General features: G+C 48.3%; 1 protein-coding gene and 1 non-coding gene across 3 annotated transcripts; both read left to right on the top strand.

The window, feature by feature from the left end:
- Positions 1-92,033: 92,033 nt before the first annotated feature.
- LOC146870323 (U6atac minor spliceosomal RNA) lies at positions 92,034-92,158 on the top strand. Its single transcript, XR_014959859.1, has one exon. It is a non-coding gene; the product is annotated as a U6atac minor spliceosomal RNA (small nuclear RNA).
- A 118,129-nt stretch (positions 92,159-210,287) lies between these two features.
- Positions 210,288-469,641, top strand: LOC146870322 (flotillin-1-like). 2 transcript variants are annotated; one of them, XM_085640181.1, is made up of 13 exons: positions 210,288-210,457; positions 313,541-313,602; positions 314,244-314,319; positions 328,032-328,122; positions 329,167-329,310; positions 331,601-331,720; positions 336,160-336,255; positions 340,286-340,438; positions 354,988-355,169; positions 393,852-393,897; positions 408,562-408,699; positions 410,017-410,181; positions 467,453-469,641. In XM_085640181.1, exons 2-13 carry the CDS (start codon positions 313,557-313,559, stop codon positions 467,483-467,485), a joined length of 1,290 nt encoding a protein of 429 aa, XP_085496307.1. In that variant the 5' UTR covers positions 210,288-210,457; positions 313,541-313,556; the 3' UTR covers positions 467,486-469,641. The 2 variants fall into 2 exon arrangements, with proteins under 2 accessions (XP_085496307.1, XP_085496304.1); XM_085640178.1 differs by lacking the exon at positions 210,288-210,457 and adding an exon at positions 210,862-211,023.
- Positions 469,642-576,716: the final 107,075 nt, after the last annotated feature.

The raw sequence follows: 576,716 nt of genomic DNA, 5'->3' as shown, positions 1-576,716 counted from the left end.
CTTCCCCCTCTCCCCTCCTCCCCTGCCATCCTCCACTTGCCCTCGTCTCCCTCTCCCCTTTCTCTGTTGCCATCCTTCACATGCCCTATTTTCCCTTTCCCCTCCTTCCCTTGCCATCCTTCACTTGCCCTCTTCTCCCTCTCCCCTCCTCCCCCTGCTATCCTTCCCCTGCCCTCTTCTCCCTCTCCCATCCTCCCCCTGCTATCCTTCCCCTGCCCTCTTCTCCCTCTCCCCTCCTCCCCCTGCCATCCTTCACCTGCCCTCTTCTCCCTCTCCCCTCCTCCCCCTGCCATCCTTCACCTGCCCTCTTCTCCCTCTCCCCTTCTCCCCTGCCATCCTTCACGTGCCCTCATCTCCCTTTCCCCTCCTTCCCTTGCCATCCTTCACTTTCCCTCTTCTCCCGCTCCCCTCCTTCCCTGCCATCCTTCACATGCCCTCTTCTCCCTCTCCCCTCCTCCTCTGCCATCCTTCACTTGCCCTCTTCTCCCTCTCCCCTTCTCCCCTGCCATCCTTCACTTGCACTATTCTCCCTTTCCCCTCCTTCCCTTGCCATCCTTCACTTGCCCTCTTCTCCTTCTCCCCTCCTCCCCTGCCATCCTTCACTTACCCTCTTCTCCCTTTCCCCTCCTTCCCACAGCCACCCTTCACCTGCCCTCTTCTCCCTCCTCCCCTGCCATCCTTCACTTACCCTCTTCTCCCTCTCCCCCGCCATCCTTCACTTGCCCTCTTCTCCCTTTCCCCTCCTCCCCCTCCCATCCTTCACCTGTCCTCTTCTCCCTCTCCCCTCCTCCTCCTGCTATCCTTCCCCTGCCCTCTTCTCCCTCCCCCCTCCTCCCCCTGCTATCCTTCCCATGCCCTCTTCTCCCGCTCCCCTCCTCCCCCTGCCATCCTTCACCTGCCCTCTTCTGCCTCTCCCCTCCTTCCCTTGCCATCCTTCACCTGCCCTCTTCTCTCTCTCCCCTCCTCCCCCTGCCATCCTACACCTGCCCTCTTCTCCCTCTTCCCTCCTCCCCCTGCCATCCTTCACCTGCTCTCTTCTCCCTCTCCCCTCCTTCACTTGCCATCCTTGGGGGTGTGCTGGATGTGTCTGGTGGGGTGCGTGCCCGTGACTGTCTGGGTGTGCGTTGGGCAGGCATGGGAGAGGGCAGTGTGGATGGGTCCGGGGTGGGGGGGGGACGGAGCGCTGCAAGAGAGAAACTGCTGCCTTCAGGGAAGAGTCCATGGACCGCAGAAACCTGCGTTGGTCAGACATCATTGCTGACATGCCCTCCATGAACGACACTATCTATGTGAGAAGTTTAGTGTGTCCATGGAGGACATTCAGCACCGATGCCTGCCGAACCTGCAACTGCCGCAGTATGTCCACAGACTCTTCACTGAGGGCAGCAGGGGTGACAGGGTAGGGGGTGCGGTGCGGTGTGGTGGGACTCTGCACGGACAGAAGGGACGGGAGCAACTGGGAGGGCGGAGATGGTAACGGAGGAGGCGGGGACAGATGCTGCCAGTTGGTGTTGCAGCCTCCGCCTCCTCAGGGAGGTCAGCCTCGGACCCGTTGGCGTCGTAGCTGGTCTCGCCTTCAGACAGGTCCTCCGACTGACTCCCCTCGCCCTCCGTGCCACTGGCTCCTTCTGACTCCCCAGCATTGGTGGCACTGTCGCTGGGTCCCTCCTTCAGGTCCATGCAGGTGTCTCCCTCGGTTGCAGATGATGATGCTGTGGGCAAGGAGAAGAAACCGAAATGCATCAGTCACCTGTATACATCTGACACATGAGCACAAGAACAATTGGTCACAGTGCATATCAGGCAATGCATCATGAGTAACAGATAGATAACTCCGCACATATGTAAGCCCTATTCTGCCCAGTTGGTAGACCCACTATGCCACTTGGACACCAGGAAAAAAGAGAACACTAAAGGCCACAACTTGAATGAGAAATACACTGAGAAGCTAGTGTCTGTGAACCGGTGAGCACAGCAATACAAGGAAGTCATGCCACCTCTTGTTTACCCTGAAAGAAACAGTAGTGGTGCACCCAACGCAAAATGACACACCTCAATACTCAAGGTGTCACCACACTCAGAGACCTCTAAGTACTTTGGAACACAAAAAGAAAAAATGTTGGTACCTTGGGACTCACAATACTTTACACAATCGACATGTTTGGAATGTGCCAATTCGCCATTTCGTGAAAAGAACACTCATGTGCCTGCATGAAATATGTCGCACAAGGCAGTGCACACAAAAGTACATTTACACTGTCATTGAAGAAGCTGGCACCTTTTCTAAGAAGCCACTGTTAGAAATTAATGGTGTTTGGTTTGGTGTGCACTTCCTTGGGAGACTTTTTTCATGCAGGCACAACAGTGTTCTTAACACAAATCATCAAATTTCCACATTTAAAACATGACGAACTGTCAACAAGTGCTGTGAGTGCCAAGGTACAATTTTTTCAGAATAACAACTTGAATTATGTCAGTTGTCACATGGCCATCTGTCACCTGATTACACAGTTGGCTACACATATGACCTACTGCCTGTCATCTTGAGTGGCACACATGTCCACACCCAGGACAATGCATAAGCTAATGGGCCTGCAATTGGGTTGAAAAAAAGCCTAGCTGTACTGTGGGGACACCCTCATGGCAAGCCAGAATGTAGACACAGATGTCAGCCCACATAGTCCAAACAGTGTTCCATCTGAACCACACACAGGTGCTAAAAATGTATGAGCAGGAATCATGTTTTTAAAAAACTGACACAGGCTGCAAAGCACGAACATTAAGCACTGGCCAGCATCACAGGGGCACTGCACGGTGATTCTTTGTACAGCCAAGTATCACACACAAGTCAGACCTGGCAATTAAAAATCGGGGTTTCACATGTATGCCTCTCCCGCACACCCCACCCCATGCCTGAGTCAATGTGATTGATACAGATCAAGAAGTGACACCTCTTATTCAGGGTTACAATAACTGTGCTGGAAAAATAGCTTCATTTACACAACATCACCTCGTGGGGCTGGCAACACATATTTGTGACAAACAACCATCAACAGATTGTTGTGAATAACCACACAGGCACTGCCCAGTGTGAGTATGCACAAGCAAAATGGTGTATCCCTGTCCAGTGGACACATGTAGCACACATTTGCAAAATACTAACTAGGCCAGGGAACAATGCCACAGAGGCAGACCTATGCTGAACCCACAGAGAATGTGCACAGTGTTGGATGACACACATGATTAGGAGGCCAGGGTGTCTCAGGGGACTGTAGTGGGCACACTTCTCCGTGGTCCTGGAATGAGCTGACTGTACCATGTTCAACCGTCATGGCAATATGCATATCTCCCACTCATGCACATCATGTCTGAGGCCACAACATTGGTCATGCATGCTGCAAGGGTGTTCAGTTGAAAGCTCACACTCCTATGTTGAGAATCATCATCAGTGACAACAAATATGGACCCCCAACATAGTGAACAGGTCATGGCACAGGCAAGGTACCAACACAAGTCACAGACCACCCTCCCACATGATGCAGAAAGCAATGTGCACTTAGATTTACTGGCACCCTAGATGACCATGTGCAAATGTGATTACACACAGACCAGGGGACACATGTCAAGGAGGGGAAGGGATGAAAAAGAGCACCAGGTGACATTGGAGAACCTAAAATGCACTGCACATATAAACTCTGGGAGTGTATCCAGGCTACAGAGCACTTCAAAAAGCTGGCAACACATAACACGACAAACAGCCATGTACCTACCCCCTGCTTGCTGCAGTCTCTCCTGTAACTGCCTATTGAGCTCAGAGAATACCACCGCCAGGACACATTTCATGTGGTGGGTCAGGCGTCGGCGGCCGCCGTGGGGGCGAGGACTGTCGAGCCCCAGCGGGACCCGGGCGATTCGCCCGGTCCAGCACCGGATGTCCTGCCACCTCTTGCGGACCTGTGGCAGCTGCCGACTACGCTCCCCCTCAGATCTCACGGCCCTGACGATGTCTTTTCAGATCACCCCCTTCTCGTAGGCAGTTACCTGTCAGGATGACAAAGTGACACAACATCAATACACCCGCTCCATGTCCCAGAGACACACATTTGAACATCATTGAAATGTTGAACAGGGCATAGGATGCAGACAGGAAATACATCATACACAATAAGAAATTGGCCTGTGTGCAAGCCCCAATGCACTACATGGCATTGAAAGTCAACAGGTTGGCATGAGGGGTGCGACACATGCCACACACTGTGCAGCACATGCAACAGCAAGCCGAAGGCCTGCACGTGGCAAGCAGTCACATGTCCCACTCCACTGACGCACCATCAGCATACTAGACAGACACACCCAAGCACAGATCACTCGCCGGTCATTGACAACAGCGGATACAACCCTCACTCTGCACATGTGCCACTTGCCAGTGGGGTGTCACAGGTGTCATGCTAGCTCTGCAAGTCAGACACACAGCACGGCTTACTTGTCACATCAGATGGGTTGATCTGTTGCCTCCTCCATGCAGCTGTGGTGCAACACTTCACATAGACACTCACCCACATGACAAGGAACATTCACACACATCAATATCCATGAGGTTGTACACATCATTTGGACACTCTCACCACAGGGCCACTCAACTCATACACATCTGTGGGTACAGTCACCTGTCACACCGGGGGGACCACTGAATCACCTCAGGACAATAGGAAAAAAAAACAACAAGGATTTGCCAGGCTGAAAGTGTCATGCACTATGCAGTGAAAGTCACAGTAAGCACAATGCAAGTGAGGAGTGCACACAGGAACTACATCATGCTCTGCATGAGAGACATCAGCATGTCCCCCCCCTGGGACCCACTCTAAACAACATTGCATGTCTGTCCCACCTGGACGCAATATTGACAGTCACACAACAGGTGCATAGGCAAAGGTAGTGGACTCAGCACTCACCTGCTCCCCTGGTCTCCCATACAGCTTGGTGTACTGTGGGAGGAGGACGTCCAGCAAGGCCTCATTCTCCTCCTGGGTGAATGGCTGGGCCCTCTCCACAGTACGTGACATGGTACAGAGGAAGCAGAGACAGCAGCAGTGTGGTCGACTGGAAAGTTGTGCAGGTAAGTGCCCTCTCATGGGTTCTGGCTGCCTTATATCTGTCTTGCTGAGGGGCATTAATTTAGAGGAGTACATAGTGATTGGTCAGACTCATTCGCATCCTACGTTTACTCCAATCCCTTTAAACATACACCAATGACTTTAAACATACACCAATGACAGCATTCGCATCGTTCAAATTTTGAGCATCATGTCAAGTCAACAACCACTTTGCAACATTGTATTTTGTGGCCAACTGACTGTTCCAGGACACATGATCGACACTTTTCAACTGAAAACTCTGTCTCCATGACAACCAGCATGCATTTAGGGCCTAATACTTGTCCCTTATGTGTTCCCTATGTAATTTTGAAATCCACACACATGTATGGTGAGTTTCACACGTACCCCTACGGCACAAGTACAATGGTGAAACGAAGCGTACACACGCAATGATAGCGGGTGTACGGTGCGTTTCACACGTACCCCTACGGCACAAGTACAATGGTGAAACGAAGTGTACACACGCGATGATAGCAGGTGTACGGTGCGTTTCACACGTACCCCTACGGTACAAGTACAATGGTGAAACAAAGCGTACACACGCGATGATAGCGGGTGTACGGTGCGTTTCACACGTACCCCTACAGCACAAGTACAATGGTGAAACAAAGCGTACACACGCAATGATAGCGGGTGTACGGTTCGTTTCACATGTACCCCTACGGCACAAAGACAATGGTGAAACGAAGCGTACACATGCAATGATAGCGGGTGTACGGTGCGTTTCACACGTACACCTACGGCACAAGTACAATGGTGAAACTAAGCATACACACGCGATGATAGCGGGTGTACGGTGCGTTTCACGTGTACGGGTACGCACTGGTTCACACGTACGGGTACGCACTAGTAGTACAGTGCGTTTGACACCTACGGGTATGCACTGGTTCACACGTACGTGTACGCACTAGTAGTACAGTGCGTTTGACACCTACGGGTACGCACTAGTTCACACGTACGGGTACGCACTAGTAGTACAGTGCGTTTGACACCTATGGGTACGCACTGGTTCACACGTACGGGTACGCATTTCACACGCTTACAATGGTAATACAGGTGCACACATGCCAGGAATGGAGGGCTACGAGTCGCACAAGGATGTCCATCAAGTACTTGTCATTGCATACTGTTATGTGCAGGCCCTAGGTGTGGCAGCCAGTGATATTGCACAGGTCATCTCATCTAGTTGGACAATTGATGTGTGATAACCTGTGGACACATATCATGTGTGATGGGGCACTATGTGGCACACATCACCTTGACACTTGCCACGTGTGTCTGTAGTCCAACTGTGTCATGCACAGCAGCAGTGGGATGGCACAGTCATCACCACCCGCACCTGTATCCTGATGCCAGGGACAGGGACACTCTATCAACTGACATGTCACGATCTGCGTGTCCCTTTGTGACTATGTCAGGTGTGTGTCATGTGTTCCCATGAGCTTGATGTCAGTGTTCCGTCAACTGCATCTGCTGTAGGTGCATCCAACATGGGTCTGTGTGGAGATGGGCATGGGACACATCTACGCACACCATGCCACATGTGGATTCCCACCGCTGTAGGGTCTGTGTGCATCGGACATCATAGTTTCCAGTCATACATGTCTGCGTTGTCTCAATGGCTGTGTCTTTCTCTTGTCACGTGTACCCCTTCATCGCAATGTGTTTGATCTGTACATTTGACATTCCTTGTGACCTGTGCGTGTGCCTTGCAGTCAGCTGTGTGGATGAGATGACATCCTTCCAATGCAGCTATGTGGTTGTGTGTCACTCCGGTGATATCTGTGGCTCTTCACTCAGACTGGCCACCAACTCATTTCAGGGCATGTCATGTAGACTTGACAATCAACAGGTGTATCTGGCTTTTTGCAGGAGTGCCAGCAAGCTGGCATATGTGTCCTGTATGTATTGCACACACCAGACTCCATAGTTACATGATGTGTATTAGCAGTGTAGCATGTGCTATGTTCATTGACATTGATATTGGCAGACTCTCAACCTTCATTCTTACAAACAATGTCTTGCAGAGCACCGCCTGTCCCAAGACCAATGCCACACTTGGGTGCCATGAGGGAACGTGCCTGCATTCGACGTTACAGATTCACTCAACAGTTGATTGAGGACTTCACCGACAGGCTGGCACCACACCTCCAACCGGCACACAGGTATCCTACTGCACTGATCCCAAAGATGAAGGTGATGGCAGCCCTACATTTTTTTGCCACAGGTACGTTTCAATTCACCATAGCTGATGTTGGTGGCATGTCACAGACAATGTTCAGCCGTGTCCTGCGTGATGTTTTAGCAGCCATGTTGGAGCACCTTGATGAATTCATCGCATTTCCTACTCCTGAGGAGTTGACAGATGTCAAGGGTGATTTCTATGCCCTGGGAGGGATGCCCCATGTCATTGGGTCCATTAATGGTACACATGTGGCTTTGGTACCACCACAAGCCTATCGCAATAGAAAACATTACCACTCGATAAATGCCCTTGTGGTGTGTCTTGCTAACATGCTGATTTCCCATGTCTGTGCACGTTTTCCAGGATCAGCACACGATGCCTACATCATGAGGCGTAGCAGGGTGCCACAAATGATGCTGCGGCTGCACAACGAACGAGCATGTCTTGTTGGTGGGTATACTCTGTTTATCCTGTGTGTTGCGGTATCTTTGGCTCTTACGGCATCTCCTGACCCACTTTTGTACATGATTTTTCCATGTAGGGGACTCTGGATATCCCAACATGCCATGGCTAATGACACCTCTCCGCAACCCAAGAACAGCTGCAGATCACAGGTACAACAATGCACACGGGCAGACTAGGCGAGTGATTGAGAGGACGTTTGTCTTCCTGAAGAGCCGATTCCGGTGCCTGGACAAGACAGGCGGGTCCCTCCCTTATGCCCTGGAGAAGGTCTGCCGAATCTTGCTCGTGTGCTGCATGCTGCACAACATGGCAGTTGAGAAGGCAGTACCACTCATCCTGGATCCGGATGAGCAGGAACATCCACCCATGGAGGATCAAGGGCTTGCTCACGAGGCTTGTCATGAGGAGGAGGAGGAGGATGATATCCGGAGTCAGCTCATATGCAACTTCTTCTCATAATGGTGAGTCACTGGGTATGAGTGTGCAAGCTAGTAGCATTGAGTGGCATGTGTTGCAATGTGTGTGTGTCCAGCTGACTGAATGCAAAGTGACTTTGATGTGTGTTCTGATGTGTCACTCGAGTGATGATGTCATACCACACAGTTTTGCGGTGAGACTTTCTTTGAAATTTACATGTGTCCAACATTGTTCATGTTTTGCAAATGTCCATGTGTGCGGCGAGAATTTATTAGGTGACTTCTTGTGTGTCTGTCATTCCCAGGTTTTTGCGCCTGTTGTCTGCTCGTGTCATCTTTGTCCTCCTGCTATTCCTCATGAGGATTGCAACATGTGCTGAATCAGCGTTCCATGCACGGACATGTGGAAATGTCAGTTTGGGTAAGGATAGCAGCAAGGCTTTTTGGTGGTGGTACGGGTTGGGAATGTGTGGGCCTGCTTCTGTGCATGTTGTGGTACCATGCATACATGTCTTCTCACCATCGAGCATATAACATTCACCCTTCTTGACTGTCATCTGTAGTGGAGTGTGGCATCTGATGAAGGCATCAATGTGTGTAAACCTTGCCTCTGAAACATTGCGGATGCTACGGGTGGACATAGTGTTTGACATCACAACAACAGGCTCTATGGGGAATTGCAGCCTCTCTGTGTGCAGCAGGATGTGTTTGGCTCATCCCCTTGACTTGTGTGCCAGTTCATTGGGATTGACATCATCCGTGTCGTGAAGGGGAGGTCCAGCGTATGTCCCACATGTTCTGTCAACTGACCTGTGAGTCTGTTCACATGGATACATTTCCCTTTGTGTGTGTATGTGGAATAAAGGTGTTCAGCACAATCCAAAGTGCCTCATCTCTGTCACTGCAGCTCTCTTGCCAGTTTGCATGCGTCATCTATGGCATACTTGTCAAATATTGAGCATATGTGTATGTGCACTTCGGCAACATGCATGCAGTTCTTCATGGCTAATAATATCTATTGTGCATGAAGTCCCTGGTTGTGTATGTATTTGTGCAGGTTGCTCCCCACAACGGGATGTGAACACATGCTTATGGTGTGTCTCCTGTGCGCAGCTCCGCATTTTGTTGCCTGACCCTGTGACCGTCATTTTTGGTGATTGGTCATACATTTCCTCGTAGTGACCCATGAGTTACCTGGCACTCCTTCCTTTACATACACCTGTTGCACTGTGCCTTTCTGACCTCCTTGTCTTTGTGTGCTACTTTTTGCCTAGTTTCTCACCCCTTCCGCCTGCTGCTGCGTCACCTGCGGCACTGCCCCGCCGAGTGCCCTGATTCTGCAACCCACACACCTCCAAAATGCTCCTCCCTGCCCCCTCCACCCATTCTTAATGCAGCCAGCAGCTTGTCTGTGCCACTGTTGCGCCAACCCCGTGCCAAAGGCAGGACCGTCTGCGCCTGCAACGTGAACAGTGCCCGAGCCTCTGGTCTTTGCATGACCCAAGTCACACAACAGGCTCATGCTGCAGCCAACCTCCAAGCAATGTCCTCCACACAATCATCCGCCTGCTATCAGACAACCGCTAAGCGCACACATGACACCTTCGCATGCTGAGTGTGCAACTCAAACTGCCTACACAGCGCTGCCCAGCCTACCAGACCCTGTCAGAACAACCAGGTCATGTGCCTCCTACTCCACACCCGCTCCGTACACCAGCACGCCATTGGACTCTGTTACCTTCTCAACACAACAGGCCCACACATCACCTTCATGACAGCAACCTGGACATAAGCATACTCAGCACACAACTTCTTCATTGCCATCTCAGACGGATACAAGATCACCCGCAGGGACGGCACCAACACTCCCGGAGGATGAATTGCAATTTATTCACAAGTACACCCTCAGAGTCACAAATCCGGGTTTGCAGCAACTCCCTGGCAACCCTCAGAGTAACACTCATCTACAGATATCCGGGCCTACATCCACAATTGCGCTAAGCCATCAACACGTACATCTGCACGCACGCCCTCACCTCCACAGGCTGTCGTGATTCGGACATCGCGCCTACCTCGCCTACAATCCCCAGAATCCTCGGGATGAGCGTGGGCGGATTCGCGAGCATAAGACGACGGAAACGCACGCCGGACGCTGTGCGTAATTCAACATCGGCGTTTCCGTCATTGTTTGGGATCCTGTTTCCCGTTTCGTCAGCATCCAGGGAACCGGTCGGTTTCTATGAAGAGTCTCCCTGGGGTCCAGGTCAGGAGACATTTGGCGCCCTGAAAGCTGAACCCAGCTTAGACTAAGCGGGTTTCAAAAGTAATGGAAGCGGCCGACGCGCTGTAAGACCAGAGCGTCTAGGACCGGTATAGCCGGCAGCGATTCCTCGCGAACCAAAAGCCTTGGTGGTGTCCGTTCGCCGAGGTCCGGGCGAGGCGTCGGATTCTAATTAAGGATTGGTCCGCTTTCCTTCTCATTTCCCTGGGCGTGGAGCCCATTAATCACCCCTTGAGCGTGATAAGCACAGAGTGGTGAGTGAACCACAAGAGTCACAAGACGATATGCCTACACGGTAGAAACGCCTGAAAAGTGAGTACAACAGCCAGTGAAGCCTAAGCAATATCCTGGTGACTGAGTAAGAAAGGAATAACTCCATTACTTCCAGGGTATCCTCTGCATGCTGTGTACCAACAGAGAACAAGACTTTGGGAGTCTGACAGGAAAGGCTCATAGGTTTCGGGCAGTCCATACAGCTATTAAGAGAGGGGCTTGAGGGGCTTCCGCTGAGAGGGGGGGCCACCTGCAGTTGTGTGCTATTATCGGGGAGAGGTTGGATGTTGTGCCAATGGTTGTATGTGTATGACGTAATAGTGCTGCCAGCCAACGTGCAACTGTACTATGCCCGCTTCTAGCCTGCAATGCTCTGGTACCACTAGCGAGAATTGAAGAGTGTAGCCTCACATTTTTGACTCTGCTATTGTTTGCATGTTTATTTTTCTTTACAGATTCTACTCCCAGCTGTTCCCATCCTTCCCTTCCCTCACTTGATTGCTCCAACCTTCCGTGCCATTAGTGCAGGAGTTGGAGACGTCGAGAGGTGGACCCCCTATAGCATCGCCTGAATCCTGAGGAGAGTCGGATCTGGGACGGGATCGTCACACAGGCTACATGTGGCTGGGGGACAGTAACTTCTGGCTGGAGGAGAACCCCACCACCATCCATCATTGGTCCATCAACATTTTAATCGACGTCTCCGACAAGCAACACACTGCCCCACACCCTGCTAACGATCCCCCAAAGATGCTTGATGTAAGTCACCACAGACAAGCTGTGTGGGACACTCAAAACAACACCAACGCAAAATCCTGAAACCTCACGCACTGGATCAGCAACTGATCCAACAATCTTGCCACATTGACGGACTTTCCTGTGAAGCACAACAATAGTTAAGGCACCTGGGACAAGGCAGACCTACTGGACTCCTACAGACGTAGCCGGACTCTTGTGCACACCTTGCAACACAAAGAGCCATCATTTACCTTACAGGCCTGGAAAAGACCACACACAGCCATCACCATATCATCAGCAAGGACAAGTGGAGGTCCTTCAGATAGTGCTGAGACACCAAAACACACGACATCAAGGAGCTCATCAGCATTGTGAGTGAACTGACAGCAGATCTTCATCCAAGACACCCCACCCTTGCAAGGCAGATCACATCCCTTGCAACTTTGTACCACTGATAGCTCATGGCCATACACAACAGCCTTGGCACACAGAGGCAGACAGCACTATTATCCGCAGGACAAACCCCCCTCAGGTTCTGGACTCCAGTCAGCAGCAAGTACACCACCTGGCTCATGTGCACCATCCACTCTGGCTCTCCATCAGGCCCCTTCCCACACAACATCTCAACCACATCATTCCCCATCCTTGAAGCCCACGTCCAGCGTGTCCTGAATGTCTCCTTTGAGTTAGCCACATTCCATGGGTGCTGGAAGCATGCAGAGACCCAGGCCCTTCTTAAACAACGGACGGCAGTACCGCAGGATCTCCTGGTACATCACCCTGCTTCCCTACCCAGCAAATGTCATCCGGAAGACACTCAAAAAGCAACTGACAAATTTCCTCCACGCAACCAGCTCCAGGCAACCGGCACCAGACCATATTGCACAGTAATCACACCACTGCAACCGTCATCATTGCCACCACCAACGACAACTTTGCCCTGCTCAACAATGGTGAGCCCACCCCCCTTGACCTCTCAACGGCATTGTACACATGTGCTACCACACTGTCAGCTCACACATCTCCAACACTGGTATCCAGAGGAGGGCCCAGGATTCAATAGAAAGTAGCTCACCAGCAAGGCCCAGGGAGTCTGCCTCCACCCTGCAGCATGTAGTACACTGGGGTCATGTGGCACATGCCCCAGGGCTCTTCTCTCAGCGTGACGATCTTCAATGTCTCCATGACCCCCCTCTCCACCATCACATGCGCACACGACCTCATCATCATCTCGTATGCCATTCACACCCAGCTGCTCTTCAAACTCACCAAAAAGCCAGCCATTGCCAGATCCAAACTTCAAGAAGGCATGAGATCCGTTGACGAATGGCTGAACATCAGCCACCTGAGGCTGGACTTGGACAGGACTGAGGTCATCATCTGAGGATTGTCCCCTTACGGCTGTGTCAACTCCTTGTGTCCCACTGGTCTGGGCACCGCACCAGCACCCAGTGGCCACGCACGCAAGCTGGTGTTCATCATGGACCCATCGCTGACAATTACCATGCAACTCACCACCATCTGTACCTCATGCTGCAACACCCTCCGCATGCTGCAAATGAGCCACAGATAGATCCACTACAAGGCAAGACAGACCGTCCCACAGGTCCACGACACCAGCCGGCTCAACTACAGCACCAGCCTCTACGTAGAACAACAGCAAAACTGCAGGAGAACTTGTCCACATCCAGGGTGCATCCGCACACCTCATCTTCAACATCCCCAGCCCCAGCAACATCACCGTCCACCTGAGATAGCTAGAATGGCTCACTGTCTGCTGCAGGATCACCTTCAGACTCCTCAACCACACTCAGGAGGCTGTCCACAACCCCAGACCCAAAACAAACCTTGGACGTCTGTCATCCAACCCCCCGTTTGCCCAACTCCATGCAGCCCACCTTGCCCTGGCCACCATTCATCACATCCACACAAACACTGCATGCAGGAGATAGTTCTCCCACCTCGCCAAACAGACCTGGGACTCCCTCCCCGGGCACATCAACATGACCCATGACCTCTACACCTTCATGATACTCTTCCAAATTGGTCTGTCTGAGCAGTATTGCAAGCCCCCCCTCAGCAGCTTGAGGCCATCACGGGTGAGTATTGGGCTCCATGTCTCTATTTGGTGATACATTGAGACACATGTGTGTCCTCGACCAGACTCAGAACAAAGTGTATGGATGGCTGGAGTTAGTTCCACACTCAGGCATACTTTGACATATCCCCACACGTATGTTGTGGACTCATGCTAAATGACTGCAACATAAAATTTCACGTATTAATTATTTAATTATAGCTCTGTGGCGTGATTTGTGCACTGAAAAAGGTGCAATGCAGGGACCATAGAATCCAAAGTTCACAGGGGGAGATGGGATCCTTGCCATTTGAAGTCATCAGAGTCCAGACCACAGTGTTTGGCATCATTAGTCAGACTGTGACCAGCAGGTCCATGTGGCAGATGATGTCAGTCAATGAGGTGATGCTGTCGCACTTGAAAGCCAGGTGCCAGGCCAGGTGACCTGGGAGATGTGGATGGTCCGCTGCCTCTCGCGGTCTTTTCCGTGGACGACCCACTTTCCTCCGAGGACCCTCAGATGCAGGCCTTGACGATGCTTGGGACGCTCCATCGGACGAATCCTCCTCCTCCTCCCTCCCTGTGGCTGGTGGTGCTCTTCGCCTGGTGGCACAGGGAGGGTTGGCCATGTTGTCGACGATCCGATGGAGTGAATGGCTTATGTCCCTTTGCACCGCCAGGAGCTCAGCCAGTCTTGCCTCCATCCGTCCTTGGTGTTCTTGTTGACTGGCGTGTTGCTCGGCCTGCTGGTTCTTGATCTCTGTGAGGGTCACCACTACCTGGCTGAACTCCCTGGTGTCACGCCGGTATGCCTCCATTATGTTGTGTATGTGTGACATACCGGTCCCTTCAGCTGGCTGGTCAGGTTCTCGCCTCCGCCTGCCTCCACTCCCACCACCCCTGCCCACACGAGCCTGGCCTGCTGTTGTGGGCACATCGGGTCTACGGGACCCCTGAGGGATGGCAGTGGCAGTGTTGTCTGCCTCTTCCTGGGTGCCCGGCGCTCCTTGTCCCTCCTGCTCAGACTGGCTCAGTTGTTCTATGCGGGCAGGGCTCCTCGGTGTCTCCTGGGATGTGGCAGGAATGGGGGTGGTGGTTGGCACAGATGATCGTAAACCAGGTTCTGCAGGGGCTTGGACACCAGAGGGTCCAGGTCGGTCGGGGTCATCCGCGGAATGTTGAGAGGCGTCGCTGACGGTGGGATCAGGTTCCTCCCGGGCCAGGGACTGTGGATCTTCACCCCCATTGTTGGGGGTAGATTCATCACGTTACCCTGTGTGTGAGAGACAGACAATGTTAATGCTGTTTCATGCAACATGCATGTATCATACACATTCAAGTTGGCACTGTTCCTCCAGGTAGTTGTATGTGCCTAGCATTCTCCTCAATGTTCACTTGTGGATGGGTATGTTGCGGGGAACAGATTGATATGTTCTCCTGAGTCTTTGACATGTAGATTTTTGGCTTGGATGCTTCTTTGGCTATGTATTGGTGTTGTTGTGTTACATGTCCATTGTGACAGTGGGTAAATCCATTGCCTGTCCTGTGTGTGTCTGCTTGTGTAAGGGGTGTGTGTGACAGGGCCTGCTGGTGGGTGTAGTGTGATTTGGCACTGGGGCTCCCAGGTGATGTAGCTGTCCCCCCATGGAGCATGCTGCCATGACAGTGAGTGTGAGTTCCTGTCCTAGATATCTGACCTGGTTGTCTTGGTGTTTGTGTTTGCACTGGTCACAGGAGGGCCTGGTGCTGCCTACACCCGGGCCGAGTGTGAGCTATCTTGTCAGTACTTTCCCAATCCTGGTGCATGGGTATGTACCTGGGCCATATGGGATGAGGGCAATTGTGTCTGATTTGGAGTTCAACAATATGTTTTGTGCCACCCACCCTCCCAGCATACCGGTTATCCATTCTTGGGTTGTTGCTTCATGTAGCATGGAACATAGCATGGCCTTGCTTTCTCAATGGAGCATACACATGTTAGTGGCATTAGCGTTATTTTTGACTGTGGTTCTGGCCGGTGAGGGCTTGGGGGTAGTTGCGTGCATTTTGTGTAGTTGGGGTGTGGATGCCATTACCCCCATGTTACCTAAGTTGTTTGTGTACTCACCAGGCTCTGGAAGTCCTTGCAGTCCATGTACTCCCACCGGCGGAAGCAGGGCCATAACCTTCTCCTTCTAGGGATGTAAATGTACTGGTCTGCGGGGCGCACCACCTCCAGTGATGTTGCTCTGGGTGTAGTCATCATTCATTTTGCGCTTGACCGCCCTCCGCAGATCGTACCACCTGGCTTGGCATTCATTCCTGGTCCTTCTGATGGGTGCAACAGCATTCACCCTATCGACAATACTCTGTCACAGGTGTGATTTTTCAGCTATGCTGGTCTGTCTGACCAATGTTCCAAACAGCTGTGGCTCGACTCTGATGACTTCATTGACAAGGATCTCCAGCTCCTCCCTTGTGAACTTTGGATTCTTGTCTGTGGGCATGGTGTGGGGTGAGGGTGTGGATGGCTGTGGGTGTGTGGGTCTGAATGTGACAATGTGGGTGTGAATGTGAAGAGGGGGTATGTGTGAAGGAGGTTGTGTGACGGTGTATATGTTAAGGTGGATGGGTGCAGTTGTTGGTGTGTGCTCTCTAGCTGCAGTGAGTCTGTTGCAAAGGTTCATGGTTTGTGTGTGTGGGCCCTTTTTATTGGTCCATTTGTGGGTGGGCCTCAGTTTGAATTTTTGGTGGGTGTGTTATAAGGGGGGGTTGTGAGTTTGCCCCTCTGTTTGCCTGTTTGGATGAGTCCAGGTCAGTCATTTCCATTTTTAGTGCACTGTAGACGTGTTTTGTGGTGTTGTGCGAGTCGAATAGACCCTCCTTGTGCTGTTTTACAGTGTCCGTGGTTCAGTACGGTACAGGGGTACGAGTCATACAGGCATACACCCCCATGCGTTGTGTATGTACGGTGCGTACACTGCCATTGATACACCGCCATTGCATATGTACGGTGCGTACACCGCCATTGCTATGTACGGTGCGTACACCGCCATTGCTATGTACGGTGCGTACACCGCCATTGCATATGTACGGTGCGTACACCGCCATTGCTATGTACGGTGTGTACTACAACATTGGTGTGTACAACGACATTGCGGATGTACGGTGCGTTCACCGCCATTGCGTATGTATGGTGTGTAATACTTAAAACAAGGTAAGAGAGGGGCTCTGTATTTTCAAAAAGGAAATAGAGCACCGACAAACTATGAAGTAAAAGAATGTTTTCCTTTTCGAATGGAATATTTGCTAATTCATTCACACATTCTATTAATTACAACTACCAAAGTCAGGTATTCACAAAATCACTCATTGTAATAGAACACTTAAATGCAAGGCAACGTCAGTTTATATAAAATCAATTAAATGGTTTATTCGATTCACAAAGTTTCTTTCACCACAATATAATCATTATAAAAAATGCATTACATTTTTAATAAAACAAAAACACATTTAAATAACACATTGAATAAAAAAATACAGAGTAGGACAAAAAACAAATCAACAAGGAGATTTTAAAAAAAGACAGTCAATTTGTCATGAAACAGTTAATTCGGAAACCTTGTGGGCAACAATTGAATAAGGGTTGACTTCCTTATTTAACAAAGGTTTTGTGTGCCCCTTCCAAATTTAACACAACGGTATTGCGTCGATGCGTTTCGGAGGCTATTCGTAGTTTATGACCTCCTTCTTCAGGACTATTAGAAATGGTATCTCCTTATCCATGAACGGTTGCCTGTGCGACCAACGCACTAGGCTTGCTCATTGATTTTGCTGCGCTCCTGCGGGAGTGATTTTTTCAATTCTGCACTTCCCTGGGCTTTCAAGGTTCTTCGTGGGTGTGGGCAAAGAACATCTTATTTAATCTCCTCACTGCGTGCTTCTTTGTTAATCACTTCGTTCCTTTTGTTAAACGATTCTGAGCTGTAAGGAATTCTTTTACTGCTCCGGGTACGATTAATTCGTGGCTGTTGAAGTCCGACGATCTACGTTCCCGGGCAGCTACTTCCGCGTCTTCCGATCGCAACAGCAACAGCCACGAATTAATCGTACCCGGAGCAGTAAAAGAATTCCTTACAGCTCAGAATCGTTTAACAAAAGGAACGAAGTGATTAACAAAGAAGCACGCAGTGAGGAGATTAAATAAGATGTTCTTTGCCCACACCCACGAAGAACCTTGAAAGCCCAGGGAAGTGCAGAATTGAAAAAATCACTCCCGCAGGAGCGCAGCAAAATCAATGAGCAAGCCTAGTGCGTTGGTCGCACAGGCAACCGTTCATGGATAAGGAGATACCATTTCTAATAGTCCTGAAGAAGGAGGTCATAAACTACGAATAGCCTCCGAAACGCGTCGACGCAATACCGTTGTGTTAAATTTGGAAGGGGCACACAAAACCTTTGTTAAATAAGGAAGTCAACCCTTATTCAATTGTTGCCCACAAGGTTTCCGAATTAACTGTTTCATGACAAATTGACTGTCTTTTTTTAAAATCTCCTTGTTGATTTGTTTTTTGTCCTACTCTGTATTTTTTTATTCAATTTGTTATTTAAATGTGCTTTTGTTTTATTAAAAATTTAATGCATTTTTTATAATGATTATATTGTGGTGAAAGAAACTTTGTGAATCGAATAAACCATTTAATTGATTTTATATAAACTGACGTTGCCTTGCATTTAAGTGTTCTATTACAATGAGTGATTTTGTGAATACCTGACTTTGGTAGTTGTAATTAATAGAATGTGTGAATGAATTAGCAAATATTCCATTCGAAAAGGAAAACATTCTTTTACTTCATGGTGTGTAATACAACATTGGTGCGTACAACAACATTGTGTGTGTACGGTGCGTACACCGACATTGCATATGTACAAGTCATTCCCCGTGTACAGGACGTTTTCCGTACGATTCGTAAATCGGAAAGCCGGTCCGGATCATACTTGCACGCTCGGACTGTCTTTTTACAATTCGTACGGAAAAGTGTCCGGGTCCATCTCGTACAACTTTTCCCGCTACGATTCGTATGGATTGGGCCGATCCGTATGTACTTTTTCCCGTACGAATCGTACTTCACGGTTCGGACGTGACTTGTACGGTTCGTATGGAAAAAAATACGGATACGAGTCGTACCGGAAAAAAAAATACAGGATCGGAATCGACCCCTATATTTATATGTATATGTGTTAAAAGTATATAATATTTTTTAATGTATGTTACAATTTTTTTTAAGATAATGAATTTTATGTTAATTAATTTTGAGTATATTAGTTCCATAGCGGGTTGTGGGTTTATAGGGGAATAGGGTGGGAAGTAATTTAATTTAAATGTAAAAAAATAATAATGTATTAATTAATAATGTATTGTTTAATGATTAATATTGGTAATTAATTTTTGTGTATATTAGTTCCGTAGCGGGTTGTGGGTTTATAGGGGAATAGGGTGGGAAGTAATTTAATGTAAATTACAAAAAATAATAATTTATTAATTAATAATGTTATGGGTATTAATTAATATTGATAATTACGTTAATTAATTTATTAATACATATTTAAAAAGTTATTAATACAAGTTTTTTAAATTAATTGATAAATATGTAAATTGTGTAAATTGTTATTACTCAGAAATTAATTCTATATTAATTATTAATAATTAATGTGTTGATATGTTAATTATGTTAATTTTTTGAGGAGTGTGTTGAGTGTTTATAGGAGAGTATCGTGTTTATGAAAATATTTGAAAATACATTTTTAGAAATATTTATATAATATTTAATCAAAGTTATTTTATATTGTTAATTGTGTGAATTAATTTATATATCATTGTTTTTATATTTTTGTTAATTGTGATTAGCTAATTAATTAAATGTTAATTAATTATGTTAATTTATTATTATTTTAGATTATTGGAGGTGATGTTTATAGTGGAAAATAGTGGGAAGTAAATTAAATTAAAAAAATAATTGTATTTGTAATTACATTTAATTAAATTGTAAGACTGGGTCTACTAAATTATTCCTCTACGCGATCCAACGCTTTTCCTACTGTTGCACTCACTGGAGTGGGAATAGTAATTTTTACCCCTAAGCTATCCAACTCTTTCCCTACTGTTCCACTCACTTGAGTTGGAATAGTAATTTTTACCTACCCGCTATCCAACACTTTCCCTACTGTTGCACTCACTGGAGTGGGAATAGTAATTTTTACCCCTACGCTATCCAACACTTTCCCTACTGTTGCACTCACTGGACTGAGAATAGTACTTTTTACCCTCCTACTATCCAACGCTTTCCCTACTGTTCCATTCGCTGGAGTGGGAATATTAATTTTTACATACCCTCTATCCAACACTTTCCCTACTGTTGCACTCACTGGAGTGGGAATAGTAATTTTTACCCATCCGCTATCCAACGCTTTCCCTACTGTTGCACTCCCTGGAGTGGGAATAGTAATTTTTACCCTCCCTCTAGCCAACGTTTTCCCTACTGTTCCACTCACTGGAGTGGGAATAGTAAATTATACCCACCCGCTAGCCAATAAATTCTCTACTTTTGCACTTGTTGGAGTGTGAATACTAATTTTATTCCCTTAGCTATGTAATGTTTTTAATTTTGTTATATTTAATGTAGTGTAAATTGTTAATTAACATAAAAAGTATTACTATAAATATTTAAATTATAATATATATATATTTGTATATTTATATAATAGGTTTATTTATATATATGTAAATATATTTTAATAATGTTTTAAATATTTTATAATTAAGATTAATAATTATTTTTATAATATTATTAAGTAAATATATGTTATAAAAATGTTTTTTTACATTACATTTATTATTTTTACATTTTAAGCTTTTTTCCATTATTTTAGCTATGTTTTATTTAATTGTGTTTATTATTTAATTACATGTATATTATTTTTAATACATTTTTAAAAATCGATATTTTAGTTAACTATATTTTAAATATCGATATTTTGTACTCAATATTTTAGTACTTACCTGTTTGTAGATAAGGATTCTATATTCTGTCCCTCAATATTTTTTAATCGTATTCTGGCCATTCGATAGTCTGTCCCTCGATATTTAGTCACTGAACCTGATAAAAGAAGTGAAGTGTTTGGAGTCTTCAGTAAGCTCACGTTGGTGGTACTCAGAGCGAAAGTCAAGTGTGGGAAAAATACGGGCATCATCCAACATACACACCATCTCATGAATATTGGGAAGTGGATGACAATCAGCAACCAAATTAGCGTTAAGATTTTTGTCAGGCTTCTGTGTCAAACAATTGGAGAAACCCATTCGGATGACTCAATCTCCTCAATTATACCGCCATTTACCATATCATCTAACATAGATTTTAACTCAGCCCTTACACTGATGGGGCCCCCCCTTAACCTTTCCTTGACAGGTATCAATCCTTCTCTTATTTTTATCTTATGGCTGAAACCTGAAAGTTTACCAAGTTCTTCAGAAAATACATCAGGAAAACTGTTGGTGAAATCATCAGCACAGGAAGCAGTTATTGCAAGAACAGACACAGGTTCATTCTCCCTTGGATTTAACACAATGCCAAGTTTGGCCTAGTCACGCCACCCCAGCACATTTACACCTTTGAATGCTATATAAAACTTAATTAAATCAGTGCTCTCCTTGAATTCTTTAAGAACTTCTTTGAAAAGTCAATATAGAATCCATCAAAATTGTGTGCCACAATATCGGGTTTGCATAAGGAACTCAGGTCAATTAGGTTCTCAAAAGATTCCAAGAAGTATTGCTTTGTGATAATTGTCCAAGGTGACCCAGAATCCGCCAGAAGTTCAAGATTCCTTCCAAGAATACAAACAATACATTTGGGAGGACCAATCTTCTCAGCTTTAGAATCATCAAATGAGTCATGAATAGAGACCACGATTCCAGTCTCTAACACCGACTGGGCATCATCACTTAAAGAAAGATCGTGAGAAATGCAAGAAAGTTTCCTTAAGGAAAAATTGGAAGTCGAAGCAGAAGAGACACTTTTCTTAGTATTAGTATCCTTGCACATTTTAGAGAAATGACCCATACGTCCACAAAAGAGTGGAAGCTCAAAACAAGCTTGACCACCTAATAGCGCTTTTTTGTTGTTGCTTACTTTAAGCCATACCGCAACGTAGCCCGGCCCGGGCTTTAACAAAGCCAAATAACTCCGTGTGACAAAAGTTCACATTGTCTGTTTTATCCTATGTCTTACTAGTGTCTTCAAATCTTTACTGTTTCTGCTCTCTTTGCATTTCCCATATAAGTAGTGAGCACGCAGCAAGACGACAGCACCATACTCCTCTGAATGTAAGTTTGCAGAAAGAAACGTATAAAATAATCCTCACTGCGAGCACATGACTGATCCCAAGAAGCAACAATAATAACTTGCCTTGGGTACTGGAGCAGCGTGCTGCCAGTGTAAAGCGCTTCAACGCCTTGTCAGGGGAAATTGAACACTAAGGGGTCGATTCCGATCCTGTATTTTTTTTTCCCATACGACTCGTATCCGTATTTTTTTCCGTACGAATCGTACAAGTCACTTCCGACCCGTGAAGTATGATTCATACGGGAAAAAGGACATACGGATCGGCCCGACCCGTACGAATCGTAGCGGGAAAAGTTGTACGAGACAGACCCGGACACTTTTCTGTACAAATCCTAAAAAGACAGTCCATGCGTACAAGTACGATCCGGACCGGCTTTCCGATTTACGAATCGTACGGAAAACGTCCCGTACACAGGGAATGACTTGTACATATGCAATGTCGGTATACGCACCGTACATACGCAATGTTGTTGTACGCACCAATGTTGTATTACGCACCGCACATACGCAATGGTGGTGTACGCACCGTACATACGCAATGTTGTTGTACGCACCAATGTTGTAGTACGCACCGTACATAGCAATGGCGGTGTACGCACCGTACATATTCAATGGCGGTGTACGCATCGTACATAGCAATGGCGGTGTACGCACCGTACATAGCAATGGCGGTGTACGCACCGTACATACGCAATGTTGTTGTACGCACCAATGTTGTAGTACGCACCGTATATAGCAATGGCGGTGTACGCACCGTACGTAGCAATGGCGGTGTACGCACCGTACATATGCAATGGCGGTGTACGCACCATACATAGCAATGGCGGTGTACGCATCGTACATAGCAATGGCGGTGTACGCACCGTACATATGCAATGGCGGTGTACGCACCGTACATAGCAATGGCCGTGTACGCACCGTACATACACAACGCATGGGGGTGTGTGCCTGTACGACTCGTACCCCTGTACCGTACTGAACCACGGACACTGTAAAACAGCACAAGGAGGGTCTATTCGACTCGCACAACACCACAAAACACGTCTACAGTGCACTAAAAATGGAAATGACTGACCTGGACACATCCAAACAGGCAAACAGAGGGGCAAACTCACAACCACCCCTTATAACACACCCACCAAAAATTCAAACTGAGGCCCACCCACAAATGGACCAATAAAATGGGCCCACACACACAAACCATGAACCTTTGTAACAGACTCACTGCAGCTAGAGAGCACACACCAACAACTGCACCCATCCACCTTAACATATACACCGTCACACAACCTCCTTCACACAGGGCAACGTGATGAATCTACCCCCAACAATGGGGGTGAAGATTCACAGTCCCTGGCCCGGGAGGAACCTGATCCCACCGGCAGAGACGCCTCTCAACATTCCGCGGATGACCCCGACCGACCTGGACCCTCTGGTGTCCAAGCCCCTGCAGAACCTGGTTCAGGACCATCTGTGCCAACCACCACCCCCATTCCTGCCACATCCCAGGAGACACGGAGGAGCCCTGCCCGCAGTGAACAACTGAGCCAGTCTGACCAGGAGGGACAAGGAGCGCCGGGCACCCAGGAGGAGGCAGACAACACTGCCACTGCCATCCCTCAGGGGTCCCGTAGACCCGATGTGCCCACAACAGCAGGCCAGGCTTGTGTGGGCAGGGGTGGTGGGAGTGGAGGCAGGCTGAGGCGAGAACCTGACCAGCCAGCTGAAGTCACACATACACAACATCATGGAGGCATACTGGCGTGACACCAGGGAGTTCAGCCAGGTAGTGGTGACCCTCACAGAGATCTAGAACCAGCAGGCTGAGCAACACGCCAGTCAACAAGAACACCAAGGACGGATGGAGGCGAGACTGGCTGAGCTCCTGGCTGTGCAAACGGACATATTCATTCACTCCGTCGGATCGTCGACAACATGGCCAACCCTCCCTGTGCCACCAGGCGAAGACCACCACCAGCCACAGGGAGGGAGGAGGAGGAGGATTTGTCCGACGGAGCGTCCCACGCATCGTCAAGGCCTGCATCTGAGGGTCCTCGGAGGAAGGTGGGCCATCCACGGAAAAGACCGTGAGAGGCAGCGGACCATCCACATCTCCCAGGTCACCTGGCCTGGCACCAGGCCTTCATGTGCGACAGCATCACCTCATTGACTGACATCATCTGCCACATGGACCTGCTGGTCACAGTCTGACTAATGATGCCAAACACTGTGGTCTGGACTCTGATGACTTCAAATGGCAAGGATCCCATCTCCCCCTGTGAACTTTGGATTCTATGGTCCCTGCATTGCACCTTTTTCAGTGCACAAATCACGCCACAGAGCTATAATTTAATAATTAATGCGTGAAATTTTATGTTGCAGTCATTTAGCATGAGTCCACCACATACATGTGGGGATATGTCAAAGTATGCCTGAGTGTGGAACTAACTCCAGCCATCCATACACTTGGATCTGAGTCCGGTCGAGGACACACATGTGTCTCAATGTATCACCAAATACAGACATGGAGCCAAATACTCACCCGTGATGGCCTCAAGCTGCTGAGGGGGGGCTTGCAATATTGCTCAGACAGACCAATTTGGAAGAGTGTCATGAAGGTGTAGAGGTCATGGGTCATGTTGATGTGCCCGGGGAGGGAGTCCCACGACTGTTTGGCGAGGTGGGAGAACTATCTCCTGCATGCAGTGTTTATGTGGATGTGATGAATGGTGGCCAGGGCAAGGTGGGCTGCATGGAGTTGGGCGAACGGGGTGTTGGATGACAGACGTCCAAGTTTGTTTTGGGTCTGGGGTTGTGGACTGCCTCCTGAGTGTGGTTGAGGAGTCTGAAGGTGATCCTGCAGGAGACAGTGAGCCATTCTAGCTATCTCAGGTGGACGGTGATGTGGCTGGGGCTGGGGATGTTGAAGATGAGGTGTGCGGATGCACCCTGGATGTGGACAAGTTCTCCTGCAGTTTCGCTGTTGTTCTACGTAGAGGCCGGTGCTGTAGTTGAGCCGGCTGGTGTCGTGGACCTGTGCGACGGTCTGTCTTGCCTTGTAGTGGATCTATCTGTGGATCATTTGCAGCATGCGGATGGTGTTGCAGCATGAGGTACAGATGGTGGTGAGTTGCATGGTAATTGTCAGCGATGGGTCCATGATGAACACCAGCTTTCTTGCGTGGCCGCTGGGTGCTGGTGCGGTGCCCAGACCAGTGGGACACAAGGAGTTGACACAGCCGTAAGGGGACAATCCTCAGATGATGACCACAGTCCTGTCCAAGTCCAGCCTCAGGTGGCTGATGTTCAGCCATTCATCAACGGATCTCATGCCTTCTTGAAGTTTGGATCTGGCAATGGCTGGCTCTTTGGTGAGTTTGAGGAGCAGCTGGGTGTGAATGGCATACGAGATGATGATGAGGTCGTGTGCGCATGTAATGGTGGAGAGGGGGGTCATGGAGACATTGAAGATCGTCACGCTGAGAGAAGAGCCCTGGGGCATGTGCCACATGACCCCAGTGTACTACATGCTGCAGGGTGGAGGCAGACTCCCTGCGCCTTGCTGGTGAGCTACTTTCTGATTGAATCCTGGGCCCTCCTCTGGATACCAGTGTTGGAGATGTGTGAGCTGACAGTGTGGTAGCACATGGTGTACAATGCCGTTGAGAGGTCAAGGCAGGTGGGCTCACCATTGTTGAGCAGGGCAAAGTTGTCGGTGGTGGCAATGATGACGGTTGCAGTGGTGTGATTACTGTGCAATATGGTCTCGTGCCGGTTGCCTGGAGCTGGTTGCGTGGAGGAAATTTGTCAGTTGCTAGTTGAGTGTCTTCCGGATGACATTTGCTGGGTAGGGAAGCAGGGTGATGTACCAGGAGTTCCTGCGGTACTGACGTCCGTTGTTTAAGAAGGGCCTGGGTCTCTGCATGCCTCCAGCACCCATGGAATGTGGCTAACTCAAAGGAGACATTCAGGACGCGCTGGACGTGGGCTTCAAGGATGGGGAATGATGTGGTTGAGCCAGAGTGGATGGTGCACATGAGCCAGGTGGTGTACTTGCTGCTGACGGGAGTCCAGAACCTGAGGGGGGTTTGTCCTGCGGATAATAGTGCTGTCTGCTTCTGTGTGCCAAGGCTGTTGTGTATGGCCATGAGCTAGCAGTGGTACAAAGTTGCAAGGGATGTGATCTGCCTTGCAAGGGTGAGGTGTCTTGGATGGAGATCTGCTGTCAGTTCACTCACAATGCTGATGAGCTCCTTGATGTCGTGTGTTTTGGTGTCTCAGCACTATCTGAAGGATCTCCACTTGTCCTTGCTGATGATATGGTGATGGCTGTGTGTGGTCTTTTCCAGGCCTGTAAGGTAAATGATGGCTCTTTGTGTTGCAAGGTGTGCACAAGAGTCCGGCTACGTCTGTAGGAGTCCAGTAGGTCTGCCTTGTCCCAGGTGCCTTAACTATTGTTGTGCTTCACAGGAAAGTCCGTCAATGTGGCAAGAGTGTTGGATCAGTTGCTGATCCAGTGCGTGAGGTTTCAGGGTGTTGCGTTGGTGTTGTTTTGAGTGTCCCACACAGCTTGTCTGTGGTGACTTACATCAAGCATCTTTGGGGGATCGTTAGCAGGGTGTGGGGCAGTGTGGTGCTTGTCGGAGATGTCGATTAAAATGTTGATGGACCAATGATGGATGGTGGTGTGGTTCTCCTCCAGCCAGAAGTTACTGGCCCCCAGCCACATGTAGCCTGTGGAGGTGAGGGCGTGCGTGCAGATATACGTGTTGATGGCTTAGCGCAATTGTGGATGTAGGCCTGGATATCTGTAGATGAGTGTTACTCTGAGGGTTGCCAGGGAGTTGCTGCAAACCCGGATTTGTGACTCTGAGGGTGTACTTGTGAATAAATTGCAATTCATCCTCTGGGATTGTTGGTGCCGTCCCTGCAGGTGATCTTGTATCCGTCTGATATGGCAATGAAGAAGTCGTGTGCTGAGGATGCTTATGTCCAGGTTGGTTCTACCTGCAAATTCAATAAACAGATTTCTAAATAAATAATGAAGGTGATGTGTGGGCCTGTTGTGTTGAGGAGGTAACAGAGAACAATGGTGTGCTGGTGGACGGAGCGGGTGTGGAGTAGGAGGCACATGACCTGGTTGTTCTGACAGGGTCTGGTAGGCTGGGCTGCGCTGTGTAGGCAGTTTGAGTTGCACACTCAGCATGCGAAGGTGTTGTGTGTATGCTTAGCGGTTGCCTGATAGCAGGCGGATGATTGTGTGGAGGACATTGCTTGGAGGTTGGCTGCAGCATAAGCCTGTTGTGTGACGTGGGTCATGCAATGACCAGAGGCTCGGGCACTGTGCACTTTGCAGGCGCAGACGGTCCTGCCTTTGGCACGGCGTTGGCGCAACAGTGGCACGGACAAGCTGCTGGCTGCATTAAGAATGGTTGGAGGGGGAAGGGAGGAGCATTTTGGAGGTGTGTGGGTTGCAGAATCAGGGCACTCGGCGGGGCAGTGCCGCAGGTGACGCAGCAGCAGGCGGAAGGGGTGAGAAACTAGGCAAAAAGTAGCACACAAAGACAAGGAGGTCAGAAAGGCACAGTGCAACAGGTGTATGTAAAGGAAGGAGTGCCAGGTAACTCATGGGTCACTACGAGAAAATGTATGACCAATCACCAAAAATGACGGTCACAGGGTCAGGCAACAAAATGCGGAGCTGCGCACAGGAGACACACCATCAGCATGTGTTCACATCCCGTTGTGGGAAGCAACCTGCACAAATACATACACAACCAGGGACTTCATGCACAATAGATATTATTAGCCATGAAGAACTGCATGCATGTTGCCAAAGTGCACATACACATATGCTCAATATTTGACAAGTATGCCATAGATGACGCATGCAAACTGGCAAGAGAGCTGCAGTGAGAGAGATGAGGCACTTTGAATTGTGCTGAACACCTTTATTCCACATACACACACAAAGGGAAATGTATCCATGTGAACAGACTCACAGGTCAGTTGACAGAACATGTGGGACATACGCTGGACCTCCCCTTCACGACACGGATGATGTCAATCCCAATGAACTGGCACACAAGTCAAGGGGATGAGCCAAACACATCCTGCTGCACACGGAGAGGCTGCAATTCCCCATAGAGCCTGTTGTTGTGATGTCAAACACTATGTCCACCCGTAGCATCCGCAATGTTTCAGAGGCAAGGTTTACACACATTGATGCCTTCATCAGATGCCACACTCCACTACAGATGACAGTCAAGAAGGGTGAATGTTATATGCTCCACGGTGAGAAGGCATGTATGCATGGTACCACAACATGCACAGAAGCAGGTCCACACATTCCCAACCCGTACCACCACCAAAAAGCCTTGCTGCTATCCTTACCCAAACTGACATTTCCACATGTCCGTGCATGGAACGCTGATTCAGCACATGTTGCAATCCTCATGAGGAATAGCAGGAGGACAAAGATGACACGAGCAGACAACAGGCGCAAAAACCTGGGAATGACAGACACACAAGAAGTCACCTAAAACAATTCTCGCCGCACACATGGACATTTACAAAACATGAACAATGTTGGACACATGTAAATTTCAAAGAAAGTCTCACCGCAAAACTGTGTGGCATGACATCATCACTCGAGTGACACATCAGAACACACATCAAAGTCACTTTGCATTCAGTCAGCTGGACACACACACATTGCAACACATGCCACTCAATGCTACTAGCTTGCACACTCATACCCAGTGACTCACCATTATGAGAAGAAGTTGCGTATGAGCTGACTCCGGATATCATCCTCCTCCTCCTCCTCATCACAAGCCTCGTGAGCAAGCCCTTGATCCTCCACGGGTGGATGTTCCTGCTAATCCGGATCCAGGATGAGTGGTACTGCCTTCTCAACTGCCATGTTGTGCAGCATGCAGCACACGAGCAAGATTCGGCAGACCTTCTCCGGGGCATAAGGGAGGGACCCGCCTGTCTTGTCCAGGCACCGGAATTGGCTCTTCAGGAAGCCAAACGTCCTCTCAATCACTCGCCTGGTCTGCCCGTGTGCATTGTTGTACCTGTGATCTGCAGCTGTTCTTGGGTTGCGGAGAGGTGTCATTAGCCATGGCATGTTGGGATATCCAGAGTCCCCTACATGGAAAAATCATGTAAAAAAGTGGGTCAGGAGATGCCGTAAGAGCCAAAGATACCGCAACACACAGGACAAACAGAGTATACCCACCAACAAGACATGCTCGTTCGTTGTGCAGCCGCAGCATCATTTGTGGCACCCTGCTACGCCTCATGATGTAGGCATCGTGTGCTGATCCTGGAAAACGTGCACAGACATGGGAAATCAGCATGTTAGCAAGACACACCACAAGGGCATTTATCGAGTGGTAATGTTTTCTATTGCGATAGGCTTGTGGTGGTACCAAAGCCACATGTGTACCATCAATGGACCCAATGACATGGGGCATCCCTCGCAGGGCATAGAAATCACCCTTGACATCTGTCAACTCCTCAGGAGTAGGCAATGCGATGAATTCATCAAGGTGCTCCAACATGGCTGCTAAAACATCACGCAGGACACAGCTGAACATTGTCTGTGACATGCCACCAACATCAGCTATGGTGAATTGAAACGTACCTGTGGCAAAAAAATGTAGGGCTGCCATCACCTTCATCTTTGGGATCAGTGCAGTAGGATACCTGTGTGTCGGTTGGAGGTGTGGTGCCAGCCTGTCGGTCAAGTCCTCAATCAACTGTTGAGTGAATCTGTAACGTCGAATGCAGGCACGTTCCCTCATGGCACCCAAGTGTGGCATTGGTCTTGGGACAGGCGGTGCCCTGCAAGACATTGTTTGTAAGAATGAAGATTGAGAGTCTGCCAATATCAATGTCAATGAACATAGCACATGCTACACTGCTAATACACATCAGGTAACTATGGAGTCTGGTGTGTGCAATACATACAGGACACATATGCCAGCTTGCTGGCACTCCTGCAAAAAGCCAGATACACCTGTTGATTGTCAAGTCTACATGACATGCCCTGAAAAAAGTTGGTGGCCAGTCTGAGTGAAGAGCCACAGATATCACCGGAGTGACACACAACCACATAGCTGCATTGGAAGGATGACATCTCATCCACACAGCTGACTGCAAGGCACACGCACAGGTCACAAGGAATGTCAAATGTACAGATCAAACACATTGCGATGAAGGGGTACACGTGACAAGAGAAAGACACAGCCATTGAGACAACGCAGACATGTATGACTGGAAAATATGATGTCCGATGCACACAGATCCTACAGCGGTGGGAATCCACATGTGGCATGGTGTGCGTAGATGTGTCCCATGCCCATCTCCACACAGACCCATGTTGGATGCACCTACAGAAGATGCAGTTCACGGAACACTGACATCAAGCTCATGGGAACACATGACACACACCTGACATAGTCACAAAGGGACATGCAGATCGTGACATGTCAGTTGATAGAGTGTCCCTGTCCATGGCATCAGGACCCAGGTGCCGGTGGTGATGACTGTGCCATCCTACTGCTGCTGTGCATGACACAGTTGGACTACAGACACACGTGGCAAGTGGCAAGGTGATGTGTGCCACATAGTGCCCCATCACACATGATATGTGTCCACAGGTTATCACACATCAATTGTGCAACTAGATGAGATGACCTGTGCAATATCACTGGCTGCCACACCTAGGGCCTGCACATAACAGTATGCAATGACAAGTACTTGATGGACATCCTTGTGCGACTCGTAGCCCTCCATTCCTGGCATGTGTGCACCTGTATTACCATTGTAAGCGTGTGAAATGCGTACCCGTACGAGTGAACCAGTGCGTACCCGTAGGTGTCAAACGCACTGTACTACTAGTGCGTACCCATACGTGTGAACTAGTGCATACCCGTAGGTGTCAAACGCACTGTACTACTAGTGCGTACCCGTACGTGTGAACCAGTGCGTACCCATAGGTGTCAAACGCACTGTACTACTAGTGCGTACCCGTACGTGTGAACCAGTGCGTACCCGTACACGTGAAACGCACCGTACACCCGCTATCATCGCGTGTGTATGCTTAGTTTCACCATTGTCTTTGTGCCGTAGGGGTACATGTGAAACGCACCGTACACCCGCTATCATTGCGTGTGCACGCTTTGTTTCACCATTGTACTTGTGCTGTAGGGGTACGTGTGAAACGCACCGTACACCCGCTATCATCGCGTGTGTGCGCTTTGTTTCACCATTGTACTTGTGCCGTAGGGGTACGTGTGAAAGGCACCGTACATGTGTGTGGATTTCAAAATTACATAGGGAACACATAAGGGACAAGTATTAGGCCCTAAATGCATGCTGGCTGTCATGGAGACAGAGTTTTCAGTTGAAAAGTGTCGATCATGTGTCCTGGAACAGTCAGTTGGCCACAAAATACAATGTTGCAAAGTGGTTGTTGACTTGACATGATGCTCAAAATTTGAACGATGCGAATGCTGTCATTGGTGTATGTTTAAAGTCATTGGTGTATGTTTAAAGGGATTGGAGTAAACGTAGGATGCGAATGAGTCTGACCAATCACTATGTACTCCTCTAAATTAATGCCCCTCAGCAAGACAGATATAAGGCAGCCAGAACCCATGAGAGGGCACTTACCTGCACAACTTTCCAGTCGACCACACTGCTGCTGTCTCTGCTTCCTCTGTACCATGTCACGTACTGTGGAGAGGGCCCAGCCATTCACCCAGGAGGAGAATGAAGCCTTGCTGGACGTCCTCCTCCCACAGTACACCAAGCTGTATGGGAGACCAGGGGAGCAGGTGAGTGCTGAGTCCACTACCTTTGCCTATGCACCTGTTGTGTGACTGTCAATATTGCGTCCAGGTGGGACAGACATGCAATGTTGTTTAGAGTGGGTCCCAGGGGGGGGACATGCTGATGTCTCTCATGCAGAGCATGATGTAGTTCCTGTGTGCACTCCTCACTTGCATTGTGCTTACTGTGACTTTCACTGCATAGTGCATGACACTTTCAGCCTGGCAAATCCTTGTTGTTTTTTTTTCCTATTGTCCTGAGGTGATTCAGTGGTCCCCCTGGTGTGACAGGTGACTGTACCCACAGATGTGTATGAGTTGAGTGGAGCTGTGGTGAGAGTGTCCAAATGATGTGTACAACCTCATGGACATTGATGTGTGTGAATGTTCCTTGTCATGTGGGTGAGTATCTATGTGAAGTGTTGCACCACAGCTGCATGGAGGAGGCAACAGATCAACCCATCTGATGTGACAAGTAAACCGTGCTGTGTGTCTGACTTGCAGAGCTAGCATGACACCTGTGACACCCCACTGGCAAGTGGCACATGTGCAGAGTGAGGGTTGTATCCGCTGTTGTCAATGACCGGCGAGTGATCTGTGCTTGGGTGTGTCTGTCTAGTATGCTGATGGTGCGTCAGTGGAGTGGGACATGTGACTGCTTGCCACGTGCAGGCCTTCAGCCTGCTGTTGCATGTGCTGCACAGTGTGTGGCATGATCAGTGAGTGTGTCGCACCCCTCATGCCAACCTGTTGACTTTCAATGCCATGTAGTGCATTGGGGCTTGCACACAGGCCAATTTCTTATTGTGTATGATGTATTTCCTGTCTGCATCCTATGCCCTGTTCAACATTTCAATGATGTTCAAATGTGTGTCTCTGGGACATGGAGCAGGTGTATTGATGTTGTGTCACTTTGTCATCCTGACAGGTAACTGCCTACGAGAAGGGGGTGATCTGGAAAGACATCGTCAGGGCCGTGAGATCTGAGGGGGAGCGTAGTCGGCAGCTGCCACAGGTCCGCAAGAGGTGGCAGGACATCCGGTGCTGGACCCGACGAATCGCCCGGGTCCCGCTGGGGCTCGACAGTCCTCACCCCCACGGCGGCCGCCGACGCCTGACCCACCACATGAAACGTGTCCTGGTGGTGGTATTCTCTGAGCTCAATAGGCAGTTACAGGAGAGACTGCAGTAAGCAGGGTGTAGGTACATGGCTGTTTGTCGTGTTATGTGTTGCCAGCTTTTTGAAGTGCTCTGTAGCCTGGACACACTCCCAGAGTTTATATGTGCAGTGCATTTTAGGTTCCCCAATGTCACCTGGTGCTCTTTTTCATTCCTTCCCCTCCTTGACATGTGTCCCCTGGTCTGTGTGTAATCACATTTGCACATGGTCATCTAGGGTGCCAGTAAATCTAAGTGCACATTGATTTCTGCATCATGTGGGAGGGTGGTCTGTGACTTGTGTTGGTACCTTGCCTGTGCCATGACCTGTTCACTATGTTGGGGGTCCATATTTGTTGTCACTAATGATGATTCTCAACATAGGAGTGTGAGCTTTCAACTGAACACCCTTGCAGCATGCATGACCAATGTTGTGGCCTCAGACATGATGTGCATGAGTGGGAGATATGCATATTGCCATGACGGTTGAACATGGTACAGTCAGCTCATTCCAGGACCACGGAGAAGTGTGCCCACTACAGTCCCCTGAGACACCCTAGCCTCCTAATCATGTGTGTCATCCAACACTGTGCACATTCTCTGTGGGTTCAGCATAGGTCTGCCTCTGTGGCATTGTTCCCTGGCCTAGTTAGTATTTTGCAAATGTGTGCTACATGTGTCCACTGGACAGGGATACACCATTTTGCTTGTGCATAGTCACACTGGGCAGTGCCTGTGTGGTTATTCACAACAATCTGTTGATGGTTGTTTGTCACAAATATGTGTTGCCAGCCCCACGAGGTGATGTTGTGTAAATGAAGCTATTTTTCCAGCACAGTTATTGTAACCCTGAATAAGAGGTGTCACTTCTTGATCTGTATCAATCACATTGACTCAGGCATAGGGTGAGGTGTGCGGGAGAGGCATACATGTGAAACCCCGATTTTTCATTGCCAGGTCTGACTTGTGTGTAAGACTTGGCTGTACAAAGAATCACCGTGCAGTGCCCCTGTGATGCTGGCCAGTGCTTAATGTTCGTGCTTTGCAGCCTGTGTCAGTTTTTTAAAAACATGATTCCTGCTCATACATTTTTAGCACCTGTGTGTGGTTCAGATGGAACACTGTTTGGACTATGTGTGCTGACATCTGTGTCTACATTCTGGCTTGCCATAAGGGTGTCCCCACAGTACAGCTAGGCTTTTTTTCAACCCAATTGCAGGCCCATTAGCTTATGCATTGTCCTGCGTGTGGACATGTGTGCCACTTAAGATGACAGGCAGTAGGTCATATGTGTAGCCAACTGTGTAATCAGGTGACGGATGGCCATGTGACAACTGACATAATTCAAGTTGTTATTCTGAAAAAATTGTACCATGGCACTCACAGCACATGTTGACAGTTCGTCATGTTTTAAATGTGGAAATTTGATGATTTGTGTTAAGAACACTGATGTGCCTGCATGAAAAAAGTCTCCCAAGGAAGTGCACACCAAACGACATTTCCACTTTCATGGAACACACTGGCACATTTTCTAAGAAGCCACTGTTAGAATTAAATGGTGTTGCAGATTCTCCATATACATGTTCCCACAGTCCTCTTGGTTTTGTGAGACTCCTTTGTTGTTGGTGAAACAAACTGACGAGTCTCAAGACATCAAGACCTCCGTGGGCCCATGGATATGTACTTTTTGCAACACCATTAATTTCTAACAGTGGCTTCTTAGAAAAGGTGCCAGCTTCTTCAATGACAGTGTAAATGTACTTTTGTGTGCACTGCCTTGTGCGACATACTTCATGCAGGCACATGAGTGTTCTTTTCACGAAATGGCGAATTGGCACATTCCAAACATGTAGATTGTGTAAAGTATTGTGAGTCCCAAGGTACCAACATTTTTTCTTTTTGTGTTCCAAAGTACTTAGAGGTCTCTGAGTGTGGTGACACCTTGAGTATTGAGGTGTGTCATTTTACGTTGGGTGCACCACTACTGTTTCTTTCAGGGTAAACAAGAGGTGGCATGACTTCATTGTATTGCTGTGCTCACCGGTTCACAGACACTAGCTTCTCAGTGTATTTCTCATTCAAGTTGTGGCCTTTAGTGTTCTCTTTTTTCCTGGTGTCCAAGTGGCATAGTGGGTCTACCAACTGGGCAGAATAGGGCTTACATATGTGCGGAGTTATCTAGCTGTTACTCATGATGCATTGCCTGATATGCACTGTGACCAATTGTTCTTGTGCTCATGTGTCAGATGTATACAGGTGACTGATGCATTTCGGTTTCTTCTCCTTGCCCACAGCATCATCATCCGCAACCGAGGGAGACACCTGCATGGACCTGGAGGAGGGACCCAGCGACAGTGCCACCAATGCTGGGGAGTCAGAAGGTGCCAGTGGCACGGAGGGCGAGGGGAGTTAGTCGGAGGACCTGTCTGAAGGCGAGAGCAGCGACGACTCCGACGGGTCCGAGGCTGACCTCCCTGAGGAGGCGGAGGCTGCAACACCAACTGGCAGCATCTGTCCCCGCCTCCTCCGTTACCATCTCCGCCCTCCCAGTTGCTCCCGTCCCTTCTGTCCGTGCAGAGTCCCACCACACCGCACCGCACCGCACCCCCTACCCTGTCACCCCTGCTGCCCTCAGTGAAGAGTCTGTGGACATACTGCGGCAGTTGCAGGTTGGGCAGGCATCGGTGCTGAATGTCCTCCATGGACACACTAAACTGCTCACACAGATGGTGTCGTTCATGGAGGGCATGTCAGCAATGATGTCTGACCAACGCAGGTTTCTGCGGTCCATGGACTCTTCCCTAAAGGCAGCAGTTTCTCTCCTGCAGCGCTCCGTCCCCCCCCACCCCGGACCCATCCACACTGCCCTCTCCCATGCCTGCCCAAAGCACACCCAGACAGTCACGGGCACGCACCCCACCAGACACATCCAGCACACCCCCAAGTAAGGCACAGCGCACACCTCATGGCACGCACACTCAGATGGATGTAGGCACACCCACAGGGTCTGGGGGCAGACGACATACACGCAGCCACAGTCGCAGTCCGCAGTCCTCACAACCCTGTTCCCCCAAAACCACTCCCCTTAGCTCCCCTGCCAAACTCTCACCCAAGGAGACCTATATGGTTGAGCTGGGCCTCGCCCCCACTGAGCCACCACCCCACAAGCGGGCGAGGAAGTCCCCGGGCATGGGAGTTGAGTTCCCCACCATGTCCACCCCCTCCCCCAAGAGCGCTGCACCCCATCCCTCGTCCACCACACCCTCCATTGGCCCTGGGGTATCTTCAGGTGCAAGTGTTAGGATGAAGGCCCTAGCAGCAGTGTGCAGCACCGAGCGTACCTCCACCTTTGGCGCTGCCCCACCCCCTGTGGTGGAGACGTCCACCCCTGCACCCACCACACCTACCCATCCCCCTCCTGTCTCTGCGGTGTCTGGTCCTACCACAGATGATGCCCCCCCCCCCCCCCCGGGTCGACAAACCTTGACGTTCCTTTGTTCAGGCAAGGTAGGGGTGGACGCGGTCCCCTACATCCACCCTTGGACTTGAGAAATGGACTGGCCATTGGCCTTTGTACATAGTCTCTTTTAAATGTATTTATTTTGGGTGCTGAATAAAGCCTTTTCTTTTACTTTCAACACTATTGCATTTCAGGTACTTGATGTTGGTGATGAGGCTCCTGGAGTTGGTGTTCTGGTAATGTGTTAGGGTTCTGAGAAATGTTTTTGTATGATGGTCATGAGGTGGACCATGGTATCTGTGTGCCATCACAATGTCTCTGCAAAGAATCAATGGTAGTGTGTGTTCATTCAGTTTGGAGACATTGTCCCAAGGAGTGTTCCTTCCTCTGTGGCACCTGACATCTTCCCTGCAAACAGTTGCACAATTGTTGTGCTGACCTGTGTCCACATTTTCTTTGTTGGTGACGGATCCCTTCAACAATGCTGAATCGTCTGTGTCATCCTTGCTAGTCACTGTACTTGTGTTTTGGATATGTAGGAATGCCTTCAGGGACAAATTGGCCATTTTCAGCACTATGCATGTGTGTAATCATGGCCTACCACACAAATGGTACTTGTTATGCAGGGTATTTGGGCACCTGACTCACAATTGTGGGCATTGTATCTGGTGGAATTCAACCCTATTCCTTCCATGAGAGACAACATCTTGGTGGCTGGACCAGCACCTGAACATTCCTATCAGTCCTGGGATGTGCGTGACAGTGTGTGTCCCTTTGGCTATCTTAGTTTTGTATGCAGTTACATGACTATACAGTCTGTTGACATGAAATCAGGGTGTGTATTGTGCTGCATCCGCCATGGGTGGGTATGCATGTGTTATATGTCCTCACACCCACAAGTGGTGTGTCATGCAATGTGTGAAAGACATCCATCGTCCTGGGAGTGGGACACTGCTGTCAGTGATGTGTTGTAATAGCACTAAAATCATAGTCCAAAGTTAGGGATGCATCCATACCACCATGCAGGTGTGGTCATCTGATGATGATGTACACCCCCCATATCTCTGTCCACTGCTGGGAGTCCTCTGCACCCACCCCCATATCTTTGTCCACTGCTGGTAGTCATATGCACCCACCCCTCATATGTCTGGACACTGCTGGTAGTCCTATGCACCCACCCCTCATATGTCTGGACACTGCTGGGAGTCATATGCACCCACTCCTCATATGTCTGGACACTGCTGGTAGTCATATGCACCCACCCCTCATATTTCTTACCACTGCTGGGAGTCATATGCACCCACCCCTGATATGTCTGAACACTGCTGGGAGTCATATGCACCCACCCCTCATATCTCTGACCACTGCTGGGAGTCATATGCACCCACCCCTCATATGTCTGGACACTGCTGGGGGTCCTCTGCACCCACCCCCATATCTATGTCCACTGCTGGTAGTCATATGCACCCACCCCTCATATCTCTGACCACTGCTGGGAGTCATATGCACCCACCCCTCATATTGCAGGCCACTGCTGGTAGTCATATGCACCCACCCCTCATATGTCTGGACACTGCTGGTAGTCATATGCACCCACCCCTCATATGTCTGGACACTGCTGGGAGTCATATGCACCCACCCCTCATATGTCTGGACACTGCTGGTAGTCATATGCACCCACCCCTCATATCTCTGACCACTGCTGGGAGTCATATGCAGGCACCCCTCATATCTCTGACCACTGCTGGGAGTCATATGCACCCACCCCTCATATGTCTGGACACTGCTGGGAGTCCTCTGCACCCACCCCCATATCTCCGTTCACTGCTGGGAGTCCTCTGCACCCACCCCCATATCTCTGTTCACTGCTGGCAGTCATATGCACCCACCCCTCATATCTCTGACCACTGCTGGGAGTCATATGCACCCACCCCTCATATTGCAGGCCACTGCTGGTAGTCATATGCACCCACCCCTCATATGTCTGGACACTGCTGGTAGTCATATGCACCCACCCCTCATATGTCTGGACACTGCTGGGAGTCATATGCACCCACCCCTCATATGTCTGGACACTGCTGGGAGTCATATGCACCCACCCCTCATATCTCTGTCCACTGCTGGTAGTCATATGCACCTACCCCTCATATCTCTGACCACTGCTGGGAGTCATATGCACCCACCCCTCATATTGCAGGCCACTGCTGGTAGTCATATGCACCCACCCCTCATATGTCTGGACACTGCTGGGAGTCATATGCACCCACCACTCATATCTCTGACGACTGTTGGGAGTCATATGCACCCACCCCTCATATGTATGGACACTGCTGGGAGTCCTCTGCACCCACCCCCATATCTCTGTCCACTGCTGGTAGTCATATGCACCTACCCCTCATATCTCTGACCACTGCTGGGAGTCATATGCACCCACCCCTCATATTGCAGGCAACTGCTGGTAGTCATATGCACCCACCCCTCATATGTCTGGACACTGCTGGTAGTCATATGCACCCACCCCTCATATGTCTGGACACTGCTGGGAGTCATATGCACCCACCCCTCATATCTCTGTCCACTGCTGGTAGTCATATGCACCTACCCCTCATATCTCTGACCACTGCTGGGAGTCATATGCACCCACCCCTCATATTGCAGGCCACTGCTGGTAGTCATATGCACCCACCCCTCATATGTCTGGACATTGCTGGGAGTCATATGCACCCACCCCTCATATGTCTGGACACTGCTGGGAGTCATATGCACCCACCCCTCATATGTCTGGACACTGCTGGGAGTCATATGCACCCACCCCTCATATCTCTGTCCACTGCTGGGAGTCATTTGCACCCACCCCTCATATGTCTGGACACTGCTGGTAGTCATATGCACCCACCCCTCATATGTCTGGACACTGCTGGGAATCATATGCACCCACCCCTCATATGTCTGTACACTGCTGGGAGTCCTCTGCACCCACCCCCATATCTCTGTCCACTGCTGGTAGTCATATGCACCCACCCCTCATATCTCTGACCACTGCTGGGAGTCATATGCACCCACCCCTCATATTGCAGGCCACTGCTGGTAGTCATATGCACCCACCCCTCATATGTCTGGGCACTGCTGGTAGTCATATGCACCCACCCCTCATATGGCTGGACACTGCTGGGAGTCATATGCACCCACCCCTCATATCTCTGTCCACTGCTGGTAGTCGTATGCACCCACCCCTCATATCTCTGACCACTGCTGGGAGTCATATGCACCCACCCCTCATATTGCAGGCCACTGCTGGTAGTCATATGCACCCACCCCTCATATGTCTGGACACTGCTGGGAGTCATATGCACCCACCCCTCATATATCTGACCACTGCTGGGAGTCATATGCACCCACCCCTCATATGTCTGGACACTGCTGGGAGTCCTCTGCACCCACCCCCATATCTCTGTCCACTGCTGGTAGTCATATGCACCCACCCTTCATATCTCTGACCACTGCTGGGAGTCATATGCACCCACCCCTCATATTGCAGGCCACTGCTGGTAGTCATATGCACCCACCCCTCATATGTCTGGACACTGCTGGGAGTCATATGCACCCACCCCTCATATGTCTGGACACTGCTGGGAGTCATATGCACCCACCCCTCATATGTCTGGACTCTGCTGGGAGTCATATGCACCCACTCCTCATATGTCTGGACACTGCTGGGAGTCATATGCACCCACCCCTCATATGTCTGGACATTTGCTGGTAGTCATATGCACCCACCCCTCATATATCTGACCACTGCTGGGAGTCATATGCACCCACCCCTCATATGTCTGGACTCTGCTGGGAGTCATATGCACCCACTCCTCATATGTCTGGACACTGCTGGGAGTCATATGCACCCACCCCTCATATGTCTGGACACTGGTGGGAGTCATATGCACCCACCCCTCATATGTCTGGACACTGCTGGGAGTCATATGCACCCACCCCTCATATCTCTGACCACTGCTGGGAGTCATATACACCCACCCCTCATATGTCTGGACACTGCTGGGAGTCATATGCACCCACCCCTCATATGTCTGGACTCTGCTGGGAGTCATATGCACCCACCCCTCATATGTCTGGACACTGCTGGGAGTCATATGCACCCACCCCTCATATCTCTGACCACTGCTGGGAGTCATATGCACCCACCCCTCATATCTCTGACCACTGCTGGGAGTCATATGCACCCACCCCTCATATCTCTGACCACTGCTGGGAGTCATATGCACTAACCCCTCATATCTCTGTCCACTGCTGGTAGTCATATGCACCCACCCCTCATATCTCTGACCACTGCTGGGAGTCATATGCACCCACCCCTCATATTGCAGGCCACTGCTGGTAGTCATATGCACCCACCCCTCATATGTCTGGACACTGCTGGTAGTCATATGCACCCACCCCTCATATGTCTGGACACTGCTGGGAGTCATATGCACCCACCCCTCATATGTCTGGACACTGCTGGGAGTCATATGCACCCACCCCTCATATCTCTGTCCACTGCTGGTAGTCATATGCACCTACCCCTCATATCTCTGACCACTGCTGGGAGTCATATGCACCCACCCCTCATATTGCAGGCCACTGCTGGTAGTCATATGCACCCACCCCTCATATGTCTGGACACTGCTGGGAGTCATATGCACCCACCACTCATATCTCTGACGACTGTTGGGAGTCATATGCACCCACCCCTCATATGTATGGACACTGCTGGGAGTCCTCTGCACCCACCCCCATATCTCTGTCCACTGCTGGTAGTCATATGCACCTACCCCTCATATCTCTGACCACTGCTGGGAGTCATATGCACCCACCCCTCATATTGCAGGCAACTGCTGGTAGTCATATGCACCCACCCCTCATATGTCTGGACACTGCTGGTAGTCATATGCACCCACCCCTCATATGTCTGGACACTGCTGGGAGTCATATGCACCCACCCCTCATATCTCTGTCCACTGCTGGTAGTCATATGCACCTACCCCTCATATCTCTGACCACTGCTGGGAGTCATATGCACCCACCCCTCATATTGCAGGCCACTGCTGGTAGTCATATGCACCCACCCCTCATATGTCTGGACATTGCTGGGAGTCATATGCACCCACCCCTCATATGTCTGGACACTGCTGGAAATCATATGCACCCACCCCTCATATGTCTGGACACTGCTGGGAGTCATATGCACCCACCCCTCATATCTCTGTCCACTGCTGGGAGTCATTTGCACCCACCCCTCACATGTCTGGACACTGCTGGGAGTCATATGCACCGACCCCTCATATGTCTGGACACTGCTGGGAGTCATATGCACCCACCCCTCATATGTCTGGACACTGCTGGGAGTCCTCTGCACCAACCCCCATATCTCTGTCCACTGCTGGTAGTCATATGCACCCACCCCTCATATCTCTGACCACTGCTGGGAGTCATATGCACCCACCCCTCATATTGCAGGCCACTGCTGGTAGTCATATGCACCCACCCCTCATATGTCTGGGCACTGCTGGTAGTCATATGCACCCACCCCTCATATGTCTGGACACTGCTGGGAGTCATATGCACCCACCCTCATATCTCTGTCCACTGCTGGTAGTCGTATGCACCCACCCCTCATATCTCTGACCACTGCTGGGAGTCATATGCACCCACCCCTCATATTGCAGGCCACTGCTGGTAGTCATATGCACCCACCCCTCATATGTCTGGACACTGCTGGGAGTCATATGCACCCACCCCTCATATCTCTGACCACTGCTGGGAGTCATATGCACCCACCCCTCATATTGCAGGCCACTGCTGGTAGTCATATGCACCCACCCCTCATATGTCTGGACACTGCTGGGAGTCATATGCACCCACCCCTCATATCTCTGACCACTGCTGGGAGTCATATGCACCCACCCCTCATATGTCTGGACTCTGCTGGGAGTCATATGCACCCACCCTCATATGTCTGGACACTGCTGGGAGTCATATGCACCCACCCCTCATATGTCTGGACACTGGTGGGAGTCATATGCACCCACCCCTCATATGTCTGGACACTGCTGGGAGTCATATGCACCCACCCCTCATATCTCTGACCACTGCTGGGAGTCATATACACCCACCCCTCATATGTCTGGACACTGCTGGGAGTCATATGCACCCACCCCTCATATGTCTGGACTCTGCTGGGAGTCATATGCACCCACCCCTCATATGTCTGGACACTGCTGGGAGTCATATGCACCCACCCCTCATATCTCTGACCACTGCTGGGAGTCATATGCACCCACCCCTCATATATCTGGACACTGCTGGGAGTCATATGCACCCACCCCTCATATCTCTGACCACTGCTGGGAGTCATATGCACTAACCCCTCATATCTCTGCCCACTGCTGGTAGTCATATGCACCCACCCCTCATATCTCTGACCACTGCTGGGAGTCATATGCACCCACCCCTCATATTGCAGGCCACTGCTGGTAGTCATATGCACCCACCCCTCATATGTCTGTACACTGCTGGTAGTCATATGCACCCACCCCTCATATGTCTGGACACTGCTGGGAGTCATATGCACCCACCCCTCATATGTCTGGACACTGCTGGGAGTCATATGCACCCACCCCTCATATCTCTGTCCACTGCTGGTAGTCATATGCACCTACCCCTCATATCTCTGACCACTGCTGGGAGTCATATGCACCCACCCCTCATATTGCAGGCCACTGCTGGTAGTCATATGCACCCACCCCTCATATGTCTGGACACTGCTGGGAGTCATATGCACCCACCACTCATATCTCTGATGACTGTTGGGAGTCATATGCACCCACCCCTCATATGTCTGGACACTGCTGGGAGTCATATGCACCCACCCCTCATATGTCTGGACTCTGCTGGGAGTCATATGCACCCACCCCTCATATGTCTGGACACTGCTGGGAGTCATATGCACCCACCCCTCATATGTCTGGACACTGGTGGGAGTCATATGCACCCACCCCTCATATGTCTGGACACTGCTGGGAGTCATATGCACCCACCCCTCATATCTCTGACCACTGCTGGGAGTCATATACACCCACCCCTCATATGTCTGGACACTGCTGGGAGTCATATGCACCCACCCCTCATATGTCTGGACTCTGCTGGGAGTCATATGCACCCACCCCTCATATGTCTGGACACTGCTGGGAGTCATATGCACCCACCCCTCATATCTCTGACCACTGCTGGGAGTCATATGCACCCACCCCTCATATATCTGGACACTGCTGGGAGTCATATGCACCCACCCCTCATATCTCTGACCACTGCTGGGAGTCATATGCACTAACCCCTCATATCGCTGTACACTGCTGGTAGTCATATGCACCCACCCCTCATATCTCTGACCACTGCTGGGAGTCATATGCACCCACCCCTCATATTGCAGGCCACTGCTGGTAGTCATATGCACCCACCCCTCATATGTCTGGACACTGCTGGTAGTCATATGTACCCACCCCTCATATGTCTGGAAACTGCTGGGAGTCATATGCACCCACCCCTCATACGTCTGGACACTGCTGGGAGTCATATGCACCCACCCCTCATATCTCTGTCCACTGCTGGTAGTCATATGCACCTACCCCTCATATCTCTGACCACTGCTGGGAGTCATATGCACCCACCCCTCATATTGCAGGCCACTGCTGGTAGTCATATGCACCCACCCCTCATATGTCTGGACACTGCTGGGAGTCATATGCACCCACCACTCATATCTCTGACGACTGTTGGGAGTCATATGCACCCACCCCTCATATGTATGGACACTGCTGGGAGTCCTCTGCACCCACCCCCATATCTCTGTCCACTGCTGGTAGTCATATGCACCTACCCCTCATATCTCTGACCACTGCTGGGAGTCATATGCACCCACCCCTCATATTGCAGGCAACTGCTGGTAGTCATATGCACCCACCCCTCATATGTCTGGACACTGCTGGTAGTCATATGCACCCACCCCTCATATGTCTGGACACTGCTGGGAGTCATATGCACCCACCCCTCATATCTCTGTCCACTGCTGGTAGTCATATGCACCTACCCCTCATATCTCTGACCACTGCTGGGAGTCATATGCACCCACCCCTCATATTGCAGGCCACTGCTGGTAGTCATATGCACCCACCCCTCATATGTCTGGACATTGCTGGGAGTCATATGCACCCACCCCTCATATGTCTGGACACTGCTGGGAGTCATGTGTACCCACCCCTCATATGTCTGGACACTGCTGGGAGTCATATGCACCCACCCCTCATATCTCTGTCCACTGCTGGGAGTCATTTTCACCCACCCCTCATATGTCTGGACACTGCTGGGAGTCATATGCACCCACCCCTCATATGTCTGGACACTGCTGGGAGTCATATGCACCCACCCCCATATCTCTGTCCACTGCTGGTAGTCATATGCACCCACCCCTCATATCTCTGACCACTGCTGGGAGTCATATGCACCCACCCCTCATATTGCAGGCCACTGCTGGTAGTCATATGCACCCACCCCTCATATGTCTGGGCACTGCTGGTAGTCATATGCACCCACCCCTCATATGTCTGGACACTGCTGGGAGTCATATGCACCCACCCCTCATATATCTGTCCACTGCTGGTAGTCGTATGCACCCACCCCTCATATCTCTGACCACTGCTGGGAGTCATATGCACCCACCCCTCATATTGCAGGCCACTGCTGGTAGTCATATGCACCCACCCCTCATATGTCTGGACACTGCTGGGAGTCATATGCACCCACCCCTCATATCTCTGACCACTGCTGGGAGTCATATGCACCCACCCCTCATATGTCTGGACACTGCTGGGAGTCCTCTGCACCCACCCCCATATCTCTGTCCACTGCTGGTAGTCATATGCACCCACCCCTCATATCTCTGACCACTGCTGGGAGTCATATGCACCCACCCCTCATATTGGAGGCCACTGCTGGTAGTCATATGCACCCACCCCTCATATGTCTGGACACTGCTGGGAGTCATATGCACCCACCCCTCATATGTCTGGACATTTGCTGGTAGTCATATGCACCCACCCCTCATATATCTGACCACTGCTGGGAGTCATATGCACCCACCCCTCATATGTCTGGACTCTGCTGGGAGTCATATGCACCCACCCCTCATATGTCTGGACACTGGTGGGAGTCATATGCACCCACCCCTCATATGTCTGGACACTGGTGGGAGTCATATGCACCCACCCCTCATATGTCTGGACACTGCTGGGAGTCATATGCACCCACCCCTCATATCTCTGACCACTGCTGGGAGTCATATACACCCACCCCTCATATGTCTGGACACTGTTGGGAGTCATATGCACCCACCCCTCATATGTCTGGACTCTGCTGGGAGTCATATGCACCCACCCCTTATATGTCTGGACACTGCTGGGAGTCATATGCACCCACCCCTCATATCTCTGACCACTGCTGGGAGTCATATGCACCCACCCCTCATATATCTGGACACTGCTGGGAGTCATATGCACCCACCCCTCATATCTCTGACCACTGCTGGGAGTCATATGCACTAACCCCTCATATCTCTGACCACTGCTGGGAGTCATATGCACCCACCCCTCATATTGCAGGCCACTGCTGGTAGTCATATGCACCCACCCCTCATATGGCTGGACACTGCTGGGAGTCATATGTACCCACCCCTCATATGTCTGGACACTGCTGGGAGTCATATGCACCCACCCCTCATCTGTCTGGACACTGCTGGGAGTCATATGCACCCACCCCTCATATGTCTGGACACTGCTGGTAGTCATATGCACCCACCCCTCATATGTCTGGACACTGCTGGGAGTCATATGCACCCACCCCTAATATGTCTGGACACTGCTGGGAGTCCTCTGCACCCACCCACACACCCCCTCGGAGCAGTACACTGCTGGCCTGGACCTACACACACACCAATTTGAAGGTAAAATGCTGGGCCAGTCCTCTATGCCCACATTCCTGGTGTGTGTCGCCTCGTATCCCAAATGTACTGGTGCCGTAACGGGTTACGTGTGACACGCACCATACCCACGCATTCATTGCATGTGTACGGTCTGTATCACAGTTCTACTGTGCCGTAGGGGTACGTGTGGTACATACCGTACCCACGCATTCATTGCGTGTGTATGGTCCGTATCACTGTTCTAATGGTGCCGTAGAGGTACGTGTGACACGCACCGTACCCACGCATTCATTGCTTGTGTACGGTCCGTATCACTGTTCTACTGTGCCGTAGGGGTACATGTGGTACGCACCGTACCCACGCATTCATTGCGTGTGTACGGTCCGTATCACTGTTCTACTGTGCCGTAGGGGTACGTGTGGTACGCACCGTACCCACTCATTCATTGCGTGTGTACGGTCCGTATCACAGTTCTACTGTGCCGTAGGGGTACGTGTGGTACGCACCGTACCGACGCATTCATTGCGTGTGTATGGTCCGTATCACAGTTCTACTGTGCCGTAGGGGTAAGTGTGGTACGCACCGTACCCACACATTCATTGCGTGTGTACGGTCCGTATCACTGTTCTAATGGTGCCATAGGGGTACGTGTGCCACGCACCGTACCCACGCATTCATTGCATGTGTACGGTCCGTATCACAATTCTACTGTGCCGCAGGGGTACGTGTGGTACGCACCGTACCCACGTATTCATTGCATGTGTACGGTCCGTATCACTGTTCTAATGGTGCCGTAGGGGTACGTGTGCCACGCACCGTACCCACGCATTCATTGCGTGTGTACAGTCCGTATCACAGTTCTACTGTGCCGTAGGGGACGTGTGGTACGCACCGTAACCACGCATTCATTGTGTGTGTACGGTCCGTATCACTGTTCTAATGGTGCCGTAGGGGTACGTGTGCCACGCACCGTACCCAGGTATTCATAGCGTGTGTACGGTCCGTATCACAGTTCTACTGTGCCATAGGGGTACATGTGGTACGCACCGTACCCACTCATTCATTGCGTGTGTACGGTCCGTATCACTGTTCTAATGGTGCCGTAGGGGTACGTGTGACACGCACCGTACACGTCCACTTCCGTTGTTGCGGTACGCATGGGTTGCTGGCCACGCCCCCCCAAGTGACTAGACCCTGGTGGTAATGTATGGCCTCCATATTATAGGTTTGGCTTTGAGAATGGGGTTTGTTTCCTGCCCCTCACCCCCACCCTGGCCCCTGGGTGTTGTTCTAACCTTCTGCGGCGTTTGCGTCGGGTGCGGTGCACCAGGTCGTAGGCCAAGAGGACCGGGATGACACGTACGACGGGGTTCATGGCGTGTACGTCGCGTACCGGGTCTCCGTTGCGTACCGGTTCGCGTCGGACTCTGCTTTTCTGGCTCTGTTTGACACCCGTAAAAAAAGAGCCGTACGGAGTGACGTGAGGACGAATCGTACTTGCTGGGCCGGAAACCACTGCCTGAATACATTCGGACGTCGCGTACAAACTGTTCCGGATCAGAATCGTAGGTTTTTTTGACCCGTACGGGCTTTTTTACGAAACGTATGTGTTAGACGGACCGGGAGGGTCGGCCGAGGACAAGGGGAGAGGTCTTGGCCCGGTCGATGTTCCACAGTGAAGTCCATCCCCTGCAGGGAAATGGACCAGCGCAATAGTTTTGGGTTTTCCCCCCGCATCTGCATTAGCCACTGCAGGGGTCGATGATCGGTTTGCACCCGGAAGTGGGTACCGAAGAGATAGGGCCGGAGCTTTTTGAGGGCCCACACCACTGCGAAGGCCTCCCTCTCGATTGTGCTCCAGCGCTGTTCTCGGGCCAGGAGGCGTCTGCTGATGAAGGCCACCGGCTGGTCAAGACCCTCGGGGTTCAGCTGGGAGAGAACCGCCCCGATGCCGTGGTCGGAGGCGTCCGTTTGCACAATGAATTCCCGACTGTAATCGGGGGCCTGGAGCACAGGGGCGGTGCACAGGGCGGCTTTCAGCTTCTCGAAGGCCGCTTGACAGTCGGGGGTCCAGTTAATCTTCTTCGGTTGGTTTTTGGACGTGAGACCCGTGAGGGGCCCCACAATGCTGCCATAGTCCCTCACGAACCGCCGGTAGTAGCCGGTGAGTCCCAAGAAGGCTCGGACCTCGGTCTGCGTGACTGGGGGTTGCCAGGACTGGATGGCAGCGATTTTGAGTTGCAGAGGCGCCACCAGACCGCTTCCCACCGGGTGTCCGAGGTAGGTCACGGACCCCTGACCAATTTGGCACTTGCCGGCCTTGATTGTGAGGCCGGCCCGCTGGAGGGCTTGCAGGACCTCTCGGAGGTGGTGGAGGTGGTCGGACCAGTGGTGGCTGTACACAGCGATATCGTCCAGGTAGGCGGCGCTGAACTCTTCGAGCCCCGCCAAGACCTGGTTCACTAGTCGCTGAAAAGTAGCTGGGGCATTCTTCATGCCGAAGGGCATGACCTTGAAGTGGTAGTGGCCATCGGGGGTAGAAAAGGCGGACCGTTCTTGGGCTCGGGGTGTGAGACCGATCTGCCAGTAGCCCGCTGTCAGGTCGAAGATGCTGAGGTAGCGGGCAGCCCCCATGCGGTCGATCAATTCATCCGCTCGGGGGATGGGATGAGCGTCGGTCCTGGTGACAGCATTCAAGCCCCGATAGTCGACGCAGAATCGGAGTTCAGGAGTGGTGCCGGGGGCAGCGGCTTTGGGGACCAGCACGACCGGGCTGGCCCAGGGGCTGTCCGAGGGCTCGATGACCCCGAGCGTGAGCATCTTGAACACTTCCTCTTGGATGCAGGCCCGCACCCTATCTGGTACGCGGTATGCCCGGTGTCTGATAGGGGGACTGTCCCCCGTGTCCACGTCGTGCAAGCACCAGGGGGTGACCCCTGGGGTGAGGGAAAACAGAGTAGCAAACTGCAGCAGGAGGTTCCGGCAGCCTTGGCGTTGCTCTGGGGTGAGGGCATCGGAGAGCCGGACCCCGTCCACGGAACCGTCTTTCTCCTGAGTCTTCAGGAGATCAGGGAGAGGCTCGGAGTCTTCTTCCGCCCCACTGTCTGTAGCCATCAGGAGGCTGAGTTCCGAGCGCACAAAGTGGGGTTTGAGTCTGTTGGTGTGGAGGACCCGGAGGGGGTTCCGGGGAGACTCCATATCGATGAGATAGGTGACGGGGCTCTTGCGTTCGACCACTTTGAAGGGCCCCGTCCACTTGTCCTGCAAGGCACATGGTTCGGTGGGGGACATCACCCACACTTGTTGACCAGGTTCGAATTCGACGGAGGAGGCATTTTGATCGTACCATTTTTTCATGTCCTCCTGACTGGCCTCAAGATTCGCTTTTGCCATTTCCCTGAATCGCCGGGTCTGATTGCGCAGTGCCAGGAGGTACTTGAAGACGTCTGGAGGGGTCTTTAGGGGGGCCATCTCCCAACCTTCTTTGACTAGGCTGAGGGGCCCTCGCACAGGGTGCCCGTACAACAGTTCGAAGGGGCTAAAACCGAGGGACTTCTGGGGAACTTCTCGATAGGCGACGAGGAGGCACGGAAGTAGTACATCCCACTGGCGACGGAGGGGCTCTTCCAATCCCCCAATCATTCCCTTGAGCGTGCGGTTGAATCGCTCAACTAGTCCGTTTCCTTGAGGATGATAGGGGGTCGTGAATCGGTAGGTGACCCCGCACTGTTGCCAGAGGGACTTCATATATTTCGAGATAAAGTTTGTGCCTCGGTCGCTGATGACTTCTCGGGGGAAGCCCACCCGGGAGAAGATCCCCATTAAGGCCCGGCCGACCACCGGAGCTGTTACAGTTCGCAGGGGCACAGCCTCGGGGTAGCGGGTGACGTGGTCCAACAGTACCAGGATGAACCGATGTCCTTGTGCTGTGCGGGGGTCCAGGGGCCCCACAATGTCTATTCCCACCCTCTCGAACGGGGTGGTGACAACTGGGAAGGGTTGCAGAGGTGCTTTGAGCTTGCGGCCGCTCTTCCCGCTGGCCTGGCACGTGGGGCAGGACCGGCAGTGGTTGAGGATGTCGTTTCGCATCCTCGGCCAGAAAAAGTGGGTCACCAGGCGACTGTAGGTTTTGTCCTGGCCCAGGTGTCCCGCCAGAGGGACATCGTGGGCCAAATTTAGCAGGAAGTCTCTGAAACGGAGGGGCACCACCAGCACTCGACTGGCCCCTAACTCCGCGATTCTCTGTTCACTGTATAGCAGGTCGTTATCCCAATAGACCCAATGGGCTCCGGTGGAGTCCCCTGCGCTCTGGGCGATGGCTTGCTGGCGGAGTCCCTCGAGGGAGGGACAGGTCTTCTGCTCCTGGCGGAACTGTTCCTGGGTGGGCCCCCCTTCTTGACGCCACTGAGCCAGGCCGGGAAGGTCCTGGGGCTGGGCCACCCCTTCGGGGGTTGGCTCTGGGGGGTCGGTATAGTCGGTGTCCTCTACTGGAGCGATCGGGGGAGGAGGTGCAGGCCATTCTGGTTCTTCTGGTCGGGGGATGGCACGGGCGGCCATGGACCGGGTGGTTACGCACGCCCAGTCCGGGAGGCCCAGCATCCCCAGGTGCTCTCTTCTTTCGACGGCGGCCCACGGGGAACTCTCAAGATCATTCCCCAGGAGACAGTCCACGGGGGCATCATCCCGGACCGTCACCTTCAACATGCCGGAGACCCCTCCCCATTCGAAGGGGACGCAGGCCATCCGACATAGACTCTCGGAATTGTCGGCTGAGCGGACGGGGCAGAGAATGTTCGGCAGGATCTGCTCTGGTTTTACCAGGTGACAGCGGACGGCCGTCACACTGGCCCCTGTGTCACGTAGGGCTTCGGCCCGGCGCCCATTAATGTTCACCCACTGGCTATATTTTCTGGTGTTGGCGGGTAGGGGAGCCCGCGGGACCATGTCTTTTCCCCCTAGGCACGCTAGAACCATGGCGGCCGGTTCCCACTCTTGTTGTGCCTGCTCATATTCTTCTTGTTCCTCGGAGGTTTGTTCTCCCCCCAGGGCGGCGGCAGCTACCTGGCGGGGTTTTGGCGTTTGGTTCTGCGGGCAGTTCGGGTCATTGGCGTAGTGGCCGACTCGCTGGCATCGGTGACACGTGACGTTGGCTCGGAACCCCGGGCGCATCGGGGGGTTGCCCCGGCCGGCCGGGGGCGGGGTGCTGGCAGCGGGAGTGGCCGGGACGGTGTCTCTCCCTCGCCCCTGGCCTCCTCCTTCTCCTCGGGGACGGTGCTGACCTTGGTTGTTCCGGTTTTGCTCGTGTGGCCCTCTCCGGCCCACTCGGGTGCTTTCCCACCGGTCAGCTTCGGCGGCGAGTTGCCGTGGGTCAGTCAATTTACTGTCGAGGAGGTGCTGCCTGAGCTCGACGAAGCAGTTGTTAGACAGGTGCTCCCACACCATGAGGTTAAAAAGTTGCTCGTAGGTCGTTACGTGGCTTCCCTTGATCCAACCCTCGAAGGCTCGGCTGAAATAGTTGACATATTCCACCCACGTTGTACCCGGGATCCGGGTGCAGTCCCGAAACCTCTGGCGGTACATTTCGGGTGTGAGCCCATATCGGGTGAGGAGGGCAGCCTTCATGTGGTCATAGGATGACATCTGATGGTCTGGGAGCTGCAGTAGGGCATCGCGGCCTTCGTTGACGAACCTCCCCCATAGGCCGGCTCCCCAGTCACTCCGATCGATCCGGTGGGAGGTCATGGCGATCTCGTAGGCCTTGAACCACTGTTGTATGTCGTCCTCTCGGACATACTCTCGGACAACATCCTTGGGGATGTGGACTTTCTTTTCTGTCGCTCCCGGGGTGCGCGGTCGCTCGGGCACCTCCGGTTCTTTGTTCTGCTTCCGTAGTTCTATTTCTGCCAGTTTGCGCTCGTGTTCGAATGTTAGTTTTTTTTCTTCGAGCTCTCTCTGCCTCTGTTTTTCTTCCCGTTCTTCTCGGAGCCGCAGATGTTCTAGGTTCAGTTTTTGCTCGGCTAATTTTAGTTCACCGTCCATTTTGAGTCGTGCCATTTCCAACTCATGTAGTCTGTTTTTTTCTCTTTCTTGGATCTCTTCCTGCGAGAGGCCCGTTCCTCGCTCCTCAGGAGCCGTGGCGTTCCTCTCCGATGCTGCACCGTTTTGGTCTGGGGATCCGGCGACCCCGGTTTCTGCCCACGACTCAATGGCGTGCTTAAAATCGTCTTTGGTACTCAGGCCGGTGGTAGCAATGCCTAGTTCCATGCAGAATTGTTTTAGTTCACGATGGCTATACTCTTCCAATTTATCCATCTGGAATTTCTCGGTGGATCCGCTCTCTTTGGTTGACATCGTGGTTTTGTCGTGGGGTGAGCTACTCTCTGTACGATTACGCGTTGATTCGGATCGTGCCGCTGGCCACCAATGTTAGACGGACCGGGAGGGTCGGCCGAGGACAAGGGGAGAGGTCTCCGGGGAGAGCCGTCTCCAGCGATCGTACAGATGAGTAACTTCCCCCCCACAGATACACACCACACAAGGATAGGATTTAACGTTCTTTATAGGCGATTTCTTGAGGTACGATGAAATGGTACAAGGAGGTCTGGACTCAGAGGTCCCCTCGATTCTAGTCTCTTGGTTTGGGAAAGGGGGTAGCGGGACAGTCTGGTTACCAATCTGGTAGCTGAGATGGTATGGTGGGTAGCTCACAATCCTCGAGCTCGGTGTTCTAGCTTGGACGGGCCGCGGCAGCGCCAGCAGGTCCCGGTGAAGGTGGTCGTTACACGGTCCGCGGCAGCGCCAGCAGGTCCCGGTGAAGGTGGTCGTTACACGGTCCGCGGCAGCGCCAGCAGGTCCCGAGGAAGGTGGTCGTTACACGGTCCGCGGCAGCGCCAGCAGGTCCCGATGAAGGTGGTCGTTACAACGGTCCGCGGCAGCGCCAGCAGGTCCCGATGAAGGTGGATGATGCAGAAGGCCGCGGCAGCGCCAGCAGGCAGGACGATAATTTACAAGGCAGGGCTACGGCAGCGCCAGTAGTCCGTCAAGGCTGAGTTCTTCTCGGTGTCTCTCGACTCCAGGATACAACTGCCTTCCTGCTCTGGAGCTGCCCTAGTTATAGGTCTGGCGCCCTTTGATGTCCGGACCCTCGCACTTGGAGGTCGGGGGGTCCGGGATGAGGGAGTCCAGACACCCAGCAGGGGGTGGAGCCAGCGCCCGGGGGAGCTGGAGGGCGATCGGCACCTGGCGGGGGAGAGCCATCGACACTTCGTTCTCCCATTGACCTGCCAAGTGGTCCGTTCACCTCCTGGGTGGAGGGTGGTGCCGGGCTGTCGGGGCCGGGCCAGGCCCAGGGTTAGGGTCGAGCTGAGGCCACGCGGCCTTGTGGCGCAGTGTCCAAGATGGCGGCTGATCCGGCCGGGGGAGCCGGTAAGGGTTCGGCCCCATGATACATGGATGTCCGGGGGCAGGAGTTCCGTCGGGAGACGGGGTGCGGGTTGCTCTTGTGGGTAACACCTAGGAGTCCGGGGCTTGGGCCGTGTCATGCGGGGAGGGAGCGAGCCCTTCATGTGGCCTGTCCAACAGTATGGAAATAGGCTTTCTGTACGAATCGTACTTCCTAGGTTGTACGGAAAGTTTACCGGGTACGAGTCGTACGGGGTAAACGCTCCGTACAACGATTCGTACAGCCTTTTTACAGGATCGGAATCAGCCCCATAATCTTCTATATAGTAACATTCTATATTATGACATTCTATATTATAACATACTATATAATGACATTCGATATAATGACATTCCATATTACTTACCTATATGTCGATATTATTTCCAACTATTTTATGTCCAATCTCTTTCTGTCCTCTCGATATTTTTGATTCGATATTATGTCCTCTCGATATTTTTTATTCTATATTTTGGGTGTTTACCCTTTTATCACTCCTCATGGTTTGTTTCAGTTTAAAAGGATGCCTTTTGGCCTGGCGTCGGCGGCATCCGTTTCTTCAAAGAGCCAGGTATCATATTTTAAAGGTTGTTGGTAATTTTGTGAAATGCTTCCAGGATGATATTCTTAGTTTTTCAAAGAATGAAGATGATCATTTCCAACATGTGAACGAAGTTTGCCTAAGGTTGAGAAAGAATGGTTTGACACTTAAAGCTGGTGAATGCTGATTTTTCCGCAAATCAGTGGAGTATCTTGGTCACACCCTTTCGGGTGAAGGTGTGGTGCCAAAAAAATCTTTGGTGGATGCAATTATAAATGCACCTTCACCTGACAATAGAGAGAAACTTCTCTCTTTTTCTGGTCTGTGTGAATACTATATTAAATTCATGCAGAATTTTGCCACCAAAATGGAGCCCCTCAATCAATCAATCAATCAATCAAACATTTGTAAAGCGCGCTACTCACCCGTGAGGATCCCAAGGTGCTGGGGGAGGGGATGGAGCGGCTACTGATCAAACAGCCAGGTCTTGAGGAGTCTCCTGAAGGTCAGCAGGTCCTGGATCCTCAGAGAATTGACCAGGAAATCCACTGAGTTTGTTTGGTCTGACAGACAAGAGACAGCTTTTAAACAAATCAAAAAGGAGATTGTTAATGCTCCCACTCTCATGTCCTTTTGCTTGAATAAGAAATGCATCATTACAGTTGATGCCAGTTTTTATGGGTTAGGAAGAGTGCTTAGTCAGTGTTCTGGGAAGAATGAATGGTGTGTGGCGTTCGCTTCTAGAACTCTTTCGGATACTGAGAGAAGGTATGCTGTTATTGAAAGAGAGTTACTAGCGTGTATTTTGGCCATAGAGCATTTCCGCACCTATGTGTGGGGAAACAGGTTTCTTTTGAGAACGGATCATAAATCCCTCGCTGGAATTTTATTCCGGGGGGGTGGGGTGGAACTCTACTGCTCGCATTGCTCGACTCACGTCCAGATTGCAGGAGTATGATTTTGAGGTTGTGTATGTCCCTGGCAGGTGTAATATTACTACCGACGTTCTCTCCAGATTGCCTTGTTCGGATGACTGTACATCTTAAGACTAACAAGAGGAAGACATTGTTGCCACGATTAAGGATTTTGTCTCAGAAGAATCTTCTAGTCTGTCTGAATCGGAATGGTTGACTGAAATGAACAATGACGTTGTATCTCAACTGGTCCTTGACTGTTTAAAAAAAGGGTCGCCTAAGGAAAAGTCTGCTTCTCCCGATATTGCTCCTTTCTGCCATGTGTCTGATGAGATTGAGGAAGATGGGGATCTACTTTTCAAAGGGGGAAAGATTATTCCTTCAATGCAATGTAGGATCTTGTCGCTTGCTCACCAGGGACATTTTGGTATGTCCTCTATGAATCGCCTTATCAGAGCTTATTTTTGATGGCCTGGACTTGACAAAATGGTTGATAGAACGGTTAGGGAGTGTCCTGAGTGCATAAATAGTGACAAAATGCTAAGTGTTTCTTCTGCTCCTCTCAAACCTGTTCTGTGGCCTGAATTTCCGTGGCAAAAAGTGGCCTTTGATATTTCGGGCCCTTTCAACCATCTTCCTTTTAATGCACGTTTTGCTCTGGTCATGATTGATTACTATTCTAAATGGCCAGAGGTTAGGTTTGTGGCAAGTGCCACCACTCAAGTCATTATAACTTTCTTTAAAGAAGTTTTTGCACGCAAGGGATCCTCCAAGGTTCTTGTGACAGACAACAGTGTACAACTTATATCACAAGAGATGGAGAGTTTTTTATGCATGTGTGGAATTAAACATTTAACCACATCACTTTATGAGCCAAGGGAGAATGGCCAAGTGGAGCGATTCAACCGGGTTCTAAAGGATGGTATAGATGCTGCTTTTAAGTCCAGTAAGTCGTGGAAGGATGTATTAAGGAAAAGGTTATGGATGTACCGCATCACCCCTCACTCGGTTACTGGAGTAAGTACTTTCAGATTTTTGAAGGGCAGGGAACCCATCTCTGACATTTGTCCGTGGTGGATCACGAAAGTTAATAAGGCTGGTGAGGGTGTGGATTTGGATCTTGTTGCTAAACGTGTGGAAGTTAAGCAGGGCAAGATGAAAGTTTTGTTTGACTCCAACATGAATGTAAAGGTACCTGACTTTACCGTTGGGGAGTGGGTTAGGATAAAAAAAAACTGGATTTTTGGCCAAAAGCATTTCCAAGTTTGGTCTTCCCATTAAAATTGTTAAGGTTTGCAAAAATTCTGTGATTACTCAGGATGGAAGAGTGTGGAACGCGAGAAGGGTTGCCAAGTGTAAATCTCACGTGCCCGAGCCCATAATGGACAGAGAAGATGTTTTCTCATCATGTTCTCATAAGGCTCAATCTGTGGCATCCAGAGTTAAAAGTAATATTAGACCTAACGTGTTACCTGCTAGATATATGTCTTGATTTTGCTGTTGTTTTTTCTCCTTTTTGTTTTCTTATTTTTTTTCTTTTTCCTCTTTCTCTCTTTTCTTCTTTTAGGGGTGAGATGTGTTACATATTTCTTTTCTACTCTTTCTTTTTCGTCGGGGGCAGAAGATGAACTAAATACTGACTGGTGGACTGTGACGCCCCGCCTCTCTTGTCGCCTTACAGCAGGACGATTGGAATATGTTCCCCCCTCCCATGCCAGAGGCAACGGCATATTTTCAAAGTGGCTCCTTTAACTGGGGAAGCCCTCCTCGAGAAGACCAACCCCCTGATGTTGTGGATGCATCAGGTCCAATAAGGAGAAGGAACTCCCGGACGTCGGTGTGTGGATTCACCCGCGAGGAGGAAGTAGGAGGATCAGAGAACGCCACAGACGGAGGAGGAAGGAAGCTGTCGAAAAGAGAGAAGAGCAGCGTGGAGGAAACAGCAGGAGTCCCGGGAAAGCCAGGAGGCCACCGGCAACGCGCTTCGCCCAGGGCTATCCTAGGTACGGGAACGGTTTTTGGGTTGGGTTGGGAGGAGGGAGAACACTGTGGTGTAAACCGGGTCCCTTGTTTGCATTCCTGACTGCACCCTGCACCCTGCCCTGAGCACCTTCACACTTTCACCTAGACGTGCATCACGGTTTTGCGGTGTTCCTTCACTCCCCTCCCTTTACCAGCAATAGTGCAGCACCCTTACCCCGGTCTTTTTGGGTTTTTTCTTGCCCGAATCCTGGGAGCTCACCTCGCCTGAGACACGTAGAAGAACCACAGGACGAAGACGAGTTTTGGACACCGAATTCAAGACTGCCACCCCTACCTTCTAAGTTGATAGACTGGCTTCACGTAGGAGATGTGTTCTGGGAGCAATAAAACCTACTTTACCCCGACATAGTTTCCGACCCCTTATTTCCGCCCCGCAACACATGTATATTGTCCGGACTATCCCGCAGTGTTTGATAATGGTTTCCTATGCTAATGTATCATATATTCATGTGTTGAGGTCTTGCAAGGTCTGCAATTTGTTTGAGTTCTACCTCCTGCATGTTTGGCAGGTGTTTAAAATTGGTCAAAATGCTGGAATTATCGTGATATTATGTCATTTTATCCCACAGGTCATTGTAGGGCTATTGCCCACCTTCCAACGAAAAACCAAATAAAATCTGTTGTTAAAAAAAAAATATTCACAATACCATTAGCACTTGCATAGGCGAAACCTGTTGACTTTGCCAATGCTTGTTTCCTCGTAGCATTGCTCAGTATAGCTCCTGCACTGCAGGCCTGCCTCATTCTGGCCTTGTCAGTAGTCTGGTGTAAAGTGGCAGGGGGTGGAAGAGACCAAATAATGCTTTCAAAATTCACTCCATGTTTACCTTAGCAAGCCCATGGCCTATCTTCTGTATAAATATGAGTATAACTCTCTACAAAGAACTATTCAGCTCATAAAAATAATTTTTTGCTGTTGTAGCAAAATTTCAAAATCTTTTCCTTTTAGGCTTATTAAACTCACTAAATTTCAAAGGAAACTATTTAACAACAATAAGGTGGTTAGGTTTTAATATTTTACTATAATCTACAGCGACTCGAGGAAAGATGTGTACACTTGGGTACCTCTTTGCAAAAAGCTTGGGTATGTACTTCACTTAAAAACCTGTCCTGTTAGAGGAAGTGAACTGGCACACCTATTGTAACAGGCTATAAGCTTCAACTAATATAAGTCCTCTGAACTGGGGTTAGGTCCTACCCTTTCTAGTTCAACCCAAACAGAGTTTACAAAGAAAGAGATAATAACAGGGGCGGTTTTTAGGTCGAGCCTAGAGGCAGCACGCATGCGCTGCTTGCTCTGCAAGGCATGCTGTATTGGAGTATGCACTGAAAGCCCCTCCCAATCTCCGCCCATATTTTTCATTGGCTTGTGTCATAGTCCTTCATCAATGCAGGCTTATGATTGGTTAATGGGCTTGTTAGACCCTCCTTGGTACTGCCTTGTTTTCATTTGTTACTTCCCATGGCGACTAGCCCTTTTCCTTCTGTTGCGACACGGTATGTCTTATTTAGTTTGTAAGCACTATTTTGTTTAATGCGTTTCTCCTACTGCAGGCATGATGCGCTTTTCTTACATTCAGCACGCCATGCTCGCTTTCACTTTCAAGCAGCCCTGGACAATGGCGGCCGCTTCTTTGAAGTTAAATTGGTCTTGCATTTACAAGAGTTTGAGCTATTGCGATTGTAAATGACAATAGCTTAAACTCTCGTAAATGCGAGACCTGTCCATGTGCCTATATTTTTTTAGGTAAACGCTTGCATTTCGAGAGTGCGAACACCGCATATTGGCTGTACCGAGGAGTTGGACGAAGTGCAGTCAGAGTGCTGTACAGAAAGGCAGATGCTTTTACGAAATTCATGTTTCATTTCGACCCCGTTGTTTACTGGAATCCTTTTACGGAGAAGTGGTGGCCTGGTGCCTAAGTTACTGGTTGTGGAACAAAGAGGCCCGATTGTCCTGCTTCCATTTTGAACAGATTGTGCAGTACTGCGCCGGTCACTTGGTTTACCTATGGCTGCCTCTCTTTACAGGTCTGCCAAACTTTAGAGCAAAATAGGCAGAACACAGACAGTGCGCTCTTTATTAAAACACTGGACTTTTGTATTTAATTTAAGTGTGTGACATCCTCCCTGGGTAGCTCTGAGATCAGTCACTGGGGCACACACGAGCTCTGAGCCCGCTTTTACAAACAAGCATTTTCAGTACAATAGGCCTTGCATTTGTGAGCGGTTAAGCTATTGGCATTGAAAATGAAAATGCCTTTATTTATGTGTTTTTAAAAGGTACACATATATAAAAGGCATTGTTGTTTTAAATGCCAAGAGCTCAAACTCTTGCAAATGCGAGACCACTGTAATGGTGGCCACACCCCTTTTTTTAGACGCTGCTTGCATATTCAGGTTACCGTGAGCAGCGTCTAAACAAAGGGTCATGGCAAACATTAAAGTGAAAGCACATATGGTGCTTTCACCAAAGTAAAAAAAAAAAGTAATTTCAAAAGCTATGTAGCTCGGCCGCTAAACTGAAAGTGGCCCGCACTGGTAATTAAATAATTAAATTAGCATGCCTGTGAAAGCGTCACGCACTGGTAATTAAATAATTAAATAGGCACGGTTGCTAAAGTGAATGCGGACAGCGCCGTATATGAAATAATTAAATAAGCCCTGCGGCTATAAAGCGGGCCGCACTGTAATTTGAATAAAAATATATTACTATTAAAAAAAAGCGGGTGGGTGTTCCGATGTTGTGGGTGGAATAGGGGAAGAGCATTAAAGAAAATAGTGATCACCAACTTATAAAGCAGACCTTGTAACAACCGAACTAAAAGGGCCAGTCCTCGCGGAAGGTTACAAATGAAGACATGGCGGTACTAAGGAGGGACTAACAAGCCTATGTGTGAATCAGAAGCAAGCATTTACGAAGGGCAATGACATAAGTCAATGACAAATATGGGCGGAAAGTGGATGGGGCTTCAAGAGCATACTCCAAAACATCATGCCTCACAGAGCGAGCAGCACCTAAAAAACTGCTGTTTGTCAACTTGACAAACAGGTGTTCTTTTTGTCGAAGCGCCGCATGCCGCGGTTTCACCTTAAAATGTCGGCCACGCCCCTTTCTTTAGACATGGCTTATCTAAAGAAAGGGGCGGCCTTCCTTAAATGTGAAAGCGCCACACAAAAATAATTGCAATCCAATAAGTCTCGCATTTGTGAGAGTTTAAGCTATTGTAGTGCTAATTGCTCAAACTCTCGTAAATGCGAGACCTTTTGCATTGCAAATGCTTGTTTGAAGTGGTCGTCGAGGTTCTGCCCTCTTTATTTTTTCTACCATGGACAAATTAAGTTTAGGTGTGGACTGATTTTTTAGTTTTAAATAAGTAGTGTCTCTTAACAAATGCAAGAACAGACGCTTGCTGACTGGCTGGGGCTGCTGTACTCACCCCAGTCATCTTGTGTGCTTTACTCTGCATATGGATGTGACATCTGTCTGAGAAGAACATCTGCGGGCAGAGGGTATCCAAGCTCTGAGGCCTGCAAGTGCATTAGCCTGGCAAAGCATTGCCTCATGGACCAATCTGAACCCCCTGGCAACGTGGAGGCAAAGTTAGCCCTGGGAACTTCCGGCTGAACCCCTGTGGGGCCAGGGGCTACACATCAATCAGGGTCCAGTCCCTCCAGTACTCCTGTCCTTTGTGTGTACATTCCCTCAAGCACACTCTCCACACTGCTAGGGCCTGTGTGTTTTCTTGGTGAAGTTGGCGGTTGGGCCTGACCCCCTTCTAATATCTATTATTCTCTTATTTAAACTCGGCTGGGCCTCGTGTTTATCTTATCTTGTGAGGTGGGATCAGTCTGCCCTAGTTTTGGAGACCGCAGGTACCTTGCAACTCTAAATAAATTGAGAAGAAATGGTAATATTTTGTATGGTGACGTCCCTGAGCTTACGGAAATGAGATGTGTTTACTCATACCAGGCCCTCTGAGGCCCGCACCGTTCATTTGTTTGTTTACATGGCTACTTCTCCGTTGTGGCCCTGCAGGGGTGGGACTCGTCCCCAGCATGCACCTGTCACTCCCTATGTTATCATGTTGGGCCACGTCCTGGCATTGAAAAAGGATGCGAAAGAAACAGAGGTAGATCTGAGATATAAGGTGTTACACTGGTTTGGGGTAAACGCGGGGTGTGCCCGTGACCTCCCGCAAACTATTATAACAGCTGGAAGAGTTTCATCGACATCATGCGGCCTGCGGCATTGGGAACCCCCGACCACCACTCACGAAACCTCTGCATCATACTGGACTCCTCGTTCACAAAGAACCACCAGATCAACGCTGTATCCTCAGCCTGCTTCCACATGCTCTGCCTGCTTCAAAAGACATTAGATGGATCCCCACCGAATCCAGAAAAATGGTCACCCACGCACTTATGAGCAACAGACTCGACTATGGTAACGCACTCTATGCCAGTGTCACCCAGAAACTCCTCAGGAAACTACAGAACTTTCAAAACGCCGCAGCCAGGCTGGTCCTCAACATCCCCCGCTGCAGCCACATCCCCGAACACCTCAGTGAACTCCACTGGCTCCCAGTCAACAAAAGAATCACTTTCAAGCTCCTCATGCACGCCTACAAAGCCCTCCATGACGTGGGACCAGCATACCTGAACCAGTATCGCTTATTCCACGTACCCACCGGACACCTCCATTATGTGGAAATAAAATTGACAATTGTGCCCCATCATTTCCCTGTTTCTGCCTGGTAGCCATTTGCCTCAGACAAACACCCATTTTGTGTGTGACATGCTCTCAGCAACTTGTCTGAAAACTGTCCTTCACATCCCCATTGAATCTTGCACAACCCCCTGCTCCTTGTGGTCGAGCCAATTCCAAGAAGCCTGCCTGTGTGCCTTCTCCCAGTTGTGCCAGAGACTCAGCCACATCCTGTCCATTGTTGGTGACTCAGCCTGTCACACCAGCTGCCCTGTGACCACCCCCAACTGAAAGAGGAAGCACGAGGTTAGGCCCTGAAACCACACCAACTAATAGTGGAAGCACAAGGCTGTACACTGTGAACACACATTTCTGTGGTTCTGCCAATTCCCAGAACCAGCAAGATAGTTCCTGTTTTACACAAGATGGTTCCTGTTCTTGACTCTAAGCCAGAGATAAACCCCCGAATGAGTAAGGGCCTTCAACTGAAAGAGAACACATTTCCACACATCACATGCCCTCTCACGAGACACAAGACACGCCCCTACCTTGACACATCTGTTGGAAATTACTGCTTGTCACTTCCCTTTTTCTTGTCACTTCTCCTTTCTTCTTTTTCCTATTGACTGAAAACTGTATAAATATTCTGATGTGTGAATAAAACTGCAGACCACTCCTGTACCCGCTTGGTGCTGGAGCTCTCCCCTTAACTCGAGTTACTGGACCCTTTTTTTACTCAAACACCACGGACTCCTCTCTTTGCTTTGACTGAAATTATGATTATTAAGTATAGAAATTCTGAGATGAGGTAATATTGAATTAATTTACCACATTAATTGGCGCCCGCACAGGGACATTCCCTTTTCCCCACGCGCCGGCGATATTGGACCCGGTACTGTCCCCTCCTGACCTTTGACGGACTTCAAAGTGCATAACGCGGGGAATGCCCGCTAACTCCCTCGAGGCAAAGAGGGGGACCAACTGCGGCCCGGCATCCACACGAGGCGGTGAGGAAAATTGCGGAACGTCCTGAACCAGAGCCCAACCTGTGAAGAGAGGAATAAGAGGTTCTGCGAGTCCCACCTTAGAAGCTACGCGCATTTTTAAGATCTTCAAGAGGACTCACCACTTTGTGGGTGCGGTAAAGATACAGGTTTTTGTTGGTTTCTCACTTATTTTGTGAGGACTGCTAAACTAGTATAAAAGACGGACTCACCACTTTCGTGGGTACGGTAAAGATATATGTTCTGTTTGTTTTTCTTTTTCTCTCAATTCTAAATCTTTGAAAAATCTTGCCATCATGCCTATTTTCTCGAAAATACGTAAGATAGCAACCAAAAGGAGTATTCTTGAGAAGGAAATTCCCCTTCCTCCTCGGGATACTCCAGGACACTTCATGTATGCAAAACATGGTGTCGGTGCAATTATTTATTGTGATTTATGGGTGGATTATACTAAAGAACTAGAACACAGATATAGATGGCCTGAAAATTGTACTTTTGACATGGAATGTATTATAAAATTAGAGGAACAGTTGTGGAAGAAAAAGGGAGTCCGCCAGTCACAAAGTGACTCGGTGGAATTATGGAGAAAAGAAGCTCATAGGAGGCAACAGAAGGAATTGCATAAGGTTGAAAAGGGTAAGAGAATGTCAGAGCAGGCCAAGAAAGAACAGTTACAAGAAATAGGGAAAGAAGTAGTTAGTGAAAGGAATAAAAGGGAACAAACAGCCATTTCTACTGGTTTTTATCCTGTATTGCCATCTGCACCTGAAAACCTTAACATTGCACCACCTAAGACACAACCTACCGCCCCATCACCAGAGGATACTTTCACCAATTTCCTCTCAGATACTCCACCTCCATATGAGGTTCCAGTAATTCAACACCCTCTGCCTCCGCCACCCTTTTTACAACATAACACACTACCTCTCACTCCAGAAGGGGGTGCCGTAGGTCCAGACCCAGGTAAAACAATTCCCAACTGCCCCTATGACCCGACTCCGAGCAACACAGGGGAGGCGGGCCGAATAAGTAAAATACTTCATGACTCCTGGGAAGAAATAAGACATCTACCAGCAATTGACACATTTCTTCAAGTGGCCTCTGAGTTTCTTCGTACTGGAGAGAACTCACGAGCCATTAACGCTATGACTACAAGAAGAGCACACCCTGTAAAAATGCACATGTATAGGTTCCACCTTTGCTGTTTCATAAAACACATACAAGCAGAGGAAAGAAATGTACCAGTTTCACTTTTTGACTTATTAGATTCCGCATCCGACCACACTAGTCTAGAACTTATAAATGATGCACTAGACAGGTTCACCCGTAATTTGACCCGTATTCTGCAAAACTTGCAAACAAATGAAGAGAATAAGAAACTTGAGGAAATTACTGAACCTACTGAAAAAGTCCTACCCGTTCGTTCTTCCGCCCCTAATTCACGAACACCCGCGCCTACATTCCTCCAAGGTCACTCTGAACGGTCATCTCCAGATGAGTTATTTGAAAAAACATCCAATGCATTAGACTACTGGTTAGACCAGGAACCTCCGCTTACACCGGAGGAGGAGGAAATAGCCAGAACTGCGACCCTATGGGTCTCTCAATATAAGATATATGACAATAATCTCATAGCCCAACTTTTTCTAGCATTACCATATTCACATCAAAGATTACCAAGTCTCTACAGGGTACAACATCTCATCACACTCAATGACACTCATTTTAAACATGATCCAAGACTCGAAGATTTTCTGTCTGACTGCGCTGATAACATGTTCCTCCACAATAGTTCAGTTTTTCTCAACACACTTATAGATTTTAGACAGAAATACCAGAAAACGACTGAATATAAATCTTTCAATAATACTTGTGGACCAATTAATAGACTTCCTCAAACACGCCAGTTCCCCATGAGAGAGGTCCACCCCAGAGCTGACACGAATGGCGCGCTACAACGCGTTTTTATTTATGTACTCTTGACAAAACTTGAGTTACTAAGGATAAAAGAGATGGTTCCCTCCCACTCAAAGGATCCTGCTGGATTCTTTAAAGAATTAGGAGATGTATTAATGATGGGAACATATACTCTTTCTGATATCACAGCAATTCTGAAATTATTGTTGCCATCGGGTATATATGTCAAACTAAGAGAGAAAGATTGGGAAGTAGCAGGTGAACACATTAGATGGACCGAACTTCAGAATGACGAAAATACTAGAGTAGCAGGTCAAGGTATAGGAGACAGACTAAAAGCACTTCCTGGGACTATTTTAAAGGTGCTACCACAGTTACTGACAGTGAAAAAGGAGGACTGGGATACCATTTCCTCCTGTAAACAGAAACATGGTGAAGACATAGGAGATTATTACACCAGACTTGAAAAATGTTTTGCGGTAAATAGTGGCTTTACGCCGACAAGCGAAGCTTACCCGCATCTGTTTGTTTCCAAATTAGTAGACAACGCCTTGCCAGCTATTAAGGAAAGAGTACTAAAAGTAGAAAGTACCTGGCAAGCACATACACCACCACAGGTGTTACAAATGCTACAATACCACCAAAATCGCATTAGGGATGAAGAAGTAAATGATAAGAAACGCATGAAAGACACCAAGATGAAAGCATTAGTAGCCCAAACTGCACCCCAGCGCCAACAGACACCAGGTAGCCAGACAAACGTGAAGAGCACTTGTAATTATTGCAAAAAGACGGGACACTTCGTTAAAGACTGCCCTGTCTTAAAGCACAATTTGGCTACTGGTAAGACACAGCCTCGTCCATATCAGCCAAAACAGAATGTTTCCCAAGACAGTTCAACACCTTCAGTTCCACCGACAACACAAATGGCCCAAATGAACATTATAGACAGCGACTACACTGAATACTACCCAGATTTTTCATGATGTTGCCCAGGGAGAGAAGATGACAAACTGCCCCAAATCCCCATCCCAGTAGATCAGAAAGGCCCATTTATAAAGGTCCGACTTCTTGGGGAGGATAGAAAGTTTCTACTAGACACTGGGGCCAGTAAAACAACAATAAGCCATCAAGAGGTCCCAGAGGCTCCTCTCTCGGGTTCAAAAAGTATTTCTCTGGGTTTCTCCGGACAACCTGTGACAAACGCCACGTCAAAACCACTGCCCTTGCAGGTTGGTTCCCTCACGACAACTACAGATCTTATATTGACAAAATCATGTCCAGAAAATTTGCTTGGTATAAAAACATTGAAAGAATTAGGAGCAGTTATTGTTTGCTCACCTAAAGATGTCAGATTATTTCTACGAGATTTTAAGGGCCACTACCCAAGTAGAGAATTAGACGAGCGTTTGAAAGATTTGCCACACACCCTTTGGGCCACTGATTCCACCACAGTAGGATGTATGGAAATAACACCTCACAAGGTTACACTGAAAGAGGGAGCCCAACTACCACGTATAAGACAATACAAAATTCCACCTCAAGCTGAACAAGCATTATTGTTAATTATTCAGGACCTAATACAGTCAGGTGTGATTAAAGAAACAACTTCGAACATTTGCAATTCCCCTGTTTTACCAGTTCATAAAAAAGTGGAACCAGGAACACCACCTGTCTACAGACTAGTGGTGGATTTGAAAGAGCTCAATAAATGTGTCATTCCACAGCACCCTGTGGTCCCAGACATCTCCGCTTTACTCACAGCCATAGATGCAGAAGCAACGCATTTTTCTGTCATTGACTTAAAAAACGCATTCTTCAGTATACCCATTCACCCAGACAGTCAATACCTTTTCGGCTTCTCCTTACAAGGACGAAGTTTCCAATTCACAAGAGCTCCTCAAGGTGTCACCGAAAGTCCAAGTGTATATAGCCAAGCGCTGAAAAGACAATTGGACACTATTCAAATGCCCACGGATACAGCCATAATACAATATGTTGATGATATCCTCATTACGGCCAGATCTGACGCAGCATGTGCTGAAGCATCACTACTAGTACTAGAATTCCTAGCTGCAAATGGCCATAAAGTTTCCCCTGGTAAGCTCCAATTTTGTTTACAGCAAGTGGCATACTTAGGGCACTTGCTGTCAAAGGAGGGTAGGCAGCTTACACAGGAACGCATCCAGCTCATACAACAAACACCACAACCAACAACACAGAAACAAGTTCGAGCTTTTGTTGGTCTCACCTCATATTGTAGACAGTGGATCCCGCAATTTGCACTCATTTCTAAACCATTAGTGCAGCTGACAACACTCGAAGCTGGCGCTACTCCACAATTACCCTGGACAGATGAACACACGCAAGCTTTTCATTCTCTTAAAAAGGCTATGTGTCAAGCCCCAGTGTTAGCAACACCTGATTACACCAAAGATTTTACCTTGTTTGTAACAGAAAACTCAGGTACAGCACTATCAGTCCTGACCCAACTTCAAGCAGACAGACATAGACCATGTGGTTATTTTTCAAGTACATTAGATCCAGTAGCACAAGCATTACCTGCATGTCTAAAATCAGTAGCAGCTACTGCACAAGCTATTAGACAAAGCGATGCTATTGTATTGGGACATCATCTGATAGTCCAGGTCCCACACGCTGTAGAACTTCTGCTAAACAGAACGCAAAAACACCATCTGACAATAGCCAGACTCACCGGATATGAGATGACGCTTTTTTAGCCACATATTGAGATTAGACGATGCAACATTTTAAACCCAGCAACACTGTTGCCACTGACCTCTCATACTGAACAACTTCACGATTGCATTGACATAATTGATTTAGTGACCAAACCCAGACCAGATTTACAAGATACTCCCCTTTCTAAGGCAGAAATGACACTTTTTGTTGATGGTTCTTGCATGAGACTCCCCATTGGAGAACTAGCAGCAGCCTATGCCATCACAAATGGTACAAACACCTTGGAAGCACACAAGATAGAGATACTGTCGGCACAAGCAGCCGAACTCATAGCACTAACACGAGCATGTCACTTAGCAAAAGGAAAATCAGTTAACATTTACACTGATTCACAGTACGCTTTCGGGGTTGTACACAACTTCGGCACATTGTGGAAAGAGAGAGGATTCCTCACATCACACGGGTCTAAAATACAGCATGCTACACTCATCACTGCCCTCTTAGAGGCCAGTCAGTTACCAGCGAAAGTTGCAGTATTAAAGTGTAAAGCACACACAAAAGGAACCGATGAAATATCAAAAGGAAATGATTCCGCAGACAGTGCTGCCAAATTAGCAGCAAACACAGAATTGAATATACTACACCGCCAATACGCAATACGAGACCCCTTTTCTGACATCCAGGATGTCCAAAGTCACAGCACACCACAGGAACTGCTAGAATGGAAGGAAAAAGGAGGGGTCCTTACAGATCAGGGTTGGATGACACCTGAAAGAGCAGTATGGTTTCTGCCAGATGCTATGGTACAGGTTATAATAAACACCATACATGGACCAGAGCATCTGGGATAAAAAGCAATGTTAGACAGCATACAGAACATATGGCACAACAAACATTTGAGAGCTGCAGCCAAACAAAAAGTTAAAACGTGCATGATTTGTAATCAGTTCAACCCAGGTAAAGACACAAAGGTGGAGCAGGGTGGATTCCAACCCCCTGACCATCCATTTGAAGTTCTCCAAATGGACTATATCCAGATGGAGAGATGGAGAGGTCAGAAGTATGTGCTAGTTGTAGTATGTGCTCTGACCAGATGGACAGAAGCCTATCCCGTCCCAGATTACACTGCAACGACAACTGCTAAGCAACTAGTAAGAGAATATTTCCCGAGATATGGGTTGCCCCGCGTCATCTACTCAGACAACGGCCAGCCCTTCTCCTCTGAACTCATGAAGCAAGTGTCTCTTCTGTTAGGGTACACTTGGAAATTTCACTGCGTAAGACATCCTCAAGCAGCAGGTCTAGTAGAGAGACACAACCAGACTTTGAAGACAAAATTGGCCAAGATATGTACAAACAAAGGCGTGGACTGGATGGTAGCCTTACCGGTTGCCCTCTTCTACATGCATATGGTAGCACATTCCAGAACTGGTCTATCTCCGTATGAGGTGGTCTTTGGCAGACCACCAAATATGTGGGGTACGCCATTGCCTAAAAGAATTACTGATGTAGACAGCAGAATATTGACTAATTACCTGGCTTCCTTGATGTCTGCACTCCAATCTTGTCGTTCACAGGTCGCTGCAGCCTTCCCTGACAAAACCGCCCCTGGAGAACACACCATCCGACCCGGCGACTGGGTGATGATAAGAAACTTCGACAGGACCAGTCCTCTGCAGCCCAGGTGGAAGACTCCGAAGCTCGCGCTCCTAACCACGCGGACGGCGGTGAAGGTCGAAGGCAGGAAGGGCTGGCTACACGCGATCCACTGCCGGAAATATTTTGGACAAAGAGACACTGTTGCCGGCGACGCTGCCAACCCTAGTGACATTGTAACAGAACAATCTTTTGTGCCTTTGGAACTGACCCCACAACAAGAATATAAATCAAAGTTGAGGTCTGCCATCCGGACTCTGGCTAATTAAGTCCACTGGGCGCAGGTCTAGTGGTGAAGCGGTTGGAGCATGGGGATGGATTTAAACACCTTGTCTATGTGGGAAAAAGATAGAATGAAACGCAGAAACAAGAACTTTAAGAAATTGCGTAGTGGTTCTATCATATGTTTAATGATATTGTTTTTCTTCATTACCATTATGACGTGTCTTGGTTGGATCCTCCACACTGTTTTTCCTCCAACACCACACAACTCTCATGCACCCAACAGCACTCAGGAACACACATATCATGACCTACCCCCTCATGAACAAGCCCATAGACTAGCCTTGCAAAACAATACCTTTATACAGATATTACACTACACTCATCAGACCAGCAATAGCACAAATTGCTGGATATGTGGCCGCCTCCCACCTCATCAGAAAAAAGGGAGGGATGCCTCTTGTCCCCTTTCCATTTTCCTATAATGGGACTTGTGAAGCCTGGTTCGCCCTAATAACAGCTGACGATACCACCCCCACCTCCTGCCCTGACGGAAATAATTCATGCAAGAATGGGTAGCCTTGGGGGAACTTAAACAAGGTACTTAATGCTGCCTGTTACCCAAATAAGGATGGAAGTCCTCAGGCGACAGGAACAGTCCTAGAAAGTGAAGAATACAAGCAAGTGAACATGACCATGTCCTACAAGATGTTAAATACCAAACCTAAAAAGAATGCTGGTCCCCCTTCCATCTCGGTCTCACCAGTAAAAGGACACCTGTGCATCCACAAAAATGGCTCTGTTCCATTAGGACACAGTGACTGTCATACCACTATAAGTTTTGAAGACAGAGGAAAGTCCTCATTTCAAGCATCTCGCCATACTTATTTAGTCTGTGGCCAAACGGCCTATGTGCAGCTGAACTTGAACTGGGGGGGAACTTGTTATATAGCATTCCTGTTACCCCCTGTCTTTGTGGCCCCATCCACTTACCACCGAGACCTCCTAGTGCCCCATGTCAGACATAAAAGAACGATCGATACCTCTTTGGTTGACCAAACAGAAACCTCATGGGAACAGTATACAAATTTTAACAAAGGGTTCTTCTTCTTTGTTGGCCCTGTACAGAACAGCAAGCTTATACACAGGTTGACAAGGACCTTAGAGGCTATTGTAAACCAGACGGCGTCTGCCCTGGGGAGCTTAACCCAGGAGCAGTCCGCCATACGATTGGTTACTCTCCAAAATCGCCTTGTCCTTGACATCATCCTGGCTGACAGAGGCGGAGCCTGTAAAATTATAGTCTCTAGCTGCTGTATATTTATTCCTGATAATTCCCCATCTGTATACACGGCCATAACAAAATTACATAAGATAGCCGTAAGTTTACATCAAGAACCTGGCACCTGGACGTGGTCTGATTGGTTCTGGAAGATAATATCGTCCTGGGGATGGCAACTGCTGTCAGCAGCAGGTATAATATTCCTGATAATAACTGGATGCTGCCTTTGCATCCAATGTGGTCCTGCCCTGTGCGGTCTATGCGCTGAAAACTGCATTCCTAAACCACTTGTCCAGCACAGAGAAAGGGAAAGAATTTTGCTACAAGAATGTATAGATGATCTCATGCAAATTGAGATATAATATAGGTACACTCTGGGGCAAGGAGGGAATGTGGAAATAAAATTGACAATTGTGCCCCATCATTTCCCTGTTTCTGCCTGGTAGCCATTTGCCTCAGACAAACACCCATTTTGTGTGTGACATGCTCTCAGCAACTTGTCTGAAAACTGTCCTTCACATCCCCATTGAATCTTGCACAACCCCCTGCTCCTTGTGGTAGAGCCAATTCCAAGAAGCCTGCCTGTGTGCTTTCCCCCAGTTGTGCCAAAGACTCAGCCACATCCTGTCCATTGTTGGTGACTCAGCCTGTCACACCAGCTGCCCTGTGACCACCCCCAACTGAAAGAGGAAGCACGAGGTTAGGCCCTGAAACCACACCAACTAATAGAGGAAGCACAAGGCTGTACACTGTGAACACACATTTCTACGGTTCTGCCAATTCCCAGAACCAGCAAGATAGTTCCTGTTTTACACAAGATGGTTCCTGTTCTTGACTCTAAGCCAGAGATACACCCCTGAATGAGTAAGGGCCTTCAACTGAAAGGGAACACATTTCCACACATCACATGCCCTCTCACGAGACACAAGACACGCCCCTACCTTGACACATCTGTTGGAAATGACTGCTTGTCACTTCCCTTTTTCTTGTCACTTCTCCTTTCTTCTTGACTGAAAACTGTATAAATATTCTGATGTGTGAATAAAACTGCAGACCACTCCTGTACCCGCTTGGTGCTGGAGCTCTCCCCTTAACTCGAGTTACTGGACCCTTTTTTTACTCGAACACCACGGACTCCTCTCTTTGCTTTGACTGAAATTATGATTATTAAGTATAGAAATTTTGAGATGAGGTAATATTGAATTAATTTACCACAATTCCACCCAACTTGCCCTAACCACCGTCCCAAGGATCCACAAGAGTAGAACCGGAGGGAGATCCTTCTCCTACCTCGCTGCCAAGACCTGGAAGACCCTGTCTACACACCTCAGACAATCCCCGTTGCTCACCCAATTCAGGAAGGAACTCAAGACCTGGCTCTTTGCTTGAACCCGAGCGCACAGATGGATCAGCAGTCCCCCCTTTACCCCTCACCTCAGCGCCTTGAGACCCTCACGGGTGAGAAATTGTGCTTTACAAAATGTGATTGATTGATGAATTGATCAATTGATCGATGTGTGTTTGTAAATGCTCATCTGGTAGCGATAAAGTGGTGGTCAATATCAGATCTCCGGGGAGGGTAAGACATCTCTTGTTGGCACTTCAACACCAACGTAATCTACTGCACGAAATCAGAGCACTACCTCTGGGTTTCTTTACCCTCCATCATTAACTACGCAGGGTACAATGCCTGCATCCACAAAGAACCCAGTGGTACCCAGGGCCTCTACATTCCCTCCAAGGCTCTCAGGGAGTAACAGGTTAGATGCCTTGACCTCTCTGGAAGATAATGATTGACTTTCATCATCATATCAGCTTTATTTCGGTCGCTAGGACCATAAAAGAGTAAAACAAATGAACATACAAAAAAAGTACATACAACCCGAAAAACAAATTGTTACGACTGAACCACATTGCTATTAAAAATTTCGCAACTGCGTATACTGTAGAAGCCAATAGATCTGTTTTTAAAATTCTATAAGCTGGGAGGTGCTGCCTAAAGCCCAAATTTTTTAAGAGTGGGACAAGCCAATAATTCCTGGCTCTTTGGTAAGCTCGGCAGAAGAATATAATATGCAGGTCAGACTCGGACGGATGACCACATGCTGGGCATTGTGCTGTGGTCTGTGAGTGTGTCCAACTGTCCGTGTGAGCCCTGAGGGGGAGGGTGCCATAACGCCATTGCAAGTAGAGTTTCCTTGTTAATGTTGGGCCTATATCATCAAAGACAAGCTCTCGATAGTATGTGTCTTTGAACCTCAAGAAATAATCAGATAAGGACCCATCCCGAACATTCGTGAGTGAGACACGTAAATTGTGCTCATAGTAGGCCATTGAGATAGTTTTGCGTGAGATCGTGCGGCATACATTGACTGGATCTGACCACAGATCTGGTCTTCCTAATGACTCGCAGGTTTGTTTCACATACCTTAACCATGGAACTTGGGCAACTTTTCCAAGGCGCAGAATCTCTTGGAGCTCCATTCTATAGTTCTGGAGCTCTGGTGTGCACCAAGTTTTGCGCCAAAAAATTATAGGTTTAAGGCCAAGCTCCTCTGTAATGGGTCTTAAGCCCAGGTCTAGTCTTAATGGTAGTAGTGGTGTGCTAGACGGTAAGGCTGTCAAGTGCCTTAGGAAGTTGTTCTCGATGACCTGCAGTTTCTGGGTAGCTGTATGACCCCAGATTTCGCCCCCATATAGCCCAGCCGCCCTCGCCTGAGTTTTGTAAATGTGTAGGCGTGGGCCAAGTGGTTTGTAAGTCAGTCCTTTCATCATCCTACAGATGCCGCCCGTCATCTGGGTCAATTTCAGTTTTACCTTTGTTTGGTGCGAATCCCACATCATAAACTGATTGATTGTAACCCCCAGATATTCAAACGTGTATACCCTCTCTAGTCTAGAGGCTCCTATCCGGGGACTTGGTCGTGTTGAAGAGGGCGGGTTGAAGATCATATACTTAGGGGCAGATTTATGTTTGACTTGCGCCTCATTTACGCCGCCGTTGCGTCACTTTTGTGACGCAGCAGCGGCGCAAATCCTGCGCCATGGTGCGGGGTATTTACAACGTGACGCATCTGGGAGATGCGTCACGTTGTAAAGCCCTGCGCCACATCTAGGCGTTCCAGGGCAGGTGGGGGCGTTCCGGCGCAGGAACGCCTCCTAAAAGTGGCTGAGTGAAATCTACAAGATTTCACTCAGTCACTTTTGAGCCCATGCTGCGTCAAAACCCTGCGCCTGCTTGAAGCAGGCGAAAGGATTGACGCAACATTGTGCAGATAGGGCTCCCCAGAGCATTGCTGGAGCTGCGTCGCGCTTGCGGCGCAACTCCAGCAATGCGCCACTTTTACGGCACAGATGCGTGACGCATCTGTGCCGTTTTTGCCCCATGATGCGCCGCATTATAAATGTGGCGCATCCATGGTGGCGGAGCTGGGGCGCAAAATAACTGGCGCATCCCTGCTGATATGCAGGGATGCGTCAGTTATTATAAATATGCCCCTTAGTTTTTAAGGCATTGATCTCCAATCCATGGATCTTACAAAAGTCCACAAATCCGTCCAGGACCTTTTGTATGCCCATAGGAGATTAGGAGAGCAGCAGGGTATCGTCTGCGAACATAATTGCTGGAACCCTGCTGCCAGCCAGCTTGGGGGCATCGATATTGCTTAGCTCATTTAGATGGCTAAAAACCCCGTTGACGAAGAGGCAGAAAAGGGTCGGTGCAAGCACACAGCCCTGTCTAACCCCCCTGTGAACGGGAAAACTATCCGAGAGGTTTCCTCCTCTGCCACACCTTACCCTTGCAAAATTGCCCTGATGTAGTTTCTTCAAAATTATCATAATATCAGCGGGAACCCCTAAAACCGTCAAGACGGCCCATAATTTGTCCCTAGGGACTAAGTCAAAGGCTGCTCGCAGGTCAACAAACACCGTATAGAGGCTACCCCCCTCAATTAATACAGACTTCCAATACAGAAGTTTCAGGCGGAAAATTTGGTCAACAGTTGAGACACCTCTCCTGAACCCTGCTTGAAAAGGGCTCATGATTTCACAATCATCAATCCAGACCTGGAGGCGATTAAGCATCAGTCTACCGAAAACATTTTGTGAAACGTCGATGAGACTGATGGGTCTATAGTTGGCCGGGAGCAGAGGCGAACCCTTTTCATAAATAGGAACGATCTCTGCGCCCAGCCAAGTATCAGGGACCTCCATACCCCCCAGACCGGAATTGAATAATAGAGTTAAATAAGGTGCCCAAACATCCGGTTCTTGTTTGAAAAGATCGCCCGGGAGGCCATCCAGGCCTGGTGCCTTGCCTGATGCCAACCCGGCAATGGCTGCTCTAACCTCCTTTGTTGTAAAACGCACCACTTCCACAGTGTTATTGACCATCAATGTGGGAACAGGTGATTCCCCCTCTGGTGGTTGATAGAAGGACTGGAAGTGGTCTGACCATACCCTAGCTGAAATATTCGGCTCCACTGCTGGGGCCAGGTCCGCGGAGCCTGTGTTCACGCTGCGCCAGAATTTGCGTGAATCCCCCCGTGCAAGTGAAATAGTGAGTGTTTCCCATTTTTGGTGTTCCCATTCACTTTTTGCATTGCTAATTAGGGTTTTATAGGCAGATCTCTTAGCCCTAATTTCCTCACTTCCCTTGCCCACCTTGATAGAAGTCAATAAGTTTGTTTTTGCATTACGGCATGCCTTGTTATACCAAACTGGTCCAGCAGCGTGTCCGTTGGCCCTTTTTGATGTGCAAGTAAGTATTTCGGATGCCGATTTGGAGAGATCTTTGTGGAACTGCCCTAGTTGTTTTTGTACACTCTGAGTTGTGCCATGGGCCATGAGTGCCTGTATCTTTTCAAATGTGGGAATTACCCGCGCGTAAAGCATGGGTATCTTCTCTGGATTGGAGACTAATCTCTCCCATTTCACTCTACGTCTATTATGCGTGAGACCAAGCCCCGCCTCAGATGTCACCCTCTGCCTCACCTTAGGGTCAAGGCCGGGATGATCGTATTCCAGTTCCAACGCATTGTGGTCGCTGTCTTCCCTAGATGTCAACCGGAAGTCATTGATACGCGGCCACAAGGCTAATGGAACAAGGATATAGTCCAGTCTTGACTCCCTACCCACTCTGTTATAAGTACATCTAGATGGTATATCCGAGTTTGTCCTGCCATTACAGGCCCGGAGACCATATTTCAAAGTTAGAGATGTAATTTGTGTGGCTAGATTTGTCCAGGCTCTTGGTGCCGGAGCTTGCAGGGGAGGTATAGACCACACCAAGTCCTCCTCTTGAGCCAAGTCCTCCAATAGACCCGGGAGGGGCTCAAAGTGACAATTAAAGTCTCCCCCGATTAAAATGGGGATGCCCTGGGGAATTTCGTCTAGTGCAAGAGCCAGCTCCTCTATCGTGCGCGATGCCTGCGAAATGTTGGTTGGCCTGGAATATACGTTAATCAGCAGAAGGCTGTTCGCATTTGGCCACTCCAGCCGTACGGCTAGAATGTCCTCCATTTTTAATGGGTAGACGACAGCCCTACATCCCAGGTCAATAGCCACCCATATTGCCAAGCCTCCCGAGGGGCGTCCTATGCCGCCCCATTTTGCTTGTGCGGCAAATGTTGCAAAACCTAGATAGGGGAGATTTTCTCTCGCCCAGGTTTCTTGAAACAGGCAAATATCTTGGGCCTGAATAAAGGTGCTCCAGTCCGGGCAATTCACTTTGTTGCCCAAACCCGCCACGTTCCAAGATAGAATCTTGAGGGAGGAACAATTAGTTCTCTCCATTACTAAATTTGGAAGCGCGCCCATTCCCAGGTCATGCCCTGTGGATGGGATATTAACTAAACTATCTACTTGGGGTACAATTACCTCATTTGTGCTGGTCGTAGATAGAAAGGTCCCAACACCTGTCTCTGCATCTTGATGGTCCCGATTGACTTTGTCCTTCTCTGCGGGAAATGCTTTCCGTGCTTGAGTTTTATTAGACATTTTAAGAACTGTAGCCTCCCCGCCCGCCAACTTGTTTGGTCAATCCACCATATCAAGGCTGCTAAACCTATTATAGGTGGGGAAATAGTCAAGTCGTGGTGGTCTGGGGTGAGGGTTGACACTTGTGACCGTTGGGGCCCGGTTACCTCCCCTCCTAGGTACTAATTCCCATCCCTCCTCTACCTGCTCCCGACTAAAAAGTGGATAGAAGAAAGATAGAGGGAGTGGTTGTATTGAGGTCCCCTGTGCCTAATGTGACCAACTGCATATGTGAGAAACAGTGAGGGGATCTCTAAAATTTATTAGGACGCAGTCACCTTGGATTGACTTTCTAGTGTTTCCTATCCATGGGACTCGCCTCACCATGAGCACCTCGCTATGTATTCCTGCCGGAAGGGGCCTATGGGCAGAGAGCCAATTAATTACCTTATTCTTCAGGGCCCCCAGTGGTTCTCGGGTAAAAGGGTTTAATTCAGGGAAACCAGTTAGAATGACTGTATAGGGTATGGCCTCCGGTGGCAAGTTAATTGATCTATAATTTACATCCTTGCCAGGAGCGCCCGATACGGGTTCAGCTGGCTTCTCTTGCTGACTTATGGTTTGTGCGTTCATTGGAAGGTTAAAGTTTGAAGTCTCTGGAATTACAGACGTTGGCTGTTGCAATTGTGTAGCCTTGGATGTCAAGCAACCTTCCTCAGTTAGAGACACAGATGGAAGGGTCTTGTCACTACCAGTCAGTCTTCCACTTGGGAGCTGGTTAGTTTTATTTGGGCCATCAACTAGTTGTGTAATGCCCTTATGAAGGTGCACTAGACATGTTTCTATCTTTGCAAGACAATTTTCGAGGGGGTTGAGCATTTCCCTCAGGAGAGTACCAATATTCAAAAGGGTGAGGCCCTCCTCCCTCGGTGCATCATTTGGGCTGGGGATTAGCTGGGGCAGAGTGTTGGAAAGTAATAGCCCTTGTTCTGAAGAACGACTCTGGCCCTTTTTAGCCGGACCATGTTGATTATTCTCACAGGTGGAGTTATGTTTAGGAATCTTGGGCTTTCGCCCCCCTGTAGTTTGAGCCCTTCTTTTCCTTTTCGGGATAGCTCCTTCCCGCATACGTTGTAGTGACTGATTGGACTGGGGAGCCCTTGTAATGGTTTGCTCTCTATTTGGTGTACTAGGTTTAGCGGTAATGGCAGGTAAGAAAGAATTGGGTGGCGGGAGAGGTAAAATACTGAGATCAATAGGAGCAGAAATGTCACAGTCAATTGTGGGGACACTAAGGTTACCATGTACAGAGTGATCAGACATTACATTTGGTCCCCCCTCATCTACTGGTATGCGACCAAGCGTGGGATCTGGGGTTGTAACATGTCTAAGAGGACCCAAAGAGGACCTTCTAACCCAATCAATTTCTTGCGAAATGCGCCTTTCCAGTGTAGTAATTTCGTCGATGAGGAGTGACCCCGCCTTGGCGAAGTACGTGTCCAAAGTACCTTTAGGGGCCCCCAAAGCCAGCGATGTTTTGCTCCTCGTTTCTCTTGCGGACATCTTCTCCAACTCGATATCACAGTTCGTTAGAAGATCCAGATCTGAATAGGTTGGCCCTAGCCCTTGCTCGTCCGTACTCGAACGGCCTCAAACGGCCCGCTCTTTGCCCAGTCTTCGACCCGTGCTGCGTCCCGCGCGCGTTCCGCTGTCGCGTGTGGGCGGGGCGGTATTAATAGATAGTGACCCGGGAGGAGGAGTGGGCGGGAAGAGGCCCCAGCTGCAGCGATGATGGAAACGCTGTGCAGGCTGGTCCTCGCAGTCCCACCGCCGGCTGGGTTGAGCAGCAAAGCGTCCTCAGGTCCGTTGAAGTATGGTCAGATGAAGCAGATGAAGCTTCCCGTGTCTCAGCTATCACCAAAGGCAGCGAGCGGCACCCGCGATGAGGGGGCCGTGAGTCTTTAAATGTGCTGGTGGGAGGAGTGGGCGGGAAGAGGCCCCAGCTGCAGCGATGATGGAAACGCTGTGCAGGCTGGTCCTCGCAGTCCCACCGCCGGCTGGGTTGAGCAGCAAAGCGTCCTCAGGTCCGTTGAAGTATGGTTTTGTCAGATGAAGCTTCCCGTGTCTCAGCTATCACCACAGGCAGCGAGCGGCACCTTCAGCACCCCCTAGCCACTCGTCCTCTCGCGACCCAGTAGTGAACACTGATGCTGGCCCTGGGGAAATGCTATATTCGGCCCCTACAGTAAATCTAACAGCCCCAGAGCCTGCTGTGGAAGGTTTATTGATGTCTCCAAATCTTGATTTCCCAATGTTGTCCTGGAATATTGCGGGAATTCGTGCAAAGTTGGGAAATGAGGATTGGGTGGGGTTCGTTTCTGGCTTTGATATAATTTGCCTTCAAGAGACCTTGGCTCTGAATGACTTTCATCTAATTGGTTCTTGTTCTTAGAGTACCCCAGCAGCCCCTGTTACTTCAGGGAGGGCGAGGGTGGCTTGGCAATGCTTACCTCCGATAAATGTGGTGCGATTAAAGTTAACCCTGTATCGTCCTCTCCCTGGTATAGATTGCTTTTACTTCTTGGTCTAAACGCGGTGGATTTCTTAACTGTAAACTTTTATCACAATATTTTTGATCAACGCAACCCTCAAGTTGCTGATCAGTTGCATGAGGCAATCAATGAAGTCACTCTATCTAGACAGCCATTATGCATCTTGTGGGTTGGAGATTTTAATAGTAGAATTTGTGATTTCAGCTGTTCAGGAGTTTGTGGGGTTGGAAATAAGGATGATCAGCCAATGACTCATTTTACCCACTTTGTTTATGGGGAGGCGCTAAATGGGATCTCGATCTCCTATGAATTGACCCCCCCTGTATAACTGCATTTATAACACCATCATGCACTGCCCGTCTTATGTGGGGGGAGGAAACTCAAGTGCAATTGTATCTAGTGATAATAGTAGGCTCGTTCGGATTTTACAATTCTGCCAAATTGTGCCAGTGACCATAATCCCCTAGCACCGCTTTTCACCTTAAATTTAAGGCCAGGGACTGTGAAACCATCTGATCCCCCTAGTCAGTATAATCTGAATAAAGGCCTTAGGTTGAAATGGGATCGGGTAAACCCGCAGGACTTTGAGTTTAAAATTATGAGCGAGATCTTTTCCCTCATTGCTAGTTGTTTGACCCCAGCGGGTATGCCTGCTCTTCAAGTCTGGGATTTCGAGTCACTTTGCACAGCTTGTTCATCGGCCCTATTAATCAGATGTTCCTCCAACCCTGTGTCACCCGAGGGATGGTTCAATAGTGCTTGTACAAACGCCACAAAGAGTTGAAGAGCCCTACATACTCTTCCCCCTAACAAAGACATAGTAAGGGTTTCCAGAGAGAATTGTAAAGTCCTGATTGACCAGAGGAAAGCTGAGCTTGGGAGAGAGGCCTGGTCCGACCAATTGGCTGCTGGAACTCTGAAGGATATGAAAAAAGTCTGGGATGTCATTAGCCGCCCAATGCTGCCAGAAGTTCCCTCCCAAAAAATGGATTCCCTGAGTTCAGGGGTTGCTTGGGTGTCACACTTTAAACACATTTTTGATCCCTCAAATAGAGTATTAATAAACCCTGGGGAAAGGGATGTTGACATGATCCGAAATATAGATCAAGGCATACAGCTCAACCTTTCAGTCTCTGTGAAGGATGTGGAGGTAGCTTTAACCGAGGGTATTCGCCTCTAAGCTGCCGGACCGGATGTGGTCCCACTCGGCCTGTTTAAGGATAACCCTAGCTTTTGGTTGCCTTTGTTAACCAACATTTTCAGAGCCTCAATTATAGGTCCCTTGCCCGCATCTTGGAAAGAGGCCACTGTGGTTGCCATTTTTTTAAAACAGGACAGGTATGAGCCTGCCTGCTATAGGCCAATATCATTAATTGCTGCCACGGCAAAAAGTATTGGGCTGGGTATTACTGGCACGGTTAGGAGAGTGGGCCTCTGCCAATAACGCGCTCTCAGAAACATAGTATGGGTTTGGGTGGGGAATGCGAGCGACTGAACACTGCCTTAATCTGTCACGGATTGTCAGCAAATATACTAAATCCATGAAGAGCTCTTTACACCCAGCCTTCATGGATTATCTAGCGTGCTTGATACTGTGAATCGTAACAGATTTTGGACTATGATGGGAGACATGGGGGTGGAGGAATCCCTAAGTGTCCTTCTGTGAAGATTACATTCTAACACCACGGTCAAAATACGTTACGACACTGATGGCAAGAGAACACAGGCAATATTCTCGACCAAGGGGGTTCACCAGTGCTGTATATAGGCCCGTTTTTAGGTCTTGCGTAGACAGCACGCATGCGCCGTCTCTCCGAGACATCATAGTTATCTGTATAGCAAGGGTAATCCCGCCTGCTGCTTGCCTGCTTCTTGCAATTGGTTTATTCACACATTACTGTAATTTCCGGCCTCCCTATTGGTTGCTGGTCCGATGCATCACTTCCGTTTTTATCGGAAGCAGCACGACCGACTACATTTATATTGCGCTGTAGGGCTTTGTCCGTTTCCTCTCTAGGGACTACTTGGGCTTTTTATTTTATCACCATGGCGCCACTTCATGGGCCGTGGCGATTTCAAAAAACAGATGCTTTCCATATTTTTTGTTTTTAATCACCACGGCGCCGCTTCATGGGCCGTGGCGATTTTAAAAAACAGATGCATGCAGGTAGCGCCACTCTTCACAGTGACTATCAAATTATGCCAATGAAAAAGTTGTTTGAGATGTTAAAACTTCAAGCTGCAGAGAAAAGGCTGCATGCGCATGGAAAGGTACTTCTTTTCCCATATAGTCACAAAGGGACTTGGAGTGCGCCGCTCAGTGCTGCCATTGGTGGAGAATCTCCTGTCTGATCTTGTGCACAGCAGAGGCACCCCCCACATGGTCGCTCCACCCGAATCCCAATAACTTCAGACCACCACGAGTTTGTTTTTTATGGAAGAATTGAGGCCGCAGTTTATTAGGCATTTTCAAATTACAAGCGATCCTTTACACATCCTTACTTTGTCCAGAGAGCCTGTGTCCTTACCCCATAAGCTCTGCACTGTGCCTTGCCTTCAGCGCATCTCACCTTACCCCTGGCAAACTATCCCCCTGGGAACGCAACCCTTCCCTTTCACTCCGGGCAAGCCTCTGCTTCCAGCCCGACCGGGTAACCTTTTTACTTCCGGTTGCCACACACTCCTTGGGTAAGCGTCTGCTTCCAACCCAGCCGGATGACCCTTTGCCTTCCGGGGCCCACACACTCCCGGGTAACCAGCCGGTTCCCACCCGGCCGGGTGACCTTTTCACTTCCGGTGTCCACACATTTCCTTCCGGGTATGCGTTTGTTCCCAGCCCAACCCTGTGCTTCTTCCGTCCCGGTGTGTACCCTCTTTATTACCTGGGCAAGCCAATGTGCTTCCTGCCCGCCAACCTGTTTGACTGTTCCCATACCCCTCTCTGCGAAGGTGACCCGGTAACAGTTACCCCACTTCTTCCATGCCACTGGCTCTGCCCTCCGTTGCATAATTAATTTTTTACTTCCGGTTCACCGGAACAAAGGGGCTTGAGGAGCTTGTCAGTGCCCACTGGGTCCTGACTGCCCCGTTTGCGGTCTATGCCCCCTTCCACCCTGTCTCTTGTATTCCTCTTGGATCGCTTTGCCTTGTCATTACCACCTTTAATCGTCTAGGATCCGTTGCCGTTCCTCACAACCGACACCCGATGACCTCTTGTAAGTCCGCTATGCCTCAGCGACAATTCCCCCCCCCCCCCCCCGTTGACCCACCGCCTCCCCTCCAATTTTTGCTCCTAAGCGGGTGGGTGGGCGGGTCTTCTCTTTACGAATTCCCAGGAGAAAGAGGGCCTTATGCCCGGTGCCCACCTTTAAATACCCCTGCCTCCCTAACACATTCCTACCCTAGATTTACGGCTGCTCTGGCCCAGCCCTAATACCAGCCCTATCATCTGGTGGTCCCACTTCCTTGCCCCCATCCCTTATCTCTACCCAATCCGGTCCTTGGTGTTCGGGCTCAGCTTCCCGGGGGTGGCCTCCACTGAGGCCCCCGGTCCAGCCACTGGGGAGCGGGGGGGCCGAACCAAGGGGCACAGCAGAGGCACCCCCCACATGGTCGCTCCACCCGAATCCCAATAACCCCTCTCTGCGAAGGTGACCCGGTAACAGTTACACCACTTCTTCCATGCCACTGGCTCTGCCCTCCGTTGCATAATTAATTTTTTACTTCCGGTTCACTGGAACAAAGGGCCTTGAGGAGCTTGTCAGTGCCCACTGGGTCCTGACTGCCCCATTTGCGGTCTATGCCCCCTTCCACCCTGTTTCTTGAATTCCTCTTGGATCGCTTTGTAAGTACCGCCATGCCTCGCTGGGAGCTATCGCTGCCAGAGAGGCCCCCCCATGCCATAGCTGCGGCCCAATTCTTGAGAACTACCAACAGCCCCTTGCATTCAATGCCGCTAGCATATTCCGTAGCAGGACATCTGTTCCAGTGTCTGACAGGTGCACCCCCTCTGCCCTGTAATAATGCGGCTGCCGCAAGTTAATCAGGGTGTGCCTAATAATGCCTAAACCTGCCCCCCCTAGAAATTTGGCCATGAGGCTGTTAAGCCTCTTCCTTGACAACTCCATGCCCTTTTGGGAGCGCGCACCAGCCCATACCCTTCTTGGAATGATCTCGGACCACACCACCTCCGTGTTATCCATGCTCCGAGCTAAATTGGTGACATCCTTCTTTAACATGTAAAGTAGTTTATTTTTTTTTCTCCCTATCACCGGAAGGTCATTTCCCCCTAGATGAATTACTAGAATGTCCGGGTCCTTTGAGCGGGAGCGGAAATCTGCAATGACGCTCTCCAAGTCTCTCCAGTGTAACCCCGGCTTCCCAAACCATCGCACCATTGTTCGTTGAAAGGGGAACGTTGCATCCCACCCCACGGCGTGGGCTCTGTAAGCAGCCATGGATACGTAAGAGTGCCCGATGACCCACACTGTTTTGCGTTCTGTGGAGTAGAACAGAAAGACAGAAATGTTGAGTTCAGTCTTTAACCAGCCTTTTATTATACGTTTAACCTGGTGTAAATACGTGTATCAAGATCCCGACCCAAACCCCAGCTTGTTTAATCCTTTAACTGCTGGGTGTTGGGCGAATGTAAACCCGGAACCTGTCAGATTCCCATCTTCCTACTCGTTTTATTGCTGTTGCCGACATACCCTCCTGGAACGCTGTTGTGGCTGCCCCAATGCGGAAGGAATGTGTAGTGTAGTGATGACCCTGGAGCCCAGCCCTTTGGACCGTTGCTGCTAACACCCTTTTAAACTGATAAAGTGTTACTGGGCTCCCGTCTTTGTGGGTGAGAAGGTAGTTGTCGCCGTTGTCTCCCTCTCGTTCCTTGATGTACCCTGCTAAAAGCTTAACTGGGCAATATGAGCTGTGCCCCTCCATCCTATTCAGTGTAATGTACTGTCCCCTTCCCACTTGATCTATCTTAGAGTGACGCACCAGTAAAGTTGCCTGGTGTGTGCCCAGGGATAAATCTTTAACCAGCAGGGCCCTGCTGCTTTTGTCACCTTTTGCTCTCGCTACCAGTTCGCTAATGCGAAAGGCCCCAAAGAAGGCCAAAGAAAAGGTCACTTGAAACAGCCTACTTTCAAATTCCGAGTGGCAAACCAAAGGGAGGTGGTCCATTAAAATGTTTAGTGTGTTAAAATCAATTGGGGACCTGTGATCCTGTTTTTTGCTTTCAACTTTGGCCCAACCTTTCAAGGCTTCCCTAAGCACAAAACCTTTAGTGGGATTGTCCAAACCCTTTAGCTTTGAATGGTATGCTATAGCTGAAAGGTGCTCTATAACCCATGACCTAGATTTACCAGCTCCCTTGGCCCACACCACGAACTGTTTGACCCTCCATCCCAGTTGTTGGATATTGTCTGGAAGCGCGGAAACATCCGCTGTAAAGTTCCGAAACGTGTCTACACAACGCCGATACCGCTGTCTTGTTCCCACCGCTAGAGCCTCTTCAGTCATACGCTGTAGTTGACCTTCTAATGCATTAGCTTCCAATATTCCTCTTTGAAGGGCATCATTTCCTGCTGCGCCTCCGGCCATTCTGCTCGAAATCTTTCCCACTGCAAGCGAGAAAGAGCATCAGCTGCCTTGTTCTTAAACCCTTGCACATGCTTTGCTGTTATCTGGATATTATACTTGAGACACCCGCTCACCAAATGTCTTAGTAAACCTAATACTATGGGACATGACGCCGCCTGATTATTAATTGCCTGGACGGCTGCCATGTTGTCTGACCGGATGACCAGAATCTTGTTAGCCAAGGTGTCAGACCACAGTGACAATGCCAAAACAATGGGAAAGAGCTCTAGCGCTGTGACATTGATGGTAAGGCCACGTTGTCGCCATCCTGTTGGCCACCCTTTGGCGCACCACTCGGAACCCAATATTGCCCCAAAGCCCCCTTGCCGGGAAGAATCTGTGTATAGTTGCATCCTCTCATCGGCTGTCCATAGCGAAGTCCATATTCTAACCCCATTGAAACGTTGGAGAAAAGACAACCACATGTGCAAGTCCTGCTTCAGCCCCTTATTCAACCTCACAAAGAGATGTTTTTGTGTAATACCCGCTGTAGCCCCTGCCAGTCTTCTTGAAAAAACTCTCCCCACCTGAATGACCCTGGACGCAAAATTGAGTTTACCCATTAACTCCTGTATATCCCGTAATGTTCCATTCTGTTTTGCCAATACCTTTACAATAGCTGCTGCAAAGTTGTGTACTTTTTCCACTGGGAGGCGTGACACCCCTTCCACCGAATCCAACTCTATTCCCAAAAAAGTCAGCTTTGTTGTGGGGCCCTCCGTTTTTTCTACCGCCAATGGAACTCCCAAAACCTGCGTCACTACTGTGAAGGCTGCCAATGCACGGGCACAATCTGGGGAGTCTGCCCTGCCTACAAATAAGAAATCGTCCAGGTAATGGAGCTTTCCACCTACTGGCTGCACCTTGTTTGTTGCCCATTCCAAAAAGGAACTAAATGCCTCAAAATAAGCACATGAAACAGAACATCCCATGGGCATACACCTGTCATAGTACAGCTTATCCCTGAACTGGAACCCCAGCAAATGAAAACTGTCCGGATGCACGGGTAACAGCCTGAAAGCTGATTCAACATCAGCCTTCGCCATGAGGGCTCCCGTCCCCGCCTGCCTTACCAACTCGATGGCTTCATCAAATGTTGCATACGAGATGGTACAAACCTCCTGGCTTAGCCAGTCATTTACTGAGTTGCCTTTGGGATAGGAGAGGTGGTGGATCATCCTGTACTTGCCTGCTTCCTTTTTTGGAACGATCCCTAATGGAGAGACAATAAAATCGCCTAATGGGGGGGTGTCAAACGGTCCTGATATTCTTTGCAGCTGCAGCTCTTTTTGTATCTTTTCCGCCACTACTTCCGGCAATTCCTCCGCAGAGCGAAGGTTCTTAGCCGACCTGCCTGCTAAAGGGCCACAGTAGGGTATTTTAAACCCTTCTTTGAAACCCCAAAAAAGTAGTTCCCTTTCCTCTTCTTTTGGGTAATGATTCAAAAGTGTTGCTAGTAATTCAAAGTTTATTGGGGATGGGCCTTTGGTTACCTGGCCCAGACTATGGCTGACCCATGAAGGTGGCTCCTGGTGTGCTTCTAACGAGGGCTTTGCATGCCACAGCGGGATGGTCTCCGCCACACCGTGAGCACCCATGTCTGAACCTGCAATGAACCCCCCAGGAGCAACTGCCCGCATTGAACAGGCGACAGGAATTGTCCCTCTGTTTCCGCTGCAGCAGCTGCTTGCATTCGTCTGCCACTTTTGGCGCTGGAAATGCCTGCAGTTGGTCCTGAAGCGGCTGCTGGTGCCGCCCCATGATTGGTCCCTGGCCTAGAGTTGATCCTGGAGGAGTGTGGGTTGTTGCCATGCCGCCCTGACCTTGTAGCCCTGTTGTCATCTGCACCACACCCGTTGGGAACCCCACCGCAGTCAAGGGCTGATGACCCCTGCCCCCGTTGAATTGTGCACTTGACAGCCCATTGTTGGCCTGTGGTAGCTGCCCCCCGGCCTGGATGTTGGAATTTGGAAAAACCGTGCCTAACTGCTGGCCATGCCCCACCTGTGTGAACTGTGGTACTAAGGCTCCCAATTGCTGGTGTAGCGTTTGTCCTCCACTTGCCTGTTGCTGCATGTGACCTATCCAAGTCTGCTGCTGCCCCCCACCAACCAGAGAAGACTGCTGTCCTGACCCATCCCCCGCTCCTTGATGCTGTGCGCCTCCCATCATTCCATTCTCCGCATAGGTGATCCCAGGTTGAAATGGCAACTGTCCTAATTGCTGCTGAGGGAAACTTGCCCCCAACTGTTGGCTTGCCCTCGTTTGCGCATTTTCCCCAGAATGTGCCTGTGTGTTTGCCTGCCAACCTTGCCCTGCCGGTGGTGCGCTCCACTGCTGTACCACACTCCCTGCCCCCCCTAATCCTAACCCAAAACTTGCCTTAGACCCCATCTGGTCCATCCATTCACTCACCTCCCTTTGATCCCAAGACATCGTAGGTGACTCTTCCATGCGTTGGCGGAAGCTTCGATCATATTGCAGCCACCCCATGCCCCCGAAGCGCCTGAACCTGTCCAGGATAGCTTGGTTGTACCCATTCAATGCCGGACCTTGCTCTGGAAATTTCTCCAACATTATGGCTGCCAGTAATGCAAAGGCGTCCAACCAGTTGTTAATATTTTCCTCGGGCCTGATCCTCTTTCTATCCTTGCTGTCTTTGCTGGGCCCGGCTATCCGTAATAAGTCTGCCCCCCTGCGCACATGCTCCAGTAGAGTGAAAATATCCAGGAATTCCCTCCTCCAAACTCTCTCTTTCACCTCCAGTGGGATATGCCATGCTTCTGACCGTGTCCCATTCAGCCCCCCTGCCCCTTCCCTACTGGACAGTGTTGTATTGGTATCACTGGCTTGTGTTACCTTTGGCATGGGAGCTTTTCCATAAGCAATAGCGTCACCTTTCACCAACTGAGCCGAAGCTTTCCTTCCTGCCCCCTCTTGTCCCCCTTGCTCTCTACCCCCCCCTTCCCAGACTTGTACTGGGGACCCCTCATGTGTAACGTCCAACTTCATCCCTTTATCTCCCCCTCCCGCCTTCCCATCGTTTTCGCCATTGTGTTTATGCCAATTATTGACCAGTTTTTTAATGACTTCCGTCAACTCACCCAAGGAACCAACCTCTGCCGTTAAAGCCACTTCCTTGCTTGGCCGGGCTTTGTCCTCTCGCATTAGGCTACTTGGCTCAACTGCCTGCAACACTGCTCCCGCTACCTGTGCGTGTTCCCCCGTTATTTCCTTTGTTACTTCCTCTGGTGGCATCCTTGCCTTTTTAGCTCCTGCGACAGCACCGCCCTTCCCCCTCGCCTTCTTTTCCACACCCCGCTTTTCACCCCGTGTTGCTGCATAAGTATGGCCATTAATTGTAAAGCCTTCCCCTTGCAAGTCTTCCATGTCCTTGCCTCGTCCATCTCCTTCAGGGGCGGATGATCGCATTTGCGCCATTGCCAGCTCCCACCCTTCCCAATTCTTGGCCTTTGCTGTTGCTGCAAAGCGGGCCCAAAGCTGCTGAACGTCCTGGCCGCCGCGGTACTCTATTCCTGGGATCACCCCGCTAGATCCTGCTTCTTCGTTCGCCGCTAGTTCCAGGCTGCCGCCGTGAGAAAGTCCCTCCTCTCCCATCATGCTCTGGCGAGTCCAGCACTCCTTTTCCCAGGCTGACCTTGTGATCCAGTCCCGAACCCTTATGCTTTTTCCGGCTCCCTTTGTCTAGTCCGTGACCTACGCCACTACTGACACCACTTTAGCTCTGTTCACTCAGCCCCTTCACCGTATGATGTACTTATTCCTTGCTCAAATCTACAAAAGAAACCAAACATTAGACATCCTATTCGCACCATATGTACCTAAACTGTAGTACAACCCGTGTGTGCCGTACGTCCTCTATGTTGTCCCCCAAACCCCTGTGGCACCGCTCCTCACTGTCCTGACCCATGAAATGCTCTCTCATTCTCTTTGCCCATTTCCCAAATCACTGCCACCCTTGCACTCCCCCCCACATACCCCCCCCCCACCCATCCGGCATTGACGGAGGCGTGCTGGGGAAGGGCGCGGAAGGGGTTAGGAGCTCACCATTCTCCCAAACCCCCCCACCCCAAACCCCCGGCATGTGCCTTGCACATTCTCCCGAAGGCCGGGGGGTGGGGCGGGCAGATGCCCCCCCATTCCGAGAACACTGTCCCCCACACGGTCTCATTATAGTAATTCTTTTTTTTTATCCCTGCCACATACTTTAGCCCAAGCCATAGTTGTTGCTTATGTATCTTATGCAAACAACAACCATTGACAACGCCAATAGACCCGACTTATTGTCAGCATGTTGCTACTACCTGTATCATCTATCTGGATGCAATGATCGAAACAGCACAATACAAACCATGCGTCCCACTCTAGCTTTTCCATTAGCTTCTCTGTCACGTGACCCGAAAGTATGGCGGCGCCCTATGCTACAGTGCTGGATCGTCTTTTGTTTACAGGGCAAAGGAAGTGCCGATGCTTTCAACTTATGTCAATGCTTTAGCCTCTGTTTCTCCCGATCTGCGGAAATAACCATAAACTGAGGTACGAGAGTACCTGAGTGTAAAATACAAGGAGGAGTTCTTTTTTATCGGGGCGGCATGGGGTTTCTAAGTAAGGTATTCTATTCCTGCGCGCACCAAAGGTTATCGTAGTACTTGGCCTCGGAATGGGTAAGAACTGCACCACGATCCCTAAGCATAGTTGCTTCGTGCTGTAAAAGGGGGCTGAGAGGGCAGTATTGTTTTTTTTTTTTTTGGTATGTGTTTACTGGCAAAGGTAGCTCGAGCAGAGGTAGGAACAGCAGAGCAGCGCATGCTGCACTTGGACCTACAGCGGACATTTGTAGCTCTTAAGCAGAGTGCAGGAACGAGCAGTGCAGCATTCACTGACTATCTTCCGGCAGCTTGCGCCTCTTTGGTCCCCCCCCCTGCCCCCATGTGCTGTATTATACCGCATAACTTCTTCTCGTTTTGCCGCCTATCTAACGCTCTTTTCAAGCCACAGAAGGCATGTGTGCCGACATGATAACTCTCCCGTTTCCGGAGGGAGACTACCGATTTCCGGCTAGACTCCCGACCCTCTATTCATGCAATTCCTCGGGGGTTTCGGCTGACCGGGCTTGTTATTGTGTAACGTGCTAATGCTTCAAGCAATAATCCGTGTAGCGATGCAGGGGCTCTAGAAAGGGTGGAAAAACCAAAAAAGCCCCATTAACCAGCGAATGCACAGACACACACATGCGAAGTGGTCGGGGCGGCTGTGTCTGCCCGGGAAACTGTTTCAGCCCGGGCTGTCACACCGGGTTGGGGGCGGGCGGGGGGGTATGCACTGCCAGCAACCCACCAGGCCGGTACACCACACTCTTGCATCACCCTCTCTCTAACCTCATGATGTTTACGACTGGTGCCTCTACGCACCTGTGAGCAATGTAAGGCTGCCCGGGGTGGGGGTTGCGCAGCGGCCCGCCCCCTTGAGGGCGGCCGCCTTAGTGCCACAGGAAGGCACAGGGGTGGGAGGTCTTGTCCCTGGGCTTGACCTAGGGAGACCCCAGTCAGGTAGCTGCTTCCGGCGGGGAGGAGCCATGAAGGGGGTACATATTCGGTCCCCGCCCCCTCCTCGCCCTCTTGTCCGGTCGTTTTTGCCTTGGCTGCTGGTTCCGCGTCGGGCGTGTTCTCTTGGAGAGATAGAGTCACACTTCGATCGATCGCTCGCCTGGTACGATCGTCTGCGGCCCAGAACGTCGCTTGTCGCGGTGAGTCTGCTTGAGGTGGGCGATATAAAAAATGTGTACGTTGAAAGCCGGCAGTTAGACGTGTCCCGGTCGGCGGCTTCCCTTAGCCTTGGTTATTTGCCCTGGAAGGGGCTCTCATTGGGCCTGAAGGCCCTGGGGACGGGATGTGGTCCGGCGGCAAGACTGCAGACCTTGGGTTCGAGCCTCGTGGTCGCGTCCACAGCCTGTGAGCTGGGCAAATCACTTAATCTCCTGCCGAATGTGAATGTATAAGGTGCTCGTGTATAGCGTTGCAATACCTTTGGCCGAGTTCGCGCTATATAATTATGCAACACCGGGGTTGTAGCGTTACTGGGTTAGCCCGGATCAGGTCTCAGTTATCCCGGTAAGTGTTGGTGATCGATTGGAAGCGAGAGTCTCTGTGGAGCGGCGGGTGATCTTGGTGCCATAGCGTGGCCGGGAGGGCCCGGATCGGTGCTTTTATTAAGGCATTCGTGGCTGCGGGGCTGTAGCTCAAGGTTAGAGCGCATGCGGTGCATGCCTGTGGCCCCAGGTTCGATTCTCCGGTATCTCCGCTTCTGTCACAGTGCTGCCGACCTCGGAGCAGGGGACCAGGGTGCGAGAGTCGGAATTGTCTTTTTGAGAGCACGGGTGTCATTATGCCAGGGGGTGTAGCCTAGTGGTAGAGCGCAGGGATTGCGTGGAGGAGGCCCCGGAAGGGCTGGATTTAGGACGGTGCGACCGTGGTGCTATCTTCTTGTGGGCTTTGGATGTTTATTAGGCTTTTGAAGCACCGGATGCTGCGTTTCTTTCAGATCTCACATGTGGGTCAAGTTACTCGTGTGATTAATTTCCTCCTGGAGAGATCAGCATTTTGTAGAGTTGAGGCTTAGACTAACGGGAAGTTAGTGCAGAGGGTAGGTGTTCCTGCTGCTAAGAACGTGTGCCAAGTAGATTACAGAGTGCGTTTGATGTAAATAGGTCAGCAGGTTACTGTTTTCAAAGGAGGCACACCTTTTTACTCACAAGTTAAAACTTAAAGTACGTTATTCAATAACTGCATGCACACCGCCAAGCATACATTAAGAGAACATTGTTTACTTTGCAAAAAGGGCTAATTTTGGGAGGCGGGAGCTTGCATAGCGCGCGTTTGACCCGAATCGGGCGGCATAGCGTTTTCTTGCACCAGTTGCCTCACATGCTGGCATGTACGGATAGTGTTGGATGAAAGGAGAGAAGGTTAGCACTTCCCTTGACAAGGATGGAAGGGGTGTCCTAGTGGCCTTTACAACACATGCACGGTTAAGGCACCGTTACTTACTTACTGGCGTCTAAACCATGTCAGGCATGATGCGCGTTTTAGTAATACAGTGCAGCAACGCATGATTAAGAAGGGAAGTTAGCGCAATTGGTTTGTCGAGGAGAGGATGTGGACCGTCGGCTACGCTGCGGCGAGGTCGCGTACACGTGAGAAGTCCCTGGGTGTGGAATGCGGGTGGCTTTGATCTGGGGAGTCCAGGTTCGGGCCTCAGCGTGGGCATTGTAGGGAGAGGCGGTGTGGCCTCAGGCGCGCGCGCGCTGTCGCAGACGGGTCTTTGTTTTCCCCGCGCGTGAATGTGGATGTAAGGCGGTGCCATGTGGGGCCCCCCCCCCTTTTACCGTGGGGCCAAGTTCTCGCTATATATATATATAATGTGCACACCGGAGCAGAGTATCAGCCATGGGAGGTGAGGGGCATTTGTCTGATAGGCTATGTGGGCACGGTGTCATGTATGGCAGAGTATGCACTATGTAGGCTTGCGTCATTTTGGTGTGTCCCCTTGCGGCGGAGCGGGTGCTATGTGTAGCGCGCGGATGCCGATTGGACTTGGGCGGGCTAGCGCGATGTCATAATAACCTCAAGGGAAGAAGGCCAAGAGTGTGGGTGCTCTTTGCCTGGTTAGTTCTAGCTCAAGTTCGTGCTGTATAGGCCCCGGATTGGGATATTGCAGTTTTGGGTGTTTCTGGGATCGCTTGATTGGACCCCGGCAGAGCCTTCTTGTTGGGTTTTAGTATGTAGTTACGGGCCCGTGTTCGGCGCTCCAGTGCCTTCGGGTCGAGCCTCGCTTTTGTCTGTATCTCCCGTGCCTGAATGTGCAATGGAAACACGGTGCTCGTGTAAGCGCTCCTTTTCCGGCAGGGAGAGTCGCACTATAATTTTATCTCCTCAGTAGTGGCGACACGGAGAGGTATGCATGCGCACGGGGGGGCACGTGGGCTATGCTGTGGCACCTGCAGGTTACGGGCTTTAATCCATTGTGCGGCCCCCAGCTTTCCATCCGGCAGCCGTGGCTAAAAAGAACAGTACTGCTCAGTGGGCGCATGTTTCGCATGTATGAGGCCCCAGGCTGGCAATGGCACCATGTTTGAGCCTCGGGGTCGCGTACGCACAATTGGATTGCGTGCATGTCGCTTACACTCCCGTCCCTGAAGGTGGAGACGCGCTATATTGTGTTTAAGTAGTTTTACACAATGAGAGGTGGTGATTGCTCGGAGATATGCTTTTGTGACATATCACATTCCTTGGGACATATATGATTTTGGGAGTTGCAGGCTGGGCCTGGCCTGACTACGTGTTGGTGTTTTTCTGCTGCATTACATCCTGTGGAGAAGTCAATCCCGGTAGGCATGCATCCTCACTCCCTAGTCATTGCCTCAGCTAGTTAGGGAGCCCTGCAGACCAGTTGTTTTTACTTTTATTCCATACTTGAAGCTGGCGCAGGGCGCACCTGGCTCTGTTGGTGTCTTTCATGGAGAATTGGCGTTTTACTGGTGTGGAGGGACAGCCCAGCTGTCGTATTCGCAGGCAGGCTGACATGAGGGTAGAATAGCTCTCGGTGGGCCGGGCAATTGAGCTAGGAGGGGTACTTATTTCACTATATGCAATCATAAGCACTGAGCAGCCAATAGATGGGCTTGGTGTCAGTAGTGCTCCTCGCTTTGTATATATAGAGATGCGAGGATATGTGCGCAGTATGTCAGGTTCCGGGAAATCAGGTTTATCGGGTCATCGCCTTTGCGCTCACATACACAGACATTTGTATGTTTTAAATGTATTTTGTCGTAGTGTTTGGTGACCCTGCCTCACCATGCCTGAACCGAGGCATTTTCCAAATGATATGCCTACTTGCCGCAATTATGACTCTTTGATCTTATGCAACAAAGAGGCATGGCCAAGCCAGTACTATTAGCTTTGGTATGGTCAGCGTCACAGGAGTACAGATCGGGCTGCCAAGATGGAGAGCTGGGGAGATGAGTTACCCTGTCGGCTAGGGCGCTGGGCATGGGGAACTGGGTGGGCGTCTCGGCAATGACGCTAAAACATCCTGTGATTCTGGGCAAATCGCTTAATCTCCCTTGTGTGTGGGCACAGCTGGGATATGCGTAGGTCAACCATAGTGGGGATGTCGCAGGTCCTCTCCTGCCCAGGACTCATAGAAGGGCAAGTTACTTGGGCATGCTCCTTGCTGTAGTTCAGCACACGAATCTATGCATGTGTAGGTAAGGGCAGGTTTTATCCAAAGGAGGGCAAATTACATACATCCTCCAGTACTCCTAGATACAGGCAGGCCCAGTTCCACCTCTTCCTGTGGGAGGCTAGCATCTCCGGAGGATACTAAGCATACCGGGGCATAGTTTGTTCAGCACCAAGGGCCGCTGTAGGTCAGCAGGTAAGGTACTTGGGATAGGACTCAGCAAGTAAGTAGGATGGGCGGGGTAGGGGTCAACCCACTGGGGGTGCAGTGACTGCAATTTTGGCCACATCACGATCCTTCCATCAATACTTCTTGCCTCATGCATGAGCTTTTCATATCAGCCTGGAATCACAGCAGTTATTTTGCAGGCAAACTCTGAGGCGGTAGCACGCATTATGGTCATGTTAGGTAGCCGGTCTACGGGGATGTATTTACAGGTCTCAGGTATGAAACTGGCACATTTCTTAGGTGTACTTGCACTTGGCAGGGAGATCGCGGTGTAATCCTCAGCTCAAGGATCCTTTCCAAACAAGATAGCCCACCAGGGGATGTGCCTGCTGTTAACCCCATGTATAATGGGCAGTGCATCAGTAGCTAGCTCTGCCTCTCACTCCTGGAGTGTGATAAAAGTAGTAACAGTTACACATTGCAATTCACAGCTTTATTAAATAGCAAGTAATTTTACGATTGTCTGAGGGTGCGATGCACAGTTATCAGTGTAAGGTTTCCACTACCCCGGCACAACGTCACATAGATTGGGCATCTAGGACACATGCTAGATGCTCTGCCGCCACCCTAATGGGAGGTTAACCCACATTGCCAGCTGGTTGACAAGGGTTGCAATGGGTAGTGCCGCCATGCGGCAATGAATTGAAGGGTAGATAGTACTGGCAGGTCCGGCTCGCCACTTACAACAGGGAGCTCATAGGAGGGGTCAAGCTAAAGAATCTGGAACGCTCACCGGCTGGCAAATTAGGCCGAGTGGACTTGGAACGCCTAGTGTTGAGTGAGTGTTATTGTTTCCTGGTCGTTCTTGGTCTCCTGAGGGTAGGAAGACCTAGCGGCAAGGAACAGCTAGGGTTGTTTTCGTGTGCTTCAGTCAAAAAAAAAAAAAAAAAAAAAAAAAAAAAAAAAAAAAGGGCCCTGGCTCACACGGTAGTGGGCAAAGATCACTCACGCCACAGGTGCTGAGGCCTGGCGTTGGGCTCCCAGGTTACTTCGGAGGGGCTAGGCCTTCAGATGCTGAAAGGATGTCCGTTGTTATTTACTCGATTGTTGATCGGTGGGTTATTTCCTGGGTCTTCCAGGGGTGTAGAGCATTAGGCGCTTGTCTTTTCATCGGGTCGGTTTGATGCGGGATGGTGGTTTTGGGGCAGGTCACAGGCTGCCTCCTCCCGCTGTGTTTGTATTTCTAGGTGTGGTCAGGTCAAGTGACGGAGGAGAGCAATCATCGCGTGGTACAGCTGGGCATGAAGGAAGGCCAGGCAAGATTGTAGCGTAGGCAGATAGTGGTACTGATCGGGGACTGGTGTGGGTCTCATTGGCAGGCCGCCATGCAAGGGGACCATGTACCTAGGGCACGTACATCAGGCAGGGACATGTGAACTGGGACCATGTGTACTAGAATATGCAGGAGTGGTTCCCACCACGGTCGGTCAGATGGGAAGTTGTCATCTTGATGCTCACTGGATACCCTCTCTCCACCACGCCTATTGTAAGCTGAGGACGCCTGTTGACGCTGTTAGACCTGCTATTAGTTAGTACCGCACTGCTGTGCCTTGGCCCGGTTTGTTTCGCATCAGGGCCAGTTTGGGGGTACCGGCGAGTTGTTTGCTCCTCGGCTGAAGCGGGCGCTGCTAGAACAGGGCATGATTGATGAGGCCAGGCAGCATGACAAAGGTCTTTTCGGCACTGGCAGAATGGTGCAGGCGGCGAAGTAGTGCCATTACAGAACATGGATTTGTCAACATTCAGCTAGGAAATGATTAGCAGCAGGAAGGTATTAAACCAGGGTGAGCAATTGGTTTTGGTTTCGTGCTCAACAGGAGCAAGGGAATTGCATTCTGTCCCATCAGGGTACGGGGACCGTCTATAGCACCAGATACTGTAATGCTGCCATCTTCACCCTGGGCTGGGGGGTCATTGTCTTCCAACTTTACAGCCAGACTCTGAGCAGGCAAAGGCATACTTGCGATGGTGCAATGGGCACTTAGCAGTAGAGTTAGATGGGTCATCATACCCCGGTATGACGCAGGGATGAAACATAGGTATGGCCTCACACGACCAGGCACTCGAGGGCAGCTGTGGCGGGGGTGTGCCAGTGCCAAGAGGGTGCGGGTTGCCTGTTAGGGCTGCTGGCTTGGAGGGAGCACTACTCTGATCGCCACAAGGGCACGTTTGTTTCATAGAAGGCTGAACTGTTACTTGAATGGCATGGTGCCAGTTGCTTTAGTTATGCGCATGTTTCTTGACTCTGTCAGAAACATTCAGAACGCAATGCTGGTGGTTAGCCTGTTGTCAGGCTGTTCAGAGGTATTTTAGCTCAGGCATGGCCAAGCATGGGTTATAGGCCGGTGGTCTGCCCTGGGATTCGTGTTAACAGGCAGGTGAAGCAGCAGAACTTGGAGGGGCTTGGGTTTGACCTCTGGGTACTAGGGCAGAGTCTGGTTGCTCACTGAGTAGCACGCCCTTGAGTTTGGCGAAACAGGTACCTTTGCGAGCATCAGTACCGGGTAACTTCGCCCGCCCTACAGCACTGGCTGGCAGCTATGCAGGTTGTGGAAGTGGCCTTCCAACAGGGGCCTATGGTCCATATGATTAAGGGAAGCACCGGGGGAACACTTTTAGCTATAAATCTGTTGGAGACCAATTGGCTTTTCCAGTATTCAATTAGAGAAGCATTTTACACGTTGTTCTCCGCTGTGGTCACTCTGACCTGTCTCTCCCTGGTATACTAGCAGAACTTTGGGAGGGCAAGGCTTTACATTTGGTGGTGACTGATGGAATACCTGGGCATACTCCGACGGAGTGAAAGAGGAAGGAAGGCAGGCTGGGCACTGCCAGGCAGGAGTGTCTTGGCAAAGGGATTGTTATTTAGCCATGCAAAGGCAACTTTGGACCATCGCCTATTTAGGTTTAAGGTCATTTCAGTCAAATCCACGGAGGAGTTTAGAAAGGTTGGGGGAACCTGTCCTGATGGTGCACGCTGGCCGCCGGCCCGGTTGGGCGTAGACTTGTTTTGACTGGACCTGGGAGAAGCCCGGTATCAGTATGCTGTAAGCTGATGGCCTACCAGGAGCCATGCGCAGTTGCGCAGAGCAAAGAGGTCTTGGCTTCATCAGGCATGGTCTTATACACGCCAAGTCCACAGGGAGCCGGGAGGGAGATGGGGTGCACCTCCCTAGTTTAGGCACGGTTCTTTTCCTACTGGACCTAGGGGAAGCTTTGGCTGCAGCAGGCTGTTAGTAATAGGCTACCTTGGCAAGGAGCCCGCTCAGGAGAAGCCATTGAGGGGTCAAGGAAAAAAGTTAATAGCGCCATGTGCAAGTTCAATGAGCTAAGAGGCTTTGGCTTCATCAGGCATGGCCTTTTACACGCCAAATCAACAGGGTGTCTGGAGGGTGATGGGGTGCACCTCTCCACGCTAGGCATGAATTTAATTTTACTTGACCTTGGTGAAGCCTTGGCAGCTGCGGGTTGCGTTAGACTGGACCACTGGGCCTAGGGGAAGCTTTGGCTGCAGCAGGTTGTAAGGAAATAGGTCTACCTTGGTGGGGGGCCCTGGTAGTGACGGTGGCCACTCCCAAGGCTGTGGAGGAGTTACAGGGCGATCCAGGGTCTGCACATACCAAGGGGTATAGCATGCAGCAGCACCGTGTGGTGCTAAGCCAGGATACCCAGGGATCTTTTAGCGTGTCCACTGGAAGACCTACGGCGCCCCGCTACCGACAGGCGGTTGTGGGTCTGAGCAACCGGGGGCTGCCATGTATGCTCCGCCCACCCAGCACGGGGGGGCGTGGTGAAGCATGTGGACTGGAGGTTCACGGATGGGAGGGGTGGACCCTCCCAACATTTGGTGGTCACCAATTGGCGCTGCCATGGTGACCCTAGGCTTATCAGACGGGCAGGCGCCATGGGGCTGGCCTGCCCTGGGATCGCCCGTAAGATAACCCACCGTGTTTGCATATTTATTATGCTAATAAACCTGCAGCAATATTTCTCCACTTACATTCAGTGTCGTGTGTTTTATTATGATTATGTACTGATGTATGATATGATAACGGTTGCCGATATTGGCACTATGTAAGGCTGCCCGGGGTGGGGGTTGCGCAGCGGCCCGCCCCCTTGAGGGCGGCCGCCTTAGTGCCACAGGAAGGCACAGGGGTGGGAGGTCTTGTCCCTGGGCTTGACCTAGGGAGACCCCAGTCAGGTAGCTGCTTCCGGCGGGGAGGAGCCATGAAGGGGGTACATATTCGGTCCCCGCCCCCTCCTCGCCCTCTTGTCCGGTCGTTTTTGCCTTACCCGCCCATCCGCTTACCCGGCAACAGGAGGGAAGTAGGGGGGGGAAGGTTTTTCTAACAACTTTCACTTTTGTGTTGCAGGAGGAGTTACAGGGCGATCCAGGGTCTGCACATACCAAGGGGTATAGCATGCAGCAGCACCGTGTGGTGCTAAGCCAGGATACCCAGGGATCTTTTAGCGTGTCCACTGGAAGACCTACGGCGCCCCGCTACCGACAGGCGGTTGTGGGTCTGAGCAACCGGGGGCTGCCATGTATGCTCCGCCCACCCAGCACGGGGGGGCGTGGTGAAGCATGTGGACTGGAGGTTCACGGATGGGAGGGGTGGACCCTCCCAACATTTGGTGGTCACCAATTGGCGCTGCCATGGTGACCCTAGGCTTATCAGACGGGCAGGCGCCATGGGGCTGGCCTGCCCTGGGATCGCCCGTAAGATAACCCACCGTGTTTGCATATTTATTATGCTAATAAACCTGCAGCAATATTTCTCCACTTACATTCAGTGTCGTGTGTTTTATTATGATTATGTACTGATGTATGATATGATAACGGTTGCCGATATTGGCACTAATTACTACAGCCATTTAAGAAATGGCACCAATCCCCGCTTTCTGGAAAACAATGTCGAGCCGCAGCAGCTTCAAGACTCTCTCGGAGCCCCCGCCGCCCAATTGGGTGCACCCCTGCATCCCCATCTTCACCCGGACAGCGGCAATTATCACGGCCTCAAACACCCCACAGAACCTGTCCCCTTAGCACGTGATGCCAATGCCCCCTGGACCACATCGCCCAACCTCCACTGTACCCGCCGCTGCATGCGGACCGCTGTTGACAACCTCCCAGCTTTTTTTTTTTTTTTGCATATTTATATAGCGCCGACTCGACGATGGTATCGGAGCGCTCTACTCGAGCGCCGTATTTACATTACATATTCAGGCCTGGGGAGATTAAGTGATTTGGCCAGAATCTCCGGATGCGGACTCGACCCCGAGGCTGGAACCCTGGTTTCCCGCACCAAAGTCGTCAGTCTAGCCGACGGACCACATCCCCTCCACTTCACACCTGCCGAGCTTCACAATACATGTACAACTCCCGTGCCTATCTCTCCCCTGCCGCCCAACTCCGGCCTTAATGCCTCCTTGCACACCCCTTGCATCACACCAGGACCACATATTCTCTCCCATTCCTTTCCGCTCCGAAGTCGGCCTCTCCGAGCACCCGGCCGCCACTCTATACCGCTGTACTAATGCCGCCATGCCCCCCAGTGTGCCCCCTGCTACCAAATTAATGGCGCCAACCACTAACTCTGGGCGCCAAGCCCCCCTGCAGTGCCCCGCGTTGCAACCCCCCCCCCACCCGATGCGAGGCAACGCCCAGTGTATCCTGGGCATGGCCCTACCCATCCACGCCTCCCCCACATTCCTCCTTCTGGGCAGGCCACAGACCTCCCCGCTACCTTCGCCATGACACCTCGCGCCGCCCCCTCCCCATACAACCGAGCCACAGGGTCGGCTCCACTGGCCCCCACCACCGTCTAGGGCGCCAACCCTTGCACTTCTTCCACACCACTGCATTGTGACCATAAACCGACCACCTCACCCTGAGGGCCCCTAGGCACCAATGAAAGAACGTAACCACCCCGACCCCCCAAGACCCTCTGTCACCTTGCCCACTCTTGGAGCCCAGCATGTCATCTACTACTAAATCCTCCAAACGCCATCCGTCAGACCCACCCTCTTACACAAGCGAAGGCCCTCCGGGCCCCGTCCCCTGAGAGCCCTGTAGGAAACAAGAGCGCCATGCCTGCCCCCCCACCCTATTTCACGAGCTAAGGCCCTCAGGGCCCCGTTCCCCGAGAGCCCTGTAGGGATCAGTGAAAGTCATCAGGGGAGCAAAGCCACACCGCAGATTTCTGCCCCTCCCGTTGCACCGAGCCCCCCTGCCCCAGGGACCGACCAGAAGGTAACGCCGCGAGCCCGCCTTCCCCCCACCCAGCGCCATGCACTGCCAACAGGCACAGAACCTTCCCGCCTGGCACCAGGGGCGGCCTTAGGCATGTGCAAGCTGTGCACCTGCACAGGGCCACCAAACCCCAGGGGCCACCACGAGGAATCGGATACAATACATATTCGTGGCGGCCCCTGGCAGGGATTTGGCGCATGAACGACTGAGGCGTGCTAAATCTAATGTGATGCATGCTGAATGGTTGTTCTTATACTCTTTTCCTTTCTAACCCAGTCTCGTCTTTGTGTGGGGTCGGCCTTGTTTCGGGCTCGTCTGGTAGGTCTTGTGCTTGTTTAGAACTTTTTTTCCAGGAGAATCGAGCTTGTTTTAATAGTCCAGATCTGGCACCTCCGGAGGCTCGCATGCGCGCGCAGTGCCCGTGAGTCCTGCAGCGAAGGGGTTACAGAAGCACCATGCATCACTGGCGGCAGGAGGGGTGGCAGCACCCGTGCCCGGCGTGCAGCGAGCAGCACCAAGACCGGCCGAGGCCATGCACCGGCGCGCCTAGAGACCCTGGGCAAGAAAGGCCGCCTTGCAGAGGATAGCATGCCAGTGTGCAACCTTTGGTGCCAGCTGCGAGGTGAGCAGCACGAGGGTCAGGGCATGGGGAGGGGGAGTGAGGAGGTCAGCGTGTGCCACTGCAGAGTGAACCCGAGGGAAGGCGAGCCATTGGACGAGGGTGTGGGGAGCCCTGGGGAGGAGGGCAGATCAGGCATAGGAATGTATCCCAGCCCGTGGGGGTGAGGAGCCGGGGGCGTGGGGCAGGTTGGGTGAGGATGTTATTGTAGATGGTGTGTACTTTGGGTCTGGGTGGAGGTAAGCCATGTGAGGTGGCGAGCTGGAGGTATTCTGGTGGTCATGGGAAGGGAGGGCATGATGAATCGTGAGAGAGAGCCTCTCTCTCACGATTCATCTCTGAGAGGGCGCGGGTCGGAGAGGTGGTCACCGTGCGCCAGGGGTAGGGAGTGGTACAGATCGGCGCTGTATGTTGAGGGAAATGTGAGTCAGGAGTGCAGGGGCGGTGTTTACTTGTGGCTGAGGGGAGGCATGGTGACTTTTGGAGGTGTAACTTGGGAGGCACGGTCGTATTGGGGGGAAGAGGAGAGCAGGGTACGAGGTGTTAGACGTAATGTTAAGGATTCATTAAAATGATTACAATTACTTATCAACAATCATGAAAACAGAGTATGAAGCTGATACTTGTGATCTAATGAGTGGATCTGCCTGCACAAATCTTTTAAAACATCGAGTGTTTGAATGTACTTGGCATTTGGATATGTCTGTTTATATGGTGTTGAGGCAGACATGAAATGCAAGCACCTATGGATGGACGCCTGGAATAGGATGGCAGTGCCTACCCATGTTAACTCAATCTAATGCCCTTTTGCAGAGACCTTGGTAGGAGACTGGCTTCTTGATCATTTCTTTAATTACATTCCAGTGCTTGTCATGTGACTAGCAGAGAAAACTAGTTTAACTAGTCCTCAGTTTGCAGTTGGTGAAGCAGCCTTCTCTGTCCATACTAGGGGCATAGTTACCATTGGTTCAGCAAGTACAGTGGTACTGAGACCCTAAACCCTCAGGGGCCCATTGAACCCTGATAATTGCTATATTTCACTTCCTGAGAAGCAGCCAAAGGGGCAATTTTCCTTGCTTATGCCACGGCCCATGGGGTCGTTGGTACGCTGTGCTAGTGATTCGTACGTCTGCTTGAAAGTTGTCTCCTGACTGGATGTTTCTTGCACATTAATTTTGCTTCAGTGAACCTCTAGTGCCTTTTCATAGCCTTAGGACTCACTGTAATTAATCCTTGTTTAATAGGTGCTCTGTAAAGCGAGCAGAACTGGTTGCTGGAATATGGCACTATACAAGAAACCTTAATTAAATATATTGTATTTTGTCTTTTGACAATGTGGTAAAGTGGACGAGTCTTTGGTTACCTGTAGGCTGTCTTCAGGATCAGTTAGTGATGTACTGAGACAGGTCTCTGTGTGCCATGATTTCAAGGTAGCTTACTCTCTTCCTGCTAAGGTCACTTCCCAAATAGATCATGAACTATTCTCCAGGCTCTACTGTTCTCAGTGGACTGAGAAAATAGACCTTGTATGCCAAGTCACATGATCTACCCTAACACTCTTCAAATAAACCTTCCATATGTGGCTAGTCCTCATAATGTGTCATACATGTAGTGGGAAGGGTAATTACTATCAATCAGTCAGGGTTTGTAAAGCTCAGCTGCTTCACACATAAGGGTCTCGAGGCGGTGTGGGATTCATGCTGCTGGATCATGCTGCTTGTTGGTTGAACAGCGAGGTCTTGTGGTCCTTCCTGAACTGCTGGAGCGATGGTGAGGCTCTGAGGTGCAGGGGGAGGCTTTTCAGGTCTTCACTGCCAGGTGGGAGAAGTAGCGGCCTCCACTGTTTTATCAGCGGCCGCATTGGGTGGCTGCTAGGGAGATGGTTCTGGAACATATTTTCCTGGTAGGTTGGTGGAAATTCACTCGTTCATTAAGGTATGCTGGTCCTTCATTGTGTAGTCCAGGGAAGACATGGCTTGGCAGTTCGGGCTGGACTGTTCCCATGAGGCACAGGGTCAAGGCTGATTTGCATATGGCCATGTCTGAACTGGGGTGGTGTGGTGAGCAAAAAAACGATGGATTTAGGCCCAGATCTCTGTACTGGGGTGAATGTATGACATTGTTCTGCATTCTGTCCATCAACTGTTGTTTTTGCAAGAAAATAAAAATGACACATCAAAATCTTTCAGCAGCCGCCACTGCTGATTGTCTTCTTTTTTTCCCTACCCACTGCTAGCCTCGCCCGCTGCATTGCAAGCAAAATGAAGAGAATTCGAGTACACAAATCTGGTTATTCGAAACGAAAGAGAAAGGTGGCTCAGCAGGCTTTCGTAGTGTCACAGGAAGGAGCAATCCTGAACTTTATCACCCAAGGGAAACCTAAAGATGGAGAATCCTCTGGCCAGAGTACTGCTGATGCACTAGGTAAAACAGGCACTGACGACCATAAAGAAGAACAAAAAAATGATGATATCCATGAGCAGAATGATACTCATGAGCAGACCAATGAAAATGAACAAGGTGACTCTGAAATTGATACAAACATGCAGCAATTACCAACTCAGGATGAGGATTATTACAAAAGACCCTCAGACAGAGAAACTGAAACATCATTCATCGGTCCTTCAACATCTGGCATTCTGAAGGAGGTTCAGAGTTTACAGACGGATGATGCTGGTATTGAAGAGGAAGCCAAAGAGCAAGACCATGTTACAGACCAGTGTTCTGAATATGATTTATGTGATTGGAGGGATCCTACTTTGTGGCCGAACTCTCTTACGGACGCGCAACGTGTTTTTCTTGTTGAAAGGGGTCCCTCCAGAGACCCAGATTCTAAAACAAAGTATCCAAGTGATGAGCACTCAAAAAGTAAACGTCGTTTTTCTGTTACCATGTTACTGGTCATCTAACGCCTTTTCTGGACGTTTTATTAAAACACCTTCCTGAGCTCCGCCCCGCCCGGACCCCCTCTTCCGGGGCCCTCTACCTGCGCTCCCTGCACAGGGCCACCATGAGCCTAGAGCCGCCCCTGCTGGCACCCCATCCCTCCCACGGCCTTCGGCTCCCCTAGCCCAACCCCCGCCCCTCACCTCGCTCAATGCAGCAGCGCCTCTCTTCTCCTCTTCTCTTTACGAATTCCCAGGAGAAAGAGGGCCTTATGCCCGGTGCCCACCTTTAAATACCCCTGCCTCCCTAACACATTCCTACCCTAGATTTACGGCTGATCTGGCCCAGCCCTAATACCAGCCCTATCATCTGGTGGTCCCACTTCCTTGCCCCCATCCCTTATCTCTACCCAATCCGGTCCTTGGTGTTCGGGCTCAGCTTCCCGGGGGTGGCCTCCACTGAGGCCCCCGGTCCAGCCACTATCCCCCTCCCCCTCGGGAGCGGGGGGCCGAACCAAGGGGCAGTCTCCCTGGTTCTTGCCATAGGCTCTGTTTAAATAGAGTGGCAGCCAAGCTCGTTCCCACACATGGTGCTCAGAGGAAGAGGCTCGTCGTCGTCCCCCTCCCCCCCTTCAGGAGTTACTTCTTTAAGCCTCCTTCTTAAAGCTGCACAGTCCCGAGGCTGACCACCGCAGCATTGTTTGTAGGGGGCGTGGGGAGAAGGGGCAGGAGGGAGGGTCCGGCTACTCACATGTCACCTCATTTGACTGAGGGCAGCGTTGCGCTCCTAGCGCACGGGCTGGCGCAGCCCGTCTGTGCCTCTACCTGTTGAGGCTCGGGTTTGACAGCGAGGCACTCGCAGCCTCTTTAAGCGAAAGAATGTCATGAAGGCGAAGCTCACACACCCCGACTCACGTGTCTGTGTAATCAGAAATAGAGCTACTGCCTGTAGTGTCGCCAGGTGGACCCTTCCACTGTCGTGGGGGTCCCTGGCTGAAGTGAAAGCATGTCCCCCTGTGAATGTGCCTCCGGTGGACGAGCCTGACGTCCAGGGAGGAGACACGTGGTGTGAAGTAATAAAGAGCCCGGAGCACCGGGCGTGGCAAGCAGTGTTCTAGCCACCAGTTGCAAACACGTGTGTTGTGCCCCCCTGATTTCTAGGCCCGAGGCCCCAACACTACAATGGCGACGAGGTGGTCTCACCACCCCATCGCGTGCATCGCCGCGTTGCGCTCTTGCCCAAGGAGCGGCTTTGATTTCCCCACCTCGTGAGGAGTTGTGGCCCCCAGCTGCCTCCGGACCGCCTACCTGGTGCCCAGCCGTGCTGCGCCCATCCTTTGCCTAGCCAGGCCCTCCGCTTCCCCCTCGGCCTCCAGCGCCTGCCTACTGGCTGCCCGAGAAGCTTCTGAGCCCGCGGAGCCTGCACACGCGGAACACCGGACCCGCCTGCCGTTTCTCACGCATCTCGCGTGCACCGGGCGATCCAGCCTTGCCGTTTCTCACGCATTTCGCGTGAGATGCGTTTTTGACCGTTCTGAAGTCCAGAATTGCCCCTCCTGCCTCCCAGGACGCCCCTGGACACCGGGAAAGCCCCAGAGGATCAGTACATGACGCCCGGAAGACTAGTGAGCCGGCCCCGAAAGGGTGAAGGTGAGCCTACCCCCGCTGCTGGGCCCGCCCACGACAACCATGGCCAATGTACCCCCCCTGGAGCCGTTTGCAGTCACTGGCACACCCCCGTCGCAGGCGGCACGGTGGAGGAAGTGGGTGGAACGGCTCGAGAACTACTTTGTGGCGGCAGAAATCGCGGCAGAGCGACGGCGCGCCATGCTGCTACACTTAGGAGGTGAAGCAATCCACGACATATCGACGGACGTGAAGGAGGTGGCCCGCCCAGGACGTATGCCACGCTGCGCGACGCTATCACTGGATACTTTGAGCCGTTTGCGAGTGCCGACTATGAGCGATTCTTACTGCGCCAAGCCCGCCAACTCCCGGAGGAGTCGGTGGACGTCTTTTACGCCAGACTAAAGAAGCTAGCCAGCACATGCACCCTACCCGACGTGGACGACGAGATCCGCGCCCAATTCATCCAAGGTTGCGCGTCATCAAAGTTGCGCGAGAGGGTGTTAGAAACGGACAACATACCCATGCGGGACATCCTCGCGCTTGGGCGGTCAAAGGAGTTGTCTAAAGCACGTGCCGCGCACATGGAGCCAAAGCAGATGGTCGCAATCAAGACAGAGCCAGTGTGTGCCCTCAAGACCGACGCTGGCGAGAACAACTCAAAGCAGCCTCGGCAGAGAAACCCAAGACCGGCGCAAGCCCCCCCCAGCCGCGCTTGCGCATGGTGCGGAGGAGCGACGCCCCACAGAGGAGCGTGCCCAGCACATGGCAAAGTATGCAGCGCATGCGGAAAAGCCAACCACTTTGCGAGTGTATGTCTGTCAGCACCCAGGAAGAAACAGAGTGGCCCGCCCAGGAGGGTAAGGCAGGTAGAGCCGCTACCTAGCACATCCACCAGCAGCGACATGGATGAGGATGAAGCGGACGTGGCCTCCGTCCATGTCGTGAGAGTTCTACACACCCTGGCGGCCTCTCCATCCGCAGAACCCATGTGCACAGTCAACGTACGGGACCAAGCCGTGGAGGCCCTGATCGACACAGGCGCATCAATCAACCTGATGTCTGCCAGCGTATACCGGACGTTAGAAAATGCCCCGGCGCTCCATTCCACGAGGGTACAAGTGTACGCCTACGGCACCAGTCGCCCACTCCGCCTGTGCGGGATGTTCCGGACGGACCTGTCCCACGACGCCACTCGCTTACAAACCAAGATCTACGTGTCGCAAGAGGGATCAGGATTCCTACTTGGTTGTCGAACAGCCCAAGACCTCGGGCTGATCCATTTCGCACTCACCGTCCAAGCCAGCAGCCTCGACCACCTAGTTCGGAACCACACATCTCTATTCGAAGGGATAGGCTGCCTGAAAGGACCTGCTATTCACCTCCACATAGACAAGTCGGTCGCCCCGGTGGCCCTCCGGCACCGACGCATTGCATTCCACCTGCGACCCAAGGTGGAAGCAGAACTGAGAGTACTTGAGCGGGCTGGCATCATCGAGAGGGTAAGCGGGCCCACCCCGTGGGTGTCACCCATCGTGGTGGCAAAGAAGCCGAAGCAGCCGGACGCGGTGCGAATTTGTGTGGACATGCGCATTCCCAACCTCGCTATCAAGCGCGAACGCCACCTGACGCCAACTATTGATGAAATAGTCGGGGAGCTGTCCGGCTCAAAGTGGTTCTCCAAGATGGAATTGAGGTCAGGATACCACCAGATTCCCCTGCACCCTGATTCGCGCCCGATCACCACCTTTTCCACGCATGCGGGCCTCTGGCGCTACACCCGGCTCAACTTTGGAATCTCGAGTGCCGCGGAGGTGTTTCAAAACATCATCCAGAACGTACTACAGGGACTCGAGGGAGTTCTGAATGTCAGTGATGACATTTTGGTCCACGCACCGACTTTGGACGAGCACATCCAACGCCTCCAGGCAGTGTTCACCCGACTCCAAGAGCAAGGGCTGACCCTCCACCGAGAAAAATGCGACTTCCTATGCAAGGACATCAGTTTCTTCGGCTACCGGTTCTCAGACCACGGAATTGGGCCGGACCCAGAGAAGGTCAAGGATATCCACGCTGCTCCAGCCCCCACGTCGGTGACCGCGGTCCGCAGTTTCCTGGGTATGGTCACCTACTGCGGGAGGTTTATCAAGGACCTGTCCGACCTCACCGGTCCCCTCCGGGACCTCACAAAGGCGGCCGCCACCTGGGAGTGGGGCCCGGCACAGCAGGAGGCGTTCCAGAGGACCAAGGCGGCGCTCTCGGCCGACACCACCCTGGCCTACTTTGAGCCCCGCAATGAGTCGCAACTCATGGTGGACGCCAGCCCGACAGGCCTAGGGGCCGTGCTAACCCAACGACAAGCATGCGGGGAATGGGCCCCCATCGCCTACGCGAGCAGGACCCTCACACCAACGGAGCAGCGGTACTCGCAAATTGAACGCGAGGCCATCGCCATCCTATGGGGGTGCCGGCATTTCCACATCTACCTGTATGGGCACCCCTTTGTGGTCATCACGGACCACAAACCTCTAGTCCCGCTGTTCCAGGGTTCCTCCACTCGCCCCCCTCCGTGCATCGAAAAATGGGTGCTCCAACTCCAGGAATTCCAGTTCACGGTGGAGTATCGGCCAGGCACCCGGAACCCTGCTGATTTTCTGTCGAGACACGCACGTCCTGCCACGGACTCAGAAGCTGCTGAAGCCGCGGCCACGGAGGAATTTGTCAGGATGATCGTGGAAAGGTCACGGCCACTACCGATCTCTTTGGAGGACGTGGCGCGAGCCACCAACGATGATGACTGCCTCCAGATCGCCATCCAAGCCGTCACGTCAGGCAACTGGAAAGAACTCCAAAGCCCAGCGTCGTTCCGCACATCGGATGCCCAAGCGACCCTTAAAGCCCTACATCAAGTCCGGAACGAACTGTCCGTATCTCCGCAAGGATGCCTCCTGAGAGGGCCCCGTCTGGTACTACCTAGCTGCCTCACCCAACAGGCAGCCCTTCTGGCGCACGGCGCGCACCAAGGCATCGTGAAATCGAAGAACCGCCTCCGGAGCAAGCTCTGGTTCCCCGGCCTCGACAGGATGGTGGAGAAAATAGTCAAGCGGTGTCCCATGTGTCTAGCGACCAGCCTACCCAACCCTCCAGCACCTATAATCACTGAGGAAGGCCCAACGGCTCCATGGGTTGCGAGCCAGCACAGACTTCGGCAGCCTCCCCGGAGGGAAGTACATGCTGGTAGTGGTGGACGATTTCTCGCGATACCCCGAAGTGGAGCTCCTGTCCTCGACAACCGCTGCGGAAGTGGTTCCCAAGTTGGAAAAGATACTTGCCACCCACGGCCTCATCGGGGAGCTGCGCACGGACAATGCCCCCCCGTTCAACGGTACCGAGCTGGCAGAGTACCTGCAGTCACACAGCATCAAACACCGACGCATAACCCCAAGGTGGCCGCAAGCTAATGGAGAAGTCGAGAGACTAATGAGAACTTTAAACAAGACAATTCAAATCGCACTGGCAGACGGCCAGAGCATAGAACTAGCCCTCTATCAATTTCTACGGGAATACCGAGTGACGCCCCACTGCACCATGGGGATTTCTCCAAGCCGCCTCTGTTTTGGCAGAACAGTCACCGACACTATTCCACACCATCCCCGGTGGGCGTCAGCACCAACCCCGCCCAACCGGTCCATGGAACAAAGGACAAAAACTAATTGCGAAGCATCGCGGAAAAGGAGAGCGGCCGACAGCCCCATCCAAGTGGGTGACCGGGTGCTGGTGAAAGACCGCCACCCCGGGGGAAAGTTCCGCCTGCCCTTCGAGCTGGACCCTTGGACAGTCACGCGAGTCAGCGGAACCCTGGTCACGGCGGTCAGGAATGGTGAAGAGGTCACAAGAAACGTATCGTTCTTCAAGAAGGTCCCGGACGGTGGAGAGGAAGAGTTTCCCGAGCAGGAAGATGACTGGCCAATGGCGTACCCGAGCCCCAGGAGGGCCACGGAACAAGAGACAGCGGCAGCAGGAGTGACTCCCCGCAGCGCTGAAGAAGAGGTGAGCGCCTCGACCGCCTCAGCCCAAGGAGGTCGGGAGTCGCAAGAGACACAGAACCGCCCCCACGGAGCAGGCGCAGACTGTTCGGAGGACATGCGTCTTACCCCTCCCGAAGGGCGCAGCCAGAGCAGGTACCACCTACGCCCATGCCCGCAGCCATCCCAGAGATACCGAGACTTTGTGACCCGCTGTCATCTCCCGAAGCCGAAGTGAGCTGCGCCAAGACCAAGTAAGACTGTTCTTTGTTTATGTTGTGTCTGGAAACCTGCAGAGACTGTGCTAGAGACTCTAAAAGAAATGTGTGACCGTGGTCGCTATGGTTATTGTTGTTTTCAGGTTTTTGCATTTGTGGGTAAAGGAGGAATGTAGTGTCGCCAGGTGGACCCTTCCACTGTCGTGGGGGTCCCTGGCTGAAGTGAAAGCATGTCCCCCTGTGAACGTGCCTCCGGTGGACGAGCCTGACGTCCAGGGAGGAGACACGTGGTGTGAAGTAATAAAGAGCCCGGAGCACCGGGCGTGGCAAGCAGTGTTCTAGCCACCAATTGCAAACATGTGTGTTGTGCCCCCCTGATTTCTAGGCCCGAGGCCCCAACACTACACTGCCCAGCCGAAGTAGAATGTTTTGCATTGCAGTTGCGTTTATATAGCGCTTAGTACCCCTGGCAAAGTATTAAAGCGCTTAAATTACTGCATGTTTCCACTTTTCTCAGGTTATGGCTGGTTTCTACAGGAAAACCATGCCAGTCATTCCCAGTTCTTTGGTGTTTGAAAGACCGCGCTTTTGAGCGTCTTCAGGGAGTAATTGTTGGAGAGAAAAGGGGTGCTTGGAGCCACCTGCTTTTGAACGGCACCGCACTGTAATAGTAACTATATATCTGTTTTAAAGTGCTACAACCACAATTCTGTCGTTTCTAACTATTACAAAGGGCACGTTACTTATATCCAATGTATCTTAGAATTTACTGATTGAAAGGATGGAATGTGGTCTATCCAGCCAATATTCCAATTCGTAACCTACACATCACTGCACTTTGTAAATGGCAAGCATTCAGCTCACTGAGCCACCTTTCTTTCTTGCGTCTAGGTTGATGGTACACTCTCTCCCGGGTTCATTCATCTAGTGTACATTGCCCTCGGCTGTACAACTAAGCCATTTGGATACCCATGATTTCATACATGTTTTGTCAAGGCGCTGCCCTTCCAAGCCTCCAGCCCAGCTGCAGAGATCAGAACCAAAACAAAATGATAATGAACCTATACACGTGCTGAGGGGCGCGAGCGTGACTGGGGTCCTCTCCACTTACCTTGGCTGGGGAGGAGATGTCTTGTGAGGCGCTGAAGACAGTGGGCCTGAGCACTTTGCTTGGGGAGTACTCGCTCTCTCGTGGTTTTCTCGTCGCAGCACACCCTTGAAGATGCACGTAAACGTCCGCGCTTAGGCAGTTTATATGTGAAGAAGGAAAAGAAGATACACCGGGGCTTATTTACAAGCCCCTTGCGCCGCCAGTGTGTCACTTTCCCATATTAACAGTGACGCTCAGGCTGCGTAAGGGGCTTGTAAATAAGCTCCCACCACGTGCGGTACTGCACACATCTACTTTTGCAGTGGTAGGAGGTGGTGCCTTATTTAATATATTTTAAGGCTGTTGGACACTTCTACTCTGGTAGAAACTTGGAAATCTCCTCCGCGAATCCCGCTAGTGTCCCACAGCGCTTGACAATCCCTTGTGCGACCTCTTGTAAATAAAGATAGAGGAGCCGGCACGTGACCTGCCTCGAAGCACCGTGGCTACCACCGGCCGGTTCAATTCCCATGGTTAACTATGCTACTCACACTCATCCGTGCACCTACCCAGTCACCTGACATTTACTCAAACATTCACTCAAACGTATTTATTCGCGCACCCCAGTGCTTTAAATGGGCCGGTGCGGAGTGCCGGCACTTTTTTCTTTTGAGAGGGAGAGTACCGGCACTTCTCAAAAGAAACGTAATACTTTTAATGGGAGAGTACCGGCACTTCTCAGACCCAAGCAAGTATCAAGCCCTGCTCTCCTGTATTTGTAATCACAAGTCCTCACTTCACTGTTCACCCACTCACCAATACACTGACTCACTCGTCACGCATACCTCTTGGTATCACATTCACCCGTCCAATCGCTCACTCACGGACTTGCTTTCTCTTTCACTCAATGACTTGCCCTCGTATGCATCACTCATTCCCCCATCGATCCACTAACCTGCTCGCACATGCACTCACTCTCTTTATCACTCGCGTGTTTGATTGAAATGTTGTCGACCCCGGTTGTTTTCAGGTAAATCTCCTCGCGTGATAGTGCGGGCTTTGCGTGTTCTGAAACCTGGCTGCTAACTAGGTTGAAGACTGTGGGGGTGCACAAATGCGAGAGGCTTGAAGCGAACTGCAACTCCTCCGCCAGGTGGCGTGCGAGGGATGGTCAGTGGAGACTGGGGTCACAACTACACCTACACTGACCTGACAATGTCCATCTGATATAAACAGATTTCCCCCAAGGACTCCCAATGCAAGCACACATGCTGCTCGCAGAGAATTAACTCAGGCACTGACAGCTGTATGATGTTTGTTCCGAAGAGGTTACAGTGGCGCCCCCTCTGGTGTCCATCCCTCAGATCTGGCCTTTCATCCGGTTAATGTCAAGAGCTAAGTGCACTCTGGAGTCACAGGGGACTCTCTCCGCTCTTTTAAAAACAAATTGCGGGCTGGCCGAAACAGTCCCCGCAGGGGACCCTCATAAGAGGGCGGCCCCTTTAGTGTTTTGGCCAGAGACCCCTGCTGGGGTCCCGCGTGTCACTTTCGGCCGGGGGGGCGGGGTTCAGGGAGAGGTATATAGTCCTCCCCCGCCCCCATGGCGGCCTCTTTGTCCCCTCGCCCTGACGCCGACTCCCTCCCTACCGCTTACCCGGCATATCAGGGTGAGGGGAGGAAGGATGTTCTAATCCTTTTATTTGTGTTGCAGGCGGAGTTACATGGCGATCCAGAGGCGGAAAGGTACTCAGGGGTACCCTCTTCAGGAGCACAAAGGGTGCTGAGGCTGAATATCCCCAAGAAGTCTGTGCGGTGGACCCTGGGGTGCGACGGTGCCCCATCTGTCCTACGGGCGGTTGGATACCTGTACCACCGGGGGTCGCTTGAACGCTCCTCCCCTCGTGGGGGGGGCGTGAGTTATATGGTGGACCAATGTTTCACCGGAAGTGGGAGGGGCTATCCCCTGACCACAACCGCTAAGCACCGATTGGCTAAGACCACGATGCAACTTCTCCGAGACCGCAGAGACTAAACATTTGACATTCACAGGAAGACTGTGATGATTACTTAACACCGCCTTGAAAAAGCCCACGGCCAATGGGCCACTAGGGCGAAACACGTGTCGGCTTTTGGCTTCTCTCTTCACAATTTATATTTGCACTCTTTCGACAAAAATACAAATAAAATCAAACAAGTGATTTCTATTCGAGCAATCTTTTGACGTTTATTATTCATTGACGTGGATCAAGTAAGAAGGCACTACCCTCTACCTTGTCTTAACATCAATTTTATAATGGCTCTTGGGTGTAGCCATTTATGAGGATTGAGCCACATATAAATTGGGCCCTAACAATTGTAGCGCCGCAAGTCCAGAACTTTCCACCCAAACAGCAACTCATACTCCTACCCCTCTGGTGCCCTCAATCACAGCATATATCGAATCATACAAATTTGACCTCATGGCAACCTGCAGAGACCGCAGAGAACAACGTAATCGAAGAATTGACGAAATCTTCTCAACCGCAGGAACATCGGCTCAACCGACCAGACTCAACCCTAATTCTGCGAAATCAACCTTCCAAGCCCTGGAAAAATCGCTAAAGAAAGAAACCACCAAATGGTGGGAAGCTGCCAGTCTCAAAAAGTACCTTGAAGCAGAAAGAATCCCTAGAGGACTTCGGATCCTTATCTTTCCTCCGGTTGAGACAACCAAACCAGAACAGATTGTAAGATGGGAAGAGAACCTGAGGGAGGCTTCAAATAACATGATACGTCAACTAATAGATATAGCAGAAGAAGAACACATCAAACACAAAAAAGAAGTAGATGACTTCACAAAGAAAATAGAAGAATCAAATTGGGGTGAAATTACAACTAAAAACTATGAAATACTTAACAGAATCATTGATGAATATGAAGAAAACCTAATCCAAAGGAAAAACAGGAAATTTAGAAGAGACCAGATTGACTACCAACTCGGACGAGTCTACACTTTTGCTAAACGTTATGACAATATTCCAAAAGGCACATCAATGCCTATGACCAGACAAACATACGATACAATCACAAGCTCCGAAGTAGATTCACCAGGAGTGGAAACTCCAGCTATAACAACTAAAAGTAGGAGTAAATTTTGTAGAGGAAGTCAGGCGACACCGACTTGGCTTTCGAAACCAAACCAATCAGGATATCAGAATCCCATTAGACAACACTCATAATATCGCAACGCTAAGACCAGTAGCAGGAGTGACGACCAGAGCATGGAAAAACAAGAAACAGAACCGAAGGAGTGATCGACCTAATGGTCAATATCTCGGACCATCACAACACAAATGCACAAGTGGAGATCCTCAATAGGGGTTTATCTTTTTGCCCAACGGCATTCTGGGATTTGATTAAACTATGATAGACCTATATAAATTCACAAGAAAACTCAAGCTAATGTCTTTCTTTCACAACAGACCACCAATACAAAGGGACAAGACAACACCAATTACAAGTTCCCTATCAATTCAAGACTTGGAAAACATACATTTGTTAACCTCTTTAACAGATGATCCGGGAGACCAAACAACTTCTCAGACATTAGCACAAGAATTAGGCATAGACACATCTTACCCTAACACCAGTGGGATGACCTCGAAATCCATTTTTTGTCCCCAACTACCACCGGGGAATACCATTGACCTATTCTATACAGCAGTTTCCAAAGACTTAACTACTGAATATCACAAATACCAGAAAAAGAAAAACTTCCTTCCAAGAAATTTAACCAAAAATGAAATCAATGCCCTCAAAGAACTAAAGAACCTCCCTGGAGTGGAGATTAAGGAAGCTGACAAGGGGATCAATGTAGTTCTTTTGCATACAGATGACTATATAGCAGAAGCGCATAGACAATTAAAAGACACAACCTGCTACAAAGAATTATCCTCTAATCCCACAGTCAAAATTCAGGGAAACCTAAGAAAAAAATGAGATGCATGGTATACAAAAAATCTACTAACCCGCATGGAACGATAGGAACTCTATGTAGAACATCCAACTATGCCTACACTCTATCTTCTACCTAAAATTCATAAAAACAAAACCAATCCACCAAGTAGACCAATAATTGCTGGTATCAATTCCATATGTTCGAAATTGGGTGAATACATTGACTATCAATTACAACCCCTAATGAAAGACCTCCCATCATACATTCAGGACACGAAATATATTCTTTTGAAATTGAACAACATTCCATGGAATGAGGACTGTCTCCTGGCCACGATTGATGTAGTCAGTCTCTACACCTCGATTCTTCATGAAGATGGAATGGAAGCAGTACAAAAATCATTATCAACCAAATCAGTTCACTTCTTGGAATCTAACGAAATGACCCTTGAGATGGTTTACTTTTGTCTGACAAATAATGTTTTCACATTCAATTCAAAATACTACCTACAAATCCAAGGCAGTGCGATGGGAGCCAAATTTGCACCACCATATGCCTGCATCCTCATGGGATTTGTGGAAAAATTCTGGTTATGTGATGACACCTTTATTGAATATACCGCCCACATAACCTACTGGGGACGATCTATCGATGACATTTTGTGCATCTGGCAGGGATCGGAACACTTACTCAAAGAATTCCTACACAAGATCAATACAAACAGATGGAATATCAAAACCACAAATAATATCTCACCTAATGAAATAGACTTCCTAGACATAACCATATATGTAGAGGATGACAAAATACAAACCAAAACCTTCCGGAAACCAACCTCGGCTAATTCAATACTCCGAGCGGATAGCTGTCACCCGAATAAAACAATTGATAACATTCCGAAAGGGGAATACCAACGCATGAGAAGAAACTGCAGTAAACTTGATGCATTTAAAGAAAGTTCGGATCTCCTAACTCAGAGGCTTCTGAATCGGGGATATCCCAAAAAACTCCTTGATAAAACATCTAGACTGTGAAAAGTTGTCAAGGGACGACCTTCTCAAACCTAAAGACATTACAGGCAATGAGAGACAAAACACAATCAGGTTCCTAACAGACTATCACAATGGACATGAACATATAAGGAAAGCTCTAAAAAGGCATTGGTATCTTCTGACCTCCAATTCCTCACTAATCAACCAGATGGAAGAATATCCCCAAATGGGTTTCAGAAGAGCCAGGAACCTCAAACAAATTCTATGCAAATCTGAATTCAAAGACAAAAGGACCAAACCCAAGACAAACTTCTTGACTAAACCTCCTGGCTTCTACATCTGCCACGATTGCAATGCGTGCAAATTGGGAGCTAATAAGCAAACTGAACACAAACATGACCCCAATACCACCATTCAAATCAAGGATTGGATCACATGCACATCAACATATGTGATTTACATCATTATCTGCCCCCGTAACAAAATCTACATAGGGAGCACGATTAGGCCGCTCAAAATCAGAATCTTGGAACATTATCGAAACATCACTAAAGAAGAGGTAGAACCACCTCTAACTGAACATTTCCAAGAGTTTCACCCACACCGGAAGACTTTCAAATTCTTTGGACTGGAGATTATCAAACCAGCATCGCAAGGAGGAAATCGTGAACTCACCATGAGACGCAGAGAGAGTGAATACATTATGCGTCTGAATGTTACAACTCTCGGCCTCAACAAAGATGCAGAAATGCATTATTGGTTATACTAATGTTCCCCTCCCTACCCTCTTTAAATGAAACCTATGATCCCCCTGTTGTCTCTCATGAACCCTTACTATACATATCAATATTTACATTGAATAGTTACTAACTTCCTTGTATGTTAGCCGCTCTTAGGCCTTCACTTTTTTGTACTATACTGCTCCTTTCCATATATTCACAGATTCCGTGACACACTGCACAATCCAGTTGAGAACTCAAGACCATAACCCATATGTTAAGTATTTTTTCACTTTATTAATAATCTTAATAATGATGTTTTGCACAAGTCAATTAGAACTATTCTCCCCATTTGGAGACTACGCTATTCATCTTTCAATTGCTATTCCTACCTTTGATGTGTTTATGTGTCCTTACTCTGCACTGCACTTGATCAATAATTTCAGACCTCTTGTACATATACTTATATTACTCATCGTTTGGAAATAGACCTATACCTTACTATTGATACTGACCCTCACTGACATCAGGAACTCGAGATGCCACTTTACTTTTATCTGTCCTTGCTTTTGCTTTTTCATATCCGCTAAGATTTAAATTTTTAACATTAGCAATAGTTTATGCTCATTATGGCTTTATCTATGGCCTTTACCCCGCAATTTTAGTGGCCTCCATTATCAGCCACATAGTAACTTTTCAATGGCTTTTACAATTACTAGTACGTCAGCATTTTCCAGTTGGCTGACGTCAGAAACCCAAGTCAGGTTATATCTGACAGCGCAATTCGAAACCCGACTTCTTCGAGACCGCAGAGACTAAACATTTGACATTCACAGGTGAGAGAGGCTCACAGCCCCTTCACATTCCTTTCGAGCACGTTTATTTTTCGTTTGTATTAGATACGCAATCCTTACACTTTCATCCACTCAATTATGTCCTGGCGCACCTATGCCCTCTGTCTTAACCACTAATTATTCAAACGCTCACTTATTTTTCCCGCTAAACGCGCCAACTTCTGTAATTCCAAACCGGCACTTCAGCGCTTCTCCTTTTCGCAAAGCTGTTAATCACGTCCATTTTGCCGCTTCCTATTTTTAACATAGATCCCTGAATAAATATTGACAACTCATAATTACTTAAACGCTCAATTATTTTTCCCGCAAAGCGCGCCAGTTTTTGTAATTCTAAACCGGCACTTCAGCGCTTTTTCTCTTCGTTAAGCTTTTAATCACGTCCGTTTTTCCGCTTCCTATTTTCAACGTAGATCCCTGAATAAACACTGAAAACTTGTAGTGATCTTCTGTAATTTCTGCTTTCCCAAATAGGAAGACTTTGATGATTAATTAACACCGGTAAGCAGCCGTTTTGCTACGTTTATAACCAATGAGGCCCGAATGATACATGTCCTTTTTGGTTACTTCACCGTGTTCATTTTTATTTTCCTTCTCCTTTACTGTTTCCTGATGTCTCAATTAGAAAGTGAATTTCCTAACAAAGAAAACTAAACCCTAATGTTCATTTTTCTCTCAGATTTTACAATCGTCTTAATTGTTGCTCTTATAGACATAACTATCGTACACAAATCCTCCCTCTTTCCTTGAAGACATTACTAATCATTTCATTATGGTTACAATTACACATGTTGCACAGCGTTATTTTAACTGTTGACTTGTTCTATATATGATGGTGCGTCCAATATGTTCTTGACAATCCTAATGATATTATTACCATGAGGTTACTTCACCACCTATGTCAATATGCATTTAACATAGCAATTGTATCTGTTGTTTATCAACACACTGTTTCCATATATGACTTTATAACTATTAGGTATACCATTACTAAACATCATACTCGCCGTTTATGCATTGCTGTATGTAACAATTGTATGTCGTTGCTAACAAGCTTTTATCATTTATTTTTTTCTTTCCTATTTGTTTCATTATTTCTCCCCTATCGCTTTTTCCTTTCTCATTGTCGTTTTCTTTCTCTTTCTCTTTTTCTCTCTACCCTTTCTCTTATCTCCACCCCCCTCTTATCTTTCTCTTCCCATATCACCATCTTTTCTTCTTGGCTAATATCTCGTTCTTCTCTTTTCTCCAATTCACACTGTGTTGCTAACTTTTTCACTACTTCACTTAACTTTTACAATTAACTTATTTTTATTTCACTCTATGTAATCATATCACTTTAGCCTTGAAAAAGCCCACGGCCAATGGGCCACTTGGGCGAAACACATGTCGGCTTTTGGCTTCTCTCGTCGCAATTTATATTTGCACTCTTTCGACAAAAATACAAATAAAATCAAACGAGTGATTTCTATTCGAGCAATCTTTTGACGTTTATTATTAATTGACGTGGATCAAGTAAGAAGGCACTACCCTCTACCTTGTCTTAACCTCAATTTTATAATGGCTCTTGGGTGTAGCCATTTATGAGGACTGTGCCACATATAAATTGGGCCCTAACAATTGTAGCGCCGCAAGTCCAGAACTTTCAACCCAAACAGCAACTCATACACGATGCAAGTTGGCCCATCAGGTGGTAGGCCGCGAGGGGCGGCTTGCCTTTGGATCGCCTGTAAGATAACCCACCATGTTGGCATATTTGGTATGCTAATAAACCTGTAGCAATTTTCTCCACCAAAAAGTTGTCTTGTCTGCTTATTTATGCTACCTGTATGTTGCTGCGGGAGGGCTGGTGAGTGTGGCCGATATTGGCACTAGGAATTAAATGCAAATTCACCATGCTGGCAGGGGCTAATGGTGCCTCTGGCTACATTTCCAAATGGTCACGGTTCTCTCCGTGCGCCTTCTCTCTCTTTGAGAGAGTTGTTTCAAATCAATCGAAAGGGTGTGATTTTGACAGTGTGGCTGGCTGGGGTTTTCTGTGTACAGCAGTTCTGCATGAGGTGTTTTGCTTCTGCAGGAAACTCGTTGCAGTGGGTTTCAGTGGGTTGGTTTGTGCGCCCCTAATTTGTGGCTTTCAAGTTTCTCTCCTCTCTGGCGGTGCTTTGCTGTCCTGTGTTCAGCAGGCAGCAGCTCAGATTTTCTCACGAGTCCCTGCATCCTTTGTAGCTCACACAGTTGGCTACCGACAATGTGTTTTATCGACCCCTTTTTTGGCAGTTCGCATGTTCATAATGCATGGACTGGTTTGAAATGAGCGCGTGAAGCAGGAATGTCTTGTAGGCTGTGAGCAGCAGGTCCATACCTGTTTTTTCCCTTTGCATTTTGTGATTGTAGTTTATTTGCCCAATTATAAGTGCACAACTACAATAACAAGAATACAAAGAAAATAACAGTTTCATGGGCGACACACCCGGCATGGGTCACAACAGATCTATGGCTCGTGATATAATTTAAAGTCAACAATAGTTTGCCTGCCAGGACTGACAGCCCCAGGTGTATATTTGAAGAAATACAACTACAAGTACCAGCATGCAGAGCGGCGTTGGTTTAAAATGTCAGAAGTTATAGCTGGTGGCTGATGGTGTTGCCCATGGCAATGGAAAACATTGCTTCTGTGCCAAAACTGACAACAACTTGTATGTATAGTTGTTACTCCTGTCCTCCATAAACCTCGACCTTAGGAAGACACAAAAGTGGACCTTGTCATTAGCCGGACCTGTTGAATCTTCACGTTCATATAAAATTGGGGTAAGTGATTTTCTAGTGGAATATACAGCTGGCATTGGAAAGCCAATGCGTCTGGCTGTAATATACAAAAGAAGACCTGGAGAAATACATATCAGTATTCTATAGACAGGTGTGTTGGCTTTCACAGTGCTGGTTTGACAAAAACTGTGAAATTAAAAGGGACCTACATTTAGCACATGAGAAAACATTTATGTACTTTGAACTGGTTTTAAAGCACATCTATATACTAATGTGTGAAAGATTTATTTTTGAGTGCAAAACCAAGGAAATGTGCATAATAGCAACATTTTGTATTTATTAACAACAGTACGGGCATGGGGCACTTAGTGTCGCCATGCCACTTTCTTCTTTCCCACAACTGTCCTACATACAATTTCACTCCCTCGGTGCTTCCTGCTTACACATATGCGACCATACTTCATAGCGTGCACTTTCTTTCTTTAAAAAACCACTTCACTGCCAATAAAACATAAATAAAAAACCGTGGGGCATATTCCCAAGAACGTGTGATAGCTACCGCAAGAGTAGCCTAACGTAACTCTCAACATCACAGCCCATCGTGGGAAGATTACGCTGTGCCAACCAAGGATTCACAACGTGGCGGTAGCATGCGATAGTCACCAGATAAAGCGTCAAATGGCCGTGCAAAATCCAACGTCACGCTGCAAAAATGCGAAACGCAAATGCAAAAAATCATGCGATGAGGCCAATCGCGGTAAAATTTTTTTGCGAAAACCAGCCACAGGCCTGCAGATCCCATGCGACTGGCAGGAAAATGCACCATAAAAGTAACAAAAAAAACTACCAAAACCAATTCAAACTGCGTAGCACCATGGATGCACCCGGACCGAGTGCAGAGGACATGCCGAACTCACCAAGCACCATGGAGGACCAGCACGGAACCCCGGGGACGGGGAAGGGCAAGGAGAAGAGGAAGAGAAAGACAGAGTTCAGTCCGCAGGAAGACCGGCTCATCGTCACGGAGGTGATAGAAAACTATCAACAACTGTTCGGCACCTCTCCTGCGGCACTAGCAACACAAACGGAAATATGGCAGTCCATCGTCACAAAAGTCAATGCAATCGGAGTGTCGAGGAGGTCAATGGAGGAGGTCAGGAGGCTCTGGCATGAAGTGCACAGCCAAACGAAGGAGAAACTCGCCACCAACAGGAATGCAGCAACGGCGACTGGAGGTGGGATTCCTGCGAAACATGAGGAGCTGGATGAGCTGGAGGAAATGGTGGCCACAGTCAGCAGTGTGGAGACTGTGGCAGGAGTTGGGGGCATGGACACAGCTCGATATGACCTGACCCAACAGAAACAGGGTGAGTAACGACCAGGGACTGGGGTGACAGGGGGAGATGGGCACAATGGCACACATGCACAAATATGTGGCACACACCCACAATGATGGAGGAACATGTCCCTGGCAGCCTTGGCACACTGCAACACACATAGAAACACCAAGTAGGCCCCCATCCACTATGTGCACAAAGCGGCCCCCCTCTCCAACACCAATATAACAACCTACCCATGCACATGTGCTGAATCCAGGAAAGCAGCGGCTCTGTGAGCCACACTGACTATGCAAGTGACACTGCATGATAGATAGCATGGCTGCAGTCAAAATACATGCCATAGCCCACAAATCAACAGGGAGGTTTCCCAGTGCGGATCACATCCGTAAAGGAGCAGGTCACACTCTGACATGTCCACGTGCACCCACAATCCATGTCGCACAACACAAGCAGCAGAAGAACAATGCACCAGGCCACAAAATCTGTCCGGGAGCACATATGACTCAAGTCAAAAACAATACAGCCCCGAAAAGCACACAATTCAAAGGCACCCCACCTCAAAGGGAGAAGGGTACACAAAATGAGAGCTGTAGGGGCAACTCCCCCACAATGCAGCACACACACATAGCAATCACAGTACATCAGCAATGACGACAACGTGGTACAATGCGCAACACCAGAGGACAGAGCTCACAACATGTTCCACTCATGCATATCAACTGTCCACTCACATCAGGCATGCCTGACACTGTGTGATGACAATGTACGGGTACTACCACACTTCCGTCATGTAGTCTAAAACACACTGACTGCCATCAAATAGCCAGCTCCCCCAAAACAGTCACAATGTACATTGGCATGCAGTCTGAATGTAAACATCTGCAATCCTTCAACATACATGTGCAACACTGTTAACCTGCATCACCCCTTTGCATTTCAGAGGGACAATCAACACCTCCTGCAGGGCAGACCACACTTCCCATTATTGATGATGAAGAGGACAACTTGCACATATGTCAGGACACCCTCCAATGGATAATGGACAGCCTCCGCACCCCATCCCCAGGAGCAGGGCAGGCCAGCTGCCTCGAGGTGACCCCACCACCTTCATTTGTAATGGTTCTTCTATGTTTAAGATCAAGACACATATTGATTGCATGATGAAATATGTTGTGTATATATTGATTTGTAATTGTAAAAAAATCTACGTAGGTAGTACTATTCGGCCCATGAGAGAGAGAATTTCAGAACACTTTAGAGCTGTAAAACGATGTGATATGAGATATCCAATAGCACAGCATCTGAGTGAATGTACAGCTCAGGGGAGGCACCTACAATTTAGATTTCATGGAATCCAGATGATATCAAGTAACAATAGAGGTGGCAATAGAGAGTTGCGACTCAGACAAACAGAGGCACGATGGATAATGATACTTAAGTCGGTTGAGCAGGGTCTCAATATAGCTCATGAGATGCAGTACTTCTTAGGTGTATGAAGATTTGTACACTGTGGGATCATTATTATCTGTATGTCCTAGACGATCAACTGATATGAGCAATCCAAAATATGAAAGAAACTAATTTGGAGAAGGTTTGTAATATTGATCACCTGTTGGGCTGTTTGCTTGATATGAGATGTCTTATGTATTATCAATGTTAGAATATCGCTATTCAAGTGATGCTAACATATGGATGATAAATGCCTGACTATGCAGCCAGTATTCTTTAGCAATATATGAAATTAATTCACATGATCATGTGATACTATTTACACTTATAACCATCGGATTGATAACAATGAGTTTTGTGTTCATATGTGACAAAGATAATCTCTGAGTCTATAATGTGATGTAATATTAACTTGCTCTGAGGACGTTTATACAACAAACGTAGTGGTTTTCATTGTTTTTTTTTTTTTGTGTTCAGTAAGAATGGGCTCACCTTTATATTTTTTTAATAGAGCGATTCACTTGTTGCGTTATAAAATTTACTATCAGACCGAGCTTGAAGTAACGAGGACGGGATTGATGTCCTCCAATTTTTTCTGAATTTTTTCTGAATCTTGCTAATTTTATCGAAATGTTATACAAGTTAAGAATATCGTTATTACTCCGAAATAAGACATATATTTTAGCTATATCAATACATTTTATCCAGATTTAGGGTAGGGGAGACAAGCTTGGAATGATTGAAAATTGTGCGTTTCCGAGATAGGGATAAAGTTTTGTTTCACCTAATGAGAGTGAAATACAACTCGGCTTTGTAAGTGAAGTCAGTAGCGGCCATCTTATGTAAGATATTGAGCTTTGGGGTAACTTCATTAAACTAATAAAACGACAATAGGAACAGGTATACCAAATAATGTGTATAAGGGAAGTTAATACGATGAATGATGTAAACAAATGAGGTTTAGATGTAGTAGGACAAACATTTTGGTATTATCCTGGTAATCGGGACGGGTATAAATATGAGAGACTCAAGATGGCGCTTGTGCGAAACACCGGTTGATGAGTTTGGAGTACTCTCTGCTCTCTACAGTAAGTACGAGACTTCTTGCAATGATAGTGTAATTTAGATCTAATGGAGATGATATTAGATAGTGTTGAAGTTGGAGTATGAGATGAGGATATCGCACAATAATGTTGTGGAAGCGCAATTAAGATAATTCATGTGTGCGTAACTAATGCTAAAAATGTGTAAACACGCGATGGGAGCGCTTTAGATACTATTTGCTCTTGTTAGACCTGGCACCTTGGCGTGAGTTTCCCTTCCACTTTTTGCTGATGTGCCTCATGTGTTTTGTTGGTGTTAGCTGCTCAGGGCACTGTGCCACTGCCAACCAGTGCCACAGTGCAAGTGCTCCCTATGAAAAGTGTATACATTGATTGGTGTCCATGTTTGGCTTATTTGGTTTACTATCAGCCCCTAGTAAAGTGCACCAGGAGTGCCAGGGCTTGTAAATACAAATGCTGCTGGTGGGCTTGCAGCACTGGTTGTGCCACCCACAGAAGTGGCCTAGTAAAATGTGTCTAAGGTCTTCCATTGCAGAACCTGCGTGCAGTCTGGTACTGACATGCTGACTGTGCAAGTGCACCTACTTGCCAGTCCCTAAACCTTCCCTTAACTACATATTAGTCACCCCTATGGTAGGCCCATGGGCAGGGTGCATTGTAGGCATAAGGTAGGACATGCCCTGATGTGTGTGGCATGTCCTAATAGTGAATTACAGCCATTTTCGTTTTTCACTATTGAAAGGCTACCTGCTCTCCATAGGCCATAATGGGCTGCTGGAATTATTACACTCTATAATCCCAGCAGACTCAGAGAGCATGGTAGAAAGTCAAGTTTAGTATGCCTGAACTCAGAATAATAAAATACTTCTTTTAGTAAAGTTTATTTTAATATCCTGTGTTTGTAAATACTACTTTTAGAAAGTTAGTATTTACTTGCCTAACCATTTCAGTCCGCCTCTGCTGTGTGTGTGTGCTGCCTAGTTTCAGTGAGGGGCAGGGCTGGGGAATTCCAGGAGACAGGCTGGCTGCCAGGTGGTGGGTAGAGATATTACACCAGGATGGGTGGGAGGAGTACACCTTGACTCTGAATAGACCTGTGCTCTGCCACCACAATGCTGGCTCCGCCCCCTGTGGAGCGGCTGATGTCTCTGCCCTGTGCACTGAAAGGAAAGAGCAGAGTCACCACAACAAAGTGCTCCAAAACCGGACTGAGCCAGGCACAGGCCCCCTGGCCACAAAGAACAAAAGAAACTGTGTATAAAAGAAGGAGCCCTGCTCCTAAGAAATCAGATCCTGTTTATGCCAAGAAGAACCTCTGCCCGAAGAGAAGAACCTGGGAAAGCTGCATGGAGGAGTACTGTCTCTAAGCCTGAGAGACTGGCCTGTGGTGGGTGCCTTGCTGCAAGAAGGAGAGGAAAAGACTGAGAAAGACTTTAGATTCAACTTGTGCTGTGTGAACAATCTCCAAGGGCTTGCTTGTGAACTTGCCCCCTGAACTGCACCCCAGGAACAGTGGGCGCTACCCCTCCCTGGAAGAAAGGAAGCTGCTGCTGGTGAATTGCCCTTAACGCCGACTCCAGAGAACCTGTGTGCCCATCCCGCTGAGCAACGCGACTCCTGCACGACTGTGCTGCTGTGAGCACCTTGACGGCCTGCCCCGCCTGGCCTGAACAAAGTAAGCTGCTGCCCCCTCGAGCCGGAGCTCGCACCGTAGGGAAGGACTGTCTGATCTGAGCAACGAGCCTCTGTGGCCCCCGAGCCGTAGGGTCCACCGCAAGGACTGACGACACCCAAGTTTGCCACTTCTGGACGACGCCTGCAGCGCCGCGCCGCTGAATTCACCCCCAAACCGCCCCTCCTTCCACCAACATCGAGACGAGCCTTGAAGTCCCGAGGCGCCTTACCACGCATCGTTGTCCCCTGCCAACCGGGTCTGGACCGCGACGTGGGACGCCCCTCTTACGACTGCCAAGGCCGCCCCGAACTCGTTATCAAGAAACAAGGTACTGTGCGCCTAGAACGCCCCGGTACGATGCGTACCAGCCACTGTACGGCCCGTACTGCTCTGTACGCCATCGTTACCGTACGCTCACACACGCGGGAAGCGTGAGCCTCCGGAGGGATCGTCCTGAAGAGCGTACACCCTGGTACGACGCGTACTATCCACTGTACGGCCTGTACTGCTCTGTACGCCATCGTCCCCGTACGCTGACACACGCAGGAAGCGTGAGCCATCAGAGGGATCGTCCTGAAGAGCGTACACCCCGATCCGACGCGTACTATCCACTGTACGGCCCGTACTGCCCTGTACGCCAGCGTCCCCATACGCCTGCTCACGCGGGAAGTGTGAAAGTGGTGGGGGAAGCGTTCCAAAGACTGTGCGACCCGTACCAACAGCGGTACGACCCGTTCAGACAGCGCTTCGACGCGCACTGGACCCCAAGAGGTGCAGTTTGCACCCAAACCGTGCATTTTGAAGAACTGTGGCATCCTTAAACATTGCAAACAAGTAACTGGAACCGTATATAAAAGTTAAAGACTGTAACTGAAGCCTGCTTGAAGAATTTATATAAAGAGCTTTATTTTCATAAATACAGTCTGGTGTCTCTGTGTGGTGGGTTGGTGATTGTTGTGGGACATCCTAAATGCTTAACCTTATGTACTCTAGAGTTTAGCCTGACTGCTCGCGCCACACTACCTAGAGGGTGAGCAGGGGTTATTGTCTGAGAGTAATCCTTTGCCCTGACTTAGAGGAAAGGGTCCCTGCTTGTCGCAAGTGCATACCTGCGCCAACCAGAGACCCCCGATTCAACATTGGTGGCAGCGTTGAGGATCTACGGATTTGCATTTGTGGTGTCTGCGCAGTGATTACTAGCCATTGCACAGTGAGGACAGTCCAGTAGCTTGAGCCACAGACTTTTAATTTTTGCTTGCCAAGAAAGAAGATCCCTTGTGTTTGGAGTCATGCCTGGCCCAAACAGCATAGAGAAAACGACCTCTGAAGCCTCTGAAATAGAAGAGATTGAATGGGATGAGTCAAAACTGGACAGCTACACAAAAACCGAACTCAAGTACTTCTGCAAGAAGCTCAAGGTTCCAGATGTAGGATGCAGGATCAAAGCAGATCTCTACAAGGCACTGAAAGCCTGGATTGATTCAAGGGATGCAACTGAGGAGGTTGTACCAGTGGAACCAGCGGAAAGCAATCATAGTTTTGGCAGAGGCCTGTCGCCAGAGGAGCTGGCAGACAGACAGGCCACCAGGGATCATGAAATGAAGTTGGCAGAGCTGAAATTAAATGGCCAATTGGAGCTGGAAAGCAAGAAGATGGCTCTGGAAAAAAGACAAATTCAGATGGAGCATGAAATGAAGATGAGGGAGCTGGAGCTAAAAGCCAAAAGTTTGGAAAACCCTCCCTCTGGTGGCAGCGCAACGCCGGTGCAGGTAGAGTCAAGGGTGTACATGCCAAAAGATGTAGTTATAGAGTATTTTAAGAATGATGACATAGGGCAATGGTTCAAGGCCTATGAGGTAGCCATGTCCTCCCACCGGGTCCCTGAGAGAGATTGGGGAGCGGGGTTGTGGGGGCAGTTCCTCAGTGAGGGGCGGGACACACTCTTAGATTTGCCCTCTGAAGTCTATAACTTTTACCCCCACATGAAGGAAGCTTTAATGACCAGATATGGGCTAACTCCTGAATTATATAGACAGAGGTTCAGGGGGTGTACCAAGATTGTTGGGAGTACCTATGTGGAGTATGTAACCTTTTTCTGCTGAGCACTGGATGGCTGGGTGAAGGGTAGCAAAGTGAATGATTACCAAGGTCTCTTTGATTTAATTGCATGGGAGCACTTGTCCCTTAATTGTTTTCCTGAGCTACGCCAACACCTGATCGATAGCAAGCTGACTAACCCTAGGAAGCTTGCTGTAGAGGCGGACCGCTGGGTCAGCACCAGGGTCCACAAGGGTCAAGTGGGAGACTCCACCAAGGGTGGGCAGGGTCCCCAGCAGAAGAGTGGGGGGGACAGGGGAAAACAGAAAGGGTTCCCAAAAGGCCCCCAAAGTAATACCCAAGGGAACCAGCAGAAAGGTTCTCAGGCTCCCCCACCCCCGAAGCAGACAGGGGCCCGACAGTTAAACCTGTTCCCAAGGGGCCCCCACAATGTTATAAATGTGGTGAGCTGGGTCACTTTGCCAGTGATCCCAAGTGTCGCCAGTATGTAAAACCAGCACCCACTGGTGCTTTCCCCAGGCAGGTGGCTACAGTAGCCTTTGGGGAGGAGGTAGATGTCCAAGGTGGGTGGGACCCCGTCCAGATGACCCTAGTCTCATTGGGAGACAGTGAAATGGTCCCTGAAACCTACTTGCCCTCCAACACTAAGAAATATGGGCAAGTGGTGACCGTCAATGGGAGGAAGGTAGAGGCTCTTCGAGACACAGGCGCCAGTGTGACTGCAGTCCGGCAGCACCTGGTATCTCAAGAGCAGGTTGTACCCCATGCCTATTGTCGGGTTGTCAATGCTGACAACACAGAGAGTCGTTGTCCAATGGCTCAAGTTCCCTTTGAGTGGGGGGTTCTCTGGTACTCTGCAAGTCGCTGGGAGAACTGCCATGCCTGTAGACTGTCTCCTAGGAAATGACTTGGAGAGCTCCCCTTGGGAAAAGGTGGAGAAGACAGCTCACCTGCGGATTGTGGGTTTACCCGAATGGGCGTGCATGACCACCCGGTCAATGGCAGCCAGTAGGGGTGTTGAAGAGATCCTGGAGCCTGAGGGAGAGGCCCAGGAACCAGCCTTAGGGAGAGGGCGCAGGAGGTGCGGGAAACCGGCCCCTAAAGTTCCCACGACCCAGGAGGAAGCAGACCTTAAGGTGATGCCCTGGAGCCTACCGGGGAACAGATAGCCGAACTGGGGGACCTGCCTGAGCTGATCCATTGGCAGCAAGAAGGAGGCCCCTCCAGGGAAGAATTCTGCAGGGAGCAGAGAAAATGCCCCTCTCTCGTGGGTATGCGGCAGCAGGCTGCAGCCCAGGCCAATGGTGATCAGTCCGGTACACATTTCATTTACTGGGAGAATGACCTCCTGTATTCTGAGCCTAAGGTTGCTGAACCTGGGTCAGCCCGTGCGCTGGTGGTACCCCAGAAGTTCAGAGCCTTCCTACTGGGGCTGGCTAACGATGTGCCATTAGCAGTGCATTTGGGGCAGGACAAGACCTATGAGAGGCTTGTCACCCACTTTTATTAGCCTCAAATGCACAAGAGCTCGGATGCTCATTGTAGGACATGCCAGACTTGCCAGGCAAGTGGTAAGAGTGGAAGGAAGCAAAAGGCTCCACTCCAACCTTTCTCTGTGGTCAGTACCCCATTCCAGCGAGTGGGGATTGACATTGTGGGGCCACTGGACCCCAAGACAGCCATGGGCAACAGGTTCATCCTGGTCTTGGTGGACCATGCCACCCGGTACCCTGAAGCAATCCCTCTGAGGACAGTGACGGCCCCCGTGGTGGGACGGGCACTGATGGGAATTTTCTCACGAGTAGGATTCCCTCTAGAGGTGGTGTCTGACAGGGGCACCAATTTCAGATCAAAATATATGAAATCCCTTTGGCAAGAGTGTGGTGTAACCTACAAGTTCACCACCCCTTACCATGCCCAAGGAAACGGGTTATTTGAGAGATTCAACCGAACCCTAAAGGGCATGATTATGGGTCTTGAGGAACCCATGAGGCGTAAGTGGGACGTCCTCTTACCATGCCTTCTCTTTGCGTACCGTGAGGTGCCCCAGAAGTCTCTAGGGTTCAGTCCCTTTGAGCTTCTGTATGGCCACCCAGTGCGAGGACCTCTCAGTCTGGTCAAGGAAGGCTGGGAGCAATCTCCCAGGAAACCTCCCCAGAATGTATACAGTTACATGCTGGCCTTCCGGAACCAGACTAGGCGTTTCAGGCAACTTGCTGAGGCAAATCTGGAAGCCAGCCGGGAGGAAATGAAGCGGTGGTACGATCAGAATGCCACTCTGGTTGAGCTTCAACCTGGACAAAAGGTATGGGTCCTGGCCCCTGTGGAGCCTTGTGCACTCCGAGACATGTGGACCGGACCCTTTGAGATTGTGGAGCGCAAGAGTTCTGTCACCTATTTGGTGGACTTGCAGTCTCCCAGGAACCCCTTGAGGGTCCTACATGTCAATCGACTAAAGCCCCACTTGGAGAGGTCCGAAGTGGGCATGCTCTTGGCCACAGATGATGGGGCGGAAGAGGAGTCCGAGCCTCTTCCTGACCTCCTGGTAGCCTCAGAGCGAGACGGGTCAGTGGATGGAGTTACCCTCTCACCCACCCTGACCCCTGAGCAACAGGATGACTGCCGCCAGCTGCTGGGGCAGATTCTTGATCTGTTCTCCCTGGTTCCTGGTGTCACAGATTGGTGCGTCCATGATGTGGACAGAGGAGACAGCTTGCCTGTGAAGCACAAGGTTTACAGAGTGACTGACAGGGTCAGAGCCTGCATCAAAGAGGAGGTCTCAAAGATGCTTGCTCTAGGGGTGGTTGAGTCCTCCAGCAGTCCTTGGGCCAGCCCAGTGGTCTTGGTCCCAAAGGCTGCAGCGCCGGGTGCCACACCCGAACTCCGGTTCTGTGTGGACTACAGAGGACTCAATTCAGTCACCAAGACTGACGCGCACCCCATCTCCAGAGCTGATGAGCTCATCGATCGGTTAGGGGCTGCACGTTACCTTAGCACGTTTGATTTGACGTCTGGGTACTGGCAGATCGCCTTGACTGATGGGGCCAAAGAGAGGTCCGCATTCTCCACACCAGATGGGCATTTCCAGTTCCGGGTTATGCCATTTGGGATGAAGAATGCCCCTGCCACCTTCCAGAGGTTGGTCAACCAGGTGTTGGCTGGGCTGACCGAGTTCAGCGCCGCCTACCTGGATGACATCGCAGTGTTCAGTAGCACATGGAAAGAACACCTGCACCACCTCTGGGAAGTGTTGATGGCACTGCGCAAGGCAGGCCTCACGATCAAGGCAAGCAAGTGTCAGATCGGGCAGGGTTCCGTGGTGTACTTGGGACACCAAGTGGGGAGCGGCCAGGTGGCGCCCCTCCAACCCAAGATTGAAACCATCCTGGCTTGGGAGCCCCCAAAGACCCAGACCGAGGTGAGGGCCTTTTTAGGACTCACAGGGTACTACAGGAGGTTTGTCAAGGGGTATGGCAGCATTGTTGCTCCCTTGACAGAGCTGACTTCGAAGAAGCAGCCCAGGAAAGTGATCTGGACTGACACCTGTCAGAAGGCTTTTGACACCCTGAAGACTGCCATGTGCACGGCGCCCGTGCTCTTGGCTCCTGACTTCTCCAAAGAATTCCTAGTGCAGACAGACGCATCAGAGCACGGTGTAGGGGCTGTTCTCTCACAGATGACTGAGGAGGGCTGGGACCAACCTGTAGCCTTCATTAGTAGGAGGTTACTTCCACGGGAGCAAAGGTGGAGTGCAATCGAGCGAGAAGCATTTGCTGTGGTCTGGGCGCAGAAGAAGCTAAGACCCTACTTGTTTGGGTCTCACTTCCGGGTTCAGACAGACCACAGACCCCTCAGATGGTTGATGCAAATGAGGGGTGAGAATCCAAAACTGTTGAGGTGGTCCATCTCCCTACAGGGTATGGACTTTACGGTGAAGCATCGCCCTGGCACAGATCACGCCAATGCTGACGGTCTGTCCAGGTTTTTCCGCCTTAGTGAAGAGGAACTCCCTGGGGTAGGGTAGTTCTCCCCAAATTTCAGCTGGAGGGGACACGTGTTAGACCTGGCACCTTGGCGTGAGTTTGCCTTCCACTTTTTGCTGATGTGCCTCATGTGTTTTGTTGGTGTTAGCTGCTCAGGGCACTGTGCCACTGCCAACCAGTGCCACAGTGCAAGTGCTCCCTATGAAAAGTGTATACATTGATTGGTGTCCATGTTTGGCTTATTTGGTTTACTATCAGCCCCTAGTAAAGTGCACCGGGAGTGCCAGGGCTTGTAAATACAAATGCTGCTGGTGGGCTTGCAGCACTGGTTGTGCCACCCACAGAAGCGGCCTAGTAAAATGTGTCTAAGGTCTGCCATTGCAGAACCTGCGTGCAGTCTGGTACTGACTTGCTGACTGCGCAAGTGCACCTACTTGCCAGTCCCTAAACCTTCCCTTAACTACATATTAGTCACCCCTATGGTAGGCCCAAGGGCAAGGTGCATTGTAGGAATAAGGTAGGACATGCCCTGATGTGTGTGGCATGTCCTAATTGTGAATTACAGCCATTTTCGTTTTTCACTATTGAAAGGCTACCTGCTCTCCATAGGCCATAATAGGCTGCTGGAATTATTACACTCTATAATCCCAGCGGACTCGGAGAGCATGGTAGAAAGTCAAGTTTAGTATGCCTGAACTCAGAATAATAAAATACTTCTTTTAGTAAAGTTTATTTTAATATCCTGTGTTTGTAAATATTACTTTTAGAAAGTTAGTATTTACTTGCCTAACCATTTCAGTCCGCCTCTGCTGTGTGTGTATGCTGCCTAGTTTCAGTGAGGGGCAGGGCTGGGGAATTCCAGGAGACAGGCTGGCTGCCAGGTGGTGGGTAGAGAGATTACACCAGGATGGGTGGGAGGAGTACACCTTTACTCTGAGCACAGACCTGTGCTCTGCCACCACAATGCTGGCTCCGCCCCCTGTGGAGCGGCTGATGTCTCTGCCCTGTGCACTGAAAGGAAAGAGCAGAGTCACCACAACAAAGTGCTCCAAAACCGGACTGAGCCAGGCACAGGCCCCCTGGCCACAAAGAACAAAAGAAACTGTGTATAAAAGAAGGAGCCCTGCTCCTAAGAAATCAGATCCTGTTTATGCCAAGAAGAACCTCTGCCCGAAGAGAAGGACCTGGGAAAGCTGCATGGAGGAGTACAGTCTCTAAGCCTGAGAGACTGGCCTGTGGTGGGTGCCTTGCTGCAAGAAGGAGAGGAAAAGACTGAGAAAGACTTTAGATTCAACTTGTGCTGTGTGAACAATCTCCAAGGGCTTGCTTGTGAACTTGCCCCCTGAACTGCGCCCCAGGAACAGTGGGAGCTACCCCTCCCTGGAAGAAAGGAAGCTGCTGCTGGTGAATTGCCCTTAACGCCGACTCCAGAGAACCTGTGTGCCCATCCCGCTGAGCAACGCGACTCCTGCACGACTGTGCTGCTGTGAGCACCGTGACGGCCTGCCCCGCCTGGCCTGAACAAAGTAAGCTGCTGCCCCCTCGAGCCGGAGCTCGCACCGTAAGGAAGGACTGTCTGATCTGAGCAACGAGCCTCTGTGGCCCCCGAGCCATAGGGTCCACAGCAAGGACTGACGACACCCAAGTTCGCCGCTTCTGGACGACGCCTGCACTGCCGCGCCGCTGAATTCACCCCCAAGCCGCCCCTCCTTCCACCAACATCGAGACGAGCCGCGAAGTCCCGAGGCGCCCCACCACGCATCGTTGTCCCCTGCCAACCGGGACTGGACCGCGACGTGGGACGCCCCTCTTATGACTGCCGAGGCCGCCCCGAACTCGCCATCAAGAAACAAGGTACTGTGCACCTAGAACGCCCCGGTACGACGCGTACCAGCCACTGTACGGCCCGTACTGCTCTGTACGCCATCGTTCCCGTACGCTGACACACGCGGGAAGCGTGAGCCTCCAGTGGGATCGTCCTGAAGAGCGTACACCCTGGTACGATGCGTACTATCCACTGTACGTCCCGTACTGCTCTGTACGCCATCGTCCCCGTATGCTGACACACGCGGGAAGCGTGAGCCATCAGAGGGATCGTCCTGAAGAGCGTACACCCCGGTACGACGCGTACTATCCACTGTATGGCCCGTACTGCCCTGTACGCCAGCGTCCCCATACACCTGCTCACGCGGGAAGCGTGAGAGTGGTGGGGGAAGCGTTCCAAAGACTGTGCGACCCGTACCAACAGCGGTACGACCCGTACGGACGGCACTTCGACGTGCACTGGCCCCCAAGAGGTGCAGTTTGCACCCAAACCGTGCATTTTGAAGAACTGTGGCATCCTTAAACATTGCAAACAAGTAACTGGAACCGTATTTAAAAGTTAAAGACTGTAACTGAAGCCTGCTTGAAGAATTTATATAAAGAGCTTTATTTTCATAAATACAGTCTGGTGTCTCTGTGTGGTGGGTTGGTGATTTTTGTGGGACATCCTAAATGCTTAACCTTGTGTACTCTAGAGTTTAGCCTGACTGCTCGCGCCACACTACCTAGAGGGTGAGCAGGGGTTATTGTCTGAGAGTAATCCTTTGCCCTGACTTAGAGGAAAGGGTCCCTGCTTGTCGCAAGTGCATACCTGCGCCAACCAGAGACCCCCGATTCTAACAGCTCTCAATATATTGCTAATTATAATAGCATCAGGTGGATCTGGAAATTGTCGGAAGAAACCAATAGTATCGGTCAAAGTATATGATTGCCTATACTAAAGAACAGTCAGTGAGGATATTTTCGTTGGGCAACAAATAGTATAGTAATATAATTTTTGAGCCTTTATCGGTAGTACAATATAAGGGGAACTCTCCGTTTTTATATAGTTAAACATTTTCATATAGTTACATTTTAGGAGGATATGTGATGGTCAGAGGGATTATTTATGCATTAATTTTATTTACAGGTCTGAGAAATGAATTTGTGATCAATATATTTTCGCCAAAAAGTAGTTGGGAGATGGTACAGCCAATACTCCGACAAGTATTGTGCTTTTATAACGGAAAAACGTGGTTAAGGTGAGCTCTCTTCCTGAACAACCAAAAACAAATGAATATTTTAGTTTAAATGATACTGAGCACGGGTTAGTTGGTGGATCTTATATTGGGTGTGACCATAAAGTATAGTTGGATCACTTGTATATATATATATATATAAGAAGTAAAGAATGTATAGCTTTACGATGTACCCCTACGTGATAAAATTTAGCACATCACATTAACAACTACTGTGTCCACCTGTGGTGGAATTGTCTCTATTGATGCAATATCAGATGTACAATGAGCACATGGGTGTTATGGTGCTGGATATATTGAGTAAGTAAGTTCTATATAACCAAGACAATTGTTATTGGTTTATTTATAGCCCCGATGAAGTCAGAGATGCAAACGCATCCTACCTGACGAAACACGTGTTGGCTATAGGTGCATTTGGAGAAGGTGTGGATAGATGTGCGTCTGGAGAAGACTTTTAAGACAATGATGGAATAAAAACAACGCAGATGGAACAAAGACGGTGATTTATATACATGGAGTAGTGCTCAGGATAAATTGTGGATATATTGTGGACTGGTTTTCTGGTCCTAACTTTTTGGGGTATTGGTGGCTGCCCCATACCTTGGAGCACACAACGCGATAACTAGTATATTGAACTGTAGGGATTATTGTGATTAGGATTGCGCACAAAACCTTGCCATAACTAGCTGTGTCTATATGACCCCACCACCTGCACAGACCACACAGCAGGAGACACACACCACTACGACTGTCTCCCAGGACCCCCCTGAGCAAGACACGGAATCTCAACAGCGTGCGTGGGCATGCCAGGTGGAGTTGGCTGATAAGCTGCGGGTAGGATCCGACCTCATGGCAGCCAAACTCGATGCCATACGTGGGTGTCTGAGTCCCATCAGGGACCACATACAGTCCCTATCGGACACCCCCCTGTACGCACCATGCTCCACCACAGACCTTGGCTGACCTCTCTGGGGCCATTAATCGGATACAAGAACTGTCTGGTCAGACAGGCACCAGCGATGACAGCACAGAGTTGGCACAGCTGCGGAGGGCAATGGAGACTATGGAGCAGATGCAGGCTGGACATCTGGCTGCCATGTCTGGAAACCAGCAAGTAGTAACTGGGAACTTCAATGCTCTGCAGTACATCATCTTGCCATTGATGCCACTGAGCCTGTCACAGATGGCTGCAGCGGGAACATCGACACACACAGCTCCGACCCCTAATGTGTCAGTGGCACACGGTGATGCAGCCCCATCACCTTCACAGTTTGATGTGTTAGTGGCACACAGTGATGCAGCCATTACCCCGCCACACACACCGGACACACCGGACACAGAACCCGTATCAGGGGAGTAAGATGGGATGGAAATTACTGTGTGAGGAAGGAGGCAGTAGCATACATCACCGACATATGGCCTGTCCCTGCCTGGTTCTGACCCATGCATCATGCCCTGGGACAACACCTCCCATTGACCCCCGGAACACTCTGCGACATTTACCCGGACCCCGACACGGACTGCCATATCCTCTCTGCTGGACAATCACACAGCAAGCCTGCTGCGGACTGCACTCCCCCTCGTCCAAATTACATTTCATTCCCCAAAGGACTCTGTTTGGCCTATCGCTGGGCTTCCATGTAATGTGGGCTTGGATGGCCATGGACAGGTCCAGCTCCGTCAATCATCTGAATGTGACTAAAACATTCTAAATCATACATATGTGTCATGACTATGTTCACTTGCATATAGAGGCATGGCAGGAAGTAGGGACAATGATGCACATGTAGGAACACCCTGGTAACTGACATCTATGCGTATGTGTATCCCTGAGACACATGGCCAATTGGATGACTTTGGAGGTGAGTACTAGCTGTGTCCCCATTGCACATTAACTACAGTCTCACAGCCCCCCAACGTAGGCACACATACCTGTATTGAATAGGGCTGTGTGTAGGAATGCCCAATCGGTAGCAGGCCAGAGGTAGTGTCCTACAACACATGTGACAACCGGACCTCACATCGCATACCAACACGCACACATCTGTGTGGCCACGTTCTGTTACAATTCATGACATAGCTACACATGGTCTGAGTTTGGACCCCATACTCACATTGCAGAAGTCACGTAAGTGCACAGGTCGGCCAGCAACTATCCCATAACAATGTCGGGCCCACAGAGGTGGAGGCTGCAAAAGGGAGCCACCCCCATTGTACATGCGTCAGTCAGTTCCTCCCTGTGTAGGGACGATGCACATTGTGGCACATAAGTGGACATTCGATTCAACACTCATCACAGTTAGACACCACTGGATTAGCATAGACTTTATTGGCATGTGATTGTCAGTACAGACGAGGCAACGGCCACAACAGGCAGAGACAGGCTTAAGGCCCTTACATGCATGGGAACATGTTGAGGTTCAGGAAATGGAGAGGCAAAAATGGACAACGGTCTCAGCACACCTTGCTTTTCTGGACGAGTCATGTGTTGTCTGGCGTCTGCCCATTGCCCCGTGTGAGGGGGCTCGACTCACTGCACATGGGATCTGCATAGTGCTCTGCCACCGGAGTGCGCAGATTGTCTGTTCTGCTGACAGTGATCAGGTGGAAGGGTCCGACCGGTTAACATGTCTGTTAGAATCCGGGTTCTCTAGTTTGCACAGGTAGGTACTTTTGACAAGCAGGGAACCTTTCCTCTAGTCAGGGTAAGGGGTTACACTCCTAAAATAACCCCTGCTCACCCTCTAGGTAGCTTGGCGCGAGCAGACAAGGCTTATCTCAGAGCGTTATAGGTTAAGCATTTGTGGACACATACAGTAACCAAGTGACAACACTACAAATGGACACCACACAGGTTTTATATTAAAAATAAGGATTCTTTATATAGAGTTACCACAAGACCATTAAACGACAAAAATACACAATACTGTTACTTTAGATGGTAGAAGTTTGCTTAGTTCTCTTAAGTTCTTAAATGCGACACTTTAAGTCAATGTACCTTTTAGATGCGACACGCAGGGCAACGAAAGTGTTGCCACGTTGTTGATGCGATGAAGTTTCTGATGCAAAGAAATAAAGATGTGAAGATCATCCAGATGCGTTGCGCTTCTCCGATGTTTGCGAGAAGACTCGACTCGATGTGTCAGCTGCAGCGGCGTCACCCTTTACGCGATGCGACGACAGCGGCCTTGGCAGCGGCACTCTTCTCCGACGTTTGCGAGACGCTTCCGCTCGATGCAATGTTGCAGCGGCGACACCCCTTTACACCATGCAACGACAGCAGCTCAGACGGCGGCACGCTTCTCCATGGATGCGAGGCGCTTTTCTTGATGCGGTGCAATGCAACAGCTACGATGGCTGCGATGGCGACACGCTTCTTCGGCATTGCGAGATACTTCTTGGATGATGCGAGACGCTTCCGCTCGATGCGATGCTGCAGCGGCGACACCCTTTACGTGATGCGACGACAGCAGTTCCGACGGCGGCACGCTTCGCCTTCATGAGTCGCGCTCCCAGCTCCTTGCGACACGCAGTCCCAACAACAGCAGCAGGCACTTCCAGGCAGGTGTGCTCAGCCCATGCCGTTTCCCCAATCAGCAACACAGCCCAATAGGGGAGTGCCTCGATGTGGTCATTGCACACACAGAATTGTGCAATCTCCCATGCACAACTGCCAATACATACGCAGTATGTCAAGGCATCCCATGCACGGCTGTCTCGGTTACACTCCTGTTTGTGATCCCACAGGGGGCGCAGACTCACGTCATGGTCCAATTCATCTACGGTTGTGTTGGATAGGCAGATATCCATGGGACACTCGAATGTGCATGTTCGGCAGTGGAACCAGGGCTGGACACAGGTGACGTAGGCCAGGCGGAAGCTCAGCCGGTATCTGATCTGCAGCACTGCCAGTGGCAGTGCACCCAGTGAATGCAGGATATGTGCACGGTACTGTTCCACGTGATGGGGGTTGTGTATGTGCCCGGGATGGCCTTACATTGCGTTGTTGCATCTCTGGGAACCGGCACTCTTGTGGACTGCGGCATTTGTGTGGAGGATATGCCACAGCTCTGGGCTATGATTAGGTTGTGTGTGCCACGTTGGGTAGAATGGGTTGCTGTTTCCATGAATGTCAAGGGCATCCCAAGCGGGGGTACCTCAGGCAGGGTGTGTGGGGTATGGATATGTTGGATTGTTCATTTGCGCAATGCGTGGTGTGGGAGTCGTCCACGTCTGCCATGGCATCTCTCTCAGGGTGTTCCAGCCGCGTTCAGGACCAAGGTCAGAGGTGCAGGTGTCCTCCCGCCTTCTGCATTGGTACAAAGAAGCTTTCATCCCTAATGTGTGTCTGACTACTACTTGCGTTTTCGGAAAATCATAAAAAACATAACATGTATTTTTGTATAGCGCACGTATCACCCGAAAGTCTCAAGGTGCTTAATAACAGATGTATATAGTTACCTAACTCAATGGCACTCATTTTATCGACCTCAGATGGATGAAAGGTTGTGTGGACCCGCTGGGATTAGAACCTGTGACCATGAGGTCGAACACAGGCCCCTACAGTGGATGCATTTGTCCACTGCGCCACCAGACCCGGAATGTGATGTGGCTTTTGCGCTGAGATTGAGGCAAGGCCTTGGGCTCATGGTGTCCCGATAGCGATACACACACACATGTTGGCAGGTGCCCAAGAGGCCTTGCGCTGCTTCTGCAGTCTCACTCCGTCTCTCTTCCTCGCTCTCTCCCTCCCTCTCTCCCTCTCTTTCCTTTGTTGTGCGCATGGCACTCCTTCTTCTCTTGGATTTTGCGTTCCAAGCTGTGTCCTACAGATTGTCCAGTGCGGACCCGCTACGACTCATCCGAATGCTTTTTGGGTCTTGGTTAGAATGGTGTTTTGTGTTGGTGATTGCATTGCTGTATGACTGATTCTCAATTTTCTAGGTACGCATGTGTGTTGGTATTCCTGCATGTGTGACATCAGTCAAAAGTTTTGGGGGGGGATTCGTAGTGTTGGCGTGCAGTTTATTTGTCCATGGGGGCTGGGGTGGGGGCCCGGAGGGGGTGGGGGTTGCGAGCCTAGGTGTGGTGTCGGTGGGTGTTGTGGCCCTCTTGGGTGTTCGTGTTGCATGGGCAGTTGCTCGGGGGCATCTGGGGTGTTTCATGTGTGGCTCTGGGCTGGGCTCCCTTTCATGGTGAAGGCTGTGATCCGACTTAGCACCAGGTCAGAGCAGGTGTTATTTTCCGGCTGCTAACGCGCCTTATCGCCTGTTTTGTGTTCTTATCGCAGTTCAGTCTGGTCGTTGTGAATGTTGTGGAGTGGTGTTGTCGTGACTTTGGGCATGGGAATGCCTACTCTGCATCTCATTAGCGATAGTTGCAGGGGTCTTCTGTGGCGATGTTTTTTGCAGCTGCTATCGCGGGTAAACTGGTGCTCTGGGCTGTTAACACCAGCTTGTGAATGGGGCGACATATTTATTGGCTGCAAAAAAGTGCCGTTAACTTGGCGATAGCTCCTTGTGAATATCCCCCGTGTCATTTATAACCCCAGTAGGTCTAACTTTACAAATGCGAGATCTATTGCATTGCAAATGCTTGTTATTTCTTGTCTACACAAATGGCTTAGAGGCGCATTTACTGCAAAAGGAACTAGATTGCCCGAAGAGCAGTGAAAAGTTTGTTACAACACCCGTTTATGCAGACGATGCTGTCCTTCTTGCAAGGACAGCAAGGAGCCTGTAGAAATCTCTCAATGCCTTTGTAGTTTTTATGTCGTCTCGTAATTTAAAAGTGAACTATAAAAAGTCTTATGAATGGTGTGCGGCCCCAAGTCAACAAAGTCGAAAATGTTTGATGTGCAGGGTAATTTGATTGATAAAGTCCAAAACGTTTCTGACCTCGGGATCCTTTTCAACACAGTTACCTTGGGATCCTTTTCAACACACAGTTACCTTGGGATCCTTTATTGACCCTTAGGGCACAGCAGATGTTCAGAGTAGTGTAGGCACACTTCCGGTTTACTGCTAAACTGGGCCAGATGCCTGTCAAACAAATAATTACACTTTATAAAGCAAAAGGTCTCTCAAGCGGTACTTATGGGGCAGGTGTAGGGCCACAATAATTGCACTCAGCTTCAAATTGTAGAGAACAACTTTATTAGAAGGCGTCTGATGGTTACCACGCGTGCATCGGCTCTATTTTGTCACTCTGAATTGGACTTGTGGTACATTAGGGACCGTATTGGCCTTGCCCCAGTGCTATTATGGGCCAAACTCTGTCTCTCGCCAGAGTTAGACTCCTCAAGATCTCCTATTATGTACTGTCTTTCAATGTACAATGGTTGGATATCTGAAACGTGTCTTTGGTGAAATCTACTCTGCACTTTGTCCTGTTTTGTGCACTTTATAAAACTTTGAGATCCAAATTTTTGCTTCCAATGTTGAGACCTCATCGTCTCTGTTCTTCTGGAGAAGGTTTTAGCCATCTGTATTCGCCTTTTTATCCATTGACATTTGTACCGCTGATCTAAATTTTATAAATAGGAGCGCTTATAAAACGATAGCGATATGGATAAATTAGTACATCACGGCGTAGAATATGTAGTTATTATTTTCTGTTTTTAAAAAAGAAAGGAAAGAACATTTAACATTTGCACATGCACTTTAACTATTCCACAAGGGGTTAATTTATGCGTTAGTATTTATGAGCGCAATGATAAGAAATAAATGCTGAAACAGACTTACTCTTGTTTCCCCCATTCCTTATTTATTTGCTTGTGTTTTTTTTATCACATTTACTGATGTAGTGCTGTGTTAAAGAAATCATGTATTTTACAGTGTTTCATATTCTTATCTAATGAAATGTTGATTCTGTGCTTTTATGATTTGCATACTAAATCGAGTAAAGCTTTTCTGACTGTGATGAGCTTACACTTGTATGGAGTTTTCTTTAAAAACACAGAAGCATTGGCCCATTTTTGTTCCCTTTTTAGGTGATTAATGGCTTCCTTTATCTTTTTGGTTAGAGCAGTCCAGAGGGCCTACTTCTGGTGAGTGAAAGGTTGCTGTTTGGAAATCATTTTCACTTCCTGCAGCCTATCCGGGTATCTGTTCTACATATCTGGCAGTGAATCAAAGGTAACTCAGGTTTGCTATTTTTGAGTGAGAGGATCCCACCTTTGTTGCCTTATTGGTTCTGCTCTTTTTCAAAGCATGGTTTCTGGGGAAGTGTTTTTTTTATTGGATTTTTCTTTTGCAAAGGTGTGCAGAGGACCTGCTGTTTAGGTCTCGCCTAGCATTGCAGCACGCATGCACTACTCGTGTAGCGAGATTTATTGGGGTAAAAGTATTTTTGGAGAAGGACTTCTGATCCCACCCATGCTTTCAATTGGTCAATGTCCATATTTATTTAAAACCCTGCATTTAGATTGCTCTTTAGGCTTTTTGGTTACCGCCCTGTGGCTTTTTTGTACACGCCCTTGGGACACCGAGTCTATGGCTTCCTTCAGTTTTATGGCTTTTCTCTTATTTGATGGGGCGTCAGGCCCGGACTGGTATGTCCGGGCACCGGGCAATCCCCCGGTAGGCTGGAGGGGGTGGGGGCCGGTTTTGTGACAGGGGGCCGGTTCTATTGCTGGGGCCGATTTGGCCATGTGGAACCGACCCCTGCGCGTGTCAGAGAGAGACGAACAGCCAGGCATTACCTTTTCTTTGCTCCGTTCGTTTTTTTTTGCTTCTCTGTGAAATGGATCCAAAAAAGGAAAAACAGTCCTGGTAAGTATCATGCATCAGGCGTATGCGTATTTAACCACGCATGCGCACTTGCAAGTTGAAAACAAATAAACCTTTCGAAATCGCATGTCTTTTTGCGCTCCCCCGGCACAGCCGTGGCGCTGTAACAGATTTACCCGACGAGGGCACCAGCTTGATTAATCATGGCTGTTGGTTCCGGATGCTGCTGCAGCACACGTGGTGAACAGTCTGACTGCAATCTCAGTAAACTAGTGGCAGGCTACAGGGTGGTAATGGGAGCTGCGCCGTGACAGAGTTCTGTGCCGTGGGTATTTTATTATCTCCGTCAAACACTTGAGGGTCCTGACCGGCGGCGGCCTCTGGAGTTGTTCCTCAGCAGCCTAGAAGCACACCAGCCCCTCCTGTGCAGCTGCTTCGAGCCACACAATTATGCCGATGTTTTTTGCAGAGGTAGTCATTGCGGCGAGGTCCGGCCCGTACAATTACCGCTCCTCGAGTCGACTCACATAGTAAGTTGCGCCTCAGTGAGGTATGAGTTTTCTACAAAGTGTACTTTACATTTTAGTAATAGTGCTAGCGCGCTGCCAGTGGTTCTTCCGGTTCTAATAATTTCAGCGCCAGTTTGTGACCTGAGTTTTTTGGACTAAATAGTAAAGTTTGTGCTGCTTATTCACAGCGAAACCCTCTGCTGTGCAGTCCCAGCTATGTTTGTGGCATCGTTCAATAAGAATGCAAAATGTCTTCAATTTGTAGCATTCCTTAAAAATTTATTTAATTGCAAATTGTCCTTGATTTATGTGTGGTACGACGTTCCCGTTGTGCGCTCTCTATCAACATGTAACTAGCGTGTGTGGCAGAGTTGTGTTTTTTTTACAAGACATGCGAATACAGTGTAGGTGTCTTATTCCATTGTTTTAAAGACAGAGGCCTAATTTGTCACAATTGTCTACTCTAAGCTATTAACCTAAGTTGTGCCAATGTAGCTTTGTTTTTAGACTGAATTAATCTATTTAGTAAACGGGTTCTCTTGGTTTCTTCTAGCGAACTTAATTCAGCACAGCTCACGTGTTCAGTATCTATATAGTAGCTCTCCGTGACAGCAAATTCTGAAAACAAATGTGTGCAGGGGCCATTCTGTTCATCTGGGCACTGGGCAGTGTGCGGGCTCTGCATTCACCTTATAATGTTATGCAATTATTTCATAACCTGTTGCAGAGGCATGCTTGGGAATTGTTTAGCAGTGACACAAGTGTATTTTAAACCGAACCCCTCTTGTTTTGCACATACTCCGGTTCTTATCTACATGACTGTGTTTTTGTCTTCACGATTGCATTTTATTTTCCATGGGCTGTTTCTTTAGTACATTGTGGCGTCTTGAGGTCACCTAAAAGCGATCTTGGGAGTTCTGTACTTCGCTTTCATGTTACACCTGACCTAGTGTTGTCCTCCGTACCGGAGTGTGCATGTGCCCTGCTCTCCACATGCGGCCTAAGCAGAATATTGCTTGTAAGACCTGAACGCTTATGTTTTTATAAATGACAAAACAAAAACCTTTTTTGAAAAGCAGTATGAAAACGGAAAAGGGAGAAATGGTCCCTTAAAAATAAAAACATTCTTGGACTAGTTAAAGTTCACATTTAATGGTTCTAAAAATAATTTTTTAATTACCATGATTGATCATTTGTGTGCAATTTATATCCCATGAAGTTTTAAAACACAAGCCTTTTGCAAGCAGGTCCCCTTCCTGTAACATTCATCTTAGAAAGGGGCAGTAGGTTAGTAAGTTTGCAATTCAGGGGCTATGCAGCAGCTTGAAAGTCTTTCCAAAGCTTATTACTGTTTTTAAGGGCGTAAGTTCTGATATTTAGCTTATTCCATGGACGTATGTGTTTGGTTTTATTTCAGGGGAAAATGTCTCTGTCACTGAGAACTGCAGTCATGCAGTCTGTCTCCGGTTAGTGCCCTTCCATTTCTGGTGCTTTGCTGCAGTTTTAAGACCTTGTTAGAGTTTCTTGTTGCTCAAATGGGTGTAATTTCTGACATTTATCTGTTTCCCTAATCTTCATTACTTGATTTTGCCCGCCGTGAAACAGTGTCACTCATAGTCATTGAAATGTCACTCATAATTTCACTGAAATTATGAAAATGTCACACATAGCAATCTGAAACCTTGGCAGCTATGAAAACATGTTTGCTGGAAACGTCTCTTTTTCTGATATTTTTCAATTTCTAAGTGTGCAGCCTCGGGGTGGAGAGAAATAAAACATTCAGAATATGAAAAAGAACTAACTAACAAACTAAAGCAAGACAGGGTGGTTGCAAGGTGGCCAGATTGATTTATTCATACCTAAACCCATTAGCGCCACTTTACAGAGTTTGCTAGTGAAGCGCTACTTTTGTTTTCTCATCTCTCAACATTGCTTACCCTGGGTGGGAAAGAGCACAATTTCTGGAGGTACCGAAATACCTGCTTGAACGGTGAATTGGAAAACAAAATATGTACAGCGGCTTTGTGTTCACAGACGTGGTCTTTTTAAACCATACTGCTTATGTTTTGTAAGGATATAAGCATGGGCACTGAAACGGGTCCCTTCTGGCCCTGTAGTCTGGCCTTAACTTTTCAGGCAAAATCACTCACTAATTTCTGAATAATGAGTGTAAAAAGAAAAAGGTAGCCATGTTGTTCCTAGTTACATTTCACATACTTTACTAAATCTTGCATTCCCTATGAGAGTTTGCTTTTTCTAGGATGTTGTTAACTTTTTTTTAGGCAGCATATTGCTCTTGTCTAGTGCATGATTTGAATTGAGTCACATCCAGGTGTTTATAGCGGGTCAGTGCAGTGCAAGTTTCTCTCAGTGGGGCAGTATGGTGTTCAGTGGGTGAGAGAAAGGGGGCACTATGGTCAGAGCTGCTGAATTTGGAACTGGAGAACCAGGTTCAGCCTTCATGACCAGTCCACCAGACCACTCTCCTGCGGGAGTACATTCCCATGCTAGGCATTAGAAGGCCCCACAAGACCTTAGAAGCCCTGGTGTCTTAGCACCAGCAGGGGGATCCTAGCAGTGGCAAGTGTGGATTAACCTAGAAGGCCTGTCCGCCACAATTTATTCTGAAGTTCACCTTCAGTCTTGCAGGCAGGCCTATGAAGCAGCACACCATAGAGTGGCAGTAACTCTGTCACTGAGGTCACAGGAACCTTGAGCAGGGTGGCTCTAGGGCAGTGCGACCGCACCAGGCGCTGACCAGCCACGGTCCGTGCAGGTAACAGCAGTGGGGCAGAGGGGCCGGGTAAGGGGGGATTTCGAGGGATGATGCAGAGGGAAAATTAAATAAATTATTAATTTTCCCTCTGCATTGTCCCTCAAAAGCCCCCTTTACCCGGCCCCACCACCCACCGCTCTTACCTGCACGGACCGCGGCTGGCGCTGACTTCAGGTGGGGGCGTTTTGCAAGTATAATATGGTTTTAAAAGCACTTTTAAAAGCACTTGCTGCCTCCTTCCTGACCTCCAACAATTTTCGGCAACAATAAAAATGTCATGATAACTCCAGTGATTCATGTTCTTAGTAGAGACAGAAGGTGTTTGGTCTAGTGGACGTTTTGACTCATGGAAAGAGGGTTAATGTGCCTGCTACTAAGAACATGTACTATACAGATCACAAAGTGCACATAATGTAAATAGTGTAACTGCAACAAATGAAACTGGTCCTAGGATGCTTGTTTCCAGTTCAGGGAGGTCCTGGCCTGGCAGTTCGGGCTGGACTGTTCCCATTGGGCACAGGGTCAAGACTAATTTGCATATGGCTGGGTTCAAACTGGAATGGCATGGTGGGCAAAAAAACAATGGATGTAGGCCCAGATCTCTGTACTGGGGTGAATGCATGACATTGTTCTGCATTCTGTTCATCAATTGTTGTTTTTGCATAATGTAAATAGGTCATTGGGTTCCTGCTTTTGCCAGAGAGGCCCTATTGTTACTTGCAGTTAATAAGTTTAAATCCTAACATAGAACAGTGAGCTATTTACTGTCATGTAAGAGCTGCATGCAAACTGCAAGGTATAAATTAGATTGTTATGGTTTTTTCCCCAGTCTTTGATTATCCTAATGTTAGAAAAAATGGTTCATTTGGGTAGAAATCAATTCTGATTATTAAGGATAACCCCCAACCATGGTATTACGTTTTAAATTCTGAGTTTGTGTTTCTCCAGACCAATCACTATTAAGCTATGCTGTTTACAAGTATGGTTGTCATGTGACTCCTACACCTTTTAGTCCTTTTTCTTATGTAACATTTCCTATACAGTGATTTACACACGTATGATTGATTGTCTCTGTGTAATATGTGTGATGTAAAGCGCTCTGACACCTACATGGGTATAAGTGGTGCTGTAAATTTTCTGATACTTTATTATTTTGACATTTTTACACATGTTAACAGCCTCTGCAAAGATTTTTACCTATTAGTACCAGCGGAACATACAACTGCAGCAGTGAGAAATGTGACCAGTCAATCTTTTCATGGGGCCCTCCAATTCACAGCAGCACAAGTCACATTTCTTAGTAACTTCTGATACGTTTGAGGTATAAACAATTTATTTGTTAAAATTGTCCAATTATGCAGCAGATGATGTATTATGTGGCAAATATGACAGAGCCATAATTATGTGGAAAACATTTGCAAACTAGGATATTTTGCCATTCATGTTTGATCTGCTCTTGTGGAAAAGGGAGAAGTGCTGATGACAGAAACTCCATGGCTGGGAGACAAAAGGCTTGCAATTCCACTTTTAAGGATATTTGGGACATTCTATGATTGGAAACGTATCCCGCTTTGTAAATGTATTTTAATGTCAATAACTAATATTAAACCTTAAATAAACATTTGTATCCATTGGTTAAATTAAATAACGTAATAAGCTGTAAGCGGTTAGTGAAATGGGAAACAAATACTAAAAATTGGGATATTTTGCTCTTTCTGCCACACCTCTGACTCCTCCTACTGACCCAATCCATGGGTTATTCCCGCCCTCAGATTCTCTGTCCACAGTTCCCCTACTTTTTTTCCCCCACTTCGACCACTGGGTGGTGGGCGCTGGGCGGCACTGTATGGGGGCGTTGCGATCAGGCCAGAGAAATGAATTAAAAGCAAAAGGGAGCAAAAGGCTCCTAAAGGGTCTAGGGGCAGCAGGGCTAGGCCCCGGCCCGGTTCCGCAGCGTAGTGGTTTTGTTTGTTGTGAGCAGGGGTGGAGCGAGGTGGTGGCTGGCCTCAGGCTCTAGGCCAGGCAGGCTCTGTTTAATGACTCGGGGAGCGGCTATACCGGACCCCGATCTTCCATGTAACTTAGCCAGCCGTGAGCCATCACCACCCCTCAGAGGTCGAAACATGCTACATGCATCAACCTGGAATCCTGGAGGACCTCGAGGGCATGTGGTGAGCAGGGGGCAGGAGGAGACTGAGAGCCTTCGTTATATTTCGGCTAAAGCATCACTCAGGCCTTTTCAAGAACTCATTAGAGAATACATACACAGCAAAACTAATTGGCAAAAAGTACATTGCCTCACTCAAGGGAAACCTAACTGGTCTTATGTTGCTTTTTAAAAATTATTATTATTATGGGCCTTTTTTTCCTCAATGAACTGAGAAATTCAGACACTTCCCTTTTCAAGAACTATTCAGTGAGTGCACCCTTATGGCAGAACAACTCACCCCAAAGGGCACCCAAATCTTGCAGTTGCACCAGACCGCTACAAATATCAGTCATTCTTTATAAAAAGCAAACCAAAAATGCCTCAGCCCACACACAGCATTGCTGCAAACAGGTTACCAAATATTTAAAATAAATAAAGTGGGTGCTCACTGTCCCATATTGCTGCATTCACCTCAGAAGTGCAGTCACTGACCTATCACTGTTATTACACCCTGGCAGTGACGTGCTGCACCAAGAAAGAAAATCAGTCATCTTTAGAGGTGTTACTTCCGGTCGCACTAAAGAGTAGCAGTTCTTTGCAAAAGTGTTGGTACCACAAGGGTTGAAGTACACATTGTCTTGTACACCTTTTACTATGAACCTTTGCACAATTGTTTGAAGTTAAGTGCGTTTTTAAATGACTTTATGCTATTTTATATGAAGAATAAATTGGTTATATTTAAATTCATGTTTCGTGCTCGACATTTCATTTTTTAGTGTTCTCTGTAGGAATGTCTGTGATTTATGACTGGGTATCCTGGTGTTCCATAAGGTAATCATTTACTATGCTTTAAAAGTTAATACAATCTAATATGTAATGAAAAATGTGCTGAAAAATGCTTTGTTTTGGCCTTTCTGTCTCAAATTTTCTTTGTGGGACAACCCCCTAAACTCCCCCTAGTAGTGGTTGCTCACGGCACTTGCTCGCTACACACCATGTGGGAGTTGGTCTCACTTTTACTTGATTCACTACTTGTGTCTATTTTTGGTGCTCTCTGAAAGAATGTCTATGGGTACATATGACTGGGTGGGTAACCTGATGTTCTTTAAGGTCATCATCTACTATTTACTGTGCTTTGAAAGTTGATACAAGTGAATATGTAATGAAAAATGTGCTTTAAAATTTACCATTGTGGTCTGTCTTTTTCCAAAATTTTCTTAGGGGACAACCCCCCCAAACCTCCCTAGTAGCGTTCGGGCACGCTCGCTGCGCTCGGTCGCTACGGGCCAGATGGGGGCTGGTCTGGAAAATTTTGCCAGGGCTGCTTTCAGTTCCCAGTCCGGCCCTGTGGGGCGTGTTAAGGAAAGGTTCAGGGAGAGTTCAGCAAGCTGAAGCTCCGTCATGCTGCCTTCATGCCTGCAGCACGCGCCACTCCAGCTCTCTGATTGGGCCTGTAGTGACGGATCACGCGCCTGGAACAGCTCCCTGTCCCGATCTGGCTCGTCTGCTTCACCATCACCCACTCTTAAGTAACTCCACTGCCTACTGTTGGATAGCGAAACTCATCCACTCTCTTTCGGTCAGCTCCATTAGAGAAGCGCACAGGCTGAAGAACCAATCTGAGAGAAGTGAAGCAAACCTGGTGCTCCCAAAGCAACCCCCAACGAAGCTGAAGAAGGCATAAGCATCGCCTCACCCCATCTCTTTTGTAAACCAGGCTCTCTGGATCTAATCCATTTTCCAGCCATTTCTCTCCAGTCCACAACAGAGAAAGCTATTTAGTATTTAGGCGTCTCCCAGATTCCCGCTGGCATCCACACACAGCACCTAAGCGGAGCCAATGTAGCGCCGGGCTTGGGGAGGCTACACAACAAGATGGCGGGTAGGTGTCTAACCGCTGGAAAGGCGGGCCCCATGGCACCTGTACTGCACGCCCTCGGGTGTTTGTAGTCACCCCAATGATTTGCTTGGCACATACAGACTCTGTGGCGCCCGGGCTGTAGTGCGGGTGTGTGTGTCACTTCACTGGGCTGTGGGGTTTCCTGCCCTCTGGCTGGAAGGGTGCTAGTGTACGACCCCCTTTTCTAAATATACGTTAGCTATGTTTTTCAACTAAAGTAGTCCTGCTAAAAAAACTCGGGGCAGTGGGAGGGGCAGCCTGTAAAATTAACCAAAATAGGACAGAACATATAATCAATGTGCAAACGCATAAAAAATGGGGGGTGTCAGAGTTCTGGGAAGAGGCCCCCGTGGGCGTTGGAAGGAGTTCCTCTGCGTTACTGTCACTTGTAGCTGTTTTCCCTACATTAACTGTGCGTTGGCGGTGAGAAGTGGTGCAGTGTCCGGAGTCTCGGCTCCACGTGCAGCACGGTGTGCTCTTGGGCACCGGACTCCAAAGTCCTGAATTTTAACCATCGCCCGCCTATGCAAATGGCACCCTCGTGATTTGCTGCACCCCGAGCCATTTGTTTTTCTGTCCTCTAGAACCTTTGACCTCTGACCCCTTAAACTGGGGGGTGTCTGAGTTCTGGGAAGCGGCCCCCGGGGGCGGTGGAAGGGGTTCTTCTGTGTTACTGTCACTTGTAGCTGTTTTCCCTACATTAACTGTGCGTTGGCAGTGAGCAGTGGTGCAGTGTCCGGAGTCTCGGCTCCACGTGCAGCACAGTGTGCTCTTGGACACCGGACTCCAAAGTCCTTTTATAAGAGTGAATTTTAACCATCGCCCGCTTATGCAAATGGCCCTCGTGATTTCCTGCACCCCGAGCCATTTGTTTTTCTGTCAACCTCGGAGCCCTGCTATGACAACAGGCCGTGGGCTCTTCCTAAGCACCTCACACACAGCTCCAGCAGAGGGGAGGGTGGCCCCTCTAGGCCGCAGAACAGATTGGCTGGGATGTGTGAAATCCTCTTGGGCAGAGGGTGTCTGTCTGCTGTGTGTGTTCAGTGTGTCTGCTGAGTGGATGGGTGGGTGTCTGCTGTGTGGGTGGGTGTCTGTTTATTGGGTAAGTGGGTCGGTTGGTGTCTGCTGTGTGTGGTGTGACTGCTGTTTCGGTGGGTGTCTGCTGTATGTGTGCTCTATATGTTTTTCAGTCTGCTGTGTGTGAACAGCGCACTCTTTCAGCGATGGGGGACCGGTCTGATGGATCCCTCTCCTCCGCTCACCTGGATTTATGGCTGTTCTTAAAGTCTGGTAGGTAGATGCCTGCCAGGCCGCCACTGTCTGTTCTTGGTGTATACAGGCCAGAACGGCCTGTGCTTTCTCCTCGGAGACACCCCCTCAGGAACATTAATGGGCCAGCACTCTTGAGGAAAGCCTTTGCTTGCGTAAATTACCCGTATGGCCAGATTTATAGCGCTGTGTTCCATTTTTGTCATCCTTTCTGGGACCCTCACCCACTTCACAGCCAACCATAAACTTCCACTACTGAAGTCCACGTGTCTGCTGAATAGCCTACCTTCCAAGAGGCTCTCACGATATAAAAACTGTACTTTTGTTATGTTGCCAATTATTCTGTAGGGAAAAATTCGGTCAGGATGGTAATCCTTGTTTCACTTCACTTTTGTTCCATTTGCTGCTTTTTATTGCTGTGTTATGTAACGCGGATGTTCACGTCTGAAAAGGAGCGTGCTTTGTAGTGTAGAAGGGAGTATGTTCTGCTCTTCAGGGGCCTAACTAAGATTCTGTTTTTGTGTTTTTTAGAATAGTTGTTTAGAAACAGAGTGACAGAGTGATCAGTACAGTATTTGCCGGAAGTGGGGTTCTCATCCAAGCTTCCAGTTAGGTGTACTTCACATTTTCTGCACCGTCACCCGGCGACATGTGCCTCGGTTTTGGAAAGAGGCTCTGCTCACTGGCTCGAGCTGGATTCTCACAGAAATTGACACCAAGTGCGTTTTTACGTGTGACGTTTCTCTTTACAAAGATAATGGTGCGCTCTGTCATCACCTGAACACAAACCCTCCTCATCTTCCTTCTTCTCACCAACCAGTACTTAATTAGAGCTGGGTTCTACTGTAAGCACAGAAAATGTCCCGAAACGATTGTTTGGCAGTAGAAAATCTAAAATAACAAAAAACTGCTATTATTTGGATGAGGTGCGCACCTCATAGCCCCCTCTACTCAGCACTATTGATAGCTGAGCCACTGGTCCAAATATACAGTAAACGCGCACTTAAAATACAATCTTAATGGCCTTTTAAGCGAGTTTCGTGAAATAGCTCTACTTGGAGAAACCGCTGCCCATTCTGGATTTGTTGGGTGCACAGCAAACAGTGAAGGGCAAATGCTGATAATCTTTGCGGGGGTCAACAGGGGGTAAAAGACATTGTCATTTACAACGCCATTACTTAATTAATGCTTCACGGAGGGGAAGAAAAAAACAATAACATTTTCAATGCCAATAGCTCAAAACAATGTAATTGTCATTGTAAATGCCTGTTTTGTTCTGGAAGACCACAAGTCTTTGAATCTACAGGCAACTATTGCTGTACCAGTGCAGGAACATGTGGGTCATACATTTAATTCCCGATTCTAATGTGAGGCTTTTCAGTACATTACATTTAAGGATTAATGTTTTTACTTACCTGGCTTTCATGCTGCTGTTGTGAGTTTGAATAGCAATCTCGTCTTTTTTGGTCCTTCCTTTACTTTTAAGGAAGCGGAGGGACCTTGATTTTTAAATATTTTTTTTAAATTAAAAAGAAAGAAGAGGGAGCAGATGTAGGGTTGCTTTCTTCAGTGCCCGTTGAAGGAGAGCTGCCTTCTTCAGTGCCCGCTGAATGCTGTGTTCTTTTTTCCTCCCTTTTAAAGAGAAGAAATAGGAAAGTAAGTTTTCCTTTATTACAGATGTCTGGAATTACTTGCTTTATTTCTGATACAAATATTTAAGGTACTTTGTAGGTACTGTTTTCTGTTGAATTATATTCTAAGTCTCTTTGACCTGAGGACCTTTCAAGGAGTATGCCCTCTGCCTCTGTCAAGTCTGGCTCACCTAGGGATCCTCTTCGTCCTGCTCAGTTTAGAGAATCTGCGTCTCTTTGTTTTTCTCCACTGCGTGACCTTGTTAATTTATCTCTAACAACTGGCTCTGTTCCTGCAAGCTGGAAAGAGGCTCAGGTGATGCCTATTTTGAAAAAACCAGCTTTGGATCCTTCCAAACTGGAAAACTATCGCCCCATATCGCTTCTTCCGTGGGCGGCTAAATTGACTGAGGTTCATGTCAACGCCATTCTAGCTGATCATCTCCATCGCGCTGATATTCTGGACCCTACTCAGAACGGCTTCCGATCCGGCCATAGCACGAAGACGGCATTGCTTTTCATGGTCGACCATTTACGAACTTTGGTCGACTCTGGTCAAACGGCGGAACTGGTACTTCTTGACCTCAGTGCCGCGCTTGACACCGTCTCCCATGCTATCTTATTACAACGTTTGGCTGAGGCTGGTGTCGGTAATACGGCACTGGAATGGTTTCGATCATTCCTATCGGACCGTACGTTTAGGGTTGTTACACCCCCTTTTCAATCGAATCCGTATCCTATTGCCCAGGGCGTCCCGCAGGGGTCGGCTCTTAGCCCCACACTTTTCAATCTTTATGTTCAGCCGCTGGCTGTGGTGGCCAAGCGATGGAACCTGTCTATGGTGTCCTACGCTGACGACACCCAGCTGGCGGTTGCATTAAGTGGGGCGTCCGACCTGGAAGCTGCTAAATTCCGGGAGGGTATCAGCTCAATAGCACGCTGGATGACCGATAATTGCCTTCAATTGAATGCCAAGAAAACGGAGGTGCTTTTGGTTGGCAAGCAGAGCCACCTTTGGGGTGATTGTTGGTAGCCATCTGAGCTTGGCCCTACTCCCCTTCCTGCTTTGGAGGTTAAAAACCTCGGGCTTTGGATAGATTCCAACCTTAGTTTTGTTTCTCATACAAAGAAAACTGCTGCCACTTGCTTTGGGATACTCCGCAAGCTCAGACCCACCTTTAAATATTTTGATGCTCCTACCCGACAGCTTATTGTACAAGCTATGATCCTGTCGCGTTTGGATTACGTGAGCTCTCTCTTGCTAGGAGCCAACTCGGCTGAAATTGCTAGACTTCAACGCGTTCAAAACACTGCCGCCAGAGTCCTGGTTGGCCTACCTAGGTTTTGTTCGGCCAAAAAAACTATTGGCAAACTTCACTGGCTCCCTGTTTTACAGAGGATTAGGTTCAAGTGTCTTTGCTTGTCATTCAAAATCCTCAAGCACTCCTCTCCTCATATCCTGAAACATCTTATTCAGCCTTATTTCCCCTCGCGCACTTTAAGATCTTCTGGACTTCACTTTGTTGTAGTCCCACGTTTTAAGAGGGCTAGGGCCGGTGGTCGCTCTTTTAGAGTATTAGCGGCCAGACTCTGGAATTCTCTCCCCGCCCACATTCATGCTATTAACGATCTTCTGGTTTTTAGGAAGGCTGCTTCCTCTTTCCCCAGAACTGCTAGTGATCCGATGTTGGCTATGTTTGATCTGATACCTGTCTGCTGTAGCGCCGGGACGCCCCTTTGCTGGGGCAGCTGTGCGCTATATAAATATGGATAACATAACATAACATAACATTTTCCTGGTTTTTTGTGTGTTTCTGCTTACAATGGCCAAGAAACGCAGACACCTGCCCGCTTCTCTCTCTAAGGAAAGGGGTTTCTATGAGGGAGTTCAGTCGGTTCAAGAGGCATTCTTCTTTAGGAGCTCATAATATTTTTGATAAGCAGTTCAAGCTTATGATGAAGCCTGTCTATGATGCCTTTAACAGTCAACAGGTGGAGAGTGGCTGTCTGTCACCTGCTAGAAGCACTTCCTCTCTGGATTCCTGTTCATCGCCATCCTGGTCTAGGCCCTCTTCCAGGGCTGACACTGATGAGGTTGAGGCTGAATCTCAGAGAGCAAAGTGCATCCAAAAAGAAGAATGTCTCCTCTAATTTGAATCTGCCTATGGATGGGTCCTCGACCCGCCTCTCCCTTCCGTCATCGCGGAGACGGCCGGGCCCACCGGTGGCTTAGTGACCGCCCTACCCTCCTCCCGTAAGCCCCATGGAGAAGGTTTCCACAGAAGGCCCCAGGGGTGTGAAGGTCGATCTGGGGTGGGCACAGGGATTCTCCTCTCCCATCCAGCAGGTGCACGGGAATTGGAACTTCACCAATAGCTCTCTTTTTACCCTTTACTGATTAAACTAACAGGTCAATCGGCCAAGCGATTGTCTAATCAGGTGATGATCCCAGATTCAATTAACTGGAGAGTGGAAGCAACACTAAAAATAGCTTATTCATACCTGCCAACTCACATGGTGCCACGGTGTGACACACGATATCGGCTCCCATCACACGGTCTCCCAGTGAGGAATAGATATCACACGGTGGCAGGGTAAAACAAGCTGAAAACCACTGCAAAGAGTGGATTTTCAGCTCTTTTTCGGAGGCTTTGAACTGCTGATGTTCATTAAGAGGTCTAAAAACACCCCAGGACATCGGCATTAGCCTCAGCAAGATTCTTTTTTTGTGGGAGGATGGGGCTTGTGGGCCGGTGGGATTTAAAAGAGCGTTGTAGGTACTTCTTGGCATGGAGCCCCGCCTCCTTCTTGGCCCCGCCACTCCACACAGATTGTTCTTCCTGTTGGCAGGTATGGCTTATTCTGGCTTGAATCTGTGGTTGAGAGCAGGGTTATATTCAGATTTTCCATCCCCTTCTTCTGCTTTCCAGGTGGACACAAAGGACACAGCGCTTTTGCTAGCAGCTACGGAAAGGCAGGCAACATTTCTCTCATATATTATCTTTGACAATATAAAAGCATCTGTCATGATAGCTTGTGGGATTGTAGTTGCAAGAAGACAATTGTATCTGAGAGGATGGAAGACTGACTCCTCTCAAAAGATGTACCGGTTGAAGACGCCGTTTTTGGTGATAATCCATTTGGAGAGGAGCTGGAGAATGTGATTAAAAAATCTTTAAAGAGTAGGAAGCATACTCTTCCCTTCAAACATTATTCAAAAACTTTCTTAAAGAGACGAAAGCATTATCCCAGAGAAAAGAAATTTGATCTTTCTTTCAACACAAATTGGTTCCAACCCACATATTCAGGATCCATAAAACATTCTGCGCTTCTGACTATGCCGAGGGCTCCCTGATGGGCAAAGTTGTTGGCGGAAGACTTTCCCAATTTTTCAGCACTTGACAAGATCTGATCAGAGACAACTGGGTTCTTTAGGTGATTTCCAAGAATTACTCCCTAGATTTCAAACCTTTCCTCTAATCTAGAGCTCACCTCTTATATTAAAAAAGACAAACTCCTGGATGCTAACCGTTTGGCTTTAGAAGCCACAATAGTACAGAAGTAGCCCTTATTACAGCCTCTGAGGAAATGAGGCAGATCCTTGATGCAGGAGGTAATGCAGCTCTGATTTTGCTAGAACTCATGGCAGCCTTTGACACAGTCAACCACACTCTGCTTCTTGATCGTCTTGCTTCATTAGGTATCAGAGGCAAAGCATTCTCCCTCCTTAAATCTTTTCTGTCTGGACGAGAGCAGATAGTGGCATTTGATGGGATTAGGTCACCCCTTCTCTCTCTGCCATGTGGTGTCCCACAGGGTTCAGCTCTAAGCCCTACTTTATTTAATCTTTACGTGACTCCACTGTCAACCTAGATTAAATATTTTGGCTTTGAGCTGGTGTCTTATGCAGATGACATCCAATTTTTGGTGTCCGTAGCCAGGAACCCAGAGGTTACTGCTGCCAGATTCCATGACTGTATTCTACACATAGGGAGATGGATGAGTGAAAACCGCATAAAGATAAACTTATCCAAAACTGAGCTCCTACTATTCGGAAGGGATTCTTCCTTCTGGTCTCTGAGCAGGTGGCCTCAGGAGCTTGGCAACCCTCCCTATTCCAGTCATAAGGTAGAAAACCTTGGAGTCCTTTTTGATAGCAAACTATCCTCTGGGGGCCAGATCCATCCCATTACCTTTGCCCCTTTCTTTACCCTGAAATTGCTCAGGAAGGTTCTTCCCTTCATTCTATCAGATTTGCAGAAACCTACAGTATCCGCTCTCATCGTATCAAAACTAGAATACTGAAACACCCTTTTTATGAACATCCAGAAAATATTTCTTAATAAGCTACAGACTCAACAGAATGCGGCAGCCCGGCTACTGCTGGGCATTCCCAAACACAAGTCCATGTCGCAATCTTTATCTCAGCTGCATTGACTTTCTATTAGGAGGCGCATTGACTTCAAGGCTCTATGTATCACCTTCAAGTCTCTGCATAACACAAATCCCCTAAATATCTTCAACAAACATTTCTGCACTACATTCCAGCTAGGCCCCTCCGATCTGCATCTCCAGGTAACCTCGTGATTCCTAGATTTAAAATGTCTTTGTGGCGAGGCAGACGTTTTGTGGTCTGTACTGCTAGACTGTGGAACTCCTTGCTCCTCAGCATTAAAAGAAACACTGATCTGCTGACCTTCAGAAAGGCACTAAAAACATGGCTCTTTATTCATTAATCTGTACCTGCTATCCGCATTGAGAGGTCTTGACTTCCTCCTTCCGTGTCAGCGCGTAGACACCTTCGGGTATTAGAGCACTTTATAAATCTTCCTCTTATTTCATAATGAAGAGTTTTTTATTGACTTATCTACCCAAGTCCTGAGGAAAAAGTAAAGCATTGAGGGAGAATTTTGCATCTCTGCTCCAGAAGAGAGCTATTGTTTGTGTTTCAAATTCAGAAAGGGGTCAAAGGTGATACTCTCCTGTCTTTCTGGTAAAAACATTTCTCTGGGAAGTATCGCCTCATCGTAGACCTCAAAGATCTGAATCTATTTCCAAAGACATTACATTCCAAAATAGATACCTTTCAACACGTAATGCCATTGGTTTGTTTGGGGGATTACTTAGCATCCCTGAACCTTCGGGGTGCATTCCCATACATTCCCTTTTCCTCTGATCTTCAGAGGTTTTTGAGGTTTGCAGTGGATAAGAATCAGTGTCAGTTTCAGGTCCTACCCTTTGGCCTTCGGACGTCTCCATGGATAGTCACCAAGACCTTGGCTCCAGTGATTGCATCCTGCATGAGATGAATATTCATACACAACCTCATCTGGACGATCTGATCATGGTTTCCAGTTCTGACCAAAAGTTGACGTCATACATTGCAGGGGTTGCTCGAAACTTGAGGTTGTTTGATTTTCTCCTCAATTTCAAGAAATCGAATCTGTTTTTTCCTAGAGTCTGACTTATATTTGAAGCCCCGTCCCCTTCGGAGTCGCGTCTGGTCTCTCTTCCAGTGGAAAAAAGGTTGAAGTTGATTCACAGACTGTTGACTCTTTTGAGCATGGATCATGTGTCGGCAAGGGAGTGCTTATGGGTACAGGGACACATGGTAAGCATTGCTCCTCCCCTGCTTCCCCTTCCATGCCTCCAGGGGTTGAAACAAGGGGTTTTCAGTTTTGAGAGGGAAGAGCTTCAGAAGCTAGACATGTCTCTCGCTGTTTAATTTTCCACACAAGCTTCCAGGAGCGAATACATTAGAAAGTCTTATGTTCATCATTGGGCCTCCTTCTCCAGATGGTACTACAAGAACGATGTTTGCTCTCCTGAGAATATTTTGCAGTTCTTATAGGATGAGTTCGACAAGGGGTGGTTCTCGTCTACTGTGAGGGTTCAGTGGGCAGCGATTAAAGTCTTTTGTTCTCCTTAAAGTGCTTTTTCTGAGGTCAAAAGATGGGTTTCTAGATTTTTTTAATGGTTTTTATTTCTTCAGACCCAGAGTAAGGAACTCTTTCCCGGTCTGTGAACTGCTTTGGAGTTAAGAGCATTCCAGGAACATTGAGCCTTTTATCTGAAGTCTCCTTGACATTTCTGTCTTTGAAGGCGGTTTTCTTGGTGGCCATAACTACTGGCAGAAGTCTAGGGGAAATCTCTACTTTGAATTGTAATCTTCCCTACCTTCATTTGTTTGAGAACTGTTTTATTTTAAAGTTTGGTCCTTAGTCTGTTTCTAAAGCTCCTTCTTTGTTTCATAGGTCTCAGGAAATGCTCCTTCCCGTTCTTGCTTCCCCCTCTGATTCTGAATCTCTTTTGGAAGTGGTCAGAGCAGTCAAGCTGTAGTTAACCAGATCTCAGAAGAAGTGACTCACATTTTATTAATTTTGGTCTGGCTAATAAAGGGGTAAAGATGGCTCTTTCAACCTTGTCCCGCTTGATGAAGGAGGTAATGTCTATATATTACACCTCACCTGGTCTTGTGCCTACAGATTCTGTTAAGGCTCATTCAACACCAGCTATGGCGGCTTGATGGACAGAATGGGGAGGCGTCTCCATTACAGACATCTGCGCTGCAGCAACTTGGGCTCCCCGATCTACTTTCATTGATCTTTACAGTTGAGTTTAGCCCAGTGTTGTGAGCTAGACTAGTTCTAATCATGTGTAGAACTATAGTTGTTTTTTGCAAAGTCATGCGTCTTGTTTTGTTCTATAATAAAGAAATACTTATTGCATGCATTCTGTCAAGGTTTTTATTTCTTTTATTTTGCTTTGGTATTCCTGCATGGAGTGAGTAATGGGACGAGGAATGGATGAGGAAGTGTTGCCTGGATTACTTAGATTACTTACCAGCAATCTTCATTACTCCGATTCCTTATTCCTCATCCCATTACTTACATAACCTCCCTCCCTTTCTAATTAGAAGTGTATGTAGAGGCTTAGCAGTGCTTAGTTTGTAAAATAATAAGTGCCAGGGCCCTGACCAGGAGGCCACTGCAGCTTGCACCACCCATCGCTCGTCATTGCTGCCAAAACAACTACTAACCATCTCTCTCGCCAGCAAGTGCAACAGCTCAGATTATTCCATGTCGCTAAAGGAATGGATGGGGAGGCCGGAAATAGCAATTTTTAATGTATATTGTATTCATAAACAACCATTGTTCTGCTGATCTCTAAATTAGATGAGTAGTGCCACCATGTGGCAGACTATCATAAGTACTGTGTTGATAGTTAAGTGCCGTTGCCGAGCACCAGAAACCACTGCCTCAAATTAAACACTGAGGCTTGGTATTATCAGAAGCAGTGGAGGGCTGATTCCCCTTTAATAGTGAAAGGGGGCAGGTGGTTTTTTTCTTTGATTTGTTTGAGAGGCACTTCAACAAGACTAAATGCTTTGGCCATGATGTCAATGGAAGAACTAATAAATGAGATTTCAGAATTCAATAAAAGTAGAATTGAAAAGTTTGTTCTCAGTAAAGATCGGCGTGCAAACATTTTTTTATAGATCGAACATGGAAAACTCAGTATTGTGATTGTTCATGCGCAATGGGTGTTTGAGCACACCTTTTTTGCCCATCAGGCACATTGGCCCTAAATAAGGGGCTGTACAAGATTTTGCTGCTTCTTCACCAACACATTTTGTGCCCATGCGATTCAGGCTGCATATCCTCATTTGCATAGAGGCTCAGTAACATGCAAATGAGGGAATACCTTTGCTCCAGTGCCCACACTTATTATAGATACCGGTGCCTTTTGCAAAGAGGCTGTTGGGAGGCGCACTGACTGAGGGCCACATATCAAGTGGCACACTCTCAGTGCGCATAAGGAGTGGGTCTCTTGGGAGAGGGACATAAGCCTCAGGGACCACTGCGCATCTCTTGCAGGAAAGTATGGCTTCACTTTGCACCCACCTGGAGGTTGATCCCTGTTCCCTTCAAAACTTGCTGTTGGTCACTCTGCACCGAAAAATGGACCAGTGGTTTATATCTGCCAGGCTGTTTAAAAGAGCTATACCTTTCTTGAGAAGAGGGTATGAAATTGCAAAAACCCATGTTAAAGCGCGGCCTCGAACATCGACCAGGATGTGGTGGGATCTGTGACTTCAGCTGTCACCGTACGCATGAACAAACAACCCCAAGAAGGAGCGGGATGGTTTACACGCCAAGCACAAGTATTAAAAGGAAGCAAAGTTCATCGAGGTGTAGGGGTACGCCAGCTCCTTATAAAGCATCGCTCACAAAAGAAGATCCGTAAGGCGGAAGAGAGCCTTGAAGAACTAGAGAACACCTGCTAGCATAAATATTTGATAAAACCCAACAACCTTAAACATGGCCTTCATACATTTCGTATCGAAAACAGTTTTTTCATGAAAGTATCGCCTCTAGCTGTTTTGATGCCTATTGAAGCGTAGATTGCAATGTAATCAAAGTAGTTTATTGCATTAACATAGCATCACCAAAGTTGACTGCTTGCCAGCACAACTTAGGGTCTCCAACTGCCTCACATGGAATTCCTACCATTGGGACCCTGTGAATTGCTGGGATGCGCTGGCTAACTCCTAAAAGTGTACAGGTGATTACAATACCGCCATTGGCGCCGATAGAGTTCTTTTGTGTCAGGGTCCACGGATATGTATTTGGATCTTAACAATTCTCTGCTGCATCTTGTTTGTAAAATCATAAAAGCGGACGGTCCCAACATACCGGCAGCCACTAAAGTGTCAACAATCACTTAACCTATCGGGATCATATTTAATCAGGTGGACATTCCCCTCGGCGATCGACTCATCATACAAAGTGATAACATGTATGCCTACAGAACCTACAATGAGAGTTTTCTAAATTACAGCACAACGCCCTGGACACCCAGCTTTCAGCAGAACTCTCCTATAAGAATATGTATGCACATTTTGAAGACAAGGAGCTGGGCGGTGACAATCAGGGTGTTGTAAAATGAGCAAGCTTTGTCACCAGCAGTAGACAGTTTGAGCTCCTCGGGCATATACATTGAGACCTTTCATTCCAAAATAAACTGCTCATCAACGGTATTGATCTTCAGATCAAACTTATCCGCAATAAGTATTCGTTCTGTCTCAGCAGTGGGGATGCAGAACTATATAAAATAGTCACACTGTCTGCTAGTTTGTTTGTAAAGAGAGTGAAAGTGTCTCCAAACATCAGACTGGCTCACACCTAAGCTTTACAGCTATTGAGTGCCAAGTACGCCTTTGAAAGAGTAGCCCTGAAGATATTCAGCATCCCAGCCAGTACCAGATTAACCTTGGCAGCAAAACGGCCCCTGTACACCGTTCTCCACTCCGCTAAGGAATTATCGGTTGTTACCTCTAAGGGAGCTGATTGATGGTTCTGTGATAACTGGCATTATAAGCATCTATAACTGCCTGTAGAACATCCATATATCAGTTGGTGTTGTAGGCCGTGAAATATCTCCACATCTTAAGTTTTAAGATACTGTTAAAACACTCTAATACAGCAGCTTTTACTTCCATGTGTATTACAAAATGTTTAAAAATCATTTTCCCATATCTGTTTGCAGTTTTTTAGTGGTTCACCCTTTCCTGAAAATGGCTTTGTTTAAAGGCTGTGGTGATGCTAGTACCACTTTTATCGCTTAGAGCTTCTGAAAAGGCATGCTTGGACAATACATCTGTAAATATATATCGAGCACCATTATTATGCTTGGCTAGATCTTGAAGACTGATTATGTCCAGTTATCATTGATAATCTAGCTGTGCATTAATGATGGTCGTCTCCTCTTAAAGCGTCTCCTAGCTGGCTTGCCCAGATAACCAGGGGGCATATTATCAAGTAACGGCGTTAAAATTATCACCGCTTTAGCGGCAGAAAACAGCCGCTAAAAGCGGCGATAATGGGCTTGAGAATATGCCCTTGAGAATTCCCATAGAAGCCCATGTTCTGGTGTCAACATGGGTTTCTATTGGAATTCTCTGCGGCATATTATCAAGCCCATTATCGCCGCTTTAGCTGCAGTTTTCTGCCACCAAAGCGGCGATAATTTTAACGCGGTGCTTGATAATATGCCCCCAGGTCTTCACATGCACTCTGTTTACCGGCTCATTTTCAACTAGAGTCCTTCTAAACAGAGCTTTGGTGTTTTCGACCCAGCTGGTATCATAATAAAGCTTCCTTAACCCGCTCCCCCGATGTGTTCTCAGCCCCTGCATTCCTTGAAATGTAAGACAATGGTTTTGTGTAAGGGCATTTTATTAAAAATAAAGAAATGTAAGCAACCACTAAACAGGCCATACTTTACAGTTTCATGGCACACGTCTTGTTGTTGTTGTTGTTGGATAGTTTGCTGACTGTTCATTGCATACGCATAATATGACAAATGCTACATACATTACAAGGGACCCGGCAAATAATTTGCCTCAGCATCACAAGTTTTGATATTTTTACAGCTATAAACTCAACGGCTCTATACAGGACTTCCCGCTCACCCCTCCTATAACTTTGGACACTCTGGATACTGATGGCATTCAAAAGATCATACAATTCTCTGTCATACAATAGAAAACCTTTTTTTCTGAAATAATATTCGGTCAGAAGCTCCGAGGCGATATGTAAGCTGGTCTTCAGTGATAGTAGCAACTCCCTCACACTGCATCTGTACGCACTCCAGTATTCATCGGTTGTAGGTAGCCACGCCTTGATACACCAATTGGCTATGCACGTAGGACTGTCACACTGGGTTGCCGTGCTCAGCTCACTAAGCTTCAGATAGCGAAGGGTTACAGGTTGTATTTTAGCTATTCTTTCTTTAAGCAACACGTGTACCAATCTGACAATACATATGTACCCTGGACGTAACTCAGAAGCATCTTGCGCACCAACATTCTGATCCTTATCCTCCTTAAGGTGAGTAAGTATGTAAAGTTAAATACAATAATGACATGCTACCGGTCATTTTTTCAAACTGTTTTTATGGGGCTAAAGAGCTGACACATCTATTTTTAAAATAAATATCACACACACACACTTTCTGCCATCCTTCTAACAAAATATGAAGACAAACCTTGCATACCTCTGAGTTTTGAGCTTGACTTGCTTGAGCATCGGATCCCTTTGAGCATGGTCAACGTGACCTTAATCATATCAGGGTAGACATTTTTCTTTTCCTCAGACAAACCATACACCAACGTTAACAGTTTCTATAATTTGTTTGGGTCTAGCAAGCTACATATATGATGGATTGTTTTTGAAGTGTATGAGTCACATAGATACTCTTGAGCCTCTTGCTGACGATCATTAATTTTAGGGCCGTAACAGAGAATATAATAGTCACGTTTGACACACGCATTCAGAACATTCTCAGCGAAACCTTTAACAGGCCACATGGAGTCGTAGGGTACGCCTGAAGCTTTCTTTTCAAAAGCTGCGATATTATAGGTACAAACAAATTTCTTACACAGGTCTTTATTTTGGCTTATGGAACTTTCAGTCTGCATAGGCAGTAACACTTTACGGCGGTAACCTTTGGTGACGTCCACTGTACCATGGCACTTTTTGCTGATGCTTTCTACGGTTCAAAAAAGCAAGCTAAAAATAAATTTTAGCCATATATACAGTATAAGTAAGTGCATAGAATTATTTTTACTAACCTCGTCATTTTCATGGGACTGTGCTGCTGCTCTGAAATCTTGATAGTCGCTGAGGCATAACTGGCGTCAAGGTGTGCGTGCGGCTGTTGCACGAGGATACCCCTGGGAACCAATTCCTCCAGAAACCCCATATCTTCATAGACCGGTGAGTTAGGAGCTGTTATAGATTCTTTGCCATCTTCCAGGTCGATGAAATTGTTCTGGCATTTGCTTTGTTACTCGAGGCTTTTCTGCCGCCGCTAAAGCCCTCAATAGGGGATAATATTAGCAGCAAATCCTTAAAGCTGAGTATTTCCAACCGCAGGCAGAGCTCCTCGTCAAAACCTCATTAAGGTCACTCTGCAGTTCTTTCTGCTCAATTGCTGCTGGTGTCAGGCTATGATAATAGCTATCAATAGTGTTCAAAGCACCACCAGAGCGTGTCTTTTTGATGAGATGGCTGTATCTTTTCCTAATGACCGAACCACCTCTTTTTGGAGGGCAGCTCCTAGGTTTGGTATAGGCTGCTTCTACTATAAGCATAAAAAAAGAGCATACTCCTCTACATCACATCATGGTCACCTGATTGCCTGGGGCTCTGACTCATTTAGGGCTGCTGCATTGCCATAACCACGTGGTAGATCCATAAGCACGTGACTAGCACATGACCAGGGTGATGTTACAACACATGTGACCCAACACGGTCATGTGACCCCCCTTAACCCCTTCCTCCCCCTCTGGAAGTGACGTCACTGGCGGTGAGTGCCCCCAGGGGCCTGTAAATCCTGGCAACGGAAGTGACATCACTTCCAGGGTGGGACAACTGTCACTTTTTGCTTGATGTGGGAGGTAGCCCTCATTACAACTAGCGTATGAAATCAGAAATGGAAGTATCTTCTTGGGACATAGCAAGTGTGTTCCATCTCTTCCTGCAGTAACTGAATCAGCATTCTCCTTCTGCTGCGTTGAACTTCCTCTGCAGTACAGTTCACCCGCAGTGGAACAGGTGATCAACCTGGAACTTTTTATGCCCGCTAATATCAAACCTGTGCATGGCCACCCCAGGGCTGGTCCCGATCCTGTTATGCTGCTCTTGTTTTAGCTGCCATTAGGTACTCTAAATCACGCTACTCAACAGTACCCACAAGCCACCCGAGACATTTGGTTCCTGGTCCTTTCAGCAAGGTCACGCCCAAAGTTTTTGCCTCACCACCCTGTTTTTGTTGATTTTAGACCAATGTGTGCCGGTGCTAAAGTGCTTTTGCTCTCTCCTTTAAACATGGAAAAATTGCCTTAAACCCAATTGGCAGATTTAATTTACTTATAAGTCCCTAGCCAAGGTGGTACTACATATGCCCAGGACCTGTAAATTAAATGCTACACTGATTGTGCCACCCACTTAAGTAGTCTTTTAAACATGTCTCAGGCCTGCAATTGCAGCCTGTCTGTGCAGTTTCAAACTGCCATTTCAACCTGGGAAAATAAACCTTTTGCCTGGCCTAAACTTTCCTTTTAGTACATATAAGTCACCCCTAAGGTAGGACATAAACAGCCCATAGAGCAGGGTGCACTGTAATTATAAAATTGGACATGGACATTTCCGTTTTAGATGTCTTGACTAACCCACAAATTCATTTTCACTACTGTGAGGCCTACGTCTCATATAGGATAACATTGAGTTAACTTGTCACATTAAATAAATGCTAACATTTGATTGGAAGTAGGTAGGAAAGTCAAGTTAAGTTTGGTGTCGGATGTGTGTATGGTCATTTGGTCAATGGTATGGCCAGTTAGAAGTGCCAAAGAAAAGGGAGAGCCAAGGCTTACATTAGATGTAGAGAAGTTTTACATCATGTGTCCTGGCAGGGGGCGGTGACTTATAGTCACACGCTAAAGGTGGGAAAGAAAAAGAGAGAGCGCACCATCAGTGGTGCACGGTTAGAACAAATACCTTTCATTGCCCGGTCAGTGCTGGAACACTTACTACTCTAAAGTCTGCCGCCCGTATGGCACCTAGTTCGTGCCCATCAACAGACCCCCATTTTCCACCCCTCGGGGTGGTTTTTTCCCTAACCAGTTTCAGCAACCGCAGCATCCCATGATGGGCTGTAATCCAGCTTTTATGCAGATGCCTTCCTTCCCCCCAGAACATGTACAGGCTGCCTTTTTTAGAGAGAGGCAGGAGGGGAAGAGGAAGGAGAAGTGGGACAAATCAGGTCCGCTGGCAACAAGAAGACCCGGTGGGAAACAACACTCGCAGCAGGACCAAGGAACAGACAGCAGGACCAAGCAATCAGAGAGTCTAGTGACTAACCTATCCAAACTGACCCTCACCCTGACAGAAATATTGACCTTGAGCAGGCTGTATTTAATGATATGAAGAATTTTGTAGACCCAAGCACATTTAAGAATTTTAAGAATCTGAGTTTTACTGAGTTCCTCGCCCTCTAAAATTTGCAAAGTAATGGCACCATCATAATTAAGCCTGCAGATAAAGGAGGGGGTTTGGTCATTATAGATAAAGAAGATTATGAAACCAAATTTAGATGTCTTCTACACGAATGGAAAAACTACACTCCATTGTCAACAGATCCCACACCTTCACTCAAAGTAAAAATTGAGAGTCTGGTGAGCTGCGCCGAAGCAAATGGTCACATCTCCAGGCACGAAGCAGACTTCCTCACTGCTGATGACAGTGTCATCCTGTACTTTTACACCTTACCATAGACACACAAGAACAGAATTCCTCCACCAGGGCGCCCGATAGTTTCAGGTATTGGGTCCTTGTTGGAACCACTATCAAGGTTTTGTGACTTTGCCTTCAACCCTTGATACAGAAGACCTCCACCTACCTTAAGGATACCAAGACCCTACTGGCTTTTCTGCAGAATCTCTTCGTAGACGAAGACTCCACCATACTGGTCATGTTGGACATTGAGAGCCTGTACTCTAGTATCCCTCAGGATGCAACAAATAGGGTACTAGCTAAGGCACTAGCAGAGACGACATGGGAGTACAACACCCCGCAACAGATCATTATTGAATGTGCCACCTTGGCACTGAAACTGAATTTTTTTTAGTACGAAGGAGAGCTGTTTCTGCAGACAACAGGAACTGCTATGGGCAGCACCTTTGCTCTGAGTGTGGCTGGTCTTCATGTACATGACTTCGAACAGAAGTACGTCCTGGCCAAAGACAACCCTTTTGTGTCTTACTTATCCTGCTGGAGAAGATATATAGACGACGTCCTTGTCATTTGGCAAGGACCTGAAGACATCTTGGTGGACTTTTTCAAATGGATCAATACCTGTGATGCCAATTTGCGGTTCGCTCACACCCATGATAAGAAATAGATGGTCGTCCTGGATGTTACCATCTCCAAGGAAGAAGGGAGACTAACAACCAAGACATATTATAAACCAACGGCAAAAAACAACCTTCTAGCCTTCTCTAGTTTCCATCCAAGAACCCTTCGTGAGAATCTTCCGTATGGACAGTACCTTAGAATCAGGAGGAATTGTAGCAGTACTGATGATTACCGCACACAAGCCACTGACGTATCTAAAAAACTACGTAATCGTGGCTACTCTGAGAACATTCTCAAGAAGAGTTACAAGCGAGCAAGGAACCAGCCTCGCTAAACCCTCTTGGAAGATATCCCGAGACGCACTGAGAAAACCCCACTGACATGTGTGACCACGTATAGTACGGCATCGAATGCAGTCACGAAGTCTATCAATAGACATTGGAAAATTCTAGAAACTGGCAACAGAAAATGGGAAAAGCCCCTCTCTTCATTTAAAAGAGCAAGAAGGGATTGCCTAGTACACACTCGCCCTAAAAAACCTGACACTAATACCAATCCGTCAGTGCTTAACGCATGGGGCTTACGCAGTGTTGTGGGAAATTTTCCCTGTGGCAACTGTAGTGTCTGCCACCTGAATTCTGCCTCTAAGGCACTAGCACTTGAGCCTAACAAAATCTGGACCCAGAGAGCCCACACAAATTGTAATTCAAGCAATGTGATTTATCTTATTACGTGCCCTTGTGGCCTACGATATCTGGGTATGACCACCCAGAAGATAAAACAACGTATATGTGAACACCGGAGCAACATCCGATGTAAGAAGAATGCCACTAAGATGACTGAACATTTTCTGCAGGATAACCATACTACCAACGATATACACTGGACAGTAATCGAACAAATGAGACCCGGCAGAAACACACAGGGGGCCCTATTTGAGAAAGAGCAATGTTGGGTATATCGTTTGGCCACCCATAAGCAAGGAATGAATGACAACATTCCATGGGGGTCAGTCCTGAGACGATAATCGCTGTGTACTTTCCAAATTAACCTTTTTAGACCCTGTTACTTTTCAGGTACCATAGATACACCTGACCATCTACATGGCCATTCAGTCACATGATATCATGTAACAGTATTAAGTGCCGACCTCTCTACTGGTGTCCATGAATAATTCCACCTATAATGGACCTATAGTCACTAATTATAGCTCAATGGTTGTTTCTACACCTTAATACAGACATCCGATCTAACTCTATAAGGAAACAAGGCAGACCTCCAACATTTTCGGGGTCCTGTAAACGGGCACGAACTAGGTGCCATACGGGCGGCAGACTTTGGAGTAGTAAGTGTTCCAGCACTGACCGGGCGATAAAAGGTATTTGTTCTAACTGTGCACCATAAGAACTGATGGTGCGCTCTCTCTTTTTCTTTCCCACCTTTAGCGTGTGACTATAAGTCACCACCCCCTGCCAGGACCCACGATGTAAAACTTCTCTACATCTAATGAAAGCCTTGGCTTCCCCTTTTATTTGGAGCACTTCTAACTGGCCATCCCATCAACCCAACAACCGTACACATGTCTATTTAAAGTCAGTTTCACTTTTTCTCTACGCAACTTTGATACCACTAGAGCAGGCAAACTTACAGGTTAAGTGCCGCTCATGGCAAACTTTGCAGACTCCATTTTGAAAATTTTCTTCTGGAAATTCTCCAGACCACTAAGTGTTAGTATTAGCATTGTGCTTAGTCAGTCATCTACACTAGCACCACGTCCAGAATAGCGCTTATTTCGTCACATACATTATCCACATGTGAACGCACAAATTCATGATGTTACAGCTAAGGGCACTTGCAACTGCATGAAAAGGATCGCTCGCATTTGGACTGATTATCAGACTAAATGTGTGTGAATTGTCATGTCTTTTGTCTGTTTTTCTATGTGTCCTTCTCTCCCTACAGAGTCCTTTGTGCATTCAGAAGTCCTGAGGGCGTTAATTGCAAACCGTGAGTAATTTGGTTCCCATTGCGGCCACTGGTTAGGGTGCACCTTAGCGAGTGCATACCGCCGTGGTCCCTGGTCCTGAAGAAAGCCTCACGATTGGCATTTGGAGGCTGAAACATGTAGACCTCACTTTTACTTAGGATGTGACTGACCAATTTACTCAGTCACAACATCCACTGCACATTACACATTTTAATCTAGCCTTACTATCCCACCATTGAAAAACATTCTGGAATAGTAAAGGCTATTTTATCCCCACCTTTGCACCATCACTTGCACTTATCACAAAACAAACAAAATCCCGCTCCGCTGTAGTCAGGCGTAGCGCAGCATGAAAGATTAATAAATCTGCCCCAGAGAGCAACTTTCAGTCAAATACCGGTATAGAGGAGGTCCTGTGGAAGAAGGAACAAGCAGGAGCATGAAGCGCTGAGAGTAGTGTAGGGAAGGAGCTACGTCACCCGGAGCTGGGGTGAGAGCCTTGTAAATCACCCCCTGTTTGTGCACCATTGTCTCGTCCCTCAGCAGGTCCGTGGTCTATCTTCAGTAGGAGGAGAAACCCTTCTAAAGTGAGGTCAGGTGTATGCACAATGTTTTCCACAAGCCATGACTCATGGCTGTGGGATTGTAAACATGAACTGCGGCATTGGTACTGCAACTTCCAGAGCCACAAGGTGGTCTACAAACTTGTTTTGATCATTTCTGTGGGACCTCTGCTATGATTTGGGTATCCTGGTGCACGAGTACTGGGTGGCGTCTCTAGTACCCCATCAGCGCTGGTAACAATTTCATCAAACAACCCAGCATCAAATTTATTTTCAGGTGAGCTCTCTGATTGTTTAAGTAGAGGCGTTTTATGGTTGGCCAGCCAATGAGGTCACCTGCATCACCTGGGGAGGTGGGGGCCAGGTGCAAGGTACAAGTCCTAAAAAAAGAAGTGGGGGGACTAACCAAGTTAGGCAGTATGCAAGTGACGTCATGGCACGTGACATCATAGCACATGCCTTCGCGCTGTGGCCATCACAACACATGACCTCACAAGAAGTGACATCGGATCGTAACATCGCACACATATGTTTACCAGGTCTATCATGAGTACATTTGAGCGCATTACAACATTTTACAAGTGATATTTTGACCCGATTATGCCAGAACTGACTCAGCTCCAAAGGAAAATCTGGGCCTCAACGTAAACATTTATTTGTTAAAATCTCTGCCACAAAGAAATGAGCAGCAAGCAGAAACGTGGCAGTAAATCTGTTCTGCTTAATTGGTTGCAAAGTCTGCATTACAACATAACATATGTGGTTAAGGCACCTGCTGCAGAGTTATTTTTGTGCCCAGTAAATCTCTCTGAATAATGATAATGGTAAGATAACTCTGGAGGTTAAAGCATTTAGTGGAGAAATGTGTTTTCTCTAGTCCCAGTTTTACCGCAAAGGAGCATAAAAGGTTAATGTGCCTCCTGCAAAGCACAGCATCTAACATGCGGATGACAGATTTGTATTTTCTGTAGCTAGGTAAAGTGGGTTACTTCTTTTAATACAAAGGTCCTTTTGTTACTTGCAGTTCATTAATTGTAATCCTTCTGATATAGCACGGTGAGCTATAAAGGACATGTGACTCCTACACCTTGTAACCCTCACTGCCTTATGTAATACATCCTGTACATTAATTTACACACATATGATTTATTGCCAGCGTACAATATATACGTGTGATATAAATCGCTCAGACACCTTGCATTGGGATGTATAAAAGACATTAAAAAAATAGTGATATTTAAATTGTTATTTGTGTAAATACTGGAACAGGCCAGTTCATCTGACATTCTAACGGTTCATGCATATATCTTATATGCAGGGACTGTGCAAAGTAAAAGCATGCCTCTCCTAAGTACATGTGAAGTAATAACAAGCTGTGTGCCTTTGTTGCCCCTCCCTGTGCCTCTCCTAAGTACCTGTGAAACAATAACAAGCTGTGTTCCTTTGTTGCCCCTCCCCATGCCTCTCCTAAGTACATGTGAAGTAATAACAAGCTGTGTGCCTTTGTTGCCCCTCCCTGTGCCTCTCCTAAGTACCTGTGAAGCAATAACAAGCTGTGTTCCTTTGTTGCCCCTCCCCATGCCTCTCCTAAGTACATGTGAAGTAATAACAAGCTGTGTGCCTTTGTTGCCCCTCCCCGTGCCTTTCCTAAGTACATGTGAAATAATAACAAACGGTGTGCCTTTGTTGCCCCTCCCTGTGCCTCTCCTAAGTACTTGTGAAGTAATAACAAGCTGTGAGCCTTTGTTGCCCCTCCCCGTGCCTCTCCTAAGCAATGTTCCCTCTAATTTCTGTCCTCTGTGTGCGGCAGTGGAGGGTCTCTGTGCGCTGCAACCATTGCTATGTGCGCCAGGAACCAGCCGCGCGTGTGCGCGGCGCCAAATGTCATTCAGAACGTTTACTTTAAAAAGTGAAAAGATGGTGCATTTTCACACATACAGTGCCACAATAAGGGTCTTAAGGGCAGTTTCCAAATTGGATAAACACGCCATGGCATGAATTGGTTACACAGGCAAGTACACTTCAAGTTTAGAAAAGCACAAGACTTCAACGGTGGTACCATCATAAGATTTTAATAAATATTCTTAACTTGAGCACTGTTAATTGGGTGGGGAAATGTTGTGAGCCTATACAATATCACATATAAACAATAAGGGAGACATGTCAAGTGGCATCACTAGAGGAGTGACAGGGTTGCTTCTCACGGTGATCTTTGGCATTTTTCCAGTGGTGATAAACTCTATCTAGGTCAACTTTCCTGTTCAGGAGGTAGGCCTTTGTCCTCATCAGCATATCCAAATGCTTCTGCTCTAGTCTATTCCTCAATTTACTCTTGATAGTATTCATGAGGCTGAATCCTCGTTCACAATCTGCACTAGATGCTTGAAACGTTGCGCAGACATCAACAAGCTGAGACACCACACTATACTGAGCAGCATTGCGTACAGTGAAAGTCACCATGTCTTGAAAGGTGGTAAATAACCCACCCTTTACATGTTCTGCCACCACATATTTATAGTCTCTGTATTGTCGAACATCTTCTGGTGTTTCGCAATCACCCAGGACCAAGACATTTTTATACTTTTCTACAAGTCTTTGAATATTCTCAGTCCCAAAATCAAAATGTGATTGTGCTGCCATTGCCTGGATTTCAAAACTTGTCCATTCTTTCAGCTCATCTTCAGGGAACCTTTTTTGCATGTGCTCACAAAGAAGGGAAACAAAAGACAAAACAGGCCCACTGTCAAACTCTTGCCTTTCCTTGTACAACACCATCAGATCTCTTACGTTGCTGCTCCAAAAGACAGTGTCCCCAAATACTGTTGCTTAACTTGGCCAATCTTTGCTCTTGCATACTGCACAGCTTCAACAGTAGTCAGAGAACTTTTTTGGAATAGTTTGTACAAAGATGCAAATTCACCCAGAATGTCATTAAGTACTGCAAGTGAAATATGGTAGTTGGAGTTTGATAGCTTTTTGTAACAATATTTAGCAACTGGATCATTCTCCTCAACTTTCTCATGCTCAAAGTACTTAAGAACAGCCTCGTAATTATGAATTAGTGCACCAACAGCAAAATGCCTTGAAAGCCACCGGACTTCATTCAGTGGTCGAAAAGAGACCACTTCACATCCAGTGACCGATGCAATTTCATCCAGCTTGGACTTCCTTGCAGACGATCTGGAGAACACAGTGTAGACAGGCCTCAATAATGTCTCCATCTCTTTAACCATTGGAACCCTTTTCCAGGCATAATCAACTCCCAAATCTTCTCGATGGGCAACACAATGCTGCTCAACTAGATGAGGTATGGATTGTTTAAGGCGAGTAGCAACACCATTATTCTTACCCAGCATCACGGACGCACCATCAGATGTGAACATGACCATTTTCATAAGGTCCAGTTCATTGGCAGTGTAGAATTCTTTCACAGCAGTAGTGATAGCCTCAGCATTACAACTAGTCAGCTTCACTATGCCCCCAAACTGTGTTTTGTGCTCTGTTGATGTTACAGGTCGGAACTTGAAGTACAGGATGAGCATTTTTGAAACAGAAATATCTGTGCTCTCATCAATTATCAATGTATGATACAAAGCATGCCGAAGTTCTGCCATAGCTTCACAGTGTATCACGCTATTGATGGCCTCAAGGAACTCAAAGGCATAGTTCTTGCTCCTCCAGCTGTCTGGTATCTTGACATACAAAGCTAGGTGGTCATGGATGTCTTGTACAGATAACATTGAAGTATTCATCTTGACTGTCAGCAACACGTTGTTGATGAGAATCTTTATCTCTTCAGGCATAGATCTTTGGCGTTCAACTACTTCCATTCTATTTGCTTTGTCAGTGGCAGTTTCTTTCAGCATTGCCCGCACTCCATAACCAAACGTGGCAGCAGCACTTCTGTTTCTCAATATCACCATGGCAGACTTGTGTACTTTGCTAAGTAGATGGCGTTTCATGTAATCCAGTTTACAGCCATCACTCCATTTCTTCCCTGTGGAAAAGTCCCCAACAATCTTGGCTTCGGCACATGCTTTGCAAATCAAGCCCACGTCTGGACTGTATTGAAAAACTTCCCCGAGTTGCACGCGAACCTTGCTTCGTGATTTCTGCGTCTCAGCCTCCACAATTTCTTTCATCCACTCTTCTTTGAATACAAGGCAACATTTCTTCCTTTGTGGTGAAGTACTGCACTCTCTCAAAGTGACAGCTTTGCGCTTGAACATTTCCGTGCCCGCCGGTTTGAACCTGCTTTGCCACAAAGCCTGCAAGATAAGGGAACATGGCTTACGTTGACGCCTAGATCATGAATGCAATCCGTTATGCTACAATGTACAAGATGCACCACAGTTTAACTCTACCAAACAATTACCTCTTCTGCTTGAACTTGTGTACGCCTGTTTAAATGTATGGGGTTCTGGCAGCGAAACCTGCAACAGAAGATGCACTACTTTAACTCTAGCAAACAATTACCTGTTTATTCTGCCTGTACTCCCGTCTGCCTGTGCAATTGTATTCGTAGTACGGTCTCACGAGCCTGCAAAAGAAAATGGGTGCAGACTGTGAATCTATTTACCCAGCAACCCCCAACCCAACGAGGAACCTAAACAGAATTACCTTGTCTTTGTGGGTACTCGCACCTGACCACTCATATCCAAATACCTTACAGACTGGAAACCTGCAATTGAAGACAAGATAGTCAGCAAACGCTGAGACCCCAATAGGAAAAATGACCAAATAATTACCTGGGATTCCAGTCTAGGATAAACAGGCGTGTGCCCATGTGTTTCATTATTAGCATTCATTATAGTATTTATTTTCCCAATCTTATAGAGGTGAAAGGTTGTGTCAGCCTTCCACACATTGGAACATTTAATCTGATGGTTCTACTGGGTGGTGGTGGTGGCGGCATCACTCCAAAAAATATTGTGGACTTCCAAGATGATCTTTTATTTGAGAGGAGTTTGAGGGGTCTGTACTAAACTGCAGGTGCTTGGTCTAGATCAGAGGTTCCCAAACTTTTGACTCCTGAGGACCCCCACTGACTCACCACTGGAAGCCGGGGACCCCAGAAATGTGTATGATTTAAATTTCAAACATTAAAAGAGTTATTCGAAAAAAATAAACACACATGGGCACACAAAAACAAATACTCTAATTACTAAGGATTTTAGTAATTTATATTGGAAGAGTTTGCAAAAAACGGGAACATGTAATGGGAAGGTTGGTGCTGCATCTCGGTGATTAACTTTTAAATAGTTAGTTTTATTTCACAGCACAAGGCTCCTGCCAGGGCCAGAGTGGAAACCCAAAGCAGCCCAGGCAAGTGGTTTCAGACCAGTCCCCATACAGTGCACACTAAGTGCAGTGAGTGGCCTCTCCCCCCAAGAAAAGTTAGGAATCAATGGTGCATTCTACAACACATTTATCATTATATATTGAATTGTATTAGCTTTTAAGGAATAGTAAATGACGATCTTACAATGCACCAGCATACAACAATCTTTGTTGGGATTCTTCAATGATTCCCTTAATATCACCCTTCAACTGTGCCTCTCATTCCTGTCACATGTATTTCATTTGTTTTATAGCATCTCTCATACCATTGTACGATGTCAGAGTACTTTACATCACACACACACAGAGACAATGAATCATGTGTGTAAATCAGTGTAGAGAAAATGTTACATACAAAGGGGACTACAAGGTGTAGGAGTCGTATGCCATTCATACTGGTAGGCATTTTTAAAGAGTGCTTGTATGGTGTTAGAAAGGATAGACGGACCGGGAGGGTCGGCCGGGGTCAGGGGGAGAGGTCTCCGGGGAGAGCCGTCTCCAGCGATCGTACAGACAAGTAACTTTCCCCCCCACAGACGGATACCACACACGGATAAGGTTCAGGGTTCTTTATAAGCACTTCTTAGGGTACGGTTGAATGGTACAAGGAGGTCTGGACTCAGGGGTCCCCTCGATTCAAGTCTCTCAAAGCAGGGTAAGGGGTAGCGGGACAGTCTGTCTACCAGTCAGGTAGCTTGGATGAGATGATGATTAGCTCACAATCCTCGAGCTTAGTTGGTACGGGCCGCGGCAGCGCCAGCAGGTCCCGGTGGAGATGGTCGGTACACGGTCCGCGGTAGCACCAGCAGGTCCCGGAAAGATGGTCGATGTACGGTCCGCGGCAGCGCCAGCAGGTCCCGGTGAGGATGGTCGTTACAACGGGCCGCGGCAGCGCCAGCAGGTCCCGACGAGGATGGATGTTGTAGAAGGCCGCGGCAGCGCCAGCAGGCAGGACGATGGTTCACAAGAGCGGGCTACGGCAGCGCCAGTAGTCCGTCAAGGCTGAGTTCTCTCGGTGTCTCTCGACTCCAGGATACAACTGCCTTCCTGCTCCGGAGCTGCCCCAGTTATAGGGCAGGCGCTCTTTGATGTCCGGACCCTCGCACTTGGAGGTCGGAGGGCCCGGGATGAAGGTGTCCAGACACCCAGCAGGGGGTGGAGCCAGCGCCTGGGGGAGCTGGAGGCGATCGGCACCTGGCGGGGGAAGAGCTCTTGACACTTCGTCCTCCCATTGACCTGCCAAGTGGTCCGCTCACCTCCCGGGTGGATGGTGGTGCCGGGATGTCGGGGCCGGTCAGGCCCGGGGTTAGGGTCGGGGCGAGGCCACGCGGCCTCGTGGTGCAGGGCCCAAGATGGCGGCTTGAACCGGCCGGGGGAGCCGGTGGGGCTGGGCCCCGTGATGAGTAGAGGTCCGAGGGCAGAAGATCCGTCGGGAGACGGGGTACAGGTGCTTTTCGTGGGTTATGCCTGGCGGGCCGGAGCTCGGGCCCTGTCGTGCGGGGAGGGAGCAAGCCCTTCGTGTGGCCTGTCCAACATATGGAAAAGCACAAAATCAGGATTCGGAACATAACACAGTGGTTAGCATTGACTAACAATAAACATTTATTTCCACCCAAATAAACCCCTTTAGCAGCATCAGGATAATGAAAGACAGGGAAAACATAAGTTACTAATTTGTACCATGCAGTGTGTAAGCAGATCTTTGATGACAGTTTATAGGTCACTGGGCTAGATTATGATGGTCTCTTATGAGCTGCAGAGTAACAAAAGAATCTATGTGACAAAAGCAGTAACCAACTGACTTATGCACATAAAATACTGTTTTTTAAAATACATGGTATGCGTTCTTTGCAGCAGGCATATTAACCCTCTGTGCTACATTAGATAAGTGAAACCTGCCCTATACCTCCCCATTTGTCCGTCTACCCCTCTGCCCCCACTTACTTTCTGTTACTGTCCCACTGGTTTTTTTTGCAACTTTTAAATAGCACGAACTCGACCCGAAGGTATTGGAGCGCTTTACATGAGCACCGTATTTACATTATATATTCAGGCACAGGGAGATTAAGGGATTTGCCCACAATCACAGGATGTGGACGCGACCTCGAGGCTCAAACTCTGGCACCAAAGTTCATCAGAATGCCACAATAGTCCCCGCACCATCCACCTATAACACGTACCTAGTATCCAGCGAACAATAATGTCTCTGAATTCGATTATTCTCAAATACATCAGACATTTCTTACTGCAGCATAAATAGTGCAATACATTTGTAAAAAAAACGAAAAACATTTATAGTGTTTCAGAATCAATTTAACAAAACCATGCCTTTCTTTGTGAATGATCCCTGTTTTAATTAAGTCATTAATTTGTTCTTCAGAATCAAAAATTCTGGGCAAATAACTTAATCTCCCCGTGTCTAGCAAAAATGAATGTGTTCTTGTGTACACTGGTGCTCATGTAAAGCGCTCCGATACCTTCGGGTTAAGTTTGTGCCATATATAAGTATGGGAAAAAATTATTATACATGAGCAGGTTTCCAAAATATGCCAGTTTGTGCATTTGACCAAATTTAAAGTGCAGCCACAATACCACATCTCTGACCCATGATTATGCCCACTATTTCCAGCTCATTTGAAATGTACTTCTACATAATGTGCATGTGCAGCAAAGACAACCCGCTAGGCATCACAGAATATCACTTCTGCTTACTTTTGTGAATTAGGCTTGCTTCATTCATGCATGCATTATTATTTTTCAGTGTCTAGAAGTTTTCATTGATTGCAGGAAGCTAACCTTAAGGGATTGTATATCTAGTTTTAATTAAGCATTATTTGAACTTCCAGGTAATCTTAAAATAAAATCTTGTGGTCAAACAACTGTACGCCTCCCCGCCAACCAAATTCCAACCATTGTACATATCTTTTGCATTCATTTAATTTTTTGACTTGATTCTGTATTTTTTCAACCATAAAAGTATACGACACATAGGTGGATATACATATAATGAATACATTAAAAAAACCATCTTATGAGCGGGCTGGTGAAGGTGGACATACACCCTGTCTACCTAATGAGGGGTCGGAGACAGGCTGCTGGGGTGCTGCTGGTGGAGGGCGATGGAGGACAGGGACGACGACTAATTGCCAGACTGTACCGGGCATTGGCGGAGGGCCTTCCTGGGGCTCCTGCTGTGGCAGAGGACTTGAGGGACTAGGCAGATACGCTGCACTGCCTGACTTGGTAGGAAAGGTTTCTCATCCATTAGGCCTTATGTCCTGAATAACATTCCAAAGTGGAGGAACCATAGTCATCTGATGGTGTGAATGTCACAGACTCATTGGCCACACCATCAGGTTTGACCACCAATACTGCAACATTTTTGTAACCTCCTCTTCCTTATCAGCTCCTTGTCCAGTCCGAAGGTGTTTGAATTCTTTAAAGTGCAGACCTTAATGGCCTTTACTGAAGATACATTGTCAGTCTTAGGAAGTGGCACCACCATCTTTGATCTCAAATTTTTCTTTTGCATGAAAGACAGCACTGTGGGTGCAGGTACCAGCATTGAAGAAGTCCACAGATGGCACAATAAAAGCCATCACACAGCCCTCTAAGCCCAGGATTTAAAGAAGTTACTGTGAAGCCCGAGGTGGTATTGATGGTAATCAGAGCCCCTTCACGGGCTGTGATTACCATCAATACTTAAACAAAAGGCCACAATCGTCCCTGCACCGCGCTTTACTAACAAAAGAGTAGAGCCAGTTTAAAAACACAGCGTGTACTTTGGTACACGCTGTGTTTTTAAACAGACTCTACTCTTTTGTTAGTAAAGCGCGGGGACGATTGTGGTCTTTTGTTTAAGTATTGATGGTAATCAGAGCCTCTTCACGGGCTGTGATTACCATCAATACGTAAACAAAAGGCCACAATCTGCCCTGCTCTCTGCAGCCACACGCCCCCAAGCTGCCACAAGCACCCAAGCCGCCACAAGCCCCCAAGCCGCCACAAGCCCCCAAGCCCCCAAGCCCCCACAAGCCCCCTTACCTGCACTCGTCACTACTCCTCCAGCACCGCATGAAAAGTGCCTGCTTTTCGTGCCGCTCGCTTCTTTAAAGCGGCGGTGTGACTCTCTTCTCTTGCGGGACGTCCTGGCTGCGTTGTGCGTGCTCCCCTGCTGGCAGTGCGCGCTGATGTCAGGGGAGGTGTGCACGCGCGCGCCCCTTAAAGGGAACAGTGCTCCTAAATACTTGTGAAGTAATAACATGCTGCAAGCCTTCGTTGCCCCTGCCCGTGCCTCTCCTAAGTAATTGTGAATTAATAACAAGCTGTGAGCCTTTGTTGCCCTTGCCCGGGCCTCTCCTAAGTACTTGGGAAGCAATAACAAGCTGTGAGCCTTTGTTGCCCCTACCCGTGCCTCTCCTAAGTACTTGTGAAGCGATAACAAGCTGTGTGCCTTAGTTGCCATTCCCCATGCCTCTACTAAGTACTTGTGTGCCTTTGTTGCCCCTGCCTCTCTTAGATACCTGTAAAGTGATAAAATGTGTGTCTTTGTTGCCCCTCCCCATGGCTCTCCTACATATGTGTGAAGAAATAACAAGCTGCAAGCCTTCGTTGCCCCTGTTGTGCCTCTCCTAAGTAATTGTGATGTAATAACAAGCTGTGAGCCTTTGTTGCCCCTGCCCGTGCCTCTCCTAAGTACTTGTGAAGCAATAACAAGCTGTGAGCCTTTGTTGCCCCTACCCGTGCCTCTCCTAAGTACTTGTGAAGCGATAACAAGCTGTGTGCCTTAGTTGCCATTCCCCATGCCTCTACTAAGTACTTGTGTGCCTTTGTTGCCCCTGCCTCTCTTAGATACCTGTAAAGTGATAAAATGTGTGTCTTTGTTGCCCCTCCCCATGGCTCTCCTACATATGTGTGAAGAAATAATAAGCTGCAAGCCTTCGTTGCCCCTGCCGTGCCTCTCCTAAGTAATTGTGACGTAATAACAAGCTGTGAGCCTTTGTTGCCCCTGCCCGTGCCTCTCCTAAGTACTTGTGAAGCAATAACAAGCTGTGAGCCTTTGTTGCCCCTGCCCGTGCCTCTCCTAAGTACTTGTGAAGCGATAACAAGCTGTGTGCCTTAGTTGCCATTCCCCATGCCTCTACTAAGTACTTGTGTGCCTTTGTTGCCCCTGCCTCTCTTAGATACCTGTAAAGTGATAAAATGTGTGTCTTTGTTGCCCCTCCCCGTGCCTCTCCTACGTATGTGTGAAGAAATAACAAGCTGCAAGCCTTTGTTGCCCCTGCCGTGCCTCTCCTAAGTAATTGTGAAGTAATAACAAGGTGCGAGCCTTCGTTGCCCCTGCCGGTGCCTCTCCTAAGTACTTGTGAAGCGATAACAAGCTGCGAGCCTTCGTTGCCCCTGCCCGTGCCTCTCCTAAGTACTTGTGAAGTGATAACAAGCTGCGAGCCTTCGTTGCCCCTGCCCGTGCCTCTCCTAGGTACTTGTGAAGAAATAACAAGCTGCAAGCCTTCGTTGCCCCTGCCGGTGCCTCTCCTAAGTACTTGTGAAGCGATAACAAGCTGCGAGCCTTCGTTGCCCCTGCCCGTGCCTCTCCTAAGTAATTGTGAAGTAATAACAAGCTGCGAGCCTTCGTTGCCCCTGCCCGTGCCTCTCCTAAGTAATTGTGAAGTAATAACAAGCTGCGAGCCTTCGTTGCCCCTGCCCGTGCCTCTCCTAAGTGCTTGTGAATTGAGAACAAGCTGCGAGCCTTCGTTGCCCCTGCCCGTGCCTCTCCTTAGTGCAGAGGTCTTCAAACTTTTTTAGGGCCAGCCCCCTGGCAATATTTTCTAGGAGGCGGGCCCCCCATCACTAAAATTTCTGTAAGTTGGGATTTAGCATCTTTGACAACCTGTTTATCCCGAGGTGTCAGCTGACAACTAATTTTCACAACAGCAAAACATTAGCAGGGTTTTGTAAAGTTAAGATTTGTGAGGTGTAAATCTGGCCCACAACCACTGAACTCATTCAACACCCTTTGATGGGAAACTTTCTTTTGGGGAAAACCACCACAAGGTCAGTGCATGCACCCCCACCTTTCAGGACCACATATATTATCATGCAGCCTGATCTAGCGAACAAGCAAATTGATGGCAGACCTGGCAACCACATTATTATTGGGGCAGGGTCTTTGCTCTGAAAATACATCTCAATCAATTGAAATTCTCACTGCCATATATGTTTATTTTTTTATTATCATGCAAAAGCAATATAGATACCATGGGCCCTGGTGCAGGCAACGAAAATGGCCTCCTTGCCTAGAGCTGGGTATAGGAATACACTGCAAGTATCAGGGTTTAATGGGCTGAAACTACATTAAGGCTGTGCAAGAGGCTTCTTGACAGCACTGTCACAAATGAACAGGAATGGGGGCAAAACTGCAACAAATGGCCTGAAAATGCAGTATTATGGAAAATACTATGGCAAATGATCAAATGTAAATTTGCCCCAAGCTCTAAAAAGGCCTGCATCACAGCAGATTTGCAGACGCTAAACTGCTGTTAGCTAAAATTCCAGGACTCACAGAGATAAGACTCTCAACTGAGACCACTGGACAACAAAGTGCAAGGCCGCTAGGTCATCAGCATTTGCACGCCGCAGTTATGCCCTGTGTAAGACCTCAAAGCGCTCTATTTTTTTTCCCCAGTTTGTTTTTATTTAATGGATTATTTTTGTCTGGCTATCAGGGTGTTCCTCTGCCTTTTAGAAAGATTCTCAGCAAAGAAAGCATCACCCGGACCTTGAGGAGGTCGACAGAAGTGACTCCAGAATTGAACCTTTTGGTGCGACCCATAATTAGTAGAACAGGAGTGACTCCGTGGCTGCAATCTGAAAGCCAGCGTGTGGTAAAGTTTCTGGATATTGCATTCCGAGTCACTAATATTCCTTTCCCTTCTAGTGGTGTTTAAACCCACTCAAGTTTTGTGAACCTTTCCCTGTTTCAAGTACGTGTACAGTTAATGGAACAGTTGCATGCCCTGCGTGTGTGTGTATTTATGTGTGAAAGAATATCAGCTTGTCTGATAGTGTGAACACCTGTTGAGTGATAATGTTTGTACAAGTGCTGTGCTGTGAGGCAAAACTCAAATTATGTTTGGCAGTGGTAAAAAACAGAAGTATTGCGAAGATGGGGGAATAAGGAAATTATACTGCAGGAAAATGTTTAAGCTTGACCTACCAGTAGTTTCAAATGTCTAGACAGCTGTGCAATGAACCGATGTAAAAGGCGGCAGCTAGGACGCCAAAAGGCACAGCAAGATAAGCTAAGGCCGGGGAAGAAGCACTGCTTTCCCTGCAAAGCAGCATGTTTTTTATGTTTCATTTTGTATGAAAGTGAAATTCGCTGCCATTTCCTGCCTTTATGCTGCTGTGTCTCGGATTAAAGAAATATCTAAGTTGATGCCTCCACATAGTTATTATTTGCTCTGACTGCTGCCTCCAATCAGAGAGTCCTGTTTGCGATGGCCATGATTCTCAAAAATAAACAGCAGTAAACGTGCTTCACACGTCGGAATGAATGAGGTGAAGGGGAATTCTTTCTGTGAAGCTCGTGCCCCTCCTGAGGTGTTTCCATGCCCCCCCTGGGGGGCGTGCCCCACAGTTTGAAGACCTCTGCCTTAGTGCTTGTGAAGCGATAACAAGCTGCGAGCCTTCGTTGCCCCTGCCCGTGCCTCTCCTAGGTACTTGTGAAGCGATAACCAGCTGCGAGCCTTCGTTGCCCCTGCCCGTGCCCATCCTAGGTACTTGTGAAGCGATAACAAGCTGCGAGCCTTCGTTGCCCCTGCCCGTGCCTCTCCTAGATACTTGTGAAGCGATAACAAGCTGCGGGCCTTCGTTGCCCCTGCCCGTGCCTCTCCTAGGTACTTGTGAAGCGATAACAAGCTGCGAGCCTTCATTGCCCCTGTCCGTGCCTCTCCTAGGTACTTTTGAAGCGATAACAAGCTGAGAGCCTTCATTGCCCCTGCCTCTGCTAGGTACTTGTGAAGCGATAACAAGATGCAAGCCTTCGTTGCCCCTGTCCGTGCCTCTCCTAGGTACTTGTGAAGCGATAACAAGCTGCGAGCCTTCGTTGCCCCTGCCCGTGCCTCTTCTAGGTACTTGTGAAGCGATAACAAGCTGCGAGCCTTCGTTGCCCCTGCCTGTGCCTCTCCTAGGTACTTGTGAAGCGATAACAAGCTGCGAGACTTCGTTGCCCCTGCCCGTGCCTCTCCTAGGTACTTGTGAAGCAATAACAAGCTGCGAGCCTTCGTTGCCCCTGCCCGTGCCTCTCCTAGGTACTTGTGAAGCAATAACAAGCTGCGAGCCTTCATTGCCCCTGTCCGTGCCTCTCCTAGGTACTTTTGAAGCGATAACAAGCTGAGAGCCTTCATTGCCCCTGCCTCTGCTAGGTACTTGTGAAGCGATAACAAGATGCAAGCCTTCGTTGCCCCTGTCCGTGCCTCTCCTAGGTACTTGTGAAGCGATAACAAGCTGCGAGCCTTCGTTGCCCCTGCCCGTGCCTCTTCTAGGTACTTGTGAAGCGATAACAAGCTGCGAGCCTTCGTTGCCCCTGCCTGTGCCTCTCCTAGGTACTTGTGAAGCGATAACAAGCTGCGAGACTTCGTTGCCCCTGCCCGTGCCTCTCCTAGGTACTTGTGAAGCAATGACAAGCTGTAACCCTTCGTTGCCCCTGCCCGTGCCTCTCCTAAGTACTTGTGAAGCAATAACAAGCTTCGAGCCTTCGTTGCCCCTGCCCGTGCCCATCCTAGGTACTTGTGAAGCGATAACAAGCTGCGAGCCTTCGTTGCCCCTGCCCGTGCCTCTCCTAGGTACTTGTGAAGCAATAACAAGCTGCGAGCCTTCGTTGCCCCTGCCCGTGCCTCTCCTAGGTACTTGTGAAGCAATGACAAGCTGTAACCCTTCGTTGCCCCTGCCCGTGCCTCTCCTAAGTACTTGTGAAGCAATAACAAGCTTCGAGCCTTCGTTGCCCCTGCCCGTGCCCATCCTAGGTACTTGTGAAGCGATAACAAGCTGCGAGCCTTCGTTGCCCCTGCCCGTGCCCATCCTAGGTACTTGTGAAGCGATAACAAGCTGCGAGCCTTCGTTGCCCCTGCCCGTGCCTCTTCTAGGTACTTGTGAAGCGATAACAAGCTGCGAGCCTTCGTTGCCCCTGCCCGTGCCTCTTCTAGGTACTTGTGAAGCGATAACAAGCTGCGAGCCTTCGTTGCCCCTGCCTGTGCCTCTCCTAGGTACTTGTGAAGCGATAACAAGCTGCGAGACTTCGTTGCCCCTGCCCGTGCCTCTCCTAGGTACTTGTGAAGCAATGACAAGCTGTAACCCTTCGTTGCCCCTGCCCGTGCCTCTCCTAAGTACTTGTGAAGCAATAACAAGCTTCGAGCCTTCGTTGCCCCTGCCCGTGCCCATCCTAGGTACTTGTGAAGCGATAACAAGCTGCGAGCCTTCGTTGCCCCTGCCCGTGCCTCTCCTAGGTACTTGTGAAGCAATAACAAGCTGCGAGCCTTCGTTGCCCCTGCCCGTGCCTCTCCTAGGTACTTGTGAAGCAATGACAAGCTGTAACCCTTCGTTGCCCCTGCCCGTGCCTCTCCTAAGTACTTGTGAAGCAATAACAAGCTTCGAGCCTTCGTTGCCCCTGCCCGTGCCCATCCTAGGTACTTGTGAAGCGATAACAAGCTGCGAGCCTTCGTTGCCCCTGCCCGTGCCCATCCTAGGTACTTGTGAAGCGATAACAAGCTGCGAGCCTTCGTTGCCCCTGCCCGTGCCTCTCCTAGGTACTTGTGAAGCAATAACAAGCTGTGAGCCTTAGTTGCCCCTGTCCGTGCCTCTCCTAAGTGCTTGTGAAGCAATAACAAGCTGTGAGCCTTCGTTGCCCCTGCTTGTGCCTCTCCTAAGTACTTGTGAAGTAATAACAAGCTGTGAGCCTTCATTGCCCCTGCCTCTCCTAAGTCCTTGTGAGCCTTTGTTGCCCCTCTCCATGCCTCTCCTACATATTTGTGAAGTAATAAAAGCTGTGTGCCTTTTTTCCCCTTCTGTTGCATTTGCAACTAGGTATAAGGCTGCATATAGCTCCCAGTCAGGATACAGGAACAAAAGGAGACCTGATGGCCCCTTTAAAATGACAAAGCTGCCTGCGTGCTGTTGCTGGGAAAGGAAAGGAAAGCAGAGAATTTGCAGGCGCTGCTAAACATGTCCCGAATCAGAAAATCACACCAGGACAAATTCAGAATAGGTCAATGAGACCCAACTTCTTAGCAGGGTGGACAGCATCCACGCTGTGAAAATAGTGGGTTTTCGACTTAGTTTGGCTGGGATCCTGCTATTCAGGACCCCAGCCTATCTGCTTTCCCCTTTAAATTGATTTCCAGTACTTTAGGTACACTCCAGATTGGATTCTGGGGTACCCTTCTAAGTCCCTAGTATATGGTATACTATGTACCCAGGGCATAGGTACCCCAGAAGCCTACCAGGAGCTGCAGCATGTATTGTGCCACCCCTGGGAAGCCTTTCAAAAAGACACCACAGGTCTGCTACTGCAGACTGGGTTAGGTGGTGTATGCACCCCTTACTGAGAAATAGGTTCATTATATCTCTCCATATCACTGCACAAGTAAACCTATCAGTCACCCCTATGGCAGGCCTTAACAATCCTGAAGGCAGGGTGCTGGGTTTCATGTAGTAGGGTGCCCATGCATGAGCAGAGCCCCTCTGCAGCTTTCAGAACCTTTATTCCGGGGTTGTTTGTGATGCAGCCAAACCATATACTCAAGTGCATTATAACCAAACGGTAAATGCTAACTTTGGAATGGCTGCATGGAAACATGTCGTGTTTGGTATCAAACACCTTGGAATCATACCCCCAAATCAGTAACTGGTGTGGGAGTATGATCCCATCCTTCTAGAGGGAGAGACATGACAGCACCGGTATACCCGGTACCAACTTAACAGAGCCCTGGAATCACATAATGGATGCTGCAGCCACAAACACAAGTCTGTCCTCCTGCTGCTGGACGAACCTCCAGCAGGGGAGGCCTGGACAATAGGTTTCCTGTCACAGGGAGGTGTTACCACCTCCCAGACAGGCTTTAGTGTATTGGGGCTGGGTGGGTGCACTCCAAGAGTCCAGCTCAAACCGGTTGCAGGGGCTCCCAGCCCCTGCTCTGGCACAAAACTGGACAAAGGAAATGGGTGTAGCCACCCCTCTTTCCTGACCCTCCCATAGGTGGGTCCTTAGAGTTTGTCCCACCCCTTCCTTGTGTATAAGATAGGAACCTCTGGCTACAGGACTTTAGATTTAGCAGGACGAAACTCTGATACAGAATCCTGGAACTTCGACGATCTACATTGAACTAGATGACTGAAGAACCTCCCTTAGAGTAATTGAGTTACTCCCCTGCAAGGCAGGCATCAAAGACGCATCTGACCAGTTTGCATCTCCGAAGCTCCTGAGGAGTCCGAAGAAATTTGCAACATAGGAAGGAGGTGGGTTTCCGTGGTCTTAGAGGTCGATCAGTGTCCACAGCAAGTCTGAGGCCTGTATCCCTCGTGGCGATCGTGCAACCCGGACCCCTGGACACTGCGTCACTTTGCAGAAGCCTCAGCTTTCCAGTGACTCCTGCAGCTGAGCTTTGGTTTACTTGTAGCCCTGACCCCGAGCAGCAATTCCACCGAAGATTGCCTGTCTACACTCCACGAGTGTTCCGTGAGCTGGCCCTTTTGGTTTTCTCTTGAAGTCCCTTCGCGATCCCTGGTCCGTCGACTGGTGGGTCCCTATGAAGGCAACTTTAATTCTGATTGGGCTTCCCTGGTTGCTCCAGATGCGCCCTGACTCTCCATCACTTGGGGAGACCCCAGGACCTTGTTGGTCCGCACCGAAGCATCTTCTCTTCCTGCATGGGTTGCTGTTGCCAAGGCTTGTTGGGTTCAATCCAAGCACCGACATCGCAGCACTCGACATCCTTTGTAGGACAGCTCGAATCCAGCTCTTGGTCATCGTCGACGGCTCCTGGTCCTCGTGGCTGCAGAGTTAAGCTTCACCTCTTCGCACTTGAAACACCCGACATCGGTGGCCATTCATCTATCGTGCCCGTGGTCACTGGCAAGTGACCCAGACTCTGTCTCCTCTGCTTTCAGATTCTTCAGATCTTCGATCCAGGCTTGAATCACACCGGACACTTTTCTTCTTCCCAGCAGCAGCACTTTGCAGCAGATCGCCATTGAAATCAACGATGATGCCCGACACCATTTGACACCTATGCACCCGGCTTCCCTGGGTGAGGTAACTCGAGTACTCCAGTGCTCCCGTGGGTGTTGGCCCTAGAACCCCCTAAGTCTAAATGGGTTTGCTCAAAGTCCTCTCCTAAGTGTCCTTAACTTCTAAAATTCCAACCGCGACTTTCCCATAGAATAGTACGGGGCTCGCGTCTGTGTTCTCACACTGCACACGTCCCCCATGGGTCTCCTGTGACACTACCTTGGGTGGTTTATTGGGGTACGAGCGATTCTACGTGCTCTAGGCACTGTGTCTAGTCAAGTCGTGGTTCATATACCACTTCCTTAGTATATGTTTTGGTCCCCCCCTGGGGCCCAGTGTATATTGTGCTATTTATTGTTGTTTTAGAACTGTATTATTGTGTATCTTGGACTCTAATCTCATAAAGAGATTAGTAGTGAGTGTTTAGAAATAAATACATATATTTTATATATACCTTGTGTGGTTCTCCTTTCATTTAGTGATTCTAGAGGATATAATCTGGTAACCCAAGCTGCTTTACACTCCTTCAAGACTTAGCCTGAAGGCTGCTCTCTATAGCCACCACTAGGATAGCTTTCAATAAAGGTTGTCTTAAACCTATTGATCAATAAGGGTTGTTTGGACTGGTACAAGGTGCCCACTATAACTAGTGGACAGCATATACCAGGCCAACTTCTCACATTTTGATTCTGTGCATTGAGAAACCATTAACTGGTTTCACGGTGCCAGCATGTGTTTCCTTTATGGTGTTTAAGTTGATTGTATTGAATTTCTCAGCCAAAACCTGCCTTTTCTTTGCAGAAGAGAACAGACCTTCTGACCTTGCAGGGGTCTGCAGAGGAGGGGGGTGGATAGCTTCCTAGGAGGCCTGTTGGAGATAAGAATGGAATGTCTTGCAGTGAATCTTCAAAGGGACTGGCAGAGCTGGGATCTGAGAGGTGGAAAGCTATATTATTCTTAGGTCTTGCATGAGGTAGCACATGCGTTATCACTGCCAATGATCTTTTGCTTCTTAAAAAATCCTCTAGAAAGGGGCGTTTAACCTGCCCATTACTTACCATTGGTTGACTTCATTGTCACACTTATTTTCTTCCTTTTCATTGGTGAATGCATGTCAGCGCATGTCGGCTTCTCTTGATATCTGTGTGTTTTTTTTTTTCCCCAAAGCATGGACCAAGAACTGATTGATTTCTTGATTAGTATTCTTTTGCGCTGCTTTCTCTCAGAATCTGGTACCTTTTTTTGGCTTTCCCTAGCAGGGCAACTTCAGAGTTGAAGTTTGTGCTTCCTGGTATTTCAAACCCTAAAATCACCCATACCTCCCTTTACCTCTACCCACTCCTAAACCCCCAAATTACCCACCTTCCTTTACCTCAGCCTCAACTTGAACCCTAAAATTAACCTTATCTCCCTTTACCTCTACCAATTCCTGAACAAAAAATGACTTTAAAATGTATTTAAATTAAAAAACATACCTATATGGTAAAGGTACTACGTGGTAAATGCGGTTTCCACTCAGACAGGATGCATTAGCGCCCCTTCTTTAAACATTCTCTTCCCGTGCCCCTAAATGTTTTGGGGGTTGCTTCACACCCTTCGGTACGTTTGGTGGATCCCTCCACTCCTTTGACAGTTCTCTCCCCTCTCTGCCCCTCAATGCCCTATACTTTAGATCTTGCCTGGGACAGCACATGAGCTGTCTTTTACAAGACATTTTGTTTACTTACAGGGGGCTTAGAACCCGCCCATTGCTTACCATTGGTTGCCTTCATCATCATGCTAATTTCTTTGCTCCCCTTTGATCAGTGAGTGCCGGCTCCACTTCCTCCTCTTCTGATTATGCACACACTGAAGTATGGCCCAAGTTCTGGTTCTCTTGCCCAGTGCCCTTCCACTGCTTGCCCCTTTCAGCAGTATTTTTTTGTCTTTTAATTGCACTCCTTCTCCCTCCTTATTGTTGCTTGTCCCGCCCCCAAACCCTATCCGCGTTGTTGCTTGTCCGGTCTGCCGCAGCCTTCTCCTACATTGCTGCTTACCATGTCTGACTCCCTCCCCCTTTGTTGTGTGTTCTCTCCCTTCTGGCCAGAAAAAAGCACCCAAAAGTCAAGCCAACAGATTTCAGACGCTACAAAAATGCAGGCGGTGCTGCGCTCCCTGCTCCGCATGGCCTTTTTTTGAGCAGTCTTCATGCTGGCCCCACTCAGCGAACTTCAGCTCGGAGGTAAATATCTTGCATAAGAAAGACCTTACATTTGAGAATGCTTGCTTCACTCTGTTCTCCACTGAAGCCTAAGGTCAGAGGTTACAAATACGGTTATTGGAGACCCACTTTGGTATTCAATGGGAGGAAACCAATGCGAATGGGCTAAAAAAAGGCAGCCCGGATTTTGTACGTTAGTAGTATAAACATTCAAAAATCTTGAACTGACCTCTGAGATACGAAGATCTTGGCGGTAAGGGAGAGACTGTCGTACGCTGTAGGTGTGGGGAATTACAGTAGGGCACACCCTCCCCACCACTAGAAGCTATATCTGTTGGTGTTTCAGTGAAAATCTTTGGATCACACTAGAGACAGGCGAGCTGCTGCTGCTGCCTGCCCCTTGCTAGGGAGCCTCGAAAACACAGGGACCCTCTAAAGTGGGGGTGAAGGTTTTGTGGGGCTGGATAGCTTCTAAGACCAGACCTGAACACAATTGGGAGACTGGAGAGACAAATCGAGAGAACAATATAGGATTACGTGGTGCAGGACTTAGGAGCAGATCCAATCAGCTTGTGGGAGTGTGAACCACCACGACCAACAAGACATGTGCTTTAAACTACAAGAGGTTCAGCGTCAAGACTGATCCCCCGTTTGACTCAACCAGACGACCATCAAAGAGCACCCAAGAACTCTTCTTTTGAAGCACACCAGTTGCAACTGGCCTGGCATGCCGCACCAGACTTGGTGTGGATTTGTTTTATGGACTGTAAACTGAGTGACAAATCTACCTTACACTCGCTATGAACTGGTATCCTGAAAGAGGACTCTAGCAAGGGTTTTGGAGTCAACACCAAGGGCTGGGCTGGGCTGGGATCATAGAATAGTTGGAGAGGGTACCATTGAATGGCTTAGGCAGACGCCTGAGAGACTGTTTGATATGGAGACGCAAGCCAGAGACATCCCTACAGTAACTGCCTGTCTGTACAAGACGAATGGCCCTTACCAAGCCTCGCTGGCCTGACTGAAGGCTAGCCTGGAGCTGGGAATGGTCCTGTGTAACGGAGGGAGACGCCGCCAGCCACCACTTGTAAGTACTGGGAAGGAGCCTTCATTGACTGTCCATGCAGAAAGAAGGAGCCACGTGGAATGGAGCTGTCTCTTTAAAAAGCTGTAACTTTGCAGTGACTGATCCAACTTTTGTCATTTTGGCCTTATTTGAATCATAAAATACTTTTTGATTTTTCTAAAATAGTCTAGGAGCATTAATGAGTGGCTTTGTGATCCACTTGTTGTGGTAAGAAGGCTAACCCTAACCACGGTTGCCACCTAGACAGTTTTATGCCGCTATGACCGTCATTTTAATGTCTTGCCAGTAAAACAAAAAAGTTGAAAAATCACCTGAAGACGGTATTTTTTCCACTCTTCAGTAAACCCTTTAAACAGAAAATGTAAGAATAAGACATGTTAAAATGTGTTATACAGCTGCCCTAATGACCCCTGGCTCATAATTAAAGTAAACCAAGACAGAAAGGCCATGTTAAGAATGAATACAGATGATTTCATACAAAGTTCTACTTAAGAATCATCTCATATGGCAACAGTTTAGAAGAGGAAAGTAGGAGATTTAAAATAAATATATAATCGGGAGAATGCATTTCCCCCTTTGACTTTCATTGAAGAAGAGATAATTTCAGGCCAGAGATAGCCAATATAAAGCCATCTTTGGCTCGGAGAATCCGGAATCTCCTGCCGGAATCGGGTCTCTTGGCCTTCTGCAGGAGAGATGGGCGGTATTTTTTTGCTGGGAAAGGTGGCGACAATGCCCTTCTCCAGAGCTGCCTTCCCTCTCGGTCCTGCACTACTAAGGGGTAGACCAGTGCATCCTGGATAAACAGCCTTTGCCCGACTAGGAGTCAGTTTGCACAGTGGTGGTAGGATGTGCTCCACTGAGCTTCCTACAGTGTCCTATTAATGTTTACACTGAGTTCTGAGTGTCTGACCTCACATCAACTCCCCTGTAAGCCTTGGATCACCCTACTACCAGTTACCCTGCTTTCGGTCACTTTTTCCATGTCCCTGAGAAGTCCTTCTCCTGCTCGCTGGCTCTTGCATTAGGGTTCTGTAGAGCGGTTCAATAGGATTATTTTGGGTCTGAGGTTCAATCAGATTATTTTGGGACTGAGGCAGATTCAAGGGATTCTGTGTCAGGAAACGGAGGCTTCTGATTCTATATCAGGACAGGAGGCTCCGATTATGCTTTCTCATTTCTTTATTAGAAATGCTCAGCAGCCAATTAGAAACACAGTAGATAAAAGAAAACTACAGTACCCATGAACACCAGGGTATCACGTGACCAACCATAGAGAGCATTAGTATAAAAGGTTGTGTAGAAAGTATTACATCCTCTTTCTTTGCTGCTCCGCAGCCAGTTAAGTGCTTCTTTCTTATTACTTTTGACTTACTTATTGCTGTTATGCTGAATGCTGTGTAGCGCTCGCATTGTATTTCGTGCGCTCTGTTTGCCTGCTATCGGCGTTTCGCCGTCTCCGTGCGCATGTGTGGGGGCGTGTGTCTCACCCCCCGGTACTCGGGCGCTTTGCGCCCGCATTGGAATTTACTCAGTGGAGTGGGAGACGGGGGCTAGAGGACTCGCGCGCTGTGCGCGAGCTCCTCTTTATGTTTACGGAGGCGGCCGTTACCGCCCATGCGCGGCGGCCATTTTTGTGAATTTCTTCCGTTTTACACGGGAATTTCAAAAACGAAGGTTGTTTTCCTCAGACAACTGCCCACAGCCTCGCGTTTCTCAGCCCCATTGACGCCTTTGGCAAAGGAAATTGCTTTGGGCTGTATAACAAAGCATAGGCTCTGCCTAGAGTGCATTTATTTTCAGCAAGCCCTCACTCCACATTTAATTAATACCAGTGTGCAGGTTTTAACTGTACTGTTGGCTTGCTGAGGGGTCGGTCACTCCCCCTGCATTGTGCCTTTGGCATTACATAATTTTTGTCATCTTGTGGGCTTTATTGTGACACTGGTGTCACCATGAATGAATATTTGGATGACGATGAATATTACTATGAAGACGACGCCTCAGGCTTTTCGGAGCATGATTTGGTCGAGGCTTTGGATCAGGGTGTGCAGCACTCAGTCAATAAGGCACTTGTTTGTGCTATCAATTCCTTGAAGCGTCATTTGACTCATTATGCCAAAAAACAGGGCTGGTTGCCTTCTTCACGTACGTCTTCTAAGTCTCATGTTAATCCTCATAGGTCAGACTTTGTGAAGTTGGCTAAAACTTTTACCTCTGGTACCTCTTCTAAATTGACAACTGGGGGCGCTTCGGCATCCACCAGCGTGGTCACAGACACTGATGGTACACATTCCTCAGCTTCCACAGATCAGGATGTTCCTCCGCCGCGTAAGAAGTCGCGTAAGGAGCATTATGTGGATGCTCCTTCGCATCCTCCCGTCTTAACTTTTGAGCCTTCAGACATTATTCATCCACATTCTTCTTCATGGCTTCCATCCCCGGCTGTTGCAGAGTATGTTCAGGCTCATATTCGTCAACCCTTTGAGAAGGATGTCAGGGCCTGTCTTCGATCCGAATGTCCGCGTCCGGATCTTGCAGACCATCTAGCGAATACTCCGGAGATGGATCCCACGATGGTTTCCTATCTTAAAAAATATGCCAAGGACCCCAAAAAGGGTCTCGACAGATCCTGGCGCTCCTGCCAGGACAAAATGCTGGATTTACTAGGGCCTCTCACAAAGATTTTGGACCTCCTGATTTTTAGCCAAAGAATCTTCAAATCTTGTCGACCCTGATGACCTCATTGAGTGGGCTCAGAGGGCTATTTGCCAGTTGGGTAATGCCAACTGTGCAATTTCCAGTGAGCGTCGCCGTTCTATTCTTCTTAAATTGGACCCCAATCTGGCGGAGCTCTCCTCTTCGGAATCTGGCCCAAGGGTTGTTATTCGGTCACCCCTTTTTAAAAGAATTGACGAAGTTTGTGGCCACCTTCAGCGGCCTTGATAAGGCTCAGGCTTCGCTGCGGCGAGCGTTTCGCCCGGTTTTTGCCAGGGCCGGACGACATCGGGGACGCTCGTTCGGCCGTGGCTCTCACAACTCCCAGAGGGGATTCCAGTCCCAAAGAGGCGGTGGTCAAGATTCACGCTACAACACCCGTTCCCAGTTTTATCCCTCCCGCAAGGGGAGAGGTCAATATAGGAAGGGACGTTCCGGCGGACCCCAAGGTGGCTACCAGGATTCCAACACTTCAGGTGAGCTTGATTCCTGCCACCACTGTGGTTCTGGGGGGCCGTATTCAATTTTTTCTAAACAATTGGCGTTTAATCTCAAAAGATGCTTGGGTTCTACAAACCGTTCTGGGTTACAAAATAGAGTTCTATCAACCCCTACATCAAACCCTCCCTCCCTCTCCTCTGTTTTTCTCTCTTCACGACCAGGAGTTTATTTCTGCAGAGATCGATTCTCTCCTGGCAAAAGGGGCAATTGTTCAGACAGTTCGCCATCCTCAGGGGTTCGTCAGCACGTTTTTTCTGGTGCAGAAGAAAGGTGGCGGCTTTCGCCTGGTTCTCAATCTGAAAGAGTTCAACGGAGGTGTTGTGTACAGACACTTCAAGATGGAGGGAATTCACCTGTTACGTGACTTGCTTCGCGAGGGAGATTGGATGGTTCGCCTAGATCTCAAGGATGCGTATTTGTCGATTCCCATCTTAGCGCCTCATCGGCGGTTCCTGCAATTCCATTGGAAGGGAAATTGGTACGAGTACAAGGTTCTCCCGTTCGGCCTTTCGTCAGCACCTTGGTGCTTCACGAAACTTCTGAGGCCCGTCGTAGAATGTTTGCGCGCTCGGGGTGTTCGCTCAATAATATATCTAGACGACATTCTCATCATGGCAGACTGTCCCCTCAAAGTCTTGACGCATCTGGAGTGGTCTAACGACCTCTTGCAATCTCTTGGTTTTCTGGTGAACCCTCAGAAGTCAGTCTTGATTCCATCGCAGGTGATAGATTTTCTGGGCTTCCAGTTCAATTCTCTCTCATGTCAACTTCTCTTACCCAATCAAAAGATTCGGTACATCAAGAGGGAGTTGAATTCGGTTCTTTCCAGACAGAATGTGTCACTGAGGTCGTTAGCACGAGTTGTCGGTCTGTTGGCATCCTCCATTCAGGCGATTCTCCGGGTCCATTGCACTACAGGGCTCTTCAACGTTTGAAGATCCGTCGTCTCCAGAAAGGCCTTCGCTATTCAGATCTAATTCCTCTTTCAGAGGAAGCAAGGACGGAGATGCAGTGGTGGTTGGACCACATGGAGGCATGGAAGGGCAAGCCCTGTTCGGTTCATCTCCGGATCTCGTGATAGAATCCGATGCCAGCCTGTGGGGTTGGGGAGCCCGGTGCGGTCCCGTCTCGACGGGGGGGGGTCGCTGGTCTTCCCAGGCGTTGTCCCTCCATATCAATTGCCTGGAGCTCCTGGCGGGATCATTTGCGATCCGGTGTTTCTCTTCTCTTCAATCCAATTGTTGCATTCTTCTCCGCATGGACAATATTTCAGCGGTCCGGTATGTCAACAAGTTAGGGGGAACAAAGTCCAGGATCTTGGCGGAGATCGCCAAAGATTTTTGGCACTTTTGTCTGCAACAGAAGATCACTGTTATTGCAGAATATCTTCCCGGTCGCAACAATCAGATTGCAGACTGGAATTCACGCCACCTTCGGGACTTCAGCGATTGGCGGCTTCATCCCCGTGTTTTCCGCTCTCTCCTCCGGATCTTAGGGCAGTGCCACTTGGACCTGATCGCCTCTCGCCTGAATTCTCAACTTCCTCTGTTTTTCAGCTGGAGGCTGGATCCGAAGGCCCTGGCCACGGATGCGTTTCTACAGACTTGGCCATCGGTTCTGTGCTATGCCTTTCCCCCGTTCATGATGATTCCCAGGGTCTTGGCTTGCACGAAACGTTATCAGGCAGACTTAATTCTGATTGCTCCTCTGTGGAGGGCTCAGGCGTGGTTCCCGGTTCTCCTGGAGATGTGTTGTGCAGTGCCGCTCCTTCTTCCCCAGAAGTGGAATCTGTTGCTGGACCCTCTCGGCAATCCGCATCCCCTGATTCTATCAGACAATCTCCTTCTGTTAGCGTGCCGAATCTCGGGGGTCGTTGGAAGGTCCCAGGCCTTTCACTTGACGCTTCCAAATTTATCAGTGACGCCTGGTCTCCCAATACTCATAAACGATACAGAGGGTCCTGGAAGCGATGGTGTGACTGGTGTATTCAACGGGAGGCTGATCCCTCTTCAGCGGATGTCTCTTTGATCATTAATTTTTTAGCCTCTCTTGCTTCTTCTGGTTTGGCTTATCTTACTGTCAACAACTTTCGTTCTGCCATTTCGGCAGCTCACATTCCTATTGATGGTAAACCTGTGGGTGAGCATCCTTTGATTGCCAAATTGCTTAAGGGTATTCGTCTGGCGAAACCCCCTGGCCCTAGGTATGGGTTTTTATGGGATGTATCCATCGTTTTAAAGTTTTTGGACGCTTGGCCTTCCAATTCTTTGCTTTCCCGTAAGCAATTGTCAGCCAAACTGACCAAGTTGTTATGCCTTGTTTCTTGCAAGCGGGTGTCTGATGTTCGCGCTCTGGACTTGCAGGGTCGCAGTTTTACTCCTGAGGGTGTCACTTTTCGTCTTTCCAAACGTACCAAAATGAATACTTCCACGATTACCTATCCTTCTTTTCCTAATCATCCCAATCTTTGCGTTGTTCAGTGTGTCAAGGACTACGAGGTATGTACTGCTCCTTTACGATCAGATATGCATGGTCAGCTGTTGATTGCTTTGCAGAAGCCTTTTCGCCCTGTTACCCCTGCTACATTGGCTCGCTGGGTTAGATGGCTCATGTCTGAGGCGGGCATTGATGTTTCCATTTTTGGTGCTCATTTGGCACGTGGGGCTATGGCTTCTAAAGCATTCTCCATGGGTGTTACTTTGGTTGACATCATGAAGGCCGCAGACTGGTCTTCTGATTCAGTGTTCAAAACTTTTTATTACAAACCTATTGCTCATATTGCTTCTGTAGTGGTGGATCAGCTTTGAACAAGCATAATCGGAGCCTCCTGTCCTGACATAGAATTCAAAATTTGCGAACATATGTGACAAGAATTTTCAATTCAATTAAGGACAAGGAGGCGAGGATTATCCCACCCATGATGCTTTGTTCTTCGCACATGTTATGCATTTATATTGTTGTTTTTTACATATGACTTATGTTTAATGCAATTCATTTTCTCTCTAACCCCCCCCCCCCCTATTTATGACTTCATTCAGTATATTGGGTGTGTATTACGGCTGTATGTCTCTTTTCAGGTTCTGATCCGAAGTAGAGGTGTTGCCGTTCCTTCCAGTTTATCCTTCCGTCGTTGCTCTTCTGTTTCTAATGAGCTACTGCTGCCGAGTCCGGTGTTCTTTGAAGTGGACTTCTACTGCTGGACTTTTCTATCCCTGATGTTCAACGTGTTTTATTGGACTTCCTGGTTATCTTGAACTGTTTTTCCTCACCAAAGAAAGAGGATGTAATACTTTCTACACAACCTTTTATACTAATGCTCTCTATGGTTGGTCACGTGATACCCTGGTGTTCATGGGTACTGTAGTTTTCTTTTATCTACTGTGTTTCTAATTGGCTGCTGAGCATTTCTAATAAAGAAATGAGAAAGCATAATCCTCGCCTCCTTGTCCTTAATAGAATTGAAAATTCTTGACACGTACGTTTGCAAATTTTGAATTATGCTTCCCTTTCTTTACTGAAGCCAAAACAGCTGCCAATAAACTTTAAACTACATAACCCATGATGCTTAGTATGACATCACCCCACCAATCAGAGTACCCCCCATAGGGTATATAACATTAGATTACCAAAGTCTGTCCTCTTTCTTTGCTGCTGCAACAGTGAGCTAAGTATTTTTTATATTTCATTTCATGCAACATGTTAATGTATGAGTCATACTTTTATGGTGGAATGTAAATGGTATTCGCCGCAATCGCATTTCGGCGATTCAAATGCTTTGTTAGCTGTTTGTATTTTTCTTTTGAAACTGTGGAGCGGGACAGACGTGTGTCTTGCACGCTTGAGGAAGCAGTCCTGTTTCACTGCCATTTACTCGTGCATGCGCGAGCAGCCGATCGGAGTAAACTGCTTTCCGATTGGATCCTCGCATCAGCTCCCTGGAATGCCAGTAGGGCTCTGCCCTAGGAGAGTGTAAAGGGGTGGCTCCCTCCACTGGAAAAGCAGCATTTTAAATCAGGCTAACTCTGATCCAAAGACTTGCTGTTCTTCTTTAAGCCTGCGGACTGGTGGCTCTAGGCCGGAGATAGTATGGAATAAAGATTTAGTGGCTATTTCCCTCTGGGTTGGTCTCCCCCTGAACCTCCCCCAACCTCCTGCAGTTAAGATGGCGTACATCTCTGAGGAGGTTGATGAATACGCAGATTATGATGATTATGCTGAATTTGAAGAGGTGCCTTATAAGCACCAAATGGAGGAGCAGCTAGTAGAGGCCCTGGATTGTCATGCTCAGAGTTCATTAAACAGGGCTTTGATTAGGGCATTACAACCCTTCACTAAACCCTTAAAAAAATATGGGTGCCTCATTGGGGGAATCCTCATCTAAGTCTGGGAGGGTGAGTGGACAGACCTTTGCACCCGGGAGAGACCTTCATTTACCTCCTCAGCAGAAATGTTATCCCAGGTGGCATCGTCGGTCTTTAAGGACCACAGATATGGCAGTCCCTTCCCTTCTGGCCCATCAAACAGTTCTTCCCTTTCTAACCCAGGGGGGGCGGAGGAGTCTTCTCCTGCCGCACAAGACACATCAGATTCTGACCGGGACACTGAGATACAGCGCAAAGTGGTAAAACGCAGACGTAAGACTTACCATGTGAGTACAGAGGCTCCAAATAAAAACCTCTTATTTTACCCAAAGAATATTACCCACCCAAGATTGACAGAATGGGTGCCTTGCGTGGAGATGGCGCATTATGTCCAAGATAACATTAGACAAGGATTTGAGCACGAAGTGCGCACAACTCTAAAATCAGAATGCCCTAGACCCTCCTTGTTAGGGAAAGTAACAGACACCCCAGAATTAGATCCCAACATAGCGACCTTCCTTAAGAAGTTTGCGAAGGATCCCAAGAAGGGATTGAGTAGGGCATGGAGGGGATGCCAAAACAAATTACTAGATGTATCAGGACCCATCATCAAGATCCTGGATGTAGCGGTCAGACCTAAGGACACTAATTCAACTCTTGACCCGACTGAGATTTTAGAGTGGGCTCAGAGAGCCTTGTGTCTTTTAGGGAACGCAATTTGCGCCCTGCCCACCAAGCGCAGAAGATCGTTTCTGATGAGAATTGACCCGCAGCTGGCCGACATGGCCACCACGGAGGCAGGCACAACTGGCTAACAACCTGTTATTCGACGAAAAAATTGTCAAGGAGCTCGGAAAATATGTGGCTATCTTTTCGGCTCTGGATAAGGCCCAATCTTCAATTAAAAACGTTTTCCACAGTGGCCTTTTTACCAGGGCCGGACGCTTCAGGGGTCGAGTTACCGGCTGAGGATATTATCAGGCCACAAGAGTTTGAGAATTGAGGTTGTGGCAATGCCACCCTATCAAATTTCTATCCCACCCGCAAAAGAGGCAAACAAAACCGAGGTGGTTACAGAGGACAAAACAATGCCAGCAACCCCTTCCATGCAAGTATGCCTTTTACAGGCTGGGGAGGTGTTGGTGGGAGGATGAATTGGGTTGTTCCTTCACACGTGGACGAGACTAACCCAAAAACCTTGGATACTTCAGACAGTACAGGGCTTTCAGATAGAGTTCTACTCCTCCCTACAACAGAATTGCAGACCTCAACCTCTACATTTTTCCCTAACAGAGAGTTCTTTTATAGACAAGGAAGTGAGGTCACTAATGAGAAAAGGGGCGATTGCAGAGACAACTCCTCACCCCCACAGGTTTGCCAGTATGATATTTTTAGTACCAAAGATCTGAAAGAAGTGACCCACTTGGGGCCACCCAGGTCATTGATGACCACCTCTCAGCCTTCTGTACCAAATGAAGAGTCGGTCAGACAGTTGAGAATATGAACCAATAACTGTTTATTCATATACACTCAGAGTGGAGCCCCAACTGTCCAGTTCATGTAAGTGCTACAGAGGGAACTAAAGAAGAGCAAGCATAGAAATACAATATGTACATTTCATGGCTCGGCAAAGACACGACCACAATGGAATTTTCCAGTCAAATGCAGCTGGACAGTAAAATACTGAAAAAAGTTTCAGTTCTTGTATCTTGCACAGTTCAAGGTCGTTTAAAAAAAGAAGGCATACACTTACTGAGGGACCTATTTTTAGAAAAAGACTGGACGGTGCGTCTCGATCTAAAAGACGCGTATTTGGCGGTACCGATTTTCCCATCCCACCGGAGATTCCTGCAATTTTGGTGGAGACACCGATGGTTTGAATTTACCACCATGGCCTTCGGGCTATCGTCCACCCTTTGCTGTTTCACCAAACTGCTCAAACTGGTGGTGCAGTATCTGAGAGAGGGAGGGTTGCGATTGATCATATATCTGGACGACGTCCTGATCATGGCTCAGGGTGTGGAACACTTTACTACATTTATCTTGGACGATCCAACTCCTGCAGGACTTGGGGTTCGTCATCAACTCGGACAAGTCGATCCTGATTCCTTCACAATCAATGGAGTTTCTAGGGTTTCAGGCAGATTCAGTGCTGACACAATTGTTGCTTCCTCTAAAAAAGAGGATTTCTATTAAGAAGGAGTTGAGGAGAGCGCTTGCCTCTCCGACTATATCCTTCAGGATTCTGGCGCTATTGGTAGGCCTGTTGGCTTCTTCTAGTAAGGCGATTTTGCCAGGTCCACTGCATTCAAGAGCGCTCCAACGACTGAACATCATGCATTTGCGCAAGGGTTTAGGTTATGTAGAACACATTCTGCTATCCACAGAGGTCAGGACAGAGATGTCCTGGCAGTTGGAACGCATGGATGCATGGAATGCAAGGCCATTTTCGCATCAGTCCCAGAGGTGGTAATAGAGTCAGAAGCCAGCAAATGGGGTTGGATAGCCCGATGTGGTTCAGTGGAGACGGGAGGCAGATGGTCCCCGGAGGAACTGAAACTACACATACATTGTCTGGAATTACTAGCGGGATTGTTTGCGATCTGGACCCTTTCCCCGCAGAAAGTAAGTTGTATCCTTCTGCGGATGGACAATGACTCAGCTGTCAAACATAAATCATTTGGGTGGCACAAGGTCTCGGCTATTGGTGGAGATAGCCAAAGATTTCTGGCATTACTGCCTGCAACATCACATCACAGTAACAGCGGAGTATGTTCTGGGCAGCTCCAATGTGGTGGCAGACTGGAACTCTCGATTTCTTTGAGATTCCAGCGACTGGAGACTGCAACCCAGAATGTTCCAGCACAGGAATCAGAAGTGGGGCTCATGCAAGATAGATCTCTTTGCATTCAGGCAGAACACTCAGTTACCTCAGTTTTACAGTTGGCAACCGTACCCACAGGTGCTCAACTCGGACGTATTCCTTCAATCATGGACGACGGGCACGCATTATGCCTTTCCCCTATTCATCATGATTCAGAGAGTGTTGGTACAGATCTGCAGGCAGGTAGCGGACTTAATATTGATATCCCCTTGTTGGAGGGCACAGTCATGGTTCCCGGTGGCGTTAACCTTGACGTGTGCTCCTCCAGTGCGTCCACTCTCGTTCCAAGAGATCCTTCTGGACCTGATCAGACGACCTCACCCATTGGTAATGCAGGGTCAATTATCCCTCATGGCATGGATACTTTCAGGAGACGGTGGCAAATGCCAGGAGTTTGTTTTTCCTGTCGCAATCTTGGGCACCCAAAACGCTCAAGCGTTATGAATCAGCTTGGCATAGATGGGACAGGGGGATCTGGTGGGATCCAGTATACATATGATTGTTAATTTCCTATCTGAGACAGCTAAGCAAGGAATGGCATATCGATAATTAATAATTTCCGTTCCGTAATTTCAGCGTGTCATCCCCATGTGGACGGTAAGCCAGTGGGGGAATACCCTTTAGTCTGCAAATTACTGAGAGGCATTAGATTGGTGAATCCACTAAAACCCAGATATTCCACATTGTGGGATGTGGATGTGGTGCTTTGCTTTATCAGAAATTGGCCAGCGAATGAGGGTCTTTCTTGTAAGGAGTTGTCAGCGAAGCTTACTCTATTATTATGTCTAATTTCCTGTAGGCGAGTCTCGGATGTGCGAGCCTTGGATTTGGCAGGTAGAGCATTTTCTCCTTCGGGGTTTCCTTTACAATTTCGAAAATAACTAAGACTAATTCCAAATGTGTGACTTATCCTGCTTTTCCACTTCACAGCAAGTTGTGTGGTGCAATGTTTGAAGTGTTACAAGGACTGTACTCTTGAGTTTAGAAATGATGTAGCAGATCAATTGTTAATTTCATTGCAGAAACCTTTTCGCCCAGTATCGTCAACAACTTTAGCCTGATGGGTTACTTGGTTGTTAAGTCAAGCTGGTATTGATATATCTATCTTTGGTACTTACTCTGTGGGGGTGGCTATGGCTTCTAAGGCCTTTGTAACTGGTTCTCGATTGGAGGACATCATGACTGTGGCGGATTGGTCTTCTGATTCAACATTTAAAATGTTTTATCAAAAACCAATTGTTGATGTAGTGTCTCAGGTAATTGCACAACTTTAAACTAGTATAATCAGAAGCCTCCGTTTCCTGACATAGAATAGAAACAATTCTAGCTGACATGTCAGAAAATGTCGATTCTATTAAGGGCATTGAGGTGAGGATTATCCCACCCAGAGAGAGTTTACATATTGAATTGCAATATTTATTATTGATTGTGATAGTAATGTATTGTAAGATGCCCACCCGTTGATGGAAATGTCTGGTTAGAAAAGAAATATTTTGGCTTGTGTTTCTTCCCAGTTACGGAGAAAGACTTCAAGGGCTTAAAGGACGGGACGTCTGGATTCAGTCAAGACGAGACGTTTTGCGCGGTTGGAAGTTCTAGTGACAAGGATCTGTTGGAAGACCAGAAGTTATGAAGTTCTAATTGTGGGTGTGAACTGTTTGCAAAGAAAAAGAATGGACTTTGGTGCTCTAATGTTATATACCCAATGAGGGGCACTACTTATAGGGGGCACCTTGCACCAGTCCAAACAACCCTTATTGATGATTATGTTAAAGATAACCTTTATTAAACGCTATCCTAGTGGTAGCTATGGAGAGCAGCCTTCAGGCTAAGTCTCGAAGGAATGTAAAGCAGCTTGGTTTACCAGATTATAACCTCCTAAATGACCAAATGAAAGGCGAACCACACAAGGTATATATAAAATATATGTATTTATTACTAAACACTCTCTACTAACCTCTTTATGAGATTGGAGAACAAGATACACAATATTAAAGCACTAGAACGACAGTAAATAGCACAATACACAGTGGGCCCCAGGGGGAGACCAAACCATATGCTAAGAAAGTGGTATAACAACCACAACTTGACTAGACACAGTGCCTAGAGCACGTAGAATCACTACGACCCCAAGGAGCCACCCAAGGTAGTGACACAGGGGACCCACGGGAGACGCGTGCAGTGTGAGAACACAGGTGCAAGCTGCGTACAATCCTATGGGAAAGTCGTGGTTGGAATTTTAAAGATTAAGGACACTTAGGAGAGGACTTCAAGCAAACCCTTTGGAACATAGAAGGCTCTAAGGCCAGCACCCGTGAGAGTACCGAGGTACCCATGTTACCTATCCCAGGAGAGCCGGTTGCATACGGGTCAAGTGGTGTCGGAAACGCTTGTTAATTTCAATGGCGTGATGCGAAGAAGTGCTGCTGCCGGGATGATGAGAAGTGTCTGGTGTGATCCAAGCCTGGATCGGAGCTGAGAAGAACTTGAAAGCAGAGGGGACAGAGTCTGGGTCCCTTCACAGTGACCAGGGGCACAATAGAAGAATGCCCACCAATGTCGGGTGTTTCAGGTGAGATGAGGTGAAGCTTGACTGCAGCCACGGGGACCAGGAGAAGTCTCCCCAAGCGATGGAGAGTCAGGGCACATCTGGAGCAACCAGGAAAGCCTACTTAAAGTCAAAGTTCCCTTCTCAGGGACCCACAGGTCGACGGACCAGGGATCGCGAAGGGACCTTGAGCTGAATCATAAAATACCAGCCCACGGAACACTCGTGGAGTGTAGGCCTGAAATCTTCAGTGGAAATACTGCTCGGGGTCTGTACTACAAGTAGCCCAAAGCACAGCCTCAGGGATCGCCAAAAAGCATATGCTGCTGCAAATGTACACGGTGCCCAGGGGTTCGGGTTGCACGGTCCCCACAAGGGATGCGGATCTCAGAATTGCTGAGAGCACGGATCAACCTCAGAGACCACGGGAACCCACCTCTTGTGTTGCAGAAATCTTCGGAGTCCTTCAGGAGCTGCATAGATGCAAACTAGTCAGATGCATTTCAGGTGCCTGCCTTGCAGGGGAGTAACTCCTTTACTCCAAGGGAGATTCTTCAGTCATCCAGCGTAGTGTAGCTAGTCGAAGTACTTGGTTTCTGTAGCAGAGTTTTGTCCAGGTAAATCCAAAGTCCTGTAGCCAGGGGTTCCTAATTTATACCCAAGGAAGGTGTGGGATAAACTTTGGGGATCCACCTATGGGAGGGTCAGGACAGAGAGGTGGCTACACCCATGTCCCTTGTCCAATTTTGCACCAGAGCAGGAGCAAATTGCTCCTGCAACCTGTTGAGCTGGACTATGCACAGGGTCACCAAATGTGCCCCCAGTGCAGACATCAAAGCACTCTCAGAGTACACCCACCCAGCCACACTAAAGCCTGTTTGGGAGGTGGTAACACCTCCCTGTGACAGGAAACCTATTATCCAGCCTCCCCTGCCGGAGTTTCGTCCATCAGCAGGAGGGCAGACTCGTGTCTGTGGCTGGCAGCATCCATTTTGTGATGCCAGGGTCTGTGACGCTGGTACCGGGTGTACCAGTGCTGTCATGTTTCTCCCTCTAGTAGGGTGGAATCATACCTACCACACCAGTTACTGGTGTGGAGGTATGATTCCAAGGTGTTTGACACCAAACACAACATGTTTCCATGCAGCCGTTTTAAAGTTAGCATTTACCATGAGGTTATAATGCACTTAAGTATATATGATTGGCTGCATCACAAACAAGCCTGGAATATAGGTTCCAAAGGCTGCAGAGGGGTTCTGCTCATGCATGGGCACCCTCTCACATAAAACCCAGCACCCTGCCTTCAGGATTGATAAGGCCTGCCATAGGGGTGACTGATAGGTTTATATGTGCAGTGATAAGGCTAGATATAGTGAACCTATATCTAAGTAAGGGGTGCATGCACCATTTTACACAGGCTGCTGCAGCAGACCTATTGTGTCATTTTGAATGGTCTCCCATGGGTGGCATAATACATGCTGCAGCCCCTGAGAGGCCTCTGGGGTACCTATGCCCTTGGTACATAGTATACGATATACTAGGGACGGATAAGGGTACCCCAGAATCCAATCTGAAGTGTACCTAAAGTACATGAACAACCAATTTAGGGAGAAAGCAGATAGACTGGGGTCCTGATTAGCAGGATCCCAGTCAGACTAAGTCGAAAACCAGCAAAACACCAGGAACAAAGTGGGGGTAACCATGCAGTCAGATTCCACCTTCCTACACTAAGCATCACAGGTTATGTAGTTTAATTTTTTTTTTTTTTACTGTTTTATATAGCGCGAACTTGACCCGAATCAGGTATCAGAGCACTTTACATAGCACCAGTTGCCTTACATTAGGACACGTTCATTTTTGTTAGGCACGGGGAGATTAAGTGATTTGCCCAGAATCACAGGATGTTCAGCATCATTGCCGAGACTCGAACCCAGTTCCCCAGATTCGAGGTCGACCGCCCTAGCCGTTAGGCCAACTCCTCTCCCCTCAGTGCTTGTTACTCTTTGTTACTATGGGCTCTATTTTCCAAATTCCCTCATCCTGTGCTGTGAATCACTAAGAGAAGAACACATGAGAATTTCCAAGTAGTTGGTCCTCCTTTTTGTCACTTTAGCTTCTATTCCCAGAGAACTCATCCATCTTCTAATCCCAGAGCTTTCTACCAGATTTCTGACTTGTGTAATAATCGAGGAGTTCAGTGTCATTGCCGAGACTCCAACCCTGTTCCCCAGATTCGAGGTCGACTGCCCTAGCCGTTAGGCCAACTCCTCTTCCTATTATTGACTGCTGTTTTGGCTTCAGTAAAGAAAGAGAAGCATAATCCTCACCTCCATGCCCTTAATAGAATTGAAAATTCTTAATGCTTCAGCTAGACGGTTTTTTATTCTTCAGCAGGTTTGGGATACGGCCCTTTCAGGCTGGTACTGAAGGCTTCCGGTTCACGTGACAACCATACAGCGCTTCCTGGTGGGAGTAATGACTGCACTGCACTGTCTGGCGGTAATGGTTACTCTGAAGCACTTCAAAGATACTGAGCTGCAAATAAGCTCCTGTTTGGTAGACAGCCTGTGAGCCCCCCAAAAAGAAGAATACTCTTCTCTGAAGAAGCAAAAACATTTAGGCGTTTTCTAGGAAGTATTTGACTGCTCAAATAAGTGCGATGTGAGTAAAGTGACCTGCAACCTAAATGTGAATACACTGGACTGCATCTCCCACAACGCACTGCGGAATGCAGGTGCAGCATGAGAGGTGAAAAATGAATGATCCCGTTTCTATTTCTCTCATAGATGTTAAAAGGAGGCACATGCAGCCGTGTGACACACGCAATGCATTTGTGCTGTTTTAGTTTTTTAACTAGCCACTTCCGCCCCAGCTTGTGTTTCTGCCAGCTGCACCCCTGCCCAGTGTCTCCTGTCCCTCTGCCTTCTTTGATTCCGCTTCCAGTGCCTCTGCCTCCTAACTCATGTCTGCCTACTGCGCCTCTCCTAATATGCTGTGCCTGCTCATGCACTTCGCCTGCTGTTCCTCTCCTGCCCCCTGCCTGCTGTGCCCTCCTGCCCCTGTCTGCTGTGCCTCTCCTGTCCCTGCCTGCTGTCCTCTCCTGCCCCCTGTGCCCCTCCTACCCCTGGCTGCTGAGCCTCTCCTGCCCCTGTCTGCTGTGCCTCTTCTGCCCCCTGCCTGCTGTGCTCTCCTGCCCCTGCCTGCTGTGCACTCCTGCCCGCTGGGCCTCTTCTGCCCCCTGCCTGCTGTGCCTCTCTTGCCCCTGCCTGCTGTGCTCTCCTGCCCGGTCTGCTGTGCCTCTCCTGCCCGGTCTGCTGTGCCTCTCTTTCCCCTGCCTGTTGTGCGTCTCCTGCCCCCTGCCTGCTGTGCCTCTCCTGCCCCTTACCTGCTCTGCTCTTCTGCCCCTTACCTGCTCTGCTCTCCTGTCCCTGTCTGATGTGCCTCTCCTGCCCCTGCCTGCTGTGTCTCTCCTCCCCTGCCTGCTGTTCCTCTCCTGCCCCTGCCTGCTGTTCCTCTCCTGTCCTTGCCTGCTGTTCCTCTCCTGCCACTGCCTCTCCTGCCACTGCCTCTCCTGCCCCCTGTGTCTGCTGTGCCTCTCATGCCTGCTGTCCTCTCCTGCCCTTGCCTGCTGTGCCACTCTTGCCCATGCCTGTTGTGTCTCTCCTGCCCCTGCCTGTTGTGCCTCTCCTGTCCCTGCCTGCTGTGCCTCTCCTGTCCCCTGCCTGTTGTGCCTCTCCTGTCCCTGTCTGCTGTGCTCTCCTGCCCCTGTCTGCTGTGCCTCTCCTGCCCCTGCGTGTTGTGCCTCTCCTGCACCCTTTTTCTGCTGTGCCTCTCCTGCCCCTGCCTCCTGCCCTGCATGTGCCTCTCCTGCTCCTGTCTGCTGTGCTCTCCTGCCCCTATCTGCTGTGCTCTCCTGCCCCTATCTGCTGTGCCTCTCTTGCCCCTGCCTGTTGTGCCTCTCTTGCCCCTGCCTGTTGTGCCTCTCTTGCCCCTGCCTGTTGTGCCTCTCCTGCCCGTCTCCTGCCCTGCATGTGCCTCTCCTGCACCTGCCCGCTGTCCTCTCCTTCCCCCTGTGTCTGCTGTGCTTTTCCTGTCCCTGCCTGCTGTCTCTTGACCTGCATGAGATAGAGTGACCAACTGGCATTGGTGCAAATTCAGGACGGTGAGTGTAAAAATTCAGGACAAAGAGTCAAAATTCAGGACACAAATTCAGGACAGGAGGTCAAAATTCAAGACAAAACTTCAGGACCATAGGTACGTTTTACAGACACATCAGAGGAGGTCGCGCAATAGTATATAAGTAAGCCCAGCCATATCCAAACATATTCAACCATTTGTAAACCTATCCATCATGTATCCTTCCATCTATCATTTCACTCATCCATCTCTTCATCCATCCTTTCACTCATCCATCCATCCACCCTATCCATCTGTATACTTATCCATCCACTATTCTACCCATCCAGCCATTCACTCATCCATCCATCCATTTACCCTTTCACCCATCCTTTAACTTACTCATCCATCCACCCAGTCACTCATCCTTCCACCCATCCACCCTTTCAGTCATCCATCCATCCTCCCTTTCTCTCTCCATCGACCCTTTCACTTAGCCATCCTTCCTTCCATCCATCCACCCATCCATCTACTCATGAATTCATCTATTGACCCCATCACTCATCCATCCTTTCTCTCATCCATCTATCCTTTCACTCCTCTATTCATCCTTTTGTCCATATACCCTCCCTATCACTCACTCATCCATCCTTACATCCACCCTTTCGCTCATCCATTCAACCTTGCACTTATCAATTCATCAATCCAGCCATAATTTCACTCATCCATCCACTCACTCATAATCCACCTTTTCACTAATCCATCCTTTCACTCATCCATCCTTTCACTCATTCATCCACCCTTTTACCCATCCAGCTACCCTTCCATCCAGCTATTTATATTTTCTCTCATCCATCCTTCCACTCACTCATCAATCCACTCATCCTCTCTCATTATCCATCTATTCAATTTCATTCATCTATTCACCCTTTCACTAATTCATCCAGCCATTCACCCATCCCTTCACTTACTCACTCGCCCACCTTTTCATATTAATTTTGAGCTGAGCCTTTTCGAGAAGAGGCCCATCAAGAACTTCACGCTCGCTGCAGGAGCCATTCCAGGACTGGGACAGAAGCCACCCAGGGCGGAGACAGGATAAACCACAGGGGGGCGAGGAGCCATCGGGGGAGAGGGGTGAGGAGCCATCACAGGAGGGGGAACAGGATCCACCAGGGTGGGCACAGGGGTGGGTTTGCAGTATTATAGTATCATCTTGGTCTATGCCAGGGTGGGGTAGGGCTCCTCACCCCCTCCTGGACAAGACAACGAGAAGACAGGCTCTCTTTCCAAAATGTTAGTTTTACCACCCCCCACTGTGATGTACAGTACTTAAAGGAGATACTCCAAGAGAACTGATTTAACTGATTGTCATCCATACTTTGTTAATCAGTGTGGGTGCGATTGTACCATTTCTTTATTTTATTACATTATAGACTGCATGTTTGAAGAACCGAGGTTTGCTTAGAAATTAGTTACAGTAATTAAGCTCTGTGCAGAGAACCAGTGTAATCAGGGCCGGTTCTAGGATGTTTGGGGCCCTGGGCAGAAAGGGAATGTGTGAGGCCCCTCTAAATTGCAGATACATGCCGCATTCAGGGCTGTCTGCATCTGAATAGATGCCCTGCTCCTGAAGCTGCAGCCCCTCCCTCTTAGTCACCTTCAAGCACCTCTTAACAGCTCATCAAGGGCGGAAAGTGTGAGGGTTGCCATCCCGCTGTGCCTCTCCAATGCTACTTGGTATCTGAGCTTTGGTACTGCATCGGAGTCTGTTACACCGACCTCAACAGCATCGGAGTCAAGAAGGGAGGTGGGTGGAAACGACGGAACATCGGCTTTAGAGTGGTGCGACCGGTGCCCGGTTAAAATTACGGACAAATGGCGTCCGTTAAAGAATCATTCACGGACAACGGACAGACGGCCGAAATTACGGACTGTGCGTGAAATTTACGGACGGTTGGTCACCCAATGTGCCTCTCCTGTTCCTATCCGCTGTCCCCTCCTGCCCCCTGTGTCAGCTGTGCCTCCCCTGCTCCCAAGATGGCGCCTGCGGGATACGTCCTCCAGGGCAGTGTCCTGGGTGGGGCAGAGATGTGTGTCTCAATGAGGATACGCGGCCTCGGGCGGGGAGGGGCATGCTGGAGGGGGCAGGCTAGACAGGGCGGGACTGATGGAGGACCCTGGCCACCCTCCCTGCCTAAGCAGGAAGAGGCCAGCCTGCCTGGAAGGAGGAGAGAGGGAGAGGCTAGGGAAAGGGGCGGAGGAAAGAGGGATAAGGGGGAGGAAGGGCAGCCGTGGAGAGTACGGGAGGGGTGCGGGGTGGGGCTGGCACTAGGAGCCGCTTCCTGCTGCTGTTTGTTGGTGCATCAGAGGAAGGTGAGGGCTGCCAAACCGGGGCCGCAGGGGGTGCGGGGGCTCAGGGCCATGCGACCGGTGTTCTAGGCAGTACGGGGGTATTGGGCAGTAGAGATGCGCGATAGTGCCGTGCTGCTTAGTAGGAACCGAGGGGGGCAGGGGCGATTTGTGATTCTTCGGGCAGTAAAGCTTTGGTGTTTTTTTGGGTAGTAAAAAGTTACTGTATAAAATAAAGGGGCACTTGGTTTGAGATATTAATAGGCGGTGTGAGGTGCGGATGGGCTTTGGCCGGAGGCTGGGGCATGGCAGGAGGGAGAGAGGGTGGGGCAGTAGATTTAGGCATAAGACTCGCATGGAGGAGGCTGGGGCAGAAGCGCAGGCTTGGGCAGAAGGGTGGGCGGGGTAGTGGCATGGGCTGGGTGGCTGGGGCAGTACAGGTGGCCTTAAACTTGCACGGAGGGGGCGGGGCAGTTCAGCGCCGCATGCAGCAGGCGGGGTTTCGGGTACCACATGTTACTGTTCCTGCCCCCTGGGGCTCGGCACACCCCGGCCTGCATACGCTGCTTGTGATCTGCGTGTGCACACGCCAAGGGGCATGTACGAGTCAGCTGTTATTGTGTAAACACATGATTGGCAGAGATGGAAATAACTGTAAACAGGCCTTGTGCGTGCACACAGCCGTTAGAGAGATGCAGTGTGTACGTGTTTACACCCCCCAGAAGGAGGCGGGCTCTGTGAGTGCATACACCCCAGAGACAGGCAGGGTCTGTGAGTGCATACACCCCAGAGACAGGCAGGGTCTGTGTGTGTATCCGAGAAATAGGCGAGCTGTGTGTGAGTACTTACAACCAGGAGACTAGTGGGGTCTGTATGTACCTCTTAGGAAGAGCTGGGCTGTGTGAGTACTTACACCCAAGAGACAAATAGGGTCTTTGTATGCCTCCTAGAAAGAGGTGGGCTGTGTGAGTACATACACCCAGGAGTCCAGCAAGATGTGTGTGTGTATATACCTCCTAGGAAGAGGCGGACTGTGTGAGTACATACACCCAGGAATCTAGCAAGATGTGTGTGTGTGTGTATGCATCTCCTAGGAAGAGGTGCGCTGTGTGAGTACATACACCCAGGAGTGCAGCAAGATGTGTATGTATACACCTCCTAGGAAGAAGCGGGCTGTGTGAGTACATACACCCAGGAGTCCAGCAAGATGTGTGTGTATACACCTCCTAGGAAGAGACGGGCTGTGTGAGTACATGCACCCAGGCATCCAGCAAGATGTGTGTGTATACACCTCCTAGGAAGAGGTGCGCTGTGTGAGTACATACGCCAAGGAGTGCACCAGGGTGTGTGTGCGCACACCTTCTAGGAAGAAGTGGGCTGTGTGAGTATTTACACCCAAGAGACAAGCAAGTTGTGTTTGTATCCACTTCCTAGAAAGAAGTGGGCTGTGTGAGTGCAGACACCCATGAAAGCAGCAGCATGTGTGTGTATACACCTCCTAGAAAGAGGTGGGCTGTGTGAGTACATACACCCAGGATTGCAGCAAAGGGTGTGTGTTTTTATACACACCCTAGAAAGGGGGGAGCTCTGTGAATGCATACACCCATGAAAGCAGCAATATGTGTGTGTTCAACTAGAAAGAAGCTGTTGGACTTGGCCCTTCTGGCAGGTTCACCCCTGGACTTTTTTGGCTTTTTATTGGTGATTGTTTGGTCTCTGCGCACTTTCCCTGTGTCCCAGGGTAAAGTGCGTGCGTGCTCTGAGTGCATGTGGTGAGATAGGCCTGCCCTCCCATAGGAATGCATGGGGAATGTATGTGTCCCTAGTAGTTCCTGATGCGTGGGGTGTGCAGGCCCGAGTTTGGTATGTGCGGACTCGTGGGAGTGAATGCTGCGCGATGATGTGTGCGGCGTGCATGTACCTAGTGTGGAAGTGCCACTTCTAGAAGTGGGCACTTCTGTGTGCAGTGTGTCTGTCGCGTGATTGGCTGGTCGTGTCATGTGACGGGCTAGGGATTCCCCAGTGTCAGGATGAGTCACCCAGTGGTGAATGGGGAGATCAGCAGCTAGATGGGTGGGAGGAGTCCACCTGGGTCCTGAATAGGACAGGGTTTTCCAAACACAATGCTGGCCCCGCCCCCTGTGGTGCGACTGACGACCCTAGCCCTGCCAGTGAATAGAGTGAGGGGCTGAGCACATCAAGGGTGCTCCCCAACCAGCTGCGACTGGTTTTCCCCCTCACCCTGAACCCAGAACAAAGGGTTTGCCTGTATAAAAATGGGGCTGTGTCCCCACAGAAACTGTTCTCTGCCAGGATCTTACCTGAGGGGGGCTGCTGCTGCTGCCGCTGGACCAGAGGACCGCCACTTGGACTACCTCCCTGCCTGGAGGCCCAGTGAGCTGGCTCTGGGTCCAGCCTTGCCCCCACCCCTGCCCTGCTGCATGCAGGGAAGAACTTTGCTGGACTTTGTGGTTCTTTTTATCCTAAAGCACCAGGAAGTGCTTTCCTTTCCCTCATAGCGCTGGGAGCGCTTTTCTTGGCTTCATAGCGCTGGGAGCGCTTTGTTTGGGTCCCCTAAGCGCCTGGAAGCGCTTTTCTTTCCCCCAACGCGCTTGGATTTGCCTCTAGCGCTAAGGAGCGCTTTATTGATGCCGGCCGGTGCCCACCCGGCATTTACCCCGCTCATTTAATTATTTTCCTACCATCCCGTCGTATATTGCTGATTACGAGGGAGCCCACCCCTCTTGTGACCGTAGGAATCACCGCGGCGGCCCGGTTCTTCAGGCCGGAAGTCAGGCAGCCTTCATTGGGACGGAGGCGGGACTTGACAAGGAAGCGGACGGGAGCCTACCCCGCGCTCCTACCGCCGGACGAGGAAGACGAAGACAGAAGTCCGGAGCGGCCGGTACCGATCTGGGTCCCAGGAGGGGGGCCCGGGCGAAGGGAGGTCCACGCCCCGGAGGAGGCACCCGAGGAAGGAGACGCCGCCACGTGAGCACGGTGAGTGCGGCTGTCCCCGTGGGTTCCTCCCCCGCCTCGCGCCGGGAGTCCAACGTTGCAGGGGCAGTTCTGGGGTGCCTGAGACCAGCACCAAGGCACTACCGGTAACGGGCGGCCCCGGAAGGCAGTGGGCCGCCCCTACGTGGTCAAGGCTCATTATTCAGGACCCCGGGGCCATTGGTGGATTCCGAGCGCTAGTGCGCTCCAACGGTTGGGCATTGTAAATTCCAGAGTTCCCCGAGCGGGACTCCAACGGTTGCCGGCATTCCTTCCAGAGCGGCCCCGCTTGGTAGTGGGCCGCTCCGACGAGGCTCCCTACCTCTGACCGCGGGACCAGCAACTCGGGGGCATTCTTGTTCTTAGAGCCTCGTCGCTCCTACGTATGGGGATAGTGTCGGTTTAGGAGCGCTAGAAGGCACATGGTGTGTCGAGCCCTGTGAGGCTCTAAAGTCTGGCTCCCTCATCTCTGTGAGAGCCCAGGAGAGGCTCCCACGACGGGGCAGATATTTGTTCAGAGCCACGAAGGCTCTAGGGGGCATTTCGTGTTGTAGAGCCCCGAGGGGCTCAGGGGGTCACAAGTGGTGCATATGTAGAGTCCAGGAGAGGCTCCAACCCCCGCCATATTTGTTTGGGAAGGCCCAGTGTGCCCCAGCATCTCTCCAGTGTGCCCCAGCATCTCTCCAGTTGCCCAGCACTTAGTGGGCAACTGCTACGTGTAGGTTGTGCTTAGTGCGCCCTGGTTTGCGCAGCCGCGCCCTGACTCTGCTGGACACAGGGCGTCCTTGCCCCTTCAAGGCCAGTTGGCCTAGGGACTGCCACAGATAGGGGCTTATGTGAGTTCTTGCGCAATTGTGTTTCCCTGCACCTCTGAATGTGTTTTTGCGTCATGTGCTTTGCTTTACACCTCTGAATGTTATGCATCATGTGTTTATGTGCTTAGACCCCTACAGGTATTGTGATACTTAGGTGGTTGTTTTCCCCCTAGTACAGGTGGTGCTAGTGAGGTCCTGATTCCCTGCGCAATACTGTCCTAAGGTGGTTAGGGTTGCGTAGGTGGTGCTTACCTGACACCAGTAGTTACTGGTTGTGTGCTACATATGTTATTTTGTACTACAGTATTATTCCTATGTTCTAAAAAGTGCTAATTCCTGACAGTGGTCCAGGTGGCCCTGTCCCCTGTATATATAATCCCTTGTAAATTCTGCCCGTGCCTGTTGGCACATTGTAGAGTGTGTGTTTTTATCTAATGTGTTGTGTATAATACAAAGGCTATTTTTATAGAATACCTTGTGTGGAGTTTCCTTTGTGGTGGGCCTTGGGTGTTGTTGCTGGGTGCGCGCGCAAACGCTTTACACATCGCCTCAGAGATAAGCCTGACTGCTCGTGCCAAGCTACCAAGGGGGTGAGCAGGGGTTATCTTTGGCGTGTAACTTCCTTGCCCTGACTAGAGTGGTGGTTTCTGTCTGGCTTTGGCGCAAGCCCTAGCCAACCAGAAATCCCATTTCTAACATTGGTGATCAGCGGTGGGATTTGGACTTGCGTTTGCGCTGTACCGCAGCGGCAACTGGCCGCACTACAAAACTCTGCATTTAGATAAATCACATGGTATAGGGATTATTGTTTTAAAGTTTGTTTTTAACTTGTCATTTCTTTGGAAATGTGTTTTTGTGCACTGTGAGTTAGGTGTCCCTAGCTCGGGAGGGTAGATCATCCCCCTTAGTGCATTGTGTTTCTGGATTCACCAGAGGGTGGGATCCAGTGGTGGCAGCGTAATAGTGTCCTGTACATTTGTCCCCCGCCCTGCGCCCAGAGTTGGTACCTGTGTCACGTGGTGGTCAGGTTGAGGAATCAGGGGTGGTAGAAACTGCCTTACCAGTCCGAGGGGAGGGTTGTGTGTGTGGATGAATGGTGTGTGGCACTAGGCAAGTGAGTGTGAGTTCTCTGGGTTAGAGAGCTTGCTGAATCTTTTTGTGAATTGTGTGCTCCTGTGTGGAACTCAGACCCCTAGGTCCCCTGTATAATTGTTACCATAACGTCCGCCAGAATGGAGCCTGCTTGTGATCCCTATGAGCTAGCTTGGCGCCAGAGGCAGGAGTTAGAAAGGTACTGTACAGAGGAAGAGTCAGAAGAGGAGGTAGAGGATGACAATACCTGGACGCCAGTAGAGAGTGAGGACCCCATAGGTAGGGCGTCCCTTGCTGGGTCCAGCGTAGGAGGCAGCGCCTCATCCCTTTCCCTGTCCCCAGAGGAGTGGGAAGATAGGAGGAAAGAAAGGGAGCACCAGCTGGCGTTAGAGAAGCTCAGGTTAGAGCATGCTCAGGCTATGGCGCAGCTGGAGGCCAGGAAGCAACAGCGAGAGACTGAGTGGGTCTTGGCGCGGGAGAGGGTAGAGGAGGCTGAGAGGGCCTCCACCAGAGGCATAGTAGCTCTGGAGGGTAGACTATCCCCTGCGCGCAGTTTTAATTTTCTGGGCTCCCCAGGGAGGGTTGAGTCCAGTGGTAGCAGCCAGATAGATTCCAGTGTAGGAAATCCCAGTCCCAGTTCCCCCAGTCTGGTACCTGTTTCCCAGGAGGAGGAGTTAAGGTTGAAATTCAGGGGCAGTAGGAAGCTGTCTCACCAGTCTTGGGAGGAGTTTGTGGATGACTGTCAGGATGCACTGGTGGAATGGCTGATGGTTAACCCGGAAGAGGATTTGAAGGCAGTGATCAAAATGATTATCAAAGAGCAGATGCTCAGTAGTTGTTCTCCAGGGTTGCGCCAACACCTGCAGAGGTACGACTCTTTTTGTCCTTGGGAGCTTGCAGAGGAAGCAGAGCACTGGGAAAGGGCTAGAGGTTCTCTAGAGTCATTAGGGAGTGACTCCAAAAGTAGTGGGTCAGGTATCTTCCAGCCCAGCGTGGTGGAAGAGGCTCAGTGTAGCCCAGCTAGGTCCCAGGATAGCGAGGAGGGTGTAGGGGCTCACTGCCTGGCTCAGTGGAGCAGGAGTGAGAGGGTGACCGAGGGTCCCCGGACGTACGAAACCCTGCCTCAGGACTTGGATGGTTCCATGAGGGAACACCAAGTTGGGGACCTAGGCTGTCCTGTTAGCCCATTTGAGGGAGATCTCCTGGTGAGTAGAGGACCTGGAGCACCTGTAACCAGGGCTCCTGTGGTTCTAGAGTCTGGCAGTACCGCTCCGGTAGGGAGGGTACAGGAGACCAGTGTGAGGGGTGATTGGGGGATGAGTTTCCCAGTGGAAGAGCCTGTGGGTCAGGGACTACCCAGTTGGGCTAGGATCCCGTGTAGTGACCAGGGTGGCACCACTTCTGTTCTGGGGGATCTCCGCGCACTGTCAGGTGGACAGGGGACGGGAGATCAGCGCCAGACAGACAGTCGCTTGACGTATGTGTCCTTTGATAGCCTCAGGGGGATGGAGTGGAAATCCCCAGAAGTCCTGGAGTGCCAGGCAATTATTCCACCAAAGGTTCTAGGCCGGAGGTTGGAAGGCCAGGTTCGGGATCAGCCTGACCTGAAGGGTGGGACGTCTGTAACCAGCGTCCCGAATACACTGAAGAGAGAAGGTGTGTGTGTTTTGTGTGTGCACAGAGCTGCCAGGTCATGTCCTCCCTGGACCGGAAAACAAGCAATCCAGGACCGGTTTTGGGGTAACGCCCCTTATCAGCCAGGTTAGCTTGAATCCAGTGGCAAAGTGAGGAAGGGACCCACGTCTAGGCATACCCTGCCAATTTAGGGCGAAAAAAGAAAACATAAGGAGATGATGGATGGAGCAGTGAAACTTTTCAGACACTCGCCCACAGTCACAGATCTGGGTTTAATCCATCATTCTTTTGCTCATTATGCCAGCCCAGTTCAGACCTAGCCATATGCAAATCAATCTTGACCCTGTTCCTCATGGGAACAGTCCAGCCTGAGCTGCCAAGCCAGGTCCTCCCTGGACCTGAAACAAGCATCCTGGGACTGGTTTTAAAGTATCACCCCTCATCAGCCAGGCTAGGTTGAACACAGTGAGCACGGGACCCACTTCTGGGCATACCTAGCGCCTTTAGGACAAATATAGCAAGACAAAAAGCTGATGGACGGAATGCTGAACAATGTCAATCATTAACTGTGTCAACCATCACATATGTGGGTAAAATCAATTTTTTCTCATCTTGCCATCCCCGTTTGGACCCAGCCATATACAAATCAGTCGATGGATTTAACCCAGATTTGTGACTGGGGGTGACTGTTCGAACATTTTCAGCATTCCGTCCGTTATCTTTTTGTTTTGCTGTGGGACTACATACACCTATAGAGCAGCAGGTGTCTGAGCGTGTACCCCATAGAGAGAATCAGGCTGTGTGAGTACATACACCCAGGAAAGCAACAGTGCCTGGAAAGAAAGCTTTGTGAGTACATACATGCGAGAGACCAGCAGTATATGTGTACCTGCTACAAAGATATGGGCTGTATGAGTACGTACACCCAGGAGAGAAGCTGTGTGTGTATGTGTTTGTGTATGTGCACCTGCTGAAAAGAAGCTGGCCCTCATGAAGCAAAGCTCATGACAGGCAGCCTGGGCAAAGGTGCCATTTCTGCGGTCTGTCGTTCCCTAGGGATCAATAACTGGGATCTCTTCCCGCATCTCCACTGTAAAAGGGAGTGTAGGAAGGTGGATATCTGACTATGGTTACCCCCAACTTTTTGCCTAGTGTCTAGCTGGTTTTTCGACTTAGTTGGCCTGAGATCCTGCCATTCAGGGTCTCAGGCTGTCTGCTCTCTCTTTAAAATGGACTCCATGTACCCTAGGTACATAACCAATTGGTAAGGATCACCTTATTGGACCCTGTACAGTGTACCCTAGGTACCCAGGGCATAGGTGTACCCTAGGCCTCCCAGGGGCTGCAGCATGTATTATGCCACCCCTGGTCTGGCCTTCCAATCGGACACAACTGGCTGATCACTCAGCTGGGGCAAGGTCGTGTAATCACCCCTTGCTTAGATATAGTATGCCTATATCTACCCTTATATATAGACACATGTGTACCTATCAGTCACTCCTATGGCAGGCCTTAACAATCCTGGAGGCAGAGTGCTTGGTAACATGTGAGATGGTGCTCTAGCATGAGCTGAGCCTGTCTGCAGCTTTCGGAACCATGTCCTTATAGCTGTTCTATGATATAGCCTACCATATACTCTTAAAGTGCCTTATAATCTTAAACGGTTATGGTAACTATGGTTGGGCTGTATCAAAACATGTCGTGTAAGGTGTCTAACACTTTGGAATAATACCCCCATACCATTTCTGGTGATGAGGATATTATCCCTCCCTTCTAGAGGGAGAGACATGTTAAAATCCTACTTTGCTGTGTAACCTCTGACCAAAGCCTCAGCATCACAAAATGGATGCTGCTGCCACGACACAAGTCTGACCTCCTGCAGCTGGAAGTGATCCCAGCCAGGGAGGCCTGGACAATAGGTTTCCTGCTTGGGGAGGTGCTAGCACCTCCCCAGACAGCCTTTAGTGTATTGGGGCAGGGTGGGCTGAAAGGAATGAGACATGCCTGGGGCACACAAGGTGTTCCTTGCATAGTCCAGTTCAAACCGGTGCTGGGGCACTCCAGCCCCAGCTCTGGCGCGAAACTGGACAAAGGGAAGTGGGTGTAACCACCCCCTCCCAGGTCCCACCCATAAGGCGTGACCTAGCAGGTATCCCAGCCCCCCAGATTAGTATAAGAGTGGGAGTTGGGCCTCAAGACTTTAGATTATCCTGAACCTGCAAAACTGAACAGAAACTCTGGACCTTCGACATTCGACGAAAGAAGAAGACTGAAGAATCTCCCTTGTAGCCAAGGAGTGGCTACCCTGTGCAAACAGGCACCATCAAGAGACTACCCTTTGCTTTGCGACCGTTCTACGAGGAAACGACTGCAGAGCCCGACCAGAGCCTTGATTTCCAGACTTCTCCGACCCTCATCCACATCTGCAGCAGAGCTGAGATCCGTGGAGGCGACGAGCGACGTGGGACCGGCTACCTGGGAAAAGTGGCTAGTAACTTACAGCGCAGCTTCTGAGGTACCCTCGAAGTTGTGCACCGGGGATTGAGAAGCCCCAACCCCAAGCACCATCTGCACCGAAGACCAGCCCCCCACACTCCACGAGTCCTGCGTGGGGCCCTTCAGCATTTTCCTGCTTGCCGCGTCTGTCCGGTTGCTTGCCCGCTGGCTAGTGGCCTTTGTGACGACGCTCCCTGAAATCTTCTGCGCTGGTTTGGCTCCTCCAGACTGGCTCCCGCTTCTCTGCAAAGAAGAAGCACCCCAGACCTTCCTGGTCTGCACCAGAAGCAAGTCCTTTGTTCTTCGTGGGTTCCGCTTGCCAAGGCTTGGTGAGTCCTAGTCCAACTTCGCCGCCGCCGACAGCAAGAGCCTTCGTGGGACAGCTCGCCTCCTGGTCCTGGTCGTCCTCGACGCTTCCTGGTCCTCCTGGCTGCAGCGACAAGCTTCACCTTCACCTGCAACTCTTCACGACATCGCCTGGTTCCTTCCTGGTTCCACGTGGTCACTGGGTAGTGACCTTGACTCTGTCCCTTCTGCTTGCAGGTTTCTTCTCTTCTTGATCCCAGCCTTGGGATCCACCGGACACTCTCCCCTGACTGCCTGTCAGCATCTTTCTTCAGGCATCCATAGGAGTCGACGACGAAAACGACGCATCTTCACCCCTATGCACCCGCAGCCTGTGGGCTAGGTAACTTGGGTACTCCGGTGCTCATCAGGATAGTGACTATCCTAGTGTCTAGTTTTCAAGTCTCAACTTCCTAGCTACTCCGGAAGTGTCCTAAATCTACCGTTTTCTAAACTGTACTATTGCTATTGACTTTTACGCATTACGCGTGAGTGTTTCCACTCTGCACACGAATCCCGTGGGCCTCCCACTTCCTAACTAACGCTAGTGTAGTGTAGCCCCAGCGATGGCCTAGGCCTATTCTATTTCCGTGACAGTGGTTCTTATACCACTTATTTAGTATATGGTTTGCGTGGCCCCTAGGGCCTAACTGTATTACTTACCTGTGTGACTTACTGTATGCATTAATAAGACTGTGTTGTACTTACCTCTAATCTCATAAAGAGTGCTGAGGGTTTGCTTAGAATAAATACACTTATCTGTTGTGGTGTCCTTTCATTTGGTATTCAAGGGATTATATATGGTATCACAGCTGGCTTCACATGCCATTCAGAGTTTAGCCTAAGACTGCTCGTGTCCATGCTACCACTAGGATAGCTGGTCTATAAGGTTGACTTTACAACCAATCACCATAAGGGTATTTGGGCTGATATAAGGTGTACACTATAACTAGTGACATCATACATCAGGCCAACTTCTCACAGGGAGGACGAGGACTGGAAAGATGCTTGTCTAGCCCCTAGGGAACTAGCTATTTTCTCAAAATTGCTAATGGTCCAAGTCAACTACCTTGACGCCCAGTTGGTAATTTGTAAAAAAAAAAAAAAAGTGCTGGGGCTCTCATCAGGAGGTAGCTTTGACCAGACCCTTTCTCATGTAAGCCCTGCCTAACACAGAACCAACAAACCCCACAAATGGGTAGATGTGGCCTAATGACCAGAGCTGCTAACTTCAGAACTGGGGAACCAGGTTCGAGTCTGGGCAGCTCAACATTCTGTCATTCTGGGTGAATCCCTTAATCTCCCTGTGCTCACAAAAAATTAAAGTGTATTTAACTGGTGCTTAAGAGCTGGTGTTTGATTATGTGCTGGTGCACAGCACCGAAAACCACTGGCTCAAATTAAGCACTGTTCAGGCCACATACTTGTCCCCACGGCACCTGCAGCGGATGGGCGGGAAGGTGCTAACCGTGCACACTACCAAGCCCCAAGCGTCTTTTTTTAGGTCGAGCATGAGCCAGCACGCATGCGCTGCTCTGCGAGACTTATTGTAGACGAGTAGCGACTAGAAGCCCGTCCACTCTGCCCAAGTTTGCCATTGGCTTTTGTCATTGTCTGTCCTAAATGCTGATTCATCAATAGGCTTGTTAGTCCCTTTTTAGTACCGCCTCCTCTTAATTTGTCACCTCCCTTGGCGACTGGCTCCTTTGCTTGGAGTGCTACACCGTACGTGCTATTTAGACTGTGAGCACTATTTTTTTTTTTTTTTTTTTTTTTTTTTTTTTTAAATCTTTTTATTAACCGTAGGAATCAAATATACAAGGCATATTGTAATACGTTCTTGTCAAGCAGTTACAACGGAATCAATCAGGTAAGTATTACAGGATACAAACACAGGTGATTTGGTCATGCCAACAGTAAATCATCTTGAGCCGGGATTAATGGTGGGGTGCAAATGTTACCTCTGTATTTATTCCAATCGTTCCAGATGCGGGGCAAGCACTATTTTCTTAAATGAGGTTCTCCTACTGCCTTCTCTACCCCCCCCCTTCCTGTTATCCGTGCCTTCTTCCACTGCCCGCACTCCCGTTGTCCGTGACTTCTCGGCCCAGCCCACCCGTTGTTCGTGCCTTCCCACCCTGCCCCCCGCCCTCCGTCCTGTTGTCCGTGATGACTACCGTTTGCAATGCAATAGGTCTCGCGTAAATGCGAGTCCTATTACATTGCAAACGCTTGTTTTCCTATGACGTGGTCTTTTCCGCACCATACACCCTTCTGGAGTAGAGTGATTCGGAGATCTCTGAGGTCCTCGGTCACCATGTTGAGTTGGGTCCCAGGGAGGCGTTACTGGGACCGTGCTGAGAGGATATTTATTGGGGTGGCACCCTTGGTGGCCAAAAGAAACATTGCTCACTGCTGGAGGCGCACGGAGACCCCCTCCTCTGGGGTGTGGCAGATTGGCGTAGATTGGTGTGCGCAACAAGAACTACCGATTTATGAGGCCCGTGGCTGCCCTAAGAAACACTCGAAAATATGGGTGGGGGGTGCACCCATCATGGACTGCCGCTGTAAAGATATAGGGGGTGATTAGCATAGTGGGCAGATCGCCACCGCATGTATGGCGGTGGCGATCCACCTGTCAAAAGTCACCGCCCCCCACCCATTTTCTCCTCCCCCCCCCCCCCCCCCCCCCCCCCCCACCATATTACTATGGCGGGGGGGACCACAGCAGACGGGAACACCGTCCGCCGGTTTTCCGTCGGTAGGCAATCCACCCGATTGCCTACCGGGCCGAAAAGCACATCAGTATGGTGGCGTTGCCTTGCAGGCACTGCCATATATATTACTATAATGGCGGAGAAGTGCCTTTCGATGGCGGAGACTCCGCCATGGAAAGGCATGCTGTTTTTTCTTTGGGGACCCCTTGCAGGCCCCCAGGGTGTTGGGGGGGGGGGGGGGGGTTGTTTTATTGCACATGGAGGTACCTATGGTGCGCCCCTGCAATTGCATGCACAAGGTGGCAGGCACCGCCCGCCACAATGCAATGTATGCGGGATCCTAATTGCCGGTGCGGGACCGCCGCACCACTGGCGGCCGGTCCCAGCACTGCTAGGGTTACATCCCGCCATTCTGATCTGCCCCATAGTTTAGTTGAAGGACTGTTTGTATTCAACAATCGAATTCAGGAAGATGATATTATGTGGTTGCACCTATGTGTACCACTAAATTTAATAAAAGGTTATTAAATGAAAATCAAGAAGCTGGCTGCGTGGGTACACACACCCCAGAGTGCTTAGCAGGGTATTTATTAGTGACTTCCAAGGAAAGCAAGTTTGTGTGCACACCCCCAGAGAGTCTTTGGTGCAATCATGGCAGACATACAGGCTCTCTGTACGTGATCAAGACAGAACTTCCTGTGTGTATACATTACAGGGAAATATCTACCTGCGTAGGCACTTTGTAGTGTGAGGCAAACTCAGTTTGCACACATTTGTGGCGGATAACCCTTTGTATGTGTACACACCCATGGGAGAGAAAGCCTTGTGTGTGTGTGTGTGTGTGTGTGTACATTGTTAGGAAAGAGACTACATTCTGTCTGTGTGTACTGCACAGACTGCTGTGTGGGTAAAAGGTTCTTAGAAAGACAGTCTACCATGTGTGTATTTTTAGGAGAGAAACACCCTACTTTGTGTGGCTACACGGTCTTAGGAAATAAAGAACAGCCCACTGTGTATGTGTGAACACAGTCTTGTGAGAGTGGCGGCAAGTGTGTGTATACATTCATAAGAAAGAGATCGCCTACTGTATGTGAGTGTGTGTATATACACATTTGTAGGAGAGAGACCTCCTCCTGCGTATGTATAGATAGATAGTGATCCAGCGCACTTTCCTGTTCCTGCATGCTCTGGTGTAGCGTCTAGGTCCCCTGTTTCCTCTTCTGCTCTCCAGTACTTCCAGCTCTCCAGTACTTCCAGCCCTCTGTGTGGATGGATAGATAGATAGATAACGAGTCATGTCCAAACTGGATTACTGTAATGCCTTGTTTCTGGGTATCAACAAGTTCCAGGTGGGAAAAATCCAGTCTCTACAGAATGCCGCAGTTCGTGTTATTCTGAACCTGCCCAGGGGCGGTCCTACCTCTGCTAGCAGGAAATCTTTTCACTGGCTCCCGGTCAAACAGAGCATCGAGTTCAAGGCACTCCGTTTGGTTCACCGGGCCCGCTTCGGTGGCGGCGCGGAGGATGGTATTAATAGGTTCTTACCCTATATCCCACCTCGTGCCCTGCGGTCGGCCAACCTTGGTCTTGTCTGCATTTCCAGATTTAAACTAGCGAGATGGGGCGGCCGTTCTTTTGCCATCTGTGCAGCTAGGTTATGGAATGATCTACCAGTAGAGATGCGACTCCAACCCAGCTATGCCCTTTTCAGAAAAATGCTCAAATTTCACTTATTCCAGGCCCAATAATCTTTTCCGTTCCCCGTTGATCACTCACACCACAGCGCCAAGACACCGTCTCGGTATTCGAGCGCTTTACAAGCTTCTTTTATACTCATAATGAGGTGCATGTGGTACTCTGGACCATGTGATATGGTGCAGTGATGTTGTGACATCCTAAACCACACGCCTGAAGGCTGCATGGTTTCTAAATGTCATTAGAACACCGAGGATGCAATGTGGGACCATATTACACAAGTTACTGGTTGTGTCTTTATATTGCATCTTTGTCTTTGGGTAGTTAACTTGAAAAGGGGGCTGATTTTCTTTTAGAAAAGAGAAATATGTATTGTAACTAGTACGTAAATTGTTGCATGAGCGCTTTCATAGAAGGGGGATGGGTATAATTCGCAGGAGGATAATGGTTGCGGGGTTAATATGTTCAGTCATGTTACAGTCTTATTAATGGTCGCAGAATTAATATGTTCAGTCATGTTACAGTCTTATTAATGGTCGCAGAGTTATGTTCAGTCATGTTACAGTCGTATTAATGGTCGCGGGGTGGTATGTTCAGTCATGCTACAGTCATAATTATGGTCGCGGGATTAACATGTTCAGTCATGTTACAGTCGTATTAATGGTTGCGGGGTTCATATGTTCAGTCATGTTACAGTTGTATTAATGGTTGCGGGGTGGCTATTTTGGTTCATATTATTCACTCATATTAATGGTCGCCGGGGTGGTATGTTCTGTCATGTTATGCAGTCGTAATAATGGTCATGGGGTTGGTAAGTTTTGTCATGTTGCACACTTGTATTGATGGTCGCTGGCTTGGTATGTTCTGTCATGTTGTATATAGTGCAGTGTTTACTTTTTCCACTACTTGCTGGTGCTGTTCCGTGTGAGAGCAGGGAACTGGGTTGTCCAACTGCGGGTGTGGCCACAGGCAGGGTTCCAGATCAGTCATGTGTCCTCTCCGTGGCTGTGTGCTCTTACCCTGGGGTTCAGTGCTGAAGGCCATGGTACTTGTGTTGAGTACACCGGAGGGTGGATTGTGGTGTTCGTGTCATTGGTCGGCTCGCAGGTCCTGGATGGGGTGTAAAGCGTTACAAAAAAAAAAAAAAACCCTGTGGGGCATGGGGCACAGGGTCAAGACTGATTTGCATATGGCTGGGTTCAAACTGGAATGGCATGGTGAGCAAAAAAACGATGGATTTAGGCCCAGATCTCTGTACTGGGGTGAATGTATGACATTGTTCTGCATTCTGTCCATCAATTGTTGTTCCTGGATGGGGTGTGCCTGGATGGGGTATGCACTTCTTTGCTTCATGTGGCTTCTTCAGTCTCCCCGTCTTTCCACATTTGTTCTCAGGGTGTCCAGCCACCAGCATGATCTCTGGTGGTTGTGGCGTGGGCAAGCCCAAGTGTGTCTTCACAGGGTGTGTGGTCTACCTCAAAGCCTAGTCCAGCAAATTGGTGGCCCTTTGGGTGAGTGTTGCACAGGGTCAGAGTGAGGCCAAGATTGGGACCAGCACTTTACAAAGTGCCCATGTTCATGGATCCCAACCAGTCACAAAACATTGCTTAACTAGTACCAGGGGCTAATTTGTGGAGAAATTTGGGAAAATTAAGATTTTTTTTAACGCTTGTAACAAAACAAATGTATACACAGAGGGCACCTTTATGTTCAGCCGCTGGCTGTGGTGGCCAAGCGATGGAACCGGTCTATGGTGTCCTACGCTGACGACACCCAGCTGGCGGTTGCATTAAGTGGGGCGTCCGACCTGGAAGCTGCTAAATTCCGGGAGGGTATCAGCTCAATAGCACGCTGGATGACTGATAATTGCCTTCAATTGAATGCCAAGAAAACTGAGGTGCTTTTGGTTGGCAAGCAGAGCCACCTTTGGGGTGATTGTTGGTGGCCATCTGAGCTTGGCCCTACTCCCCTTCCTGCTTTGGAGGTTAAAAACCTCGGGCTTTGGATAGATTCCAACCTTAGTTTTGTTTCTCATACAAAGAAAAATGCTGCCACTTGCTTTGGGATACTCCGCAAGCTCAGACCTTTAAATATTTTGATGCTCCTACCCGACAGCTTATTGTACAAGCTATGATCCTGTCGCGTTTGGATTACGTGAGCTCTCTCTTGCTAGGAGCCAACTCGGCTGAAATTGCTAGACTTCAACGCGTTCAAAACACTGCCGCCAGAATCCTGGTTGGTTTACCTAGGTTTTGTTCGGCCAAAAAAACTATTGGCAAACTTCACTGGCTCCCTGTTTTACAGAGGATTAGGTTCAAGTGTCTTTGCTTGTCATTCAAAATCCTCAAGCACTCCTCTCCTCATATCCTGAAACATCTTATTCAGCCTTATTTCCCCTCGCGCACTTTAAGATCTTCTGGACTTCACTTTGTTGTAGTCCCACGTTTTAAGCGGGCCAAGGCCGGTGGTCACTCTTTTAGAGTATTAGCGGCCAGACTCTGGAATTCTCTCCCCGCCCACATTCGTGCTATTGACGATCTTCTGGTTTTTAGGAAGGCTGTTAAAACCTTCCTCTTTCTCCAGAACTGCTAGTGATCCGATGTTGGCTAGGTTTGATCTGATACCTGTCTGCTGTAGCGCCGGGACGCCCCTTTGCTGGGGCAGCTGTGCGCTATATAAATATGGATAACATAACATAACCTTTAGCCCAAGGGGGTGTCTTGAGCTCCTAATATATAAACAAATGTTTATTGTTATCCAACTCGCCTGCACTTCTCTATAGTCCATGTTTACTTCCATGCAGGGTCATCTACATGAAGTGTAAAGATATCCACTGCTGCACGCTTTCACAGAAATCTAGTGGGAAGCCGAGAGAAGGTGCTAGATAGGGTCTCTGGGACTAGAACACAAACAGTCAAAAAACCTATAATTTCAGTATAGAGCAAGATCAGCTCTGAGATCCGTGTGCATTCTTCTGCTGCAGATTTACAACAATGAGTTTTTACAGAGTAAAACCTGCTATGATAGAGAATAAAAATATACGTTTTACATATATCATTTGTTTTAAAATCTTACAAATCGCAAGGAAAAAATAAATGCTGCCTCGTCACCAAGTCTGATCTTTGACGTGAAAGAGTAGCTTTTGAGGAATATCTTCGTGGGCATCTCTGTGGGACCGGAGTGTCCTTCGATGCTTGTGGTTCGTAAGTTCCTGATACAATCCCCTTGTCCAGATCCACGAGGAAAGGTCTCTGATATGAGTACAGAACCCATGTACCAGTGACGAGAGAAAATAATGTCTACTTACTTTCCACCCATGGAAAAAAATCTTCTAAACCCTTAATATAAATATAATTTAGGGCCCTACCTCAATGGAATATGTGGTCCAAAATATTCTCTGAGTAATCTCTGTAGGCTTGATTGGAATGAAGGAATGGCTCTGAAGTGTTTGTCCTAGGGGCTTGGTTTAGAGATGGAGGTTTTCTGGCGCCAGGCTGGCCTGTGGACGGTGAGGTTCTGGTTCACCCTGTGGCAGATTTAACCAGATGCAGTGATATACCCAGATAGAAATTTAACAACCTGCTCTGAATAACTTTGCATACAATATTTGCAGGTTTATAGTCTTGCTCAAGGCGGAAAGATTCTCCTTCCAGATCAGCTATGCCCTGGACTCCTCGATTATTACACAAGTCAGAAATCTGGTAGAAAGCTCTGGGATTAGAATATGGATGAGTTCTCTCGGAATAGAAGCTAAAGTGACAAAAAGGAGGAGGAACAACTAGGAAATTCTCATGTGTTCTTCTGTTAGTGATTCACAGCATAGGATGGGGGAATTCGGAAAATAGAGGCCGTAGTAACAAAGAGTAACAAGCATTGAGGGGAGAGGAGTTGGCCTAGCGGCTAGGGCGGTCGACCTCGAATCTGGGGAACTGGGTTCTAGTCTCGGGAAATGACGCTGAACATCCTGTGATTCTGGGCAAATCACTTAATCTCCCCGTGCCTAACTAAAATGAATGTATCCTAATGTAACGCAACTGGTACTATGTAAAGCGCTCTGATACCCGATTCGGGTCAAGTTCGCGCTATATAAAACATTATAAAAAAAAAAAAAATTGGCATAGCCAATAGGTCTCGCCTTTGGGACGTTATAAGTGTTTAGTTATCCAGCACAATATCTATCCTTGGTGCAACAACATCTAGTGTTGCATGGCTAAACACTTATAAGGTCCCAAAGGCGAGACCTATTGGCTATGCCCATGCTTGTTTTGAGTGAGTGGCTCGTGCAGGTATGCCACTGTGAGGTAGAGATGCTGCGAGTTCTTTTACAGGAGCCCCTGTGACACTGCGCCTCTTCAAAATGTATCTTGGCTCTGGTGTAATACTTCTAGTCCCTATTCCCTTCTCGCACCCCATGCATCCTTAAATTTCCCATGTACAGCCGGGGTTGGCACTCCTATTACCCCTGCCCTCCAGTGACACTTAACCTTTCACGGGTGGTGGTGGACGTGGTGGTGGATGTGGTGGTAGTGGATGTGGTAGTGGACGTGGTGGGGATGTGGTGGTGGGGGACGTGTTGGTGGTGGGGGACGTGTTGGTGGTGGTGGATGTGTTGATGGTGGTGGACGTTGTGGTGGACGTTGTGGTGGACGTGGTGGTGGACATGGTGGTGGATGTGGTGGTGGTGTTGAACATGATGTTGGATGTGGTGCTGTTGGATGTGGTGGTGGACGTGGTGGTGGACATGGTGGTGGACGTGGTGGTGGTGGCGGTGGACATGGTGGTGGCGGTGGACATGTTGGCAGTGGACGTGGTGGTGGTGTTGGCAGTGGACGTGGTGGTGGTGTTGGCAGTGGACGTGGTGGTGGTGTTGGCAGTGGACGTGGTGGTGGTGTTGGCAGGGAGGACGTGGTGGTAGTGGTGGTAGTGGTGGTAGTGGACGTGGTGGACGTGGTGGACGTGGTGGTGGACGTGGTGGTGGACGTGGTGGTGGACGTGGTGGTGGTGGTGGACGTGGTGGTGGTGGTGGACGTGGTGGTGGACGTGGTGGTGGTGGTGGTGGACGTGGTGGTGGTGGATGTGGTGGTGATGGATGTGGTGGTGGACGTGGTGGTAGTGGTGGACATGGTAGACGTGGTGTTGGTGGTGGACGTGGTGTTGGTGGTGGACGTGGTGTTGGTGGTGGACGTGGTGGTGGTGGACGTGGTGGTAGTGGTGGACATGGTGGTGGACGTGGTGTTGGTGGTGGACGTGGTGTTGGTGGTGGACGTGGTGTTGGTGGTGGACGTGGTGTTGGTGGTGGACGTGGTGTTGGTGGTGGACGTGGTGTTGGTGGTGGACGTGGTGTTGGTGGTGGACGTGGTGTTGGTGGTGGACGTGGTGTTGGTGGACGTGGTGGTGGTGGACATGGCGGTGGATGTGGTGGTGGTGTTGGATGTGGTGGACGTGGTGGTGGACGTGGTGTTGGTGGTGGACGTGGTGTTGGTGGTGGTGGACGTGGTGGTAGTGTTGGATGTGGTCGTGGTGGTGGATGTGGCGGCGGTGGACGTGGTGGCGGCGGTGGACGTGGTGGTGGTGGACATGGTGGTGGTGTTTGATGTGGCGGACGTGGTGGTGGTGGTGGACGTGGTGGTGGAGATGATGGTAGTCGACGTGGTGGACATGGTGGTGGACGTGGTGTTGGACGACTATTGGGTAGGAGGGTGCTGGCAGAATGCGTAAGGAGAGGAGGATCTCGTAGGGGGCACATGGGAGAGCAGAAAGAGGCTGAATATTATCCGGGTTCTCAGTTCTAACATATTTATTCAAAGTATTGGTTTCTAAAGGCATTTGATTCTTGCTGAGAAAAGAAACTTAATCGGCCCTTCAAACACTGAAATTAATTTCTGTTTGCAGGGTCATATACTCATTCGTCCTAGTCAAGCGTGTGTCCGTGCACTATAAAATATAATGCTTTGGACTTTGTATCGTATTACTGCTTCCAGGGAGCTATCAGAGGAGGAAAGGGTAACCTCTGCCATTTTGCGATATCTCGTATAGCCAGCTGAAAATATAAGTTAATATAGTGGGGAAGAGCGCAAAATAAAACCTAAATATACAGAGCCAATCGCAGCATGGGAGGGGCAAAGATCAAAACGACAGAAGGGGGTAGAGGTGCTGTTGCGGGTCACCGCAGCTCCGTTCGCGCTGGCAGGCGCTGAACGTAGACACTACAGTTCCCGGCAGCCTCGACGCGCTGTGGGACATCGGACGTCTACCGCCGCGTCACACGTGATGCGGAAGCAGCAGCATAAGGAGAGGCATCAGGAAGAAACGCTGCCTATTATTCCGTTGAATACAGGCTTCCATGGACTTCGTTTTGGCTCCGGAGGTCCGGTAAGGGTGTCAGTGGCACCAGTCGTTCTTTAAAGCACTTTGCCCCTTGGTGAGTTCCTTTGTTCAGTCCTGCCGTTGCACGAGGATAGACGTGCGCAGTGCAAGTTTGGTTCTCGCTCCTTAGAACGGTACTCTCCCGCATTCACCTTCTAGGCAGTGAGATTGCGGGGTGCTTTCCCTACGTTGGCGAACTCTCCCCAGACTACATAACAGAGTTCATGCGAGGGAAAATTACCAGTAAGACCTAGATAAAGAGGGGACGCCCTCAGTACGCCTTTTTGTTTATTTTTCATTACCAGAGGGAAGAGTGACGTAACTCTACTGGATATTGCTAGAGTTGGAATGGTTGCGGTTGGCAACATATCACCTTGATCAGTGAGTGCATTGATGAACTACGTACCTGCTGTTGCGACTATTGTAATTGGCATACTATTACCTGTGTCAGGTGTGTGCATTGATGAACTAAGTACCAGCTATTGCGACCAGTGTATTTGGCAGACTCTTACATTGAGCAGTGGGTGCTTTGGGATACTACATACCTGCTATTTTGACACTCATAGTCAACCACCTGTGTGCGTGCTATTCTTTAGTTTCCACAGGGGTGCCTAACAGAGCCAAAGTTTCCTGCACATACTGATCCTATCGTGGGCCTTTATAGGTCTACTCTGCACCCCTGTTGGCGGGTCTTCGTTATTTTTCTTTACAGGTTAGTAGGGTAGAGATAAGGGAGGAGGAAGAGAGGGACTGCGAGAGTGTGGGAGGGGTGGTTCTGTTAATAACCCGTCTTCCTCTTTTGTGTCTCCTACAGGTCTCCCTACCTGCTGTCCCCTTCCTTTCCTTCCCCTGCTTAACCACCCTTTAGTCTGCGTAAAATTGATGTCCAGACTTGGGGAGGTTGAGAGGTGGACCCCTTAGAGCATCAATTCGATTCTGAGGCTACGTTCAGGCCTGGGACAGAATAATCGGCCCACGAATAGATTTATCCTCCCTGTCGAGTTGATTCTACGATGGCCACATTAGATGACATCATGGCGGCCCTAGCTTCCGTGCAGGTGGAACTCACGGCTTCACGGAGTGAAACCGCAGCGTTACAAGCGAGAGTAGATAGAATGCAGCGTAACCCGTTTGATTAAGGCCATCCTCCACCACCCGCAGCCAGTTCTATGGTGGTGGAAATTCCTACCCCTATCCCTCTGGCCCCCCCGGAACACTTACATACATAAGGTACAATTGTTTTTAACACCGATCCTTTTACACTTCAACTGCAAACCAAAACTGTTTTCAACCAACCAGGCTTGCGTGTCGTTTCTAATCTCATACCTAGCTGGAGATGCAGCCCAATGGGCAGTTCCGTTAGTAAAACAAGACGATCCGATGCTATATGATTGGGACGCCTTCAAGGAAGAATTTGAAAAAGCCTTCGACCGCAGAACCGACACCTTTTCTGCGGATCGAGAACTACTAGACCTGAAGCAAGGGAGTAAGGACCTATTAGGTTATCTCAACAACTTCCAACGGTTGATAGCAGAAACTCAGTGGCCCGAACGTAAACGATCTGCTATCTTCTATCAAGGTCTGAGAGAGGACTTAAAAGATGCGATTGCCCAAGTGGATCCTCAACCCCAGTCCTGCGCCGCATTAATCGATTTAACGATGCGATTGGATTACCGGTTGAGGGAACGCAGGGGAGAAAACAAGAAGGAGGACCGCTATCCTGTTCGCTTTGAACGAACAAAGCCTTTTGAGTCGGGGGCGTCGTCTCCGGAACCAATGGAAATCGGAACGATGAGAGCCCCATTGACCACGGAGGAGAGAGACCATCGGAGGAAGAACGGATTATGTCTCTACTGTGGGTAGAAGGGCCATTTCCTGAAGTAGTGTCTGGTAAAACCCAACAACAGTCGCACCCGTACAGGGGCTTCCCTGTGGAATACTCCAAAGGCATTAACGGAAAACTGAGGAGCTTGATGCCTATTGAAGGGGAGTCTTCGAGTGCAATGTGTATCCCTTCTCTCAAGAATGAGCCAGATGCCAAGAAGAACCATTTCTTCATAACGATAAGGCTGCACCTCCACAAAGAACCCTGTACCGCTCGTGCCATGGTGGATTCGGGAGCCACAGGTTGTTTTATGGACAGAACTGAAGCACTCCGGTTAGGGGTCCCACTAGTTTCTAAGGCAACTCCGGAGGTGGTATTAGCCGTTGATGGCAAACCACTGGAATCCGGCCCCATCTGTCAAGTCACCGAATCCTGTATTGTCGAGTGCTACCAGGACACCAAGAACTGCTGTCTTTTCAAATCATTCACGTCCCCTTATACGGAGTGATTTTGGGATTACCCTGGCTCTCCATTCACAACCCAGGAATAGACTGGAGTCAGAGAACTATGACCTTAAATTCTGAGTTTTGCAAAACCCATTGTTGGAGGGTCCCCAATCCCAGCACGGAGAAAAGTCTTCACATCGCCACTGCTGCAGAAAAAGAAACGGTACTGCCGATGTGTTATCAATCGTTTCAAGATGTCTTTGATGACCAGAGGGTGGAAGAGCTACCCCCCCACCGGCCCTATGATTGTAGGATCGACCTAAAGCCAGGAACCGTGGTAGCCTGCGGCAGAGTGTACGCTCTAACCGAGCCAGAAAACCAACACTTGCGCCTATACCTGGATAAATATCTGGCTTTGGGATTTATCCGTCCATCATGTTCTCCAGCAGCTTCCCCCCCTATTTTTCATACCCAAGGCTAACGGGTAGTTAAGGACTTGTATTGACTTTCGTGCCTTGAACTCCATCACTATACACAATCAGTACCCGCTCCCGTTGATTTCTGTGCTATTAGAACAGGTAAAGGGAGATGTGATCTTCACCAAGTTAGATCTACGCGGGGCATACCATCTGGTAAGGATGCGTCAAGGAGATGAATGGAAGACGGCATTTAAGACGCGGTATGGGTTATATGAATACCTAGTAATGCCTTTCGGCCTATGTAACGCGCCTGCAGCCTTTCAATTCTTCCTCAGTTACGTACTAAGGAACTACCTGGACAAGATAGTCGTAGTTTATATCGACGACATCCTGATTTACTCTACCCACGAAGAACACAACATGCAACATGTGAGTCTCGTCCTACAGGTTTTGCGTGAAAACAAGCTATTCTGCAAGATAAGTAAATGCGAGTTCCATGTCTCCGGAGTTCCATGTCTCCGTAGTGGAGTTTCTGGGGGTTATGCTCACCCCAGCCGGCCAGGAAATGGCAGGACGGAAGGTGAAAGCAATCACAGAATGGCCACCTCCAAAAACCGTCAGAGACATACAGTGCTTCATGGGATTTGCAAATTTTTATAGGCGTTTTATAACCCATTTTTCCAACAAAGCCGCGCCGCTCACGCGCCTAACTAAGAAGAACGTGAAGTTCCAATGGACTCCGGAGACGCAGTCAGCCTTTGATATACTGAAGAACGCCTTCGTAACGGCCCCCGTTTTGATACATGCTAATCCCGTCTTGCCGTTTATCGTAGGGATGGACGCCTCCGAAGTGGCGATCGGAGCCGTGTTTTCACAACGAAACACCTCTACAGGTCAACTACACCCAGTGGCCTTCATGTCCAAGAAATTGAACGGCGCCGAACAAAATTACACCATCACAGAAAAAGAACTGCTTGCTATCAAAGAAGCGTTTAGAGAGTGGAGGCACTGGCTCTTAGGAGCAAATCATACCGTCACTGTATACACAGATCATCGTAATCTCCAGTTCTTAAAAACAGCACGCCAACTCACTCCTAGATTGCTTCGATGGATGACATTTTTCGAAGAATATGATTTAATCGTAACCTTCCGCCCGGGGAGCCAGAATAAAAAAGCAGATGCTTTATCCAGACAGGACTCCACAGCAACACCCTGTACCCTGCCAGAGCGATCTGTCCTTGACCCCCAGAAGGTTATTGGGGTAATACAGATCGACCAGTTCCTCCGTGAAGTTGAGAAAGGACTACATACCATGCAATGCAGAGAATGGCTAAAACACCATCCCGAGTGGAGAAATTGGCAAGGGGTGGTTATGAGAGGAACACAGGTGCTCATACCGACGGTGAAATAACGACAAAAGGTTTTCCAATGGTGTCACACGGACCCTAGTGCGGGTCATCATGGGAAAGAAAAGTCGTGTGAAAAAATCCTGCGGCAGTGTTGGTGGCCGTCACTCAGAAAGGATATACCTGAATCGATAAAGACTTGTGTGGTGTGCGCTCAAACCAAGACCCTACAAGGGAAACCGCAAGGGTTGTTGCAACCATTGCCCACCCCGGAAGTTTCTTGGGAATGATGTTCCTTAGATTTCATAGTGGGACTCCCTGCAGACAAGGGACATACAGCGATTCTGGTCATAATAGACTATTTAACCAAGATGGGACATTTCGTGGCCTGCAAGACACTTCCCACAGCGGGCCAGCTGGCCAAACTTTTGATGGAGCACGTAGTAAGACTGCACGGTTTGCCCAAGGTGATTGTATCGGACCGTGGAACTCAATTCACCGCTAAATTCTTGAAAGCGTGGTGTTCCTCTTTACACATCTCGTCTGCCCTGTCAACCAGCTTTCATCCGCAAACGGACGGACAGACAGAAAGACTAAACCGTACCTTAAAGCAGTATCTAAGAAGCTATGTGGACTATAACACCGATTCCTGGTTGGAATGGCTATGGTTGGCAGAGATCGCATACAACAATGCCCTACACAGTTCCACTAAACACACTCCGTTTTACAGCACATACGGCTTCCACCCTCGTTTTCTCCCATTCAGCGCACCGGGTAGGAGCGAGCTTGTCCCCACAGTACAGGATAGAATAAAACATATACAGGGAATACTGCTGCACACAAGGGAACAGTTGCTAAGGGCTAAAACTTTGTACAAAAGACAGGCCGACAAACATCGCAGACCTGGGCCCGTTTACCAGAAGGGAGATTTTGTGTGGTTGTCCACACGCAACATCCGTTTCAAACGGTATAGCGTATTCAACCCCCGGTACATAGGCCCATACAGAGTGGTAAAACATATCAACCCAGTGGCAGTAAAGATCGCACTACCCACGCACATAAGACTCCACCCGGTATTCCATGTTTCTTTGTTGAAACCTGCACACGGACAGGTGCCTGCTAGACCGGCGCCTGTTAAGGTTAATCAGGACGACGAATACGAGGTGGAGAGAATTCTCGATTCAAAGATCCGTCGTAACAAGCTGTGGTTCCTAATCGCCTGGGAAGGATACGGCGCTGAGGAGAACTCCTGGGAGCCCGAATTATCGGTGCACGCCCCAAGGCTAGTTGCAGCGTTTTACAGAAGACATCCAGATAAGCCATGCGCCTGCCAGTGCTCCCCGGGAGAGGGATGTCCTGTTGCGGGTCACCGCAGCTCCGTTCGCAATGGCAGGCGCTGAACGGAGACACAGTTGCCGGCAGCCTCGACGCACTGCGGGACGTCGGACGTCTACCGCAGCGTCCCACGTGATGCGGAAGCAGCAGCATAAGGAGAGGCAGCAGGAAGAAAGGCTGCCGATTATTCCGTTGAATACAGGCTTCCATGGACTTCGTTTTGGCTCCGGAGGTCCGGTAAGGGTGTCAGTGGCACCAGTCGTTCTTTAAAGCACTTTGCCCCTTGGCGAGTTCCTTTTGTTCAGTCCTGCCGTTGCACGAGGATAGACGTGCGCAGTGCAAGTTTGGTTCTCGCTCCTTAGAACGGTACTCTCCCGCATTCACCTTCTAGGCAGTGAGATTGCGGGGTGCTTTCCCTACGTTGGCGAACTCTCCCCAGACTACATAACAGAGTTCATGCGAGGGAAAATCACTAGTAAGGCCTAGATAAAGAGGGGACGCCCTCAGTACTCCTTTTTGTTTATTTTTCATTACCAGAGGGAAGAGTGATGTAACTCTACTGGATATTGCTAGAGTTGGAATGGTTGCGGTTGGCAACATATCACCTTGATCAGTGAGTGCATTGATGAACTACGTACCTGCTATTGCGACTATTGTAATTGGCATACTATTACCTGTGTCAGTGTGTGCATTGATGAACTAAAGTACCTGCTATTTTGACACTCATAGTCCACCACCTGTGTGTGCTATTCTTTCGTTTCCACAGGGGTGCCTAACGGAGCCAAAGTTTCCTGCACATACTGATCCTATCGTGGGCCCTTATAGGTCTACTCTGCACCACTGTTGGCGGGTCTTCGTTATTTTTCTTTACAGGTTAGTAGGGTAGAGATAAAGGAGGAGGAAGAGAGTGACTGTGAGAGAGTGGGAGGGGTGGTTCTGTTAATAACTCGTGTTCCTCTTTTGTGTCTCCTACAGGTCTCCCTCCCTGCTGTCCCCTTCCTTTCTTTCCCCCGCTTAACCACCCTTTAGTCTGCGTAAAATTGATGTCCAGACTTGGGGAGGTTGAGAGGTGGACCCCTTAGAGCATCAATTCGATTCTGAGGATACGTTCAGGCCTGGGACAGATGCGGCATGCGGCGTGCCATCGAATTGAAAGGCAACTGACACGGCCTGCATCCCAGACACACATAGCGTTTCTCTTGCGGGAGCGAGCAGGGGCACCATCTGTTTTCAACATAATTACAAACTGATGGTGCCAAAGCTTGCTCCCGCAAGGGAACCGCCAAACGTGCACGCGTTGCAATAGAAAGCAATGCAAAACGTGCACGTTTTTGGGCAAAATGCTGATCGATTCCAAAAGGTCCCCTCCTATGCAGCGCATGTGCGCTGCGTAGGCAAGGTGTTGTTGACGTGGTGGTTGTGTTGGCAGTGGACGTGGTGGACGTGGTGGTGGTGTTGGCAGGGAGGACGTTGTGGTAGTGGATGTGGTGGTAGTGGACGTGGTGGTGGATGTGGTGGTGGACGTGGTGGTGGTGCATGTGGTGGTGGATGTGGTGGTTGACGTGGTGGTGGTGGACATGGTGGTGGTGGACGTGGTGGTGGACGTGGATGTTGTGGTGGTGGACGTGGATGTTGTGGTGGACGTGGTGGTGGTGTTGGTGGACGTGGTGGTGGACATGGTGGTGGTGGACATGGTGGTGCATGTCATGGATGTGGTGGACGTGGTGGTGGTGGTGGTGGATGTGGTGTTGGCGGTGGACGTGTTGGTGGTGGACGTGGTGGTGGATGTGGTGGTGGACGTGGTGGTGGATGTGGTGGTGGATGTGGTGGTGGTGGACGTGGTGGTGGTGGACATGGTGGTGGTGGACATGGTGGTAGTGGACATGGTGGTGGATGTGGTGGACGTGGTGGTGGTGGTGGACGTGGTGGTGGTGATGGACGTGGTGGTGGATGTGGTGGTGGATGTGGTGGTGATGGATGTGTTGGTGGACATGGTGTTGGTGGTGGACGTGGTGGTGGTGGACGTGGTGGTGGTGGACGTGGTGGTGGTGGACTTGTGGATGTGGTGGTGGACGTGGCGGTGGACGTGGTGGTGGTGGTGGTGGTGGTGGACATGATGTTAGTCGACGTGGTGGACATGGTGATGGACGTGGTGTTGGACGACTATTGGGTAAGAGGGTGCTGGCAGAATGCGGAAGGAGAAGAGGAGCTCGTAGGGGGCACATTGGAGAGCAGAAAGAGGCTGAATATTATCCGGGTTCTCAGTTCTAACATATTTATTCAAAGTATTGGTTTCTAAAGGCATTTGATTCTTGCTGAGAAAAGAAACTTAATCGGCCCTTCAAACACTGAAATTAATTTCTGTTTGCAGGGTCATATACTCATTCGTCCTAGTCAAGCGTGTGTCCGTGCACTATAAAATATAATGCTTTGGACTTTGTATCGTATTACTGCTTCCAGGGAGCTATCAGAGGAGGAAAGGGTAACCTCTGCCATTTTGTGATATCTCGTATAGCCAGCTGAAAATATAAGTTAATATAGTGCGGAAGAGCGCAAAATAAAACATAAAAAATATACAGAGCCAATCGCAGCACGGGAGGGGCAAAGATCAAAACGGCAGAAGGGGGTAGAGGTGCGGCGTGCCATCGAATTGAAAGGCAACTGACACGGCCTGCATCCCAGACACACACAGCGTTTCCCTTGCAGGAGCGAGCAGGGGCACCATCTGTTTTCAACATAATTACAAACTGATGGTGCCAAACCTCGCTCCCGCAAAGGAACCGCCAAACGTGCACGCGTTGCAATAGAAAGCAATGCAAAACGTGCACGTTTTTGGGCAAAATGCTGATCGATTCCAAAAGGTCCCCTCCTATGCAGCGCATGTGCGCTGCGTAGGCGAGACCTAAAAATAATAAAGTTTGCATATGACTGGTATATACAGTCTAATTCCCCAACAAATTCTAATCTTTTATCTGAAAGTCATTGTTTTTATTTGAAGTCTTTACTAGGCTTTCTCCTTGTAAGTGATTTTTAGTAAGAAAGCTCGGAAATCTCTGTGGGTCTTTCACAGGGGAGAGGTCTCCCAGCATAGTCATTGTATTGGCAGAGAAAGTAGATATCACTTGATTAGACAATACAAAAACATATTGCAAAAACCACAACAAATGAAATCCTGCTGCATTACAATGTGGGATATCCTGCCTTAAAGTGTTAACTTTTGCTCAAACTCTTTCCTAAACTTACTCCCTAGGGCTTGAGTGATTTTGAAACAATGATTTTAACATTTCTGGGGAGCCTTCGCAGGCTGCAACTCATGGAAGAGAAGTCTCTGATATTAGAACCTATAATGACTGCAAAAATATTATATAAAAAAAAATCCCCTATTCTAATTTGTGATCTTTTCTTTGAATACCTAGCTTTTCCGAGACGTTTTCGCTGGGTCATCTCCACAGGGCTAGAGCGGCAGCAACCAATGTGAAATACATGTGAATAATTGTGTTCCGAATCACCATGTCTTATTTCAGAATTGTGTTTAGAAATTAGATCTCTGCGTGCCAGGTGTCTCCTGGCTATTATCTGCAGGTTGTGTTGTATCTTATTGTTTGAGGGGACTGGTCTTGTCACTGTTTGTCATCTCCTGCCTGTAGGTTCAGGGTTCTCGTGTGTAGTGGTGTACACATTTACATATGTGCTTGTTCCTTGCGGCTCACTCCTCCTCTCTCATGGCAGGGCTAGAACTCGTTGACCCATTCCTCCTATCCTGACTTCCTCATCCAACTCCCAGCGTTTGCGCCCATCACTTCCTTCAAGCAGGCCTAGAACTGCTAGTCTCCTCCAGAGATCTGTGTTTCCATCTCTAGATCCACCCCCTTTCCACAGCTGGATTCGAGACCATGAACTCGCCACCACTCCACGTCCCCTCACCCAGAGCTAGAAGCAGAACCCTTGAATCCTTGATCAGACTCTTCAGATTTTCCAAACCATGTTCTCGATTACATATTTACCCCTTGCCTGAGCTGCCATCTGACGTTCATGATCAGACCTTGATTCCAGCTGGTATTCTCGATCAGACCCCAATCCCACTCTGATGTTCCCGTGCACATCTGTAATCCAGGCCTGCATTTTCAGTCAGACCCTGGTGACTCCTAGTTTTCACTTTCACACCTACGCCCCAGCGTATATTCCTAATCTTTGGGAATGTTTTCTAGATGAGACCTTGTTCCCAGTTTGTGGTTGATCAACCATGATCTCCCAACATGCGTTCTCAATCTGACCTTGATTCCAGTTTAAGATCATCAATGATCATACAGCCCATGTTCTCATTCAGACCTTGATTCCTGTGTATGATCAGCACTGATATCCCAGCCCACGTTCTCAGTGAGACCTTGATCCCTGTTTATGATAAGCACTGATCTCCCAGCACACGTTCTCCAGCAGACCCTGATCCCAACTTGTTTTCTTGACCAGCTGTTGATCCCAGCTCATGTTCTTAATCAGAACTTGGTTGCAGCTTGTGCTCTAAACTGCACCTTGCTCCCAGCCACCATTCCTCGTTACACCTTGGTCCTAGCCGCATTCTTCATCCCAGCCTGCATTGTCAATGAGACCTTGATCTCTGGTCACTTTCTTGATCAATGTTTGCTTCTGGCCTGTACTCTCAATCAGAGCCTGTCCTTTGCTCATGCCCAGGCCTCTGCTCCCATCTTACGTCTTTGATTGCACCCAAGTCCCAGCCCTTGTTCTCAATTACACTTTGATCCCTGCTTACGATTGCAATTAGACCATAGTTTCATCCCCTGATAGTGATCATTAATAAGGCCTCCAGTTTTCAGATTATACTGATTTTTACAGATAAATACAGACAGAAATCAATGTGTTTCCCCTCTGTATTTATTTTTAAAACCAGAAAAATACAGTGAATTGTGCTTCTTGTGAGTGACTCTCCATGGTACCCTTCATGAATTCCAGGCCAACAGCTGAGCACATAGACTGCATTAGGAGCTAAAATACAGGGATATTTATTTGTTATTTATTTATATAAAGTTTTATTTAGCGCGGATTTGACCCAATGGGGTATCATAGCGCCTTACAGATTTACAGAAGTACAAACAGAGTTGCATGTAAAAAACAACAACAATGCAACAGACAAATAGAGAGGTTGAGCACAGACCAACATCGTAGACATAGTCAAAAGCATAGGGACTCCCAACTGGAAACCAAAAAATAAATAAAAAATGAAATAATTAAGTAGCGTCAATGGAGGTAGGTGCTGTCAAACAAGGGTATTCATCCATAGACCTTTCAGTTCTTTTTTGGAAGAAGCCGTAGAGGGAATCAATCTGATGTGCGGAGGCAAGGAGTTCCAGATTCTCGGGGCAATACCCAAGAATGCCCGATTATAAGTTTTCTTTTTCTGGAATTTTTGAGGTTTCAGCAGCAGAGTGCTGGAACTCCTAGAGGATCGGCTCCCACCAGAGAGCTACAGTTTTTGGGCTAAGTACAGAAGGGTGTTAAATTGAAGGGCCTTGTGAGGCATACATGCAATCTTGAGATGAATCCTCGCCCCCAAAGTCATCCAGTTTTAGGATTTCAGTACCGGTGTGATGTGGCTATTTCTTCTGGAACCTGTGATGAGCCTTGCCGCTGAGCGGAGCCAACTTGTATCTGGGTAGCCCACAGAGTGTTGCACAGCCATAGTCTAGCCTGGAGATGACTAGCGCTTAAACAGCAGACTTGAAGGCGTCCGGGGGGAGCAAAGGTTTTATCTTTCTTAGACTACTCAAGTGGAAGTTGGCACCTTTGGTGGCTGAGCTAATGTGTTCCTGCATGCTCAATGACGTGTCAAGTATAATTCCAAGAGACCTAGCAGACTCAGTGATGTGTTGGGTACAGTTGAGAGCTGTTGGGTGGTTCAAGCACTCAGCGATGATGGCTGTCTGTTTGGTTGGTGCTATGAGGAGGAATTCCGTTTTGGAGGAGTTGAGCTTAAGATGTTGGGAAGTCAGCCAGTGTTGAGTTTTGAGTAGGGTTAAGTTGAGTGATTAGATGTCGTCTGGGGAAGAGATTTTCAGGTAAAGTTGGATGTCATCAGCATACATGTGATATTGAATGTTGGATGAATTGAGTAAATCCCTAAGAGGCTCCATGAACAAGTTGAAGAGAGTGCAGATGCCTGAGGGATTCCGAGAGTGGATGGCAGGGAGCTAGAAAGGGAATGATTGACTTTAAATCTTTGCGTTCTGTTGATGAGCAAGGAGGCAAAACAGTTTAATACAGGGCCAGAGAGACCCATCCTCCGTTCCTGTAAATCCAGGAGGTTATCATGCTTGACCGTATCAAACGCTAAGGATAAGTCAAGGAGGATTAGAAGGCAAGCTTCATTCTGATCGAGCATTTTTAGGGCATCATCGACTATGAGTAATAGCTGTTTCAGTACTGTGGCCCTGGCAAAAACCCGATTGGAATTGATCTAAAAGCTGGAATTGATCAATGTGGTTACAAAGTTGGACAAGAAAACATTTCTCAACGAGCTTCGCAAGAGTTGGAATGCTAGTGATAGGACGAAAGTTATTAAGGTCCTCTTGGTTCAACGTGGATTTTTTGAGAATGGGCGAAACATGCCCTGCCTTCAGACAGTCAGGAATCACGCCTTGACGTAGGGAGGAATTTACTTTTTTGGTCCCGAGTGGGACTAAGGACCCTCACATCTCATTGAAGAAACTTGAAGACAGAGGGTCACTGGAGTGGTTAGAGGGTTTCAGAGTAGAAAGCAAGTTGAGAATAGAGAATTCATCATAGGGGTGAATTGGCTCCAGCAGGCGTTATTTTTGTATTTGAGTCCTATGTCAGGTAGAGGCTGAGGTGGAGTGAGTTGGCTCTAGCAGGCGATATTTTTGGGTGAGGGAACAATAGTAGGCAGAGGATGAGGTGGAGGCGGGGAAGTCGGGTTAGTCAGGCATAGGAGAGTTGGTTGTTTGCCTTGTAGAGCTCGTAGCTCATTTTCAATTTTTTTTTTTTTATTTATTTTTTTTTTTTTATAAGAAACCTTTATTACACATTAATAAGATACAAACAAGGGCCTACAACCACAAGGGCCGGCCGCTAGAAAGCTCGGGAGCCAGCAAGGCAACGCCATACATTCAAATGAGCCAGAAGCAAATGCTCCCGAAAGTTCGTATGCACATATAACAGGCCGCGGCCACAGTCCAAGGGCGATCAAAAAGGACGGTTTCATATTTTCTATTAAAAAAAACAACTAATAACACACAAACAAGGCAATGAGAGTCTGAAATGGCAGAGTGCGCTCCCCAGGACGGGGGAAGATCCACGTTATCTGGAATAACTCTTGACAGGAGGTGGTAGTGGGGGGCGGCGGAGAAGAGGACAAAGCATACACAATTACGTAGAATGTGCGGCTAGGGGGACAAAGCGACGTCAACCTCTCGCGGCAGAGGCGGAGTGCAGATATTTCCACGATAGGAATTCCATGGACCCCACACCTTAGTCCACCTCCCAGGCTTGCCTCTCGCCACATACACCGTCTTTTCCCTGAACATACACCAATCCATATTCTCCTTCCATACCGAAATCTTAGGCGGCCTCGGGGAACCCCACAACTGTGCGATATTGCGCTTAGCCACCATGTACCCCAAAGTCACCCACTGCGTCTGCGCCGCATTATAGTCATTTGGTTCCCAGACATTCAGCAAACACCTCCTGGCCTCTGGTAACAAAGCGACATGCGTGACTTCCTCCATTACAGTATGTACCCCGTTCCAAAATCGTACGACCGCCGAACATTCCCATAGGATATGAAGAAAGGTACCCAACAAGCCACAGCCACGCTTACACATTCCATCCCTCGAATAACCCATACGTATCAAACCAGGCCCTGTGACATACACTCTATGGAGTATCTTCAGCTGCACAAATCTAAGGCGGGCCGGGATCACCACCTCTTTCGGGGAGGCCACCGCCGATACCCAATCCTCATCGTCCAGTTCCAATCCGTCGGCCGTTCACGCCTCCCGCAGATGGGTCAGCAAGTCCGTACGATCATTAATAAGTTTTTTATAGATCAGAGAAATAGTGCTGTCGGGCACGTAGCCATCTAACACCCTATCTTCCAACGGGGAATATTCTGGGATAGCAGCAACATCCGGAAAAACCGAACACAGCGCATGGTAGACCTGTGCATATCGGAAGTACTCCCTATCATTTAATTTGTATTCAGTTTTGAGCATTTCAAACGTTTTAAAGGACCCTTTCGCCCAGCGGTCACCCACCTTACTTATACCAATCATATCCCATTTCTCAAAGCCTTTCGTTTTCCACAGACAACCCAAGCACTGGGAGGCATACAACGGCGTCGCTCGAGTCAAGCGATCCCTCCACCCCATCGCAGCATTCGCCGCATGTCACACGCGTACCGCAACTTGCGTTGGTCCTGTCAACCGTGCATCCGGAGTCGCCGAATACAGTGCCCTATTGTAATCCCCGCCCGGAAGTAATAACTTATCCATCTCGAAGGCCGGATTCAAAGCAGGACCGTATATCCCGTGGTTCACCGCCGCCAATTGAGACGCCCAATAGTATCTTTTAATATCGGGGAGGGCAACACCCCCATCATACCAAGGGAGTGTCAACTTGGCGAGAGCGATCCTCGGTCGCCCGTCCCAAAACAGTTGGCGCTGAAGACCCTCCACCTCACGGAAGTAACGGGCCGGCACGACATCTAGCGTATTTTGTAAAGCGTACAAGAAGCGAGGCAGCAACATCATTTTAAACAATGCCGCCCGTCCGAGCGGCGAGAGCGGAAGCCGTCGCCACCTCGCGACGTCGGCCTTCAATCGCTGGAGTGGAGGAAGAAGGTTTCGCTCATAGCGGACCGCGGGGTCCAGTGATATGAAGAGTCCCAAATATTTGAACCCCAATGTAGCAATCTGAATAGGGCATCCCCGCGGCAGGAGGGGGGCCTCGCCTGAGAGGACGTAAACACATGACTTGGCCCAGTTGATAACCAGGCCAGAATTACGACCGAAGGAATTAAATACGTCCACAAATACAATTAGCGACTTTCGAGGAGAGGTGAGATACAAAAGGATGTCATCCGCATAAAGGGAGACACGGTCCTCAAATTCCGGCGTCCATCTAATGCCCCGCAACGACGGCTCCCAATGCAACCAGGCAGCGAGAGGTTCTAAAGAAAGTGCAAAGAGGAGGGGCGACAACGGACAGCCTTGTCGCGTACCTCTCCCCAGCGCGAGGGGAGCCGACACCCTACCATTCACCACAACCTGCGCCAATGGGTCAGCGTATAGTAATTTTACCCACCCAATGAATTCAGGGCCAAACCCGAACTTCGCTAACGCAGCCCAAATATACGGCCACTCTAAAGTATCGAACGCCATGGTAGCGTCCAAAGACACCAAGATGGCCGGCTCACGCATAAACTCCGCTCTAGCAAGCACGCCATGCAACCGCCTCAGGTTCAGGGCGGTATTACGATGAGGTATAAAACCGGACTGGTCCTGATGAATCAAGTCGCCCACGACCCGAACCAGACGATTGGCCAATACCTTAGCCAGAATTTTGGGTTCCGCGTTCAACAACGAGATAGGCCTGTAGGAGGCACAGCGGTCTCGCGGCTTCCCCTCCTTATGTATCACAACTATGGTGGCAAGACGTTGGTCAAGGGGGAGGGAGCCCGCCGCCCGTGCAGCGAGGAACATGTCACGGAGATACGGTGCTATCTTATCTGGACGCAACTTGTATAGTTCAATGGGGAGACCATTGGGACCCATGGCCTTACCAGAGGCGATCGAGCGAATGGCCAAAGCAATCTCATCCGGCGACAACTTCGCCTCCATCAATATGCTATCAGCCTCCGAGAGGGACGGCAATGCAATATCTCTAAGCAACAGATGAGAGTCCTCCTCCGAACGCCCAGAGACCGGAGAGTATACCCCACGGAAGTAATCCGCGAAGCAGTTAACAATTTCTACCGGGTCAGTCACACACACGCCATCCACTCTCTCCACAACCGGCACCACTCTACTCGCTCTCTCCTTCTTGTCCAACCAAGCAATCAACTTTCCGGCCTTTATCTCCCACATCATACAGTCGTCCTTGTTGCTCTCTACTCATCCTTTTAGCAGCATCCGTGACCAGTGCTCTATAATCTGACTGTTTAAGGCTGAGAACGTGCAATTTCTCATCCGTAACACCCCGCTTCAAATCCCCCTCCATCTCAGCGATGTCGGTTTCCAGGCGAACCACCTCTTCCCTCCCGCACCTCCTAGCATGGGAAATAAGAGACAAGGCATGCCCCCGGATCACCGTTTTATAACCTTCCCATAGGGAAACAGCAGACGACACTGACCCTACATTATCGTCGAAGTAGTGATCAATGGACTTAACCAGTCCCGCGCGAATATTAGGGTGTGTGGTTCAAAGCATTGACCCGCTCATTCGTTTTAGACAGATCCGCCTGACCAGATTTACATCGATCAGGACCGCATCCAATTTACGAGCCAGGGTATCAAACTGCTGACCCACTGCAGCCTTCATCTCCTCAATGGCGCCCATGACGTCTATCAAAGTCAAGTCAGCAGATAGGCCCGAGACATCCTTGGACCTTTCCGGCGATTTATGCGACCCACCAGGGGATCCCTTTGTCTGCGCATAGCGGTCCATGTTATTAGCCTGGGTGTAAACTCCCCGCCGGGTATTCTTGGGTTTCTGCTTATCTCCGTCCAGCCTCGCCGCCATCGTCCGGTGACCACTGAGATCGTCACCTGCCAGCATAGGAGTAGGGACCAGACAGCTAATTCAAGGGACCACAGCCGTCATGGACTGTAGCCTGTGTATAGTCCGAGATCCAGGCCAAACACTCCACCGTCCACGCTCCTCTGGAACATCAAGGTCCCTCAGCCGATGTCAGCAAACAGGTTCGAAAACAAAAATGAAAGTGCGGGGTACGTGACAGGCCATGCCCTGCATGCCGCTGTTCACTTCGTACCCGGGCACATCACCAACTCGAGTTCGGGACCAAGGCAGGAGCAGGCCGTAATCTTCAGATCGCAACCATTCCGGTTCCCCGAGCCCGATTTGAATTTGGAGAACGGATGGCACCTCAGCTCAAGCTCATCAACAAAAGCCCGTCGACAAAACCAGGATTAATTCAGGATAGACGTGGGAGGTTGCGGAGGCCCTCGGGAGCCTTGAGCCTACGTGGCCATCTTGGTTACGCGCTAGGCTCCTCCCCTCATTTTCAATCTTAATACCTTTTCAAGGAAGAAAGAGGCAAACACTTCACAGGGATATGTTAATATATGTTTGTATATACCGCTAATGTTATATGTAGGTGTAGTGTTTTGTTATAAATATAGCTGCTTAATTTGCTAAGTATGATAGACATCAAAGCAAAAGTGCATTTTTATCAGTTGAATAAATGAGGAAATATTTTATTTTTGCGACTCCATTTATTTTCAAAACACAACATGATTATGGATAAATGCCAATAGGATGGGCAAAAAATAAATATGAATAAATACAGACGGAAACGTTTGAAGAATAAATGCCATAAAGTTGGGAGCCGTAATCATAATTTGATCCCAGCACAGGTTCTTGGTGTCTGTATTTTTGGTGTTTGAGGGGAGCGAGTCAAGCCAAAAGGCAGCGGGCGCCGTACAGTGCCAAAGGCAAAGATACGGTCAATGAGTGATTGGAGAGGTAGCTGGGTTCTAGGAGCCCCAGTGTACATTAATGCATTGTGATGTTGTGTTCTTTAAAGGGGCGAGTCTTCAATTCTTTCTTTAATTAGGCAGCATTGGTGAGGGGCTGATGGATACAGAGCGGTTGTGCTAGATGAAAAGGCCTGCTGCCTTGCTTTTGAGGTCTCGCCTACTAGACCACACATGCGCTGTCCGTTGCAAGACATATTGTTAGTTTGCAGTGAGCTTAGAGCCTGCCCGTTTCTTACCATTTGTCACTCATTTGCTTACTGCTTCTTCTTTTGTATGTGTGTCATTTCCTTCCTCTTCTTGTGTTTGTCCCTCCCTTGGAGCAAGGACGCATAACTATGTTCTTACACTGCTTGCTTTTGCAGGCACCTCATTTTCCTTTTTAGGTCTCGCCTGGCGTTGGAGCGCACATGGGCTCCTCGCCTGCGAGAGCTATAGTAAACCGTATGAAGAAGGGGACTTTAATCCGCGCCCTTCTGTCTCAACCTTTTTCCATTGGCTTAGGTAGTGATTAATGTATTTTCTGTGCTTCTGGTTTGCTGGCTGTCACTTTTGTTGACGCCCTTTCAGTTTTCGGATACCGCCCGTGACAAGCACATCTGTTTTCACTCAGCCCTAGCGCAATGCAAATAGAAGCGGCTGAATGAAAAAAGAAGGCGAGCGTGAAGGCAGCGTTTTGCGCGCGCACCACTCGTTAGGTCTCCATGACACAGCGAGTCTACGAGTGTGTTGTTCATGCTGTCTGCACGAGCTAGTTGGCTCTCCTATTGGTTGGCAAACACCACATAAGCTTTGTGATTGGACCTTGTCAACCAATTAGAGAGCCTACTGGCGCGTGCAGGCAGTGTGATCAAGACAGTCTGTAGCCTCGCTGTCTCATGGGCAGCAACTGCGCGTATTCCTTGTTATTGCTTTGTTTACTCCGGGCAAGCAGACACGGAGCTGAGAGCCGTCAGGGGTCACAAGGAGGACAGGGCGATTCCGGCAGAGGCAGCAGCGTGTTCATTTTTTTTTTTTGCATTGTGCTTTCATTTTAAAGCGCGATGCAAAAATAAACACGCTGCTGTTTTCGTAATGATAAAACTGTATTGCGCATAATACCCTGGGGCTTTGTATTCTTGGTAGCAGTGATGGGACCGTCTCGGGCGGGGGGCGCGTGGACGTCCCTGAGGTAGCAGTGATGGTACAGTCTCTGGCTATCCCTCCACTGAGGTAGCAGTGAACATAGAATCTGTGCCCAGGGCCCTGCGTGCTAACTCCGGGGCACACAGGATTAGGAGACGAGAGAGAAACTCTCGTTTGTGAACTCTTGGGCGTGTCCTGGCTGCTAGTGGGAGCTGGGATTGTAGTTGGGCGTGGTGGACACTTCCAGTGACCCGGGAGCCCCTCCAAACACGGCTGTTGATTACAGTGCCAGTCCGATGGCGTCCACAAGGTACTGGACTGGAGAATGTGCCTCTAACTGGCCTGTGGCATGACAGGCCGCAGTAAACATGGCAGATTGCTCTGTTGCCTTGCTCGAGCGTTCAGTGCGGGTTATTCGCTGCACTTGATGATCCTATACAAACGACCTGCACGTTCACATTAAACTACGCACCCTTAGCACCAGCTACATGTAAAGTAAATACAGGTGGGGTTCGTAAGTGTGTAAATGAGCTTGTACGAACAAAAAGGCACACTATTTCATTTGCATGGAAGCTAGAGAAGCCTTCGCCTCGGACTGGTGCGTAGAAAAATTAACCTCTTTTCTGACTCAGTCTTGGACGCGTCCAGTAAAGTTATGTTTTGATGCTTTAGAATTGATCCACTCAGCTTTGTGTTTCCAGGGTGAATGTAGTCAAAGGAAAGTGCCTTCTAAAATAGGGCCCTACCTTTCTGGCCAGCGTCTCAGTGCAACACCTCATAAACTGTAGGACTTAATACAGCACGTCCACCGTTTCTAAGCGCTGAAAATATGAGATGCCATATTACACAGTTTAACAATCCCATTTTATTTGATGGGAAGCTGTGTAGGCCTTGTCTGTATTGAAGTAGGGGAGCTCATTGAAGGCTCTGCCCACCTTGCAAGGCTCGCAGCAGCTGCACCCTGCGGGCCCCTTCACTGGACACACCTCGGACCGCATCACACTCCATTCAACAGCTTCCTACATTTCCTGTTTTATTTAAACCGATTCAAGTTGCTTGCACGGTTAAAAGCTGCCCTTTATTTGGTCTGTTGTCACTTTCGTTCAACAGAAGAGTGAAACACGTAAATAACCCCCTCTCTCCCCCAAAAAAACTAACTGTTGGGATTGTTGTACTTGAGCCGCTTTTCGTTCTAGGAGGGGCTGGGTCCTTACATCCTCACCACGTACTTTTCAAGCGCAGTTTGTGTAGTCTTCGATAAAATTCCTGAGTTTCCATTTCTGAGCGTTCGATTCATTCTAGAACATTGCTGTTTGAAGAATAGTGCACTGTGGTGTAAAGGTATCCTTAAACCGTCCGGGACTGCCCAACATTAATATAGGTATGACACTGTTTAAAATATTTTTTTCTGTTAAGATTTCGTGTGGCAAGACGTAGAATCTCGTAAAAACGAATATTTTTCTGAGTGTAGAATTAATCAGAGCTGAGCATCACCGCTGGCGTCAGTTATTAGGGTTCGAATCCCCCAAGGTAAGCTCAGCGTTCCATGCTTAGGAGGGTTAAATTGGAGCGAATAGTAACAAATGCTCTTTAGCGCTTAGAAAAGGCAAAATCGGTGTTAAGCGCTATGTAAATATCACACCATTGTTCTGTGAAGGTTATTTGTCTGCAAATATTAACATATCGCAGATTCCTTGTGCTCTCTAGGATACCACAGCTAAAAAGCACCATTTAACACAACGCTTGCTCATCCAGCCGCGCCGCCTTTGAAGAAAGGATTCCAAACAAAAATGCGAGCAGTTGCACATTTTGATGTCTCTAATTCCTGGCATTCCCGCTGCCTGTGAGAAAGGCAGACCGACCCCCTGCCTGGCTTGATTTAAACAGCCCGGTGTGTTTTCTTCCCTTCATCTTCCCGTGAATAAAAGATAACCTGACAATTCCCGTCAGGCAGGAGCAGCCAGACAACGCCCAAGCAAACCAGCACCACAGTGAAGGGAAAAAACCCATAAAACAAGCATTTACAATGCAATAGGTCTCGCAATGACATTAGTTTGAGCTATTGACATTGTAAATGACATTGTGTTTTTTTTGTTTTTGTTTTGTGAAACACAAATAAAAGGCATTGTAATTACAAAATGTTTAGCTATTGGCATTTTAAATTACAATGCCTTTTATTTGTGTTTTACAAAAGAAAAACAACAAAAAACAATGTCATTTACAATTGCTGTATCCTGGTGCAGTGTTAAGGTCATCATTTACTACATGAATTAAATATATAATGAAAAATGTGTTGTAGAATGCACATTTTTTGCTATTTTTCCCAAATACTTTTGGAGGGAGAACCCCCAACCTCCCTTGTGTTGGTCAGGCTAGTTGGCTGTGCTCGTTCGCCATGCACGCTGTCTTGCTCAGCCTTTCAGATAATGCAGAGTTCTACAAAAACTCCCACAACACAGTGGCCCAAACACGACGGAGCAGGAGACATAAAACACAACAACACCTAGAAAAGGGTTTTACTTTACAAAATGCAAAGACTCTCTTTAGAATAAGGCTTGGGGTTTTATTTATGCAATGCTCTCTAACAGAAAGGCTTTCCTAGATGTCAAATGAACCACATTCAAATGCATATATATATATATATATATATATATATATATATATTAAGCAATAATAACACACCTGGGAAATGCAACAGTTAAATGCATGAACAATACTAATGAATAAACAAGCAGCAAATAGTACGAGAGAAAACTTAAGCAAATAATATACTGTATGTCCTCAAAAGAATAATCAGAAAGATAGATATGTACACTAAATACATCAAATGATTACTTTGGATGTGCACTCTGACTCATTCACATATCACAAAGAAAACACCTCAAATGACTACAGCCACTAGAACCACGCATAACAATGGCACTAGTCAGAAACAAATCACTTCAAATGATCAAAGCCACTGGCCTCACATCACAATGGCAATAATCAAAAACAAATCACCTCACCTGATTGTTCACTCGAGATCCTTGCCAACTGAAGCTTGGGGCCCGTTCTCAGCTGGGCTTGGACTCTCAACCGGGACTCAGGTTCTGTTCATCTTAAAGCAGTATGTCTACTCCGTAAGTGCGCTTCCACCATAGCTGTCAACAACCCTCAGCTTTACAGTCTCAAAAACACACTAGAAGATTCAAGAGTGTTTCCCTCTGCACCCAGGAAACTTACTGGAACTGGCCATCTTTCAGGCAAGCATTCCACGGCAGGAAGGAGTACCCACGTTACCTCTACATTTTCACATGTTCCAGCCTTTATCTTGACGAAGCCTACGAAAGCTTTCCAGGGTACTGTAAACAATCTCTCACAAAACAATCCTTGAACTTGATTAACCCAAACAACTTGCAAGCCTTCTCCGTGCGCGAAGAAAAGCTCAAGCAGGGCAGAGTCAGAATTCAGGATGACATGAGGCCATGTCAAAGCCAATAGTAAGAACTTAATAATATTTGCCAATGTACAACACACTGCACGTTTGTGCACCACTGCTCATAACACTGCACTTCGAGACCAAAAAGTATATTCTCTCTCTCTCTTTCTCTTTTCCCACACGTTCTGTTCTTGGCAAGGCTGTTCTACTCTGTGACAGCTCCCAGTGTAAGATTACAAGAAAGAAACCTTTAAGAGAAACAAGGCATATGCAGGACATTGTACAGTCAAACTAGGATAAAATAACAGTCAAAGGTCATCATAGGGTGTCAGACCATAACAGTGCCTCTAGCACTACATTCCACACCGTCACCTTTGACTAGCATAGCATACGTATAAAAAAAAATAAGCTTCTTAATTGAAAGCACAAATATAATTGAAGCACATGTTAAAACAGTGACATTACAAAAGCATGCAACAATCATTTAAAAGCATGTAAGAATAGCTCGTGCATATCTGAATACTCAGCAAGAATTAATGTATGATGGATACACAAAATAAATGCACAAAAAGGATCAAGCATATGAACTCATTAATGCTCCTAATGTTACAAATGGCTAATTCTGGAACTTCTACTATTGAAGCAGCCAAATGTATCTATATTGTGCTTAAAAATAAAGGCAACATCAACATTATCTTTCAACTAAACAGCATCTTTTTCAACTTCACAACATAGTTTTCTCTTTTGTTCCTGTCTCAAACTTAACAGCATTTCCGGTAACTTTCTAGATTGGATGGAAATATCCTCTTGTGTGAAAAGTCAACACTCTCTTTCTTTGAAAATGTTTTTTTTAAACATTTTACTTCATGTTCACAACATCAGTCTATGATCACTGGCTTGGTAAGTTCCTCTGGTTTGTTCATCCAAAGGATTTCAGCAACATGCTGGTTTTCGTTATCTGGTGATCACTCCAGGGTTGGGGGGGGGGGGGAGGAGGGGTCCCACACCCTCACGGGCCCACTCAGACAAAGACACCCACACACAGGACAGGAACATCAGGTACACCAACACGTCGCAGTATGATCTGAGAAAGAAACGAGCATCATTCTTCTTGCAAAAAATATTTTTTTAAAAGTGAACGTTCTCCTTTCTCTGTTTTGGGTCTGATAGCATAATATGATCATTCCTGACTGCACAGTTCTCTGCTGGCTCTGGGGAATTATCTGAGAATTCTACCCACACTATGGCCTCTGTAGTCTTGGTACTGGACTGAAACTCTCCTTCTCCTTGCTCAGTAAGAAGGGCTGGGGCAGTCCCCTTCCTGACTATTTCTCCACACACTGCTGAGTACGTGCACCGTTGATCATTTGGCATGAGCCCAAGGCAATTCATCTGTCCTATCTGCTCTAGCAATTTATTATTCTTCAACTGGCCCCTCACCTTCCGTGGGACTGGTCTGTGCTGTGCATACTGACACCTAGGAATCACAGTTCTAAGTAAGTCTAGGGGAATATGCATCCCTTCATTCTCTGCCCACCTGTTAGTATGGTCTTTCTCTCCTAGGTGCTCGCACTTAGTTATGCACACCAAATCAGAATCGTGTGTCACCACCTCGGTTTCCAAGATTTTAGCCTTTTCATCTGTAAGGGAATTAAAGGTTCTGTCTAGTGAATGTATAGGGCAATGAGCATCTACATGATGCACAGTAGCTGTGCTTTGCAGTAACATTTGCCACTTCACTGGGGAATCCTGTGACTTTGGCACCTCAAACACCACCCCTGGACTTTCTATTGGGACCTGCACCAACTGTTCATGTAAAACTGCAGTTTCTGTCTGTATGTACCATTTGATTAAATGTCTTTCTTGTGCATTATCTAGTCTGTATGTCTTGGAGGATCTCATCACCCATTGCATTAGAGAAAGTTCAAATATCAAAATCACATTATCTCTTATTGTCATCTGCCCAGTGTCTGTCAGAGTGCAAAAGCATCTGTATCTGTCCTGTATCTGTCACAGCACAAAAAACCACTCAGATAATTGTGTCTGCATAGTGTCTGTCAGAACACAACTCAAAATCAACAGTGTCTGTCCTGTATCTATCAGAGCACAAGTCAAAATCAGCTGTGTTTGCCCTGTATCTGTCACAGTGAAAGCAAAACATTCTCCAGCATTTGAAAATGTTTCAGTCCAAAAGTCTAAAAGCACACTCTTCTTTCCTTGTTTTTCGCACAAACTCAAAGTGGCACACTGCCCCTGAACTATCACATGTCATTTAATGTCTCTTCTCTGTATTGGCCACACGTCTGAAACACATTGCATAATCTCTTTTGCAGATTCCAAAGCACATTGGCGCTCCTCTTCAAATCTAAACTCAGAGTCAAGTTTAACAAGCATTTACAATGCAATGGTCTCGGCATTGTTAAAGTTAAAGCTATTGGCATTGCTCATGACATTATTTTTGATATGTTTTTGTTTTTAAAACATTTAAAGAAATGGCATTGTTATTTGCAATGTCAATAGCTTAATCACTCTCAAATGCGAGACCTATTGCATTTGCACCCACACACAGAGCCACACACCCAAAGCCACCCACACACACAGAGCCACCCACATAGAGCAACCCACACACAAATAGAGCCACCCATAGAGCCACCCACAGAGCCACCTCCACACACAGTTACCCACACAGACAGACCCACCACGCATAGAGCCACCTACAAAAAAAGCCACCCACACACACAGAGCCACACAGACCCTCCCCCACACACAGAGCCACCCACCCACACAGACCCTCCCCCACACACAGAGCCACCCACACACACACAGCCACCCCCACACAGAGCCACCCCCACACAGAGCCCTGACAGGAAGGCAGTGTAATAATGCTGGCCTGGCAGGCTGCGTGTGGTCGGAAGTTTCAAGACTGGAGATAGTCGTGTTCTGTATTCACCACTGTGATGAGGAGGGATTAGGAGTGCTCAGAATAAGGGAAGTACTTCAACTCAAACCCCGAAGGAGAGGCACATAAGTGTGCCTTGTGGGTACCGCAGCCACAGAGTTCTGCATTAGAAGGGCAATGTCAGACATTCTGTTAAGCTTGGTCTTTCAGAGTTTGCAGGACTGCCTCACGGAATCTTACAAAAAGGATTAACACACAAATCCCTTTGTTAGTGGCAGGTCGACGCCCCTACCAGCCGAAGCCCTTCCTGCATGTACAATTTGCCCAGAAGCCCCTTCGCTACTGTCGGGCACATCTCACATGGCAGCCGCTCACCTGCCTCCAACATGCAAGTCACCAGCGTATAATAAAGATCTGTGCTAAAACTCTTTATACTGGGCTCTAGGTTTAATAAAAACATTTCGCTAAGAGAATAGAAAAATATAATCATTCACACATGACCTGCACGGCTACCCTTTTTAATTCAGATACTTCCAGCAGCTTTAATCCTCGACTCTGATTGTTCGAATAAGTAGAAGTTTGTATTCCCTTCAAAAGACAAGAGGAAAGAAAATGACTTGTCATACCTGACTGCCCCAGTAATATAAAATCCAATTGTGAAGAAGAGGAGATAAGGGCAGAGCCGTGGAAGTACCATCAGCTTAGCAAACACTAAATAATGAACAATGTCGGCCCTGCCTGCCGTGATAAAACACTCCATTAGCTTAACTGTTTTTAAATGAGTGATAATTGTGGCACAGCCACACTGAAAGGTGATTGATTTTTTTATCTGTAGCAGCACGCTTTCTGAAAAGGTTAACCCAAAAGTCCCGCGAATACCCTGTCCCCTTGCCTTGCTGCGAATTTCGCACAAGTCTATTTGGCATAGCTAATACTGCAAAAATATTCATTTGTCCAAAGACGCTGACATAAGAAATTACCTCACAAAATGACAAAACAATGGCGCATCTTCTGCCAGGACAATAGCGGGAACAGAAACTGAAAGGGTGCAAAGGAACAGCATGTCTGAACTGAAAGGAACAACTGGGAGATTGTATGGAACTTGTGGACAATGTAATATAAAAACAATACCACACTTGTTCCAAATCCCCCTCAAGCCTTGCTTACTCTCAATGTTCCTTTCAACAGTGCCAATTTTATGCCGAGAGATACCCACTTCGACGTGCTCCTGCAACACATGTCATTCAGACTAAGTCTCTGCAGTAAGTGTGTTTTTATGCGAGGTGCCGGTTCGTATTTACTCCCTCCCCTCCTGCACGTCCGCGTTAGAGTGAAACTTCCCCACCGCTGCTTCTACCTCGGCTGCACCAATCCATTGGAAGTTATTACCCACCTGCCTGCACCACAAACGACTTTAGAAAATGTGGGTGCCAGGCAGGGAATCGGTAAGAGTACCCCATCTTCTGAGTCCAGCGTTTCACTAATTGTCACCTACGCGCATTTATCAGAAAGCCAGTTACAGTGAACTCATGAAATGTTGTCCCCAAGTTCTGTATCCAGGCACACTGACTCTGTCCCTTTCTCTCTCACTCCCTCACGCGCGTGCGCACACACACACACACACACACACACACACACACACACACACACAAACATACATCTATAGATGTATCCCTAACGTGCCTATAGGAACTCAGATTTATCTATACAACAGGAAATCCGTGTCCCTGAGGATACTAAAAGCCCTCTCAAAAAAGACACACAGACATACACACCTATACAGCAAGAAATCCTCTGCGTGGAGACTGCACGTTTAAGCGCACGCACACACACATTAACACACACGTACAGCAAGGGAGCCCCTCCCTGGCTATTGCACTCGCACACGCAAGCAGCAGGAGATCCCAGTCCGTGACGATAAAAATTCACAAATACGGACGTGCGCAAACACTAATGCATATTTACACACAAACTACAGAAAGAGGTCCCCTCCGTAGCTATTGCAAATTCACACACACACATCTGCACCCTGCGGCTCCGATGCGAACTCCTGGCCAAAAGTATGTGGTGCTCTGCCCCGGGGTCTATGGCCTTTCCTGTGGCCCGGTGGAGTGCTGCTGAATTGGTGTGACCGCTCACGCGAGCCCGTGGTCTGACCCCGCCCACTGGGCCTCGTGCTGTGTCGCAGTAGACACTGGCTGCTGCTGTTCGAAGTGCGGGAGCCGCACGATTGCCCCCATACTGTGCCTGCATTGCCCGGAAACTTATCAGTGGTGACCTGTGGCCCTGCTTGGGAACCGGACACTCCTCCGATCTGTTCCCCTGCAGCGGTAGCGGTGTGCTCTATTTCCAGGCATTAGAAAAGAGGCTGGCTGGCTGCGGTGCCCTTAGCTGAGCCCGGAGACGTGGTGGAGCAGCACGCTTGTCATCATACTGTGCCTGCATTGCCTCATTACGCCGTGGGTTTGTAGCTGTTCTGACTCAAAGGGAAAGTTTCTGATGAATCCGCGGATGTGGATTTTTATTCCGCCCAGGCTTACTTGTTGAGCTTGAAATGGTTTCCATTTCAGGGTGCTGTCAAATTCGTAGAAAGCAGTCCGCGGCGTGCGCTTCACTTACCTGGGCAAAATGAACCTCCTCGGAGTTGCAAGCGCGCTTTTGAGTGCAGGTAAGATTTGCGTCATTAATCTACTTTCATGTGTGCCAGACAAGTGCATGGGTCCGTATCTATTTTTAGATAACGAATGCTGCCTTACCAGAGCAGCAGCCAAACACGGGAGCCAACAGCAGGGGGAGAGGACGCCAGGAACACCGCCTCCTTTCTCCGAGGCGAAGCAGAAATGCCTCGGAGAAAGGCAGCGGCGTTTCCGGATTCGGGGGCGTGTTTTTTTGCTTTTCTCTCCTCTTGCCATTGGCTGGAGGAGAGAATTAGAAAAGTTGCAAAAAACACGCCCCCGAATCCGAAAAGGATGGGGCCTGTTCGGAGTGACGGACCTCTTCTCCAATGGCTGGCCAGCATTCAAGAGGCCAGCCAATGAAGAAGAGGGGAGAAGAGGGGCGGGTTCAAGCCCCTCTTCTCCAAAACGTTAAATCTCGGAGCGAGACTGCGCAAGCGCAGCCTTCGAGCTGAGACCTAAAAATGACATTTTCTGTCATTTCTTTTTTCAAATTAGCGTCTATGTAAAGGAAGTTTTGTCATTTACTGACATGTCTGATTTATAACTGCAACCAATGATCGCTAGTTCTAACAGGCTGTTTTTTTAATCTTCCTGCACGTTTACATTTTCTCGGTTCAACGTTACTTCAGAAGCTTCAAATTCAACCAAGATAACATTCATATCTGGCTGAGGAACGTCCTCAAAAGAATTAATTTAAATCTCCTGTGAACACTGTAAATTAACCTGCAGCTTCTCTGCCTCCACATTTTCACGAATGAATCACTATCTAAACAGCCTGGCACTTAGTACATTTTCAACTCTTTTTTTCAGTGATTTATTTTCTCTTTTCAGTGGTTTTTTTTTCACGTGTTAAAAAGGTCTGACTTTTCTTTAGCTTCAACCAGCTCACTTTGAAGCTCGTTACGTTCTTTTTCCAACTGTCCACATTTTTGATACATGCTAAGCACTGCATTCAAAATAACACCACTATTTCTCTCTGAAATACCAAGTTGTTTACCCTCTTTAAAAGAAAAATCTTGTACACATTTAAATATTTGTGCTTGCCCCTCATATTTTAAACATGCATTAGAGGCAACCTCCAACTCTAATAACTCAGTTGGCATCAGGGGAATCTGCAACTGATAACAGGGACATTTTAGAAAGCAGTTTCCCCGTTTCAAATTGCACTTTTTCGTAAATCCTCGAGTGACGCCAAAAGTCTTACTCCGCCTTTCAGATAATGCAGAGATCTACAAAACCTCCCACAACACAGTGGCACAAACACAGCGGAGCAGGAGACATAAAACACAACAACACCTAGAAAAGGGTTTTACTTTACAAAATGCAAAGACTCTCTTTTTAGAATAAGGCTTGGGGTTTTATTTATGCAGTGCTCTCTAACAGAAAGACTTCCCCAGATGTCAGATGAATCACATTCAAATGCATATAGAGATATATTTTTATATGCAAGCAATAATAACACACTTGGTAAATGCAACAGTTAAATGCATGAATAATACTTAGAAATAAACAAGCAGCAAATAGTACAAGCTAAATCTCAAGCAAATAATATACTGGACATCCTCAAAAGAATAATCAGAAATATATATATGTACACTAAATACATCAAATGATTACTTTGGATGTGCACTCTGACTCATTCACACTTATAAAGAAAACACCTCAAATGACCACAGCCACTGGAACCACGCATCACAATGGCACTAGTCAGAAACAAATCACCTCAAATGATCAAAGCCACTGGCCACACATCAAAATGGCAATAATCAAAAACAAATCACCTCACCCGATCTTTCACTCAACATCCTTGCCAACTCAAGCTAGGGGTCCCATTCACAGCTGGGCTTGGACTCTCAACCAGGGCTTAGGTTCCGTTCGTCTTATGGCAGTACTTCTACTCCGTAATTGAGCTCCCACCCTAGCTGTCAACAACCCTCAGCTTAGAAGGTTCAAGAGTCTTCCCCTCTGCGCCAAGGAAACTTACTGGAGCTGGCCATCTTCCAGGCAAGCATTCCATGGCAGGAAGGAGTTCTCACGTTCCCTCTACATTCTTACATGTTCCAGCCTTTGTCTTGACGAAGCTTACGAAAGCCTTCCAGGGTACACTAAACAATCTCTCACAAAACAATCATTGAACGTGATTAACCCAAACAACTTGCAAGCCCTCTCCGTGCGCGCAGAAAAGCTCGAGCAATGCAGAGTCAGAATTCAGGATGACATGAGGCCATGTCAAAGCCAATAGCAAGAACTTAATAATACTTGCCACTGTACAACACACTGCACATTTGTGCACCACTGCCTATAGCATCGCATACTTCATCTCTCAATGTCCAACACAGTGCACATTTGTGCACCACTGCTCATAACACTGCACTCCGAGACCAAAAAGTAAATTCCACACCTCTCTCTCTTGATAGAGAGAGAGTTGCTGGTAGTCAAAGGGCATCACAGGGTGTCAGACCATAAGAGTGCCTCTAGCACTACACTCGCTTGCTATGCACACTTGCTATGCACTGTATGGGGACTAGTCTGACAATTTGCCAGGGCTATTTTGGGTTCCCAGACTCGCCCTGCACTTGTATTACACGGATGGGATATATGTCATGTTTCCCAGAGAGTTACCCATCTGCCAAACTCAGGCCCTATGTTCTTACTGACCTAGATCCCAGCCTATCTTCTGCATCAGACCTTGGTCCCCAGCTGGTGTGCTTGATCAAACCTAGCTCCAAGCTCCACCAGCCCATGTACTCGAACAGAAAGCGGTCCCATCCCTCCCCTTCTCACTCAAACCTTGGTCTCGGCCTCTGTTCTCGATCAAATCTTGGTCCGAGCCCCCACTTGTGTTCAGACATTGGTCCCAGCTATGAGTTCCCAGTGTTCTAGATCAGACCTTGACCCTAGAAAACTCTTCTCAGCAGGCGTTGGGCCCCAAGTTACACTCTCGATTATATCATGGACCCCAAGCTGCGCTCTTGATTATAACTTGGACACCAGGCTGTGCTCTTGATCATGCCTTGGACCCTAGACTGCGCTCCTGAGCAGTTGTTAGACCCCAAGCTGCACACTCGATTATATCATGGACCCCAGGCTGTGCTCTCGATCATACCTTGGACCCCAGGCTGTGCTCTCGATCATACCTTGGACCCCAGGCTGCGCTCTTGATCATACCTTGAACCCCAGGCTGCGCTCTTGAGCATACCTTGTGCCCCAGGTTGTGCGCTCGATCATACCTTGGACCCCAGGATGCGCTCTTGATCATACCTTGGACCCCGGGCTGCGCTCTTGATCATACCTTGGACCCCAGGCTGCGTTCTCGATCATACCGTGGACCCTAGATTGCCTTTCTGAACAGTCCTTGGACCCAAGCTGCACCCTCAATTATATCATGGACCCCAGGCTGCTCTCTCGATCAGACCTTGCAACCCAAGGTGCCCTCTTGATTATACTCTGGACCCTAGGCTGCGCTCTTGATAATACCTTGGATCCTAGACTGCACTCTTGATCATAACGTGGACGCCAGGCTGCCCTCTTGATCATACCTTGGACCCCAGGCTGCGCTCGTGATCATACCTTGGACCCCAGGCTGCTCTCTCGATCAGACCTTTCACCCCAAGCTGCCCTCTTGATTATGCTCTGGACCCTAGGCTGCGCTCTTGATCATACCTTGGACCCCAGGCTGCCCTCTTGATCATACCTTGGACCCCAGGCTGCTCTCTCGATCAGACCTTGGACCCCAAGCTGCCCTCTTGATTATACTCTGAACCCTAGGCTGCGCTCTTGTTAATACCTTGGATCCTAGACTGTGCTCTTGATCAAACCTTGTACACCAAGCTGCTCTCTTGATCATACCTTGGACCCCAGGCTGCGCTCTTGATCAGACTTTGGACCCCAGGCTATGCTCTTGATCATGCCTTCGGCCCCAGGCTGTGGTCTTGATTAAACCTTGGACACTAGACTGTGCTCTTGATCCTACCTTGGACCCCAGGCTATCCTCTTGATCATACCTTGGACCCCAGTCTGCGCTCTTGATCATACCTTGGACCCTAGACTGTACCCTTGATCACACCTTGGGCCCCAGGATATGCTCTTGATCATACCTTTGACCCCAGGCTGTGCTCTTGATCATACCTTGGACCCTAGACTGCTCTCTTGATCAGACCTTGGACCCCAAGCTGTGCTCTTGATCATACCTTGGACCCTAGATGGCTCTCTTGATCAGACCTTGGACCCCAAGCTGTACTCTTGATTATACCTTGGACCCCAGGCCAATTCCGGATTACCAAATAGGCAAAGTAGGCACTGGTCTATAGGCCCCACTCCTTTTAGGGGGGCCTGCAACAACGGATCAAAATACAACTTAAAGTACATAAACCAGAGACCTGAGATTCACATAAGTTTGTCTTTTAAAAGCTCATCTTCTGGTAGCTGTCAGTTTGTTACATAATTAAGTGTATTTGGTATTAGGAGATCATTTGCGAGGCGGGCCCCTAAATTTGGACTACCTAGGGACCTCATCAGGGTTTAATCCGGCACCTCCCCAGCCTGTTATCACCATACCTTGGACCCCAGATTGCGCTCTTGATCATACCTTGGACCCCAGGCTGCGCTCTTGATCATACCTTGGACCCCAGGCTGCGCTCATGATCCTACCTTGGACCCCAGGCTGTGCTCTTGATTATATCAAGGACCCCAGGCTGTGCTCTTGATCATAACTTTTAGACCCCTGGCTGCACTAGCGATCATACCTTGGACCCCAGGCTGTGCTTTTGATCATACCTTGGACCCCAGGCTGTGCTTTCGATCATACCTTGGACCCCAGGCTGTGCTTTCGATCATACCTTGGACCCCAGGCTGTGCTTTCGATCATACCTAGGACCCCAGGCTGTGCTCTTGTTCATACCTTGGACCCCAAGCTGTGCTCTTGATCATACCTTGGACCCCAAGCTGTGCTCTTGATCATACCTTGGACCCCAAGCTGTGCTCTTGATCATACCTTGGACCCCAAGCTGTGCTCTTGATCATACCTTGGACCCCAGGCTGTGCTCTCGATCATTCCTTTACCCCAGGCTATGCTCTTGAGCATGCCTTCGACCCCAGGCTGTGGTCTCGATCAGACCTCGGACACTAGACCATACCTTGGACCCCAGTCTACGCTCTTGATCCTACCTTGGACCCCAGGCTGCGCTCTTGGTCCTACCTTGGACCCCAGGCTGCGCTCTTGGTCCTACCTTAAACCCCATAATAAGCTCTTGATCATACCTTGGACCCCAGGCTGTGCTCTTGATCATACCTTGGACCCCAGGCTGTGCTCTTGATTATACCTTGGACCCCAGGCCAATTCTGGATTACCAAATAGGCAAAGTAGGCACCGGTCTATGGGCCCCACTCCTTTTAGGGGCCCTGCAACAACGGATCAAAATACAACTTAAAGTACATAAACCAGAGACATCAGATTCACATAAGTTTGTCTCTTAAAAACTCCTCTTCTGGCAGCTGTCAGTTTGTAAAATAATTCGGTGCTTTGGGTATTAGGAGATCATTTGCAAGGCGGGCCCTGAAATTTGGACTACCTAGGGGCCTCATCAGGGTTTAATTCGGCACTGCCCCAGCCTGTCATCTCCATACCTTGGACCCCAGGCTGTGCTCTTGATCATACCTTGGACCCCAGGCTGTGCTCTCGATCTGTCCTTGGACACTAGACTGGGCTCTTGATCATACCTTGCACCCCAAGTTGTGCTCTTGATCATACCTTGGACCCCAGGCTGCGCTCTCGATCATACCTTGGACCCCAGGCTGTGCTCTCGTTCAGACCGTGGACCCTAGACTGGGCTCTTGAACATACCTTGGACTCCGGACTGTGCTCTCGATCAGTCCTTGGACTCCAGACTGTGCTCTTGATTCAGTCCTTGGATCCCAGGCTTCACTCTTGATCAGTCCTTGAACCCTAGACTGGTGTTTTGAATGTGGCTTTTCACCAATAAGCCACACCCAATCCCTGCACTCCCACCTGGGAGGCAAATATACCACTGCACCTTTGAATAATATACACTTTTGAGCATGTCTTACCACCACTGGCACAGCAAGACTTCAACACAAAACAAACAGTACCTTTTGAAAAGGGGTTTTCTTTAACAAAACAAGACTATCACTTTTAGAATAAGGCTTGGGGTTTATTACATAATACTCTCTTAACAAAGGCTATCTCAGATACCAAATGCATTAGATTCAAATATATGTAGCAAACTTATAATCTAAAGGCATGAATCAATAACTGAGCAAACTATAATACTGATTAATAAACCAGCAATAACTGATATAAGATAAACTGGACGTCCTGCAAGAGATCAGAAAGATATATATACAGTAGAGGATCACTCTGGATGTGCACCTCCCTCACCACAAAGAAAACATCTCAAACGATCACAGCCACTGGCTCACATCACAATGGCAATAACCACAAAACTCAATACATCACCTAGCATCTTAGCCCACTTCCAGCCGGGGGAACCTTCACACAGCCGGGGAGCAGAGCTTCAGAAACCAGGGTCACTCCGAGATAGACACGTCTGCCCTCGCTCGGATTCCAAACTCTCAGCCTGAAACTCTCGGCTTTAAACACACTAGAAGATTCGTGAAAGACCTCCTCCCACCGCCAGAGGAATTTTACCAGCACTGGCCAAGTTCCAAGCAAGCATCCTCATGGCTGTAAGGAGCTCTCAAGTCTCTTCCTCCATTCGCACTTCTTCCAGCCTCTGTCTTGACTAAGCTCTCACAAGGCCTTCCACAGTACACTAAACAAAAACAATCGCTCAGAAAAACAGCAAGACTTTGAATGTGAATAACCTAAACAACTTGCAATCACTGCTGTGCACGTAGCAGCAAGGCAGAGTCAGACATGAGGCCCTGTCAAAGGCAATAGTCAGCAGCTATAATTCTCATCCACACAACTGACAAGCACCACTGTGCACACAGAAAAGTTTGAAGCAAAGTAAAATCAGAAAGCAGGATAACATGAGGCCATGTCAAAGAAAGACAGCAAGATTACAGGATAGAAGAGAAGCAGATATATGCAGGACCATCCTACATCAAGGCTAAGGTAATATAACACACTAAAGTCAGTTAAAATGGTGGCAGTCGGAGGTCATCATAGGGTGCCAAACCACAAGAGTGGCTCTTTCACTACAACTGGGCTCCTTAGCAGTCCTTGGACCCCATACTGTGCTCTTCATTATATCATGGACCCTAGACTGCTCTCTCGATCAGAACTTGGATCCCAAGCTGCCCATTTAATTATACCTTGGACCCCAGGCTGTGCTCTCCATACCCAGGACCCCAGTGTGTGCGCTCGGTGAGACCATCGTCCCAGCCCAGAGTTCCCAACCAGTTTCCTCGATCCAACTTTGGTCCCCAACCTGCGTTCTCAATAACACCCTGGCCCCAGCCCGAGCTCCCTTGTGTTCTTGCTCAGACCTGCATCCTCGCCCTGAGCTCCCCACAAGTGTTCCTGAGAAGTCCTTGGCCTAGCCAGAGTTGGATCAAGACTGAGCTCCCAGTCAGTGTTCTCAGTCAGACCTGGGTCCCAGTCATTGTTCTAGAGCAGGTCTGTGACCCAGCTTTAAGCTCCCATGCAGTGTTCCAAATCAGAGCTAAGTCTCGCCCAGTGTTCTAGATCGATTTTGGACTCCGCATGAAGCTCCTCACCCGTACCATAGAGCAGGCCTTGGGTCTAGCCCTGAGCCCCCACCAGTGTTCTTGAGCAGGCTTAGATCCCAACCAGTTTTCTAACCACACCTAGGCCAAATCCAGTGTTTTTAGAACAGGTCTAGGCCCAAGCACTGAGCCCCCACCGGTATTACAGGACAGGCCTTTGGTCCAGCCCAGAGCCCCCATCAGTGTTCTAGTGCCGGCCTAGGACCCAGCCAGTGTCTACAGCAGGCCTTGGGCCCATCCCTAAGCCCCCCACCAGTGTTCTAGAGCAGGCCTTGGACCCAGCCCTTAGCCCCCCTACCAGTGTTATAGAGCAGGCCTTGGACGCAGTCCTGAACTCCCAGCATGTGTTCTAGAACTGGCCTAGGTCCCCACCTGTGTTTTAGACCAGACCTAGGTCCCCCACAGTATACTAGTGCAGGCCTGGGACCCAGCCCTGAATCCCCTACAAGTGTTCTAGAGCAGGCCTTGGACTCAGCCATGAGCCCCCCGCTAATGTACTAGAACATGTCTTGGACCCACCTCTGAGCCCCCCCCCAGCCAGTGTTCTAGAGCGGGCCTTGAAACCAGCTCTGAGCCTCCCGCCAGTGTTCTAGAGCGGCGCTCGGACCCGACTCTGAGCACCCCCCCCACCAGTGTTCTAGAGCAGGCCTTGGGCCCAGCTCTGAGCCCCCCGCCAGTGTCTACAGCAGGCCTTGAACCCAGCCCCGCCAGTGTTCTACTGCAGGCCTAGGTCCCACCCCTAAGCCCCACCCACCTCTGTGCTAGAGTAGGCCTTGGGTCCAGCCAGGGTTCTACAGTCAGGCCTTGGAGTCTGCTCTGAGCCCCCTCCCGCCATTGTTTTAGAGCAGGCATAGGGTCCAGCCAGTGGTCCAGAGCCGGCCTAGGCCCCAGCTAGTGTTTTAGAGCGGCCTAGGTCCAAGATAGTGTTCTAGGGCCATCCTAGGTCCAAGTCAGTGTTTTAGAGCAGGCATAGGCCTATTACGGAGCCTCTACCAGTGTCCTTGATCAGACCGAGGTCTCCACCCACTGCTCTAGAGCAGGCCTTGGGTCCAGCCGGTGTTCTACAGCAGGCCTTGAACTCTGCTCTGAGCCCCCTCCCGCCAGTGTTCCAGAGCTGGCCTATTCACATAGCCAGTGTTCTTGAGCTGGCATAGGCCCCAGCCCTGAGCTCCCCGCCAGTGTTCTAGAGTAGGCCTAGGCCCCCACCCGTGTTCTAGAGCAGGCCTAGGTCCCCACCAGTGTTCAAGAGCAGGCCTAGATCAAGCCAGTGTTCTAGAGCAGGCCTATGGCCCCCACCAGTGTACTAGAGCAGGCCTAGTGTAGTAGACTGAGTGAGGGGCACTAGGACCCTGCACTGGACAAGAAGGGCACGGAGGCAACTGGACACCACTTCCGGTCAGGGAGTGAAAGGGCAGTCCAGCAGAGCAAGGCACGAGAATGGATGTGCCTGTGGGCCGAGCATAATGATAATAAAGGAGTACCAAATGGGCGTACCTGGTCTCCTGCGTGCTTCATCTGGCGACGAGGGTGGGATGTTTGAAGCACCACCAACCGTGTGCACTGCGTTCCCTTGAAAGAACAAAGAAACGGAACCAGGAGCCCACCCTGGTCTGCCCGCAGCAGAAAAGTTGACCCGCAACAGAACATTGACTTTGAGAGATACACTTTCAACACAGCGTGTCGGAGAGCAGAGGAGTCCCTTGATGACTTTGCGACACGACTGCGAAAACTGGTCACATACTGCGAGTTTGACAAGTTCGACAATGAGCAAGCAATCAGACTGCACATCATTGAAGGCTGTCCATCTGTGGAGTTCCGTGCACGTGTCCTGAAAGAACCGACAACGCTGGAGAAGATACTAACAATGGTTCGAGCGGAAGCGAGAGCGACGGCACATGCCAAAGAGATGCAGCTGGGGAAGGAGAAAAGAGTGGAACAGGAAAATTACGTCACGGGAAATATCAAGAAGAAAGAATACCAGGTGGCCTCGCCCGCAAAGAAAAATGAACAAACATCATGCTATAGGTGCGGACTCGACTTTCCGCATGTTGGCGCATGCCCAGCGATGGGCCAGTGATGCAGGAAATGCAACCGAGACAATCACTTCGCAAGCGCCTGCATGAGCAGGCAGTTCAGAAGCCAGAGGGGCGAGACCACGGACGACCGACAGCCGGTATGCCTGGCACATGGAAACGGCGAATCGCAGTTCCTCTGACGAGTCGGAAGAAACAGCAGCACCTGTGAGTGTAGCACGACTGTACCTCATGTCCGACGCCCTCAAGGCAGATCAAAGACCAGAACACGTTCATCTCGTAGCGAAAGAAAAAATAAAGAAAACCGCAACTGTGGACATTGAAGTAGAACGGCATAGCACTCAGTTTGTGCTCGACAGCGGGGCCACGTGAAACATCATGTGCATGTCAGAGTATATGAAAATGAAAGTGAGGCCGCAGCTAGCACAGTCCACAGTTGATGTATTCACTGGGGGCGCCAAGAAGCCGGTAGAGAACATGGGGGAGTTCACAGAGACGCTAACAAACAAAGAAAGATCATGCCAAGAAGAGGTACACGTGCTGAGAGGTGACTTCACAGCACCGTGCCTACTAAGCAACGTCACAGCGCAAGTGATGGGTCTTTTGGCGATGACATACCACATGTCGGAAAAAGGGAACATTCTGCAGGAACATCCAGCCCTCCTGAAGGGCCTAGGAAAGTTAAAAGGGAAACAGATCACGTTGCACATCGAGGCAATCAAACCAGTAGCACAGCATCATGGGTGAGTACCGATACACCTACAACCGCAAGTGGAAGCAGAAATTCAAAGCCTACTGGCCCAGGACATCATTGAGCCGGCAGAAGGACCGAAGCCATGGGTGTCTCCAATAGTGGCAGTCCCAAAATAGAACACCTCAAAGATCCGCATCTGTGTGGACATGAGGGTACCGAATACAGCAATAGAGCGAGAGCGTCACCCGGGGCCACATCTAAACGAGATGATCAGCTGTCTCACGGGAGCCTGTAAATTTTCCAAGCTAGACCTGTGCAAAGGGTACCACCAACTAGAGCTGGACCAACAGTCAAGATACATCACCACATTCTCGACGCACATGGGCCTGTTTCGCTACAAGAGACTGAGTTTTGGCATCTCGTCGGCTGCAGAAATATTTCAAGAAACGATAAGGCAGGTGATCAGGCCGGTGAAGAACAGACTAAATTACAGTGATGACATCCTAGTATTTGGGCCGTCAGATGAGGAACATGATAAAGCACTGCATCAAGTATGCCTACAGCTGGAACAAGCGGGACTAACATTGAACGCAGACTCCCAAGGATGTCGCAGAAGTAAGGTCATTTCTAGGGCTTGCCAGCTACTGTGCCCGCTACATCAATGACTTCGCCACGGTGAGCACACCGCTCCGAGAGCAAACTAAACAAGGGCAGAAGTTCCTGTGGTCACAGGAGTGCAGCTGGGCATTTGAAGCGAACAGAGAGGCTGTAATTACCGTAGATCACCTTGCCTATTTTGACCCGCTGCTGTGCACGGAACTGACGGTAGACGCCGGCCCAGTGGGGCTAGGGGCGATACTAGTGCAGCACCTGCCGGGGAGAGATTCACCAAGGAGGATTGTTGCAAATGCAAGCAAAAGCTTGTCTGACATTGAAAAGGCATACTCACAACCAAATAAGGAAAGCCTAGCAGTGGTATGGGCGTGTGAACACTATCACATGTTCATTTATGGGAAGTCGTTCACCATCATCACTGATCATCAGGCTCTGAGCTCCCGCCAGTGTTCTAGAGCAGGCCTAGGCCCCCACCTGTGTTCAAGAGCAGGCCTAGGTCCCCACCAGTGTTCAAGAGCAGGCCTAGATCAAGCCAGTGTTCTAGAGCAGGCCTATGGCCCCCACCAGGCCTAGTGTAGTAGACTGAGTGAGGGGCACTAGGACCCTGCACTGGACAAGAAGGGCACGGAGGCAACTGGACACCACTTCCAGTCAGGGAGTGGAAGGGCAGTTCAGCAGAGCAAGGCACGAGAACGGACGTGCCTGTGGGCCGAGCATAATAATAATAATAAAGAAGTACCAAATAAGCGTACCTGGTCTCCTGCGTGCTTCATTGGCGGCGACAATGCTCCAGCACTGAATACCAAAACTCCCCTCACTACGTCACAGACCACTGATCTTCTTCAACAACCACATTCATTCACTCATTCACTGGTGGGGCCCATAACACCAATCATTCATTCTACTTTTTAGATCAATGGTCCTCGAGAGAGAGAGAGAGGGGAAATTCTTTTCTCTATTCCATGAGCTGGAAAATGTGGGAGGAAGATTTACACCAATCACCTGATGAGTAACAACAAGTTCACCTATTCATCCCTACCTCAATACCTTATAACCTACTAGTTCCTCCCATACTATAGGCCATGGATCAGCTTAGTTGCTGGGAGAAGCGACACCTAATTCTTCTAATCAATATACTTCAATAATAACCCGACACAGTTTAAATGAATTAAAATGTTTATCTAATTAAAGCATAAGAAAATCATAAAGCATTCAATATTTTGGCTAAATGGCGTCCTCTATGTCAAATTCAGATCTTTCGTCTCTATGCCCATAAATCGATCAATCAGTTTGTAAATTAATTGGGCATCTGATCAGTCCGTCAGAGTCTCTGGCAAGCAGCTGTCCAGCAGTGTCACCGTCCTCTCCGTCAGCATAACGTCAGGAAATCTGGTAAAGCGCGACAAGAGGTACCTACCCTCTCTAGTCTACTTCTTTTATAGTAAAATCAACAACAAAATGTTACAATACATGTTTTAGAACAAATCCGATTGGTGGAACCAGGATCATTCTTCCTGATTCTCATACGTTCAATGTTTCATTAGATGTAGTTCTCAATTTATTAATAAATTGCAACAGTTTCTAGTCCATTCAGGGCATGTTGATTCCCATGCGGGTTTGTGTCCATGGTGTCCTCAATTATAACAGTTCTTAGTTTAACCCCTTGTGTGCCCATGACGAGCTGGACTTTTCATGGAGCACAGTCGCACTGTGCCCATGACGAGTCCAGCTCGTCATGAGGCATTCCCTGGGGAATCCCTCTGGTGCGATTCCCTTTTACTGCAAATAGCCTCCGGAGCTGGGGAAGAGCTTCCCCCAGCTCCTGAGGCCCCCCCTTTCACTGTAATGATGATCGGCACGCACGTCGCGCCGACGTCATTACAGTGAAACTGAAATGAGCCAAGAGGCTCATTTCAGGTTTCACTTTGTACGTGCTCAGGGGGCTATCTCAGCCCCCTGAGCACGTAGAAAGACGGGAGAGGTATCGTTGGAAAGGGGAGAATCTCCCCTTTCCAATGGTACCCCTCCCCAGTGGATCCCTGCTTGGGGATCGCCACAGGAGGGCGATCCCCAGGCAGGGATCCACCCACTAGACACCAGGGAGGGGGGAGCGACCCCTTGGGCAAGGGCCTTTGCTCCCCCCAAATAATTTTGGCCACATTTAGTCTTTTTGCCCCCCCTGGGGGGCAAAAAGCCCACTAGACACCAGGGAATTTTTTTGACAAAAATAGGGATGGGGGCTGCCCAAAACGGGCAGGCCCATGCACCCACCCCACCCCCCAATTATCAGTCTTTCTGCCCCCCCGGGGGGGCAGATGGGGCATTGGCCCCTAACCTGCCCCTTCAGGGGGGCAGAAAGCACACTATACACCAGGGATTTGTTTTTAGTTTTTTTTTTAGGGTGGGGACTGCCCGAAACGGGCAGGCCAATGCCCCCACCCACCCGCCACCATTACAGCCTTTCTGCCCCCCCTGGGGGGCAGATGGGGCATTGGCCCCCAATCTGCCCCCCCGGGGGGACAAAAAGACCACTAGACACTTGTAAAAAAAAAAAAAAAATAGGGGTGGGGGCTGCCCAAAACGGGCTGACCCATGCCGCCCCAATTATTACAGTCTTTCTGCCCCCCGGGGGGCAGATGGGGCATTGGCCCCTAATCTGCCCCTCCGGGGGGGGGGGGGCAGAAAGCCTACTAAACACCAGGGATTTTTTTTGCGCAATTGTTTTTAGGGTGTGGGCTGCCTGAAATGGGCACGCCAATGCCCCCCCCCCTCGCCCCCCCCCACAAACATGACAGTCTTTCTGCCCCCACGGAGGCAGATGGGAGCTGTAGCCCCCCCTCTGGCCCCCCCTGGGGGCGCAGAATGCCCACTAGAAACCTTGGATTTTTTTGTTTTGTTAGTGATGGGGTAGGGGCTCCCCAAAATGGGCATGACAATACCCCACCCCACCCCCAGAGAAATTCCAGTCTTTCTGCCCCCCCCAGGAGGGCAGATGGTGGCAGTGGCCCCTGATCTGCCCCCTGGGGGGGCAGAAAGCCCACTAGGCGCCAGCGAGTACGCAGGCTTTTTTTATGCGTGGGGGTGGGGGCTGCCCAAAATGGTCATACCAGTGCCCCCACCCCTACAAAAAATAGCCACAGTCTTTCTGCCCCTTTAGGGGCATATCAGGATGAAACCCCACTGGTGCCTTTTTTTCCTCCTTTTAATTTGCCATATCTCTTTTCCCAATAGAAATCACGTTTCATTTCAGATGAAGAAAATGCAATTATAGGAGCAGGCTGAGAAAATGCATGTCCCGAAAGCCTGGTTTTCCTGTTCCATCTGAGTTTGAGGGGGGATTACAGCTAGCGCGAGCTGGTGGAAGAAAATAGAAAACATTTGTCTTCATTTAGAGAGCTGGTTTATTGTTCGTGTTTATGGAAAGAAACAATACAATTATTTATTGTTCCTGATGTAACAATTAATGCGGATGAGGCTGTGGAGAGAAGTGCTCCTGTGGGGAAAGTGAGCAGAGGAGGTTTGTGAATCGAAGGAAAGAGTTAGATTTTCCCTTCAGGCCTGCTCAGCTCCAGAGAGTGGAAAAGGCATTTCCCTGGTACTCAGAATAGAGGCTGATTTCAGGAATGAGCATTTGAATCCAGGACATTTGAGCTTTAGTATTGGGTGTGGAGCCTATGAGCTCTGAGAGTCGCGTCCCGAGGCCCTGCTGGAGTCGCTGTGGTGGAGTGGTGCAGCTGAGATAGGAGGTGAGCGGGGGCCGACGGTCGGTGTTCCGATGCCGTTGTCGTCTGCTGCATAGCTGCTGGGCTGCCCTTCCCACCCCCCCATAGGCACACTTCAAATCAGGCTGCGAGTGTTGCGTGAGTAGTGTGCGCCTCGAATCATCTGGGAACGGGTACCAATGCATTAATGGTGTGAATGCAGGCCCCCCCTTGAAGAGGGCGAAGTTGGCAGGAGGGGTGCTTAGTACCGGTCAATATAGGGCTCATGAAGTGTTTCCGGCAGAGTGTGTTGCTGTGGGGACAGGTTAAATGTACGGGCACGAAAGGGCTGGTGGTGATGCGTGCAACTCTTGGAAAAGTGGGTACAAGCCAATAAGAAGGGGTGTTACAATCCGCATGGTTGGTGCTGTGCAGATAGTGAACGTACTGCTTGGGAAGGGGCTCCCGGCACGCAGCAGAAGGAAGAGTGGACGTACCCTTCTGGTGTGCAGCTTGAGCCCACAGTTAATGCATACTTTCGGTAGGGGTGTGAGGAGGGACTGAATGCGCGAGCTAAAGTATTGTGAGGCTGGGAGTATTGTGAACGTGTGTTTTATTATACGGTCTTTAGTCTTGTCATTGGGGGCGGAGAAGGCACAGCGTGAGGGATAAGCACAGTGCGCAGCTGGACGTAGAATGTGTGTTACGTTTCTTACAAATCACCCTCCTTCGCACCAGTTGTGCCAGGAAAGTTAAACCCCCAAATGCCTGGTCACCATTCAACTAGCACTGGGGCAGTTCGAGAGCCTGCATGCGGAGTCACACACTGCATACACTTTACCATAGAGTGCAAGCAGTCGCTTGTCTGGTTTGTTGGCCTACGTGGCGTCAGTATAATAAAGCATAGTTTCGGTTTGGCAGTTGAGAGGGAAAATGTGTAAACATCACAGTAGCCCTAAATGAATTGGGTATTTATTTGTACTAGTACTATCTTTATTTCCTCTAAGGGGTGTTGAAGGCAAAATACAGCATGTCCCCTTTTACTTAGCCTCATACGATCCTATGTAAATTTTGAAGTGCTCGGACTGTACTGCAAAGGGGTTTGCTTCACTTTATAACACCGTTCAATACACGATCACGTGCCTCTATAGCACACTTATATTGGCAAATTAAAATGTGTAAAATGCACGACAAAAACACTGGCAATCACTTGACCACACTCACCAAAGCTTTTGCTGGAGGACCGGCAAAAGTGGAGCTTCCCCCATGCGGAGCTGTGAGGGATCCGTCGGAAGGGCAGGCCTGCTTCCTATACTCCCGCTAGGGCGCCCTGTGCAAAGCGGTGAGATTTGGCAAGGATTGCAGGCTCATCCGGATACCTGCCAGCAGCAGCCAGACATCAGGTGGGAGATACACGCAGAGGAGTGCCGGGAGACCCGTTACTACGCCTCACTCTTCCGGCGGTCTTGGGGCTAAGGTCTACTGCCGACCACGACAAAATGGAAGGAGAGCTGATCGCGGACGGTCTAACAGTTACCGCTCCGCAGGGGGACTGAGTCGGGGAGAGGGCCTTCCAGTCCCTCGAGTGCCGTGGGGGGTGCAGTGTGCGTGCGGGCAGCCTGATTGGGTCTGTGAGCGGCATTGGCGCGGCGGTCGGCCTGGCTGTGCGGCTCCTTCCTCGGGCCCTGTGTGTCCATCACTGCCGGGATCCCTGTGGAGACGTGGGGAGAGGCCCGGTGGTTTCTCGCAGGGCTGATTCGTCTTTAGAAGGGCTGAGAGCGCTGTGCTAATCACCTGACTGGGGGCCAGTGTGGAGATCCATGGATACCTCACCCAGACGTCATTGGCAGTGAACTCACCTGGCTATAAGTGTAATACACATCTCCCTGGGCCAGCTTACCTACCGCACCAGAAAATAGGCTGTGAATGTTTACGGAGACACCACTGCCTTTCTGCGAGGCGAAGCAGAAATGCCTCGGAGAAAGGCAGCGGCGGTTTCGAATTCGGGGGCGTGTTTTTCTTTACTTTCCTCTTGCCATTGGCTGGAGGAGATAATTAGAAAAGTTGGAAAAAACACGCCCCCGAATCCGAAAAGGACGGGGCCTGTTCGGAGTGACGGACCTCTTCTCCAATGGCTGGCCAGCATTCAAGAGGCCAGCCAATGGAGAACAGGGGAGAAGAGGGGCGGGTTCAAGCCCCTCTTCTCCAAGTCATTATCTCTCGCAAGCCAGACTGCGCAAGCGCAGCCTTCGCTAGCCGAGACCTAAAAATGTGTCCAAAATAACACATTTTCCTCACATTTCTGTGGTGGAAAGTTCTGGAATCTGCGTGGGTCCACAAATTTCCACCCAACCTGCGTTCCCCAAAGTCTTCAGAGAAAAATGGCACCTCACTTGCGTGGGTAGGCCTAGTGCCCGCGTCAGGCAAGGGCCCAAAACCTATTGAGGAGACATCAAAATTACCTATCACAAAACAACCTGGTTTTGCAAAGGGGGTCCTATGAGTTTTTGGCCCCGGGCTTGGCGGCCACCTAGGGAAACCTACCAAACCCACACATTTCTGAAAACTAGACACCCGGGGGATTCCAGGGAGGTATGGCTTGCGTGGATCCCCCAACGTTTCCTTACCCAGAATGCCCTGCAAACCTCAAATTTAGCTGAAAAAATCACCTTTTTCACACATTTTTGTGTGGGAAAGTTGTGGCATCAGCGGGCTGACGCAAATTTCCTATCACCCAGCGTTCCCCCGGGTCTCCCGATAAAAACAGTGCCTCACTCATGTGGGAGGCCCAAGTACCCGCGACAGGCAAGGGCCCACAACGTAGTGAGGCGACATAAAAATGACTGTGGGTAGCACTTTGAAAATCCCACATACAAAATGTCTCTTCGAGCCTTTGGCTCAGCGAGACCTAAAAAGAAGTCATTCTAAAAAATTACTGATAATTCTCATGCTAGTATGAGTATTCCCAAATTCGGAAATGTGCAAATATCTACTGTTTCTAAACTCTATATTTTGTTCCCATTTCAGAAATACATAGGTGTCTTTCATACCGATTTTTCCATGTACACATTTTTACAGAATAATTACTATATACCCGGTACATAATAAAAAACCATTGCAAGTTGCTGCTCAGTTTTTGGCTCTGGGTTCGTCGGGTTCTTGGTGAACCTACAAGTCCTATATATCCCCACAACCAGTAATGTCCAGCGGATGTAATGGTACATTGCTTTCAAATAGCTGTCATAATTACAAGAAGTTTCAGGTGAAAACGTTGACACAAAAGGCGCTTTTTTTCAACAAATTTTCAATTTATCCTATATTTAACTGTTAGTTTCTATAAAGAAACCTTGATGGATCTACACAAATGACCCCTTGCTGAATTCAGAATTTTGTCTACTTCTCTAAAATGTATAGCTTTCCAGGATCCATTATTGCTTTTGTACCCATTTCTACCATTAACTGGAAGCAGGTCGAAAGCACAAAAAATAGCAAAAATAGGCTATGTCCCAGAAAAATGCCAAAACTGTGTAAAACATTTTGGGTTTCTGACAAAAGTCTGGTATCCCCTAAAAGCTGGGAAAATGGCGATTTCAGCCCCACAAACCCTTTTTTGATAACACTTGCAGGGAAAAACCCAGAATCTTTCATTTGCAGCCCGTTTTTCTCATTTCTGTGACCCCTCCAGGGGAATCCACAAACCCTGAGTACCTTTAGAATCCCCATGATGTTGGAAGAAAAGGACGCAAATTTGGCGTGGATACCTTTTGTGGTCAAAAAGTTACAGGGGCCTCAGCGCGCACTACCCCAAATAGCCAAAAAAGGGTGTGGCACAGGAGGGAAAAAGGCCTGGCAGCGAAGGGGTTAAGGAAGTTCATTGTCTGAGGATTGGCACTCCACCCAGTGCGACCTTCACGAGTACAGTCTGCCTGGGGTCAGGACGAGGTTATTGTTGCTCATCTTTTAGCGCAGGCGCACTTTACTCAGTGACTTCTGTATCTCGTCTGTCCGTCAAAATAGGGATGGCAGCCATTTTGTGGCCACTCCAGAAAGGTCAACTTAAGCAAAGAGACACAAAACGTAATTAATACATGGAAATGACTATTAAAATGTTATTCCCTTACTAAACCCTTTATGTGTGTGTATTTATCTAGCAAAAGCAACACGCATTGCGGTTTATACTCACAATTTAAAGCACGATTCACTAATCTCATCACAAAAGCAACATATAACATGCAAATTCTAAATATGACATTAGTATGCGTACGAAAATTAGTTTACGTATCAATCAGGCCATGCAAATGCGATTCCCACGTGTATTTTCTAATTAGTAATGTTGATTAATCAAACACAGCAAACCATTAATACTATTAATATTAATCAGTTATTCGTATTAATTCAAAATGATAAAATGCAGGAGGTATACGATTGTTAGGGAAAACCTCACTCCAGCAATAACACGACACCTAGGTCCAGCCAGTGTTCTAGAGAAGGCCTATGCCCCCACAAGTGTACTAGAGCAGGCCTAGATCCAGCTAATGTTTTAGAGCAGGCCTAGGCCCCCCCATCAGTGTTCTAGAGCGGGCCTAGGTCCCAGATAGTGTTCTAGAGCAGGCCTTGGGCCCCACCAGTGTTCTATAGCAGGCCTTGCTCACAGGCCGTGTTGCCAGCTGCCGCTGCCTGACCCGGGCCCTGCTGGCCACAGTCATCTGCAGGCCGGAAGCAGTGGCTCCCATCAGCCTGGCCCCGGTGCTGCCTCTAAGCCCATTAGCGGGATGAGCTGTAGAAGTGAGTCCTGCAGTGGTGTCTAATGGATGTGTGTCTACACCCCTCCCCCAGCCTCTTTCTTGGCTTGCGTAAAGCTGATGCCCCTCCCCTGCAGCTCTGTGGTTCTGTATCTACACCCTCCCTGCCAGGCTGGCTAAAGGGCTGTGCCAGTGAGTGGCCCAGGAGGGTAAGTGGGTGGGACCTTGTGCACATAGGGGCTCCTTTCGCAGCCTCGTGGGTCGCTGCATTACTGGTGTGAGAGCTGAAGCCATGAGACCATTCCTGCTGCTGGGGATGGAGTGACAGACTGCCTCCGTGTGTGAGTGTGTGCACATACACTCACATTGCCTCTGTCTCACTCTCTTCTCTTCTCTCTTTCACTTCCTCTTACTCCTTTATCTTCTCCATCCTCAGTGCCACTAATTTACCCCCAAATCCCTTTAGTTGGTAATCCGGGTGCAGTGGTTAATTTGTTAAATAAGTGCCAGTCACCCCTCCGAGCCCCCTGACCAGGAGGCCATTGCAGCTTGCGCCATGCATCGCCCCTATCATCGCTGCCATAACCACTCCCAAGCATCTCTTTCGCCTGGAAGTGTGACCGCTCAGATGAGTCCAGGTCCCCAAACCTGAAGGAAGGGCTGGGTAGGCAGGTGTTGGTAATCTCTTCCACTGCCTCTCATTCCCCAATTCTCTTGTTTCTCTGTGCTTTCTCTGATTGCACGTGACCCCCATCAGAGCATCAATCAATGAGTATACAAAGGAAGATTTGGTCCTTAACGTTTCGATCCTTTTAAAAATATGAAAAGTCACCGGTCCTCACCAGGACGGACTGTTCATCCTTAGTTATTTCTTCTGTAGTACTGGTGACTAATGAAATCGGTTGCCAGCCACATATAGTGAACCAGCAGTGTCCACTCCGCTTCTACCTGCTAAAGTCGCTCACATAAGTCCTATGTGAGGGCATATATTTATATATGTTAACTGAAAAAAACCAAAGGTTACAGGGACGTTTCTATTTGGGGCAGATTTCACTCGTACAAAACCAGTGAAATTCAGCCGTTCTAGTTACCAGAGCCAATTATAGCTCGCACCCCCGCAATGCACTGCTCATGAGCTCGCATATTGCATCACTCATGACATGGTCAGTGACATCACTCATGACATAATCCAGTGAGTGTTTCGTAAACGTTTTTGAGTGTTAAACATATATACTAAGATACTACAAAAGATAAATGAGTATTATTTCTGTGTTACTAATGAGAGATTCTATTTGTAACACATATTATGTGAGTGGCTATATGACTGTGTATTCATGTGTGAGTAGGTCTATGAGTGGCTCTATGGCTGTATAAGTGGTTGAATGGGTGTGTGAGTGGGTGCATAGGTGGCTTATGGGTCAGTGAGTGACTGGGAGAGTGAGTGAAGGTGAAAGTGGCTATATGGGTGAGTGTACGCTTGTGTCAGTGACTGTATAGGTGAGTGCCTACATGTGATAGTATCTGTTTGAGTAAGTGAATGGGCATGTGGGAATCTGTTTAGGTGAGTGAGCAGGTGTGGCTGTATGGGTGTATGAGTGAGTATGTATGTGTCCGTATTTCTGTATGACTGGATGTGTGAGTGACTGAGTAGTTGTTTGACTGTGTATCCATGTGTGAGTAGATCTGAGTGGCAGTATGGGGGAGTGAGTGGGTGTATGGGGGAGTGAGTGGCTGTATGGATGAGTGAGTGGCTATGTGGGTGGGTGAGTGAGTGGATGTGTCAGTAGGGCATGAGTGAGTGAGTATGTGAGAGGATGTATAGGTGAGTGATGAGGTGTGTCATTGGCTGTATAAGGGAGTAAGTGGGTGCATAAGTGGTGTATGGGTGACTATGGGAGAGTGAGGGAAGGTGAGAGTGGCTATATGGGTGAGTGTATGCTTGTGTCAGTGACTGTGTAGGTGAGTAACTACATGTGATAGTATTTGTTTGAGTAAGTGAATGGGTGTGTGACTACGGGTGAGTGAGTAGGTGTGTGAGTGGATGTATGAGTATATGAGTGGGGTATGTAAGTGTCTGTGTTTCTGTATGACTGGATGTGTGGGTGGCTGTGTGACTGTATCCATGTGCGAGTAGGTCTGAGTGGCTATGGGTATGTGAGTGTTTGTATGAGTGAGCATGTGGCTGTATGGGTGAGTGGGTAGATAGCAGTGGTATGTGAGTGGTTCTATAGATGATGTTTTCAGTGTTGTCGTCATTGATGTTAATGCCCATGTCATGAGTAGTGCAATATGTGAGGCCATAAGCAGTGCATTGCGGGGGAGTAAGTTCTAGTGAGCTCTGCTCACTATAACTGCTGAATTTCAATGGTTTTGTACTAGTGAAAAGTGAGCCACGCAGCCCCCCTCCCAGTATTATGTATTATTTAAGCCCCTTGGAGGTGGTGGTCCCTGGGGTCCAGGGAGGCCTTGCGGCCACTTGCCTATTCATTTTGTTGCACTGGGGAGGTGGTTCCTGGGGCTTCTTAGAAACCCAGGGCGGGGGTCTGTGCGGCCTCCCTCCCATCATTCAAAACAAAGCCCCTGTGGCTTGGTGGTCCCCGGGGGTCCGATGTGGCCCCCTTCTCATTATTTGAAACAAAGCCTCAGGAGGTGGTGGTTCCCTGTGCTCAATGAGCCTTAGGAGGGGGGCCCCTGTGCCCCTCCTTTTTTTGTTTTAAACAAAAATATAAAAAGCCCCCGGGGCCTGCCTACCCGGGGTCTCTATTCAAAACAAGCACAACAGCCTGAGCTTTTTTTTAATGTATATATTTTTGCTGCAAATTCCCAGTTCCTTTGGGTTTCTGCAGCTATTTTTTTTTCTAAGTGCTTTTTTGTTGATGTGGGGTCCACAACCAGAGCTAAGGGATCAGGGTAATCCTACCCTGCACCCTATTCTTATTTAAATATTTTTTTGTTGAAGTCCGCTGAAGCATAGTCCCAAGATGGCTGCCAACAGTTCCTGATTGAAGTGTTGGCAGCCAATCGATTTCAGCACAGAGACTATCGATTCCTCTGAGGTTCCACGTCCCTATATATACAAACTTGGATTTCTTTTAATAAGTCAAAAAATACTGAATGGATTTACACCAAATAGCAACAAGCATTGGTAAATGCATTAGGTTTTGCCTATGTGATTAATAATACTTTTTTTGTTGTAAGTTGTGGCTTGCTGAGTTGTTGTAAAATATTAGTTACAGAAAGTCTATTAAGTGTTAAGACTTGTTTATGTGCAAAAAGACATTTTATTGTACTGTTACTAGTGGTATAGTGTGGGTAAGCAATAGCAAAATATTGAAAAATAAAAAGAAAGAGGGAAATATAATTTATTGATGTAATGGCAATATTATGTGTTTAGAGGAGTCCCGACAACTTTTGGGCCTGGTGCCACTGCACCTGCTGCACCATTCAAAGCATGCCCCTGGTGCCTGCAAGATAACTGCATTTGTGACAGCCTGTTTAGTAGTAAAATATAGCAATATTTGGTGTTTAGAGAGGTTCCTAGAGCTTTGGGTCCCGCACTTGCTGCACCATTGAAATCATGACCCTAGTGTCTGCATGGTAACTATGCTTGTGACTGTTTATTTGGTGGTTAAGTATAGCAATATGTGGTCTTTAGAGGAGTTCAGCTTTTGGCCCCGATGCCACTTCACCTGCAGCACCATTGTAGTCATGGCCCTAGTGCCTGCTAAATAACTGCACTTGTGGCTGCCTGTTTAGTAGTAAAGTTTAGCAATATTCTGCATTTAATGAGGTCCCTAGAGATTTTGGCCACGGTGCCACTGCACCTGCTGCACCATTCAAATAATGACCCTGTTGCCTTCAAGGTAACTGCACTTGTGGCTGCCTATTTATTAGTAAAATATAGCATAGCTCATGTATATTAACTTTATTTTTTACGTGCAATGTTTATTAGAACATTTAGAATTGGATCATAATTACCAAATAGATTAAGTTGAAAAAATCCATCCAATAAGGCCTACAAAGTCCAAAGAAAGGCACTGAGGCATGATTATTAAATGCCACAAACGTTCTAAGGCTAAAGCATCTGCGTTACACAACTAAGTGATAAAAAGCAAGCATTCCAGCAAACTGTTAGAAGCTGTCTGCCTTTTCCGTAGGAAGAGATTTTATCTTGACAGTGAATGGCACTTAGAGTGTGAACAGCTTCAGTAAAAGTATCTTAAATGCATGCAGCCAAGGAAAGTTAACAAAAAAAAAGTTTGACGCGGAAGCGAATGAACACAGTAATTCCGTGTTGGGAACTGATAAGAGCCCCCTTTTAAGATATATTAAACACAAGAGATTTCACAAGCACAGCGCAAGCGCTGTGTTTGCAAAACCTAAAAAGAGTTTTCTGCTGTGTGTGAGGTACCCTGGGACAGGTACACTGCTGCTGATCTGTGCCTGCAGGGTGTGACGTACCCTGGGACTGGGACAGGTACCCTACTGCTAATGTGAACCCACGTGCCTGGTGGGTGTGACGTACCCCGGGACAGGGACACTGCTGCTGCTGGGTTTATGGTGGGTGTGACGTGGCTTGGGACGTCACACCCACCAGGCAGACATCAGCAGCAGTGTACTTGTCTCAGGGCACATCACACCCACCGGGCACTGACTGCACTTTTCTCACCTAAATGCACTGAGCTCTCTTGCTTGGCGTGCCCCCATACCATGACTCGCTCGAATCCCACTCGATTTCTGTTCATTCGCCCCCAACACACAAACCAAACATTTACAGTCTACATCTTCTGTCGGCACTCGCATCTACCACCTTACAATGCACAAAGCACTTTCTTTCTGCAAACTTGCACCATGATCCTCCTACAGCCTAGTATATACCATGGCATAGCGCTTATCATCTCTGCTAACGCACCAAGGGCCATTTGTATCAAACTCTGATTTTGCGATTCTCAAATTGACATTTTTTTGCGAATCGCTATTTGAGAATTGCAAAACGCTATGTATGTAGGATTTGCAAATAATTTTGCGAATCCTACATATTTCTTAATTGCGAATTGCAAATTGTGATTCGCAATTAAGGAATACCTCCCCATTCATTCCTATGGGCCTAAATGGGAAGACATTCTCAATTTGCGATTCTCAATTAGAGAATCGCAAATTGAGAATGCAATGTCAGGGGTGCCAGGGTGTCAAAAGGACACCCTGTTTGCACCCCTGAAATGTGCATGTGTGCACATGTGGCACACTAACATGCCCTAAGGGCATGTATGTGCACCACATGGCACTTTGAAAAATGCCAAAAAGTGCATTTTTCAGAGAAATCGCAAATTTCCACCAACTTGAAGTTGGTGGTAATTTGCGATTCCTTACGGCCAAATTGTACTTTTTCTGTGCTTCTTACATTGCATTTAAGGAATAGCAATTTGCGATTCCTTAAATGCAATTGCAAAATAGGGATTCCTTATTTTACGAGGCACTTTTTCATTCATACATACCACTGAGCCCAAATGCGATCGCAAACGCCGAAATTCTGTGAATTTCGGCGTTTGTGAGAGCAATTTGGAATGATACATATGGCCCCAAGCACTTTCTTTTGCGAACAGGCAATGATCGCCTGGCGACATGTGCGGATTCCGTTCCTTATAAAAGGATGTTTCAGGGGGCCCTTTCTGTAATGGGGGGCAGGTGTAAACAGTATAGCTATATCTCCCTTTGTATATCGGCACGGCCGGCATGTGCACTCAGTGTTTTTTCTCAGCAAGACGGGAGCGTTGCATCGTGTTGGGAAACTGCCTAGCCGACATTAAGCAGCTGGAGTGTTCCCTTAACCCAATCCGTCTCCCAGATATGGTTGTTGCCAGGGCCGGCTCGAGGGTGGTGCGATCGGTGCGACCGCACCTGGCGTTGACTTGGGGGTGGGGGCGTCATTTTTCAAAATGTGTATTAGCATTTTAAAAGCACCTGTTGCCTCTTCCTGGCCTCCAGCAACTTTTAGACATCAATTAAAATATCAAGAGAAGTCAGGGGATTAATCGTCTTCCTGGAAGAGACTGGAGGTTTGTCTAGTGAAAGTTTTGACTCATCCTAAGAAAGCTTAGAGGGTTAAAATGCCTGCTGCTAAGAACGTGTACCATGGAGATAACAAATTGCATATAATGTAAATGGGTCAGTGGATTGCCGCTTCTGTAAGAGAGCTCCTTTTGTTATTTATCGTTTTTATGTCAAAATCCAAATATAGAACATTGAGCTATTAACGGTCATCCTAGAGCTGCATGGAAACTGCAAGATATATGTTGGAGCTATATGTGTTTTTTGCCCAGTCTTTCGTTATCCTAATCTTGTGAAAAGGGTTCATTTGGGTAGAAAACATTTCTTATGATGAAAGAGAACCCCTAACAATGATGTTGCGTTTTAAATTCTGAATTTGTGCCTTTCCTGAATAAGAACTTTAACTATATTGCCTACCAGTATCGTTGACATGCCACTCCTACACTACACCTTGTAGTACTGTCTGATGTAACATTTCCTATACACTGATTTACACACATATGATTGTCTGTGCAATGTGTGTGTGGTGTAAAGTGCTCTGACACCTTACAATGGTATGAGTGGCGCTATAAAACTAAATGGATCTGAGAGACCGTGTTTATGGAGACTTGAGGGGCACTGGTAAAGGGTGCTAGTGAGGGAATCCGTGGCAAAGGTGGTCATAAGGGGGCGCCAACTAACATTGTCGCACTGGGCGCCACCAGCGCTAAGCTTTAGGAGACCATATGCGCCGATTGTCATCCAAGGGTGTGATCCTTGAGAGCAGGGCTTTGTCGTTCAGTGAGGAGAGCATCTTCGCTGCTGAATTAATGGTTCTATTAAAGACCCACACCCGCAGCAATAAACAAGGTAAGCATTGGGATTTTAGTGAATGTACCAGTGTTTTTGACAAACCCAGTTTGGGTCACCGGAACCAGAGAGGCTTCTGCTGCCCAATCAATTTGCTCCACCAGCCAAAGCTTGGCGAAGTATTTTGCCTCTCCATCTAACGAAGCAATTAGCCGGTAATTTGATGGTAATGGTTTCTTCTCAGCTTTGTCGATCGGGGCTATGATCGACTCCCGCCAGCTTTCAGGGACAGCCTGGTAGGAAAAAGCATAGTTGTAAAGGTGGCACAGGTGTTCAGCCCAATATTGAGGTTCGCCTTAAAACAGTATGTCGAAGACCATTGGGGCACATCCACGATGCCCTTAAACAATTATTTATTTCACATCATCCATCGGATTCGTGAGATTGTTCAGCCTCCAAGTTTGGGGACTTTCTTACGCGATTCGCCTGTACCATCTTGGTGCCCCAAACATTCCCTGAGGTAGGCAATCCAAGAGGCTTCTGAGATGGTAGAGGATGCAGGGGATGGGCGAGGGCCTGTAGCTTGACTCACCAGCCTCCAGGATTCTCTGGCGTCCTTTCTTCTAGTGCCTATGAGAAGTTTGAGCCAACACCAGTCTGTCTCTGACTTTCCTGACTCCCAGGTTGCTCGTTTATATAAGGATCTTAACTTGGCAGGACAGCCCTCCGAACTAGGGATCTTGATCTGTTTTGGATCATCCGCAGTGCACGATACAGGTGACATCTAGGTGTTCCTTGCTGCTTAACTCTGACCTGTGTGTTGCATGGGCGCGCAACTCCCTTTTCCATTACATGCACACCCTTGGCCACCAGAACCACTACATTCCTTTTCACTTCTGTAATTTTGGAAGGTCCCTTGTAACTGGATCTCCCATTAGGAACTTAACCCTGTCTTTACAAATACCAGGTCGCCCACACTCCACTTCCTCCTAGCCACACAACACAATATTCCCCTTGATAATTTGTCACTGTACTTGCATTTTTTGTGTTTTTTTGTTTTATATAGCTCAAACTAGACCCGATCCATCTGGTATCAGAGCACTTTACATGAGCACCAGTTTCGTTACAGAGGGACACATTCATTTTTGTTAGGCACTGGGAGTTTACGTGATTTGCCCAGAATCACAGGATGTTGAACGTCTTTGTCGAGACTCTAACCCGGTTCCCCAGCTTCGAGGTCGACTGCTCTAGCCTTAAGGCTACATCCACTCCCCTCTCACCACCAACTTCTTTTGACCATCCACCCAAAGAGGATTGAGTTTAGTTCCCGCCAGCCTCCCCCTTAAGAACTGAAAAGGATAAATTGGAGTGCTGGTTCGGGGTTGTACAGTGAACCCATGATTTGTCACCCAAAATCACCCAGAGGGACATCCGTCTTTCAGTTGCTACTTGCGCCCACCCCTTCACCCGCCGATTCATCCTTTCCACAAGACCATTTGCTTGTGGTGAGTAAAAATCAGTGGATTAATGTTCAATGGAAAAATCTGTCAGAAAATGTGTCCTGTCATCTGAGACCATTTGAACGCCATTGTCTGTAACAGGCCTATTTGGAAAACACCCTCACAGAGCCAGAGGAAGGGTGAACAATTAGGTCTGGAGCCTGAAATAATGGCCCAACCAACCAAGAGAAAAGGTAAGAAGACTGGGGAACCAGCATCTGGACAGCAGACCACTCAGGACCCCTCTCCATAGGGCGAGGACTTTGATACCCCTGAGGGAACTGAGCGCATGGAGCTTGACCCTTACCAGGTTGAACTCTCTGGCCCAGGGGGACCCTCAAGGGAAGAGCTGTGCCAGGGTCAGCAAGACTGTCCCACTCTTGAAAGCCTGAGGCAGCAAGCTGCTTCAGAAGCAAAGGGAGATGTCAGTGGTACCCACAGAGCTTACTGGGAAGAGGGATTACTGTATGCTGAGGCAAGAAACCCCACTCCTGGAACCACCAGTGCCACAGAAGTACAGGGAGTTCCTCCTAACTTTGGCTCATGACATCCCCCTAGCTGGACATCTGGTGCAATCCAAAACTTGGGAAAGGCTAGTTAGTCACTTTTACTGGCCCCAGATGCACCGAAAGGTGAAGGAGTTTGTCAGCTCCTGTGTTACCTGTCAAGCCAGTGGCAAGACAGGTGGCCACACAATGCCCCCCCCCCTAATCCCACTACCTGTGGTGGGGGTGCCCTTTGAAAGGGTAGGTGTGGACATTGTGGGTCCACTTGAACCTCCCACAGCCTCAGGGAACAAATTCATTCTAGTAGTAGTGGATCATGCTACTAGGTACCTATGAGGCAATTCCACTTAGGACTATTACAGCTCCTGCAGTAGCCAAGGCACTCCTGGGTGTCTTCACCTGGGTAGGGTTTCCTAAGGAGGTGGTTTCAGACAGAGGTTCCAACTTCATGTCTGCTTACCTTACACACATGTGGAAGGAGTGTGGAGTGCAGTACAAGTTTACTACACCCTACCATCCACAAACCAATGGCCTTGTTGAGAGATTCAACAAGACATTGAAAGGCATGATCATGGGACTCCCTGAAAAACTCAAAAGGAGATGGGATGTCCTGTTGCCATGCCTGCTTTTCGCTTACAGAGAAGTGCCACAGAAGGGAGTAGGTTTCTCACCCTTTGAACTTCTGTTTGGTCATCCTGTGAGGGGACCACTTTGTCTTGTAAAAGAGGGCTGGGAGAGGCCTCTCCAAGAGCCCAAACAAGACATAGTCAACTATGTGCTTGGCCTAAGGTCCAGAATGGCTGAGTACATGGAAAAAGCATCCAAAAATCTTGAGGGCAGCCAGGAGCTTCAGAAGCACTGGTATGACCAAAAAGCTGCAGTGGTTGAATTTCAACGTGGGCAACCGGTGTGGGTTTTGGAGCCAGTGGCTCCAAGGGCACTTCAAGATAGATGGAGTGGCCCTTACCCTATCCTAGAAAAAAAGAGTGAGGTCATCTACTTAGTTGACCTGGGCACTAGCAGGACACCCAAAAGGGTTGTAAACCGCCTTAAACTCTACAATGACAGGGATGACATCACCATGCTGATGGTGACTGATGAGGAACTGGAAGCAGAGAGCGAACCTCTCCCTGATCTCCTCTCCTACAGCCCACAAGATGGGTCAGTGGATGGTGTAGTCTTTTCAGACACTGTCTCTGCCCAACAGCTGACTGACTGCAAGCAAGTCTTGCAACAGTATGCTAGCCTCTTTTCCCTGACCCCTGGTCTGACAAACTGGTGTACCCATAATGTGGACACAGGTGACAGTGCACCTGTCAAAAACAAGATCTATCGTCAGTCAGACCAAGTCGAGTAAAGCATCAAAGCTGAAGTCAGCAAGATGCTGGAGTTAGGGGTCATTGAACCCTCTGAGAGCCCCTGGGCTAGCCAGGGGTTCTGGTCCCCAAACCTCATCAACAGGGTGGAAAGAAAGAGATGAGGTTCTGTGTGGACTACAGAGGGCTCAACTCTGTCACCAAGACAGGTGCTCACCCTATTCCAAGAGCAGATGAACTGATAGATAAATTGGGAGAAGCCAAATTCCTCCGTACCTTTGATTTAACTGCAGGGTACTGGCAGATTGGCATGGTCCCCGGAGCAAAAGAGAAAACCGCATTCTCCACACCTGATGGGCATTATCAGTTTACTGTGATGCCTTTTGGGTTAAAGAATGCCCCTGCCACCTTCCAGAGGTTGGTGAACCATGTCCTGGCTGGGTTGGAATCCTTTAGTACAGCTTATCTTGATGATATTGCGGTCTTTAGCTCCACCTGGCAGGATCACCTGATCCACCTTGGGAAGGCTTTAGAGGCTCTGCAAAATGCAGGCCTCACTATCAAGGCATCCAAATGCCAGATAGGGCAGGGCACTGTGGTATACTTGAGCCACCTTGTAGGTGGAAGCCAGGTACAACCCTTACAACCCAAGATCCAGGCCATCCTGGACTGGGTAGCTCAGACAACCCAGACCCACGTCACGGCATTCCTTGGCTTGACTGGGTACTACAGGAGGTTTGTGAAGGGATATGGGTCCATTGTGACTCCCCTCACAGAATTCACCTCCAAGAAGATGCCCAAGAAGGTTAACTGGACAGTTGGTTGCCAAAAGGCTTTTGACACCCTGAAAGAAGCAATGTGCTCAGCACCAATTCTAAAAGCTCAAGATTATGCCAAGCAGTTCATAGTGCAGACTGATGCCTCTGAGCTAGGGATAGGAGCGGTCCTATCCCAGACCAATGATGAAGGCCAAGACCAACCTGTTGCTTTTATAGGCAGGAAGCTACTCCCCAGAGTGCAGCGTTGGAGTGCCATTGAGAGGGAGGCCGTTGCTGTGGTTTTGTCCCTGAAGAAGTTAAGGCCATACCTGTTTGGTACTCACTTCCTGGTTCAAACTGACCACAGACCTCTCAGATGGCTAATGCAGATGAAAGGGGAAAATCCAAAACTACAAAGATGGTCCATCTCCCTACAGGGAATGGACTTTGAAGTGGAACACAGACCAGGGACTGCCCATGCAAACGCAGATGGACTTTCCAGGTTCTTCCACTTAAACAATGAAGACTCCATAGGGCAAGGTTAATCTCATCAGCTTTCGTTTGGGGGGGTTGTGTGAGAAAGTGCCATCTTTCTTGCATGGTATGCACCCACTTTTTGCTGAATTGCTGAATGTACTTTGACTGAGTGTGCCCTGGACTCCTGCCAATCAGGTGCCCAGGGCCTATGTTCCTTCCCTAAAACCCAAATTGGCAAACCCTGGCCACATGTCAACCCCTGGTAAATGGTACCCTAGGTACCCAGGGCCTTGTGACCAGGGAAGGCCTCTAAGGGCTGCAACACTTATTGTGCCACCCTTTTAGAGGCCCTGTACCCTAACAAAAAACACACTGCCCTTGCAGGCTGAGTGTCTGGGTACAAGACAAAAAAGAGTCTACATGGCACACATCCCTGTGTGCCATGCCCACAACCTACACGCCCTGGCATACATCAGCCACCCCTCTAGCTGGGTGCCCTATGCCAGTGGTGTGGGCACAGGAGCATGAGCCCTGTGCCCCTACAGTACCGAGGTTCATTCCTGGGCACTGTAAGTGCAGTGCTGCCATTTGTGTATATGGTGTTGGGAGCTCGTCAAACACGAACTCCACAGCACCATAATGGCAACACTGAAGACTGAGAAGTTTGGTATCAAACTTCTCAGCACATTAAACCCGCAATGATGCCAGTGTGGGATTTAATGTTCAAAGCACTACAGAGGGCATCTTGGAGATGCCCCCAGAAACCTAACCAACAATTCACGTCTTGTCTTAGAGGCTGCCTAGGCCGCCACACAGCTGACATGTTGCTGGACCCCTGGGTGGAGAGGCCCTGCTCTCCTGGGCTTGCAACAATGTACATCCTGGGCAAGGTGCTAGGTCTCTTCCCCCAGGATGGGCAGGGGAAGCTTCAAAGGCATACCGCCTTTGTGAGCTTCTCCAGGCCACTTGCTGTACTCAGCAACTGGCCCCCACTGGTTCTGACCCCCAGTCTGGCGGGAAGACTGGCCGGAAACTCCAAGTAAGGACAGGAGATGTGCCAGCCCTGCCAACCCCACCCCTCAGGTGGGGGAGGCGAGGTGAAGCACATCTCTGGGCCCTCGCCATCTTGAAGATGGGGAGTCCTACCCAATCAGGACTAGGCCACTGCCCCCCTCCCACAGGAGAGTGGCAGGATAGGGGGTGTACCCACCCCAGGACAGGGACCCAGTAGTCCCTGCCCTTTACCTACCTGTAACGCCCCTAAATCTTTTATTTAGGGGCACCCTGAACCTTCTTTCCTTAGATTCCAGATTCTAAGATCAAGAAGAAAGAAGACCTGCCGTGCAGCTGCTAAGAAGAGGAAGACACAAACTGCTTTTGCCCCAGCCCTACCGGCCTGTCGACCCTTGAACCTGCTCCTGCTAAATCCAGGCAACTCCTGTGGCCAGCAACCTCACAAACCCCGGAGGACCTGGCTACCTTGTGACTCTGAGCACCTGGGACTCCCACGAGCAGTGGCTCTGCTCAAAGCAAGTATCTAACCCCTGGCATCAGCCCTGAACCGCGAACACTGCGCACACTGCACCCGCAAAGCCTGACCTGTGCCGGAGTGGACAAAGACCCCGAGGACGTCCCCCGGGCGACTGTGACCCCGAATCCGGCACCCAAGGACCCACCTCGACGCTCCTGACTACGCCTGCAGCCTCAGAACCAAGGACCCCCCCAACCGCGATCAACCGAGGGTAAGATTTCCCGACACCAAAAGGCACCCCGGCGCCCTGCGGCCCCCTGTGCCCGACTCCTGGGTACCTACATATCCTCCAACTACCCAACTTACCTCTCGAAGTGGTGGTGGCACCTGAAGAATCTTCGTCCCAGAGCTTGCAGCCTTTGTTTGTCCTTGAGCTTTTCCATAGCAATCCATTGAGCGCCTGAAGGCTCAAAAGCACCCTGCACCCAGCCGCCCGAGTGGCCCTGGCAGTGCAACTTCTCCTCCTACCTACTTACCCATTTGCCCTGAGCAAGTGACCAGGAGCCCAGCTCCCCCAGCCGCGTGGCCTGCTAGTCAGAAGCCACCAACCAAGGGCCCCCTGCCTTCCATAGGATAACATTGGGCCTAGCTCACTCTGCACCCGACTGCCCCTGTGCTGCTGAGGGTGTAACAACTGTACTTACCTGACCCTGGGAGACCCCTGAGTCTATGCCCAGAACCTTAACTCTGCCAGTCGAGTACTTACCCAAAAGCCGATAACTCACGTTCGAGACATATGAGCTGTAGATCACACACTGAGGATAAGATCGCCATCTGGTGTTGGGCTCGGATGATTGCAGGTTGTTGTTGTCTTCGGAAGAAGTCTTTGGTCACGAGATTGGTGACTCCTCCCCTGGACAACAGTGCGCATGGGCATCCACTTCATCCTCAGATTGTTTTTTTCCGCCATTGGGTTCGGATGAACTTTTTTCCGCTCCAGCAGAAAACTTGTAGCAATCACTACAACTCTCAAAATTTGAAAACTCGACGTCGAAATCCATATCGGACCGACTCCGGACGCGGCTGATGGAAAGGACACCTTTTAAAAAATGCCCCCAATGTGGAGCAAAGTTCCCTCGTAGCGATCACCACGAGGTCTGTAATTTGTGCCTTTCACCAGACCACAACGAATCCAGCTGTCCAGCCTGCGCCGCATTCCGTTCGAAGAAAACTATCCGGGACCGAAGAGCTCGACGCCTTATCATGGCCAAGCCGGTTCCGGAACCAGAAAACCTCTTTGCACAGGATGTCCCTGATGATGACTCCGAAGATCTCCAGATCGTGTCCGAGGCAGACGATTCTGATCCGGGGCAGCCTGTGAGTACCAGCCCCCCTACCCCAACACTACCCAAAAAGACATTGGTCAAGACTCTGCCAGCTGGGCCCAGTCGCGATCCAAAAACATCTTCAGAAGCCCCGCCCTCGGGCCCGGCTCCGAAGAAAAGTAAGCCTGCAGGTGGCTCGGGCTAGAGCAAACCTCATGTCATTGTGCCTATAATACCTTCGGCACCAAAGCAGGCTCTGAGACCGACATCTCCACCGGCACCGAAACGTTCTTCGGCGCCGAGGTCTCCACCGACACCAAAAGGCTCGTTGGCACCGAAAGGTTCTTCGGCACCGAAAAATCCACCGGAACCGAAAAGTTCTTCGGCACCAAAAACATCCTCGGTGCCAAAACAAGTCCATAAAGAACAAAAATCAAAATCAGAAACAAAAAAGTCGGCCCCAAAGCCGCCTTCGGACAGTGAGGAACTCTTTCGGCCTGATCCAAAGCAAAAACGGATTTACGTAAATCGGAAAACTGGACATGTCACAGTGGTGCCCTACAAGAAAAGGAAGCTGGAGACAACACCTCCTCCAGCACCTCCAAAGAAGAAGGACTGTGCCACTTCACCCATACGTCCTTCCTCTCCTACATTACCTCCTATTCCATCCCCCCCACCCCCACCGCCTTCACCTCTACCATCTCCTTCTCACACACCACCTCCACAGGATGATGATGATTTCGGGGGAGACCCAGATTTCTTTACTTATCCCACAGATCCTACTGATCCCTTTACACTCCCGGACACAGCACCAGTAGATGACTGGACTTACCCTATGCCTGATATGCCTGACCCCACTCCATACCCCTCAAAACCCTCCCCTCCTGATGACCATTTAGGGTTCGGTCAGCTTATAAACAGAGCAGCATCGTTTCATGGTGTTACCATGCACACCGACACTCCTGAGGAGGATTTTCTACTCGACACTTTTAAGCAGTCGCAGAAAACAGTTCACATTCTACCCATGATTAAGGGGGTGATAAAGCATGCCAATGAGGTTTTTAAAGACCCTGTCAGGGCCAGGGTTCTCAACCCCAGAATAGAAAAAAAATATAGACCGGCGCCACAAGATCCTGCGTACATCAAGGCGCAACTCCCCCTAGACTCACTAGTCGTATCAAATGCCAGAAAACGGGCGAACTCCCAAACAACCGGAGACACGCCACCCCAGACAGAGTCTAAACTCCTGGAGGCTTCCGGCAAAAGGATTGCCGCTCAAGCTGCTAACCACTGGCGTATTGCAAATACACAAGCCCTATTGGCTCGTTATGATAGAGCCCATTATGATCAATTAGAGGATCTCTTGCAACACCTGCCTGAACCATTCAAAACACAGGCCACTGACCTCATCCAAGAGGGCAAACTAATATCCAATGCCTCCATTAAATGTGCATTAGACGCAGCGGACACCGCCTCTAGGGCAGTCAACACAAGCGTATTGCTTAGACGCCACGCATGGCTGCGCATTTCCGGCTTCAAGCCGGAAGTCCAAACCACCATTCTTGCTCAACCCTTTAATCAGGAGCAACTATTCGGCCCTGCAGTAGACACTGCCCTAGAAAAAATGAAGAAAGATAATGAGACTGCCAAATCTATGGGAGCATTGCAGTCTACTCAACCCAGAGGCTCCTTTCGTCGCTCCTTTTATAGAGGAGCTTCCAAAAATGTGGGAACAGACAACTCTTCCACCTTCAAAGCATCAGGTCAAACATCCCCTAACAGAGGATATTTTAGAGGAGGTTATCGGGGAAACGATACTAAAGGCCGAGGACGGGGCAACAACAACACCCGCACCTCTACAGCCACCAAACAGTGACTTGCCACCACTCCCCCCAGACCATTCCACTCCGGTTGGGGGAAGACTTCAACAGTTCCTACCTGTCTGGAATACCACCACTACAGACAGGTGGGTAAGACAAATTATCCAATCTGGCTACTGCCTCGAACTCCTAAACCCACCCCCAAACATACCACCCAGGCACCGTCCCATGACGTCTCACCACCTCACGCTCCTCAAACAAGAAATACAGTCTTTGCTTCAAAAACACGCAATAGAACCTGTTCCACTACAACATCAGGGCACAGGGGTATATTCCCTATACTTCCTCATTCCCAAAAAGGACAAAACCTTAAGACCCATACTGGACCTCAGTCTACTAAACCAGTACATACAATCGGATCATTTCCACATGATCACTCTCCAACAGGTCCTTCCATTACTTCAACAAGGAGACTTCCTTGCCACATTAGACCTCAAGGACGCATATTTTCACATCCCTATGCATCCCGCTCAAGGAAGTATCTACGATTCGTGGTAGACGGTCAGCACTATCAGTTTACAGTTCTCCCATTCGGAGTAACAACTGCACCCAGGGTGTTCACCAAATGCTTGGCAGTTGTGGCAGCATACCTCAGGAGACAAGAAATCCATGTCTTCCCCTATCTGGACGATTGGCTCATAAAAGCCAACACTCTAGACAAATGCGTTCTCCACACTCACCACACTATTCAAACCCTACACAACATGGGATTTACCATCAACTATCCCAAATCTCAACTACAACCCTCCCAAGTACAACAATACCTGGGAGCCACCATAGACACAGCCAAAGCCGTAGCTTATCCCAGCATAGCCAGGATAGCCAACATACAGAGTCTCATCAAAAAATTTCAAACACAACACTCTCTCCCCGCAAGAGTGTTCATGCAACTCTTAGGCATGATGGCGTCATGCATCTCCATAGTACCCTACGCACGCCTTCAAATGCGTACCTTACAGGAATGTCTAGCACAACAGTGGAACCAGGCCCACGGACAACTTACCGATCTGGTGTTGGTGGACAGCCGCTCACTTCGCTCGCTGAAATGGTGTAACACCATCAACCTGTCCAAAGGGCGGCCGTTCTTGGAGCCTCTTCCACAAGTTGTGCTGACCACCGACGCATCTCTCACGGGGTGGGGAGCCCACCTCCTTCAACACACCACTCGGGGAAGGTGGACCACTCAACAAAAACAGCTCCACATCAATCACCTAGAACTTCTAGCGGTGTTCCTAGCACTGAAATCCTTCCAAGTGCATCTACAAAACAAGACTGTCCTCATCCGCACGGACAACATGACCACAATGTATTACATACAGAAACAAGGAGGGACACATTCTCTACAACTGTCCCAACTGGCGCAACAAATTTGGAGATGGGCAATTCCCCGAAACATCTACCTGCTAGCAGAACACCTCCCAGGGGTTCAGAATCAGGTGGCCGACCTCTTAAGTCGTCACACACAGCAGATACATGAATGGGAACTACACCCCAAAGTCTTACTCCCATTCTTCAAAAAGTGGGGACAACCAGACATAGACATGTTCGCCACACAAGAAAACGCAAAATGCCCAACCTTCGCCGCCAGGTTCCCACACCCACGGTCAAAGGGCAATGCAATATGGATGAACTGGTCAGGCAGATTTGCGTACATTTTCCGCCTCTCCCACTCATTCCATTTGTGGTACGCAAACTGAAACAGTCGCTGACACTCATCCTAGTGGCTCCCACTTAGGCACGTCAACCCTGGTTCACCACACTTTTGGAACTATCGCTAGTTCCACATCAAAAACTGCATCTCTCCCCGGATCTTCTAACCCAGAACCATGGAGAAATCAGACACCCAGATCCTCAAACACTGAACTTGGCAATCTGGCTCCTGAAGTCTTAGAGTTCGGGTACCTCAACCTTCCTCCAGACTGTATGCATATCATTAAAGAAGCCAGTAGACCTACTACTAGGGCATGCTATGCTGCAAAATGGAAACTATTTGCCATTTACTGCGCTAACAATGACATAAAACCACTGGATGCTTCCATCCAAAACATCATTTGCTATTTATTACACCTGCAAAGATGCAATTTTGCATATTCTTCTATACGTCTACACCTAGCGGCATTAGCAGCCTATTTGCAAAATAGACAACACCTGTCCCTCTTTAAGGTACCAGCCATTAAAGCATTTATGGAGGGCCTTAAACAAATTATTCCTCCAAGGTTACCACCTTCCCCGGTGTGGAACCTTAATATTGTTCTAACAAGGCTCATGGGTCCCCCATTTGAACCAATGCACAAATGCGAACTGCAGTTCCTAACATGGAAAGTGGCTTTCCTCATCGCAATCACATCCCTGCGAAGAGTAAGTGAAATACAAGCCTTAACTCTCGAAGAACCCTTCCTACAACTACATCGGAACAAAGTGGTTCTTAGGACGAATCCAAAATTCCTCCCTAAAGTCATTTCCCCTTTCCATCTAAACCAGTCAGTCGAACTGCCAGTCTTCTTCCCTAATCCAGACTCAGTAGCTGAGAGGGCACTTCATACCTTAGATGTTAAAAGAGCCTTACTGTATTACATCGACAGAACCAAACCTTTTCGGAAAACCAAGCAACTGTTTGTTGCTTTCGCTCCACCACATAAAGGCAACCCTATTTCCAAATCCGGTATCGCCAGATGGATAGTCAAATGTATCCAAATATGTTACCAAAAAGCTAAACGTGCTCTTACCGTTCCCCTTAGGGCGCACTCCACGCGTAAAATAGGGGCTTCTATGGCATTCTTAGGGAACATCCCCTTAGAAGACATTTGCAAAGCAGCCACATGGTCTACTACACACACCTTCACTAAGCATTACGGTGTTTTTTGAAATTTTTTTATTTTTTTAAAGTCCTTTATTGCATTAGTCCACAATACACAGCTTCCAGCCTACAAACCCTCGGGCCGGCCGCGCAGTATGTAACATTTGCATTGCTTCGTATAGTACACAGCCCAGTGCCGTCAACCCGGGGGTACGGCGGCGCAATAGAGTGCAGGTGTCTCACAGTTTCATTAAGGATATTGAAGGACTCAGTTTTCTCTTTTGTATAGCTATAAACAAGAACATGTTGCGAGGATATCGCAAGTGAGTCCCATAACCGAACAACCCCCCTCCCCCCCCTCCCAACCTAACTAAGCAAAGGTCACCTTGTTGAGCACAGTAAGTCCTCCTATGTACCGGGGATGCAGCTATAGTGCCCATTCTGAGGCACCTGGGGCCACAGGGTCGCCAGGGTCCTCACATATCTCCTGAGCTGTCTTGCGTGGTGGACGGAGGCTCGCAGATGCCTCCCCTGAAATCGTTCCAATTGGACCACACTTCCACCCACTTCCGGGGGCACCCCCTCGCTACATATACAGTTTTTTCCTGTATCATACACCAGTCCATGTCGTTGTGCCAGTCTGTCAGTTTTGGTAGACCAGGGCTTCCCCAAAGTCTGGCAATGTTCCTTTTTGCTACCATTTGTCCGAGTGTCACCCAGAGCCTCCCTTTCGGAGGCAGGTCCGTTGGCTCCCATGTATTGAGGAGACACCACTTGGCCTCTGGGCGAATCTCCACCTCCCATACCTCCTGCATACACTGCACCACCCTTCTCCAGTACCGTTGAATCTTTGGGCAGCCCCATAATATATGGAAAAAGGTACCTGTGCCACCACAACCCCTCCTGCAGAGTACCGTGTCAGCCCTCCCCATTAAGTGTAGCCTAGTGCAAGATATATATGTTCTATGTAGTACCTTCAGTTGGATTAGCCGCAGTCGGGCTGATATAGCGACCTCACGCGGGGAAGCCAAAGCATACAGCCATTCTTCGTCGTCTATCTCCAGCCCCTCAGCAACCCATTTCTCTCTAAGGGGTAGGAGAATGTCTGGGGGGTTGTTAATTAGTTTTTTGTATGTAAGTGATATGGCATGTTCTGTAATGTGCCCGTCTAGTATCTAAAGTATTCGGTTTGTGCAAGCTCATATGTGTCACGTAAGTGGGCGGACGTGTGAATCCCTGTGGGGCCCCAAATATCCTTGATTTGGGAGATTCCGATCAAGTCCCAGTTGCGGAAGCCCTTGGTACGTCCCAGATTACCTAGTTTTTCGGATGCCCAGAGTGGCGTGGCCATTGTAAGAACTCCTGACCACCCGAGCTTCTTCTGAGCATTGTGCCATACCTGTACCGAGTGTAGTGTAGGTCCAGTGAGTTGACGCGTACCTCGTGTGGAGTAGAGCGCTATCTCGTAATTCCCCCCGGGAAGCAGCCACCTGTCCATACCGTAGGCGGGGTCATTCCCTTCGCCATACGTCCCTTGGTTGATCGCTGAGAGGTGGGCTGCCCAGTAATATTTGCGAATGTCTGGGAGGGCAATACCGCCATCGTACCACCCCAGCGTGAGCTTGGTCAGGGCGATTCGGGGCGACCCGGCCCAGAGGAGGTCGCGCAGTGCTGCCTCAATCGCTACGAAGTAGGCGTTAGGGACTAAGTCTGGATAATTTTGTAGCGCATAGAGGAACCGCGGTAGCGCTAGCATCTTAAATAGGGCTGCTCGGCCCAATAGAGACAGCGGTAAATGCTGCCAGGATTTAGCCTCCCGTTGGAGCCGACTTAACGGCGGTTTGAGGTTTCGATCATATAGTAGGGCCTTGTTGGTGGTAATGTATACTCCCAGGTACTTGAACCCGTCCTCTGCCACCGTGATAGGGCACGTGTCCGGGAGCCTCGGAGGATCACCATGTAGGACGTAGAGATAGGATTTGTTCCAGTTGACCCGGAAGCCGGAGTTACGACCGAAACTGGCAAGTATGTCGAGCACCGCAATTATCGACCTGCGCGGCTTGCAGAGGTATAGGAGGATGTCATCGGCGTAAAGGGATATTCTGTCCTCCCATCCTTCCGCCCAGACTATACCCTTCAGGTAGACGTCCTGCCTTATCCAGGCCGCAAGCGGTTCAAGGGAAAGGGCGAAGAGAAGGGGAGAGAGGGGGTATCCCTGTCTAGTCCCTCTCTCGAGTGTGAAAACCTCCGACACCTCATTGTTCACCAGCACCTGTGCCAAGGGTTCTGCGTATAATAGACCCACCCAAGCTATAAAGTGGGGTCCAAAGCCCAGTTTGCACAGGACTGCGAACATATATGGCCACTCTAGGGTGTCGAAGGCCATGGCGGCGTCCAGAGAGACCACCACCGCGTCCTCCTGTAGTCTGTGGCGCTGCCCCAGTACGCCATTTAGCCGTCTTATGTTAAGGGCCGTGTTGCGATGGGGCATGAATCCCGATTGGTCAGGGTGGACCAGCGAAGGAAGAACCGATTTGAGCCTATTGGCAAGCGTCTTGGCCAGTATTTTGGGCTCCGCATTGAGAAGCAAGATTGGTCTATATGACGCACATGAGTCTTTGGGTTTCCCCTCTTTCGGTATCGCCACTATGGTCGCTATGCGCTGATCACGAGGCAACACCCCTATCTCCCTGCTCTGTTCGAACATGAGTTTCAAATACTTACTGGTGACGTCAGGATTCAGCTTATAAATCTCTATGGGGAGGCCATTGGGTCCTAGGGCCTTACCAGGGCAGAGGTCTCCTATTGCACGCTGCAGTTCGTCCTCGGTAAGCGGGCTATCCATGGCCTCCCGATCTACATCTGTTAGGGAAGGCATTCGAATATCGGTTAGGAGGTCTATAGAGTATTCCTCCGGGCGGTCCGACTCCCGCCTGTAGACCTGTCGGTAATGTCTTGCAAACTGCTCCACTATTCCCCGGGGCTCTGTAACTACATGCCCTGACTCGGTGCGTAGTTCTGGCACCACCTTTCTGGCCTGTTGTTTTTTCTCGAGCCAGGCTATAAGTTTCCCGGCTTTATCGCCCTGATCATAGAGTCTACCCATCTTATGCCGAGCAAAAGTCTGAGCCTCTTGGGTAACAGAGCTCTGTACTCCGCCGCCTTTAACTGCAGCTTGTGTCTGACGTCCCTGGCCCCAGTTTCTGATGCCTCCCTCTCTAGATCCTCCAGATCCGCCTCAAGTGTCGTGACCTGCCTGCGCTGCTCCCTCCGTCTAAGCGAAATGACTGAGAGCGCCTCCCCCCTTATCGCGGGTTTAAATGCCTCCCACAAGGTGACGGGGGAGTCTACTGAGCCAACATTGTTGTCGAAGTAGTGTGCAATTGAGTTGGAGATCTGCTTCCTGGTGTCGTCGTGTTTTAAATGCCAGGCGTTGACTGGTGCTATGCAGCCCTCACGGTTGTTTCCAATTGTTATGTGCGTAAGGCCGGGCGAATGGTCTGAAATGCCTCTAGGCAGAAGTGCTGCTTCACGTATTGTCATGCCCTGTTGTAGCAAGGTAAGGATGTAATCTAAACGCGAGAAGGAATGATGCGACCCAGAGAAAAAGGTAAAGTGGCTGTCTGCAGGGTGGAGCAGGCGCCAAACGTCCGTGAGCCCAAAGGCCTCCAGAAAGTCCGCCATCCACCTCTGCCCCTGGGGCAGGTCTCTGGGGGGCCGCCTATCCTGTGTCCCAGACACCACTGCGTTAAAGTTCCCCCCCAGCACCAATTGACCATCGGGAAGGGAAAGGAGCAACGTGCCCAGGTCCGCGAAGGCCCGGGTTTGAAGGCCAGGCGGAATGTAAACAGAGAGTAGGTTAAGTATGCGGCCCTCCCACCGTCCCGATATAGCCGTGAAGCGGCCCTGTGGGTCAGTTTTAGTGAGGTCTATATGGAGGGGCAGTGAGCGACGCAGGAGGATCCCCACCCCCCTAGAGCCGGAGGTGACGCCAGAGTGAGCTGCCAGAGTGTAGCCCCATCTGTTAAGGGCCTGACATACATTCCCCATCAAATGAGTTTCTTGCAGTAGTACTACGTCTGGCTGGTGCCGCTTGATGAATTGTAGAACTATAGTGCGTTTAAGTCTGTCCCCTAGTCCATTAACATTCCAGCTGAGGACTTTCAAACTTTTCTCCCATCTCCTAGCCATATCCGTTACTTCGTAAGGTGCTTCGTCCCACCACCCCGGCATTGCGGCTGACTCCATGACAACATAGTTCGTTTGACCATAAAGGATCCCCAACTCCCCACCCCTCCCCGGTTCCCACCCCGCAAGTGTACGCAGTGCAAGCAATCAAGGACCTGAAAAACCATTCACTCCCCCCCCCCCCCCCCCACGACTGTCCCCAACATCCCTGCCCCCCTCTGCACAAACAAACCCCCCCCCCCCCTCCCTGCCCCCTGCTCAGTGGGTCCAAAACTACCCACCACCCCAATTAGCAGAGCGCCTGTCGCCCAACCCACCCCGGTGAAAGCCCACCGAGGAAACTCTACGTGGGCCAGCCCCATCCTGGCCGCCCGCGGTGCCCAATTCGTTCAGCCCATCAGGCCGTCAGCGCATCCGCTAAACAGTGAGCCTGGCTCCGGAACCCAGTCATGCTGCTCCGTGGAGCAAACAAGTCTCGCATGCAACACATTTTATACTTTACTGTCCGACTGCTTCTCAGTCAAGCGTTCGTGGCCTCATCTCGCTGTGGTGTCGCTGGGTGAGTCCCAACGGGGACTATTCGATCTCGAACGCCAGGACCGCTGGCTCTGCTCAGCACCTTCCGCTCTACCCACCGCTGACCCCGGGGAGGAGTGTCCTGCGTCTCGCCATTGTGCGCCGTCCTGCCGAGGAGGCCCCGCAGTCTCAGCCGTGTCCAGCCACTCCTGCGCCGCCGCAGGCGAAGTGAAGAAGAGGGATTTACCGCCAGCGATGATCTTCAGTTTGGCCGGAAAGAACATCATGTACCGAATCCCGCGGTCTCTGAGCGCCGCCTTGACCCCCTGGAAGGAGCGCCTCTCCTGTTGAACCTGGAGCGTGAAGTCCGGGAAGAAGCGGATCGTGGCCCCCTCGTACTGAAAGTCACCGTGTTGTCTGGCGGCCTGGAGGATGGCGTCGCGGTCTCGGTAGTTAAGTATTTTAGCAATAATTGTTCGTGGTAGGGCCCCTGGTTTGGGTTTCGGGATGGGGGCTCTGTGAGCCCATTCGACAGTGAAGAGCTTCGATAGTCTCTTGGGTTTCAGGTGGCGAAGGATCAAATCCTCGAGAAAGAGCTCCGTACAGTCCCCCTCAAGTCCTTCCGCCACACCTACCACGCGTATATTGCTCCTCCGAGCCCTACATTCCTGGTCGTCGAGGCGTAGGGACATCTGCCGGTGTTGATGCACTAGATCGTTGACCCTGCCCTCCAGCCGCTTCTCCGATTCCCGCAGGGCTTTGATGTCCATTTCGTTGGTTTTGGACCGGTCCGTGGTTTTCCCCAGGTCGGCACGGAGCAGATTTACCTCGATAGTGACCTTGTCCATCTTTGCCTCCAGGTTGGTACCGAGGGTCTGGATTGCAGCCATTATGGACGTCAGGAAGGGTTCCGCCTGATCTGTGACCTCCTTCGTCGCCCCTCCGGGCTGCGTCGACGTTTTTGACACCGTGTAGTTGTCCAGCTTGTTGGTCTGGGTCACAAGACCCCCTTTAGGCCGCATACTTGCTCTGGATCCTCTGGTGCCGGATGTTCCTCTGCCCGCCCGGACTCTGGAGTGCCCGTGGGTCTGCGCCAGCTCCAGTCTTCCCCGTAGAGTCGGAGCGTCACTGTGGCACCACCCGTCCTCCCCAAGGACACTGCCCGGAGCGGGGGCCCCTGGTTGAGGCGCGCACCGCGTCCCACCGGCCCAAGAAGTGCCGTCAGGGGGGCAGCGACCGGTTCCCCGGCGTCCAGGCCGCCTCGATAGCTGCAGACGTGAGCCCCCCGCCGGGTGGGCACAGCAGGACACCGACGCGAGGCAGCGCCGGCCAGTATCACCTCCCAACTCGGGTGGCAGCAGAACGGCGAAAGGGCCGCTCCCCCCCTCCTTCCAAGGTCGTCGCCTGGTTTCACTGGCAGTTTTCAGGCCCTCCGGTGCCGCAGAGTCCCGCCGGCAGCGCCGCCCAGCAGACGCAGGGGAGCGGCACCTCCGCGCCGCAAGGGAAGCGGCGTCCTCCGCCGATGGCTCCACCCAGCTCGCGCCGCGCAGTAGGCCGGAAGCCGGGGCCTCGATTAGGACAGGCAGCGGCCCCAGGGCTCCACGCGCGATGAGTAGGGCCGCCCCCGAGAGCCGCGATCGCCGCACGGGCTGTTCCGTGAGCCGCAGGAGTCCCCGAAACCTCTCAGATGGGGCACTGAGCCTGAGGGAGCTGGGGGCTTGTATTGGCGAGCCTCCCAGCCAGGATTGTGTGCGGATTTAATGGGGACACCAGCGGTCCCGGCGGAGCTCGGGAATCAGGCGGCCATTTCCTACGGCGCCTGGCCACGCCCTCAAGCATTACTGTGTTGATGTGCAATCCAAATAACAAGCTTCAGTAGGCCAAGCTGTCCTAAAAACTCTATTCCAAACTGCTGCAACTGATACAGGTGACCAACGCTAGGGGAGACACTGCTATATAGTCTATCCTCAGTGTGTGATCTGCAGCTCATATGCCTCGAACGGAATATGCTACTTACCAGTATGCATCTGTTCTTGGCATGAAGAGCTGCAGAGCCACACACGCCCACCCGACTCCCCGGGAACTGTATCCGTTCCAGCATTGTCTTAATTGGACACTACACATGGACATCCTTTCTCTTTACTTCTTATGCACTCCATCATTTCCCATCATGGCCAAAAACAATCTGAGGATGGAGTGGATGCCCATGCGCACTGTTGTCCAGGGGAGGAGTCACCAATCACGTGACCAAAGACTTCTTCCGAAGACAACAACAACCTGCAATCATCCGAGCCCAACACCAGATGGCGATCTCTTCCTCAGTGTGTGGCTCTGCAGCTCTACATGCCAAGAACAGATGCATACTGGTAAGTAGCATATTCCTTTTCTTCCATAGGGTAACATTGACTGGTTTCTTCTGAAATTTCTTCGAAGTATGGAGTTTCTAAACTTTAAAATATTCACCTAAAATCAACCGTGTCACGAAAACGGAAATACTCACCTGCTATTAGGAGAGATCCCAGTGCTGGATCTTGGTGCCCAGCACTGACCCTGAAGAGTACTTACTTACTTACCACTAACTCAATTTTCTCCCATAGGAAACCATTGACTGATTTTCTGTGAAATTTCTTCTGTCGATTTTTGCAAAATACAAGTATTCTTTAAAAATCGTACCAACTATGAAAACGTAATTACTTACCTGTTTTAGATAGATGCCCCAGTACTGGGCTTAGGAGCCCAGCACTGGATTACGAAAGTAACGAGAACATACTTTACCCGTAACTTGAATTTTCTTCCATAGGAAACCATGGACTGTTTTTCTTTGAAATTTCTTCTAAGTGTCGATTTTGCAAACTTATAAATATTCCTTAAAAATCGCCTGTGTAACTTAAACGCAGTTTCTCAACTGCTTACAAGGTGTTACACTAGTGCTGGATCTAGGATCCAACACTGACCTAGAAAAAGTAACCATAACCCCACTTACCTGCTAAGTGAATTTCCTTCCATAGGATAACATTGGTAATTTGATTTGAAAAAGTTTCTATTTTTAAAATAGCAAAATATTGCTTAAAAATCACAACAGTAACTAAAACGGATTTACTCCCTTGTTTCCAAGAACTGTCTCAGGACTGAATCTAGGATCCAGTCCTGGAGTTAGAAAAGTAATCCTGAAAGTAATCAATTGCACATAACTTAAAATTCCCATTGAGCTCAATGTTTTATTGTGTTTGAAATTGTGTTGCCTATTGCAACAAACTGTAACTATTACCTGCAAAAGTCAATTGCCTATTGCAAAGTATTTAACTAAAGCATCTCATTCTGAGAAAGTATATTTTGATACCTATTGTTGGTTCTAAAATAAAACAACCATATATTTTGTATACGAACCATTGGCCTAGATTTCAGTTCTTGAGTGTGAGAGACCATTTGCTGACTGAGTGTGTACAACAGATGCTTTACATTGTCTTCTGATACTGCCTTACTGCTCGACCAAGCTACCACTTTAGAGAGTAAGGTTATATCTAACTTTAAGCTCTGCCAAACCTCTGGGGACTGTGGACTCTGTACACACTGTACCTATTTGGGAACAGTATACACAGAGCCACTTTCTTACAATGAGTGAAGCATGTATTTTTTCAGTGTTAGATATGTCTGAGGCGTATCACCAAATTAAACTCCATGATTCATCTAAACATCTTACTTCGTTTGCCACACCGCTGGGGGCATTCAGATATAAAAGGATGTCTTTCGGGTTGGCCTTGGCTTCTACAGTTTTTCAAAGAGCCATGGAGAATATCTTTGGTGATATGAAGCAGTTCTGGTGTTTCCAAGACGATATTCTGATTGCCGGAAAGAACACACATGATCATGATAGTCTGTTTGAGGAAGTAATGAAAAGATTAGAAAAGTACAATTTAACCATAAAGGAAAAGTGTCAGTTAAAGAAAAAACTGGTGAACTATTTGGGGCATGAAATGAGCTCAGAAGGTATAAGACCTAAGAAGAACATTGTAAAAGCTGTGACTATGGCACCTGAACCATCCAACAAAGATGAACTTCGCTCTTTTTTAGGTTTCGCCGAATATTGTGCTAAGTATTTGAGAAGTTTTTCAGAGATTGTTGAATTTCTGAGAGTTATAATGAAAAAAGATGTCCGGTTTGTGTGGGATGATGGACGCAAAGGAGCGTTTGAATGCATCAAGAAAGTGATTTCTGATGCACCCACTCTAGGGCGATTTGAGATTAATGGGAAAACCTACCTTAAACCTACCTTACCACTGATGTTAGCGGGGTGGGTATTGGAGCCATGCTATCGCATATATTAAATGGTGAAGAACGGATTGTGGGGTTCGCTTCCAGAAGATTACAAGGTGCTGAGAGGTCATACTCCGTTATTGAAAGAGAAGCTTTAGCTTGCTTCTGGGCGATGAATCACTTCAAATTTTATCTGTGGGGTTTACCGTTTGTAATTCGTACTGATCATAAGCCCTTAACATTTATTTTTAAGGGAGGGAGAGGAATAGAAGGGATCATGACTCCACGGATTTCAAGATGGTTCCTTTCAGTAATGGAATTTAATTTTGTAGTTGTGTATGTCCAGGGAAAGAGAAATGTGGTTGCTGATTATCTTTCAAGGATGCCCTTAGAAGACGATTGTGAGAATATTTGTACTGATATCGTCAGTGATGTCAAAGGAGAAATGGCTTTATCTCCTGAAGAGTGGGAAAATGCCAAAGACAATGATTCGGTATTACTAAAAGTTGAACAAAAAATCATCCAGGGATGGGAAAGTAACGACGCTAAGGATGAGGAGTTAGTTGAGTTTTATAAGATAAAAGACGAGCTGAGTATAAGTGATGGTAAAGTTCAAAGGAGGTAGCAATTTATACCTCCTAAAGGGATACGTAGACGTGTCCTTGACATTATCTATGAAGGATATCCTGGGCGAAGCATGTCAAAGCGCAGACTCAGGGAATCATTTTGGTGGCCAAAAATGGACAGTGATGTAGAGGATTTAGTAAAAAAATTCTAATTTTTGTGCTAATAGCGATACGTCTAAGATAATACGTGAACCGCCTTTGGCCGGTAGTAAATTTCCATCGAGGCCATGGGAAAGGTTAGCTATTGATTTCATGGGTCCAGTTGCGAGATTGGGTCACAGAAATAGGTTTATTCTTGTGTTGGTGGATTACCACTCAAAGTGGTTCACTGTGGAAACAATGGGTGAAATAAACACTTCTAATGTTATAAGATTCTTAGAAAAAGTTTTTCTAGAAGAAGTTTGCCTGCCTCCATTGTATCCGATAATGGGGTACAGTTCATTTCTAAGGAAATGGTAGACTATCTTAAAAAGGTGGGCATTTTTCATGAGAGAGTGGCTTTTTTTAGAGCGCAAGCTAATGGCTTAGTAGAAAGAGTGAATCGGATTGTGATGGACAACATTCAATTGTCACTTGCCAATGGGTTATCTTGGAAACAAGAATTAGAAAAGAGGATGTGGACACACAGGGTTACCCCACATTCCGCCACAGGAGTGTCTACATTTGTGTCTCTTAAAAGAAGAGAACCTGGGAAGGAGTGTCCCATATGGTTGTGTAAGAAAGAGAAAATTTGGATTGACTTAGAGAGAGAGTGGAGAGGGAACAGAAAAGAATGGTGGCCAATTACAACTTAAGAAAAAGAGTTAAAAAAGTGTGGGTTAAAGAAGGTGACTGGGTTGTTGTTCGAAAGAATGAATGGGTTCGGAAGGGTGACAGCAAGTATGTAGGACCTTTTTGTGTTAAAGCAGTAAAAAATAATGTTGTGCAATTAGAGGATGGATCCACCTGGAGTTTGGGAAATATTTGTAAAGTATGTAAACCACAATGATTATTTGAACCTGTTATTATAATATACTTTCTATTATATCTCATTGGAATGTTAAATCTTTAAGCTAAAATGTAATTTTGCTATATTGCATTTTCTTGTCTTCGCCTGTCGTTATTGGTTTTCATGTTTTCTCTGTTGTTGTGTACAGATCTAGTGATGTCATGTTGCTTAGCTATTATTGAAATTCTTAGTGTGAGAATTCGATCTGTGAACAGTTGAAGGACAGCTCAGAGTTGTAGATGCTGCTCCACGCTGGGATGCTATGGAAAATAAAGTCATTTTCATAACCTTCAGGACTCCTCTTTTCACAAACCCAGCCCAAGCATCCTAATTTTCTATTTACCCACCCGACTCATGGCCCTACGGGGCGACTTAACCTAGGTTGCCCTCGGGACCCACCCCTCCCAGACACGTCCCTGTTTATAAGAACCTTGTTTCACAAGTCCTACACACATAATACCGTCCGTTTCACATGGGGCCTCCATCATGCCGATTTATCAAAAAGTTTTCCAGAGCCTCTTTTAATAGTCCTTATCCACATATTTACCATTCCAATATGGTGCCCCATCCTGGGAACCGGACCGGAACTAGTCATACCAGACCCGGTAAGGTAACACAATGCGGTAGCACTGTACTTAAGGCCGCAGCCCTTGAGGTCGGTTGCTGATGCCGATTAGGAAGATTGACGAACCCTAGGCATTATGCCCGTGACTTTTGAGGTAAGCACACTACTGGGGACCTGGTTCACGAACCAAATCTGATGCAGCCCGACCCTATTACCTCCTTCAGCAACTGATTTTTAGGTCTCGCTGAACCCAGCGCATGCACTGGCTCGGAGAGACATTTTGTATGTGAGTTTTCAAAGTGCTGCTGGCTGGCCTAGCGCTTGCGTTCACGCGATCGTGCACGCGCGAACTGCCAGCCTTCAGCAGCACTTTGAAAACTGTGCTTTAGCACGTCATCGCGATCACTTTCGCTTTCAGAGCGATCGCAATGACTTTCGCTTTTACGGCAGCGCGGCGTTACTGCAATGCCCCCCAGCGTTCCTGCTGGGGGGCATTGTACTGTGAAGTTATGGAGCACAATGTTGGGTGTGAATGGGCAGTCAATTATTCGAATTCTGCGTGATTTAAAACACATTCACACAGTCACGTGAACAAATATGCCTTGGTGACAGCACAATGGGCATGCAGCTATATCGTGACTTGTTGTCTAACATGGGGATGTTCATAGAGTCACTAGAGAATTATGAGGAATCTGCTGTGAAAGTGATGGAAGAGCACTGATGTGGAATCCCACACTCCTGTGGTGTTTAGGCCCTATGATGAGTGCGCGCGGACCCAGATACAGCTAACATTTAAAAAGCTTCTGGCAGGCATCTGTGAAGGCCATAAACCCCCGATCCCTGGGGATTGTAAACATCAAGGAGCCTTCATGTCAAGCTCAAAGACCTCATAATAAATCAGGTCTTATCTCCGGGGAAACTCATTCCTTAGCTGCCCTCTAGGCAGGGACAGGAAGGCAGGATTACGGTTCCAGCACGAGACAAGCATTTGCAATGTAATGGGCCTCGCATTTACGCGAGTTTAAACTATTGCCATTGTAAATAACAATGCCGTTTATTTATCTTTTAAAAACAAAAATAAAAGGCATTGCCATTTGCAATGTTAATAGCGCAAACTCTTGTAAATGCGAGACCTATTGCATGTTTAATGCTTGTTATGTTCCTGCATTCGTGCGTGGCGTAGTGACAAGCACGTGTCTACTTGTGGTGGTTAATGGCCGATAAATAATTCCAATGAAGGTGCCTAATCATTTGAACGGATTGACAGATAGGGAGGCGCTTCTGTTAACGAATCTGATCTGCAGATCCTATTTATACCGGCACGCCCCCCCACCACTTACCGCACAATAGTGATTCATGTGTTGGAATAACTGAACTTGTACTTACCTCCTTTTTTGTGGTTAGAAGCCCAATTGCCGCAAAACCTGGAGTAACACGAGGCACTTGCTAGAACAACGCATTGTTGGTTCGCTAGATGAAATGTACAAGCTGTGCCGACAGCTCTGGCTAGGACATAAGGCCGACTAGTTTGGGAGCTCAAAACAGCACAGCCATTCCAAGAGGCGCTGGCTCCACCTCCGAGAATAGTAATTCACAGTTCACATTGCATAATTTATGTCGCTTACTGAGTCTGGCATTGTGCTTTGGTAGCTGCGTTGGTACTGGTTGGTGCTGGCATGGTTCATTCAGTGTCCTCCACGCTGCATTACCACCCACAAAAAGTGGGCTTTGACTTGTAAATTATTTTCAGTTTGGGCAAATGCAAAATTCATGTCCCACTCTACAACTTTCACAGCCCAAAACTGCTTCCCGCTCTATGCAGGGTCAAGAGTAAATCATGGTTAAAGGAAATCCCGTTGCAATCCAATCAAAAAAGTCCTGCATTCGCCCTGCAGCACATAGTATTGTGTTCATCTTGGGAACTATGGGTGTGTGTTAGGAGGCTTCAAGTTTGAGACCTAAGGCTCATCAAAATCTGAGTCCTACATACAGAAATTACACTATACAATAGCCCGCATTATTATCTAGCAATGCTGACTTGACACAAACCTATAGAAAATAGATGTATGTAGAAGAACTACATATTCTTCGATACGTTTTTAAACAACGTTTCAGCCCTTTAGCATAGCCCTTCTACTTTAACACTATTTATGTTTGTATTCTTTTTATGCTGCCGTGCTGTTCTCGTTGCTGACGTGGATATTTTAAAATTTTCAGCACCTTGTATAAAAGCGTCACATAAAATAAATATCTAATTCAATTCTCTTCCGTTTCGCTCAGATTTATCCGTGACAGAGACAGAAGTGACTCTGCATTCTCGTTCGTATTTTGCACTGCTGGTTTCACCATGAAACAGTACTTGCATTTGATTTGTTGGCGTGCAGAAGCTCTGCAAAAGCACAGCCTTTTAGCTGCTTAGTATCACATCATCCCATGTCAATTTTCTGCTTTCACTCAATGAGCGCAAACATTTTAGGTATTTTCTTCTCCATTATTGAAGCAGACGTATGACCCAAACTACATATAATCCATTAAAAAACTGGGAGAACAGCAATTCTTTTTCCAAGATTAAGATACACAAGTGGACACTTTGGGGCATATCCGCAACAACCGGCGATAATTATCGCTAAGCGCACTTGGCGCTAGGATAATTATCGCCGGCTAACGTGGATTTTTATCGCTGAGATAGAGTGCTATTAGTAACACTTATCTCAAAAGCGATAAAAATCCTGGCGCTAACTGCCTAACGTGAGATTATCGCTGGAAACCCAGCGATAATCTCACGTAGTGTGGCGTTAGCTTTCTGATACGGACTCACAAACTTAGCCATGATATCCACCTTCCATAGGATATCATGGCTAAGTCAGTCCTGAAGCAGGCGTAAGGAAAGTAGCGATAACCGGGGTTATCGCTACTTTTCTTGCCGCTATGCTTCATAACGTGGGGCTTGATGATAGGAGAAATGTCGCTTAGCAACATTTCTCCTGTCATGCCAGGTCAGGAACGCCCACTTTGCATCTCATTAGAGATGCAAAGCTGGGCGTTAAGATTTTATATGCTAAAGCAAGGTTTCACATGTCAGCGTGACCCTGCTAATTAGGCGATAAAATTCTCGCCGCTTTTCGGCCGAAAACGGCCGCAAAAGCGGCGATAATTTTCTATCGCCGCCTTGTAGATATCCCCTAAATGATGAGTGAACATAAAGGTACCACAATAGGGAGTAAACTTAGACAAGCATTGGCATAGCCAATAGGTCTGGCCTTTGGGACCTTATAAGTGTTTTGCCATGCAACAGTTGATGTTGTTGCACCAAGGATATTGTGCTGCATAACTAAATACTTATAAGTTCCCAAATGCGAGACCTATTGGCTATGCCAATGCTTGTTGTTATTATTTCCCCCACCCCCTGCTAGAATTTCGATATACGAGTGAACTGAACAGGACAACACAGGTCCCTAACAGAATCAACGACGGTAAGCGTGAACATGCCGCACGCTACCAGGCAAATAGGTTAGGCAATTCTTCGGTCCACCCCCAACTATCTATTTGTACTTCCCCGCCGCGACCTTTCAGAGCACTGTTTAGGACTTGTCCCAGTCATATCTACCCTGCACAACCCTCCTCCCCTCCTACCCCAAGCACATTCACATAAGGGCACCCCGCACACCCCTTATACCGAAGGGTGCAAGCCCGCATAGCTCACAGGACTTATAGGCCATGATGATTTCTAGCTCACATGGCACCCGCTTTGTCCAATCATTATGTTAACCGCCTAGCCACTCTTTAACCTTAGTGCCTCTTCATTTTCTCCCTTCCGTGGTCCTGAAATTTGAACATGGGACTTGATTATCCGTTCCCCCTCCCCTGGCCCTCTTTTCCTCATTTCTGATCTTTTCCTTTCTACCAATTGCCCTTATGTCATATCTTTATTACCACACCATATGACTGTTTTTATAATGCATATGGGAATATATGAATATTGCTGCATGGTTACAAACTTATATACTTGACATATCATTATACACTTGCTTTGCATACGTATGTGTTGATATCTTTGCTCTTTTCGTTCCCCCCTCTTTTCTACTTGTGCCTTCCCTTTCTCCCCATTTCCTGCTTTCTGCCTCCTTCCCTTCCTACATGACTATCCCAATCTTTTTCTTTCCTATGTCTTACCCATATTTCCTAAATATCCTTCTCTATGTTTTGTCAAATCATCAAATAGATATGGAATACATGCACTACGTATGCATACAAATGTATATTTATGCCATATCTTCATATGCCTTCACCAATGCGTTTATTGACAATTTCTGCACTCTGCACGTTTTCGGTTGCGTTTTTGCCTTTATTTTGCTTCTGTGTGTCTTTTTGTCTTGGGCCCTCTTGTCCATTTTAATGTTCATATGTACAGCCCTGAGGAACCCCCAGGCCGGATGGCCATGTAAAGGGTGCGAAACACGTGTTGGCTGTTACTCCTTTCCTGTAATTTGACTTGGAGTCCCTGAAGCGAGTCATAACACTTTAATATAAATATCACTACTTATCATACCGTGTACTGGAATTTTCTCCGAGCAAAACGGCAATATTTACTTGTCCTGACTCTTTCTTGGAACATCCTGGTACTGGTAGGAGAGTGCAGGACAAGGTAGTGTCGGAGAGCGAGAGAGACAGACGGGGGTGTCATTCCAAACTCAGAATATGGTGGAAGGAACAACCAAATATGATCGTGTGATTTCAGTTCTAAAAGAACCGGAGGAGTATGTCATGGGATGAACCTTCCTGTTGTATGTTGATATCCAAGCCTATTGTAAACTAAGAATAGAGATTACACTTCTTGTTATTTCGTGTTCTATAATTTTAGATGTTGTTTTTGTTTGGTAAGGGGTTGTGTAGTGTCTGCCTGTCCTTTAACCACACTCGTGCGCTTGTATTTTGTTTGTTCTCATGGTACCTGTGATAGATTGATGGTTGGCTGGGATTCTAACCTGGTGGTAGTTGCTGTTCGGGAGCCGTGGTGTGAGACTGCTTTCCGGGGTAACCTGTGTCTTCCATCTTTACCACAGGTCCTTGCACGTATGGGGGTGCAAGCGCTCCACTGGCTGGTTTTCATCTGTGAGTTCACAATCCGCTAGCAGTGGGGCTACATAGTCACACATGACAGGGTCTGATGAGTGCCCAGAAGCCCACCCCCAGCGCTACCACCACAACCAGTGCACCCATATAGGATGGGTCTTGCATCCATACATAGCTGCCCCTGTGTGGGATTCACATACACACGTCTCTCTGCTCTTGGGGTTAAGGATCAGAGTCCACAGATTCGCTTGAAAGCCCAGAAGGGCAGAGGCTCTGTGATGTCCAGCTATTCCTCCTCTTAACTTTTGTGTCCAGTGGTCTCGTAGTTTGATGCGAGGGGAGGCCGTGCTGTCTCCGTCGCCTCTCCTTCCTTTGTCAGTGTTACTCCTGTTTCATAGTCAGTACCCAGTGACTTGAGATTAATAAAACTTCTCAAGACTGGTTTCTTCTCCTAGTGTCCTTCCTGGTTTGCAGAGCCTCCAGGCTAATGTGATTTGTGCTAGCACCAAAAAACCTGTGCTAAATATGAGAGCGCTAGAAAGACTGCTACCTAACCATCTCATCCTTTTCTTTTCAGGATCCCCATTGGCAGGATGGCGTTTTACACATGTGGGCCCAACGAGGCCATGGTGGTGTCCGGTAAGAGCTCCTTTCCAAAGCTGCTTCAGGAGAGGGTGAAAAATGGGGTCGGAGTCATGCACACCACTCTAGTCTTGACCCTTGGCATGGTGGTTGTTTGTGGCTGTGTGCTGTTGTGCATTCATGTATGCTGCTGTGCTTAAAATTGTTGACTTCCTTCTGATAGGCAGGTCCTTAAACTCTTAAAGTTTTCCATAGACTGTAGGGTAGCTAGACATCTCAAGATAAAGAAAGGCCACCTTCACAGTATCTGTACCCTACCCTGGGAGGGGCAGGTGATCAAGGCTGGGGTCTTTAAATGTGGTTTGCACCCAGAATTCCGTGCGCACCTGTGAGGAACCATCTGGTTGGTACCTCCGGCCCATGTGTTTGTGGCATCCTCGGAGGAATGCTCTGGTTCAGCCACCAGATGCTGGTGCCATTGGTAAGAATATTCCATAATGGGGGAGGAGCCATCTCTTCTCTCCTAGAGGACCAAGCCCTCTGCTCCAACCATGCCCATGGAAGAGGGGAGGTTTGTGGGGCAGAAGGTGCTTCTTTGAGATCTCAGCGGCAGTTCTTCTCCTGCTTTGAGTAAAATGCTGGTCTTGCAGACGTGTGTTCCATCTGCTGGGTCTTACGCTCTTTTGGTTTTCTTGCAGGGCTCTGTCGCAGTCCACCCGTGATGGTTGCTGGAGGAAGCGTGTTCGTTCTTCCGTGTGTCCAGCAGATTCAGAGGTAGGTACCTGATTCTTGTCCGAACCGCTCTGTAGCTGTAAGACCAGGCTTCCCTTATGTCTTTGCAATTACTTTTCGATTACTCTTATTTCAAGTTTGCGGCTGCTGCCTACCGAAGGCATCTGAAGCGCACACTGTTTTCATTGTGCGAGGTGGTACTAATTGTGGACGATTGTCTGGATATAGAGGGCAGTGGGATTGTCTTTCGATTCTTTCTCTATAATTCAAATCAATTCTCTGAAAGGGATAAGGTCTACTTTACAGCAAGGCTTGCCGAAGTGACTGAGATATCTTGCAGCAATAACCACTAAGTAAAAGGGGTACCCCTAAAATGATACAGGTAGAGCAGTAGGGGGAAAAACCAGTAGTGCAAAAAGTTTGCTTTCTAAATAATATGAACGCTAATCAGTCGTTACATCACACGGTCACTCAGGCTAGACCAGAAAGGGGAACACAGGAAAAATAAACAAACAAATTATAATAACAACATTTATTTTTGTCTTAATTGGTGTATACAAAAAAGTGATTCAATATCAAAATTCAAATGAAATGTATACAAAGTCAAAAATAGCCCCATCAGAATGATATTTTGAATGGCCCACCTAACCTATCTCATTCATACAAAACATACATACAAAAGATCCATTCACAGCCTGATTCTATGCAAAACATTCATCACCAAAGCATTCAGTCTAAATCAAAAGGATCGTCCCGACCAAAGGTTGGTACATGTGGTTTCCATTCAAGAGGGCCTCAGGAGTTTTCTTTTTTGTCAGTGTATTTTTCTGTCTGTGGCTGGATCGTTTGTCAGCAGGGTCTTTAGAGTATCTGGGTGCTAAAGGCTTTGTCTTGCCCTGGCATGTTGTTATTGGGGTCTGGATGTCCACACAAAAAATTCCTGAAGTTGTTCAAAAGGGTGTTGAAGTCTCGAACGTGGAGTTCATAGGGTGAAAGATATGTTCAAGAATGAGAGATGTGTTCAAGAATTAGGTTTTCTATGGAAAAGTCTTTAAAGGATCGAAAGGTTTGGTCTTTTCTTTTGGGTTGACCTTGGTTTGTGGGTAGGACAATGAGCAGGGAAATAGGGATGGCAAAGTGGTCGGTCCAGTTCAGGGGGATTTTGTTGGTTTGCATTGGATTATTGGTGATGTTGAGAAGACAAGGTTGAGGATGTGGCATTTGGAGTGTGTTGGTTGTGTAACATGCTGTACCACGTTGAGTGTATTGATGAGGCGGAAGAATACTTATATATTTATTTCAGCTTGTGTTGTCTTGTACGCTGACTTCACCTAAGAGGCTGATATGAGTGTGTCGAATGGACAAGGTAGCAAGGAGATCTAAGAATTCATCAATAAAGCCCTTGTTTGGCCTGGGAGGCCTGTAGATAAGATGGAAGGTGGTTGTCCTTGATGCAGAGAGTGGGAAATGGCATGTCAGCAGCTCCATGGAGTTGACTTACAAGCTTGAATGGGGTGCAGGACGACTGCCCATGCCTCCTCTATCACTACTTGCCATGCACCCTCTCTATCACTACTGCCCGTGCCCCCTCTTATCAGTACTGCTCATGTCCCTCTCTATCACTGTTGCCAATGGCCCTCGCTATACCTACTTATCTTACCCCTCTCTAGCCTTACTTCCATGCCCCCTTTCTAACCCTACTTCTCATGCTCATTTCTCCAACTCTACATGCACTGCGGTCCCCAGCTCTGTTTCCTATCTCTCTCTCCCCTCTAGCCATAATTCCCCTTCCATTTTGCAATAGCCCTGCTTCCAGTGCCATACTTCCCATGCCTTCCTGCTACCGGTGTGCCCACCCCTACTTCCCATGCCCCCTCTAACCACACTTTCCATAACCATCTCTCAAGCATACTTCCAGTCCCCTCTCTAGATCTGCTTCCTGTTGCCCCAGTCATACTTTTCATCCCACCCTTCCTACCGCTGATTCTCTGCCCTCTTTCTACCCCTACTTGCCATCCATGGGGCTCCTTCCCAAGCCTTTTTCTCTTGTCTTCTTCATGTCTCCCTCTCTAGACATACTTTCTCTCCCCTCTAACCCTTCTACCAATACCGTACTTCCAATGCCCACCCCTCCTGCCCTGTTTCCAATCCCCCTCCCTTTAGCTCTCCATCCAAGACCTTTCTCTGGAGCCTCCCTCTAGTCTTACTTCCCAGGCCACTCTATAGCTTTACTTCCCATTATCCTCTTGATTCAGGACAAAACACTTAGTCACTGCCATCTGGGTCCTCAGACTGCCATCTGCGTACAGTCACACTGCCATCAGCTTACAGTCCTAGTCATCTTCTTAGTCACTGACTTCTGCATACAACCCCTGCCTGCCGACTACCGTACAGCCACACTGCCTTCTGCGTACAGTCCCTGCCTGCCTTCTGCGTACAGTCCCTGCCTGCCTTCTGCGTACAGTCACACTGCCTTCTGTATAGTCACACTGCCTTCTGTATAGTCACACTGCCTTCTGTATAGTCACACTGCCTTCTGTGTACAGTCACACTGCCTTCTGTGTACAGTCACACTGCCTTCTGTGTACAGTCACACTGCCTTCTGTGTACAGTCACACTGCCTTCTGCGTGCAGTCACACTGCCGTCTGCGTGCAGTCACACTGCCGTCTGCGTGCAGCCACACTGCCGTCTGCGTGCAGCCACACTGCCGTCTGCGTGCAGCCACACTGCCGTCTGCGTACAGCCACACTGCTGTCTGCGTACAGTCACACCACCGTCTACATACAGTCACACTGCCATCTGCTAAAAATCCTAGTCATCTGCTTGAAATGAAATGAAATACCATTATTTGTAAAGCGCACAGCTACCTCCGAAATGGTGTCCCGGCGCTGGGGGCCGTCGGGAAGATTAAGCAAGCTATTGCCCAGAGTCACATGGTGCTGGGCTAACCTGCCGCTGGCACCGGGTATCGAACATGAACCCCGTAGTCCAGAGTTAGGCACCATGGCCACTGCGCCACACCTCTACTACTTAGTCACGTACAGTCACACTGCCGTCTGATTACAGTCACACTGCCGTCTGCGTACAGTCACGCTGCCGTCTGCGTACCGTCACGCTGCCGTCTGCGTACCGTCACGCTGCCGTCTGCGTACCGTCACGCTGCCGTCTGCTTACCGTCACGCTGCCGTCTGCTTACCGTCACGCTGCCGTCTGCTTACCGTCACGCTGCCGTCTGCTTACCGTCACGCTGCCGTCTGCTTACCGTCACGCTGCCGTCTGCTTACCGTCACGCTGCCGTCTGCTTACCGTCACGCTGCCGTCTGCTTACCGTCACACGGCAGTCTGCGTACATTCACGCTGCCGTCTGCATACATTCACACTGCCATCTGATTACAGTCACACTGCCGTCTGATTACATTCACACTGCCGTCTGATTACCGTCACACTGCCGTCTGATTACCGTCACACTGCCGTCTGATTACCGTCACACTGCCGTCTGATTACCGTCACACTTCCATCTGATTAGTCACACTACCGTCTGATGACACCGTCTGATTACAGTCACACTGCCATCTGATTACAGTCACACTGCCGTCTGATTACAGTCACACGGCAGTCTGAATACAGTCACACTGCCGTCTGCGTACATTCACACTGCCGTCTGCATACAGTCACGCTGCCGTCTGCGTACAGTCACACTGCCGTCTGATTACCGTCACACTACCGTCTGATGACACCGTCTGATTACATTCACACTGCCATCTGATTACATTCACACTGCCGTCTGCGAACATTCACACTGCCGTCTGCGTACATTCACACTGCCGTCTGCGTACATTCACACTGCCGTCTGATTACCGTCACACTGCCGTCTGATTACCGTCACACTGCCGTCTGATTACCGTCACACTGCCGTCTGATTACCGTCACACTGCCGTCTGATTACCGTCACACTACCGTCTGATGACACCGTCTGATTACAGTCACACAACCATCTGATTACAGTCACACTGCCGTCTGATTACAGTCACACGGCAGTCTGAATACAGTCACACTGCCGTCTGCGTACATTCACACTGCCGTCTGCATACATTCACGCTGCCGTCTGCATACATTCACGCTGCCGTCTGCGTACAGTCACACTGCCGTCTGCGTACAGTAACACTGCCGTCTGCGTACAGTCACACTGCCGTCTGCGTACAGTCACACTGCCGTGTGCGTAATCACACTGCCGTCTGCCTACAGTCACACTGCTGTCTGCCTACAGTCACACTGCTGTCTGCCTACAGTCACAATGCCGCCGTTTGACTACAGTCACACTGCCGTCTGCCTACAGTCACAATGCCGCCGTTTGCATACATTCACACTGCCGTCTGCGTACAGTCACACTGTGTGAGAAAGTGGCTCTGTATATACTGTTCCCTAATGGGTACAGGGTGTACAGAGTCCACAGTCCCCCAGAGGCTGATAGAGGTCAAAGTTAGGTATGACCTTACTCTCAAAAGTGGTAGCTTGGTCGAGCAGTAAGGCAGTACCTGAGGACAGTGTAAAGCATTTATTTTACACACTCAGTCAGCAAATGGTTTCACACACTCAATAACTGAACTCTAGGCCAATGGTTTATATATATAAAATATATGCTTGTTTTATTTTTAGAACCACAAAGGGAATAAAAATATACTTTTCTCAGAATGAGAGATTGAATATAAATACTTTTGCAATAAGCAATGGATTTTTGTAAACAGTCACAGTTGGTTGCAATAAACAATCCTATTTCCTAAACATAACAATGCATTGAGCTCAATGGTAAATTCAGGTTATCTTGTAATAAATTACTTTTCAGATTACTTTTGAAATTCCAGGTCTGGCTCCTAGATCCAGCTCTGGGTCAGTACTCAGAATCAAGTGATGAAAGTCGACTTAATAACTGTAATGATTTTTAAATAATATTTAGCTATTTCAAAAGTTAGCACTTAAAAAATATTTCAAAGAAAACATTCAATGGATCTCTATGGCAAGAAATTCAAATTGCAGGTAGAGTACTTTATCGTTACTTTAGTAATCCAGGACTGGGTACCTAGACCCAGGACTGGGGTCCTTATCATAAACAGGTAAGTAATTTCGTTTGCAGAAATGGTACGATTTTAAAAGAATATAGAGGTAAGTACAGTTGTGGACACTTTTCAGAGTCAGGGCTCGGCACCAAGATCCAGCACTGGGAGCTCACCTAAGAGCAGGTGAGTAAATTCGTTTTTGTAACTTGGCTGATTTTTAGTGAATATTTGCAGTTTTGAAAAGTTCACACTTAGAAGATTTTTCAAGAAAAAGCCAGTCAATGTTACCCTATGAGGAAAATGAAGTTAGCGGTTTAAGGGTAAGTACCCGACTGGCAGAGTTGAAATTCCGGGCATAGACTCAGGGGTCCCCCAGTGTCAGGTAGGTACAGTTGGTTAACCCTCAGCGGTTTCAGGACGGCCGGGTGCAGAGAGAGTTAGCCCAATGTTATCCTATGAGGGATAGGGGGGGCCTTGGTTGGTGGCTGCTGTCTGGCAAGCCACGCGGCTGTGGGAGCTGGGCTCCTGGTCACTTACTCAGGGCAAGTGGGGACGTAGGTTAGTGTAGAGAGTGCACTGCCAGGGCCACTCGGGCGGCTGGGTGCAGGGTGCTTTTGAGCCTTCGGGCGCTCAATGGAAGTCAATGGGAATGTTCCGGTTTGGAAAAAGGCTGCAAGCTCGGGGACGAGGATGCTTCAGATGCCACCACCACTTCGAGAGGTAAGTTGGGTAGTTGTAGGTTAGGTGGGTACCCCGGGATTGGGCACAGGGGGCCGCAAGGCGCCGGGTGCAGGGGTGCCTTTTGATGTCGGGAATCTTACCCTCTTGTTGATGGCGGTTGGGGTGGCACTCTGTTCTGAGGCTGCAGACTTCTTCCGGAATGTCGAGGGGGGTCCTTGGGTGCCGGACTCGGGGTCACAGTCGCCGTGGGGTCGTCCTCAGGGTCTTTGTTCACTCCGGCACTGGCCAGGCTTGGCTGGTGCAGAGTGTGCTGGGTTCGCGGTTCCGGGCTGCTGCCAGGGGTTAGAGATAGGTTTCTGAGTAGAGCCTCTACTCATGGGAGTCCCAGGGGCTTTAGAGTTCAAAGGTAGCCAGGTCCTCCGGGGTTTTTTGAGGTTGCTGGCCACAAGAGATGCCGCGCTGGAGCAGGAGCAGGTTCGAGGGTCGACAGGCCGGTAGGGCTGGGGCCAAAGCAGTTGGTGTCTTCCTCTTTTTAGCAGCTGCAGGGCAGGTATTTGTTCTTCTTGCTCTTCTTGTAGTTTCGAATCTGGGATCTGGGGAAGGAAGGTTCAGGGGGCCCCTAAATACTAGATTTAGGGGCGTTACAGGTAGGTGAAGGCCAGGGACCAATGGGTCCTTGTCCTGGGGTGGGTACACCCCCTATCCTGCCTCTCTCCTGTGGGAGGGGGGCAGTAGCCTAATCCTGATAGGGTAGGGCCTCCCATCTTCAAGATGGCGAGAGCCCGGAGATGTGCTTCACCTCGCCTCCCCCACCTGAGGGGTGGGGTGGGCAGGCTGGCACATCCCCTGTCCTTGTATGGGGTTTCCGGCCAAGCTTCCTGCCAGAGTGGGGGGTTGCAGTGGCCTGGGGAAACTCCCAACTGGCGGCATGCCTTTGAAGCTTCCCTTTGCTCATCCTGGGGGAGGAGATTTCTCACCTCACCCAGGATGTGCATTGTTGCAGGCCCGGGAGAGCAGGGGCTCTCCCACCCAGGGGTCCAGCAACGTGTCTGCTGTGTGGCAGCCTGGGCAGCCTCAGAGCAGACGTGGATTGTAGGTTAGCTGTAAGGGGGCATCTCTAAGATGCCCTTTGGGGTGCTTAGTACATTAAATCCCACACTGGCATCAGTGTGGGTTTAATGTGCTGAGAAGTTTGATACCAAACTTCCCAGTCTTCAGTGTTGCCATTATGGTGCTGTGGAGTTCGTGTTTGACGAGCTCTCAGCACCATGTACTTGTAAAAGGCAGCACTGTACTTACAGTGCCCAGGAATGGACCTGGGTACTGTAGGGGCACAGGGCTCCTGCTCCTGTGCCCACACGATAGGCATAAGGCACCCAGCCAGAGGGGTGGCTGACATATGCCTTGGCAGTGTAGGTGATGGGCATGGCACACAGAGATGTGTGCCATGTCGACTCTTTGTTTTGTCCTGCACCCAGACACTCAGCCTGCAAAGGCAGTGTGTGTGTGTGTGTGTGTAAGGGTACAGGGCCTCTAAGGGTGGCACAATGAGTGCTGCAGCCCTTAGAGGCCTTCCCTGGTCACAAGGCCCTGGGTACCTAGGGTACCATTTACCAGGGGCTGACATGTGGCCAGGGTTTGCCAATTGGGAGTTTGTGTGTTTTAAGGAAGGAACATAGGCCCTGGGCACCTGATTGGCAGGAGCCCAGGGCACAACAAGGAAAAGTGCATCAGCTATTAGGCAAAAAAAAGGGGGGGGTTACTGCAACAGGAACCCACTTTCTCACACACTGCCGTCTGCGTACAGTCACACTGCCGTCTGCGTACAGTCACACTGCCGTCTGCGTACAGTCACACTGCCGTCTGCGTACAGTCACACTGCCGTCTGCGTAATCACACTGCCGTCTGCCTACAGTCACACTGCCGTCTGCCTACAGTCACACTGCCGTCTGCCTACAGTCACACTGCCGTCTGCCTACAGTCACACTGCCATCTGCCTACAGTCACAATGCCGCCGTTTGCCTACAGTCACACTGCCGTCTGCCTACAGTCACAATGCCGCCGTTTGCATACATTCACACTTCCGTCTGCGTACATTCACACTTCCGTCTGCGTACATTCACACTGCCATCTGCGTACATTCACACTGCCGTCTGCATACATTCACACTGCCGTCTGCATACATTCCCGCTGCCGTCTGCGTACATTCCCGCTGCCGTCTGCGTACATTCCCGCTGCCGTCTGCGTACATTAACGCTGCCGTCTGCGTACATTAACGCTGCCGTCTGCGTACATTAACGCTGCCGTCTGCGTACAGTCACGCTGCCGTCTGCGTACAGTCACGCTGCCGTCTGCGTACAGTCACACTGCCGTCTGCGTACAGTCACGCTGCCGTCTGCCTACAGTCACGCTGCCGTCTGCCTACAGTCACGCTGCCGTCTGCCTACAGTCACACTGCCGTCTGCCTACAGTCACACTGCCGTCTGCCTACAGTCACACTGCCGCCGTTTGCCTACAGTCACACTGCCGCCGTTTGCCTACAGTCACACTGCCGCCGTTTGCCTACAGTCACACTGCCGCCGTTTGCCTACAGTCACACTGCCGCCGTTTGCCTACAGTCACACTGCCGCCGTTTGCCTACAGTCACACTGCCGCCGTTTGCCTACAGTCACACTGCCGCCGTTTGCCTACAGTCACACTGCCGCCGTTTGCCTACAGTCACAATGCCGCCGTTTGCCTACAGTCACACTGCCGCCGTTTGCCTACAGTCACACTGCCGCCGTTTGCCTACAGTCACACTGCCGCCGTTTGCCTACAGTCACACTGCCGCCTGCGTACATTCACGCTGCCGCCTGCGTACATTTACGCTGCCGCCTGCCTACATTCACGCTGCCGTCTGCGTACAGTCACGCTGCCGTCTGCGTACAGTCACGCTGCCGTCTGCGTACAGTCACGCTGCCGTCTGCGTACAGTCACGCTGCCGTCTGCGTACAGTCACGCTGCCGTCTGCGTACAGTCACGCTGCCGTCTGCCTACAGTCACACTGCCGTCTGCCTACAGTCACACTGCCGTCTGCCTACAGTCACACTGCCGTCTGCCTACAGTCACACTGCCGCCTGCGTACATTTACACTGCCGCCTGCGTACATTAACGCTGCCGTCTGCGTACAGTCACGCTGCCGTCTGCGTACAGTCACGCTGCCGTCTGCGTACAGTCACGCTGCCGTCTGCGTACAGTCACGCTGCCGTCTGCGTACAGTCACGCTGCCGTCTGCGTACAGTCACGCTGCCGTCTGCGTACAGTCACGCTGCCGTCTGCGTACAGTCACGCTGCCGTCTGCGTACAGTCACGCTGCCGTCTGCGTACAGTCACGCTGCCGTCTGCCTACAGTCACGCTGCCGTCTGCCTACAGTCACACTGCCGTCTGCCTACAGTCACACTGCCGTCTGCCTACAGTCACACTGCCGTCTGCCTACAGTCACACTGCCGTCTGCCTACAGTCACACTGCCGTCTGCCTACAGTCACACTGCCGTCTGCCTACAGTCACACTGCCGTCTGCCTACAGTCACACTGCCGCCTGTCTACAGTCACACTGCCGCCGTTTGCCTACAGTCACACTGCCGCCGTTTGCCTACAGTCACAATGCCGCCGTTTGCCTACAGTCACACTGCCGCCGTTTGCCTACAGTCACACTGCCGCCGTTTGCCTACAGTCACACTGCCGCCGTTTGCCTACAGTCACACTGCCGCCGTTTGCCTACAGTCACACTGCCGCCTGCGTACATTCACGCTGCCGCCTGCGTACATTTACGCTGCCGCCTGCGTACATTCACGCTGCCGTCTGCGTACAGTCACGCTGCCGTCTGCGTACAGTCACGCTGCCGTCTGCGTACAGTCACGCTGCCGTCTGCGTACAGTCACGCTGCCGTCTGCGTACAGTCACGCTGCCGTCTGCCTACAGTCACACTGCCGTCTGCCTACAGTCACACTGCCGTCTGCCTACAGTCACACTGCCGTCTGCCTACAGTCACACTGCCGCCTGCGTACATTTACACTGCCGCCTGCGTACATTAACGCTGCCGTCTGCGTACAGTCACGCTGCCGTCTGCGTACAGTCACGCTGCCGTCTGCGTACAGTCACGCTGCCGTCTGCGTACAGTCACGCTGCCGTCTGCGTACAGTCACGCTGCCGTCTGCGTACAGTCACGCTGCCGTCTGCGTACAGTCACGCTGCCGTCTGCCTACAGTCACGCTGCCGTCTGCCTACAGTCACGCTGCCGTCTGCCTACAGTCACACTGCCGTCTGCCTACAGTCACACTGCCGTCTGCCTACAGTCACACTGCCGTCTGCCTACAGTCACACTGCCGTCTGCCTACAGTCACACTGCCGTCTGCCTACAGTCACACTGCCGTCTGCCTACAGTCACACTGCCGTCTGCCTACAGTCACACTGCCGTCTGCCTACAGTCCCCCTACCGCCTGATTACAGTCACACTGCCGTCTGATTACAATCACACTGCCGCCTGATTAGTCACACCGCCGCCTGTCTACAGTCACACTGCCGCCTGTCTAGTCACACTGCCGCCTGTCTACAGTCACACTGCCGCCTGTCTACAGTCACACTGCCGTCTGCCTACAGTCACACTGCCGTCTGCCTACAGTCACACTGCCGCCGTTTTCCTACAGTCACACTGCCGTCTGCCTACAGTCACACTGCCGCCGTTTGCCTACAGTCACAATGCCATCGTTTGCCTACAGTCACACTGCCGTCTGCCTACAGTCACAATGCCGCCGTTTGCATACATTCACACTGCCGTCTGCGTACATTCACGCTGCCGTCTGCGTACAGTCACGCTGCCGCCTGCGTACATTTACACTGCCGCCTGCGTACATTTACACTGCCGCCTGCGTACATTTACGCTGCCGCCTGCGTACATTCACGCTGCCGCCTGCGTACATTCCCGCTGCCTCCTGCGTACATTCCCGCTGCCGTCTGCGTACATTCCCGCTGCCGTCTGCGTACATTCCCGCTGCCGTCTGCGTACATTCCCGCTGCCGTCTGCGTACAGTCACGCTGCCGTCTGCGTACGGTCACACTGCCGTCTGCGTACGGTCACACTGCCGTCTGCGTACGGTCACACTGCCGTCTGCGTACGGTCACACTGCCGTCTGCGTACGGTCACACTGCCGTCTGCGTACAGTCACACTGCCGTCTGCGTACAGTCACACTGCCGTCTGCCTACTGTCACACTGCCGTCTGCCTACTGTCACACTGCCGTCTGCCTACTGTCACACTGCCGTCTGCCTACTGTCACACTGCCGTCTGCCTACAGTCTACAGTCACACTGCCGTCTGCCTACAGTCTACAGTCACACTGCCGTCTGCCTACAGTCTACAGTCACACTGCCGTTTGCCTACAGTCTACAGTCACACTGCCGTCTGCCTACAGTCACACTGCCGTCTGCCTACAGTCACACTGCCGCCGTTTGCCTACAGTCACAATGCCATCGTTTGCCTACAGTCACACTGCCGTCTGCCTACAGTCACAATGCCGCCGTTTGCATACATTCACACTGCCGTCTGCGTACATTCACGCTGCCGTCTGCGTACAGTCACACTGCCGCCTGCGTACATTTACACTGCCGCCTGCGTACATTTACACTGCCGCCTGCGTACATTTACGCTGCCGCCTGCGTACATTCACGCTGCCGCCTGCGTACATTCCCGCTGCCTCCTGCGTACATTCCCGCTGCCGTCTGCGTACATTCCCGCTGCCGTCTGCGTACATTCCCGCTGCCGTCTGCGTACATTCCCGCTGCCGTCTGCGTACAGTCACACTGCCGTCTGCGTACGGTCACACTGCCGTCTGCGTACGGTCACACTGCCGTCTGCGTACGGTCACACTGCCGTCTGCGTACGGTCACACTGCCGTCTGCGTACAGTCACACTGCCGTCTGCGTACAGTCACACTGCCGTCTGCCTACTGTCACACTGCCGTCTGCCTACTGTCACACTGCCGTCTGCCTACTGTCACACTGCCGTCTGCCTACAGTCTACAGTCACACTGCCGTCTGCCTACAGTCTACAGTCACACTGCCGTCTGCCTACAGTCTACAGTCACACTGCCGTTTGCCTACAGTCACACTGCCGTCTGCCTACAGTCACACTGCCGTCTGCCTACAGTCACAATGCCGCCGTTTGCATACATTCACACTGCCGTCTGCGTACATTCACACTGCCGTCTGCGTACATTCACACTGCCGTCTGCGTACATTCACACTGCCGTCTGCGTACATTCACACTGCCGTCTGCGTACATTCACACATTCCGTCTGATTACAGTCACACTGCTGCCGTCTGCATACAGTCACGCTGCCGTTGATTACAATCACACTGCCGTCTACGTACAGTCACACTGCCGTCTGCGTACAGTCACACTGCCGTCTGCGTACATTCCCACTGCCGTCTGCATACATTCCCACTGCCGTCTGCATACATTCCCACTGCCGTCTGCGTACATTCCCACTGCCGTCTGCGTACAGTCCCACTGCCGTCTGCGTACAGTCCCACTGCCGTCTGCTTACAGTCCCACTGCCGTCTGCTTACAGTCCCACTGCCGTCTGCTTACAGTCCCACTGCCGTCTGCTTACAGTCCCACTGCCGTCTGATTAGTCACACTGCCGTCTGATTAGTCACACTGCCGTCTGATTACAGTCCCCCTGCTGCCTGATTACAGTCCCCCTGCTGCCTGATTACAGTCCCCCTGCTGCCTGATTACAGTCCCCCTGCTGCCTGATTACAGTCCCCCTACCGCCTGATTACAGTCACACTGCCGTCTGATTACAGTCACACCGCCGCCTGCGTACAGTCACACCGCCGCCTGCGTACAGTTACCCTGCAGCCTGCGTACAGTCACACTGCCGCCTGTCTACAGTCTACAGTCACACTGCCGTCTGCCTACAGTCACGCTGCCGTCTGCCTACAGTCACGCTGCCGTCTACGTACAGTCACACTGCCGTCTGCGTACAGTCACACTGCCGTCTGCGTACAGTCACACTGCCGTCTGCGTACAGTCACACTGCCGTCTGCGTACATTCCCACTGCCGTCTGCGTACATTCCCACTGCCGTCTGCGTACATTCCCACTGCCGTCTGCGTACATTCCCACTGCCGTCTGCGTACATTCCCACTGCCGTCTGATTAGTCCCACTGCCGTCTGATTAGTCCCACTGCCGTCTGATTAGTCCCACTGCCGTCTGATTAGTCCCACTGCCGTCTGATTAGTCACACTGCCGTCTGATTAGTCCCCCTGCTGCCTGATTACAGTCCCCCTGCTGCCTGATTACAGTCCCCCCTGCTGCCTGATTACAGTCCCCCTGCTGCCTGATTACAGTCCCCCTACCGCCTGATTACAGTCACACTGCCGTCTGATTACAATCACACTGCCGCCTGATTAGTCACACCGCCGCCTGTCTACAGTCACACTGCCGCCTGTCTAGTCACACTGCCGCCTGTCTACAGTCACACTGCCGCCTGTCTACAGTCACACTGCCGCCTGTCTACAGTCACACTGCCGCCTGTCTACAGTCACACTGCCGCCTGTCTACAGTCACACTGCCGCCTGTCTACAGTCACACTGCCGCCTGTCTACAGTCACACTGCCGCCTGTCTACAGTCACACTGCCGCCTGCCTACAGTCACTCTGCCGCCTGCCTACAGTCACTCTGCCGTCTGCCTACAGTCACTCTGCCGTCTGCCTACAGTCACTCTGCCGTCTGCCTACAGTCACTCTGCCGTCTGCCTACAGTCACTCTGCCGTCTGCCTACAGTCACACTGCCGTCTGATTACAGTCACACTGCATCTGTGTATAAGGCAGTGTGTTCTAAACAGACTGATCCAACAGGCACATAGGGCAGGCCCCGCTCCTCACTTAGTGCTTAGATAAAGTTCCGGCCAGTGGTATGACGCATTGTGCCCTGCACCTTATTTTAACCATGCCTTCTCTGTGCCCCCTTCCAGGATCTCCCTCAACACCCTGACTCTGAACGTCAAGAGCGAGAAGGTGTACACGCGGCACGGGGTCCCCATCTCCGTCACTGGCATAGCCCAGGTAAGGCACTTGTGGACCTGGCCCAAGTGTTCGGGTCAACCAGGGCTACATGGGGCACAGAGCGAGCAGAGAGGCATTGGTTCAGGCTCTGATGCTCGCAGCCAGGCTATCTGTCTCTCATGTTATAAAGATCTTACAAGCCCAGACAGCAGAGCTATCTCTCATGTTATAAAGATCTTACAATCCCAGGCAGCTGAACTATCTGACAGGTTGCAAACATCTTACAAGCCCAGACAACCCAGCAATCTCTCATGTTATGAAGATCTTACAGGCCCAGACAGCAGAGCTATTACAGGTTACACACATTCAACAGTCTCTGACAGTGGAGTTATCACTGAGGTGACAGTATTTACAGGCACAGTCAGTGGAGTTATTCCTCAGGTTAACGTTCACCTATGGAGGCGGGTGGTAATTTATAATCCATAGATATTATCCCTATATTTGGATTTAACTCCACTCAAATTGACAGGATCACTCCTGTGTGATTTTATACAAAATTCATCTTTATTAAACAGACTTCGGTAACCCCAGTTTGTTCTGGTACAATTCAAGTAAAAAGGGAGGCAAGGCTGCCTTGGTAGGTCAAGTCTCTGTAAGATCTTGGGCACGCTGGTAAAAGTTCTACTCTGGAATAAGATGGCAAAACATATAAATAAAAGAGAATGATTGGCTAATGACTTATTCCTCATGTTATACAGAGCCTAAAGGATAAAACATCCAAGAGTGACCTCAGATTAATAAAGTCTCTCATGTCCAGGTAAAAGGTATCCCAGATCTCCTACACTTAGATTTAAGATATCACAGGCTCTTTCAGATTACACAGATATTATGCAGACACCACAAGAATGCCTCTGGATACGCAGACCTTAGGACTCGAACAACTATCCATAATGGTTTTCAGATTTTAGAAACTCGGACAGCAGAGCTACCCCTCAAATTTTACACACTCAAGCTTCTGGTTTTTGCTCCACATCTAACTTCTCACCACCTTCTCTCCTTCCTCCCTCCCCCTTCCTTACCACTATGGCACCTGCTCCTTCACAGGTGAAGATCCAAGGGCAGAATAAAGAGATGCTGGCTGCCGCCTGTCAGATGTTCCTGGGGAAGTCAGAGAACGAGGTAGCCCACATCTCGCTGGAGACGCTGGAAGGCCACCAAAGAGCCATCATGGCCCACATGACCGTCGAGGTAAGGCCTTCTGTGGCTACTTGTGAGGCGTCCCACCCACTCTGTCCATCTCCTCCACCTGATCTATTTCATGGTCCATAGCAGGCGCCGTGTGGCGGAACCACCTCTCTGGTGGTGGCCAACCATGCAGACCGTGTCTTCCTGTTTTACCTCTTATCATGGGGTGTCTCCAAGGCTTGTATGTCCAATCATCAACGACCGTAGAGTGAGAGCGCAGAGGCGGCTCTGGAATGGAGCACAGCTCGGTCGGTGTAGGTTTCAGGGCTGTTGATGTGAGTTTGTGACTAAGGCCCTTTAGAGCACGGATAGCCTCTTGCCACTGAGAACACGGGAATCGATTACCACGAAAGAGCAGCTGCGTGATGATCATACAAACAGATGAGTGTGGATTCATGAGCATCAATCAATCAATCAAACATTTGTAAAGCGCGGCACATCACCTGTGAGGATCTCAAGTCACTGGAGCTGTAGGCTGCTGAGTGGTGGTTTGTTCATTCAAACATCCAGGTCTTGAGCTCTTTCCTTAATTGCGGGAGCAACAGTACGGTGCTGATGTGCAGGGGGAGATTGTTCCACGCCTTGGCTGCCAGGTCCGAAAAGGAGCGTGCTCCCCTGTTAGTTTGGCGGATCCGGGGGTGTCTGAGGGAGAAGAGGAGGATCGAGGGTGTCTTGTTGGTTGGTGAAGGTCAGACATTTGTTGATGTTTGGTGGTCCTTCATTGTGCAGGACTTTGTAAGCATGGGTCAGCATCTTTAACTGTTATCTCTTCTGAATCAGGAGCCAGTGTAGTTTCCTGAGATGGGGTGTGATGTGGATCCTTCTGGGGAGGTCGAGGATGAGTGTTGCCACTACGTTCAGTATTGTCTGGAGTCTCTTTAGGCGGCGTGCAGTGATTCCTATGTAGAGTGTGTTCCGTTAGTCTAGTCCGCTGGTGATGAGCGCCTGTGTGACTGCCTTCCTGGTGTTCACTGGGATCCACCTGAAGTTCTTGTGGAGCTTCCGAAGGGTGTGGAAGCAGGCTGATGAGACTGCTTCTACTTGTTTTCTACCATTTAGGAGCCGGTGGCACCTGCTGACTGTCCAGCAGGAGTCTGGCTTCCAGCGCTGCTGTCCTACCATCTCTTCCTGTCCCATGGTGTAAGCTCACAGTAGATCCCATGTGGCGCGAGAGCTCTGTGGTCACGCTGCACCCGGAGAGACTTTTTAAGAACACTTTTTTTTTTTAAACCTGTTTTTATTGACATTTTGTATTTACTGTGACATTTTGCAACATGTGACAGGGTATCCATCAACATATCCTGAACTTCGGAATAAATGCATTGTTCGTCGTGCAGTTATTAGTCCAATGCCTTGCCTGTGTGGACGTGATCCTGTGTAAAATTTCTGAACAGAATTGGGTTGGATTCGAACTGGGGAGGGAGAGGGGGAGTCCATGGAGTTTTTGGGTACTGGCGTCGTCGGTGGTCGCGGGGTGACATATGCACTGGTGGACGTGGGTCCACGTACTTCTAGGGGCCGGCAGCCGGGGGGGATGGATGGGATCATGGTTGGCCTGGCCTCCAGGTCCGATCGTTCAGTGGGACGTATAGCATAGTGCTGATAAACTAATGCTGCCTGTATGTGTTATGTGAGGGGGACTGGCGTCCGTGATCTATCTTTACTTCTTCCACTGTGAGGAACAGTGGTGCAGTGATCGGATCATACGTGACAAGGTTCATCGTCACTGTGGGACGTTGCATGTCCTTTAGGTTTAGACACTAGGGCACTGGTTACTCCCCATTGTAAAACAAAGGGAATTGGAGACCGTCCCATTGGATCGCTTCTAGCAACGTTTCATCAAGTAATGACAAACCTTGTGTGATACTGAGCGTAGAAAATAACTTACTGCAAGTGCTTGTTAATAAGTGCATCAGGAATGGTAGAAAGAAATCTCAAACCCCTCATGCCACCATTTCCTAAAATGTTCTAAAGGGCCTGGTTGGGGTAGCTATGTGCATCTCCTTCCATGTGGGAAGGTGGGTTGGAAATGTAAGCAGAATAACTCTGGGTCATAGATCAGTAGGTTCTTCGAACCTAGAAGCCAAGACTGTGCGGGTCACTGTGGCCTTCCAGGCCACTCATGTCTGCTAGTCTCCTGCAAACATCTCCCCCTGTGAGCTTGGCCTGATCCCTAACGTTAACCCGTTGACATGACATCCTCTCTGGCCATCCCCCGTCTTCTGTAAATGTGTTTCGTCCTTCTTCCCTGTTGGTTTTGTTCCCTCACCTTTTCTTGCTTCTCTCTTTCCAGGAGATCTACAAGGACCGGCAGAAGTTCTCGGAGCAGGTTTTCAAGGTGGCGTCATCGGACCTGGTGAACATGGGCATCAGCGTGGTCAGCTACACTCTGAAGGACATTCACGATGATCAGGTAGGGACGTGGCATCTTTGCCTACAGTGGGAAGAGGGTCTCTAGAGGTGGGCACTGCACTGCCACCAGTGTAGATCATGCTGGAGGCACCTGATAGGTTCTTGGGAGGCAGAGGCCGAGTGTTCTTCAAAGCCATATTACCTGCACTCGCTCGGGAACATATACATATTACCCTTCCCCACCTCTCTTGTGATTATCTGTGTTAAATCTTAGTTATATTTCTATCTCTCTTCATACCCATGCTAAGTGATTTGTGGGCAGGAAGTACTCTGCTCTGTAGTTTGTGCTTGGTTGGAAGTGTGTAGGCTGGCAGTGTGGGTTCTGTGGGAAGCTTTTTGTGTTGTGTGTAATGGCCGTAATGGTGCTCTTACCTTGCCATTTGTTGCTACGTTGAGTGTGTACTACATCAAAGAGGAGGATGGAGGGTTTTAGTTTTCAATTAATGCTGTGTTTGGCTGGAAGGATGCAGTTTGCTGGTCTGGCCTGTGTGTGACATGTTTCAATGCCATGTGTGTGAGAAAGTGCAATCTTTCTTGCATGGTATGCCCCCACTTTTTGCTGAATTGCTGAATGTACTTTGACTGAGTGTGCCCAGGACTCCTGCCAATCAGGTGTCCAGGGCCTATGTTCCTTCCCTACAAAAACCTCAAACCCAAATTGGCAAACCCTGGCCACATGTCAGCCCCTGGTAAATGGTACGCTAGGTACCCAGGGCCTTGTGACTAGGGAAGGCCTCTAAGGGCTGCAGCACTCATTGTGCCACCGTTAGAGGCCCTGTACCCTAACACACACACACACACTGCCCTTGCAGGCTGAGTGTCTGGGTACAAGACAAAACAAAGAGTCGACATGGTACACATCCCTGTGTGCCATGCCCACCACCTACACTGCCCTGGCATACATCAGTCACCCCTCTAGCTGGGTGCCCTATGCCAGTGGTGTGGGCACAGGAGCATGAGCCCTGTGCCCTACAGTACCCAGGTCCATTCCTGGGCCCTGTAAGTGCAGTGCTGCCATTTAAGAGTAAATGGTGCTGAGAGCTCGTCAAACACTAACTCCGCAGCACCATAATGGCAACACTGAAGACTGAGAAGTTTGGTATCAAACTTCTCAGCACATTAAACCCGCACTGATGCCAGTTTGGGATTTAATGTACCAAGCACCACAGAGGGCATCTTAGAGATGCCCCCTGAAACCTAACCTACAATCCACGTCTGGTCTGAGAGGCAGCCTAGGCTGCCACACAGCAGACATGTTGCTGGACCCCTGGGTTGGAGAGCCCCTGCTCTCCTGGGCCTGCAACAATGCACATCCTGGGAGAGGTGCTAGGTCTCCTCCCCCAGGATGGACAGGGGAAAGCTTCAAAGGCATGCCGCCTCTTTGAGCTTCCCCAGGTCACTTGCAGCCCCCACTCTGGCGGGAAGCCTGGCCGGAAACCCCAAATAAGGACAGGGGATGTGCCAGCCTGCCAACCCCACCTCTCAGGTGGGGGAGGCGAGGTGAAGCACATCTCCTGGCGCTCGCCATCTTGAAGATGGGAGGCCCAACCTAATCAAGACTAGGCTACTGCCCCCATCCCACAGGAGAGTGGCAGAATAGGAGGTTTACCCACCCCAGGACAGGGACCCATTGGTCCCTGCCCTTTACCTACCTGTAACGCCCCTAAATCTAGTATTTAGGGGCACCCTGAACCTTCCTTCCCCAGATTCTAGATTCCAAAATACAAAGAAGAGCAAGAAGAAAGAAGACCTGCCGTGCAGCTGCAAAGAAGAGGAAGACACAAACTGCTTTGGCCCCAGCCCTACCGGCCTGTCGACCCTCGAACCTGCTCCTGCTACATCCCGGCACCTCTTGTGGCCAGCAACCTCACAAACCCCGGAGGACCTGGCTACCTTTTGGCTCTAAGCACCTGGGACTCCCATGAGCAGAGGCTCTGCTCAAAATCAGCTTCTAATCCCTGGCAGCAGCCCGGAACCGCGAACCATGCACACTCTGCACCCGCCAAGCCTGGTCTGTGCCAGAGTGAACAAAGACCACGAGGACGACCCCCCGGCGACTGTGACCCCGAATACAGCACGCAAGGATTCACCTCGACGCTCCGGACGATGCCTGCAGCCTCAGAACCAGGTACCCCCCCAACTGCGATCAACGGAGGGTAAAATTTCCCGACACCAAAAGGCACCCCTGCACCCAGCGCCCTGCGGCCCCCTGTGCCCAACTCCTAGGTACCTACCTATCATCCAACTACCCAACTTACCTCTCGAAGTGGTGGTGGCACCTGAAGAATCTTCGTCCCCGAGCTTGCAGCCTTTTTCCAACCAGGAGCTTTCCAATTGAAATCAATTGAGCACCCGAAGGCTCAAAAGCACCCTGCACCCAGCCGCCCGAGTGGCCCTGGCAGTGTAACCTCTACACCTATCTACTTCCCCAGTTGCCCTGAGCAAGTGACCAGGAGCACAGCTCCCACAGCCGCGTGGCCTGCTAGTCAGCAGCCACCAACCAAGGCCCCCCTGCCTCCCATGGGATAACATTGGGCCTAACTCACTCTGCACCCGGCTGCCCCTGCGCCGCTGAGGGTGTTACAACTGTACCTACCTGACCCTGGGAGACCCCGAAGTCTGTGCCCAGAACCTTAACTTTGCCAGTCGAGTACTTACCCAGCAGCCGATAACTCCATTTTCTCCATAGGGTAACATTGACTGGTTTCTTCTGAAATTTCTTCTGAGTGTGGAGTTTCTAAAACTTAAAATACTCACCAAAAATCAGCCGAGTACGAAAACGAAAATACTCACCTGCTTTTAGGAGAGATCCCAGTGCTGGATCTTGGTGCCCCGCACTGACACTGAAAAATATTCACAACCGTACCTACCAGTAACCCAATTTTCTTCCATAGGAAACCATTGACTGTTCTTCTGTGAAATTTCTTCTAAGTGTCGATTTTTGCAAACTTTAAATATTCTTTAAAAATCGTCCTAACTGTGAAAACGTAATTACTTACCTGTTTTAGATAGAGATCCCAGTACTGAGTCTAGGAGCCCAGTACTGGATTACAAAAGTAACGAGAACCTACTTTACATGTAACTTGAATTTTCTTCCATAGGGAAACTGACTGTTTTTCTATGAAATTTCTTCTAAGTGTCAACTTTTAAAATAGCTAAATATTGCTTAAAAATCACAACAGTATCTAAGTCGACTTTTATCACTTGTTTCTAAGAACTGTCCCAGGACTGAATCTAGGATCCAGTCCTGGAGTTACAAAAGTAATCCTGAAAGTAATCTATTGCAAATAACTTAAAACTTCCATTGAGCTCAATGCATTATTGTGTTTGAAATTGTGTTGCCTATTGCAACAACCTGTAACCAGTATTCACAAAAGTCAATTGCATATTGCAAAAGTATTTACCTAAAGCATCTCATTCTGAGAAAGTATATTTTAATACCTATTGTTGGTTCTAAAATAAAACAGACATATATTTTTTATATAAACCATTGGCCTAGAGTTCAGCTATTGAGTGTGTGAGACCATTTGCTGACTGAGTGTGTACAACAAATGCTTTACACTGTCCTCTGATACTGCCTTACTGCTTGAACAAGCTACCACTTTAGACAGTAAGGTTATATCTAACTTTAGCCTCTGCCAAACCTCTGGGGACTGTGGACTCTGCACACACTGTACCTATTTGGGAACAGTATATACAGAGCCACTTTCTCACAATGTGTGCCACGCAATGGGTTGTTTTCCTAGTGTCTCAGTGGTCATATAATATCTGCTCGTATGTTTGGAGAGGAGCGATAGTTAGTGAGAGTGTGGCCTTGCCATACCCTCCTTTCGGGAAGGTTTGGTTCTAGATCTTGGAGGACAGCATGCAGTTTCCTGTTCCAGTCACACCCTTCTTGTGATGCTGAATGGTTATGTTTGTTGGGTTGGTTAGGAAAGCATCAACAGTAGGGTGTTTTGGGTCTAGAGTGAAGAGTTCAATTGTGGGAGAATATTGCGAGTTCTACTGGGATGAAGTTTGGAGCGCAGCTGTAGGTGGGCAGGTAGGTGATGCATAGTGGCTTGAAGAGCAGAATCTGGCAACGAGTAGCCAGTGAAGGTCTATGGTATTGTGATCCCGCAGGCAGATATGTAGTAGATATGGCTACCGCATTGTGGATTCTTTGATGTAGGAAGAGTGGGTCACCTAGTTGGAGGCCGGGTGTGATGGTACTAGGTAGATAGTAGAATGGAGCTTCTGTGGGAACTATAGGTGTAGGAAGATGCAATGAAGTTTGTACGGTGTAGAAGGCACTTCTTATAACTTGGTTCACTTCAGGGACTACTTCTCACTTGCTAATCCTATATTTGCTAATTTCCTGCCCCACACCCCCCTCTACTAGGATTGCTTGAACTCTCTCAACTGCTGTTTACGTATTCCTTCTTTTCGCCATTCTCTTAGGATTACCTGCACTCGCTGGGAAAAGCCAGGACGGCACAAGTTCAGAAAGATGCCAGAATGGGAGAAGCAGAAGCGAAACGTGATGCAGGCATTAAGGTGAGACCATCTGGGTGCCGTGGAAATTGAGTGTGGGCACATCTGTGTCTAGATTTATTGATCTTTGAAAATAGCAGGACACATCTCCCTCAGACCTTCTTACCTGCCTCCCACAGCGCCATCACCACATCTTTTTTCGTCTAATTTTGTAATATCGTCAGATGTCTGCGATCTGTGAGCTAAGCCTTCGTTTTAACCTTGGCTCTCTTACTTTCTCCATTCCATGGTGACATTATGGAATTCTAAATGATATTCTGAAGGTTATGACTACCCTACAATGACCTACGGAGAGAAAGTGCACACATCGTTCGCACAGACATGATCACAGTTAAAAAGAAAGCACAGGAGCATAATACTTGTTAGTCTAACCTGAGGACATACCCTGTTTTGAGTAAAATTAGGACATTATCCAGATGTATTCCTTTTCCACTTCTGCCAAACAATTCTGATATACTGGTAATTGGAATGTGTGCCTTCTAAGAGCTGTACCAGGTGCTCTAGGAACTGTCCTAGGTGCCTTGAGCTACAGTGTCAAAGAGCTGGACCCAAGCCACTCACTCTACCGCCTCCTTTTTGCTTCTTCCCACTGACAGTCCTGTGTATATACAGTTTCTAGTGTTGACCACTCTTGAGAGAACCCTCTTCTGCTCATGGTTGGGTTGGTCCCTTGTAGGAAAGTGGGTTTCTGTCCCACTTTTTGCCAGACTACTGATGCACTTTTTCTTGGTGTGCCCTGGGTTCCTGCCAATCAGCTTCCCAGGGCCTGTGTTCTTTCCCCAAAAACAAACCGAATTGGCATCTCTGGCCACATGTCAGCCCCTGCTAAATTGTACCACAGGTACCCAGGGCACTGTAACCAGAGAAGGTCTCTAAGGGCTGCAGCACTTATTGTGCCACCCTTAGAGGCCCTGTACCCTGACACTCACACACTGCCTTTGCAGACTGAGTGCCTTGGTGCAGAACAAAGTGAAGAGTCGACATGGCACATATCCCTGTGTGCCATGCCCACAAACCACTGCCCTGGCATACATCAGTCACCCCACTAGCTGGGTGCCCTATGCCAGTGGTGAGGGTACAGGAGCATGAGCCCTGTACCCCTACAGTGCCCAAGTCCATTCCTGGGCACTGAAGTGCAGTGCTGCCATTAAGAGTATATGGTGCTGGGAGTTTGTCATTACGAACTCCACAGCATCATAATGGCTACACTGAAGACTGGGAAATTTGGTATCAAACTTCTCAGCACATTAAACCCACACTGGTGCCAGTGTGGGATTTAAAGTAAAATGCACAACAGACGGCATCTTAGAGATGCCCCCTGAAATTCGACCAACTACTAGTGACCTGACTGAGTGGCTGCTTAGGCTGCCACCACCAGACATGTTTCTGGACCCCTGGGTCGAGAGCTCACTGCTCTGAGGCCTGAAACAATGCACATCCTGGGATGAGGTGCCAAGCCTCCTCCCCCAGGATGGCCAGGTTTCACGAAGGAGAGACTTCAAAGGCATGCCGCCTTTTGTGAGCCTCTCCAGACCAATTGCTACTTTCAGCAACTGGTCCCCACTGGTTCTACCCCCACTTTGGGCGGGAGAACCGGTGGGAAAACAAGTGAAGAAAAGAGGTGTGCCCACCTCTGCCAACTCCACCCGTCAGGTGGGGGAGGCGAGGTGAAGCACAATCTTGAGGCCTCGCCATCTTGAGGTTGGGGGACCCAGCCAACCAGGGACAGGCTCCTGCCCCCCTCCCACTGGAGAGTGGCAGAATAGGGGGTGTACCGACCCCAGGGAAGGGACCCATTGGTCCCTGCCCTTAACCTACCTGTAACGCTCCTAAATTTAGTATTTAGGGACCCCCTGAACCTTCCTTCCTCGGATCCAGCAGCCACAAGAAAAAGAAGAGAAGGACGAGAAACCGTGCAGAGCTAAGAAGAGGACGACGCCCACTGACTTGGCCCCAGCCCTACAGGCCTGTCTCCCCTCGAACCTGCTCCTGTAAAACCCAGACGTGTCCAGCGGACAGCAACCTCAAAAACCCCAGAGGACCTGCCTGCCTTCACTTACCAAGCTGTTTCTCCCATGAACACTGTACGTGTTTGAACTGCAGCTTCTGGTGCCAGCCAGGAACCGCGAATCCAGCCCACACTGCACCCGCCGAACCCGGCCCGAGCTCGAGTAGAAAAATACCACGAGGAGGTCCCCCCGGCGATCCTGACCCGAGATCCGGCGACTCCTGACCTGCCTCAAGTCTTCAGACGACTCCTGCAGCCTCAATCCAGAGGACCCCCCTACCGTGACCAGAGCGGGTAAGAAAATACGACGTCCCAAGGCACCCCTGCACCCGATGCCCCACAGCCTTGTGTGCCCAACCCAGCGTTGCCTAACCAACCCTCAACATCCCAACTTACCCTTCGAAGTGGTGGTCACTCCTGGAAGATCCTCGTCCCCGAGCCTGCAGTGTTTCTTTGTCAAGGAGAATCTCCATTGAAATCAACGGGGCACCCGACCTCAAAACAGCACCCTGCACCAGGCCGCCCTACTGCTGCTGAGGGTGCCCCCTTGGTGCTAACTTGGTCCCCAACTTTCCCTGAGCTTAACCCTAGGAGCTTTAGTCCCACAACCCCGTGGCCTGCTTACCCGCAGCCGCCAACCGGAGCCCCCCTATCCTCCATTGGATAACATTGGGCCTCAACACTCTGCACCCGGCCGCCCAAGTGCCGTCTGAGTGCCGCTGAGGGTGCAACAACAGTGCATCACTGACCCTGGGAGACCCCTGAGTCTAACCCCAGGACCCTAACTCCAAAGACCGATTACCTACCTGGAAACCGATAACCTCTTTTTCCTCATAGAATAACATTGACACCTTTTCACCCAAAAAGTTTGTAATTGTCGACTTTTGAAAACTGAGAATATTCCTTAAAAATTACCCGATTAACAAAAACGCATTTTCTCAACTGTTTTCAGGAAATGTCCCAGTGCTGAATCTAGGTATCCAGCACTGAGTAAGAAAAGTATCGTTAAAGTAACTTACCTGCTAAGTGAATTTCCTCCCGTAGGATAACATTGGTGATTCTATGTGAAAGTGTCAACTTTTGAAATACAATAATATTCTTTAAAAATCGTACCTCTAAGTAAAATGAATTTGCTCAACTGTTTTCTGGAAATGTCCCAGTGCTGAATCTAGGATCCAGCCCTGTGTTAGCAAAAGTAATCTGAAAAGTAATCAATTGCATTTTACTTAAAAAGCCCATCTATTTGAATGTACTATACCTGCAAAGTATTGCAGACTGCGTACTTAAACTGTAACCAAAATCAGTACAAGTTATACTGCAATTTTGAACTGTGTTCATACAAGTAATCTACTACTGCAAAGTATTTTTATGCTTACATGTGCCAGGCTTGCTTGGTTCTAGAAATAAAACAGTATATTTTTTATACAAAAACCATTGGCCTGGAGTTCAGTTCTTGAGTGTGTGAATTCATTTGCTGACTGTGTACATCAACTGTTTAACACTGTCCTCTGATACTGCCTTACTGCTCGACCAAGCTACCACTTTAGAGAGTAAGGTTTTATCCAACTTTAACCTCTCCCAAACCTCTGGAGACCCTTGGACTCTATACACACTGTACCTCATTTTGGTGCAGTATATATAGATCCAGTTTCTTACATCCCTCTTCTAATCTCTGCTCTCCTCTTTCCCTCTTCAGGAAGCAAGTCCCTCTTCTAATCTCTTTTCTTCTCCTTGCCTCTTCAGGAAGCAAGTCCCTCTTCTAATCTCTGCCCTCCTCCTTGCCTCTTCAGAAAGCAAGTCCCTCTGCTAATCTCTGCCCTCCTCCTTGCCTCTTCAGGAAGCAAGAACCTCTTCTAATCTCTGCCCTCCTCCTTGCCTTTTCAGGAAGCAACTCCCTCTTCTAACCTCTGCCCTCCTCCTTGCCTCTTCAGGAAGCAAGTCCCTCTTCTAATCTCTGCCCTCCTCCTTGCCCCTTCAGGAAGCAAGTCCCTCTTCTAATCTCTGCCCTCCTACTTGCCTCTTCAGGAAGCAAGAGCCATGCAGGAGAAGGTGTCAGCTCAGTACATCAGCGAGATCGAGATGGCGAAGGCCCAGCGGGACTTTGAGTTGAAGAAAGCAACCTATGACATCGAGGTGAACACGAGGAAGGCAGAGTCAGACCTGGCCTACCAGCTGCAGGTGAGTTACCTAGGCAGGAATCAAGGGCGAGGCTGAGAATCTGTGATTGATGCCAAGGATGAAGCACCGTGGTGGGGGGAGAAGGCTAGAGTCACCGGTGTGTTTTGTTTTGGGGCTCTAAGTCAAATGTGTTGTCAGTCCCTGAGTGAGAAAGCGTTCTTGGAAATAAATCCCTGTGTGCCTTGTGACCCTCAGCTCAGTATTATCACACTACAGCCAGTAATGAGGAAGATAGCTCTTTGGAAACCTGTGCTTGACTTCAGTCTAGAAGTGACACAAGTCTAGCACTTCCCAATTTAATAGCAATTTAACAATTTGTAGGTCCACAGTTTAACACTAGACTCGAAAGGATTTCTTAAATGATTTAAAATTAGTGTTCAAGGCTTGTGTGGCTGGCGATACACATGCTCTGCATTCTTCCGCCATCTAATGTTGGGTCCAGATCTGTGCAAGATGTTTTGCAGCATGAATCCTTTTCTGGGTTCATATGCTGTGCATTTTTCCGCCATCTAGTGGTCTGGTTTGGAATGGTCTTTGTGTTTTTTTTTTTTTTTTTGCTTGGGGCGGCGTCTAACACCATTTGGTGCTAGGTTTATCCCTTGTGTGTCGTCAGACTGCGCACCGGAAGTTCCTGTGTGGTAGCCATCTTCAGATTCTTTTTTCCGTTGTTGGGTCTGGAAGCAAAGGGAGACACTCTGAAGTTTTGGATGAAATCCACGAAAGAATAAAGGAATTTGAGTGAAAAAACCATTGTTCATCGACTGAGAAGACACCGTAGAAGGAGAAAGACCTCCGGACTCCTTTCTGTCGGGCAACCCCGACAGAGCAACAACGGAAATGGGTCAAAAGAGGGCGAGGTAGGGGCCATGGAAAATCCCCCCTTTCAAATTCTCACCAAAGTGCCACCACAAGTTTGCACAGTGCGATTCACACAACGTTTGTAACCTCAGCCAGCCGAGGGATCACAAGGATAAAGAGTGTGAGGCCTACGCAGTGTTCATGTTCAAGGTACGCCGAAAGCAGAGGGAGGACCATCAAGCAGTCATGGTCCAAAGCCAGAAACAACCATTGCTGAGGGACTTTGGCCTCTCAAACAATGAGGATGACCAGGGAGTGCCCACAGAATCGACACAGGGGTCAGACATCGAGATCCTCGAAGGGGACGTCGAGAAGAGGCGTACCGCGAAGAAGGCGACAAAAGGCAGAGAAAAAAACAGACAAGGTAAGAAACCATCAACTGTCGGAAACCAAGAGCCACAAAAAGAAGGCACAAAAACAGCCCAGGCGTTGAAGAAAATGACGACCAAGGGTTAGCCGTGACCAAGAGAACCCCACGGTTCCCACACCAGGGCTACTGACGAGGGAAGATCGTCGAAACCGACGGAGGCAAGCGCCGAATGAGAGCCCGCGAAGGAGAAGCCCACAAACTCTGAGCCAGAAACCACCACACCCAAGAAGAGGATCTCCCCGGCCTCAGACGCCGAAAGGGGCCTCGAGGTGGAGAAAAAGAAGAGACGCCTCGAAGCGGAAATGGCAGCACTCAACGGAAGGAGGAGTTCAACGAGGCACTGAAGGAATTTTGAAGAAGAGAAAGATATCATCAAAGCTCTGGCATCCCCCGAACTGCACAAAGAAAATGTCGAAGAGGAGCTCGATGCTCCAGAAGAGGTGGAAGCCTTAGGGACTTTCAAGGAAGAATGGAATGATCTTGACACAGAAAGCCCAGAAGAGGAGGTCAGTAGCTATCGCTCGCAGGCTTCGCCACCAGACGACATAGACTTCTACAACAGTCTCCTGAAGAGAGCAGCTGATACCTTCAAGGTCCCCCCTTAGAGGAGGAGAAAGGAGACTCCTGCTTCCTCCTAGAGACATTGGTATCATTCACCAAGGGGACACAATACTTTCCAATGCTACCAAGCTTTCTGGATCGGGGCAAGGATTGCTTCAAGGCGCCTGCCTCAGCAAAGGGGGTAACCCAAAGGTTGAGAAAAAATACAAACCCTCCACAAAGGATGCTAAATACATTCAGGAGAACAAAGTGTCAGACTCCATCATTGTCACCACAGCAAGAAGGAGCAACATTCACTACTCCACTGGCCCACCCCCAGAGAGAGAAAGCAAAAGAATGGACATGGTGTTGAGAAAGATGGAGAGGGAGGCAGCAAGACAATTTCGCATTGCAAACTCCAGTGCCCGCCTGAACAGGTATGGCCACCAACAATGAAATGACATTGAAGAACTGATGAACAAGCTCCCAGAAGAGGATAAAAAGAGAGCAAAATCCATCATACAAGAGGGAAAGAACATAGCAAATGCCTGCCTGAAATCAGCCCTTGACGTAGCTGATACAGCCAACAGACAAATGTGCACAGGCACAACGTTAAGAAGGTACGTCTGGCTCCGAATAGGCTTCAAGCAAGAGGTCCAAACCTCAATTATTAAAAAAACCCTTCACAGGAGATGCCCTGTTTGGAAGTGAGGTGGATGAATCCCTACAACAAATAAAGGACAATGAGGTGGCCAGGGCTATGTGAGCCCTGCAACAGAGGGGCACCTTCAAGGGGGAAGGTTTTAACCTCAGAAGACCTACAGGAAGGGAAGTCTTCTCAACAGGCCAACAAAATCAAACTCAAGCCGGCGGACAACAATCAAACCAGCAGTCAGGATACCAAGCCTGGCAACAGCAACCATGGCAGCCCTTTCAGGGCAGAGAAAGAGCCAGGGGACAACCCTCGAGAGAGAGGGGGAGGAGCAAACTCCAAGTGTCTTGCCCACAACAAAAGACCCCCACACACCACCAGTGGGAGGCAGAGTAGTGCATCACCTACTTCAATGGAAAAATATCACCAAAGGCACTTTCATTTTAAACGTGGCACGTCACAGCTATTGTATGGAACTAACAAACAAACCCCATCAAATCCACCAAGAAAGCAGAAAGTCCAAGGAACAGAACTCTTACAATTGAGACAAGAAATAATGGATCTCTTACAAGAACAAGCAGTAGAGAAGCACTTCAAAGGAAACTATTCACCTTACATCTTGGTACCAAAGCAAGATCTCACGCTAAGACCCATCTTAGACCTCGGATTCATAAACAAATTCATTTGCACGCAGCATTTCAAAATGTCAACACTACAGGAAGTAATCCCACAGCTGGAAAAAATGGGATTTTATGGCAACAATAGATCTAAAGGACGCCTATCTACACATCCCCATTGTGAGAAAGTGCCCTCTTTCTGCATGGTTGACCCCACTTTTTGCTGATTTGCTGATGTACTTTGACTCCTGTGAACACCGGATTTGTTAATCTCTAACCTCTGGCCTTGGCCAGAAACCACGAATCCGCACCACTCTGCACCCGCCAGCCACAACCTGAGGTCTAGTGGGCAAACACCGCGAGGAGGTCACCCCGGCAATCCTGACCTGAGATCCGGTGACCCCTGACCTGCCTCAAGCCTCCTGCCGACGCCTGCAGTCTAAATCGAGAAGGCCCCCCTAACCGCGACCAGGAGCTGGTAAGAAGATCCGACCCCAAAAGGCACCCCTGCACCCAACGCCCCACGGACTTGTGTGCCCAAACTGATGGTGCCTAACCAATGTCCAACTTACCTCTTGAAGTGGTGGTTGCACCCATAAGACCTTCGTCCCCAAGCCTGCAGTGTCTTTGCAAACCGGAGGTTCTCCATTGAAAACAGGGCGCCCGACGTCGAAACAGCCCCCTGCACCCGGCCGCCCTAGTGCCGTTGAGGGTTCACCTTTGGTGCTAATTTGCTTCCCCATTTGCCCTGAGCTGAAGTCCAGGAGCTTTGCTCCCACAACCAAGTGGCCTGCTTGCCAGCAGCCACCAACCCGAGGCCCCCTATCCCTATTGGATAACATTGGGCCTCATCACTCTGCACCCGGCCGCCCTAGTGCCGCTGAGAGTGTAACTAGAGTGCATCCTTGACCCTGGGGGACCCCTGAGTGTAACCCCAGAACCTCAACTCCCACTACCAAATACTTACCTCAAAACTGATAACACTATGTTCGAGTAATATGAGCTGCAGATTGTACACTGTGCATAGATTGCCATCTGGTGTTGGGCTTGGGTGTTTGCATGTTGTTTTTGTCTTCGAAGAAGTGTTGTAGTCACGAGACTGGTGACTCCTCCTTCGGTCGACAGTGCGCATGGGCGTCGGCTCCATCGTTAGATTGTTTTTTCCCGCCATCGGGTTTGGATGTGACTTGGTGTGCTCCAGGTCTGTGTCGTTATCGAACCCCCTTTCGACGCGCAATCACAGTTAACAGACTGTATTGTCTTGATCGCATTCCTTTCGACGTGCACCCTTGACAACTTTCAAATAAACTTTGACGCCTGCGGACTTTGACGTGGACCGCTGGGCCTACCCGTGCCGGTAAAGATGGACGTCGATGGAATACTCCCTTTAAGAAATGTCCCAAGTGTGGTGCTAAATTCCCACACTCTGACTTTCATCCTGTCTGTAATCTGTGCCTCTCTCCAGAACATCGAGAGGACGATTGCGAGACTTGTCTATCCTTCAAATCCAATAACACCATCCAGGATCCTCTAGCTCGACGCCACGAGATGTCTCGAGGCACAGGTTCCATTCCGGACATCTTCCACCCAGGTCATGATAGCCTTCCGGAGCCAGAACAGGAAGAACAGGTCCTGGACTCTGAAGCAGACGTCTCCGACGCCAAAGATGATATCACCCCGCTCAAAGGAACGTGAGTACCGAGACCCCCGCCCCTCCCAAGTCCATAACAAAGGCTCCAGTGACACCTTCGCCTCCTGGCTCAGGTACACACCGTACAAAAACTTTGAGCGCCCCGCCGCCGAAGGACAAAGAAAAGTCTGCCGGCTGGAGCCAACACCCCGGTCCCGAAAAGTAATCTTCGGCACCGACAGCTCAGTCGTCCGAGATGCCGCGCCCTCCTCCGTCGACACCGGATAAACATTCGGCACCAAAACCGACAAAAGATCCCTCGGCACCGAAGCAACCGGAAAAAATGTCGGCACCCTAGCAGCCGGATAAGGCATCAGCACCAAAGCAGCCGGATAAGACCTCGCCACCGAAGCACACAGAAAAGACTTTAGGCACCGAAAACATTAAAGGACAAATCTCCCATAACTAAGCCTCCTAAACAAACCCCTCCGGAGCCGAAACAACCCGCACCGAAGGCCTTGGAACCAGGGAAAGCTTCTGTACCGGACACTGTCACTAAACAGCCAAGAACAGTTTCCAAGGAGAAATCTTCTACACCAAAGAAAACTATCGATTCCGAAGACCTTTTTTTCCCCAATCTGTAACAAACTACCATCTTAAATCACCCAAAGACTGGTCATGTAGTTACCAAGCTACCTACAAAGAGGAAACCAGAACATTTGCCACATGCTCCAGTTCCTCCAAAGAAATTACACATAGCTACTAATACTTTACCACCACCTTCACCTCCTCCACAAATTAACCCTAATTTACTCATTTCTCCAGCACAGTCTCCACAACCAGAGGATAGTGACGATGCACAGGAGGATGGGCAAGAAGATGAAGACATAGTACCATTAGACACTGAGGATCCGGATGACCCACCACAGGATCCAGACCCATGGCATGACTAGAATACTGATCCTGATCTAACTAATGATCCGGATTTCTATCCCTCAAAACCATCTCCGCCAGATGACCATGTGGGTTTTGCTCAACTAATCAATAGGGCTGCAACATACCATGGAGTCAAACTACTCTCAGATCCTAGAGAAGAGGATTTTCTGCTAGAGACCTTTGATCAACCACAGAAATCTACTCCTGTCTTGCCCATGCTAAAAGGTCTTCTTAGACACGCTCCTGAGGTGTTCAAGGACCCAGTTAGAGCTCGGGTTCTTAACCCCAGAATAGATTTTTAAAAAAGTATAAGGCAGCTCCCACTGACCCCATATACATCAATGGTCAAATTCCTTTAGATTCACTGGTTGTAGCCAATGCACGTAAGAGGGCAAACTCTCAGGGGTCAGGTGACACACCACCTCCTGATAAAGAATCTAAATTATTAGAAGCATTAGGCAAACGTATGGCGTTTCAAGCCGCAAACTCCTGGAAAATAGCCAACACACAATCCCTTCTGGCAAGATATGATAGGGCCCATTACGATGAGCTGGAAAAGCTCATTCAACACCTACCTCAACAATATAAGGACAAAGCCAATGACCTTATACAGGAAGGCAAACTAATAACTAATACATCCATCAAATGCGCGCTCGACGCAGCAGACACCGCATCCCGCGCAGTAAATACCAGTGTTTTGCTACGCAGACACGCCTGGCTCAGGGTATCTGGTTTTAAATAAGAGGTACAAAATACCATCCTTAATCAGCCCTTTGACCAGGAGCACCTCTTTGGCACTGCAGTGGACACATCTTTAGAAAAGATAAAAAAGGACACAGAGACTGCCAAGTCTATAGGAGCCCTACAGTCACCCTCTACTAGAGGCTCCTTTTGCTGTTCCTTCTATAGAGCAGGCTCCAAGACAAATAACACCCGAACACCTGGCCTCATCAGAAAAAAGTCCCAACCAGGGCTACATTTCCAGAGGATACACTAGAGGAGGTCACAGGGGGAACAACAACAAGGGTAGAGGCAGGGGTAACAACACCCGCAACTCCCCTAATACCAAACAGTGAATTCCCTGCGCTTCCCCCCCCAATCATCTCACTCCTGTCGGGGTCACCTCTCACAGTTCCTACCTGTCTGGAATTCCATCACAACAGACAAGTGGGTAAGACAAATTATCCAGTATGGTTATTGCCTGAAACTCACTTCTACTCCTCCCAAACAGCGTCCAATGTCATCAGAACACCTGACGCTCCTCAAACAGTTGGTTCTAGCAATGTTATAAAAACATGCAATAGAGCCAGTTCCCTTGCCTCATCAAGGGACAGGGGTCTATTCCCTCTATTTTCTAATCCCAAAAAAGGACGGCTCTCTCAGACCAATACTGGACCTCAGACCGCTCAACTTTTACATCCAATCAGACCACTTCCACATGATCACTTTACAACAAGTGCTTCCACTACTACAGCTAGGCGACTTTCTCTCCACTCTAGATCTAAAGGACGCCTACTTCCACATTCCCATTCATCCCGCTCGCAGGAAATATCTCAGATTTGTGGTAGATGGTCATCACTACCAGTTCAAAGTTCTCCCATTCGGAGTCCGCACAGCACCCAGCGTTTTCACCAAGGGGCCGCAGCCCATTTGAGAAGACCGCAGATTCATGTCTTCCCTTACCTGGACGTTTGGCTCATAAAAGCAAAATCCCACAACAGCTGTGTTCAACACACACTCCGTACAATACAATTGCTTCACAGTCTGGGATTCACAATAAATCTGGGCAAATCCCATCTCCAACCGTCCAGAATACAACAATATCTAGGAGCTACAGTAAATACTTCCACAGCCCTAGCATATGCCAATCCAGTCGGGATAAGTGCTATTCAAACACTAGTTCAAAGATTTTAGCCACAACACTCACAACCAGCACGAGTGTTCATGCAACGAATAGGGATGATGTCCTCTTGCATTTTTCTCGATCCTCATGCAAGAATTCAAATGCATCCATTACAAGACTGTCTAGCACGTCAATGGAACTAGGCTCAAGGTCAGCTAACCGATCTGGTGTTGGTAGACGACTGCACCCATCGCTCTCTGCAGTAGTGGACCACACAAAATCTTTCCAAAGGGCGGTCGTTCCTCGAGCCAGTCCCACAGATAGTGCTAACAACAGACGCATCGCTCACCGGCTGGGGAGCACAACTTCAAACCCATACCGTTCAAGGTGTCTGGATCCCCCCTCCCCCCAACAAAAACTATTTCACATCAACTACCTGGAATTGTTAGCAATCTTCCTAGCATTGAAATCTTTTCAACTGCACCTGCTAGGCAAAGCTGTCCTGATCCTTACAGACAACATGACAGCAATGTATTACATACAGAAGCAAGGGGGGACACACTCCCTACAGTTATCACACCTAGCGCAGAGCATGTGGAGATGGGCCATTCCGCAAAAGATATACCTCCATGCAGAACATCTTCTGGGGGTACACAATCAGATTGCGGGTCTGCTCAGCTGCCAGGCACAACAGATACACAAATGGGAAATTCATCCTCAAGTTCTTCTTCCATTCTTTCGCATGTGGGGACACCCAGAAATAGATCAGTTTGCCACACACCAAAACGCAAAATGCCCAAACTTCGCATCCAGTTATCCACACCCATTGTCCAAAGGCAATGCGCTATGGATGCATTGGTCAGGCAACTTTGCTTACGCTTTTCCGCCTCTCCCACTCATTCCATTACTGGTGAGGAAACTCAAACAACATTCCCTCACAATGATCCTAGTTGCTCCAACATGGGCAAGACAACCATGGTTCACAACTCTATTGGATCTATCAGTAGTACCACATCAAAAGCTTCACCTCTCACCCAAGCTTCTTACTCAGAACCATGGAGAGATAAGGCACCCAGATCCCAATCAACTCAACCTTGCGATCTGGCTCCTGAAATCTTAGAGTTTGGCTACCTTAATCTCCCGCCAGACTGTATGAACATTATCAAAGAAGCTAGATGCCCTACCACAAGGGCATGCTATGCAGCAAAATGGAAGAGAATTGTCATTTATTCCACGCACAACAATATCAACCCACTAGATGCTTCCATTCAGAACATCATCTGTTACCTCTTGCATCTACAACAATGTAACCTAGCGTATACATCTATAAGGTTACATCTAGCCGCCATAGCACCCTACCTACAAAAAAGACAACATTTGTCCTTGTTTAGAGTTCCTGCTATCAAAGCTTTTATGGAAGGACTTAAAAGAATAATTCAACCAAGACTCCCACCCTTTCCAGTGTGAAACCCTAATATAGTCCTTACCCGACTGATGGGTCCTCCCTTTGAACCTCTCCACAAATGTGAACTACAGTTCCTCGCTTGGAAAGTAGCCTTTTTGGGTGCTATCCCATCGCTCAGAAGAGTGAGTGAACTCCAGGCATTAACCACACAAGAACCATTTTTATAAATCCATCATAATAAAGTGGTTCTTAGAACAAACCCATTTTTTTTTACCCAAAGTAGTATCTGCCTTCCATCTCAAACAGTATTTTTTCCTCAACCAGACTCAGTGGCAGAAAGAGCTCACTCCACACTCCTTAAATGTTAAAAGAGCAATACTCTACTAGAATGAAAGAACAAAATCCTTTTGGTAAACCAAACAACTTTTTGTGGCTTTCTTTCCACCTCATAAGGGAAATCCTATTTCCAAAACAGGAATTGCAAGGTGGATTGTAAAATGCAAACAAATATGCTATATCAAAGCCAAGCTAACATTAACCATTCCCCTCGAGCTCATTCTACACGCAAACTAGGGGATTCTTAGGGCATATTCCCCTAGTTGACATCTGCAAAGCAGCAACTTGGGCTACACCACACACCTTCAGAAGACACTATTGTGTAGATGTGCAGGCAAAATAACAAGCTAGTGTGGGCCAGGCTGTATTAAGAACACTTTTTCAAACCACTACAACAGATACAGGTAGTCACCGCTAAGGAGGTAACTGCTGTATAGTGTATGCAAAAGTATTCATTCTGCAGCTCATATGCCTTGAACGGAAAATGCTACTTACCAGTATGCATCTGTTCTTGGCATGTAGAGCTGCAGATTCGCATACGCCCACCCGCCTCCCCAGATACCTCTATCTGTTCCAGTACTATCTTACTTAGATACATTACACATGGATATCTCTTTCTACTTCTTACTACTCCATTGTAACCCTTCGTGGCAAAAACAATCTAAGGATGAAGTCGATGCCCATGCGCACTATTGTCCTAGGGAGGAGTCACCTACCTTGTGACCACAAAGACTTCTTCCAAGACAAAAACAAACTGCAAATATCCGAGCCCAACACCTGATGGCGATCTATGCAAAAGTATACGAATCTTCAGCTCTACATGCCAAGAACAGATGCATACTGGTAAGTAGCATTTTCCTTTCAAACACAGAATGTAAAATTCACCTTCACTAAAAGATGCATCTTTAGATTCTGAGTTCAGGCATACTAAACTTTATTTTCTTACCTAATTCCCCGGGACAGTTCTGTTTATAAGATGTTATAAACAAACTTCCCATTCTGTCCTATGGGGACCAGGTAGCCTTGCAGTAGCAAAAAAGGAAAGGGGCCGTAATTCGCTACCAGGACATGCCACACACAACAGGGCATGTCCTACCTTTCACATACACCGTGCCAGGCCCACGGGGTACCTTGGGCCTACCTTAGGGGTGGCGGACATTTAAGAAAAGGGAAGGTGGGGGACGGACAAGTGTGGGCACTTGCCAGTTGACATGGCGGTACCAGACCGCACACGGGCTCTGCGATGGCAGACCCGAGTTACCTTTTACGGGCCATTCGTGTGGGTGCCACAATCCAGTGCTGCAGCCCATCAACGGCATTTGATTCACAGGCCCTGGCACACGCAGTGCACTTTACTAGGGACTGACACATGAATCAAACAGGCCAATCATGGAAACACCAATCCATAACACATTTTACCACAGGAGCACTTGCACTTTACCACTGATCAGCAGTGAGAAAAGTACGCAGAAACACTACGGCAGCAAAAACAGAGTCAAAACCGGGAGGTCAGAAAGCAAAAAAAGCAGGGGAAACACGCCAAAAGATGCCAAGTCTAACACAGCACTAGTCATCAAAAGATTCCTTGAGGAGTCCAATAGGATTTCACCACAAAGGAAGGCTCCAGCCCCAATGTGGAGCTTAAACACAGTCTTAACGCAGCTAATGTCAGCATCATTCAAGCCCATGCACAAAGCAGAACTCAAATACATCACCATAAAGACTGCTTTCTTAATAGCCATAACATCTCTACGACGAGTAAGTGAACTACAAGCGTTAACGTTTGAGCAACCGTACATGCAGATCCACAAGGACAAGGTTATCCTAAGGACCAACCCTCAATTCCTATCTAAGGTAGTGAGCAAATTCCACATGAACCAAAACATTCAGCTAGCAGTCTTCTTCAAAGACCCGCAAACACTACTAGAAAGAAGCCTTCATACCTTGGACCCAAGAAGGGCTTTACTATACTATCTACAGGAGACAAAACAATTCCGTAAAGGCAAACAATTGTTCGTTTCTCGCTCAAGGTCCAACAAGGGAGCACCAGTGACAAAGGGGAGAATTGCACGTTGCATTGTAGAGGCAATTCAAGTATGCTATGCCTCAGCAGGAACACACCCAAAAGCACACGCAACAAGGATAAAAGGGGCAACCCTGGCCTTCACGACCAATAGACACTATGTGCTGCGGCAACATGGGCATACCCACACACATTACCAAACATTACAGCGTGGATATACAGATGACTAAAGAAGCTCAAGTGGGACAAATGGTACTTCAACACTTGTTCGCATGGTCTTTCTCATCTTACCACAACCACCCCCAAGGAGGGGGAAACCACTACATATTCTGATGCACAGGATGTGAATCCAGAAAAGGATTCATGCTGCAAAACTAAACGGTTACTTACCAGTAGGAGTAGGTTTGCAGTTTGAGTTTTCTGGATTCACATGCGACCCACCCACCTCCCCTCAGAAGAGGAATGCTAACAGGTGGGTCAAACGATCATGTAAACCAAAGATCAAACATCTAAAGACAACAGGATTTAAGACATAGCCTAGAGAAAAAATGTGAAAAAAGAATCTGAAGATGGCTACTACGCACAGGAAGTTCTGGGGCGCAGTCGGACGTCACACCAGTGATGGACCTAGCACCAAATGGTGGTAAACGATGCCCCAAGCAATAAAAAACAAACAAAAAAAGACTATTCCAGACCCAACCACTAGATGGTGGACTAATGCACAGCATGTTTATCCAGAAAACTCTTCAAGCTGCAAAACTTCTCCTACTGGTGCGTAGCCATTTTGTTTTTCTTCAAATAAGTCTTCAGAGTCACGAGACAAAGTGACTCTTCCTCTTGGTGATAATGTGCATGGGCATCGACTTCATTGTTAGATTGTTTTCTTTCCACCGTCTGCTTTGGAGATCAGCACAAGTTAATGGGACAATTGGTATCCAAAAGGAAAGAAAGGATTTTCATCACGTGTATTTTGATCTATACAATCTGTTTTGTTGCTTCTTCGGGGCTAAGAAGATATATACTTGAATAATTCAATGTGACAGGTCAAAGTTCATGGTTCAAATTAAATATTCATCAAGCGTTTCTGAGATCTGTGAGCTGGATAGAATATTTTAAAAGAAGATGGTGTCTAGACTAAGTGTTTCTACAACCTAAGGGGAGGGACGAGAGCGTGATTACGGTGTTCCACTCGGTGTGTCCATTTGAGTGAAACGTGAGTTGGCATTTACAATTCTTCCCTTTAGTGTATCACATGTCCCATGACCTTCAATTCTTGTCCAATAAACCCATGCAAAGAGACAGCTTTATGAAATAATTTTAAGTCTGGTATTAAATTGTGGACCTCACAATTGTCAGATATATATTATCACGTCTGCGCTGGTCAGTGAATGACAAGTTGTGATTCACTTTGCACTTAGTGACATTCCAACTTTCATCAAGTTCTGTGTATTGTTCGGTGCATGAGAAAGTGCAGGTGACTCCCTAAGTGCTGCTCTATGAATCTATAATCAAGGAGAATGGATCACTTGTACCTGTTACCAGGGTTGATGTGGTTCTTTCTGTCATTCGGTAAAAAAACCCTCATTCACGTAAGGTAGGTCAAAGGGCGGTATATCTTGGTTCTCCGCCTTTTATTTAAATACGTGACAGCATCATCATGGGGTTTCTTTCATGCTTCCTCCACCCAGATGGAACCACTGGATATTAAAGTAGTGATCAGAAATGAGAATAAAAATGTGAATGGTGCTCGTGTAGAGTGAAAAATTGTTAAACAAGAGGGTTCCTCGTGTTGCCTAGACCCTATTGTATTTAGTCTGGAGCATGGGAAGAGAATAAAAACGATGGTGTGCAAAGTTGGGCATATAATGAGTCCACTGCACTGTTAGTCCAAGTGATCGGTCGACATGTTTCAACCCCTAAGATGCCCCGAAGGGTCAGGGGGCTTTCGTCAGGACCTAGAATAGAGTGTTATGTGGGATGGAGATGGAAATTGTCCAAGACCAAAATTGGAGTTCAAGTTAAGTTTTGCTGAACTTCAGGTAAGGTAGTACCTTCAAAATCCTTAATTCAAGGCTTCGGCAGGGGACGGAGGTGTGAGGTTACTGCGGGTTAGGCAGTTTACATAACTTGTGCTGGCGCTGCCTTCCTGTTCACTCGGGAACTTAACTTGAACTCCAATTTTGGTTTTGGACACTCTCCATTTCCATCCCACATAACACTCTATTCTAGGTCCTGACGAAAGCCCTCCGACCCTTCGGGGCATCTGAGGGGCTGAAACATGTCGACCGATCACTTGGACTAACAGTGCAGTGGACTCATTATATGCCCAACTTTGCACACCATCGTTTTTATTCTCTTCCCATGCTCCAGACTAAATAAAATAGGGTCTAGGCAACATGAGGAACGCACTTTTTTAACAATTTTTCACTCTACACGAGCACCATTCACATTTTTATTCTCATTTCTGATCACTACTGTAATATCCAGTGGTTCCCTCCGGGTGGAGGAAGCATGAAAGAAACCCCATGATGATGCTGTCACGTATTTAAATAAAAGGCGGAGAACCAAGATATACCGCCCTTTGACCTGCCTTACGTGAATGAGGGTTTTTTTACCGAATGACGGAAAGAACCACATGAACCCTGGTAACCGGTACAAGTGATCCATTCTCCTTGATTATAGATAACCAGTTGGAAGCCGAATGGATCGTCGCTTCTTCTACCTCGCTCCACATTGATTTGAATACTGCTCTATGAATCTCCATGCTCTAATATTTACTACAACATTGTTATATCACTGTGTGAAACTAGTCCCTAAGAGAGCTGCTTTTTGAGTCGCGTCTGTGTTACAGTCCAAGGACCTGCTTTAGATCTTGGCGAACGGGTTACTCCATGTGAACGGTGACGGATATCCCGTCCGCTGAAATATAAATGCCATAGGATATAATGGGATTTATATTTCAGCGGACGGGATATCCATCACCGTTGTGACAGAGTAACCCGTCCGCTGATATCTAAATCAGGCACCAAGTGTTTTAAATGTGGATGCTGCGTGCAGGAGGTGGATGCTGCGTGCAGGAGGTGGATGCTGCGTGCAGGAGGTGGATGCTGCGTGCAGGAGGTGGATGCTGCGTGCAGGAGGTGGATGCTGCATGAAGGAGGGGGATGCTGATGCGCAGACTGCATTCCTGGGTTCTCCTTGTCATGTGTGTGATTGGTGGTGTTGTGTGGTTCCTATCCCGCTTCTCCCTGCTTTGAGAGGAGAGCATCATGAGTGGGTATAGTGAGGCTGAAGGTGATCTTCGACCCCACCTGACTCCTCCTGTCAATGCACCCGCAGGTGGCGAAGACGAAGCAGAAGATCGAGGAGCAGAAGATGCAGGTCCAGGTAGTGGAGCGCACGCAGCAGATCCAGCTGCAGGAGCAGGAGATCACCCGCAAGGAGAAGGAGCTGGAGGCGCGCATCATGAAGCCGGCTGAGGCCGAACGCTTTCGGCTGGAGAAGCTGGCTGAAGCTGAGAGGTAGAGACGGGAGGAGAGGTGGGTGAGGGGAGGCATGGCCTCAGAACAGAAGATGGGCCAGGAGGTACATCATGTTTGAATCAGAGGTAGGTCTTTGGGGCAGTAGTTTCCAACAAACCAAACTCGACTATGACAAATGTTTCAACAACTTTCTGCTGCATCCCCCACCCTTCCTTCAGAGCACAAATTCTTGAGCGGGCAGCCAACAACCTGCTCCTTGCGCATCTTGACCATGCAGGCACCCCCAGTCTATGATGTGCCTACTTCCCAGCACTGGCTTTGACCTGTCAGTTGCCTTTGACACCATTGGCAAATTAGTTCCACTAGAAACTCTCTTGTCCCGTATGGGCCACTGCCATTACTACTCAATACCCTTCATAGTGTGCTCAACCAGGTAGCGCAATCGACGTTAGTTCTGCCAGGGCACCAGTTCAACCTAGGCATCTTCCTTTAAACTCAGCCTCAACCAAGAAAGTGTCTTCATTAATGGTGGCTATGTTCTGGCTTAGAACCAGGCTTGGCTCAACAGCGTGAGCCCGCTTACCTCCTCATAGACACAAATAGCCTTTCACAAAGCCTGTCCATCAAACATCAAGTGAAGAGGAGCTCAGACAGATGATTTCAGTTTGGACTACTGTGCAACACCAAGCCTTTCATCACCACTCCAAAGCAACTTACGGCCCATGACCATGGCTGTCCTTTTCGCACACTGACATGACCAATGCACTTCCAGCTAGCATTTCAGGAGTGTTCTTAGCATAAGGCGCCACCCACTACAATTGCACCATACTACAGGCAAAATCAATATTTCTAGATGCAGCTGCACCACCCACTGCACCTTCCTTACAAGAATAAAAATCATAGGGAAGCATGCAAAAGTAGGCCTTCTTATCTTCTACTCGGAACATTGAACCCTGGGCAGAGGTCGGGCAGACAAGATGGCCCCCATAATAGCAATAAAAGTAACACTGCTTTAAGAGAACCATGGGCAGTTTATTTGCACACATACACTATTACTCTCTCCCTTTTTTCTCTCCACCTTTCTCTTAGTCTCTCAGTATTGTATACGACACACTTGCATACTCTGGTAACTGGAAGAGAGAGGGCATTCTCGGAATGTAATCAATAATCATCCTCTACAGGCTGTTCTATAATCAGGAGATCAAGGAAATGTATACTGCACACAAATAGCGAGGCCGTCCCAAGGACACTCATAGAAGGTGTGTGGTGATGTGACTCAAACACTGTCAACATTCTGTGATGTCATATGGAATACTAAGTCAGGTTCTGTAGTAGGGGATCTCTGTGTATAGTCATAATCTATGAATAATCCCCGCCCATGTGCGGGGACCCCGGAGCAATCAAAAATATCTCTTAAGCTGTCCCGCATTTGCAAACCTGCAAAGACACTTAAGAGACAGACAAAATAATACAGCCTAATCACAACAAGGCTGCACTGGCCAGCACTTCCTCTGAAGTGAACACAAAAGCCAAAATAAAGTTGAAATGTCATTTTTATTCACATTTGACATGTTCCTTTATTATCACACACTCCCTTCACCAAAATCCCTTTAAACAATAGAGAGGAAGGGGTGGACAGACAAGCCCTATAGGCTGTCATTATGTGTCTGCTAAAGGGATACCGTGCCTTTAAGAAACTCTCCAGAGACCCCCGGTATCCCAGGATGCACAGCCAACACAAGTTACTTTCAGTTCTTTTTTCCGGCTCCTGCTAGCAGGACCCTGGAGCTTGAGCTCTACCCTTTTGGGTGGTTTAATTGATTAAAATCGTTTTTTTGGGATTAATAGTGGTTTCATTCGACGTCAAAAGCCTTTGTCCACTACTGCCTGCAATCTGGAGCAGTTTTGGCCCACTCTCAGCATGGCTTTATTCGATAAATGCCCTGAGTGTGGGAGGAAGAAGGCTAAGACGGACCCACATGATGTGTGTATCCTCTGCTTGTTGCCCTCACACGTCCCGGCTGCCTGTGACATCTGCAGCACCTTTTCGAAGAGGACCCTGAGGGACAGGGAGAAGACTCGCCTTCAGGGACAGGAGTTGCAGAGGACCGGTGGGACTTCAGGGCATGGAGGGTCCTATTCCCCCTCCTCCGCCCATGCTTCAGCCCCTGGAGGGACCTCTGGGCAGAGCAAGGAGCAGAGACGGCACCTACCGGCTGGTAGGTCGCGTTCGACGTCGAAGGCGACGACGTCGACGGCGAGAGAGAAGGCACCGGTATGTTCGCCGTCGATCCAGGGCTCTGGATCGCGGCAGCCTCCTACCCGCGTCTCTCCAGTGGATGACATTGCCACGTTCCAGGAGGTGTTGCTGAGAGTGGCTGCGAAGTTGGGGATATCAGTGACTACCCCTATTCCCACTACTTCTGTGATTTTTGAGACTTTGCATAAGGTACATCTGTCGCGCCCCCTCCTCCCGCTGGTCCCAGGGTTGGAGGAACCTGCTATGGAGGTGTTCTTAACGCCGGCCGTGGTGAAGCCGGCGCCCTCGAGACTGTTGAAAAAGTACAGGGCTCCTGACTCGGATCCGGCGTTCCTCAGAGTGGATCCCCCACCGGATTCTGTTATCGTGGCGGCGGCTCGTAAGCAACACTCTACGACGCCTTCATCCACGGCTCCCCCGGATAAGGAGAGTCGCAAAATGGACTCCTTGGGGAGGAGGATGTGCTCCACGTCGGCCACTACGATGAAGGCCGCTAGCGCCTCCGCTCTGTTGGGGCGCTATGACAGGTCTCTTTGGGACTCCCTGCAACAGTTCGCGGCCTCCCTGCCCAGAGACAAGAGGGAGGATTTTCAAGAGGTGCTGAACGAGGGCATGATGGTCTCTAATCAGATCATCAGTGCGGCGGGGGACGTGTCGCTGCTGGCGGCCCATGGGTACTGCCATGGCATACACATGAGGAGGCATTCCTGGCTGCGGCTGACTCCGCTCAAGCCGGAAGCGCAGCAGAAGATCGCCAATCTACCATTCTCTGGCACGACGCTATTCGGGTCACATGCGGATGACGAGATGGCCCGCATGAAGGCTGAAGCGGAAACTCTGAAGGCGGTGGGACTGGAGAGGCCCAAGGAGCAGAGGAGGTCCTTCCGATCCTCGGGCAGGCGCTACGCCAAGCAGAGGGGCCAAGGGCGTCAGTCGGGCCCCCAGCAACAGCCCCAGCAACAGCAGCAGTACCAGAGGCAGCCCTTTCAGAAGCGCCAGAGGGGCAGAGGTCAGCATCAGTCCTCGGCGGGGAATAAAGGCCCGGCCGGGTCGAAGCCCTGAAAAGTTACTTCCCCCTCATCCGTTACCCGCTCCGGTGGGGGGAAGTATTCAACACTACCTGGCAGAGTGGAGGACAATAACGCAGGACAAGTGGGTGCTGAATATTGTTTGCAATGGCTACTGTCTTCGTTTCACCAGTTCGCCTCCACAGATTCCACCAGTGCGCTCCTCCAACATGGTGCGGGAGCTCCAGCGGGAGGCGGACGTTCTGTTAAAAAAGAAGGCGATAGAAGCTGTTCCTTTGAAGCAAAAAGGAAAAGGTCTCTACTCACGGTTCTTTCTCGTAAGAAAAAAAGACAAGAATGAGTTCGGGCCTATTCTGGATCTGCGTCAAGCAAACAGGTGGATCCGCCGAGAAAAGTTCCGTATGTTGTCCCTGCATCAGATTTACCCTCAGTTGCATCGAGGAGACTGGCTGTGCGCCATAGATCTGCAGGACGCTTACTTTCATGTGCCGATCGCACCAAAGCATCGCAAGTTCCTGAGGTTTCTGGTAGGCAACAACCATTACCAGTATTCAGTACTCCCGTTTGGCCTGAAGTCTGCACCGCGGACGTTCTCCAAGTGCATGGCAGTGGTCGCGGCACACCTGCGGAAGACCAAGGTGTTTGTGTACCCATACCTGGATGACTGGTTGATCAAAGCGTCCACTTATCAGGAAGCCCAGTGCCATTTCAACAGGACGGCGGCTTTGCTTCACCGTCTGGGGCTGCACATCAACATGACGAAGTCAGTGCCGATCCCTGTGCAGTGTCTCCAGTACTTGGGGGCTTCAGTCAATACCTTGACCGCAAGCGTGTGTCCTTCGGAGGAGAGACGCTTATCAATCAGTGGGAAGGCTCTGCATCTCATCTCAGCCCGCTCTCCTACGGTGAGGACGGTGTCTTCCTTACTGGGGTCGATGGCTTCTTGCATCTTCCTCACCCCCAATGCACGTCTGCATATGAGGCCCCTGCAGGAATGTCTGGAGGATCAATGGGACCAGAGGCGGGGGCGTTGGGAGGACATTATCCAGTTGTCTCAGCACGCTCGGCAGTCTCTGAAGTGGTGGTGTTCCCCAGAGAATGTCTGCAAGGGGACTCCTTTTCACAAGGACATTCCGGTCCAAACCATAGTGACCGATGCGTCTCTCCAGGGCTGGGGAGCGCATTCGGGCCCTCTTCAGATTCAGGGGATATGGTCGCAGATGGAGACGACTTACCATATCAACTTTTTGGAACTCAGAGCAGTACACTTGGCCTTGAAGGCGTTCCATCCCTCCTTCAGGACGTTCTCCCTGCTGGTTCAGACGGACAATACTACGACCATGTATTACCTCAACAAGCAGGGGGCCTCCCGTTCACGCACCCTGTCTCGGGAGGCACAGGCGATCTGGAACTGGCTGGTGGCCAGGAATCTGACGATCACGGCGACCCACCTGCCGGGCGTGCAGAATGCCCAAGCAGACGCGCTCAGCAGGCTCGTTCAAGAGAACCACGAGTGGGTGCTAAACGACGACGTGCTAAGAGACGTCTTCGCAGAATGGGGCACTCCGGATATAGATCTGTTCGCTACGGCAGAAAACAGCAAATGCCGCGACTTCGCGTCCAGGTACTACCAACCAGGGACGCTGGGGAATGCCCTATGGATCAGCTGGTCCAACAGCATTCTCTACGCCTTTCCACCCATTCCCCTGATTCCGGCGGTGCTGATCAAGCTGTCGCAATCCAGAGCCAGAATGATCCTGATTGCTCCGGAGTGGCCGAGGCAATGGTGGTTCACCGACCTTCTTCACCGGTCTGTTCTGCCACACCGACGCCTGCCGTGCCGGCCGGACCTTCTCACGAAGTTCGGAGGGCAGATGGTTCACCCCAATCTCTCGTCCTTGAGTTTGGCAGCATGGCTCCTGAGCTAGTGCAGTATGGACACTTGAACCTGCCTCAGGACTGTATGGAGATCTTGAAAGAGGCTAAGAGACCGTCTACGGGGACTTCCTACGCCTATAAGTGGAAGAGATTCTGCTTATGGTGCAAGGCGAAGGACTTTGACCCTACAGCCTGTAAAGAAGACGTTATTTTGCCTTATCTGCTGCAGTTAGCTCAGTCTGGGCTTAATTTTCAATCTATTAAGGTTCATCTCGCAGCTCTGACTGCGTATAGGAAGGGCCCTTCTCAAACCTCATTTTTTCAAATCCCTGTGATTAAGGATTTTTTGGAGGGTTTGCGTAAGGTGTTTCCCCCTGTTAGAAGACCTTCTCCACCTTGGGAATTGAATGTGGTGTTATCTAGATTGATGAGGGAGCCTTTTGAACCTATCCATAAGGCTTCGTTGCAGCATTTGTCTTGGAAGGCTGCCTTCCTTGTGGCCATTACATCGGCCAGGAGGGTGAGTGAGATTCAGGCTCTGTGTTGCCAAGAGCCGTATACTGTTTTCCATGCTTCTAAAGTAGTGATGCGTACCCATCCTAAATTTTTGCCTAAGGTAATATCAGATTTCCATGTGAATCAGATGATAACTTTGCCTACGTTTTTTCAGCATCCTTCCTCTCCGGCGGAGAGGTCTCTGCATTCACTTGATGTGCGTAGGGTGTTGAAATTCTACCTAGATAAGACAAAAGATATCCGCAGGTCGGATCAACTGTTTGTTAATTATGGTTCGGTGAGAACTGGTTTAGCTACCTCAAAGCAGTCCATTTCCAGATGGATTGTTTCCTGTATTCAGCTTTGTTACCAAAAAGCTAATAAAACATTAGGGGGTAAGCCTACGGCACATTCGACTAGAGGCAAGGCGGCTACTACCGCTTTGCTTAGGAATGTTCCCATTGCTGACATTTGTAAGGCTGCCACCTGGAAGTCAGTCCATACGTTTACAAAGCATTACTGCCTGGATTCTGATGCTAGGGCAGATGCGCAGGTTGGACAGGCTTCGCTGAGGAATTTGTTTGCACAGTGATTTGTTGGTGGTTGGTCTTACTCCACCGCTTCTTGTTGGTTGGGATGGGCTTGCCATTCTATTCATAGATTATGACTATACACAGAGATCCCCTACTACAGAAGGAGTAGTTTCTTACCTGTAACTCCAGTTCTGTAGTAGGGGTATCTCTGTTATAGTCATAAGCGACCCTCCCTCCTCCCCGGTGGAGTAACCTGACGGTATCAGGCCTGTTGTTATACACCTTCAAAAAGAACTGAAAGTAACTTGTGTTGGCTGTGCATCCTGGGATACCGGGGGTCTCTGGACAGTTTCTTAAAGGCACGGTATCCCTTTAGCAGACACATAATGACAGCCTATAGGGCTTGTCTGTCCACCCCTTCCTCTCTATTGTTTAAAGGGATTTTGGTGAAGGGAGTGTGTGATAATAAAGGAACATGTCAAATGTGAATAAAAATGACATTTCAACTTTATTTTGGCTTTTGTGTTCACTTCAGAGGAAGTGCTGGCCAGTGCAGCCTTGTTGTGATTAGGCTGTATTATTTTGTCTGTCTCTTAAGTGTCTTTGCAGGTTTGCAAATGCGGGACAGCTTAAGAGATATTTTTGATTGCTCCGGGGTCCCCGCACATGGGCGGGGATTATTCATAGATTATGACTATAACAGAGATACCCCTACTACAGAACTGGAGTTACAGGTAAGAAACTACTCCATTCTGTGAATGTGTAAAGTAGCGGTTATGGGCTGTGTGCTGGAGGCGGTTAGCACGGCTCCCTTCTTCTCCCAATAAATCCTCCTGCTCATCTACTCTACAATCTAGTGTACGCCTCGTTACTTCACTGGCGACAGAGACGCGATGCGAATCTACACGGAGATTACTGCAAAGCTTCACGACATGAAAATGAACCTTTCATGAAGCGAGATCTTTTCAGCTTCATGGGTCTTCCCTTGCCTCTCACTGTGTGATTCTGAGCAGAGATCTCACCGAGACTGTGTGCTTTGGACTGTACGTGAGTGGCCTTTGCGCTTTTCTCTTACCTCGAGGCACGTCTTTATATTTTGGGCTAATCAAGGGATCCGTGCCTGCATCCATATTTTTCAGGGAGACACTTTAAACATTTTTTTTTACCGTCGGAACAGTTTCGCGCTACATGGCGATGGACTTTAAGGCCAAACAAATGAGTATCATTTGAAATTAAGCAACGCGCGAGATTTATTTGAATCTAAACAGCGCGCGCGCGCGCTCTCTCCCAGACTCAATACAAGAGAGTTTCCTACCTCGGGATGTGAGATTCCATTCCTCTCGAGTCCGCTGCGAGCGAACACTTCACATGCTCTGCGTACAGGTGTCTTACAAGCAACAGTACTCTTTATTCAAAGATTCATTTGGAGAATTCTGTTCTGGAACCAAACATTTAAGTGTACAACTTCATGCTACACTGCCAATTTGTGGATAATTCATTTTTTTTATCATCTATCGTCAAGTATCCACAGTTTATCAATTTCTTTTTGTTATCATTTCTTCAGTTTTGATCACTCATATTTTCAAAAATGCGTGTCACACCACCAGCACCTTTTCTACAAGAACCTGGGGAGCCACAACTTGAATGTAAGTTATGGATCAGGTCGTTCAAGGCATATTTAGGTGCAATTGATGGTCAAAGATATAGACCAGAAAGGAAGAGAAATCTGATGTATTATCATCTGGGTGTCGAAGGACAAAATGTTTTTGACCATCTTCCTCCTTTTAAGCCACCCGATGGTCAAGATCCAGATGAATTTGAAACCACTGTTTTGCATTTAGATAAATACTTTACTAAAACTAAAAACATTGTTGTACATAGGTACAATTTTTTCACTAGGACACAAAAACCAAATGAAAGTATATACACGTTTATCACTGCGCTAAAAGTCCTAGCTGCTAAATGCGAATTTGAGAATTTTACATCACAACTTGTTAGGGATCAACTTGTTGCACGATGTTATTGTAAAAAAAGTACAACAAAGATTGCTTACCTGTAAGGATCCAACCTTAGATGAAGCTGTTGATATTGCAAAAAGTATCGAAGGTTCAATGGATGGTGCTAAAAAACTTGAATCTGCTCTATCTAAATACTACAATTTCTGGTGCTATTTCTACTAAACCTTTTCTCTCTTCTTCCCCTTTTTCTAACTTTTCTAGAGGGTTTGCTACTGCTCATAGGGGGGGGAGAAATTACAGGACATACAGAGGTGGAAAAACTTTCACACCTAACAGACAGTACAACCACAAAGTAAATTGTTACAGATGTGGATCTAACATGCATGTATCCTCCTTTAAAAACTGCCCAGCTTTGAGTCAACAATGTGGTCACTGTGGCAAAATAGGCCACTTTGCGAAAGTATGCATGAGTGGAAACAGAAAGAATGTGAGTTGTGTACTCGATGATTCTGGTGATCAATCTGTAGAGCGAGATGCTAACGATGTCACCAACCAGGAATATGTGGTTGTGGTTAGAAGTTGTTTAGAGAAAAGCACAATACAACATATTTCTGATCCCGAAGTTGATGTGACAATCGATAACAACCATATCCAACTTCTTGTCGACACTGGAGCACGTAACACTATTGTCTCTCACGATAGGTACATGAAATTTAGATCTACCAAAAATGTACTTCCACCCGACATACTCACTGTAGCTTTTGAGGGAAGTAAGATAGATTTACTTGGATATTTCTGGGCCAATATAAGTGTATTTGGAAAGACATTAATGGAAAAGTATATGTTGCCAGACGTGGGATCAATGTTCTTGGTCTTGTACACCAAGCTGAGTTTGGACTCACTATAAACCTGGTTTGTCCAACCCAGTTTTTATTGATCACCAACTCAATGTCATTCATTCTAATTCTAACAATAGTATTAATTCTCTATCAGATTCACAACATATTTCTCACTGGGAGCATAAATACAGTAAAGTTTTTGAGGATCGTCTTGGGAAAATTACGAACTTTCAACATTTTATTAAAACAAAGGAAAATGTTACTCTCATTAAACATAAGCTAAGGAATGTTCCCTTGTCCATTAGAGGTGATCTCTCCAAACATCTTGAATCATAATGTAACCAAGGCATAATTGAGAAAGTCGAGTCCACTCTTTGGCTTTCTCCCATTGTTTTAGCCAAGAAGAGGTCCGGGGACTTGAGGATGTGTGTGGACTTGAGGAGTCTTAATGAAGCTATATGGGTTGATGGGTTTCCCCTACCACGCATTGAAGCTCTTATTGTCAAAGTGGGTTCCTCTTCATGCTACACCAAACTTGATCTTAAAGCAGCCTATCACCAAGTCGAACTACATCCTCAGTCCCGACACCTCACAGCCTTTGTCACTCCTGAGGGAGTATTTCAATTTTGTCGTCTTCCTTTTGGTCTTGCCTCCGCTGCCGCCATATTCCAGAGGTTAATGACTGAAATGTTCCATCACAATCAAAATGTTGTTGTTTTTCAGGATGATATTTTAATATTTACCCCTAGTGAAACTGAGCATGATCTTGTTCTTGATCAAGTATTCAATATTCTAGCAAATAGAGGAGTCGCCCTGCAAAAAAACAAATGTACTTTAAAGTCAAAGAAATTGAGTATCTTGGTCACGTTATCTCTGAAAATGGTATCAGACCCAGACCAGGGCTTATAAAGAGCATAATTGATGCTCCTCCTCCTCTAAACAAAGAGCAACTGATGTCCTTTCTCGGGCTATGCGAATTTTATTCAAAATTTATGAAGGATTTCACCAAGACAACAGAGTGTTTCAGGGAATTTTTAAAGAAGGGATCAATCTTTGTTTGGTCTGAGGAATGCCAAAAAGGATTCCAATCGATCAAGGACCATATAGTTCAAGCCCCTGCATTACAAGCTTTTGTTGAAGGAAAGCAAACTATTGTCACCGTAGACGCTTCAGAGTATGGCGTGGGCGCTGTTCTTTCACAATGCTCAAATGGAAAAGAAAATACTGTTGGGTTTGCATCCAGGACGCTGCATCCTGTCGATAGAAAATACTCTGTAATCGAAAAAGAACTCCTAGCTTGTGTTTGGAGCATCGAAAAATTCAAGCAATATGTCTGGGGCAGATCTTTCATCCTCAAAACGGATCATCGTCCCCTAGTGGACCTTCTTTCAGGAAAGAAAGTCAAGCGCACTACGGCCCGCATAGCTCGCTTATCCACAAAGTTATTGGAATATAGTTTCACCGTAGAATATATTCCTGGTGGAAAGAACTGCAGAGCAGATTGCTTATCCAGACTTCCCATTCCGGACACAGACTAGCAAGATTGGGAAAGTGAAGTAGAGGAATGTTTTATCGCTGTCATCAATCAAGACAACTTATCGTTTGCAGAACATGACTGGATTACAAAAAACAACAAAGAAAAAACAACAAAGATCCTATTCTCAAAGAGGTATTCTTTGATTGAGAAAGGTTGGCCAAAGGAGAAATGTCTTTCACATGATCTTCAGATGTACTGGAAAGTTAATGATGAGCTTTCTGTAGAAAATGGAAAAGTTGTCAGAGGTGAAAAACGTATTCCTCCCTCTTGCTATCGTGAGAAGATCATTCTAGCCGCGCATTCAGGTCATCTTGGTGCAACCATTACAAAGAGGAAAGTCAAAAATGATTTTTGGTGGCCCAGAATGGACACACAAGTCGATGAGTTAGTTAAGCAATGCTCACGCTGTAATGCCAGCGACAAAGTACTTGTACTTGAAGGTACAGTTGATTCTCCTGTACCATCTCCTAACAGAGCGTGGCAAAAACTTGGCATGGATTTTCCTGGACCTTTTCATGTTCTTCCTTCTAATTCTAAGTATTTCTTGGTTCTCATTGACCATTTATCCAGGTGGGTAGAGGTTGAACCCATTTCTATACCTGATTCAAGAAGTGTCATTAATTGTTTAGATACTATTTTTCGTAGAGAAGGGTATCCAGAGGAAATCCTCACCGACAATGGAGTTCAATTTGTTTCTCATGAAATGACCTCATTTTTTCATTCTTGCAATATCAAACATACAAGGACTCCGCTCTACCACCCACAAAGTAATGGGAAAACTGAAAGATTCAACAGGGTAGTTGTAGAATGTGTGCAAGCAGCCTTTAGATCTAGGTCTTGTGTTTTTCAGGCTGTAAAAGACCTTGTGTGGTCATACCGCACTTCACCTCATGTGGCTACTAAATTTTCACCTTTTGAAATCATGAGAGGTAGAAAAGCTCCCTCCCAAGTCTATCCTTTTTGGATGGTCAAATCATTTCATCTTGGTTGTGACATGAGATGTATGTGGGAATCTGCTAGGAAGACCTCAAATGAAGTTTCCTTGAAATCTCATAAATTCACTACGAAAAGCACACATAAACTCTGTATAGGAGACTGGGTCAGAATCAGAAATCCAGTCTCAGTTAAAAAAGGTTGTTCAAAGTTTCTCGACCCACAACAGATTATTGACATGCGTAAAAACGCTGTTAAATTGTCTAATGGGAATTGGTGGAGCACTTCTCGTTTTGCAAAAGATCCCTCTCCTCCTTCTATTCCGCTTGAGGCTATCAAAATCAATCCAAAGACTTCAAGGGAGGATGGTGTTATGAAAAGCACTAGAACTTGTGTTAGACCACAAAGATTGCAAGATTATATCTGAGTTTATTGTACTTATGTTTGAATTTATTCTTTCTACGCTCTTACTAAATTCTTCCACCTTTTCTCTACTTACTCTCTTTTCTCTCTTTACTACCTTATCTTCTTCTTGTTTTGACTTTATCTTATTGTCACGGTCCCCTTGATTCCTCTCCTCAGGATGACGCCGATGCTATGTGTGGGTCCCCCACCCATCCGTCCCCTGTCCGGTGTACGTGTGATACCCTCGGACGAGAAGATAGGTGGGTGAGGGAGGGAAGGAAGGGTAGGAACAGCGGGGAGAGAGACCTGTAAGAAACAAGAAGACGGATTAGCCACAGGCTCTCCTCTATTCCCAAGACACCACCCTAGACTTGTCGTTCCCCCTACCTGGTACTCCTTCCTTCCTATAACTGGGGATCGGCTAGGGTCCACTCTGAGACGCTGGGGGGGTCTCTGGTGCTGGTGAGTACAGTTAGGGCGCTCTCCGCTAGTCCCTGTCCCGTTAACTCACGGGGAGACGAAGAGGGAGACGGCCCTACACCCCCAGAGAAGCCAGCTCGGAATGTTGCTGTTGCTGTTGGTTTCAGGGCGCCCTCCTCAACCACCTTCCTCGTTACTTCACGGGGAGGCGAAGGGAAAGAGCCTAGAGCTGCCGGAGGTGTTGGATGAATCAGGCGCTGCCACTCAACGCCGGGAAATCCAGGGGCGGAGGAGCGCCGGTGCAGCTGTAGGTGTGGTAGGCGCTGCCACTCAACGCCGGGAAATCCTAGGGCGGAGGAGCGCTTGAAGAATCGGCACTGTAGCTGATCCGGGCCGAAGGTTCTGTGCGGGCCAAGGAGAGCACACACCCGCAAGTTCCGCGGGCGATGCGAAGCGTGGTTGCTGAGGCGCGCTTACCTCCTTGGGGTAGTCTTGTGACCTGCTTCGGGAATATCCTCGCCGAGTCTCAGCAAGACCGTCGTGTCTGGAGCGAGGACGTTGCGAGGGTACGAGGGTCTGCTCGTCGGAGCCGTTGATCTTAGCAAGTTTGACGGGAATCATTGGCCCCGCCTTCCTGGTTGACACGCCTTTTATCTGCGTCCGTGGTTACGTGATGTCTTCTTCCGGCGGGTAACGGCGGGGGCTTCTGGGACTTGGAGTCCTCTGCTCGCGGAGTCGCGTCGTCGGACCCCGGATCATGACACTTATTTTATCAAAAGGGGGAGGTGTGGTGATGTGACTTAAACACTGTCAACATTCTGTGATGTCATATGGAATACTAAGTCAGGATTCTGTGAATGTGTAAAGTAGCGGTTATGGGCTGTGTGCTGGAGGCTCCCTTCTCCCAATAAATCCTCCTGCTCATCTACTCTACAATCTAGTCTACGCCTCGTTACTTCAAGGTGTTTTGAACCCAGCGTGTCAGGAGTGAAGCCCAGTCTAGGTAACACCTTATTTCATGTAACTAAACAATTATTTGCAGCCAGTCAATTTGCAGGGGGCACAACCGGGTCCCGGATATATTTGCAGTGGCAAGAATATTGAGAGACCGGTTCCGTTACAGCACTGAAAGGGAGAAGTGAAGGGAAGAGGGGCGCTGTGATGATAGAGCACATGCTTTTTTGGAGACCTCAGTCGTTGACAGCTCCTCTGACAAAGAGAGTTCAGAAGAATCTCAGTTCAGCATGTGGATATACGGAGTTAAGGGAGACCATGTGTCCATGTCTCCAGGCTGTAAGTATGTTAACAGAGAAGGTTGAGGGTCAAAGGCGGGGTCATCTTTGCAGGTACACTTTGATTGGGCTATCACTTAGTGTCCTTGACAGTCTGTCGAACATTTTACAGGTTGTCCATTGTTATTAACTTATAATGCACTGGAATCTCCCCGGAAGGCTTATCTCGGCGCAACAACGTTATAAGCAAAGTACAGACTGATCAAGCCTGAAATAACAATGATGTTTTTAGAAGTTCCCTAAAGTTAAAGTAAACTTCACATTGGAGTATGTGACGTGTTTGTTTGTTCCCCAGAAATGGAGCCAAGTAAGAAAAAGATCTGCCCCCAGAATGAGATTTGGAGATACATGGAACTGAAAGCAAGGCTTTGTCACTGGATCTCAAAGCTCTGCAAGGACAATAGTAGGTGAGCGTAGCTGAAAGATAGCTCGGGCCTTGCAAGGACTTGTAACTCAGGCTGCAGTCCTTCAAGACGATTCTTTTGCGTATCGGTAACCAGTGAAGCAAGCACAGCAGAGGGGCAGAGGCCTTCCTAGCTGGAAGATTATAAATGAGACGCACTGCAAGGCTTTGTCACTGGATCTCAAAGCTCTGCAAGGACAATAGTAGGTGAGCGTAGCTGAAAGATAGCTCGGGCCTTGCAAGGACTTGTAACTCAGGCTGCAGTCCTTCAAGACGATTCTTTTGCGAATCGGTAACCAGTGAAGCAAGCACAGCAGAGGGGCAGAGGCCTTCCTAGCTGGAAGATTATAAATGAGACGCACTGCCGTATTTTGAACTACTTGGAATTTGCTTAATCAATCATCATCATCTTGTGATGAACATGATGCCGTACTTAATCCAGGTGTGGACTTGGCTAGGTTATGGTGAGCAGAAGGCCGTTCCACCAGATGCCATGATGCAAACCATTTCAAGTCCTTGCTGTTGAAGGGTGGTCTGTAATCAAACCTGATTGTTGAAGGAATGTCAGAAGTTGAGAATATATTCTTTATAGACAGAAGCACCATGCTAGGAACAGCCATGACTTAAGGGAAACTGGAGAATTAATCTGTCACGACAAGAAGATCTTTACCCAAGCTGACTCGGCTAAAGATTGCCCGCAGCAGCTGCGACATTGACTCAAGGTCAACTAGGCAATGCACAGCTCTAGAAAACATGAAGGGTACTAAGCTCCTTCTCCAACAGGTTATCTAGAAACAGAAGTCTTGTCTTCTGTCTGAAGAGTGTCTTGTTAGCTGCCATGTTTTGATAACCTTCTTCATTTGTGAACTCCACAACTCGTTTACTCAAGTGTTTGGAAATATCAAGGCTTTCCTGTGAGAGGCAAGTAGTTGGTGGAAACTACAGTATTGAGTCATTTTATTCCTTCTAGATATACTACCACTGGGTGCTAATCAGCTCGTCCTTTGCTCAAATTGTAGGATCCTCGAGAGGTATCAATGAACTCCACTTTGCTCAGGGCCAGAGGGCGAGCATGCCGTTTCTGAAGTATTGTTGCGCAACTGCAAGTTTCATTTTACCTTATGCAGTAACTGGCCATGCCCAGAGTATCCCCAAAGCATTGTCCGGATTAGGCACCGAGGTGAGAGCTTCAACCTTGTCATGGTCGGATGCTTGTGGAGAACAATTGTGCATAAAACTTGAGCATAAGTTTGCCAATGTCCCTTTCATCCTTGTGCATCATAAGGGTGCTGAATACAGCTTACCAGCGTGCTATCATGATCTTCAATGCTTATTTCATCATGATAGTTCAGGCAGCGTGGAACGCCTCTGATGATTCGCTTGATCACTTCTTGGAAAACCTCTGCTGCGGAGGGCACCCCAAAGCAGAGTCATCTGTATGTAAAGGGCCCATGTGTGTGGCAGCAGAGGGAATCTTCCAGCTAATCGCAGACTTTGTCAACTCATGAATCCTGTCCTCCTTGTGGGGAGAGAGATGCCTCTCGCTGTATGGCCTGATTTGTGTGGGTCTCCTCCACACATGTGCAGATCTGTGCTTGTGTTTGGGTTGTTTTGGCACTGGAACGATGTGCGAAACCGAACATTTAGGCGCAAAATGTCTCCATCGCCCGTGTAGATCACCTGGGTCTACCATTCAAACCACCACTTCTGTGGTCTGCAGTTCTTGTCTTGAAATGTGGCCACCTTAATAGAAATTACCTCCCTCAGAAGCATCGTTGTTACAGGCTTTAACCATAGAGGAACCTTTTATTCAGGTCCGAAGGGACAGGGTGGCCCATAAAACCAATCCCAGATTTTTACCAAAAGTCGTCTCACCATTTTATATTATTCTAACCATTGAGATGCCAATCGTCTTCCTTCACCCAGACTCGGGGGCTGGACCGGCTCTACACACATTAGGTATTAAAAGAGTGTTGCTGTGTTCCTGTATTACTGCAAAAGGACTAAGTTATTTCATAAGACAAACAACGCTTTATGGCTTTAATTTAAACCTCACATGGGACATCCCATCTGCAAGTCCAGTATTGTGAGATGAATTGTTAAATTAACACAATCCTGTTATGCTGAAGCCAAGCACACACTGTCTGTGCTTCGTAGAGCACATTCCGCACTCAAGAAGGGTAACATCCCTTTAGCAGACACCTGTAAAGCTTCTACCTAGTTAACATCACATACCAAACACTACTGTATGGACATTGAAGCTCATCAAAAGGTTTTAGTTGTACAGACTGTGTTAGAAACTTTGTTCTAAACATCTGCATCATCTGCTCTGTACCCAACGGTTTGGGGAGAATCTGCTTTACCATCTATGCAGAGCATGTGCATCTACAGCGACTCGTGCTACAAATGGAAAATGTTGAAACCAGCATGTTCGAGGCATATGAGCTGCAGATCACACACTGTGCATAGATCGCCATCTGGTGTTGGGTCCGGATGTTTGCACTTTGTTGTTGTATTGGAATAATTATTTGGAAGTCACAAGATAGGTGACTCCTCCTTTGGACAATAGTGCGCATGGGCATCGAATCCATCTTCAGATTGTTTATTTCCGCCATCAGGCTCGGATGTGTTCGTCGCGCCCCATTCGGTGTCGTTACCTTTCTTTCGACGCGCTATCCTTCACCCTTTCTTTGGTATTGTTTCGATCGCGTTTCCCATTCGACGTGCGTCTCTCCAAACTTGAATTCTTAGATTCCGGTCGTCGACGCAGGCCTTCGGGCCTAGCTGCGCCATTAGGCCTTTGGCTCATGGAAAGAACTCCTTTCAAAAAGTGTTCCCAATGTGGATCCAAGTTTCCACTCACTGATCTTCACAAGGTGTGTAACCTCTGCCTTTTGCCCGAGCACGAGGCCAAAGACTGTTCAGCTTGTGCCTCTTTCCGCTCCAAGAAAACAATTCGGGATCGTCGAGCTCGAAGAAGCATGGCTCGATCTTTAACATCGATACCGGACGATATCTTCCAAGAAGGCATCAATGTACCGGAGCAGTAGCAGATTGAAAAGGGCAACATTAGCGCCTCCGACGTCGAAGACATGAATTCATAGCAGCGGGTCGTAAGTACTGACATCGACCCCTCCCCCGCACCCATTCACAAGAAGGCTTCGGTCACACCTTCACCTTCGGGCCTAGGTGCACACCGGGACAAAACTTCCCACGCCCCGCCTTTGTGCTCTGCAAAGAAGTCGATACATAAGCCTTCAGGCCACTCGGGATAGAGTCAGCCTACCGTCTGTACCGAAAACTCATCCCCGGCACCAAAGAAGAGACCACTGTCTTCATCCGCACCGACACTTGGTTCCACATAGGCGCCTTCGGCACCGAAATCCGATGGTACGGACTTCTCGGCTCCGAAAAAATCATAGATACCAGCCAAACAACCAGTTCCAAAGACTGACACTCAATCTTTCAAAAAACACATCAGAACCAAACAAGCAACCGGCTCCGAAGACCACTGGCGCCCAACCTTCGGATCCGAAAAAATCAACGGAACCAAAGAAACAGTCGGTTCCCAAGAACCCAACAGAACCCAGGAAAACTCCTGATTCCAAGTCTAAGGAGCAGAAAACCACTCCAAAACGTGTGCCACACAAAGAATCCGACCTTAAAAAATCAGCACCGAAACAACACACTCCTTGGACAAACCTGTACCAGCTCCACGCCCAAAGAATAGACATTGCCGCTTCTCCTTTGAGAATTACTTCTCCACCTCCTCCTCCACACCACATCTCTCCTATCCCATCTCCAGTACCCTCACAATCTCCTCTACCACAGGATGATGAGGAAATCTCCGGGGAGGAAGGGGATAATGACCCTTTAGGGGATCCTAGTCACCCTAACACCCCAGAGGACCCATGGGAAGATTATGGCACACCCGATGTCCCTAATGCACCACAAGATGATATCTACCCATCTAGACCATCCCCTCCAGAGGACACCATAGGGTTCACTCAGCTCATACACAGAGCTGCAGAATACCACGGTGTGAATTTGCACACAGACCCTGTAGAAGAGGATTTCCTCATAGACACTTTTGCACCATCTCAAAGGTCAACTTCCATTCTCCCAATGCCAAAAGGGGTAATCAAACACGCTCCTGAAGTGTTTAAAGATTGTGTAAGGGCCAGAGCCATTAACCCAGGGTAGAAAAGAAGTACAAGTCTGCCCCAGCTGACCCTGTTTACACTAAAGAGCAACTACCCTTGGATTCCTTAGTAGTCTCCAACACCAGGAAAAGGGCTAACTCCCAAACCAGAGGCGATGCTCCACGTCCTGATAAGGAGTCAAAATTGTTGGACGCATCTGTTAAAAAGAACAGCGTCCCAAGCAGCCAACATAAGGAGAATTGCCAACACACAGGCTTTGCTGGCTTGGTATGATAGGGCACACTATGACGAGCTAGAGACCCTACTACAACACCTTCCAGATCAATATTAAACAAGAGCCAATAATCTCATCCAGGAAGGCAAACTCATAACTAATACCTCCATTTGTTGCGCTCTGGATGCTGCAGACACAGCATCACGAGCTATTAATGCCAGTGTCCTTTTACGCAGACATGTGTGGCTACGCATTTCTGGCTTCAAACCAGAGGTTCAAACTACCATATTAAACCAACCGTTTGACCAGGAACACTTGTTTGAGCCTAGTGTAGATTCATCTTTGGAGAAGGTTAAAAAAAGATACAGACCCTGCCAAATCAATGGGCGCTTTGCAATCGCAAGCTCCCAAAAGTTCCTTTTGTCGCTCCTCTTATAGGGACGCCTCTAGAGGATTTAACACCGACAACTCCTCCACATCCTACCAGAGTCCCACCCAGTCCTCCTCTATCAGAGGCTATTACAGAGGAGGCTGCAGGGGCAAAAATAACAAGGGTAGAGGCAAAACTACCAATACTCTCACTGCATCCACGCCCAAACAATGACTTCCCTCCACTCCCCCGGACCACTGTACTCCGGTCTGGGGAAGATTGCTACAGTTCCTACCTGTCTGGAACACCATTACAAAAGACAGGTGGGTGAGACAAATCATCCATCCGGTTATTTCCTAGAACTCACTTCAACTCCCCCAAACATACCACCCAGACAGCACCCAATGTCAACAGAGCACTTAATGCTCCTAAAACAGGAGGTGCTTTCCCTCCTACAAAAACATGCAATAGAACCAGTTCCCCTGCATCACCAAAACATAGGGGTTTACTCCATGTACTTTCTCATTCCAAAGAAGGACGGAACGCTGAGACCCATCTTGGACCTCAGACCATTAAACCTCTACATACAATCAGACCATTTTTATATGATTACTCTTCAACAGGTCCTTCCTCTACTCAAACAAGGTGACTACCTTGCCACCTTAGATCTCAAGGACGCCTACTTCCACATTCCCATTCACCCTGCTCACAGGAAATATCTCCGGTTTGTAGTAGACGGTCAGCATTACCAGTTCAAGGTTCTCCCATTCGGAGTCACCACAGCACCCAGTCTTCACAAAATGTCTGGCAGTGGTAGCAGCCCACTTAAGAAGACAACAAATTCATGTCTTCCCATATTTGGACGACTGGCTTATAAAAGTCAAGTCGCATACCCAGTGTGTAAATCGCACACACACCGCAATCCAACTACTTCACGACTTGGGATTTACCATAAGCCTCACAAAGTCTCACCTCCAACCGTCCCACATCCAACAATATCTAGGTGCCACAATAGACACCTCAAAAGGCCTTGGATATCCCAGTCCAGCCAGGATAGCAAGCATGCAAACCCTTATAACAAAATTCCAGCCACAACACTCACTTCCAGCTCGAGTGTTCATGCAACTAATAGGGATGATGGCCTCTTGTATTTTCATAGTACCTCATGCAAGACTCCAGATGCGCCCCTTACAGGAATGCTTGGCACGTCAGTGGAAACAAGCTCAAGGTCAGCTAACAGATCTAGTGTTGGTGGACGGCCGCACACATCGCTCTCTGCAGTGGTGGAACACCCAAAACCTTTCCAAAGGGCGTCCGTTCCTAGAGCCGGTTCCACAGACTGTGCTAACAGCAGACGCATCGCTCACCGGCTGGGGAGCTCATCTACTTCATCACACCATACAGGGCACATGGACACCTCAGCAAAAGCTACTCCACATCAATCATTTAGAGTTACTAGCAATCTTTCTGGCATTAAAATCATTCCAGAAACAGATATGAGGCAAAGCTGTCTTGGTCCGCACGACAATGACAGCAATGTACTATTTGCAAAAACGGGGGGGACGCACTCTCTGCAGCTCTCTCAACTAGCACAGAGCATATGGAGGTGGGCTATTCCTCAAAACATATTCCTTTTAGCCCAACATCTTCCAGGAATTCAAAATCACATGGCAGATCTGTTAAGTCGTCAGACACAACAGATTAACGAGTGGGAACTTCATCCACAAGTTCTTCCACCGTTTTTCCAAATGTGGGGGCAGCCAGAGATAGATCTCTTTGCCACACATTACAACACAAAATGCCCAAGCTTCTCCACCAGATATCCACACCCATTGTCCAAAGGCAATGCGATATGGATGAATTGGTCAGGCAGATTTGCGTACGCTTTTCTGCCTCTCCCACTCATTCCAGTAGTGGTGCGCAAGCTGCAACAGTCACTTAAACTGATCCTAGTTGCTCCAACATGGTCCAGACAACCATGGGAAACTCCAATTGGACTGTGGATCCTCGCACTCCTTGTGGTTAACGTAATTAAAGTTGAGTTTATTTAGGGTGCCTGGTAAGTAACTCCCTCCTGAGCTGGGGGGTGGAAAATATGAAGAAAATGAAGGCGTTGTCTCCCGTAGGAGTAACGTCCCTTACTCAGCACTCCTGTGTTGGCGATTTCAAATAATGGTGCTCCAAAATGTGTTTTTCAGTACTTTCTTTAATTCAAATTTTTTTCAAATTTTTTGATAAGTTCATATTAAATTCAGACTATTTCTCGCATAATATTTTACAAGTTCTTTTCAACAATCCTTATCTATTCTCTGTATTTCAGCCCTATGCATTTCGGGCGAACCCTTCGTCAGGGGACTTGCATTCTGAAAGCATAAAACATTTATTCAAATCATGATGTACAACACGAATATCATACAATATTCTGCAGATTTCATGCTAGCACCGGAAAGTTTTTTGTGAATATCAAAAAAGGCTGTGAGCGGAAGGAGTGCCGGACAACTGGGGTATTTGAATCGTGGACTGGGTTGTTGCAAACATGCTCAATCGGTGCATCGGTTACGTGTGTGTTAACAAATTTGAACCGTTACAGTGGTCTTTAAAGAAAAGACGGATAGTTTAACCGTAAAATCGAAAGAAGCTGTAAGAAGTGGAAAAGTGAATTCATGCGAGATTTTCATAAAGGAGCAAATACCCCAGTGCTGTGAAATGAAACGGTGTTGAGAAATGAACAGTAACGAAAGATTTCTGACCTTTCTAAGTGGTTGCTTCAAATCCTAACTGCGTGTCATAACGTTCCACGACATAATAAGAGGTCAACGATACTTTCTGAAAATAGAAGTAATTTCATATACGGTTTAACAAGCGAAAAATTCAAACGCTATTGTTAGTGCTGTACTGACCGTGAAAAACGGCAGTCGTATATTAAGTCTTACCACGACGTGAGTTCAGTCGAGTCTCTCATTCGATTTCATAAACTGGTTACTTCCTGGTGTTAAAAGTACGAATGCGAGTGAATCACGCGGTGATGAAATGTGAAGACAGACTGCATCCTCGTGAATGCGGTAATGCGTACCAGAGTAATGCTACGCGTACATGGTCAGAAACATTTATAACAATAACAATTTGTAATAACAATAGCGTTTGAATTTTTCGCTTGTTAAACCGTATATGAAATTACTTCTATTTTCAGAAAGTATCGTTGACCTCTTATTATGTCGTGGAACGTTATGACACGCAGTTAGGATTTGAAGCAACCACTTAGAAAGGTCAGAAATCTTTCGTTACTGTTCATTTCTCAACACAGTTTCATTTCACAGCACTGGGGTATTTGCTCCTTTATGAAAATCTCGCATGAATTCACTTTTCCACTTCTTACAGCTTCTTTCGATTTCACGGTTAAACTATCCGTCTTTTCTTTAAAGACCACTGTAACGGTTCAAATTTGTTAACACACACGTAACCGATGCACCGATTGAGCATGTTTGCAACAACCCAGTCCACGATTCAAATACCCCAGTTGTCCGGCACTCCTTTCGCTCACAGCCTTTTTTGATATTCACAAAAAACTTTCAGGTGCTAGCATGAAATCTGCAGAATATTGTACGATATTCGTGTTGTACATCATGATTTGAATAAATGTTTTATACTTTCAGAATGCAAGTTCCCTGACGAAGGGTTCGCCCGAAATGCATAGGGCTGAAATACAGAGAATAGATAAGGATTGTTGAAAAGAACTTGTAAAATACTATGCGAGAAATAGTATGAATTTAATATGAACTTATCAAAAAATTTGAATTAAAGAAAGTACTGAAACACATTTTGGAGCACCATTATTTGAAATCGCCAACGCAGGAGTGCTGAGTAAGGGACGTTACTCCTACGGGAGACAACGCCTTCATTTTCTCCAGACAACCATGGTACACAACATTGCTGGAACTATCAGTAGTCCCGCACCAAGAACTACACCTCTCCCCACAGTTCTTAACACAGAACCATGGAGAGATCAGATACCCAGATCCAGCACAGCTCAACCTAGCGATCGGGCTCCTGAAGTCCTAGAATTTGGTTACCTCAATCCTCCACCTCCAAAGAGGCTAGGCACCCCAACATTAGAGCCTGCTATGCAGCCAAGTGGAAAAGATTTGTTATATACTGTAACAACACCACCATTAATCCTTTAGATGCCTCCACTCAACACATCATATGTTACCTGCTGCATCTTCAAATATGTAATCTAGCATACACATCGATTAGATTACATCTTGCTGCCATAGCAGCTTACCTACAAAACAGACAACATCTGTCATTGTTCAGGGTACCTGCCATTAAACCATTTATGGAAGGCCTCAAACGAATAATTCCTCCCAGGGTACCACCCTCGCCAGTGTGGCATCTAAACATCGTCCTTACAAGACTAGTGGGTCCTCCATTCGAACCTCTGCATAAATGCAAGCTACAATTTCTTACATGGAAAGTCGCTTTCCTTGTGGCCATTACATCTCTCAGAAGAGTCAGTGAGCTACAGGCACTAACTATTCAAGAACCATTTTTACAACTCCATCATAACAAAGTGATTCTCAGGACAAATCCCAATATCCTTATTGACGTTATTTCTCCCTTCCATCTCAACCAATCTGTTGAGTTGCCAGTGTTCTTCTCGCAACCACAAACAGAAGCAGAAAGAGCTCTTCATGCACTAGACGTAAAAAGAGCACTCCTTTACTATATTGACAGAACAAAACCCTATTGCAAAACAAAACAACTTTTTGTATCCTTCTCACCACCACATAAAGGCAATCCCATATCAAAGTCTGGAATTGCAAGGTGGATTGTCAAATGTATACAAATTTGCTATCACAAAGCAAAACGTATTCTGTCTATTCCCCCTAAAGCCCACTCTACCCGCAAAATAGGGGCTTCAATGAAATTTTTAGGGAACATTCCCTTAGATTATATCTGCAAAGCGGCTACATGGTCTACACTGCACACATTCACAAAACACTATTGTGTAGATGTGCAGGCAAAGCCACAAGTTAGTGTGGGCCAGACTGTACTCAAAACACTATTTCAAACTACTGCAACAGATACTGGTGGTCGCCGCTAAGGAGGAGTACTGCTATGCAGTCTATGCACAGTGTGTGATCTGCAGCTAATATGCCTCGAACGAAAAATGCTACTTACCAGTATGCAGCTGTTCTTGGCATGTAGAGCTGCAGATTCACACACGCCCACCCACCTCCCCGGCTACCTTTATCTGTTCCAGTATTATCTTAATTAGATACAACATACATGGACATCTATTTCTGTTTCTCACAAAACGCCATCATTTCCCTTCTTGGCGAAAAATAATCTGAAGATGGAGTCGATGCCCATGCGCACTATTGTCCAAAGGAGGAGTCAATCTTGTGACTTCCAAAGACTTATTCCAATATAACAACAAAGTGCAAACATCCGGGCCCAACACCAGATGGTGATCTAAACTCAGTGTGTGAATCTGCAGCTCTACACGCCAAGAACAGATGCATACTGGTAAGTAGCATTTCCTTACTTTTTGTCCTCCAACCATCTTTTCATGGTATTGTTGTGGTGTAGATTCACGTGTCCACCTTCCTCCATGGATGCCAGCAATGATCCCAAATGTTGTGATCTTGACTTCAATGAACACAATGCACAGTACCCTTGTTATGGAGAGTACACTCCACTTACACTGCTCACCCGCTGAGAGGAAAAAAGTTGGAGATGTCTGAACCCATCTGTTAGACCCGGCATCCTGGGCACCAGGGCACTCGGGTTACTGCCCTCCAATCGCATCAAGTGAAGTGTTCCCCGCTGGTGCCCCTGGGGCCTCAGTACTAGTGGACCCAAAACTGGATAACCAAGTACTCCTCTCCAGCACTTGACTCTCTCAGGGTAGCGAGACAGAGCAGTCTTAAGCTTACTCTAGGAGGAGATTTGGGGTTAGACATTCAGAATACAGTGCACACTGTGCTAACAGCTGATAAAATTAATGTCCAGTCAGTGCTTTACTTTTTATAAAAGAAAAGTACTGTAATACATACAAGAATTATACTACGCAAGAAAGATTATGGCAAACATTATGATGCACCAGAAAAGGATAAGTATAAAGCTATGCTCTCAGATTTTTTTTAAAAAGTTGATTTCCGAGAAAAGTCAATACTATACATCACAAATAGAAAAAGCTGGTAATTCCAGCAAAGAACTCTTTCAAACTGTAAAACTTCTAACCTCAGGTGTGATACAAGATTATGCCAATCATAGTCAAGAGTTTTGTGATGCACTCGCTCACAATTTTTTACCATTTTGCCCATTCTAATTCACACACTAAATTAGTGCAAGATGACACTCCCAAACCGTTTTTTCTTAATTTTACTCCCACATCGGCAACTCAAGTAGCTAAACTTATTTCCATGGCCAAATCAGGATCACCAGAAGATCCTTGTCCCACTAGAATTTTACATAGTATTAGTCAATTCATGGGACCTTATTTGTCTACACTATTTAACCAGATGATCTCACAAGGATCCTTTCCCACTGGGTGGAAACAGGCTTGTATTTTGCCTCTTTTACAAAAAGCTAATTTGAATTCGACCGACCCTGCCAATTATCGACCTATCGCAAGAATTCTTCTGCCTGCACAGATAATTGAGAAAATCATAAATACAGAACTCTCTACGTTTATCGCAGACAGTGAGGTTGTAGATCATAGCCAGTTCAGTTTTAGAACCAATCAACTGAAACGGTGTTGATTAAAACTACGGAAGAGATCATGCTCTCCTGGTCCAACGATTAAAAACAATAGGGATAGGAGGAGAAGCCCCCTCCCTACTGACATCCTTTTTTATCAGAAAGATCCCAAACTGTCCACCTAGGCTAATTCAAGTTGGCACCTTTTTCACTGCCGTGCGGGGTCCCTCGGGGATCCTCGTTGAGCCCTACGCTTTTTAACATTTATGTGGCCGAATTGGCACCACTGATCAGAAGTTTTAATTTGATTCCTACCTCCTACGCCGACGATACCCAGTTAGTCATCTCGACAGTAGAAAAGGATATCAATCATTCTCTAAAGCTTCATGATTGTATGATTAAGTTAAGTAGCTGGATGAGCAATCACTGCTTGAAATTAAATTCAAGCAAGACTGAGGTGATCATGTTTGGTAATCTCTTTCCACCGTGGTCCCCTAAATGGTGGCCAGATAATCTCTGCCCCCCTCCTACACGGGTAACCAAGGCTAAAAACCTTGGAGTCATTATAGATGACAAATTGAGCCTGAAGTCTCAAGTATTCAAGGTGGTGTCCTCCGCCTACTTCATGATTAAAACCTTAAGAAAAATATTTCCTTTCATTCCCGCAAAATCAAGAAAGATAGTTGTGACCTCTCTAGTCTTATCAAAAGTTGATTATTGCAATGGGCTATATATCCATATTCAATCCACTCTCCTTAGAAAGTTGCAAAGGGTACAAAATGCCGCTGCAAGACTCATATTGGACATGCCTAAGCACCAGTCAGTTAGGAAAGGGATTCAAGACCTGCATTGGCTGCCAGTCGGCCAGCGGGTAACATTTAAGGCGCTTTGTATCGCCTACAAGGCTCTCCACAAGGAAGGTCCGAAATTCTTATGGGACCTTTTTAAATGGTATTCCCCCAGTAGACCGCTATGATCGGCAAATATGAATCTGATGCCTACTGTCAGAATCAAAAAAAATTAACTGGGGTGGAAGGAGTTTCAGCTATAATACTATAAAGGAATGGAACTCCCTCCCACTATATCTTAGGAAAGTTCAGAAAGCAACTAAAGACATGGCTCTTTTAGGATCAGTGGTCTGAAACACAGCATGGAGAACTGGTAGCGACAAGACACCTTAGGGTATAAGTGCGCTATACAATTGATAATAACATAACTTAACATAAAACTAGGATAAACAGTGAAAAACAGATGTCTCTACAACTCTCTGGGCCAGAGCTCTGACCCCCAACAGTATTATAGCATCTAGACGCCAAGTAAAAACACAGTTAACATGAAGACACGATTAGCATTGCATCTTACAGACCATGTTGCACAGAGTTGCTCTCATTCATGATACGAATCTTTGGATTGAAAGGATATAGTTTCAGCATATGATGTGAATTCAAAGGTTCTTGATCAGCCCCTTAACCCCCACCCAAAGCAACAGAAGTGCCCTCCCGTCCTGAGCGAGGACACCGCTCTAGTGGCGTCAGGAATATGACCACAGGTGCCTGATGTCTTGACACAGTTTACTGGAGTCCCACTAGTGCAGAAGCCACTGGCTAGCTACAGGAGGGTACCGCTGGACAGAGTGCCAGTTCACCCTGATACCCACAGATATCACAAAAAGAAAGGCGGGGGGGCCTGTTTCACTGGCCTCTATTACCCAGCGGCAACTTGTACAGGCTCCCACAGCGCAGGAGAGGGGTCTGGGCAAAGCGATCTCTCCTTCAAGGACTGGGATAAAGCTTCCCCTTCTCTGACTCCCTTGATGTGCTGCAAGATTCCTTTCCTCCTCTGCATCTGTCTACAGTTTACTTGTTCAATGCGCCCGCTAAACAAGTCTCACAGAAACAGCTGGTCCTCTCCCATGCTGCTGATGCCCTGGATCCTCATCGAACTCTTGGCCGCAGAATCCGTCAGTCATAGAGAAAACGTCCTCCAATTCCAGACGCAGTAAGCAAGTTTCTTATCTTTCCTTCACCCGCGGGTCGCGGTTGGCTTCCTTTGGACGGACCTGGTGTGAGCCACCTCTTCAGTCATGGACCAGTCATGAACAACAGCTGACTACTCAGGCCAGACTTTTATCACCTCTGATTGATCGGCTGAGCCAATCAGAGGGTCTGCTACTTTTGAATCCCGATTACACCTCCAATCACAAACCCTTCATGGTGTGTTCGATGCTTGACCAAAGCATTCAGAGATGCCCTACTGTCTTCCCTTGTACCATCCCGTGATGTTCCCTAAAGAGGAATTTGAATTAACTCCAGAACAGGAGGCACTGACTAGTGGGGGAAGATCCACTTAGCAGGGTTAGTGCAGCTAAACCCAGATAAGAGCTGTGTCTCTACCCCAGCCCACCAGGCCTCTCCAAGGAATTGGGATGGGCAGGGGGGAGCTGGGATGTCCAGCAGAACAGCTTGCATTACACACAATGGCTCAACTCACCATTCTTCCCCAGTACACCCACTGGCTCTCAAACACAAGTCAGGTAGACAAAGGGAACAGGACCTCAGGCAAGGGAGAGGCTGCACAGCATTGATCAGGAGGGTGGTTAGTGACTCACCCTCCTGAGTATAGATTTATTGCTGACACTATCAGACTAGCCTGGGTAGAGAGGCCAGAAGCCACTCTCTGAAAAATAGGGGTGCACTAGGCATGCCCCCTCGACTGCAGAGCCAATCTCTAGGGTCTCAATCCATGTAAACAGGGAGACCCTCAGTGGACATGTAGGATTGTCATGCTCACTGAGATAGAGATCTAGAAACCATACAGTAGCTTTTGAGTGACTGGCCTGGAGATCAGCATAAGGCAGGGGAAGCACTCTCTCCAGAGACTTGAAGTGGACTTCTCGTCCCAACACCATCACTACATGGTAGGAGTATTTGCATCATGGGAATCTACAGCAGTACACAGTACGATCAGATGGCTACAAAGTACCATTTTCCTTTCACAACAATACCATCCAGTATTAGTCCAGTAAGGTTGTTATCATTGTCTGCGTCAGGGTGAACTGTTCCCACCGACAACACTTTCATGACCATTTGGGCATGTGGATTTCTCCCCCCCCGGCTTGATCCCTGGATCTGTGACTTAAAATGTGTTTAGGCATCAAACACACAGAAGGTGATGGGGGGGGGTTGCAATAACCATTGGCAAACGCTAGAGGTAGCCTTCCAACTCCTTGTTCTTTTGCCACCTCTCATTAGCTTAGATTACATTGAAAGCCTATCTGCAAACATTAACACAACACATTAACACAAGTGACAACAATACACTTCACTGTCATCTCCTATACCATCCCCCCGGCAACACCACCACATTCACCGAACATCTGTCCGACCTAATTGCTCACTGCTCACTCGCCAACAACCTAATTCTGGGCAACATGAACCTACACTGGAATGAAAAAAACAACCAGCTAATCCAAAACCTGAATGATTTACTACTCAGTAACAACCTTAACCAGCACTGCTCAGAACCCATAACAAAGGAACAATCCTCAACGCCATTATCGCCCAACGCGACATAATCACAATCGACCACATCCTGCCCGTTGACTGGTCCGACCACCACCTAATCCTATTCCACATCACTCAACCAATCACATATCAACCTCCCAACCAAGCCCCCCCCCCCCCCCCCCCCCAAATGGACGAGAAATCTAGCACAGATCACCACGGCCGACCTAGACGAAAGGGTAGGCTCGCTCCTGCCTATCTTCACAGATGATCTCTCCACAACGGAACTCACCTCTCACTATAACTCAACTATGACATCCATCCTGGACCAATTAGCCCCCTGAAACAAAAAAAAACTAGGAACATTCCATCCAGATCCTGGTTCAACACCGACATCAACGCTGAAAGAAGACAACTAAGAGCCACAGAACGACTATGGAGGAACAACCCTTCTACTAGCCTTCACGAACAACTCAAAGGAAATACAAAAAAAGACATCCACAACGAAAAAACCACCTTCTTCTGCACCGCCCTAGACAACCCAAGAAACCGGCCTAAAGAACTCTTCAACATCATCAGGCAACAAACTTCCAAGCCCTCCGCTACCCCAGGTCAGGCCTCCAAAGACCTGTGTGACAACTTCTTCAAAGACAAGATCACCAAGATTGAGCTTTCACTAGACATCAACCTCAATCCCTCCTGCACAAACCCAACCCCAGAGACCGAAACCAGCGCACCCAAGCACCCAATGAAAGCCTGGAAATTCTTCAACCCCATACCTGAGGATGAGATTCTTAAACTGATCTCCACCTCCAAACCCGCATCTCACATCCTAGATCCGATACCCACCCAATTGACCAAAAAGCTGAAACTCTCCTTAGCCCCGTTCTGGTGCAACATCATAAAACGCTCCCTAAAAACTGGCATCATACCAGACTACCTCAAAATCGGCCAAGTCAAGCCACTACTGAAAAAACCGGGCCTGGACACCAACAATCTGAATAACTTCAGACCCGTTTCCAATCTCCCCCTTTTATCCAAAATCCTCAGTGTATTCTCCTACAACTGATTCCGCACATAGACAGCATCAACCTGCTAGACCCCACCAATCGGGCTGCAGAAAAAACTGTAGCACCGAAACCGCGATCCTGAACATCGTGGACGACATCAGCAAGTCTTTAGATACCGACCAATGCTGCCTACTCATCCTCCTGGGCCTATCGGCAGCCTTTGACATGGTTGATCACAATCTACTCATCAAGGCTCTCCAAGATAGAGTAGGCGCAGACGAGGTGGTCCTACACTGGTCTCCTTCTTACACAACCGCTCCCAAAGGGTAAAAATCAAAACCTTTACATCCGACCTATACTCCGTCAGCAGAGGTGTCCCCGAAGGCTCAGTGCTTGCCCCTCAACTGTTCAACATATACATGGAACCCCTCACCTCCCTACTCAAAAAGCCAACAACCATTTCCACCTCTATGCAGACGACAAATCTATCTGGAAACCTCCTCCATTGAAGACATTCAGAGACTTAATGACACTCTTAAAGAAGTCCAACACTGGCTATCTATAAACCACCTTAAACTCAACCAAGACAAAACAGAAATCATTCTCATCTCCAACAAAGAAGAACACCCTCAAATCGTGGAATGGCTAAAAGCAATCGATGCTCTCAACGGTAATCTCACTTTGGCCAACTCTATAAAATCATTCGAAATCACCCTAGACCCAAAACTCGACATGGCCAAACACATCAAGAACTCCGCAAAGAGCGCCTTCCTCAATCTGAAGCTACTCAATAAAATAAAACCCTTCATCCCACCCAAGGACCTCAAACAAGGCACCCAATGCCTGGTGCTATCTAGACTCGACTATGGGAATGCAGTCCTCACCGGTACAGCAAAATCCCACCTAGCTCCCCTCAAAACAACTCTTAATGCAGCTGCCAAAATGGTCACCGAAGTTAAGAAATACGATCACATTTCACCCACACTCAGAACTAAAATGTCTTCCAGTAGAAATGTGAGCCAGCTTCAGAACGGCCTACCTCATGCACAAAGCCCTGCACACAGGGAAACCCGACTACCTGGCCTCCAAACTAAAGGAGGCCGGTCAGGCAACGAAGCTCAGGAGCTCCAACACCCTACTTCTCATCCCTATGAAAACGCGCAAAGAAAAAACCTCTGCACGATCCTTCGCTGGAAACGCACCCAAAATCTGGAACTCCATCCCAGCTGATATCAGGACTATCCCTTCCTTTGTAAAATTAAAAAAACTCCTAAAAAACTTCTTCCTCAACCGTGCCTTCCCAAACTGATAGCCGCCGACGAAGCATACAAGCTAGCATTCTGCAGCACCCTGACACTTTCTCATTAAGACCTCCCTCCCCCAGCGCCCGGCTACCCTCCTCATCCCCCCCTCCCTGAAAGAGGTTCAGCCAATGACAACGTGCCTGCATCAAGGCTTCTCAGGACTCCCCTACAATAATGGTGCACTGCACGCTGGGACTTCCAAATTAATATGTATACTAATGCCTTATTGTGTGATTCCTGCATTATAACTGTTGTAAAGCGCTCCAATACACTCTGGACTGGCCAGCGCTATATAAAACTCCTTAATAAATAATTAGACCCAGCCATATGCCAATCAGTCCTGGTCCTCCTCCAATAGTTCAGTTCCAAGCTCTTTATTTCGACCACCTGGGCCTTAAAAGTAAAATTTATCACACTGGTGACATATGTCTAAAATAGTATCAATACATCCAAATAGTACCTAAAAATATAAAAAATGTAAATGTATATAATTATACACACGTACTTAAAATAAGACATATAATTGAAAATGAAATGTTGAAAGGATTCCCCCAATACGGTCCAGATGGGACACGCAGAAATATAAGTCAGTGAGGTAGAGAGCGACCTAGGACTTTTTTGCGTGGCACCCACTTTGCACCCAAACATTTTGCAATAGAGATAACCATTGGCATGGAAGAGTCTGATCTAAAGATACGGAGGGCGTCCTGGTAGATCCATACACCTATTGGCCTACAAATCGATGCCAACCAATTGTGGCGAGGGGATAAGTAGCCTGGGCAAGCAAACATAACATGGGCTACACATTTTTCTTTGGGTGGTCACATATAGTACAAGTGCTACCTCCTTTGCATTTCCAGCCAAATGTAAATGACCTGAGGGGTTCATGTGCCTATATGAAACTGAAAATTAAGTTTTCGGTGCAGTGGAACAGTCACTACATCCCAGAATAATTCCCGCCCCCAGCATGACCTAATGTCCATGTAATCACTTGTAAGCTTGGCAGCGGCTGACTTCCGAACATCCTCAGCCTCCAAAAATGACTGATATTTCATTTTCATCTCAGTCTTAGATGGAAAGGCGTATGTATTCTGTTGGTCTCACAAATCAGGGAGTCCTGACAAATACAGGGATGACTTCATGTTTGAGAACCATGGAATTTAATTGGTCAGCCTTCATAACGTTCTTTAATCTGTCTGTATATTGAGCGAGCTCGGGAGTGATCCACAGGCGCCTCTGATACAATAAGGACCACAGGCGAATTTTATGTGTGACCCTAGTAACTCATAGATCACAGAACAGTGGGTATAACGGAGTGTTGGCTGGGAGGGGAATCGGGTTCCTAATGAACTTGTTCTCAGATTTTACGACGTCATCGTGTTTGGAGAACCCCCACAGCTCAGCCCCACACAAGGCTGACCCCAAAACCCTTGGCTTCGTAGATTTTAAGTGCAGGAGAAATGCGTTTAGTGTAGATGTCGAAAACTCTAAGTATTGCACCAGGGATCTGTTTTACCCTGGTGGTGGCCTTGCAAATGTGCGTCTGCCGAGACATACACTCTGCTATGGTAACCCCCAAATAAACAAATGAGTCAACTTGTTCTAGGGGTGATCCTCCCAAGACTAGTTTTCTCTTGAAAGATTTATGCTGCTTAAAGGACATCACCTTAGACTTTGAAGTGTTAATTTCCAGGCCCCGATCCACACAGAATAAAAATCATGGGTGGGTCATACCCAGGTCAGCCAAAATACTCCCCGATTTTGGTCTTAAAATCAAATCGAAAGACGATTTCGGGTCGACAAACGCGACGTAAAAACTGCCGCCACGGATCAATACAGTTCTCCAGTATACTACCATAAATCGAAAGGCCTGCTCGTTAGTTGATACCCTGGTGCGGAAGCCTGCTTGAAAGGGGCTAAGGATGTTATACTAGTCTATCCAATTTAGTATCTTATTAAGTAGATACCAACCAAAAATCTTCTGAATGCAATCTTTAAGCCTTATTGGCCAATAGAAACGGTCTGAAACTGCCAGGTCAGTTTCTTCCTGAACCGGAACAAAAGCAACCCACTGCCGGTTTTGGCCTGTTTGGGCCTCCTTTGTCAGGTGTAGCTTTGCTCCAGTGGCACAGTTAGGGGAATTGCACCCGGAAGTTCTGGATGGACTGTTCCCATGATGAGCAGGGTCAGAACTCATTTGCATAAGACAGGCCTTTGTCTAGATTGGCACAGTGGGTGAAAAACAATGGATTGGAATGCTACCCTAAGCAATTGCCAGTGGTTAGACTATTTGCAGCGTCCTCCCATCACCTTTCTGTGTCTTAGGAAACACCGTAAGTGGCCAAGCGTTCGCCAGGACGTGGGTCCCTTGCTCATGGATCAATATGGGCTTTACTTTATTGACGAGCCCTTATTAGGCTGGAACCATTGTGGGGTAGCTTGTTGGCCCTTTTAAAGGTTAGAATATTTGCAGGCATTCATCCTATCACCTTTTCTGTGAATTGTGTGTTTAGGCTTGTCAGGCTTCAGATGTGACACCCTTTGTCTGGAGGAGCCAGAGTATCTCAGTGCACCTTTAGTTGTGTGCGACTTCCACATTCGTAACACTTGCGGTCAGTGGCAGCGCATGTACCAGTGTGCAGGAGGCTGTAACTGCAGTGTGTGCAGTCTTACGGTAGAGCACTTTGTGGCATGAGTGTCTTGGAGGTGACTGAAGAGTGTTGCCTGCACCTTCCTCCCTCCATCTCCATGCAGTAACCCTGCTTGAAGTCCAGCAGGGTGGGCAGCCATTGCTGTTTGAAGGGTCCCAGCCGACGTGTGTTGGCTCATACTTTTTCTGATCTTAGTTCACCTCACCATGAACACATGTGGATGTTTATTAATTTTTTTATTTAAGACGTTTTATATAGCTCTGGCTTCACCCTTAGGTATCAGAGCACTTTACATTGGGAAGACGATAGCACATAGGTTACAAAAACCAATGGCACCGAAAAGAAACATAGAGATATAATAGGCTTAAGCAACCAAGTAAAGAAGATATCTTGATTATGATACAAAGTGAAAGGATGAAGCTATTTTCTAAGCAACATAGAAATAAAAAAATTCAAATTATTAAACAGTAAAAGGAACTAGTCTCGTTATTGTCGATACAAAGTGAAAGGATGGAGCTATTTACTAGGCCGTATATGGGTAACGTAGTTACAAATAATTAAGCAGTAAAAAGGAACTAGACTCATATTTTGAAAGAAACGGAAGGGTTAGACGAGAGTGGAGGGAGGGGTGGCTAAATTTAAGGAGAGGGGTAAACCGAGGGGGACGCAAGAGGTGTGGAAGGGTAAGGTGGCGGGCTATTAAGTGTTGGTGGAGTGCAGGAGAGGTGGGAGAAAGGGGGGAAGGATTGGGGATTCAAGACGGAAAGAGACTGAACAGCAAGTATGAGCATAGAATGATTATGGACCCCAATATTTGTTGAGCAGGTGCAATTTAAGGTCTTTTTTTAAACTGACGTATGAAGGATTCAGTTGTAGGTCTTTGGGGAGGGTATTACAGATGCTGGGAGCCTTACCAGAGAAGGAGCGAGATGTTGGAGCGTAAAAAGTGTGCCTTTGGCAGAGTTTTTTTACGTGGTGGTTGAGCGTAAACTTACTGTCGAGGGTGATGCCGAGGAATTTAACCGATTCAGAGAGGGAGAGTGTACAGTTATGGGCAGTAAGGTCAGTGATCCATGTATGGATGGGGAGAGGGTTGTTTTTAGGAGAGAAGAGAATGATTTCAGTTTTGTTAAGATTAAGTTTGAGATGATTGGAATGGAACCAGTTTTATATGTTAGTAAGGGCGGTGTTAAGGTGCAGTACATCAGAGAGGGATTTAATTTTATAGTACAGTTGGGTGTCATCAGCATATAGTTGATAGTTAATACCGGCTTGTTTGAGATTGAGGGTAAGGGGTTCCATGAAAAGGTTGAAAAGAGCAGGAGAGAGGATTTATCCTTGGGGGACACCAAGGGAGACGAGTGGGGCTAGATAGGCAGTTGTGGATTTGTACTTGTTGGGTTCTGTGTTGGAAATAGGATTTGGGTTAGAGTGAAAGATTGGTCAATTTTGACAATTTTTTTCAGAAAAAAAGTTAGGTATTTCTTTGCATTTGCTAGTGGTGGCCGTCCTGCTAGGTGGGGCAGGGGATGTTTGATTTCTAATAATGTTGAACAGTTCTCTGGGTCTGTTTTTTGCTCAAGAGAGCTGTGATCGGAAGAATAAAGCCTTTTCGGTGAAAATTTGTTTCTTGTACACAGATCTAGCGGTTCGGAGGAGGACCAGATTGGGGGGGGGAAGGGTGTTGTCTCCAGGTTCTTTCTGCCAGTCTAAGTGCCCGTCTTTCATTATTGAGGTCTGGGTTATACCAAGTTTTGGAAGGGATATTTTTAAGAGTTTTTGGTTTGGGTGGTGCAAGTTGATGTAGAACCTCTAGAGCTAGATATATTGTAGTGCTCAGTGAGATCGTTTGTATTGAGAGAGGGAGGAGAGCAACTGAGTTGATCTTGGAGTTTAGCCTCCAGTAAATCTGGGGGGATACGTTTAAGGTTTCTGGTTAATATTGTGGTTTTGTTGATTTTAGAAGGGGCAGGCTGGGCTAAGGGTGAGATCGAGAACAGTATGAGGTGGTGGTCAAACCAGTCAATAGGGATAATGTTGGAAAGAGATGCCAGATTACTGTTAGCAATGATGGCGTCAAGGGTAGCCCCTTTAGAATGGGTTGGGGTAAGGCAGAGTTGCTTGAGGTTATTTATCTCAAGGAGGTTATTGAGAAGTTTGATGGTTGGGTCGTCTGGCAAGTTCCAGTGAAGGTTGAATTCTCCTAGAAAGAGGTTTTTAGAGTTCGAAAGGGACGATTGTAAAAGAAGTTCAGATATTTCCTCGGGGAAGGGAAGAGGTTCACCTGGAGGGTGATAGATGTTGTGTAGATGCATTGGGGGGGGCGCCTTGCATTTTAAATTCTGCTCCAAGGTATTCAAAAGTTTTGAAGTCAGTGTTTTTGGCTAGGGATAGCTGGAGTTCATTTTTAAAGATTATTGCTAGACCTCCTCCTATTCTTTTAGGTCTGTCTTTTCTAAGGATAGAATAACCGGGGGGAGAGAGTAAGTCTAGGATGGGTGTGGAGTGATCCTCGAGCCAAGTTTCCGTGAGGAAGGCAAGGTCTATATCTTCACCAAGGATGGATTCGGAAATTTCTGAGGCATGACAAACCGCTGAGCGGCAGTTCACAAGCATGCATGTCAGGGGCTTGGGGTTAGTTATGGGGGGTGGCACGAGTGGATAGCGGTAAGTTGCGGGCGGGGGTCTGGGCGAGCAAGGAGAGGAGAGCGTTCTGCTGGTCCCGTTAATGACAGTGATGGAGGAATGAGGAAGGGCCGCAACCTTGCGGGGGGCCTTATGAGAGTAGGAATTGCAGAGGTTGGAGGTGGAGTAGTCATTCAAGGTGCGACAAGGTCTCTGAGAGCAATTTTGAAGTGGTGTGGTTTTACTGAGTTTGGGATTGAGTTTTGGGGAGCCAGTGCGTGGCGAAGTGGGCCAAGAGGGGCGGGCTATCAGTTTGGAGGATTTGGAGTTAGTGAAATCCTCTCTAAGACGGACTAATTCGGATAGGAGGGAGGCAATGTTGCGATCAATACTGCAAAGTGTCTGGGTTAAAAGAGAGAGTTGGGGCGCATTGGGTGAGGCGGGGGGTGAGGTATGTTCTAAGTTGGTTGGAGAAGGTGGTCTAGCGTTCGTAGAAGGTGATTAGTCTGGATGGGGGTGAGTGAAGTCTTGTAGCAGTGGGCGAAAGGGAGGATGTGGGGGGGAGAAAGGGGGGCTCCGGTCGCCAGAGGGGGATGGGGAGTGGGGGAGGACTGGGTCGTACTGGAGGTAGTTTGGGCAGGGGGAGGGTGGGAGGTTTCGGAGTTGATCAGGGTTGGAGGTCTGTTGTTCTGGGAGGGAGGGAAGCCTGTGAGATGGCAGGTTCTGACAGACATTGTGGGGAGGGGAGTGGGGGTGGATTGGATATTAGTGGAGGTAGTTGTTTGGGATAGACCAGGGTTGGTTCGGGTGGGGGTTAGTTGTTCGGAGAGGGTGAGAGGTCTATGGGGTGACAAGTGGGGCATTGCGGCAGTGGGAGTGAGGTGCTCCTGGCGGGTGGAGAGAGGGGAGATATGGCTGTGTGTGGGAGGGATGGGCATGGAGAGAAAAATGGGATAGTTAAAGAGGTAGAGGACTGTTAAAAGGGGAGCAGAGTGGGTGTACGTGGTTAGTGGAGAGGCAGCACTGGTATTGGGGTCATGGGGTGAGTTCAGGTAGGGGGGTAGGGTCAGAGAGGGTAGTGACTGGACAGGCTGGGGGAAATTTTTGGGGGGGGAAGGAGAACGGTTAGGAGCGGTTTGGGGGGAGAGGGGAGAGGAGTAGGTAGGGACATTTGGTGGGACAGAGTGCTAAAATGCTGTTCAAAGATATTAAGGTGGTGTTCAGAGGCTTGGATGAGGATATTTGCAGTTTTGAAGATGGGGATGTCAATTTCACCGTGAAAGGTGGAGGATGGAGTAGTAGAGAGTTTGAAACCGTAGGGAATATTGTTAGAAGTAGCAATTGGGAGTTGGCGAAGGAAAGTGCTCTTCCATTTGGAGGGGCATTTAGAGTAGAAAATGTAGCTAGTTTTTATGGGGGACGCGAGTTGTGTACAATTAGGGTTTCAGGATGTCGGCTAAGTACTTTATGTTTACATTTTTTCTTGGCGTTTTTAGAGAGATTGGAAGGGTAGGTAATGGACCATGAGTTAGGGCCATGCCTGGTGAGGGGGGTGTTAAGGGGTGATGTAGTGGGGCAGGTTCGGAACGCGGGAGAGGGACTAAGGGGGGACATGATGGACAAACTGGTTGGAGGAGGGGGGAGAAAAAAAAGGGGGGAAGGAATAGCATATATATATATGTCTCTCTCTCGACATAGGGATGGTTTCTCTCCAGCCACTTAGAAAGTCTCCTGTGCATTCCTCTCTAGGACAGCCAACACACCAAGACACCACTTTTCCAGTCCTAGAATTTATTTGACCAAATCAGTGTATTCTGGATTTTGGCGGCGGGTCTGATCTATTGAGCCAGCTGAACTTGCACATCCACATTTGGTTAGGAAAAAAGGAAAGCCCTTAACTGGACATGTAGCCATCTGGTCATACTGCACCCCCCCTCCCCCCCCGGCCCCCGCTGCCACTCCCTGAAACAGACTTCATCCCTCTATTTCTCTGTGCGCCCCACCATTTTTCTCTCCCATCCGTGTGTTGGCTTTTTAAGTCTCCCTGCACTTGGATATTCTCCAGCCTGCCTCCCTCCACTCTTTCCCTTAAACCTCTGACAGGGTTGTCTCTGAACACCTTCCCTGTGCACTTTTTCTGCCTTGTGCTCTCTCTCCAGAAGAGTGATGTTCACATTCTCATCTTTCCTGTCCAGACTGCAGCTGATCATGCAGGCAGAAGCAGAAGCGGAGTCGGTCAAGGTAAGTTGTCACTTCTGTAGGCCAAGCTTCTAGTTCCACTCATTCTGTGGTCTCCCTGCAGGTCTGCCTGGTTCCTCTGTGATTGGCGCACCTTGAGGACCAAACTGAAATCATTCTTCATGTCTACTCTCTTCTGACTCCTGACATCCAGTTTGCTGCATGCACCTTTGACCCCCTGACTCCATGTGTTCTCTCCTGTCCGCCTCAGCTCCCTGGTGCTGCATGCTTTTTGCTGACTTCACTGAGCCATGACAAAGTGTGCTCCCTGCATCCCGATGTCCTGCCTGCTGCACCCTCCCTGCGGATTCTAGTGCCTCCTGGTTCATGTGTTGTTCCTGCTGGCCTCACTGGCTCCCAGGGTGCTCTGTGCAGCCTTGTATCCCACTGTCCCCAGACTCCCTGCATGCTGGACACTCCCTGCAGATTTCAGTGACTCCTGGTTCAATTGTGCTACTGCTGGCCTCACTGGTTCCCAGGGTGCTCTGTGCAGCCTTGTATCCCACTCTCCCCTCACACCCTGCTTTCTGCACCCTCCCTGCAGATTTTAGTGACTCCTGGTTCATGTGTGCTACTGCTGGCTTCACTGACTCCCAGGGTGCTCTGTGCAGTCTTGTATCCCACTGTCCCCTGTCTCCCTGCATACTCCGTTGTCTCCTGATTTCATCTGTAGTCCCTGCTGGCCACACCAGTTCCCTGCTTGCCGCATTCTGTCTCGTGCTAGCCTTCCTAACTCCTGGCATCAGGTGTTGTCCCTGCTGGCCTCACTGAGTCCCAGGATGCCCTGTGCAGCCTTGTATCCCACTCTCCCCTCATCCCTTCCATGCTGCACCCTCCCTGCGGATTCTAGTGACTCCTGGCTTCATGTGTTGTCCCTGCTGGCCTCACTGACTCATAGGGTGTTCTGTGCAGCCTTGTATCCCACTCTCCCCTCACACCCTGCTTTCTACACCCTCCCTTCAGATTTTAGTGACTCCTGGTTCATGTGTGCTACTGCTGGCCTCACTGACTCCCAAGGTGCTTGGTGCAGCCTTATATCCCACTGTCAGCAGACTCCCTGCATACTCCGTTGTCTCCTGATTTCATCTGTAGGCCCTGCTGGCCACACCAGTTCCCTGCTTGCTGCATACTGTCCCGTGCTAGCATTCCTAACTCCTGGCTCTGTGTATAGCGCTTTTCCTGCATGGATCCCTTTTGTAGCATGAAATGTTTACTGGATTCACGTGCTGTACATTATTCCACCATCCAGTGGTTAGGCCACAAGTGCAAGGTGTTGACATAGATGGAGCCTGAATGACTCACTGTGATGTTGATCCTAAGCCCACAATGCCCCCTAACGTCACCTGGTTAGAACTGGGGGTCTCTAGTTGGCAGAGGTGGGCACCTTTGACCAAATGGGGACCCTTGCTTCTAAGTCAGGGAAAGGGGATTACTCTCCTGGATAACCCCTGCTCACCCCTTGGTAGCTTGGCAGGAGCAGACAGGCTTATCTCAGAGGCATTGTGTTAAGCATTTGTGAACACATACAGTAATACAGTGAAAACACTACAGAGGAACACTACACAGGCTTTATAAAAATAAGTGTTCGAGGCATATGAGCTGCAGAATTCACACTGTTGCATACATCGCCATCTGGTGTTGGGCTCGGATGCTTGCACTTTGTCTTGGAAGAAGTCTTTTGTAGTCACGAGATCGGTGACTCCTCCCTTAGACGATAGTGCGTATGGGCATCGACTCCATCCTCATATTTTGTTTCCGCCATCTGGGCCGTATGTAACTTCAGCCCTCCGGTTCGGTACCGTGTTTTCCAAACCTTTTCGACGCGCTTACTCACATACTTGATTCCGGTCGTCGACGCCGGCCCCTGGGCCTATCAACGCCATTCAGGCCTACGGCTATTGGAAAGGACTCCATTTAAAAAATGCCCCCAGTGTGGAGCTAAATTACCACACAGCGACCAACTCAAGGTCTGCAACCTCTGTCTCTCGCCAGAGCACGAGGAGGAGAATTGCCAAGCCTGCGCCTCCTTCCGGTCCAAGAAGACTATCCATGATCGCCGGGCTCGACGACACGTTATGGCACAACAGGCTGCACCGGTGCCAGAAGACATCTTCGATGAGGGCCCCGACGTTCCAGAGGCAGAGGACTCAGAGGATCTCAACATCGTATCCGAAGCAGATGACTTCGATGACCTCATCACTCCAGGTCAACGAGTGAGAGCAACTGCCCCTGCCCCAACCCCACCCGAGAAACAAAAGGTTCCGGTCAAGACTTCGCCTGAAGGCCTTCGTCGCGACCATAAGAAAACTGCAGAAGCCCCTGACCCGGCTCCAAAGACAAAAAAAAGCCTTCTGGCAGCTCGGGACTGAGCAAGCCGCACGTCACTGCCCATAAAAACACCGTTGGCACCGAAAGCGGGAACACATCCTACTCCCGCTGTCTCCAAAAAGGCCTCGGCACCGAGCACCTCGGCACCCAAAGAACACAAGCCCTCTGATCCGAAATCACCTCGAAAGCATTTGGATCCAAAACAGATTTCGGACTCGACGCCGAAGGACCCCAAAACGCCTTCTAAGGCTCCAGAGCAGAAATCTAAACCACGTTCGTAACAGAAAAAATCGGCGCTGAAAGTCAACAACGACGAGGAAGAACTATTTCGACCGGATCATATCGATCCGAAACAGAAAACGCTGCATGTGGACCCTAAAACAGGCCATATTGTCAGTATTCCACACAACAAGAGGAAATTGGACACCCCACATATCCCTGAGGTCCCTGTGAAGAAAAGAGATTGTGCAACTTCACCTTTAAGAGCCTCTTCTCCTGTTCTTCCTACTAAGCCTTTCTCTCCTCCAAAGTCTCCCATACTTCCCCCATATTCACCACCACCACAGGATGATGATGACCTAGGGGGTAGGGGTGGAAATAAGGAACCTTTCACTGATCCTGATGATGACACTGACATACCGCAAGACCCATGGGACAACTACAACGTCCCTGTAGATCCTCCAGATCTTCCTGATCCAGATGCATACCCGACTAAGCCATCTCCCCCAGATGACAACATTGGTTTTAGTCAGCTTATTGATAGGGAAGCCCAATATCATGGCGTCCAAATGCATTCAGACCCCACAGAGGAAGACTTCCTAGTAGACACTTTTGCACAGTCACAAAAGACAGTACAAACACTACTAGGAGTCACCACAGCACCCAGGGTATTCACAAAGTGCCTTGCGGTAGTAGCAGCACACTTGCGAAGGCAGCAGATCCATGTTTTTCCATACCTGGACGACTGACTAATAAAAGCCAAGTCATACAACCAGTGTGTTCACCATACTTACCAAACGATTCAGCTACTACACAACTTGGGGTTCACAGTAAACTACACCAAGTCGCACCTTAAGCCCTCCTACCTTAATCCGTATCTAGGAGCCACAATAGCTACTTCCAAAGTTCTAGCACCACCCAATCCAGCCAGGATAGCCAGTATGCAAACCCTCATCACAAACTTTCAACTCAAACACTCTCTCTCAGCTCGAGTGTTTATGCAGCTCATAGGAATTATGGCCTCTTGCATTTTTATTGTACCTCATGCAAGACTTCAGATGCGCCCTTTACAAGAATGCTTAGCACATCAGTGGAACCAGGCTCAAGGTCAACTTACAGATATAGTGTTGGTAGACCGCTGCACACATTGCTCTCTGCAGTGGTGCAACACACACAACCTTTCCAGAGGGCGGCCGTTCCTAGAACCAGTTCCACAGATAGTGCTAACAGCGAACGCATCACTCACCGGCTGGGGAGCCCATCTCCTAAACCACACAATTCCGGGCAGGTGGACCACTCAACAAAAAGTGCTCCACATCAATCACCTAGAATTACTGGCAATATTTCTAGCGATAAAGTCATTCCAAGTATATCTCCTCAACAAGACTGTCCTAGTCCGCGCGGACAATATGACCGCAATGTATTACATACAGAAACAAGGAGGACCACATTCTTTGCAGCTGTCTCACCTGGCGCAAAGCATATGGAGATAGGCCATTCCACAAAACATATATCTTCTGGCAGAACATCTTCCAGGAGTGAACAATCCAATTGCGGCTCTAAGTCGTCAGCAGCGTCGGGGAGATGCGGTGTCGTTGGCGCTGTGCGGCGTCGGTTCCTTGCTTTGGGGGAGGCGATGCGTCGGGTCCTCGATGCTTGCGCAAAGCAGGGGAGGCATCTGTTCCTTACTGGAGAGGATGTGACGTCACGATGGTGCCGAAACCATGGTTCCGTACGATGTAGATGGATTCTTGACCACCCACGTCGACGATCGGCTCCGCGATGATGTCTGCATCGGAGCCGATGCGGCACAGCAGCAGGCGTCGGGCCTACGTCGCAAGTCGGAGCAGCGCTCACGGTTTCGATGCAGATTATGGCGTCGCTCGCTGGCGTCGATGTTGCAAATTCCTTCTGTAGCAGCTAGAACAGCAAGTTCCAGATGCAGGCAAACAGAAGGTGTGAACTCTTCTGTATCCCTGAGACTTCAGACGGGAGGCAAGCTCAAATTCAAGCCCTCGGAGAAATATTCTGCAAGATGATGAAAGTTCCTTAAAAGTTCCTTCTCATTTCCTTAGCAATAAAGAAACCACTGCAGGCCAACCCAGCAAACAGCACACTGGCAGAGGGGCAGTCCGAACTCCTTCAGCTTTCTTGGTTCTTCTCCTTGGCAAAGGTCTGTCTTGATTTCCCAGAAGTGATCTAAAGTCTTGGGGTCTGGGCCCCAATATTTATACTAGCAAATCATTTGTCCTCTGAAGGTAGAGGATCCTGTACCTAGTTCAAACTAGTTCTGGGTGCATTCTACCAGTGCACACCTTGTTCCTTTGTCAATGTGGGCCAGGAGGTGGAACCAGCATTGTGGAAGGCAGGCACAGCCCTATTCAGGCCCAGGTGCTATTCCGCCTACCGCACTACATGCAAATAGGTCTATTTAGCCCTGTCCCCTGAAGCCTCCCCAGCCCCGGTCACTCACAAACCAGACATGCAATACACAAGCTAGCAGAGGCAGGCTGGATGGTTAGGCAAGAAAATACCTACTTTCTAAAAGTGGTATTTTCAAACACAGAATGTTAAAACCAACTTTACTAAAAGATGTATTTTATCAGTCTGAGTTCAGCATACTAAATTCGTTTTTCTACCATGTTTCCCTGGGATAGTTAGGATTAGAAGATGTTCTAATTAAACAAAGGGATTCTACCACTTTTCAATATATCCTTCCTTGTGTTGGAAGCTATAAGGTGGTGGGGAAATTGTGTTTAAACCCAAGGAATTGTCATGGGAAATGCTATGTGTTTTTAAAATACCCCTCACACACTAAGAATCCCTTAGTGTCATGCCTCATCATGGAGGTCCTCCGGTCCATCTACGGGGTGGGGCGTGCTGCAACCTACCTCGAAGGTCGATGCTGGATCGAGGTTTTGAGAAATATCCTGGGAGGCGGAGGGGGGGGGTTACACAGGTCTTCACTGTAGTCTCAGAAGGAGCCTTTGTGGCAGGGGGGCCCTGAGATTGCAGGCGCTGCTTTGTATTATGAGCTCGAGCTTTAAGTTATGCCCGGATCTTCAGCATCCAGTATGTATGACCTCCTACTGAGGGACCATAAGTGCAAGGATTGCTGCGCAGCTTCGCATTTTAAACCAAAAACCCTGGTACATAAAAAAGGTTTCACCTACTCACTGCGCAGCCGGGACCATGGCAGGACAATTGGAACTGAAAAGGCAGGAGAGAAACCATGAGTCGATAGTAGGACATGGGTATCTCGAAGGAAGAGGGATTAGAGGCGAAGAAAGGAGCTTGCCAGGCAGACCTAGACCAAGAGGCTTTCACACCAAAGGCCCATCTCACAGGAAGTTGGAACCTACACCTACTTTTCCTCAAACTGCGAAGCCTTTGAAACTATCAATCAAGGCATCCAAGCTTCCGATGAGAGGCCCCAAAGTCGAAAGCTGAACACGAGAGATCTCATGCACGCCAAGAAAACCTCAGTCGTAGAGGTTACCAGTACTTACCATCCTCTTGGGTCCAAAGACAAGGTTAGAGGAGGCAGGTGGCTCAGGGCGTTGGCGCAACTTCAACAGACATTTGAACACTAAAACAGAAAAAGAGAGAGGTGGCCTCCAAGGACCAATCCACCACGGTGAAGTTGCTGAGGAAGAAGAGGGCACTAGAGGTAGAGATGGACACTTAATGAAAAAAAAGAGGTTCTGTGAGGAATCTGTGGCAGCGCAAACTAATACCTCAACCACTGGAGGGCAGCAAGCCTAGTCAGGAGTTGGAGCTTCCTTGGAGTAAAGGCACACAACAAGCAGTTGTAGAGGAGCAGCTAGAGGTCGGAAATGAGGCATGCCGTTCAACGTAAAGAGGCTGACACAGAAAATCTGGTGTTTAAAATACAGGAGAAAGAAGAGACCCTATGGGAGGACATGGCAGCCAACTCGCCGCAGGAGGAGGCGGACATGTGTTCCCTCGAGTGCATCCCAACTGATTACATTTCAATGGACCATGGAGCAGTAAAGAGGGCAGCGGATGTGTTTGGGATCCAAATGGGGGGTGCATAATTCCTTTGAGAGACCTTGAATCCGGCCCATTTGGGGAAAAAAAACTGTTTTTGTCTATGCTCCCAAGTATACTTCAAGGTCAGGGAGGATTTTAATAAGCCAGCAACTTCTAGGGCTGTGGTGCCATAGACACAAAAGAATTGTAAGGCATCAGTGCAGGGCCAGAAATACATAGAACTCCTGCATAGCCAGACTCCCTCATAGTCTGTACCTCCAAGAACAGAGGCGATCAGTAGACTTTTCTAGCGCTTAAAATGCCCTTGCGGGTCCCCCTCTTTGCTGCTTCTATAATAGCTGATTTGGCCTGTCTGCCATGACTTGTATACCATCCAGGAGGATTTGTACTACAGCCACCCCTATGTCTTTCTCTAGTCAAGGGCAACTTTATTTGCTCCATAAGTTTAACATTTATGCCCACTAGATCGATGTTACTTGGATCTAAGGACTCAAACAGGGCCGACTGCTCTGTATACAAGTTATAGATATCCGCCTGCACCTTGTCATCACCCGCTAAGACAGCCCATTTTACATTCCTCCTATTGTTACATATATTTGTCCTACTTATTGAAATAGTACCTCCCAGTTCCATTAAATTTGTAAGAGATCGGGGTGAAAAACAAGCCCCTAGTGCATTGTGATCACTATCATTCCTTGGTATCACCGACATACCTATTAGGGATGGCCAAAGTGGGCTGTCCATCAAGATGTAGTCTATATTACTTGTGTACAACCCCTGCTTGAAGGTAGGGTGCGGAGGGCAGTCTGACTTGGTACAGCCATTATCAATGTTCAGATCATAAGAGGTAATCCGGTCAATGAATTGTTCAACTAACCTGGGATATCTTATCTTGTTCTCAATACCACCGGCTGTGGCTGTATCCGACCCGTGGCTTAGTGTCATTAGGTGCTTCGGAACTAAACCCTCTGTCAGTTTTGCATTAAAGTCTCCTGCTATGATTTAAAATGGATTTGATGTAAGGGTTCAATCATATGAGATAATTGAGTCATTATCCCTGAATTATGGTTGGTTTGAGTAGGGCGAATATACACGTTTATAACTACAATATGCCCATATTCCATTAAGGGTCCAGCTGGAATGGTTACGCCCAGTAAGTCTCTGCAGTCACCTCTCAGTCTTTTTATTTTGGGGAATAATTCCATTTTGAGCCATATCAACAGCCCTCCTGATGGTCTGCCCACTTATGAGGGAACTGCGTTAGATGCCAGGGTAACATATCCCGCTCTATGCACTGGGTCTATAGCCCAGGTTTCCTGCAATAAGATCATATGAAATTGATTTATAAATGCACCCCATTCAGGGTCATCCAACTTTGCCCTAATCCCAACCAAATTCCATGACAATAGTTTTATGGCATCTAGCTGCTCTGCCACTTCTCTAGTTTTGTATTGCTGTATTAATTACCTCTCTGCCATCTGACGTTGGTATATTACAATCTTTGAACTCTACTCTTTTTGGATTGTAGGACGGGTTACTTTTAGGAACATCTAATGCAAATTCCATAGGTGACTGGCATTTTAGTTACTTCAATCTGATCGGCTTTGTTGTCAATTGAGATCAGATAAGGACCCCCCACAATCCCCAAGAGTAGTAGATGGACAGTTGCTGGCTGCTAGTATCTTGATTTGTTGTCAGTGCCAATCCAATACATGGTGTCTGGGGGATTCACCTTCAATCTTATGTGTGATTCTACCGGTACCCTCAACCTATGCTTGAGCCCTATTGGTCCTTCAATTAGATCATAGTTGCTAGCCTTAGACCAATGTGATCTGTAAGACGCTGGGTATCGCTAAATCTGTAAGCTTCCAATAGATCTTCTCTTATATTGAATCTGCAGCCCCTCACTTTCCTGAGCCAATGAATGACTTTATTCATTAATGAGTCTTGGGTTTCTCGGACTGAAGTAGACATTTTTGGCACACCCACTAGGGAAATATCCCAATCCTCTTTTGCCCCTCTAAAGATCTAGTTACATTTGGAGATGTAACTGCTGTCATAGCCTGGCTTGTGTTTTGCAAGACCTTTACTGTTTTGCCCACTAGACCTTCACTAGAAGTCAATTTAACGCAATATAACTTGTAAACTTTGCCGCCAGCTTCCTGGGGAGCCAAGGAGCGCTGCCTACCTAATCTCATGGACTCCGGAGTCACTTCTAACACGGTCTTATTTAAGGGGCATGCTGCATGACTAACTCAGTAGTTCCCTCCAGATATAGCTTTATCTCCTCTGCTAGTTGAAAATTCAGCTTCAGAGTTTTGTGGGAGTTTAGTACGAAGTGTCTGTACTGTCTCTGTTGATCTATCAACCTTATCATTAATAATTGTTGTCAAGTTACTCATGTAATCCTTTAGGCCTGGTATCTGTTCTTGTAAGGCTGCTATCTGTGTATTCATATCAGCCTTCTCTGCGGCTACAGTAATATTTTGTACTAAAGTAGGGGGTCTGTGTACAGTTTTATCTACTTCTAGCTTATCCACAGCCATGAGTACTCCAAAGCGATTGCAGCAATCAACCATAATTACAGGAATAGAGGGTTTGGGGGTGGTTCACTATCCTAGCTTCTTCTCTTTTTCTCTTTTTGGGAATAGGGCTATTGGCAGAGACGCCATTTGCACTATTACATGTCAAATTATCCCGGATTTCACGCTTCTTAAACAATTTTATGCCCCCCTTCCCTTGCTGTTTTCCTTGGGGTCTATTCACCTTGGGTGCCTTAGACACTAAGAGTCCTTCCACTTCCTCCAGCAAGGCGTCTATTTCGTCTAATGTACAATTTTCGGCTGCATGTCTTGTTTGTATTTTTGCTTTCCAAGCTTCCGAGGACTTACCAGTAGCTTTCCGCTTCACCATTGTTATAGCTACTTGTGTTTTTGTTGGACTTTTCCTATTACTAATTTTCTTATTACAGCAAAGGAATCTACCCTTGCTTTAAGGAAGCCTAGCTATGCCAATCCTGCCCAAGTTAAAAGCAGTTGAAAGTGTTGAAGGGGCTTTGTTAAAATCTGACTACATAAAAAGAAACACGGACAGGTACGAAGATAAATATTGCTTACATCGCCCCTGACAATCCAGTTGCCTATAAATATATAAAATCGATCATTAGCTACTTGTACTAAAATGTTTGATGATAAAATGATATTATAAAAATCGTAGGTATAAAATCATAAAGAGAGAGTTAAATAGATTTCCAGCCTCACTCGAGGACTTGGACACATTTCGCAGTTCTCCGGGCCTTCCCCTTCCTCCAAAGGAACCTGATCCACAGCTAGGATAGAAGGGCTCAACTGTATCAAGTCCGTTAATCTGTTCAGCATTACTTCCCTACGGAATGAAGTCCTGGGATAGATTGGCGTACTCCCCTGTTGTCCTGTCCTCTAGCTAGCACGCCTCCAATACAGTAGACTCCGGTAAATCCAATCGCGCTCTGTGCAACCACCAAGCGTCCAATGGAGAGCTCAGCAAACAGTATAACAAAATTTGAATGGCTCCCACAACAGGCACAATTACTACTTGGAGTTTTACCAGGGGCATAACACAGCCCCCCGCAGTCCCCGCAGTGCGGGGGGGGAGGGGGGGGGGGTCCCCACGCTCCAGGGGGCCTGCTCAGCACAGCACTTCGGCCCGAGAACTCCTGATTGAGTTTAGAGGCGGCCCCTCCATGTATCTGCAGATTTTTTACAAAAAATGTGTGTGTAGCTTAAACGGTTCAAAGGTTAGTAAAAATGCATTGGCACATGCTGCTGCGCAGTGTAAGGTCCTTTGCACAGGTTCACTGGTCACCTTTGTGTGCTCAACTGGTACTAATGAGGTGCAACCAATGCCCAGACAATGTTAACAAGATTAAAAATGACAAAATAATGAAGCAATACTATCACAAAATGTGCAGCATCATGTCGCATAATATGCCTTTTTAGTGCCGCATAATTTACTCAACCCTGCCGCATATTTTGACCCTCTTTTGCTACATAATTCTAGTTGCCTTGCCTATATGTTCATCTCCGAGTGGAGAAAATAACTGTAATCCAGCACTTCCGGATCCAACCACTAGATGGCTACTAAGGCACAGCATATGAAACTAGTAGTGTCTAGCTGCAAAATCATTGTTAGAGGAAATGATAGGTTCTTTCTGCATATTGCACTCTCCTCGCATGCTGCACACTGTCTGCCAGCCCCACTGATTCGTGTCTCTTTGTGTACTACACACTCATCGCGTGGTGCACACTGACGCTTAATTCACTGCCTGCCTCACACCCCCTTACGTATTCCCTGCATGCTTCACTCTGCTGTTAGGCCCTCTGACTGTTGACTCCTTCAGTGCAGTGTGGACCCTGTGAGGCCCACTGACATCTGACTGCCTGCATGCTGCATCTTTCCTGCTCACTACACACTTGGTGCATGCCGCACTCTCCCTGCTCCTTCGCACTCTGTGCATGCAGCATTCTCCCTTATCCATCACACTCTGTGCATGCTGTGCTCTTCCCGCTTCTTTAAACTCTATGAATGCTGCATCCTCCCTGCTTGCTTCACACTCTCTGCATGCTAAGCTCTCCCTGCTCCTTCACACTGTGCATGTAACGCTCTCCCTGCTCCTTCACACTCTGTGCATGCTGCGCTCTCCCTGCTCTTTCACGCTCTCTCCATGCTATGCTCTCCCTGCTCTTTCATGCTCTCAGCATGCTATGCTCTCCCTGCTCCTTCACACTGTGGCATGTCTCCCTGCTCGCTTCGCACTGTGTGCATGCCGCGCTCTTCCTGCTGTTTCACACTCTGTGCATGCTGCGCTTTCCCTGCTCTTTCACGCTCTCTGCATGCTGTGCCCTCCCAGCTCTTTCACACTCTGCATGCTGTGCCCTCCCTGCTTGCTTTGCACTGTGTGCATGCCACACTCTCCTTGCTCTTTCATACACTGCATGCTGCGCTTTCCCAGCTCCTTTAAACTCTATGCATACTGCGCCCTCCCTGCTCCTCCACGCTCTGTGCATGCTGCGCCCTCCTTGCTCGCTTCACGCTCTCTGTATGCTAAGCTCTCCCTGCTCCTTCACACTGTGCATGTTACGCTCTCCCTGCTCCTTCACACTCTGTGCATGCTGCGCTCTCCCTGCTCTTTCACACTCTCTGCATGCTGCGCTCTCCCTGCTCTTTCACACTCTATGCATGCTGTGCTCTCCCTGCTCTTTCACGCTATCTGCATGCTGTGCTCTCCCTGCTCTTTCACGCTATCTGCATGCTGTGCTCTCACTGCTCTTTCACGCTATCTGCATGCTGTGCTCTCACTGCTCTTTCACGCTATCTGCATGCTGTGCTCTCCCTGCTCTTTCACACTCTCTGCATGCTATGCTCTCCCTGCTCCTTCACACTGTGCATGCTGTGCCCTCCCTGCTCGCTTCGCACTGTGTGCATGCCGGGCATTCCCTGCTCCTTCACACTCAGTGCATGCTATGCTCTCCCTGCTCCTTCACACTGTGCATGCTGTGCCCTCCCTGCTCGCTTCGCACTGTGTGCATGCCGGGCATTCCCTGCTCCTTCACACTCAGTGCATGCTATGCTCTCCCTGCTCCTTCACACTGTGCATGCTGCGCTCTCCCTGCTCTTTCTCACACTCTGCATGCTGTGCCCTCCCTGCTCTTTCACACTCTGTGCATGCTGTGCCCTCCCTGCTTGCTTCGCACTGTGTGCATGCTGCACTCTCCCTGCTCCTTCACACACTGCATGAGGCGCTCTCCCTGCTCTTTCACGCTCTCTGCATGCTGCACTCTCCCTCTTTCACGCTCTCTGCATGCTGTGCCCTCCCTGCTCTTTCACACTCTATGCATGCTGCGCCCTCCCTGCTTGCTTCCCGCTCCCTGCATGCTGCACCCTCTCTGCTCGCTTCACGCTCTCTGCATGCTGTGCCCCCCTGCTCCTTCACACTCTGTGCATTCCGCGCTCCCCCTGCTCGCTTCACGCACTCTGCATGCTGCGCTCGCTCTGCTCTTTCACGCTCTCTGCATACTCTGCCCTCCCTGCTCGCTTCGCACTCTGTGCATGCTGTGCCCTCCCTGCTCCTCCACGCGCCGGGTCATGCTGTGCCCTCCCTGCTCCTTTAAACTCTATGCATGCTGCACTCTTCCTGCTCCTTCACGCTCTGTGCATGCTGTGCCCTTCCTGCTTGCTTCACACTGTGCATGCCGCGCTCTCCCTGCTCCTTCGCACTCTGTGAATCATGCACTCTCCCTGCCCCTTCACGCTGTCTGCATGCCACGCCCTCCCTGCTCCTTCACACTCTGTGCATGCTGCGCCCTCCCTACTCCTTCACACACTGTGCATGCCGTGCCCTCTCTGCTCCTTTGCCCTCTGTGCATGCCGCGCTCTCCTTGCTCCTTCACGCTCCTTGCATGCTGCGCCCTCCCTGCTCCTTCATACTGTGTTCATGCTGAACCCTCCCTGCTCGCTTCACAATGTGTGCATGCTGCGCTCTCCCTGCTCCTTCACATTCTGTGCATGTTGCGCCCTCCCTGCTCCATCACACTCTGTCCATGCCTTGCTCTACCTGCTCCTTCACGCTCTGTGCAGGTTGCGCTCTCCCTGCTCCATCACACTTTGTGCATGCTGTACTCTCCCTGCTCTTTCACACACTGTGCATGCTGCGCTCCCCCTGCTCCTTCACACTCTGTGCATGCTGTGCCCTCCCTGCTCCTTTGCACTCTGTGCATGCTGCGCTCTCCCTGCTCCATCACGCTGTGTGCATGCTGCGCCCTTCCTGCTTGTTCACACACTGTGCCTGCCGGCCCTCCCTGCTCCTTCCACTCTGTGCATTTTGCGCCCTCCCTGCTACTTCACACTCTGTAGACGCTGCGCTATCCCTGCTCCACCACACTGTACGTGCTGTGCCCTCCCTGCTCCTTTAAACTCTATGCATGCTGCTCTCTTCCTACTCCTTCACGCTCTGTGCATGCTGTGCCCTTCCTGCTCGCTTCACACTGTGCATGCACCGCTCTCCCTGCTCCTTCACACTCTGTGCATGCTGCACTCTCCCTACTCCTTCAAACTCTAAGCATGCTGTACTCTCCCTGCTCCTTCACACTCTGTGCATGCCGCGCTCTCCCTGCTCCTTCGCCCTCTGTGAATCATGCACTCTCTTTGCCCCTTCACGCTCTCTGCATGCTCTGCTCTCCTTGCTCCTTCACACTCTGTTCATGCTGCGCCCTCCCTGCTCGCTTCACAATGTGTGCATGCTGCGCTCTCCCTGCTCCATCACCCTCTGTGCATGCTGCGCTCTCCCTGCTCCATCACACTCTGTGCATGCTGCGCTCTCCCTGCTCCATCACACTCTGTGCATGCTGCGCTCTCCCTGCTCCTTCACACTCTGTGCATGCCGCGCTCCCCCTGCTCCTTCACACTCTGTGCATGCCGTGCCCTCCCTGCTCCTTTGCAATCCGTGCATGCTGCGCTGTCCCTGCTCCATCACACTGTGTGCATGCTGCGCTGTCCCTGCTCCATCATGCTGTGTGCATGCTGCGCCCTTCCTGCTCTTTCACACTCTGTACATGCCGTGCCCTCCCTGCTCCATCACAGTGTGCATGCTGCGCTGTCCCTGCTCCATCATGCTGTGTGCATGCTGCGCCCTCCCTGCTCTTTCACACACTGTGCATGCCGCGCTCTCCCTGCTCCTTCACACTCTGTGCATGCCGTGCCCTCCCTGCTCCTTTGCAATCCGTGCATGCTGCGCTGTCCCTGCTCCATCACACTGTGTGCATGCTGCGCTGTCCCTGCTCCATCATGCTGTGTGCATGCTGCGCCCTCCCTGCTCTTTCACACTCTGTGCATGCCATGCCCTCCCTGCTCCTTTGCAATCTGTGCATGCTGCGCTGTCCCTGCTCCATCATGCTGTGTGCATGCTGCGCCCTCCCTGCTCTTTCACACACTGTGCATGCCGCGCTCTCCCTGCTCCTTCACACTCTGCTCATGCTGTGCCCTTCCTGCTTGGCTCACGCTCTGCGCATGCGGCCAGCTCCCTACAGGCTGTTCTGCAGGTTGCACTGACAATATTACTTCTCCCTCCAGGTGACGGGTGAGGCCAAAGCATTTGCCATTGAAGCGAAGGCCCGAGCTGATGCTGAGCAGATGGCGAAGAAAGGAGAGGCCTTCCAGCAGTACAAGGATGTGGCCATGGTGGACATGCTGCTCGAGAAGCTTCCCTTGGTGAGAGGCCAAGACGCTGAAGGTGGCGAGCGGGGTGTCCTGCAGCTCCGTTGGCTGAGATGTAGCTATACTGATGCACGGTGATTGCTGGACCAGGATCCATGCCCAGCACTGACCGTGTACAAGTCCATGCCCAGCACTGACCGTGTACAAGTCCATTCCCAGCACTGACCACGCACGAGTCCATGCCCAGCACTGAGCGCGTACGAGTCCATGCCCAGCACTGAGCGCGTACGAGTCCATGCCCAGCACTGAGCGCGTACGAGTCCATGCCCAGCACTGAGCGCGCACGAGTCCATGCCCAGCACTGAGCGCGCACGAGTCCATGCCCAGCACTGAGCGCGTACGAGTCCATGCCCAGCACTGAGCGCGTACGAGTCCATGCCCAGCACTGAGCGCGCACGAGTCCATGCCCAGCACTGACCTCGCACGAGTCCATGCCCAGCACTGACCTCGCACGAGTCCATGCCCAGCACTGACCTCGCACGAGTCCATGCCCAGCACTGACCTCGCACGAGTCCATGCCCAGCACTGACCTCGCACGAGTCCATGCCCAGCACTGACTGCGCACCTCAGTTCAGGCCTTTCAAACATTTGTGGGTGCATGGGTTAGAATCTGGATGCGGGGCCAGTTGCAATGAACACCTGATTTTAAATATAAAAAAAGTGCTTGTCCGCCAGGGAGAATGAAATACTGTAGTTCTATATCTGGCATCATCTCGTGGCATGATCATAGAAGCTGCCTTATTATTAATAAAGAAGATGGCTTCTGGGTCTGGTGACTTAGGGGTCTAATGCGTCCACTGTAGGGTTCTGTGTTTGACCTCATGGTCATAGGTACAAATCCCTGTGGGTCCACTCATCCTTCTGAGTTTGATAAAATGAGTACCATTGAGTTGGATTACAATAAACATCTGTTATTCAGTGCCGAGATACCCTTCTGGGTGAGCATGCACTTTACAAATACACGTTATGTTAATTGTTTAGAAATCTTTGCATACATTTTGCAGGAGGAGCACAGGGCCCTGACCCGCACAGCACCTGGCTCATAATTCCCCATCAGACTTTCCCGCCTCCTACGAGGTACATCATACAGAACTCGCTAATACCACTTAATTCTGATCCGCTGTGCACCCCTGCTATTCCAGTACAAGTGCCTCCACAGAGCCCTAACAATATTCCTAAATCCTACTCTGCACACTCATGCGAGTTCAGTACTGGAACCCTACACCTGAACGGCCTCTGACGTAGCTTCACCGGTCGTTGCTCTGTTTGTGCAGGTGTGGATTGCCTTCTTCTTCTTCTCTGTGTTTCCAGATGGCAGAGGAGATCAGTAAACCTTTGACCCAAGTCAAGAAGGTGAAGATGGTGTCGAGCGGTAACGGGGAAGTGGGAGCCGCCAAGCTTACTGGAGAAGTGCTGGAGATTCTCAACCGGCTGCCAGACACTGTGGAGAAGCTGACCGGAATCAGCATTAAGCAGGTGTGTATCGATCAATAGTGGTATCCGACCCGGGCAGTGGCTAGCTGTCAATCTGTTGTGTATGGGCGCAGACCTGCACCGAGCCTGCCGTGCATTGGCAAAGTTCACTCACATTCTTGCTTGGCAGGCAGAATCTGGATGCGTCCTTTTATATGGGTGCATCATGCTTGTGGCCAGAGACCAGAGCTCAACACGATGCACAGGCAGCATAGAACCACTATCTAATTTGTTCTTAAGTTTGTGTGAAAAGATGGAGGGTGACTCAGTGTACCCTTGAGGAAGTAGAATCCAAGTAAATTGGGGCCTGCCTAAAGAGAATCTAAAAGGGAACTGACTGTCAGGTTGTATGGGGTAAAGAAGACAGAACGTAGATCAACAACAGTAAACCAGATGGAGGTAGGAGGAACTAATGACAGAATCATAGCAGGGTTTGCCACAATAGGACAACTTGGCAACACAAAAGCATTAACAGCACGTAAGTCTGCACAGATCGCCATGTATCTTTACCAGCCTTTCTGATAGGCAGGATTGGGGTGTTACAGTTGCTTACATTGAGTAACGGAATCGTTCACTTTACAAGAGCAGCGTTAACTGGGCGGATTTCTGCTTTCGCCACAGGATGCAGTTGACATTGTGGTAGACGAGGCAACGTCTTCATTTTGTTCAATCTAATTTTGACAGGATCTGCCGTTAAAATGCAACCCACATACCGCGCCGGGACTACAAAAGAGGGTGGAACTTGTGCCATAGTTTCGGGAGATGTATTCATACTATCATGAGCAAATCATCCTGGTAAAGCAGCACTTTCATTTTGAATCTAACCATACTAGTAAAGAGTACCACTGTTGCAGAATACAGCACAGTTCAGTTTACAAAGGAGCTCCCTCGAAGCAGGTTTGCTGGAGGGGTGGAACTAAAGTGGAAGGCGTGTTGTCTGTAACCAGAGTCAAAGAAGTAGACACAGGGCTGAGAACATGTTAGAAATGCAAATGCACCAATCAAATTGCCCAAAAGAGGATAAGCGGAAAACCCAGAGTTTCGTAGATCGGATCGACTGGCACTTGAATCAGTAAGGTAGGAAGAGGGCTTTGTGTTGATAACACTTAGTTCATACAGCCCTTTCTCATCTGATGGAACTAAAACTGGCACAGGGCTCCCCCGGGGCTCCCAAAAATGACAGATGAAAAGATTCAATTTTTAGTGACATTGTTTTAGATTCAGCAGGTTATTTCTTACACTCAACCCACTACACATTGATAAGCAACAGAAAACAATTAAGACATATTTTTTGCCATCCAGTCCAAATAGTTTTTAATTGCTCTTGAACCTTTGGTAATAACCCTTGAACAAAAGCACCAATCACTTCATGAGCTGTTTCTGCAGTATTTCCAGTACCAGTGACAAGCAAATACATCTGTCAAATGATGGGATAAATCAAGGGGATTTTCCCCTTTGTTCTGTTTACGATGGTTCAATCCCTTTTAGTAGGACAGACTACACTGAGCACATTCACACAGCATCTCTAGCAGTAATCAAAGCAGCATTGTCCAAAGCAATTTTGTGGCCAGTTGACTTTTGGTACCGACTGGACTTTAACTTTTCTCTTCCCCAGACACAATAACATGTAACTATTGAGTCACATCAGCCCAGTTAGGGTTATAACATTCCAAAATCAATTGGTGGTATTCTCTGAATTTCTGTGGGTTTTCTTGTGTTTTGGAACATTGACGATGGTATCCGAAAGATCAGATGTGGGCCATGGGATGTCAATGGGGATCCGAACCGCCCCTAATCCGAGAGCCGGGTATTATCATAAAGGCAAAAGGGCACTGGGCTGATGGTGGGTAAGGTCGTTGGAATCATCGCAATCCTCATTAGTGGGAGGTGAAGACCTTCTTTCGACTCCTTGCACACCTTAACGCCTCTCTGGCTCCTCATCCACCTGTCGGTGTCAAACTATCCTGCATAGTAGTTACAATGTGTGCCTGACTGTCTCGTGCATGCGTTTCGGATTGGTTGGACAGTGATCTAGACCACTATAAAGGTGGAGAGAGAGAGTGGCAAATATGGATTTGTTGCCTCATACTCTTGTCTGGCTCTCCCACTTGTCATACTGCTGTCAGTCGCACTGACACTCGCTTGCACACCATCCGCCCACCCTTCCACAGGAACAGTACCTTGTTCAGGTGCAACCCATGGAACACCCCATGCATCTCATGTCAGAATTGGAAAACTCCGTACCCCTGATATGTCCTCCTCCATTTCTTCAAGGATATTAGTCATTTTGGCAATTAAGTGTGCAGGAAGTGGTGCAGTAGGGGTACGAGCTTCCAGTCAGTCCCTCGGAATGCTCATTTGGGGTCTTCAGTTTCTCTTGGATGTCTTCAAAACCCCACATTTGAGATTCCTGCCAGCTTATTATGGCTTTCTTCATGGTTTTGCTTTTAGGCTTTCTTGGGTTATTCAGATATTGTCTATCAAAGGTACCTTCTTCTAGAAGGATCTTTCTTTTATCACCATCAGTGCTTGTCATCCAGTTTTCTGAATCTGTGCACGTTTTCTCAAGTTACTGTTTGTACATAACATGGACGTGTGGCCCTCTAGGAAGGACTTTACTCAGTTTTGATACTTTGGGTCCCATTTTCATTTACTACACCCACATTCACATCCAAGGAAGAGCTTGGATAGTCTGACGCCTTGAGCCACAGTTCATCTCTGTGGTGGAGGTCAGAAGGTGCATTCATGCTTGCTCCTGGCCGCCATGCAATAAAACACCTCTAGTCACAACTTGCAGAAGGTCCGAGCGGCTGAACCAGAGTACGTCTTTCAGCACATTCATCCAGTAGGGTGTGCACTGAGATCTAGGAAATCACTGCAGCTTTCTACTCTAATATTACAGTTAGAAGGTGGTTCTGACCATCTGATCCGCCCAGATCTTTCGCTTTTTGAACACCTAATTGTTGAGCTTTTACTGTGGCAGAGCCTCATAAGTTGGGACTCACCCACAGTGAACTCATGATGAAAGAGACTGCATGGGGATTTTACCTGTGTCCCCCTGGTGAGACTAGGCCGCTGCGTTGCAGCCGGAGTAAGGTGTTCCGGGCTGGTTACATGGAGACACGTGTGTACATGCAGGTGCACAAGTGTAAGGGCTGCGCAGGGGAGATTCCTGGCGTGCGCAGCCCAGGAGCAGCTACAAAGTGAATGGTGTGGCAGGACTTGTGCTGGGTGGTGACATGGAATAGGCTTTATACCATGGGAAGAAACATAGAAGTGAATGTCAGTGTGCTTTAATGTTTTCACTGAAAGACTGCTTTATTATTACCCTATGAGGTTGGGGACCAAATGGGATCGTTTCACTTTCCCAGGGTCTACAAATTCCAGACATGAACTTAAGTCCACTGTAACTTAGGTGAGAAGAAGTATTCTGCAGAGTCCAAATTCATATTTGTACTGCATTTGGGTCATCCAGAAATGTCATGTTCCTCTGAGTCAGCTCATAACCAGAGCCTGGCTGGGGCTGACCCTGCCAAGCTGGATTAATGACCTCCCTCCCCAAGCTGTAGCATCAGAGGCCTAGCCCTGCACGACAAGCATTCCAAGGGCAAAGGCCTCCACTCCAAGAAGAGACGATGGGTGGAGCTACAGGGTAATCCATCAGCAGCTGTCACCTGGTGCCAGGCACCTAGCTGCTCTGGAGAGAAGGCAGAAAGGGGCAGGGGCTTTTCAGAAACTCATGTGGCATAAGACCCCAGGACGCCGCCATTTTGAACAAACCCAGAGGCCTGGGCAGGAAGGAGGGAGCAGGGGCAGAGAAGTGATGTCACTGTTTGATAGGGCAAACAGAGACTTCCTGCCAGCCCCCTCCAAATTCTTTAAAATAGTTTGCACCGGAAGAAGAGCTCTCTCTGGGGTGTGGTCTAGTGAGGACAACTGGTGCTGGAGCCTGGCACCATGGGCAGCTGGAAGGAAGAACCTCCAGACTGGCCCAGGGCCCTGACTTGTGCCACAAGGGGAGACCAGGACCAGTGAGCAGAAGCCTGGGCCTCTGCGCAAGGAGAAGAGAGCCCCAGGAGGAGAGCCAGGCGAAAGGCTGGTGCAGGGAGCCAGTGAAGACAGCTCACTGCTGAATCCACCCTCCGTGAGACCAGAAGGGTGAAGGAAAGTGCTCCCAGTAGCTCGGGTGCGCCGCCAAGAGCAAGAAGAGGCCAAAATCATGAAGATCGGTCCCCTGGGAGCTGAGATATGCCCCCCAGAAGGTAGGCGACCTGGCTGAGCGACAACGAAGCGCGTGGGGCTCCGCCGCCAGTCCAGGACGCCAAATAAGCAGCCGGGGGTGGGCTCCCAAAGCTGCTGTAACAGCTGAGGGTCGTGGTGGGACCGCCCCCAATCGCTACAATAGGGTGTTTGGTTCCCAGGGAAGGACAAATGTGACATGTTATTTGTGCAGGCCTCGCAGATACTGCCTCGTTTTCCAACATTACAGATATCCACCACACCTCTACCTCCTACATCCTAGGACTCTGTCTCCCCACTCTCACCTTCTCCTATCTGTTAGACCTAGCACCTTGGCGTGAGTTTCCCTTCCACTTTTTGCTGATGTGCCTCATGTGTTTGGTTGGTGTTAGCTGCTCAGGGCACTGTGCCACTGCCAATCAGTGCCACAGTGCAAGTGCTCCCTATGAAAAGTGTATACATTGATTGGTGTCCATGTTTGGCTTATTTGGTTTACTATCAGCCCCTAGTAAAGTGCACCAGGAGTGCCAGGGCTTGTAAATACAAATGCTGCTGGTGGGCTTGCAGCACTGGTTGTGCCACCCACAGAAGCGGCCTAGTAAAATGTGTCTAAGGTCTGCCATTGCAGAACCTGCGTGCAGTCTGGTACTGTCATGCTGACTGCGCAAGTGCACCTACTTGCCAGTCCCTAAACCTTCCCTTAACTGCATATTAGTCACCCCTATGGTAGGCCCAAGGGCAGGGTGCATTGTAGGCATAAGGTAGGACATGCCCTGATGTGTGTGGCATGTCCTAATAGTGAATTACAGCCATTTTCGTTTTTCACTATAGAAGGCTACCTGCTCTCCATAGGCCAAAATGGGCTGCTGGAATTATTACACGCTATAATCCCAGCGGACTCAGACAGCATGGTAGAAAGTCAAGTTTAGTATGCCTGAACTCAGAATAATAAAATACTTATTTTAGTAAAGTTTATTTTAATATCCTGTGTTTGTAAATACTACTTTTAGAAAGTTAGTATTTACTTGCTTAGCCATTTCAGTCCGCCTCTGCTTTGTGTGTGTGTGCTGCCTAGTTTCAATGAGGGGCAGGGCTGGGGAATTCCAGGGGGCAGGCTGGCTGCCAGGTGGTGGGTGGAGAGATTACACCAGGATGGGTGGGAGGAGTACACCTTGACTCTGAATAGACCTGTGCTCTGCCACCACAATGCTGGCTCCGCTCCCTGTGGAGCGGCTGATGTCTCTGCCCCGTGCTCTGAAAGGAAAGAGCAGAGTCACCACAACAAAGTGCTCCAAAACCGGACTGAGCCAGGCACAGGCCCCCTGGCGACAAAGAACAAAAGAAACTGTGTATAAAAGAAGGAGCCCTGCTCCTAAGAACTCAGATCCTGTTTACGCCAAGAAGAAACTCTGCCTGAAGAGGAGGACCTGGGAAAGCTACATGGAGGACTACTGTCTCTAAGCCTGAGAGACTGGCCTGTGGTGGGTGCCTTGCTGCAAGAAGGAGAGGAAAAGACTGAGAGAGACTTTTAAATCAACTTGTGCTGTGTGAACAATCTCCAAGGGCTTGCTGGTGAACTTGCCCCCTGAACTGCGCCCCAGGAACAGTGGGCGCTACCCCTCCCTGGAAGAAAGGAAGCTGCTGCTGGTGATTGTGAACGCTGACCCCAGAGAACCTGTGTGCCCCCATCTCGCCGATCAACGTGACCTCTGATCGACTGTGCTGCTGTGAGCACCGTGAAGGCCTGCCCTGCCTGGCCTGAGCAAAGTAAACTGCTGCCCCCTCGAGCCGGAGCTCGCAACGTAAGGAAAGACTGTCTGACTCCAAGCGCCGAGCCTCTGCGACCCCAGGCCGTAGAGACCACTGCGAAGATAGACGACACACTGGTTCGCCGATTCTGGCCGATGCCGACAGCGCTGCGCGCTGAAAATCACCCCCGAGCCGCCCCTCCTGCTTCCCACCTCGAGGTGAGCTGTGGAAGTCCTGAGGTGCCCCACGAAGCATCGCCGTCCTCTGACCAAGCGGGACTGCAACGCGACGCGGTACGCCCCTCTGAGGACTGCTGAGGCCGCCGCGAACTCCCCACAAAAGACTAAGGTACTGTGTGCCCCTGTACGACGCGTACTTCCCACCGTACGGCGCGTACTCCCTTGTGTGGCCTGGACTGGCTGTCCCGTACGCTGACCCCAGCGAAAAGCGTGAGACACTGCAGGGGAAGCGGCCCTGGGTGTACGAAGCGTTCTGACATCTGTTCGGCACGTACCTTCGCCAGTATGGTCCGTATAGCGTACGCCGATTCACACGGGAAGCGTGAGGAACTGCAGGAAGCGTCCCGAAGACTGTACGGCCCGTACGAAGAGTGGTACGACGCGTACCAACACCCGTACGAAAGACGCTCCGACGCGCACAGACCTCAAGAAAGTGAATATTGCCCCCAAATTGCCTTTTAAGAACTGTGGCCTCATGGAATATTGAGTACAAGTAACTGGAACCCTCTTAAGAAGTGAAACCCTGTATTTTGAAGCCTGCTTGAAGAAGTATACCTATAAAGAGCTTTATTTTTATAAATACAGTCTTGTTCCTCTGTGTGGTGGGTGGGTGGTTATTGTGGGATGCCCTGAATGCTTAACCTCATGCCCTTTGGAATCTAGCCTGACTGCTCGCGCCACGTTACCTAGAGGGTGAGCAGGGGTTATTTTTCAAGAGTAATCCTTTGCCCTGACTTAGAGGAAAGGGTCCCTGCTTGTCGCAAGTGCATACCTGCGCCAACCAGAGACCCCGGATTCTAACATTGGTGGCAGCGGTGAGGATCTACAGATTTGCATTTTTGGTGTCTGCGCAGTGATTACTAGCCACTGCACAGTGAGGACAGTCCAGTAGCTTAAGCCACAGAACTTTTTAATTTAATTTTGCTTGCCAAGAAAGAAGATCCTTTGTGTTTGGAGTCATGCCGGGCCCAAACAGCATCGAGAAAACGACCTCTGAAGCTTCTGAAGTAGGAGAGATTGAATGGGATGAATCAAAACTGGACAGCTACACAAAAACCCAACACAAGTACTTTTGCAAGAAGTTCAAGGTCCCACATGCAGGATGCAGTCTCAAAGGAGATCTCTACAACGCAATGAAAGCCTGGATTGAATCAAGGGTTGCAGCTGAGGAGGTTGTGCCATTGGAACTAGCGGAGAGCATCCATAGCTTTGGCAGAGGCCTGTCGCCAGAGGAGCTGGCAGACAGACAGGCCACCAGGGATCATGAGATAACATTGGCAAAGCTGAAATGAAATGGCCAATTGGAGCTAGAGAGCAAGAAGATGGCTCTGGAAGAAAGAAAAATTCAGATGGAGCACGACATGAAAATTAGGGAGTTGGAGATAAAAGCCAAAAGTCTGGAAAACCCTCCCTCTGGTGGCAGCGCAACGCCGGTGCAGGTAGAGTCAAGGGTGTACATGCCAAAAGATGTAGTTAAAGAGTACTTTAAGAATGATGACATACGGCAATGGTTCAAGGCCTATGAGGTAGCCATGTCTTCCCACCGGGTCCCTGAGAGAGATTGGGGAGCGGGGTTGTGGGGGCGGTTCCTCAGAGGGCAAATCTAAGAGTGTGTCCCGCCCCTCACTGACATGTATAATTCTTACCCCCACATGAATGAAGCTTTAATGACCAGATATGGGCTAACTCCTGAATTATATAGACAGAGGTTCAGAGGGTGTACCAAGATTGCGGGGAGTACGCATGTGGAGTATGTAACCTTTTTCTGCAGAGCACTGGATGGCTGGGTGAAGGGTAGCAAAGTGAATGATTACCAAGGTCTCTTTGATTTAATTGCATGGGAGCACTTGTCCCTTAATTGTTTTCCTGAACTACGCCAACACCTGATCGATAGCAAGCTGACTAACCCTAGGAAGCTTGCTGAAGAAGCGGACCGCTGGGTCAGCACCAGGGTCCACAAGGGTCAAGTGGGAGACTCCGCCAAGGGTGGGCAGGATCCCCAGCAGAAGAGTGGGGGGGACAAGGGAAAACAGAAAGGGTTTCCAAAAGGTCCCCAAAGTAATACCCAAGGGAACCTGCAGAAAGTTTCTCAGCCTCCCCCACCCCCGAAGCAGACAGGGGCCCCGACAGTTAAACCTGTTCCCAAGGGGCCCCCACAGTGTTATAAATGTGGTGAGCTGGGGCACTTTGCCAGTGATCCCAATTGTCGCCAGTATGTAAAACCAGCACCCACTGGTGCTTTCCCCAGGCAAGTGGCTACAGTAGCCTTTGGGGAGGAGGTAGAAGTCCAAGGTGGGTGGGACCCTGTCCAGCTGACCCTAGTCTCATTGGGAGACAGTGAAATGGTCCCTGAAACCTACTTGCCCTCCAACACTAAGAAATATGGGCAAGTGGTGACCGTCAATGGGAAGAAGGTAGAGGCTCTTCGAGACACAGGCACCAGTGTGACTGCAGTGCGGCAGCACCTGGTATCTCAAGAGCAGGTTGTACCCCATGCCTATTGTCAGGTTGTCAATGCTGACAACACAGAGAGCCATTGTCCAATGGCTCAAGTTCCCTTTGAGTGGGGGGGGTCTCTGGTACTCTGCAAGTCGCTGTGAGAACTGCCATGCCTGTAGACTGTCTCCTAGGAAATGATTTGGAGAGCTCCCCTTGGGAAAAGGTGGAGAAGACAGCTCACCTGCGGATGGTGGGTTTACCTGATTGGGCGTGCGTGACCACCCGGTCAATGGCAGCCAGTAGGGGTGTTCAAGAGAACCTGGAGCCTGAGGGAGAGGCCCAGGAACCGGCCTTAGGGAGAGGGCGCAGGAGGCGCGGAAAACCGGCCCCTAAAGTTCCCACGGCCCAGGAGGAAGCAGACCTTGAGGGGGATGCCCTGGAGCCTACCGGGAAACAGATAGCCGAACTGTGGGACCTGCCTGAGCTGACCCATTGGCAGCAAGAAGGAGGCCCCTCCAGGGAGGAATTCTTCAGGGAGCAGAAAGAATGCCCCTCTCTCGTGGGTATGCGGCAGCAGGCTGCAGCCCAGGCCAATGGTGATCAGTCCGGTACACATTTCATCTACTGGGAGAATGACCTCCTGCACTCAGAGCCTAAGGTTGCTAAACCTTGGTCAGCCCGTGCGCTGGTGGTACCCCAGAAGTTCAGAGCCTTCCTACTGGGGCTGGCTCACAATGTGCCTTTAGCAGGGAATTTGGGGCAGGACAAGACCTATGAGAGGCTTGTCACCCACTTTTATTAGCCTCAAATGCACAAGAGCTCAGATTCTCATTGTAGGACCTGCCAGACTTGCCAGGCAAGTGGTAAGAGTGGAAGGAAGCAAAAGGCTCCACTCCAACCTTTCCCTGTGATCAGTACCCCATTCCAGCGAGTGGGGATTGACATTGTGGGGCCACTGGACCCCAAGACAGCCATGGGCAACAGGTTCATCCTGGTCTTGGTGGACCATGCTACCCGGTACCCTGAAGCAATCCCTCTGAGGACAGTGACGGCCCCCGTGGTGGGACGGGCACTGATGGGAATTTTCTCACGAGTAGGATTCCCTCTAGAGGTGGTGTCTGACAGGGGCACCAATTTCAGATCAAAATATATGAAATCCCTTTGGCAAGAGTGTGGTGTAACCTACAAGTTCACCACCCCTTACCATGCCCAAGGAAACGGGTTATTTGAGAGATTCAACCGAACCCTAAAGGGCATGATTATGGGTCTTGAGGAACCCATGAGGCGTAAGTGGGACGTCCTCTTACCATGCCTTCTCTTTGCGTACCGTGAGGTGCCCCAGAAGGCTCTAGGGTTCAGTCCCTTTGAGCTTCTGTATGGCCACCCAGTACGAGGACCTCTTAGTCTGGTCAAGGAAGGCTGGGAGCAATCTCCCAGGAAACCTCCCCAGAATGTATACAGTTAAATGCTGGCCTTCAGGAACCAGACTAGGTGTTTCAGGCAACTTGCTGAGGCAAATCTGGAAGCCAGCCAGGAGGAAATGAAGCGGTGGTACGACCAGAATGCCACTCTGGTTGAGCTTCAACCTGGACAAAAGGTATGGGTCCTGGCCCCTCTGGAGCCGTGTGCACTCCAAGACAAGTGGACAGGACCCTTTGAGATTGTGGAGCGCAAGAGTTCTGTCACCTATCGGGTTAACTTGCAGTCTCCCAGGAACCCCTTGAGGGTCCTACATGTCAACCGACTAAAGCCCCACTTGGAGAGGTCCGAAGTGGGCATGCTCTTGGCCACAGATGATGGGGCGGAGGAGGAGTCGGAGCCTCTTCCTGACCTCTTGGTAGCCTCAGAGCGAGACGGGTCAGTGGATGGAGTTAACCTCTCACCCACCCTGACCCCTGAGCAACAGGATGACTGCCGCCAGCTGCTGGGGCAGTTTCCTGACCGGTTCTCCCTGGTTCCTGGTGTCACAGATTGATGCGTCCATGATGTGGACACAGGAGACAGCTTGCCTGTGAAGCACAAGGCTTACAGAGTAACTGACAGGTTCAGAGCCTGCATCAAAGAGGAGGTCTCAAAGATGCTTGCTCTAGGGGTGGTTGAGTTCTCCAGCAGTCCTTGGGCCAGCCCAGTGGTCTTGGTCCCAAAGGCTGCAGCGCCGGGTGCCACACCCGAACTCCGGTTCTGTGTGGACTAAAGAGGACTCAATTCAGTCACGAAGACTGATGCGCACCCCATCCCCGGGGCTGATAAGCTCATTGATCGGTTGGGGGCTGCCCGGTACCTCAGCACGTTTGATTTGACGTCTGGGTACTGGCAGATCGCCTTATCTGATGGGGCCAAAGAGAGTTCCGCATTCTCCACACCAGATGGGCATTTCCAGTTCCGGGTTATGCCATTTGGGATGAAGAATGCCCCTGCCACCTTCCAGAGGTTGGTCAACCAGGTGTTAGCCGGGCTGACCGAGTTCAGCGCCGCCTACCTGGATGACATTGCAGTGTTCAGTGGCACATGGAAAGAACACCTGCACCACCGCTGGGAAGTGTTGATGGCACTGCGCAAGGCAGGCCTCACGATCACGGCAAGCAAGTGTCAGATCGGGCAGGGTTCAGTGTTGTACTTGGGACACCAAGTGGGGAGCGGCCAGGTGGCGCCCCTCCAACCCAAGATTGAAACCATCCTGGCTTGGGAGCCCCCAAAGACCCAGACAGAGGTGAGGGCCTTTTTAGGACTCACAGGGTACTACAGGAGGTTTGTCAAGGGGTATGGCAGCATTGTTGCTCCCTTGACAGAGCTGACTTTGAAGAAGCAGCCCAGGAAAGTGATCTGGACTGACACCTGTCAGAAGGCTTTTGACACCCTGAAGACTGCCATGTGCACGGCGCCCGTGCTCTTGGCTCCTGACTTCTCCAAAGAATTCCTAGTGCAGACAGACGCATCAGAGCATGGTGTAGGGGCTGTTCTCTCACAGATGACTGAGGAGGGCTGGGACCAACCTGTAGCCTTCATTAGTAGGAGGTTACTCCCACGGGAACAAAGGTGGAGTGCAATCGAGCGAGAAGCATTTGCTGTGGTCTGGGCGCTGAAGAAGCTAAGACCCTCCTTGTTTGGGTCTCACTTCCGGGTTCAGACCGACCACAGGCCCCTCAGATGGTTGATGCAAATGAGGGGTGAGAACCCAAAACTGTTGTTGGTCCATCTCCCTACAGGGTATGAACTTTACGGTGGAGCATCGCCCTGGCACAGATCACGCCAATGCTGACGGTCTGTCCAGGTTTTTCCACCTTAGTGAAGAGGAACTCTCTGGGGTAGGGTAGTTCCCCCCACATTTCAGCTGGAGGGGACACGTGTTAGACCTGGCACCTTGGCGTGAGTTTCCCTTCCACTTTTTGCTGATGTGCCTCATGTGTTTTGTTGGTGTTAGTTGCTCAGGGCACTGTGCCACTGCCAATCAGTGCCACAGTGCAAGTGCTCCCTATGAAAAGTGTATACATTGATTGGTGTCCATGTTTGGCTTATTTGGTTTACTATCAGCCCCTAGTAAAGTGCACCAGGAGTGCCAGGGCTTGTAAATACAAATGCTGCTGGTGGGCTTGCAGCACTGGTTGTGCCACCCACAGAAGCGGCCTAGTAAAATGTGTCTAAGGTCTGCCATTGCAGAACCTGCGTGCAGTCTGGTACTGTCATGCTGACTGCGCAAGTGCACCTACTTGCCAGTCCCTAAACCTTCCCTTAACTGCATATTAGTCACCCCTATGGTAGGCCCAAGGTCAGGGTGCATTGTAGGCATAAGGTAGGACATGCCCTGATGTGTGTGGCATGTCCTAATAGTGAATTACAGCCATTTTCGTTTTTCACTATAGAAGGCTACCTGCTCTCCATAGGCCAAAATGGGCTGCTGGAATTATTACACGCTATAATCCCAGCGGACTCAGACAGCATGGTAGAAAGTCAAGTTTAGTATGCCTGAACTCAGAATAATAAAATACTTCTTTTAGTAAAGTTTATTTTAATATCCTGTGTTTGTAAATACTACTTTTAGAAAGTTAGTATTTACTTGCTTAGGCATTTCAGTCCGCCTCTGCTTTGTGTGTGTGTGCTGCCTAGTTTCAGTGAGGGGCAGGGCTGGGGAATTCCAGGAGACAGGCTGGCTGCCAGGTGGTGGGTAGAGAGATTACACCAGGATGGGTGGGAGGAGTACACCTTGACTCTGAATAGACCTGTGCTCTGCCACCACAATGCCGGCTCCGCCCCCTGTGGAGCGGCTGATGTCTCTGCCCTGTGCACTGAAAGGAAAGAGCAGAGTCACCACAACAAAGTGCTCCAAAACCAGACTGAGTCAGGCACAGGCCCCCTGGCGACAAAGAACAAAAGAAACTGTGTATAAAAGAAGGAGCCCTGCTCCTAAGAAATCAGATCCTGTTTACGCCAAGAAGAATCTCTGCCTGAAGAGGAGGACCTGGGAAAGCTACATGGAGGACTACTGTCTCTAAGCCTGAGAGACTGGCCTGTGGTGGGTGCCTTGCTGCAAGAAGGAGAGGAAAAGACTGAGAGAGACTTTTAAATCAACTTGTGCTGTGTGAACAATCTCCAAGGGCTTGCTGGTGAACCTGCCCCCTGAACTGCGCCCCAGGAACAGTGGGCGCTACCCCTCCCTGGAAGAAAGGAAGCTGCTGCTGGTGATTGTGAACGCTGACCCCAGAGAACCTGTGTGCCCCCATCTCGCCGAGCAACGTGACCTCTGATCAACTGTGCTGCCGTGAGCACCGTGAAGGCCTGCCCTGCCTGGCCAGAGCAAAGTAAATTGCTGCCCCCTCGAGCCGGAGCCCGCAACGTAAGGAAAGACTGTCTGACTCCAAGCGCTGAGCCTCTGCGACCCCAGGCTGTAGAGACCACTGCGATGATCGACGACACACTGGTTCGCCGATTCTGGCCGATGCCGACAGCGCTGCGCGCTGAAAATCACCCCTGAGCCGCCCCTCCTGCTTCCCACCTCGAGGTGAGCTGTGGAAGTCCTGAGGTGCCCCACGAAGCATCGCCGTCCTCTGACCAAGCGGGACTGCAACGCGACGCGGGACGCCCCTCTGAGGACTGCTGAGGCCGCCGCGAACTCCCCACAAAAGACTAAGGTACTGTGTGCCCCTGTACGACGCGTACTTCCCACCGTACGGCGCGTACTCCCTTGTGTGGCCCGGACTGGCTGTCCCGTACGCTGACCCCAGCGAGAAGCGTGAGACACTGCAGGGGAAGCGGCCCTGGGTGTACGAAGCGTACTGACATCTGTTCGGCACGTACCTTCGCCGGTACGGTCCGTACAGCGTACGCCGATTCACGCGGGAAGCGTGAGGAACTGCAGGAAGCATCCCGAAGACTGTACGACCCGTACGAAGAGTGGTACGACGCGTACCAACACCCGTACGAACCGTACGAAAGACGCTCCGATGCGCACAGACCCCAAGAAAGTGAATATTGCCCCCAAATTGCCTTTTAAGAACTGTGGCCTCATGGAATATTTGAGCACAAGTAACTGGAACCCTCTTAAGAAGTTAAACCCTGTATTTTGAAGCCTGCTTGAAGTATACCTATAAAGAGCTTTATTTTTATAAATACAGTCTTGTGCCTCTGTGTGGTGGGTGGGTGGTTATTTTGGGACGCCCTGAATGCTTAACCTCATGCCCTCTGGAATCTAGCCTGACTGCTCGCGCCACGTTACCTAGAGGGTGAGCAGGGGTTATTTTTCAAGAGTAATCCTTTGCCCTGACTTAGAGGAAAGGGTCCCTGCTTGTCGCAAGTGCATAAATGCGCCAACCAGAGACCCTGGATTCTAACACTATCCAACCAATTTATCTTCCCACCTGCCCAGACGACAAATTAAGAAGTTTATGTAATGAAATAGTACCTAATAAGTAATCCATAATCTTTTAGCTACTCAAATTATCAATCGAATCACTCTTTATAATCTGACCTCATCAGTGAGCCAAAAACTCTACTGTCCTCCACCCAAGCACCCCACGGAAAAACCTCTGTCACCCAGCCACCACCAATGGCCAACTCCAATCCTAGCACATCATAGCAAGAATCTGATGGTAGGATTGGTTGCAGATAGATATTTTTGAAGTTAGGATTTAAGGAATAACTTATCGTTTTGCAGCTGGTGTTCTTTATTCTCCATTCATTCTTACATACCTTCAGGTAGCAGTTCAAAGTTCTGCCTTTCGGAGTCACTACGGTTCCTCGGAAGTTCACGGTGTGACTGGTGCTGGTGGTGGTGCAACTGCTCAGAAACACCAGTCCCGTTTTTAGGTCGAGGACTACCGGTCTGCCGAAGGCAGAACCGGAAGTCGGAAGATTTAATGTTTTCTAGAGTGGCTATTTAGCCCGCCTCTCTTTTAGCTTCTCCTCCATTGGCTGGCTTCCTAAACGGAGGCCAGCTATTGGAGGAGAGAGCCGTCCCTCCAAATAGGCTCCGTCTTTTTCAGATTCGGGGGCGTGTTCCTTGCTGGTCTTTCCACTTTTTAGCCACGCCCTTTTGAACAGCAGGAACACGCCCCCGAATCCGAAAAAGTTTCGAAGCTTCCATCCGCCATTTTTTTTTCTTAGCAGTACTGTGCAAGATCCCACGTCTTAGTTCTGTGCTAGACCCCCGTAACTTTACCTCGTTGCAAGTCTCCTCAATCCTGCGCTGGATCACCATTCTCAATCCTGTGTTCTGTGCTAGACCCCCGTAACTTTACCTCGTTGCAAGTCTCCTCAATCCTGCGCTGGATCACCCTTCTCAATCCTTTTTTCCTATCTAGACCCCCGTAACTTTACCTCGTTGCAAGTCTCCTCAATCCTTCGCTGGATCACCCTTCTCAATCCTGTGCTGGATCCGGATTCCAATATCGTTGCAAGTTTCCAGCGGACAAGACCTAATCAGTCCTATCAAATGTATGTGCCAGAAGAAAAGGAAATTCTCCTTTGTCGGGAATTCTGCTCCTTAAAATAGGTCGTGTCAGGTTCATTACAGCTTCGGATACATTTGTATTATGATCAAATAATGAGTCGTTCTGCTCAGAGAAGTTATCTTTTACATCTGCATCCCATTCGTCTCTGCATTTCATCTATTTCTAGCCCCTCTGTAAACCCATAGGCGCCGGAGCGCTTGTTCTGGTTTCATTTATATTCCGTATTGTGTGACATAATCTATTTATTATAGCGCTTGAATGTCCAGTTCCAGTAGGGACACCCAAACCCGCAGCAGTTCCTCCGATGGACCGGGACGTCAGCAGAAACGCTCGGTGCAAACACAGCATTTTGGCAGCCTGCACATCATCTGCTATTTATTCTCTTTGTTGTAGCTTCCAAGCCTATTAGGTAATATATGTTTGCACGCTATCGATTTGCTGTTACCGAATTCCAGAAGCATTTAGTGTTGTAGTGTACATGTTCCACAGACAAATGCATTGGTAAGTGTAGCTTTTCTTTCATTTTCAAAGCTTGCTGTTTTTAATGGGTGGCCGGGGCTCTGCTCTCATTCAGAGGTTTGGCAGTTCATAAGTGGTTGTTCATTTTGCACCCACCAATCACGTGATCCTTATACAAACAAATTAGACTAGTCTTTCCTCCCCATATGCGGAAATCAGCAACATACTCTAGGCACATATCCGAAACGTTGGCTCTGAATTCTAGGCCAGGACAGCTAAGATCATGTAGGCCGTATTAGACGGACACCCACAGAAACCAACGTAAACACGTGCGACAGGGTTTTTACCACATACATGTTGGCAAGGCAAGCACGGCGAAATAACCAGGGTGAAAGCCTAGTAAAAGATGGCAGTAACCTCGAGCTGCAGGCATCCGAGGAGCTGGCCCACAATAGAACCAGTGAACACAGAATGGAACACTGATGATTAAAAGAGGTCAGCGATGAAAAACATTTAAATAATTTTAAAAAGTGAAGGGAGAGGGGTTCGCCTTCTACTAAGTTAACTGCAACCCTACTGGTTAAACTAGCAAGTCTATGTAAGAGTTGCTTAGCTCCGGAAACGTTTTTTTCTGATGAAAACTTGATATTCCTGCAGATTCCCAATTTTCAAAATCTCCAAAAGTATTTCATTGTTTCTGAAAAAAGTAGTGGTAAATATGACTAGAGAGACCCTACAACCATGTACCACAAATGACCTTCTTAAAAGTGCATACATGGCTGCCTTTCCTTGCTAGTAAACGACCCAATGCCTACAGGTAGTTTCTTCTTTGCCAGCTCATAACAGAGCTTTATGCACAGGACTCCCCATCTAGAAACTGTTTTTTCACAGCTTCCCCTTGTTTGACCCAAAGAAACCAGAGAAAAGAAGCTTATTTGTTCGATACTACGGAGGTAATTGTGCTAAATTTGTACGGAGGGCAGAAGATATGTGCCAGGCGCTGTAAAGGATGACATAAAAATCTGTTACAGACATGTGGAGAAATCATTCAGAAAAGAGGTATGTTGTTATTGAATTGCTAGCGAGTGAGAGCTTGTCAGCCCTGTGTGGATAGGGAGTGAATTCCACACTTTAGCCGAGAGGTAGCTGAGGGAGCCTCCGGCAATAATTGCGGACAGGCAACATACAGAAGGTTGGGGTGTGGAAGATCTGAGCGCCTTTCCTTATTACTGAGCGAGATGCAGCCAAAGTCAATTGAAAACTCAGACAACCCTAGGTATGGGCACACCCTCCCTAGCGCCTTCACTGAAAGGGAAGCTTTACATAGTTAAATAGACTAAAGCGTCTGCAACTGCCCATGATTTGGCTGTGGATACTGACCCCCAAAAAAGGACTGTTTCCAAGACAAATACTTCAAAGACCATAAAGGTAAAAACTCATAAGTCAACATTAATTTAAAGAAAATACCTGCCAGGGAAATATAAGCGATCCCAAGCTTGTGATTATTCATCCTAAAAGAGGTGATCGTATGCAACTGGGGCCTTCTCAATTTCAGTTCACCCTTTAAATAAAATCTATTTTTAGGTCGAGGACTACCGGTCTGCCGAAGGCAGAACCGGAAGTCGGAGATTTAATGTTTTCTAGAGTGGCTATTTAGCCCGCCTCTCTTTTAGCTTCTCCTCCATTGGCTGGCTTCCTAAACGGGGGCCAGCCGTTGGAGGAGAGAGCCGTCCCTCCAAATAGGCTCCGTCTTTTTCAGATTCGGGGGCGTGTTCCTTGCTGTTCTTTCCACTTTTTAGCCACGCCCTTTTGAACAGCAGGAACACGCCCCCGAATCCGAAAAAGTTTCGAAGCTTCCATCAGCCATTTTTTTTTCTTAGCAGTACTGTGCAAGATCCCACGTCTTAGTTCTGTGCTAGACCCCCGTAACTTTACCTCGTTGCAAGTCTCCTCAATCCTGCGCTGGATCACCCTTCTCAATCCTGTGTTCTGTGCTAGACCCCCATAACTTTACCTCGTTGCAAGTCTCCTCAATCCTGCGCTGGATCACCCTTCTCAATCCCGTGCTGGATCCGGCTTCCAATATACCAATAACGGAAAACTTGATTCGACTTGAGTGATCCAGATTATTGTTTAGGTTTGATGTGGTTTTGTGGGTGTGGTCTTATTTGATTTTTTAAAACACTAGATGTGCTCTTTGACATGTGTTGGAGCTTCCTTTCAGCAAATTATGGCAACCGTAAACAGTGCGTGTTCAAGCCATCCACGTTTTAAATGTAAACTTCTCCTGGTGGTTCCGGATACGCATGCGCCTTGCCGTTGGCTGACGAGAGTAGAGTTTTCGGTAGATGTACACCAATCAGGGCGCCCCGTGTCGATGTGTTTACGGTGATATTCCGGAAACACGTAAAAGCTGTCGGGATATTTATTGCGCTATTTTATATTCTCTTAACTCCACAGCTGTCTGGGTACAGTCGTTGACCGTCTGTGGATCCGAGATCATGGCGGAGGGAGATAACCATAGCAGCAACCTGCTGGTAAGCAAGGAATGGGACGGCATTCGTTCAATGATCCTATACGTAGATTGCCATAAGGGCTCAGCAACTGTAAGGGTGAGTAAGTTGTTTTCTGGGCTGGTACTTTAGGTACTTACCGTGCCACGATAGCGGAGACGGGGCTTCGTGATAGGAGACTAAGGACTCATGGCCGGGGTTCTTAGAAGAAAGGGGCGTGTTTGACTGCGAGGGTTGGCTCGCTACGTATATGCAACCTGTTCTCAAGTATGCAAAGTAACCGACAAAAAATTGTCACTGTGCATACTTACGAGCAGGGCTTAGTATCAAACGATTGAATTGGTTTGCTTCAAGCACAATGTAGGGGGCGGACAGTCACGTGGTTTTTTTTTTGTTGCTGGTTATGTTGCACTCAAAACTCAAAATTGTTAACAAGCAGATGTTGAATTGATTGTATCTCTGGGGTTAAACACCTTTTGTAAGTAGTGCCCGAAAGCGATTTAGAGAATGTGTGCTTTCTTTGGAAAGTTTGTTTGCCCACAGATGGCCACGAGGGGGTTGCATCGGTAGCCGGGTGATGGGCCCGTATAGTGTGGTTTCCTTTTGTGCAGAGTTGTTGTACAGCGCACAGTGGTCAGGCCTGAGGAAGCGTCTGCCTCCCATCTCCGTTACCTCAAGGCCCGTGGGTCTCCAGCCCCTGTTTATTTGAAGATGCCCGCTGCCTTCAAGTACAACATGCAAGCATGCAAGTCCAGAACTAAAACCCAGCCAGTTTCGATGTTTTATCAAACTTTATATAGCCCAGTTGGAAAATAATTGATCGGTCCCCCAATAAAGCCATGGCATGTAAATTGGCTGTGGCTCTTATTTTAAAGCCCAGATTGCCCGTTTACAACATTTGCCTTTGTTCTGCAACAGGGGGGAAGCTTTGATCTTAAGTATTTCCAGGCTCGCAGTAGATGGAGGGGGCGGTGCTCTCAGCAAGGTCTGGCCCGCGAGCGCAGAGCGCGCCCCTGCTGTAGGTCAAAGGTCACGCTATGAGCTCGCACTTGTAAACAGTTGATGGATTGCACCAGCAGAAACACTTCCATCCTTGGCGCAACTTTTCTTTTTTTCTCATCTCCTATGCTCTGCGCTCTCCTTATCAGTTCCTCTCTGCCCCTCCAGTCCTGCTGTGTCACTTCCTCCCTCTGTGTCACTCCCTCCCTCCTTCCTTGTGACCCCTCACTTATTCCTGCTGTCCTTCACCTCACACGTTTCTCTTCCACCACCCAGCTATCTCCTCTTTCTTCCTTTGGGTCACTTTTTCCCTCAAACTCCCTCCTATCTTTCACGTGCGCTTCCTCTTCTTTCGTGCCTGCCCCCCCTCCCGCCCCCAGCAGTTACACTTCCCTCACCAATCTCTCTCTTTATCTTACTTTCTCTTATCCTCTCTTCTCATACCCTTTCCTCGCACCACGCCTCCGTCTCCCTTTCTGCGTCTCGTTCTCTCCCTGCTCTTATCTCGTTTTACCACCCTCTGCCCCCTCCACTACCGCTCCTCTTTCTCTCTCGGGACCCACTCTTTTAACTTCCAGCGGTGTCGGCTCTCCCCCGCCTTCCCCACCCCCACAGAGAAGGTATGTATCACTACCTCACAACATCCCTCTCCCTCACTCTCTCTATCTCACTACCTCTATCTCACTACCTCTATCTCACTACCTCACTCTCTATCTACCTCACTCTCTCTCACTACCTCACTCTCTCTCACTACCTCACTCTCTCTCACTACCTCACTCTCTCTGTATCTCACTACCTCACTCTCTCTCTGCTAATGCAATAGGTGTCACATATGCAAAAAAAAAGCGAATGCCAATAGAAATGACAATGCCATTTATTTACGGATACAAAAATAATAAAAAAATAATGAGCAATACCAATAGCTCTACCTATAATATTGCCGAGACCATTGCATTGTAAATGCTTGTTTGTTTGTAGATGACTGACTGATTATGAGAGGCTGCAAAGATCAATGCCTATCACTGACTCAAACACATTCAAACAGTGTTGCTCCTACTCCAAAGCCTAGTATTAGCAATCTTTTACAAAAAATCACGCCTTCACCCCAGTAGGCCCAACCCTTATCATTCCTAAATGGTATCATGGTAAAAGCCTACGCCAGCCAAGAGAAGTGTAGGAAGCTGGCTCTTTATGAGATATATTAATAAGTTGATATACTGGGTAAAGAGTCCAGCGGCTCCCTTAAGAGTGGACAAGGGCTTGCTATGCAATCCCAAAGTGCTCTATTATGGTGTAGTGTGGTCGAGCAGCCTTCGACTCAACACAGAGGAGTGCAAGATGTTAGACCTGGCACCATTGGCGTGAGTCTCCCTTCCTTTTTTCGCTGTGTCTCCTCTGTTTTTGCTGGTTATAGATGCTCTGGGCGCTGTGCCGCTGCCATTCAGTGCCACAGCGCGAATGCTCCCTTTGTAAAGATGACATATGAATTGGTACATCCATGATTGGCTTATTCAGTTTACCTGTTAGTCCCTAGTAGCGTGGCCGGTGTGTGCTCAGGGCTGGTAAACCGAATGCTGCTGGTGGGCCTGCAGCACTGGTTTGTGCCACCCACAGAAGCAGCTTGTAAAGTGTGTCTCAGACCTGCCACTGCAGTGTCTGCGTGCAGTCCAGAACTGCCATCTTGGCTGTGAAGTGCACCCGCTTCCCAGCCCCTAAACCTTCCCTTGGCATCATGTAAGCCCCCCTTATGATAGGGCGCATTGTATGTGTAAGGTAGGACATGCCCTGTTGTATGTAGCATGTCCTAGTAGTGAATTACACCCAATTTCATTTTTCACTACTGTAAGGCTACCTGTTCTCCATAGGCCAGAATGGGAGGTCTGGGCTATTACATCCTATAGTCCTAACTGACCCACAGAACATGGTAGAAAAACGAATCTAGTATGCCTGAGCTCAGAATATTAAAATACATCTTTTAGTGAAGGTTATTTTTATATTCTGTGTTTGAAACTACCACTTTTAGAGTATAGGTACTTTCTTGCCTAAGCCTTCTAGTTGCTCTGCTATTATGTGTATTGGCTGTCTGGTTTTGGAGGGACAGGGCAGGCTGAGTCAGACCTGGGTTGAATAGAGCGACCTGCCTAGGTGTGAGGGGAGGGGTAGCTCCTGCACTTGAATAGGGCTGTGCCTGGCAAGGTGAAAGCTGGCTCCACCTCCCACTGTGCGTCTGAGGCAGACCCCCTCTTTCTGAAAGGAAGGATGCAGCCTGATCAACAAAGTGCTCCAAGGCTGGGCAAAACTGGTTCTGGCTGGGTTCAGAGGCTTGGGACCCCTAAGAACAAAGACTTTGGGGGTATAAATATTTGTGCACAAACCCCTACAATTTGTATTGCTCCTGGATAACAAGAAGAACCTCTGTCCGTGTGGCTACAAGAATCTGCAGGAGAAGGCCTGTTCTTGTGCTTGTGTGCTGTTCCTGGGACTGGCCTGCGGCTGTTACTACTGGACTTCAAGAAGAGGAAAGGAACTTTGATTGGACTTTTATTTCTTTTGCTACAGCAACTACCCAAGGGCTAGGAGAGAGCTAGCCTCCTGCTGGAGTCTCAGGCACATCAGACTCCACCATCAGCCTCCTGTTTCCTCCCAGCGAGGATTACTATCTGCAGGTGAGGCTCCTGTGTGTTCCAGGACCTCTATTTCTACTGTTGAGAAGAGAGCGCTGAAAATCGTCGCTAACCTCCGTTAGCGAGCCGCTGCAGCTGGTGAGCGTGAGAAAAATCGCCGCTCCGCTGTCGCCGAGCGCTCGCTAACCCCGAAGATCGTCGCAGCACCTGTCTGCGGGCCTGAAAACGCCCGCTATCCGAAGATCGTCGCAGCACCTGTCTGCGGGCCTGAAAACGCCCGCTATCTGAAATCATCGCAACAGGAGCATCGCAGCGCGGACGCCGAGCGTTCGCCATTTTCCCCGCATCGAATCCGGATCGTCGCTCCCTCGCGGAGCGCCATCTTTGTCAACGCAGCAAGATCGCACACCCAACAGGCTCGGTGCATCATCCTCCCTTCGCGGCAAGGATTTCATCGCATCACCGGCTTAGCATGAGGAAGTTTGTCGCTTTGTCCTGCCCGCAACCCAGCGCATCATCCTCCCTCGCGGTAAGGATTCAACGCATCGCTGGTTAGCGTGAGGAAATTTCTCGCTACAGCTCCTTAGCGACATTTTTGTTGCTTTGCTCCAGGAACCAGATTCTTTGTGAGTAAAAGGGTCGCAGAGACCCCTGCCTTGAACTAAACATCATTTTGTGCATCCTGAACTATTTTTCCTTGCAGCATTTCTAAAGTAATTATATTTTTATAGTATTGTGGATTTTTACTGTTATTGGTCTTGTGATTAAGTCTATATAAAAATACCTATTTTTCATAACTACTTGAGTGGTGTCCATTTGTAGTGTTCCTCATTATATTACTGTGTATGGTCATAAATGCTTCACACACTGCCTCTGAGATAAGCCTAGCTGCTCGTGCTACGTTACCACAGGGTTGAGCAGGGGTTGTCAAAGGGTGTAGGCTGCTTACTCTGACTTAGGAAGAAGGGTCCCTACTTGGACAGTGGCCAGCCATTGCCAACTAGAGACCCCCATGTCTAACATTGGTGGTCAGCGGTGAGGATCTGGACTTGCATTTATGATTGCATACAGTAATTATAGTGTACACTACTAGTGAGTGCAGACCATAACATAACCACGTACGTTGTTGAGATTTTTTGATTCTATTTTTGATCGTTATTGCCAGTTATTGCCACAATGGGCAAGCCCAGATCCAATGCCTCTGAGGATCTCTCCTGGGAAGAAGAGAAATTAGACACCTACAATGCCAAGCAGCTCAAATGTTTTTGCAAACGCTTCACGGTCCCTATCACAGGTCTCACTAAGAGGGAAGAGTATTACAAGGCGCTGAAGGCCTGGTTAGAATCCAGGGATGCCCCTAGGAATGAGGAAGGGCCTGTGGAGGGGGGAGAGAATGCAGGAGAGCAGCAGGAAGAAATTGTAGATTTGGTAGGGGATAAAGCAGTTTCCAGCCCGGGCACTAGCGTGTCCTCAAGGGGTCTGTCTCCAGAAGAGATGGAGGACAGGGAGAGTGATAGGCAGCATAATATGGAGATGGCTAAGCTCAAATTGGATGGTCAGAGAGACCTAGAGAATAAGAAGTTAGAAGTTGAGATAATGAAGATGAAATTTGAACATGAGAGAATTTTGAGGGAGTTGGAGATTAAGGCCAAGGGTATTGAGATCTCCCCCTCTGGTGGCAGCATACCAGTAGTGCATACTGAGAGTAGAGTGTATATACCTAAAGAGGTTATTAAGGATTTTCATAAAAGTGAGGATATTGGGCAATGGTTTGCCGCTTATGAATTAGCCATGGTGTCCCACCGGGTCCCTGAGAAGGATTGGGGAGCGGGGTTGTGGGGACGGTTTGTGAGTGAGGGGAGGGATACCTTGTTGGACCTACCCCCAGAAAGTAGGATGATTTACGCCCACATGAAGGAAGCTTTGATTACCCGCTATGGTTTAACCCCTGAAATGTACAGGCAGAGATTTAGAACCTGCAAGAAGGTAGAGGGTACCACATGGGTTGAATATGTGTCTTTTTTTGGCAGAGCAATGGAGCGCTGGGTAAAAGGCAGCAAAGTAGAAACTTTTGAGCAACTGTATGACTTGATTGCATGGGAGCATTTTTCTAGTAACTGTTTTACTGAGCTACGCCAGCATCTGATAGATTGCAAGCTGACTAACCCTAGGAAGCTTGCTGAGGAGGCGGACCGCTGGGTTCGCACCCGGGTTCGCAAGGGTCCAGTGGGAGACTTCGCCAAAGGTGGGCAGGGTCCCCAGCAGAGAGGTGGGGGGGACAGGGGTAAACCAAGGGAGTTCCACCGAGGGCCCCAAGATAATTCCCAAGGGAACCAGGCAGTGGTATCCCAGCCTCCCCAGATAAGAAGCCAGTGCCTCCAACAGGTAATCCTGTTCCAAGGAGGCCCCCTACTTGTTTTAAGTGTGGCCAGGTGGGCCACAGATACTTTGACCCCCAGTGTCCCCAAAGGGATACTCCTGCACCACCCCGTGCACCGCCCAGCCAGCTTGCTAGTGTAGCCCTGGGGGAGGAGGAGATGGGTGCCCAAGGTGGGTGGGACCCCGTAGAATTGACCCTTGTCTCACTAGGAGACTTTGAAATGGTTCCTAAGCCTGCACTGCCTGATAACACTAAAAAATACAGGCAGTGGGTAACCATCAATGGCCATAGAGTGGAGGCTCTGAGGGACACAGGAGCCAGTGTAACTGGTGTCAGCTCCCGGTTGGTGTCCAAAGAGCAGGTTGTGCCCCATGCATTCTACCCAGTAGTGTCTGCAGACAACACAGAGAGCCACTGTGAGGTGGCTCAGGTTCCCTTTGAGTGGGGGGGGGGGGGTCTCAGGAACTCTTCAGGTGGCTGTGAGGCCCGCCATGACTGTGGACTGTCTGTTGGGCAATGATTTGGAGAACTCCCCGTGGGCTACGGTGGAGAAGAGAGCTCACTTGCAAATGTTGGGACTGCCTGAGTGGGCATGTGCTACCACTCGGTCCATGGCAGCCAAAGAGAGTATTGAGAAAGACCTGGAGCCTGAGAATATGGCCCAGGTCCCTGCCTTAGAGGGAGGGGGCAGGGGGCGCGGGAAACCGGCCCCCTTGGTTCCCACGGCCCAGGAGGGAGCAGACCCTGAGGGGGATGCCCTGGAGCCTACCGGGGAGCAGAGTACCGACCTGGAGGACCTGCCTGAGCGGACCCAGTGGCAGCAGGAAGGGGGGCCCACCATGGAGGAGTTTTGTGAACAGCAGAGAACTTGCCCCTCTCTTGAGGGTATGCGGCAACAGGCTGCAGCCCAGGCAGCAGGTGATGTGTCCGGTTCACATCTGATTTATTGGGAGAACAGTCTCCTGTATAGCGAGCCTAAGGTTGCTGAACCGGGGTCAGCCCGTGTGCTGGTGGTACCAGAGTGCTTCAGAACCTTCCTACTGGGGTTGGCTCATGACATCCCATTGGCAGGACATCTGGGGCAGACTAAGACCTTTGAAAGGCTGGTCACCCACTTTTATTGGCCCCAGATGCGCAAGAGTTCAGATACGTATTGTAGGACCTGTGAGACTTGCCAGGCAAGTGGGAAGAGTGGGGGGAAGATCAAAGCCCCACTCCAACCCTTCCCAGTTGTTAGCACCCCATTCGAGCGAGTGGGCATCGACATTGTGGGGCCTCTGGACCCCAAGACAGCCATGGGCAACAGGTACATCCTGGTCTTGGTGGACCATGCCACCCGGTACCCTGAATCCATCCCGCTCAGGACAGTGACGGCCCCCGTGGTGGGACGTGCACTGATGGGGATCTTCTCCCGTGTGGGGTTCCCCAGAGAGGTGGTGAGCGACAGGGGGACCAACTTCATCTCCCAGTATATGAAGTCCCTGTGGAAGGAGTGTGGGGTGACTTACAAGTTCACCACTCCTTACCACCCCCAGGGTAACGGTCTGGTTGAGAGATTCAACCGGACCTTGAAGGGCATGATCATGGGCCTAGAAGAGCCCCTGAGGCGTAAGTGGGACGTCCTCTTGCCATGCCTGTTGTTTGCATACCGTGAAGTGCCACAGAAGTCCTTAGGGTTCAGTCCCTTTGAACTGCTCTATGGCCATCCGGTCAGAGGACCTCTGAGTTTGGTCAAGGAAGGCTGGGAGCAATCTCCCAGGAAACCTCCCCAGGATGTATTTAGCTACATCCTGGCCTTCAGGAACCAACCTCGGCGTTTCAGAAAAATTGCTGAGGCAAATCTGGAAGCCAGCCAGGAGGAGATGAAACATTGGCACGACCAGAATGCCACTCTGGTCGAATTTCAACCTGGTCAGAAGGTTTGGGTACTGGCCCCAGTGGAGCCTTGTGCGCTCCAAGATAAGTGGACCGGTCCCTTTGAGGTGGTGGAGCGCAAAAGTCAAGTTACCCATTTGGTGGACTTTAATATCTCCCAGGAACCCCCTGCGGGTCCTGCATGTGAATCGCCTGAAGCCCCACTTTGAGAGGTCTGAAGTGGGCATGCTCCTTGCCACAGATGCAGGGATGGAGGAGGAAAGTGAGCCTCTTCCTGACCTCCTGTGTGCAGGAGAAAAGGATGGGTCAGTGGAGGGTGTGGTCCTCTCCACCACACTGACCCCTGAGCAACAGTTAGATTGCCGCCAGCTGTTGGGGCAATTCCCTGATTTATTTTCCCTGGTGTCACTGACTGGTGCGTCCATGAGGTGGACACCGGGGACTTTCCTCCTGTCAAGCACAAGGCTTACCGAGTGACTGACCGGGTAAGGGCCTACATCAAGGAGGAGGTCTCCAAAATGTTTGCTCTAGGGGTGATTGAGTCCTCTAGCAGCCCCTGGTCCAGCCCCGTGGTCTTGGTACCAAAAGCTGCAGCGCCTGGTGACACTCCAGAACTTAGGTTCTGTGTGGACTATCGAGGTCTCAATTCGGTCACGAGGACCGACGCGCACCCCATCCCCAGAGCTGATGAGCTCATAGATCGGTTAGGGGCTACCCGGTACCTCAGCACGTTTGATCTAACGTCTGGGTACTGGCAGATCGCCTTAACTGATGGGGCAAAGGAGAGGTCAGCATTCTCCACCCCAGATGGGCACTGCCAGTTCCGTGTGATGCCCTTTGGAATGAAGAATGCCCCTGCCACCTTCCAGAGGTTGGTCAATCAGGTGTTGGCTGGGCTGGAGGATTTCAGTGCCGCCTACCTGGATGACATTGCAGTATTCAGTTCCTCGTGGGAGGAACACTTACACCACCTCTGGGAAGTGTTGATGGCGCGGCGCAGAGCAGGCCTCACAATCAAGGCCAGTAAGTGCCAGATTGGGCAGGGTTCGGTGGTGTACTTAGGACACCAGGTAGGGAGTGGCCAGGTGGCACCTCTACAGCCCAAGATTGAAACCATCCTGGCGTGGGAGCCCCCAAGGACCCAGACCCAGGTGAGGGCCTTCTTAGGACTCACGGGTTATTACAGGAGGTTTGTCAAGGGGTATGGCAGCATCGTTGCCCCCTTGACTGAGCTGACTTCCAAGAAGCAGCCCAAGATTGTGAACTGGACTGACACCTGTCAAAGCTTTTGATGCCCTCAAAACCTGAACTGATCACTCCTGCGCCAAAACCTGAACTGATCACTCCTGCGCCAGCGCTCTAGGTGATAGCACCTTTGCTGTTCTGTTGAATGTGTTTTTTTAAAAAGAGAAAATCGTTTTTTTAAAAAGAGAAAATCGTTTTTTTTAAAAGGAGAAAATTGTTTTCTTAAAAAGAGAAAATCGTTTTTACATGCAAACTGCCGTTGCTAATGTGATTCGAATTGTGCACTGACTCCCCGGTCCACCGCAGCTACTCGGGCTGATTGTTGTGGAGGGAGAACAGAGCGCTCCTACTTCCTGGTAGTGCCATTTCTTGGCAGCCATTTTAGTGGGTTGACGCTCCGGTGTTCCCTGAGCCCTGACTACTTAGGCTCCCAGCGCTGACACGCTCGAGTAAAAGCTGAATTGATCACTCCTGCGCCAGCGCTCTAGGTGATAGCACCTTTGCTGTTCTGTTGAATGTGTTTTTTTAAAAAGAGAAAATCGTTTTTTTTAAAAGAGAAAATCGTTTTTTTAAAAGGAGAAAATTGTTTTCTTAAAAAGAGAAAATCGTTTTTACATGCAAACTGCTGTTGCTAATGTGATTCGAATTGTGCACTGACTCCCCGGTCCACCGCAGCTACTCGGGCTGATTGTTGTGGAGGGAGAACAGAGCGCTCCTACTTCCTGGTAGTGCCATTTCTTGGCGGCCATTTTAGTGGGTTGACGCTCCAGTGTTCCCTGAGCCCAATCTATATTAACTTCCTTCGCCCCGCGCAGCGGCACGCGCAGCGGTAGCGCCTTAGACGCGCCGAAGAGGCGCCAAAGAGAAGCCAGTCTGCGCCAGTCCGCGTCCAGACGCTTCCAGTCTCCGGACCCAGCTGTCATATGGTAGGAAATCTCCTCACATACAGCACTTCCTCACTATATGCATTGCGTCCTTCGGTCAACCCACTATGTTTGCATTCAGTCCTTCCCTTACACCCGAAGGCCCACTGCAAAACTTGTGATTGGGGCATAACTACTCCAAATGTTGTGAAAAACCCCTCCAAGCAGAAATGGAGGATGTTCCTTCTTAACTGCCGTTCCCTGCCCAAACACCATACTGAACTTGCCATGCTGATAGAGGAGCTCAATCCAGACGCCCTCTTTCTAACAGAGACATGGCTTCAGCTAGAAACTGATCCTGCAATAGCATGGGCCACCCCCCAAGGCTATACTATTAAACATTTGGATCGCAAGACTGGCAGAGGTGGAGGGCTGGCTATTATCTATAGGGACAACTTTAGATGCCGCATCACTCCCTCCCCCATGCCAGCCTGTGAGAACCTACATTTCACTCTTGAGTTCTCCCCATCCACTACTTTCTCCGGTATCCTAGTCTATCGACCACCTGGCACCCTCAACAACTTTATCACTAACATGACGGATTTAGCTGCCAACCTAGTGCTCACCTCGGCAAATTTCACCCTGCTGGGCGATCTTAATTTACACCTAGATGAGCCACTTGATTCAACAGCCAATAGTCTTCGAACAAACTTTCAGTCCATTGACCTGGCTCAGAAAGGCTTTCAATCAACGCATGTCAAGGGACATCTCCTAGATCACATCTACAGCAATCTAGATGGCTTAACCGTCGAGGCTCCAGTACCACTATCCTGGACCGATCATTTTTTAGTACCTTTTACATGGTCCACTCGCTCCCCCCCCCCCCCCCCCCCTCCCATCTCACAAAATCACAATAAGCAGCGGGGAAGAAAATGGGCCTCCCTCCCACTTTCTAAGTGGAAACTGGCTCTTATAGAACACCTACCCCCAAATGTGACCAATCCCAATACAGCCATTGTCAATTTTGATAACTGGATCTCCAGTTCCCTTGACCTAGTCCTACCAGAGGAATCTTTGCACTTAATAAACAGAGCCAAAGTGGCCCCCTGGTACTCCCCGACTCTCAGGACTATGAAGCAATCTTGCCGCAAACTAGAGAGAGCCTGGAGACAAGATTACTCACAATCAAAGCAAGTTGAGTATAGAGCCGCAATAAAGCTCTATAAAAATCTAATAAAATCTGCGCAAGCCCATTTTTATGAAGCCAAAATCAATCTAGCTGCAAACTCCCCCAAAGAAATTTTTAAAATAGCCAAATCTTTCATTTCTCCCCCTCCCCCCGAGCGTCTGTCACCTGACGGCGCGCAAACCCGTTGCAATAATTTAGCCACTTTCTTCTCTCAGAAGATCCAGGCCATCTATTCTTCATTTTCTACTGGCAGTGGTGACATGGACCACACCACCACCACAGATTCTGACTTCTTAGCCCCCAGCTCACTGGATGAATTCCCCCTCCTAGATTCCGACACTTTAGACAGAATGCTTCTTAAAGTCATCTCGGGATCCCCCAATGACCCAGCACCCCCGCAAACTCTCAATAAGGTGATGGACATCATCCGCCCTGTCATTCTGGATGTCCTTAATGCTTCCATCTCCTCTAACTCCGTCCCAGCACCATGGAAATGTGCGATGGTTAGGGCCCTTTTGAAAAAACCCACCTTGGACCAGAACAACTTGGTCAATTTCCGCCCCATCTCCCTACTTCCCTGGATGAGCAAACTGCTTGAAAGGCACATCAATAATATCTTAGTGGACTACTTAGAATCAAATAGTCTGCTATGCGCCTCTCAGACGGGTTTCCGCCCGCAGCATGGAACTGAAACTGCTCTCCTAGCAGTGACTGAAGAAACTAGATTGGTGCTGGACCGGGGAGGAAAAGCAGCCATCATACTACTCGACCTCAGTGCCGCGTTCGACACTGTCAACCATGCCACACTGCTACACCTTCTGAAAGGCATGGGCGTGTCGGGCGCGGCCCTGGAGTGGCTGACCTCCTTCCTGGACGAGCGCTTCTTCCAGGTGTTTGAGGGCAAAGCAGTCTCCCCTAAGCAACCACTTAGATGTGGGGTTCCTCAGGGCTCCTCCCTGAGCCCCACACTTTTTAATGTCTATATGCGACCTCTAGCGGAGATAGTCCAGCCCTTTGGCGTGCGTATTGTCACCTACGCGGACGACACCCAGTTGGTGGTCTCTCTGGACCACACTGAGGAGCCGTCCAACACCCTGGGCCTCTGTCTAGAGGCCGTTGCTAAGTGGATGCAATCGTCCTGTCTCAAACTTAACGGGGAGAAGACAGAGATTATGCTATTGGGTAACCCTCCTCCGACCATTTTGACATCAATTTGGCCCACCTGCCTTGGTGCTCCCCCCCCCCCCCCCTCCCAAACCGCAGATAAAGAGTCTGGGAATCTGGGTCGATAAAGCGCTGGACTTCTCGGTCCAGGCTACCAAAACTGCCTCCACGTGTGTCGGCCTAATGAAAATGCTCCGCAAAGTACTCCCTCTGCTTCCTTTCCAGGCGAGGAGAATCATGGTTCAGGCCCTGATACTCTCCCGCCTGGACTATGGAAACGCGCTATATCTGGGTGCCCCGGCTTCAGTGACCAACAGGCTCCAAGTCACGCAAAACTGCGCCGCCCGATTATTATTCAACATCCCCCGCTGGCAGTCAGCCAAGAAAGCTCTAAAAGAATTGCACTGGCTCCCGATGGCTGCCAGAGCACAGTTTAAGGCTATGTGCATTGTGCACAAATCTTTCCATCGAACAGGCCCTGCCATCCTGTCCCACTTAGTTGTGCCCTACGCTCCATCCAGAGCCCTTCGCTCGGGATCATTGCACCTAGTTACCACTTCTAAAATCAACAAAGCACGTTGGGGCGGCCGTTCCTTCTCCCATACTGCTGCGAGACTTTGTAACTCCCTCCCCTTAGCCCTCAGAGAAAATAATAACCGGCTGGCTTTTAGGAAAGCTTTGAAAACCCACCTGTTTGCAAAAACGTGCTAGTCTCCCCCTGCGGCCCGCCACAGTGATCAATTAAAGCGCTGCGAGGCCTCCGGGTAGTCTATGCGCTATATAAATATAATTTTTCATTTCATTTCATTTCAAAACTGCCATGTGTACAGCGCCCGTGCTCCTGACGCCCAACTTTGCTAAGGAATTTATTGTCCAGACAGACGCTTCAGAGCATGGGGTGGGGGCTGTTCTGTCACAGATGAATGAGGAGGGACTAGACCAACCCGTAGCCTTCATCAGTAGGAGGTTACTTCCACGGGAACAGAAGTGGAGTGCAATTGAGCGTGAGACATTTGCTGTGGTCTGGGCACTGAAGAAGCTGAGACCATACCTTTTTGGGACTCCCTTCCGGGTTCAGACAGACCACAGGCCCCTCAGATGGTTGATGCAGATGAGGGGTGAGAATCCCAAGTTGTTAAGGTGGTCCATTTCCCTACAGGGTATGGACTTTACGGTGGAACATCGCCCTGGTACAGAACACGCCAATGCTGATGGTCTGTCCAGATTTTTCTGCCTTAGTGAAGAGAACTTCCAAGGGGATGGGTAGTTCTCCCCACATTTCAGCTGGAGGGGACGCGTGTTAGACCTGGCACCATTGGCGTGAGTCTCCCTTCCTTTTTTCACTGTGTCTCCTCTGTTTTTGCTGGTTATAGATGCTCTGGGCGCTGTGCCGCTGCCATTCAGTGCCACAGCGCGAATGCTCCCTTTGTAAAGATGACATATGAATTGGTACATCCATGATTGGCTTATTCAGTTTACCTGTTAGTCCCTAGTAGCGTGGCCGGTGTGTGCCCAGGGCTGGTAAACCGAATGCTGCTGGTGGGCCTGCAGCACTGGTTTGTGCCACCCACAGAAGCAGCTTGTAAAGTGTGTCTCAGACCTGCCACTGCAGTGTCTGCGTGCAGTCCAGAACTGCCATCTTGGCTGTGAAGTGCACCCGCTTCCCAGCCCCTAAACGTTCCCTTGGCATCATGTAAGCCCCCCTTATGATAGGGCGCATTGTATGTGTAAGGTAGGACATGCCCTGTTGTATGTAGCATGTCCTAGTAGTGAATTACACCCAATTTCGTTTTTCACTACTGTAAGGCTACCTGTTCTCCATAGGCCAGAATGGGAGGTCTGGGCTATTACATCCTATAGTCCTAACTGACCCACAGAACATGGTAGAAAAACGAATCTAGTATGCCTGAGCTCAGAATATTAAAATACATCTTTTAGTGAAGGTTATTTTTATATTCTGTGTTTGAAACTACCACTTTTAGAGTATAGGTACTTTCTTGCCTAAGCCTTCCAGTTGCTCTGCTATTATGTGTATTGGCTGTCTGGTTTTGGAGGGACAGGGCAGGCTGAGTCAGACCTGGGTTGAATAGAGCGACCTGCCTAGGTGTGAGGGGAGGGGTAGCTCCTGCACTTGAATAGGGCTGTGCCTGGCAAGGTGAAAGCTGGCTCCACCTCCCACTGTGCGTCTGAGGCAGACCCCCTCTTTCTGAAAGGAAGGATGCAGCCTGATCAACAAAGTGCTCCAGGGCTGGGCAAAACTGGTTCTGGCTGGGTTCAGAGGCTTGGGACCCCTAAGAACAAAGACTTTGGGGGTATAAATATTTGTGCACAAACCCCTACAATTTGTATTGCTCCTGGATAACAAGAAGAACCTCTGTCCGGGTGGCTACAAGAATCTGCAGGAGAAGGCCTGTCCTTGTGCTTGTGTGCTGTTCCTGGGACTGGCCTGCAGCTGTTACTACTGGACTTCAAGAAGAGGAAAGGAACTTTGATTGGACTTTTATTTCTTTTGCTACAGCAACTACCCAAGGGCTAGGAGAGAGCTAGCCTCCTGCTGGAGTCTCAGGCACATCAGACTCCACCATCAGCCTCCTGTTTCCTCCCAGCGAGGATTACTATCTGCAGGTGAGGCTCCTGTGTGTTCCAGGACCTCTATTTCTACTGTTGAGAAGAGAGCGCTGAAAATAGTCGCTAACCTCCGTTAGCGAGCCGCTGCAGCTGGTGAGCGTGAGAAAAATCGCCGCTCCGCTGTCGCTGAGCGCTCGCTAACCCCGAAGATCGTCGCAGCACCTGTCTGCGGGCCTGAAAACGCCCGCTATCCGAAGATCGTCGCAGCACCTGTCTGCGGGCCTGAAAACGCCCGCTATCCGAAGATCGTCGCAGCACCTGTCTGCGGGCCTGAAAACGCCCGCTATCTGAAATCATCGCAACAGGATCATCGCAGCGCGGACGCCGAGCGTTCGCCATTTTCCCCGCATCGAATCTGGATCGTCGCTCCCTCGCGGAGCGCCATCTTTGTCAACGCAGCAAGATCGCACACGCAACAGGCTCGGTGCATCATCCTCCCTTCGCGGCAAGGATTTCATCGCATCACCGGCTTAGCGTGAGGAAGTTTGTCGCTTTGTCCTGCCCGCAACCCAGCGCATCATCCTCCCTCGCGATAAGGATTCAACGCATCGCTGGTTAGCGTGAGGAAATTTCTCGCTACAGCTCCTTAGCGACATTTTTGTTGCTTTGCTCCAGAAACCAGATACTTTGTGAGTAAAAGGGTCGCAGAGACCCCTGCCTTGAACTAAACATCATTTTGTGCATCCTGAACTATTTTTCCTTGCAGCATTTCTAAAGTAATTATATTTTTATAGTATTGTGGATTTTTACTGTTATTGGTCTTGTGATTAAGTCTATATAAAAATACCTATTTTTCATAACTACTTGAGTGGTGTCCATTTGTAGTGTTCCTCATTATATTACTGTGTATGGTCATAAATGCTTCACACACTGCCTCTGAGATAAGCCTAGCTGCTCGTGCTACGTTACCACAGGGTTGAGCAGGGGTTGTCAAAGGGTGTAGGCTGCTTACTCTGACTTAGGAAGAAGGGTCCCTACTTGGACAGTGGCCAGCCATTGCCAACTAGAGACCCCCATTTCTAACACAAGACATTTGCAAATAAACACAGTGATTAATAAATGAAACACTTGATTGGAGAAGGAGATCCACTCCAATTTATAAAAATAACAAGTATATTTATATATGTCTAAGCATCGGAAAAAAAACGTTCAGGTAAGTACGTTTTTAAATATAAATTCTTTTCACTTTAGAAAGTGGACACTACAGTTTGAGTTCTGCAATGTTATCCTATGGAAGACAGAACAAGTTCTGCAAACAGGTTTAGTACATTGACTTACAAGACCAATCTCCAGGAGTTAGGGTGAGTGATGGGCAAGGTCCAAGGAACCACCAACAGTACGGCACCAGAGCAGCCGGGCGCGGGGTGCAAATCAGCATCGGGAGCCCAATGCGTCAAAAGTTAACCCAGAGTCTGCTGGACCACGGGGGAGTCATCTGGGTGCATCTTGATTGCCCAGAAGGCAAATTACCACCAAAATGAGAGAACTGGGTGCATCTTGGTTGCCCAGAAGGTAAGTTACCACCAAAATGAGAGAACTGCTGAAACCACTACCGGGCAACTGGTAACCCATTGGCAAGTGGACTTCTTCCAAGTTCGAGAGGACTTTGATTAATATTGACACTCCCCCCTCCTCGTGTGGCCAGGATAGCCTCACTGAGGCGTAGCCACAGGAACAGCCCTGTCGATCGCACAGCATCCTGTATCCCTTGTATCAGGACCACTCCATAGAAGTCAATGGCAAAGAGCCACTGACGCTGGAACTGGACTGAAAACTGCTTTTATTATTTAGGTAACTATCTGTGGACCTTGCTGGTCCCCCAGACTGGCTCACTGCCAGAGTTGGTCGCCTAATGTTTACTCTTACGTAACCACATTGATACTTACCAAAGTTTCAAATTTGTTGAATTTGCCAATGCTTGCTCATGGTTAAGTAAAAAGTTGTGATTTACTATACCTGGTAAATTCTGCATCTTAGAAACCCTCTGGTGAATCTTTTATATTTTGGTGTCAAAAACTTTGAAAAAATCGAATCCATATTTATAAATTGGCATTGAATTCCTTGAGTGTCTTGGTTATTTCTTCTTTAATTGTTTTGGTGCTGTTTAAATGATTTACACTTGTTTTTTTGCTTAAGTCTGCCTGCTAAGAGCCGCAGTGTGGCATCTTAAAGTTCTATGCCTGTTGCCAAGTGCTTTAGAATGTGATGATGTGAATAGGCTGTTCTGGACTGAGATCCTAGCTGAGAAACCTGAAACAGCTTGTTGTAACTGCTGCTTGTGGATGGGATCCTTTCTTGTGAATAAACCTACTTTCTACATCAATTTGGAGTGACCCAATTCTTACATTTGGCAACAGAGGATGGCTCTGGAAGGATCTCAACACTAATTCAAGAAGGACTTTAAGGAGAACAATATTTGAATCTGACCTTCTACAAACCTAAGGTACTGTTTATTTAAATAATTTTGCCTTATGGATTCTAAAAGAGAAGGAAGCTCCCTATCTTGACTTTAGAAGCTTCTGGGCGTGTTGTCTGCACTTCAGTACATTCCAGTCTTTGGAAACTGTGCACACTGTGTCAGTTGGTGTGCTAATTCGCCTATTTGATCGTTTCCACTTTGCACTGGGATCGGTGATTTGTCCGTTATCATGGAGGAGTGCCCTTCCTGAATCTGTTGTGGACTACATCACGAAATCGTTAGAAAAAGGAGGAAGGGAACGGCTCTGTTTACTTTTGAATATGTCTTTCCTACCTTAGAACTCGAGTACTCAGCGCGCTTGAGCAGCGTTCTCCACGGCCTCCGTTGTTTGCTGGCATCGCCGCGCTCGAGCGGCGTTTTCTCCAGCCTCCATTGTTTACTGCCATCGCGCTGCTTCCGCCTTCATTCCGCGGAAGTCACGTCATCCCGCTACGAAGCGTCCTGTTACCATGGTGTTGTTCACACTGTGCACGCATTCCGCGTCAGCGTGACGACCATCTTGGAAACTGCTAAGCAACGCGGCGAATTTCTTCTACTTGGCTGATTTGACGATATTTACAGGAAAAGTGACACGCTCGGAGAAATATTGGAGCGGTTACACGTGTCTTTCTTCACTACGCCTTCTTCTTCAACCGGTATCTCCTCGTGTATCACATCAGTGATACACACACTTTCAAATGGTGCAGCTTTACACCTTTTGCCAGTGACACGCTCACTATTTCATCTCAAGCCAGTGAGTGTGGCAATTATAGAGAATTATATAAGAAACTGTAACGCTTGCCTCTACAAGCCACAGTGTGTTTCAACAGTGACACGCACACTTATTCAGTTACAATTGTATTACAATTGGAAATATGTGGTTCTCTATGTATTTTTGAACACTTTGTTTAATACTACGTAATTATTTCTATTTAAATGCAAAATTGTGCATAAAGTGATGACATTTTCATTTACAGCCAGTAGGTTTAAAAAAAAAAAAACAAAAAAAAAAACACATACGTTCTAAAATCCCAGCAGTTCGATTATACACATAATCTGCAACTTATTATTTTTTTTAAAAAAAAGGGAGTGTGAGGAAAACTAAACCTGTTAATTATTTCTATTACATTATAAAACAGTATGCAGAATGTAACTGCACCTCCGTTTTTTTTGTCATCACCTGGTGATCCACCCATTAGATGGCAAAAATGGCGGAAGGTGTTTGAGAGGTACGCTAGAGTATGTGGCTCTTCTTTAAGTGCAGAGAGGAAGACAGCTTTGCTGCTTCATTGTTTGGGCTCGGAAGGTCAAGACGTTTTTGATCACCTTCCTGACCTTGAAGATCGTGACCTTAATGAATATGAGATATGCATAGCAAAATTTGACAAACACTACTTACCTAAGGTCAGTACTATCCTCGAGAGGTACCATTTTGGTCGCAGGTCTCAATTAGAGAATTAAAGTATTGAGAATTATGTAACATCACTTAGAAAACTAGCCTCCTCGTGTAAGTTTGGTGCCACTCTTGATGAGCGAATACGAGACCAATTTATGTTAGGGGTCAATATCGAGCGTGTTAGAGAAGAGTTGTGGCAGAAAGATGAACCGACCCTAGACGATGTTATAGTCATTGCTAAAAGGATTGAACATTCAATAAAATGTGTAGGTGTTATTAAGAAAAATGGTGAAGTTAAAGATAAAAGCTCGGTCCAAGCAGTTAAAAGTAACACGAAGGAGAATATGGACCATAAAGAGGTCAAGAAGAAAGGAGTGTTTAATGAAGCACAAAGCAAATTCAATTTGTCTCTTGTTAAATGTTTTCGCTGTGGGAAAATGGGTCACTTTGCTAATGATAAGCAATGTCCTGGTTGGAAGGCCACCTGCAGCAAATGTAAGCGGAAGGGACATTTATCTATAGCATGTAAAGGTAAAAACTACAAAGGGAAGATTAATGAAGTATATTATAATGTTGATGATGATTATGTAAATTTAGAAGAGGTGGACAGTGGTCGAATTCAGGTTCAAGTCATACAAAATGGTGAAAGTAAAAATTGTCCTACAGATAAAATCCTTGTTGAAGGAAAACCAACAAAAGTCCTATTCGACTCTGGTGCCAAAATCACCATAATATCGAAGGCATTTTATCTTAAGGAAATGAAAGGTAAAACTAAGGTTTTTCGTCCAGACATTAGACCATTTGCTTATGGCGGTGAACCAATACATTTATTTGGTTATTTCTGGGGTCTGATAGATTACAAGAACAGGTTAACAAATGCCAAAGTGTATATTTCACAGAAAGGTGATAGCATATTAAGTTGTTTTCACCAAAAAGATCTGGGTGTAATATTAGATCCAAATGACTCACCGTCCATTATTCTGAAAGAAAATGTTCATTCTAAGTCTATCTCTACCATTCATCAAGTTTCAGATAGAGAATTCTCACACATGCTGAGAGAAAAATTTCCAAATGTCTTTTGTGCTAATCTAGGTTGCCTCAAGGGCTACATTCATCACATTCGCTTAATTGATGATGCCAAAGCTGTATGCTGTAAAGTACGCAATGTCCCTGTTGCAGTCAGAGAAAAAGTTAAAACTGAATTGGAGCGACTCAAAGGAGAAGGAGTTATTGAAGAAGTTGAGGCAACTCAATGGCTTGCTCCGGTTGTGGCCGCCCAAAAAATCTGATGGGTCTCTCCGTCTATGTGTGGACCTTAAAGAATTGAATAAGAATGTGGTTGTTGATCGTTTTCCTTTACTAAAAATAGCTGACATGTTAATGTTATTAAAAGGGGCAAGGGTGTTCAGCACAAAAGATTTGAGGTCGGCATATCATCAGATCAGATTAGATGAGGAGTCCAAAGATTTAACTGCTTTTGTTACTCCTTATGGAACGTACCGGTTTCTTAGACTTCCTTTTGGCTTAGTATCAGCCGCTTCAGTTTTTCAGAGGGCTTTGGAAAATGTTTTGAAATGACTATGTGGTGTTCGAATATATCAAGATGACATATTGATCTTTGGTGTGGACAATAAGGAGCATGATGCGAGACTCTTAGAAGTTCTGAATAGACTTAGTGAATTTAGATTGACTGTCAAGATTGAAAAATGCAAGTTTAGAAGAAGTTCCATTGATTATCTTGGTCACACTATTTCAGAGGGTGGCGTCTTGCCGAAAGAAAGTTTGATCACCACTATACAGAAAATGGTCTTTCCCACAAATAAGGAAGAATTAATGAGCTTTTTAGGAATGGCAGAGTATTACAGTAAATTTGTTCAGAATTTTGCCTCTTTGTGTGTTAATACGAGAGCTTTATTGCGCAAGGGTTGTGAGTTTGTTTGGGACGAGTCTTGCGAAAAAGAGTTTTGTTTCCTTAAAGAAAAGTTAAACTCCGCCCCTAAGTTAAGCAGTTTTGACACAGAGAAGAAATCCATTATTATAACTGATGCCATTCTGAAAGGCCTGGGCGCAGTCCTTCTTCAAAGAAGTGATGGCAAGGATGATGTTATTGTATTCTTGTCTAGAAGTTTGAGGGGTGCTGAACTGAGGTACTCTGTAGTGGAAAGAGAAGCCCTAGCGATTTATTGGTCTGTGAAGAAACTTGAAAATCTGTTGTGGGGAAGTGTCTTTGAGGTCAGGACTGATCACAAGCCGTTATGTGAGATTTTTTAAAAAAAGGGGATTGATGCCGTCTCTAGTAGAATCACTAAATGGGTCGTGGGTCTACAAGATTACAATTTTGACATCAAGTACCTACCTGGTGTGGAGAACAAAGTGGCTGATGCCTTATCTTGTCTTGTCCCTAAAGAGGATATGGGAGTTGAAAATGAGCACGAGCAAGATGAGGAATTAGTTTGTGCTGTTAAAGAAAATATAATTGACAAGGCAAGATGGGAAGAAGCCTTGCACGCTGACATTGATTTAATGAAAGTGGTCAAAATCCCACCGGAATCACCAGTCCCGTAATCGGAACGCTGGCGGATCACACAGACGATAACACTAATTCCAATTCCCGTAAGCTTAGGACCGAGGCGGAAGCCGGGCCGGAGCAGACCTTTCAGAGAGGACCGCGTCCTGAGCACGACTGCAGTACGGAGCTGTGAGTAACGGCAAGAGAGAGGTGTCTGCCCATATATACAGGGCTGCTTGCACCCTTGAGTAAGAGCACCAGACGCCTTCGTGTCAGGAGTTCCTAATTCCAGTCTCGTCACCATTACTACAACATTATTTTGACGGGATTCTGTAATTTTGTCCTCTGGACTGCAACTCCCAGAATGCACCTGCATGTTAAATAGAAGCCCATTGTTTGCCAGCGGTGACAGAGGTGCACAATGATAATCTTGTGAGTTGCATAACAGCACAAGAGCATCGGCGCGTTTGAGGGCGGCGGAGCCCGGGAAGAGGGAGCCTTGGAGCCCTGGAGTGGGGGGGACCCTGGGCAGAGAACAGGGCCCGAGGAGGGAAGTGCAGAACTATTGCAGAACTACTGCCCCGCTCAGAGGCAAGCCAAGGCAGCAGGAGTCTTTGCGGGCTAAGGAGGCAGGAGGGCTTTTGGGGACAAAGCACTGGCATTGAGACACCGGCGGGACTGTGAGGACCAGCAGCCCGCGCGGCGACGTTGCGTCCTCTTCCCGCCCACCCCCCCCCCCCACACTATTCTACGCTACTGGGAGTGTCCTGCGTGGGCGCGCCGGGTAAAAAGTTGTAGCCCGGACCGGGCCACCCCTATTTCGCCATCCTTGGAGCCAGCTGTAGCTACTAGTAAGTACCTTTGGTGGGGGAATACAGTTTCTACATTTTAAAGTACGATTGTAATATGGCTGCACGGGAGTCTAGAAGCAAAGCCCACAACAGCAAACTTACAGGAACTTTGGACAATTTTATTTTGAGAGCCAATTCAGTGATTGATCAAGGTATTGTGCTAATGGAATGTAGGGTGTCGCAGGATCTTGCTATGGCCAAAAGATCCTCATTGGGGCATCTGGCGAACGCTCGCACACCCGAGGTTGCAAGGAATGTGAATATTGACAACGCCTTATTGACTGTCCAAAACCAAAACCAATTACCTACATGGGGTCCGGTCGAAATTTCCCCCCCTACTCATTTGATCCAGCAGGACTTTTCAGTGCAATTGGATACCCCCACTTTGATTAAAACCCCAGAAAGACCTAATACCCGCCAGCATCAGGGTAATTGCACGGGTGCCCGTCCTAAGAAGAAACAGGGTGCTATTTCTAAGAAGAAACAGCCATCTACAAATAAGGCGGGAGCTAGGGCAGCCAAATCAGCCAAAGGCTATAGCAAAAATGTAATTCCACCAAGCACAAGGCCAAGCCCAAGCCCAAATGATGCTGAGGCATAAATGTCAGTTGTTGCACCGAAATCACCCCTACATTTGGGAAGCTCTGGAGGTGATAATCTGTCAGGCGCAGGTCTATCCAGGGAAGAATCACATGGGAGGATTCCTTATGCATGAAAATCACCGCACTCATGAGTGCCACACTACGTCCACTAGAAGAGAGACTTGCCAATATTGAAAGCCGACTATCTAACTTTGAACAAGCAACAGTGGGCACCCTAAATAGTCTGGTTAACAATGTATTGGCTCAGGGCAAATCGAACTTGTCGATCCTAGCTGGGGGGGCTGTGACGTACGACAATCCTGCTACCTCTGTGACACAACAAGTTGTTGCTAACCACACTCCATCTACGGGGGGAACAAATGTATTGTCTTATAAACTGGGAGTGGGACCCAGGGCTGCCCAGCATACAGTGTCCAGTAGAGCAGGAGGGTCACAGTTCAGTACTACCTCACACGAAGGGCGGGCCACTGCAGATACAGGTACAGATACAGGTAAAAGCAAGAGACCTCGTATTGAGCCCACAGTGGAACTGCCACCAGAAGAGAGTCCCTATCTAATTGTTTTAACAGGGGTCCGCAGAAATTAGTATGCCGAATGCTGAATCTTACATTTCTTTGAAAAACAAAGCCATACATTGGCTTAACGTGCATAGACCCCTTCCCCCACATATGACTACTGAAATATCTATGGTCCGAAGGGTGGGATGGGTAGGGCGCACCCCCAAAACTTTAACTGGCGATTGTGTACTGGTCAATTTTAGGGATCCAAATATTGTAGACCACATATGTAAATGGAGCTCAGCTAGCACAGACACAAAAATTGAAGTTAGGCCTCTTTCGTATTTCTATTCTAGCAATCAATTGAGTGACTCAGACAAAGCCTGGTCGCTTGTATCACACCGTCGAGTGGGGAGGGGAGGGGTGAACTGGCATGGCCACCAACCATCTGTCCAGAATCAGATCCCATGTTACAATAGGGTCGGCGCCTTGGACCAGGTTGATTGACTGTTTTTGGCTGGGCAGGATATGCAGGATGAGGTCCTGACTCATGATGAGGCTTCCGGGGATGGCCCGGCTGTGGTGGAGAGAGATCAGGCTTGTGAGCAGCCAGGAGCGCAGAACCCCCTAATAGGTAGCATTAGGAGTGGTGTAATGCCGGTTTTGGGCAGGGAAGTTGATGATCACCTACCAGTATCATCCTTAGCTACCACCAGTTACGATAATCCTCTAGGGAGAGACGATATTTTGCCCGACAGTATATGTCCTAGTGCGGGGAACACAAAATGTATGTCTATATTGTCATGGAATGTGGCAGGCTTACCAAATAAATTAACTTGTCCGGAGTGGGGTATTTTTGTGGACAATAGTGATATATGTGTATTCCAAGAAACCTGGGCCAGGGAGGACCAACACAGAGTGGGCTTTGCGGCATTTAATATCGCCGCACGGTGGGGAGGAATGGGACGCCCATCAGGGGGCCTTACAATCTGGGTTGGGCTACATTTGGGCTGCTCGGGTGAGATCATCCAGACTTACTCTGACATTCAGTGCGTTCTCTTGTCCTGGCCAACCCCCTACAAACTTGCCATCGTGAATGTCTACTCACGGCCGACAAGTGTGGCAAAGGAGTCTAAAACAATTGAAGAGTTGTCATCCTTCCTTGGTTCCCTTAGCAGGGATATACATTATTTGGTCGCAGGGGACCTAAACTGTCATTACGAGCCACTTCGTGGCTTAAATGAGGGAGTCCTGACGGGTGAGGACGAATACTGGGGAATTCCGCCATGCCAGTCCCCATATCCGAAGTCCTGGTCCCCACTGGCCATCCAGCTCACGACCCTAACTTTGAATAACTCTATTGGGGCTTGCAACGGTCGGACGCCATCTGATACCCCATCAGAGTGTACCTTCAATAAGAGGGGACACGAATCAAGACTAGATTATATTATGGTGGAGACATGCCTATGGTCGAAGGTTGTCGACTTCGAGGTAATGCCTAGGGTGGACAGCGACCATAATGCACTAAGCCTGAAGATAGAGTGCCCACGGCCTATAGAGAATGAAAAGAAATTTGGCCCGGATGTGGTCGAAGGGCTGACCATAACGAATAATAGACGTAGAGTCAAGTGGGAGAAACTGTTGGTATCACGAGATGCTCTGCCTAAATTATATAGTGCAATTTTACCCTATTTTACGAAGGTGGGCTCTCTAATCTCCCAGCCTCTGGCACTTGACTTTAATGATAACATGCAGTGCGTGCATCAGGACCTAGTAGCCTGTTTAGCGGAATTTTTTACCCCCCCTGGCTCTAATAGGAGGCGCAGGGTTCCTGTATCCACATGGTATAATGCCTCATGCAGGAAGGCAAAATCAGAGCTTATTGTGGCCCTCAAAGATGAGAGAGACAAACTAAAAATTCGCACCCTAAGATCACAATATAAAGAAACAATGAACCTCGCTAGGAAGGAGTGGGATTAGGAGAAATGGTCCAACCTTTCCTCCGCACTGGAAACGAGAGATGCACGCAGATTCTGGGCAATAGTTAGCACGGGGTCAGGAGAGCCCAGATCTGCAATAGAACCCAATATTGAGGCGGGTGTCTGGGAGCTCCATTTTAAGACCTTATATGCGGTAGTTACAGGTCTAGAAAGTCCACTGGCACTTACACCCAGACTGGGGGAACAAAATGATCATGAGTGTACAGTGGAGGAGGTTTACATTGCCATAGGGAAGTTGGCCACGGGTAAGGCTCCCGGCCTAGATAGACTCCCTGGTGATTTATTTAGGGATCAACCGGCGATCTGGGCCCCCTACCTATGTGCCCTTTTCAACGTAATTCTGCGAGGTATGGAGGTACCGGGTACTTGGTTGGGAGCAGAGATTGTCCCAATCTTCAAGAAGGGCTCTCCTCTGCTTCCAACCAACTACAGGCCCATTAGCCTCATTGACGTTCCCCAAAAAATCTTCTCCCGTCTAATCCTGGACCGCTTACAGGAGTGGATTGAGGAGTACGATATCCTCAGTCCTTATAAGGCCGGATTTAGGAGGAACACATCGACCATGGACCAGATATTCCGTCTTATAATGTTATTCTGGAAGACGGTAACACTAGAGGGTGGCAGCCTCTACATGGTCTTTGTGGACCTCCGGTCCACGTTTGATCTAGTACCTAGGGCCAAACTGTGGGCGGTGCTCTTGGAAATGGGAGTTCCCAACGCAATACTGACGGTGCTGATTAGGTTGCATGCACAAAACTACGCACAGGTCAGATGTGGGAGGGAGGGGGTGCTGTCGTCCTGGTTTCCAGTCTGCAGGGGGGTCAGGCAGGGGTGCGTTCTGGCACCAACCCTGTGTGAATGGTGTTATATCGCATCTGGACGCGGCTCCCAATAATGATGCACCCAGATTGGCAGGCAGGAGGGTGCCGGCGATAATGTTTGCCGATGACACCCTCCTGCTTTCCAAGTCCCCCATGGGGATCCAACGAGTGTTGGACGGCTTTACAGACTTTTGCCGATGCCGCGGACTGGAAATCAATGCTGATAAGACCAAATTTATGATTTTCAGCCCCCCCGGCGTCGACCCGCCCAACACCAATCCTGGGTTCGGTTAGACTGGAGAGGGTACATACAGACTTTCCAATATTTAGGGGTAACGATCAATGAAAATCTTTTCTGGGGCCCCCAACAGGCGAAATCACAACTTAAACTCTCCCAATTAGTGGGCGGCATCCTCAAAATGTCCAATACATCTACAATCAAGCCAGTGAGCCCCGCACTGGAGATTTACAAAGTGAAGGCGATGGCATCGGCTCTTTATGGTGGGGAACTCTGGGGGTATACCGGTAGGCCCGAAATTCTTAACGTGGAGAACAAGTTTATGAGGCAGCTACTTGCACTCCCCCAAAGCACACCCCTCCTTCCGCTGAGATTGGACTTAGGACTGAGTTCTATCCAGGACGAGCTAGCTCTGAAACCTCTTCGGTTTTGGCGCAGGCTATGGATAACTCCAGAACTGTCCAATTATAGGCTTGAATTAAAGGATGTGCTGTACCATGGTAGTGCAGCGAAAATCCCCTGGCTTGCATTTGTGAAAAAGGAACTGGGGAAAATGGGTCTATCGAACCTTTGGCATGAGCCAGAACAGGCATGCAGGGGGGTCTCATGCAAAATGCTTGCGAAGTCCTTTATGGACTACAAACAAAATATATGGCTGCATGACTCCAAAGCTGGCCCTCTGACAACGACCTTTTTAACACTTAAACACTCATATGTTTTTGAGGACTTTTTGAATTTTATTTACCCAGTTGGACCTAGGAAGTTATATATCCAATGGAGATTCGCAACGCTACCACTAAGGGAATTTACAAGTAAGTGGTCTACACCAATGAGTAATTCTTGCCCTGGATGCGGTGCGATTAAGGAAGATGAACTACACATGCTCTTTGTTTGCCCTGCTTACAGTAAAGCCAGAAAGTACTGGTTGGTTCCCTTGTGCAAGAACATGGGCTTTGATAAATGTCTTGTTGCAATGAGAGTCCTTAAAACTGACACTTCACCGCACATAGTTTTCGCACTCTCAAAGTTCCTGCTAGCTATGTGGTCCAAGAGATGTTCTCTCATTACAGCGGCATCCAGGGGTGATTGTATATTAGGATTGCATACCCTGTTTGATAATCTGATTTTATGAAATGTTTATTTATCTCTTCTGGTTTTATATATGTTTTAACTGTAATCTTTTATGACTGAAAAAATGTCGAAATAAAGATCAAATGATGATGAAAGTATTGGAGTGTATTAACGTAGGCTGGAGGGTTAAACCCAAAGATAATTAAATTTTAGAGAAGTTTTGGCATGTCAAAGATCAACTGTCTGAACAGAATGGTCTACTTGTTAGGGGTATGAGACTTGTTCCCCCAAATTCTATCAGGGAAGAGCTTATCTCTCTGGCACACATAGGACATTTACGGGATTTCTAAGACAAAGGAAAGACTGAGATTATCTTATTGGTGGCCTGGGATGGATTTACAGATAGAGAGGAAAATTAGGGACTGTGTTGATTGTGCGTTGAGGGAAAGAGTAGCTAAACCCAAGGTGCAGCCCATGATCATAAGGGATCGTCCTGGTGGACCCTGGAAAGAAGTAGGCTTGGACATTGTTGGTCCCATTTGCTCATCTGGTACAGACTGGTATATACTAGTTCTTGTTGATTTTTATTCAAGGTGGCCAGAAATAGCTATCACTCGTGGAATTGAAACAAAACATGTCATTTCGTTCCTAGAAAAGTTTATCGCCAGGGAAGGAATACCCTGCAGCATTCTTACGGACAACGGTGTCCAATTAGTTTCTAGGGAAATGGAAGAGTTCATGTCCAGACATGGCATTAGACACAAAAAATCCTCACTATATCACCCAGAGACAAACGAATGGTCGAGAGGTTTAATCGTGTGCTCAAAGAAACCATTGAAATGGCTAAGTCGTCTGGTTTAGATTGGCGTCCTGAAGTTTGGAGGAAGGTTGAGGTTTACAGATTATCTCCACATGCTGTCACCAAGAGAACGCCTTTTGAGCTCTTTAGAGGTAGGTGTGCCAACACTATAGTTACCCTTCCATGGGTTAATGACATGCAACCGGACCGATTTCTTGAAAATGAAAAAAGTAACTGGAAGTTGGCAAAGTCAAAAAAAATTGAATACAGAAAGAGAGTTCATGATTTAAGAAAAAGTGTTAAGAAAACAGTGGTCAAGGTTGGAGATTGGATTCTCATAAAAAATCCTTCCAACAAAAGGTCTTCTACCGCATTTTTGAAACCAATTTAAGTTATTAAGACTTTCAACAATGCTGTTAAGACTGCTGATCACCGGATCTGGAATTTGAATAGGGTGGTGGTGGTTAGGAAAGAATTTGTTGCTGATTCTAACAAGTTTTCTAGCGTGTCACCTTCAACCCAAAATGCTCCCAATGTCATTCGAAAGTCTTCCAGAGTATCTCATTCTCCACGTTATTTAAAAGATTTCGTTAAATAGTTATGATGACTAATTGTTTCTCAGCTATTCCTTTTTGGTAAGCTAGTTCACTTTGTAATTTATTTTTATGCTTTTGAATATGTACAATTTTGTTATTTATTAAGAAGGGAGATGTGTGGCATCTTAGAGTTCTATGCCTGTTGCCAAGTGCTTTAGAATGTGATGATGTGAATAGGCTGTTCTGGACTGAGAGCCTAGGTGTGAAACCTGAAACAGCTTGTTGTAACTGCTGCTTGTGGATGGGATCCTTTCTTGTGAATAAACCTACTTTCTACATCAATTTGGAGTGACCCAATTCTTACACACAGCTACCCAGGGTTGAGCTATGGTTTAACAAAAGAAACCTAACTTGTCCTAAAGGGGGTTGGTAGTGTATTACATGGTGAGGTGACACAGTGACACCATATATTAAACCCCATTTCCCCATCGCTACATATTGTGCATATATCACACATGGGTTATGAAAGCATGCCCTCATAGTTGGCGTGTGAGCCTTTGAGATTTTTGTAATTATTCGTTTGTAGCTATTGTTATACACATTCTCTATATACTCCTGCCTTCTAGTGTTGGTCAAGTTGTTTTTCTTCGAAGAAATCTTTTGTGTCTTGAGATATATATGTATCTCAAAAAATATCTTTCAGGCATAGAGTGACGCATACATTATGCAAAAAAGAAGCAGAGAACTCTGGGTAGCTCACGTGTTTAGGTGGAAAGCAGTTCTGTATAGAGCTATGTATTTGCACTGATCCTATGCTTAAAGACTTTGATAGAAAAGCAGACATTTGAGGTGAGCAGATCTAGAGTATCGCTGGTGTTGAGAGTGCCCAGAGTTCTCTGCTTCTTTTTTGTGTGTATATGTATATATATATATATATATATATGTGTATATGTATGTAAATAAATATTTTGTAGGTAGTTATAGTTAGGACCTATTTTCCATAGGAAATCCGCAACATTCTATTCCCAATAACTTTGGCGCCGATTGACGAATCTTCGCGAAATTTTCAAAACTTTTGGGACGAGAAAAAAGGGGGGTCCCAAAACGTGTTTTTCCCATGCAATTTCCCATAGGACCTTTAGCCGCAGCTACAGCCCGAACTTCTGAACGGAATTACGCCAAATTTGGCAAAGAGGTAGTCCTCAGTTCAGACTCGTGCCTTTTGCTTAAGTGGTGTAAATCCGTTCAGTAGTTCCTGAGAAAATGACATGTAAAAGTACATATAGATCTATGGCCTCGGAGGATCCGCGTACCGTAAGAGCACCCAGCGTGCACCCTGCCGTGCACAAGCTGTATTCTAATTGGCTGTCAACACTCCAAATCAGGAAGTGTTGGCAGCCATCTTGTGCCTCGGTAGATCCGAGGCACAAGAAACTTACAAAACAAACGTGCAAAACGCAAAAAGGGGGCAGGGTAGAAAAACCCTGACTCCCTAGGCTTGCTCAGGGGTCCCACAAGGACCCCCAGGGCCCCCCCAAAAAAATCAGCAAAATGCGTGCAGGGTGCGTGAATCTTGCCGATGGAGCCCGCGCTATATTACTTATTAGCCTCTGGGGGGGCCAAATCACGGGGGCAAGACAATAGTTAAAGTGGGGGGCCCAAATAAATAAACCTGTGGGGGGGGGGGCTTGAGCTGCCACCACATGCCCGGGGAATACCACCTCCCCGGGGCACTACATTTTTAATTTGGGGGTCCATTATGGACCTCCAAGCCCCAGGGACCACCACCCCCCGGGGCTTTTCAAATGATGGGAGGGGGGCCGTGCGGCCCCCCTCCTGGAGCCTTTGATGGCCCTGGGGACTGCCACCACCAAGGGCCGGCTCCTGCAGTGTCCCGGGGTGCCCACCCCCGGGACACTGCCGTTTGTAATGCGGCTCCCACCCTGTCATTGCAAACTGCTTTGCAAGAGATTAAGTCCCCTTCAATCCTAAGGGTCCCTAGGGTCAAACTAGCCCACCAGGTACCTCCAGTATGCGCCAGGGAGCTGCGTTGCAGACAGGTGTTCAGAGGCCATGCCCCTTTTTACACCTCTCTGCAACACAGCACTTTGGCGCTTACTGGAGGTACCTAGTGGGCTAGTTTGACCCTAGGGACCCTTTGGATCGAAGGGGACTTAATCTCTCTACTTACAACGGTGACCGGGCTCGTTTACACAGTGGTGAAGCGAGGGGACGGGGCCTTACGTGATGTGTGCAAACATGCCCTGTGGCGCGTTTTAAGTTAGGGAAAAAATTCCACTTCAAATCTGAGGGACCATGGGGGCCAAGTAGCCCACCAGGTGCTTTCAGGAAGCGCCACTGCGCTGCGTTGCAGAGAGGTGGCCGTGCCTCTTTTGACATCTCTCTGCTACGCAGCTCTGTGGTGCTTACTGGATCTACTACGAATTCCGATTTACTCACCTGTTATCAGGAGAGACCTCAGTGCTGCATCTTTGAGCCCAGTACTGATCCTGAAAAGTAATTCTAACCATACTTACCAGTACCTTGAATTTCCTTCCATAGGCTAACATTGACTGGTTTCACTTGGAAATTCTTCTAAGTGTGGAGTTTTGGAACTTTAAAATATTCACCTAAAATCATCCGAAGAATGAATTCCGATTTACTCGCCTGTTATCAGGAGAGAACCCAGTGCTGCATCTTTTAGCCCAGCACTGACCCTGAAAAGTAATTCTAACCGTACTTACCAGTAACTTGTATTTCCTTCCATAGGAATCCATTGTCTGGTTTTCAGCAGAAAAGTTTCTAAGTGTCTATTTTCACAAACGAAAAATATTCCTTAAAAATCGCCTGTATGACTTAATTCTTTCAACTGTTTACAGGAAATACACCAGTGCTGGATCCAGGATCCACCACTGAGTAAGAAAAAGTGACGATCACACTACTTACCTGCTAAGTGAATTTCCTTCCATAGGCTAACATTGACTGGTTTCCCTTGAAAATTCTTCTTAAGTGTGGAGTTTTGGAACTTTAAAATATTTCTATAAAATCAGCAGAACTACGAATTCTGATTTACTCACCTGTTATCAGGAGAGACCTCAGTGCTGCATCTTTTAGCCCAGCACTGACCATGAAAAGTAATTGTAACCGTACTTACCAGTAACTTGTATTTCCTTCCATAGGAATCCATTGTCTGGTTTTCAGCAAAAAAGTTTTTAAGTGTTTATTTTCACAAACTAAAAATATTCCTTAAAAATCGCCTGTATGACTTAAACGCATTCTTTCAACTGTTTACAGGAGATGCACCAGTGCTGGATCCAGGATCCACCACTGAGTAAGAAAAAGTGACGATAACACTACTTACCTGCCAAGTGAATTTCCTGCCATAGGATAACATTGGTGATTCTCTGTGAGAAATTTTCCAAGTGTCAACTTTTTAAATGCAATAATATTCCTTAAAACTCACTACTGTAACCAAAATGCTTTTACTCAACTGTTTACAGGAGATGTCCAAGGACTGAATCTAGGATCCAGTCCTGAGGTTAGAAAAGTAATCCATAAAGTAACTAATTGCATTTAACTAGAAATTCACATTGAGCTCAATGGTGTATTGTGTTTGAAATTGTGTTGCCCATTGCAACAACTGTAACTACTGTACTTAAAAGTCTATTACCTATTTGCAAAGTATTTAAACTAAAGTAATTCATTCTGAGTAAGTATATTTTATAATGTAATTATAATGTAATTTAAAAAATAAAATATCTAAACTTAAGTAGTTTAAAAAAATGTAGGAAATCAGTATAAAAAAATCAATATAACAATGAATACATTTAAAAATTGTCATTTACAAAACCTTTGAAATTCACTGAAAAAAACCATAGGTTTCAGGCACGTTATTGTTAGGAATTAGCATTTACAAAACCTTAGAAATTCACTGAAAAAACCATAGGTTTCAGGTGCTTTATAGTTAGTTGGACATTTCTCTCGTACAAAACCATTGAAATTCCCCGTTATAGTTAGTTCAGCTAACTATAACTCGCGTGCCCGCAATGCACTGCTGATGACGTCACATATTACATCACTCATGACATGGTCAGTGACATCACTCATGACATCATCCTTGTGATAGAGTGGCAGACCTCCTCTCACCATAATAGAACCTTTGATACACACACTCAAAAATAGAAACTAACATTTTCAAATGAATGGACATAGCAATACCACTTACAACACACCAATTCAGTAATTCCAAGATCTACACACATATCCACTCATTCACCAACAGTCCTATACAGTCACTTATACATGTACTCACTCATCATATGTACTTATACACCTATACATCCTGTTACACAGTGACACTCATCCATAGAGTTACTTAGACACATAGTCACACATGCAAACAAAGTATCAAACATCCATTAAATTGCATATATACAGTTATACACATACCACCACACTTACTGCTACAGAAACTTACACATACTAACTCTCTTAAGCAATCACTTCTAGAAACACAGACTAATTTATACAGGAACTCTTCCAATCTCTCACTCTCACATATACTCACTTATATACACCAATACTCACAGATACTAGTTTAAAACATACGTAGTTACTCATAAAGACACTATTGAGACAGTCATTCACTCACTAACACACCCATACACACACATCCACCCATACAGTGCTGCACACATGCTGTCTTCAACACATACAAACAGTGAGTCACTCATTCATGCATCTATGCGCTAAGTAATACCCCCCACCGAACCATACAGACACTCCTATTGATACTCAAAAAAACAACTAATAACCTAGATACACTCATGTAGCTACTCACCAACCCATGCAGCCACTTATACACAAAGTGAGAGACTGATACAGATATTTACAAATTTAAAGATTACTTACTAACCCATGTATTCACTAAGATACACTTAATCAGTCAGTTATACAATCAATTTTACAAAAAAAATCATCCATTTAGACACTTATATACTCATTTATTCTTCCATCGACCTTGAGATATACATATATAGAACATATTTAATTTTCAGAAAAAAACACATTCAGTGGATGATGTAATCAGTGATGTCATTTGAGATGTAATGAGTGATGTCACTGACCATGTCATGAGTGATGTAATATGTGGCGTCATCATCAGTGCATTGCGGGCGCGCGAGTTATAGTTAGCTGAACTAACTATAACGGGGGAATTTCAATGGTTTTGTACGAGAGAAATGTCCAACTAACTATAACGCACCTGAAACCTATGTTTTTTTCAGTGAAATATATATATATATATATATATATAATCTACTGGCGGTCGCCAGTAGATAGTTATAGTTAGGACCCTGTTTCCATAGGAAATCTGCAACATTCTATTTGGAATAACTTTGGCGCCGGTCGACGAATCCACGCGAAATGTTCAAAATAGGTGGGGCGCTACGCTCCGCTCCTACCCTGAAAGTCTCGGGGGGGGATTCGTCAAGCGGGGGCTGAGAAAAAAGGGGGGTCCCAAAACGCGTTTTTCCCATGTATTTTTCCATAGGACCTTTAGACACAGCTACAGCCCGAACGGCCGAACAGAGTTACTTGAAATTTGGCAGAGAGGTAGTCCTCAGGTCAAGGAAGTGCCTTTTGTAGGTCTGGTGTAAATCTGTTCAGTAGATCCTGAGAAAATAGCATTTAAATCAATATATATATCTGAGCCAGCTTACGGTGCGCTTACCGTGCGCTTACGGTAAGCTTACCGTACGCGTACGGTGACGTGCGCGAGCGTGATTCTGATTGGCTGTTAGATCTTAGTAAACATTCGAATCGTTCGAAACCAGGAAGCGGCGGCCGCCATTTTCTCTCTCGCACTCTGAGGGGGGGTGGAAAAACAAAGGCCAAAAACATGTAAAGGGGTTGTTGTGACAGGTCCTAACCACCTAGGGCCTCATGTAGGTAAATAAATTTTACCGGTTCTTAAATACCGAGCCGTACCGAATCGGTAAATTAGAATCGGTAAGTTATATGTAGGTAAAAATTCGGTAACAGTTACCGATTCGGTAACATTCGGTAATCACGAATCGGAATTCACCGAATCGGTAAATACCGAGGTGGTATTTACCGAATTGGAAAATACCGAGGTGGTATTTACCGAATCGGTAATTACCGAGGTGGTATTTACCGAATCGGAAAATACCGAATCGGTATGTACGGATTCGGTAAATAAAATCACATGACTTGACGAAACAGCTAATCCTGTGCAACGACAGCCCACCCAACCGGGAAGTGCCCACACCCAGGCAGGTGTACATAATTAGCCGAAGTGGCCACACCCAGGCAGGTGTACATAATTAGCCGACCCTGGAGAGGCTTGGAGTGCAGAGGAGAGGCAGGGAGCCGTTGCATGTGCGAGCGGGTAAACGAACAGCATGTCCAGCCAGAGAACATAGAAAGACGGAGGGGAAAGGAGGAGGAAGCTGAAATTTAGCCCCAAGGAACTCCAGGTGCTGGTGGAGGAGGTGGTGAAGCAGCACCAGAAGCTGTTTGGAAGGCAATCCCTGCAAGTGCCTGAGGCGGAAAAGCGCAACATATGGCTGGCCATCCAGGCGCAGGTCAATGCTGTGGGAGTGACCCACAGGGACATTGAGGTCCTCAAAAAGCGCTGGTATGACCTGAGGATTGTAACCAAGAGGAAGATGGGCGACATCCAGAAGGAGGCCAGCCAGACCGGAGGTGGAACCAACAGGGCACCTGCCCTCACCGAACTGGAGGAGCTGGTGGCGGCCACAATCGAGCAAGAGAGCGTCGTGGGTCTTGGGGACGCCGACAGCTCTGCCAGAGCCGCAACACACCAAGGTAAGACGAAAGCACAGCAATGTAGCCCCCCCTACCCCTATCCCACATCCCCCATTGTGAAACGAGAATCACACTGCAGTCCACACGTGTCAGTGCAGACAGGCAATGCATTCCGGGAGATGTAGTCAGGGCAACACTAACCATGACGTAAATGTTACAGGGCAACAAGGCATGTCACGCACTCGAGGCACAAGGAGACAGAGGACATATTGGAATGTGAAATGATTGATTGTGACGCTTGCAATGCAGCCCTTCGGGGACACTGAGCCAATGTTGTATTTCTGTCCACAGATGTGACATCATGCAGGACAGGGCATGCTGCAGGAGAGACGGCACACCGGCCACAAGTATCACCTCTAGCCAGCACAAGTTCAGACCAGGGAGCAGGCCCACTGGCAGCCGCACCACCAACACAGCCAGCCTCGCCGCACCCAGAGCCAGCATCACCTCACCGAGAGCGCCCCATTAGTTTTGAAAATTTCGCGAGGATTCGTCGACCGGCGCCAAAGTTATTCCAAATAGAATGTTGCGGTTTTCCTATGGAAACAGGGTCCTAACTATAACTACCTACTGGCGACTGCCAGTAGGTTATATATATATATATATATATATATATATATATATATATATATATATATATATATATATATATATATATTCACTGAGAAAACCATAGGTTTCACACATGTTATAGTTAGCTGGACATTTTACTGATGAAAAACCAATGAAATTCCCCCGTTATAGTTAGTGCAGGCAACTATAACTCATGCGACCGCAATCTTCTGCTGATGCTAATACTGTATTTAGACACTTATTTGCCCATGTCTTCTTCCATTAAATTTTAGCTATACATGTATTACAAATATTTTTTTTTCATAAAGACACATATGTCATCAGCAGAGGATTGTGGTCGCGTGAGTTATAGTTGCCTGCACTAACTATAACGGGGGAATTTCATTGGTTTTTTTATCAGTAAAATTTCCAGCTAACTATAACGTGTGAAACCTATGGTTTTTTCACTGAATATATATATATATCATCCCAAAAGCGTCCCAATTTCGAGAATGCACTCAGGAACAGGCAGACTTCGTTATGCACCACAAAGTCTTTATTAGGCTGCACTGACTCGACATCAGGCTTTGAAGTTCTGCCCTACGCGTTTCGGAGCCCTGTGCTCCTTGTTCACGGGCTGTTTGTTGAGTGGCAAAACGAGCACAAACGTCATCCTTGTTAAATAACGCCCTCCAATGGGCGAATCAAAGGAGCCTCATGGGACTTGTAGTGCTCCAAGTAAAATCCATGATGAATTTCGCCAAACAACAAAATTAATAAAAATCTCAGACCCTCAGTGGGCCCCCAATAGTGTCCTCAGTTCATGTACTGCCACCTCTTTCTCTGTTAGCGTTCGCCGTGTATCTGAGATCACAGTCCACTCGTTTAACGTGACGGTGCACTCTCCCGACCCGGACAGGCCGGTATATCATCCCAAAAGCGTTGTTTGGCGAAATTCAAGCACACAGAGGCTTTGCCTCCAAAGAGAAGGTTGACCTTCGAGTAAGAGCTTGCTTTGGACCCACCCCTACACTTTACTATGGCTACATTTTGTTGTTACAGCTGCGTAGATGCAAAATAGTGAACATTCCTCCCTGTTGCACATATCTGTTGTTAAAGTGTTCATTGAAGGCCGTAAAAGGGTCATCCTACCCAGGGTTTCCCCTGCTTCAGCATAAAATCTTATCATAGTCCTCACGAAAATCATGGTATCTCCCTTTGAGTCCTTACACTCTTGCCCTCTCCAGTCCCTTTCCTGGAAAGTAGCCTTTCTGGTGGCTGTGAGTCTCCTAGATGTATTAGTGAGTTACAGGCCCTCGCGCTCCAAGAACACTTCATTTGGGTTAATAAAAATAGGCAGTACTCATAACTCACCCAAAGTTCCATCCAAAGATGTTTTCCCCTTTTCATGTCGACCATACCATAGAGCTCCCAGTCTTCTTCCTTCAAACAGACTCTGTAGCAGAGAAAGCCCTACAAAGCTTAGATATAAAACCCGCTGTCATGTATTACCAGCTCTTCAGCAAACATTCTAATTGTTTATAGACTTTGCTAAACCTCTTAAGGGCCACTCTATATCCAAAGCCGGCATCATCAGAAGGATAGTCACATGCATCCAGACATGTTATTACAAAGTTGAAAGAGCCTCCCTGGTACACCCATTGTGCACACTACACGAAAGAAGGTAGCAACCATGGCTTTCTTGGAAAATGTTCCCTTAGCTGACATATGTAAAGCTGCCACTTGATCAACCCCACACACCTCCGCTTAGTATTATGGTGTGGATATCTTAGCAAGGCAACAAGCTATTGTTGGCCGCTTGGAGGGGATACTGCTTTACAGCCAATGCAGAGCATGTGTACCTACAGCATCGCATGCTTAAAACGGAAAATGTCACTTTCCCTGTAAGCATATGTGCATAGCCTGTTGTGCTGTAGATTCACATGTGCTCATCCTGCTTCCCAGAAGAGTGCCGCTTTGATCATAGATCTTTTCCTTTATGAACTAGCGGCATTTTACAATTCTCATGTGCACCATACTGTGTTTACTCATCACTCCATACTACTCACACCCGCTGTGCGAAAACAATCTAATATAGATTTCGGTGCCTATGCACATTGCCAACTAAGAAAGGATTCACTATATACCTCGTGACTCAAAAGATTTTTGAAAAAAACACAACTTGAAAACGTCCGAGCCCAACATTAGATGGCAGGAGTACGCAGAACATGTGAATCTACAGCACTACATACAACAGACGGATGCTTACAGTGTAAGTTGCACGTTCCATCCAAGCCATCCTTTTTTTTTTTCTTTGTCATTGTGTTAACATTCCTTCTGTGTTTTGTCTTTTGTAAATACTTGCACAAACTCCTCTTTCAGCAGGGCTTTTGGTGGGCTTTCTGCTGTACATCATGGGATGTGTTGCCTTGTTTAGATGTCCCTGTTTCCTTTTCATGCTCCTCCTCATAGGGCCAGGGACGTTGTCTGCAGAATATCATTTTGTGATCTAATGTTCTTATATTCTCCCATCTCTCTCTCTGCAGTGCTCTCAGATGAAGCCTGGAAGGATGGCCTAACGAAGGAGGTGTCAGCAGCGTCTCCGTGGTGCCTTTATGCATGTAAACCCCTCAACCCCCTTCACACTTACTTCAAATACCTTGTCTCCTTCCTCATGTCCACTCCCACCCCATGTATGTGCACCCTAAAGTACTAGTTCCTTACTGTGCACCCCTCAGGCCTCTGGGGTCTGTCCTTATCAGACTGGTCGCAGATGGACGCTACCACTCATGCGAGGTACACTGTTTTACTGCATGTCCTGAGTTCCCCCTCTTCACCCTCTTGCAAAGGTGGTTTAACCCTTTTTGGTCTACCCTACCTCAGCTAAACCTGGTGAAAACTGCTGCAAACCCTTGTGGCCTCTATGTTTTCTGAAGACCCCAATCTGTCTGTTCCTAAAGACTTCCCCTTCACTCTGTCCCAGAACTGGGGTGGGCGGCAGGATTTCCTTTTTTTCAAACTGTACATGGTGTGCTAACCATTAGGGTATTAAATGCCTCCATATGCTGTGACTGCTAATGGACTCGGGAGTGCACGGGGTGTAGGAACAAGAAGGAATGACGAATCCCACACAATGTCTGCCCTAAAACTTGTTGCTTCTTGCCATTTTAAGGCTTGCCTACCCAGAAGCCTGTGGCAGGGACCAAGACGGAGAAAACTGGGCATGCTTCATCACTGGGACCCATGCCGCCTTGGGGGAGCACTCAAAGGATCTGATGGTGCTGGATCGGGCTGTCACCCTTCAAGACCACAATGACCCTCCCCGCAAGTCTAGTTACCGCTATAACTGGCCCGTGGCGACCCTTCCCACAATCCCAAGCATCACCTATCAGCCCCCTCTGTGAACAATAATTACAATGTGAATCTGTGCTTTTATTATTTCTGATGTTTTTTTTTTTCACTACTTCCGCCTTTTGTGCCATACAATTTAACTGACAGATCAAAAGAAGGCTGGGATATTTCTGACTTGCTTACTGTTATGTCCTTGCCCCCATATCATACACACCCCTCCAGGCCCCTCTCCCCAACCAAGGTTTTGGGCTTCATGGATTGTAAAAGCTGCAGCCTGCATTCCTACTTTGCCTTCTCATTTAATTGGCTGATTTTGGGCGCTGACTACTCATATCCATGCCCCTCCTAATAAGCCTTTCAGCCAGGGGTAAATCACAAGCCACCCCATTTCTACCCACCCTTTTCCATCTAGCTCAAGGCCTGGGTGGAGGGACTTCTCCACATCCTCCTCCTGCCTGACACCTTGTGGCCCGGGGTGTGCTTGTTACTGCTGAAATCTCTGCCTGTCTTATACGGAGCATCCACCAGAGGGCGCCGCTGCCTTCCTGGTTATGAAGCTGGAAGGAGCCTTCTTTTTAAAGGAACATTACATGTATCAATGTCTTTTATATTATTGTATATGACTATACTTTGTGTTAAGATTATTGTTGTACAACATAATGCATAGTGTCCTAGATTTACAGAGTTTAATATAGAGAGATGAAAAAACAGAATTCTCAATGTTGACTGCGGGCCCAAGGATCTGCCCTTTCTCTGCCCTCTAGAATTCACGTCTGAGTTTGAGCCTTTTGCTGACACTTCGGAGAAGAGGGGTACAGAACGGTGGGAAAGGTGGGACTGTGGTGCAGGACTGTACTATTGCAACGGGGTAAGGGGTTGTAACTCTGTGCTGGGACTATGCATGAACTCTGAACCCTAGTGGGAGTGGTGGGAGGAGTGGGGCTACACACTCGAAGGGTATGTAGGACAGACTGGGTGTGTGGAGAAGTGAGGCCTTTTATAGTAGGGAGGAAAGCTTGCCCTGAGGGAGGTGGGATAATACATAATTAATGTAGTTCAGCGGAGGGTTGGTGGGGTTGGGTTTTGTAAGATTGACTAGTCGGACTGGGGGGCGGTGTAAGATGCATTGGAGGGGCCGGAGTGTCCACCAACACTGGCCTCAGTTTTGCCACGTCCCTCAGGAGCACCAGTCCTTGCTTGGCTGTACAAGATGGCAGTCCCTTCATCATTTATCCCAGGTTCTTCATTGCTCTCCACCAAATAGATTTACAGCCTTCCTCCTTTCTCCACTCTCCACCTCTCCAGGGCAGCCCTCCTCCTTGGTCTGCGCCATACATTTGATGTCATCACATGTGTCTTGTGAAATAAATATGTATGATATGAATCTGAATTGTCTTGAAGATCTGTGCACTTTCTATCGCTGGTCATTCATTTCTGAGGACATCACCAGTGAATTGGAGAGAAAATCTTGTAGTGTGGTTGGAGATATATATGTGTGTGTGTGTGTGTGTGTGTGTGTGTGTTTGTAGCATGTGTGGTTTTATTTTAGTTTCAGTTAGTTTTATTATAAGAGATACAAGACTAATATGAATCACAGGTGCATTTTGTAAATAAATGTTTGAGGCATTTGTGGCTGTAGATACACATGCTGTGCATACTCATGCCATCTAGTGTGCATACTCCTGCTATCTAACATTGGCCCAGGATGTGTGCAAGTTGTTTCTCTTCGAAGAATTCTTCTCTGATCACGAGGTACTGTGTAATGCGCATAGCCATCTGTTCTATTGTTTTATTTCCACTGCCAGGTTCAGACGTGTGCTCCGGGATGACACCATTGCGGTGTTCTTTCCGTTCTTCACAATTCCTCTCCCTCCATTTGTACTGTATTCAATTGCGTTTCCCCTTAGTCGTATCGGGTGGATGCCTACAGTTTCATCTGGGACTGTTCTCCAGTCGACTCCAGCCCACGGAGAAGCTTCGCCCATCCGAGTCTCTTTCCCTTCCATTCGGTCCGCTCTCAATATGCCTCGCCTTTGACTGAACAGACGCCTTTTCGATACTGCCTTCTGTGTTATGAAATACCCCTGAGCCTACCTCCACCAGGTCTGTTCTTTGCCCTCATCCTCTTATGACGCATGTAGGTCTTTCGGGTCGAAAAAGACTCCTTGAGACCGCCAAGATGTTGCAGCAAAGATACCCCAGACCTCTTCGGCACCAAGGACCTCAGGGGGAACATCATCCTGAGCCTTTGGCCCCTGACAGGAGGCTTTCTATCCCAAAGAGAGTTCCACCTCCAACCTTGAGATTGAAGACTTCGAAGTCTTCCCGCCCGCTCAACAGGTCGGGAGTACAGCTCCTTCTAACCCTACTCGACACCGCTCCGAGCTTCCACTCCAGAAGGGGCGTTCAGTAGCTCTGGACCCACAGAGGCAGGCTTCTGGACAACCACTGCCTTCAGGCCATGGTCGGCACCGACAGTCGATTTCATACACTACATCCAGCTTCGGCTCAGTGCCAAAGAAAATGTTAAAGCCAACTTCCTCAGCGCCGCTCGGTTACGGCTCAGCGAGGACCCAACCTTTGGATCCAAAGCCGTCGGTGTCGAAACCCAGGTTGGTGCTGGTGCCGACTGGAAAAATCAGCCATCGAACCAGTCCTTCAGAAGCTGGAAGTATGAACTTGATGATTGCCAGAGACAGATAAGTTATCCATCCCCAGATGGGAAGAATCCTCACGCAACCTCCGGTGCCAGGCACTCGACCTTCTAAGAGATAGGTCAGCTTAGAGGAAGCTCTGGAGCCCCCTCCACCACCAAAGCAACAGAAGAAGCATGACAAAGAGGCCAGTCCTCTTCCTGATCCTGGGCTGCCACCCCCTCTCCTACCTCACACACCACCATCACTGTCCCCACTTCTTTCTCTGCCTGACCCACTTTTGTACACCCCACAGGGGTCACCACTTTCCAACATAGGTCAACATGGAGGGGGGGGGGATCGATACGACATGCCCCCACAGGGAGACCCAGGGGATTTGTCTGATGTTGATTGACCTGCGGCTATGGATCCTGACCATTATCCTGCCTGACAACACCACTGTAGGGCTGCTGCTTGCCATAACGTCGAAATGCATAGAGAGCCTGTTGAAAAGGATTTCCTCTTTGAAACTCTGTCCTCGGCCCATCACTCCATCTAGGATGTAGCAACAAGTCCACAAATTAGAACTCCACCCGGCAGTCCTCTGGTGCTTTAAACGCTGGGGGGTTTGCAGCATGAATCTTTTCTGGATTTACATGCTGTGCATTATTCTGCCATCTAGTGGCTGGGTCTGGAATTTAAGTATTTCTTCTGGGGGTTTTTTTTTTTTTTTGGGTGGGTGTCGACAAACCACCATTTGGTGTCCTTCTGTTTTGCCAACGTGCTTCCTCCAGAAGCTCCCACCTTTGGTCGCCATCTTCAGATTCTTTTTTTCCGTCGTTGGGTCTGGATTGTCACAGAAGGAGCTCCAAGGATTTGGAGAGAAGAATCCACGAAAATTGAAAAAATTAGTTCAGTAGGTCAGCGATAACTACATTCGACGTTTGTTGATTCAAGCATTCGGAGTACGCAAAAAGGTGAAAACAACAAAACTTCGACAAACAACCGGAGAATGCACATGCAGGGATACCTACAGTCGACGTTCCGGTCGCCGATTCAAGCATTCGGAGTACGCCGAAAGGTGAAAACAACAAAACTTCGACAAAGAACCGGGGAATGCACATGCAGGGGGCTCCCTTCAGGAAGTAATGGACAAGAGGCCGTTCAAGTTCTGCAAGAATTGCCACCACAAGTACGCGCAGAAAGATCAGCATCCAGTTTGCAACCTTTACCTTCCGCTCGATTACCAAAGTCAAGACTCCAGCGCATGCTCAGCCTTCACCCTGAAGATGTTGAGGGTGAGAGAAAGGCAGAGAAGGGCCAACTACAATATGCAGGGACAGGGCCCTCCCTCATCGCTTCGAGACCTGGGCCTCTCCAGCAAAGAAGAGGACAATGTCACAGAAGGGCCTGAAGTTGTCGAGGACCCAGACGTCCAGGTCGTAATGATCGAGAATAAGACTTCTAAGGAGGTAAGAAATACGTCCGCCCCGAAAAAAGTTGAAGAGTCGTGAAAAACGGACTCAAAAACCTCGAGTGGAGCATCGGCGTCGAAGCAATCAACGATGCAGAAGCATCCAAAGATAGGCAGCCCGTCGGATACTTAGACAAGGAGTCCAGAATGGCAAAGACCCTCGAAAAATCGAAGACGTCGAAAGACGCTTTGACGTCAACAAAGGAGAGGTGGAAACAGGCTTCCGTGACCACGTCGGCAAGCGCGAAAAGGAAGACCGAAACTCTCGGCATCTACACACAAGCAGCCGAGGTAGAAAAGTAAAGAAAGGACCTTGAAGCCGTAATGGAGAGTATACTACAGCGCAAAAAAGAATTCCCCGACAGCTTGAAGCAATTCAAGATTCCGCCTAAGGCTTCTACAGACACAGACAAGGTCGTCGAGGAGCTACAGCCTCCAACAACACCCAAACCGCTCGACGAGCAAGAGGAAGAGATTACTTCTTCGATGAAGAAAGGGACGCGGATGAGCACACATATGTGGAGTCGGCGGCCTCGGAGACTCAGGACCTCCAATGGCAAGATCTATGTAGAATCACCAGGAGAGGCAATTGATACATATCCCTCGAGACCCTCACCACCTGATGACATTGTAATGTACAATCAGGTCATTAAAAATGCTGCAGAAACTTATGGAGTGCATTTGAAAGAGGAGAAACCGCAGTCTTGCTTTCTGTTGGAAACCTTGATGCCAATGCAATCAAGAAGCCAATTCCTTCCAATGCTACCAAGTGTGCTAGATCAAGGAAAGGAAGCATTTAAGGAGCCTGCTACATGCAAGGCGGTCACACCGAGAGGTGAGAAGAAATACAAACATTCCTTAAAAGGTCCTAACTACATCAAAGGGTCAATAGCGGCTGACTCTATTATCACTTCCACAGCCAGAAAAAGAGCAAATGTGCCAACCACTGCTGGCCCACCCCCAGACAAAGAAAGCAAGAGAATAGACCTAGAAGGAAGAAAGGTCGAGAGAAGTGCTGCAAACCAATGGTGCATAGCTAACTCAAATGCGTTGCTGAACCATCATGAATACCAACATTGGGAAGAGGTAGGGGGTCTGCTGAAACACCTACCGGAGCAGTTCCAAAAGAGGGCTACCCACTTAGTGGAAAGTGGGAAAAATATTGCAAATACATGTTTAAAATCTGCTCTGGATGCTGAAGAAACAGCCAGTAGACAAATGATGATCGGCATCACAGAGAGAAGACCTGCTTGGCTAAGAATCTCAGGTTTCAAGCCTGAAGTCCAAAGCAACATAATAAATTCACCATTTATTGGAGAACAATTATTCGGGACCGTGATGGAAGACCAGCTAAATCAATTGAAAAAAGAGAACGACACACCAAGGTCGATGGGCGCTCTACAATTCAGAGGCATGTGTAGGGGCACTCCATCCAGGAGACCAAAAGGTAGAGGTGGCCACCAACCAACTAACTCAGACCAAGCATAGCAACAAACATACCAAAGAAGAAGCCAAACTCTACAGCTGGGCCAACAACAAAACTGGCAGTACCAGCAGGGAAGACAGTCCTTTCGTGGCCGCCCACGGGGAAGGGGCTAACAGCAAAGAGGTGGTCCACAAACTACTACCAAGTGACTGCGCTCCAAAAGGGGCACACTTAAAGAAAACATCACAAAGTGTACCCACAGCATTACAGCCTGCACAAGCTCAACAGCCGGTATGCGATCAGTTCAATCAACACGCAACACCAGTGGGAGGCAGACTAGAATGTTTCCTCCAAGTATGGAAGATAATAACGACGGGCAAATGGGTGTTAAACATAATACAATATGGTTACTGCATAGAGCTAACCAAACAACCACCCAGCAAAAGACCATAACCAAAGATACATTCACAAATGGAATTATCTCAACTACAGGAAGGAGTGCAAGAACTTCAAACAAAACAGGCAATAGAACAGGTGTCTCACAAGGCAAGGAACAAAGGCATTTACTCAACATACTTACTAATTCAAAAAGTAGGTGGGACACTATGCCCAATATTAGACTTAAGGTTCCTAAACAAGTACATAAAGACACAAAGGTTCAAGATGACAACGCTGCAGAAGGTGATTCAACAATTGCAGCAAGAAGATTACATGGCAACCATAGATTTAAAGGACCCCTACTTGCATATCCCTAAGAACGAAAGACAGAAACACCTATTAAGGTTCGTAGTCAACAAAACACACTATCAGTTCAAGGTGCTAGTATTCGGACTCAAATCAGGACCAGGAGTGTTCACAAAATGCCTAGCAACAGTAGCTGCACACCAAAAAAGACGGGTAATACATGTCTATCCATATCTAAACAACTGGTTAGTAAGAGCAAGCTCATACCGTCTCTGCAAACAGCATATACAACAGGTGATACAAACACTAGTTCAGCTGGGGTTTTCAATTCATTGGAAAAAAACATCGCCAGAACAAGTAAAGGTGATCCTGAGCGCAAACTTAAACACAGTGTTAGGGAAGGCATTCCCAAGCACTTGCTGAAGGAGACTCATCTCTACCTGAGGCATCATCTGACAGTGAGGACAGTGGGAATGATACTAGGAATTATGGCATCATGCATTCATTTAATTTCCAACATCCGTCTACACATGAGACCTTTTCAAGAATGGCTCCAACAACAATGGTCACAGTCAACAGGGGGTTGGGAGGATCTAGTGGTGTTACACAAAGAATTCACCAGGGGATGGCATGGTGGAACAAGACAAACATGTCACGGGGCACAGCTTTCACACAACCAACCCCAACAGTGACCATAACAACGGATGCTTCCCAAAGCACACATGAACAATCTCAAGGTGCAAGGATTGTGGACGCACCAGGAGGCAGTGAAACACATCAACTTTTTGAGTTGAAAAAAGTGTTATTAGCTTTGAAAGCATTTCAAAAACAAACCTACAACAAGAAAGAATTGATTCAAACGGACAACACAACGACTATGTTTTATATAAACAAACAGGGGGGAACTCAGTCTCTAGCCCTCTCTACTCTAGCCCAATAAATTTGGAAATGGGCTATCCAAAAGAACATAGACATAGTAGCAATACACTTACCAGGGAAGGACAATATCGAAGCGGACGGACTGAGCAGACAAACGTCATCATCCCATGAGTGGGAAAAGAATCAATAGGAACTCAAAAAGATCTTCAAAAAATGAGGGACCCCACAAATAGACTTATTTGCAACACCCCACAATGCAAAATGCTCAAACTTCGCATCCAGGCAACCGTGCAATCAGTCCCTGGGGAATGCCCTATGGATCGACTGGTCAGGGATATTTGCTTACGCTTTCCCCTCGATCCCACTACTCCACAATGTAATCCTCAAATGCAAAATCAGTCACATGACAATGATTCTCATTGCACCACAGTGAGTCTAGCAAACTTGGCTCTCAGAGATAATGGAAATATCTCATTGAACAATGCACAAACTACCAAGAAGGCAAGACCTATTAACATTGCAAAACGGAAGGGTACCACACCCAGAACCAGAAAGCTTAAGCTTAGCAGCATGGCTCCTGAGGACTTAGAATTTGCGCACCTCAAACTACCCAAGAGTGCAATGGCTTTTCTCAGGGAAGGAAGATAACCAACAACAAGAAATGTTATGCATCAAAATGGAAAAGATCCACGCAGTGGTGCCTTAAGAAACAGCTCACAGACAAAATTACTAATGAAAGAACAGTTCTAAAGTACTTGACTTATTTGCTGCACAATAACCTAAGCTGCACTTCCCTAAAGGTGCACTTAGCGGCAATTGTAGCATACACAAGAAGAGAAACAGGGAGCAGTTTCTTCACTTCTCATGTGGTCAAAAGATTCCCAGAAGGAGCAAAAAGAATAGCACCACCAAAAATGGTGCCAGCACCCACATGAAATCTAAACCTTTTTCTAACACCATTTGAACCGCTACATAAAGCAATGCCACAAATGCTCACTCTTAAGACAGCTTTCTTAGTGGCAATCACATCTCTATGCAGAGTTGGTGAATAACAGACTAACATTACAGGAACCCTACTTCCAAATACATAGTGACAGTGATCATGAGAACAGATCCACATTTCATGCCAAAGGTTGTATCACAATTCCACATAAATCAAACAATACAAATTCCAAGTTTCGTTCAAGAGCCAAAGACAAAAGCAGAAAGAACTTTGCATAAACTGGATGCTAGAAGAGCGGTCATGTACTATGTTGAAAGAACCTTGGAGTACAGAAAGACAGAACGATTCTTTGTCTCCTTTGCTAAAAGATTTTTAGGAAGACCAGTAATCGAAAATAACATCGCCAGATGGATTGCACAAGCCTTTTCAATTATGTCACAAACAAGCAGGTGAAGCATTACAAGGAGCGCAAAGGGATCACTCAACAAAAAAGAAGGCAGCTACAATCGCATTTTGGGCAAATACTCCAATGCAGGACATTTGAATGGCAGCAACCTGGTCTTCCATACACACATTTACAAAGCATTACTGTGTGGACATCCAAATGAATAAGGAAGCACAAGTGGGACAAAAGGTCTTACATCATCTATTCACTAACCAACGCTCCTCTTCCACTCAGCCACCACTGAACTAGCAAACCGCTACAAAATCTATGCACAGCATGTGAATCCAGAAAAGTTTCACGCTGCAAAACGAATAGTTTCTTACCTGTCGGTATAGTTTTGCAGCTTGAAGAATTTTCTGGATTCACTAGCAAACCCACCCTCCTCCGCAAGAAAGATGAGACAGAAGGAAATATTTTTTAAAAAAAGAACAATAAAACAAAAAAAATCAGAAGATGGCGACCAAAGTCGACGTCACAGAAGGACACCAAATGGTGGTATGTCGACGCCCACCAACAACAAAAAAATCACACAAAAAACAGACTACAATTCCGGACCCAACCACTAGATGGCGGAATGATGCAGAAAATTCTTCAAGCTGCAAAAGTATACCGACAGGTAAGAAACTATTCGTTTCCAGACATGGACCTCTTCATCACTGCAGAAAATGCATGATGCCGAAACTTCACCTCCTGTTATTAACCCCAATGTACCCCAATATATGCCTAGGTAGTTATGCAACATTCACATACATGTGTCCTACCATTCTACAGAACGGATTGGTGCTGACCTTTTACCTAGTTAGGTGCTACATGACTGTCAAGTGGTTTACTCAGAAAAACTAGCCTGCCTCATGTATTATGCATGAGGATTCTCAGTATCACAGCAGGATTACCATCTTCTGCATAATAACTCTGCATATGGGTCACCTCTATCGTCATCCTTGCCCGACATGCCCACAGTACACTTTTAGGTAGAACCCCTGAGGGTACCTTTTGGGTATTTAAGCACTACATCTTCGCTGGGCAAACCAGAGGAGAAAGACTTTCACGCGGACGCGAGCTGCTGAGATCCCAGCACGCAGTGGTCTGACATCCCTTGTGGTGTGTCCATCTCGAGACCAAGACTGGGTCCTTCGCTCTCCCACATCAGGTAATGGGGTTGGCTCTATCCTAAGGGGATTCTTGGCTATACACCTACAAACATGCTAGGTGCACTTAGATACATCTAGTTAGGGTTTGCATCGTAGGAATAAACATTATTACTGTTATGTATATATATGCCTGCATATATATTCATTGTCTTAGCACTATGGTAAAATTCTACCTTTTTTTACTCTATTGTTGCTCATAACCGTATATATCTGTTTATGTCTAATCGTTGTTGCAGCACACGTATTTTATACTAGAATGACGCTTGTTCAATAAATACTTATTGAAAACGTCCCCACCGTTTAATCTGTGTACCTCTCTGAGACAAAGTGAGCACAAGAGACTGAGAGAAAAGTACTGTACTGTTTCCATGATCCCTGAGGGGTCTGGGTTGTCATGTTCAATAGTTACCAGGAACTATTTGCTCCTTGGTAAGAGGGGCTCATTGTGGCACTGTGAGCTATCTGGTCTACAGACTAACATGTCCTTTGGGGGTGCCTGTAATCAGTCTGAACACCGATCTCTTAGTTTATGTTGTTAAAACGCACAGATCCTATATAGATTTGTAGGAACTACTTGACATGGCGCCGCCAATGTTGGTTTGGTTCTTATTTAATGGTCAAATCTGAGTAGTTCAGTTGTGCTTTCCCAGAGACCCTTACTCACATTTACCCAGAGACGTCTGGTGTGGGAAGGGAAAAATCCGCCACAGCTGAGTAGGTATATCCTATGTATTGGCTGTAGGTATATTCAAGCTTGAAGGATAATAATTACCTACATTGTGCATAAAACCTTATCTCAATTTCCTTGACACTTCAACAATGTCTGTTGAAGAAAACGCAGCATTACATGCAAATGCAGCAGGGGAAGGAGAGCAAGAAGGTGCTATAAACATTTCAGAAAAGGTCAGTAATGCACTTACTTTAAAACTAGCAGAGTATGGAGTCTCCGTACTAGGTGGGACTGTAATGTTCGTGATTGAGGCACACAAGTCATTCAGGTCAGAGGTATTCTATTCATGGGTTAAATTCCCACCTGCAGACGCACGCACAAATATATTTCATTCTTACATCCCAGATGAAACATCTGAAGAATATTGTCCATATGAGGACATTGAAATTCCGCTCAGTTACCAGGAGCATATAAACTGGTGTTAGAGGCATATGAGCTGCAGATCACACACTATGCATAGATCGCTTGGTGTTGGGCCCGGATGTTTGCACTTGTTTTTGTCCTGGAAAAGTCTTTGGAAGTCACGAGATAGGTGACTCCTCCTTTGGATAATTGCACGCACGGGCATCGGCTCCATCTTCAGATTGTTTTTTCTGCCATTGGGCTCGGATGTGTTTCTCGCGCTCCAGTTCGGAACCGTCACCAATTCCACTCTCGACGCGCAATCCTTCACCCTTCTCCGGTATTGTTTTCGATCGCGATCCCTAGTCTTCGCGCATCTCTTCAACATCGAAGTCCTTGGTTCCGGTCGTCGACGAAGGCCTTCGGGCCTACTTGGGCCTTGGTATTTGGCTCATGGAAAGGACACCATTCAAGAAATGTCCTCATTGTGGGTCGAAATTTCCCCACACCGATCTGCATGAGGTGTGCAACCTCTGCCTGTCACCGGAGCACGAGGCCAGAGACTGTGCGGCTTGTGCCTCTTTCCGCTCCAAGAAGACCATTAGAGATCGTCGAGCCAGGAGAACAATGGCTCCCTCGTCAACACCCATCCCCGATGACATCTTCCAGGAGGGCGTCGATGTACCAGAACAAGAGTGGATCAAAAAAGGCCCCATCAGCGCCTCCGAAGCCGATGACTCCGACCTCGAGGACATCACTCCTGGGCAGCGGGTCGTAAGTAAAGACGTCGACTCTGACCCCTTCCCTACACCATCGAAAAAGGCTTCGGCCACACTTTCACCTTCGGGCCCAGGTGCACACCGAGAGACTGCTTCCCATTCCCCACCCTCGGGCCCGTCAAAGAAGACTACTAAGCCTTCGGGCAACTTGGGCTCGAGTCAGTCTGCCATCGGTACCGAGCGGTCACCGGCACCGAAAATGAAACAGTCGTCCTCCTCCATGCCAATCGCTGCCTCCAAATCCAAGCACTCTGCACCGAAATCTACGGGCACCGCCCCATTGACTCAGAAAAAACTCTCGGATCCGAGCAAAAAGCCGATTCCTAAAGCTTCAGATGCACACCCTTCGAAACCGAAAAAACACCCGGTTCCACAAGCGGCCACAGAGACTGTTAAACATCACAGTTCCAAGCCAAAGGAGCACAAAACCGTTCCAGAGCCGGTGCCCCTCAAGTCTGCCGATCCAAAACGGTCGACGCCGAAAGACCAGCCTCTATCAGAAGAGCTATTTAGACCAGACCCTAAACAGAAAACTCTTCTAAAAGACCCTAAAACTGGTCAGCTGACTTTGAGTACAAAGAAGAGACCATTGGATACGCCTGTACCGGCTCCACCACCTAAAAAAAGGGACATTGCCACATCTCCCCTCAGGGTCCCTTCTCCACCTCCTCCCCCACCTCCTCCCCCCACACCATTCTCCTACACCATCTCCTCCACCAATGGATGATGATGACACCTCTGATGACACGGGAGGGGGTGCGGATGATGAGCCGCTTGGGGGTCCACCTTACTCCCCAGACCCCGGGGGTGATTACAGTACAACAGATGTCCCTAATGTTCTACAGGATGACATCTACCCCTCTAGGCCTTCCCCTCTGGTGGATACAATGGGTTTTCATCAGCTCCTCCACAGAGCTGCCCAATACCACGGGGTGGACTTACATACTGATGATTTACTTATGGACACCTTTGATAACCCACAAAGGTCCACCACTATTCTGCCCATACTAAAAGGAGTCACCAAGCATGCACCTGAGGTATTTAAAGATCCTGTTAGGGCTAGGGTTATTAACCCCAGAATTGAGAAAAAGTACAAGGCTGCCCCAGCAGACCCAGCTTGCATTAAGGGCCCGTACCACTAGACTCCCTTGTAGTCTGCTAGAAAGAGGGTCAACTCTCAGATCAGGGGACGCTCCACCCCCCATAAAGAGTCCAAACTCTTGGACGCCTCTGGCAAAAGAACTGTATCACAGGCAGCTAACATATGGCGTATCGCCAACACTCAAGCACTGTTAGCCAGGTACGATAGGGCACATTACGACCAGCTAGAAACCCTGTTGCAACGCCTCCCAGACAAATATAAGGACAAGGCCAATCACCTTATACAGGAGGGGAAACTCATTACCAACACCTCCATTCGTTGCGCGCTGGATGTGGCAGATACCGCCTCCAGAGCTGTCAACACAAGTGTTTTCCTGCGTAGACATGCCTGGCTATGCATTTCAGGTTTTAAACGTGAAGTACAAAGTTCCATCTTAAACCAAACATTCGATCAGGAACACCTATTTGGCCCTAAAGTAGATTCATCCCTTGAAAAGATGAAGAAAGACACGGACACAGCTAAATCAATGGGAGCCTTGCAATCGCAAGCTCCCAGACGTTCCTTTCGTTGTTCCCCTTGCAAGGGCACCTCCAGAGGCTATTCCTCTGACAACCCCTCCACCTCTTATAAGACTCCCACCCAGTCTACATTCACCATAGGTTACCAGAGAGGAGGCTACAGAGGTAACAATAACAAAGGTAGTGGCCAGACCAACAACACCCGCTCTGCCTCCACCCCTGCCCAATGACTTCCCACCGTTCCGCTGGCCCATTCCACTCCAGTCGGGAAAAGATTACAACAGTTCCTGCCTGTTTGGAGCAACATCACCACGGACAGGTGGGTGAGACAAATCGTTCAATCAGGTTACTGTCTAGAACTCACCTCTACTCCCCCAAACATACCACCCAAACAGCGCCCAATGTCGTTAGAACATTTATCACTGCTCTAGCAGCAAGTCATCTCCTTCCTACAAAAGAGTGCAATAGAACCAGTTCCTCTGCACCAACAAAACACAGGAGTTTACTCTCTCTACTTTCTCATACCAAAAAAGGACGGCTCTCTGAGACCTATTCTCGACCTCAGATCCCTAAACCTCTACATACACTCGGAACATTTTCACGTGGTCACACTTCAGCAGGTCCTTCCTCTTTCACAAGGCAACTTCCTTGCCACTCTAGATCTCAAGGACGCCTACTTGCATATTCCCATTTACACATCTCACAGGAAATATCTCAGGTTTGTAGTGGACGGTCAACACTGCCAATTCAGAGTACTCCCTTTCGGAGTCACCACAGCACCTCGGTTATTCACCAAGTTCCTGGCGGTAGTGGCAGCTCATCTAAGAAGACAACACATTCACGTCTTGCCATATTTGGACGACTGGCTCATAAAAGCCAGCTCATACAATCAGTGTGTACATCACACTCACGCCACTATTCAACTGCTCCACGACTTGGGGTTTACAGTAAACCACGCAAAGTCTCATCTACAACCGTCCCACATACAACAGTACCTAGGTGCCACAATAGACACCTCAAAAGCCAACTCATAGGGATGATGGCCTCTTGCATATTCAAGTGCCTCACGCAAGATTCCAGATGCGTCCTCTCCAAGAGTGCCTAGCAAGCCAATGGAACCAGGCTCAAGGTCAGTTAACAGATCTGGTGTTGGTAGACGGTCGCACTCATCGCTCTCTGCAGTGGTGGAACACCAAAAACCTTTCCAAAGGGCGACCGTTCCTTGAGCCAGTTCCACAGATCGTCCTGAGAGCGGACGCATTGCTCTCCGGCTGGGGAGCTCATCTTTTACATCACACCATGCAGGGCAGGTGGACTCCTCAACAGAAATTACTCCACATCAACCACCTGGGGTTACTAGCCATATTCCTAGCCCTAAAGGCATTCCAGAAGCAAATATCAGGCAAGGTTGTCTTAGTCCGCACAGACAACATGACAGCCATGTACTACATGCAGAAACAATGCGGGACACATTCTCTACAGCTCTCTCAACTAGCGTGAAGCATTTGGAGATGGGCTATACCGCACAACATTTTTCTCCTAGCCCAACATGTCCCGGGAGTCCAAAACGCAACAGATTTACGAGTGGGAACTTCTTCCGCAAGTTCTTCAACCATTTTTACAAATGTGGGGCCAACCCCACATAGACCTCTTCGCCACACACTAAAACGCCAAATGCCCAAGCTTCGCCGCCAGATTTCCATACCCATTGTCCAAAGGCAATGCGATATGGATGAATTGGTCAGGCAGATTTGCGTACGCTTTTCCGCCTCTCCCACTCATGCCACTGGTGGTGCGAAAGCTACAGCAACACTCACTGACTCTTATTCTAGTTGCTCCAACTTGGGCCAGACAACCGTGGTACACCACATTACTGGAATTCTCTGAAGTTCCACACCAAAAACTGCAACTTTCCCCACGCCTATTAACCCAGAACCGTAGAGAGATCTGACACCCGGACCCAGCTCAGCTCAACCTTGCGATCTGGCTCCTGAGGTCTTGGAATTCGGTTACCTTAACCTTCCCCCTGACTGTATGAACGTTATTAAAGAGGCTAGACGTCCCACCACTAGAGCCTGCTATGCAGCCAAGTGGAAAAGATTTGTTATATATTGTCATAACACCATCACCCCCTAGATGTGTCTATCCAACACATCATAGGTTACCTTCTACATTTCCAAAGGTGTAACTTAGCATATACATCTATTAGGTTGCACCTCGCTGCCGTAGCCGCTTATTTACAAAATAGGCAACACTTATCTCTTTTCAGAGTACCTGCCATCAAAGCATTTATGGAAGGCCTCAAAAGAATAATTCCTCCCACAGTACCACCCTCACCTGTGTAGAATTTAAACCTAGTTCTCACAAGACTCATGGGTCCTCCCTTTGAACCTCTACATAAATGTGAGCTACAGTTTTTAACATGGAAGGTTGCTTTTTTAGTGGCCATCACTTCTCTTAGAAGAGTTAGTGAGCTCCAAGCACTAACCATTCAGGAACCTTTCTTACAAATACATCATAACAAGGTTGTTCTCTGAACTAATCCTAAATTCCTCCCTAAGGTTATTTCTCTCTTCCACCTTAATCAGTCTGTAGAGTTGCCAGTGTTCTTCTCTGTTAGAAATGAGGGGGCTCTGGTTGACGCAGGTGTGAACCCACAACAAGCAGGGACCCTTTACTTCTTGTCAGGGCGAAGGATGACTCCCCAGAATAACCCCTGCTCACCCTCTAGGTGCGTGGCGCGAGCAGTCTAGGCTAAGTCTCAGGCGTACACGGTTAAGCAAATGCAATTACACATACAGTAAACCCCTTGCATGCACCACAAACGGACACCAATCAGGAAGTATATAAAAATAGCTTTTATGTAGATTCAGCAGATTCAAATACAAGGCCCAGTAACGTTGAACTGATGGGGCCACAACTCTTGGAAATACGGTAAAGTCTCTTTGTTACGGAAAGTTCTTTAGGCGGGCACAAGGTAACTGTAGGCCTCAGCGCACTTCGTGCTGAGGCGGCGCCCGGGAGCACACGGCAGATGACAGGGAAATCAGAACGTTGCGGACCCTGGATCCGATGCGAGCTCGCGGTCGAGTTCGTAAGTACAGTACCTTGTTTCTTGACGCAAAGGCGGGTGCGGGATTTCAGCGGCTCTTCGACAGAAGGGCGAGGCGGCGTCCGAGGCTCCCACACTTCACGATGGGGGTCTGATCTTCAGGCTCACGACAAGAGCGGGGTGTTGCAGGTGGCGGGTGAACAAAGCGGGGCAGCCGGGCACGCAGGTTACGTCCGGGCCGTCCGAGGCTTGGAGATGCTCACAACGCCGATTCCGGCGGGAGGGTGAAGGTGCACAGCGAGCCTCCAGCGAGCGAGGTGACAGGGGCAGCCCAGCACAGCGTAGGGGGAGCGACTCAGATCGAGCGAGGCTCTTCCCAAGGCGGGGGCGGCTAAGCAGTCCTGGTCACGGCTCAGGGAGGGACTGGGGCACGAGGGTCACAGCTCCGGCGAGGGAAAGGACACCACAGTCCAGCGGCAGGCGAGTGAAGATCAGGTAGAGCCCAATGGTCCTGGGGCTCAGTTCAGGGGGCAAGCTCAGTTCCAAGTCCTTGGAGATCGTTTTGAAAAGCACAAGTCTTGAAAGTAAAAATAAAGCAAAGTCTTCAGCAACAGTTTCTCTTCTCCCCTTTGGCAGCAAGGTCACCACTGCAGGCCAATCCCCCAGGACAGGGACAGTCTTCCTCCTACAGCTTTCCCGGTGCCTCCTCCTCAGCCAGAGATTCTTGTTGGTCAAAAGCGGATCTAGTTTCTTAGGAGCAGGGCTCCTACATTTATACAGCAAATCTTTTGTTCTCCCAGGCCAGGGGGGCCCTTGCCTAGTCCAATCCGGTTTCTGAGCACTTTGTTTACGCGATGCAGGCTTCTTCTTTCAGAGTGCAGGGCAGAGTCATCAGATGCTCCACAGGGGGCGGAGCCGGCATTGAGGTGGCAGTGCACTGTCCTATTCAGAGCCTAGGAGTACTTCTCCCACCCATCTACCTGTCGATCGTCCTATTCACCACCAGGCTACCTAGCCCTGCCCATCTGGGTTCCCCCAGCCCTGTCACTCACACCAGCCAGACATCAGATACACATCACGCAGAGGCTGGCTGAAATGTTTAGGCAAGCAAAGGCCAGCTTTCTAAAAGCGGCATTTGCAAACCCGGAATATTAAAATAAACCTTGGGAAAAGATGTACCTTATTATTCCGAGTTCAGGCATACTAAACTCGATCTTCTACCATGTTCCCTGGGTCGGTTAGGATCATAGGGTGTAACAATCCAAGCCGCCCATACTGGCCTATGAGAACAGGGTAGCCTTGCAGTAGTGAACAACAAGATGGCGGTAATTCACTACTAGGACATGCCACGCATCTAGGCTTGTCCTACCTTAGGCTCACAACGCACCCTGCCCGTGGGCCTACCAGAGGGGTGACTAACATGCAGCTAAGGGAAGGTTTTAGGGACCGGCAAGTGTGGGCACTTGCCAGTCAGCATGTCAGTACCAGACTGCACGCAGGTTCTGCAATGGCAGACCTTAGACATATTTTACCGGCCGCTTCTGTGGGTGGCACAACCCGTGCTGCAAGCCCACCAGCGGTGTTTGCATTTACATGCCCTGGCGCTCCTGGCGCATTTTACTGGGGTCTGACAGTAAATCAAACGATCCAATCATGGAATCCAACCAACATATACAATTTACATAGGGAGCACTCGCACCGCGACACTGGTTGGCAGTGGCACAGCGCGCTGAGCGGCCAGCACCATAAAATCACAGCGACAAAAAGAGGGAGGGAGACTCACGCCAAGGTGCCAGGTCTAACATTCTCGCAGCCACAAACAGTCGCAGAAAGAGCTCTTCACACTCTAGATGTCAAAAGAGCACTGCTTTATTACATTAAGAGAACAAAACCTTTTTGCAAGACAAAACAACTTTTCGTGTCCTTCTCACCACCACATAAAGGCAACCCTATCTCCAAATCTGGAATAGCAAGGTGGATTGTCAAATGCATACAGACCTGCTATCACAAAGCAAAAAGAACAATATCAGTTCCCCCTAAAATCCACTCTACCCGAAAGATAGGGGCTTTAATGGCATTTTTAGGGAACATTCCCGTACATGATATCTGCAAAGCAGCTACACGGTCTAAACCGCACACATTCACAAAGCATTATTGTGTAAATATGCAAACAAAACAGCAAACTAATGTGGGCCAGGCTGTACTCAAAACATTATTTCAAACTACTGCAACAGATACTGGTGGTCGCCGCTAAGGAAGGGTACTGCTATACAATCTATGCATAGTGTGTGATCTGCAGCTCATATGCCTCGAACGGAAAATGCTACTTACCAGTATGCATCTGTTCTTGGCATGTAGAGCTGCAGATCCACATACGCCCACCCACCTCCCCGGCTACCTTTATCAGTTCCAGTTTCATCTTATTTAGATACAGCATACATGGGCATCTTACCTGTTTCTCACAAAACTCCATCATTTCCCTGCTGGCGAAAAACAATCTGAAGATGGAGTCGATGCACATGCACACTATCATCCAAAGGAGGAGTCACCTATCTCATGACTTACAAAGACTTTTCCAAGATAAAAACAAGTGCAAACATCCGGGCCCAACACCAGATGACGATCTATGAATAGTGTGTGGATCTGCAGCTCTACATGCCAAGAACAGATGCCTACTGGTAAGTAGCATTTTCCTTAAAGGCGTCCTCCCACATACCACAGAAAAAGTGAGACTCAGTCTGCTGAGCAGAGATGGAGCGACTTGGCAGGTCCTAGCGGCTTACACACCACATCCAGGCGTTGACACCTTGCTAATAGCAGACTTATGTCCACTTCACAAAGAAATAATAACTTTACAGAAATCTGACACAGTTCATCATGAGAACGCTCACACTTCAACCAACTAAAATTATCCCAGCAGGTCAACTACAAGGAACTGCAACTAAAATTACCTCACAAACACTGAACGATGTTATGGGGAGAATGCCCACTAAACGTGAGCCAATACCCTTCTGGATAGCACAGAAAGTAGCACAGTTAGAGGCAGTGTTTCCACACACAGGCCCACAAGAAAAACACAGAATACTGACAATGTGCTTGCCAATGGGAATAGCTCCCCGGATAGAGGATTGTACTACTTGGGGTACAGTTTTTGCTGACATCTATACCAGAACTCATGGTATCCCTTCAATAGCAGTGATACCAGAATTATTGAGAATACAGACAGTGTGGAGCAGAACCTGCTTTAAACTCGGGGATGAAATGATTAGGCAATTTTTCCCAGGTATCTACTATTATGTTAGCAAACATGAAAGGGGAGGAAGCTGCAGTGGTTATACGCCAACGCTTGAAGGAATACACTCCTACACAACAGGAGCAAGAATTACCAAAAATTATCGAAGATACATACGCCAAATTCGGTAAAGATAATTAGGGAGCCAGAGCTATGCAACCACAAGTAATGTGTAGTCCTGAAAAGGATAACCTCAAGCAAGCACCCAATTCTTCAAAGAAGAAATGGTATAATAAAAAACAAAAAAATAGATCACAATCAAGGGGTGGGTCTCCTCAGCAGGAGTCCTCCAAAAGGAGGTATGACCTTAGAAATCGTGGTAACATTAAAAAACCTGACCGGTATCAGGATACTGATACACGTTCCTCTCGTTCCTTTGAGGGTTCATCAAAAAACTCAGAGGGAAGGACAGTCAGAACACAGATCAGAAGAGCGAACAAAGTCCAGAGACACACATCGCAGTTCAAACTTTAATATCAAAAAAGAAGATAAACCAAAATCAAAACATCAATTTAAGAAAAAGAAGGTAGCAGGCCTTAAAATAAGAAATGCCCAGGTCACGGTGCAAGCAGTGGCTCTGTGGCGTCGGTCGTCGTCGGTGAGACCAGGGTTGCGGTGCAAGATAACGGTGCCCTCTGAGGTGCCTTCAGGTCACGGCTGCTTTCTCTCCTCTGCTGCAACTGAAACCTCGGTTCCAGAGACGGCGCCCAAAGGTGAGTGAAGTCTTTGCTGTGCCAGAGACTTCGAGAACAGGAGGCAAGCAAGATTTCAAGCCCTTGGAGAACTCAGCAACAAGTAATGAAAGTTCAGTCCAGTCCTTTCACTGCCCAAGGCAGAAGCAGCAACTGCAGGTCAACTCAACAAAGCAACAGCAACGGGGCAGTACTCTTGGCAGCTCTTCTTCTTGGCAGGTTCCTTAATTCCAGTGAGTGTCTAAAGTTCTGGGGTTTGGGCCACAATATTTATACGGCAAAATGTCTTTGATCTCTTTGTGCAGAGGGCATCTGTGCCCAGGCTGAACCAGTTCAGCCTTCTCCAGCCAATTTTCCTAGCAGGAGGTGGCAACAGCATTGTCCCAGGCAGAGCAGGCCCATTCAGGTGCAAGGAATTCTCCTCCCATTCTTCTAAACGCAAGCCCAGGTCTATTCAGCCCAGCCCTGACTCACCCAGGTAAGGCAGGACACGCCTCGACCCCCTCAGTGGATCTCTATAGAGAATGCACATTCCCAGCCCTGTGTCACCCCAAAGCCAAACAGTCAATCCACAACCCAGGAGAGGCACACAGGATGGCTAAGCAAGAAAATACATACGTTCGAGGCATGTGAGCTGTAGATGACATGCTATGCATAGATTGCCATCTGGTGTTGGGCCCGGACGTTTGCACTTTGTTTTTGTTCGAAGAAGTCTTTCCAGTCATGAGGTAGGTGACTCCTCCTTTCGGTGATAGTGAGCACGGGCATCAACTCCATTGTTAGATTGTTTTTTTCCGCCATATGTTCCGGACGTGAATTGCTATGCTCCGGCTCGACACTGTTTCCCGGGTTCCCCCTCGGTGCGCAATCCACTACCCTCGACTGTATTGTTTCTCGATCGCTTATTCCTCCTTTCGCATATCAAATCTATTTCACAACCTCGATCGGAAAACCTCGTTTGAGGCCCTTAGGCCTAGCCACGTCAACTGAATTCACAATAGATAGAAGGGACTCATTCCAATTCTGCCCCAGGTGCCACTTCAAGGATCCCCACACAGATCTTCACGATGTGTGCAATTTGTGTTTTTTGCCTGAACACAACGAAGACAACTACGAAGCCTGCTGATCCTTCCGAACGAAAAAAATGCTCCGTGACCGCCGGGTTTGACGTCACAAGATATATCAACTGAAAGACTACAAGGACTCCGCCCCAGACCTGTTCGGAGAAGATGTCGACCAGGAGATCCTCGAAGAACATGGAGCTAAGGCAGAGGAGGAACAACAAATTGACTTGTCCGAGGAAGACTCCAACATCGAGGAAGACATCAAACCCGGTCAGTGTACCGTGAGTAAAGACACTCCTCTGCCCCAAAAACTTCCTTCTAAAAAGGGTCCGGTCCATCCTCCACTTTCGGGCCAAGGTCGGCACCGAGATAAAGTTTCCAATGCCCCGCCTTCGGGCTTGGCACCGAAACAACTAGTAAAGCCTGCCGGCTCGGGACCTTCTTCAGGGTGTGGAAATTTAGCTTGTAACTGAACATTATCTGCACCATCTTGCCTCTCCCCAGCGCCACGCACAGCGAACGCACGGCCGCCATTTTAGGCACCCCACTCTCTCCCCGCTCATTCTCGATCGCCAGCGCGTTCCCCTGGCGCTGCGAGCATTCCCCGCGCGCCGGCCACCCCCGCTCTCTCATACACGGGCCATAAACCCCCCCTCATTCTGCGCGACTCTGCCATGGAACCACATCCCACGCCTGACCGACATCCCATACATGGTCATGCCTCTCTTTGATAACCCCCTTCCTCTGCGCCCCATTGTCCGAACCGATCCCAGGCCATCACCTAGCCCTGCGGATGCAGTTTATTGCCCCTACTGTAAGGGAAACACCCCACATCAAAGGGATTACAGTGGATCAAAGCCCCTACCCCCTGAGACCCGGCCGGTTGCACAAATCCCCGGGAATTGGCGGAATGTCCAGCTGCGGGATAGCCATCTCCTACTGTGGATGGGATGGGGTGGGGACTTCCACTGTAGATATGTGTGGGAACAAGTTCGAAGTGGGGATTCCGAAGACGTTCTGTTATACATCAAAGTAATCTCAAGAATGTGCCATGTACAATAAACCTGCAATAAAGTCATAAACCTGTGTATAAGAGGCCAGGCCTCAGAGATGCAGTTAGAGCACCTCGTGACGATACCTTGCTGTCTGATCTGATGTGTTCTGCTCCGACGGAATAAAACTTTGTTTCCTGCCTTCCAGTCTCCGGCGCCTGCCTCTTTATTGGTAAATTATCGAATGGTATGAGAGGCGATTACCGCCGGGCAATACTTGAAGGGTTATCGACTGAAACTGCCGCTACCATTTAACAATTGGCGTCCCAAGCGTGGGGCCCATCAGAGACACGTGGATCCAGTGGGAGAGGTCCTGACGACAAAGTGAACGACTGCAACGATCGGGAGAGCTCCTGCCCAATAGACCCTCGTCTGGCAGCCGATCATCCGAACTTCACTGTTTCCGAGCAGACCTCTCTCGAGTGATCTACGGTCCTGACTGGGAACCATCAGGAGTGCCGCGGCAAATACGGAGAGTAGAGGACGATCGGGCGCTGGAGGCGGAAGACGGGAAACTGTCCACGCGGTCCGGGTAAGGTCGTGATACACGACAAATTGCGAAATAATTGATTGATTGTTTGAAGTTTTGAAATACTAGTATTGCTCATTGATTGTTCTCTGAGATATTCGCTGTCTACAAACGGGGAGGAGTAGAAATACTCTCTCTCTCTCTCTCTCTCCCTTTGCAGATAGTGAAGGGTAGGTAACGCAGACTTTTGTCCCCGTTGAAACCCGTCGTGCCTATCTTTATCTCCCCACTGATTGATTGTCCGAACATTGATTGTTTTGAAGAATAGTGCTCTTTGAGATATTCTCTGTTTGCAAATAACGTAGAATAGAAATATTCTGTCTAGTCTTTGCAAATAGTAAAGGGTAGGTAACGCAGACTTTTGTCCCCGTTGTAACCCGTCGTGCCTATCTTTATCTCCCCATTGATTGATTGATTGATTGATTGTCCGAACACTAGTTGTTCGATATTGGTTCTTTGGAGGTATTCTCTGCTTACAAATAACGAGGAATAGAGATATTCTGTCTAGTCTTTGCAAGCAGTGAAAAGATAGGTAGTGCTGACTTTTGTCCCCATTGAAACCCGTCATGCCTATCTTCTCCCCACTGATTGGTAGTTGGTTCTGCCCGGACCGCTTATTAGAGGTGAACCATCCGGCTCCTCTGGAAGGCACCCCTAATAAGGACATGTTCACTAAAATACGAACTAATCGCCGTAGTTTATAGCAAGCTATGGCATAAAAAATACAAAGGGGGACCCCGAGAATCAGTGGCCACTGGCAGAATCCTTTTTGACCCTACAAAACTAAAGTAATGCTAGGAAATAGCCCTTTGTGGGATATATGGAACTAAGGGAAGGAGCCAAGCTCACGGTCGAGACGGCCACAAGGTAGCCCGACTCCATCGCTCTCGCTACCTAAACATGTCTGCCCTACTACCCACCCCGCCCAATAAGCATGACCAAATCCTGCACAAACGGAAGCCTGCTGATACCCACCATCGACGTCACCGAACTAGGGCTAGATCGCGCACAATTGGGCTATGTTATTTTTCCGATTACGCAGTAGCATCCTTGTGCTCGTCGCCAGATTGCAAATATGTACAAACACTCCAACGAAGTAGTATAGTTATAACATTTTAATAACTTATAGGTATAACAAACACACCAACAGGGTAAACAGGTTAAAACACGTTTTAAACAACTATTTACATGAAGGTCTGCTGCAACCTACATCCCAAAGCATCCACGTCCACGTGACACCGTCCTCGCCTCTCCTTCCTCGAAGTTGCAACATTGGCCTGTTTTGGGCGGTCCTTTTAGTCGGTTTTGGGCTATAAAAGCCATGCAAAAATCCATTGACATCAGTGGCGGACGACTGTGCGAATAGGCCGGAGGCTGCACGAAGCGCCGAAGCTCTGGCAGCGCCAAGGCGGAGCCTGCCACGCCGTGCGGATCTTCCCATTTTCTTCTTCCTTCAATAACGAAGGGTGCCCTGGCGGGGGGAAGCGACGCGGACGGGCTTCCCCCACCTCCCCAGGTGGAGGCTCACCAGCAGATGAGGGCACCCCAACCGTCTCTTTTCACCGGCCAGCCAAGTTGGCGCCCCCTGCACTCGACCGCCGGACGGCCACCCAAGCACGGGTTCACCAGGATCGCCACTAGCGCCCGACGCGAGGAGTGGGCCCCCGCAGCCAAGTAATCGGGGACCCACCCCGGTGGCGATACCATCCAAACTGCTGTTGTTGCTGCTACTGGAATCACCCCGGTGGCGATACCATCCGAACTGCTGTCGTTGCTGCTGCTGGCCCCTCTCCGGTGGCTGTACCGAAGAGCTGCTACTGCTGCTGCCTTTGGACTCCGGCGGTCGGTTCTTCGGATCCGGAACTAGCCCTCCGTGAGACGATTCTGGACTCGAAAGCTTGTCTGCTTGGGCGTGGGCCCCACCCTTGACAAAACGCTCCCCTCAGCTTTGCAGAATCTGCTGGAGTCATTGGCACTCGACTCCCGCGGACTTCCGGTAAGGACAAACCGCCGCCATTGTTCTTTGCCCCGGGCGGCAGCCACCTTGCCTCCGCTTGGTGCAGTGAGAAAGACTGATTCAAGACGTCGGCGGAAGAACCCGCCTGCTGCCCCGCCCCAAGAACGGACCATGGCATTGCTACAAGATCGCTGTGACGCCATGCTGACGCAAGCTGACGGTAACGAAAGTTCTCGAACTACCGAAAGGAATTCTGGTCCAACAGCTAATTCATGGAAAGACTTAGACTGTACACTGGCCCGACCTCGCCCCAAAATGGCGCCGATGTAGGAGAGGCCTACAACTCCTTGTGGCGTTCCAGTCACGTGGCATTTGTGTTAAAAGGATATGAATGTGATGTTCCCACACATGATGAGCAGAGGGACGGGAAGGGTACTGACCGAGCATACGTACAACCTTACTGATTGCTGACCTACCCATTTTTATTTTTAGCTAAGATAGTATTGCTCATGATATTCGACGCCTCTCACGCCGTGGCCGGCCTGAACGGTTGTAGGCCCGTATTTGTATACTGACATTGTTTTAAATAAAGGGCTTCTTGAAAGGATTACTGAATCAGTGTCATGACAAATCATATAGGTTGATAAAGATTTTTCTTTTGAATAAATGATTGTTACTCCCAAGCAAAAGAATACAGATAATGCAGACCCCATTTGCCTGAATCTTTTTGATTAACGGAATTTGTACCCATCACACCTGTCCTTTTCCAAGAGTTGTCAAATCGATGGTCAACTATAGCTTAAGGTGTAGGCCGAACGCAAGGTATGATATCTTGCACCATAATACACGACCGATTGAGAAAGGCATGCGTGACCAGGGAACCCGAATTTAGGAGACGAATGAAATAGAGCATCTTTGCCTCGGACAAAAAGAATAATAGGTCTGTGGTATTACCCACTCCTGCGGCTAGCCTGGTACGTGGTAAGTAGAACTTTTTCGTGTCTACGCGCGCTAAGGTACTTTGAATACTGCACATCCCCTCCCCTCTTTTCTCCCCTCTATAGGTCACGACGAAGTTCCGACTAAAGAATGGAGTGGACATGGACCGCACCGCGTTCGATATCTGGAAAAACATAGACAAACGTTGTGGGGTAGTGCGTAAAGTGCAGACCACCATTGGGAACATGAAAAACTGTATGATATGACTGTGCGTGTGTGCTACGATTATACGGTATGACTGTGTATGCATTTCATGCTTGGGTCACTTGAAGAGAGCGTCACCGTATGATTGAAGTGCTCGTCCATCGACCAAAAGGGAGGAGAGTAAAAGGTCCAACACCCCCCCAAGATAAACTACAAAAATACTGAAAATACGCAGCATGCTTAGGAAAGAGGACAGGAAAGGAGAGGTCCCCATACTCAGCGTAGCCCTGAGTCTCCGTCTTAAGTTTCTGCGCTTGATGCATGTACTGTCACACCCTATCCGGTATTTGTGTGTACGTGATCACCGAATTTATGTCTTTTTCCCGCTGGTGTTTTCTTACATAGAACCGACCCATGCCACTCCATGTTGGGTGTGCACCAAGTGGCCTATTATCATCTCTGTCTCTCTCTGTCTCTCTCTGTCTCTCTCTCTTTCTCTCTCTGTCTCTCTTTCACTCAAGGCTTTCTTGCCCTCTTTTCTTTTTGAATAAATTAACGACACATACCTCTCCGGTAAGTGTATAATTGGCCTGAAACACGGTGGTGTTCGAACAAATTGACAGAAACAAAACGACCATACTTTACCACGTTACTACCTCTCCTTTCTGCAAATGTTAAGCTTAATTAGCTGAGAAAGAAGGGACAGGTAAGACGACTGATGTCTCCCAATCTGGCCCTCATCACGGGGACTATATGTCAGTGGTTTTTGTTTTTAGAAGACACCATCTCCACCGCCCAGAATTACCCCCGCCCAATTACCCCGAAATAGAATGTCTAAAGCACCCCGTTCTCCCAAAATAACCCCAGCCCTATACTAGCCACCTCAGAGTATTTCGAACGAAACAGCTGATGACCTTATTCTCTAATAATACATCGCCTAAACTGATAAAGGGTTACCTATTGTCGCCAGCAAAAATAATGCTTAGCTTATGTTCCTCCCCGAAATGGATACTCGTGAACCCGTGACAGTAGCACCTCGCACTTTCTTTTCTTAAATTTAGCAGTCCTCGGAGAAAAATGTGTATTAACAAAACTTGTGTTAGGATGAACGAGTCTCTACCGGAGAAGCCGGTTCGAATTTTTACTAGACCAGAAGGTTGACAGATGTCAGGCTTCCTGCAACGATTATAGGGCGCAGAAATCGACACCTAGAAGGCCAGACGATGGACAGGGACACCCACAGAAACCTGCACCACAGCAGTGATTAATAGATTGGTAACACGCACACAAACATCAGAGTCAATAGACACCAATCATACAGCAACCGATAAAAGCATTTCCGCAACTACTCTGTGGTTGGGAGAGAGGATGAAGTATGTAAATGTCTTCCCTGCCAACTCTCTAAGATTTTTGTTTCTTGTACCCATTCAAAGATAACCTGCGGCCATCGGAAGAGAGGGGTCGGACGTGACGCACAGCCTGGCTGCGGACCATGGAACATCTATGGCATCGACCAAGGGGAAAGCATCGAAGCAAAAAGGGCGTGAGACGAGGCACCAATATCAGGATGATAAGTGATAGAACGAAGGGCTATATCAAGGCCCCCTGCTCACTGACCAGCATGCCTGAAGTCCCAACCCATCGGGCCCGATTGATGGGCCCAGTGCTGGAAGATTCTGCTCTCCTTGGTCCGCATTTTGATCCGATCCCACTCCACCCCCTCTTCCCTCGGCATCCCGAAGCACGTCACACCCTTCTCTCTCCCTCTCCCCCTTTTATATGGATTATGAATTTGACTTAACTACAGAAGAACAAAAAGCAGGTACCCTGTCTCAAAGTACCTATGATGAACTGTGTTAAGGAACAGGACTGTGATCAGAGAACAGCGAATGGTCACACCCTGCCACGTGAGAGATTAGATTTGAGCTGGACCTTAGCTCCACCGCCGGTGCTCAACAGTGCCAACGAAAGAAAAACAACAATAAGAGCTTACCAGTGATGGCTCTTCGTAATAGGACACTGGAAAGAAGAACCCATGTTAAAGTTGAAAAATCCTCTCCCAACCACCATTTTATATTAACTATCTTCCTATCGAGTTTTCATGATGTTGCATCAGTCACTTCCGACTGCACACTGAGAAGTTTAGAAAATCTAACTTTGTATAATGACATTCATACAACACCAGCCATGCACACGACTATACTGACTATCTTTTTGATCCACACGAAGTCTGGGCCATATGTAATGTACGGAATATCCCTTGCTTTGCCAGAAACATTTTTTTTGCTTTACAGTATCCTATTTGTGCTCAAACAAGCTCACCTCTTCCTACCCCTGGGCCTGACATGCGGCGCAGCTGATGTAACTTTGTATGTACTACCTCCTCGCCTACTTTATCACCTGTATGTAACTATGTACAAATGTGTCAGATTACTCCTGCCTGCCCTAAAAACTCTGTATCTTTAAGGAATGTACGAAAAACATTAGCGATATTATAGCTGAAGGTTAACGAAGGTAAACGTCGGCCAGGCAAGCTGGCGAGATATGTTAAAAGGGAGGACTGTGGAAATTTAGCTTGTAACTGAACATTATCTGCGTCATCTTGCCTCTCCCCAGCGCCACGCACAGCGAACGCACGGCCGCCATTTTAGGCACCCCACTCTCTCCCCGCTCATTCTCGATCGCCAGCGCGTTCCCCTGGCGCTGCGAGCATTCCCCGCGCGCCGGCCACCCCCGCTCTCTCATACACGGGCCATAAACCCCCCCTCATTCTGCGCGACCCTGCCATGGAACCACATCCCACGCCTGACCGACATCCCATACATGGTCATGCCTCTCTTTGATAACCCCCTTCCTCTGCGCCCCATTGTCCGAACCGATCTTAGGCCATCACCTAGCCCTGCGGATGCAGTTTATTGCCCCTACTGTAAGGGAAACACCCCACATCAAAGGGATTACAGTGGATCAAAGCCCCTACCCCCTGAGACCCGGCCGGTTGCACAAATCCCCGGGAATTGGCAGAATGTCCAGCTGCGGGATAGCCATCTCCTACTGTGGATGGGGTGGGGACTTCCACTGTAGATATGTGTGGGAACAAGTTCGAACCGGGGATTCCGAAGACGTTCTTTTATACATCAAAGTAATCTCAAGAATGTGCCATGTACAATAAACCTGCAATAAAGTCATAAACCTGTGTATAAGAGGCCAGGCCTCAGAGATGCAGTTAGAGCACCTCGTGACGATACCTTGCTGTCTGATCTGATGTGTTCTGCTCCGACGGAATAAAACTTTGTTTCCTGCCTTCCAGTCTCCGGCGCCTGCCTCTTTCATTGGTAAATTATCGAATGGTATGAGAGGCGATTACCGCCGGACAATACTTGAAGGGTTATCGACTGAAACTGCCGCTACCATTTAACAATGGCCTGAACCCAAGACCTGATGGCTATGGGGATCTAGATGGTGACACACACTGGGATGTACCACAAGATGATGCTCCAGACCCCTGGGTAGATTATAACATGGATCCTAATAACAATGATCCACATCTATACCCATCTAGGCCTTCTCTTCCATATGATAATGTGGGGTGTATGGAATTGCTTAATAGAGCTTCACAGTATCATGGACTGCAACTCCATAAGAAGCCTCTTGAGGAAGATTTCCTATTTGAGACACTAAGTGCATCACAAAAAACTACACATACACTACCTATGCTCAAGGGTATGTTAAAAAATGCGGATGAGGTGTTCAAAGATCTAGTGCATGCTAGGATACTCACACCTAGAGTGGACAAAAAATACAAGGTGGCTCCTACAGAACCAATTTTTATTAGAGGTCAGGTTTCACTAGATTCATTAGTGGTTTCAAATGCTCGGAAACGGGCAAATTCTCAGTCAACGAGAGATGCTCCGCCTCTCGACAAGGAATCTAAATTAATAGATGCCTCAGGCAAGAGGGTAGCAGCACAAGCAGCCAATAACTGACGCATAGTTAACACACAAGAACTCTTGGCAAGATATGACAGAGCTCATTATGATGAGCTAGAGCAACCGATGCAATATCTGCCTGATGAACATAAATCCAAGGCTCATGACCTCATTCAGGAAGGGAAACCTATTTCTAATACATCAATCAGGTGTGCTCTAGATGCAGCAGACGCTGCCTTACGTGCTATTAACACCAGCATTCTTCTCAGACGCCACGCGTGGCTTGGAGTGTCAGGTTTTAAACCAGAAGTTCCAACATCCATTTTAAATGCACCTTTTGATAAGGAGCATTTATTTGGTCCTATGGTGGACACTTCGTTTAAAAAATGAAGGACACTGAAGTAGCCAAATCTATGGGAGTGCTACAAACACCATCCAATCGTGGATCATTTCGCCGATCCTTTTAAAGGGGAGGCTCAAAGTCCATTTCTACTGAAGGGTCCACTACCTCATATAGAGACAATATTCAGGCACCCTCTACCAGAGGTTATTTTCAAGGTGGATTTTGTGGAAACAATGGCAAAGGAAGAGGGAAAGGTAATACACCCCGTACTTCCCCAGCCACAAACAAGCAGTGACTTGTTTCCCCTTTCCCCCGATCATCCCACACCTGTCGGGGGACGTCTCTCTCAATTTTTCCCAGTCTGGAATTCAATCACATCAGACAAATGGGTTTTACAAATGATCCAATCTGGTTACTGCCTGGAGCTTACAACCAACCCGCCATACATTCTACCACGAACACACAAACTATCTCCAGAACATTTACACCTACTCAAACAAGAGGTACAATCTCTTCTGGAAAAAGGAGCTATAGAACCCGTCCCACTACAGTTTCCGGCGACAGGCAGGGGTGTACTCTCTTTATTTTCTAATTCCCAAAAAGGATGGTTCTCTGAGGCTTTTATTAGACCTCAGAGAATTTTACAACACGGCGACTTTATGTCCACTCTGGAATTAAAGGATGCGTACTTCGATATTCCAATACATCCCGCTCATCGCAAATACCTCCGGTCTGTAATAGCGGGGCAACATTATCAATTCAAGCTTCTTCCTTTCGGAGTAACTACTGCTCCCAGAGTATTTACCAAAATCCTAGCAGTAGTCACTGCGCATCTGCAAAGACAGCATGTTCACGTCTTCCCATATTTAGATGACTGGCTTATCAAAGCCAGCACTCTCTCAAAGTGCCTACAACACACTCAAACAACAGTACGCATACTGCATAACCTCAGGTTTACAGTCAATCTGGCGAAATCCCATCTTCAGCCCTCCAATACACAAGCCTATCTAGGGGCGACTAGATACGCAAAAAGCTCTAGCCTATCCCAATCCAACCACAATTCACAATATTCAGGCTCTCATTTCCAAATTTCAACCCAATCACTCATTACCAGCTCGGGTATTCATGCAACTGCTAGGAATGATGGCATCTTGCATCATAATAGTTCCTTATGCAAGACTGCAAATGCGTCCCCTTTAAGAATGGTTAGCATGTCAGTGGAATCAGTCTCGCGGTCTATTAACAGGTCTGGTGTTGGTGGACAGCCGCACTCATCGCTCTCTACAGTGGTGGAATCCACACAACCTTACAAAAGGGCGGCCTTTCAATCAATCAATCAGGGGTTTGTGAAGCGCGCTACTCACCCGTGAGGGTCTCAAGGCTCGGGGGAGGTGTTTGAGGGTGGTCCTTTCATCGACCCGATTCCACAGACAGTGCCAACAGCAGATGCATCGCTCTCTGGCTGGGGAGCTCATCTCCAAACTCACACAATTCAAGGATTGTGGAGTCCAAAGGGAAAGCTTCTCCATATAAATTATCTGGAACTGTTAACACTATTTTTAGCGCTCAAAGCCTTCCAAACTCACCTTCTAGGCAAAGCTTTCCTGGTACACACAGACAACATGACAGCAATGTATTACATACAGAAACAGTGAGGAACACATACTCTCCAGCTGTCACACCTTGCACAAGACATTTGGAAATGGGCCATTCATCACAAGATTTATCTCCTAGCGTAACATCTCCCAGAAGTGGACAATCAGATTGCAGATCTCCTCAGCAGACAGACGGCAAATTCACGAATGGGAACTTCACCCTCAAGTTCTCCTCCCCATCTTTCAGATGTGACGCTTTCCAGACATAGATCAAAGTTGGGGAGTCCCTCACATAGACCTGTTCGCCACACACAAAAACGCAAAATGCCCAAACTTTGCATCCAGGTTTCCACACCCGTTATCCAAGGGCAATGCTCTATGGTTGAACTGGTCAGGGATATTTGCTTATGCGTTTCCGCCTCCCACTCATTCCACTAGTGGTTTGGAAGCGCAGTCAAACATCCCTCACACTAATCCTAGTAGCTCCCACTTGGGCTTGCCAACCCTGGTTCACTACCCTCTTAGAACTATCAGTAGTTCCTCATCAAAAACTACATCTCGCATCCAGTCTCCTCACGCAGAGCCATGGAGAGATAAGGCATCCAGATCCCAAACCTCTCAATCTTGCGATCTGGCACCTGAAGTCATAGAGTTTGGCTATCTAAATCTTCCACCAGACTGTATGTATATTATTAAAGAGGCTAGAACACCTACTACAAGAGCTTGTTATGCAGCAAAATGGAAGCGGTTTGCTTTTGATTGTAATAACAACCACGTCAATCCACTTGATGCTTCTACTCAAAATATAATTTATTTGCTACATTTACAACTTTCAAATTTAGCGTATACGTCTATACGCTTACATCTCGCTGCAATAGCTGTTTATCTTGAAAACAGACAACACCTGTCCCATTTCAGAGTGCCCGTTATTAAAGCTTTCATGGAAGGACTCAAAAGAGTTATTCCTCCAAGACTTCCACCGGCCCCAGCGTGGAATCTTAATATTCTCCTTACCGGGCTAATGGGTCCACCATTTGAGCCTTTACATAAATGTGAACTACAGTTTCTCACTTGGAAACTAGCTTTCCTCATTGCTATCACATCACTCAGGAGAGTGAGTGAGCTTCAGGCATTAACCATAGAAGAACCATTTCTACAAGTACACCTAAACAAAGTGGTTCTTCGTACCAAACCTAAATTCTTACCTAGAGTAGTTTCTGCCTTCCACATCAACCAATCTGTTGAGCTGCCTGTGTTCTTTCCTCAACCAGATCCTGTGGCAGAATGTGCTCTACACACTTTAGATGTAATAAGAGCATTGATATATCACATAGAAAGAACAAATCTTTTTGTAACACTAAACAGCTCTTTGTGGCTTTTGCTCCACCACACAAAGACAATCCCATTTCTAAATCCGGTATTGCACAATGGATAGTTAAATGTATTCAGATATGTTATGGAAAAGCTAAGATAACTTTACCAATTCCCCCTAGAATGCATTCCACTCGCAAACTAAGGGCTTCTATGGCTTTCTTAGGAAATATTCCTATAGATGATATCTGTAAAGCTGCAACATGGTCTACACAACACACATTCACAAAACATTATTGTGTAGATGTGTTAGCCAGACAACAAGCTAATGTGGGTCAGGCAGTTTTACGTACACTACTGCAACAGCTACAGGTTAGCCACCGCTTTCGGAGATTACTGCTGTATAGTCTATGCATAGCATGTGATCTACAGCTCACATGCCTCGAACGGAAAATGCTACTTACCAAGTATGCATCTGTTCTTGGCATGTAGAATTGTAGAGTCACATACACCCACCCACCTCCTCGGTTACCTGTATCTGCTCCAGTACTATCTTACTTAGATAACTACACATTCTACTCTTACTTACTCCATTCTCACCCTCTGCAGGAAAACAATCTAACATTGGAGTCGATGCCCATGCGCACCATCACCGAAAGAAGGAGTCTCCTACCTCGTGACTGGAAAGACTTCTTCAAACAAAAACAAAGTGCAAACGTCCGGGCCCAGCACCAGATGGCGATCTATGCATAGCATGTGACTCTACAGCTCTACATGACAAGAACAGATGCATACTGGGTAAGTAGCATGTTCCTTTCTAAAATTGATATTTTCAAGCACTGAACATAAAAATCATCTTTACTAAAAGAGCTCAGACATCCCAAACTTGATATTCCTTACTTGTCCCAATGGGAAGATATACTTATTTGGTGTTATAAGTACACTTCCATTCGACAGTTGGCCGTTCCATAGTGAAAAATGCAGTGTACTGTAATTCACTACCAGGACATGTCGCTCACAGCAGCACATGTCCTACCTTGAGTATACACAGCACCCTGCCCACAGGGGTACCTTGGGCCTACCACAGGAGTAACTTACATGTAGAACAAGGGAAGGTTACTGTTTGTCAAGTGGGTGCACTTGCCAAGTCGACATTGCAGTAAAACTGCACGCAGACACTGCAGGGGCAGGTCTGAGAACCTGGTTAAAGGGCAGCTCGCTTGGGTGGCACAACCAGTGCTGCAGGCCCACTAGCAGCATTTGATTTATAGGCCCTGGCACTCTCAGTGCACTTTACTTGGGACTTAGCAGTAAATCAAATATGACAATCATGGAAACAGTAATCCATAATACAATGTTCGAGGCATGTGAGCTGTAGATCACATTCTGTGCATAGATTGCCATCTTGTGTTGGTTACGGATGTTTGCAGTTTGTTTTTCTTCGAAGAAGTCTTTCCAGTCATGAGGCCGGTTACTCCTCCTTTCGGTGATAGTGCACATGGGCATCGACTCCACTGTTAGATTGTTTTTTTCCACCATCGGGTTTGGACGTGAATTGTTGGGCCTACCCACGTCGGGCTTCATAGCAGTCGATGGAACGGACTCCATTTAAGTTATGTCCTGGGTGTCGCGCTAAGTTTCTGCGCACCGACTTGCACGAAGTGTGCAACCTCTGTCTGTCTCCGGAACACAACGAGAAGGACTGCGACGTGTGCCGATCTTTTCGATTGAAGAAGACGCTCCGTGAACGTAGGGCTCAACGTCACGAAATGCATCAGCAAAGCGTCTCCACGGTGGATCTTTTCGGAGAGTATTCCGTTCAAGAGGAATCCATCGCGCCGGAAGCCGATGCCAAAGTGAAGGATGAACACATCGCCGTGTCTAAAGCAGACTCCGATGTCCAAGACCAGTTCACACCAGGTCAACTTATTGTGAGTACAGAGACTTTGTTTCCATACCACTTACTCCACAAAAAGGCTCCGGTCCCTCCTCTGCCCTCGGGCCAAGGTTGGCACCGACAAAAAGTTTCAAGCACCCCACCTTTGGGCCTGGCGTCGAAACATAAAGGAAAACCTTCGTATTTGGGCTCCAGTCGGCCCCATACCGGCACCGAACCGAAAGCTTCGGCGCCGAAATCGAAACATGTCCTGGTACTGGTTTCATCTTTATCCAAGACTAAATCTTCGGAGCCTAAATCTTTGGAGGCGAAACTTTCGACGCCTAAAACTGCAAATAAAGAAAAGACTCTTTCTAAAGAACTTCGGTCCGACGTTCCATTTTCAGATCCGAAACAAAAAGAGCTGGAAAAAAATCCAGACACTGGACATATCATTGCCAAATTACCTGAAAAAAGGAAAATGAGCCTTCTGGAAGATTATCACATACCTTTGATGTGGGCACTAACCCTTCCCCACAGTACACTCCATCTCCTCCACCCATTAACCCTAATTTGCTTATTTCACCTGTCACACAGGATGAAGGGGAGGATAATCAGGGTAGGATAATAGAACCTGATCCATGGGAACACTATGATACTGATGATAATACTGATAATGACCCAGATTTATATCCGTCTAAACCCTCGCCACCGGACGACAACATAGGATATATTGAGCTTCTTAATAGAGCTGCTCATTATCACAGCGTGGAGTTATATAAAGAAAGGGGGATTTTTTATTTGAAACCCTTAGTACCACTCAAAGGTCAACTCACACACTACCCATGCTAAAGGGAATGCTTACGCATGCAGAAGATCCTGTAAGGGCAAGAATAATCACACTTGGAGTAGACAAAAGTATAAACCTGCACCTACTGACCCTGTTTACATCGAATGTCAGTTGCCTTTAGACTCTCTTGTAGTTTCCAATGCACGCAAGAGAGCTAACTCACAGACAAGTGAAGACCCTCCTCCTAATAAGGAGTCCAAGTTAATTGATGCCTCAGGCAAAAGAGTGGCATCACAGGCAGCCAATCAATGGCGCATTGCTAATACCCAAGCCTTATTAGCTAGTTACGATAGAGCTCACTATGACGAGCTAGAGAAGCTGATGCAATTTTTACTTGATGAGCACAAATCTAAGGCTAATGATCTTATTCAAGAATGCAAGCTCATTACTAATACTTCAATTAGATGCGCCTTATATGTAGCAGACACAGCAGCCAGAGCAGTAAACACGAGTGTAATTCTGCGCAGACATGCTTGGTTGAGAGTCTCAGGTTTTAAACCTGAGGTGCAAGCCTCTATTCTTAACCAACCATTCGATGAGGAACACCTCTGGTCCAGCAATTGACACCTCACTGTAAAAAATGAAAAAAGATACTGAAGTGTTAAGTCCATGGGGGCCTTGAAAAACATCTGCAGGTAGAGGTTCCTTTCGTCGCTCCTATTATAGGGCAGGCTCCAAGACTGTCATCCGAAAATCCCTCTTCCTCTTACAAGGGCAACAGTCAATCGCCCTCATCAAGAGGTTATTTCAGAGGTGGATTTAGAGGAAACCATGTAAAGGGAAGAGGTAGAGGTAACTCAACACGTACTTTCCTCGCAAATACCAAGCAGTGACTTTTTGACAATAGCCCCAGATCATTCCACTCCGGTCAGGGGACGTCTAACTCAATTTCTCCCAGTACGGGATACCATCACCTCAGACAAATGGGTATTACAAATTATCCAATCTGGTTACTGCCTGGAGCTTACAGCCAACCCTCCAAACATTCCACCACGAACACACAAACTATCTCCAGAACATTCACACCTACTCTCTTCTAGAAAAAGGAGCAATAGAGTCAGTCCCATTAAAATACCAGGGCACAGGCGTCTATTCCCTTTATTTTTTAATACCCAAAAAAGGACGGATCACTCAGACCCATTTTGGACCTCAGAGACTTAAATCTCTACTTTCATTCCGACCACTTCCATATGGTCAGTCTACAACAAGTGCTTCCATTACTGCAACAAGGCAACTTTATGTTCACTCAGGACTTAAATGACGCATACATTCATATCCCAATCCATCCTGCTCATCGCAAATACCTAAGGTTTGTGGTAGTGGGCCATCACTACCAGTTCAAAGTGCTTCCTTTTGGAATCACCACTGCTCCCAGAGTCTTCACCAAATGTCTGTCAGTAGTTGCAGCTCATCTCAAGAGACAAAACATACATGTCTTCCCGTATTTGTACGACTGGCTCATCAAAGCCAGCTCTCCACAAATGTGTCTGCAGCACACACAAATTACAGTACAACCGTTACACAGTCTGGGCTTCACAGTCAATCTCATGAAATTGCCTCTGCAGCCCTCCATGTCTCAAACGTACTTGGGGGCTACCGTAGATACTCACAAAGCTCTATAATTTCCAACTGCGACCAGAATACGAAATCTTCAAACCCTGATCTCCCAATTCCAAGCCAACCAATCACTTCCTTCAAGAGTTTTCATGCAATTGCTGGAATGATGGCGTCCTGCATCACAATAGTACCACATGTAAGACGTCCTATGCGTCCTATGTTTAGCTCATTAGTGGAATCAGTCACAGTGGCAACTGAAGGATCTAGTGTTGGTGGACGGCCACACCCATCGCTTTCTGCAGTGGTTGAATCCACAGAACTTGTCCAATGGCCTGCCATTTATCGACCCGATTCCACAGAAGATCTTAACAGCAGACGCATAACTAATAGGTTGGTGTCGTACTTTGCAATTTGGGACCGCGTAGGAGGCAGGGTCCTACCCCTGTCTATCCCGGTATTAGCGAACCGCGAATGGTCAATGCGGTATGTACGAGTGCTTTGTGTAACGTTTTAGCTATGAATGCACTGTGTATACGTGATTATACATTGACTTCGTGGGTTCCATCTTAGAGCGGTGGCCATCTTATGGTTGCCCTCACATAGGCTACATATCATGAAGCAAATACGGGCCTTTTAGAGCACATGTGCCTTCCTTTGACTTCTGTGACCTGGGCAGCTTGGCTCCGCTGCCCCAGGTCAGTCCGGTCCCACGAGCTCCCCGTCCTTCGGCCACCTGTGATTAGCATCAGGGTTTGACACACCATAAAGCCTTTTCATCCCACACTAGCCTCCAGCTAATCTCTTTCACACCTGACTGTTCCTGCTTTATGGCTTGTTTTCCAAACAGGAGATGCTCGTGTTTATTGGGGCCTGTTGATATCGGATGTGGGATCTGAGCCTCGCTGGGTAAATAATTGTGGGCTGGCTTAACTGGAATGTGGGATGGTCATCATGACTCTGCCTTTTCGTTTGTAATGTATACATTTATATGGCCATATCATAAAACAAGGAATGTATGCCTGAAGCATGATATTTTGTATTTAAGGAGAAGCCCGTTTCTGTAACTTTTAGCAGTCTCCTGAGAACATACACGCTGTTGTACTTCTAGGATACCTGTAATTGGTCTGCAGCCAATAAACTGATCTGACTTCACCCAGAAGACTCTGTGTTTCTGTAGGTCTGAAACAGGAAGAACCCGAAGTCATAGGGTGTGTTCCCCTGCACCGCTGGGCTTAAAATTCCCAGTACTTCAGTTGGCGCCCAACTCGGGACGATTTCAGCTGTACCAGTCCAAGCCAGAGGTTCGCGAGGAGCTTCGTGTGGAAATTCTGGAGGAAGGCCGCCACTTCATCGACCCCTGCATGTCGACGTGGTCCGAAAGTCTTTTCTGCGAGGTTCTCCGCGTCCCGACGGCTACGAAGGACTGCTGCCCTGATTAATTGCCCTGTTTTGGACCCTTGACGATTTTGGTAGAGCGAAACAATCGAGAGAGTCTTCTGGTGACGCCATTGATCATCGATATTCAGTTAAGTATAAGTGGAGCGTCTCCCAGTTTGTTTGGTATCCTTTGGGATTTTTGGTATCCTTCGGGATTATTTTGATTTGGAGTTTGCAAACGCCAAAGCCAGAGGACTCGTGTATTCACGAGGCTATCGTAATCGATAATCCTTTGAAGTTTGGAACTAGACTAGTGAGCGAAGATGCCTGGTGCTAGTGTATTTGGAAGATTGTTTTGTTTGAGTTGTAGAAGGGATTTCCAGTTAGAGGATTCATGTCCGGTTCCTCCAATTGGAACTCCAACTTATGAGCTTTATGTAAAACATGGCGTGGGCCCCATTGCATATAATGAAGTATGGATCCGATACACCAGAAAGGACGGTGTTTTAAAATGGCCCCAAAATGGTAGTTTCGATACAGATATCTTAGATAATTTGGAAGTGAAATTGTTTAAAAAGAAAGCCCAGCCGGCGATGTTTGATTCTTTCCGCCTATGGCGAAAGGAAGCCAAACAGAAGGAAATTAAGCTAGCGAAAAGGAATAAGAGAGAAAGAGGTATGTCAGTGATGCAAGCAGCTGTGCAATTTAAAGATAATGAGGAGGAACAAATGAATGAACAGCTACACAGACAGCGCAAACTAGGGATCGATAAATGTTACCTTGTTTTGTCACCCCTTGTGCAAGATGAGACGAAAGAGAAAGATTCCTTATGTCCCATTTGCTAAGTTCGCCACCCCCATATGCGCAAAATGCCACAGCACCTCCACAGCTTGTAAATGTGCAGCCTCCAGTAAATATGCCGCAAGCCTTCCCGCAGCCGCCAGCTCCTCTTCAGCTGGCTCCTATCCCTGCAGTGCAGCCCTCTCAAGGGCCGCCAGTTTTGTTACCTGTTACCCCCGCGCTTCGTGCGACTTCGCCTAGCACGCCAGCGGCTTCCCCTGGCGCTCCTTCTTACACTACCCAGGTACCTGTATCTGAATCAGTTTCCTTCCCTCCTGAGGTGTTAGCACTTAAGCAGACATTGCCTGACCCCCGTAAAAACCCTACAGGATATTATAAGGAGTTATCCCAAACTGCAGAATCGTGTGTTATGAATCTGGCTGACATAGATATGTTATTCGGGAATGTTGTTCCACAGCCTTTATGGGGATCCATACGTAATACGGATCATGCTGCAGAGCTAGGGGGTACATGGGCTAATATCGTTGCTGCAGACGCTAGACAAGTTGGTGGCGCAAAGCCTGACCCTTTGGTAGCAGAACTCCCTGGTAGAACTATCACATACATGAAAACTATAATGCCCGCGATGCGCGTAAATTGGGATAAACTATCCGCATGTAAGCAGAAGAAAGATGACAGTGTCCGATTTCTTTACCAGGTTTGAAGAAACGTTTATCGACCACAGTGGTCAAGACATGAGCACTGAAGGTGGCCAACGGTTATTCGTTGATAAATTTGTGCAGAATCTACTTCCCGAGTTGTGTAAGAAATTAAAAGACTCAGAAAGTTCCTGGGCTGTTTCCTCTTCAGCGCAAATACTGGCTACTGCACAGTATTATGAGAATAGAGACAAAGATGAGAAGGATAGAACAGATAAGAAAACGAAACAACTGAAAACAAAGGTCCTTTTACAGCAGGCCTATCCGCCACGTGGAGGACAGAATAATTATAGGCAAACCCAAGGTATCTATCAGCAACCCCAACAGTTTCAGAATAATCAGCAAATGAATGGGTATTATCAACCACGAATCCCTGTAGGTCTCAACCAATGTTCATATTGCAAAGAGGAAGGTCATTTTAAATACAGTTGCCCTAAATTAATGCAGCGTAACAGTAATGCATATGGCGCAAGAGGTAGAGGTGGTCAGCAAGCTCCTAGAGGCAGAGGGCGTGGAAATGTTCCCCAGAACGCGCGTCCTCTTCCGCCTCAGAATACCATAAACAGCTTTGATCAGCAAGCCAACGCGACTGGTAATACAGCTCAGTACTACAATAATGATTATTATGCAGAAGACGACAATGTAGAAGATAATGATTACTAGGACAGCCGTAGACAGAGAGATGGAGTTGTTTCAGTGCCAGTGGATCAGAGCGGACCTTATGTTAAAGTAACTACAGCAAATGTAACGGAGCCTTTTCTGCTGGATACTGGTGCGGCAAAGAGTTCAATCATGCATTCAAAACTCCCTGGCGCGCCTTTGTCTGGCGAAATGAATATTTCAGTAGGTTTTTCTGGCGCCCCAGTTAGGAACCCGATTTCTAGTCCTATGTCACTTTCTGTTGGACCTTGCGAGTTAAAAGCACCCCTCATCCTAACGACAGGATGTGGTGAAAATTTGCTAGGCTTAGATTTGCTAAAAAGATTGCATGCAACACTATATTGTTCTCCCTCAGGAGTACAACTTACATTAGGTAAGAAAGTGATTTCCCCAATGTATTTGTCTAAAAATGCAATGCCACCTGAATTATCATCCCTTCCGGATGTCCTTTGGGCTACTGGTCCCAATGATGTGGGTCTTTTGGAAATACCGCCATACGTGGTCACTTTAAAAGCCAATGTCAGATTGCCACGTATTCCCCAGTACAAGATCTCCAATGAAGGTCAGAAAGCATTGTTAGCAATTGTCAGTGATTTGATTAAAAAGGGTGTAATTAAAGAGACAAGAGGCAACGTTTGCAATAGTCCTGTTTTACCTGTCTTAAAACGAACGGACCCTTCACAGCCACCTGTTTACAGATTTGTGATTGATCTTAGAGAGGTAAATAAGATTGTTGTGCCACAGTTTCCAGTTGTCCCTGATATAACTGCCTTGTTAACTATGATTCCAGCCTCCGCTGCATGGTTCTCAGTGATTGATCTGAAGAATGCTTTCTTTAGCATCCCAATTGCAGAGGAGAGCAGAGACATTTTTGGCTTCAGTTTAGGAGGTCGCAGCTTCCGCTTTAAACGCGCTCCACAGGGCTACCGTGAAAGTCCATCAATATACAGTCAGGCTTTAAAAGCGCAGCTTGATGCACTTGTTTTACCGAGTGGCGCTATCCTTATTCAGTATGTTGACGATTTACTAATCGCCGCGGATACTGAAAAGATTTGCAAAAACGCTACCTTGTCATTGTTGCGGTATTTGTCTGCCTTTCATCACAAAGTGTCTCTCTCAAAGATGCAATATTGTCGACAAGAAGTGACCTACTTAGGTCATCTCTTATCGAAGGAGGGAAGGAAACTGACCCCAGAAAGAATTCAAGCCATTGCACAATTAAGTGTGCCAAGAACACAGAGAGAAGTGCGTGCTTTCTTGGGCATTACTTCATACTGTAGGCACTGGATACCAAATTTCTCCTTGCTGGCAAAACCTTTGTTAGCATTACCATGTAAAGACACACCGAATCCTATCCCATGGTCTGAAGAGTGTCAGAAAAGTTTTTGGGGAATTACGTAATGCATTATGTTCAGCTCCTGTGTTGGGTACCCCTGACTACAGTAAGCCTTTTACATTGTATGTTCATGAGAAAGATGGTTGTGCATTATCAGTGTTAACACAGCCTTTTGGCGACAGACCGCGTCCATGCACATATTTTTCGTCAACCTTGGACCCGGTAGCGAGGGCAGTGCCAAGTTGTTTGAGAGCTACAGCCGCCGCAGCTATGTCTATTCGACAGTCTGCTGGCCTAGTGATGGATAATACATTGATTGTTATGGTTCCACATGCTGTGGACACATTGTTAAACAGGACCAAGACACAACACTTAACTAGTGCGCGATTATCTGGATATGAGCTGACACTGTTAGCAAATCATATACACATAAAGAGATGCAACACGTTGAATCCAGCTACACTATTACCAATTCCAGCAGACCTAGATGAGATTGAGCAACATGATTGTCTGTTCAGAACAGAAGAAGAGACGAAAGGGAGAGTAGATCTTAAAGATACTCCCCTGACTGAGTGTGATGGTACTTTATGGGTGGATGGTTCGTGTTTCAAGCTTCCAAATGGTGATACGACTGCTGCATATGCTATCACGACTTTGCACACGATTGTTGAAACTGCACGTGTGCCACAAAATTCGGCTCAAGCAGCAGAATTGATTGCCCTTACAAGAGCATGCGTGTTTTCTGAAGGAATGAAAGTGAACATATATACGGATAGCCAGTACGCCTTTGGCGTGGCTCATAGTTTTGGGCGATTGTGGAAAGAACGTGGGTTCCTGACTTCGCATGGAGCTAAGATTCAGAATGGCAAGTTGGTGAATGATCTCCTTGAGTCACTGACCCTACCGTTGCGAGTCGCGATTATGAAATGCAGTGCGCACAAGAAAATCACTGATGATGTTGGTCGTGGTAATGCGTTTGCTGATGAAGTCGCGAAAGAAACAGCAAAAGATGTGAAGACTCGAATGTATGTTGCAGGCCCTGCAAGATGGGTTGGTGATGTTGGAATGTGTGAAAACACAATAGAGAGTGTGAAGTCCCTTCAAGCTGAGGCCACAGAGAAAGAGTTGAGCAAGTGGAGAGAAAGTATGGGTAAGTTGGATGAGAAGGGTTGTTGGATTGATCTGTCAGAACATAGGCGATGGTTGTTACCTGATGCATATGTGCTTCCAGTGGTTACTATGGCACATGGAATGGCACATATCAGTACGAAAGGAATCTGTAAGTTGTTGGCTCCAGTATGGCAGAATTCTGGAATTCCCAAGTGTGCAGAGAATGTGGTCAAGAATTGTATGGTATGCTTGAAATACAACCCTGGTAGGTGAACCCCAACTCCAGCTGGTCATTTTGCGCCTCCATCATATCCATTCGAAGTTTTGCAGCTAGATTTTATCCACATGGAAAGGTGCAACAACCTGAAATATGTATTGGTGGTTGTCTGCGCTTTTTCAAAATGGATAGAGGCATATCCCCTGAAAGACAACACTGCTCTATCCACATCCAAAGCCCTTGTGAAGGAATTTTTCCCTAGGTTTGGAATGCCAAGAATGGTGTGGAGTGATAATGGGAGTGAATTTGTGGGTCAAGTGATGAAGAATGTGTGTGAGGGATTAGGGATCAAGCAGAAGTTCCACGCTGCAAATCACCCCCAATCAGCTGGATTAGTAGAGCGCTATAATGGCGCTCTAAAACTCAAGCTGGCCAAAATCCAGGCGAGCTCCGGTCTCAAATGGCCTGACGCTCTGCCTCTAGCACTCCTGTCCACCAGAATGACCGTACACTCACGAGTGGGACTTAGCCCTTACGAGATTATTTTTGGCCGCCCGGCCAATGTATGGGGTGTGCCAAGACCGACGAAATTCAGCGAAATCGAACATCCAGTACTGCTTGACTACTTGTACGAATTGACGGCTAAATTGCGTGTTTTACACCAACAGGTGCACAATACTCTTCCCCAGGCCTCTGAAGCTCCAGGACACCCTATCGACCCTGGCACATGGGTGCTCATCAAGAATTTCCAGCGCAAAAGCAACGATGAGCCCCGTTGGATTGGCCCTCATCTCGTACTTCTGTCTACAAGATCAGCTGTTCGAGTAAAGGGGAAAAAGAACTGGATCCACGGCGCCCACATCAAAAGGATCCCTTTGCCTCTGCCGTATGACCAGTGGGTCCAGGAGGGTATCGCTGACTCTGAAACCGACACTGTACCTCGTTTTGTGCCGTTCAGTGATGCACGCGTAAGAGGCACAACTTCAGCACAACAGAGTGACGATATTTTGCAAGAAGCTGTGCCACCGTCAATTCGATTGGACACCACAGAGCCTGAACTCTTGTTTCAAGATCAGACAGTACCTGGCCGTTTTCACTATAACTTAAGACCAAGGCCTATGGACAAATAAATATTCTTTCCCTTACCTTTTTGTTTTTTGATATCATAACTCTCCCATCTGAAGGACTTTCTTGATTTTTGTTTTTCGAACCACCATCCGGGTTCAGCCGCAGGGTCGCGGTGCCAAGACTTTGGGGTACAGGCCCAAGACGTTAGGTCAACAGTTCTGGTTGGTCTAGGGCGTTCCCTGGACTGACAGGTGTACTCCTTAGCAGAAGATACTCACCCGCCGCGAGCGGCACGATTAGAGGATGGAGTTTTTCAAGATGGAGAGACCCGCTGAGGAAATGAACTTTAAAGCAAGAATGTGTAAAATAATGAAGAGCGAACGTTTTGTATTTTTATGTCTGTTTGTATTATGTAGTATGGTAGTGTTTACTGTAGGATTTGTATTCTTCTCCTCTCAAGAGCCCATTGCACCCACTGTACAGCCTATACCTCCTCCTACTGTCTCCTCACACTCTTTTCACCCTCTGCCTGAACATGAACAAGCTAGACGGTCTGAGTTTGTAAACAACTCGTTTATTCAGCTCCTGCACCAGCACCAACTAGTCATGAATACAACCAATTGCTAGATGTGTGGTTTAATGCCACATACCATTAATAAGGGTATTCCTTATCTAGTGCTGCCGTTTAGTTACAATGGATCGTCATGGGCATTCCAGACCATGTTTCTCTTTGCTCTAGATGCGTACTCCCCGCGACAACCGCGTTCCATCAGACCTAGCATAAATAATAAAGCTTTAATGAAAGGAGTTGCCGATATGAGCAGAGATATCGACGCATACTCATCTATACCCAAGGAGGAATTGAGAGCTTATGTATGGTGGAACGCGACGGGGTATAGTATTAGTCTGGGTGAAAGACAGCGAAAAATCTCATCCCCAATTTGGGTCGTACCCCACATAGGTCGGTTCTGCTTACAAAGTAATGGTCAGAATCCTAGAGCTCAACTGGGAAGAAGTGACTGTACTGAAACGTACACTTTTCCGTCAGAGTTTTCCCCTGCGTTTTTGGCTGCCAAGGGTACATATTTTGTCTGCAATGACCGAGCATATACATGGTTGCCCCCTGATTTCTCGGGCACATGTTATATTGCAAATCTGCTACCGCCAACATTTACTGCTGCCTCTGACTATCACAAGACCAGAGTTGTGAGGGGCGTGATTAGTAAGGAGGATACTGCCGGTCAGGAAGCGTGAGACTTCTTTTTGGGTTTCCTGCCGTTTTGGGGACCTATGGTCAATAGTAGGAACCTGAGACAACTGACTCGTGTGGTTGAATCCACTGTTAATGTTACGGCTGGTGCCCTTGGTAATTTAAAAGCTGAGCTCCAAGCGGATCGCCTCATGACTTTGCAGAACCGCATGGTTCTAGACGTTATACTTGCAGACCGCGGTGGGGTATGTAAGGTTATCCAATCTAGTTGTTGCATTTTCATACCAGATAACGCTCCAACAGTTTATCAAGCCATCTCCAAACTGCATAAAATATCTGAATCCATACACGTGGATAAGGGAGATTGGTCACTGGTGGGGTGGTTCTGGGAACTGATATCTGCCTGGGGTTGGAAGATTCTGATGGTCGTTGGAATGATCTTAGCCATCCTTTTCCTGTTCTGTCTGTGCATACAGTGTGCTCCTGCGATATGTGGCCTCTGTGCTACATTATGTGTAAGGAAACCTGTATCGAGGGACGAGCTAAGTAATAGGATGATGCTACAGCAACATCTCCATGACTTCGTGAATATTGACCTAGACTCGGATTGAAATGAGTATAGTTATTGCCTATGTAAGGGCAAAAGGAGGGTCTGTCGTACTTTGCAATTTAGGACCGCGTAGGAGGCAGGGCCCCACCCCGAGTGCTTTGTGTAACGTTTTAGCTATGAATGCACTGTGTATACGTTATTATACATTGACTTCGTGGGTTCCATCTTAGAGCGGTGGCCATCTTATGGTTGCCCTCACATAGGCTACATATCATGAAGCAAATACGGGCCTTTTAGAGCACATGTGCCTTCCTTTGACTTCTCTGTGACCTGGGCAGCTTGGCTCTGCTGCCCCAGGTCAGTCCGGTCCCACGAGCTCCCCGTTCTTCGGCCACCTGTGATTAGCATCAGGGTTTGACACACCATAAAGCCTTTTCATCCCACACGAGCCTCCAGCTAATCTCTTTCACACCTGACTGTTCCTGCTTTATGGCTTGTTTTCCAAACAGGAGATGCTCGTGTTTATTGGGGCCTGTTGATATCTGATGTGGGATCTGAGCCTAGCTGGGTAAATAATTGTGGGCTGGCTTAACTGGAATGTGGGATGGTCATCATGACTCTGCCTTTTCGTTTGTAATGTATACATTTATATGGCCATATCATAAAACAAGGAATGTATGCCTGAAGCATGATATTTTGTATTTAAGGAGAAGCCCGTTTCTGTAACTTTTAGCAGTCTCCTGAGAACATACACGCTGTTGTACTTCTAGGATACCTGTAATTGGTCTGCAGCCAATAAACTGATCTTTGACTTCACCCAGAAGACTCTGTGTTTCTGTAGGTCTGAAACAGGAAGAACCCGAAGTCATAGGGTGTGTTCCCCTGCACCGCTGGGCTTAAAATTCCCAGTACTTCATTGGGGAGCACATCTCCAGACTCCAACCATTCAAGGACTGTGGAGTCGGGAGTAGAAGCACCTACATATCAATCACCTAGAATTGCTTGCAATTTTCCTAGGACTCTAAGCTTTTCAGACCCACCTCAAAGACAAAGCTGTCTTGATTCGCACAGACAACATAACAGCAATGTACTATTTGCAAAAACAGTTGGACACACACTCTCTCCAACTGTCACATCTTGCTCAGACCATTTGGAAGTGGGCCATTCCTCAAAAGATTTATCTCATGGCAGAACATCTACCAGGAGAAAGCAACCAAATAGCAGACCACCTCAGCAGGCAAAAGCAACAGATCCACGAGTGGGAACTTCATCCTCAAGTTCTCTTTCCGTTCTTCCAAATTTGGGAGTTTCGGGAAATAGGTCTGTTTGCAACTCACCTCAACGCAAAATGCCTAAACTTCACTGCCAGGTATCCACATCCACAATCGCAGGGCAATGCCCTATGGATGAACTGGTCAGGGAGGTTTGCTTTTCCGCCTCTCCCACTCATTCCCCTAGTGGTTCGGAAGCTCAGACAAGCATCCCTGACTCTAATCCTGGTTGCTCCTACATGGGCTTGATGGCCATGGTTCACAACCCTGCTAGGACTGTCGGTAGTACCACATCAAAAGTTGCATCTCACGCCCAGCCTCTTCACTCACAGCCATGGAGAGATACGGCATCCAAATCCAAAGGAGCTCAATCTTGCGATTTGGGTCCTGAAGTCCTAGAGTTTGGTTATCTTAACCTCCCACCAGACTGTATGAACATCATTAAACAAGCAAGGAGACCTACCACTAGGGCTTGCTATGTAGCCAAATGGAAATATACTGCAATAACAACCACATTGACCCACTTGATGTTTCAGTACAAAACATTTTATGTAACTACATTTACAACGCTAAAATTTAGCGTATACATCTAAAAGGTTACATTTAGCTGCCATGGCTGCATATCTACAGAACAGACAGCACCTCTCACTTTTCCCAGTGATTAAAGCATTTATGGAAGGACTAAAAAGAGTGATTCCACCAGCACCAGCGTGGAACTTAAATATTGTCCTTACCAGGCTAATGAGTCCACCGTTTGAACCTTTACACAAATGTGAGCTGCAGTTACTCACATGGAAAGTTGCTTTTCTCGTAGCCATTACATCGCTAAGGAGAGTTGGTGAGCTGCAGGCATTCACAATCGAAGAACAATTTGTTCGAGGCATATGAGCTGCAGAATTCATACTGCTGCATAGATCGCCATCTGGTGTGGGGCTCGGATGCTTGCAACTTGTTGTTGTCTTGGAAGAAGTCTTTTGTAGTCACAAGATAGGTGACTCCTCCCTTGGACGATAGTGCGTATGGGCATTGACTCCATCCTCAGATTGTTTTTTTCCGCCATCGGGTTCGGATGTAGCTTCAGCGCTACGGTTCAGTACCGTGTTATCTAAACCTTTTCGACGCGTATAGCATATCAAACTCAACGATATTGTTTTCGATCGCGTGCTTCTCGATGCGCTACTCAAAGACTTGATTCTGGTCATCGACGCAGGCCGCTGGGCCTATCGACGCCATTCGGGCCTACGGCTAATGGAAAGGACTCCATTCAAAAAATGCCCCTAGTGTGGAGCTAAATTTCCAAACAGCGACCATCACAAGGTCTGCAACCTCTGTCTCTTGCCTGAGCACGAGGAGAATAATTGCCAGGCCTGCACCTCCTTTCGATCGAAAAAGACTATATGTGATCGTCGGGCCCGACGACATGTTATGGCACAACGAGCAGCTCCGGTGCGGAGGACATCTTCAACGAAGGCCCCGATGTCCCGAGGCAGACGACTCCGACTCAGATGACCACATTACTCCAGGTCGAGTGAGTACAACTGCCCCAACCCCACCTGAAAAAAAGGCGGCTCTGGTCAAGACTTTGCCTGCAGGCCCCAGTCACGACTGAAAGAAAGCTTCAGAAGCCCCGGGCCCGGCTTCGAAGACCAAGGAAAAGCCTTCAGGCGGCTCGGGACTGACCAAGCCGCATATCAGTGCCCCACAGACACCATCGGCACCAAAACCGGGAGCACATCCTACTCCCGCAGTTCCCAAAAATCTGTCCGCACCGAGCACCTCGACACCGAAAGAAAAGGCCTCTGATCCGAAACCAAAAAGTTTGAGTCGGAACATTTCCGACTCGACATCGAAGCCGAAGGATCCAAAAGCCCCTTCAAAAGCTCCAGAGCAAAAATCTAAACACCGCTCTGACCCGAAAAAATCGAAGCCGAAAGCGACTACCGAAGAGGAAGAACTTTTTCGACCGTATCCCATCGATCCGAAACAAAAAACTCTTCAAGTAGACCCCGTAACAGGACATGTGGTCATTGTTCCACACAAGAAGAGGGAATTGGACACCCCACACATCCCTGAGGTGCCTGAAAAAAAGAGACTGTGCCACTTCACCTTTTCGACCCTCTTCTCCTGTTCTTCCTACTAAGCCTTTCTGTCCTCCAAACTCTCCGATACTACCATCATATACACCACCACCACAGGATGATGTTGATTTAGGGGGTGGGGGAGTTAACACTGACCCTCATAACGATACAGACGTCCCACAGGATGATTGGGATGATTATGACGACCCAGTAAATCTCCAGACCTTCCTGATCCCGATGCATATCCAACAAAGCCATCTCCCCCAGATGACAATATTGGTTTTAGTCCACTTATAGACAGAGCCGCCCAGTACCATGGTGTTCAAATGCATTCGCACCCCACAGAGGAGGACTTCCTAATAGACACCTTTGCACAGTCACAAAAGACCGTACACACGTTACCGATGTTAAAAGGTGTCATTTAACACCCACCAGACCTATTCAAAGACCCTGTAAGGGCTAGCATTCTCAATCCAAGAATTGACAAAAAAGATAAATCCACTCCCAATGATCCCACCTACATCAAGGGTCAACATCCTTTAGATTCTCTAGTAGTGACCAACGCTAGAAAACGTGCCACATCTCAGACCTCCGGGGATGCTCCACCTCCTGACAAAGAGTCCAAATTATTAGATGCTTCGGGCAAACGAGTTGCAGCCCAAGCAGCCAATCACTGGAGAATAGCCAACGCACAAGCATTATTTGCCAGGTACGATAGGGCTCATTACGACCAACTAGAAACCCTATTGCAACATTTGCCTGATCAATACAAGACCAATGATTTAATTCAAGAGGGCAAATTAACAACTAAAGTATCAATCAAGTGTTCCCTCGATGCAGCTGGCACCATATCTAGATACATTAACACTAGTGTGACTAAGGAGACATGCCTGGTTGCGCATTTATGTCTTTAAACAGGAGGTACAAACAACTTTCCTCAATCAGCCGTTCAATCAAGAACAACTTTTTGGCCCAGGTGTGGATACAGCTTTAGAAAAAATGAAAAAGGACACGGAGACTGCTAAATCCATGGGAGCATTACAGCCTCCATCCACACAAGGTTCCTTTTGACGCTCCTTCTATAGAGGTGCATCCAAAAATATCAGCGCAGACACCACTTCCTCCTCCTACAAAAACCCCACACAAACATCCCCCAACAAGGGATATTTTAGAGGTGGGTACAGAGGAAACAACAACAAAGGAAGAGGCCGAGGTAACACTTGCACCTCTCCCACTTATAAACAGTGATTTCCCTCCACTCCCTCCAGACCCTTCCACTCGGGTTGGAGGGAGACTCTCACAGTTCCTACCTGTCTGGAATTCCATCACTACAGACAATTGGGTAAGACCAATTACCCAGTATGGTTACTGCCTGGAACTTACTGCAACTCCCCCAACATACCTTCCAAACAGCGTCCCATGTCCACGGAACATCTGACACTCCTCAAACAGGAAGTTCTCTAGCTGCTTCAAAAGCATGCAATAGAACCAGTCCCCATACAATATCAAGGAACAGGAGTTTACTCCCTGTATTTCCTAATCCCCAAGAAAGACGGAACCCTAAGGCCAATACTGGACCTCAGACCTCTTAATCTCTACATACAATCAGATAATTTTCATATGTTCACTCTTCAACAGGTCCTTCCACTACTTCAACAAAGCGACGTCCTTGCCACACTAGATCTCAAGGACGCCTACTTCCATATTCTCATACACACTGCTCACAGGAAATACCTAAGGTTCACAGTGGACGGCCAACACTATCAGTTCAAAGTCCTTCCATTCGGGGTGACCACAGCACCCAGAGGGTTCACAAAGTGCCTTGCAGTAGTAGCAGCACACTTGACGACAAATCCGTCTTTCCATACCTGAACAACTGGCTGATAAAAGCCAAGTCATACAACCAGTGTGTTCACCACACTTATCAAACCATCCAACTACTACACACCTTGGGGTTCACGCTAAACTACACCAAGTCACAACTTCAGCCCTCCTACATACATCAATATCTAGAAGCCACAATAGACACCTCCAAAGCTCTAGCATACCCCAATCCAGCCAGGATAACCAGTATGCAAACCCTCATCACCAAATTTCAGCCTCAACACTCTCTCCCAGCAAGTGTGTTTATGCAGCTCATAGAAATGATGGCCTCTTGCAATTTCATTGTACCTCACGCAAGACTTCAGATGCGCCCTTTTCTGGAATGCTTAGCACGTCAGTGGAACCAGGCTCAGGATCAACTTACAGATCTGGTGTTGGTGGACAGCTGCACGCTTTGCTCTCTGCAGTGGTAGAACACACAAAACCTTTCCAGAGGGTGACCGTTCCTGGAGCCAGTTCCACAGATAGTGCTAACAGCAGACGCATCACTCACCGGCTGGGGAGACCATCTCCTAAACCACACAATTCAGGGCAGGTGGACCACTCAACAAAAACTGTTCCGCATCAATTATCTAGAATTACTGGCAATATTTCTAGCGTTAAAGTCGTTCCAAACACATCTCCTCAACAAAGCTGTCCTAGTCCGCACACACAATATGACAGCAATGTATTACATACAGAAACAAGGAGGAACACATTCTTTGCAGCTGTCGTAAAGTATATGGAGATGGGCCATTCCACAAAATATATATCTTCTGGCAGAACATCTTCCAGGGGTGAACAATCAAATAGCGGATCTGTTAAGTCGTCAGACTCAACAGATACACAAATGGGAACTTCATCTGCAAGTTCTTTAACCCTTCTTCCAGATGTGGGGCCAACCAGACATAGATCTGTTCGCCACACACGTAAACGCAAAATGCCCATCTTCGCCGCCAGGTTCCCACATCCGTTGTCCAAGGGCAATGCGATATGGATGAACTGGTCAGGCAGATTTGCGTACGCTTTTCCGCCACTCCCGCTCATTTCACTAGTAGTACGCAAGCTCAATCAACAGTCTCTCAAGATGATCCTAGTTACTCCAACATGGGCACGGCAACCATGGTTCACAACACTACTCGAACTCTCAGTAGTTCCACACCAAAAATTATGTCTCACCACAAAGCTGCTAACGCAGAACCATGGAGAGATAAGGCACCCAGATCCAGCACAACTGAATCTAGCGATGTGGCTCCTGAAATCCTAGAGTTCGGTTACCTGAACCTCCCACCGGACCATATGAATATTATTGAGGAAGCCAGACGTCCCACTACTAGAGCTTGCTATGCAGCTAAATGGAAAAGATTTGTTATTTACTGCAATAAAAACAAAATTGACCCATTAGATGCTTCAATTCAGAACATTATTTGTTATTTGCTACATCTACAAAGATGCAATCTGGCATACTCATCAATAAGATTACACATGGCTGCCCTTGCAGCATACCTACGAAACAGACAACCTGTGTCATTGATTAGGGTACCTGCTATCAAAGCCTTTATGGAAGGCCTTAAAAGAATAATTCCACCCAGACTGTCATCCTCGTCCGCGTGGAACCTAAACATAGTTCTTACTAGACTCATGGATCCCCGTTTGAGCATTTACACAAATGCGAACAACAGTTCCTTACATGGAATGTAGCTTTCCTTGTTGCAATCACTTCTCTCAGGAGAGTAAGTGAGATCCAGGCTTTAACCATACAAGAACCATTCTTACAAATACATCATAACAAGGTCGTTCTTAGGACAAATCCAAGATTCCTTCCCAAAGTAATCTCTGCTTTCCACCTTAATCAATCAGTGGAGTTACCAGTATTTTTCCAAAACCCTGATTCAGTAGCAGAAAGAGCTCTTCACACGCTTGACTTCAAAAGAGCTTTACTTTATTACATAGACAGGACTAAAGCCTTTAGGAAAAGAAAACAACTGTTTGTAGCTTTCTCTCCACCACATAAAGGCAATCCTATTTCAAAAGCAGGAATTGCCAGCTGGATAGTAAAATGTATTCAAATATGCTATCAGAAGGCAAAACGTACCTTAACAATTCCCCCTAGAGCGCATTCAACACGCAAACTAGAGGCTTCCATGGCATTCTTAGGGAACATTCCCCTAGAAGACATTTGTAAGGCAGCAACATGGTCTACTAGACACACCTTCACCAAAAACTATTGTGTAGAGGTGCAGGCAAAGCAACAGGCTTCTGTAGACAAAGCTGTTCTTAAAACACGTTTTCAAACAACTGCAACAGATACAGGTGACCACCGCTGGAGGAGACACTGCTGTACAGTCTATACAGCAGTATGAATTCCGCAGCTCATATGCCTCGAACGGAAAATGCTACTTACCAGTATGCATCTGTTCTTGCCATGTAGAGCTGCGGAGATTCATACGCCCACCCGCCTCCTCTGAACCTGTATCTGTTCCAGTATTATCTTAGATACATTCACATGGACATCTCTTCTATTTCTTACTGACTCCATCATTTCCCATCATGGCGAAAAACAATCTGAGGATGGAGTCGAAGCCCAAGGGAGGAGTCACCTATCTCGTGACTACAAAAGACTTCTTCCAAGACAACAACAAGGTGTAAGCATCCAAGCCCAACACCAGATGGCTATCTATGCAGCAGTATGAATCTCCGCAGCTCTACATGCCAAGAACAAATGCATACTGGTAAGTAGCATTTTCCTTTCGCCTGCACAATGATAAAGTGGTTCTTCGTGCCAACCTAAAATTTCTACCTAAGGTAGTTTCTGCTTTTCACTTGAATCAATCTGTAGAGTTGCCTGTATTCTTCTGGCAACCAGATTCAGTGGCAAAAAGGGCTCTTCACACATTAGGTGTAGAAAGAGCATTACTTTATTATATTGAAAGAACAAAACCATTTCATAAAACCAAGCAACTCTTTGTTGCTTTTGCACCACCGCATAAAGGCAATGCTATTTCTAAGTCTGGCATTGCAAGATGGATAGTAAAATGTATCCAAATTTGTTATGCTAAAGCAAGGACTTTACCTACACCCCCTAGAGCTCATTACACATGCAATTTAAGGGCTACTATGGCCTTTTTACGCAACATTCCAATTGCAGATATATGCAAAGCTGCAACATGGTCTACTCCACACACATTTACTAAACACTACTGTATAGATGTGCTAGCCAGATAACAGGCTAATGTAGGCCAAGATGTACTCGAAACATTAATTCAGACAAATGCAACAGTTACAGGTTACCCACCGCTTTGGGAGAAAACTGCTGTATAGTCTATGCACAGCATGTGATCTACAGCTCACGTGCCTCGAATGACCACCTCGTGACTGGAAAGACTTCTTCGAAGAAAAACAAACTGCAAACATCCAGACCCAACACAAGATGGATGATCTATGCACAGCATGTAACTCTACAGCTCTACATGCCAAGAACAGATGTCTACTGGTAAGTAACATTTTCCTTACAGCAGGAGCACTTGCAACTTTACCACCAAACAGCAAAGAGCTCTTCAGCATTGTGAAGGAACTCTCCAATGCCAACGACATCCCGCCCTCACAAGAACTATGCGACTCACTGGCCACCTTCTTCCACCGCAAGATCGCTGACATCCACGACAGCTTCAACACCACCACGACCACCCCGACATCATCAGACCCCACACCCCCTATGAACACCAACCGCCTGACCTCCTGGACCAACGTCAACAACGACGAAACACGTAAGACCATGAACTCCATCCACTCAGGATCACCGTCAGACCCCTGCCCACACCACATATTCAACAAAGCAGACGCAGCCATCACACCCCAACTACGGAAAGTAATCAACATCTCCTTCGAGACAGCTACATTCCTGGAAAGCTGGAAGCACGCCAAAATCAACGCCCTTCTCAAGAAGCCCAAGGCGGACCTCAAGAATTTCCGGCCCATCTCCCTGCTCCCGTTTCTGGCAAAGGTCATCGAGAAAATCGTCAACACGCAACTGACCCGCTACCTCGAGGACAACGACATCCTAGACCCATCCCAGCCTGGATTCCGAAAAAAACACAGCACCGAGACAGCCCTCATCGCCGCCACAGACGACATCAGGATCCAACTAGACAATGGCGAAACATCAGCCCTCATCCTCCTGGACCTGTCAGCCGTCTTCGACACGGTCTGCCACCGCACTCTAAAGACATGCCTCCAAGAAGCCGGAATCCAAGAGAAGGCCCTAGACTGGACCACATCTTTTCTCTCCGGAAGAACCCAGAGCGTCCGCCTCCCCCCCCCCCCCCCCTTCCGCTCCGAAGCCACCAACATCATCTGCGGCGTACCCCAGGGCTCATCCCTCAGCCAGCCACTGTTCAACGTCTACATGGCCCCCCTCGCTCACGTTGCCCGCCTGCACGACTTCAACATTATCTCCTACGCCGATGACACCCAGCTCATCCTCTCCCTCACCAAGGACCCGCAAACCCCCGAAACCAACCTCCACGAGGGAATGAAGGCTGTCGCCGAATGGATGAGAGGCAGCCGACTGAAGCTGAACTCGGACAAGACGGAGGTCCTCATCCTCGGATCCACCCCCCTCAGCCTGGGACGACTCCTGGTGGCCGACCACACTGGGAACAGCACCGATATCCACCGACCACACATGCAACCTAGGAATCATCCTCGACTCCTCCCTCTCCATGTCGAAACAGGTCAACGCCGTCTCCTCCTCCTGCTACAACACCCTCCGCATGCTCCGCAGGATCTACAAGTGGATCCCACCGAGACCAGAAGAACGGTGACACAGGCCCTCGTCAGCAGTAGGTTGGACTACGGCAATGCATTCTACGCAGGAATCCCGGCCAAACACCTGCGACGACTGCAACGCATCCAAAACGCCTCCGCCCGACTGATCCTCAACGTCCCCCGCCGCAGCCACATCACCCCCACCTGAGAGACCTTCACTGGCTCCCCGTCGACAAGAGGATCACCTTCAAGATGCTCACCCACGCTCACAAAGCACTCCACAACACCGGACCAGCCTACCTCAACAGCAGACTCAGCTTCTACACCCCCACCCGCCAGCTCCGCTCCACCAGCCTCGCCCTCACCGCCGTCCCCCGCATCCAACAAACGACCTTCAGCGGAAAATCCTTCTCCTTCCTTGCCGCCAAGACTTGGAACACCCTCCCTACCCACCTACGACAGACCCAAGACCTGCTCACCTTCAGAAGACTCCTCAAGACCTGGCTCTTCAAGCAGTAGCGCCCCTCCACCCCCCCCCCCTCCCGCCCCAGTGCCTTGAGACCATCACGGGTAAGTAGCGCGCTTTGTAAGTACAATGATTGATTGATTGAAAAGTGTACAATATGAAAGTGACAAAGCTGTTCCTAAAAGAAAGGGGGAAGACGTACCATGTAAAGGGAGATATATTATGGATATTGGAACCCTCACACAGCCATCAGGATATTGTGAATCACATACCCTTCAGGATGTAATGTAACATCATCGGGCTGCTCCTACGTCGAGTCGGCTGGTGCAATACCCGACGGGCTCTTGTTTAGAGAGCACTCTTGTGGAGATCTTTATATCCAAGATAGCCGGTAGTTGAAGTGGAAGTATGGGGCTCTTTGATAATGTAGATGAATATTAAAATAGGGGAGGGAGTGCTATCTCAACAGTTTTATTATGATGCCTCCTCACCTAATTAAAATTATGAGGTAAAGTGTTAGTAACTCAGGTCAATGTTCTGGGTTGTCTACACTTCCTCGTCGTGGTCAACATGTTTCTCGCTACAACTGAGGTGTACTCAAGCGATTCATCAGGACCTAAAAAATTCTATCTACAAATATATACAGAATGGGTTGTATGATTAACAATAAGCATTCTCATATACAGCTGGTATTTTACCTGCGGCTCGGTCTACCTGTATGGAATAAGGGAGACCAAAATCATTATAGAACGCTTAATGACAATCTTAGTTACCATACATGGTGCGAATAGTACGTGCATTGAAGGTGATGGTGCACATACTGTGTTAAGGGAAGAAGAATATTTTGTTAAAAACACACAAAAGCCACGTGAAGTGATCACTCCAAAAGTGTTTAAAACAGCAATTAATGGACTTACCCTATATACTCCATAGGATAAGACACTGCAGTCCCTGGTAGGCTACGCAAGGAGTTCCTTGCGTTCTGTAATAGCGTATGGTAGGAGTGCATTGAAAAACATGTTTGATGAATAAACATAGTACTCCAGGGTCATTAACACCCCTTCTCTTGCATTCACAAAATATCGTTACGTTTATTGTAACTCTAAAGAGGGTCACTGATGGATGTGAGGTTAGTCAGAGAAAACTCGGAAAGCCCTTCATTTTGTGTAGCAGTCGGTCGTTTAAAGGAGATGTTTTCATAAAAGTAAAAGGAACTGGCGGAGCAAATAAACATCGTGTCTCCGCGTTTTGGTGGTTCCCTCGTTGCTCTGTCCTATATGGATCTGTGTAATCACGTTTATCTAAGTGGAGTAAGGGCATTGACTTGTAACCCTGATACGTGAGTGATTGCTATGTGTAGGTATAGTCTTGATCCTGGACAATGATGACGGTATGTAGATGTAAAAACCATCCGAATAATTAAGCTAGCAGTACTAAACACGCTATCGTTTAAAAAGAATTAAGACCATAGAGTCATACTTACAGACACGCCGAGTCCGTGTCGCCCGTAGACCTACCCCGCACTACCAGGACTGGGAGGTGGGGCTAGGAGGTCTCGCGTTGGTATAAAAAGGGAAATCACGTCACCACATGGGCGAAAGTAGATGCACTGGTGTTACTTGATGTTGTGAAGTACAATGTAGCCGCCATGTTGGAATTGGTTTGAGAAGCGATATGTTAACGTTGGAACCATATAACGGATGCGCATATGTTGTTAATGCCATTTCTAAATGGGTGTTTACGATGCTTACTCCACTAAAATGGTGAAAGGGGAAGGTGGCGTTGGTGTAGTTTACTGATTGTGAGGCGCAGGAAAATTTCACAAACCGCAATAGTCGGGAGATATTAAGAGTAGCAGAGATCAATTCATGTGGTTGTGGTATATCCGCTGTTATTACCATATTTGCGGCTCGAGTTATTTAAACATCTGTGCCAACCATGCATAGTCGGCCATAGTATTCAATTTGTTAAATGGGAATCAGTTGAATCGGTTTAGAACCCTTGAATGTTTGAGGGGTTGAGATGGTGACCTAAATATGGGAGGTCTATTCAAGTCGAGTTAGCCTAGTGTATAGGGAAGATGTCAGACAGGAGTGTGGTAACTAGGGAGCTTAGTGTGCACAATGTAGGACACTTCAAGGTGGTTTTAAAGAGGACCACGGGATGGCGTCATTGAGTCCTGTGGTGTGTGTGCCGCTTCTGTACACCCACCGTTGTTCTTTAATTAATAAAGCTTCTTTCGTTATATTCGGAAATGTTTCCAGAATTAGCCATCTAAAAGAATCAGGGGGGTGTCCTTTTTCTAAGAAATGCGCACACATTTTGGTGAAAGCTACTACGGTGTTCAATGATGCGCGTCTTGGCTGGGCGGGTTGTCATGCCTATGTACTGTAGCTTGCAAGGACATGTGATCATGTATACACAATTGGTCGTGTTGCAGTTAGTGTGGCGGCGTATTTCCCACTTGAGATTGTCATTGATTTCGACTGTCTTGTGTATGTCAGTAAGGTGGCACACAGAGCACGAGCCACAAGGGTGGTGCCCAGTCACAGGGGGCAAATCCCATAGTGATCTCTGTGTTGTAGGTCTCTGTGGGCGTGGGCGGGTGTGGATCACAGAATCCCTCAGGTTTTTTGTGCGTTTAAGAGAGTCAAGGCTGGATAAGTAAAAAGGAAGCCAGTTTTTTGGTAAAAAAGAACCCACGTACTCCTTATTTTTATACCCTTCCGAAAATTCACAAAGGGACATTCCCTATTCCAGGAAGACCTATCGTATCAGGCATCGGTTCAGTGCTTGAACCCTTGTCACAATTTTGCGACTATTTTCTTCAACCCCTTGTAAAAAAGACAACATCTTACATACAAGATACCTCAGATCTACTAAGACTCTTAAATGATCTACCTCCTACAGATGAGATCACGTTCCTGGTGACCCTAGATGTGCAGGCCCTATACACAAACATACCCCAGAGGGCCACCCTCGAAGTGGTGGAAAACATTCTCCAGCATGAACCATGGCAACACAACACTCCCATAAGTTTTGTTATGGACTGTGCAACTTTAGCCCTGACAGAATTTTTTTTTGAATTTAAAGGTCAGATCTACCAACAGACACAGGGCACTTGTATGGGCAGTACATTTGCGCCCAGTCTGGCTTGTCTGTACATGTCCGATTTTGAAACCCGTCATATTTTTCATCATGCAAACCCCTTCAATGCTGACATTTACCTCTGGAAGAGGTTCATAGATGATATCTTGATACTATGGAAAGGAGAAATGTCAGCATGCTTGGAATTCTGCAATTGGATCAATACTTTGGATCCACATCTCAAATTCACTCATACAGTGTCAAAAAACAGTATCCCATTTCTAGACCTGAACATCAATCTTCATGGAGGTACACTTTCAACTACACTGTATAAAAAACCAACTGACCGCAATAGCCTGTTACTATACTCCAGCCACCATCCGCGGAGCTTGAGAGACAACTTACCCATAGGACAATTCCTGAGAGTAAGACGCAATTGTAGCAACTTAACTGACTATAAGACTGAAGCAGAAAAATTGGCAAGGAATCTCAAATCACGTGAATATCCAGCCAAACAGATTGCTGTAGCCAACAAAAGAGCTCGTAATAATCATAGAGAGGCCCTGTTGGAACCAAAATCTAAAACACATACGGAGAACCTCACGTGTGTTACCTCGTTCACCCCGGCATCTAATCAGATCACCAAGGTGATTAAAAAACATTGGAAGATACTGAATACAGGTTCTAGGACTCTAGAAACCCCCAGGTTTTCATTTAAACGCACAAGAAACCTGAGGGATTCTGTGATCCACACCCGCCCACGCCCACAGAGACCTACAACACAGAGATCACTATGGGATTTGCCCCCTGTGACTGGGCACCACCCTTGTGGCTCGTGCTCTGTGTGCCATCTTACTGACATACACAAGACAGTCGAAATCAATGACAATCTCAAGTGGGAAATACGCCGCCACACTAACTGCAACACGACCAATTGTGTGTACATGATCACATGTCCTTGCAAGCTACAGTACATAGGCATGACAACCCGCCCAGCCAAGACGCGCATCATTGAACACCGTAGTAGCTTTCGCTGCAAAAGAATTCACACCAAAATGTGTGCGCATTTCTTAGAAAAAGGACACCCTCCTGATTCTTTTAGATGGCTAATTCTGGAAACATTTCCGAATATAACGAAAGAAGCTTTATTAATTAAAGAACAACGGTGGGTGTACAGAAGCGGCACACACACCACAGAACTCAATGACGCCATCCCGTGGTCCTCTTTAAAACCACCTTGAAGTGTCCTACATTGTGCACACTAAGCTCCCTAGTTACCACACTCCTGTCTGACATCTTCCCTATACACTAGGCTAACTCGACTTGAATAGACCTCCCATATTTAGGTCACCATCTCAACCCCTCAAACATTCAAGGGTTCTAAACCGATTCAACTGATTCCCATTTAACAAATTGAATACTATGGCCGACTATGCATGGTTGGCACAGATGTTTAAATAACTCGAGCCGCAAATATGGTAATAACAGCGGATATACCACAACCACATGAATTGATCTCTGCTACTCTTAATATCTCCCGACTATTGCGGTTTGTGAAATTTTCCTGCGCCTCACAATCAGTAAACTACACCAACGCCTCCTTCCCCTTTCACCATTTTAGTGGAGTAAGCATCGTAAACACCCATTTAGAAATGGCATTAACAACATATGCGCATCCGTTATATGGTTCCAACGTTAACATATCGCTTCTCAAACCAATTCCAACATGGCGGCTACATTGTACTTCACAACATCAAGTAACACCAGTGCATCTACTTTCGCCCATGTGGTGACGTGATTTCCCTTTTTATACCAACGCGAGACCTCCTAGCCCCACCTCCCAGTCCTGGTAGTGCGGGGTAGGTCTACGGGCGACACGGACTCGGCGTGTCTGTAAGTATGACTCTATGGTCTTAATTCTTTTTAAACAATAGCGTGTTTAGTACTGCTAGCTTAATTATTCGGATGGTTTTTACATCTACATACCGTCATCATTGTCCAGGATCAAGACTATACCTACACATAGCAATCACTCACGTATCAGGGTTACAAGTCAATGCCCTTACTCCACTTAGATAAACGTGATTACACAGATCCATATAGGACAGAGCAACGAGGGAACCACCAAAACGCGGAGACACGATGTTTATTTGCTCCGCCAGTTCCTTTTACTTTTATGAAAACATTTCCTTTAAACGACCGACTGCTACACAAAATGAAGGGCTTTCAGAGTTTTCTCTGACTAACCTCACATCCATCAGTGACCCTCTTTAGAGTTACAATAAACGTAACGATATTTTGTGAATGCAAGAGAAGGGGTGTTAATGACCCTGGAGTACTGTGTTTATTCATCAAACATGTTTTTCAATGCACTCCTACCATACGCTATTACAGAACGCAAGGAACTCCTTGCGTAGCCTACCAGGGACTGCAGTGTCTTATCCTATGGAGTATATAAAGTAAGTCCATTTATTGCTGTTTTAAACACTTTTGGAGTGATCACTTCACGTGGCTTTTGTGTGTTTTTAACAAAATATTCTTCCTCCCTTAACACAGTATGTGCACCATCACCTTCAATGCACGTACTATTCGCACCATGTATGGTAACTAAGATTGTCATTAAGCGTTCTATAATGATTTTGGTCTCCCTTATTCCATACAGGTAGACCGAGCCGCAGGTAAAATACCAGCTGTATATGAGAATGCTTATTGTTAATCATACAACCCATTCTGTATATATTTGTAGATAGAATTTTTTTTAGGTCCTGATGAATCGCTTGAGTGCACCTCAGTTGTAGCGAGAAACATGTTGACCACGACGAGGCAGTGTAGACAACCCAGAACATTGACCTGAGTTACTAACACTTTACCTCATAATTTTAATTAGGTGAGGAGGCATCATAATAAAACTGTTGAGATAGCACTCCCTCCCCTATTTTAATATTCATCTACATTATCAAAGAGCCCCATACTTCCACTTCAACTACCGGCTATCTTGGATATAAAGATCTCCACAAGAGTGCTCTCTAAACAAGAGCCCGTCGGGTATTGCACCAGCCGACTCGACGTAGGAGCAGCCCAATGATGTTACATTACATCCTGAAGGGTATGTGATTCACAATATCCTGATGGCTGTGTGAGGGTTCCAATATCCATAATATATCTCCCTTTACATGGTACGTCTTCCCCCTTTCTTTTAGGAACAGCTTTGTCACTTTCATATTGTATACTTCGGGCATACTTAGCTGGACCTTCTCAAAAGCCCATTTGCCCCCCCCCCCCCCCTTCTTTGTTGATTCACTTGATTGAAAAGTGCCCAGAGATACTAAGCCTGCAAAAAAAAGAGTCAAAACCGGGAGCTCAGAAAGTAAAAAGACTGGGGAAACACGCCAAAAGTCACCAGGTCTAACAACCCCCCATAGAGGAAATTGGCCTGTGCTCGCCTAATCGCTGCTTTCCACAAGACCAACCAGCCGCTTGCACAAGGACTTCAAATAAAACGAACTCCATCTTGGACTACACATTTGTGGCCTCTGAGATTTCGAGTTACTGTATAATACCGAGAGTAGAGAGTGACCACTTCCCCCAGCAAGTCGAGTTCCTATTACATCCCCCAAGAGCTCCTCAAAGCAATGATCTAATGGTCCAACCTTGCACTTACAATCTAAAACGCCTGGCTTGGAACAGAAGGATGGCAGCTGCCATAATGATCTATATAATTACGATCACTTCTCAAATAACTGCCACCCAACAGGCAAAGTGGATTAACTGGGAATCTCTCATTGCGACACTCGTTACCAACTGGTCCTCTAACCGTCCACAACCCCCCGACATATGTACTAAAAGGGCACCCTGGTACTCCATAGCCCTTCGGAGGGAAAAAACAGAACTTCACAAGCAAATTATGGAGCTGCAAAAAAAGGACCCAATGCCGAGCCATCCTACAACAGAGCTAATTGCGGCACTGAGGCACTCTATAAAAAGGCACTTTGGTCAGTCAAAAAGACACGTCAAGAAAATATATGCCTAAAATTGCTACACACAAGTAAAACAAAAAATATCAAACAATTCTGGGCAGAAATTAACTCACTCGCTAATGGCAGTTTTTGCCATCACAATGCTGGAATCTCAGAATTAGACTGGGTAACTCACATCGAAGCAGCCCACCCAGGACAAACCACGAACTGTGCAATTGAGAAAAGCATAACCATGAAGAGTCTCATGCCCACAGAGAACCCGCCAGAGGGAAAATGGCTGAAAGAATTGGAAGTTGGGCAATCCTTGAAGAAACTGAGATCAGAAGGGGCACCGGGACCAAATGGTCTCCCTAATGCCCTTTTTAAGCACGATCAGGACTTTTGGGTTTCGTATCTTACTCCTTTAGTTAATTTGGCATTTTCCACCAATACAATTCCAGCATTATGGAGAGGAAGCATTCTCCACCCCATCTTCAAGTCAGGCTCACGGACAACCCAACCAACTATAGATTAATCGCCCTGATCAATGTCGAAGCCAAACTCTACGCTGCCAACCTTTTAACAGATCTGATACTGTGTGCATCAGCCGAAAACTTCATCCCAGCTACTCAAAGTGGATTTAGGGCCGGCATAAGTACATCCACCAATCTTCTGGCCCTCAGCCTTCTGATCGAAAAGGCAAATCACAGGGCCTACAACCTATATACCTCCTTTGTCTACTTAAAAGCATACTTCGACACAGCGCAAGGGACTTTCTTTGGACCAAGATGGCTAGGGGGGACATACCTCCAAATCTTCTCAAGGTCATTATCGAGCTATACTAGACACCTGGGTACAAATCAAAATAGGTATGGGCGATAGAACGACTAGAAAGATCTCCACACTTATCGGCCTAAAACAAGGGCAAGGATGTGTCCTCGCCCCCCTGTCTCTTTAACATATACACAGCAGATATGGATGTCCTGCTATCAGAAGTTTCGAGTGATCCACCAAAACTCGCAAAAATAGACCAGTGCACAGTATACAATATGCAGATGACATTGTTTTATGTAGCCAGACTCCCATCAGCCTTTAGTTTTACTGAATCATCAGGCCTGAAGTTAAATCACAGCAAAACGAAAGTTATTTGTTTCCTCCCGAAAATCAGGCAGCAAAACACAAAGTTCAAATGGAAAGCAGCAGGGAACAGGATCGACCAGGTCAGCACCTAAAAATACTTAGGGATGTAAATGGACTCCAGATTAAATTTTAAAAAGTATATTGCAAAGCGAAGGGCTTCAGCCAACAAGCTATTCTTCACCTTCAACCTAATAAAAAAAATAATGGGGGGCTTGTTGCAAATAATCGGGGCAAAATTTCTATCCTCGCTGACCTCCGGTTCAGAACTCCTCAAGGGAAAGGATGGAACCACTCTCAACCAATTACAGTACGTTCTGTTCAAACATTTCTTTCACCTACCACAACACATTCCTCAAGCTCAAGTGCGTCTGGAATTCGGGCTCTTCCACCAACTCCCAGTAAGGAAGGCCGCAGTCATCAAATTGTGCTGGACTATCAGAATTAACTCATTAGGACATCTCTTTTGCACAGTATGATGTTTTAATAACACGTTTTTTTAAATTCATGTTTTTAGCAATTATTTGCAAGTGCCTTTTGTGGTTTGTCTTTGCAATGATTTTAATTAATCTGCAAAATAAATGTACTTACTAATCATTTCATTTCATTACTGTCATGTTCAGAATATGTGGTCACCCAATCCTTTGGCTCTCTGCAAAGCACACAGAGCAATTGTCACGTAAGCCAATTGTAGTTGTGACTCTATGCAAATGCGTCGATAGGGTGGCACTTTACATAAATTTGAATGTATATTATATAGGCCCTGACACTTTCAGTATGCCTACCTCTTAGCAGTAGAGTTGCCACCTTCTGCAGTTTAAAATTCCAACCAATCGTTCATGTTTTGAGACTCAGCAAGAACCAGGACAAGTTACTTTGAAGATTTAGAAGCTCTTCCGTTTTTTTAACATAGCATTTCTGCCTTTTGGGAATAGTTGAGACAATACCGTTGTAGAAGCCTAATGAAATAATACAAACTCTGCCAGCACATATGATAAAAGAGAACATTTATTATAAGCAAGCAGCATAAGCCAATAATACGTGCCGCGTGGAAACAGACAGCTAGCCACCGAATGTTTAACAAGGAGAAGTCTTCCACAGTGTTTTATTCATCCAAACCACAGGGGAAGGGCTTCATTATTGAAGCAATACATGTTCAGTAGAAGTACAAGGTTAAGACATTGTCTTCAGAAATTAAGCAAAGGGCCGTCTCCTGCCCAACAGTCGCCCTGACAGGTTACAGAAGTATAGAACACCGGCCCAGAAGAGGCCAACACTGCGTGATACCTTCATGGTGAAAGGTGTTGGGGCTGTTGCTGCCCATGTGTCCTTTGCTTGTGACACTTGGAACTTCCCAAGCTAATGCAATGTACTAGTAACGGTAAATCATCCGAGACATTTGTAATATTTGTCCAATCAGAAACACATAAACTTTGTTACTTCTGAATATGGTGTGGCCAGGCGCCTGTTGCTAAGCGAGCATCATGTGCTGTCTGAATATGGTTCTTGGCCAAGCCATGCGTTGCCATGGCAATTTACCTTCAGCTACTGCAGATTGTTTTATCAAAGTATTTTTCTGTGCACGTTCTACTGGCCTTTTTAGTAGTCATTTAGCATCATAAAGCAGGCAGCCCAGTCATCTTTGGAGAATAATTATAAATTGGCTTCCACATTAATACTAAAATACTTTTGCAGTGATTACTTCTTGTAATTACTGTTTTACAATTAGATTTCGTTGGGACATAATACCTGCTTTTCCCTATTTCCCATTTTTTTCTCTGCCGGACATGGAAGTATTGACCATGTTGGTAAAGTACAGGCCCGGTCGTAACCTTACATGGTTGTCACAAGCTTGGAGGGCTCCAAAAACTACACTGGAAGCAGCCGACAAACCGGATTTCAGATAAACCCACAAGAGGGAGCCAAATTTCAACAAATAGCAAAGAGTATTTTTATTAGGAGAAAGGAGCACTGGTGTGGCAAAATCTGTTCTGCTGGCTCTAAAAATCTTTCTGCCTTGGTACAATCTTTTTGCAAATGCTTAAGACCTCTTCAAATGTTTCTCTCATAGTCCGAGAACAACTGCAGCCCAGACAGCGAGTTAAGCTGCAAGGTGGCTCAGCGAGTTAAGCAGCAAGATTGAACAGCAAATTAAAAGCTTACCTTTCCCATTTTATGTATTCTGCATAACAGCCTACATCAGCACAGCCATAACTTAGTGTGTACAAATTATATTGCTCTTCAATCCCTGGCTACATTTCCCAACTGAGTATTATATAGTGGAAATTCCACCCTATGTTATTGAAACTGTTTTCGTCAAGCTTCTGCTGCTTTTTTTCACTGCAATATGATATAGCGTGCACTTTTTTCTACATGATCACTCCACTATAAACAAAGAAAATAATAAACGACATTGTCATTTACAATGCCAATAGCTCTAACTTTCACAAATGTGAGACCGATGTATTTGCAAATACTTGTTTTTTCTGCCATTGCAGTTTGCATTGGTGACTGGTGGATACGTAGTTCATCTCTGTGAATGCAGCAGTTCATTGCACTTTTTGTTGTATATTGCAAGCATTTGGGCGAGGGGGAGTGATCAACTGCAGTAGCACAGAGCCGCAGAAAGAAATTGCACATCAGCTTGAAAACATCTTTCCAGAGGTGCATTTGTGTTTAGCAGTAGGTAGAATTTGTCTTCACAATTCCAAATGAGGGAATTTGCAGAGAGCATCAAAAGATGCCTTGTTAAGCCTGGGAGGGTGCTGCTTACTCAGCTGAGCAGCAAAGGAATCGGTGCCCCACTCTCCCCCCCCACCCCCCCCCCCCCCGGCTCCCTTGTGGCCCTTCTGACCCATCGTCTTTCATTATTACTGCTCAGAACTAGTCAGAGCGACACCTCATGCTGTGCTCGGAGCTTGACTGAGGGGCTTCTGCAAAATGGCTGTGCAGCTCAACAGCTGCAGCTTCACGCTGCTCTGCCATCTACCTCCGCCCGATGGGGGCCTGCCCGGCGCCTCATGGTTTCCATTAGATTGCAATCCATGTAAGTGTAGTTTGGCAGCAATATCTGTTCTTTAGCAAGTTCTGATCTGACACAAAGTAATACACTTTCTGATGGATACATCTGCCTGTGGATTCCTCACTTTTTGAATTACCCCAATGCGCAGCATTCCACGGAAACTTTTCTCCTCTGCTCTCCCACGATGAGGATGTCACAATGGAACGGTACCGCACACGACTCCGCGTGACGTCATTGGAGCCATAAGAAGACCTCATCGTTGTGCCAACATCAGCTACCTTTTGTCCGCGCTGTCGGCGAATAACATTTTTTTCCCAGACTTTCCATTTCTGGGAGTTTCTTTGTTGCTGTTTTCACAACTTTGTAGCTGTCAAAGATGACTACTCCAATGAAGTCGGGTTTCAAGCCATGCAGAGACTGTGGGCGCCAGATGTCCATCACTGAACTCCATGATGACTGTTTATGGTGCCTCTCATCGGATCATGACGTCGGGACATGCACCTCATGCTAGTGCATGAATCCGAAGGCAGTGAAGGAGAGGGAGGCCAAGTTAGTCATGTCCAAGGCCAAAAAGCAGAAGAGAGGTCTGTGGGCCGGTGCTTGTCAATCGAGCTCTGAACGCGTATCTCCTGAGTTCCGTTCCTGATTCTTCGGTACTGCTCTTGTTGCTTCCTTGGTCTCCGAGCTCTACTCTGCCCGACGTGCGCCGCACGCTGCGGGCGTCTCTGTGCTCGCAATCTTCTCCCGTACCAGCGGCCAAAGAACACACCGTGGCGAGCCCCCGGACCGGTAATTGTTCTGACTCCATAGCGGGTATTCATGGTGCTCGCGGAGAACAAATATTGACAGACCTAGCAGTACGAGCATCCGCTCTTCGGAGAGCCGACTGAAAGGCTCGGATACCTTATACATCGTTCCCGCTGCATCTTACTTGACAGGTTAGTGCATAACCTGTCTACAGCCTGACAGATTGACAAGCCCACGAGCACTTGCAGCCCGAACGATGGAGACCTCCACGATCCTCACATCGGTACTGGAAACCTTGACTGCCTTACGGCTAGAGGTGGACGCCTTTAGAGGAGAAAATCTAGAGTTGAGGAACGAAATGGGCTCCATGAGAAGGGAGGTGGCTGGGTTGTCTAGGACAAACCCTCCGGGGGGTAGGGGGAACGGCTCCTACATAAGAGAATGGACTTTACCGCCCCCTGTGACAGATCGTTCCCAGGGCTCTCGATCCTTGAACCAAGCCCAGGGTGGGGGTACGCAGGGAGTAGGAACCCCCTCAGTACATGTACTACAGCCACAGCACTTGCCTCTGGCACCTCCAGAACGGTTCTTTGGAGATTCCAAAAAATTCGGCATCTTTCTAAGTCAGTGCCAGTTACATTTCATGTGCAAATCAGCTGTGTTTCCCACCGATCAGGCCAAAACAGCTTTTATCATGTCCTACTTGGGGGGTAACGCTGCTAGCTGGTCCCTTCCACTGATAGAAAGAGACGATCCAATATTGTACAATTTTCCAGACTTCTGCGATGCGCAAACTGTTTGACCGCAAGGCACACCCCTTGTCTTTGGATCGAGAAATCCTCACCCTTAAACAGGGATCTCAAGACCTCCTCACCTACATCACTAATTTCAACTGGCTCCTCGTTGAAACAAATTGGCCAGTGGAGAAACGATCTTCCATGTTTTACCAAGGTCTTAAAGGAGAATTGAAGGATGTGCTAGCGCAAGTGGTGAATATGCCAGACTCATGTGAAGAATTGATTGATCTCACTGTTCAGTTGGATCACAGGCTACAAGAAAGGAAAGGGGACAAATACCGACCAGAGGCACGGATCTACCAGCCAAAACCTAAGTCTGTTACGGAAGACCGATCCTCCGTTTCCGATGGATCTGAACCCATGCAGATCAGTGGAGTACGGGGTCCCTTAAGTCGGGAAGAAAGAGACCAAAGAAGAAAACAGAGGTTATGTTTGTACTGCGGCAAACCAGGACATTTTATCAAAGAATGTAAGACTCGCTCTCGCCTCAGTAGCAGGGCCAGATCGGCAGGCCAGAACCTCCCATTGGTCGATTATTCTGCAGGGAACTTGGAAAACTGACGCCCTCAAACAAGATCGAGACCCCTTGTTCGAGGCCCCATAAGGAAGAGGTCTCTCCCGCCGTGGCTAACACAGTCCAACATATGGTGGCCCACTTGAACTTATGCGTCACTCTGGAACTACCGAAAGGAGAAAACCTGGTGATCCATGCCCTGTTGGATTCTGGAGCCACGGGCAATTTCATTGACCAACAATATGCCCAAGAAATAGGCGTTCCTTGTATAAAGAAGGAACATCCTGAACCAGTGAAAGCAGTGGATGGGTTGTCCTTGACCTCCGGGTTGATACGTTTCCATACGCAACCGGTACTGATGCAAGTAGGGGTGCACCATTTCGAATATATCCAATTCGATTTAATAGACGCTCCCCACTTCAAACTGATACTGGGAATGCCCTGGCTGACATACCATGATCCCTTGGTGCAATGGGCGGCATGCTCCATCTCCATGAACTCCGCGTTTTGCAGGGAAAACTGCACTAAAGAAAAGGTTAGAACCATGGAGGGCGTAGACAGCTCTGCAGGATTACTCGCCATGGGGGTCCGCAACCCAGAACTATGTTGCGCCTCCACATTGCCTCCTGAATACCTACAGTTCCACTCCGTTTTCAGCAAGCAAGAAGCTGGGAGATTGCCTTCGCATAGAACATACGACTGTGTGATAGATCTGGAACCAGGAGCACTCATACCATGCAGTCGAGTGTATGCTCTCACGGAAGCTGAAACCACCTACTTGCAGCAATACCTAGCCGAATTATTGTCCAGCGGATTTATACGGCCTTCCACCTCTCCTGCCTCTTCGCCTCTCTTCTTTATACCAAAGAAAGAAGGCGGCTTAAGGGCCTGCATTGACTATAGAGCCATCAATAAGGTGACCATAAAAAACAGATACCCCTTACCCTTGATACCAGTCTTATTAGACCAACTGAAGGGAGCCAACATCTTCACTAAGTTGGACTTAAGAGGAGCCTACCATCTGGTGCGGGTACGAAGGGGAGACGAATGGAAGACTGCCTTTAGAACAAAGTTCGGGCTCTATGAATATCAGGTCATGCCCTTCGGGCTCTGCAACGCACCCGCCGCCTTTCAATATTTTATGGATGAGGTATTACGAGGACTGCTGGACGTATCTATCATGTATTGTTTACATCGATGATATCCTTGTCTACTCCTCTTCACGGGAAGAACACGTGCGTCATGTGAAGGAGGTACTGGAAAGACTACAGCGGTACGCTCTGTACGCTAAACTGGAGAAATGCCTTTTTCATGCCACTGAAGTCTAATTCCTGGGATACATCATAGGACCGAATGGGTTATACATGGATAGCAAAAAGACTCAAGCCATCGTGCAATGGGAATCGCCCACCACCGTTAAGGCCCTGCAGAGCTTCATAGGATTCGCTAACTTCTACCGGAGGTTCATTAAGGACTTCTCCCGTATCATCCAACCTTTGACGCAGCTGCTACGGAAGGGTGCCAAGTTCCTTTGGACCGACTCAGCAGAACAAGCCTTCCAGAGCCTCAAACACTGTTTCACGCAAGCCCCTGTTTTGAGACATCCAGACACCGCTCTCCCTTTTGTGGTGGAAACAGACGCCTCCCATTACGCCATAGGCGGCATTCTCTCCCAAAGGCATCCGCGCACGGGACAACTCCACCCTGTGGCCTTTTATTCCAAGAAGCTCACATCTTGTGAGGTGAACTACAGCATAACAGACAAGGAGCTATTGGCAATAAAAAGAGCCTGCGAGGAGTGGAGACACTATTTGTTAGGAGCCAAGCACACCGTGGAGATCTTTACGGATCACCGGAACCTACTGGTCCTGAAAACCGCCAGAGCCTTGACTCCCAGACAACTTTGCTGGTCTTTGTTCTTTTCGGACTATGATTTTGTAATTAAGTATCGACCCGGACCACAACATGGAAAGGCCGATGCCTTATCGCGACAGGCACCCACCCCGATCCTGACAAAACCTTGCAGGAGGAACCACCTGTGATTCTCCATAACGCTTCTTTTCCTGACACAATCCTGGCTTCCACGACCAGCCTTAACTTCCTGGAGCAAGTAAAAAGTCAACTCCAAACACTCGATGTCCAGGCATGGATCGAAGAAGCACCTGAGAGACGAACAGCCCTGTACCAGGACCACAAACTATTCGTGCCGGAGGGGCCTTTACAACAACAAGCTATGCAATGGATACATGACTCGCCATTGGGGGGGGACCTTGGTATACAGAAAACCGTGCAAGCTATGAAGAGGCATTTTTGGTGGGCAACCTTGCCTGCAGACACCGCTACGTACGTATCTGAATGTGCTGTCTGTGCCCAAGGGAAGACTCTCCACAAAAAGCCCTGTGGATTGCTGCGGCCCATTCCCATACCTCCTACACCTTGGCACACGCTATCCATGGACTTCATTGTAGACATGCCACCGAGCAGGGGATATAATACCATATTAGTCGTGGTTGATCATTTGACCAAGATGGGCCACTTTATCGCTCTCACCAAACTACCCTCAGCAGCAGAGTTGGCCCAGTTGTTTCTGCAACATATTGTGCGTTCCCATGGCATCCCCGCAGTACTCATCACAGATCGAGGAACCCAGTTTACTTCACGATTCTGGAAGGCCTTCTGTGACGTCATGAAAATAGACGCTCGCCTTTCAACAAGTTACCATCCACAAACGGATGGCAAAACAGAGAGACTAAATCAAACACTTGAACAATACCTCAGGTGCTTTTCCCTACAACACGAGGAGGAATGGAGTACCCTTCTCTGGACGGCTGAATTCACATATAACAACGCCGACCATTCCTCCTTAGGTTGTTCACCGTTCTTTTGTTTAACAGGCCATCACCCGAACATGTTACCTTTTGAGTGGCCAGCTTACTCAAAACTTCCAACCATTCAAGACCATCATGCGCACCTCCGTAGAATCATGCACACCGCCAGATCCCAGTTAGGCGAAGCCCAGATCCGAGACAAAACCTATGCAGATAAAAAACGTACCCTAGAACCTTCCTATGGGGTGGGGGATAGAGTATGGCTAGCTACTAAGCATTTAAACCTTAAGGGCAATAACCGACTAAAACCTAAATACATAGGCCCGTATATCGTGGATAAGGTAATCAATCCTTTGGCCATGAGATTACGGCTTCCCCCTACTTGGCACATACATCCGGTTTTCCATGTTTCCCTGTTGCGACCCTGCCGTTCCCAAACCAGAATACTACCTCGGCCTCGGCCGTTAGAGATCGATGGGGAGGAAGAGTATGAAGTAAGGCATATACTCGATGCCAAGTTTGTCCGAGGGAGGGTTCATTATCTCATTGATTGGAAAGGATACGGTCCGGAGGACCGCTCCTGGGAACCCAAAGGAAACCTCCATTGCCCTGATATTTTAAGACGATTCCATACACGCTTGCCTTCCAAACCAGGTGGCCCGTCGGGTCGCCGGGCGTTGAGAGGGGGTACTGTCACGTCCAGGCGTAGGTAGTGGGGGGAGGAACACGTGAGAGATGAGTGTTTGTGTGTGCATGTACGAGCCTTTCACTACAAGTCCCAGAAAGCTGAGGGTCACGTCCTTTGTTTCAATCCCGGAAGCATTTATAAGCACCGCCCCTCTGTGGGCCGGTGCTTGTCAATCGAGCTCTGAACGCGTATCTCCTGAGTTCCGTTCCTGATTCTTCGGTACTGCTCTTGTTGCTTCCTTGGTCTCCGAGCTCTACTCTGCCCGACGTGCGCTGCACGCTGTGGGCGTCTCTGTGCTCGCAATCCTCTCCCGTACCAGCGGCCAAAGAACACGCCGTGGCGAGCCCCCGGACCGGTAATTGTTCTGACTCCATAGCGGGTATTCATGGTGCTCGCGGAGAACAAATATTGACAGACCTAGCAGTACGAGCATCCACTCTTCGGAGAGCCGACTGAAAGGCTCGGATTACGCCGTTGTTTGTTTTCTGGTTATCGTGTTCAGCGAGGGTGAAACGCGCCGGCTCTACGCTGCAACTGACTCCCTTTCGACGATACGTCTCCAGACTGGTCCCTGTGAAGTAACTTGGACCACTCCGCTTGGGGCCCCGCGCAGAAGCACTTTCGAGACAGCTAAGTACTTTCTCCTTCTTTCGTTCACATTGGAGGACTGTCGTGCTGAAGAAAGCCCGAACAGGACTCTTTCCACCACAACGTAATGCAGCCTCCTTGTCCTTAACATGAAGTATTGGCTGTGAGGTATCAGGGGTGGTTATCTGGGAGTGCTTGCAGCTATTTCATTACGTGAGTGAACTCCAGGTGTATGCACATATGTATCTGTTACGTTGCCATTGACTGCTGTGTAAGCTTTCTTGTGTGTTGTGCTTCTCTCTCCCTGCAGGGTACACGGGGTTAGATAGCTGGACTCAGACGTGCTCCGAGGCCCGCCAGCTTTCATTTTCGCAGCGCGAGGTTTCGCCGCTGCACCTTTTTCGTCTTTCGTTTGTCCCTTTTTTTCCCTTTCCCCTGTCGGAGAGTCGTCCCTTAAGAGTTGGTCATACCTTAAGGGGCTGCTCCGTGGTGGGGACAGGGAGGTCTGACCTCATACATCGTTCCCGCTGCATCTGACTTGACAGGTTAGTGGGTAACCTGTCTACAGCCTGACAGAAACTCCAGCCCCGTCTCCGGCTCCGAGGGCAGTGACTCCACCGGCTCCGAGAGATGCACTGCCTCCACCGTTGCTGGAGTCAACTACTCCACCTTTGGCTCTGGGGTCTCTGGCGCTGCAACCTGAGCCAAACTTGATACCTCTTTGAACGGCTCCAGAGCCTGTGGTACCAGTTCAGATTTATCCCATTTACCAGGCTCCTGGATCTGATCCATTGCATTTTTTAAATGCTATGTTTGGCTTGTTTGCCAGAGCTGCGAACCCTACTGGTGCACCTGTTGGCCCCCTGGGTCTGTTGTCGTATTCCCTGGGAGGTTTTCCACCTCACTTTCCTCAGGCATTGCTCATGCCTTTTATACCTATTGCTCTAGGGAGCTGGCCTCTTGCAACGCTGAGGTTATCGATGCCGTTGTAGTCTTTGGAGGGTCGAGCTCCTTTAGATGGTTCATCCCTTGCACCGTCTGGTTCTGAACCGGCACCGTCTCGACCTTGGCCGGCTTCGACTCCTGTTTCCTTGGACCTCCCTCCCTCCGGCTCCGGCTCCGAACCCGAAGTCACCAGTGCTGCATCTGGCGCCACCCCAGCCATTTCTATGGATGAGATCTTGGAGAGAGGCTCAAAAGCAGTTGAAAGAAGAAGAGTACCAGGAAGAATATGGAGGGTCTTAGGAAGGAGAGATTGTTGATCCTGACCCAGATTTTGAGGGTTTGCAGAAGGCTAGTAGCCTGGGCACCTCTCCTAAGTGTTAGCTTACATCACCGAAGGGCCTACCGATGCCAGAGGTGACCACATATCACACTGTGATTAGGAAGGCTGCGGACCTCTTGGAATTACCTCTGCACACAGCGGAATTAAAATCGAAAATTCTTATGGAGGTTCTTCATTTCTCTACCTCTGTGTCAGAACCTTTGCTTCCCTTCAATGAGGTATTGACAGTACCCATTCTGGATGCATCGCAGAAGCCAATGTCCACTCCAGACGTTGCCAGGACCGTGGCAAGGAGACACATGGTGGCTCCTTGGGATTCTGCATTTCTGTCCCCCCCCCATCCTTCACCGGAAAGCTTGTAGGTCCAGGCTTCATGCTCCTAGACGCTGTCAGCAGGTTCCTTCCCATCTACGCCTGCTGATAGGGAGTCCAAGCGCATGAAGCAATCGGCAAAGGTTTTATCGTCGGGAAGCACGGCCCTTAAGTCCACAAATGATCAATTAGCAGGATGCATATTTTTACATTCTCACCCTGAAGTCACATCAGAAGTATTTCTGGTTTACGGTGGGGTCTCAACATTGCCAGTTTGCTGTCCTTCTGTTCGGCTTTACTTCCGTTCCTCGGGTCTTCACAAAGGTGATGGCGGTGGTGGCAGCTCATCTCAGGACAGGGATTCCTGTTTTCCCTACCTAGATGGCTGGGTGCTCAAAGCAAAGTCGCCAGAGGTGGTGCTGCATCATTTGCAGTTAACAATACAGCTGTTGTTCAAGTTGCATAAATGTACCCAAATCCCACCAGATGCCCCCTCTGTGCAACCTGTTTACAGGGGCAGTACGTGACACTACTGTAAGTCGTGCCTTCCCATCTCCACAGAGGATTAAAGACATCTAGGCTATGATTCCACTTTTTCAGAATGGAGCAGCTGTTCAGTCCTGAAGGTTGTGCGCCTGCTCTGTCTGTTTGCTTACTGCATACTGTTGGTCAACCATGCATGCTGGCATATGAGGGCCCTCCAGTGGTGCCTCCACAAACAGTGGTTTCAACACAACGGAGATCTCGAGGAGGTGGTCAGAATCTCCAGAGACACTGCAGAGGATCTGCTATGGTCGAGACTTCCAGGCAACCAGTCTCAAGGGAAAACGTTTCACCCTCCTTCTACGGTGGCCACAGTGATAACGGATGCCTCCACTCTGAGGTAGGGAGCTTATCTGGGGGATCTGGAGGTCAAGGGTTTTTGGTCTCCAAAGGAAAGATTGTTTCACATCAATCTTTTGGAATTGCTGGCAATACGTTTGGTTTCAAGGACTTCCTTCCTTCCCTTCGTGGTCAGTCAGTTCAGGTCCTAACGGACAACACTTGTACGATATGGTATATCAACAAACAGGGAGGAGTAGGTTCGTATCTTGTCTGCAGAGAGGCTCTGCAACTCTGGTCCTGGGCTCAGGACCATCAGATTTGTGTAATCGCAAATCATCTGGCTGGAGAACTGAATGAGCGTGTGGACAGTCTCAGCCGGCAGTTTTCGGCTGATCACGAGTGGCGTCTCCATACGGAGACGGTCCTTAACATTTTCAGGATGTGGGGGTTTCCTCAGTTGGGCCTATTTGCCACTCACGAGAACACGCACTGCCTGTCACTCTGCAGTGTCCAGTATCCAACGCAGGGAGCGATGGGGATGCGTTTCATTTAAATTGGGGCTCACAGCTTCTTTACACGATTCCCCCATACCCTTGATTCCTCGAGTTCTGAGGAAGATTCGCCAAGATCAGGCCCAAGTCATATTGATCGCTCCGGATTGGCTGCGAAGGGTGTGGTACACAGACCTCCTTTACCTCTCATCGCACCCTCCACTCAGTCTCCCTCTCAGGGCAGACCTCCTTTCGCAGGGGCAGGTTCTACAACCCCAACTCCAGAACCTGCACCTTCATGCCTGGAGATTGAAAGGGGCAACCTGAGCTCTTTCCCTCTCCCACCGGATGTGGTGGACGTTATTTTATCGGCCAGAAGACACTCTGCCAAATCTGTCTATTCTGGTAGGTTGGCCAGGTTTGTTAGATGGAGTGAAGAGAGATCGGTTGGTCCATTGTAGGACCATTTATCTGGTGTTCTGAGTTTCTCTTTGTCTTGCTTCGCCTTTCATACAGAATCTCCCACACAGTGGCTCAACACTCGGCAAAGCAGGAGACATTAAACACAACTAACACCTTTAGAAAGGGGTTTTATTTTACAAAATGCAAAGACTCTCCTTTTAGAATAAGGCTTGGGGTTTTATTTTACACAATGCTCTCTAACAGAAAGGCTTTCCCAGATGCCAAATGCAGAATATTCAAATACAAATAGAGATATATATTTTTATATGCAAGCAATAATAACACACTTTGTAAATGCAACAGTTAAATGCATGAATAATACCATGAATAAACACGCAGCAAAAAATATGAGCTAAGACTCAAGCAAATATAATTTGCTGGACATCCTACAAGAGATCAGAAAGATATATACACTGAATACATCAAATGATTACTTTGGATGTGCACCTCACTCATTCACACATCACAAAGAAAACACCTCAAATGATCAAAGCCACTGGCCACACATCACAATGGCAATAATCAAAACTCAACACTTCACCTGGTGCAAACACTGAATCTTAGCCCACTTCTGACCGGGAGATTAAACAGCCGTGGATAAGAGCTTCAGCAACCAGGGTTCCGCTGTACCGAAGTAGACTTGTCCGTCCCCATTCGGATTCCAAAATCCCGGTTTCTAAGTCAACAACCCTCAGCTTTATAATCTCAAAAACACACTAGAAGGTTCGAGAATCTCCTCCCCGCGCCAAAGGAATCTTACCAGGACTGGACAGCTTCCAAGTAAGCATTCCATGGCAGGAAGGAGTTCCCACGTTCCCTCTACAGTCTTGCATGTTCCTGCCTTTAGCTTGTCGAAGCTCACGAAAGCCTTCCAGGGTACATTAAACAATCTCTCACAAAAACAATCCTTGAACGTGATTAACCCAAACAACTTGCAAGCATGGCTGTGCACGCAGATAAAGCTCAAGCCAGACAGAGTCAGGATTCAGGATAACATGAGGCCATGCCAAAGCGAATAGTTAGAACTGCATAATACTTATCAATGTACAACACAATGCACATTTGTGCACCACTGCTTATGGCATCACATACTTCATCTCCCAGTGTACAACACAGTGCACATTTGTGCACCACTGCACACAACACTGCACTTCGAGACCAAAGGTACATTCCACACCACTCTCTCCCTCATGCTTTCAAATGCACATCCCACACGTTCTGTTCTTGGTAAGGCTGTTCTACTCCGTGACAGCTCCCACTGAAAGACTGCAAGATTACAAGAAATAAACTTGTAAGGAAAGCAAGGCATATGCAGGACGTTGCACATTCAAGTTAGGGTAAAATAACACACCAAAGTCAATAAAAATAATGGTAGTCAAAGGTCATCACAGGGTGTCAAACCACAAGAGTGCCTCTAGCACTACACTCTCTTTCCCTACTGCAACAGGCTTGTGGACCAGCTACTGTTAAGGGCTACTTATCTACATTGTCTGCTTTTCTCTGGTTACCAGATCAACCCTTGTTCTTTAAATCTCCCATAGTTATGAGATTCATTAACCTTTGCATAGTTGTCCCTTAGGTTTTCTAGCTTTTAAAACTATATTTTTAGTGGCAATCACTTCCGCTAGGATGGTGAGTGAATTGCAGGCTCTTAGTTCTAAGCCTCCTTTGACATCATTCCATGGTTCTTAAGACCAGAGCTGCTTTCCTGCCTAAGGTGGTCACTCCTTTCCACTTGGGGCAGTCCATCACCCTACCCACCTTCTATCCTACCCCTCACCCTTCTAAAGGAAGAGGAGAGACGTCATCGCCTGGACCTCAAGAGGGCAGTCAGCTTCTACTTGGACAGAACCAAGGAGTTCAGATTGGACGATCAACTCTTCATCAAGTATGTGGAAAAGATGAAGCTGTCCACAAGAGAACGCTGTCCAGGTGGGTCATTAAGTGCATCAAGATCTGCTAAGCCTTGGCTAAGAAGGAGCCTCCTGAAGGTATTGGCACTCATTCTACCAGAGCGAAGTCTTCTTCTTCAGCTTTGGCTAGAGGTGCCCCTGTGGTCGACATCTGCAGGGCGGCAACATGGGCCTCCTTCCTCACTTTTTCAAAGCACTATTGCTTGGATTCGAAATGAGGAAAGACGGTCATTTTGCTCGTTCTGTGCTGCAGGATTTTTTGGTATAGGCAGGCAGGCACCCTCCGGGAGCGGGACTGCTTGGGGATTCTATTCAAAAGTTGAAGAATCCACAGGCAGACGTATCCATCAGAAGAACAAGTTACTTAATTTCGGTAATGCTTTTTCTGGTGGATACAGTATCTGCCTGTGGATTCCTCACTGACCCACCCGCCTCCCCATTGCCTGTCTGCTTGTACTGAAAAGTAATCAATGTGTATTTTATTGCTCGAATCCTGGATTTTATTGAAATTAGGAAGCGTCTATGATGTAGAATTTCCATGTTTGGCTCTGTTTTGTACACCTGTGACAAGGATGTTAGTTCACCAGTTTTGCTTCAAACACACGGAAAAAATGGGTGGAAGTAAGCATGCCGATGAGGTTTTCTTATGGCTCTGATGATGTCACGCGGAGTCGTGCCGCGGTGCTTAATTTGTAAAATATGAAGTACATGTGCTCAAATGTTTGACAGAGGCCACACCCACTTCCCCCAGCTCTACCCACATCCTCAACTGGCACTGCTAAAAGCCAGATTTAAGACCCCCATCCAATTCTTGGGGGTGTCCAGGCTGGAGTGTGAAACAATATCTTTCATGCCCTCTCCCCCCCACCCTGCTCACTAGCCAATTTGTGTATGTGTGTAATCCCTGGTTCTCGCAGGTGTGCAAACAAAACCGTGTTTTTCTGAGTTTGCACTGGTGACCCTGGAACCAGCAGCACATTGACTCAGCAGCTCAGCCTTCAAGGCACCTACACTGAGAGTCAGAACACAGTTATACGCAGAAAAAGGGTCACAACAGCACAACATTGGAGAAGAGTGTACCTCGACAATCAGATTCTAACATACCATAAAATGTGCATTTGTAGTGCACACGTTTGTCCTAGAGAAAGCCTCTTGGCGCTACTGGCAGGCATTGGATGTTTATTGATACCCAACTAAATTATATTGATTTCTTTTGATCTTTTTTCAGTTGTCAAATAGTGAGAAGTGAACTTGCTCAAGGGCATTAGAGCAATTTACGCAAGTACCAGTTTGCATTCCTTAAGGTCTGTGTTTTTTAGGCAGGGAAGAGTAAGTGATTTGCCCAGAATCACAAAATGAGCCAACGCCAGACTCAAACCTGGTTCCCCAGTTCCACTCTAGGCAGCTCAGGCCCTTTGGCCCCATCTCCTCAGAAGGATGAAAGTCTGAGAGGACACAGAGAGAACATGAGTTTCAACACAGGCCCCTTCAATGGATGCACAAGTCCAGGGGTGCACTAGGTCCAGCTATAACTCAACTGACTGTGAGAAACCTGACTTTATCTTCAACATTCTTAGAGCCCTGAAGTACCCAGAAAGGAGACATGCAGTGCGCTGTAAAACTCCCACAAAGATAAATAATAAATCACCCGACTACCCCTTCCTAACCGTTCAGCTGCTGTTCACAGGGGTCCGGGCCCCTTCACAGCACAGATCACCTTTGACTTCAAATAACCCAGTTTAACCAGTTGCGTTTCTTTCTTCCCCAAACAACCATTTCTGCAGCAGCCTCTCAGCTGGGCCATTATAGGGCTGGTCTGCTCTTATCCGGAAACACGTTTGGCCCATATTTTTAAGAAGGTTTTAAACATTTTGGCATATTGTTTTTCCTCTGTAATTACTTTCCCCTTCTATCAGTTTGTTGCTGGGCAATCCCACTTCAGCGCCGGAAAGCCCTAACTGGACTTGCTGCTTCAGATACAGAGAGGGTTTCCAGCCCAGCACCTGCAGGGCAGGCTCATCACGCCACGGCCTAACAAAACCACAAAATACATAAATGATTAAACATAACATCGCAAAGCACAATCTGACATGAGGATGATTCACCTCAGAGATTGTCATTAATTTACAAGTCAAGATAACTTGTGGCGATACCGCTTGACTCAGGACGCGTTCCAACAATATAATTAAAAAAATAACAAGGCATGATGTTTATATTTTAAGATGACAACATAATTGTGTTCAAACTATTACTAGAAAGTAGAAGCAGAAGACAGGATTTGAAACCACTGAGTTGCAACCAGCAAATGACATCCTCAAATAAAGTGAGGTAAAATCACAGTACCAGTAATCCTATGTAGGCACCATGGCATGCACCCATTTCATTCCTACTTTTGTCAGTCTCATTCCTTTTTAGTAGGCCCATCACCATCATCCTGCACCTCGGATGTCGAACTCGGAGGAGTCGTCACATAACATTCATACCAATTTTACACTGCAACCACACTGAAGAAAATGCAGCGTTGATTACTTGCTGGGTGATGGTTACAGTCTTTTGACTGGAGTCTTGCTTCTGCACACTGGCTGCATGACATGCTGCTTCAAGTAGTGGTGCCGTCGTGCTGAACTGCTGTGCGAGCGTCGTGACTAAAGAATACGCACGCACGCTGTTGCAGCGTAGACACACCGTTAGGACCAAATCCAGCCCTATCAGTGGACCGCCCACTAGCAACACTGACTGAAGGGCAGGCATTGATTTGTCAGCCAAGCAAGCACTCCTTACCGGGAAAAGTGACCGAATGTAAGTCAATAAATTATGTTTTTGGGACATGTTGTGCAGTCGTTGTTGATATCATTTGGCAATCAGTGGCACTCAGGTCTAGACCCGGCCCTGAGAAATAAGTGCCGATGCTAAGTGTTGTATTTACAGTTAGGGTCACACGCCAGGTCCTGGTGCGTGACAACATGTGTTCTGTTGATCTCCTGCGCGAGAGCACCCACTGTCATTCCTGCCACCCCATTGGTCCCCAACGTTCCACATTCCAATTCCCCATTACTCTGCCACCCCTAACGGTTCCAATGATATCATCATGGGCGTCCGCAGGGGGGGCAAAGGGGGCACTTGCCCCCCCCCTGGATCGCTGGTGCAGGCCCAGTCAGGGCCGGCGCTAGTCATGGGCAGTGTGGGCAGCTGGACCTCGCGGCTGTCTAACTAGAATGGGCCCCCTACGAGTCCATCATGCTTTTGAAATGGTGCCATTGTAGTTACAGGTGGGCAACCCCCTCCCTTTGTTTCGCAGATTTGGTGAACTGTGAAAGACACAAGGCGGGGTGGGGGGGGTGAGGGGGGAGCCCTCTCCTGGGCCTGGCTGCCATGGGCTGAAATGGCAACATGACACTGCATCCCTTTGAGGTGCTGCAGACTGGGCAGGGCAGGGTTTGTGGCCGTGATTAGCTTTCCCTTTATCTCTTTCTTTTAGCTTAATCGCTGCATCTGCATGATAACAGCATTAGGCAGACACTTGAACTGGGGTGAGGTGTGAAGTGAGCTCTGCCCCTGCATGAATGAAACGCAGAGCATCCTGCAGGGCTCACAACAAAAAAACAGAGTGACCTCACATAACAATGGGCTCTGCTCACTTCCAAAGAAGGGAAAGGGAGAAGAGCAGAAAACGGAGAGAGAGAGGTGGTTATAGATTTTTTTTAAAATGTATTTAATACTTGTGCTCAATCATGTCGGAGGACGGTGATGAAGTAAAAAGTTTGCCCCCCCCCGGAAACATTTCTGCGGACGCCCATGGATATCATGCCAGCACATCCGCATCTTCGTGTAGGGGGCTGTTGTGGAATAAAGCTTCTTGAACCCTTACCTTCGCCTCTGCTTTGTTATTATAAGTGGCGACAAGCAGACTCCACCAACAGCCCCACACCGCGGTATCCTGATGCTTCTGTGGGACCTGTCAACTTCGTGACTGAAACTGTCTTCGCAAGAATTCCTGAACTTCTGACCTGCATCATGACTGACGGTGAATTTGGAGTGATCCTTCCTATGATCCTTCACTGCCTCAGCTGCGACGTCGAGACCCCATGTTTGGAACACAGAATCTCCACACAGATCACTCACGGTCAGATCGGCGCAACTTGTGAGCGCTCTGCTGTCAGCGTATACCACTCTTTTGACCACCAACGCTTGCGCAGCTCACCTTAAACTCTCTTCAAAGAAGTTCCCGCCTCTCTCGCTCTCCTCACAAAACACGTCATTGCGCACCAGCGTTTCTTTCGCTACTGCTTCAATCCTCCTCAGCGGATTCCTGGTCATGCACATAACCAAACTCCCTAATCAGCTGTGTGAATTCCCGTAACTCTTGTCATGCGCAAAGCTAAATTTCCTCCTCAGCTGAAAGAATTCCCGTCAAGGAAGAATTAAAGTGGTCGCCACCTTATCTTGGTCAGCTCCTCCCAGCTGTTGAGGTGGTAAACACGCAGTGTGTTTATGTCCTGCTAAGGAGCTTTCTCACATACCACAGCAATCATCCCTGCAAGATGCCTTTCTTCGCTGATAGGCACAACCTCAACCTCTCATCATGCCTTCTAAGCGTTGACTTCCTGCATGGTGTAACGTCTATTAAACTCCAGCCTTAGCGATTTATAAGTGCGTTCCAATTTCAAGTGATACACACACTTATGCCGTTTCCACTGCATCCATTACGCTTTTTCAACACATCTCACGGTGATGTGCATACCCTTCAACATTGGTGCACATAAATGTACACCTTGTCCTGATGGCAATTTCACAGTGATGTGCACACTGCAAACGCAGTCAGCATAATTTTGGCACCTGTCACCCACATTATAGTGGTTTTCATATCTACTCCATACAATATGTGTGCTCTGAGATCTTTGAATCTCTCCCAACCACAACCTTTTCTTCCACTCAAAGGTGAACCATTCATGCCATGGAATGAGTGGAAGGAATATTTCTGCAATTAGATAGAAACTTGTGACGATTAGGATTCCACTCCTATAAAGAAAAAGAAAGTTCTAATGTATTGTCTTGGCCCACGTGAGTTAAAAACTTACAACCAGATTGAGAAGAAAGTAAGGGAGGGTGACGATGTTTTTCAACATGCCTTGGATGATTTAGATGCTCATTTTTCACCGATTGTTTGTGTTGCGGTTTGCCTGCTTCAAATTTTCACGGAGAAAACGGGGCAAAAATGAGAGCATCGATGAATATGTTTCTACTTTAAGTACTTTACCTTTAACATGCAGATTTGGACAACTTCAAGAAGAGTTCATACGTGACCAAATCATAATGCACACCAGTAACCCCAACATCCAGGACAAACTGTGGGTAACTGGTGAGTCACCATTGAAAGAAGTGGTAGCATTAGTTAAAAAAGCAGAACTTACAGGCAGGTGTGACAAGGCTGTTCTAGATGAGCCTAACGTCGTGAAAGCTGTCAACACTTCCAATGTAAGCAAAATCCGATCCAAGGAAAGCACTCGCCATAATTCAAGCGAGAGGGACAAGAAAAATTATTCTCACAAGAAAAAACACAACGATGAGAAAACGCACACCAAGAAATACATTGAAGACACGGAATGAAAATGTTATCACTGTGGGTCCTCGTTTCATCTTGCTGACTTTAAAAAATGCCTGGCCAGATTTCAGAAGTGCACGTCATGTGGCCTAATGGGGTATTTTGCAAAAGTATGCCATAGGAAATCCTCCAGACGTAGTAAGCCAGTCAAACACATCCAGGGTGAATATGACTCCAAGTCGGAGGAGTCTGATGATTCAGAGTCCGGCAATATTAACTACGTGTTCTCAATTGAGTATGACGTTCTGGAGCTTGCCCCCATGAGGATCAAAAAACCTATATGTGAAATCAAAATGGGGGTGTGCCCATGAACATAGTTGCTGATTCTGGGTCCTCATTCACTATTGTTAACGAAAATGTCTGGAAACAACATTTTGTTAGTAAAATTGGTGCCACCCTGGAAAAATCCAATGTAATTGCTAAGAGCTACACTGGTGATAACGTTGAATTCATAGGAATTTGTGATCTGGAGTTCGAATTCAAAAGCAGTAAGGCGTTCTGCAAACTCTTTGTGGCTAAATAAGGACCTTTTGTTTTGGGATGGAAGGATCAGGCTGACCTAGGGATCATTCTAATTCCAAACAGTGATAACCCAGTTATGTCTATCGAGCATAATAATACATGTAGTAGCACCCTACTCAGAGACTACCCCGAAGTATTTTCAGGAAAAGTGGGCCTACTCAACAGCTTCCAGCACAAAATTGAGTTAAAAGACGATGCCTTCCCGTGCGTACATAAGGTCAGACATCTTCCTGTTTCCGTCAGAGATGATGTCCAAACGGAACTGAACAGACTGGTCACCAATGGAGTAATAGAAAGGTTTGAATCCGCAGAGTGGGTTTCACCCTTGGTAGTTGTTAAACGACCCAATGGAAAAATTAGACTCTGCATTGATCTTAGAGACTTAAATAAGAACATAATTGTTGATCAGTACCCCTTGCCGCGCATAAGTGAAATGTTCAATGCTACGAAAGATATGAATGTTTTTTCTATCATAGACTTAAAGTCTGCGTACCATCAGGTACCATTGCATGTGGAAAGCAGAAAGTACATGACTTTCATCACACCTTTTGGCTGTTATCGTTTCACTAGGATACCGTTTGGATTGGCCTCGGCTGCTGCACTTTTTCAAAGAGTCATGGCTTACATCTTTGAGGCGTTACCGGTGTGAGGTTCTTCCAGGAGGATATCCTGGTCATGGGCAGCAGTCAAATGGAACATGATGCACGCTTAAAGCAGGTACTTGACAATCTTAAAAGGCATGGGTTGACAGTCGAATTGGACAAATGCAAATTTTCTCAATGTAAAGTTAATTACCTAGATCACACCATCAGTCACGAAGGCATAAAACCCAAGCAGGGGTTAGTCGATGCCATCCTTAAAGCTCCTTGTCCCTCCAACAAAGATGATGTGAGAGCTTTCTGAATCTTACCGAATATTACTCGAAAGTCATTCGCAACTTCTCTGAAAAAACGTACAACATGAGACAATTACTAAAAAGTAAGATCAAATTCTTGAGGTCCCAGGATTGTCAGAATGCCTTTGACGTCATCAAAAAAGAAATGGTCAATGCACCTTTTCTTAAAGGTTTTGACCCCAGAGCCCAGACCTACATCGCCACCAATGCCAGCTACAAAGGGCTCGGCACTGTGCTTACACAGGTAGACTCTGACAACAATGAGTGGGTGGTAGCTTTCGCGTCAAGATCCCTGACTTCTGCCGAGGAAAGGTACTCGGTGATCGAACGCGAGATGCTTGCTTGTTCGTGGGATCTAAACTACTTCAGGGTGTATGTCTGGGGTTACAACATACATCTATGCACTGACCACAAACCGCTCATCAAAATCATCTCAGCATCGGGCCTGCAGAATGCTTCTCCCAGGCTCAGCAAGATGTCAGTCAAATTGCTTGACTACAATTATACAGTCGAGTACTGGCCTGGAGTCAGGAACAAAGTGGCTGATTTCTTAAGCAGACTGCCCCTATCCCATGAGGAAGTCTTGAACGATCAGGAAGAAGCAGAGAAAGTAGCATTACTGTTCAATGCAGACCTGGACAGGATCACAGCGACTGACTGGAAACAACACATGCTGAAAGATTCCACCCTACACAAGGTATGCAAATACACCAACAGCTCCTGGCCTGAGAAAAAACACCTTGATGATGAAGTTAAATATTTTTGGGAAATAAGGAACGAATTGAGTCTGGAAAATGGAGTACTGTACAGATTAGGTAAGGAAATTCCACCCAACACACTCAGAAGCAAAATCCTCAGTCTATGCCACATTGGTCATCTAGGCGTTTCCAAAACGAAGCAAGAGTCAGAAACAGCTATTGGTGGCCAGGAATCGACAAGCAAGTTGAAGTTATGATTAGAGACTGCGTGAATTGCAATGACTCAGACAAAAGCCTTAGAACCTCCAGAGTTCCTCTTACTCCCCTCAACCCTCCAGGAATGCTGTGGGAGAGGTTAGGTTTAGATATAACCGGACCCATTGAAGACCACGATGGTGTGATCAAGTACATTCTGGTGGTTGTGGATCATTTCTCCAAATGGCCTGTGATAAAAATCGTTCACAGTACAGACAGTTCTTCGGTCATTTCATTTTTAGACAAACTATTCTTGAAGGGTTACTCAAATACTTACTGACCAATAATGGCCCCCCATTCCTGTCAGATGCATTCTTGGAGAGAAACTGTATCACTCACCTCACCACCTCTCTTTACCATCCTGAAGGTAATGGCCTCATTGAACGTTTGAATCGAGTCATTAAAGGAAACATACAATTGTCCAGGAATGTCAGCCTCAACTGGGAAGAGGAAATATTCAAATTCATTTGGGCTTATAGGATCTCGCCATGTGCCAGTACCAACAAATCACCTTTTGTCCTCATGAGAAGCAGACCACCCCTGAGCAGAGACTTAGGTTGGATGCCCGCATTCAAATAGATTGAGTAGTCACCAGAAACCATCAGAGAAAACGTTGAGAAGGCACAAAAGTGCTTTAAAGACTGGTACGACACCAGACATAGTGTCAAAGAACATTATTTCAGAATTGGTGATCTGGTCAAAGTTCGTCTTGAAAGGAAAGTCAAGAAGGGAGAAAGCAGATTCACAGCCCCCCTTCGCATCAGCAAACTGTACACCAATGCTGCCCGACTCCGTGATGGCAAAGTATGGCATATGAACAGGTTGGCCAAATGCCATTCAATGGGAAAAGAGTCGAGTCATCGCCAGCACTATAATGATAATGATTTGTGGGTTGATTAAGATGAACCTGAAAGTGGTCACAGTTCTATGCCTTTTAATAACAGAATATATTCAAGAAATGTAGGTGTCCGAGATAGTGGTTCTCCACCCACCGCGGAATCCACTGATTGTCGCTCACCGGACTAGAATGAGGAAGTTAGTCCTCACACTCCCATGCTTAATCAGAGCGATAAAGGAGATTCACATTCTGATACTGAAGTCATGTCCGACAATCGCGGTCTCAGGGAAAGGTTTGGTAGAACCATCAACAAACCCAGACGATTTGATGATTTTGTTTGTGAATAACCATATTGTTGTTAAACACTCAAGAGAGGAATCAATCAATCAATCAAAGCATTTATATAGCGCACTACTCACCCAGAGGGTCTCAAGGCGCTAGGGGAGGGGGGTCCGATACTGCTCGAACAGCCAGGTCTTGAGTTGCTTCCTGAAGGCGAGGTGGTCCTGGGTCAGGCGGAGGTGGGTCGGGAGGGAGTTCCATGTCCTGGCGGCGAGGAAGGAGAAGGACCGTCCCCCTGTGGTGGCTGTTCGGATGCGGGGGACGGTGGCGAGGGCGTGGCCGGTCGATCGAAGCTGGCGTTTGGGAGCGTAGAAGTTGATGCGGCTGTTGAGGTATCCTGGGCCTTGGTTGTGTAGGGCTTTGTGTGCGTGGGTGAGGAGACGGAAGGTGATTCTCTTGGTGACCGGGAGCCAGTGCAGGTCTCTCAGGTGTCCGGAGATGTGGCTGCGACGGGGGATGTCCAGGATGAGTCGTGCTGAGGCGTTCTGGATCCGCTGAAGTCTTTTCTGGAGTTTGGCGGTGGTTCCGGCGTAGAGGGAGTTGCCGTAGTCCAGACGGCTGGTGACGAGGGCCTGGGTGACCGTCTTCCTGGTCTCGGTGGGGATCCACCGGAAGATCTTTCGTAGCATGCGCAGGATGTTGAAGCACGACGAGGAGACTGCGTTGACTTGTCTGGTCATGGAGAGGGTGGAGTCCAGGAAGATGTGTTGTATTTACAGTTATGGTCACGCGCCAGGTCCTGGCGTGTGACAACATGTGTTCTATTGTTCTCCTGCACGAGAGCACCCACTGTCATTCCTGCCACCCCATTGGTCCCCAACGTTCCACATTCCAATTCCCCATTACTCTGCCACCCCTAACAGTTCCAACGGTATCATGCCAGCACATCCCTGAACCGCACCTTCGTGTAGGGGGCTGTTGTGGAATGAAGCTTCTTAAACCCTTACCTTCGCCTCCACTTCGTTATTACACTAAGCACCGGAAAGCATTGGCACAAATTAAGCACTCATTTCACGGTCGAGCGTGGGAATGGATGAAAACGTTTCCCGGCTCGTCTGTGATTTGGAAACAGCGCCCAGAAAGTGAAGAATGTATTATTTATACTGGTATCGCGAGGGCGGTGCAGTCAGCGTTGCACACCCTTGGAATGCAGCCAGTATCATACTGGCCCCACCCTAGTCAGAGTGAATGACCAAACTAATGACATTTACCTCCGTTTCCTTTCCCTGAACACTCCACCCACTGTGTCCGGTAGCAGGAAAACTTGAGTTTTGGTTCAATGTCTTCAGTAAAGCGTGCGTGATGTTTTTTTGTTCCACTTGGTGCTTTCGTGTTTTAAGGTATTTCTTCTGTGTCTCTAATTTCCAGAGCAGTTTGGGAGTCCGCTCTTGACATCACTGCCCCTGCTTGAGGAAAGAGGCGGGATCCGAGCCACACGTGGCCAGACTGGCAGCAGGTGAAGACTTGCATTCTAGGAGCAACTGTACGGCACTCTTGAAAACATATCAGCTGCTCGGCGTGTACACAGAAGCCAGGTAGCGTCGGATTGGTAAGGCGGGCACTTGGGCAATGCCCGAAGGACCGGTATCCGAATTCCAGCTGTGGGCTGCTTTTTTGATCAGCCTGGGGGGCCGATTTGGCAGTTTCTGCATTGTTCAATGCCGCTAGCGGCCCAGTAGGTGCCTGAGTGGCCTTTCTGGAGGCAGATGGGTGTCCATTGCCTCCCTTTTATCAATGGCAGAGGTGTCACTCCCTTTCTCTCGCGGGGCCGGCCCATTAATATATTCAGATTGAGCGGGGGCAGGGGGCCTGAGCAAAAGTGGCCTCACTTGTTTTCAGGTGTGTTTCACCAGAGTACTTTTTTTTTTCTCGCAGAAGCAGTGTTTTGCGGAAAGGCAATATGCAAATGTGGGCCACTTTTGTTTAGCGTGCCCAGGCCGATTTTTTTTTATCTCAATCCAACCCTGAAGCCAGGCTTTTTATCTTGAAAATACCGAACAGGGGCGATGGACTGGTGGAAATTGTCTGAACGAGGTGTGAGCATTCCTTTCTTCCCTCCAGAAAGGCTGCTGTTAGATCTGTCAGTTGACATTGTGTCCCGTCAGGTTTCCAAATGTCTGACCTATGCCTCATAAATGTACAGCCTCGCATTTGCTGCCCGTTCACCTCGATCCTTTTCGTTATGGTATTCGGTTGTTGATTTACATAGTACTACCCCGGACAACGCATTGAAGTGCTGTGCTAACGGACTACATGCAACTCTGTGGAGCCCAGAGTTACTTTGTACAGCTAGTTGTAACTGGTGCAGTGGTGGTAAATAATGCACAGAATCACTGGAATTATATTGTAGGGGAAGGCAGAATTATGCGGCAAGAAGAGCGAAATGTATGCTGCACATTTTGTGATAGTATTACTTCACTATTTTTTGAATTTTCACAATGTTAACACTTCCAGGGCAAATGTTTCACCTCATTAGCATTAGGTGAACAGGGTTAATGTCTCAATACAGCATCGAGCAAATGAAACGTGACACTGCGCAGCAACAACGGAAGCAACATTTAAAGACAATATTAATTAATTTGAGTTAGAATAAAACCTAGAAGATGATGGATTATGTGGCAAAACCATAATTATTTGGAAAGCAGCCTCCGACTCTCATATTTGCTGTAGCCTTGGTCAGTCAACATGAGTCAGCGTACCACTCAGTTTACAGTGCTTATAATTTAGAGGAAAACTGGTTAATTGTTTTTGATGTGAATGGTTTAGCTATGTATCCATTTGCATTCCTAATTGTCTCTCTGTGATTAAAGGGAATGGGGGGCTTGCCTTATTATCTGTGTTGTTATCTTGTTATACTGTGTCTATTGGACTGCAGTCATGTTATCGTTTTTTATGTTCTTTGGTGCTGTCCTCGGGCCACTGGCCTGGAATTTTGTATTTTGAGGAAAATTCTATGTGACGGTTTGTTCATTGGCTGAGCTGCGCCTGTCCTCAACGTCTGAATAAATCTTACACTTGCCTCTTTGTTCTCCACCATTTCGTGTCCCTTCTGTAAACTGTAATTTTGGCACAGGCAATGGAGGCTGGGCACTCGGGACCACCCCACCCCACCCCACCCCACCCCACCCCACATTTTGTAAAGCTCTTTTGCTGTTAACACAGGCAGCTTGCCTGCTATTCCAGGTAGAAAGGTGTTGACATGGTGTGCGTCAACAGTGAGCTCTTCTGGGATGGTGGGCATTAAGGCATCCGAAGTACGGCCGCAGCAGGAAACATTCTAAACCTCTTCCTTGGACACGCACCCGACCTCCCCTTAAAGCGCATGCGTGGTATTCAAGAAATTACATACAACTTTCTGCTGAGGACCACTGAAATTATGTGGCAATGAAAGCCTAAGTTATGTTGCCGGGTTTACTGAATTACACTGCAAGAAAATACTAATTATGAGACGCTCACTGACAGTATTAGTTCACTATTTTGTCAATTTAAGAAGATACCTTCATTCTAATTGGGCCTCAATTTCATCGTATAAATACCAGTTTAACACCCGCAGCAATCAACTGAAAAGGTACCAGGTACCCCTGGCAAGGTGTTTGCCATGGTGCATCACCACATGTGTATTTAGGTCTCGCCTAGGAAGCGTTTGCTCCGTCTCATTGAGACATGCTGTATTGAGTATATGTACAGTAAGCGACACCCATGGTCAGCCCATCTTTACAATTGGCTTCTCTTCCTGTCCTTTGTAAATGATGGCTTTTGATTTGTCAATAGGCCTAGTAGTCCCGCCTTAGTACCTCCCTGTCTCCTGTTGTTACCTCCCATAAGGACGGCCCCTCTTACATGTGTCCCTACTCAGTAGCTTTCATTAGCAGTTGGGAGAACTATTTACTTAACTAATGTGCACAGCACTACAGGATGACAGCTGCAACAATGGTTACTGCCACTTGTGGTTGACTTTTCGCTGTAGCTGTTGGTGCACTTCCCACTTCTGTGTTCTGTTTACTTGGTGGCAGGATAGTTTTCTTTGAATTGCTCTGGCACCACTTGTTTCAGTTTCCATTTGGTTTTGAATAGCCATTGTTTATTTCAATTGCTTTGTTGTGAGTTTCATTTATTCCAAATGGCATGTTTTTGGTAGAGCCGACCACGAGACTCTAAACTGGTTCGCCAGGCACAAGGTCGGCAGTTCTGTAACCTAAGCCACATCGCTGGCTTGAAAAGCACATGTTTGTTTCCCATAGCGCTTTTTTATTTTTGTTAGTTTTTTTCGAAAGCAGCCTGCATTGATTTGTTTACATCTAATGTTTCGGCGTGGTCTGCTCTGCCAACATTTGATGTATTTTTAAGCACAGATTGGAGATGGTTAAGCACAGGTAAGCCTATTCGTTTGCCTTTTCCACAAACAGCTTTTCCGTTTTAAACTTTATGCATGGACTTTTACTTTTAACCCCTCAGTTTCCCCAGCCTGCTTCCTCAATCTGGTTACATTGAATGTTGCGTGGTCTGGTCTGCTCAGCCCGGTGTCACTGCTTTTCAGTCACATACACTGTCCCCCCTACCCATCCTTCGGATACCATCAGCAGAAGGCCTCGCAGCCCAGCCCCCTTCTGCTCCCCCATACCCCGCCTTCAGACACCATCAGCAGAGAGGCCTCCACAGCCCAGCGCTCTTTTGCCCCCCTACCCTGCCTTCAGACACCATCAGCAGAGAGGCCTCTGCAGCCCAGCCGTCTTCTGCCCCTCCTACCCCAGTTCCGACCAGCATATCCGCCATATCCCTATGGCCCACCACCAGTGGGAGGGGCCTACCCACATTGGTTACCCCACCACAGGAGTATGACTGTAATTATTATGGACCACCACCTTTTTTAGGGGCACGCCCTGGACCACGAAGGGGTCGGAACCGGAGGGACAGCAATGTCCACTTGTCAACCATAGAAGACGAGGCATCACGCATCTCCACCAGGAGCATGACAGGCGTACTGCCCAACCATCAACAAGCCGGAAGATAACTTAGTGGTCATCCTAACAGACCATGAATTGACACCAGCACAGAGGATTGTTCTAGAATGAGGTTTGGGTTTTGTTCCAATCAACAACCTGGACAGATTCAAACTCTGTGCCGAAATGAAGGAATTCATTTGAAAACTCAAGTTACGTGCTTTCTTTAAAGATAAGAACCATCTGAGGAAGAGCGAGAGGACACAGGACTATGAGTAAAATCCTCCTTCACCCCTTCTGATTCAACACTCCCTATCGAACTACTAACTTTCGAGAAAGCGGTGATGAAGGAAGTGGAGAACATCACCACCGTGAATAACCATACCTTCCATAACACAACCAAGAAAGAAAAAGAAGCAATACGACAACTCTTATCCAGCAGTGACATCGTGATCAAGCCAGCAGACAAAGGCGGGACAATTGTCATACAAACCGCCACTGCTTATGACAACGAATGCAGAAGACTGCTTGAAGACCTCAGGAACTATGAAGTTCTACGAGAAGACCCCACAGAATCCATCAGGATTCAGATAGCCTCCATGGTGGAAGAAGCGACAGCACACAACTGGATCTCCAAAAAGGAAGCTGGTTTTCTCGCACAAAAATCACCAAGGACCCCTTACTTCTACACCATTCCCAAGATCCACAAGGACCTTGTGCAACCTCCAGGCCGCCTCATAGTATCGGGCATTGATTCCATACTAGAACCACTATCTAAGTTTGCGGATGCTTTCCTTCGCCCACTGGTCCAAAAAACTGATACAAAGGAAGTCCTACGGCTACTCCAAGGAATTGACTTTGACCCCAAAAGACACCTCCTGATGAGACTGGACGTGGAGAGTCTGTATACCAGTCTCCCACATGATGAAGCACCAACTACCATTGAGGAGGTACTCTTCACCACCGATTGGGGATACCACACACCACGTAATGTGGTTATGGAATGTGTGTTCCTGGCACTTACAAAAAACTTCTTTGCTTACGAGGAAACCATCTACCTACAGAAGCATGGGACCAGCATGGGGAGCCCATTTGCTCCCAGTATAGCTGGCCTGTATGTCTACCACCTAGAAGTGAAGAAGGTCCTACACTTCAGTAACCCATTTGTCAACAACATAAAAACATGGAAACGTTACATAGACGATGTGTTGGTTATATGGGAAGGAGACATTACATCAACTGAAAACTTTATAACCTGGCTGAACCAACAAAACATCTATCTGAAATTCACCAGCACAACCTCATGGACCAACTTGGTCTTCGTGGAATTGAATATCTACCCAGATGAGGGCACTTTAAAGACTACCACTCACTTTAAAGTTACAGCAAAGAACTGTCTGCTGTTATATAACAGCTTCCATCCCCGCCACCTTCGGGACAATCTCCCATACGGACAGTTCCTCCGCTTGGGGGGAACTGTACGGAGATTAAAGACTTCAAGATGCAGACTACTGATCTACAAGAGAAACTAAAGAAACCCAACTACCCTACACGAATCATTGACAGAGCCATGAAGAGGGCACTTAACAACAATAGGGAAGCACTGTTGGAAGCGAGAGTACCTAAGGACCCATAAGAGAGACCAATATGTGTCACTACTTTCAATACCAAGTCCAATCAAGTGACAAAAAGTGTAAACAAACATTGGAGACTCCTGGCATGCGGAAACCTCAACTTTCCCAAACCGATGTTTGCACACAAAAGGGGAAGGAGCATGAGGGACATGCTGGTCCACAGAAGACCACGACACACCTTAACAATTGAGGCAGAAAATACCCTCCTACCCCCAGATAAGGGCCATTATCCTTGTGGTAATTGCAGCACTTGACACCTGATGAAGAAAAGCAGAAGTATAAAATTTCCGGAATGCTACGGAATGAGAGCAGAGAAGATTTACGAACTGCAACAGCAAGAATGTGGTTTATATCATCACTTGCCCATGCAGAATGGAATATGTCGGAATGACAACTAGACCTGTCAAGACAAAAGAAGCACTACGAAAATGGCTACCCACTACTTGACAACCTAGCACACAATGGAAGACCTACAGTGGACCATTATCGAACAACTGAACAGTGAACATGGTCTTCTCGAGAAGGAACAGCAGTGGGTGTTCCGCTTGGGGACACACATTACAGGTCTGAATGACGACATCTCCTGGGGACAATTTAGCTGATTTGTATCTCCCCAGGACTTTTGTCACTATCTCTGGGAAGAGAAAACTACTGCAAATACACTGCATAGAAACTCTTGAAACGACTGGGCAGAACCCTTATGTTAGCCAACCTTCTATTAAACACTTGGGGCCAGCAGGAAAACACCCCTGAAATAATGTGGCCTGTACATTACCCTGTGGAATTTAATGTCCTGCCACCCATTTTTCCACTCCTATTCTCCTATGCCATCTTGAGCTCACCCTTCTGTAGAGTAGTGTCATTACCACTATATGTCCTCTACATAAAAATCTTTTGAAGCAACTGGGCAGAAACCTGGTTTTGTTAACACACCGTTTTTTAAGAAACACTAGAGGCCGACATAAAAACCTCAACAATGTCGCCATGAGTAGCCGAATAGAAACATGGGAAGTCATTGCCTTGCCACAAGACTTGCCACTCTTATAATTATTTGTTTATGCCATCATGAGTTCACCCCGCTACTGTGAGGTGCCAATACTCCCATTTTGTCGTGCATACTATGAAACATGAAAAAAAACACTTTGAAGTAACCCGCATGTCTGGCTGCACACTCCTTTGGAACAATCTCTACCATAAACGCGATTACAAGTACCATTAGAAAATACTTGTCCAGATCTGATTTACTTTATTTTTTATATTTTTAATATTATTAATATTTTTTTCATTATACGCTCGTACAACAGGAAGCTTTTTGGGGGAGCGCTCCAGTCTATTACGCTCTGTATACACTATCCGGCTGGTCCACATTTTACGCTCAGATAGTTTAAAGAGTTAGGAAGAGGTACTGTCCTTTTAGTTAGCGCACTGTCTTTTTCGCTCCTAGGGCTATACAACAGGCACCCTTGAGCAACAGGAAGTGAGGAACAAACACCCTCGAGCAACAGGAAGTGAGGAATAAACACATTCAGCCGGAGGTGCCATTCTAGCTCACCATCTTGGATTTTCTGACGGTCTAGTGTTTGTACCAATTAGTGCAGTTTTTTGGCGGCAAAACTACCAATAATGCTCAGTATTTTAAGGACACTCTCCACACTGGCTCAATGTTCCACGGAGCCGCGGCGAGGCAGTGTCCTGGTGAGGAGGTAACCTTGATATTGTAAATACGGCACAGCACATTTGCAACAGTGAAACGCTGCTCAATAAGAAGGATCTCAAAACCAACAGTTCTTTTTCTTTTTCAATTTCTTTTAACAGTGTGTGACTATAGGTACCCCTTCCCTCCCGTTTTGAAGGCTCATGGGGCATTATCTGGGCGATATAAGAGTACGTGAACAGCCTAAACGTTGGAGGCTTCTTTATCTGTCACTAAACTGTTTTTTGAAGCAGAGATATATTTAACAGATACTCTCAGCTATACTTATCATATGGATACGCACACCACGCGGTCCTTAGATACAGAGTGTGTGTTTTATGTTTTGTGTGTGTATGTTTTTGTATGGTCCCATCTCGCCGGCATAACACAGCACTGATTACCAATTATAACAGATAAAGATATAAAAAATATATCACTTTTCTTTACAGGTCAACACCACATATGGTGCACTTTGGATGTGTTATGTTATTTTAACTCTGTTTTTATTCTTCCAGAACCCATTCAGCAATATACCTACTGGGGTATAGTATACTGTGCATGTCAAATGTATGTGCACCACTTAGTTAGGATTATATGTAAATACACAGTTGTTTTGATTTGAGTGTAGAAGGGATCTCTTCTAGGTCCTGATGAGAAGCCAGGGGAGGGCTTCAAAACATGTCGACACAGGAGTCATTGCTCATTAAAGCATAGTATCTCCATCTCATTCCCCACTTTTAACGATACCAGCTCAAAGGAACATTAAAATACATTTTTTCCACTGAGCCAGGTATTTTTTTATTTTTCACCATTCACTTACTTCTGACCCTTCCACTCACACTCCTACACCACACATAATATTGTTTTTCATAACCAGTGCTCCCACGTAGTCGTAGGTTGCAGCATGCCCCGTCCCGCAGCGGGGCGGGAAGCCCCTGATGATGAAGTATGCCACCAAGGGTCCTTTTGGTGGGTGCGGGGTATATAAACAAAGCTGTGTGTTTTCCACCATTGTAGGAGACACACGTAGTCTGGAGGAACACTTCTATACTTTCCCATAAGGGTGGATCCCTTTGGTTTTTTTTACATTTGGGGGAGGAGTCAGAAGCGACAGACCCCACATAGTTTCCCCAGCACAGCAAGAATGAAGGTGTTACTCCTGCGAATTGACTGACACAGCCACAGGCCAACAGACACATAGGCGCCTGCGCACGCACGCGCTCCCAGTGTGATGAGTGTCCAGAACCCAGATGGGGTAGGTGCCATGGCGCCTCTACAACAACCCCGCAGCCAGCTCAGCAGCAGGCCACACAGGCCCAGCAGCCGCCAGGCCACGCCACAGCAGCTCCCCTGCCACCTTTCAGCGAGTTGGCTGATCCTGCCATGGCTGCATCGAGATGGAAATCATGGATTGGCCTGTTGGACCACTATTTTGTAGGGATGAGAGAAGCTGACGGAAGAGTGAAAAGATCTCTGCTCATGTGCTACGGGGGAGGCAAATTATATGACCTGTTCGAAACTCTACCAAACACTGGGGCTGACGACAACTATGATGCGGCGGTTGCAGCTCTAAACAGGCACTTTGATCCACAGATCAACCCCGATTGTGAGAGGTTCAAACTCTGCCAGGCGAGGCAAGGAGAGGCGGAGTTGATAGACGTCATCTACGCATGGCTATGGAAGTTGGCAAGCTCCTGTACTGTCCCCGACCAGAGGGAAGAAATTAAAGCGCAAATCATCCAGGGCTGGAAATCGGGGACACTGCGCCGCCTGATACTCAGGCAATCCGGCATCTCACTGGATGAGATCCTGGTGCTTGCAAGATCCCACAAGCTGTTGAACACTCGGGCAGGCGAAATGGAAGCGACACTTCACCGTCTTTCAAACCACACAGGTCCACCTCGGCCACCGGCAATAAAGGAGAAGAGAGTAGATGTAATTCAGAGATGCCCCGCAGCCCCTCTTGGGACCGTAAGACCGTCACGCGGCGTAACATGTGGCAACTGCGGCCTCGAACACCCACAAGCAGGACAGTGCTTTGCAAAAGGGAAGACATGTTCCCGGTGCGGAAAGCTGAACCACTTCACAAAAGTGTGCCGCAGCGGGAGGATGAGAACCAACGCCCAGGACAGCAAGGGATGTTAACAGCAGTTAGGCAGCTGTTGCTGGAAGACTCACAGGAGCAGACGGACTCCGCCCTGCAAGGATTCAGTTTGGGTGCTGATGACAATGATGTCTTTGTTGTATCGTTTGGGAGCCGGGATGGCCCACGTCGCCAACCCCGGCCTATGTGCTCCCTCGAGGTGGCAGGGTCCCCAGTCCGGGCGCTCATAGACACCGGAGCTTTGGTGAATGTCATGGACAGCGACCAGTACGAACGTTTGTCTCCGCGACCACCGATGGTGCCCTCGAAAGCAAAAATCTATACATATGGGGGTACTGAGCCCCCCCTAAGAGGGGTCATCGAGGTCGAAGTGGCCAGCGAGGGACACCGCATCCAAACGCGGTTCCATGTCACCGAAGGGAAAAGAGGTACACTCCTAAGCTGTTGCATGGTGGAGGATCTGGAGTTGGTTTTCTTTGCCAACCAAGTGCATGATCTACACGCACATGACATCCTCAAAGACTTCCCCATGCTTTTCAAGGGTCTGGGATGCCTCAAGGGAAAACTGTTCAAGCTGCACATCGACTCCACTGTTAAACCGACTGCGCTTTGGCACCGGAGGGTGCCATTTCATCTCCGCCCTCAAGTGGAGGAAGAACTGCAAAAGCTCGAGCAGCTGGGGGTGATTGAGAAAGTTTCTGGCCCCACCCCGTGGGTATCGCCCCTGGTCGTCGCTCCCAAGCCAAAGAATCCCGGCGCAATTTGGCTGTGTGTGGACATGCGACTTCCCAATCTGGCAGTGAAGTGGGAGCGACACTTCACGCCCACCATGGATGACATAGTGGCACATCTCAATGGAGCCAAGTGGTTCACAAAATTGGACCTCAACGCTGGCTACCATCAACTGGAATTCCACCCGGAGAGCAGAAACATCATAACGTCCTCCACTCACGTGGGACTGCGGAGGTACAAGAGACTGAGTTTCGGAGTGTCGTCAGCTGCTGAGGTGTTTCAAAACGCCATCCGAGAGACACTCTCAGGGCTACAGGGGGTCATCAGCCTGAGTGACGACATCCTGGTGTTCTTGAAAACTCTGGAAGACCACCATGTGCACTTGAGGAACACGCTTGAGCGGCTAGCGGACAAGGGACTGACCCTCCAACGCGTCAAGTGCTCCTTCTATCAGTCCATGGAATTCTTTGGCTACATCTTCTTACGGAATGGCCTTCAAGTCTACCCGAAAAAGGCTACAGCCATACGCTCCGCCCCGTGGCCAATGTCCCCCACAGAAGCTTGCAGCTTCCTGGGAATGGCCACGTACTGTGAGCGTTTTATCCCCAACTTGTCGTTGCTCTCTAAGCCCTCAGGAGGCTGATAAAGACCGGGACGCCGTGGGAGTGGCCTGGAAAAGAGGATGCTGCGTTCCACGCGTCAAAGAAGCCCTCATGAACAAGACAGTCATGGCCTATTTTCAGCCCAACAGACACACCGAAGTGGTCGTGGACGCCAGTCCGGTGGGACTAGGGGCCTTCTCCTCCAAGAGACATCCCCTAAGGAATGGATCCCAGTGGCCTATGCCAGCTGAGCAGTGACTGACACCGAGATGCACTATGCGGAAATTGAAAGGGAGGCTCTGACGATTAAGTGGGCGTGCCACCACTTTCATCTGTACCTCTTTGGGCTGGAGTTTCCTGTGGTGACGGATCACAAGCCATTGATTCCCCTCTTTGCGGGCACCACACGACTGCGCCTCCCCGCATTGAGAGATGGGCTGTCCAGCTGCAGGCATACCAGTTCGAAGTAGTGTTCTGCCCGGGTGTCAACAACCCAGCCGACGTCTTGTCGCAACATCCTGTGAGGGCTGTGCCGGCTGGCCAGTCCAATGATGAGGAAGACAATGAGGAGATTGTCCGGATGGTGTCTCAAGAAGCGTGCCCGATAACACTCATGCTAGAAGAGGTAGGGAGCACCACCATGGCCGATGAAGTCCTGGCCAAGGTGAAGAAGATGCTGCTTGACCGCAGCTGGCAGCACTTCCTGGATGGAGCCAGGGGTTTGAGGGATGAAGAGAGAATGTCGCGCCAACACTTGTGGAGGGTTCGGAGTGAGCTGAGTGAAGGATCGCATGGAGTAGTTCTGTGAGGCTCAACAATCGTGATTCCTCGGAGCCTGCAGAAGAGAGTCGTCAACCTTGTGCACGCAGGGCACCAGGGGATTGCCAAAACGAAGGCTCATCTCCGAAACAAAGTGTGGTTTCCCAGCATTGACACCTTGGTAGAAGACACCATTCGCACACCTGCCATTCGTGCAACATCACCAGCAGTGACCCAGTGCCTCACCCCGTCATCACAGAGGAGCCGTGCCATGACCCGTGGACTCAGGTCAGCATTGACTTTGGATCATTCCCGGATGGGTGGCGCGCACTTGTCCTTATTGACTCACTCTCGAAGTTCCCAGTCGTGGAAGTAATGGGTTCCAAAGCATTTCCTCAGGTCAAGACCACCCTGGACAGTGTTCACGATGATGGGGCTTCCGACGGAAATTCGATCAGACAATGGGCCCCCCTCCCAGGGCAGGGACTTTCAAAAGTACCTGGCATCCCACGGCATAAAGCACCGCAAGATCACTCCACAGTGGCCGCAGGCCAACGAAGAGATAGAACGTTTCATGTGGACCCTGAACCGGGCCCTGCGGATTGGAGTGGAGAGAGGTGATGATGCAGAGCAGTGACTGCACCAGTTTCTGAGTGCATAACATCTCTCTGCACTACACGGTGTGTGCCCTCGCACCTGCTGTTCCGGAGGGCTCCCCGGGATACCATTCCCACAGACCCGGCGTAGTGTCCACAAGAACTAGACCCAACGGCAGCACAGGCCCGGAGGACATTCTCCAACGAAAAGGCGAGCCAGGCGCGAAGAGCACAGGTGATGGACGTCCAAGTGGGAGACCGCGTCATAATGAAAGACCAACATCCTGGTTGGAAATACCGCGCCCCGTACGAGCCTGAGGTGTGGGAAGTCACTGAGGTGTGGGGAACCATGGTTTCTGCCCGAAGTGGACATCGCACCTTTGCAAGAAACCTTTCCTGGTTCAAGAAAGTGAGTGTCAGCCCAAGGGAACAGAACGGAAGTAACGATGGAGGTGAGGAAGTAGCAGGAGAAGAGACTGCATCGCCTGACTGACAGTGCACCAAGATGTCCAGAGGAGAGCGTACCGACATCTGGGGAACAGCCAACAGTCATCGCGAGCCCTTTGTCAAGTACCGAAAATGGGGCTGTGACAGGTAACAACAACTCCTGGAGCCAGAGGTATGGTCTCCGGCTGAACCCTGCCCCCAGCCAGAGACTCTGAGACTTTGTGTGTTGTGTGCCCGAATAAGTTGATGCTGACATGTTGCAGCATCACATCTAAAGGAAAGGAGGATGTAGAGATGGAGCCACCCAGCCCGCACTATACTTTGTTGCTGTCTGCAAGCACCCGGAGGGCGGGCACGACCCAAGGTATAAATAAAGGGGCGCATGACTGCTCGGGGTCTTGGCCCACACCATATCAGTGTGTGAGTGTTACACTTATTGCGTCCTGACCCCAAGGCCTACCTTGGTCAATGCACAGCAGTTCCAGCGACGCCTAGAACACCACACATGGGTACTGAATATATGTTGACTTTCAAGGGAAGATTATTATTAGAGTGAGACAAATGCTGTAGCAGCATTTTAAAAAAAGCATTTGGTAACGCAAGGCGCAAAAGTACTATATTTGTTATTGACTGTCAAGAAGTTCAGCTGACCTGAACAAAAGACTGTTGTAGAGCATTAATTAAGAGCGGAGGGAAGATGGTCCATTGATGTAAAGCTGGACTACATGGAGTGAATGGGGGGGGTGTCTCAATCGGCCAACTACTCCTCCCCCATCAAGTGATACTACTGACAAGCAAGCTCAATCGAGCCTTAGAAACAGAAAATGCACTGAGGTCGAGAGAAGAGGGTCAGAGACCTTATTAATGTGATGTAAGATGGTCAGGGAGGGGCTCTTAGTAACCGAGGCCTTTGGGCTGACTCTTGTCTTGGAAAATTTTATGACAATTAATTGACTATTTTGGGGTACTTCTCAAGAGGCAGTTTTTTTTTGCTGCTGTACTGTATTTGTAGGCATGGTGTACCTGTGTGAGCATGTTCTCGCATGTGTGCACACACGCAAAGAAGGACATTTCATGGTCTGTGTTGAAAACTCATTTCTTTATCAATTGTGCTGTGGGCAGAGTTAAATGGTGTTGGTGGATGAATGAATTAAAATAAACTAATCTCACCTGGTAATTCAGATTTCACTTTCAGCGCTACTAGGGAGATATCAAAACAATGACATTGGTTTACTGTGTACCCTCTGGCAGTGATTCTTGGCCCTCTCTCTATCCCTCCCTATCTGAAGCACAACTACCCAAAGCTGTGCAAAGAATGGGAGTGTGAATGTTTGCTCCATTGTGGAGGGAAGTCAGAACACTTGACCGGATGCACAGCAGTTGTGGTCTGCTTTGCTCTTCAGTTATCATTTCTATCAGGACACACAGCCTTGTGTATGGATGCTGTGAAACGGATGTCCTATACTTGTTACCTAAAAATAAAGAATAAAAAAAACTACAGAGCAATGTTGATGATTTTTTAATATTTGTTTTAAGACCAGATCCTTTTCACCCTCCACAACCTACTATCACATGGAGCTACTTTGGTACTCAGTTAAGGACAGTGAACATCAGACTCCTAACCAGGCCTGGGACTCCCCCAAAGGGCAGCATTTGGGAAGGAGGCTTTTATCACTTTTTTATATATATATTATATTTAGTTTATGTTGCTAATACATGCCACCTCTTTATTATTTCACCTCTATTTAGATGTATTTAAATTCTCACTTCAAAGTGCACCCTTCAAGTAATTAACATCCCACGTGCACAACAAGTTTGTGTATACCAGTCACTTGAACGGTCTTAATTGCGGCTCTGCAAATAGAGTTTTTATTAACCAATTCAATTGCACTCATTTATTGAATTTGGGAGCATGGAAGCCCGAGTCAGGTGTGCGTCTATTCAGACATGAGATGAGCAGGAAATACACTGAAAGCTTCAGCAAGCAAAAACTCACTGAGCTGTCTTAAAATCTGCATCCGAAAGGTAAGATCCGGCAATCAGTCCCCAAACCGTCCTGAAGCTTGGCACCCTGCCAAGGGAACGCAGGCACAGCAGCGGCTCTGGAGGCGGGACTAAGAGCGCCATGGAAAGCCGCGGCTCTGGAGGCGGGACTAAGAGCACCATGGGAAGCTGCGGCTTTGTAGGCACGACCAGTGGCGTAACGAAACTTCAGCGGGCCCTCCTGCAAGTTACATGGAGGGGGCCCCCCATGCTCCGAACCCATTCAAGCCTGCTGCCCATGCATAGTGCTGGAGGGGGCCACCTGGAACTCAGGGTACCCCCCTGCACCACGGGGACTGCGGGGGCTTTCGTTACACCACTTACCCATAGGGGATTTGTAGCTGTATATGATAATTTGATGTGACACACCTCAAATAAACCCAGCTTCCCAAGTAGAATGGGAATGTAACAGTAGAAGACACATCTTAAAACAAGCATTTGCAATGCAAATAGGTCTCGCATTTTTGAGTTAGAGCTATTGACATTGTAAATGGCAATGTTTTTTACCTACACGTTTTATTTTTGGAGTGAATGTATGTAGTGTGCAAAATCTCTTGGAAAGGTCCTGTACTTCGTAATAAATATATTGAAAAAGACGCGAAGTGTGGATTGTGTCAACAATTGCTTGGCACGTACCTCATGGGTGAAGTGTCGCCACACATGCACACCGTGGTGCTTTACTAATGCAAAACTCATTAATAAAAGTAGTGCTTACAGACTAACCAACGCGTTCGGGATCGGAGCATGTGAATCCGAATCCCGGCTTCACTTTAATTTTCTAGACTATTTGACTCACTCTCCTGCATCTTGGTTATCCCCCAAACAATGGGAGGCAATGAAGTTTGCCAAGGGAGCAGGGAACAGGGGGGCTTCGGGGGTATATGAAAATGTATTCATTACCTAGTTGTCAAAGGTCGCCCGGTGCTATTAGTTAAAAGTGTGCAGAATTCATTAAGATATTAAGAGTACTTTACTCACATCTATGAGAAAATCGACATTAACTAAACAAAATGCCAGAATGTGTGTCAGTTTTCCAGTGTTTTAAGCAGTACTGGTTGGTGAGTTTCATTGCATTAATTTTTATATTTACTCTTTTACACAGCATCCAAAGTAGGTTACCTAATCCCAAAGCCCCGAGTTGTTAAAAGACCCATAGAAGGGAGTGTTTTACAGTTGAGCAAATGTGTCCAAATTTAATTTTGGTAGTGCCATGGAATGATCAGCCAATGAGGTACTCGATGAGAAGGTATTTAACTACACGTTCAAAACGTATGGTATTGTGGCTGTTGTTTGTTTGAACACAACCACCTCTCTGAATGTGTTTATTAACACAGAGCTTCATCTACCAGACAGTGCTCACAGAGGGGCGACTAAAGCACAGAACAAAATGTATTCATTTATCTTGAGTGTGAAGGCACCCGGAAAGCTTAGGTGCCCGCCTGTAGAGGCTAGGGATCGCAGTGCTTCTAAAGACTCTGCCATGCTCCTCTGTACCAGCAGGGCACAGCTCAGACTTGGCCGTTTCTGCTAAGTATAGGTGAGGGGGATAAGGTTGGGGCATGCGGGAGTTGCCAGCAGATTTCCAGGTTATTGAAAGTGATGATTCTGACGTGCAATGGAGACTGACTTTGTCTGTTTGTCTGTACCAGTTTATTTCTCTACCATCTACTGGGCTCACTGTCATGTATCCATTCATCTCTCTTTGTTAGAGCCAATGTATTAATTAACAGGTAGAGCCAGCCGGAGACAAGCCAAGCGTATACGAGCCAGTGGGCGAACCGCGAAAATGATCGGCATGTTAATCATACAGTAAACATGATGTAAATGTGCGAAAATGTCTCTTCAAAAATCAAAAAAGTGCATTTCTTTAGTGCGTCACCTCAGTACACAAGATTATAGCACTGAATTGAGAGGAAGTTATTAAAAGTGCTCGTTTTAAGCATGAGTTAAAACACTGCCTCTCCTCCCGCCCGGCAACAATGCCATTTGTGAACTCAGAGGCGTCAGTTGCCATGCATACCCCGAATGTTGGGAGGGGGCGGTGGGGTGGGGAGACAGGGAAGAAAATAATGTTAGGAGTAAAGGGGCCAATAGCCATCGAAGGACACAAATGATGAATGAGGAGGGACTAACAAGCCTCAAACCAATCGGAAGGCATCATTTAAGACAAAAGCCAATGGGCAGAGAGTGGGCGGAGCTTCCACGAAGCTTCCACACTACAGTATATATTGCATGTCTCGCAAAGCGATGGCAGCGCATTCGCGCCGCAACGCTATGCGAGACCTAAGAGAAAATGGTCATGAGTAAAGGGGCCAATAGCCATGGAAGGATACAAATGATGAATGAGGAGGAACTAACAAGCCTCAAACCAATCGGAAGGCAGCATTTAAGACAAAAGCCAATGGGCAGAGAGTGGGCGGAGCTTCCACGAAGCTTCCACACTACAGTATATACTACATGCCTTACAAAGAGATGGCAGCGCATTCGCGAGACCTAAAAAGGTCCTAAAAGAGCAAACAACGCAAAATCCTGGATGCTTTTTTGAATGCCAACCTATGACAGTACCTAAGAGCTTTGTCAGAATTTCACAAAAGGGTAAAGTTACTAGTTGATTCCCTGTCAAAAAGCACACAATGCACTGTAGTGTATACAGATCATTGTTTTCAGGGTCAATTGATGTGATAAAATGCTAGGAAATGCTTAATTTTTTTAATCAAATGTCAAAGGTGGAAAACTGCATTCCTGTTGACATGGAGTGACCTTACAAATATGTATCGAAAGCCTGAGCCATCTTTAAACCAACACTATGTGAGGCCGGCTGAAAGAGTGCTAGAGGACTTAACCAGGCTCGGTGGCATAGCTATCATTGCAGTCATTGTACGGTGCAGCCCACTGCACCGTACAATGACTGCATTTGACTACTCAACCTGTAAGCAGGAGGATGGTTTTCCTTACTTGCATTAGGCCCTTGCTGCACACTGACCACCTGTGTAATTTATGCAGCAGCTTAAGAGAAATCTCCTGGCAGTTGCTTATCTATTTTAATTGGGTCAAGCCTTGGTATGCAGGACATTAAAAGATCCCAGACTCGGCAGCTGAAAAAAGAGCGTAATGTTTTAACAAATCCCATTAATTACACCCGTCTTTTAAAATGAAAGCAAGACAAATAAATCTGAGGTGTGTAACTATTGATTTTTAAAACCTTTACACAAAGACGTGTGTTACAAACAAAAAACACAAAACAACTGGTCCTACAGAGCGTGGTTGTTAGCATAAGACCCTACCCTCCCTGGCCCTGGCTCTAGGCACACTACCGGGGTATGCAGTTCTTTATGTGGGGACAGGCACAGTCCTACTCAGGGGCAAGTGTCAACTTCTCCCACCACTCTAGCTAAAGAAAGACCCATCAGCCCAGTGATGGGCCATCAGAATATGCAGGGCACACCTCAGCTCCCTTTGTGTGTGGCTGTCTAGAGTGAATGCACAAAGCCCAACTGTTATCCAACCCAGACGTGTTTTCTGTGGACAGGCAGAGGCACCGAATGGTTGAAGTATGAAAATGCAATTTTTTCTTAAAGCCATTTCTCATGGAAGTCCTCTTATACCTACGGGACACAACAGACTTCATAACGAAGATTGAAGGAACATCATTTAACGAGCAGACCCAAATAATGGTGTCATTTGATGTCACATCTCTTTACACTCAGATACCCCAAGAGGAAGCGCTTGAAGTGATTCAACTATATTTAGACAACAGAATGCGTCCCCATAGGGTTCCAACAACATTCATCTTACAACTGGCAGAGTTGGCATTAAAAAGAAATTACTTAAAATTTGAAGATCATTCTACATACAAGTGAAGGGGACCGCCATGGGATGTCCCTTTGCTCCAGAGATGGCGGTCCTCTTCATGGCCCAATACGAACAGAAATTTATTGAGAACAACAACCCTTACAGAAGAAACATAATACAATGGCTACGATACATCGACGATGTCTGGTGCCTTTGGCAAGGTAGCCAGACAGAACTTACGTTGTTTCATGAGTGGATAAACTCAAGGCATGAAGACATAAAATTCTCAGTACAATTCAGCAAAACCAATTTAACTTTTTGGGATGTAGAGGGGACACCTGTAGAAAATGAGTTGATGACTTCACTGTATAGAAAGAAGACAGATAAGAACACAATTCTACACCATAAAAGTGCTCACCCAAAGAGCCTAAAAGAAAATCTCCCGTATGGGCAACTATTCAGAATCAGAAGAAATTGTTCTATGAAGTCAGACTTT

Source organism: Triturus cristatus, chromosome 1_1, assembly GCF_964204655.1.
Source record: "Triturus cristatus chromosome 1_1, aTriCri1.1, whole genome shotgun sequence".
In the NCBI taxonomy this organism is placed as follows: Eukaryota; Metazoa; Chordata; class Amphibia; order Caudata; family Salamandridae; genus Triturus; species Triturus cristatus.
Note: the sequence above shows the minus strand (reverse complement) of the source record. Positions and strands in the feature narration are given on the sequence as shown.

Excerpts from the sequence above, each read along its gene's own strand:
- LOC146870322 (XM_085640181.1), top strand. The coding sequence starts at position 313,557 with ATGGCGTTTTACACATGTGGGCCCAACGAGGCCATGGTGGTGTCCG. Across the intron at positions 393,898-408,561 it reads CAGAAGCGGAGTCGGTCAAG|GTGACGGGTGAGGCCAAAGC; the intron begins GTAAGTTGTCAC and ends TTCTCCCTCCAG. Across the intron at positions 408,700-410,016 it reads TGCTCGAGAAGCTTCCCTTG|ATGGCAGAGGAGATCAGTAA; the intron begins GTGAGAGGCCAA and ends CTGTGTTTCCAG.